Raw genomic sequence first — 450,261 nt, 5'->3', positions numbered from 1 at the left:
ATCCATGTTCCTGTTGGAGTCAGTGGTTGCATTTCCATAGAAACACTTTGCATCAGCAGCTCCATGCTCCAGTGCTCTGGGAGACTTTATAGTCCTGAGAGTTGAAGACTGGATGACTGACAGCTGTCCTTCATCACAGCAGAAGACACAGAAATCCTCCTCCTCCTCCTCAGTCAAACCATGACTTTGATCTGCGTCCTCATCTGGACTCTCCTCTGCTTCATTCAGGGTGAGGAAGATGATGTTTGTGTCATGTGAGAATCATCTGGAGTGCAGCTGAGTTTCTCCTCAGCATCTCATGTTCTTTGTGGTTCTTCTCTCTCTGCAGGTTCTGTTGGACAAAATGTTGTTTTGACTCAGCCAGCAGCTAAATCAGTGCAGCTCGGTCAAAAGGTCACTATTGACTGTAAGGCCAGTCAACAAGTACATCACTACACTGGTCCACAATACTATCTTGCCTGGTACCATCAGAAATCTGGAGAAGCTCCTAAAGCTCTGATCTACAGAACGTCAGACAGATTTTCAGGAATCTCCTCCAGATTCAGTGGAAGTGGATCAGGAAATGGAATTGACTTCACTCTGACCATCAGTGGAGTCCAGGCTGGAGATTCAGGAGTTTATTACTGTCAGAGTTATCACAGTATCAACAGTCAGGATGTGTTCACTCAGTGAAAAGTCATCGTACAAAAACCTCCTTCATCAGAATGAACGGAAACTCATTTGAATGTTTCTGCCTCAAGTTCTTCCAGAGACTGAAACACTGACTGATTTACTGTAGACACACTAAACACACAATTCAGAGACACTTCATGCAATAGTGTAAATTCTCAGAAATTCATACAAATTATGAAAATAAGTAACATGTTAGCCCCTTCCTCTGGTGAGAAACACCTATAGTGACACTATTTTATGCGTTTTCGTCTGCAGTTTAAAATGACTCAACCCAATTGAAATGATCACATGAGTAAACAGTTTATTAAAAAATGTATTGGATAACTGTAAACCCTAACGAGTTGACAGAACTTAAAAATTATTTTGTAACAGATTACGCAATAGTTTTTAAGTTATATTATTAAAACTTTTAAGTTAACATTTATTAAAATTTATACTGTCAGTTGGCTTAAATTTGTATTATTTCATATTAAAAATAATAAGATTCCTTAACTTATAAAAGAGCTATTATTTGCTCAAAGTTTTTAATTTTTTCCAACTAAAAAAAACACTTTAACTAACTATATTTTTATAATATTACACAACTCACAAAATATGTAAAATTCACTCAAATGTTTTATAAATTCTCTAACTCATTAAATGTGTAGCATTGAAAACATTTAAAATTCTTCACCTTAAAATGTTTGGACTTGAAATGTATTCTAAACAGAGATATTGATACTGCCCCACTACAACATTTTATAAACTAACATTGATAAAAAACAACAAATATGAAAGCCACACTAATGATTGCTTAATACACTTTTTTTAATTGCTCTTTAAAAAAAAGCACAAATATCAAGAGGATGAAGAAACAATCAGTGAAATAAAACTGCATTATAAGAGTGCAACACAACATATTGACAAAAAGTGTGTGTTTTGTATTGTACAGTAGAAAAGCAAATGATCACAACAAAACACATTAGTAGCATAACACTTAAACCAACAAATAGTCCATTCTGGGAGACTCACTCAACGAAACATTCTCCGGGGTCAATAAATGTCCTTTCAGTGGTTTGCTGTCCTCAAGGCTCATGACAACGTTCTGAATAACTGTGAAGGCAAGTTCAAGTTTTTTGGGGTGCTGTAGGTCCAGAGCATAGAAGTCCCCGAAGAGTAGAAGAGATTAGTCAGCCTGATCTGTGGGACTACTGACGGCAGCATCAGGAGCGTCACCACGACAACTGAGAGGAGAACCACAGCAGTGTCTGTGAGGTCTAGTATTCTGGAAAATACAAAACAAAAAACACAGATGAGTTCAGACCCTCAAAGATATTCATCACACTAATGTCCAAAACTGACATTCCTGCCAATGTGAATCTTTTCTTGCTAGCATTCTGTTAGCTTTTAATCAAATGGCTATGATGCTTTAAAGACCAACTCCAATTAAAATTGTGTTTTTAAAAAGTTCTTTAGCATTTTTCTGAAAATGGAGGACATTTATAAAATAATTTAAGACTAAAGCTTCATTTTTCTTTATTCAAATAATGATGGATCAGGAGCAGAAAAGGTAAACGAAAAGGTTCCCACTCCTTCCAATCAGGAGTCCCTGATGTTCGCCTTTCATCTTCCGTCTCATTCTTAAAACCATTTAAAAATATCACTCAGTTTACAAACTACAAACAATTGCCTATTTATTATGCAACTCAATAAAATCTCAATCAATATTAAAGGATTAGAGAAAAGCATTGTCAGGGAGTCATGTGCACTTACAGTACAGGTCTCTAAGAAGCTGGAGGCATCTTCATGCAGATAAACAGGAAGTGCATGGAGGACACGTGCCCGTCTCATGTTCACGTCACGCTGGTCCTAAAAGAATAAAAAGAAATATACATTACCATTGAAGCAAACGCAGAGCAAACACTTCCAATATCTACTTAAGGAACTTTAAGAAATAATAAAATTATACCTTTTCTAGATGTCTATTTCTAGTAAGAGGACAATGCAGTGTTTATGGCATGATCCACTTCAGGTCAAAGACCCAAAGTCATTTTTTAAGGCAAGTTGCACCTTGGCTTCTTATAGCTGTTTACAAATGATTTGTTATCCGTTTTTGAATTATGCTCATTAGAAATTCACCTGGAGGTCATAAATCCTAACCAAGCTGGCCAGTTCCTGTCTGTTTTGGTGGACTTAGTCTCAGAAAAGGGCAGCTTTAAGTTCCACAAACATGTAAAAACTGCACAATTTCCTCTGACTGCATTTACTCTACATAAATCCATTTCCGATCTTGACAGATGAGTTTTCATGGTTTCAAATGATGGAATGGTGCTAATGCAACATTATTGTATTATTGTATTCCAAAGTGTCTCCACATACATGGCAGTGGAAACACTTTGGAATATTGGCTATGTAGTACTGCAGTATTATATGTAGTACTGCATAGTGCCAAAGTAGCAGAACACAACTTGCACCTCCATTCCATTGTGCCACCTTCAGCCTGCAATCTAAATATGTTTAGTTAAATTGTAAATAATTTCAACTCTTTAGACCTTTGGCTAAATGGGCATAAATGTTTCCATGCTGCCGTATAAATCTAATAATGGTAATAGTTCAGGATAAATATATTAAATAAGTATAAAACTCACCCACTGACAGCTGTTTCCTGGTGAAATGGTGACTTTCTGGTGAACTTTCTGAAGTTCAGTCTCTGAAAAAAGACCAAAAGAGATTTTTCAATGGTAAAGAAAAATGTTTCAATTATATTCTGATCAAAACATTTATTGCACTACACAAACTATTGCATTTTTGTTTTTTTTAAATAGCTCTAGACAAGTAACTGATCAGGAGACAAGTTACCTTGCTGGCCTTGGCGTCTACCTGGATCGAAACACTAAACATTGTAGTTCGGTACCTGAACACAACACGAGCACGTTGATTAATCTATTTTTACAAAAACCTTTTTTATAATGGAGATCAGTGATTTATAAAAGCTTAAAGCTGCATTCAAAACCCAATGCTTCCATGTAGCAACCGGGCTTAAAACTTTTGGCGGTAGCTCCTCCCACACAACCGTTAGAGGCTTTGAGTGACATTTTTGGACATGTGTCCAGCAGCAAACTTTAGCCACAAACAGAGGCCTCCAACGTGAATTTCACACGCAGATCACGTTTAGTGTGATTGCAGCATAACAGATCATTTCTACCTCTGAAAAAAATTCATCACTGTCGTAACTTACGGGCAGAGACGCATTTTGGGTTTGGCTCGCCATGATACGTCTGCTACGACGTCACGAACTAACATTTGTCACATTAAGCTCTGTAACGATCGTATCACACATATGTTTAAACAACAGTAAACCACATTTATGGTAGCATAAGAGCATTTTAAAGCATTTCATTCAAAATAAACCCTGAACGATACTTACTAAATTAAATCAGGGCTGAATACAAGACAGCGCCACTGAGGAAAACATCAGCGATGAGGAGGAGGGAAAAAAAACGAGGTTGGGGCGTCTTGAAGCGTGGCGAAATCACAACGCATTGCAGAAAAATAAAATGCTCGACTTTCAATTTCAAACGTCGCATACTCGCACTCGGCAAATGCAACAGGAGAGAAACAACACAATTTAACATCAACATTCAAATACTGTAGAGTCTTTATTCCAGGATCTTCTTTTGTCAGAAACATCTTCAGTGACACTTTTTGAACTTTTTCAGTTTGTAGATTTAAGTTACTCATCTCCATGAAAATGATCATGTGACTTGATAGATTGACGACAGTCTACCAAACCTTTTACAGGTAAAGATAATCTGATTTTATTGTCTCTGGGGCCTTTGGTACAGAATCCTCACTGATGAGCATCAAGGAACAGAAATCAGGAAGAGTCCTCTATAAATGTAAAACCCTTGAAATCAGTGAACTGTTTCCATCTCTTAGCCCCTAAACTCATATTGTGGAGAAGTTTCTGACTTCTAAGATCCAGTTTTGTCAGCTCCTGATCCCATAAGTGTGGAGGAGCTCCCAACCTTGATGATGTTTGTGCTCCAAAACCCAAAGCAGTGACAGGGCTTCAGACTCACAGTTTTGTGCTTTTCCAGCTCCTGATCCTGCAGCTGTGGAGGAGCTTTGAAATGTGAAGATTTACCTCTTTGTGCTTCTAAACCAGCAACCATGGAGGAGCTTTTAGCTTTGGAGGGCGACTTATTTTAACTTCTAAACTGTAAATGCAGAGAAGCTCTTTATCTAAAACTCTGTTCTCTTTTGGATCTAAACCCTTAACTGAAGGGGAGCTTCTGACTAGAACTTTTTACTTTTTTAGCTCCTAAACCTGCATCTGTGAAGGGACTATATATAGTGAAAGCAAACTAGTTTTGAATTAGCCTTAAATTTAGCCACATGCCTGACTAAAATAGGCACACATAAATTATTTTATTTGTGAAGAATGATCAGCCATGAGATGAAAGTGTCTATCTGTAAAGGCCAAAACACTCTTATCTGTAATTAAAAGACTCTTTAACACTCTTGTCCAAACACTAAATCTATTCTGCTAAAGTGACTGACTGTGGAGTCTTAATCCCAGAGTTGTGCTGCTGCAGCTCCTGTAGGCCAAAGATTCCAAGCTGAACATCCAGAGCTGCTGAGAACAGCTGCAGATGACTGACTCAGTGTGTTTGCATATGTGTGCTGCCTCTCTGCTTCCAGCAGTTAAGAGCTCAGTGTTGATCAGTGGCTGTCCAGACCTTTCAGAGACACTGACACACCTGCAGCACAATGAGGATGTCACTGACTCTGCTGCTGGCTGTCCTGGAGCTCCTTGTTCAGGGTGAGACTCTCTGCTGGAAACTTGGATTCATCAGGAAACAAACTTCATCACAATTCTTAGATTTCTGTCATCTGGATTCATCTCAATGACTCTTCTGTTTTTCCTTTTTTCCAGGTTCATCAGGTGAAATCACTGTGACTCAGACTCCTGGATCTCAGTCTGTTGTTCCAGGAGAAACTTTCTCCATTAGATGTCAAACCAGTTCATATGTTGGAAACAACATTGGATGGTATCTTCAGAAATCTGGAGAAGCTCCTAAACTCCTGATGTATGATGCTTCAACTCGTCAGTCTGGAGTTTCTGATCGTTTTCGTGGAAGTGGATCTGGCAGTGATTACACTCTGACCATCAGTGGAGTTCAGGCTGAAGATTCAGGAGTTTATTACTGTCAGCAGGATTACAGCTTTCCGTTCACACAGTGAAACAACGTCGTACAAAAACCTCTTTCAGCTAAAGAGGAACTGATCTGAATGAACAGCTGCTCTCAACCTTTTGGTGCAAATGTGGACTTTCCCATAAATTATTACATTTTCTAACATTAATGAATATACCAGAAGAAAAAAATGCTGAGCTATGAAATATGAAGACATATTTTCCACCTTTGGATGTTTTTCACTTTGATACCAGAGGTTCAGACATTAATATTTTTGTGTTTTTTAGGAGACAGACATTTACAGCAATCTACAAACTGTACATTCACTATTTTACATTCCATCAAAGTATCTGCATTTGTTTATCAGGTAAAAAAATAGGAAAATATATTTACTACTGTCTAGATCAGGGATCACCAACCTTATTCAGGATGAGGACTATTTTATGGGTCTAAGTCATATGAAGGGCTATTCAGGACCTGTTTACTGCAAATTCACCAAACAACTAAACCACAGACTAGTATAGTAATAGTAATGAAATAATAATTAGCAGTAGATATCTTAGCACTATGAATTAATGGTTCACATATCAAAAGTATTTTTCCCCACAATTCTAATCAATGATTTACACAACAGTAATGACAAGAAAAACATGTATAAACATGAAACATTGATTTATTTCTGTTTATCTGCTGAAACATTAGAAAGTCAGGAGGGACACTAGTTGTACTGGTGGTTCAATAGATCAACATTTTTGAAGGAAATCATCAATCTTCTTGTCAGAACAAGTTTTGGAGTTTTTTTAAAGCTTAATGAATGAAAATGTCACATTTTGTGCAACATTTTCAGATTAATAGTGTTAGTTTCATCAATAATTTCTGTCATTTGTTTGTTCATTTACTATGTATGTGGGAGGCCTACATAGAAATCTAACCGGCTTTCTCTTTATGTAAAGATGTGCAGCTCTAAATGAAGCTTCAGTTGCTTTCTGGGATTTTTTCACAGACTTAGTGAAAATAGTCTCCAAGGAAAAAAGACGTTGCATCTTAAAAATATATTTATTAATAAAGTAAGAGAATCAGGTGATGTCAGAATGTCCTACTTTCCATTCTTTCACTGCGTCCCCTGCTGCTATGAAGCCCCTCCCACTAGTTGCAGAGGAGCAGCAACTTTTTCCCGCCATAGTTCGGCCCACCTGCTGCTCCTCACTGAATGGTTTCATGAACCCACACATGGAGACGTGTGCTTCTCATTGATGCAGTTGTAGAACTCTTCAAAATAAATGAACCTAATCTCTCATCATCCGCGTCCTTGGTGATGAGGTCAAGAAAAGTATTTGACAGAAACGCCTCCCACAGGCGGTGGGAGCTTCAGGTGAAAACACTTTAGGAGAAACCTGAAGCTGCAACTTTGATGCATGTTAAAACAGAGACCATGGACGCCATTTTGACGCTTGAATTGCGCTCGGTGTGAACAGACAATTGACCTAAATGATAAGAGGAGGGTGCACAAGAAGAACAGCGAGAGCAGGTGGAGGTGGTGGGAGGGGGAATCTGTGGTCTACGTGTGTGCAGAACTGTGGCAAGTTATTCGTTGAACCCCTAATTTCTTCAGAAGATTAATTAAATTTTTTAAAATTATATTGAATTCCCTCATGATCTGTGATATTTTTAGAGCATCCATTTTTGAGGCTTTAAGTTTTCCCCACGGGCGACCATGGGGACTGCTTTGGTGACCCCTGGTCTAGACTGTAGCCCACAAAATGTATTTTACCATTTAATCAATGTAAATGTTTTAATTAAAAAGCATATCTGTAAGAAGTTACAAATAAACAACTTCAAAGAGTATTTTTTATTTTGCATAAAGTATCAAACAAGTAACTTCTAATAAAAATGTTTTTTTTAGCATACAAAGAAAGAAGATTAAAACATCAATGCAGCTGAAATCTCAGTAAAAGCAAAAACACAATAATATTGTTCCAGTCAGTCAGGTGGTGACTAGGAACACTGGTTTCTCCACAGAGTCTCTGGGACTGGAGTCTGGGAGTCCTGGGTGGCCTCACAGGTCACAGAGTCCAGCTTCTCCCACTGGTCTGCAGGGAGCCTCAGGGTGCTGCTCCAGCTGTAGAGGCCGTCCTTCTGCAGCACCCCGGGGCTCCTGCTCTCCTCCCAGCTGCTGCTGATGCTGCTGCCGCCCACCTTCCAGGACAGAGTCCAGCCTGAAGGGAAGCCATTGTTGGCCAGACACAGGAGTGTGGCCTTCCCCTCATGCATGGAGGGGGACAGCACTGTCAGTTTGGGACGGACATCACCTAGAAGACACCAATCAGGTTAGAGGACAGGAAGCACACAGCTGTCAATCAAACTCCTTGACTGTGTGAACGTTGATGTTCTCCTTGAAGAAGTTTCTGTCAGATGTTAGTTTCTGCTCCATCAGTCACTCACTCACACACTGTTTCACTTCCTTTCAGAAAGCTCTCATGCAGATCAGCACACAGAGTCCTCATGAGGACAAACGCTCTTTGGAACCAATGACAGTTCAAACTAGAAGATACATCATTTTCATGTTTGTTCAATTATTTCAGGAACATTTGAGCAAACAGACTGAAAACATTTTAAGATCATGAGATCAGTCAAAAACATAAACTAATGTAAAAAAAAACATCTTTATGCCAATAAAAAAAAAAAAAAAACAAGAGTTGCTGAGAAGAGGTTTGTCAACCCCGTGACCCAGAGAGAGGTAAATGCAGAATTTAGAAATGATGTGAACTAATATAAACTTTTAAATTATTTTGTCAAAATACTGAATTAAAACAAACTATACTGTGGCAAAAAGACAAGACAAGAGTTTTGTATAAGTATCTTATTTTGAAATTAATATGAGATGCTCACAAATAAAAGTTATTTAAGACTTTAAATTATTTATAAATAAAAACCTGGAACATAATTTAGGAGCTGAAACATTGAAAAAAGGTAAAAATAAAATCTAAAATATTTTTTCTAGACTCTTTAATTTCTTTTAAATAATAAAAACAATTGAGTTTCATTTTTATATAAATGTTTTTAGAAACTTACTTCCAAGATCCAGTCTGGTTCCTCCACCAAACGTGTACCACAGTGATACAAACTAACTGAGTCGTCGTACAAAAACCTCTGACTGCAGAGAGACACGCTCTCTGACTTTGAACACAACAAACTCAACACAGTCTGACTGGAAAACACAACTTATATTAAATATGTAATTACAGATGTGAAAGAGTGTTTTTTTTATTTTGCTGAATTTTGTTTTGAGTTCTTGTTCTGAAGATCAAAAAGTACTTTATTTTATAGCAGTGGTAAAATGTTTCCCAATCAAAGAAATCGGATGCTGTAGGCAGATCGAAAACTTGAGTGAATAGCTTGTTACAAAAACGATATTCTTCTGTCGTAGATAAGACAACGATTGACCAGGTACTGCACCGTTGAGGGAAATGAACTGGCGATGAATTCTGGAAGGTAGCCACCATAAATACTGGAGCAGGAGATGAGGTAATAGCTGACAGCTGGGTTCAATCTGTGGATGAAGGAGAGAATTGAGGGGGGAGAAGAGGACTCCCTGTGATACCATGACATTTTTTACCTAAATAAACTCCATAACAGAAATGTAATTTCATAAACGGACTGAGTGTAGAAGTTGTGTCCGAATTCCTTCACTATGCACTGCATGCATATATTTGCATATGTGTGCTGCCTCTCTGCTTCCAGCAGTTAAGAGCTCAGTGTTGATCAGTGGCTGTCCAGACCTTTCAGAGACACTGACACACCTGCAGCACAATGAGGATGTCACTGACTCTGCTGCTGGCTGTCCTGGAGCTCCTTGTTCAGGGTGAGACTCTCTGCTGGAAACTTGGATTCATCAGGAAACAAACTTCATCACAATTCTTAGATTTCTTTCATCTGGATTCATCTCAATGACTCTTCTGTTTTTCCTTTTTTCCAGGTTCATCAGGTGAAATCACTGTGACTCAGACTCCTGGATCTCAGTCTGTTGTTCCAGGAGAAACTTTCTCCATTAGATGTCAAACCAGTTCAAGTGTTAGCACCAACCTTACTGGTACCTTCAGAAATTTGGAGAAGCTCCTAAACTCCTGATAAGATATGCAACAACACGTCAGTCTGGAGTTTCTGATCGTTATCGTGGAAGTGGATCTGGCAGTGATTACACTCTGACCATCAGTGGAGTTCAGGCTGAAGATTCAGGAGTTTATTACTGTCAGCAGGGTAACAGCTTTCCGTTCACACAGTGAAACAACGTCGTACAAAAACCTCTTTCAGATAAAGAGGAACTGATCTGAATGAACAGCTGCTCTGACACTGAACACATTACAATTTTACAAAAAACCCTTTTATTATTAAACTATTGGTTAAAAAAATGAAACCATTCTTTAATTTGACAGTTACATTGTCAATGAAAAAACTGTTAAGTTTGAAAAACTTTTAACCCCATTTAACTTTTGACTTAAGACCTGCAAAGGAAGGTCTAAAGGCAGGGATGCACAGTTTAGTTTAGTCTGTAGTCAGGCAATCGATTCTGAGAAACTTTATGTTCTTGGTGATTCATGTTTATTACACTGTTACCGGTATGAAGCCCATTGCGACGACAATTGTTGTAAATATTGGGCTATATAAATAAAATTGCATTAAATTGAATTTCCATAATGAACATTAAACTGTTGTTCAAAGTTATTTTTAAAGCTAAAAATACTGACATTGTGCTGTTTTATCAGTAAATGATGGAGGAAACTGAGGGTTAAGATAGAGTGGCAACGTGAGAGATATTTTTTGGAATCCAAGGTGCTGTTTGAGTTGAGTCTAGGCCTGCACAATATACCGCAAATTTATCGTTATTATTATTATTATTAAGCTGTGCAATATGCATACCACAAAAGACGGCGAAAATCACAATAAATGTTTACCTTAAATGTGCTAAAACAATCTCATGGCAGCTTGAAATATTGAACAAATGACCAATCGGAAGGACCCGTTTACATTGTTGATCAATCAGATGAGCCCTTTTATGTCAGTTGGAGTATAATTTTTATACTGTTGCAGTGAAATGGAAATGATGTTTTTGGTTGTTTTGCTATTTGTTTATATACCGCGAATTATATCGTTATCGCAAATTTAATCACCAAAATCGCATATCGCAAGTTTTTCTCATATCGTGCAGCCCTAGTTGAGTCCATATCTTTAACCAATGCTTAACTATGATGTTGTCGGTATAAAATGTGGGAGATAGTTAGAGAGGAAAACACAAAAGAGAGAGTAGAGTAGCAGAGGCAGAAGTACAAGACGACTCCTCTATTGGTAACCAGGCTGGCTTAACCATATGACTTCGACACCAAAATAATATTGTTCAGATATTTGCAGCCCAATAGTAAAATAAAAAAGTTCAGTAAGGAGAGTCTGCCGTTATCATTGCTTTTCTGCAATATAAATTTTCTCATCCTTGGAAGCTTTTTCCCAGAAGAATTGGGCAATAGAATTGTCAAGGAACCTGAAAATTTGCTGAATACTGGTAGGCATTGAAAAAAATAGAGAAGTTTAGGCAGCACATTCATTTTGATGCAGTCACGATTAATTTGATCCAGTAATGGATTAAAGTTGGTTTTGAAAAGATCAGAAAAGTCCTTTGTTACTTGAACGCCTAGATACTTAATGATACATGGAGAGATTTTAAAAGGTGAGTCAGATAGGGGGGTAGGCCATATCCTCTGGGTTGATAGGAAGAAGTTCACTTTTATTTAGGTTTAATTTGTTGCCAGAGATCTGACCAAACTCCCTCAGCAGAGCTAAAACTGGAGGCATGGAGACAGCTGAATCTGAAAGAAATAATAAAAGGTCATCTGCATATAAGGCTACTTTATGATATACACCACCCCTCAAGATACCGCACATAGAGCTAGTTCTAATGGCCGCCGCGTGTTGTTCAATGGCTACAGCAAATAAAAGAGGGAAAAGAAGACAGCCCTGTCTAGTTCTACGGCCCAAGGGGAAGTATTTCCAGAAGTCATTATCACGTGTCCTAGGTGATGTGTGCATTAATTTAATCCATGAGAGGAATTTATAGCCAAAGTGTCTCTAAGTATAAAACAAGTAAGGCCACTCCACCCGATCAAACGCCTTTTCAGCATCCGTGGAGATGACCATTTCGGGGGTGTCATTTGGAGAGGGGCAGTATAAAATATGCATAAGGCGCCTAAAACTATGATATGAATGTCTGGTTTTAATAAAGCTAGTTAGGTCAGGACTGATTAATGTGGGAATTATCGGCTCCAAGTGTTTTGCTACATCAAAAATTTTAACATTTGCACACAGCAAAGATATAGGCCGATATCTGCTGCAGCATCGAAGATCTTTATCTTTCTTTAGGATAATTTAGATTGTGGCTGTTGCAAAGTAGCCGGCAAGATCTGCTGAAGCCTTTAACATGTTAAGCATTAGAGGGGATAGTTTATCCATAAAAACCTTAAGAAATTCAGATGGGAAACCGTGAGGCAGTTCCAGGGCTTTTCCCATTCTGCATAGACATGACAGCATTCTTCAGTTCTTCAGCAGTGAAAGGCTTATCAAATCAAATCAAATCAACCTTTATTTATATAACACTTTTACAAAAACATATGTCACTCAATGTGCTGTGCATAAAATACAATAAAATTTTAAAACAAGATGACAAGACAAACAGTGCGACAACCCCCACCCCCTCCCCCAACACACACACACAGACATACATACGCACACCATGATAAAAAAGTGATAAAATGATGGAATGTAGAGACCTGGCTTTGTCCTGAAGTGGGGAAACGATATTTTGGGGACATGTCCACATCAGTGACCCCCCACCCAAGTTCACGGAGAACACTACCACAGAACCCCCCAGATCCGATCAAAGTGTCAGACCCGGGAGATCCCGCTGCAGTGACCCCGTTCACTTAGAAGGGTCAGTCACCGATGTGGAGGATCCCTCAGAGGAAAACACTGGAGTTACAAATAAAATGTAAAAGGAACAAAATTAAAATTAAAATATATTTAAAACATGAACAAGAAACAAATAATTACATAAACCTTAATAGACATATGCCCGGAACTCCTGGGTGGTGATGGGGTGCTAGTCTGGGGCTGTGGGCGCCCTTCTTGGGTGGGACTCTGCGTTGGGCTCTTCCGGGGCGGCGGGGGGCTGCTCTCCTGGTTGGGCTGGGGCGGCGCTCTCTTTCCCCCCGTGCTTCCCTGCTCTCTGGCTCTGGGGGCCTCGCGGCGGTCCTGCTGGTCCTGGCCCGGGTGGCGGATTTGGTCGCCCGGGGGGCGGTTGTCCCCCTGCCTGCTGCCGTGTGGCGTTGGGGGGTTCCGGCTGCCGCTGCTGTTGCGGCCTCCTCCTTCTTTTCACATTCCACCATCCATTTTAGAAGAACATAAACACTCACCTGAGCACAGGTGTTAGCTCACCTTTGTACTAATAGTTTGCATGATTGAACGAATGAAAGATTTCACACTAGTTGGTTTAAAGGCATAGGTATGCGTGTGTGAACACTATCTGTTTTGTGTACATGTTGACATGTGGACATTTTTGCAGCTAGCAGGTGTGTTGATAACATTTCAGTGTGTGTGTGGACAGGCCCCGCCCTTTTTGTACTACATTTGAACCTATCTATGCTGCTTCATGGTCTTATCCCCCCCCTTCCTATTATCACCCTCCTATCCTCCCCCTCTCTCTAACATCCCTCTCTCTTCTTCCCTCCTTTCCTTTTCCGTCCGGTCCAACACCAAAGATTTTCAAACATGATTGAAATGAATAAAGTTTGGCTTCGATTACAAAAGGGGTTTATTCAGACATACCTTGGTTTGTTTGAAGATTCATAACCCCTGTTGTTTAAGTAAAATATGTCCAACACAAGAGGCCCTCAGTTCTCATCTGTCTGCCCAGTTGTTGGACAGGACAAGTTAAAAAAAAAAAAAAAAATTAATAGACATATGAAATGGTAAGAGTGACTAAAAAATAAATTAAAAAAATACAAATAAATAAATGTATTTACATACACATATAAAACTAGTAAAAAGAGAAAATAAATAATTAAAATATCAAATAAATTCCTAAAATTCAACTAAAAGCTAAATTAAAAAGGTAGGTCTTAAGCCTTCCTTTAAAAAAATGAACAGTCTCTACGGCCCTGAGGCTCTCTGGGAGGCTGTTCCACAGGCGGGGTCCGTAAAAACTGATTGAGGCCTCACCGTATGTTTTAGTTCTAACTTTTGGAATAACTAAAAGGCCGGTATCAGAGGACCTCAGGGTCCGCGAGGGCTCATACTTTAAAATCATGTCAGATAAATATGAAGGCCCAACCCCTTAAAACATTTATAAACCAATAAAAGAACTTTATAATCAATTCTGAATTGCACAGGGTGCCAATGCGGCGATTTTAAAATGGGTGTAATGTGTTCCTGTCCCCTCGTCCTTGTCAATACGCGTGCTGCTGAATTTTGCAGCAGTTGAAGGTTTTGTAATCCTTGTTCTGGGAAGACCAGAGAGCAGGGCATTACAGTAATCTAGTCTGCTGGTAATAAAAGCATGCATTAGCACCTCTGTACTGGCAAGAGAGAGAAATGGGCGGACTCTGGATATATTTTTTAGATGATAAAATCCTGTTTTTGTGATATTTTTAATTTGTGGGATAAAATTCATTTCAGAATCAAAAATGACACCCAGGTTTCTCACACACTGAGAAGTTTTGTAATTCTTTAGTTTAGATAATACAATCTCTCTTGTCTTCAGAACCGATCACTAAAACCTCTGTTTTGTTCTGGTTTAGCTGTAGGAAGTTCTCTGCCATCCATGACTTAATGTCTAAAATACATTTTAAGAGTGTGTTTACGACTCTTTGTCATCAGGAGACACAGTGATGTAGAGCTGAGTGTCATCAGCGTAGCTATAAAAACAAACGCCATGCCTCCTGATGACGTCCCCCAGTGGCAGCATATATAGATTAAAAAGTAGTGGGCCTAAAATTGAACCTTGGGGGACCCCACAGTTGATCTCAAAGACTTTTGAGGAGAAGTATCCATACTTACGTAAAATCTTCGATCTGTGAGATTGTGAGACTGTGAGACTGTGAAATTGGATTAAAACAGTTTTTTCAATCATTTTACTTAAAAATGGTAAGTTGGATACTGGACGATAATTGTTATAGTTGCTTGGATCTAAATTACTCTTCTTCAGAAGAGGCCTCACCACTGCCGTTTTAAAGGCAGCAGGGAAGACACCTGTCTGAAGAGAGTAATTTACTATATTTAAAAGCTCAAACTCAAAGAAGTCATAAAATGATTTCAACAACGATGTGGGGATAGGGTCTAAAAGGCAGGTGGTAGGCTTTAACTGGGAGAAAACCTTACCAAGTGCCACAGCATCAACCAGGACAAAACTTTCCAGTGTTTCCTCTGATAAATGCAATGCTATAGATTCATTAAAATCAACACATTTTTGAGTTAAGAGACTAAATCTAATAGCATTGATTGTACTCCTGCAGTGGTCAGCAAAACTCTCACATACAGCATCTGAGGCTGCTGGAGGACCTTTGAAAGTCTCTTTTGGTCTAACTGTCTATTGTTTCAAACAGAACTTTGGGGTCATTTTTGTTTTGTAAAATTAAGTATGAGAAGTGGAGGGTTCTTGCTTGTTTTATTGCATGACTGTACATCATTTGCTGTTCTTTAAAAATGTCGTGATGTACAGTTAATTTTATTTTTCTCCACTTCCTCTCCGCTCTCCTGCATTCGCGTTTCATGGCTCTGATAGGTTCGTTCCTCCTGGGTGCTGTAGCTTTAGTTCTCAATGTTTTAGTTTTAAGTGGAGCTACAGCATCAACGGCTGACTGTAGTTTGGGGTTAAAATGTTCAACCATAAAATCACATGATGCCGGTAAAATGTGAGCGGGAGTTTGATGTAAAATATTGATAAAATTTGCAGCCAGATCAGGAGTTATGTATCGTTTCCTCGCAATAGAGCAGCTACATCTGGTTCAACTGTCGGAATATTAAGATGTGAAAAGAAAGTTTTGTAACGTTTCTCATCAGGAAGACATTCAGAGATGTATAGAGCAGAATAAAACTCCCTAAATTTATCATTGATAGTAAACCATTCAATAATTAAATACATTTTACATTTTAAATGAAAAAAATGTCAAGTTTGCTAAACTTTTAACCCCATTTTATTTCTCTAATGATCATTAAACTATTGTTCAAAGTAATTTTTAAAGCTAAAAATACTAACATTGTGCTGACAAAAATTTTTATGAAAAAGGTTTAAACTGATACATTTAGTAAAACACATTTTCTATGGACTTTGGTTTACAAAATCACCGCACAAATATGACCTCAGTGATGCTGTTGTTGGAGTGTAGAGCTGCTATAAACATACTATACTATACTATATACTATACTTTAGATATACTATACATTTTAAAATAAATTTTTTTTATTTTAAAAAGGTATTTAAAAATGTTTAAAATAAATTTTCATTATTTTAAATTTGTTGAACAAAAACGTGTCATTAAATGTAAAAAAACTAAACAAACCAAAGTTAAGTTGAATAAAAAATCTTTATTTAAAAAAAGAAGCATTCAGAACATTCAGAATGATGATGAAAATAAATGCCACAAAGATTACAAAGTGAAGTCAGAGTAGTTTAAAACAAAGTAAAAGAATCCCAGTCAGTCAGGTGGTGACTAGGAACACTGGTTTCTCCACAGAGTCTCTGGGACTGGAGTCTGGGAGTCCTGGGTGGCCTCACAGGTCACAGAGTCCAGCTTCTCCCACTGGTCTGCAGGGAGCCTCAGGGTGCTGCTCCAGCTGTAGAGGCCGTCCTTCTGCAGCACCCCGGGGCTCCTGCTCTCCTCCCAGCTGCTGCTGCTGCTGCTGCCGCCCACCTTCCAGGACAGAGTCCAGCCTGAAGGGAAGCCATTGTTGGCCAGACACAGGAGTGTGGCCTTCCCCTCATGCATGGAGGGGGACAGCACTGTCAGCTTGGGGGGAACATGACCCACTGCATGAGGAGACACAAACAAGTTCATGAGAAATCATCCAAAGAGAACAGAAACTCTTCCTGCAGCAAAATGCTGCTTTATTTCTTCAGTTAGTTTAACACTTTTTTTCAATGTTTCACTTCCTTCTTTAGGTGCTGTAACCATGGAAACAGATGAGCTTCACCAATGAACCACATCAACAAACAGGTTTCATTCTTAATTTAAAATAAGAAAAAGATCTTTGAGATATAAACTTACTTCATTTAACTTTTAAAAACCTGACAAAGAAAAAAGACATTTACGTTTTTCACATTCCGTGTTTTTTTAAGTGAATAATAAACAGAATCATTTTCTTAAAAGATTATTCTTAAAATATGGACAATCATTTGCTTGAGCAGATTATTAAAGGTTAAAAATATTTAACAGAGTTCACAGATTCTGACATGAGACGAGAATAAAAGCAACAATTTGACGATGAAACGTCTTGTTTACTTTAATTTTTATAATTACTTCACAATACTCACCTATGAGTATTTTGAGATGTTAAAAAATTCACACAATTATATTTTCAGACTTTCCTTTAAAAAAAGCTATAATTTATTCTCGAAAAACTTTATAAAATTACAAAAAATCAATTAGTTTCCAGAATTATTACAACTTCAAAAAAACGGAGGTTTCATTTTCTTCTCAACACAAAATTGTAAAAATAACCAAAAATTACTTGTTCATATGTTATAACTGAATATAAAAATGTTGGAAAACTATAAATTTACCTTTACAGACAGATTACTGACAAATGATTTTCAAATGGAATCACGTTTATTTGCATCTGTGAATGTTTCCTGCATTATATGAAAAAACTAAATCTGTATAAATCATAAAAGTAGACAAATGTTAGTTTATGGTACTTAAAAGAAAACACGTTTTGTTAAAACATGGATGTAAATTGAAAATAAATTACTTACAATCAACCTCCAGTCTGGTTCCTCCACCAAAAGTCCACCACAGTGATACAAACTAACTGAGTCGTCGTACAAAAACCTCTGACTGCAGAGAGACACGCTCTCTGACTTTGAACACAACAAACTCAACACAGTCTGACTGGAAAACACAACTGATATTAAATCTCATTACAGACATGAACAAGTGTCATAATTATTTAGCTGAAATTTAATCAGAGTTTTTGTTCTGAAGATCAAAAAGTACTTTATTTTGGAGCAGTGGTAAAATGTTTCTATATAAAAGTACTAAGTATATAAAAGTAAAATATAGAAACTATAAATAGAAACTATCTTTCCAATGTTTACTACGGAGGATGTTTCCTCTAAATAGGATGGCAAAAATAGACCCATTTTGCTTTGAAACTGATCTTGGCTCCATTATCAGTCCAATACAGTATTGTCAGTTAATTCATCCTAATCATAACCAGGCTAAAGCGGCTGGGTAGCTCGGTTGGTGGTGAGAGACTACCACAGGGATCCAGGGTTTGATAGGAATGAACAATGGGGCAATTACTGTATCAATGGTGAACAATTAACATCACCCAGTGAGGGCCTTTGGGCAAGACCCTTAACGCTACTGGCTACCAGCATGAATGTGCATGAATGATCCTGGTGACTGTCAGAGGGACCGTAGGCTCGAACTGGCAGCCACGCCTCTACCATCACTAAGAATGAATGAAGAGAGAATGAAAAATGGACATAATGTACGCGCTTTGAGCGTCTGGAAAAGCGCAGATAAATCCAATCAATTATTGTTATTATTATTAAAGGTATGTCTGAGCCGTCTTTTTGGCATCCTTGGGTCAATTGTATTTATTTTCTAACGCTTAACTAGGCAGTGTAAAGATTTTGTGGTTTTGTTCTTGGTCAGGTTTTTGGTTTTCTTTGTCAGTCACTCCACCTTCAGGTTCATGATCCACAGCTGTCTTCAGTTCAGTTAATTAACCTCAGCCTATTTAAGTGTCTTGGTTTCTGTTCTTCCTTGTCAGGTCATCTCCTATGTTTTGTCACAGTTTTGTTTCCCCTCATAGTTTTGTCATGTTTCAATTTGCTAATTAAATGTTTTATTTCCTGTCACCAATCCTGGTCTCCTGCATTTTGGGTCCTCCACCACGAGTTCCTGACAGGGAGTGCTTTTAACGTTTGGGAGACTGCAACTCACATCTCTCTCTTAACCCTCCTGTTATGTTGCGGGTCAAATTGACCCCTTATAAAGTTTGAACATCTAGGAAAAATAGTTAAAAGTATTTTTCCAGCATGAAACTTCTTTTGCTTGCTTTAATTAGTGTAATCAACATATATTATGAATTTGGTTCATCTCACATATTTGCAACCCCCCCTGCATGTTTATATCACATAGATACTGTTCAGGTCAATTTGACCCGGCAGTCAAACTGGAGGTTCAAGGATGTCTTATTATAAGTAGTATTGCTTTCTTTGCAGCTCTGAGAAATATTTCACCCCAATCACACACATAAACACACACGCACGCACACACACGCACACACACACACACACATACACACACACACACAGGTGCATAGGTGTTATGACTTTAAGGAACCATTTATGTTCTCTCGGGAAAACTCAACCCACATTCTGTGGACACTCAACAGGGGAGGGGCAAAACATATAAAAGATTCTCTGCATGGGAGTCCTTCCAACATTACACTCTTTCAGGCAGACCTTTAGAAATTTAGCAGCAGAAGCAGAACGATGACAGTCCAGGAGATTCTGGAAGTCATCACTGATCATGATCAGAAGAGGACTATCTGAAGCTAAATTCTGATTGTAATGATTTTGATTTTGAACCAGATGAAGGAATTGTTATTCCTGTTCCTCCAAGCAAGACATTCATGTCAAAGAATGGTGAAATACATTGGTCTTCATCCCCAAATATGCGTCAGACAAACCTGTCTGCAGAAAACATAATAAAGACAGTTCCAGGGCCCACTAGGATGGCAGTGACTCATGGGACCATGTCGATTCAATTCAATTCAATTTTATTTGTAAAGCCCAAATTCACAACAACAGTCGTCTCGATGGGCTTCATATCAGAAATTGAAAAAGTTAAACATAAAATCAGAGGGATCATGAATACATAGAATTCAAAAGGAAAATACTAAATTGAACTAACTAAACCGACTAAACTAAACGGTAATCCCTGCCCTTAGACTCTTCTTCGCGGTAAGAAAAAACTCCTAATAAAAAAAAAAACAGATTCTGGAAACAAACTAAGAAACCTCAGGGGTGCCCACATGAAGGAGGGATCCTCCCCAAGGACGGACAGGCAATTTACCAGAACTCATAGAGAAGAGTTAACTTATCTAACTCTAAAGCTACATATTTAAAGTCCAGCAGACGAGCTTCATCCAGATGGAGTTGAGGGGACGGCCGGGGGCCCGAGTCGAGCCGGAGACAGGATCTAGGTCAAGACAAGCATGACCTGTGTGAAATGTGCAAAATTAATTAGCACAGTGTGATGACTGATCACTCTTGTGCTGTGTATATGTACAGACACACACACAAGTTCATATTGCAATTGCTTGTCTGTTGTTTTGTGATTTTGTTTTTTTCTGGTTCACAGTGCATGTATGTAAAAGAAAATTTCAAGATTATGTTTCAATGTTATGTAAAACTATTGTATTTTATATGGTAGTCTTTCAAAAGTAATATAGTAGTGAAAAATTTGAAAAAAGTTTGAACATATATATTTTTAAGAAAAACGAGTGAATTATCTAATAATTGAACCACTTCCCGTTAGAGGTAAAGAACACCATTTCACTAAGTTTTTGAAAGAATAATTGTTAATGGAGTTAGTGATGAAATATTCACATTGCTTGTTAGGATTTTCTGGGTTTCAGACATTTTTCAATTAATAAAATATGCACTGGGTCAAATTGACCCAGGAACATCATCTCTGTTCCTCACAAACAAACATAACAGGAGGGTTAACCCTTGTGCTATCCTACGACCCCACCCTTACATTAACGTGTTATCTCTACCATGACAAAGGTGGATAAAGGTGGAAAGATTTCATGTAATCCATGGACACCAGTGAAGATCATAAATCATTCAAGAAAAAAGTTCAGAGCACTGTCTAGTGGGTCTAGATGACCCCATTTCCAATGTTAAAGTGCCTAGGATAACACAAGGGTTAATTACAATTTAAAACTGGTTGTTGTTGTTTCTCTTTCGGCTTTTCCCATCAGGGGTCGCCACAGCGAACGAGTCGCATGGTAAACTTGGCAATGTGTTTTACGCCGGATGCCCTTCCTGACGCAATCCTCTCAAAGCAACCGGGCTTGGGACCGGCATAGAGGTAGAGAAGGGAACAGGGAGCAGCCCGGATTCGAACCCTGGTTTCACGGACGGAAGGCGCCGCAAACCAGCACGAGCTAAACCGGCTCCCTACAATTTAAAACTGGTAATATTTTAAAATAAATACATCACGCATGTATAGTGGATCTGGATTCTGGGCCTGGGGATGACCATTGTATGAGAATTCCATTGCCAAATTCTATGTTTTCACTCTTTTTTTTTTAAAGGGAGCACCAGCCGCCCTGCAGGAGAAGCCCATATCAGCCGCTTGTATTCAAGACTTTGTTCTTTAGGTCATGACCCTGAGTTCATGACCATAGGTGAATATTGGAACTAAGATTAACCAGAAAATTGAGAGCGTTGCTTTCTGACTCAGATCTCTCTTCACCAAAATGGAGCAACACAACAACAGCATAACAGCAGACGCCGCTAAAATCCAGCCTTTAATATCTCTGATTTTCCTGCTATCATGAACAAAACCCCAAGATACTTAAAGTCCTCCGCCTGGAGAGGACAAACTACCTATTAAACCGACCAACCTATCAACAATTCATTTAAAATAATTATTGTAATCTGTGATCAGAAGTGACTGAGTGTGGAGTCTTTATTCCAGAGTTGTGCTGCTGCAGCTCCTGTAGGCCAAAGATTCCAAGCTGAACATCCAGAGCTGCTGAGAACAGCTGCAGATGACTGACTCAGTGTGTTTGCATATGTGTGCTGCCTCTCTGCTTCCAGCAGTTAAGAGCTCAGTGTTGATCAGTGGCTGTCCAGACCTTTCAGAGACACTGACACACCTGCAGCACAATGAGGATGTCACTGACTCTGCTGCTGGCTGTCCTGGAGCTCCTTGTTCAGGGTGAGACTCTCTGCTGGAAACTTGGATTCATCAGGAAACAAACTTCATCACAATTCTTAGATTTCTTTCATCTGGATTCATCTCAATGACTCTTCTGTTTTTCCTTTTTTCCAGGTTCATCAGGTGAAATCACTGTGACTCAGACTCCTGGATCTCAGTCTGTTGTTCCAGGAGAAACTTTCTCCATTAGATGTCAAACCAGTTCAAGTGTTAGTAGCAGCTACCTTCACTGGTATCTTCAGAAATCTGGAGAATCTCCTAAACTCCTGATATATAATGCTGTAACCCGTCAGTCTGGAGTTTCTGATCGTTTTCGTGGAAGTGGATCTGGCAGTGATTTCACTCTGACCATCAGTAGAGTTCAGGCTGAAGATTCAGGAGTTTATTACTGTCAGCATGATTACAGCTATCCGTTCACACAGTGAAACAACGTCGTACAAAAACCTCTTTCAGCTAAAGAGGAACTGATCTGAATGAACAGCTGCTCTCAACCTTTTGGTTCAAATGTGGATTTTACCATAAATTCTTAGATCTTCTAACATCAATGAATCTACCAGAAGAAGAAAAAAATGCTGAGCTAGGAAAATTTTAGATATTTTTTCCACCTTTGGATGTTTTTCACTTTGATACTAGAGTCTAAGACATTTATGTTTGTATGTTTTTTAGGAGACAGACATTTACAGCGATCTACAAACTGTACATTCACTATTTTACATTCCATCAAAGTGTCTGCATTAATTTATCATTAAAAAACAGGAAAATATATTTAATACTGTTTAGATCAGGATCACTAACCTTATTCAGGATGAGGACTATTTTATGGGTCTGAGTCGTATTAAGGGCTACTCAGGACCTGTTTACTGCAAATTCACCAAAAAACTAAACCACAGACTAGTATAGTAATAGTAATGAGAATAATAATTAGCAGTAGTTATGAATTGATTGCTCACATATCAATAGTATTTTTTCCCCACATTTCTAATCAATGATTTACACAAAATTAATGACAAGAAAAATATGTATAAACATGAAACATTGATTTATTTCTGTTTATCTGCTGAAACATTAGAAAGTCAGGAGGGACACTAGTTGTATTGGTGGTTCAATAGATCAACATTTTTGAAGCCAAGGAAATCATCAATCTTCTTGTCAGAACAAGTTTTGGAGTTTTTTGAAAGCTTAATGAATGAAAATGTAACATTTTGTGCAACATCTTCAGCTAAATAGTGTTAGTTTCATCAATAATTTATGTCATTTGTCTGTTCATTTACTATGTATGTGGGAGGCCTACATAGAGATCTAACCGGCTTTCTCTTTATGTAAAGATGTGCAGCTCTAAACGAAGCTTCAGTTGATTTCTGGGATTTTTTCACAGACCTAGTGAAAATAGTCTCCAAGGAAAAAAGACGTTGCATCTTAAAAATATATTTATTAAAAAAGTAAGAGAATCAGGTGATGTCAGAATGTCCTACTTTCCATTCTTTCACTGCGTCCCCTGCTGCTATGAAGCCCCTCCCACTGGTTACAGAGGAGCAGCAACTTTTTCCCGCCATAGTTTGGCCCACCTGCTGCTCCTCACTGAATGGTTTCATGAACCCACACATGGAGACGTGTGCTTCTCATTGATGCAGTTGTAGAAGTCTTCAAAATAAATGAACCTGATCTCTCATCATCCGCGTCCTTGGTGATGAAGTCAAGAAAAGTATTTGACAGAAACTCCTACCACAGGCGGTGGGAGCTTCAGGGGAAAACACTTTAGGAGAATCCTGAAGCTACAACTTTGATGCATGTTAAAACAAAGACGGTGGACGCCATTTTTTTTTTAAATTTTTTCAATTATATTGTACGACGGAGTTTTAGGGCCACCAAAAAAAAAAAAAAAAGTAAAATTACGAGTTTTTATCTCCTAAATTTAGGAGATGAAAACTCGTAAATTTACGAATTTTTGAGAAAAAAGTCATAGATTAACAAGGAGAAAACACCGAAGTTGTCCATTTATCGGAGCATCGGTTGAAGATGAAAGATGTGGAGCTTTTTGTGAAGCTTTATTTCCGGATTATTATAGGTTTAAAACAAAGAGATTCTGAACCTTTGGCGACTCAAAATCAGATTATTGTCAGTAGAGGCGGCTTTCCGGGATTCAGTGTCAGTAAAGCGAAGTTTCATATGAAAAATAAGGAGCTCAGAGACACGTTTGGGTGTAGAGGAACGCTGCAGCTTTTATTCTCCTTTTCATTCACAAACCCTGAAGTTCATCTGTCACCTTACGTCAGGAACCTGTCATCAGATCCGAACACCAATGCGGAAGTAAACGTCCCGTTATATCATCAAACAACAAAGATGAATGAAAATAGTCTATTATATTAGCATTAGAACGTTGAAAATGCCAAAAAAGTGCTCCTCCTCAGACGGAAGCGTCACACAAACGTAGAGATCTGGAGGAAGAAAGGATTGAAGTGGAAAGCTGCAGGGACACCGATGGCTTCATGGGCTGCAGGGATCCTGCAAACCAACCATCAATAAATAAAACTTGAATAAATTGTAAATCAAACAAATGAGCTTCCAGATATTTGGAACGTTCAAGCTCATTCAGCTCACCTGTTCAACTGAGTTTAGTCGTCTGCTCTGTTGCTGCGCAGCGTTCACCTGCTGCTCTGCATGCTCACTTCCACTTATTATCGCAAATTTACGAGTTTTTTTCTCATAAATTTACGAGTTTTTATCTCCTAAACTCATGAGATAAAAACTCGTAATTTAATTTTTTTTTTTTTTTGGTGCCTCTAATACTTAGTCGTAATATTGAATTCCCTCATGATCTGTGAAATTTTTAGAGCATGCCTTGCTGGCCCTTTAAGTTGCTCTCATGGACGACCATGGAGACTGCGTTGGTGACCCCTGGTAGAGACTGGTGCCCACAAAATTTATTTTACCATTTAATTAATGTATATTTTTTAATAAAAAGTATGTTTGTAAGAAATTACAAACGAAACAATTTTAAAGAGTAATTTTTAATTTGCAGAAAGTATAAAAAGAGTAACATCTAATAAAAATGTTTTTATAGCACACAAAGAAAGAAGATTAAAAAATCAATGCAGCTGAAATCTTAGTAAAAGCAAAAACACAATAATATTGTTCCAGTCAGTCAGGTGGTGACTAGGAACACTGGTTTCTCCACAGAGTCTCTATGACTGGAGTCTGGGAGTCCTGGGTGGCCTCACAGGTCACAGAGTCCAGCTTCTCCCACTGGTCTGCAGGGAGCCTCAGGGTGCTGCTCCAGCTGTAGAGGCCGTCCTTCTGCAGCACCCCGGGGCTCCTGCTCTCCTCCCACCAGCTGCTGATGCTGCTGCCGCCCACCTTCCAGGACAGAGTCCAGCCTGAAGGGAAGCCATTGTTGGCCAGACACAGGAGTGTGGCCTTCCCCTCATGCATGGAGGGGGACAGCACTGTCAGCTTGGGGGGAACATGACCCACTGCATGAGGAGACACAAACAAGTTCATGAGAAATCATCCAAAGAGAACAGAAACTCTTCCTGCAGCAAAATGCTGCTTTATTTCTTCAGTTAGTTTCACACTTTTTTTCAATCTTTCACTTCCTTCTTTAGGTGCTGTAACCATGGCAACAGATGAGCTTCACCAGTGAACCACATCAACAAACCGGTTTCACTCTCAACGTAAAATAAGAAAATGATCTTTAAGATATAAACTAACTTCACTTAACTTACAAAAACCTGACAAAGAAAAAAGACATTACGTTTTTCACATTCCTTGTTTTTTTATGTGAATAATAATCAGAATCATTTTCTTAAAGGATTGTTCTTAAAATATGGACAAACATTTGCTTGACCAGATGATTAAAGGTTAAAGATATCTAACAGAGTTCACAGATTCTGACAAGAGAATGAGAATAAAATTAACAATTTGACGTTGATATGTCTTGTTTACTTTATTTTTTATAATTACTTCACAATACTGACCTATGAGTATTTTGAGATGTTAAAAAATTCACACAATTATATTTTCAGGCTTTCCTTTAAAAAAAGTTATAATTTATTCTCGAAAAACTTTATAAAATTACAAAAAATCAATTAGTTTCGAGAATTATTACAACTTAAAAACAAGGAGGTTTCATTTTCTTCTCAACACAAAATTATAAAAATAACCAAAAATTATTGGTTCATATGTTATAACTGAATATAAAAATGTTGGTAAATTATAAATTCACCTTTACAGACAGATTACTGACAAATGATTTTCAAATGGAATCACGTTAATCTGCATCTGTGAATGTTTCCTGCATTATATGAAAAAACTAAATCTGTGAAAATCCTACAAGTAGACAAATATTAGTTTATGGTCTTAAAAGAAATCACCTTTTGTTAAAACATGGATGTAAATTGAAAATAAATTACTTACAATCAACCTCCAGTCTGGTTCCTCCACCAAACGTGTACCACAGTGATACAAACTAACTGAGTCGTCGTACAAAAACCTCTGACTGCAGAGAGACACGCTCTCTGACTTTGAACACAACAAACTCAACACAGTCTGACTGGAAAACACAACTGATATTAAATCTCATTACAGACATGAACAAGTGTTATAATTATTTAGTTGAAATTTAATCAGTTTTTGTTCTGAATTATCTTTCCAATGTTTCCTACTGATGATGTTTCCTCTAAATAGGATGGCAAAAATAGACCCATTTTGCTTTGAAACTGATCTTAGCTCCCTTATTAGTCCAATACAGTTTTGTCAGTTTATTTATCCTAATCATAACCGGGCTAAAGCGGCTGGGTAGCTCGGTTGGTGGTGAGAGACTACCAGAAGAATCCAGGGTTTGATAGGAATGAACAATGGTACTGGGGCAATTACCATATCAGTGGTGAACAATTAACATCACCCAGTGAGGGCCTTTGGGCAAGACCCTTAACGCCACTGGCTACCAGCATGAATGTGCATGAATGATCCTGGTGACTGTCAGAGGGACCATAGGCGCGAACTGGCAGCAACGCCTCTACCATCACCAAGAATGAATGAAGAGAGAATGAATAAATAAAAGGGAATGTTTTTAACATTTGGGAGACTGCAACTCACATCTCTCTCTTAACCCTTGTGCTATCCTATGACCCCACCCGTGTTTTCTCTACCATGACAAAGGTGCAAAGATTTCATGTAATCCATGGACACCAGTGAAGATAATAAATCATTGAAGAAAAAACTTCAGAGCACTGTCTAGTGGGTCTAGATGACCCCATTTCCAATTTTAAAGTGCCTAGGATAGCACAAGGGTTAATTACAATTTAAAACTGGTAATATTTTAAAATAAATACATCATGCATGTATAGTAAGGGTGGAAATCTGGATTCTGGGCCTGGGGATGACCATTGCATGAGAATTCCATCGCCAAATTCTACATGTTTTCACTATTTTTCAAAGGGAGCACCAGCCGCCCTGCAGAGGAAGCTCATTTCAGCCGCTTGTATTCAGGACCTCGTTCTTTAAGTTATGACCATAGGTGAGTATTGGAACTAAGATTAACCAGCACATTGAGAGCTTTGCTTTCTGACTCAGATCTCTTTACACCAAAATGGACAAGCACAACAACAGCATAACAGCAGACGACACTAAAATCCAGCATTCAATCTCTCTGAATTTCCTGCTATCATGAACAAAACCCCAAGATACTCCACCTGGAGAGGACAAACTACCTATTAATTCAACCAACCTATCAAAAATTCATTTAAAATAATTATTCTAATCTGTGATCAGAAGTGACTGAGTGTGGAGTCTTTATTCCAGAGTTGTGCTGCTGCAGCTCCTGTAGGCCAAAGATTCCAAGCTGAACATCCAGAGGCGCTGAGAACAGCTGCAGATGACTGACTCAGTGTGTTTGCATATGTGTGCTGCCTCTCTGCTTCCAGCAGTTAAGAGCTCAGTGTTGATCAGTGGCTGTCCAGACCTTTCAGAGACACTGACACACCTGCAGCACAATGAGGATGTCACTGACTCTGCTGCTGGCTGTCCTGGAGCTCCTTGTTCAGGGTGAGACTCTCTGCTGGAAACTTGGATTCATCAGGAAACAAACTTCATCACAATTCTTAGATTTCTTTCATCTGGATTCATCTCAATGACTCTTCTGTTTTTCTTTTTTTTCCAGGTTCATCAGGTGAAATCACTTTGACTCAGACTCCTGGATCTCAGTCTGTTGTTCCAGGAGAAACTTTCTCCATTAGATGTCAAACCAGTTCAAGTGTTAACAACTGGCTTCACTGGTATCTTCAGAAATCTGGAGAAGCTCCTAAACTACTGATGTATGCTTCAACTCGTCAGTCTGGAGTTTCTGATCGTTTTCGTGGAAGTGGATCTGGCAGTGATTTCACTCTGACCATCAGTGGAGTTCAGGCTGAAGATTCAGGAGTTTATTACTGTCAGCAGGGTAACAGCACACCGTTCACACAGTGAAACAACGTCGTACAAAAACCTCTTTCAGCTAAAGAGGAACTGATCTGAATGAACAACTGCTCTCAACCTCTTGGTGCAAATGTGTTTTATTGATAATTTAGTTCATAAAAAAGAAATTTTTTTTCAAATTTGATTTGATTTTTGGTTTTAAAAAAATGAAAGCATTTTATTTGCCTTTTACAAAATATCATATCCATGTCTTCTCTATTTTAATAGAAAAATAATGGATTTTTCTATAAATTCTCAAATCTTTCAACCTCAATGAATCTGCCAGAAGAAAAAAATGCTTATAACAATTTAGACATTATTTTTACTTTGATACCAGAGGTTCAGACATTGATGTTTGTGTTTTTTCAGGAGACAAACATTTACAGCGATCTACAAACTGTACAACCACTACTTTATATTCCATCAAAGTGTCTGTATTAATTTGTCAGGTAAAAATATGGAATAATATTTATAAAACAGTGAGGACTTCATTCACTTTAGTGACATATTTCATTGGAGGAAGATTGAAAAGCTTCAAAAGCAGCAGAACGTCCTTCTTTTCATTTGTGTTTGAGGCTCATTTCTTCATTTATTACACACTTTTATTACAGCATCTAAACAAAGCTAATCTTGATTGAAGGCAGGAACAGACAGAACTGTTTATATATTTTTTAATGATTAATAATTAAAACAAATGCAGTTTTATTTTTTGCAAAAGATCACAGGAAAAATATAATTTGGGTTCATGGAGATGAAAGAAACTTCAGAGATTGTATTTTTGATAAACTCTTTATTTCAATTAACCCTTGTGCTATCTTAGTTGACCCCACCCTTACATTGACGTGTTCTCCCTACCATGACAAAAGTGGATAAAAGTGGAAAGATTTCATGTAATCCATGGACACCAGTGAAGATCACAAATCATTGAAGAAAAAAGGTTCAGAGCTCTGTCTAGTGGGTCTAGATGACCCAACTCCCAATGTTAACGTGCCTAGGATGGCACAAGGGTTACATCCATATAACTTAATCAATGGTCCGCACAGTGGTGTAGCGGTTGGCACTCTCATTTCACAGTAAGGAGGTTTTGGTTCAAATCCCAGCCGGGTTCTTTCTATATGGAGTTTGCATGTTCTCCTCATGCAGATGATGGTTTTCTCCACATAGACAAACTCTCTCCCTCAGTTCAAATAAATAAATAAAAGGTGGTTAATTGGTGAGTCTACATTGACCCTTACGTGTGGATGTGAGTGTGTTGTTGTGTGTTTTTGTGTGTTTCTGTGATGGACTGACAAACTGTCTAGACTGTAGTCCACCTTCACCTGACAGTAACTGGATGGACTCCATCAATGCAGTGATGCCAACATTTACATAGCAGGTTTAGTAAATGCATGCAGGACCGGCCAGTAGCAGAGATAAAATAATAGAATGTGAAGGACGCTGTACATCCAGGGGGAACCAGAAAGGACATTAAGACTAGTTGGTTTTTATTAGGTCTTAATAAGAAAAGAATAAACCACATGAAATGATCTGCATAACTAAGACTATTAAGTTGTTGTTTCCTTCTAGCTGAGATTCACTCAAAACGTCAACAAGTCCAAAACTTTCTGGTTCCTATGCTGCTCCAGTCATCTCCAGCTCAGCTGTGCAATATTTTATTTATAAAAATGTCACTTGTTTTATTTATTAATTTAAGCTGTTTATATTGTATTATTAATTGATGAAAAAAGTTTTATTTTTTGTTTTTGTTTCTTTTATTGTTTTTAGGTGTTGTCATGTGCTATTGAATTATTAAGACACACAAATGTCTGACACAAATTTATTACGTTTACTGACAGTGGAATTTACTGTGAGGCAAAGAGGCAACATAGAAAATCTTGTTTAGGGCAACAAATTGTTTATGACCCTGAATGCATGGATGGATTATTGCCCTTTAAATTTATTTTACCATTTATGAAAATTAAAATGTATATATTTGTTAGAAAACCCAAATGAAACAACTTTGAAGAGTATTTTTTATTTTTCAAAATGCATTAAACAAGTAACATCTAATAAAAATGTTTTTATAACACACAAAGAAAGAAGATTAAAAACACATCAATGCAGCTGAAATCTCAGTAAAAGCAAAAACACAATAATATTGTTCCAGTCAGTCAGGTGGTGACTAGGAACACTGGTTTCTCCACAGAGTCTCTATGACTGGAGTCTGGGAGTCCTGGGTGGCCTCACAGGTCACAGAGTCCAGCTTCTCCCACTGGTCTGCAGGGAGCCTCAGGGTGCTGCTCCAGCTGTAGAGGCCGTCCTTCTGCAGCACACCGGGGCTCCTGCTCTCCTCCCAGCTGCTGCTGATGCTGCTGCCGCCCACCTTCCAGGACAGAGTCCAGCCTGAAGGGAAGCCATTGTTGGCCAGACACAGGAGTGTGGCCTTCCCCTCATGCATGGAGGGGGACAGCACTGTCAGCTTGGGGGGAACATGACCCACTGCATGAGGAGACACAAACAAGTTCGTGAGAAATCATCCAAAGAGAACAGAAACTCTTCCTGCAGCAAAATGCTGCTTTATTTCTTCAGTTAGTTTAACACTTTTTTCAATCTTTCACTTCCTTCTTTAGGTGCTGTAACCATGGCAACAGATGAGCTTCACCAATGAACCACATCAACAAACAAGTTTCAGTCTCAACGTAAAATAAGAAAAGGATCTTTAAGATATAAACTTACTTCACTTAACTTAAAACAACCCAACTGAAAAAAAACATTTTTTTTTTCACATTTGTTTATTTCTTTGGTGAGAAATAAACAGAATCAATTTTTTTAAAAGAATATTTTCAAAATGCGGTCTAACATATTCTTTAGCAGATTGTTAAATGTTAAAGATATCTAACAGAGTTCACAGATTCTGACATGAGATGAGAATAAAAGCAACAATTTGAGGTTGATACGTCTTGTTTACTTTATTTTTTTGATTACTTCAAAATTCTCACCTATGAGTATTTTGAGATGTTTTAAAACTCACACAATTATATTTTTACAGTTCCCTATACTTGTAAAACTATAAATTCACCTTTGTCGACAGATTACTGACAAATGATTTTCAAATGGAATCACGTTAATCTGCATCTGTGAATGTTTCCTGCATTATATGAAAAAACTAAATCTGTGAAAATCCTACAAGTAGACAAATATTAGTTTATGGTCTTAAAAGAAATCACCTTTTGTTAAAACATGGATGTAAATTGAAAATAAATTACTTACAATCAACCTCCAGTCTGGTTCCTCCACCAAAAGTCCACCACAGTGATACAAACTAACTGAGTCGTCGTACAAAAACCTCTGACTGCAGAGAGACACGCTCTCTGACTTTGAACACAACAAACTCAACACAGTCTGACTGGAAAACACAACGGATTGATGTGAAAAAGGTTATTACTGAAATAATAATACAAGTTTTTATTTTTTTCAGGTTTTAGCTTAATTTCTACTTAAGTTCTAATTTTGCAGATATAAAGGTTTTCTAATACGTACTAGTAGTGAAAAACGAATATTATATTTGACCATGAATCCATATTTATTAATTCCATCTGGAATGATTGATTGATCCATTGATGTGAATCCTGATGACAGAGATCCATGTTCCTGTTGGAGTCAGTGGTTGCATTTCCATAGAAACACTTTGCATCAGCAGCTCCATGCTCCAGTGCTCTGGGAGACTTTATAGTCCTGAGAGTTGAAGACTGGATGACTGACAGCTGTCCTTCATCACAGCAGAAGACACAGAAATCCTCCTCCTCCTCCTCAGTCAAACCATGACTTTGATCTGCGTCCTCATCTGGACTCTCCTCTGCTTCATTCAGGGTGAGGAAGATGATGTTTGTGTCATGTGAGAATCATCTGGAGTGCAGCTGAGTTTCTCCTCAGCATCTCATGTTCTTTGTGGTTCTTCTCTCTCTGCAGGTTCTGTTGGACAAAATGTTGTTGTGACTCAGCCAGCAGCTAAATCAGTGCAGCTCAATCAAAAGGTCACTATAGACTGTAAGGCCAGTCAACAAGTAGCTCAACACTCAGGTCCACAATACTATCTTGCCTGGTACCATCAGAAATCTGGAGAAGCTCCTAAAGCTCTGATCTACAGAACATCAGACAGATTATCAGGAATCTCCTCCAGATTCAGTGGAAGTGGATCAGGAAATGGAATTGACTTCACTCTGACCATCAGTGGAGTCCAGGCTGAAGATTCAGGAGTTTATTACTGTCAGAGTTATCACTATATCAACAGTCAGCGTGTGTTCACACAGTGAAAAGTCATCGTACAAAAACCTCCTTCATCAGAATGAACTGAAACTCATTTGAATGTTTCTGCCTCAAGTTCTTCCAGAGACTGAAACACTGACTGATTTACTGTAGACACACTAAACACACAAAGAAAGACACAATTCAAAGACACTTAATGCAATGATTTAAAAAGTAATTTTAATAGACATTCATTCTTTAAAAAAAAAAAATATTTTGGCCCTAAATTGATCTACTTCTGTTATTGTTGAAACTTTTCATTGATCAAGGTGACATCTTGAGAGTTAAACCATCATGTCTGGACTGGGCTTACTCTGTTGTTTTATCAAGACACATTATTTCAAATGAAATTAAATCAAACTTAATTCATTTCAATTCAATTCAAAAATACTTGATTAATCCCACAAGAGGAAATGTAAGAACGTATGTAAATAATTATCATATGATTTATTTTTACAGCACTCTTAAGCTTAACTCAAAGTTCTTTGCATACAAACATAATCAAATAAAAAAAAACAAAAGGATAAGACAAATAAATATTATAATATAGAAACCTGGCCTTTGGACCAATGTGGGAAACAATATTTTGGGGACATTTCCACATCAGTGACCCCCCCACTTAAGTTCACAGAATACACTACCACAGGACCCCCAGATCTAATCAAAAGAGCAGGAGGTCCCATTGCAGTGACCCCATTATCTGAGAAGATCAGTCACTGATGTGGAGGATCTCTCTGAGGAAAATACTAGAAATTTCCCAGAAGTCTCTGCAAAAAATAGTATGCATCAGTGCTCAAAAGATTGGTGAGTATGGACTACAATGCATTGCGTCGGAAATATTTTTGCCAAATAACATTAACCCTTCTGCTATCTTATGACCCCACCCTTACATTGACGTGTTCTCCCTACCATGACAAAGGTGGATAAAGGTGGAAAGATTTCATGTAATCCATGGACACCAGTGAAGATCACAAATCATTGGAGAAAAAAGGCTCAGAGCACTGTCTAGTGGGTCAAGATGACCCAACTCCCAATGTTAAAGTGCCTAGGATAGCACAAGTGTAATTCCAAGCTGAACATCCAGAGCTGCTGAGAACAGCTGCAGATGACTGACTCAGTGTGTTTGCATATGTGTGCTGCCTCTCTGCTTCCAGCAGTTAAGAGCTCAGTGTTGATCAGTGGCTGTCCAGACCTTTCAGAGACACTGACACACCTGCAGCACAATGAGGATGTCACTGACTCTGCTGCTGGCTGTCCTGGAGCTCCTTGTTCAGGGTGAGACTCTCTGCTGGAAACTTGGATTCATCAGGAAACAAACTTCATCACAATTCTTAGATTTCTTTCATCTGGATTCATCTCAATGACTCTTCTTTTTTCCTTTTTTCCAGGTTCATCAGGTGAAATCACTTTGACTCAGACTCCTGGATCTCAGTCTGTTGTTCCAGGACAAACTGTCTCCATTAGATGTCAAACCAGTTCAGGTGTTAGTGGCCTACTCCACTGGTATCTTCAGAAATCTGGAGAAGCTCCTAAACTCCTGATACATTCTGTTTCAACTCGTCAGTCTGGAGTTTCTGATCGTTTTCGTGGAAGTGGATCTGGCAGTGATTACACTCTGACCATCAGTGGAGTTCAGGCTGAAGATTCAGGAGTTTATTACTGTCAGCAGGGTGTAAATTTTCCAATCGCACAATGAAACAACGTCGTACAAAAACCTCTTTCAGCTAAAGAGGAACTGATCTGACTGAACAGCTGCTCTCAACCTAAAAGAACTTAGTTCACTAAAATACTTTTGATAAAAATCTCATTGTTATAAAAAAAACTATTCATACATTTGATTTGTTTTCGTTTTGTCCAAATAAAAAAAATGTCAGTTTACAAAACTTCCCTTTCCAGTTTTTGCTTTAATGAACATCAAACTATGAATAAAGTATCTTTTTAGAATAAAAAAAACTGTGATTGTGATAAAGAAATTTTGGATTAAAAATGATTTTGCAGGAATTGATGCATTCAATAAATTAAAATCAAAATTCTCACACATGACCTCCGTAATGCTGAAGTAACTGAGAATCACTTAAAGTGTGGAGCAGATAAGTCTTTGAGCTGACAGATGATTATGTTAGTATTTTCCTTTATAAATACAAAAATGTATATAAAAATATGTGTTTTTTTTAATCTGTCCGCTTTAAGTTGCCCTGATGGGCGTCCATTGGTGACCCCTGGTCTAGATTGTAGTCCACCTTTATCTGACAGTAACAGGATGAACTCCATCAATGCAACAGGAACTTAGAAGTTCAAACATTTATTTTGACATTAAATTATTGTAAATGTTTTAATTAAAATGTATCATTTTGTTAGAAACCACAAATTAAACAACATTAAAGAGTATTTTTTATTGTGCAAAAAGTATCAAATAAGTAACTTCTAATAAAAATCTTTTTATAGCACACAGAGAAAGAAGATTAAAACATCACTACAGCTGAAATCTCAGTAAAAGCAAAAACACAATAATATTGTTCCAGTCAGTCAGGTGGTGACTAGGAACACTGGTTTCTCCACAGAGTCTCTGGGACTGGAGTCTGGGAGTCCTGGGTGGCCTCACAGGTCACAGAGTCCAGCTTCTCCCACTGGTCTGCAGGGAGCCTCAGGGTGCTGCTCCAGCTGTAGAGGCCGTCCTTCTGCAGCACCCCGGGGCTCCTGCTCTCCTCCCAGCTGCTGCTGCTGCTGCTGCAGCCCACCTTCCAGGACAGAGTCCAGCCTGAAGGGAAGCCATTGTTGGCCAGACACAGGAGTGTGGCCTTCCCCTCATGCATGGAGGGGGACAGCACTGTCAGCTTGGGGGGAACATGACCCACTGCATGAGGAGACACAAACAAGTTCGTGAGAAATCATCCAAAGAGAACAGAAACTCTTCCTGCAGCAAAATGCTGCTTTATTTCTTCAGTTAGTTTAACACTTTTTTCAATCTTTCACTTCCTTCTTTAGGTGCTGTAACCATGGCAACAGATGAGCTTCACCAATGAACCACATCAACAAACAGGTTTCAGTCTCAACGTAAAATAAGAAAAAGATCTTTAAGATATAAACTTACTTCACTTAACTTTGACAACCCGACACAGAAAAAAAACATTTTTTTTCACGTTTTCTAATTTTCTTTGGTGACAAATTAACAAAATCAATTTTTTAAGGATTTTGTCATAACATCGACAAACATTTGCTTAAACAGATTAAAGGTTAAAAATATCTAACAGAGTTCACAGATTCTGACATGAGACAAGAATGAAAGCAACAAATTGACGTTGATCCGTCTTGTTTGCTTTTTAAAGATTACTTCACAATATTCACGTATGAGTACTTTAAGATGTTCAAAAACTCACATAATTATATTTTCAGACTATACTCCAATTAAAAGGTTAAATTTATATTCAAAAACTTTATCAAATGAAAAAAAATAATCAATTCGTTTTCAGAATTTTTACAACTTAAAAACTAGGAAGTTTTATTTTTCTCAACACAAAATTGTAAAAATAACATACAATTACTGGTTCATATGTTATATTTGAATATAAAAATCTTGGAAAACTATAAATTCACCTTTACAGACAGATTACTGACAAATGATTTTCAAATGGAATCACGTTTATCTGCATCTGTGAATGTTTCCTGATTTATATGAAAAAACTAAATCTGTGAAAATCATACAAGTAGACAAATATTAGTTTATGGTACTTAAAAGAAAACACTTTTTGCTAAAACATGGATGTAAATTGAAAATAAATTACTTACAATCAACCTCCAGTCTGGTTCCTCCACCAAACGTGTACCACAGTGATACAAACTAACTGAGTCGTCGTACAAAAACCTCTGACTGCAGAGAGACACGCTCTCTGACTTTGAACACAACAAACTCAACACAGTCTGACTGGAAAACACAACGGATTGATGTGAAAAAGGTTCTTACAGAAATAATAATACAAGTTTTTATTTTTTCCAGGTAAATTTAGCTTAATTTCTACTTAAGTTTTTATTTTGCAGATGTAAAGGTATTCTAATATGTACTAGTGGTGAAAAACGAATATTATATTTGAGCATAAATCAATATTTTTAAATCCCATCTGGAATGCTTGATTGATCCATTGATGTGAATCCTGATGACAGAGATCCATGTTCCTGTTGGAGTCAGTGGTTGCATTTCCATAGAAACACTTTGCATCAGCAGCTCCATGCTCCAGTGCTCTGGGAGACTTTATAGTCCTGAGAGTTGAAGACTGGATGACTGACAGCTGTCCTTCATCACAGCAGAAGACACAGAAATCCTCCTCCTCCTCCTCAGTCAAACCATGACTTTGATCTGCGTCCTCATCTGGACTCTCCTCTGCTTCATTCAGGGTGAGGAAGATGATGTTTGTGTCATGTGAGAATCATCTGGAGTGCAGCTGAGTTTCTCCTCAGCATCTCATGTTCTTTGTGGTTCTTCTCTCTCTGCAGGTTCTGTTGGACAAAATGTTGTTGTGACTCAGCCAGCAGCTAAATCAGTGCAGCTCAATCAAAAGGTCACTATTGACTGTAAGGCCAGTCAACAAGTAGCTCAATACTCGGGTTCACAATACTGGCTTTCCTGGTACCATCAGAAATCTGGAGAAGCTCCTAAAGCTCTGATCTATGTAACATCAGAGAGATTTTCAGGAATCTCCTCCAGATTCAGTGGAAGTGGATCAGGAAATGGAATTGACTTCACTCTGACCATCAGTGGAGTCCAGGCTGAAGATTCAGGAGTTTATTACTGTCAGAGTCTGCACGTTATCAACAGTCAGGCTGTGTTCACTCAGTGAAAAGTCATCGTACAAAAACCTCCTTCATCAGAATGAACTGAAACTCATTTGAATGTTTCTGCCTCAAGTTCTTCCAGAGACTGAAACACTGACTGATTTACTGTAGACACACTAAACACATAAAGAAAGACACAATAATAAAACAGCAGTACCTTTATCTGAGGGGCTTTTACTAAAGCTTAACCCTTGTGCTATCCTAGGCACCATTGGGAGTTGGGTCATTTAGACCCACTAGACAATGCTCTGAGCCTTTTTTCTTCAATGATTTGTGATCTTCACTGGTGTCCATGGATTACAGGAAATCTTTCCACCTTTATCCACCTTTGTCATGGTAGGGAGAACACGTCAATGGAAGGGGGGGGGGGGGTCATCTAAGATAGAACAAGGGTTACAGAAGCTTTTATTGAGTATTTGTCTTAGTTTTTGTCAATAATGTTTCTAATATTTACTCAAAAATGGGGGATGGACATTTATTAATACTAACTTCTGTCTGAGATTTATCTTTAGAAAATCACTTAATTGACTAGACATGCCATGCAATTACAAAGTTACACTGTTTCATGAATCTATTAGATTTGCTAATGAACAAAAATTAACTATTTAAAAGATAATCAACATAAATTTAGAATGAAGATTTAATAACTAGTCTTTATTCCAGAAACATCTTTCTTCCACATTCCAGGACTGTGGAAGAAAGATGTTGGTTGCTGAGCCTACATTGTCTCTAGGTGTGAGTGTGTGGTTGTGTTGCCCTGTGATGAACTGGTGCCCCACCCAGGATGTCCTCTACCTTCAACCAGCAGTGGGTGGGACAGCTCCCATGACACCTAAAGGATGGATGGATGGATGGATGGAACATGTTTTCAGTTTGCACTGAATTTAAAACATTTGAAAAAGACATAGGTAAAGAGTTCAGGTGTCATCCTCGACAGCAGTCTTTCTTTCTCTTCTCACATAAACAGCGTCACCAGATCAGCCTACTTCCATCTACGCAACATCCAACGTCTCCGGCCCTCCCTCACTACTCAGTCCACTGCTGTACTGGTACACAGTCTTGTTACTTCCCGCCTGGACTATTGTAACTCTTTTCTATTTGGTCTCCCACAAAAAACCCTCCATAAACTTCAAATGGTTCAGAATTCAGCAGCTCGTATCATCACACGCACTCCCTCCATCAACCATATCACACCTATTCTTCAACAGCTTCACTGGCTCCCCATCCCCTTCCGCATTCAATACAAAATCTTTCTCTACGCATTCAAAGCCTTTCACAACCTTGCACTTCCATATCTCTCTGACCTCCTTCATATCTCCATACCTGCTCGCTCCCTCCGCTCCTCTTCCTCTATCCAGTTTTCTGTCCCTTCTGCCCGTCTTGTCACCATGGGGAGCCGGGCATTCAGTTGCTCTGCTCCCCAGCTTTGGAACTCAAAAAAAACCTAAAAACTCACCTTTTCCAAATGGCCTATTCACTTTAACATTGACCTTTTCATGTTTTTATATATTTTTTATTTAATTGTGTATTTATTTAAATTGTTGTTGTTTTAACTGTTTATTGTATTTTATACTGTATACATGCTGTGCGGCAACCTTGAGTGCCCAGAAAGGCACCTTGTAAATAAAATGTATTATTATTATTATTATAAATTAGTAAACATCACCCTTTATGAGCCACTATATGACAATTTTTTGAGGAGGGTTGGTACACCTCAAGGTTTTGAAGGTTTGATCTTACAGTGATACATTTTTAGCATAAAGCTCTAGATATATAAATTTCCATTTTTGATTATGTTTGTTCCCTTACTTATATGATTAATAAGGAAAAAAAAATGTTTTCTGGGTTTTAGGAATTTGAGTCAACCCGATAATGTCAAATTCTATGTAAAATAATTTAGTCTCATCTCTCCTAAAGAATTTCGTCTTGTAATTTTTTAACTGTTATAGCCAAATAGTAAATAGTGAAACAAATACGGAAAACATGTAAAAATGAGTGGTGCTACAGAAGTTTGACAAGTTTAAACAAACATTGGAAGTTTTTTTTAATCCTTTATTGATGCTATTAGTCAAATAATGTGTTCAAATTACTAATAATTGCTTTGTCTTTACGTCATTCCCGAAAAAATTTAAATACATTTAGGAAGATTGCTAAAAGCCTGTGAGGAAGACGAGAAAATTAACGTGAAAGTAACTTGTAACTACAGAAGGAGACAAACATGCAGAGAACTGAAAGTTCATGCATTAAACACTCTTCCTGCTCAATCTGATCAAAACGCACATTTTATTCTTTCACTTCCTAGTCTGAGCTGAGTATCCATGGCAACAGATGTCCACCACTGATGAACCATCACAGCAGACAGGTTTCTATACTAATCATAGCCAGGTCTGAAAGTAACATTTCCCTGACGGTACCAAAGGTAAATATCCAAATTTACGAGTTAAAATGTTCTGCTTTAGTGCAGTCGTCTTAAATTTTCTTTAGAACTTAGTTTATTGAAGTGATGAAACTCATGAAACTACTAATATTTTAATATTTTCCTTACTATTTACTAATAGTTGTCTTAAAATATAAATCTAAAATTCACCATGACAAAGCTTTTCTTAGCAACAATTACTTTGATAACAAAGAAAGGGAAAAAAGAAGGAAGACTGAGGGTCGGTGTGAGGAGGATGAAGAGGAAAGGATTAGGTGGATGAATCAAAAAGTGGATTTCTGTCGCCCTCTGCTGGTAGAAGAACAGCACAGAGGTGTCTTCTGAATCAGTGGACTCTGATTTCAGTCATTTTAATCTGTTTTTTAGGGTTCAATCCCCTATAAACAGTCATTTGCAGGTTTACTTATGCCTAAACAGCTATTCTGCTGCTTTTTAAACAATTATATAAGCAAAAACAGAAAAAACAATCTATTCTATAGATATTCTCGACTGTGTAGTTACAACCACACATTTAATTAAATCCGTGGTGACATGTAAATTTGCACAATCTTCATGCAAAAATGAATGCACATGCAGAGAAAGACTATATGTTTTAGCATGACATGATTTGTTTTTATGATTTTACTTTTTCTATGGAACACTTTACCAGGAAAAGCACCTAAAGCCATATGTGTCCTCAATGCAGCGACTAAGAAAACCTTAAGCACGTTTATTTTATGACACTTTTGTATTTATTATAGTCTTGCCTCGTTGAATTAGGGGCCAATTAGAGTCAGCACACAAAACCTGAAAAGGGTTAACAAAAGACTGAGGTATTTGCTTTCCAGGCGCCGTCTCAATGTTGGATTCCCCGCATGTACAGTAGATAGTGGCAGCTTTTTTAGCCCTCCAACTGAGATTTTTTGTCTTATTTTTTATATATTGTATTTTTTGACCCACGAGAGGTAAATGTGGCAGTTCTCACTGCACATTCAATCTATTTCTACAATTTTTTATGTAAATTAACATTTGTGCTTTTCTTTTAAATGGGCAGAATAGAAAATTGCATTCATCCAAATAAAATATTTTATCAACATGTATAGATACAAATAATTCTATTAGAAGTAAGTACTGTTTGTCATGGTTTGATTTTCTTTTGTCTTGGTTTTTGCTTTATTTCTTGTTCTGTCATGTTTGGTTCTGTTTCCTGTTTTCTTTTGAAAGGTATCCTGTCTTGTCATGTTTTTTGAGTCTTACTTCCTTTGTCCCAATCTGTCCTGATCATGTTCACCTGTGTCTTGTCTCCAATACAGTCTTCCATGTAAGTCTTCTGCCCTGTTCATCTTGCTATGCCCACAGTGAGTTTTGGTTTTTGTTTCCTGCTCTGCAGCGCCTTTTGTTATTTAGATTAAATCCCCTTGCCCTTGAAACGTGTGCCTCCACCTCTGCATTTTGGGTCCTTCATGCTCCCCAGCCCTCCTTACATGACACTGTTGGCTGCATTCAAGCTCTCTTTAGAAGAGAAAAATAATCAAATATAGAACAATAAGGTAAAAATGTAACCGACTTGAACCTTCCTAAAGGTTGTTGGTAGTTGGAAGTTGAAGGTGGGCAAGATGGCTGACGCCCATAGAGTTCTCGTTTGTGAATACTGCAACTCGTATCACTGCCGCCTTCTAGCAACTATTCAAAGGCTAAGATCTGAGTTTAAGGAGAAATACAACCTGATTGATAAAATAATCTCAGTTTCAGCTTCATTACATACCTCCAGCGGTCAGTCATATCAGACCAAGCCAGTCGCTCCCTGTCACAGACTCTTCCATGGTCTGGAGGAAAGCCTGCTCTGACAGCAATGTTGTGCAGTTTTGTGGTCTAACAGACGGAATACAGCCGACCGACGAGATCCAAGGCCCAGACAATCCCAACCCTGGAGAGTCGGTTCGGTTCCCAGCTGACCTCGAGCAGGCGCAGGCCGATGCAGGTCTCAGGGACCCGGCTCTCAGCTCGACACCCAAGCCGTCATGGGCGGAGGTGACATGCCACAGCCGGAGGAGCCATGGGCCGAAACCCCATCCTGCTCGCTCGGCTCAATCTCTCCAATCACTATGCCCTGCTGGCGGAAGATCCGGGACCTGCAGGTCTGCCAACGAACCAACAGGACCAATTGGGACCAATTGGAGGGAGCCTCCTGCTTTCTCCTCCTCGGCTTCGATCAGGGTTCTGAATCGGGGAGCGGTTTGGAGAAAATCTCGCCCGATCGTGCTCTACAGGCTCCCTGTGCGTTTCAGGATTGATTCTTAGTGATTTTGATTTTCAATGGTTTATAAATGTTTTAATGGTCTTGGGCCTTTGGTATTATTTTGAAGTATGAGCCCTCGCAGACCCTGAGGTCCTCTGGCACTGGCCTCCCAGTTGTTCCTAAGGTGAGGACCAAAACCCACGGTGAGGCCTCGTCCACCATCACGGTACTCTCCTGTGGAACAGCCTGCAGAGAACCTCAGGGCTGGAGAGTCTATAGAGTTTTTTAAGAAGAGGCTCAAGACCCACCTTTTTATTCTGTCCTTTTACATGACTTTGGTAAATGCTTATGGTTTTATTATTTTATCTATTTATTCATTTATCTATTTTTTTCTTTCTTTTTTAAGGACTATCATTAATATCTTTATGTTTTTAAGATTCTACTCTTTTGATTGTTATTTTACCTATGACTCCATTGGACTGGTTGGAGTCCCGCTCTGTGGTCTAATAGCTGTAGAGTGACCCAAGGCTGCTCTGTGTTGGGGGGGGGGGGGGGGGGCTGTGGTAATGACCCCGGTGGTCTGGCTGGGCCTTGGAATGAATGGATCCCCATGATACCGTTTCCTCACAGCAGTACCAAGCCAGACCTTCTGTAAGCTGCAGTTCTTTGTTTGTTCAGGGCTCTATGAGGAAATTGGGTGGGTGGAGGGAGGAATCTGATGAGGGAGGGGTCCCATCTGTGTGTGGTTGTCCTGTGTTTTTAATAATTTTCATTTTTTATGCCTATTTTATCTGCTTTTGTGTAAAGCACTTTGTGTTTTTAACTGAAACAAAAGGAGCTATCTAAATAAATAAAGTTTGAGTCATAGTAGGAAATATTCCTTTTCTTTGTAGTCCAGAAAAACCACCAACTCCCAATATTGCCTAAGATAGCACAAGGGTTATTAAAGGCTGTGTTCTTAAACTTTTGATCAGCTACTGAACAGTCAGTTTCATCTCAATTGGCCCCAGAAAAGAACACAGTGTGACTATATCAGAAGGTGTGGTGCATTGGAAAGCAGAGAGGTTATAGTCAGTGGGTTGAACACCCTCTGGTGGAACTGTGTGACCTAAGAAAAACAGACTGACATTTGTCTTTGTTCAGCTGTAACCCTGCCTCTTTGAACCATTGCAGCACTGCAGCAAGAGCAGTATCATGCTCACTTTGAGTTGAACCCCACAGAATGACGTCATCTAGATAATGAAAAACATTCGGGTGAGAAAGGCAGTCATGAATGTTTGCAGTTCAGAGCTGAATGCTTTCATCAGGAAACAGTGAAGTCTGCTCAGTTAGTTTGATCTCTAAAGATGTCCACACAAACTGAAGCTGCAGCAGATTGGAGAGTGAAATTTAGCAGAAATCTTCATCCAGATGGAAGAGAACAAAGTGAGGTGGAGATGTTAGATGATGAAGAGCAGCACTCTGATCATGGATTACAACAAACTGGTGAGCAGAAAAACTTCAGACTAAATACTAAATTATTTCATACCACCCTAAAATCATTTGGACCAAATCATTGTTATTTCTCTGATATTTGGATTATTTAGTAAAACAAAGACATTTGGAAATGTAGATTAAAAATAAACATAATTGCTGCAATACTGTTCAGTCATGAAGAAATTGTAGCATGCATGACAACGGTTTGAATAGAATTCTGGAAATAAAATCTGCTTTTTAGAAAATCAGAAGCAGAAGAATCTTCAAGCTGAGAGAAGAAACTGTTTCAGAGTTTCCAAGTTTTCTCTGGGAGTTTTCTGTTTTCTGATTCTGGCTGGACTCATGACTCACCGTAAGAATTGAACATTTTATTTCTAACATCTAATATTCAGTTTTTAGGTAATTCTGTCTTTTTGGGGTTTTAAAATGTATTTTTTTTTGTTAAGTCAGTTTTCTTTTCGATGCAGAAGGAAAAATTAATAACAGTTATTTTATTTGAATGTCTGCTTGAAGTAACTTCTTTTGATTCATATCAAAGTGATTCTGTTACAGATATTCTGGTGTCTTTGGAAAACAACAGACTGAAAACCAGTAACAATCACCTGCAGACTGAACTTTCAGGTAAAACTTATTTTACAAATCTTATTTGAATGTTTTCTAATGAGCTCAAATATTCTCTGCAGACACAGACTATGTGATGAGAAAAGCAACAATTGATCCGAAACAATATTATCATTCCAATATTGAAGACAGACTTTCAGACTGTCTGAAGTCAAAGCACGACTGCAAATGATCAGATTTATTTTGTTAAGGGGCTGAAGAACAAACTAAGATGAGAATCTTAGAGAACCATCAAATCCACAATACTGAACCCTTTTCCTTCATTTAAACTCTTGTTTTGAACCTTTTTCCCTGCATAGATCCTCCTGAATGGACTACAGTTCAAGTTAGCTGATTTCCAGCATGTGGTGGAATTTATCCAGACTATTTAAGGTTGATATCCGGCTTAAGTCCAGCATGAAATATGGAGCAGGGAAGATGCAGAATGCATTGATAAAAGCCTGGATGCAAATTGTTTAAATGGCTTTCCTGACACCTTCCTGCCAATCAGGTCATCATTGGTATGAAGTTTTAGCTTAATAGTCAGTGATCTTCCAGTTTCCTTCTAGAACCACTGTTTTTTACAGATTTGACTCCTTTCATCCATTTACACACACTATCATGCACCCATGGAAAGAGGAACCTGCAGACAAGATGGTTCAATTCAATTTTATTTGTGTAGCCCAAATTCACAACAACAGTTGTCTGATTCGTCACATCATTTCAGGAAGCAGAAATTATACAACTTACCCTGACGGTAACCAAAAAGTGTTCAGAAGTGTAGAAAAAACTTTAAGTAAAGTTTAAAATGGTAAAATAAAAACTGTTATGGTTACCAGTTCCAATCAAGTTGTTTGGAGTGATGTGGGGGTAATTCCAGTTCAGGTCCAGGACTTCTGGTTCTGGACGTTGATGTCTGCAGGCAGGTCCTCTTCACCGTGACAGCAAAACATGAGGCACAGTGTTTTGCCAAAGGGCACTTGAACACATGTGCAGGCAGATTGGGAATCAAACCTGCCTAAACTGCTCCACCTCTGCATCATGACCAACCCCCCCCACTAAAGTGAAGAATGCTTGGTATCTGTTGAAGGCCATGTGATTGTTCATTTAAGTACAAATCAATAAGAAATGGACTTCTACTGTCTTTCAGGCATCAACAAAACTCTTTGGGATGAAATAAAACAGCTGAAAAATAAGATTGAAGGTGAGAAAAGACTAAAACTAATGGATTATATCAGTTTGTTTGGATCATGTTTACCTTTGAACTGAACTTGAAAGTTTTTATAATAACATGCATTTTTGTAAATCACTCCTATAAAGGTAAAAGGTGTCCTGAAGGATGGATGAGATTTGGAAGCAGCTGCTACTATAAATCCACTAAGAATAGAACTTGGATAGACAGCAGGAGTTTCTGTCAGTTTGCAGGATCTGATCTGGTGGTGGTAAACAGCAAAGAGGAACAGGTGGGTGTGTTCACTCTAGTTCCTTCCAGCTTCTTGTGTCTTGGATTCTCCACCTGTATGTGTGCTGCTGTTGTCTGGATGCTGATGGATTCCAGCTGAAATTTCTCCTCAACAACTCAGATTTCATGTTTGTCTTTCAGCAAAATTTCAAAGAAATGTTGTGATGGAACAAAGAAACTCTTTTTCCCATTTATGTCTTCAATTCCAAATAGGCTAAACTGAGATTCAGTAGAAATGTATTAAGAACATTTTCTTTTGTTTCCAGGAGTTTGTTTCTAAATTGAATCAGAATGCAGAATCCTGGATCGGTCTGTCTATTGAATGGTCATCACAGAAACAGAAATATGAATGGAAATGGGTGGATGGATCACCACTGACAGAAACGTAAGACTTTGTTTCAATTATAACGTTACTAAATTCATTCTTTATGACTGAGCCTGATTGTAAATGTGTGAAATCCTTTAAAAAATACAGAAAATGTTTGTAACATCATAATTCAGACCAGTTTATGAACTGAATTTAGACCAGAGGTAAACAGAATTTTTTATTACAGGTTCAGGGATGAGAGGATTTCAAAAGATCCAAACTACAACTACCATGCAGTGTCCTTAAATACTGAAGGGAAATGGACACAACTGCACTATACAACCATCAAAAACTGGATCTGTGAGAAATGCATAACATTCTGAATCTTTCTGTTTCTGAGCTGTGCATTGATTTAACTGTTTAGTTATGTAACTACAAAAATGTTTTCTTTTTTATTTCTTTTTGTGTACTTTAACAAAATAGTGCTTAAATGAAAGTTGTATTTTAGTTTATGGTGAATTGTTCAGAGAAATGAAGTTGTCATCTGTCAACAACTTCATCACATTTAAATATCAGTTAAATTGACTCAGATAAACAGGAAACTGTAATAAATGGCATGAAAACCAACAGCAGTTCAGACTCAGGTTTTGTCTGTAGCAAATAACAAACAGCTTCCACAAAGTCTACTGAAAAGTTGCATCTAGAAAGGGAAGCAAATATTTGGAACATTATTTCTGTATTTTCTCATGATTTGTTCGAGTATTAAAATAATTTATGATAAAAAGTCTCTTTTGTCTTAATATATTACTGGTTCTGATTTGGGTCTTGTCAGATAAATGCATCTAGACAATGAAGAAAAACAGTAAGAAATAACAAATCACAGAAAAAAGTCAATTTCTTATGCACAAGGGAGAAAAAACAAGTGTGACGGAGGTCTCTATCATCCTCTATTTCCACTCAAGCTGATTTCGTTGAAAATAGAAGTAGGAGGTTACAATTTTCAAGCAGAGATACAAGCTGAAAAGTTCATTGGGGTGTGTGTCATATAATGAACCATTTGGGAGGGTTTCCATTTCAAACGGCATCCTTTTCTTGTCAGCTAAGAAAAGTGTGTGTTGAAAACCCCCTCATCCTAGCTGGGTCTAAGAAGCAGATGAAAAACACAGAACTGTTTCTAAAGAGGTAAAAAGGCCAGTTTGAGGTGATATTTAAACAATAATGATTACAAAAAAGTTCTTTCACATCATTCCCTCCTGTTTATCACTGATTATTAAAATCTCACATCCAATATCACATCTCTTCTCAGTTTTCTGTGACATCTTTATTTTCATAACACATTTATCAATTTACACTCAGATGTTTTTTTTTTTTACATAGTAATTATAGTTTCAAATCATCACAGTCATCTTCTTCTCCTTTCAATAACAAGTTATTATTTTGACTGAGAAGAACACTTTGTTCTCCACCATTCACTGCTGAATATCATAGATTGAATACATGGTATAATGCACATAGTAAACACACAACTTATAATCAGGACCACAAGGACAGGTGTCACTATTTTTGCCAAAAGTTGCCACCAGGAAACTTTTCTTTTGTCCTGAATTGCCTGCTGAACCTTTTTAAGTTGATGTAATGCTTCAGTGATGCTGTGACCTTCATCCGTATTTTCAGGAATAAATGTACAACAGGAATCATTTAACATTTTTCAAAGACCTCCCTGTTGGGTGACCAGTAAGTCAAAAACCAATCTGTTCCGTCGAACCACAAATGCTTGACATTTCTTCTTGAGAAACATTTTTGTATTACTTTTTGATTTTATTTGTATTTATTAGATTTTGATTCAGCTGCTACAAATCTACTTTCATGAAAACTTGGATTAACAGCAGAAGTTCCTGTTAGAACCCTTGTGCTATCATGGGCCACCTTAACACTGCATGGTTCAAGTGACCCAATTCCGATTTTTTTCCTCTCATGTGGCACAGATCGGAAATGATCGGTGAATGTGTAAGCAGGACAAAAGCGAATGGATTCCGTTTTTCTCAGATCGGATACAGGCCTCACTCATATGTGGAAATAAATCAGAAACTAATCGGATACGTGCATTTGCGTGTGCCATGTAAGCAGACACATCGGATATTCCCCAGTAAATGCGAGTCGTACGTCAGTGACGTCAACTCAGGACACCACCAACTGAGATCACATGACTTATTAAGGTGCTTTTTGAGCGCTGATTTTGCTGTCAGCGTGTTACCTTTCAGCCTCAGGCTTCAGACCGTAGTCGGAAACCGCTGTTATGTCCGGTCCGGACGCAAACAGTAACTAATGAACCGGGGCACCGTTGCTATGGAACAGGCTAGAAGCCGTTTCTTTTTTTGGGGGGCGTGTATGATGGGGACCGTGTGTGTGTGTGTGTGTGTAAGGAGAGAGGGGGGGTGTGAGCGCGGAGCGGGGGAGTGTCGGAGAACCGTAAATTAAAAATAAGGTGTCTCGCCCAAAAGTTTTGGAGTCTTTCTTAGCCCACTCTGGAGGCTGAGGGTTCAGAACGGAAAAGAGAACCCCAAGGAAATCTCCCGTGCGTTTCTGACTACGTTTAGAAAAGAGAAGTCATCGCGCAGGAAAGGTTCAACACTTGGATCAAACTGTTCGGACAGCACAACGTCTGCAAACACTTCCTCATTCAAAACTCAGAGAGAGCACATAAGACGGCCGAGCAGCCCTCCTTTTTACTCCCCCGTGCATCCACTCAGGAGCGCCCAAGGCAACGCCTCCTTCCGTCGCCGCCTTGCCTCCATGACAACCGCAATCACAAAAGTCCGAAAGAGGAATGCAGAAATACTGCTACGTAGTCCTCAGAACGTCTACGTTTGATAGTTTCAGCATTGTATAGTGTAAATGCAAAAATCAGATACAGGTCACTTTTAAAAGATGATGTAATCGGGTCGTCAAAAAAATCGGATATAGTCAGAAGATCGGATATGAGCATCAAGACCTGCAGTGTAAATGCGGCCTTAGATGACCCTACCCTTACATTGACGTGTTCTCCCTACCATGATAAAGGTGGAAAGATTTCATGTAATCCATAGACACCAGTGAAGATCACAAATCATTGAAGAAAAAAGGTTCAGAGTACTGTCTAGTGGGTCTAGATGACCCAACTCCCAATGTTAAAGTGCCTAGGATAGCACAAGGGTTACAGGGTCTGATTTATTTGTGTTTTAATCCTAAAATGTCATGTCTTAATCATTTTATGACGTATCAACATTTTTATTTCTAATTTGGTTTGTTGAATTTAAAAAAAAATCAATATAAAGTTCTTCTTCTGCTTTCTCTGTTTTTAATTTTTCATCCACTTTGTGAATTATTCAAAACAGAAATCTGCTAAAAATTTCTCTTCCTGTCTTTTACTATCAGGTTGTGAGGATTGTTCTCCTGAATTTGGTTTAGTCTGTTCTGTTTCTTGGTTTGGATCATGTTCTGTCTTAAGTTGTCTAATGTCGTCACACCAGGTTCATGTTGATGATCATCCACAGCTGTTTTCATTTCTGTTCATGACCCCCTCCTACAGTATATTAGTGTCTGGTTTTCAGCTCATCTTCTTCTTCTAGCTTTTCTTGCTCCTTTGGTTCTGTTGGTTCAAAGTTTCTGTGAGTTTCTGACACCAAGGCTGGTCTGCATATTGGGTCCTACAGCAGCAGTTCCTGACATCAGATATCAGGTGCTTCATATCTGGGACTTGTCTTTCTGTGACTCATGTTTTTCCACCTGCTGTCAGTCAGGATGCTGATGGATTGAACTGATTTCAGCTCCTGGATTATTGCAGAAATCTGGATTTAACTTTACAGTTTTAAAACTTTAAAGACAAATACATGTTTGCTTTTGTTCTTTCTTTCAAAATAAAACATAAATAAATAGAAAAAACAGTTACTTGTTAGCAGAGAGGCAGTTACAAAAACTGTAGAAGACTCAAGAGAATCAACCATCATAAAGTTCATTTTTCATTCAAGACTTTAGGGCTTGTACAAATGTTTTAAAAGTACAACTAGTTTGTCATCATTGAATAAACTCATGTATGTAAAATTAACTAAAGAATAATTTGATTTTACTTCTAAATAGGATTTTTGTTTTCCATGAACCAGAATGGAGAATCCTGGATTGGTCCTTCTCCTCCCCACTGACTGAAATGGAAGTGTTTTTCTTTTTCTTTTGAAATGTTACAGAATTTATATTTATTTATTTACTGGAACTGTGTTTAAAGGTAGAAGCAACACATTCTAAACTAGAAATTCAAATTCTTTGAAGAAATTAGCTTCAATTGCTTAAAACAATGCTTTTATTAATCAGTCAAAAATTGCTGCTGCTAGTGTTGCATGAAGCACAAAAGAGTATTTCACATAGAATTCAAGCTGGCCAATGATGTCATAGCAAAGTGGGTACTGTAAATGATTCAGGAAGTTCCTATCAGCAAGAGATGAAAAGGATTTGTTTCTAAGACTTACCATTAAAAGAGGTGCAATCAAAACAGGTACAAGTACGAGGGGGAGCTACTTGGCAGGAGCCCCCCTCCCATGGTTGCCACATGAAATTGGGCCCCTCCCCTCTTGGTTTTATTTGCACCTCAGACATGTAGAACCCTTTGTGGTGGTGGGGGTGTTTGAACATCACTGTGAGTAAGCAGGTGATGTCCTCTCAGTGCCCCAATTTGAACTGCACCCAGAATTACACACACCCTTTATGCCTCAGCAATAAAGAGGAACCGTGCCTGATGGGAGCGTCGGTGCCATAGCGGGCGTAGCTGGAGTGGGATGATAGATGCTGGCTGCCTGGATGGCTTGAACGTGTGTTGTGATGGCCTCCGTCGCTGCGGTAAGACGCTGAAGCTGATGTCAGTGATCTAATAACATAGCGGCAAATCCCTGCAGGTTTGTAGGGCTGGGCACTCCCTCTGCTGGATCCGTGTCAGGCAAAGCATTCTGTAACATGCAGTCAGAGGCAGGTGGATCCATATGCAAAGTTTCATGAAAAAAGGAAAAAGTGTTGAGAGCTTAAGCAGATGGGACAGTGGGATCTGATTTGGGGACCACTCTCTGTAGACGATATTGTTCTGTTGGCTTCAGCTCACTCTCCTGGAGAGAACTCTGAGTAAAGGCTCTGCTCCTCCACACTGAGAGGAGACAGTTGAGGCGGCTCAGACATCTGGTCTGGATGCCTACCTGGCATCCACCTCATTGAAGTGGGTCGGTAACCAAACCTGTGACCTGTTATAAGAGGTGGACCGCTCTACCTCAAAGTTCATAATCAATTTGTTAGATTTTCTAAGTAAAGGTTAATTTGTTTGTTTTAATGCATATTTTCATTTTCAGAGTTGAGTTTTGTTTGAGCTTGTACTTTTGGAACAATAAATTACTTCAAAATGTGACTTTTTATGTCATGTTTGACTTTAGTTTTAGACCCGGAAACTGGATCTTTGCTGTTTCTGTATTCATGAGGTTTCTTGGAATCGCCCTTAGTCCTGCCTGACCCCCCAGGAGCTGCACCATCAGATGAAGGTTTGGACCCACTGGAAGTCCAAACCTTCATCTGATGGGGCATCTACCCCGCCCTTGTTAGGAGCAGGGTAGATGCCTTTGACAAGGTTGCTCCTGGGATTAATTCAAGCACTCAAACCCCTCCACCACGATAAGGTGGCGATTCAGGAAGGGGGATTTTTTTCAGTCAAAGGCCAATCACAAAAAATGAGGTTGGGAAAAACCGAAGTTCTCGGAGGAAACCCACAGGCAGCTCTTCATTTGGAACTAAGAATTTAGTGTGACTGATTATTTGGGGCCAGATTTAATCATATTTTTTGTTTTGGGTTGTCATTTTTGGGTAGACGTTCTGCACAACAAAAAGCTGGAAGTTGTTGTCTGTGACTCTTCTAGTAGATCCTAAACTATCAAGAACCACAGAATGGTTATTTTAAACAGGTGGGGGTAACCGAAACATACTGGTTTGGGAAACAATGAGAACATGCTGCTAACACTTTGAAAACTGTAAACTATCTATACAACACAAGCCAATTTGGATAAGTGGGGGGAACCGAAGCCCTCGGAGGAAAACCACGCAGACACGGGTCTGTCAGGAACCAGAAATGACCCAACAAACCAACGTGCTGCCCCATTTTTTCTAGCGAAGTTCACTGACTGATTTTCTAGAGACTGTGGATGAACCATTGATCAGTTTGAGCTGAACTCTTTAAATCTGCACCTGACAAGGAATTCAGTCAATCTCCGTGGTCCCTGAGGACCAGGGTTGGTAAACTCTGCATGATCTGGGCAGACGTCTGGTTTGACTGAGTCCCTTGTCGGGTGCAGAAACATACTGGTTTGGGAAACAATGAGAACATGCTGCTAACACTTTGAAAACTGTAAACTATCTATACAACACAAGCCAATTTGGATAAGTGGGGGGAACCGAAGCCCTCGGAGGAAACCCACGCAGACACGGGTCTGTCAGGAACCAGAACTGATCCAACAAACCAACGTGCTGCCCCATTTTTTTCTGACTTATTTTGGAAACCCAATTTACACACAAGAACAGACATTTCAACTTTAAATAAACTCCAAACCCTAAACTTCAAAACATTTTCACAACCCTGAGGGACAGTTTTTAAAATATCATCTACAGTCTACAATAAACCTATTCATATTTTGTTATGATTCTGACATATTTCCAGGCTTTTGATTGTGCAGAACAGACACATTTTTTTTACTATAAGAGCGAGTTTAAACTAGAATTTAGAATAAAATATATTTTTAAGGATACATGTCTACCATAATTAAAAAAACAAAACAAACTGAACAAAACAAACAAAATTGAAAAACTCCAAAAACTAACAAAGGTAAAGCATCACAAACAAAAAAATTCAAGTGTTGCTTGGTTTTCTGGATCCAATCCAAGCACACAACACACACTCCTGATGGCCAGACTTGTAGAGTCTCAGAGAAAACAGTAAAGTTTTGTCTCTGCTGCTGATGCTCCTTAGCTGAAGCACATGGGGACTTCCTCACATTAGTTTTCGGTGGTTGGGAATTTAAAGCGTCTTTGGAAACTGCTTTTAGGTCTTGGTTTGTCCATTAATGGAGGCAAGGGTGTCAGAGGAAGAAGTTTTCCTGGAGCAAACGGAAGCTCGTCCTCATCTATTTTCAGCTGCTGGGTCTTTCCAACGTCTTTGAAGACTAGTAAGTCCTGCCTATCAGGTCTTGATTCTTTGATTAACCAAGGTTTTGGTATCAAAGTTGGAAGTTTTAGTGCAGGAGGACTCTGAGGCTTTGTCAACACATTTCTTGGCTGCTGGGTCTTTCCAATATCCACTGAGACCAGCTCTGAAGGACTTGGGTGGTTTTCAGGAGAACACCGACGTTTCTTCAAAAGAACTGGGAGCTTCTGGATCTTTCCAGTATTCATGGAAACCGGCTTTGGTTCTGATTTTTCCACAAACACTGATCCGGGGATCAGACTTGACTGGTTTCTAGCAGGATTCTGAGGCTGTTGGGGCCTTCCAGTATCCATGGAAACCTGCTTTGGTTCTGATTTTCTCACAGACACAGGTCTGGGGATCCGACTTGGCTGGTTTCTAGCAGGACTCTGGGGCTCAAACACAACAGATGTCTGCTGGTGGATCTTGGATCTGCATTCTGCCATCTGATCAGTCAGAACTGCATTTTCCTTCTGTAAAAACTCCTGCTCTTTTTTTGAAGCTTCAAGCTTGGCTGACATGCCTTGTTCTTCTAAGATGTCCACGTGAAGCTCCTTGAGTTCCCATTTCAGGTCGTAGTTTATCTTTTTTAAATCTTCAATATTAGAATTCACTTGATGGAATTCTTTCAGCAGCGCTTGAGTTTCCAGTTTAGAATTTTCCATCTCCCTTTGTTCTTCCAGAAGGTCTTTCTTTTCCTGTCTGAGGGATTTTATTTCACTTTTTAACTCCTCTGTCTGTTCAGGATAGACGAGTTCTCCATCCTGCTGTTGGCTTTGGATCTGAATCACCTCCCGGATGTGCTCACATTGACTCTCCAAGTGGCTTTTTTGGGCTTCAAGGTTGGATAAATCCATCCTCATTGCTGAGTCTTGATGGTGTTTGAGCTCTTCTAAGTTCTTCTGGAGAACTGCGTTTTGCTTCTGCAAAGCCTTTATCTGACCTTGGTATTCTTTGTGCAGATCATCAGGAGAGATGTCCAGAGTGGTCAACAGAAGAGCTAGCTCTTGTTGGATCTGGGATCTGCATTGTGAAACCTGCTGAGTCAGAAGGGACTTTTCCTTCCTTGCAGTCTCCTCTTCTTTTTTTGCAGTTTGAAGCTTGTGTGGTAGTTGCTGAAACTCAAAGATGTCCACGTTAAGCACCATGAGGTCCCAACTCAGGTCGTAGTTTTTCTTTTTCAAATACTCAACATTTTTAATTGCTTGATGGAATTCTTTTAGCAGCGCTTGAGTTTCTGATTTTGACTTTTCAATCTCCATTTGTTTTTTTAGAAGGACTTCCTGTTCCTGTCTAAGGGAATTTATGTCACATTTTATCTCCTCAATCTGATCAGGATGCAAGAGATCTTGAGGAGAAATGTCCATCAAGAGAGCTTCCTCTTTTTGGATCTTTATTTTAAGTTGCAGAAGCTTTTTTTTGAGGACTGAGTTCTGGTCCTGGACAGCTTTGAGGTGGTCTCCTGCAGGCTCATACTTGGCTTTTCTGTCTGACAAAACAAGAAGTTTGTCCTGAAGCTTTTCTATTTCCTGGACCATTTCCTCATTTTGCTTTTCCAAAATCCTGGTTTGATCGTGTTGATGTTGAGTTTCTGCTTGAAATTCAGTTGAAGAGCTGGTAGCTCCAAGACTTTCAAACACGCTGTTGTGGAACATGGCTGTTTATTAATTGAACTGAATTTGTGAAAGAGTTGAAGTTTTTGTTAAAACTCCACTGATCTTGATTTATAGAACTGCAAACAAAGTTTTTATTTGTAGCTAAAGTGTCTGGAAACACGGGTTTCTGAATCTGCTTGAAAATCACTCTTGAGATCTTTCCAAGTGCCGGAAGATTCCGTCTGAAATCTCTCAGAAACATGGAGTATAAACAGACTTTTGAGATGATGATGTCATTTGACATCATTCTTCTGACCTCTGGTGACATCACTCTCTGTTGCTGCCTTTTGAGATGATGTCAAATGATGATGTCAGATGACATCAAATGACATCATTGAGATGATGTCATTTGATGTGTGTCTGGAGATCAGAGACCTCTGGTGACATCACTCTTTGTTGGTCTCTCACATCATGTGAGCGACGGCAACAGCTGTAATGATGTCAGCCGTTATGGTCACGTGTGAATGACCTAATTGGGTATTTTTTTTCTTCATCCTTGTTAGCAGCTTCTTATTTATTCCACAAAGAGCATCCTGACGTAGGTGTTTGGCTGCTCCAGGTGGGTCAGGGCTGTGTGGAGTGTGGTGGAAATGGCGTCCTCTGCAGATCTGTTCGCCCGGTAAGCAAACTGATGTTTGTCAAGGTTTGCAGGGATGTTATCTTTGTTGTGTTCTAAGACAATCCTCTCAAAACATTACAGTATCACCGGGGTGAGGGCAACTGGACGGTAGTCATTGAGTGTTGTGACAGCAGGTTTTTTGGGCGCAGGAACAATGGTTGTGGATTTGAGGCAGGTGGGGACTGTGGAGAGTTGAAGGGAGAGGTTGAAAATATTTGTAAACACGCCAGCCAGCTGGTCAGCGCAGGACTTCAATAGATGGCCTGTCACCCCATCCGGTCCAGCTGCTTATGCAGCGTTGATCTTTTTCAGGGTGGATCTCACCTGGTGCACCTCAAGCGTGAGTGTTGGCTCCCCCTCAGGCTGCTTCCTGTTAGCAGGCTGGGGTCTTCCCTGCTGCTTGTCAAAGGGGGCAAAGAAGAGGTTCAGTGTGTCTGGGAGATCCCTGTCCTGACTGACCTGTGTGGTGGTTCTGTTGTAGTCAGTCAGAGTCCTGATTCCTCTCCACATGCTGCGAGGGTCGTTGTTCCTAAAGTGTCCCTCTATCCGTTGTCTGTAGTTGTCTTTGGCTTCTTTGATCCCTTTTGTCAGATTCTTCCGGGCTGTGCTGTATTCTAGCTGGTTTCCCGACCTATAGGCAGTGTTCCTGGCCTTTAGCAGTGCCCGAACTGTTCCATTAAACCAGGGCTTCTGATTTGGGAATGTTTTGATGGTTTTTTTGGGTACTGCTTCCTCTACACAGAACTTGATGTAATCCAGTACAGCAGCTGTGTAGTCCTCCAGGTCAAATCCCTCAGCAAACACATCCCAGTCCGTAACTTCAAAACAGTTTTGGAGTGATGCGGTGGCCTCCTCACTCCACACCTGTACAGTGTTTATGGTGGGTCTGCTTCTGCACACCACTGGTGTGTACGATGGGGTCAGTAGTAAAGAGATGTGGTCTGATAGACCTATGTGGGGGGCGGCTGCAGCTTTGTAGGCTCCCTTGATGTTTGTGTACACCTGGTCCAGAATATTGCAGTCTCTTGTGGGGAAGTCAATATATTTATGCAGCTTTGGCAGTGCTGTTTTAAGCTCTACATGATTAAAGTCTCCTGCCACAATAATTACTCCCTCTGGATGTGCATTTAGCTTGCTGCTCACAAGGCTATGCAGCTCCTCGAGCGCTAGCTTAGCATTAGCCTGTGGTGGGATGTAAACAGCAATGATCTGGACGATTGAAAACTCCCTCGGCAAGTAGAGTGGTATACATTTCCCTGCCAGATATTCCAGTTCAGGGGCCTCATTTATAAACGTTGCGTACGCACAAAAGAAGGCGTACGCCACTCTCTACGCAATAGTTGAGATTTATAAAAAGCAAACTTGACGGGAAAATGTGCGGTCCTTCATGGTAGCTCTGACCCAGGCGTACGCACAAAAACGGGTGAAATGAGAAACGGCGACACCGTCGGCAGATGGAAGAAACACGTGAAAGTGAAAATGACAATACTGCCTCTCATAAATTACATGAAGACTTCACAAAGCAAGTCTTACAATTAACAGCTACACGAACTCCCGTTTGATCGATCAGCAGTGAAACAAACAAAAAAATCAAACGAAAATTACAACAGAAATTCAAATGAACACATATTTGCAGAAAGAAAAGTGAAATATGTTCTGCAATATTGGCATGTTGTGCAATTCATCCTCATAAATAATATAGTTAACAGAACAAAGTAATTTACAAAACTGATATTCTCGTCAGTGAGACCGTCTGGCGGAGCAGATATAGATGCGGGCGTGCGGACGGACGGACAGATGTATTAATTGTCCACTGGGGAAAGTTGTTTTAATATTAAAACATTTCTTCATAAGCTACGGAATTATGGTATTCATGCATATGCCTTTAGTTTGATTTATTTTTGATAAAACAATGTATGGCGTATGTCTCACCCATTCAGAAAGCAACAAGAAATTACATTTGCACTGATCAATTTCCCATTTCCACGTCGATTATTACCGACATCTGTAGCTTGTCAGATGTGATTAAATGGAGGGAAATAAAATGCCCCATCACAATGAATAATGACGCACAATGGCTGATCTTGCGCTCTTAGAAGATGTGGCAAATGGAAGAATTCGGAGTGAACGCATCTTTAGACAGCGAGAAGACTTTCTTATGAGTGGCTTATGAGCCGGTTCTGACTTCCTCGAGCCATCCTTTTGGACCTCTGCGGGCTTTTGGGCCCGGCGATACAGAGGAGCACTCGGAGGAACCACGCGTCACCAGGTGCATCTGGCGCTCTGGTGAGGCCCCTGGTGAGCAGTAAATCCCGTTTATATCCGCAGCCGTGCACCAGTTGTTGTTTATGTAAACACACACGCCTCCGCCTTTCTTCTTACCGGAGCAGGCCGTCCTGTCGGCCCGGTAAACAGTGCAGCCGGCAATTCCAATAGCCTTGTCAGGAACGTTGTTGTCCAGCCAAGTCTCCGTGAACACCGACACACACCTGCAGGTGTTGTCGGAGAATATCCTCAGTCTTATTTCGTTGATCTTGACGAGTGACCGGCAGTTGGACAGGAACAGACTCGGGAGCGCTGGTCGATGTGGGTTAGCTCTTAGCCTAGCCCGCAGGCCGCCTCTCTTGCCGAGAGTGGCCGACGAGCCCCCTGGGAGACTGATTTCTGGTGGAATGTCGCGCGGCAAAGCAAACAGCGAGTCTTTGCACGTCCAATATGTGTTCCCTAAGCAGAGTAGTTCGTCTCGACTGTACTCAATGTGAGCATCCACAGTAATAACACAAAACAAAAAGACACACAAACGGACAAGCACGATCAAAAATCCACGAAGAGGTGACGAGTGCACGCGCTGTGTGCACGCGCTGCCGCCATGTTGCCAGATTTACAGATGTTGATCGCTTTTTATGCCTTTGTATTTCTTGAAGCAGACAGTATTTGTAATTATTGCTGCATTTCAAATTTCAGTAGGAAGAATTCATGTTTTTTTATTAGCAAAATAGAAAATTCACTTGTGTGAGCTGTATATCAGTGTGGACGTGTCCAAATTCACATGCATGGAGAGAATTATGATGGAAATGTTTGGTGAGGTTTTTTATTACACCCAAACAAAAGAAACATGGCAATGGAGATAAAAACTAGTGCTGGAGGCAGTGTGGAGAAGTAGAAGCGAACCATTACCGCACATTTTGGGAATGTTCCATTATAAAACAATTTTGGAAGGAAAAACATAAACACATTGAATCTATATGAGATTAGACAATACCCTGTGATTTTACTAGTCTCATTTTATGTAAGACACAACTCCCACCTACCAAAGAAAATTTATTCAGAATATGAATAACCGCTGGTAAAAAAGCAGTGACAACACACTGGCTCCTCCCCACTGTACTCAGCTTGGTCAATTGGATAGACATTGTAAATGAAATCTGCCAGATGGAAAGATTAACCTACTCACTTTGGATAGAGATGCCCACATTTTTGGAGATATGGTCACAATGGATATGCTATGTTAATCATTTACAACAAATAGAGGTAATGAATATGTCAGGCTTCTATTGATAAGAGGAATGTTTTATTTTTTTTTAAACTTCCCTTCCTCCCTAATAATGCATCCGCTGTTCCTTGTTTTGTGGCTTGCTAGACAATATGTGATGTTATTGAAAAAAGAAAAGAATTGTTGAGCATGGAGATATAAGTCATGGGTTCAAAATTGGCCCAAAGTGAATTTAAATGTATTGTTTTATAACTTTCTCAATGCTTTTGAATACAATTTAAAAAAATAAAAAAACATAAAAAACAAGATTGAACAGACCAAACATTTAAAAAAATTAAATAACATAGATTATTTAAAGTTGTAATATATTTTCACTTTCACTGCTGTACAAACAAAACATGTAGCGTTTATTACTCAGGAAGCAGTTTAGATGCAGGTCAACGTTGTTTGCTGCTTTCATTTCTCACTCCCAGTCTGCCTGATTTATTGTTGCATAAAACAGAATAAGATTGTTTCTGTTTAATTTCAGTAATCTTTTACAGCTGATGAAAAATCGTAATTTCACATCAATAGGTTTATTGAATTTGTTGGATGTATACCATTTTAGCATCATATATTGGGGCCTTCTTGCAGAAGCACTTCTGTCCCTGAGATAAAATATTAAAAAAATAAAAAAATAAAAATTGACTTTTGTGAATATGGAATTTATCCATGAAATTTTTATTTAAAAAAAGAATCACAATCTTTCTGTTCAAAACTATGAAAACCAAATATTATGTTTTTATGATAAAGTTTTTATAAAAATCATCAAAAATAGAGTCAGTGATGAATTTCTGGATGTTTTTTCATAATTTGTATGTGAATTCACAGACTAGAATAAATGAGAGCATGTTTCAAAAAGTAAAACTGCTATTTAACCCTTGTGCTATGTTAGATGACCCCACCCTCACATTGATGTGTTCTCCCTACCATGACAAAGGTGGATAAAGGTGGAAAGATTTCATGTAATCCATGGACACCAGTGAAGATCACAAATCATTGAAGAAAAAAGGTTCAGAGCACTGTCTAGTGGGTCTAGATGACCCAACTCCCAATGTTAAAGTGCCTAGGATAGAACAAGGGTTGAGTCAACTTTAAAGTTAGATCAGTGATGCTTTGCTGGATAAAATCTGTGTCTTAGTTTCAATCAGATTTCTTTGACTGTGTTTGTTTAGAAGAAAGTTTGTGGTAAAGACCAGACTTTTCTCCATTCAATGTTAGATAGAAAATGATCCCAATAAAGAGCAGCTGATGGAACAAAAACCAGAAACCGGGGCCCGTCGGAAGAGCCCCAGTCACCAGGCAGTTCCTGACATCAGATATCAGGTGCTTCATATCCGAGACTTGTCTTTCTGTGACTCGTGTTTTCCACCTGCTGTCAGTCTGGATGCTGATGGATTGAACTGATTTCAGATCCTGATTATTGCAGAAATCTGGATTTAACTTCACAGTTTTAATACTTTAAAGCCACAATAAATGTGTGCCTCTTTTTCAGTCTTTCAAAAATGGGCATGCCTTAATTACATTTCCTTATATTATTTTTTGATTTGATTTGATTTGAAATGGTTTATTTCAAACAATCAAGAATAATACACAACAACAATGCAATCATCAGTTATACATTCATACAATGACGAATCAAACTTAGGATATTTAGACATATTAAAAAAAATATTGCTTAAAAGGGAGTGGAAGGAAGTGAGCTTATATGATCCCACCCCGTTGTACCGTAACCATTTGATTACATGATTTATCATTGTCCGGTTCTGAACTTTTATCAGACAGAATTAAATCAAAAATAAACCAGTTATTTGTTAGAGGTTTTTATTTTCTTTCCTCCAAATAGGATTTTTTTCCCAAACCTGGACCAGAGTGGAGAATCCTGGATCGGTCCATCTGCTGATGGTCACCACAAAAAGAAAAATGTGAGTGGATGGATCACCACTGACTGAAATAGTTTTTTTTTTTTTTTACAATTTTACAGAATTTGTATTTATTTATTTACTGGAACTGTGTTTAAAGGTAAAAGCAACACAGACTAAACTAGAAAATTCAGATTCTTTATAGAAATTGGGTCCAATTGCTTAAAACGATGCTTTTATTAATCAGTCAAAACTTGCTGCTGCTAGAGTGATGCATGAAGCATTAAAGAGTATTTCACTTAGAATACAAGCTGGTATTGGCCCCCCTCCCATGGTTGCTGCATGGATTTTGGCCCCTCCCCTCTCTGATTTAATCACATTTAGACATGTAGGACCCTTGGAAGGGGGGGAGCTTTGACATCATTGCCACCAAGCAGGTGATGTCCTCTCAATGCCTACCTGCTGATTCTAACTGCACCCTTTATTCCACACACCCTTTACTCCTCAACAATATACACTCACACAACACACACACACACAAACAAGCAATACATGCCTTACCCAAATAAGGTGGGACCCCTGATTGTTTTGGGGGAACCAGGCCCTCGACCAGGGGGCAGTGTCCCTTGGGTGCCGTTTTCCCGGGCCAGGTGGCTCTCTCTCCATGCAGGGACTTGAATCCTGGCCTTCGACCGCTTCCCCCACCCCATCCTCGCCCCCTTCAAAGTTATAATTGTGGGTAAACCTGAAAATGTTTACTACGCACTTCTGGGATTCCCACCTCTCATGGCTAGAGGTGGGGGGACCACTGCCTTGTGGACAGGCCCCGCCCATTTTTGATTTTTCATGCATCTTGACCTGTCAGTTCTGATTATAAAGGTCCATCAACTTGTTGCTTTCGGACACTTCATGATCTTACCCTCGCTACTATAATCACCCATAAACAGACATATTTGCATAAGTTTGTCTTATATTTAGTTTTGCCAAAAATGAACGAGCAAAATTTGCAGCCGTGTCAAAGAAAAATCGGTAATTAAATACATTATTCAAAAATAATACAGAGACCCAAAACAGAACCAGGAATATATTAAGACAAAAAACACTTTTCCGTCATAAATCCTTTTAATACTCAATCAAAATCCTGAGAAAATACAGAAAAAAATGTTCCAAATATTGACTTCCCTTCTAGATGTAACCTTTACGTTGACTTTGTGGCAGCTGTTTGTTATTTGCTACAGACCGCACATGAGTCTGAAATGCTGCTCTAAGTTAGCTTGTTTTCATGTCATTTATTACAGTTTTTTGTTTATGTGAGTCATTTTTTAACTGAAATTTATATGTGATGAAGTTGTTGATAGATGACAACTTCATTTCTCTGAACAATTCACCATAAACTAAAAACAGCCTTTCTTTAAGCAGTAGTTTGTAGAAGTAAACAGAAAGAAATAAAAAAGATAAAACATTTTTGTAGTTACCTATGTAGCCGTGCCACATAAAATTAGGATTGTCCTTTTTCTGTTGGGATAATAGATAGTATATGCATTCCATTCCAAAGCTATCAGTATTACTTATGGTCTAGTATTTCATTTTCTTTATCATGTGAGCACACTACAGTTTGATTTTTTTGTCTTTGTGTTTAGATTGTATGTTGTAAATTGTTTTTTGGGGGGGGGACTACAAATATGGCGGCCATGACACTTCCTGCCAGTGACTTCCTGTCTCTCAGGTGTGTGGTTGATAAGAGCTAATTACAGCACACGGAGGGGAATGGAAGGCGAGAGAAGGAGAAAGAAACTGGCTGAGGGTGATGTTTAACTGCTGCCTAAAGGAAGGATTAGAGCAGGGGTTTCGAACTCATTTTCACCGAGGGCCACATAAGCATCATGTTTTCCTCAAAGGCCCGGATGTAACTCATACATGAAACAAAATGTAATGAAAAATAAACGCAAATACTCCTTAATGTTAAATAACTCATTTATTTATTATAACGTTTTGAAGTGACAATTACAGTTGCATAGAAAACAAATGTTTGCTTGTTACTGTTATGATGAGCGTGGCTGGACCGAGAAGCAGGACAGAAACAAGAGATGGCTGAATAAGTGATATTTATTAAGTCCCAGTGGTGGTGGAGGGTTCAAGCTTGGATGATTTGTGGCTTTGACAGGTGACGGAATGGAACCTTGCTTGGAGTCAAGCGGCCTCAATTATAAACGTTGCGTATGCACAAAAGAAGGCGTACGCCACTCTTTACGCAATAATTGAGACAACAGTCGTCTCGATAGGCTTTGAAGTAAAACATGAACTCAAAAGGATCACGAATACAAAGAGTTCAATAGGAAAATACTAAAATGAACTAACAAACTGACTAAGCTATACTGGCATCCCTGCCCTTAGACCCCCCATCGCGGTAAGGAAAAACTCCCCAAAAAACGAAGAAACCTCAGGGGTGCCCACAAGAAGGAGGGATCCTCCCCCAGGACGGACAGGCGATTTACCAGAACTCTTAGAGAAGAATTAACTTATCTAAATCTACAACTACATATATAAAAGTCCAGCAGACGAGCTTCATCCAGCTGTGGTTTGGGGGACAGTCAAAGGCGCGAGTCGAGCCGGAGACAGGAACCACAGCCAGGTGTAGGAGCAGGAGCAGAGACGAGGTACTCGGTCAGGTACAGAGCAGAGACGAGCCAGAGACGAGCCAGAGGCAGGATCCACAGCCAGGTGTAGGAGCAGGAGCAAAGGCGAGGTAAACTAAATGATGAATGATGATCAAGAATAGAGGAGAGGAAGGGTAGAAGTAGAAAAGAAAAGAGACAGAACCCCAGTCACCATAGTTACCCCAGCTTCAACTTCTTGCAGCCTTTTAAAACAAATAGTTATTATTAAGTTTAATTTAAACAATTTAACATTAAGTTAAATAATCTCTGAATACTAACTAGTCTGATAATAAGCCTGTCCAAAGAGGAATGTTTTCAGTCTAACTTTGAATGTAGAAACTGAATCGGCCTCTCTTACATGAGCTGGGAGTTTATTCCATAAAACAGGGGCTTGGTGGCTAAATGCTCTACCTCCAACCGTACTTTTACTAATTCTTGGAACCACAAGCAGTCCTGCATTTTGCGAGCGAAGTGTTCTTATTGGATGGTAAGGGACTATGAGGTCCTTAATATAGGACGGGGCCAGTCCATGAAAGGCCATATAGGTTAACAGGAGGATCTTGTACTTGATTCTAGAATCAACTGGGAGCCAATGGAGCGAAACTAACACAGGACTGATGTGATCTCTTCTGCTAGTTCCAGCTAACAATCTAGCTGCTGCGTTCTGAACAAGCTGGAGACTTCTTAAGGAACTCTTGGGACACGCTGCTAACAAGGAGTTACAGTAATCCAGCCTCGACGTAAAAAATGCATGGATGAGTTTTTCAGCATCACTCTTAGAAAGTAGATTTCTGATCTTAGCAATATTCCGCAGGTGAAAAAAGGCAGTTCTACACGCCTGAGATATGTGAGCCTTAAATGATAAATCCTGGTCAAATAAAACCCCAAGGTTTCTAACTGTGGAATTAGGGGCTATACTTATGCCATCCAGGGAGACTATCTGAGCAGACAGAGCATCTCCGAGGTTTTTAGGACAAAGTATAATGACCTCAGTTTTTTCTGGGTTCAAGAGGAGGTAACTAATTGTCATCCAGGTCTTGATGTCTCTGATGCAGGCGTTCAGTTTCTCTATATCGTCATTCTGGTCAGGCTTTAAGGATAAATACAACTGCGTATCATCGGCATAAGAATGAAAATCAATGCTGTGTTTCCTGATTATGTTTCCTAGGGGTAGCATATAAAGCGTAAACAGGATCGGTCCCAAGACTGAGCCCTGTGGGACTCCATAGTTGACTCGAGTGCACTGAGAGGAATGGCCATTTACATTAACGAACTGATACCTATCGGACAGATAGGATTTAAACCACTGGAGAGCGGATCCTCTGATCCCTATGTCCTGCTCTAGTCTATGGAGTAAAATACCGTGGTCGATAGTGTCAAAGGCTGCACTGAGGTCCAACAGGACCAGAATAGAAAGTAGTCCCTTTTCTGAGGCCAATAACAAGTCATTAGAGACTCTAACTAGTGCAGTTTCCGTAGTGTGGTGAGGTCTAAACCCCGACTGAAAGTCTTCAAAGTGGCTGTTGTCCTGTAGGTGGCAGTAAAGCTGCTTAACTACAACTCTTTCTAGGATTTTAGAAATAAAGGGCAGGTTTGATATTGGTCTATAGTTGGCCAAGATGCTAGGATCCAAACTGGGCTTTTTCAGAAGAGGTTTAACAACTACAGAACGGTCAGTTAAGGTTCTTCTAAGCTGTTTCTTATTCACTGGGGCAGAAGGATGTTCCAGTGTAAACTGGAAGGTAAGCAGAAAGTGATCAGAAATGATGGGGTTAAGAGGAAGGACACTCATGTATCTCTATACCATGGGTTAGAACAAGGTCCAGGGTGTGCTTATGACAGTGAGTGGGTTCATTCACACTTTGGGAGAAACCAACATCATCTAATAAAGCTGCAAAAGCCTTTCCTAGACAGTCACTGGGGTCATCAACATGAATATTAAAATCCCATATTATTATAGTTTGATCAGAGTCTAAGACAATAGTCGATAAAAAGTCGGAAAACTGTTAGAAATTCTGAATATGGGCCGGGGGGGCAATAAATAATTATGAGTAAAACAGGTTTTTGAGTTTTCCTGTTTGGGTGATTTATAGATAATATGATGCTTTCAAATGAATTATAAGCATTTTTAACTTTAGGGCTGAGAAGTAAGCTAGACTGTGATATTACTGCCAAACCACCTCCTTTCCCTGAAATCCTGGATTTCTGATAGTTAGCATAAGTGTGTGTGTGTGTGGGGGGGGGGGGGGGGGGTTGCTTTATTCAATCTAACATAGTCATCCTGTTGGAGCCAAGTTTCTGTTAAGGCTAAAAGGTTGGCTTAAGGTTGTTATCAATGATTAACTCATTGACTAAGAGGGACTTGGAGGAAATGGATCGAATGTTTAATAAACCACATACAGTGACATCATATTTCTGCTTGTGAGAACTGCTGTCTGTCACTTTAAGGTTTCTATGACGCGCTCCTTTCATTTGTCTTTCAGCACATAAGCTAAAGCTAGGGCCTGCTTGACTTTCCCTGCATGGGTTTTGCACCGGCACTAACCCTAAGGGAGGCTCAGAGGAGCGTTTTACACTGCTGCTCTGCGCCCGGGTCTCGTCTCTGGATTGTCAGGTTAACAGACTAAGGCTAGCAGAAATGTTTCTAGAAAGAAGAGCGACATCGTCCCGAGTGGGATGGACGCCGTCTGTCCGCATGAGACCGGGCTTGCCCCAAAACGCGCTCCAGTTATCCACAAAACCAACGCCGTTTTCTGGGCACCATCTATATAAAAAGCAAACTTGACGGAAAAAAAGGGCGGTCCTTCACGCAAGCTCTGACCCAGGCGTACGCACAAAAACGGGTGAAATGAGAAACGGCGACACCGTCGGCAGATGGAAGAAACACGTGAAAGTGAAAATGACAATACTACCTCTCATAAATAACATGAAGACTTCACGAAGCAAGTCTTACAATTAACAGCCTACACAAACACCCGTTTGATCGATCAGCAGTGAAACAAACAAAAACAAACGAAAATTACAACAGAAATTCAAATGAACACTTATTTGCAGAAAGAAAAGTGAAATATGTTCTGCAATATTGGCATTTTGTGCAATTCATCCTCATAAATAATATAGTTAACAGAATGAAATAATGTACACAACTGATATTCTCGTTAATGTGTCCGTCTGGTGGAGCAGATATAGGTGCAATTAGACAGATAGACAGACAGACGTATTAATTGTCCACTGGGGAAAGTTGTTTTCATATTAAAACATTCCCTCATAAGCTATGGAATTATGGTATTCATACATATGCCTTTAGTTTGTTTTATATTTGATAAAACAATGTATGGCGTATGTCTCAACCATTCATAAAGCCACAAGAAATTACATTTGCGCGGAACAATTTCCCATTTCCACGTCGATTATTACCGACATCTGTAGCTTGTCAGATGTGATTAAATGGAGGGAAATAAAATGCCGCATCACAATGAATAATGACGCACAATGGCTGATCTTGCGCTCTTAGAAGATGTGGCAAATGGAAGAATTCGGAGTGAACGCATCTTTAGACAGCAAGAAGACTTGCTGGCAAACGAGGACGAGTGGCTTATGAGCCGGTTCCGACTTCCTCGAGCCGTCCTGTTGGACCTCTGCGGGCTTTTGGGGGTGTGTCACCCGGTGCATCTGGCGAGTCGGTGTTCCCCCTCAGCCACAGTCACCACTCCAAAGGGATTCCCCAATTATTGCCGCCAGTCTCTCATCAAGAGGGGTCAGCTCCGGTGTCCCCCCCCGTGGCAGACACACACTGGCGATGTAGCGCCAGACGTTTCTTTGCCTTGACTTTGATGTCCGACCTTTTCTTTTTTATTTCTGCCACGGTCCGAGGTTGTGAGGCTACAGCATTTTCGGCGTCTGCCACCGTCTGCCGCTCACCTACCTTTTTGGCATTAGTAATGCCCACACTGTGCCCTCCAAACAACACTTTTCTCCTCTTTTCTACCTTGCCAACGATAACTTCTACTTCACATTGAGTGAAGTTACATTTTTTTCATATCCTCTCTGTGTTTGCCATGGTTTCGCAATCAAAGAATATTCATTTGTGGGCGTTTAGGACTAATTATGGGCAACTATGGGCGTGTCATGAAGCCGCAAAAGCTGCGCTGCATTTAGAATTGGTTGTGATTTATTAAGGGAAAGATGCGTAGGATGTGCGTGCGCACGGTTTTATAAATCTGAATATTTCTGGGCGTACGCACGTCCTATGTTTCATCCGTACGCCACTTCTGACGCAAATCCTACGCAAAGTTTTATAAATGAGGCCCCAGGATCCTAACAGTAACTCTAGCATAAATCCTTTTATAATGATTCTGTCAGGTTAGGTTATCTGGACAGTGTTTGAGTCCTAATATATAGTCGCCAATTCTAATTCCCCCTATATGAATAAATACACACCAATTTTTATTTTTTATTTTAAAAAATTAAAAACTTTTATGCTCTCACGGGCCACATAAAATGGCATGGAAGGCCACATTTGGTCCCCGGGCCTTGAGTTTGACACATGGAATAAAGCAATGGAAGGTTCTCTGGATTAAAAAGTAGAAAACTTCTCATCCCAGAACCTGTGATAAAACATTCTTTTTACCTCTGGTCTAAATTCAGTTCATAAACTGGTCTGAATTATGATGTTACAAACATTTTCTGTATTTTTTAAAGGATTTCACACATTTACAATCAGTCATAAAGAATGAATTTAGTAACGTTGTAAAAGAAACAAAGTCTTACGTTTCTGTCAGTGGTGATCCATCCACCCATTTCCATTCAGATTTCTGTCTCTGGAATGACCCTTCAGCAATCAAACCAATCTAGGATTCTGCTTTTGGTTTCAATGTAGAAAAAAACTCCTATAAACAAAATAAAATGTTCTTTCTTAATACATTCTCTCCATCTTGGTTTCCTTTCACACTAAATGTCCAGTAAAAAAATGTCTGGTCTTTAGGATTTATCTGTTCTGGATAATTGTCCTAAAAACTGAGAGAAAGTTCATCTGAGGAACAAAAACTCATTTTCTTTGATGCAGATTTCTGTTCATTTAGTTTTTGCTTATTGTTTTGTCTTCAGGGCCAACAGTCCATTTCTACTGAATCCCAGTTTAGCCTATTTGGAATTGAAGACATTAGAAGTGGGAAAAAGAGTTTCTGTGTTCCATCACAACGTTTCTTTGAAATGTTGCTGAAAGACAAACATGAAATCTGAGTTGTTGAGGAGAATTTCAGCTGGAATCCATCAGCATCCAGACAACAGCAGCACACATACAGGTGGAGAATCCAAGACACAAGAAGCTGGAAGGAACTGGTGTGAACACACCCACCTGTTCCTCTTTGCTGTTTAACACCAGATCAGATCCTTTTTCCCGACAGAAACTCCTGCTGTCAATCCAATATTTCCTCTCAGTAGATTTATAGTAGCAGCTGCATCCAAATATCTTCCATCCATCAGGACACCATTTCCCTTCTAAGACTGATATACAAAAATACTGCAGGGTTTACTGTCTCGTTTCATCTGTATTTTTTGTACTAAAACTTTCAAGTTCAGTTCAAAGGTAAACATGATCCAAACAAACTGATATAATCCATTAATTTTCAGTCTTTTCTTACCTTGAATCTGATTTTTCATCTGTTTTATTTCATCCCAAAGAGTTTTGTTGATGCCTGAAAGACAGTAGAAGTCCATTTATTATTGATTTGTACTTAAATGAATAATCACATGGCCTTCAACAGATACCAAGCAATCTTCACTTTAGTGGGGGGGTTTGTCATGATGCAGAGGTGGAGCAGTTTAGGCAGGTTTGATTCCCAATCTGCCTGCACATGTGTTCAAGTGTCCTTTGGCAAAAAACTGTGCCTCATGTTTTGCTGTCACGGTGAAGAGGACCTGCCTGCAGACATCAACGTCCAGAACCAGAAGTCCTGGACCAGAACTGGAATTACCCCCATATTACTCAGAAAATTGATTGGAACTGGTAACCATAACAGTTTTTATTTCCCCCATTTTAAACTTGGCTAAAAAATTCAGTTGAATCCTGAGAGAAGATCAAGGCCGGCCCTCCCTATACGCAAAATACGCAGCCGCGTAGGGCCCCCGCCACCACCAGGGCCCCGAAGTGGCGAAAAAAATAAAAAAGAGCCAAATCGGGCAACCCATTTCATAGCGCATCCGTACCAAAGTGCGCTCAGAATGTTGTGCAAAAGAAAGTTGACTGTACTTTAATGATCGCCCCCTTCAACACACCAGAACCAATCTGGCAACCCAAATGATGACGTTACGCCACTCTTAGCAATGATTGGTCAACATCATTTCATCTGAGCCTGGCACAGTTTACATTTACGCATTTTGTTTCAATAAAATTGGGAAAAAGAAAAGAAAAACGAGCTCATTTTGTCACTCTGATCAACGCGAGAACAAGAGAACTTTATGCCAAAGAGACTTTATCCACCAGGAGCTGAAAAAAGATGAAGAATTGAAACATCAGTCACAAGGTAAGTTTGGAGGATGTTGGGGCCGTATTCTTCTCCTGCCTTTCTGTGCAGATGCGCGATTTACGTAAAATACTAATCAATCCGAGGTGAAGATTGCACAAAACTATCCCGTTTGTCGTAATTTCCAATCGAAAACTAGAAAATAATTCTGATACCCAAGTTTCCAAGATGAGGTCAGACATGACCTTCCAAAACGGCGGAGGGCAGAGAAAAGTAAATAATGACAACGGTGGCTGATAAATGTTTTAACTCACGTTATCGTATTGGCTAATTGTTTTGCTAACACATATTTAGTGCAATCTGCATTTTCCGGTTTATGTCTGTTTAAAAACTGCCACCTTACTGTTATAGACAGTCAGGTAGTCTGACTTTTACAACAATGAGTGTGTCTTAAAATCTTGCATTAGCATGAAATATGGAGAATCAAAACTGCCAAATACAAACAGGAAATACATTTTCTCATTTATAAATGACGAACAAAATAAATGTACTAATTTTAAAATTATGAACATACAAAATAATAATAAAGTGTATAAATGTGTATATTTCCATTTCTACTCAAATTAGTGTTCACATTTATTATTTATAAATGGGTACATTTACTTCTTATTTGTATTTTGCAGTTTCGGTTTTACATAATGAGGATATTCTGCACAGTTTCTTCCCAGCCAACAGTTTTTTCTGCTCTCAAAAAGTATTAGAGGTGGTGCAGCGTCCACATCCCAAGATGTTCCTGACATCACTTCACCAGATGGAGGAAAAATGGTGATCGACAAAGTGCTGACTGATGTACAGAATAGTGCGATGGAACTGACTTGATCTCCAAAGCAGAGAAGCGCTGGTTCAATTCCCTGTCTCAGTTTTTTTGCTGTCGGTTTTTGCCGCTCCTTGACAGTCATCAGCTCAAAGGAACAAGGCAACACAGTTCTGCTGTAGACAGATTAGCACAGTGGGAGTGTTTCTGTCTTTGAAGCGGGAGAGCGCAGGTTCAAGTCCCAGTCAGGAACATCAAGGTGTTCAGTCACCTCACAATTCAAGCTGCGGTTAGGAGGAGTCAGGACGCCAGGGAAAGGGGGCTTCATCTTGCCCCCCCCGAGGAATCAAGACCAGGAGAAGAGGATCCCAGAAGAAGATGTACATTTAGATAGATCCATGCAGAATGCAGCTTGGATGTGTGGAGGGTCTGTGTACTGTTGATACAATACAGGTAGAGCAACACCTGGAGGTGGTGGCAGGCATAGGTGAGGGATGGAGAATGGTGTAGGATAAGTAAAACTTTTATTTATAGACTATTAATTTAATTAGCTGTTTAATTTAACTATTTAAATTAGCTGTATTAATTTAGTTTTAAGATATTTCTACAAACAGTCAATTATATGAGCACCAACTTTTAGAGTGAGAAAGACAAGTATAGTACCATAAATGTCGTGGTTGTAGCGTGAAGGTACTATCATGATCTAGTTGCAGCTTCTAGGTATTAGAAAAATCTACACCCCCTCCTCCTCTTAATAGTACACAGTCTAGTTGGTTTAGCCCTCCTGTCCGTTCTAGTCTCACTTCCAGTTTGCTGTAGCTCTAATATCAACCTTCATCACCCATCTTATAGCACAGAAGTTGATCTCCTACCAGAATAAAGATGAAGCCACCCCCCTTCCCAGCATCCCTGACTCTTCCTCAGCCCAAGCATGAGTTGTGATGCAACTAGCCAGGACTTGAACCTGCACTCTTCTGCTTCAAGGACAGAGACACTCCCACTGTGCTAATCTGTCTACAGCAGAACTGTGTTGCTTTGTTCCTTTGAGCTGAACAAGCTCCACATGTTTCAAAAATCAACAATTAGGTTTAAAGACACAGACTATGACATCTACTTCCTAAGGACCCTTACTCTAACTGGGAATTGAACCAGCCCATTGTCACTGGAAGCACAGAGACACTGCCACCACACTACTCTATCTGCATCAGAGCAGGGCTTCTGGTCCATCAAGGATCTTCATGCAGAGTCAGCTTTTATAGCGACGGTTTGTTAACGAGTCGGGAATTGAACCAGTCACTCCCACTGAACTATTTAAAGCACCACACAGGTCCAAAAAAAATGTTCTTTTTCAGTTTTTAAACTAATTTGGATTTATTACGACATGACAGTTGTTTAACTTACTGGTACATCCTTTTATCCGTTTGTAACGTCACACTTAAACATAAAACAAAGTCAAAGAGATCCAGAAAACACTGGAGAGTTTTGTCCTGGTTGATGCAGAGATGCTTGGTCGAGTTTTTTCCCAAGCAAACACTACAACCTGCCTTTTAGTCCCTATTCCCACTTATCTTTTTAAAACATTTTATAAATTCTTTGAGTCCGAGATTTTAAACGTAGCTAACTGCTCTCTTCAGACGGGGGTCTTCCCCTCTGCCTGTAAGACCTCGGTGGTGAGGCCCCTTCTGAAGAAGAGTAACTTGGACCCAAAGATCATGGACAATTACAGACCTGTATCCAACTTACCATTTTTAGGAAAAACTATTGAAAGACTTGTTTTTATTCAATTACATGATTTTTTAAATGAACATAATGTTCTTGAAAAGTGTCAGTCTGGTTTTAGGACAAATCACAGTACTGAGATGGCCCTTTTAAAAATTTTAAATGATCTCAGAAATACTTATGACTCGCAGAAACTTTCTGTTCTGGTGCTGCTAGATCTTAGTGCCGCCTTTGATACGGTAGATCACCAGATTTTACTTGACAGACTAAGGAGTCGGGTCGGCCTCTCAGGAACTGCTCTTAACTGGTTTCACTCCTATCTCACAGATCGCCATTTTTTTGTAAGTATGGATACTCGGTCCTCAGGAGTCCATGAAATAAGTTGCGGGGTTCCCCAGGGTTCAATCTTGGGTCCAATACTTTTTAACTTATATATGTTGCCTCTTGGGGATGTCATCAGGAGACACGGCGTTGACTTTCACAGCTATGCTGATGATACACAGCTTTACATCGCCGTGTCTCCTGATGACCTTGAACCTGTCAACACTCTTTTAAACTGCATTTTAGATATAAAGCTGTGTATGGCAGAAAACTTCTTACAGCTCAACCAGGACAAAACTGAAGTTTTAATCATTGGTCCTGAAGACAAGAGAGAGATGATTTTACCCAAACTTAGGAATTTTAAATCTTCTCAATGTGTGAGAAACCTGGGCGTTCTTTTTGACTCTGAACTGAATTTTATTCCCCATATCAGAAACGTTGTGAAAACAGGATTTTACCATCTTAAAAACATTGCCAGAGTCCGCCCGTTCCTCTCTCTTGCCAGCACAGAGGTGCTAATGCATGCTTTTATTTTTAGTCGTTTAGATTATTGGAATGCCCTGCTCTCTGGTTTACCGAAAAAGTCGATCTCAAATCTTCAACTATTGCAGAGTTTCCCCCAAACTATCAGAACTGGTGCAGCTAAACCACACCCCATTACTGAAAAGCATACAGGACGATCTAACACGCTGGACCAACCTGCCTCTGTCACTTATGGGCAAGGTAGCCATGGTTAAAATGAAAATCTTACCCTAGGTTAATTATCTCTTCTCAATGATTCCCACACAACCGCCATTAAAATGGTTCAAAACATTAGACTCGTCCATATCAAGCTTTCTATGGAACAACAAACCTGCAAGAATTAGTCTAAAAACTTTAAAATCTGCAAAAAGCTGTGGAGGATTAGACTTACCTAACTTCCACAAATAGTTTCTTGCAAATAGATTGCAATACATCTTAAAATGGTTAAAAAATAATCCAGAAACCAACTCATGGTTAGACTTGGAACAGGCGTTATGTGTGTTGGAAATAATAATCTGTCGCTTTGAGATTACTTTCCTTGTTGCATGTTCAATAAAGTCGAGAAGAAGAAAACCACGGGATTCGACCGGATTAAGTTTAACAAATTTATTCCCTAACAATATTTCTAAAAACAGAGTAAAACAAAATAAAACAGATCATCTGGGTTCCCAAAGTTTCAGAGCTTGCACAGCGAATTACAAACGTCTTAACGTGTCAGCCTGTTGGGAACAGCGAAAGTTGCTCCGTCCAGCTGTTTTAACACCTCGGTTTCAGCCTCCTCCTTCGTAACACAGCATGGCGTCCAGACTCCTCCTCTGGACGCTCGGATTGGCTGGCAGGGAGCCTGCCTACTTCTGTCAGTCCATATTAGGAGTCAGCATCCGTTTCCCGCGTCTGAAGTCACCTCCCAGACTGACATGGTCCCGCAACCAAATGGCTCCCTAGGTGGTCCCCCACATGTGGCCGGATTTACCTAGCATATAGTAGACAATACACCTTTGTTCCCCACACGGGAGCAGATGCCTGTGGCGGTTCCCAAAGTTGGAGTCAGTCCATGAGATGATTGATTTATGATCCAAGTCAGACCTACAACCAAATGGCCTCAAAAGATCAAAGACCATTTTCTCCTGAAGGGATGAGTTCGAAGCTCCAGCATCACAACCTCTTTACATATGCAATGTTCAGGAAGCCCCTTTGAAATTTAAAGTATGGGAACCTCACACAGTAAACCTGTAAGAAAACCTTCAATGAAATAAAGATAAGATAAAAGCCTAGGAGAAAATGAGGACCACAAAAAATAAATTCCTTCAGTTTCCCTCTCTTGACCTCACGAAGTGAGGTCACACAAAAAATAAAAACACATCATCACATCATGCAATCAAAACAGCTGTGGTCTCAAGCCCTCACAATCTATAACAGAACCAATGTGCCAATGTGAATTTCAAAGGTATTGATGATCCATTTATGAGTTTAGCAGCGAAAAACCTGTGGAGCTTGCATTAATGAACTTTAAGAAACATTCAGTTGAACAGGAAAAATGCTTGCTAAGGCCCCGAGCCCCATCGGCGACCGTCCCTAGGGATACTCATGCTTCATTGGATCTTTAGCACATTGGCATTAACAAAGAACAAGACATAAAATAGTAAATAAAGAAAATGCACAAATACAAATTCAAATTATTCTAAAAAGTAAAAGATACAAAGACAATAAAATAGCACTTCCTGTAAGGAAAAGGAACACCTGGAATTAAGGGGGGGGGGGGGGGGGATTGAGAAATGTTAAAGCAGAACAAAATCACACAGACGATGAAAAGAAAAATAGAATTGTCAAACATAAAAGCAAGCAATTTTGTAAAATGCAAAAAAGGTCATTCCGGGCCTCGAACACTCGCGTCCTCCTTCTGCATGTCCCACAAGCTCATGCAAGCTTGGACCTGGCCTCCTATGGACTTCTCAATAAGCCTGTTATTAGAGATGTGACACATGGTGATACAACAGAACGGCTGCAAAAAAACTTGGGGTGTCCACTGCTGTGGTACTGTTCTGCCAAGATGATTCTGCTGTGGGTCTAAGTTTTTGTTAGTGTTAGGGTCAGGAAATTAAAAAGTAAAAAACAATAAAACACATGAGACAAGAATCAATTTACGCATGCGCAGTAAGAAAGATATGATGGAAAAGGTCCACCACATTTCTCTTCTCAAAGGTCTGCTTCCCCTCGTGCTGTTTTATGAAGAACACAAGTGGGGGAGATACAAATTCAAGAAAAAGAAAAAAGTTTATTATGGGCTGTTGTCTAATGACCCAGTCGTAGAACCTACTCATCCTTGCTGTGGATGAGAGAAAATCAGATGAACAGACACACAAAGCTTTAGAATTTTAAAAATTGGTCAATCTGCGTTACTATTTAAACATTTTTTCTAGACAAATACAGGACAAACACATAAAACGAATTAAATGTAAAGCAAGAACATAAAAACAATAAACAGTTTGGTGCACCGATAAGGTGAACAGGCGTCCTGTCCACGCTCCTGTAAAAGGCACGGCCACAAGAAGAAATAATACAACTGCAACAGAAGATCTTTCATTAATTGCAGGCAGATGTCATCAACCTACATTAGCAAAACACAAACCTCTTATAGCATAATGTTTTGTCAGAGAGACTTTAAACAGTGATTAAAAATGCCAGAAGGATTTTATGAACCCCTCTGTACTATAATGTGAACAATTGTATGCTATTTTTATTTTATGGAATGCAAAAGAAAACGTGTGCTAAAGCAATAGCAACGAACAACACACCTTGTGGGGTTAAAGGTGACAGCATGCAATATGGATCAGGGACGGATAGGTTTTATAATAATGCAACTCAAATTAACATTATGTTAAAGCATATGCCACACGATCCATCAGTTTTTAAAACCGGTTTCAAAGAATTACACCATGAAGAATACGAATATTCAATGACACCATAGTTCCACAGCCCAGACTGAGTTTCCTTCCTCCCTTCAGTCACTCAGCTGCACTGAGATCTAAAACCTGTGCTCCTGTAATAACCTGAATCACCACCGGGGGGACGATGAAGAATGAACCAACATCAATTGAACCTGTGGACCATGAAGCATCAGAGAGAGTTTTAACATCACCTCTGCATCTTCATGAGCCGTCTCCTCTATGCTCGGTTGTTGAACGGCAAAATTAACCTGTACATTTTTATTGAGGGAGGAAAGTGAACACCTGAAAAAAAAACACAATTTTGCCAGTATGTGTTAACTTCCCGCCCAGTCAGGTTTCCGAGTTGCAGAGCCCCATGACTAGGGGGAATGCTAAGTGAGGTACAGCTGTGTACCATTGCATTTGTGAGTTTGTGAAAGCAAAATAAACTGTTAAACCCACAGGACCACTATACGTTAGTGTAGTTTAAATGCCACGTATGGCCTTGTACCTAATGAAATGCTTCCTGATCATAATAGAGCGTGCAGTTCAGGTCATCTGAGGCGGAAAATGCTTCAAGGACAAGTTTCTTGGCTTCTAACCCTGAAATTCATGTACACACCTGGCGTGTCAGGGGCCCCTGGATGTCTGCAGTGGAGGTTGGCTGTGGCTTGTGGCATGGCATCCAGTCTGAATGAATGCTGGCTCCTGCTTTGACAAGAATGTCCCGTCCCAACAGATTCACAGGCGTGTATGGTAAATGCACAAATGAATGCTCCATCATCTGGTCAAAAGTCAGTCAGATGGTCTTTTGCCGGTTTTGAGGAGTCAGATGTTGGTTTGTCATAGCTGATGGAGGCAACTGGCAGTTTATGGAAGAACATGTCGCACCAATGTCCATTAGACTCGTCATGGAGTTACCTCTGAGCTTGAAAGGGACCATGGCTCCTGCATCACCAAGTGGTATTGTCCGACTTTCCACCTCTGTGGTCCTCGCCACGTTGGAGAAGGGGCTTGGAGCGGTTGTGGGTACTGTTCATTTCCGCCACACCCTCTGTGCATTCTGCTGTTGGGTACCTCGTTGTGGGCAGTCGGGCCCATTTTGTCCTGAGCGCCACAGATGCCATGTCCAGCTGCTGCTGGGGGTGGATCCCCTGGGTGGGTCACGTCTGACAGGATATCCGCCTTTTTTTCCTGTCCCGGCCTCCGATACCTGAACATTGCTGCAGGTCCTGAGGGTATTTAAACTCATCATGTTATTTGCTTAGTTTTAATTTGTAACACCTTTATTATCCCGAGTGGATTTTTCAGTTGTCCAACTTCTCCCTATGCCCTGTAATGTGCTCTGCAGTGATGAATCAGATGCATGTTAAAATCGACTCTTATCACCTGCCAGACGCTCCACTGCATTCTTCATGTGTAAATTCATGCCTTCAATTGAATAGGAGAGCTGACCTGAGGGTCAGACATTCCTGACTCGGCCCCCTCCTGTGAAGGTAGAGAGCTGCGGAGGATGGTAAACTACTGCGCCTTTTGTCACTCACCCACGTAGCAGAGGGGGGTTTAAAGCAGAGGGTGGTTTTCTGCATAAAGATTCATGAGGTCTCAGGATAGATCTGCTCTTCTGCTTGGAAAGACATTTAGAAATTTATTAGTCATGTTCAGTCTCCACCGTCTCCAACACCGTCAGTTGATCAGTTATGAAAGCCAGCAAAGGGAAAAATCCCTAAAATTTTCTTTGTCCGAAATGACGGACCTGGAGCAAAATCTTTGAAAAATATATTGTATTACATGCATTCTGGCAGCTTTTCATTCACTCTTAATCAAGAAACAAAGACAAATTGTTTTTACTTACCATTAAGGACTTGCTGCCCTACAAAAAGAATTTGGAGAAGTGCTAAAAGCCCACAAAGTCCCACAATTTAAGCTTTTCCTTATTTAACCAAAAACACAATTCACACTCTAAAACACAGACAATCAATACAAAGACAATAACTTTTAACCGTTTTTGCAAAAGACATAACACAACAAATCAGGTACCTTACACATAAACAAAAATAAACCATTTCACTGAAATGAATCGTTCATAACTAGCGTTTTAACATTCATGTTCCCTCTTCTCCTGTTCTACCAGACCCTGCTCCTCCTTACCACACCTTTCCATGTCCACAGACCCTCCACTTCACTTCCTATGCCCTTCATCTCTCCTGCCTTTCACCTTACATTTCTTGTCTCTACATTGCAACATCCTTCCAAATCCTCAAAAACCATGTTTCCCTTTTCTTTACCTCGTCCTTTTCCCCATTCTGAAAACAATTTTCAAATACTATTGATTATGATTCAAACAAACAAATCTCATTCAAACAGCAGTGCACGAGATTAAAACAAACAGAAAACGGAATTAAACAAATTAAAAATGTCAATAATACTTCTTCAAACAAAGCTGAACTTAATCGCGGTTATTAGGACATACAAACAAATTAGAGACATGTATTCACAATAAGAAAACCGAAATAATTACAAAATTATTTTACCCCAAATGTATTAGACCCTGCAACCATGCACGTTGATCTCGCCGTTGCGGCAGAGGCTCCCGTCAGAGGCGCTATGCAACATAAAAACCTTTTTCGGCAAACCGAAAACCCACTGAAATTTGTTTTTAAACTACAACCGAAGTCATTACCACGCTCGATAACGACGATCCCCACCATGATTTTACCGCAAATTACATCCCAAACTCTTCAAATTTAATCGTGAAAAGGTACAGCACGATCCGTCATATTTGGTCGTCAGGGACGCGTCTCGCCGACCACATGGTACAAACAAAGCCAATCACAGCCGCCGTCGCCATTTTGGCTAGGACTCCGTCACGCTTACCACGTGGTACAGACAAAACCAATCAGAATCGTCGACACAGCCGAAGCAACTAAAACGTCCCGTCATTGGTCCATGTGACGTAAACACACTGTGAGCAAGATGGCTGCGTCCGTGGAGCAGACAATACACAGGGAAATGTGGAAAATACAGTTAAAATTCACAGATTTCAAACACTTTTTCATCCCATTCTTTCCAAATTCGCATACATTTCATTCCATTCATTCTCATTCAAGCCATTTTCACCGCTGTTGTCAAGTCAAGTCCTCAGCGTCATGTTGTCTTGTCGTCAAAACAAAATTCACCGGTTTCCTCATTTCTTCTGTCCTTTCATTTTTATTGTGAATCTCTCTGTGGTTTCTCTACGTATTAAAAATAATTTGTGAAGGTTCGCCGCCTTCCTGGTTTTTCCGAAAATCCTAAAACGCGCAAAATTATTTCCTATAGTAACACTGTTTTTTCGTACGGGATTTTGTACAGGCTCAAACAGACGCAAAACCTACTAAATTTTAACGTAATCCAAATATCACACGCTCCCAATTTAGTGTTTATTCAATTTTTGACAGGCTGAACAGACACAAAACCTGCACAATTTCCTTAGATTCAATTTCATAAATTTCCTAAATCCAATCTGCTGTTTCAAGAGGGTGAACCACAAAACTTATACAGGTGCGCTATGCCGTCCACATACTTCACTTCCCCACAATTTGAGTTATTCACTAAAAGAATAACGTAATCAATATGCAGAATTTACGAACAGGTTCCTGCTTTACCTTTTGTTTGTGAGGCCTCGAGGGAAGTCAAGCACGTGGGGGGAAGCGTCACCGACTTTTCGCCGAAAGTCTCAGAAATCTCATCATAAACCACTATCGGTCCTCTTATCCGCGTTGCGATTCCGCGTTCCTTCCCTACCTTATGACATCAGGGTCCCCATAAGTGTTGGAAATAATAATCTGTTGCTTTGAGATTACTTTCCTTGTTGCATGTTCAATAAAGTCGAGAAGGAGAAAACCACGGGATTCGACCAGATTAAGTTTAACAAATTTATTCCCTAACAATATTTCTAAAAACAGAGTAGGCAAGGCAAGGCAAGGCAAGTTTATTTGTATAGCACAATTCGTACACAAAGTAATTCAAGGTGCTTCACAAAACAGAAAAGTGCATTAAAATCACAATACATCATAGAAATAATCAACATAAAATTTACTTTAAAAGAAAAGGAAGAAAAAAAAAAGATTTAAAAAGAAAGGAAGGAAAGAAAGGTGCAGATAGGACCTTTCAGTCATATACACGGCTAAACAGAAATGTTTTAAGTCTAGATTTGAACATGAACACAGAAGAGGCCTGTCTTACGCCTTCAGGGAGACTGTTCCAGATTTTAGCTGCAGAATATTGAAACGCTGATTCCCCTTGTTTAGTTCTGACTCTGGGAATCAACAGGAGGCCGGTCCCTGAGGTCCTCAGAGTACGAGATGGTTCATATGGCACTAACATGTCAGAGATGTACTTTGGTGCGTGGCCATGGAGAGACTTGTACACAAGCAGAGCTGCTTTGAAGTCTATTCTTTGAGGTACAGGGAGCCAGTGCAAAGACCTGAGCACAGGACTAATGTGATCATACTTCCTGGTTTTGGTCAGGACTCGAGCAGCAGCATTCTGGATGTACTGAAGCTGTTTTACAGCTCGTTTGGACAGGCCGGTGAGCAGGCCGTTACAGTAGTCTAACCTACTGGAGACAAATGCATGGATAAGTATCTCCAGGTCTCGCTTTGAGATTATGTTTTTGATTTTGGCAATGTTTTTCAGGTGGTAAAATGCCGCTGATGTTACTGACTTGATATGGCTGTTAAAGTTCAGGTCAGAGTCCATGATTACCCCTAGATTTCTGACTTGATTTGAGGGTTTAAGAGAGAGAGAATGAAGGTAGCTGCTGACAATTTCTCTTTGTTTCTGTGGGCCAAAAACAATAACTTCGGTCTTGTCTGAGTTTAGCTGGAGAAAGTTGTTCTGCATCCACGCACTGATCTGTTGGAGGCAGTGGTTGAGAGAATCCACTGGCCCATATTCACCTGTTGTCAGTGACACATAGATCTGAGTATCATCTGCATAGTTGTGATAAGATATGTTATTACTGCGTATTAACTGCCCTAGTGGCAGCATGTAGAGGTTGAACAGAAGGGGTCCCAGGATCGATCCCTGGGGCACACCACAATTCAAGCCCATGTAGTCTGAGACACAACTCCCAATTTCAACAAAATATTTCCTGTCTTCCAGATAAGACTTGAGCCAACTTAGGGCAGATCCAGAGATGCCAACCCAGTCTTGGAGTCTGTGCAAAAGGATCCCATGATCAACAGTATCAAAGGCAGCGCTCAGGTCTAGCAGGATTAAGACAGAGACTTTGCCATCATCAGTGTTCAGGCGGATGTCGTTGGTTACCTTGATAAGAGCAGTTTCTGTGCTATGATGGGGTCTAAAACCTGACTGGAAAACATCAAACGAATTGTTTAATAAGAGAAAGTCAGTGAGCTGTTGGTAGACAACTTTTTCAAGGACTTTTCCTAAAAATGGCAGATTAGAGATAGGTCTGTAATTATTCAGTACAGTGGGATCAAGACCGCTCTTTTTCAGGAGGGGTTTAATGACTGCAGTTTTTAAGGCCTCTGGAAATATTCCAGATTGAAGAGACATGTTAACTATTTGAGTAATTGATGGCAACACACTGTTCAAGACAGACTTTAGAAATCTAGTGGGTAACACATCAAGGCAGCATGTAGACGAGCTCAGACGGGTGATGGTCTCTTGGACAGTTTGGTCAGTGACAGGTATAAAGTGAGTCAGCTTAGAGTGAGTAGGTGGCCGTTCGATAGTTATATGTGTTGTGGAGTTGATGGCTTTTTTAATGCCCTGAACCTTGTCATTGAAAAATACAGCAAACTCATTACATTTAGGTGTACAAACCAATTCTATTGGTAGCTGGGTTGGGGGGTTAGTTAATCTGTTAACTGTTGTGAACAGGATACGAGAGTTGCTGCTGCAACTTCCAATTATTTCAGAGAAGTACCTTTCCCTTGTTCTGCATAAGATCTGGTTATAAGCGTACAACTCCGCCTTATATATTCCATAATGAACCTGGAGTTTTGACTTGCGCCACTTTCGCTCGGCTCTGCGGCACTGTTGTTTCTGTGCCCTGACTAGATCATCATTCCTCCAGGGAGCTTTCTGTCTATGTTTTCTCAATTTAACCTTCATAGGGGCAATGGCATCCAGAACATTCAAGATGCTAGAAGTAACAGAATTCAGCATTTCATCAACATTGGCACCAGAGACGTTTTCAGGGTTTATCATTTCTACAAACTGTGCCCTAGTGCTCTCATTTATTTGTCTCCTTTGGACAACTGCAGGGCCAGGCGGTGGTTTGGGAGCAACAGACAGGTCAAAGAATACACAGAAATGATCAGAGAGGGCGACATCAACCACACTGACATTGTAAATAGTAACCCCCCTTGTGATGAGCAGGTCCAGAGTGTGCCCTCTGCTGTGGGTGGGGCAACTCACATGCTGAATTAGACCAAAGGTTTCAAGGACAGCATTGAGCTCTTTTGCATTTCTGTCATTGACATTATCAACATGAACATTAAAATCACCTGTAATGACTAGACCATCAAAGTCTGTGCACACAACTGAGAGCATTTCAGTGAAATCATCAATAAAACTTTGGCTGTGCTGAGGAGGTTTGTACATGACTATGCAGAGTAAGGGAGGAGTTTGTTTTAACTCAATCTTAAAGGACACATACTCAAATGATGAAAACACACCAAATGATAGTCTGCGGGTTGCAATATTATCTCTAAACAGTGCAGAAACGCCTCCACCCTTTTTATTTTCTCGTATTTCCGATTCATGTTTGTAGTTGGGGGGAGTTGATTCGACTAGAACTATGTTTCCTGTGTTTTTGTCAAGCCATGTTTCAGTTAAAAACATAAAATCAAGATTAAAAGAAGAGATAAGATTATTGATTAAAAATGATTTGTTGCATAAAGATCTGACATTGAGTGCAGCAAGTTTGAGATTAGTTTCCTTGGGACTGGTCAAAACCTTCTTGCAAGGGATGTGAACTAGATTTCTTTGATTGGACAGTCTAACTGCCCTTTTTTGCATTCTACTTGGTGCAACTACAGGTATATCACCAGAAGGAAGCTGTTCATCACAGGGCCCCAGTTTGACATAACCTTTCCTAGGACACTGGGGGCCCGTTTCATCCTAGCTCCGGGGAATAGCACGTCTAGAGGCGCGCAGGAGAGGTTGAGTTGAGGGTAGTTTGGGTGATGGACCGGGAGGAGTGGGAGCTGGACGGGATTTGGGTGAACGACGGAGGGGGCGTGTTGGAGGGGGTTTGGATGAAGGCCGTGTTGGAGGGACTTTGGGTGAAGGATGAGGAGGGGGCGCTGGAGGGGTAGGAGAGCTCCTGTGTGGTGTGAGGCTCACAGGTGTTAGGGGAGCCATCTTAATTCCTGACTTGATGAGGCTATCAAAATGGCTAGGTAGGGCCATGGGTGAAAGTGGGGGGGACGAAAAGGAAAGTGAGTCTTCACTGGGAGTAGACGTAGCAGGGGGCGCCCACAGCTGGTCAGATGGTGGAATTTCTGGGGCCAAATCTGGTGGTTGTTGTTGTGGTTCTGCAGCTGGGTCCTTAGCTGGCGGTAGTTGTTGTGGTGCTGGTGCAGGTGAGTCCTTAGATGGAGGTGGTTGTGGTGCTGCCGGATCCAAGTCATTGACCGGTGTTGGTGGAGGTAGTTGTTGTTGCCGTTGTGCTGTGGTTCCTGGGACACTGGCTCGGTCCTTCCTTACTGCCTTTTCAGGGCCTTGGCCTCTATGCCCCAGAGCGTGGAGGAGGTTCTTCACTAACTCTCTTGCTCCACCTCTGTTCAGGTGTGGGCCTCTTCCCATGAAAAGGTCCTTTCGCTTCCAGAATGTATTGAAGTTCTCAATGTAATGCAATCCTCTGGAAGCACACTCTCTGGAGAGCCAATTGTTCAGCTGAAACAGACGGCTGAACTTGAGTGACACCCCATCGATGTTAGGAAGAGGTCCGCTGATGAATGCTTCAACCTCTACTTTGTCAATCTCTTCAAATAACTTGATGAAGTCTTTTTTCAAACGTTCGGACTGTTCTTTTCTGATATCGACAGCACCTACATGGATGATTAGCACCTACATGGATGATTAAGCACCTACATGGATGATTAGTAAAACAAAATAAAACAGATCATCTGGGTCCCCAAAGTTTCAGAGCTTGCACAGCGAATTACAAACGTCTTAACGTGTCAGCCTGTTGGGAACAGCGAAAGTTCCTCCGTCCAGCTGTTTTAACACCTCGGTTTCAGCCTCCTCCTTCGTAACACAGCATGGCGTCCAGACTCCTCCTCTGGACGCTCGGATTGGCTGGCAGGGAGCCTGCCTACTTCTGTCAGTCCATATTAGGAGTCAGCATCCGTTTCCCGCGTCTGAAGTCACCTCCCAGACTGACATGGTCCCGCAACCAAATGGCTCCCTAGGTGGTCCCCCACATGTGGCCGGATTTACCTAGCATATAGTAGACAATACACCTTTGTTCCCTGCACGGGAGCAGATGCCTGTGGCGGTTCCCAAAGTTGGAGTCAGTCCATGAGATGATTGATTTATGATCCAAGTCAGACCTACAACCAAATGGCCTCAAAAGATCAAAGACCGTTTTCTCCTGAAGGGATGAGTTCGAAGCTCCAGCATCACAACCTCTTTACATATGCAATGTTCAGGAAGCCCCTTTGAAATTTAAAGTATGGGAACCTCACACAGTAAACCTGTAAGAAAACCTTCAATGAAATAAAGATAAGATAAAAGCCTAGGAGAAAATGAGGACCACAAAAAATAAATTCCTTCATGTGGAAAGATCAACCTGTCACAGCTACCATTTATTAGCCAAACAGTTAAAAAAACAGGATTGTTTCAAAAGCATTAGTATAAATGCCACTTTAACAGCCTGGTGGGAATTTCTCAAAATATCAAAATCATCAATTCAACCGTGCAAAATGACACCCATCTGGAACAACCCGGACATCCTTATTAACAAAAAAACGATACACTTCCCAGCTTGGCAAGCAGGGGGCATAAAACAACTAGAGCACGTACTTATTGATAGAAGATTCATAACTCCCCAGGAATTTCAAGACAAACATGGAATAAATAACTTCTTGGAATATCAGCAACTTAAATCAAGTATTACTAAAAAGTATAAATTTAAAGACGACGATTTAAAGCTACCAGATGTAGTTACCACTCTGATTAATTTTTCAATGAATAGAACTCTCTCCAAAATATACAAACTTTTATGTAATTTAGATAACAATATTGCCCTTCCAACAAAAAAATGGGATGCAGATTTGAGCATCAGCACAGATGAAAGCTTCTGGTCAGAACTCTGTCTAAACACCTTTAAACTGACAAAAAGTCCAAATCTGCAGCTAATCCATCTCAAAACTCTTCACAGAATTTGAACACTGGACAGAGGATGTTCAAGATGGGTCTCAGTAACTCAGACATTTGCAAGCACTGTGATAATAATCTACCCGACAGCTACATGCACGCACTGTGGTTCTGCACTCCTGTCCAGGCTCTCTGGCAGCAGGTATGTGCCGATCTATCAGTCTGGCTTAAGGTTTCAATCACGGCCTCACCGTCACATGAGTGCCATCAATATAGAAGAAGGATTAGCATCTATCATTTTCACAACTCTTTGTATTGCCAAAAAAACTATTTTAATAAATTGGAAAAACAAGAAAAATATAAACATAAGTCAACACAGAAATCTGCTGTTTGATCATATCAGCTTGGAAAAAATGTCAGCCCAAAGCTCAAGTAACTTTGAAAGAATTCAGTCTCTCTGGTCTCCTGTGGTTGACTCCATGACTTAGGGGGTGGGGGGCTTGGTCGTCGCTGCTCATGGCCTTCTGCCGTGGTTTGGGGTGGGGTCGGGGCCTCCGGTGCCTGGCGGGGGCGGTGGGGGCCCCGTTGGTCGGGGGGTCGGGTCCGGTGCCTGGATGGGGCGGGCTGGGGCGCTGCGTGGTCCTCTGGGCTTGGGTGTGGGGGTGCGTGGTGGGGGGGTGGTCCCTTTGCCTGCGCTGGGGGGGGTTGGCGGGGGGCCCTGCTCGGGGAGGGGGGCCCAGCGGCGCCGGATGGGCTGCCCATTTGCACCTGGGGCCGGGATCGGCCCTTCCCTGGCTCTGGGACGGGATGGGGCAACCCTCTCGGGGCCCCCGGTCGCTCTGGGTGTCATCCGCTTCGGCTGCGGGGTCTGGGGTGGGGTGGGGTGGGGTGGGGGGCTTGTCGGCCCTGTGTTCTGGGGGGGAGGGGGGGCCCATTATTGGTACGGGTCGGGGGGGCTAACGGGTCAGGGTCTCCGCTGAGGCAATCAGTGGCTGCCTCGGCCGGTTGGCCTCCTCGGCCCCGTCAAGGCCTGACCAGAGCTCCTCTAGGGCCGGCGTCTGGGGGTGGTGGCCTGGGCTTGCTCCGGGGGGGGCGACGCTTTCTGGCTCCTCTCTCTCTGTGTGGGGTGGGTGGTGCCGGGCCTGGGGTGTCGGCGCCTCCGGGGGTGGGGCCCCTGGGCTGGGGGGGGGGGGGGGGGGGGGGGGGGGCTGGGGGACAGCTGATTGACCACCGGGGGACAGTCTACAGGCTGTCCCCAACTTACCCCCTTCCTCATATAACCTCATATTAGGGTGAGGGGGTGGGGGGTCTAGCCTGCGATGCGCCTTGGGGGGGGGGCTACTTGGCAGTGGCCTCCCTCCTATGGTTGCCGTATGGAGTGGGCCCCCCCTCTTTCGGTTTTATTTGCACCTTAGACATGTAGGGTCCTTGGTAGGGGGGGTGCTTGGACATCACTGCAAGCAAGCAGCAGATGTCCTCCTGGCACCCTACCCGCCAATTTTAACCGCACCTTAGACATTTAGGGCCCCTTGGTGGGGAGGGTGAGGGGACATCACTGTGAGTAATCAGGAGATGTCCCCTTAGTGCCCTACTCGCCAATTTTAACTGCACCCCCCTTAGTACACACACCCCTCCCCCTTCAATATATACATTCCAACATAAACACACACACATGCACACACACACACCCTCTCAAACACACATACACGCACACACATTTTGCAAGGAATGTGGGACCTGGGTCCATCTGTCCCCTACCCCTTCCCTGGTGGGGGGTGCGGGCCCCTTGGCGATGGCGGCCGTGTCCCTTGGGTGCCAGCTCCCTGGGCCCGGCGGTGCTCTCTCCGCACGGTGGGGGGGTTCATATTACACCTGAGCCGGGGTGTTCGTGTCCCTGGGGGGTGGGTCCTGGTCCTTGCCCCTGAGCGCTGGGCCCCGCCAAACTTCCAACATGGCCGAGCCTGGTCGGGCCATATTTATAACACCCCTTGTGGGCCACCCTTTTTTCCCCGGGGTTCCCCCCTCCTGGGCGGGGGCGGCGGGCCCCTGCCTTGCTCCTCCCTGGACCAACCGTGGGCCGGGTGGGTGGCTGCCTGGAGTGCGGAGCGGGTCTCCCTTGGGGGGTCCTGGCTCGTACCTGGGGTTGGGGCGGGGGGATGCCCGGAACTCCTGGGTGGTGGTGGGGTGCTCTTCTGGGGCTGTGGGCGTCCTTCTCCGGTGGGGCCCTGCGTTGGGCTCTTCCAGCGCGGCGGGGGGGCTGCTTTCCTGGCTGGGCTGGGGCGGCGCTCTCTTTCCCTCCGCGCCTCCCTGCTCTCTGGCTCTGGGGGCCTCGCGGCGGTCCTGCCGGCCCTGGCCTGGGTGGCGGTCTTGGTCGCCCGGGGGGCGGTTGTTCCCTGCCTGTTCCCGTGTGGCGTTGGGGGAATTCCGGCTGCCGCTGATGCTGCGGCGGGGGTCTGGGTGTGGGGGTGGCTGGGCGCTCCTCCTCCTTCTTTTCACATTCCACCATCCATTTTAGAAGAACATAAACACTCACCTGAGCACAGGTGTTAGCTCACCTTTGCACTTATAGTTTGCATGATTGAATGAATGAAAGATTTCACACTAGTTGGTTTAAAGGCATATGCGTTCGTGAACACTATCTGTTTTGTGTACATGTTGACATGTGAACATTTCTTGCAGCTAGCAGGTGTGTTGATAATATTTGAGTGTGTGTGAACAGGCCCCGCCCTTTTTGTACTACATTTGAACTGTACTGTAACGATAAACAACCAGTAAACCTGTCTGCCCTATGCTGCTTCATGGTCTTACCCCCCCCCCCCCCCCCCCTCTGACATCCCTCCCTCTTCTTCCCTTCTTTCCTTTTCCGTCCGGTCCAACACCAAAGATTTTCAATCATGGTTGAAATGAATAAAGTTTGGCCTCAATTACAAAAGGGGTTTGTTCAGTCATACCTTTGGTTTGTCTGAAGATTAATAACCCCTCTTGTTAAAGTAAAATATGTCCAACACAAGAGGCCCTCAGCTCTCATCTGCCTGCCTAGCTGTTGGACAGGACAAGTAAAAAAAAAAATAAAAAAATAAAAATAAAAAAAACAAGTGATAATGCACACTTTGTCGGCTATTAACCCTTGCATATCTGGTGGACTTTTCACAGCAATTAAGGAGTCTTGGTATGATGGCATTGTCATAAGCCATCATGCTGCTGTATCAATGGAACTCTATCTAGATTCATTCATTTACAAATGTAATCAGTGGAAATTTAAAAAATATATATTTTAGAATGACTTACCTTGAATTGAACCGTGACCGAGCTGATGCTTGTGCTCCATGGGAGGCATTTGAAGAAGACATTGGAGGAGAAATGATCAGCTTCACAAAATCCCAAAAAAAAAAAGAAAACAAATGGAAATAGAAACAGTTGAGCAACAAATTAGACTGCTGGAACAAGAATTATACGGTAATTATAGTCAGGATAAGGCCAAAGAACTACAAATTCTAAGAGTCAAATACAAGGAATTGTCCACGAACAAAGATGCGAAAAATGTAATGTAGCTAAAACAATCTTACTGTGATCAAGGAAAAAAGGGGAGAATTAATCGCTTGGTGAATCAGGAAACAACAATGTTACAGACCCGTCAACAGCATCAAAACATCTGGAGGTGACATAAGTACAAATCCAGCAAAGATTCATCACACATTTAGGAACTTTTCTGTGCTACTATATGCATCTGAATGTTCCAATAGTCATTGGCAAAATCAAAACTCCTTTCTAAATAAGTTGAAACTCCAAATGTTATCCAAAAAAAAACAGGAATGTAATTTAACTACAAAGAAATTTCAGAGGTGATCTAAAACATGCAGAGTGGTAAGGCACCAGGGCCAGATGGCCCCCCATGGAAGGAACTCCATGGGGGGCCATACCACAATGGAACATCCAGTTACAGTGAGTGGAACTGGATTTTTTGGTCACACAATTGGAAGGAATGTTCCATTGTGGTAGATTCTGTGTGTTAGATAAATATCCTCAACACTTTGTTGTAATGCAGAAACAATCATTGCTCATCGACTTTTACAAGCAAGAGGAATTATTGGAAAGTTGTGGAGGAATATGGACACACCCTCAACGGCAATGTGGATGAAAGAATTGATGACATGTCTCCCTTTGGAGAGATTGACACATAATGTTAAAAAAAGAACAAACCTTTAAACTCTTGTGAAATCGTCATATACGTTTTTTCCAAAACCCACCCATTGCTAAACAATGACTTAAATGTTTGTGTAAGGACATCACACTGCTGATTTATGTGTTGTTGTTGTTTTGGCTCTGTCCTGGGCTGCACACTTGAGTCCATCGAGGAGGTGGCGGACAGGAGGATGTTAGCCAAGCTGACATCCATCATGGATAACCCCTCCCACCCCCTGCACCAAACTGTAGAGGCGCTGACCAGCTCCTTCAGCACAAGACTGTTGCACCCTCAGTGTAAGAAATGGTAAATGGTAAATGGCGTATACTTATATAGCGCTTTCTACCTTCTTACGAAGGCCCAAAGCGCTTTACAGTCACAGTCCCATTCACCCATGCACACACACATTCACACACTGATGGCGGCTCCGCTGCCAAACACTGGCGCCAACCTCCCACCAGAGGCAAGGTGGGGTTCAGTGTCTTGCCCAAGGACACTTCGGCACATGGGCGTGAAAGGCGGGAATCGAACCTGCAATCTTACGATCATGAGTCGACCGCCCTACCACTGCACCACGGCCGCCCGAGGTGCAGTGGTGCGCTACCGCAGGTCATTCCTCCCCACAGCCATCAGACTATACAACACCGTGTCAAAGTGACACTCCACGGTCCCAGGGTGTTTTTTCATTCACTCATTTATTTATTTTCTTTTGTTGTAGTTGTTGTTGTTTTTCAATTTTAAATTGTTTTTTTCATTCCTGAACAGTTGTTTGTTTTTGTTTTTGGTGTGAACTTCATTAGTTATTTCTGTATTTTGAAAAAAATTTGTAATGTTTTTTTACAGTTTTGCAGACCGCATGTTTTTTACACTTTTGCAGCTGTATTTATTTGATATTTAATATTTATTTCTTTATTTAATAAGAATCGCATTTTTGATAATAATTTTTCATAATAATTTTAGTAAAAAAAAATTTTATTATTTAATATAAATGTAATTTGTGATGTCCTTTATTGATGTTATAATATATAGATTATTTTTGAATGTCGTGTTGCTGCCACAGCAACACGACATTCTATCTATCTATCTATCTATCTATCTATCTATCTATCTATCTATCTATCTATCTATCTATCTATCTATCTATCTGTCTGTCTGTCTGTCTGTCTGTCTGTCTGTCTGTCTATCTATCTATCTATCTATCTATCTATCTATCTATCTATCTATCTATCTATCTATCTATCTATCTATCTATCTATCTATCTATCTATCTATCTATCTATCTATCTATCTATCTATCTATCTATCTATCTCCATCATCATGGCGAGGCTTCGTAAACGAAGATTATGAAGAGGGTTGTCCACGTCTTCTACAAGCTCGCTCGTGGCTGAGCAATCCAATATGGGAAAGGCAGATCCTGCAGCAGAGGCTGCAGGTGAAAGTCTGTTCTGGATTCGGTGCAGTCGTGAGGCCGGCTATTCTCATTTGCCGTTTGTCTTTTAGCCTAGTCCGTCGCTTGTCTTCAAAAGAGGAGACAGCGTCTTTGATGTACTGGCGCCAGGTGTCACGGTCTTTTGCCAAAGTAGACCACTGACGATGGTTGATGTTACAAGCACCAAGGGATTTCTTAAGAGAGTCTTTGTATCTCTTTTTTGGTGCCCCTCTATCTCGCTGGCCTGATGCAAGTTCGCCATACATATCTATCTATCTAACTGTCTGTCTGTCTGTCTGTCTGTCTGTCTGTCTGTCTGTCTGTCTGTCTGTCTGTCTGTCTGTCTGTCTGTCTGTCTGTCTGTCTGTCTGTCTATCTATCTATCTATCTATCTATCTATCTATCTATCTATCTATCTATCTAACTGTCTGTCTGTCTGTCTGTCTGTCTGTCTGTCTGTCTGTCTGTCTATCTATCTATCTATCTATCTATCTATCTATCTATCTATCTATCTATCTATCTATCTATCTATCTATCAAATCAAATCAAATCAAATCAACCTTTATTTATATAGCACTTTTTCGACAACAGATGTCACTCAAAGTGCTGTGCATAAAATACAATAAAATTTAAAAACAAGATGACAAGACAAACCGTGCGACAACCCCCCCCCCCCCCCCCCCCCCCCCCCCGCAAAAACACACCCACACCCACACACACACACATCAATAAATAAATAAATAAAAAAGTGATAGAATGATAGAATGTGGAGACCTGGCTTTGTCCAGAGGTGGGAAAACGATAGTTTGGGGACATGTCCACACCAGCGACCCCCCAACCCAAGTTCACGGAGAACACTACCACAGAACCCCCCAGATCCGATCAAAAGAGTCAGACCCAGGAGATCCCACTGCAGCGACCCCGCTCACTGAGAAGGGTCAGTCACCGATGTGGAGGATCCCTCAGAGGAAAACACTGGAGTGTAATAAAATGTACATAAACATGGACAAAAAACAAATAATTACATAAACCCTAATAGGCATATGAAATAGTAAGAGCGTCTTAAAAATTAATAGAATAAATAAATAAATGTATTTACATACACATATAAAACTAGTTAAAAGAAAAATAAATTAATTAAAATATTTAAAAATAATAATAATAATAAATTAGAAAAAACAATACTAATAATAAAAAATAAATCTATCTATCTATCTATCTATCTATCTATCTATCTATCTATCTATCTATCTATCTATCTATCTATCTATCTATCTAATGTATTTTATTTTTAATCATCGTGTGTGTATTTATGTATATTTTTATAGTACTTTTAATGCCAGATTTGAAATTGTTTCTATAAACACGGTCATTGAACTGACAGAGACAGAAAGGAAAGAAAAACTTCATCAAATCTGCTTCTGTGTTTCCGGCCGGACGCTTAACAAACATGTAGGACATATTTATCACCACCAGAGGGCGCCAACAATCAATTAAGACAATTCAGTGGAAGTTAGACTTTCCCTCAGGTTGCAGTTCAAGGTGTTTGGATTCAGATCAGGATCAGTTTAAACTGAATTGATTCTGCACTTTTTTTTAATGGAACATTTGCAGAATGCAACACAAAAATACAATATTTATAAAAATGCAACATAAGAATAAAACAGCTCAGAATACAGACATCCCTGAATAACATGCAAAGCCCAGACACTACGGCATCAAACACTACTGCCATTCTGCTGAGCATCTATTCTTTGAATGCCTTCTGGGACGATATGCATTATTGGCTATTCCCCAAGATTCCATGTTTAGCAGACTTTCTATGAAGGACATCATTTTTGGGGTTTATTATAGAAAACAAAAACACAGAAATCTTTTGAATTGTTATGACTATACTGGGGAAATTCTATAGACACACATTCCTTAAAATAAATTGCTTTTATTTTTCATCTGTAAACTTCATGGAAAAGAAACTTACTGTGAAACTCCAAAGTATGTAAAATGACAGCTTTTTGATGAGTTATTGATCATTATGATACCCATTTATCCCCCTTCGTTTGTTTTAATCTTATTTTATTTAAGTTGGTGTTATTGTTTACTCTTTTACTTATATAACCTTGGAAAAAAAATGTATATATATATATATATATATATATGTATACATATATTTTGCATTTTTACTTCTAGGAAAAAAAATATATTATATATATATATAACATCGTTTTTTCCTAGAAGTAATTATTATATAATGAACTGCGATCTATTACTTTAGGGAAGTTGTGTTCAGTTTTTTCCATCTCTTCAGTTGGACTCTAACAGGAAATAGTTTCCAATGAAATGTGCTGTTAACAGTTTGGTCATTTCTAGATCCATTCCTTCTGTTTCTAATAAAGACGGCTGCAAATAGCAGCAGCAGCTCAGTTCATCTGCAGCTTCCTGCCAACAAGCTTGCTGCTTCAATTCCATTCTGTGACCTGCTTGTGGTGACATTTGCATGCCTCATAGGTCTTTGCTGGACATATGGAGGGAAGATCTACATTTCTCATGGAGAACATGCAGAACAAAGACTGTTGCATGCTCTGGAACTTGGCTATTCAGTGCTGCCTGGTCTTTGAGTTGAAATACCTTCAAGTTGCAGCATTTAAAGCAGGGGGGTCATTATCCAGGCCTGGAGGGCCGGTGTCCAACATGTTTTCCAACCAACCTGCTGTTGAAGCTCCTTATTGGATAAACACACCTGATCCAGGTCATCAGCGGCAGATGAGGCAGGATTTCTGGAAAACCAGCAGGAGGCCGGCCCTCCAGGCCTGGAGTTTAACTAAAGAAACATCAATCTGGAATGAAAGCTCTGGATTGGGCCCTCTTGTGGTTGCATACAATAGGTCCCCACTAATAAGTGATTTACAAACTATATAGCAGCAGTTCTTTCAAACCAGTGTTAATATTTCCCTGGTAGCTGGTGTTAAACTTGAGACCAGGAGTTGGTTCTCCTGGTTCTGGGTACATCTTTACCCGTCTGTTTTGGTGAAGAACCACCAGAAGACTTGCATGTGTCCAGCCTGCAGGAGATGAAGGCAGAAATCAGCTTCACTAAATCCTATCTAGATTTCAGATCCAAGTCTCACTGCTTTAATCATAGTTGGGGTTTGGATCTCCCTTTAAACTCAGGTCTGAGTCTTTTTGTTCTCATCTTGGTTGAGCAATACTGCCCACAAGTGAGCAGTGTTTAGAACTACATGCTTGATCCTCTTCAGTCTTGGTTGAACTTCTGAGAGCATCTTAGAAATGGAAGGTATCAAGTTTCTTGACATCATCCAGCTGTTTAGATTGGACCATCTGACGATACAGCATGAAAACAGCTGTTTGACTGTTTTCTATTGTTTTAGTGACAAAGCATTCATGCTAACAATTCTTTTCAAGTCTCAAGTGTCTGGGAACTAGAAAGGAAATTAAACATGAGGAACAAAATATCAATCAAATTAACCCTTGTGCTATCCTATGGGGTCCACATGACCCGATCCTTACATTGGCGTGTTCTCCCTACCATGACAAAGGTGGATAAAGGTGGAAAGATTTCATGTAATCCATGGACACCAGTGAAGATCACAAATCATTGAAGAAAAAGGTTCAGTGCACTGTCTTGTGGGTCAAGATGACCCAACTCCCAATGTTAAAGTGCCTAGGATAGCACAAGGGTTAGGCCAAAGATTCCAACCTGAACATCCAGAGACAACTTGACCTTGTCACTGTTATCAGCTGTAGAAGGATATGGACCTTAATCTAATGTCTGCAGACCTAACATCGAAGAGAACTATAAACTCTGTGTAACCCTTGTGCTATCCTAGGCACTTTAACATTGGGAGTTGGGTCATCTAGACCCACTAGACAGAGCGCTGAACCTTTTTCTTCAATGATTTGTGATCTTCACTGGTGTCCATGGATTACATCAAATCTTTCCACTTTTATCCACCTTTGTCATGGTAGGGAGAACACATCAATGTAAGGGTGGGGTCATCTAGGATAGCACAAGGGTTAAACCAGAAGAATGGCTGTCATTCAGCAGAAGAAGAAATACCAAGCTTGGTCATTCGACAGATTAAGGACCCTTTTTATTTTTCCTTACAGCATTACTTTTTTATAAAAAATAAAATTAAAAAATACAAAAAAAACAATAAAACAAATGATTAATCAATTATTGAAAATGGTTAAATTGATTGACTTTTAATGATACTACTTCACTTGCTCCAAAAAATTGATAAGTTGATTTATGAATTTTCCTAATGTAACATGATTTTGCACATATTTTTAACTTTTGATACTTGATCAAGTTTTTGCTATGAAAATTTCTGAAACAGGGTTATGTCTATTTCACTGATACAGTATTATTTTTTAAATAATTTAAGTAATTTTCTTTGTCATGTGCTTAATTGATACTTAATGATTCTTAATACTGTCTGATAAAATCTAGGAACCGGATAATGATAAATCATGTAATAAAATGGTTATGATTGGGCGGCCGTGGTGCAGCGGTAGGGCGGTCGACCCATGATCATAAGATTGCAGGTACGATTCCCGCCTTGCACGCCCATGAGTCGAAGTGTCCTTGGTCAAGACACTGAACCCCACCTTGCCTCTGGTGGTAGGCAGGCGCCTGTGTTTGGCAGCGGAGCCGCCATCAGTGTATGAATGTGTGTGTGAATGTGTGTGTGACTGGGTGAATGGGTCTGTGACTGTAAAGCACTTTGTGCTTGTAGGAAGAAAGGCGCTATACAAGTATACGCCATTTACCATTTACCATTGTGTATATGATTGTGTAATGATTATATAAATTCGCTTCCTTCCACTCCCTTTCAAGCAATATTTATTATTATGTCTAATTATCCTAAGTTTGTAGTTATTGTATGAATGTATAACTGATGCAGTGACGTGCAGTCAGGAGAGGCCATTATCCAGGCCTGGAGGGCCACAGCCTCACCTGTCATTATGGGAAGAAAAGAGAAACAATGAATTCAATTATTATATTTAATCAGTAATTTGTGCTTTGCAGTCATTTTCCATTTAAATGTACCATTTTTGGGTGTTTTTTCTTTCTGAATTTCCACATTTGCCGTTCAGATACTAAAAAGTGACGTGCGATGAGGCACCAGCCCGCTGAGCCTCACCTTGGATTGCGCAATACCTATGCAGTCAGACGGTACTGCTGTCTCTCTGTATGTCGGTTCAATCACTTGTACTATATGAGCTGAGTTTACATAATTTAGCAGATGTATATAATGTACAGTGTTTGTTTTTATAAATAACTGTATGTGAGGGACGTGTTTCTTGTGCTGAGCGCTAAACGCCGGCAAAAAAGCCGCTGGGTGAGGCCAGCAGTTCTCGTGCCTCATGTTAGGGGGCGCCAGTGAGCCCTGAGATTATGACGCTAAAAAATAATAGAAGAAGTGATAGCAAGCGGCAAGTCATTTTCTTCAGAAGGAGCGGCGTATGGACTTTATTTACAAGTAAAGGTAAGACGATAATACCGTTTGTTTGTTTTTCTATGCTGCAGTTTGTATATGAAAAAAAACACGTTGAAATGATATTTTAAACAAAACACGTTAACTGTTGTCAATTAAATGGTGAATAAGTTACTCAGTATGGTTCATATGTTTGTAAATCTGACTGATGACGTCAGTGCCTCACCAGCCATTAACCTCACCGCACGTCACTGAACTGATGATTGTATTGTTTTGTGTATGTGAGCACTTCTGGCGCCCTCTGCTGGTAGAAGAACAGCACAGGTGACAGGTGTCTTCTGAAGCAGTGGGATCCAATTTCAATCGCCCAATCTGGCAACACTGGACTGGAAGGTGAGGTGAGGTGCACACCAAGGGCTATGAACTCCTCACCCTCTACACCCACAGTTCCACCACTACCCATTACAGAAACACTCTGATTAACTTTGCAGTTGACGCCTCGGTGGTTGGACTCATTTCTGAGGGGGATTAGTCTCTTTATTGGGAAGAAATGGAACAGCTCTGGGTCTGGTGTGGAAAATATTGGAAACTATCACGACCAAAGATCGGGAGGTAAAAGAGACGGGCGGCCATTGTATGGAGAGGTGTGACCCTGCATGAGTTTCTGGGTGTGGCCATCAAGCAGGACCTGCTGTTTCAGCAGCATTGCTCTGGTGGAGAAGGTCCAGTTAAGAAAATGATTTCTCAGACTTTGAAAGAAGAAAAATCTCCTGAGTGAAAAACTGCTGGTTCTCCTTCTGCTGAGAACATTTTCGGTCCCTGGTTCTCCTTCTGCTCAGCTTTGAACAGAAAAGCACTTCAGAAGGTCACCATAAACTCCCGGAAAAATCATTCACCAACCTTTACCGCACCTAAAAAGAATAAATTAGTTCCCTCTGTTTAAAAAACGTAGAAAAGTCATTTTGAAAGATTGACCTTGACCTTTGAACTGCCTCCTTCAGGCAGACAATACAGAGCAGTGACGACAAATAAAAAAAAAAACAAAAAAACATCAACGTTGCTCAAATCCATGTGCCTTTCATTTTTGCCTTTTGTAAAAATTCTCATATAGCCCAAAAAAGTCTAGAAATGATGCAGTGGAGTCTTTTGGTGGGGGCAGTGTGATAATGTGGGATAGGATTGCTCTCACTGGGAAAACAAAGTATGCCATAAGCTTTCTCAACACAAAGAAAAGTTTTAACAACTGGTGGCTTCCATAAGGTCTGGAGCTCCATTCATGTGACACTCTCCCACAATAGGAAATGGTGGAGGTGTTTTCTAATCCCACTGCCATCTGATGGCTTAATTTTTCACTTTATAGAAGAAGTGAAGTCACTGATATTACGTGTTTATTATTATATGGCCAGAGGTCAGAAATCTTTACATTGAAACAAAAACTGTAGTTCTCTGTAAAGCCAGTAGGTGGCAGCAACATTTCACGGACAATTAATGCATGATGTTATTACATTTTTAAAAATATATTATTGTTGGACAAAATGTAAAAAAAAGCACTTGTGTTTCAAATCTATATTTTTTATTTAAAAAAATAATAAAAAGATGACATATTTATCCCATGTGTTGTTGTGTAAGAGTCCGCGCGCGCGCTCGCTCACAGTCTCTGGGTGTGCCCCTTTAGGAGCCGCAGGTACACTTCACTCACTCACTCACTCCCTCCCTCAACCACTCACTCACTGCCGCTTTTCTTTCTGTCTTTAGCTGAGACTCGAACCGTCCACGATGGATCTGCACGTCTTCAACTGTCTTCTTTTCCTCTTCTCTTATGTCGGTAAGTCTGCGTAAAACAGAAATCACCGCTTCATCCATTAGTGAGCTTTTGTTGTTTGTTTATGTATTTTCTTTGTTTATGTATTTTTTTGTCTATTATAATAATTTTCTCTTCCTAATCTAATCTTTTTTATATTGAAAAAACAAAACAAAACTGTGAAACTGTGAGTTTGTGACATGCGCGTTCTCCTCTGTGACTCCGCAGGCATCTGCCACGGGCAGAGCGTTCTGCCGCCCGGGCCGGTGGACGCCATTCTAGGGAAAAATGTGACCCTGAAAGTTTTGAAAAAGACTGAAGCCACAGATGACATCGTTTGGAATTATAGTGACGGAACAAACTTGAACATCGTGGCTAGATTAAAAGCAGGAAAGGTGTTGGTGGCAGACCTTTACAAGGGCAGAGCCAGCCTTAATGCCACCAACGGCTTCTTGACTCTGACCGGACTGACGGTGAAGGACAGTGGAGATTACAGCATCAGCATCCTGGGAGATGAACAGGCCGCTGCTGGGGAGGTCAAACTGCGAGTTTTGCGTGAGTCCTTTTAGTGTTTACATTCAGATTTTGGTGTGGTGCATCTACTTTATGTACTTTAGTTACACACACACACACCCACACACGTATGTGTAGTGTGTGTGCGCATTGCGCTAGAATAAAGTCTAGTTTCTGATAGAACAATTTAAAGTCAGATTGTCACCCCACCCCTCCAGATTATGAAAGTCTTCCTGCTTGCCCTGATCCCCACCTATTTTCCCATCATGCTTCTGCGCCTCATTTACCTTCAGCCAAAACTAAGCCCCCCCCAGTGGTCTCATATACCTGTTGTATATTCATCTGAAAAGGATTTATTTAAGCTAAAAGCTCCAACTGAACAAGTCAGGTGCTCTGTAAAACTGTCAGTGCTGCAACTGGCTTAAAAGAAACTCACCTTTGAGACGAATTTCAATTTTAAAGACCCACTTGATCATCTTCTGATCTTTTATCTTAATTATGATTACGTCGTTTCTGCAGAGCAGCAGTATTTCACTAGAAATTAGCCTCTGATTTGTGGACAGTGCTGTTGGCAATGAAGCAACCCCACCCCCCTTTCCCCTCACTGTTGATCAAAGCTCTTTATTTAGCAGCCCTCCCACAATCTAACAGCCCCTCACATCCCCCAACCTCACATTACTAGTTAATTTTCTGTCACTAATACAATCTTTTTCCAACGGAATTTATTCCTTCTGCTCCTGATTCAGGAAGATTTGAATAAAGAAATACTCAGACATGCGATTTTGTGCTTAGATTTTAAGTCCTCCATCCTCAGAAAAATGCCACAAAAATGTGTTAAAAGCACCAAAAACGTCATTTTCATTGGCGTTCATTGAAGATCAGCATGCTGGGATACCTCAGGGCGTGGCTCTTACACACATCGCTGCAGCATCAGACCTTTAAGGCTGACCTGTTCCATTTTTAATGTCCGGAGGACATGGTGGCTAAAAATACGGCATGAGATTTTTCATGGCAGGAAGTGGAAAAACAAAACGGTAACTTCAAGTGAAGGAAAATGTGTTTCTTTATTTTTCAGGTTTAACATTCGATTGTTCAGGAACAATCATGATTTTAAGTATGATGGCATTTGATGGCATCTCAAGGTTTTTGCCACAGATTCTTTGCCAAAGATTTTGGAATCTATTTTTTGTTTCTTGTGCATCGGCTATTATTAACAAACACTGACTGTGCAAAAACTGTGCTGCTGTTATAAAACTGAAAGGAAAACTTTGCTGGAGAGAACCAAATAATCAGATCCATTCTCAAAGAAAATGCAAATCTTCCTGAAAATATCAGGGAACGCAGTAAAGCAATTTACAAATCGTTACAGGTGAACGAGGTTCTAACTAACTTAGAATTGTTTAAATAAACAGGACAACTATAGCAAATTCTGTTTATACTCAAAAGATTTTTTTGTGGAGATTTTGTGGTATTTTGGCTTGAAACAGCAGAAAATCTATCATTTACAAAATATCTACTTGTAAAAAGCAGCTGAAGTCTTCAAGGTCACCGTCAGAGCTTGGTGCCACTCCTTACACACACACACACACACACACACACACACACACACACACCCCTTCTGTTCCTTAATCGTCAGAATCGATAGCTGCAACAAGTCCGGCAGTTCTGGATGCGGCTCGCTTCAAAGGTCCAGAAGCACAAAGGACTTTCTGCATAGGAGGACACAACTCTGAAGGGAACCTTGACGGAATTCCACCCGTTTTAGAGCTGGATTTCCTCCACAAAGCTGCCTCTCCCTTTAAACTCAGTGGATATCTCCATCCTTAGTCAGCCGATTATGGAGTAAAGCTCCAGTATCCGTTCGTACTTAAAAAGAAGGGAGAGAATGTTTTAATAAACTCAAAGAACATTTTGGGTTGTTTATAACGCACTTTTTGAAATAAATTAGTCCTGAGGCTTGTGGATGCTTAGACCCGCTGAAATGGCAGCTGTTTTTCTCAGTTCCTACTGGATGAGGGAATCAGTGGATACCACTGTGACAGATCTGTTCGGCCATGATGACCAGATAAGATCAGTGGGGAGGAAACCACCTGTCTATGAGCGTTGTTATCGTACCTGCAGGATCAGGGCATTACGTCGCACAAAAGAACTGCAGACACGTCAAGAACCCACTCCAAAAAAACCAAAACAAATTATTGGTGTTTTCAACATTTGTTTATGGCATTTTTCTAAATTCAGAAGACATTTATCAAGTAGACTAAAGTTAAAAACTGCATTTTGGAGGATTGCTTTATACGAATCGAGAATCAGGAGCGGACGAAAAAAAATGTCGTTTAAAAAAAGATCCTATTTGTTACAAAGAAAATGTTTCGGGAAGCCAGCTGGGTGGCCTTGTGGTAGAGTGTCTGCCCTAAAACTGGAATGTTGTGAGTTCAAATCTGTGGCTGAGTCTCTAAAATTGGGACCCAGTGCCTCCCTGGTTGACATTAAGGAGTTTGAATGGGGGTTAAACCCCCAAGTGGCTCAATACTGCATGGCTGGATAACTCCATTAATGCTCGCCATTATTTGAACCAGTAATGTACGAATCTCAGGAATGTGACGTATGTTCACGAACCTGCTAAACTGGCATTTTTGAACGCACTGTAACCATATGGTGTTCACACTGAACTGTCGCTACCCGATACTAATGCATGTACTCACAGTTGGAAGATGTGGGAAATGCCAAAGTGGTGCAAATCTGGTGAATCTTGCCCCAGGCTTGTTCTTTCCCAACTATATTCCAAACATGTAAGACTTTGTCATATAATTTTGGCAGGGCACAAAGTGAAATATTCATTTCTCTTCCATGAGAATTTTTTTCAAGTGTTGGCACTTCAGTATTTTGAAAAGGGGGCACACGTGACTACCAAACCTGAGTGTCTGATTGGTCAAAGTTCGACAGGTTTCATTTTTAATGTGCATTTTAATGGCTCTGTGTTTTGTAGAGCTAGAAAACTGACCCAACGCGGAAGCCCGAGACGCGCTTATACGCACGTGTCCGAGCCCAGCGTGAACATAGCATTGGAGTGAGTGAGGGTAAGGGGGCGGGGTTGCCCCGCACCTACAGTACCATCCACAGTCAGAGGCAATTTTTAAAGGAACTACTGCTATTTTCCTGAAACTCCGTCCTGGAAAGCAAAGACAGATTTTCGAATTTTAAAGGTTTAAAGGTGGTGCAATCATAATCAAAAGACCACTGGGAAGGCCTTGAAATAGTTCAAAAGATGATCAAAGTGGGTCTTTTAAATATTAGGATTTGATTTAATAAACTTGTAAATCGCTGCAGTAAATATAAGACAGCAGAGTTGCTTATACGTCCTTTTGTAAAGCGCTGCAGACTAACTATGCATACAGTAGACCCTTACATGTGTGAGCTCTAGCTGACTTTTTTCTCTTTCTGCAGAGCCGGTGTCAGGAGTCATTATTACTGCTAATGTGACTGAAGCAATGGAAGGAAGCACTGTGTCTCTGAACTGCTCTGCTCAAGGCTCCTTCCTGGAGTTCGTCTGGACCAACGGCTCCAGTCCCATCGTGGTGGATGGTGTTCGCATCACACAAACAACTGTCAGTGTCCACATTTTCATGAACATTTCTTTAAAGACTGTGCTGAGATCGAAACTATAAATTAGGAATTTTACATGTCTTTCTATAATATCTCTGGTGGCTCAGTTTTTCAGTAAGATTTAGAACTTTGTCAAATCTTTGGATGCATTTCCCTTTTGGAATTGTTGTTTTCCTTAATTTATATTGATTTAACTTTTGTAAGCTTTACTACGGGTGGATCATATTTTTCTTTTTTCTAAGTTGCAGAACTTTTCTTTCATGTTATGGGAGTTTTAAACATGTTTAACTAATGGGCTCAATGGATTTTTAAGAAAAAATATTTTAAGCCTTGATTTTGTTTTGGTTTAAAATTTTCGGAGCGATAATCTGTCTCACTGTTATTTTTTCCTTTTTCATTATAGGGAGAGTTCTTCAATAGGCTAATTATCAAAGATGTATACAGATCAGATTCCTCCAATCCTATCTTCTGCACAGCAAGAAATGGGCTTCAGAGTGAGAAGAGCCGTCCTGTAACTCTCACTGTTTTCTGTAAGTACCACTAGTCATTGATATTCGAAGACCCACTCTGATGAAAGTCAAGTTTTTTGGTATTTTTTGATATGTTGTTGTGGCATTTAATGGATGAAGGAAAACATAAGTATAAAAAAATGAGGTACCTATCTAAATTGTTGTGAAACAGGAGCAGACAAAAATGCCGTTGAAAAACGGCGTATTTGTGACATAGAAAAATGCTGGGCGGGGCACAAGCTCCATGCTGTGCTATGCCAACCGTCCTGCCTATGACGTAATGAATTACTGCTACTCTGCAGAAACTGTCCTTGATTTTTGGCTAAAAACTGCAAAATCATCATTGATAGACCCCCAGGAAAGCCTTTATAAAAGATGAATAGACGATCGGAGTGGGTTTTTTGAAATTTTTACATTGTTCCTGTTTATTTACAGGACGATGAAGGATAGAAAAACTTGACAGTGATTCCTTACGGGGCCTAATTCATGCAAAATAAACTTTTGTGAGCTTTTAAGTGAATTATAATGTTTATTCCTCACAAACAAACAACCCCAAACCGTTTTTCTCTAAAGAATCTGCACTCTGAGCACCAGCCCCTCCCAATTCATGAAAACCAGAGGGGGCTCACATTCAAACGTATGAAAGTGAGGAACAGCCCCTTCCAGGAAGTTAACACACTTCCACTTTCTCCACGGAGCTAGCAGTGATTGGCAAAAACGCTTTCATTTATATGCGCGTCCATCTTTGCAAAAGTTGCGATGTTTGTTTTTGTGGGGGAAACACAGTGACGCTGCCAAGCCAACTCTAGGTTGACGTCATAAAATGGGCGGCACCCAGAGGGAGAGAAAGGCGGAGCCTCAGAGATTGAGTCATCTTACTTCCAGATAGGAAAATGAGCTGTGAAAGTAACCATATTTCATTAAAAAATGTACCAAAGGTATTATATGATCATATATGTGGATGTAATTTACTCTGAAAGGCTTAAGAAAAGCCTGATATAGGCCCTTAAATGATATAACGCTGTTGGTTTGTGTAAGCCGGCATCGTTGCTCGTTTTTCGGCCTCGGCGGTTAGAACTAAAATACATATTGCTTTCAGCTCTTTGTCCTCATCTGTGGAAAATGTTGCAATTGACTGATGGAGCTCCACGCCTGTGTGATAACAAAAGGTTTAACCTGAGCCCCTCATTTTTGTCATTAATACTTAATCTGTCTTTTTCTTTGTAATTTACAAATAGGAGAGTAAAGCAGGCTTTAGGTAGCTAAAATAAGGTGGACAAGAGGGTGTCTGCGGCCACAGCAGTTACATTTGTTATTGTTGGGTGTTTGCAGAGTGTTTTCAAGCTGAAACCACTCTGTGTACACAGCGGCCCACAGCTCCACTCCTTCAGCATAGCTCACCTGAAAGGCGTATGAAGCCACACAAACCGCAGGTTAACTCAGTAGTTAATTAATCACGAGCACGTCAACATAGCTCAGGGACGGATTTATTGAAAGTTGGAACATTTTGCCTTTTAAACATCAGTATTTTAATGAATTTCTTGAATGTGATATGATTTTTATGATCCAGCATTTGAAAGCTAAAACATTTATTCATAAATTGTAGAAAAACTATTTTTCTTTAAAGCCACATTTTTCTTAAATACATTTTTTACTGTTGTCAAAAGTCACCTTTGACCTTGTTTTGCAAAAAAAAATTCAAACAGGCAAATCCAGTTTGTTGGATTATGCAAAATACGTATGGATGTCCGCTTATGCATTCCAACAAGACCATCGTCTAACTGCCACAAACAAACAATAAACAAACACTAAATCAAGAAATACCTGTTTGAAACAACAATGTCAGCTGAGTGAAAAGACATTAAAACATGAGTTTTTTATTTTTACGGTGCTCTCCCCGTGTGACTTGCAGACGGACCGGACGTGGTCATCATAAACCCAGCCAAACCTCCAGAATTCATCAAGTCCAAAGAGGATTTCAACCTGACCTGCTCAGCCGCCTCCAAGCCGGACGCCGTCTTGTCCTGGTACTACAACAACCAGCAGATCAAGAACAGCGGCCCTGTCCTTACTCTGAAGACCATCGAAGAGCAGGGCCTTGGAAAGACCGCTGGTGACTACAAATGCAATGCTGTGAACTCCAAGACCACCAATGCCAGGAACTCTTCTGCTGTTAGGTTCTCTGTAATTGGTGAGTAATATGCAGCTGCTGTTGCAGTTTTTTTGTTGTTGTTTTCAAACTAAAGTTTATACATTTTTCTTTATTATCTTCGAAAAAGTATAAAAGAAAACATTCAATTCAATTGTAGAAAATTGCACCTTTAACCAAGATTCATTGATCTCTATTCTAAATAAATTTTAGAAGCAATTGATTCAAATATATGTATTTTAAGAAAAAAAAGAGGCAGAAAAACCATTGAAACTGTTTTCTTTTAAGAATGGGACAGGGGTGGGGGAAGGTAGACCACTGTTGGGTGAGACAAAGCCAACTGAAACCTGTTTTTGTGCAAGATGCCTTAAAGGCATGAGATGAATGTCTCAATTAGCTTCACGGAACATCCTCAATGACCCACAACTGAAGTTTGACATGCAGAAGAGTCTGGTAGCACACAGAGAGCGTACATCCTTCCTTCCCCTACTCAACCTGTTTTCTCTTGGTGGTGGATCCTTTCTGTTGTTGGTAGAGTTTTTTTCTTTCTTTGGAACTGAGATATTGTTCAATAGTGTCTTGATGAGTTTCATTTTCCTGATGTAGGCATGAGGGTGTTGTTGAAACTGGGAAGGGGGCTGGCATGAACACGAAGTTGCTTTAAAATTTTGTTTTGGTGACTCAAGGAATTTGGCAAGTTGAAACAGTTGAGTGAAACCCAAGAATGAAAACATTAAAGTGACAAAATAAAAGATAGATATATCCGGGTTTTTCTTCACCTTTTTTTTATATATTATTCTGATATAGTCGGCTTATTTAAAAAAAAAAAAGGACATTAGATGTATAAAAAATCCTTAATTATTACACCAAACAACATTTCTACTCAAGCTTCAGACCTGGATTAACGGCATTTAAACCATTGACTGTACTGTATTATGAGACCTGGACTGAGTGGCCCCTCCCCCCTCGCAAGCCAAAACAGGAAGTGCCCGCTGGCTCCATGTTGGCAGAAATCCCATAGACTTTTATAGAAAAACAAAAAGCTATTACTCAGTCATTCTATTCCTCATAATATCCATACACATTTTTTAACGTGTTAAAAATATCAGTTTTTTGTGTGAAATTTATTCAAGTTATAAATTGACCAATCAAATGCCTCAATAAAAATGGGTGGTGCCCACTGGCCCCCACATCCAACATTCCAAATGTTTTGTTGACAGCTTTGAAGTGGTAGGGATGCAGCCTTCCAAGAAGCTCACTCCTGATTGGCTACAGTGGTTGCCATAAAAACGTTGACTGAGGCTGACTAAGACCACTTACTGACATCGCCTGGCTCCAACATGGTGGCATCCATATAAAAATGGTGATTCAATTAGCTTTATGTCATTGGAGCCGGAAATGAAGCATTTTCTAAGTATGACATCACACTCGCCTGGTCCAGCTCTCATTTAAACACTTTGTCCTTTAACACCGGAACTTTAGCTTTATTGTTGACATTCTTTTTATAACCATAACCATTCAACTGTCTGTTTATGTGATATCTGTAATTCTTGCGGATTCTGAAGCCTTGCAAAGCTGCTTTTCTCAGCTTCAGAATTACGTAAATTCTGCAAATAGTAGAAAAATTACAGGAGTTAGTAGAGCATGGGTTATTTCCTGTCACCAGCGAGAGCTCCAATATTAAAGGGTTAGGTAACGTCTGTAAAAACACACTTCCATGAAAAAGGTGTACAACCCCAAATTGTCAGCATTTTGTTTCAACGCAAATGCTGCAAGATGTTAGTTAGTAGTAGCCTAAAGGTTAAGAGTTAAGGAAAACAATAACAGACCTTCACTTAAACTCTAAAATTTGGTCAGTGATGTTGAAGGGAAACCTCTCAATGCTAATAAGCCTTTAGAAGACAAAAAAGTTAGTCTCGATGTGTCAGTGTACGAATTATCATTTTCTAAGCTATAGACAGTTTTTGTAATTCTAAATGGTTCATTATGAATTACATTTTTTATCTAATAGACGGAAGATTTCCCAGAAAAAACAGTAGTTTTGGGGGAGTTTGAAATTTAGAGATTGACCTCTAACTCTTTAATAACGTATCTTTGGCAACTGTAACTCCACAACCATTTCTGCATACAATGTTATTCCAGGAGATTGTGAGGTGATGAAAAGCAGCTTTGTGCTGATATGCAACAATTTATGTCTCAAAACTGGTTGGAATTGTGCTATTTGCGTAAAAGAGTGTGTTATTTTTGCTGTCGCCAGTTAAAGGGTTAAATTCAGTTTTTGTTTTTTTTAAATGAAATAGAGAAAATCTTTTTTTTTTTTATTCAAAGATAACATTTTTTTTCTTTTCTTATGATTGCAGAACCCCTTTCAGGTGCACAAATGACTGGTCCAAAACCCCCCCTGTTTGCTGGCAACTCCACAGCTAACCTAAGTTGCCAGGTATCTGCAGGCAAAGTGACGGAAACCGTCTGGCTGAGAAATAACGAACCTCTTTCTGCGAGTCCCAGAGTGGTGTTCTCCAGTGACATGAGCTCAGTGGCTATCAACCCAGTCCAGAAAGACGACAATGGAAATTTCGTGTGCAAGCTCAAGAATCCTGTTAGTGAGGAGAAAGCAGAATACAAGCTGGAGGTCTTCTGTAAGGGTTAACTTTTCATAATTCCTCTCTTTTTTACACTTTCTAGCTTGAAATTGTACAAAGCATGAAATAAGTTAACATTGACATTTCTCATGTCCAGATGGTCCTGAAGAAGCTGCAATTAAGGGAGTGAAGGAAGTGGATCTAGAAGGCACGGTGCTTCTTAATTGTTCGGCCTCATCCGTCCCACTGTCCGAATTCACCTGGAAGCTTAACGGAACAGCTGTTTCTGAGAAATCAAATGTGCTCACCATCAACAAGCCCAAGTTTGAAGATTCAGGGACTTACACATGTGAAGCGCGTAATCCCGTGACTGGCAAGACCGTCACCTTTACACATGTTCTCAGTGTCAAAGGTGAGCTCATTATTGCATCTGTCCTTAATTCTTTAACACCAGAGATATTGCAGGACACCATTAAAACACATGCGGTTTGACCTACAGGAACTCTATGACCGTTCCTGTAGGATCCAGCTGATTCTGACACAAAAATGGCTTTGCAACGCAGATGTCCGTCAAGGGTTTTGGCCGATGGGTCTTAACATGATTTTGATTTTGAGCCATTCCAGACAATTACACAGTCTATGGATATAAAACTCACGTCTTGCTTCATTTAGAAATGCCTTTCCGTCAAATCTTTCCATTGATGAATTCAAGAAGGTTTTCAGTTTCACAAATGGTGACAGATCTTCCTCCTGCAATCTGATTCATGTCCTTGTGGTTACTGTAAAACACAAGTCAAACATTTACAGCCCACATCATTTTTATTTGCTAATGCATTTCAGATTAATCTGATATTTAATCTGATTTTTGTTGCCCTGACAGCGGAGATAATTGATGGTCTCTCGGATGGAGCTATCGCAGGAATTGTCATCGCCTGCCTTTTAGCAGTTGGAATCGCCATTGGCCTATTTTTTTACTGCCGAGCAAAAGTGCCGTAAGTACTCTTGACTATTCCTAAAAGTTTGAATCCATGTTGGACTACTTTATACTATCCTCAATGGATTTGGCCTTTCACAGTGCCTCTTGTTCAGGGAACTTGCATCTACTTTTCTCCCTATGGAAGGAATCCTTTTTAGCTGCCCTAAGGCTTTTATTAATGTGTAGTGTGTTACCTGACACCCTTCCTCAAAGGTGTTGGCTTGCTTTTGCCATTTTTAAAAGTGATAGATTGGGACTGTAAGGCATTGTTCACCAGGGTGAATAAAAAAGTAGGATCACTAAAAATACTTTGTTTTTTGAGAAAGAAAAAAAAAAAAAATATATATATATATATATATATTTTTTTTATTGGAATTTGAATTGCTTAAGGCAGGATAAAGTAGTACATAGCTTTTTGAAGTAGATTTTTAGCGTTGAAGACTGTTTTTTCTGCTTACCGTTTATAAAATTTCTGAACTTTGTGTGATTCTGTTCCTCCACGGTGCCGTCAACTTTGTGGAAATGTTTTGCATTCTCCAAGACATTTTGCAACATTATGCTGATTGATAAAAATGAACATACATAGGGACATTACAAGGGTGATTAACCCCTATTATCACATAGCAGTCAAACTGTTTTCTGGTGTAAAGGAAAGAAACATTTCTGAAGCACATCTTTACCTTTACCATCTTTATGTTAATTTTTATCCTCTGTTAGCATTCACACTTAGAAAAGTATCTGTGTAAAGGCGATGTGGGAGCAGAAGTTGGATTTCCAGTAAGGACTATCGTGAGAACATGGGGGCACACTTGGCTGACTAAGTCTTCACTCATGTGTTGTTATTGAGCCACATCCTGTTTCATTTCAACATTCGTGTGTGGCGTCCATATAGGACTAATTTCCATAAAGAACAGGAGTTGATTACAGTTAAACCTGACCTTTTTTCCACTTAACTGGATCAAACCCAGCCCACTATGGGTGGTAGACATTGAATAGATGTTAGATTCACACAGCAGCACAACCTGTATTTCTAGTTCCCAGTAAAGGTGCCCGATTGTGTACAAAGTACAACATGCAATGATCATTCTGCAGTCAAAGCTAAATGCTCATGGCTACAGGAGTTTAAATAATGTTTTAAGATTAGTTTTTACATATTTTATGTGAAATTTTTATAGTGATTTATCAACAGAAAATGTAGATATCAGACGACTGGGACAAGGTTTCGTTGTTCTATCAGGGTGTTGCTAAGGAAATTCATCCTGTAAACATGTTTGTAAAGATAAAGGAAACCAGTCTAACCACAGACATATTTAAGTCCTGTCCTTAAAGCACCTGCTTTGAGCTACCTGCTGCTCTGCCTTTGACTAACACTACCGTTGGGAGTTTGTGGTGTTCCAGAGGTCGCCGGTTTAGCTTTTGAGAGCGTTCCCGGACCCCACAGCTACTCACCCACCTGTTCAAAAGCCATTCTTCTGCAATGTGTTATGTTTCTGTCAAGAATTGAACACAGCGATGATAGAGGAACTTTGTTACGTAATCTGTCTGCATGTTGCAGGTCTGAAGGGGAACACACTGTTCCTTGGAAAGCGGTTGGTCACTTTGCTGAGAGAAATATTTGAACATTTGTCTTTTTGGAACATAGTGGAATTTAACTTCTTGGCTGTTGGCACTGCAGCATTTTTTAAGGTTTCCTAAGCAAACATACTTCTGTTGTCCTTAATGCTCCTAAATGTGTTTCTTTATTTCTCTTTTCCTCTTTTTTTCCTCAAACAAATTGGACGAGGTTAATTACTGTCGAAGTATGAATAAACCGCTGAACATGTTCAGTGCTGCTGGCTTCTCAAATGGCTGCTGTTATCTTACCTGTTATCTCTTTCTGTGTGCAAATCTATGGGATACACCTAAAACAACAGAGTTCCTCGTCATACCCTCCCAGCTAATCTGTCTGAATCTGTTTTCAGCACGCAAAGAACAGATAATCTTACGAACAAACAAAAAAGTACAATTTTGTAGCCCATTATGTTTTCAAGAAGAAATGTGACAAGATCTAAAAGGTTGTTGACATTAACTCCTAAAAAAAGTGTTAAGATGTTTGACTGGGAGACACAAGTTATTCTTCAAGCTGCGTTCACACCGGTTGCGTCAATTGGCGTTCAAGTGGCCACTTTCCACGAAAAGCCTATGTAAACGCCCAAAGTTCCGCAAAAGTTGAAGGTTGTGGGCTTTACGTGCAGAGCCGGTGTTCATTGAATGCTAAAACACGACAACACTGTGACCAATCGGGGATTTGGTAGTGACGTGGAGGTCACATCCTTTTTGAAACACGGAAGTGCCAATGGTTTAAAATTGATCGCAGACGTTAAAATAAAAATTGTGGTTTGTGGTTTTGACACAAGATAAACATTTTAGAAGAATGTATCTGTGAAAATAAAAAGCCTGGAGCAAGATTTGAACCGCTTTGACTTTTCATATGAAGCTTTATCCCGCTGTATGTGGAAGAGACATGTGCTATTAAAATAGTAAAAAAAAAAAGAAAACTGAAGACAAATCCCAATCTCTGCCGATACTAGCTCATGAAACCTTTCATGAAACCGCGTTCTCGAACACGCCACGTTTACCCAGTGTGAAGGCAACATGAGACGCAAATAAGGAGTAGCCGGAAAACCAAACAAGCAAGCATTGCAACATTTACCACAAAAACAAATGAAAGTTAAAAACCGGCATCCAATTTACCTCATTTTCCAACTGCAACATTAAGTGAGCTGTTGCAACAGTTCCTGTTCAAAGTTTTCTCTCTTTACCATAGCAAGTGTTGGTTTCAATAGGGATTATTTTTGAAAAAAAAAAAGCAAGCAAAAATAAAAAGCTGTTGGTCAAAATGTGCGCATTGTTTGCTTTCTTACTAAAGCCCTCACACAAAAACACAGCTTTTCTACAGAAATGACTTCATTGTGAAGAAATTTCCATTGAAAACAGACACACATCTTGTTTTTCCAGTTCAACAGACACAACATTGTCCGTAAAACATACCACCCTTTGAGAGAAAAAAAAAAACTTTTTTTAATTCATCGTAAATGAGCTGATTTTGTTTTTTCTTACAATAGGGGTTTTTCTTTGTATCTTTACAGCAAGGAGTACGGTTTAGGAAAGCCGGCAGCAAGCGAGCCGTGAGTATGTAAGCACCAGATGAAACTGATCTTTAGATTGTTATTGGGACTCTTGGGATACATGGTCTAACAAAAAAACGACAAAATCATACAGCTAAAACTCTACTACAAAACAAAACTCATCCAAGCTAATGTGACAAACTGTTAGAATCAAACCTTTTCAGTACTAACATTCATGTAATAATGTTGCCTACACCCCAACATTATTACGGGTCAAAGCAAATCTGTTGGGCACAAAATGGCCAATATCACATGATACACCACAATCCCTAAAAATGACTTATTCCTTTTTTTATGTTTGAGTTTCCAATATCACAACTTGGAAAGAAAAACATTTATAGGGATTCATAGCTGGTATTAAAGGTAAAAAGACATTTTCTAGAGGATACTGGAAGCACATTTTCGGGTTGGTGGAGGGTGCTATGGTGTTGGGGGTTGCATGCAGTCAGTGGATGAAAGGTCGGAAGCATTTGACATTCCAATTATTTTGGAAATGTGTCCCATGCTGCCTTCCAAATCAACCATGAAAACAGGCAGAGAAATGCAGCCCAAATGTCTGTCTGCTGATTAAGTAAACTAGGTTTAGACTCATTGGTTGGACATCTGTCACAGAGCAGTTTTGATCTGAACATTTAATTGTATGTTATAACATTCAAATGTCTTTAAAAAGTTGCTATCAGAGGTTTAAAATTGGTGATGTGATGGTATTTGACTTTATGTAATAGCTAGTATTTCTTTTTTGCGTTTGTCTTCCAAGTTTGTACTTAAATAGAGTTAAAGTTCCAACATTTCCCACTGTCTTAAATGAAGCTCACTAATGATAACCATTCATTTTTGGATAAATATGTGCCAGCGGTAAGATTGTGCAGCAAATTGTAGCAATGTATGTTTTTACTTTGTGAAATGCAGATGAGGAGATAAAATGGGAGAGCCCACATGATTGTGCTAAAGCTAAAGAGTTCAATTGAAGATAGGAGCGTTATCTGCGGTTGTCATGCGAGGCCATCTGCTGAATCATTCAAATGCAACTTTTGTTTTGTTTTGTTTGCTGCTCTTTATTTTGTCAGTTTCTGTTTTGCTGCCTATTGTACTTTGAACTTACACATTTTCCAAATACATTTAAATAAATATCAATTATATAGTTCCTAATAACTAATTCATTTTAAAAGGTGTATTAAAACCGTTTTTTTAACATATGATAAGACAGTTATTCTAGTTTTACCAGTTTTTTTAGTTTTAGAATAAGAATCATATTACATGTTTATTTTATATTACAGAGGGAAAATAACTGTGATTCATTCCATCTTTTGATGAAAAATGTTTTCAAAAACTTTTTTTTTTAATTTTTTAAGCTAATTTTTCTTTAATTAGCATCTAAATGTCTTTTTCTTAGTTTAACAAAGGTTTTGGTTTCTGGATTTTAGGCATTTAAAAAAATGTGGAATTGATTATTGTCATAAATAATAAGAAAAGAGAATTTTCATTTGTAAAAGCTTGGACGGTCTTATAAAATACAATTTTTCAATGTTCTCTTTCTTTGTAAAATATGTTTTGCAAACATCTCCCCATACAAAATAGTTTCTATCTTCTGAAGGTAGTCTGGTAAAACCCCTGCTGACATTTGTAGTAGATTACGACAGATACGACATGTTTGCAACTGCAGGAAGATCAGTCAACAGCTGCTGAAGCCACAGTTTCACATTATCTTAGTGGGTCAAACTACTGAGTTCAACCTTCTTGAATATAAAAAAGCATACATTTTAATTATATGAATCTGACAAAGCACAAAAAAACAACACTTTAGCTGAAGTTCATGTATAAGCTTAATGTGCGTTTTTTGTGTAATTAAGAAATTTTGGAGCATTGACTGAAATATAGATGAAGAAAATGTGTTTTTGAAGAACTTTTGTTTTGAAAAGTTTCTTTTTACCAGTCAGTCAAAAAAAAAAAAGTGAATATGACACCTGGTCAGCCTCATATGCAGTCTTTCATAAATCCTTCTCCATCTCCTCTTGCCAGGAAGCAACCAGGTGGGAAAATCTGTTCCTGGTTGTAATTACAACTTGGATATTTGATGCTCTCCACCCTTATCCTTTTCTCAGATGACTTTGTGTTTGCTTTTCTTTTATCAGTGTTCATTTTTTTAATTTGAAGAAAACATTCTTTGAACTATTTCTCAAAGGTTTTTGCCTTTTTTAAACTATAACATTAGATCGACATTAAATCTTATTTTAAAAGCAATAAGGATTTTTAAAAAGTATTTAGCGGCCCTTAATGTGGCAAACTGCTTGGACTTGAAGCAGAGTTTAAAAATGTTGTGGCAGTCGGAGAACATACCTTGTTTTTAGGGCGAGGCTTGAGTTGAAAGAGACAGCAGGAATGTTTGTGTCATGTCCACACTTGTCTCCCTCGGGTCACCCACATTGGAGCTTTTCATTTAGTTCCTGTGATCCAGCTGTAACTACAGCTCAGGTCTATCCGCCAAAAGCTGCAGAGGCTGCATGAGCAGCCTTCTGCCCGAAAAATACAACTTTCATCTGAAAATTCTTTACTGGAATTACTGGAAAGTTCATTTTCTGTTTTATTCTCTTTGGATGAGTGCTGATGTTAGTGACCTTCCACACAGGAAAAAATAGAGAACTTTTTCATTCATTAAATTTCTTCATTCTTTACATGCATGAACCCTGAGCCTCTTAGCAGTGGCTAAATATGCTTTTAGTGATAACATTCAGTGACTCAACAAAGAGTAAATGCTGATTATATGTTTGGTCTAGAAAGGTTATTTCCTGTTCATTGGAGTCCACATTTCTTTATAAAGAGGATATACAAGCTTGGCTGGAGGCCAGGTGATATTCCATCACAAGGCTTCAGTGCTTCATCGTGTGTTGGAGTTGTAGGGAAATGAATCCTGCACTTTTGTAAAGTACTGTTGAGATGACAGGTAGAGTCATATCTCATCTTTAAAGACCCTTTGTGATCATCATTGTACCTAAATTAAAAGCATACATATATATATATATATATATATATATATATATATATATATATATATATATATATATATATATATATATATATATATATATATATATATATATATATATATATATATATATATATATATATATATATATATATATATATATATATATATATATATATATATATATATATATATGTATATATATGTATATTTAATATATTTAATGTAGTTGTGCCATTTTTATTTAGCTAGTAAAACAGGACTGTTGATGCAGAGTAACCCCACCCCCCTTCCCATTACCAATCTCTGTTTATACATTCTTTTGCTAGCTTACAGCGCTTCACCACCCCAACATAACGTTACCAGTGCAACAAAAATGGTGAGCAATATTGGAGTTATCCAGCCGTACAGTTTTAAGCTAGATGGGCGCTCAGACCAGGAAAGCAGAGACAAACTTGGATCTTGTCGCCTATAAGTGGAAGCATCAGAATAGAGCAGAGCTCATGGACCACCCATTGTGGTTTTGATTTCAAAAGTACGCCTTTTTCAAACAGCATACCTGATTTACAACAATTTAAATAAAGAAATAATCATAAATGCAGTTTTTAATCTTCCTTTTCTTTATACCTGTCCTCCATCATGAGAAAAATGAAACAAAAATATGTTAAAAATACCAGAAGTTAAATTTTCATTCGAGTCGGTCTTTAAAGATATATTTAGTTTGAGCTGAAACCTCAAAAGTTGAGTCTGTTTACGGTGTGTAGGTCCTGGTTTTTTTAGCTGGTAATCTCCACATGTGTTTAAAAATGACACGTGATTCCCTTTGATGGTCGTCATTCCTCCTAGTGCTTTTAAAGAATAGTTTACTGCAGCTGAACTGACAGCGTGCCACTGAACGTACGTGTGTTTGAAAGTCACTTTCAGCTTCCTGTTGGTTTTTGACTGATTTAGTGGTGACACATGATTGTCTAGACGGTAGAACCCATATCCAGTTGGTCTGGCTATGGTTTGGGACTGATGTTTTGTGTGTTGGATTTGTGTTATTGCACTATAGTGCTTTGAAAAGTAGAGCAATTTCTTACTGTTTTTTACTGAAAACGAACAAACTAGTGAGTAAAATAAAAAATAAAAGCTCATCTTGGGAATCTGAGTTAGGAGAAATAAATATGAAGATGTTAAAGACCCACTCTAATGAAAACTGTGTGTTTGGCTGGTTTGTTTTTTTTACCATGTTCTTGAGGCATTGTTCTCATGGTAGATGATGCATCCACTAGCAGAGAAAGCGATCCCCAGGAGGAGCAATGAGCCTAATCTAGCGTGGGTCCTTGGGCAAGACCCTTCCCAGATAAAATACAGGGTTTCATCAGTGAGGTCATTCAGTGAAAAAATCTCTGCCTGAACCACCTGTGAGACCCCCGAAGGTATAAGCTTAAAGGTTCTCCCCACTTGCTGACAAATAGATTCATTTTCCTCATCTGAGCCTGCACCTGGCCCAAAACGGTATAGCCCACTATTTTTGTTGCAACGCTAATGTTAGCTTGGAGTTGCAAGGCGGTGTTGAGGTTTTAGCCTAGGATTTAGCCGAGTCTGCAATTATGAAATCCAACCAGGCCTATAGGACTCATAGGAGTAATCATCTGAATATTATGTTAAAAAAAGGGGGGATGCTGGTAAAAAAGACCGTCCCGTATTGCATTTGCTTGGGTTGCATCTTGTTTATGTCCGCATGTTGTCTGTTAGTCACCATTCCTCCCCATCTGTTGACATTGACATTTTTACTGACTCTGTCATTTCTAATCACTGTTTTCTGCTTCTTTCTGCTTCTTTTTGTCTGTTTTTTTTCTTTAGGGTTGAGTCACCGTACTGATATCCTCACAAACTGCTGGTAAGTAATACAGGTGGTGATTTCATGCTGACACTAAAGCATTTTTACCTGCAGGGACGGCCTGAGTACTACCTCCTTTGAACTAACAGTAAACAAAGTTAATGTCTGACTTCCTGAAATGTTTCCAAATCGTGGTAACGGTAACAATTCTAGATAAATATTTAAAATTAAAATAGTTTTACTGACCCATCACATCAGTGAGAATACAGAAGTGTATTTTTGTATATGTAAACGGATCATAAACAGGCTTTGGGTGAGTGATATTGGCTTGGTTTCTGAAGTTGTTGTTGAATTCTGTTTCACTTCCTTTATATAGAAGAACAGGAAACCAACGTTTGACACAAATGCTCTCAGCAATAGTTTTTTTTTTTACACTGGTGCCCTGCCCCCCATGAACAGAATTTTTACCCATAAAAGCCAAAACAGCTGAAGGTTTAGCTTTCGGGCAGATGTTGTCTGTGTTTATCTGTCTGAGATCTTTTCCTTCATCTTGTTGACACTGATGTGGACACATTTTCTACAAAGACTGTCTTCACTCTTCAGCTTCACTGAGTGAGTGAGTGAGTGAGTGAGTGAGTGAGTGAGTGAGTGAGTGAGTGAGTGAGTGAGTGAGTGAGTGAGTGAGTGAGTGAGTGAGTGAGTGAGTGAGTGAGTGAGTGAGTGAGTGAGTGAGTGAGTGAGTGAGTGAGTGAGTGAGTGAGTGAGTGAGTGAGTGAGTGAGTGAGTGAGTGAGTGAGTGTGAACACGTTAACTGTGTCACAGCTTTGAGTCCTGTCTTTGTAAAATGATCTCACACAGCTTAGTGCTTCTGTGTGTATATAAGTTTTTGTGTAGTTTTGTGGATTGATGTTTGAACACTCACCAATGGTTGAAGGGATTTATGTGGTTGTCAGGACATTAATTTTAGTTTATAAAAACAGTAATGTTATAGTGTTAAAAGTTCAGTTATGGGGTTATAATGTCAAAAAGTAAACGCGTTGTTTCAGTAGAAAATCCTCAAAACTACATGTGTATATCCAGTGGTTGCATTCATAAAAAAATCATTATGATAATTATTTTGGAAACAGTCAATAAACTACAGTGGTCCCTCATTTACCGCAGGAGTTACATCCCAAGAAATAACACGCAACAGACGAAAGCCAACTTTTTTTTTACAAGAATCTAAATGTTTGAAGGCTTTAACCCTTGTGCTATCTTAGATGACCCCACCCTTCCATTGACGTGTTCTCCCTACCATGACAAAGGTGGATAAAGGTGGAAAGATTTCATGTAATCCATGGACACCAGTGAAGATCACAAATCATTGAAGAAAAAAGGTTCAGCGCACTGTCTAGTGGGTCTAGATGACCCAACTCCCAATGATAAAGTGCCTAGGATGGTTTACTGTTACAACGCATCACTACACACTTTATACACTTTTCTCAGACAGATATGAACATTTTCACCCTTTTCACAAAGTTCAAACCTTTGTAGTAAAGCAAGTTCATTCGCAATCAAAGTTTTTTTTAGATTTGGCATTTTGTTCAGGAGATGTGACACGGTGTTGTCATTGTTGTTGACCTTTTGGCTTATCCCTTTCTGGGGTTGCCATAAAGTGGTGGCTTGGCAGAGGTTTTCACACCAGACACGACTCTGTATTTCATCTGGGCTGGGGACAGGCACGGAGAGTCCCAGACTTGGGGCTACATTGCGGGAATGGTGGGTGATGGAGCTCATTGTTGCACACTCTGGGAATTGAACACAAATCGAAGTCTGCGTACAACAATGACAACGTTTTGTGCTCTGCGTCCTGATTGTCAATCAACCTCCATGTCACATCTCCTGAACAAAATGCCAAATCTAAAAAAAACTTTACGAATGAACTTGCTTTTCTACAAAGTTTTGAACTTTGTGAAAAGGGTGAAAATGTTCATATCTGTCTGAGAAAAGTGCATAAAGTGTGTAGTGAAGGGTTTTAAAGCCTTAAAACATCTGTAATCCTACTTTGTGGGTTTCCCCTATCGCAAGTTATTTATGGAATGTAACCACAGCAATAAACGAGGAAACACTGTAATTTCCTACAGAGTATCCTTCTTTCATTACCGTGTTTCTGATTTGCATTTTAGCTAAATTCAACGTTGGGTTTTAAGCTCGGCACCTTGATTCCAGGAAAAGACTCCAGCAGACACTAAGCCCTAAATAAGATGAATGGTCTTCATAAAGAAGGAATTCCCTCCTCTCTGATAACGCTCTCTTTGTTTTCAGGCCAAAACATCCCACTGACTCGTTTCTTCATGATCCACTCATGCTGGAAGGAGAGCACAGGTGGATCCTGTTGGGTTCTCCAAAAGTCTTCAACCGATCAACCAACCCAACATCCCCAACGCTTTTTGATAAAACCATAGATTCTCGCAAGATTTGGATTTTAAAATTCTAATTTGGACTTAATTTATTTGTTTGAACACCCCTCCCAGCTGAATGATCCCCTTCTGTCCGTATCCGGCTTCATTTGTTGCTGACAAACATTGTTGGTTTTTTTAGCTAAAATGAAAATGTTTTCTGGAGAAAAGCTGATAGACTTTTTATCTACGCGGTGGAAATCCGAGAACATCCAAACATCTATGCACACGGGTGACCGCACGAGCACAGCCACCCACGTGGACCTTCAGTAGTCTGAGTCAAAATGATACGTACCAAAGAAAAGCCTCTGTGGTCGGATTACTCTCACTGCCTGTGCCAGGTGGGTGGAGCTTCTGTGATAGAAAACACTTGAAATACAGCGGAGGGTTTTGTTGTTTTTTGGCAGAACTTTTCATTCTGAACATCTATGTTTGTCCTGTGATTACTGCTGGAACTGGGTTTAAGAACCAGTTCGTGCTAAAATGACTACATTTTTTACATTTTTCCTACTTGTTCTTTTTATCTTTTCTTTTTTCTCATTACTGACTACATATTTTTTTTTAATTATTCCCAATAGTCATTTTTCTGAAGTTGAACCCAACAAGAGGGACAGGGAGCTGTTGATAAGCTACCTTGCCCAAGTAACTTTAAATTCATGTGTATATTTAAAAAAAAAAATGAAATTGCGTCAAAGTTTGACCTAAGGACACAAACTTTAAATGATTAAAATGTGAGCAAACTGTAACGTTTAAGAACTGAGTAAGTTACATACAATTTTATTTAATGTGAACAGGATTTTGAAAATAGAGCAAATAAATGAAACATGGGTCAAACAAAACCCGTTTTTGTCCATTGAAGTGTTCACTCTAACTTCTCAACTATTAAAGCATTTAAGCAGAATTGTAGGCTGAATGTTGTTACTCAATGTTTTAAACTAAAAATGCTTTTGTCATCCACATATACACTTATTTAGCTTTGCTTTTCCAGCAAACACAGACGGACACTCTGATGAGCTCAAACACTCTGTAACCCTTGTGCTATCCTAGGCACTTTACCATTGGGAGTGGGGTCATCTAGACCCACTTCAATGATTTGTGATCTTCACTGGCGTCCATGGATTACATGACATTTTTCGACCTTTGTCATGGTAGGGAGAACACGTCAATGTAAGGGGGGGGTCATAGGATAGCACAAGGGTTATTTGCTTTGACGTTAATTCAAACTCACTGAGTTTCCTATGATTTTTTTCCCTATGACTTATGACTATGAAATGATTTTAATCATACCAGTCCTCTAAATTTAAGGTTGCGTTTCTTTCATATGTGCAGGTTGCAAAGTGCTTCTTTTCAAAGGGAACTAACATCAAACAAATATAATCAAATATTTACAGCCTGAAGTTTGAAATAATCAAGTCCTGGCGTCTTTAAATATATCCAACACAGACTGCAAACTAGTTATTATATAATTGGAAGCATTTATGAAGCTGGTTTACTGCATGCACTAACAGTATACAATCAAATTTTAGGAGAAAAACCAAAAAAACGCACAGTCTGCAAAATCTCTGTCTTTCCGGAGCCTCCTTACTGGTGTCCTCGTCTTGTTGTCATAGCGATCATGAGAGGAGTGACAAGAAGAGTAGCTAAAGCTGGTGAAAACAAGCCCCAGCATGCAGCACAACTGCAGGGGTTTTAAGAGAAGATGAAATGAGCGGGAAGATGTTTCTTGGCAACCACATATTTTGAGGTTTGCAGGGGTAAATATTGATGAGCTTATGGTGGCGCTTCTTTTTTCTCTTTTTAGAGACTTTTCTGTTGTTTTTTTTTAATCAAACTCATCATTTTGGAGGTTAACTACACACCTTGTCACTGTTTAAAATGCACATTTTCCTGTTTGAGGTTCTGGCTGATAACTAGCTCACTCATCTGATTTTAGGTGCTTTGCCATCAGACCTTTGACTCTTTCACTTGTGCTGTGTACAGGTTCATGGTTTGTCTTTGTATAGAAGGTGGTCATGTGATCTGAGACTTTAACATGCACTGATCTCCAGTAAGAAAAGTATTTATTTTGTTTTTGCTGAAAAATCCGCTGGAGCTGAAGATAATCGCTCTTTCAGGAATGTTGCTTTCAAGAGTCCATCCAATGGTGTTGTGGGTAGTTTCAGAGCTTTAACTGGATCCAGACAAGAAAAAACAAACCTCCTACATAAGTAGTTTGGAAAACTACATAGCAGAAAATGTATTATAGATGAGGAATAAATATGTTTTGTTGTGCTAAACAAGACATGGTTTGGTGTGTTAAGACAGAGTAACAGGGCCTTAAATAAAACCGCCCTGATTGTAAATATTGAAGCTGATGTACTGCAATGCAAAGAAAATTTGTGAACTTTTCTTTGATTATTTTTGGGGTCTTCTTTTTTTTATTCATGAGTTTGTTCATGTTTACATAAACTGTTTGTGCCTTTATAAAATCTCTGTTCAAAGCCTGAAAGTAAATGTAAAATGAAATGTTTATCAGGTCAAAATGTTCTCTTTTGATGTTAAAGCTATAAAACATGGAACTATTTTGATAATGTTTCTGTGTTTGTTGCTTTTTTATTTGTATTGGTCCACCCACAGAAATGTATTGGGATTTTTTCTAGCCAATGGCAGGCTTCTGTCTGTTCACACATGACACACCTGTGTCTAACACCTTTCTGCACTCACTCACACAACAGTCGAAGCTGTTAAATAAAATTAGGTCAGTTGATATTAATAATAAAACTGTTAGAAAAGGGTATTTTGGATCCTTTCATTTGCAATGACCTTCCATCCTGCTGTTCTCATTTTCACCCTTCCAAAGTTTTCTGCCCCCCCCCCCCCGTAAAAACGCTCTAGCAATGGTTTCAGTTGGCTTTTTTTAAAGTTCTGGTAAAACCGGCAGGATGACCAGCAGCCGTATAAGTGACAGTATTTTTGTAAGTGGATGATTTATTCTGAAGTCAAGCTACAGCATTAGTCTTTATCCACACCTTTACAGGTGCAGCCGATCTAACCTGTTGGCTACTCATCATCACTATTGACTTTCGCTCTGCCATCATAAAGCTGAGGGCACAAAGGTTCAACACAGTCTTTTTGTTTTTTCTAAAACAAAAGGACCGTCACTGTAAATGGGGACTAATTTTAGTCTTGTTGGCATCAAAAATCTGATAACAGAGAAGCTTGACTTTAAAAAGATTACTATCAGTAACTCCTGGTCTGCATGCGAGTTTACTATCTAAGAGTTTCCGTTACTTTCGAAACCCAGACCTGTTTGCTCTTCGTAGACATGCCGGAAGAGCGTCATTATGGTCACCGTGGAAGAAAATATGTCTGCAACAAAAACACTATGTTGCAACTGTTGTTTGTTTGTTTGTGAGAATGAAACAGCGGTTGCTTTGGAAACGCAATGCTGCTTCGAGTCTCATATCTTGCTGATGTGACTTCCAACTGCTGTTTTTTATTTCTTTTATTGCGCATGCGCAGATACATGCTGGAAAGCTTTATGGAGAGTAATGTACATGTGTTAATCTAATAGCTCATTATTAATGAATGAAGAACATCAGATATTGATGGATATGTGATGTGTACAGCATTCAGAGCTGCATGTCTGGTGTTATTCATAAACAGAGCCAAACTGCTTCATCTGGGTTTAAAAAGCTGCTGTAAAGCAGCAATAAAGAGCAAACTGCAGGCGCTTGACTGAGTATTTCATGAAACCAGTTTGTTTCAGCTTTAGGGGAGGTCTAGATGTTTTTAAACAACAATCCAACATGTCTGAGTGTCTCATTCTCTCAGCTTCTTCACTCCTTAACCACTCAAAGGTGTTCCAAATAAACATTGAAGGACTAATTGCCCCAAAAAATGGAAATATTAGGAATCCGACATGCACATGGATGACAGACAGCTTCCGCTGTCTCCACTTGAAATAAAAAAATGTAAATATAGAGTGGTTTAAGAATAATAAGCTAAGAGGAAGTAAAACTGTCTGTTGATGGAGTAAAAACAGAAGAAGTTTCTAAATTTAGATTCCTTAACTTTTGACGAGCATTTGTCCTGCAAGCCCCATATACAATATAATAGTAAATAAAAAAGCATATTAAATAAAAACACAAAGATTTTGGAAGAAAGAAATAGTATTAATCACTAAACACGTCACACTCAAACATGTTTCTGCCAACTCCCTGGTTAACTTCAGCAGTAAACCAAAAAAGCGTAAACTGTTGTTTTGGATCATTTTAGAATAAATCCTGGAAATGTTCTCCACAGTTTTTTCTATCTTCAAAGTTTAGCTGACTACAGTTCCAGTAGATCAACAACAAGAAGATAGTAAACGAAGACACAACAACTCCTCAGTAACCCTTGTGCTATCCTAGGCACTTTAACATTGGGAGTTGGGTCATTTAGACCCACTACTCAGTGCTCTGAACCTTTTTCTTCAATGATTTGTGATCTTCACTGGTGTCCATGGATTACATGAAATCTTTCCACCTTTATCCACCTTTGTCATGGTAGGGAGAACACGTCAATGTAAGGGGGGGGGGGGGGGGGTCATCTAAGATAGCACAAGGGATAAACCCCCCCCCAGTCCTTCCATCTAAACTGATAACATTGCTTCCCACAGACTATCTCTACGAACCGACTTTTTCCATACAACATCCAGTACGGCTTCTCCATCATGCTAGCAGGAAGTCATGCAACGTCACATAAACTGATAGACATTTTTGTGATATTCCTTTACTTTTATCCACGATTATTTTTAAATTGGCAACTATATTTAAAGCATTTTTTTTTCAAAACTTATTTCATTATACTGAACTTGAGTCTAAATTTTTTCATCTATGAAAAACATTTTACTGTAATTAAAAGTCCAGATTTTTCTGGAGTTTTTGGAGCGATAACTACATTTCCTGAATAGTATTTTTACTACGCTCCACTGCATTTATAAAGATCGTGAATCAGCGATCTTGGACATCGCAAAATATTTTTTCTTGAATTTTTGCGAAAAGATTGCAAATATATTCCCTTGTGTGTGTAATGATAGAGAGGTCTTAAAAATGTAACACCAGACGACCTGCAAATAACACACACTCTTTCACATACAGTAAATCTATGGTCGCTTACCCGATCACCGTGAATTAGCTGATTCTGATGTGGAGAAAAGCAAATTTACCTCTTGGCTTCCCACCACTATGCAACACATTACTCATGTCAACTATTGCTGCTTTTCTCTGTTTCAGAACCTGCTGGAATTACGTGAATTTTGTCATTGGTTGAAGAGTTACAGTAATAATACTGAAGCCAAAGCTTGGGGTGTCAAAAGGTTAAATGCCACATCGGTCATGGGGGGTATTCCAGGAGGCATGTTTAAACTACCCTGACTTTAAGCCTGAAGTCTGGCTCAAATCCGCCTGAACTTGCTTACTCTGGGTATGTTGGTTCCAAAATACCGGATATGAGTTAGTTAGTTACGCTCGACTTGGTAACCCTGGGTTAATGCGGGTGCACAGCAAGTACATAAAGACATTCTCAATAGATCACTGATTTCCGGAGTCACCATGGAAACGCGTGGAGAACAAAAGAGAGCGCTATACTACAGTGAGACGGAGTCGGAGATTTTAATGACGGTGTATGAAGATTATACGTCCATCAAAAAAAGTAATACGGCTGCATCATCAGCAAAAGAAAGAGTTTCTGCTTGGAGAAAAAGAACAGACAAAGTAAACGCACGAGTTTCTGATATATATATATATATATATATATATATATATATATATATATATATATATATATATATAGAACTTATCCAACTTAAATGAATTACTTCAATTGGTAACAAGTAATTGAGTTAAATTTCTTCAAAAAATTATTACTAATTTCTTATGTCTTTCCAACTCAATATTTTTTTAACAACTGAAATTTACATATTTATCTAACTAAATGCAATATTACTCCAATTCAATTAAAGTTTTTCCATCTTAATTTATTGTAATTCATGAACTCTAATATGTCTAAATTTGAGCCTGCAGATATACTCATCTTTATAACAATAAAATATATTAAACAAGAGGTCTTTGAGACATGTATCTATAGGCAATTTCTCTGAATTTCATCATTACACCGCTTCATAGTAGGGGTGCTATATAGACTCATCCTCTCCCTCCCTCTCACTCATGGTGCAGAAAGAATTAAATATAACAGTACAAATAACTCGGCAAAACACGGTAAAAAAGCTAAACAACTAAACACATTTGGTCAAAAACCCACACTTAAACCTAAATCCGTCCAGCCAAGCAAAGGGAATGGTATCCCACAATTCCTTGCGGTGCCGATCTAACAGCAGCACCAAAGTTACACCTACTTAATTGAATTAATTTAAATGAAAGTAAAATAAATGTCTGATAACTATTTGTTATTTTTAAGCTCACTTAACTAAAAAGAATTGATTTATCTTAACTAAAGCAAATAATTAAGTTAGATCAAAGTAAAAAGGTTTATCTTTCCAACATCCATACGTGGTCTTATCATCCTCTCACGGTGGAAAAAGTATTTTCTGAGCTTCATCCACTAAATCATCTTCAAATGGACACGCCATGCTGCTTCACCTCTCTGAAAACAAACTAACCTTCAACTAAACCTGCTCCGGACCAGGTTATGTTCAGAGCATGAGTTGCCAGGGGAACTAAGCATACCCTGAAACATACCTCTGTTTTTGGAACCGAAAGTGGTGGTTGTACACTTCTTTAGGCTCAAACTTACCACGGGAGCTAGCATAACCTGCTTTCTGGATTACCCCCCCTGCTCTGTCACAACAGCGACTGTTTAGTACAATCGTCATCAGTGTGAAAAAGAAACAGGCAACTGCAAGTGGTGTTTGTGGTTTGTGACATGCAATTCTTCTCATGGCAGTTTTTCTTTGACCTGTATGCAAAACGTACTTTTTATGTACATAATCTGTGAAAACGCATAAGACTTGCTAAATTTCAAATCCCGCAGGAGTTTGTGGTCATGTTGTAATTGTATTGCATGCTTGCGGTTTGATACTCTGCAATGTTTTGTTGTGTGTTTATTAGGGTTTTGAAGGGTTTGTGTTGGTAACTTGAGCAGTGCCTGACACCTGAGGAGGGGGAAAACCACTGACTGTATGTGAGAACTTGACTTCAGTTAGTGTGACGTCAACCGATAGAAAGTAGTTTACTTCCAGCTCTAATGAAGTAAAGCCATTTTATTCACCATTTTTTACGATATTTTTGCCATGTTGGTCTGACTCAATGTTTCCCTGACAACCACTCTGCAGCAACCAGGAGTGAGTTTGTTGGACCCCTACCTCTTTAAAACGAGCTACACGAAATCGGTCAATCAAACAACACTGGTGTCCGGGTGAATATTCTGATTGGCTGCAGGGTGTGGAGTCTAGGCATTCCAAATGTGGAAATAAAACATGTCGGTAGTGCCAATAACGGCTCAGTGAGGGATGTTTTTAACCAATCTGAAGTCAACACAGATTCCAGAGCAGATTGTTTCCTTGAAAAATCAGAGTTGTTTTTTACAGAACCATGGGAACTAAACAATGGTTTCTCAAGAACTATTTTTGGTATGAAATGTAAAAAAAAATTAGGTTGTAAAACGCACCCAGACACACTCTTGTATGTTGGGTGTGTTTGTCTGTGAGTGTGTGATGCAGCAGGTACGGCAAACGGGCCTGAACCTGCCGTCATATTTCCTTGAGAATGTGAGTAACTGTGATTCATGCACGGAAGAGGAGGCGGAGTTATACTGGAAATAGTAACCAGTGAAAAATGTCCCTTAAACCCCCACCTATAAAGCTCTCAGACTTTCTAATTCGAGCAGACTTTGCAAGTTGGACAAACCCTGATGCAATCAAATTTTCCAATTGTGTGAATGCACTTTTAAAGTTGAAACATTTTTGCTAGCACTTTGGAACATGCTAGCACTTGTTCCAGAGTGCTAGCATTTAAATAGTATCGCCGAAGGCATACAGCCACATTGAAAGATACGGACTGTATTCATTTGAGAAATGGTTGCTACTTGATTCTCAAAACATTTTTATCCATAAAAAAGGCAGAAAATAAATAAATATGTAACTTTTATTTTACACAGCTCTGCATCCCCCCTCTGTATGGTTACTTGAAAAAAATGTGACCTATATGGGCTGTGGGAGGAAGTCAGTTTTTAGAAACCCACACATGCAAGGCACCACAATGCACACAAAGGCGTTGAGAACCATCACAGCAGCTGCAGTTACAACTAGAGCTTTCAAGAGGCTGCTCTGCAAATTCTTTTACAAAGTTGTTATGTACAAGTTGGAACGCCCTCAAATCAACTGTTTTAAAGAAGAGGAAAAAAGTTTTGAAATCAAAACAGGGCCAAAGACTGGTCCTCTGAGCATAGATAGGCAAACTCAGGTAAAACAATAATCAATGCTCTTTTTCTTTTAGTTAGAAGTAGCGGAAAGTTGGCTCATTGGTGCTTGAGATGTCCAAACAGTCCAAATAGCTTACATAGGCAGGGACCTAATGGAAAAGCATTTAGTTTAAGTGCATACAAATAAGTCTGACATCGCAGCGAAGAAGACGGACATCAATACCAGAGCTGGTGATTGAGCTTTGGGACTTGTAACATGCACGCTCTGCTGCACCTGTGTGGGGTTAAAAGGTACTGACAGTAATGAGAAAATTGAGAAAAACAAACACTATAGTAGTTTGTTGGCTAGACCTTTTTTTTTCAACCTCTTTACCAACAACCAGTTTGGTTTTGGCCTCAGTTTTTTAAAAGATAGTATCAGTTTCCACTGCAGGCAGAAAAAACCATTAGAGGGCTTGTAGCCTGTTGTTTAATGGGAAATGAAGGATATTGATCTTGCGTCCAACTTCCAAGAAAGGAAGTGATGAAGCACATCTTTCTGAAATATTGAGCTTCCTCTTTAGGTTATTGTGACTAAAGGTTGGATGGCTTCACTTGAAAGAACAATGTGTGCATTGTGTGTTTGTACAGATGTCTAAATGTACACAAGTGGTCTTATTTATGGTTTTTGCTGCTCTTTTTGGGCTTTTTTCTTCAGTTTGGATGCAACTTTCTTAGGTGTCCTATGAACAGTTTGGCGATATATTCATCATGCAATTTTAGCTTGGAATATTTGCGGATAGATTACGCTCTCGCTTTTATCAGCCAGGACAAAAAGGTGTCATTATGGACGTATATCTACTAGTTTAGTCAGTGCTTGGTTGGCGCCTCCGTCACCGATATGCAGGCAACCCAGGCCAACATACACACAGCAGCATGTCTAAACGACTATAAAATCTCTGTCAAATCACGAGACCAGCAAATATGTCTCCCTTCCAGCAGTAAGAAAAAATAAAAAAAAAGCATTGGACAGGTTTTGATTTGATCGATGGTCAGATATAAATTGTCCTAAAACAGATGGGCTGTAAGAGCTGAAGACCAAATTAGCTTTTATTGTCAGCAAAATATCCACAATTGCAACTTGCACTGGCCACCAAAAGTGAACAAACCAAAAATCTTTTATCTACTCAATCCATTGACTGTACATACGAACTATTCTGAGTGACCCCTCCCCCCGGCGTCCCAAATGGGAAGTTGGCTCCAAGAAGCCAAAATCCCATTGACTTTGATTGAGAAATAAACTGCTGTCACTCAGTCATTTGTTTGTTTATCTCTTGTGCTGTCCTATGGGGTCAAGATGACCATTGCTGTGTTCTCCCTACCATGACAAAGGTGGATAAAGGTGAAGAGGATTTCATGTAATCCATGGACACCAGTGAAGATCATTGAAGAAAAAAAGGTTCAGAGCACTGTCTAGTGGGTCTAGATGACCCAACTCCCAACATTAAAGTGCCTAGGATAGCACAAGGGTTATTGTATGAACACTTCAGGTTTATTACAACACAGATGGTGTTAAAGTGGATTCCTTCCTAAGCCACGCTGACATCTCCTGAAGGAATCTGGACATCTTGATAGGTAATATTACGGAAAAGAAAAGCTTCAGCCAGGGTTGGTCTAATTGCTCGGCATAGTTGTGCCATGAGTCACATTTAAATCTGAATGCCAGAAATGAATCTCTTCTGCTCACTTTGATTCCTTCAGGGATTAGTGTTGACACATCCACAAAATGTAAAAGAAGAAATGTTTACAGGAGGTATTAAGTTGGTATAAGCTCAAACTTCAGTTTCTGTCAGACCCAAACAATAACCAACGTCCACTGAAGGTGAAAATGAAAAGGAAAAAAAATCTCTTATCTGTCAGGATCTGTACAAAAATCTGTCAAAAACTGTACAAAAGGTCCAGTTTTGATCGATTCAGATAAAACGTCTGCTTGATTTTAAGAATTCTGTGATTTTTGGAGAAACTAGAGATTTAAGTTTGTGTAATCAACCAATTTCTTTTATTTATTGTTTGTTTATGTGTTCTCACTTGTAACCCTCGTGGCTGACAAGTTGTCAGGTGTTTGATTAAAACACCATTTTTTAAATTCATGTCATTGATGATTATTGAAAAAAGAAGACCAAATAAAGATGAAAGGTTGTTGTTGTTTTTCACTTATTAATATTTTATCGTTCAGATCTTGTTTTTTGTTTGTATATTGTTATCTTTTGCATTTAATTTTGTGATTTAAGAAAAAAAAGTTCCATACATTTTGTGTTTCAGTCATATTTGCTCAGCTTGTCTGCAGTTGTACTTGAATATTTTCAGCATAAAGTCAGTATAACCGGAATAAAATGTACAGAAATATCAGAGGCTCTATGCTTTTACTTCCATCAAGTATTTACTTTCGGCAGAAACATAAAATCCTAGTGAGAATAAATGATGCTGAAAGATAAGACAAAGTTCTTTCTGCACTTGGATGCAAATCTTCATTTTTATTTGTTATTTGAACGTTGTGACAATCCAAGTTGGACTGAATTGTGGTGTTTTTACATTCTCCACACCTATTACTCATCTAAACGCAAGTATTTTAAGTACAACATAAAAGTCTGTTGCACATAAATGAAATAATCAGAAACGTTGTATCCAATGAAGAAAAACATCGAGGAGCTTTCTGCAATCATGACACTTCCTGAAATTCCTGTAGCACAGTTTGTTACATTTATTCTGCTTTGTTTGTTCACATAACTTTCAGCAGCTCAACAGTTTTGATCTAATAATCAAAGGCTTGTATCTCTTTGGTGTATCAGATGGGAACAGTTTGCTCTCAGAAACAGAAGCTTCTGCATCTTCTAACCACAGATTTGACACAAATAAAATAATGATGTTTGTGGTAACTCCAACCAGAGTTCAGCTGTGGCATTTGGGACTGAGGAACTAAAGATGCATGTGGATGTTTTCTGATCAGTGGTGTGATCAAAAACTTCACACAAACTACAAGCAGTGTCCAGTCTGAGTCGTCCTGATGATGTCAAGTGCAAGCAAAAGTTTGTATTGTAACAAAGTGGTCGAGCTCAGCAATGTTGTGTTTTAATCCTGTTTTCTTTTAAGAATAATTATTGATTTTGCAGAGCCTGCTGCATTGTCATGGTTGTTTGTAAAACAGCTGCAGATGGAGGGATTTTTAACACACAGCAGGGTTTTTTTGTACTACTTTACTGCCCTCTGTTGACTGATATCTGTTGATGCAACCTAGGGGAACCGTGGCACTCTTCCCTGACTGAGTATAGGGGCTTCCAGAGGTTCAAGCAGCTCCAGTGTCTTTCATTTTCATTTATTTTCATCATAAACTTTACTAATGACTAATAATTGGTTTTAAACTATATGCATTACCTATTTTTACGAGTATGTGTGACATTCTCTGTGTGGTCCATCATTTGATTTTGATTGGCTCCTGCTCTTCTCAAGATCTACTCTATTCTATTCTATATGACCTAAACCCTCGCAGGAAGTGACATGCCTTAAAACTTAATACATTTATTGGTTGTGCAATGTTGCAAATAAATTTGTAATTCTCAATTTGTCAACAAAAAAATCTTTAACTCTTCAAGAGGATTTGTCCTGCAAAAGAAGCATAAAAAAATAAAAAAATTGGCATAGACACAAAGATTGCTCATCAGTGCTATTATCAAACTTCATAGCTGCTTTATAAACTGCTGTTTCCTTGAAACTGATTTCATTTTTCTGTATTTAACAAAGCAATTCTTTAAACCAAGAAAACAAAAATGTAAACTTAACTGTGTTTGCGGTTTTCTGAGTTATTATTTAGTAAGGTACTATTGTACACAGTTTATCAGCTTTATTTGATCAGGAAAGCTGAGACAAAAGCAAAAAAAGGAAATTGAAAGAAATTGAAAAAAAAAACTGCATAAAAATGTAAAACATCTGTAAGATATAGTGATGAGATAGAGGAAGCTGGGTTTTTACCGTCAGCGATCCAGCTAACAAAAGTGAACTGGGAGTTGTGTGGAAATGAGCATGAGTGGGATTTAGAGCATAGAAACACTGATTTCAGATCTATTAAGCCATTTGGATGAGTGGTAACATGTTTCCAATGAGGAACACTTTAAGTCCAGATGCCATGACTCAACTTCAAGACAACCTTCATCGGTATAGAAAAAGATCCGTCGAGTCCTGTGAGGTTTGGATATCACCAGAAAAAGACTGCTAGTGACGGACGACACTGTCTACAACTCCTGTTACGCCCTATAGGAGATTCTGATACGATTCAGCAAACATTGGGGGCTCGTCCGGGATGTATTTGGTTTTTGTGATGACCTGTGTTTAGTGTTTTATGATTTGGGGGTTGACGTATGTATACTTGTGCAGTTTGCACATTGTAAGACGCATTGTAATGGCTTTATTATCTACTGGTCTGGTTATGTGCTGGACCTCCAAACTCTTGTCAGTGCCAACTATGGAACTACAACTGGAAGCTATGACTGCTGTTCACTAGATCTGTTCAGGTAAAGACAAGTACAAATTGTTTAGCTGGATCAAGAAGGGGTTGAAAAGGGACTCAGGCATGTGAAAGAATCTGTTTTGGTAATCCTAGATCAACAGCACATACCTCAGTGTCGGAGAGTCGGATCTCTTCATTGCATGTGACGGAACCATAGTTTATAAGGTTAATTTTAAGAATGTTGCAGTTTTTATATTTTAAAAAGAAGAATGATCTATGTCTAAGTGGCTGAAATGATGATAAGACAAAATGATTCAAATATTGCAGCAATTTGCATGTTTAAAACAAAAAAAGTGAGTTATCTGTTAGGATTGTTGGTTAAATGGAGCGATATTGCGAAAGAACTAAGTGATTTTTTGAAAGAAAATGTTACAAATTTAAGCCTCTTAGCCTAATCTCATCTATCAAAGAAACAAAAGAGAGGGTAATGAGGAAAAAAACAGCTACTTTCAAGATTAAATGTTGTGCATGAGTTCACATCATTTCAGTAAAGTGACCTGCTTGTAATGCTCATTTGTTAAAAACAAGAATAAACAGAAAGGCAGAGGCATAAATGTGATAGCGACATAAAAATGCTCTTTAAATGCAGTGGGCAGTTGAGTCTGAGGCTCTTTAAATTCATACATATACACTTAAGCTTCTGCTGACTCATAGTTTCTGAATGGCAATAGTTGCCCATGCAACTAAAATTGCAACTTGGAGGATTTTTGAATGACTGTGCGACACTTTTTATGGTTTAATATGCTGTGAAACTCATTTTTGTTTTTCTTATCTCCGTCATTTACACGAGTCTTTCCCCACATTCAGACCACTGCAGTCTAGTTTTTGCATTTTTCTGATCTCCACTGAGACTTGTTCAAGCCCGTTTGTTAATTATTACAGAAACACGCATCGACTTTGCAACACCTGCCTTCGGGGAGGGATGGGCAAAAGCAAACCTAAGACCTGGGCAGGGAGAGTGTTTATCCAGTACAGTCGATAAAAGCGTGATGCCTTTACAATTAAATCCTTTGGCTTAACTTGACGCTAGGAAAGTCCAAAGAAGATGTGTTGCGTGATGTGCCATGTCGGGTGAGAAAAAGCAGGTTTTAACTGGAATTTCATCGGTAATGAGGAGGATTTTCATGCTGAATTTTCAAGTTTAAATTTGAAAGATGGGTAACAAGTGTGAAGATATGTTGAGTAAACAGTATGTCAGTACATTAAAAACATGTTTTTTATGTAGCAGGTCCTAAATACACTATAGGAATGTGGAGAATGTTAATATCTGTCCTTAAAAACTGATCTTTTGCTCTGTTTTCAAAGCGCTCCTAGTAGTTTTTTAATTTCTTGGGACATATATCTGCAGAGGGGCAGGAGCTAGTTAGAAAATTGCCCTTGAGCTGTGGGCAGGACCTTTGCCCACAACTTTATCCCCTTCCCATTGTTATGAGCTAGGACCAGCTTGTGGCCTCCCCAGAGTAGTTTCTACGTGACAAATACAATCTTTTTCAAGGGGCATTTTTTTGTCTGCTCCTGATTCACATCGATTTGTATAAAGAAATACTCAGAAATGCAATTTTGAACTAAATGTTTTCTTATATGTCCTCCATCATCAGAAAAACGCCACATGAACATGTAAGAAATACCAAAAAATACAATTTTCATAGGAGTGGGTCTTTAAAAGCAAAAGAAAATCGCCACAATGACAACAAATTGTGGTTAAATTACCTCTTTTTTTGCATTTAATTTTATTTAAAAATTGTCTATATATTGAACATTAGAGGGAGCTCTCCCTCATACAGTAACCCCACATGTCAATAATAATGATGTTAACGATAACAAGAGAATATTCTGATTTTATCCTCTCTGCCTTGCTGAATGCTGAGCACTGCTGGTACAAACGTGAGCAGAAAAACTCAAATGAGACACTAAAAAAAGAAAATATTGGACTTGCTTGACAAAACTATGAGAACATCCCAGAAACGTTCAACTCCCATGAACGATGAACCTCTTTCTTTAGCTCCGAATGCAGCCATAAATGTGTAGAAGTCGCACAAAGGTAAACAAATACACACTCTCACACACGCATTTGCATTAACACATAAAAATCAATTTTCCATTAATGTTTCTTTCAGCTGCAGCCTCATTTGTTTTTAAAGAAACCAACTGTGTTTTTTAATCAAAAAATACATGACAAAAACATCCAGGCACTGATCTTCAAAGCAATGTTTCATTTGCTCTCGTCCCAGTAAAGCGAACAGGTAGGACCGACATTCATCACCCGCACTTTCATGTTGCGTGGTCGCTCCGTGTGATTCATCTGTGGGTGGATTGATCCCAGAGAGCAGCATTGGTTGACAGGCGACCTTCAGATTTGAGTCAGCCTGGCTTGGCGATCAATCTGCCGTGACATCATTTGAAAAAGACTCAAGGTTACAATGGAAAAGAGAGAGAGAGAGAAAAATAAAAAAGGAACAAGAGCATTATTTAGATTGGACCTGGCGACAGGGAGGAAATTATAATCATAAACTTGTACATTTATTCTTTTTTTTTCAGTTAACCCTCCAAGTTTACAGTGAAAATGTGTTTTGTATGAGCATGTGCATAAACCGCACAACACCCAATCGCCTAAAAAGTAGCTTGAAAACAGACCTAAACTAGATGAACTATGCTGAGGTAGTTCTTCACCGCCTAGGAGCCACATGGAGGTTTGGTCATTCGCTACCTATGGTCTCTTCAGGCATAACCTGTGCTAGGTTCACTGACCTACTGTATATCCAAATGATTTGAATTTAGAAATGGAAAGCAAAGCTTTTCACTCTTCATGTCTACAAAACAAAATAAAATAAGTACTGCTAAATCTCTTAAGTTGCTGGACATGGGAGAAAGCAGAATTTAAATGAGATAAAAAAATAAAAATAAAAAACTGGATCACAGCACAAAATCTGACTTATATCGTAGTCACAACTTCCCCTATGGGTGGACACCGGCATGCGGGTGGCCCACGCAACATTATAAGGTTGTAGACCGCTTGGTGAGCCATGATATTCATGCATGTCTTTTTCAACGGCCATGCTGCAGGCAACAGGTCCTACCGAGCCCCTTTACAACACGCAAAGGTGAAGTAGGCAAGACGCAGGCACGTAGTACGGAATTTTCCTATTTTCAACCCCCTTGAAACCTGTGCACTGCACAAGGGCCTGTTAGTGCTGCTTAAGTAATACATGTGTGATCCGTGCTTGCAGCCTGGCGGTTAGAAAATAGAAAATTAATCAGCGTGTAGTACACCCTATGGGCGACCAATGGCAACCGACATATGACCTGCACACCCCAGTCTTCCGGCATTTTGGCGCAGTCAGTCAGGAGCCAGCACTCGCACCGTATCAACGACAAATACGACATGATGCACTAACCGCACACACAACAATCCTATGTTCCTTTTTCAGTGAAGTCCCTTGAGGAGCTTGAAGGGGAATAGTAAGACACACCTGTGCTCCCTGTAAGATGCAGCCGCTCATCTCTACAACCTTCAATGAACCAGGACAACCCAAAAAACCCACAGTACCGGTGCGGGTTAAATCCCTGCATGTGACTAAGCATCTAGAAAATGAAATATGAGAAGTTTTAGTCACATCGAAAGAAAACACAAATTTAAAAAAAAAACTGGAAGTAAAAGTATAATTTTCCAAAATACTTTGGTTTTATGTTCTGATTTAGAATTTGAGAGAGAATTAAGCTGCAGTATAGGCTGATGAGCTTTTTTTCAAACCTCCTCTGGGTCCAGTAAAACAATTAGACTTTTACTACAAAACACAACAGCCAAAGGGTTTCAAATCGGAATAAAACGTTTCAAAATAAACGCTGAATTTGAAATGACTTATTTGGCAAATGTAGAGTAAAAGTAATAATTTAAAGTCTAAGTTAATGAAGAGAACCCCCCACAAATGTCTCTTTTCCATCACAGTTTTAACCGGTTTTAACATCTTTTCTCATTTTCAGATTTTTTCATTTATTTTGCTGACATCACTGCATAAACGCTTTCGCATCAGATTGAGATTATATTAAAATCCTTTTTACCACGACAGAAACTTCCTTCCAGTTTAGCCGCTTGTTCCTAAAAATTTAAAACAAACTTAATTTATGCCTGCTAATGCCTGACACAAGCCAGCAATGCACTGAAAACAGGGGTCACCTTTACATTTCATGAATGCACCTTTGAAAATTACATTTGTGGTTAAGTTTATAAAAAAATAGGTGTCAAAGTGACATCTTTAGGGTTATTTGCACTCACCTGCAGACCTACTGTTATTAGGTGTATCAGGTATTGGACAGTAGATAAAAACTGTCTTTATGCTGACATAGAAAGAATCTAACTTAAATTCTTTTCTTTTTTTTTTTATTGTGAAAATTGACTTTCTGAGGGGCTTTGTGTTCTGTGATCTTCAGTCAGTCTCAATATTTTTACAAAAATAAGGAACTCTTCCTTCCGTTTCACGTCTTAATGTCATTTTCTGCATACTTGATAAACTGAAGAACTACCCCAGCACAGTCGGTCACACTTCTGGTTTGTTAATAATGTTTTTGTGGGTTTTTTGTCCTTGCGGCTCACAGCACCAGACGAGAGGAGTCTGTACAAACACAGACGGTGCCTGTAAGAGCTACATCATCCACAGACTGACAGAAAATCATAGGAACTGTACAGCTTCTCTGCTATGTTGGTCACTTCATTTACAAACACCTGGAGTCCATCAATAAAACTCCAGAAGGCCGAGCGGAGTCCTTTCTAAAGATCAGCAGGAGGTACGAGGCCGATTACGGACTTAAAGCCGCGTCTTGTTTTTCCGTTTTGCAACCCCCTCAGTCGATTTTATCCTTCAGAGGTTATTTTTAATACCCTTGTCAACCAGGTTAGAGCAATTGAATGCACACCTCCCTGTGTTAAGGTTGCTAGTTTGATCCACTTGAGTAAATGACCTTTTGACCTCCAGAAAACTTCAGAGTTTAGACTTTTTTTGGGGCCAGAGGTACAGTTCCATCTCCATAGATTCAAGTCTTTTAGTCAAAGTTTAGCTCAGTTGTGCCCCCCAAGTAAGTCTGCGGGTGTTTTGGGAGGGGGCATGGGCCTTGGAGGGGGTGCGGGTTTGTTTTTGCCCCGTAGTGGGCTTCCCGCCCCTCCGTCGCTGTCAGCTCTGTCGGCTGGCATTGCAGGTGGAGGTGGCGGCAGGCGGGGCAGAGACATGGAGCCCAGGTGGTAGTGGAGATGGTGGTGTGGGTTGTGGCGGGGGTGGTGACCAGGCATTGCCATGGACGGGGGGATGCGAGAGCCGGAGGACGCGGAGGAGGATGAGGAAGGGGGAGGAGGAGGGGGTGGGGTGAGGGTGGTGGGCCGCAGGCTCTGGATGCGTCTGCATTCTTGGCAGATGCGAACATTGCTGCAGTTCTGCAGGAAGCTGCGCGGCGGGGCAGGGGGGGGAGCCACAAGAGCCGACGCAGGCGGGAGCGTGCCGCTGGCGTCGCACCCCATTGCGTCTTCCAGCAGTCTCTGCGGTCCTGGGCCCAGATCCGGTCCCCCTCCCATGCCTCCCCCGAGTTCTGCCAGGCCTCCCGTCAGCGGGCCGGTGCCGCTGTAAAGTTTCCCGTTGCTGAGGCGCATCCCTCGGACGAGCCGCAGGGGACGAGGGCCAGCCAGAGCCAGGCGGGACGGGTGACGTAAAACTCCACCTCCCATGCTGCTTAGGGGTCGGCGCCGGCGAGATCGGGAATTCTTCTTACACGAGACGGCGTTCCGAAACTCTGTCAGCATCTCCTGACAAACAGAGGCCTGACAGATAAGCAGAAACAGGCTAAAGTAAACAAAAACTAGCTTGCAGCTACTTCACTCCATCTCAGTTTTCCTTCTTCCTCGGTTTCTAGACATCAATTATTGACAGTTCGTTTAAACCTTTTAACATTCTGTGAGAAATCTAAATATGCAAACAAGTTAAAATAATTCTATTTAAAGGCTCAACATTGTGTTTTTGTTAAAGATCACTTAACAACTTCATTGCAATTAGAGACAAATGAGTGAGATCATATCAGCTGCTTCAGTCCCTGAAAGGAAAAGCCCAAAAGATTATCGTGTGGGGAGAAAAAAAATGATACTCTCTTGCAAACGTCTAACAATGCAAATTAGGAACAACAGATTCATTAAAACAGAAAGCGTGCAAACCCTTATAAGCTGTTTTGTTTGCTTGATCGACGGGAAAGGCGTCCCAAACAAAAGAGCTGCTCCCAGAAACAATGAACAGCCTATAAGGCCTGTTCAGACAGGAGAGGCTGACAGATGTTTTAGTCGGCCATCTACAGTACGGAGCGTGTCAAAACAAAATGTGAAGGTTGTAAAACAGAAACCAATGAAAGCATCAAGACTGAAGGGAAAATGTATTACCAGGCTGCAGGGAAAGATATAGAAAACAGTTTGACACAAAAGTCGATACTGGGGACAAAACTGTAAAATAAATACAATGAGATTTTATGAATCATATCACTGAAATGGACGGAATAAATCTATGAGGAAGAAAACTAGATTGATTGATTAAAAGAGAGAGATCATTTAAAAAAAGGGTATGCCAAGTTAGTAAAAAAAAAGTGAGATTTTCCCGTTGATGCAAACATTTTGACACAGTTTGAGAAATTTGCATGTTGCATGCGTGGGTTTTCTCCGGGGACTCTGGCTTCCTCCCACCGTCCAAAAAACATGCTTCATAGGTCAATTGGTTACTCTAAATTGTCCCTAGGTGTGACTGAGAGAGTGTGTGGGGGTGTGATTGTGGCAGACTGGTGATCTGTCCAGCGTGTCCCTGCCTTCGCCCACGAGTGGCCGGGATAGGCTCCAGCAGCCCCGTGACCCCGATAGGGACAAAATGGGTTTAGAAGATGAATGAACGGAAGATGCGTTTGAGAAATTTGCAGGTTTTTCTTTTTTACAGTCATTCTAATAAAAATGGGGAATAGTTGCAAAGATGTGGCTGCTATTGAAGATATTTGGGCCCCGGCTTTTGAACACTTCTCTAAAGTCCCAGTCCAATTTTAAAAACGTTCCCAGTAGTCTTTTAATAACGATTATGCCGTTTTTAGCCAAAATAAAAACAAATCTGTGACATTTACTAGAACATAGTAGCCGCAGAAGTTCATCAGAAATTCACCTCTGAGTTGTGGGCGAGACTGTTGGCAACCTGCCCCCCTTTCCTTCACCCATAACTGAGCCATATTTACAGTACAGACCAAAAGTTTGGACACACCTTCCCATTCATTTGAATGGGAGGGTGTGTATATTCTCTCCTGCTAGCTTACCGGTACATCCCCTTACAACCCCAACCTAACATAAGCGATTGAACAAAATTGTCCAGCCATACAGCTTTGAACAAGATGCCCTCTTGGACGAGGAAAACAAAGATGTACATGGATGAGGTGGTCTACTAGTGGATGCATCAGAATGGAACGGAACAAGATACAACCTTTTTCAAACTTCTTTTTTTTTCTTCTACTCCTGATTAACAAGAATTTGAAAAAAAATATTCTCAGAAATGCAACTTTAAGTGTAATGTTCCTCATATATGTCCTTCATCAGCAGAAAAATGCAACAACAACATGTTAAAAACACCAAAAACACATTTTTGATTGAAGTGGATCTTTGTTCAAATGTTACCTTCAGTCTTCTTCAAATCTACTTTGCAGATCGGCTGAACAGTTTGGTACACGAATCCTGATCTGCAGCTCTGCATCACTTCTACATCGTTACTTTAATAGGGATTTACAGCTTTCTGACACTGAAGAAAAATGTAGCTAAGCAGAAACTTTGAAATGTATTTTAAAACACTGATTAAAAGACTTAAAACAATCTGGATAAGGATTTCGGCTTTTGTTAGACTGGTCTTTAGCTGAGATGGAGACTTGGACTTGAGTCACAAAAGAAGGAACTCCAGACTTTAATTTAGAACTTGACTTTTGGGGTTGTGAGTAATTTTCATTTAGTTACCTTCATAGCAACACAGTTCGTCCCACAGATTCGATTGGATCTCACACGTTCTTGTGTTTTGGTTTCTCTCATACATGTCATATTATTTTTTCTTGTTTATTTTTTCTCCCCATGTTGCATTTTCTCCGATTTGACTGCCTAATCTCTCAAATTTTGACTTGAACGGATTGATACTTCCATAATTCGACCTTTCAACTTCAAATGAAGATGCTCTAGATTTCATTTCGAGCGGATGGAAACCGCCGGCTTCTTCTGCTACACTTTGTGTCTCGAGGCGGCTTAATGATCCCTGCATTTGTTTCAGCTGTCAGCTTTTTTGGATGAAGTCATGTTTGCCGCCAGCAAGACAAGTGCAACAGCTCACAATGAGTGCAGGAGCTTAATTACACACTCATTTCCATAAGTTGAGGGCATAAAAAATGTTAAAGAAAGAAAATTGGAACATTTACAGAAAGAAAAAGTTCACAACCAGTCTCTCTCTCCTCATAAAATTTTTTTTCGGTGCTTTAACTGTTTTCACCGACTAAACTTTTCTTAGACGTGATTCCTAAAAGAGAGTTCTATTTGTTTGACTTTAACTTTACTCTTTTTTGTGGCTTTCATTCCTTGAGTGAAGATTTATATAGATATGCAAGAAAACCAAAAATGTAAAAAGAAAGTTCATAAAATGTTGAAAAGAAACCAGACAACAACATCTGCAACATTTGGCAAAACAATTGGTGACCTTTTTACACAAGCAGATCACTCTGGTTCAGTTACTCCGTGGCTAATTACTTTTATATGTTTGGTATTTTCATATTCAAATTCATTTATATTTAGACACTTTGTTTGCCAAATGAAATTTCAATGAGAACATACAGAAAAGTTCCTGCTTTGGATAATCAGTTGTTGTAAAGAATGTCAAACTTTTCATTTTTCAACATCATTGAATCCAGTATTTTTATTTTAGAACCTCTCCGTTTTAAAAAGTGATCAGTTTCATGAGGAGGAGGAGATGGAGAGAGGAAGATGATGAAAGATTACCTCGTCTGTTTCCGCGCTGCGACGTGTCGACCACACAAACTCCATGATGGCCACGAAGACGGCGATGATGAGGCCGCAAATTAAGACCACGAAGATCCCGCCAATGTTCTCCATGCCAAGCCCTGAGGAGCAGAGAAGTCATTTCTGGGATCCAAAGCTTCTAAAAGGCATCATTTAATGCTGTTAGAAAAGTTATTTCTATTTTCCATTCTGATTTATTAATAAATAACAGTATTTTTAGGGATTTTTGAATCTCAAAAAGTAGATTCCTAAAGTAAGAAACTGTTGAATCATGTCTGCATCTGACAGAAAGAAAATAAAGGCAAATAAGGAGGAATGCGACACAAACTGTGGCTTCAGGGAGGACAGGGAATCTAACTGCAGCATTTCCATTTCAAGAAAATGTCAGAGCAGCAAGGATTTCAAATCTACTGACATTTAAAAGAAAAAAAAGAAAAACTTTCCACCCCAAGCTGACACGTCAAACACCACCCAGTCCCAGGTCGTCACCTCTTCACCACCCATTAAAATCGCTTGAAGCACTTAAACTGCCACAACCCTTTATCAATGCAGGTTGTTGGTTCTGTAAACTCCTTCCTCAGACAGCTTTATTTGTAACGGTGAGAGATTTTGTGATAATTATAGCTTTACCTGGAGATGGAAATCTGTCAAATCCTTAGCTATACATTTCTCTTAACCCTTGTGCCATCTTAGATGACCCCCCCCTTACATTGACGTGTTCTCCCTACCATGACAAAGGTGGATAAAGGTGGAAAGATTTCATGTAATCCATGGACACCAGTGAAGATCACAAATCATTGAAGAAAAAAGGTTTAGCGCACTGTCTAGTGGGTCTAGATGACCCAACTCCCAACGTTAAAGTGTCTAGGATAGCACAAGGGTTATGAAAAAAAGGGGAGTCTAAAGGTTTTTCTACAAAAAAGAGCTGAAATGCAAAAGTTCTTTTTCTTTAGATATCAGAATTTACATTTCATTGATATTGTTACTTGTGTTTTGATGACATTTTTCTGTTGTGGGAAGAAAATAAATATGACAAAACCTGCAAAACAGACAGAAATTATATTTAAAGGCATCCAATGAAAGTGTAATCCATAAAAAAAAGAAATGGTGGGTGGGACAGCGTCTCCATAAAACGGAATGAACCAAAAATTATTCCAAACAAACCTGTGGAAATATCTATTAAAAAAAAAGTTGTGTATGACTGTGAAATTCCTTATTCCTTACATTTTGTTTATTTTACCTTTTTTTTTTATCAATAAAAGTTATCCAAATGTTTACAGTTGAGACCACAAAAGCCAATCATTCTAAACTCAGTAAAATCCTTGTTATGAAAATGTGACTCATAATAAAACAAGTTAAGAGTAAAAAAATAATTGAACAGAACACGATTGTGTTTTCCTGACATGTTAGACCAGAGCTGACCTTTGGCTCGGTGGTCCTCCTCTTTGGGACACTGTCCTCCCTCCCACCAGCGCCTCTTCAGGATCTCCAGCCTGTTGCTCTCCTGCATCTGCAAGATTCCCAGGGTGATCTCATGTCTGTAAGGAGAGCCTGGGAACGGGAAAACATCAGTCCTCACAACTGCCCTTCAGTGGTAAGACAGTAAAAACTGGTTTTTGTTGTTCATTCGTAGGCCCCCCATTTCATTATAAGCATCTTTTTTTGACTAAACTGACTAACATAGCTATGTTGAGAAAGTTATTTTTATAGTTTTAAGTTAAAACATCTGTTCTGGTCAAATTACAAACCATATTAGCAGCTTCAAAGGCTGCTAGTCACTGAAATTCTGAGCATCCGATCAGTTCAGTCTTGTGTTATTTATTCATTCAGTCTTTATGCTTACTCATAAAACAAATGAGCAAAAGAAATGCTAGCTAGAAGACTCCAATTTGAGATATGGAGGTTGTTGGTTTGAATCCGCCGCTGGCTCATACCAGAAACTCAAGTTTTGTCGACATTTGATTTCAGGAAGAGGAGGTCTTGAAAAAACAAAAATCCCCTTTAGCACTTTCTACATATTTAAACTTCTATGGATTTGGATCTATCGTCTCTGGGAAACTACTCAAGAAAAAAATGTTGCTGTCAAAGCTTGTAGATTTTAAACGGTGTTAGCATGACTAACTTGCGAATACGCCATTTCCCTGTTGCTTGCGTTTTTACCCAAATATTATGCAAATGTCATATATGAATTGTTGGTTCAAGCTGAACGAAACAATATGACATACAATATGATCATAGTCGGAATGTGGGCGTGGTTAACAAAAAGCATCTGTTGCTAACGAATTTTACTTCTGACATTTCTTCCAAAAAATACATCAACCTGTTAGTCACCCCCAGACGACCAAAAAATGAAATGGTTGCTATGGAGAGAGAATCACCAAAAAGTTGTCATTTAAAAAAAACTTTTTTTAAAAAAAAAAGAAATTCTCACATGCAGCTCTAACCAGGGTGGCACAGCAGAAGGGGGAGTAAAGGGGGGTGGAGCAAAGGGCCGCCGAGGGTGTGCGCCTTAATTTTATGACATCATTATAAATTGCATCTGTAATTACATCGGTGGTTTTTACAACACTGCTGTTCCCTGCATCCTGTTGAAAACCGCCAACAGGAATCGAAGGAGATGCAAAAGTCGGCACCTCCTCACACAAACACGTTCACTGCTGTGTGCGGAGGTTTGTGTTGTTGTGCTGAGGAACTACACACAGACGTCTGACAGGAAACTGAGCCTTTTCATGGCAGCTCATCGTGCTCAAACTGTTTCCCAAACGCTGTGATCACCAAAATAAAAGAAAAAAAGGGAAATGTGCACATTTTTACAAAACCTATTGATAAAACACAAATACAGCAAGAACTCATCCTGGGAGTCGATTTATTATTGTGATTCTACATTAGTTCCTTCAAATCTTGTATTACTCCAATTAAAAAGCAAAATACAAATTCATTTTTTTAAATCTTAGGCTCGCCGCCTCTTTCCGTCTTTTTCGCAGCCATTTTCCTCTTGTTCTCTGCGGCTCTGACAGCAGACGTGGGCCTTGCGGCGTGAACTTCACCCCCGCTGATTATCAGTGGGGCTGTTTACACGGCTCTCCCCCCTGACTTTGGCTCCGTCTCTGTTAGTTCGGTTAGTGCTTAATCAACTGTTGATGGCTGCAGTTCTGCTTTATTTGTAACCTGATTAAGGTCTTTACCAGTCTGCCGACTGCCTGCTTGTTCACTTCATCTGCTCTAATCTCTTCATCTGAACTGCACAGATGAAGAACTGCACTCAAAAGCAGAGACCGTCTGCATTCTGGGTCTTGTTCGCTGTAAATTAAAATATCTAATCTGTGTTATATGTAAAAATTAGCAATGGTGAAATCTTTTTTTTTCTGTGGTCTTTTTTTTAACCCAATCTAATTTTTATTTCAATCTTTAAAAGTAAGTAAGACGTTAAGTTAGACTTTAAAGAAACCGATAAATCAATAAAAGCTATTTCTGTTTATGGTTTCTTGGTAAACACTTCAAATAAATCTCTCCCACTTTTTTAAGTTTTTCCTTAAAAATCTCTGCAGTCAGTTAAAGCTCATGGTTTCTTCTTCTTAGGTTATGAGACTGTGATTTTAATATATATATATAAATGTAATTAACGAAGTGAATGATACATAATACGGAAAGGATTCAAGATTTCTGTTCAAAAGGAGCAAAAATAAATCTCTTATTTGCAAATACCTTATGAGTAAATGGTCTTTCTACTAAGCAATCCACGACTCTTGAAGATGTTTGTTAGAACTGGAATCTGAAAGGATTTTGCATTTCCAAAGGCTGCCGTTTGAGCAGTCTTCTTTTTTCATGCCATTTCTACAGTTTTACACTATTTTTATTACTCAACTAACAGACTGATTGAAAGGTCGACGGTCTTTGAACCATTTAGGCCTTAATCACATACTGGTGTAAGGGTGCTGTAGATCTTTGGGTTTTCTGGGTCCGCACAGCCGTTGTGCAGAACCCTTACACCACATTCTAGTTATTAATAAGGTTAGGATATTGGCCCCTTACTGACCCCACATGAAGACCCCACACACAGGATGTGAAGGGGATACACACAAGCCACCCTCAGATTGTCTAATTTCCTAAAATCTAACAGTCAGGCTACAGCGGCTGGATAGTTCAGTTGGCGGACCGTCACGCCCGAAACCCTGGAATAGCTTCCCAGGGCAGGCAATGATCTATGAATCCAGTATGGGTCCCCAGGCCTTTTGCGCTGCGGTCTATCCGGGTCTCCCTATGCCTTGAAAATACAGAGAGGTGTCAGGTAGGGCATCCGACGTGAAAGCTCTCAGCCAAACCACCTGTGGCGACCCCTAACGGAGTAAGATAACTGGTGAACTTACAGTCAGGCTGCATGTAAGTAACCTTCATCAGTTGAACAGTCCCTTGCACAGTCCGCTGGATTGTGGGGTGTCCGAAAATGAGAAATCTGTACGATACATCTCCATCTCACCTGCTTCACTTATTTTACTTGGGTAACCCGTTTGTCCTCCATTCATGTTTCTTGGTTTAATCCACTGTTTTGAGTCAGATCTTTGTTTAGTCAGGACAAGATTTAATAGTAAGGAGATAATATTTTGGAAAACAAGCAAAAATCTCCTCTAGTCTCTCTCAGTGGATGTGTGGATGTGAATTTGTTGATGCCACTGCAGTTAAAAGAAAGAGGAAATAATGGAGAGCATTTCAATTTTCACCGAAATTCTTCGGTAAAGTTTAAGGGTTTAAAGGCCTCAACAGCTTATTCTGTGATCAAATAAAGGATCCTGGGATTGTTAAGGCATTGGTGTATGTTTCATATTTGCTTATTGACTTACTTTTAAACATATTGAAATGAGTGTTTTTGCTTGAAAACAAAGCTGCTTGTGGTGGAAAGTTCAATTCTTGACCTGGGTTGTGTTTGGGTTCTGCTCACCCAGAGGCATCCCGATGCCGTATCCTTTGGTGTCTAGAAGTCCTCCGATCTGCGTGAGGTTGCAGTTTAGGCTCCGATAGTACTCGTTCATGGTGCTCTCCATCAGGAATGCATATTTGGAGTTGAGCACACGGGCGATGCCTTCCTCCGTGCTTTTTACGAACACACTGGGCTGCTTGGAATACATGTAGTTCCACATCCTCTGGTAGGTCTGGTACCGCGAATTCTGCAGAAGGAATCAAATGACAGAGAAATGAGGAAAACTTGCTGGCTAATGTCACAAATATGCCTTAAACATACTTGGATTTTGCAGAGTAACAGTATTCTGGAGGTTTTGTAGCAATTAATAGAATATGACACACAAAAAATTATTTTGATTGTCATTAGTTTCCAATTAAACAATTCAAAGTAGTAATACCAGGACAAAACGATACCTTTCTACAGATCTATTGCCTTCAAGAACTAATTGACTATATTGTCAAACATATTTGATTGTCTTTATGCCAATGGACTCCTGTCTCAATTGTGAAAAGGTTTAATAGGATGTTGGTCCATCGTCTGCAGCCATTGCAGATGCCACTTTTTAGTGAAGGTTTTCGTCAAGTGAAGGGGTGAGTTTATGGAAATGTTGGATCTTTCAAATGAACAAGTTTGACGCTGATTTTGGACAGGAAGTCCTGGATTTGACTCTACCCTCAAATCTATCAGGCCCAGATTTAGCCAGCCCCACTAAGGGGTGCAAGAATATCAGGGGGGAAAGTCTGAATGTGCTGAGAGCATGGGTTCCTCCAAGCCGCTAAACCGCTATGAAAACCATCATATCAGATCATCAATTCAAATATTTATCTTCTACGTTGACCTATTTGATATGCCTTATTCGTTTTATGTGGAATGCTCTTCCTGACACCAGCCTCTGTGTTGACCGGACTTGGGACCGGCACAAGCAGGACACTGTTTGTGCCCTGTTGAGGCTGCATTTATCTTTTCTTTTATTTTCATGTCTATCCATGTATCAGCATGTCTGTCCATCCATCCATCATTCATTTTCTTTTTACATTTTTTGAATAATTGTTTTTGTTGATAATTTGGGGGCAAAAGTTCTTTTTTTGTGTATTTTTGTTTTGTTTTGTTTGTAATTCTTTAGGAAATTTTGAACTTTTGCAGGTCATCAGGATTTAGGGGGCAGTGAGCCTTCTTTGTGGACTTGCAGTCATGTTGGAACAAGAAGGTGTCATCTTCAAACATTTTTTTCAAATGAAAAGATCATAGAAGAATTTGCTGAAGCGTTTTTTGTTGTTTTTTTTTTTTTTTGGGGGGGGGGGGGGTCGAGCCTCACACCATAATACCTCCTCCACCAAACTTTTTCAAATTTGGAACAGTGCAGTTCAAAAGTTATCCTAAAAACATTTCCAAATCAAGAGTTATTTATCAGAATGCTGGATGGAGAAGAGGGATTTCCTACACCGACACATGTTGCTCTCACTCTAAACCGAAAGTCCACGTAAAGTTTTGTAAAAGCAATCGGCATGATTTTAGGAAGAAACCCAATAGGAGCTCCCTCCCTGACTCACCATGAAGAAGGTCATGGTGGATCCTCCATGGATCGTGCCGTACTGAATGTTGGTTTGGTCCGCCAGGTCATCGGCGGACTCGATGGGCGCCTCCATCCTCTGGACGGTGAGAAATGCTGCCAGGTTGGCCGTGTAAGAGGAGATAATGATGAGCGTGAACGCCCACCTGCAGGGCAGGAGGAGGAGGGTTTTAACCTTCATGTATCCCGCAGCAGTCTCAGAATAAACATGCCTCCTTTTTTCCCCCTCCATCTCGCAGGAGGGAGACAGATGGAGGGCGCTGCAGGAAACATCAGGAGTTTTAAGGTAAAAAGCATCGACCCAAACATGAAGCTGGGAAGCAGCAGAGAACAGATATCTTCGCTGCAAAGGAATTAAAAAAAGAAATGAGGAGAAAGGGAGTTAAGGGCTCCACTGCATTTTGCTGCTCAGGAAAGTGAGCAAATATTAGCAAGAGTCAGGGATAAAACTGTCGAAACACTAAGAAAACACTAAACAGGATTGAAGCACTTGAGTACATATGAATAAGTGCTATTTAACTCTACGAGTCCATTATTTCATTTGATTAAATTTGATTAGACACTGAATAATTTACATTATCAAAGGGGATGCAAAAACAAAACAAAACAAGCAACATAATGTTTTTCCCGACCTTGGCAGCTGTTTTCTCATTTGTTATTTTCCAGAAAAACAACAATTTTCTGTCAGTCCATCGGTAAAAATTAGGTGTGTAACAATTCCTCAATGGTGTTTTGGGTGTTTTTAACATGTTTTTGTGGCAATTTTACTGATTATGGAGGACATTTATGAAGAAAAATGGGCTCTAAATTGCACTTCTGAGTATTACTTTATCCAAATTGTTGTCAATCAGGAGCAGAAGAATAAATGGATTTTGAAAATGATTGTTTTTGTGATGTAGGAAATAAGCCGGACGGCTCCAATATAGCTTGCCATTTGTGCTGCACGGGTAATGCAAGGTTGGGGGTGTGAAGGGCTAGTGGGAGAGCATGTGAACAAAGAGCTCTCAGGAATGAGTAGAGGGGGTGGGGTGGGGTTTTTCGGTGGAAACAGTCCCACCCACAACTCAGAAGTGAATTTCTTATGAACCACTGCTGCTTTGAAAAACGATGTCCTAGAAAATGAAAAAGATGAAAACGTCATACTCATAATTAAAAGACTTGCTTTGTCCATAGATCAAATCCAGAGTAACTAAAGCAGGGGGATTGTTGACATATGGCTTTACAATTTAAAAAATATTTCTTTTATAAACCATGACTTAGCCTTATTTCTCCACTATTTTCCTTTATTTTGAGTAATGATTTAGCCCGACATTCAGCACTCAAAGACGGACGGATGAGACAGGCGTAAGGAGGTTCCAGCATGTATCACAGACATTATGGGCTTTTGTGAGGTTAACTATCAGACATCCAGAGGGCCGTGAAAAGATGCTGATGGGCCCTCCGGTCCCTCCAGCATCACTGCACCATCTGTTAGACTGCAGCGACTGGGGAAAGAGGAGGGGGGGGGTTGGGAATTACAGTAAATTCAGATAATAAATATATTAATAATAAAAAAAGTCCTTGACTTTGATCCATATAAATATTTTTGAAGTCAAAAGTAGAAAACAACAATAAAATAATTAAAAATCTGGAATGTCCCAAACCAGACATGACCACTAGGGGGTTGAATAAAATGAAATGAGAGTTTAATTGATGGTAAAGTGGTTAAGGTGGTGAGTCAAATAGTAATGATACACATATTAAGTGCCAGGATATTTTTCTACAACAGAGTTCTTTGGTATTTAATTATAAAAAAAAAAAAAAAAACATTGCTGTGAAAATTACGTTTGTTCATTTATTTTTTACACTTTTTAGATAAATATTCATAAGAGTGGGTACATCTATAGGATGAGTTTGGGAAAAGCAGGATTAAAGATTTTAGTGTCTGAAGTAGAGAAGACAACGTTTACGTTTAATTTAATTCATGTATTTATCTATGTGGTCATCGGTAATTGCTGCTAACCAACATGAACGAACAAACACAAAAATTGTGAAATTAACTTTAAAATCCTAGATGATAATTGTTCAGTGGCTTTCCTGGGTTACTCTAGTGGGTAAAAAACATTAAAAAGAGTCCTATGAGGTACATCTGCTTCTTCTGCTGCCTTTTTATTCACTAATTGTCTCTTTTGTTTTGCTTTTTTAGCATTATTTTTTGCTAAAAGAGTATCATGTTTTTTTTAAATTTCAAGTTTGAAATGATTGAAGCAAAATCAACAAACACATTTACAGAATCTATGTGCACAAAAACACAGAGAATTTGTCAGCAAAAACCTGCACGCACATGTTTACACCTTTACTTTTCTCCATCTTATACCACTGAAGCTTTTTCTCAATTTACTTGGGCAATAACTACATTGACCAATAGGGGGTGCTGTTGAACGCGTTTGCTAACCAGACTGTTGCTGTCACACAACAGACACAAAACCAAACTGTGGAGCGGTGTGTGATTCTGAGGGCCTGCAGCAAAATCCTTGTAAAGAAAATGCTTCAAATTATATGATCTCATATTGAAGCAACACGCTCAATGTTTCCGTTTTCTAAATCTCCTTTTGCAGGCTGACGCAAGGCTGGAATAAAAATAGACAAAGTTAAACAAAGAATGGAGGCAGATATTATGAAGAAGAGACTGAAACACCAACCAGACCCCGCTGACACAGCGGGTGGACAGCGCTCTCGGCATAATCTCTGAACCCTGCTGCATGAAGCCGCCCACCGGGAACCACAGACTGTTGCCCAGCGTGTACTGATTCTCCAGGATGTCTCGCCTCTCCCGAAAACACGGGTACGGATTATACCACTCGTAAGGGCTGAGTCTGAAAAGAGAAAACATAATACACTTTAAAACAAAAAGGTCTAAGCTGGAAGAGTTTGGCATCAATGAGATAACTGCACTTTTACACACGATGCCCCAAAAATGTCCCCAATTAACAAATACATGTTTGTATCAGGAGAGTTCATGTCTGCTAATGGATATTTAACCAGACCTTTGTTGAGATAAGATTGATAACTTCAGATTAAACTGTTTAATGAAGCAACTTTAAAGTTGTTTAGCTGTTGCCAAAGTCTGAAGAGCTGAAGTCAAAAGCTGCGTTCACACCGAACGCAATTCGCACCGGCCGCCTATCTTTGACCGCACGGTGAATTCTCTGCTCGCAGACTGTCCAATAATGTGTTCCCTAGCTCCTCCCACATGCCCTGAAGTGAATGCAGCTTCCTACTCCCAGGCTGCAGACCGGTACCGGTCTGTGGCACGGTTGGCACTGGGCATTGCAGGGAAAAAATAAAAAATAAAATCGACCTACATTTTTTTAATAATCTGATTCTGAAGGAAGTTTCATTTTAGAAAAATACTGGGTTCTCCCCACCACAACCGACACCACATCCGACTCTCTTGACGCATTTCAAGTCGCTCGGTCACACCTTGAAAAATACAGCAGCTGGGTCGACTGCTAAACAAAAAACAACGTTAACAAAAGAATTAATTTGTTTGGAAAGTTTCTTTTGGCAGAAAAGGTCCAGAGAGGAAATAGAGTTTTTGACTTCAAATAAAAGAAATCTGCATTTAACAGACAAAACCCAGGAGATTTTACTCCAAATATGAATTGTTTGCAACAGTTATTCCATAATAATAATAATAATAATGCACAATAATCAGCAATTGACTGTCTAATGTTATGAGGATGTTGCTAATAAAGCTGCTCAAAAGTTGGATTCACTTTACTTAATATATTTTAGAAAATACAAGATTTAGTGACCTCTGTTTTTTAATGTTTTTGCTTTTTTTAATTCATTGCATCTCAGAAGGCGGACATGGCTGAAGTTGGCGTTTGATTTTCCGCTTCCACTTTGACAGTTATGGGTTGAGGAGGAATTCAGTTTCACATTTTAATGGTTCCTAAACAAAATCTAGTGTACAAATAAAGTTTAAAGCAGATGCAGATATTTTACAGAGAATGAAGATAAACTTTATCCTCAAAAGTTACGGGAAACGGGAGGCTAAGAAAAAACAAAACAGAAGCCCTCTTCAGCCTTTTGTAGGCCGGTCCATGAAAACGTTTGATATTAAACCTGTCAGTGGCCTTAAAAGGTTTAGGGAGTGGGGCCCCTGGTCCCAAAGACTGGGTTTTATTTACAAAGTACATATAAAGTCAGACAGATGCAACAGAAAATAAATTCATGTACAAAAAACACTTTCAAAGGATAGTGACAAAATGATTAGAAGTTAACTTTGTGTTTTACTTTTTACTCTTTTCAAAAATGTTCCAATATTAAACCACACATTTTACTTTGAATAAAACTTAACATTAAGAAATGACTTCTTAATTTACAAGTGTTCTGTTTAGTTAACTCCCTATGAAAGGTGAGGCAACACTTTGTCTCACAGTCAAGGTGGAACTGCGGTAATGTGCAAATGTGCTCTGTGATGGATTAAAAGCAGAGGGCAGGTGTTTCACCTGGCAGCCAGGAAAAGGACGCAGCTGACAGCCAGGTAAGCCAGCAGCATGAAGAGCCAGACAGCTGGAGAGAACGGGTCCAGGAAGGAGAAGTAACCCGGTTTACGACCCTGAAACACACACACACACATGCACACACACTTTGTTAATTGAAAGTTAATTTATGTCTTGAAGCGCACCTTACATGTCCTTCAGGAAGCATCAGAGGTCGTTGATGAATAACCTCACTGTTGTTATGAAATGTTTTCTGTAAAAGCTGAATACATCCTCGTCGTATAGCCTGAACTGCTGCTTTATTTAAGAGATGTGGAACAGAGGGATATGTGCCTGAGAACAACTTCTACATGTTTGTTATCATTTTTGGTGTGTTCATATCTCTGTTTTTCAGGTTTGAGGAGGTTATGTTATTGCTGACCTGAAACAGACATTCCAGTGTTTTTATTTTTTGTGTTTCCCTCTGAGCGGTCATGACAGATGGCTGCTTCAAATGACTTCTTCAGTAAGAAATATTACACAAAAAATGTTCTTCAGTGTTTTCCGTAGGCTGAGGCCTTTTTGAGCTTTTTGTTCAACTTTTAAATTTGCTCTAATAATTTATGTTTAACCCCTTCATGACTGATTTTTGCAAGGATGTAAATATATTCATCAGTGTTTTTCCTTCAAGGTGATGCTGTATTAAGTGGAGTCTCCGATTTGTTGGTCTGATCCGATCTAGAAAAGGGGGACATGAGGTGGGTAAAACTGTTTTTGTGGCAACGCTTGATTTCCATGCTTTTTACCTTTTTTTACTAATGTTTTTGATTTTATTACACAATAATTCAACAATAAACTTGAAATGTCCAAAACACTCAAAAGTTTGTATTATTTTTATTGCAAAAATTACAAGAAAATGAGATCAAACATGAGATAAAAATAAAAATGGTATGAATCTACAGAGAAAAACAATGTAAAAATGCCTAAAAAAAACAGGCAAAGCTCCAATAAACTATACATAATGTTCCAAGAATTTATTAATATACAACAATTCTGTCAACTCTTATGTTTGCTTTAAACGACTTTTTGAAACCCTACAGTAAATTCAGTATGGAAAACTAGACAAACTCACCCGTGAATTCAGAGAAAATTTGGCTTTATTGAAACGATCTGGACTAATGTGAATTATCATAATAGTTTGATGTTTTTCATCCAATCTTGTGATGTTTTTTAAATAAAGCGAGTTGGATTTAGCCGTTTCCAATGACGATGAAAGCTTACCAGCTGTTTCCATAACAGCTGAACTTTTACTGACATATAAAAACAAAAGATATAGTAAAGGGAGTGCAGCAAAGCACAAAGGGATTTTTATGATTTTAATCCAAAAGAAATCCTAAATTCAACTGAGCTGTTCTGATCTTTGTTTTCAGTTTATCAATAATCTAAAAAAAAAAAAATAGTTACACAAAACCAGCAGTTACAACCCTAAACATCTCATTAGTCAAGACTACTTGTGCAGACAAGTTAGAAGTTAGGAACCTTTATGTTCTAAGTTCAGGGAAGCACACTGCAGTTTGGTAAATCTTTTTATAAATAATACATGGGGTTGTGTGTGTGTGTGTTTTATTCTCCAGCAGGTTTTTAAGCTTTAATCTCTCACACATAAGTCAGTGTGAGAGATGCATTGTGGGTAAGGAAAAATATTTGGGAGAAAAATGTTTAGTAGAGGAAAGAACCCGACACGCAGGGAGTTTTATGCTACTTTTTAAAGCTATGATCCGACAGAACAAATGATAAATAATACGTTTTATAGCAGGACTTACACTCAATTCTGATTGGCTGCAGGGTGTCCACTAAAAAGTGACACTGGACCCTTAAAAAAGAGGATTCAGTCAAACAGCCTAAATGTTCTATATCATTGCTCTGGCCTAAACGCCCGCTGGTAACAAGAACCACAGAAACTGTCTGTATTTCTTTTCTTATTTCTATAGAAATAAGAAAAGTATTTCTTATGTATCTATAGATACATAAGAAATACGTCTTAAAAAATAATGTAAGTAATAAATCATCTGTTTGTTAATGCACATGTAATGATCAGAGTTATAATGGTGGATATTTCTTTCTATAAAAGCGATCCAGGAAAAAGACTTCTGCTTTCTGATCTAGACAATAACCAGAAATAAGAGGTGAACTTTCCCCCTGAAACGATAATTTGCATCAACTAACATGACAGTCAGCTTAGATAGCACTTTCCTCCGCTGGTTAGTCCTGCAGCAAAAGAGCCATTTGCTGGATCTGTATTCGTCACATTACGTATAAAATAGTCTGCTTCTTGTGAATCACGTTTTAAATGTTAAAAATAACAAAGATGAAGAACTAATAATTGATTTAACATTTATTTCTTTCATAAGTGACCATAGTATAAGGTCCATTATCAGAAATTAACCCTTAGTAGTCTGAGGCTATTTGGACCTTTTTTTTTCTACCTTACAACTTGCATGATTGATTTATATTTAAAAAGTTTTTTTTTTTTTTTTTGTGGCAATGTTTGACAACCGTCCTTTTGTGAAACTGCAGCTCATTTTTTTTCTTACAGATACATATTTTTGATTGTATTACACAATCACCTTTGTGTAATACATTTACACACTTTTTTTGCTGCAAAATACAAAAATATTGAGATCAAACTGCTTTAAGCTTCTATAACAAAAGATAAAACATGTAGAGAGAAAAGGTATAAATCCACAAAGCAAAGCTAAGGTCAAAACCTCTTAAAAAATGTCTAAAAGAAAAAAAAAAAAACTGGTGAAGCTTCACTAAACTATAAGCAAACTGAATGCAAAGTTCCAAGGATTTATTCCAAGGTTATCACAACTATGTGTCATAGTTGAATGAAAACAATGCTAATGTGGGTGGGGGGTGGGTCATTGTAAACAGCTGATCTGATTGGCAAACTCATCGGTGAGTTCAGGGTCTTCTGAAGGTTAATGGATAATGAGGAAGCTTCTGCATCGTCTATTTGGTCTAAATGCGAAATTCCTATTCCATGGTCAATTACAAAACAAAAATATGCATTCCATCAATTTGTAGTACTTTAATCTTGTTATTTCTAAGGTTTTAATCACTTTTTTCACACAAAAACTGACATTAGATACGTGCTGTGACACGTTGTCATGGTAACAGCCTCAAGGAAAAGCTGATCGTCGTCATAGGTCCCAAAAAGAGCATCAGTTCAGGGAGAAAATTCACCTCTCGTCGCTTGTTTTAGTCCAGATGATGAAGCAAAAGTTTGATCAAAGAAACAAATCTCAAGTCTAAACAGTTCTTTTCCTCCTCCTTAGATTCTTTTCCCTCTTTCTCTTCTCCTGCATCACAGTCTTCAAAGTGATAAAATTAACCAGACAGGTTAAGGTAAACCATAAAGTCACACGTGTTTTTTTTTACTGTTTTGATTTTGCGATAAACTGTGGAATAAGGTTTGCCAATTTTTTTTTTTTTTCAATGTAAACAATTGGAATTCCAACTAGCGTTTAGGCCAGCGCAGTGATATAGAACATTTGGGTTATTTGGCCAGAACTTCTTTTGTAGGTGTGGTATATGACTTTTTATTGCAACCTTGCAGCCAATCAGAATTGAGTATTCACCTGGACCATGGTATAACATCTGATGAAGAGGCATGAGTGGGATTAGGGGTTCAGTGTGGATGGGGATGGGGGCTGTATTATATTTTTTATACTGTTCTGCTTGTTTTATGCGTTTGTTGGGGTGTAAAGCACTTTGTGTTGTGTTCTATATAGAAGGTGCTATATAAATAAAGATTGATTTGACGTGATAATGGACGCCTTGGTGCGCTCTATCTTTTATCCCTCCTTACAGTAATAAGTGAGGTGTTATAATTAGCAAACTTAACTGTAAACAAACAAATATAAATAAACAGTTTGGATCTAAAATCTAAGTATTTTTAAAAATACAAAGTTAAATCAGGATCGGATGTGTAAAAAAATGAACTGTAATTGAAAAAAACAAGCAGCCTTTGAATTCATTGAGGGCCCCCCCCAGCAGATAAATCCTGTCGATACCTGCATATCATACATCAGAGGGGTCGCACTCAGTGAGATCAACCTTTCTGTTTACTTGAGGAATTTATGGCACCTCAGTTCAAACTCAGTCCAATTCAGACTGAGCCAGGAGGCGGAGGAGGATCTCCTTTGGATTGTGGCGAAACCTTTTTAACAGTTCATCAGCGTGAGAGCATAAATTGCCACTGCGGGGCCATTACTGTGAGAAAGAAAAAAAAAAGGGCTGTCAGTCAACTTAATCCTTAAATAAACACTTAAGAAAATGCAGCTGGGACGCTGTTGAGTGAGAGCTGTACACAAATTAAGCAGCTGACTGATGGCTGAGTCAATACACTGATGCCGTCACAGTGGACTGGATCAAACATGGAGGACAGATGGTGGAGGTGCATACTAATGAGCTGCAGATGCACATCATCTGCAGGCAGGGACGATGCAGCCATCGTAATCCAGCCCTCAAGGAGATGCAAAACAGCCGCATAATGATAACAAGGAAAAAAAAAAAAAAATCAAGAAATGTTTCATCAACATTGATTGTTGCTGGGGAAGACGTGTTCTTGCTTTCATGTAAATCATTTTGCCTCCATGTTTTGACACAAAGCTGCAGTAATCCTGAAGCACAGTTATTGTTTTGTAATGGTTACTGTGAAATACTGATTAATCCTTCACTTTCACAGGGGTACATGCAGTACATAACAAGCTTATGAAGGAAACTCGATCTCAAAATGAATCTCTGAAGTAGAACCGGTTTAAGCAATAACAAACTCAATGGGAAGTGATTGAAATGAAGGAAAAATACTGATTTTAAATTATTCTAGGCTAGCTCTACCAAGTCCAGGACTTGTTGACATTCAAGACCTATTAAGTTCAATTCAATGCATTGTCAAGTCCAGCCGCTGTACTCGTATAGCAAAGAAGTATATCATTTTAGTGCTTGTAGTGGTCTTTTAATGATGATTATGCTGTTTTTAGACACACACACACACAAAAAAACTGTTGTTTTCTACGAAGGTTTTCCCATCATCTCTTTCTTTAAACTCCCTCCTGCTAGCTTACAGCTCTTGACACCCCCATCCTGACGTTACCAGTTAGGTTACAAATGTCAGATGTCAAAGGAAAAATGTGGCCGTGCAATATCAAGTGAATGAACACTAAAAATGTAAATAACAATGAATTCATCTGGGAAAAGGAGAGAGTAGAGGAATCAAAATATTGCTGGAAATTGACTGATAAAGTTGTGGCAGTTGTCAGTATCAATAAAGTTCCTGCCAGCATAGCTTTTTGTGAAAATTATTTATATTAATAAAAAAAAAAAACGGAGGTTTATTTTTTTTCTATATGCTATTCCTCATTATTGGTCACGACTTTAAACTGATAGAAGTTTAAACTCCCACTCCCATCATGTTTTATAAAAGCATTCATAGTGCTCTTTAAATTATGATTTTGAGCCGATTTAAAAATAAAAACTGCGTTGTTTTCGAGGTCATAGTTTCTGCAGAGTGGCAGTAGTTCATTAAACGTTTGCCTCTAAGCTGTCCAGGACTGTTAGCACGGACCAGGTCCGACCTTACCTACCGACATCCATTTGTTTACACTCGCTCCTGCTAGCTTACAGCCCCTCACAACCCTGACATGAAGTGCAATAAAAATGGCGAGCAATATCAGAGCAATCCAGCTGTACACTTTTGAGGCAGATTCCAGCTCAGAGGAAGACAATAAAGACGTACACGGATCTATTTGTCTAAAAGTGGATATATCAGAATGGGGCGGAGCAGGAAGCTTGTGGCTTGCTGCTGTATGTACTACGACCCTATACTACAACCTCTCTGCAATGGCATTTTTTTTTCCACAATTTTTAATAAAGAAATACTCAGAAATGCTATTTTAATCTTGATTTTCTTTATAAATGTCCTCCATCATAAAAAAAAAAACTAATGCTACAAAAACAAGCTAAAAAAACCCAAAACACAATTTCCATTGGAGTGAGTCTTTGAAGTAAAGGGCCTTTCAGACAGAATCGTCACAATGTTTTAGAGTCCTGCAGATCTTAGTGGAAGAAGAAAGCCAAACTGAAATTTAAGGATAAATTTAAGTCTTTTCTAAAAAAAAGTGTTTGCCCAAACGTGTGGCCATTTTAGTTTTTTAGAAGATAACATAATTTAGAAGTCAGTTCTGGCAATTAAACGTTCAAATGGACATTACATTGACCTTCACTTCTGCAAGTGGAGCAGCCTTTTCTGGCTCGAAGCGAAGGTCACAGATGGAAATCAATGGAGGTGTTAAGAGGTTAAAGGTATCGTGAGAATTATCTTCACATTTTCTCCCTTAAAGAGGGTAAAAAACCTTATTTTTTCTGGTTATTCTTGGTGATTTAAAAATCTGTAAAGACCGCAAAGGTATAATACTCCTCAGCTAAAGTAACCTCAACAATAAATAAAACAGATTAATGTGACGCAGGCAGAAGAATCTTAACAGTTGTACATCAGTCAGCCTTCTCTAAGGCCGGAGAGTGGAAGAAGAGAATTGTGTGTGGGTGTTGAATTCACAATGCTGGACAGAAAATACTAAAAAAGCATGCTTTGCTTTTTCCAGGCGTGGGCAGATCTTTTGATCTGCAAGGTCTATTTAACAATAAGGGGGTTAAGAGCTGGAGATGCAGGAAGGAGACAGACCATGCACCGGTTTAAAGGAACGTTCAAACTCATTTTCACATTAGGGGACAAAGTGTAATTCAGAGCCTGGTGTTTTTATCTGTGAAGTGAGTCAGCCCGGATACCCGCTAGCAGCAGTGTTGTTTAGTAAGCTTATACTAAGTGGAAGCATTTTGTGTGAATGGAAATGAGAAGAAGATACTAAACCGATAGTTTAAGGGTCATTAGTTGGAATTTCATATTCTTTCTAATTGACAGCACTAGGATGACAGAGTTAGAAGAAAAAAAAAGAGATAAAAGTTCAGTCCTAAAGGCTTTTAATGAGTCAAAAAAGTGGTTAATTGTATCATTGTGAGAATCTAACTTTGAGATAAATATGTCTTTTGTTGCTGGGAGTGGAGCTATTTCCCTGTTTTGGTTATTCCTGGGTCTTCTGAAGCCAGACTCAAAAATTAGTCATTTTTCTAGGTTCAAAGATTAGATTTCTAGATTAGAACAATTTAAGATATGAAAATAACAGAAACTGGGAAAATTAAAGTCTTGTAAAAATATATACCGAACATATGACTGTAGCCATCTTTAAGTTATTTAAAAAAACAGTTTGGACTTTTTTTTTAAAGAAAATCTTACTTTTGAGGGTTTTGCCATGATGTGGCCGTTGGTGAAAATAGACAGATACGCTCAAATAAAATAAAAAGAAGAAGATATAGAACTCATATAAAAATCAATACAAGTCTTAAAAGTGAGAAATTCTATGTATCATCACTTCCCATAATATTAACTGACTTTTGCATGTTTTTGGTTTTTGATCCAGTTTCTGTTAACCTCTCACGGCTTACCGTAGCTTTCCTCGAAGTCCATGCTAATGAGATGTTAAAGTCAATCCCCACAAGTAATCAGGATTAGTTTCTCGGCATTGTTACATACGGACTGGTTAACCTCTGTGTTCTGATGTAGGATGTGCTTCACGGAGTCTAAGACAAATCCCCAGCCGCGGCATTGACGGCTAATTTCGCTTCGAACACGTCGAGTTGCACATTAAAGCATTGAGACACAAAAGAAAACATTTTCTGAGAAAATGCGTCAACGCTGGCAGCTGAAGCTAAAGAGGAGGCAGAAGGATGCCTGTGAAAGGATGAAAGTAATCTGAATAATTTCCCAAATGCTAATTTAAAGAATTGAGAAAAAACAAGCAGAAAAAATAATAAACAGAAAAATGTAATATTAACTATGAAAACTGCAGAATTGAATGGTGATTGCTAAGCTAAAATGAAATTGTTCAGAAAAGGTTTCCTGTAAAAAAATATATGTTAGATACTTCCTGAGATCAGGAAAAATAGAAAAATAATGATTCAGAAAAGGCCAAAAAAAGGTATAATGTTCAGAGTCCCCTTTGTATATTTAGATAGTTTGCTAAAGGACAAGAAATGCGAAATTCTAAACATGGATATTTCAATGTCAGACATTTACTTTAAATAAGAAAATTCTTCCAACTTTAAATTATGTTTTTAACTCTCAAAGATCCTAAATCTTGAAGTGTTGGAAGGTCCAAACTCTTTTTAAATGTCCCTTGAATTGAGTGTTAAAGCTAAAATGACAGAAGTCAGCAGAAATACAAGCAGATATTAAATACATTGAAACTAGAACCTGAAGTTTCTGATAACAGAATGCTTAAAGTCTTTTGTAAAAGCATTCCCAGTGGTCTTTTAATTATAATTATGCAGTTTTTAGCCAAAATAATTAAAAAAAGGTTGTTTTCTAGGACATGTTTCTGCAGAGCGACACTATAGTGTATTTGAAATTTGACTCTGAGAACAACGCTTCCCTTTACTGAGAGCTCTTTGTTTACACTCTCTCCCTCTAGCTTACATCCCACTCATGGATTTAAACAAAGCAACACTCAGAAATGCAGTTTTAATCCTAGTGGTTCTAATATATGCCCCTTCAACATCAGAAAAATGCCAAGAACCTGCCCAAAACCTCTAAAAAACACTATATGTTCATTGAAATGGGTCTCAAAAATCACAACTACCTGCTAAAGATGTCTTATTCCTTTAAGCGTATGAACCAGGAGAAGATCTTTAAACTCAGAACATTTCACACTTAAACAGGCAGAACAGAAAAAAATGAACCTGCCTCTGCAGCCTCCCATGATGCCGTTTTTTTTTTTTTTGCCGTACAGCACGCAATCATCCGAAATGCGAACGGTAAACGGACAAAGTGCTAACCTAAATAGGAATAAATGGGAACTGATTTCACAGCGCTCTTAATTATTTACCAAAGCCTGTTTATATGCAGACAAACAAGTCGCTGCTGTGCATACTAGTCTGGTTTGACGCTGCGGCGCGCCCTCGTTTAAAGATGCATGTTTGTGTTGCTGTGTTGGACTTGGTCCCTGTAAAACATGCTGCAGAAAAGCATCGGGGGGGGGGCCATACAAACATCACACCGACACATTCAGCTGCCATCGGATTAAGCAAAAAAAGGGAAAGTGTGAAAGAGGTTTTACATTCCAGGCAGGGAATCATCAGGCCTCCCCTTCAGAGGCTAGAACTTTCTTTTTTTTAAAGCGGCCTGCAGCTACTTTCCTCACTCCCCCTCCCTTGTTTTTTTTTTATTTTTTGCCCTCTCTGTGTTCTCTGCGTCTCCCCAGTCGGTCCAACCTCTGTCCCTTTGTTGGCTGTGGTGATATTTACTGCTGCTTTGTTTGGCGCTCGCAGTTTGACTGAGTGACCCCAGAGGTCCAGCGACTGTCACCGCCTCCGGCGGCAGAGCTGCTGCTGAGAAGCCGGCCTCTGCTGCCGCCGCAGCCCACTCTGTCTGAATTCATCAGATCATCAGTCACACACACACGGTCAGGGGGGGGACGGGACGGAGAACGTCAACAGGTGCAAACACTCTGCTGTTCAATTTGTAAAAGTTTGTGGGGACTCTGCAGGAAGGACTAAAATAAATAGACCTTTTAACACCTTCTCAAAAAGAGGGCAAAAAGCCTGAAATGCCTTGATTCAACGAGCCAAAGTCTTTTCACACTTCTATCCTCAGAATTGGATGCTTCCGGCCGCATTGCAGTGTTTAAAACTAGAGGTAGGTGTTTTTTTTGTTTGTTTTTTTATAAAACATACATTTGTACTACAGTACAGCTGGTTAAACAAACAAAGAAAAAGAAGCATCTTTAAAAATACCTGTTAGAAATATTGTGGCACACGTATTTACTGCACACTGCTGCATGTACTTTAGGTGCATCCAATGTTGATTGCACGTATTAACCTAACCCTAACTGCAGCACTGGCCCCACGTATTTAGGAAATTACATTGGAACAGTCACATATATAATACTGACCATAATAGCAGTTGCTGCTGTTTGTTTATCTGAACGTTTCTTGATTCACAACATTGAGCATTTTTCTGTCGTTTGGGGATAGTTGTTGTTCTGAATTCACGCTTCAGCTTCGTCTTGTTTCAGGACCGTTTGTCTGCGGTCACTGCTTTCATGAATATGAAGCAACAGAATTGACTCAAGAGTGTTGTCATATCAATCTAGGTGTAGCTGAGCTAGACAAGCACTGAAATAGAAAATAATGTGCTCCTCAGATATCTAAAAAGGCAGACTCTAAAGGCCAATGGAAGCATCACTTCTGGTGCAATACACAGAGATAATCGTTTAACTTGCAGCCTGTTCATTTGACTCATGATGACTAATAACGTCCACATTTGTAGTTTAACTTTGGGGTTAAAAGTTTTTCTCCTAAACAGCCAATCAGGGAGGAGATTTGCAGTAGATCCCACAAAGCCAGGACAGACAGACTCAAAGACAGTTATTTCCCATGGTCCATCAGGCTTCTTTTCATCTTTTATATATGTCTTTATACATATTATTTATGTTGCGTACATTTTTTTGGTTTTTTTACATACATTTAAAGCATTTTACATGACTTAACTGATGACAAACACTGATGAAAACAAGGGCCTGGTTATAACTTTTAAAGGACATATTTAGTGTCGGTATCTTTCCACTGAGCAGCAGGATGACCTTCGTGACGGGAGACAGGAGGAGAGAGCAGACATCCTTGATTGGACACCACATCCAGATGGACACACCTCCGTGACCATATGAAGCCATCAAGTGATCGGCGTGCTCCTCCCCTCCTGAAACGGGGCTGGGTGTGGAACCGGTTGATTATTCCTTGCAGGGGGAACGCCCCCGCTGCCTTAAAATGTGCCTAATTTTCACTGCTGTTGGTTGGTCAGCGATGCATGCTGGTCGACACCCGCAGCCTCGTAAAACTTGATCCAACTTTTTGATGACCATTTTAACAAATAGATGTATTTTTTTAACCACGTTTTTGTCACCTACTTCATCAACCAACTCAGGGAGGCAAGTATATCTATACTGCTTTTTTGTTTTTTTGGCTGTATATAATTGAAATGTAATAAAATAGAACCAAAAAGAATAAAATAAAAGTTCTTTGTTCCCCAACTCAGAAAGTAACTGCACAACATTTATTTTTATTTTATATTAGAATTCTGGCTGTTTTCCAGTGCAACAGACAAAGTAATTTATTTGCCTTAAAGGTAACATCAAAGACCGGGGATTATTTAAAAAGCACTGGCTATTTTCAAATAACTGACAAGAGAATAACATGATTGAATGAAGTCACATGACCCATTTGTTTTTTTCTTTTTAAAGTTTTGACAGAACGAGTATACTCGATTTATGTAAAGAGGAGTTTAAAAAATGTAAAAGTTAGTTTACCAGATGGACTCGATACAAGATGCTGATCCCCAGAGTCATGAACGGTTTGGAGAAATCAATCACCTTCTCCCTCTCAGAGGTGATGGTGAAACCAGCAACCGCCAGGTCTGCTTTCTGCAAAGAAAAGGAGGAAAAAGGCAGAGCTGCAATGAAAAACTGTGTGTTAGCAACAGCAGACACACAGTTAGTGTGGAGACAAAACAGGAGGATGGAACGGGGAAAAGCTTACTGTCTTGGCTGTGCACAACACAAAAGAATAAAAGAGAGCAACAAACACACTAAGAGGAGGGAGGAAGAGTGTGACCTGGATGCTAAATGAGGTCAAACGTTTAGAACAAAATAAGATACAAGTGCTCAGATGGAAATTGGAGGTTTCTTTGGAACTTAATAAATAAAAGAATAATCTTGTTAATTCACTTGATGTGTGTATTTACCTTTTTTCATTTATTAATATAATTTATTCTTTAAACCTTAAATCCCAGAGACGCTTCTGGTGACACAGATTGGTTGAGCATTTCAGATAAACCTCAAATCTTTTTGGCTGATTTGAAGCACTTCTCACAACCAGTAAGATTGTAAAAACCTTTCCCAAACTGAATATCTTTGATGCAAAAATGCATTTTAAAGAACAAACTTTTGCTGTTGCTTCATTTCAGGGTTGTTTAAGAAACAAATTGTTTTTCCATCAACACAGAAGCCAAAAAATGCATAAATGAAGCGAATAAGTGAATAGGGTGTGACAAAGTGGCGTCACAGCTTGCAGGACGGCGCCTCAACACCAGCCTGAATTGTTTGCTCATCTCTTTTCTCCCAGCCCAGTAGCTGTTCACACATGCACACACCCAGGTAAACAAATCATTCACGCTTTACCGCAACTTAATAGCCCCATTTTGTTTCATTCTAAGAGTGCAAACTTGGTTTTAAACAGAATCTTACTCACCATCTAGTTTTCCCTCCACAAACAGCCAAACCAGAGCATTGTACACATCAGCAAACATATCCACAGGAAACAGGAAGTGAATTCATGTCAGAATTGTTTGTTTTTTTTGCGTTATTTCCCTTTAAGTCTAATGGATTTTTCTTTTCAAACATCTATATTACATTTGTTACTACTGGGGTTGTGTTTAAGAATCCCACAACTTGCAAAGCAGGAGTTTTTTTAGAGAAGTTTTTGATTAATTGGCTTGTGGGAGGGGCTAAGCCTTTTAAAGGGCTTTCCCATTTGAGGAGAGCAGTTTTAAGTAGTGGTGGCAACAATCTCTCCCAGAATCAGTTACATTCCTTCTTTGATTTTTGTTTTCTCCCCATTGTTTGAATGGGGAAAAAAAAACAAAAAACTTTTTTTTTTAGGTTTCATCATTAGGTGGTCATCCCAACACCCCTAAACACTAACAAGTGCGGGTTTTCTGCATCCTGTCCACAATCCTCTTTTTTTTCTGAAATTAAACTCCTCATTTATCCTCAAAGTGGTGAAGTTTTAGATGAAAACTGTCTGTCTCGGCTCTTGTTTTACCCCACGTTTGGTGTGCTAAATGTCATTGTTCTCAGTAAGCCGAAAGCTGTGTTGATGCTTTTAATTGCCTTGAGGGGAGAGCTCGTTAAAGAAAGAGCTGTAAAAGGTTGCTGCTTATCATTCATTGATGAAAGGATCAGCGTGTGTGCAGCCCTCAACCGGAGGTAGAAGGACTTTGCAGGACCAAAGTCATGAAGTTTGTTTGATTACAAAAAGCTATTATTTCCTTTCACATCGCCCTTAAAAGAAATTTGAAATTAATTTTACTAATCATTTCTTAGCAAATAGGGATTAGACAGGAAAAAAAAGTTATCCTTTTATTATAAATCAGCCAGAAAACATTCCTGAAAACCATTATTACACTGTAAAGAAAAAAGGTATACAAGTATTTTATGGGGTTTCTCAAATGAAAATGTTACATTAAAAAAAGGTTTTAGTGTGTTTGAAAAGTCCTATAATTAAGGCAATTTACCAGAAAATCTCATTTTAATTGTGTTTTTACATTGAACTTAAATCTGTAAAAGGATTGCTTGACTTTAACAGCTAACTCTGAGAATAATAATGCAGCAATTATTTTTAGAGTGTGTGTAAACAGATTTAAAGTAAATTTTTACATAAAACCTTCAGTATTAGACCGTCCTTTCTTATTTTCTTCCTAACGACCTCTAATTAACTCAGTAATGATGAGAAGCAACTTTCTGCAAATTCTGTTGAGTTTCATTGAGTTTGCTTTAACCAAAACACTTTAGGAGGAACATAATGATTTAGGGAACTCTGTTAATGTACATTTTTAAACATTGGCTCCCATTATGGTGCTGATGCTTCTAAATGGTGTTGAGTTTTATTCTTAAATTAGCTAAGTGAACGATTTGAAATTGTAGCCTTTTTTCGGACATATTTTGAGAAGAATTTTTACATTATTGTGGATTTTCTTTGCCAAATATTGACTGAAATGGAAAAACTATGAGTTTTAAACACATACTGTATGCATTAACAAAATCTTTTCAAACTTGCTGATTAAAAACACTTCACAGAATGCATTATTTAAAGGTTAATCGCTGACGTCCTCATCTGATCTTCTGACAAGATGATGATGCTTGAAAGTTGAAGCCCCAGAAACACAGAAATGTGGGGAAATGCCACGAGGACCTACTGAAAGATCTGTTCTGTGGAAGATTGGAGAAAGCTTTTGATGCAAAAGCCAAAGACTTTGATGGCAAATTATTTTTTTGCTATTTTGGATCACCAGCTGTGAAAATAAAAGTCATGAATGTTTGACTTAATGAGCACTGTTGTCTCTTTAGGTTAATGGTGTTTTAACTTCTCATCATGATCAAGACATTTCCATGTCATTTCATTTTAATTTGATTCATTGCAAGACATCCCAAAAAAAAAAAGGATGAAAAGTTAAGAAAAAAAAGTCAAATGTGAAAAAAATGTTGGTTTATTTATTTATTTTTCTTCACTTTTAATATCAGTTTGATACTTTTTAATACTTTGCACTACATCAAATAACAGTCATCTAATGTTCCCGTTTTTCCCGACTTCATTAAGATGTTGTATCAAATAGTACATCCCAATTAGCAGAGCCAATTATTGAAATAATCGTGCATTTTGTGGCGCGAGCACCAAATGTGGCATGGATGTTCCTTAACCTTTGTGCTATCTTAGATGACCCCACCCTTACATTGACGTGTTCTCCCTACCATGACAAAGGTGGATAAAGGTGGAAAGATTTCATGTAATCCATGGACACCAGTGAAGATCACAAATCATTGAAGAAAAAAAGGTTCAGCGCACTGTCTAGTGGGTCTAGATGACCCAACTCCCAATGTTAAAGTGCCTAGGATAGCACAAGGGTTACGATCCCCTCGTTCAGAAAAGCATCTTAGCTACAAGAAAGTCCAAGATTTAAAATAAATATATAATATTAATATATTAGTATTCTATAAAGACTATATTTTGTGCATTAACAGCAGATATTGTTAAGACTGGCACAAACAGACGGAATAAAAATTAAGTGTATGGCCACCACCTTTACAAATGACAGCCATTTTGGCTGATGTAGGTTTATGAAATAAGGAATCCTAAGGTACATCCATGCCGAATTAGTTGCATGTGCCACAAAAAGCACGATTTCTCTAAAATAGAAAAATAACTAGAAAACCTGGTCCCCAAACATATGATTTAGTCCAGTGTTGGTTAATGTCAGTGTGTCATTTTAGTGAAATTCCATTACCTTGGCAATCCTTTCTCTGACAACTTCTGGTCTTTTTTTGACTCCTTTATATGCTTTTCACATTGAATTCTAGATTTATTTATTTTTTTGGCAGGTTAAAAAGACCTTTAGCGGCCTCAATAAACTTTAGAAAACTAGAAAAAGGGGAGTGACAGAAGTTGTGCAAGTTTATTCTAATGTTCTCTTAAAATATTAAACCAACTGACGATTTTCAGTAATACAAAATCCTACGGCTTGCGTAATAAACGCCAGTCCTTTTCTGTGGGTGGTGTTGCGTGAAGACAATGCATTTTTCTCCAAGCACCACTCCACAAAACTAAACTTTTCTAGCTAAAACAAGCAGAATGACTACAAAGTTGCGCGTTGCGTCTTGGTGAGGTCCTAGCTCTGAAAGAAAAGGTCCATTCATGCAGACACACACACGCAGGGGGAAAAGTGTGGATTTAACCTTGACTGGTAAACACAGCACAGAGGAAGTAAGGTTAAAAGAAAATCTCATTAAGTTTCAAGTTATGGAGACACAGTCTTCCTCAATGAAGCATTTATCTGGACCCCAGACACTTCCTTACTCTTTAATTAACATGTAATTGATTAACCATGATGCAGTTCTTCAGCAGATTTCACCCACTTTCATCAGACTCCCGGGCCTCGTGGAAGGAAAAGTTTGTTTGTGTGCACCAGCATGTGCTGGACGAGGGTAGCTTAGTTCAGTTCAAAAATTCAGCATTCACAAAAAAACAAAAAGACTAATTGTCTGTTAGTGTGTTTGTGTGTATGTGTGCTCAAACTGGGAGATCCTGCAGTGTAACTGAAAGAGCTGTGCATAATTAGTAGGAAAGAAAGCAGTTGATTAGCCTCTTAATGGCATATCTGTGTTCCCCATTTCTTCTTCCAGACAGACAGACTCATGCAGCCATTAGCCACAATCACCATTCTCATCCCCATTACGAGTTAGCTCTCCATCAATGTGTGGGTATCCTCTCCAATCGCACACTTCTGTGCCTTTGTGCTTGACCCCACAAATTCCATGTGTCTGTGGAACCTAAAGCTTTTTTTTTCCAGGATTGAGGTTAAGACTCCAGGTGAACACCTTGATTTTTGATGATATGGGTTAGAATAAATGCTTTAAGAAAGCATTATGCTAATAGAGCCTCCCCACAAGAGCACGGGGGTGTTTGTGCCTGTTGTAAGCTATATTGCTCAAGAGCTAGCAGTGGGACAAACAGCTGTGCAGTTTAATGTCTATTAGCTTTACACAGTGTTGAAATGCTAACACTTCTGTTTTCATTAGGATCCTCACTAGTAAACAGGGGGGGGGGGGGGTATGCTAATCTCCAAGAACTAAACATTGCTGTGGCTGTCATGTATGAATAAAAACAAGAAAAACACAGATTACATATTAAAATAAAGTGGAAAATGCTAATTTGTATGTCCAAGTCAGGTCTAATTGTTGTTAGCTGCAAACCAAACTTGCTTGCATCCTCAAATGGTTGATATTTCAAAGTTTAAAACCTTCCTAGGTGAGGGCAAGTATGTGTGGTCGTTTATGGCAAGATTATATATCGCCCCTCTCACCCTCCGCGGGTGGTTTCTCCTCCAAGCTTGGGTCCTCTACCAGAGGCCTGGGAGCTTGAGGGTCCTGCAGTATCTTAGCTGTTCCTAGCACTGCGCTTTTCTGGACTGAGAGGTCTGAGGTCTTTCCAGGTATCTGTTGTAGCCACTCCTCCAGCTTGGGGGTTACTGCCCCGAGTGCTCCAATTACCACAGGCACCACTGTCACCTTCACTTTCCAGGCTTTCTCCAGTTCTTCTCTGAGTCCCTGGTATTTCTCCAGTTTCTCATGTTCCTTCTTCCTGATGTTCCCATCGCTTGGCACTGCCACATCCACCACAACGGCTTTCCTCTGTTCTTTATCCACCACTACAATGTCTGGTTGGTTCGCCATTACCATCCTGTCAGTCTGGATCTGGAAGTCCCACAGGATCTTTGCCCTCTCATTCTCTACCACCTTCGGAGGTGTTTCCCATGTTGACCTTGGGGTTTCCAGTCCATATTCTGCACACATGTTCCTGTATATTATTCCAGCCACTTGATTGTGGCGCTCCATATGCTTTCCCTGCCAGCATCTTCCACCCTGCAGTTATGTGCTGGATTGTTTCAGGTGCCTCTTTGCACAGCCTACACCTTGGGTCTTGTCTGGTGTGGTAGATCTACACCTTGGGTCTTGTCTGGTGTGGTAGATCTACACCTTGGGTCTTGTCTGGTGTGGTAGATCTACACCTTGGGTCTTGTTTGGTGTGGTAGATCTGAGCCTCTATGGCTCTGGTGCTCAGGGCTAGTTCCTGAGCTGCCAGGATGAGTGCTTCAGTACTGTCCTGCAGGCCAGCCCTTTCTAGCCATTGGTAGGACTTCTTGATATCAGCCTCTTCAGTTATGGTCCAATTATAGGTATGCACCAGGGTTTGGCAGTGGAGATCACATCAGTGTGTGAATGTGTGTGCGTGGGTGAATGGGACTCTGGCTGTAAAGCTAGTTTTTATCCCATTATTACTACTTTTATTATTTTATTTATTTATTTCATTTTGTATTAATTTATCTATTTGATCTTGTTTTAGGAATTTACACTTTATTGTTAAAATTAATGTCAATATTCCTTATTTTAATGTTTTTATTGTTTATTTGTTCATTACTTTTGTCAGTACGTTTACTTTTTCATTCTCATTTATATTTTAATTTTTATTTCCGGTGCTTCCTAGTTTGGATCGGCTGCTGTTCAACTGCTGCTGCTCTAGATGGGGATCTGTGTGTGTCACCTATTAGGGATTCTGCATTTGGCTGGATATGAAGCAGTTCACACAGAGAAGGGTCCTAAATATTAGAATTTCCAACAACCAACATTTTGTTTTCGTGCTCAGCCTAATTCCCATTGTCTGTCCCCATCAGTTAGGGGGTGAGAGGTGTAAAAGGGGTGGGGGTTGTGTGTAGGTCTGGGGAGGGGACCATACTTTAATTTTCATGCTTGTTTTTATATATTATTTTGTTTGTTATGTTTTAATGTAAAGCACTTTGTGTTATGTTTTTATAGGAAAACAGCCATATAAATAAAGTAGGATTTGATTTGATTTGATTTGATTTGATTTGATTTGATTTGATTTGATTTGAATTGATTTGATTTGATTTGATTTGATTTGATTTGAAAGCACTTTGGGCCACAAGGTAGAAAAGTGCCATATAAGTATAGTCTATTTACCATCTATTAAGAAATATTATCTTTACTTCTTTGGAGTAACACAGAGATGGTTCTAATGAGCAGTTTTCTCAAGTCATGTGACAGAATTTATTTCATTGGGTGAATTCCTGAAAAGGGTCTTAAACATTTTATAAGTGCCGCACATAAACACATACACATCCTTATGCTCTTACATGCCTCTTATAGTTTTCATTATTGAAGCTTCACTACACCACTTTAATTAGACCCAATTTGACTTCAAATGAGCTACTTTTGCTGAGAAAGCAACTAAACGGGGAAAATTGGGCTTCAGCTTAGCCACTTAATACATTCCTGGCCTCTCTTTGTCTCTGCTGCTCAGGGCCGAAGAGCTTTTAGAGCTCCAACACTTGTATAATTGGCTTGTGTTGCAGTACAGGGTGTCATCACTGTCAGCTAATCAAAGCCCACGTCTTCCACCCTTCACCCCTGCCTGTTTCTATGACAACTATCGCTGAAGCAATGTTGCAGGAATCAATGATTGGTGCTTGGGCTTGTTTATTTGTGTTGCCTTTACATGCAAAAAAGATTGTTTATTGCAGTCACACTTCATTTGAAGACAGTTAATACTGTTGGTATTTTCCCTTCATTTCATTTCATTTTTTGCTTTTCTGTGTGATAGAGACAGTTAGATAGCTAAAGCCAAAAACACAGCAAAGTCCAAGAACACACACATAACAATGATCAGCAAGGAATTTTATGGAAGAAAAAAAAAGAGCCACACAACAAACAAGATTAAATAACCCATTAGGGACAGAGGAAAGAAATAGGTCTACCAGAGGAGAACTAAAAGTAGCAGCTTTATCTGCAGTGAACTAAACCTTGCAGGTTGTAAGAGGATGATTAAGGTGCAAATCGAGACAAAGTGTGTTGTGCTGGCTTACTCTGTACACTAATATAAAGGGTCTGCTAATATTTTGCGCCTTCAGAGACATTAGAAAACCCTAAAACCTGTTTTTTGTTGTGCAATACACCGTTTGAAACTGTTTTGTTTTACAATGATGACTCAGTTATTTTTGAATATGTTGCTCATTTACAGTACTTTTTGGAGTATAAGTTATTTGTCTTTTGTCGTGGTCTGGCCAAAATAGCTCTTTATACTGAGGTGCGGCGTAAAAAGTTTTTTAAAAAAAAGGCTATATCCCTCCGACAACCACTAGAGACTGTGGGTGCTTGTGTCAGTATTTGGAACTGACAGCAATGCAGAGGAAGAAGCACTACTCAGTCAAGCTATGCTCACACCAGGGATGTCTGGTGCATTCAAAAACACTCTGCGCGTGGGTTTTTGAATGCACCTTTAGCTTATGGTGTTCACACAGGACTGTAGCTTTTTGTCAAAAGCATATCCGGTAGCATATCACAAGCATATATCACAGTTGGAGGAGGCTTGGTGCAAGTCACGTGAATCTTGCGCCAGGCTTTTCCTTTCACAGCTCTATTCCGATATGTGAAAAACTTGATGTAATATAATACTGGTCGGACACAAACCGCAAATATTATTCTCTCCTTCATAATCGATTTTTAACTGGTGGGCCCTTTTTTTTTTTTTTTTTAAAGGACGATACCCATGCGTCACTACCAAAGTTGAGTCATTGATTGCTCAAAGTTCAACTGGTTTAACTTTTAATTGCTGCAAGTTTTGTACGTAGATTCCCCAAAAACAGACTTAAACATTTACGTAGCAACATGTGATCATGAGAGTTTTGAATGCGGAAGCCTGAAACGGGCCTAAATAAAATTTTATTAGATGTGGTTATGCGCTTATACGCATGTTTCCGAGCCTGGTGTGGACGTGGCATTGCAACATACTGATTTAATGATTTGAAGTGATATAAAGAGTCTGACTTGTTAGCATGGTCTTTATGCTATACGTATCCAAATAATTGTTTGCTACGTTATACTGGATTCCTGCTATATTTAATGAAGCTAAATAAGCATCAATATGTTAAGATAGATATTCCGACTATTGTTATCTATTCTGTTATTATGATTTGCCTTTACAGATAAAATACCTGTTTATGTTCCCATATTTGTTCAAAACAATTCTCAGAAATGTGCAACTTATATATGATTTTTTTCTTCTTTATTATGCATATTTTGGCATCTGCGACTTATACTCCAGAGCGACTTATAGTGTGGAAAATACGATGCATAAATGAGATCATTTTAACTTTGTTTTTTGCTGATTACGCCTTTTTTTTGTTTCCAGGTTTTGTTTTTATTGCACGTGGCAATGGGATCTTCTGTAAGTGTTTAGAGATGAAAGCCTCAGGCAGAAATGAGAAAATGAACAGGTGTGGAACCCAGGAGATTTTCTTTTAGGAAAGCAAGCCTTACAGATTGAAGGGAAAAGTGGCTACCCAGAAGGGGACCAAGAAGAATAAAAAAGAATATTTATAGGAAAAAAAGCAAATAAAAGTTACACTTTCATTTTTCAAATTATTAATATTATTGACCTATTTTACTTGTCATGCCCACATTATCTGTTTTAAAAAATATAAATGTATTTCTTTGTGCTCCACAACATTTGTTAAAAAAAGAAGAAAAAACTGCAGAGCAAACATAAAACCAGGGGTTCAATGATATAAAGACAATTGTGCGCTTTTGTGACTCTGACCCATGGCACAAACACAAAATGAAAATGAACACAAGAGTTAAAAATAGATTGATTAAACAAAGCAGTGTGGCTTGAAAAGAAGTGGGTAGAAGAAAAATCATTCTTTTTTGTAACACTCCTCTCAGTTCATGAAGATTTGTTGTATGTTTACTGGAAGTAAGTCATTGCAAAAAATCATAAATTTTGTTCTGTTAAGATTGAGTGAGAGTGTATTCATGTTGAACCATTGTTTTTAGCTTCCCTAACTCTGTGTTTACTGTTTTTAGCCTGTTACACATCCTCTCATAGGCTGCTGGTATTATTTTTCACTGACTTCTTGTAGTCAAGAAATGCAGTTTAGATGTGTTGAAGACTATGACAAAGGGACATATTTAGACTTTAAATGTTAGGGTTTATATTCAGCAGGTCTCTTCTCACCCTGTCGATCAGCTCTCCCACCATGCCCGTCCAGCTGCCGTTAGGTTCTGGAGCTCCGTAAAGCCCGTCGTCCACCAGCTTGATTTTAAAGGAGAACTTGAGGATGCCTGCCAGCTCCCTCAGCATGTCCACGCAGAAACCCTCGTACTGATCGTTACCCTGGTAGTCCTGGTAGTTCGACTTGCGCATGACGTAAGGGTTTTCCTGTTGGGGGGACAGAAAGGACACAGAGGATAACCTGTAACTCTTGAAGCTACAGTGGGTCATGTATTTCACTTATCTATTATTTGAGGTTGTGTTACCAGTATTGTGGTGACAATTAGTGACTTGTTTGCCAGTGTCTGTGATGCGTTCAGGTCCAGGGAAGTGGAGTTCATGACCAACGTGTTGTTGGAATACCAAGTCCCAATCTGTAAAGAAAAAAAGAAAGATTATTTAAAAATGAATTAAATTACAGTCATTTTTTATTTTTTCCACCCTTCACCCCTTTAAGAATTTAAAAACTTTAAAACATATTTTAGAGTTAAATATTTCCAGACAGAACTTTACCAGGATATTATAGAAAGGTTCTAGAAAGAACCTATTGTTTACAACAAACTGAGGATAACATAATTAAGTGTTTGGAAGAAGCTTTGCTTTCTGATAACCTTTTCCAGACCACTGACAGGTCTGTCAAAACCTAACCCTGTGTGAAATCACCTTTTCTTCCTAAATCTGACAGAAACAATGAAGTTTCAAATGCTCTCGTCTCTCAAATAGCCAGTGGAGGCTGGACTTCATGGAGCACCATGCTGATCCATTAACGTCGGAACCGTCACCGTGGAGGGAAAATAACAGACGGTCTTTGGACAACTGTAACTCTTTGACTGTTCACGCAAATCATGTTAATCCATGTTATTCTGACATGAAGAAAAAGCAGCTTTGCATCAATAGGCAACACTTTAAGTGTTGTGTTTTCCACTTCAGTCAGCTGGTATAGGCTGAATGTGTAAACACTTCACTACTGTGAAGTGTGCATGTCAGTGCAAAGCTGCTTTTCCGAGCTTTCAAATCCGTTGGAATGACATTAATTGCGTAAACGGCTATAGATTTCTGGTAATTTTAGATAGAGTGTTGCATACTGGTGCAAAGCTGCTTTTTCCCACGTTAAAATAAGCAGGTTTCGTAAATGATTGCGTTCATACTTCACAACGGAAAAGTGTTGCAAATCAACACAACATTGGTTTTTTAGAATCCAGTTGAATTATGTTATTTGCATCAATGATTGAAGAGTTACGGTAATTTGTTGCTTTACGTTAAACTACTGTAAAGTGAGAGCGCAAAGCTGCTTTCTCTGCTGTAGTATCTGGTGCGTAAACAGTTAAAGTAATTTTAGGTTAAGTGTTGTGTATCGGCCTAGAAGCTGTATTTCGCTGGAGTCAGAATCAACTTGTTAACATACTTTACTACCGTAAAGTATTACAGTATAACTAATTAATACTGTAAAGTGATACAGTATAACACTGTAAAGTATTACAGGGCATATTTGCACAAAGCTGCTTTCTCTGCTTGAGTATCAGTAGAATTGCGGTAATTCTAAAGACGGCTAAAGAGTTATTTATGTTGGCGGCGCAAAGCTGCTTTTCCCCACATCAGAATCCGTTGCAATTAGGAATTACAAATAGTTACCTTTGTTCAAAGAATGTCAACTCTGGAGCTAAAGCTCTTGTGTCTAAGGGAAGTTCCGTTTTTGCCCGTCAAACTAACTTTTTACGTTCAAACATTTTTTTAATACTTTTGGGTGTTTTGTTTTTTTCTGTCTCCATTCATGCTGGTTGTGTTATAATCTATTCCAATTAGAGTAGAGCTTGAATGTATGCATTTTTAGAGGCACCTTTTTTTGATTGGCAGGTGGCTCGATTCAATAGAACCTTTGCCTTATCTTGGCTAATTAGCCATTTCTGACACTTGGACAAAGCAAACTCTGGCTAAATGTTGCACTCTAGGCGTCATTTTTGTTATTTTCATCCTATCAAAGATGTCAGAAATGACTTATTTACTGTATAAATGTGTATGGTTTGAACCCAGGTGAATTGAAGTCTTTTGAGCAACTTTCATCAGTTCTTAAATCCCTGTTTACCTACAGCTCACACTGTACATTATGCCCCATCGTCCCACCAAAATGCACTTCTCATCATTTAAACATTGTCCACAATAAGTCATTTCTATCACAAACTGTTTCTTTTTTCCGTTTCCTCCTATACTCACAAACTCGTTCCGAGTACATGGATGCTCTTCTACACTTGTTCCCATTCATCACTTACTTTACTCCATCTCCATCCATTTTCCCCTTCCGTCCTCCAGCTGTTGCGCTTTCCTTATGCAGTATTTCATTTATTACATCCCTCTAAGCCACATTCCCTCTTCATCCTGTCAGCCAGTTCTTTCTCTCAAGACACTCTTGCCGATCCATTCATCTGATGTTCTCTTTCCTTTATCTTTTCCTTAGTTAGAAGCTGTCTGGGCTCTGCAGTCCAGGCAGACTCACATGAGATGCCACCCTCTGCAAGATGCCCAGACAGGCAGTCGAACTCCAATTCATCATTCACGATGATATAGCCTCTGAGTGTAAGAGTGTAATTTTATGGACCTTCTGGTTCTTTAGAGACTTTGCTCTTGAAAAGAAGCAGATCATATATGGATAAAACAAAAAGGGTGCAATGTAATATTTAAAATATTGCCGTTTGCTGCTGAGAAAGCACAATTTCTTTTGACAGCTCAGACAAGAGCAAATGAAGGAAAACCATGCGGAGTCAAAACAACAGAGAAAGGCAGAGGACAAAGGGCCCGACAAATCATTCATGAAGTTTCATGAAATTAGCCCGAGGAAGTTGAATAATGTTCCTAGCAGAGTCAATAATTAAAATCAATGAAATTGGACCTGGTTCCTCCACATTCATTCATGTTAAATAAGGCCACATGTTCTTACTCATGCATACAAATCTCTTCTCATCTGCAGCAAACGTCCTACACGCCTTTAGATCATCCCTCTGCAGATCATATGTGATTCTATTGGATTACTGTGTTATCATTCATTAGGTAGACATTTAATGTTGATTAAAGTTTTCTGTCAACTCTTTCATTTCCAAGGCTGCAACGTCTCCATTGATGAGACAGTGGTTGTGTCCAATACAGGCCGTTGGCCGGTTTTCAGGATGTCCGGATTTACGATTCCAAAATTCACACCTTGAAAATTTCCACTAAGTCTCTGCGAACTAACACCAAACTGCTTTGCGTTTAAATAATTTGTAATTTAAAAAAATACGTATTTTCATTTATTGTTCATAAATCATCCAAAAATTTGTCATCATAACACACTAGATTTCTAACTAGTCTTTGTAAAAGGCCACAAAAACATGGTAAAAACACCATTTTCATTGGAGTGTCTCTTTAGATAAAATCCAATTAAGCTTTTTTTGCAACTAATATAGTATTAAAAGGAGCCTAATTTAGACTACTAATTAAAAAAAATCTAATATTTAACAATCAGGTTAATAAAAAAATAACAAAACCATCTTATGACTGGGTGAAAGTCTCAGTGAAGCAGAAAGTCATCATTTTTATTCTCAATGTTATTCATGCTTAATAAAAATGTTTCAGCTTTATTGAATCAGTTGCTAACACTTTTTTTTTTTTTTTTAATGATGAAAGGTTGTAATATGTGGGATTCTTGATGCTCAACTAACTAAATCAGAGGTGGGCACTGAGGGCCGCATTCCTGCATGTTTTCCAACATATCCTGCTCTGGCTCCTGATTGGCTGGACACACCTGAACCAGGTAATCAGCCATAAGTAGGAATATCTGGAAACCCTGCAGACACACCGGCCCACCAGGCCTGGAATTGCCCACCTCGATATAAATGAATAGCATGCTGAAATCAAGTGGAAATCAGTGGCACAGTTTTGCACACTTACTTATCCCCCCAGGCTTCAGAAACCATCTGACCTTGAGTTAACCACAGATGAAAACTGACATTTTAATGTTAACCTGAGATAATAAACCAGCACCACACCCCTCGGGGAGAAACTTCTAGTTTAGTCTGTATTGACAGAAGAACTGCAGAGGAGTTCAGAACCTTCCAACTGAGTTGTTTCTGGATTTCACGCATGGCAACAGTTGCCTCAAAGTTGCAAGACACAATCGGGAGCAAGGTTTCTGTGGAACTAATTACTGCACCATCTCCATGTTCAAAGAAAGGAGACATTTGCATTTCATTATTTGCATTTACTTAACACCACTTTAGTCTTTCGACTCCTCTTTACTCGACTTTGTCAGAGTTCTGACCTCTTTGTACCCGGCTGGGTGTTTTTCTAAGATCTTCAGGGTGTAATTGGTCCTCTGGCCTTTGCTGTTGAACTCGATGTGACCTGTGAGGCCGTCATACTCCACCTGATGAGAAAGAAAAACAAGCTGTTTTAAAGGAAACAAACAGACAAACGTGGAGAATAGGCTATCTGTAATTTCCATACATGTACTGTATATTTAGACATCAACCTGATAGTAGGGTTGTGCCGATGGACGATATCATCGTCCATCGTGATGGGTGACTGACATCCCGATGGAGAGACCACCATCGTGATGCCACGCCCCCGCCACGTTGCGCGTCGACACCATAAGCCGCGGTTACATGTGCAAAATATCTTGATGGGATCAATGGTCGGATTAGAATCCAACCGTGTACATGGGCCCAGAAAAATGTTTTCAGAATATAAAAACGTTCACTAAGGTCACAATTTCGGTCGGAATAAATCATTCGCACACGCGCAGTATTCGCACATGCGCAGTTTGAAAACCGGAAGAGGATACAACTTCCGCCGAGCGGCTTTTTTTCCAAACTTTATTGAAGGTAACAATTCAATACAAAACGATAACAGCGGCGAGCAGCTATATACATTGACATGTCAGCTCGGTAAAATACGAGACGATCTTCTAAACGTGCTTTTAATAATGTTACGGTTATTATCAAACACCTGTTCGCTCATCATTTGAATTTTAATCCGTGTGGTCAGTGCTTTTTCTGAACGTAGCCAGGATTAGCAGTATGCTAACACGGGCTAACAACATTAGCTTTGGGTGGCGCTGCATCCTGTGAATAACATCAGCCTTTATTTAGTCGGGACACGACTGGAAACACAAATCCACGTGATTGATTGAATGTTTTCTAAGGACTGAGCGAAATTTCTGCTTTGAAGCTCAAACCGCTGTGTGTCTGCTGACGATCCGAACTGTGCTCAGACACACGTTTAGACCCGGTTCTGTGTTTGATAGCTCGTACCCCTAGAGCTGCGGGACGGATCGCAGTCTTAAATCTCCCACACATACCGCTCATGTACCCCCCCCCCCTTCCCATCAAACATAAAGCTGTAAATCCGCCCTCCGCCGGTCCACTTCGCTAGTTAAGTGCAGGAGCGGACAACTTCTTTTCTATTTTGCTTGTTACTTTTTCTGTTAAAGTCACTTCCCTCAGTTTATACTGGATCATCGCGGATTAACCATTAGTTGGGAAATAAAATGAAAAAAGCAAAATAACGAATAGCAGTTATATAAGAACGAAAAATGTAAAGATACCCCCCCCCCCCGACGATGTCATCGTCCATCCCGATGGTTGACAGCAAACATCGTCAACGGCCAAATTAGGGGACATCGCCCAACCCTACCTGATAGCATCAGAAACTACAGGTTACCTGTAAAGTGGTTGGTACATCTTACTCCATATATATCAAATGTTTTAATTTCATTTTCTAACAGCTTAGCTTTCAAAAATAAAAGAGGAGCAAAAAGAATTTGTACTCGTAAAATATAATCAACATATTTTTATTGGATTGATATTGTAGTGAAAACTTAGTTGTAGTTATTGCTTTTTTTGATGAAAGAAAATGAAATTAAAATTACATTTCTGACTACTTCTTCATCCATTTGTAGTGAATCAGGGGCAGAAGAAAAAAAGCCGTCTGAAAAATAGCATATTTGTGATGTAGAAAATAGACTGGATGGACCACAAGCCCCCTGCTCCGCCCTACAGCTGACAGTTTCACCCTCAGAAGATGGTCAGAGTGGGTCTTTATTGTTAAAAGGATTCAAATTCACTTCTTGGCTTCACGTCTTCTTTATTCCAACGCCATCAACAACCGACAACCACGTCTCTACTTCCCCTCCCTTTTTCCCTTTCACAATAAGAGCACATATGTGCAACTACCATAAAACAAGTAAAGACATATTTATTTAACAGTTCCTGTATTTATAACTTAACATTTATGTCTCCAACCTTAAAAAGGAGTCACTTTGACTTTCAAATTTTCTTTAAGGTTTTGTTCTTAAAGCAAATCAGAACAGCTTAAGGATTCCCCAGCTGATACCGGCTTTTGTTTGCTGTGTTCTGTAATTTTTTTTCTGACACGAGATTATTATAGATACTGTTTGTAATGTAATGTATTTTTGTTTCATTAATATTAAATGATGCTTTAAGAGTCTTACACTGCGGACGGCCTGAGATGAAAAGCTTTCTAAATCAAGTGTGACAATAACTTGAACTATGCATCAAACCATATAAAAACGCTTTGGTTTGCAATACTTTATTTCAAATGTTTTTTTGTTTTGTTGTAGTTTTGTTTTTCACTCCTGTATTGTGAATCTTTCCTGCAGCGTTGGGGGGCGGTGGGGGGGGGGGGGGGGATGGGTAAGAATGAACTGCTGGAGAGTCTGCAACAAAAGCGACTCTTAAGCTTAGCTCCATTTTTGTCATGGTGCCTGGCAGACTCCTCCCCCTCCAGCCCTGCCTGCTCTTCTCCCTGATTGCCACCAGCTGACTTCACTCACCTCATTTGCCATGCTGCTTAAAAGGAGACCTCACTCATCAGTTCGACGCCAGTTCGTTGCCCATTATGGTGACTAAGCCTGGTTCACAGTCTAAGCTCTCATGCTCATGCCTTGCTCCCAGCCTTGCACTAACTCTTGCTCCTTTGTCTCAGGATACCCACATCTCACGAGTGACGTCAGCACTGCCTTCCACTCTGTGGCTCTTGGGATCATCTGAAGACCTCCCGGATCACACTCACCGCTTTAAGCCCTCCAGCCACGCCATCAGCCGCCGTCAAGACCGGACCTCATTCATCCACAACTACTACCAGCTTTGGAGAATCAATAAATCCTTTCTCACCAAATACTCACCTGTCTTTCCTCTGGGTTCCAGCATCTGGGTTCTCACGCCTTGAGCGTCATGACAGAACGAACTGGCCAAACTCCGGACCCAGCTGACCCAGAAGAACTTCGCTACGCCATCAATCAGCAGGGTATCGCCCTGGACTGCCAAACCGACGCCTTGTCGCAAGTGGCTACTGCCCAGCAGGAACTTTTTCGGCGTTTGGATGGCTTAACGCAATCACTAATGGATCTCTCAGGTCAGATGGCTCCCCCCGCAGCAGCTCCCTCTGCTTCCGGTGTCGTCGCTGCTTCCGCCTCCGCTCCCTCGCCTGAAAACTTCCGCCCACAGCCCGAACCATATTACGGTGACGTCGAAGCCTGTGGGGGTTTCCTTCTCCAGTGTCGCCTGCTGTTTCAGCAAGCCCCAAGGTATTATAACTCCGATCTTGGCAAAATCACCTTGATCATTAATGCTCTCCGTAACAAAGCTCTGCAGTGGGCCCAGGCGTTTCTGGCCATACATCCTGTCGCACATCTAACTTATGATCGTTTCCTGGAGGAATTCAAGCTGGTGTTTGACCAACCTCGCAAACAGGAGGAAGCCGCACGTAAGCTCCTCGCCCTCAAACAGCATAACCGATCAGTCAGCGATCATGTCATTGATTTTAGGATACTGGCGGTGGAGGCAGGCTGGACAGACCCAGCATTACGAGGGGTCTTCTACCAATCTTTGAATGAAGCCATAAAAGACCACCTGTGCTCACAACCGGAAACCCATTCATTTGAGGAACTCGTCACTGCTGCCCTTCGCTCAGACACACGTTTACGTGAGCGACAACACGAGAGACCTCCGCCTACTCGCAAGAACTCATCTACTCCTGTTCAAGGTACTACATCACACGTTCCACCAGTGATTCCAGCTGAACCCCCCCACAGCCTATTGGACGAACCAATGCAAATCGGCCATTCTAAGCTCTCTGCAGAGGAAAGACGGCGCCGACGGGCCGAGGGGGCGTGTTTTTACTGTGGACAGTCAGGACACCAGGTACACCAGTGCAGTTTACGTTTAAACTCACAAACCCCCCCGCTAGAAGACAGGCCACGGGCAGGTACCTTCAGGTCATGCCCTAAAGACTTTCTTCAAATCCCTGTCAAGCTATGTCATGCCTCTGAAACTTTGGACCTCCACGCCTTAATTGACTCTGGTGCAGAACAAAACCTTATTGACCATAGTATTGTTTCTCGTCTGTTTTTGCCCACTGAACTTCTTCCTTCGCCGGTTAAAGCGGCTGGGTTGGGAGGTCAGCAGCTTTCTATCATTACGCATAGCACCAAACCTATTCTACTGGTTTCTTCCGGAAATCATAGGGAATTCACCCGGTTCTTCGTTACTCGTACCCCCCAAAATCCTGTGGTGCTGGGGTTTTCCTGGCTCCAACGTCACAACCCACAGTTTGATTGGGTGCGTCGTCGTATCACTGGTTGGAGCGAGTTTTGTCTCGCTAACTGCCTGCAATCTGCTATTCCGCCTGTCAGCTCTTCCCCGTCTAGCTCCCCGGAAGAAATTGATCTCTCTAAAGTACCTAGTTGTTATCACGACCTCCGCGCTGTCTTTAGCAAAACTAAGGCCGGCACCTTACCCCCGCACCGGCCTTACGATTGTTCCATCACGCTACTCGATGGTGCACCTCTCCCTAAAGGCAGACTGTTTAATCTTTCCGGTCCTGAGAAAGTAGCTATGGAGAGTTACATCCAGGAGGCGCTTTCTTCTGGACACATCCGTCCCTCGTCCTCACCAGTCGGGGCGGGGTTTTTCTTCGTTGAGAAGAAGGATAAAACCCTCAGACCCTGCATTGACTATAGAGAACTTAATCAGATCACTGTTAAGGATAAATACTCTCTCCCTCTGATTAGTTCTGTTTTTGATTCCATTCAGGAAGCTCGCATCTTCTCTAAACTTGATCTGCGCAACGCTTACCACCTCGTTCGAGTTAAGGAAGGTGACGAGTGGAAAACTGCCTTCAATACCCCTCTTGGCCACTATGAATATCTGGTTATGCCATTTGGGTTGACCAACGCTCCTGCCGTCTTTCAACGTCTCGTTAATGACGTTCTTCGGGACTTCATCAACTGGTTTGTTTTTGTATACCTCGACGATATCCTTATCTACTCCAAAAACCCTGAGCAACATCCTGAACATGTTCGGCAGGTTCTACAACGTTTATCTGAGAATCATCTCTTCGTCAAAGCAGAGAAATGTCAATTCCATGCCACAGTAATCCCCTTCTTGGGTTATATATTTGAGGCAGGCAGCATCCGTCCTGACCCGGTAAAGATCGAAGCTGTCTCCAAATGGGAACCCCCTAACTCCCGAAAGAAACTCCAACAGTTTTTGGGGTTCGCCAATTTTTACAGGCGGTTCATCCGTAATTACAGTGCCATTGCCGCCCCCCTGACTAAACTCACCTCCATTGCTCGGGCTTATCATTGGGATTCCTCTGCTCAAAAAGCCTTCGACACCCTCAAAAGTCTCTTTGTCTCCGCTCCCATCCTGATTCAGCCCGATCCCACCAGACAATTTGTAGTCGAAGTTGACGCCTCCGACTCTGGCATAGGGGCCGTCCTGTCCCAACGTGAGGAGACATCTGGCAAGCTCAAGCCCTGCGCCTACTACTCCAAGAAACTTACTCCCGCGGAGCGCAACTACGACGTGGGCAACCGTGAGCTCCTGGCTATTAAGTTAGCACTCGAAGAGTGGCGTCATTGGCTGGAGGGTGCGGTCCACCCATTCATTGTCTGGACTGATCACAAGAACCTCTCATACCTCCGTTCCGCCAAGCGTTTAAATTCTCGTCAGGCCCGCTGGTGTCTATTTTTTGACCGGTTCAACTTCACTATTACATACAGACCTGGAAGCCGCAATATCAAGCCGGACGCCCTTTCCCGGAAATACAGCTCTTCTGACGACCAGGATAACACTATGGCCACCATCATACCTCCCACCTGCATCATTGGAAGCCTCACCTGGGATATCGAAAATAAAGTCCTCCAGGCACAAGGTGAGGATCCTGGTCACCCGGTTCCCCCTGACGGCACTCTTTATGTTCCCCGGTCTCTCAGGTCCGACGCTATCACATGGGCCCATGCCTCACGCATTGCCTGCCACGGAGGAGTCACCAGGACCATCAACCTCCTCCGTCGGCGGTTCTTTTGGCCTACTATGAGGAAGGACGTGAAGGAGTACGTTGCCGCCTGCACCACCTGCGCACGCTCAAAGTCCTCGAACTCACCTCCTTCTGGCCTTCTGCATCCTCCGTCCATTCCCTGCCGCCCTTGGTCCCACATTGCTCTGGACTTTGTCACTGGTCTCCCACCTTCACTGGGTAACACTGTCATTCTCACAGTCATCGATCGATTCTCTAAATTTGTCCACTTCATTCCGCTCCCACAGTTACCCTCAGCCACTGAAACCACAGAGATCCTCACCCAGCACGTGTTCCGTCACCACGGGATCCCGGCTGATATCATCTCTGACCGGGGCCCTCAGTTTATCTCCCAGGTGTGGAAGGCCTTCTGTGGTGCTCTGGGAGCCACCATAAGCCTCACATCTGGGTACCATCCTCAATCGAATGGCCAAGCAGAGAGGGCAAATCAAGAACTTGAAACCATGCTCCGTTGTCTCGCCGACCAGAACTCATCCGACTGGTCCAGGTACCTCGTTTGGGCAGAATACGCCCACAACACTCACCCATCCTCTGCTACAGGATTGTCCCCGTTCGAGGCTGCTCTAGGCTACGCACCACCTCTGTTCCCTTCACACGAGCTGGATCTCGCTGTTCCCTCTGTGCAAGAACACCTCAGCCGCTGCCAGGACACATGGCATCGTACCAGGGCAGCACTGCAACGTACCAGGGAGAACAACTGTCGTTCAGCTAACCGTCACCGGGTGGAGGGACCCACCTATCATCCTGGGCAAAAGGTCTGGCTCTCCTCTCGCAATATTCCCATTCATGCCACTTCTCGCAAGCTTGCCCCCCGTTTCATAGGTCCATACACCATCGACAAAATCATCAATCCCGCCTGTGTTCGCCTCCGACTCCCAGCTGCCCTCAAAATTCATCCTTCGTTCCATGTCTCGCAAATAAAGCCTGTGATGGACAGCGCTCTGTGCCCGCCGTCCGCTTCCCCTCCGCCCGCCCGGCTCATTGACGGCGCCCCGGCTTATACCGTCAGCCGGATTTTGGACATCCGTCGCCGGGGTCGTGGCCATCAATACCTCGTGGACTGGGAGGGTTATGGTCCGGAAGAACGCTCGTGGGTCTCCCGTTCTTTGATTCTGGACCCTACCCTCATCTCTGACTTTTTCCGTTCGCACCCGGATCGGCGCCCCGGACCGCCTGGAGGCGGTCGTTGAGGGGGGGGTACTGTCATGGTGCCTGGCAGACTCCTCCCCCTCCAGCCCTGCCTGCTCTTCTCCCTGATTGCCACCAGCTGACTTCACTCACCTCATTTGCCATGCTGCTTAAAAGGAGACCTCACTCATCAGTTCGACGCCAGTTCGTTGCCCATTATGGTGACTAAGCCTGGTTCACAGTCTAAGCTCTCATGCTCATGCCTTGCTCCCAGCCTTGCACTAACTCTTGCTCCTTTGTCTCAGGATACCCACATCTCACGAGTGACGTCAGCACTGCCTTCCACTCTGTGGCTCTTGGGATCATCTGAAGACCTCCCGGATCACACTCACCGCTTTAAGCCCTCCAGCCACGCCATCAGCCGCCGTCAAGACCGGACCTCATTCATCCACAACTACTACCAGCTTTGGAGAATCAATAAATCCTTTCTCACCAAATACTCACCTGTCTTTCCTCTGGGTTCCAGCATCTGGGTTCTCACGCCTTGAGCGTCATGACAATTTTCTGTGTTTCCTTTAAAAATCACACCAAGCAGCATAAAGTACCACTGTCTGACATTTCCATGCTTCTCGACCAACTCTGCAAAAAAAACCTACAACACTAAAGCTGTAATATATTTGACGTTAACTGAGCATTTGCACTGTAACAGATCTGTAAACATTCAGATGCTGACATTACAAATGGTTGTCTGGTTTCTGTTTGAGTCAACACTAAAGGGTGTTAATTCATTGATGACTTAGATAAAAAAAAATACAAATAAAAAAGTAAAATGCTAACATGAACACGCACAAACTCACAGAGGCAAAACGATGTAGACTGGAAATGGAGAGCAAAAATGGAGACGGCTCATCAGATCACCAACAGAGCTGCTAGAATATACATGCAAGCAGAGAGCCTTGTGTGCTGCACGGTCAGTCGAGCATGCATTTTGCTCCACGGTTCATGCGAGTTATGTGCTGTCGGGTGCACGCACGCAGCATGAATGAGTGTGTCCGTGTGCACGACTCAAGATGAATTACGTTCCCAAAAAGCTGGAGTGAGAGAGACAGAGAGAGGAAGAGAGGTCCCTGGTTGCTGCCAGATACAGAGGAGGGATGATGAAGTGATGCACTGCGAGCTACCAAAACAATATGGAGGGAAAGGCATCATCAGTGGACGGAAAAAACAAAACCTGGCAGTTACAAACAAGCGACGTGAGCAACGAGAATGAATCATATGAGAAAGAAAATGAAAGGAAAGCAATAGATGCCAGAGACACCAACCAAAAGGATCAAATCGGTTCTAGCATGAGTAGAAAAAAAAAACAATAAATATCCCTGAGGATTTGGCTATAGGAAAGATATCAAATAACTGGACAAAAATATACATTTATTTTCCAAAAGAACAAAGTCCATGAAAAAATGACTTCTTGGAAGAAAAAAAAATCCACAAATGCAAATCAAAGATGCAGCAATGAAAAAAACAAACTTTAGTAAGTCAAAATTTCTACAAACAACTATGGGAGGGGTCTGCAACCTGAGGCTCCGGAGCCACATGTGGCTCTTTTACCCCACTGTTGTGGCTCTCTGGTTACAGACGATTACTTCCTTTTACCTTGAAAAGTAACTAAAGCTGAAAAGTAAATAAGTAGCAGGTCGAATCTGAATTCTTCCTCTACACCCTAATACTTCTCCCTACCCCTCCAAGTGTAGGGCCATTTAAAGCTTTAGCAATGTCCGAACTTGTTCTTTTTTTTTCTAAAGGGGAGGAGTAGTGACTTTGGACTGGATATTCCTCCGCCCGATGGGTAATCCACGTTGTGCGGAGGAGAATTGCATATTTAAAGTGAGTGTGCTCTGAAGCACAGGGGTTTACTTTTCTGTTTTAGCATGACTTTTGAAAGATCTAAAATCAACGTTGCTATGCATTTTCTGAGCATCGGTGGCTACGAGCTAACATACCTCACCATCGACTATTCATGATGTCATTGAGGTCCGAATTTGTAGAAATTATTTTTCCATAACGCTCTGCTTGAAGGGATAAATGAAGGGGTAGGGAGAAGTTTTAGGGGAAGGGGAAGAATTCAACTTGAAAAAATGTTAACTAACTTAAATTTATTCAACTCATTTAGAAACATACAAGTCGAACTAAGACATGAAACATATTTGTGAGCACCGTTTACAGCAAAAAATCAATTGGAGGTCACTAAGTAAACCAGAGTTTAGGCTAACCAGACTATAAGGCAGTTGTTCTATAGTTTAACAAATTTATGGATTTCAAGTGCTTCTTGTGGTTAGAAAAAATACAGTAAGGGTCAATAAATTAGCTCTGGTTAGAACCCATGGTGACATCGGTGTAACAGAGAAATATCAGAAATGTTTTTCGTTGTCAACTTGGTTTGTGGTGTTTTTTACACTACAGTAAAACAAACTCTTCTTTTTATGAAATACTTTTTCTTATTATTGATGACATTACAATGCTTACTACATTTGCTGCATTGAGATTATTCTATGTGCCAAAGGGTGTTTTTCATTTGGAAGTGACTATTTACACGTAATCAGGGCGGGGTTAGGTTTACAGTTAGGGTTCAAATGCAGGCAGACACTGCAATTCAATTAAGTTTGATTTATGCAGCCCAATATTTACAACAGTAGTCATCTCAATGGGCTTCATAACGGTAATAAACGGTAATCATAAAGAACAAGTCATACAATACAACAGGTTATGGCTAAACTAAACCAAACAGACCAAAACACACTGGTCATCCCTGCCATTAGACCCTCCTTGTTGGTAAGAAAAAAACTAACTATGCGACTAACTACAAAAACGGATTCCGGAAAAAAAGAAGAAACCTCAGGGATGTCCACATGAAGGGGGGAACCTCTTCCAGGACGGACATGCGATGTACCAGAACTCTAAGAGAGAATTAGCTAACTCTAAAACTACATGTTTAGATAGTCGAGCAGATGAGCTTCATCCAGTAAGGGGGACGGATGGGGGCACGAGACAAGTCAGAGGAAGGGCCCACAACCAAGTGTAGGAGCAGGGAAAGCAATTTGCATTTAGGCCAACATGAATTTCCATCAGTTTTTGTTCTTGGTCGCACATAAATGCAATCTTTTTTGAAACGAAGCCATGAAAAGCTCTGTCTAAAGTTAAATCAAAAAATTCTCACCAAGCACTCTGTAACTTAGATTTTTCTGTGGGCTACCTGCATGCCCCGTACAGGTTTGCCCATTTTTTGCCGGCAGACAGTCAATGTCCATCTGTAAGGTCAGTTGTGACTACAGCCTAAGGCCTTTACACATGCTGCACAAAAGCTTATCATTTGCATAACCTTCTCAGCTCAGCCCCACTTTAAATGAAAGTGTCTGCCCTCCTTTAAGTAAGCATGTGTGCCATTTAAATTCTGCAGAGGAATCCTGCACGTATTTGCAGCTTAAATTGTCTCCACGAAGTGAGTTTGCCTCTTTCTCCTACAATTTATCAGCTCAGAGACATGAAGCTCCTTTACAATATGGAAGGAAATTGGTCAGGAACATCAATTCATGAGCCATTTAGACTGAACAAAAAAAGAAATAGATACGAAAGCTACACTAAAGGACATAGATAGTGAAAGTGAACTATTACCTCAAACAAGACGCTCCATTTTGCTGTTTTTTATTCCTCACCAAGTCTTTTCCTGCCAATGATGTTCAGATAAAATCTATACCAATGATGATTCTTTTTGTCTTTTAGGCAGCTAAGTAAGCAAAGAAAGAAAAAAGAATGCTTTACCATCAATGCGTCTTCCTGCTGGTCAGATCATTTCAGGGATCAGAATGGAACAGAAGGTAAAAATGATAAATTAAAAAGATGGAATGTATTTGTTGTTGAAACTCTAGTCTAGAGAGAAGCTGATTATTTTTCAGCACCACAGCTTCATCAGAATGTACTGAGACATTTCTGTGTGTTCTATTTTATTTTTTCAAAAACGCTTATTTTTGAGTGGCTGGAACAGCGGTGTAGTGGTTAGCACTGTTGTCTCCCAGTAGGAGGGCCTGGTTTGAACCCCAGCTGGGTCCTCTCTTTGTGGAGTTTGTATTTTCTCTTGCATGCGACTGTTTTGTCCAGGCACTCCAGATTCCTCCCTTAGTTCAAAAACCTGCTTTAAAAGTCAATTTATCGTTCTACATTGGTGTGAATGTGAGTGTGTGTGGCTTTGTGGTCTGGCAACATGTCCAGGGTGTATCCTGCCTTCACCCAACGGTGGTTGGGATAGGCTCCAGCAACCCTGTCACCCTAAAGGCCCGTACACACCGGGACGAATATTCGCCAGGCGTTATTCGCCAGCGTTTTTCGCCACGTTTTTTGTGTTCACACCCAGGCGATTTTCGCTGACGGTGAGCCGAGCGAACATGCAATTTCATTCGCTGACATTAGATGGCGCTTAATGTAAAACAGAAATACTCCTGTACACAAGGTGGCGCTGCGCAACTTTACGCTTCTGAAAGTTGCTTTTCACTCAGAAGAAGAGAGCAAGTATTTACACGCTTGTCAGAATCAAACAAAGAAAACATGAATATTTCAAGCACCAGTAGCTCCAACTGGTGTTTGGTTCGGGGATATTTTAGAATGTCCGTCATTATTGCTTCGCGGCTGTGTAGACGCTACTTGGCGTCTATCTTCTTCGCTGGTATGTGTGCTCAGCAAGGCAGTTTTGTGTTTGAGCGCCCCCAAGTTGTGTTTTACTGTAACTTCAGAAGCTCCAGACACGTGAGCAAAAGCGCCATTCTCATTGGTCGAGTAGATTTCGACGCGACGCGTCGAAAAAAAAAAACGAACCCGAGGCGTTTTTTTTTTTTTGACGCTTTAACGCCTGGCGTTTTTTCGCGTCGGTGTGCACACTCTCGTTGGTGCCCTTTGTTTAGTCACGAGGCGTTAAACGTCTGCGAAAATCGCCGGCGAAATTCGTCCCGGTGTGAACAGGCCTTAAAAGAGATTCAGCAGGTTCAGAAGACGGATAGATGGGTTGTTTTTGAGCTTGTTTAAGGAGAGAGACTTGGCTGCAGACAACAAAACTGTGTCAGATTTTGTTGTCTGGAAGCTAAAATTATATAACTTTAGGCAGAATTTTTTTTGTTTGAATATTTTATTTATTTATTATTCAGAATGCATTGTAAGGCCTATCACAAAAATGTCAGAAATGTTTAAAGCATAAGTGGGAAGATTTTGTTTTTAATTAATTACAATCTTGAAACAACAAACGCACAAGACCTAAAAATGATACACTTTTTCAAAATTGACATTTTAAAAAGTTTTTTGAATTGTTCCATCTATTATTAAAGCTTGAAAATGGGAATAAAGGTTTAGAGAGCACAATAAAGCTAAAATGGGGCAAAGGCACCAAACGATTGGAATCATCTTCCTCTCTATGTGCTCGTCATTTAAGAAAGCTCTTTTAATTCAGTTCAAACATACTTTTAATGGTTTTTATTTATTTTTCTGACTACTTGATGTTCCTATTGTTACTTTTATTGTATATTCTGAATCATATTTAATTTGGTCAATGTCATTCAAGAGAGTGGTGAATACGGAGAGCTCCTGTGTGTGTGTGTGTGTGTGTGAATGAGTGTGTGCTTGTGCGCCAGAGCGTTTAAGTTGTTTGCTTGTTTCTTTTTGTTCTTTTGTGTTATTTCTCATGTTTATTATTTCTCATCTACACTTGTAAATGAGGACCCTCTTGAAAACGAGATGTGAAACCTCAAGGGGCTTTATTCTTGTGTAAAAATGTGTAAATATGGCAAATAAAAAGCTTTTATTAAAGGTTAAAAGGGTAAAGACTGTTAGAGCCGCCAGATAAAATAAAGTTTTTGGTTGCGATATGGGGGAACTTCCAGTCCGGCGTTGAGGACGTCTGGTTTCAGCCGATGATCTTTGCAGCAAATGTCTTGTGTTTTTGTGCACGTTGGCCAGTGTGCTTGTGTGTGTACCATTCGTAGGTAGTTCATGAGGCTTGTCCCATGCTGCCAGATGAGCGGGGAGGTGCAGCTCAGCGGCTTCACTCCGATCTCCTGACTCCGGTTCAGCTCCCGCACAGCGCCGACCACCACATGAACGCCATCAAACATGAGGGCGGATGACAGCTGGACATCAGACGAAAAAAGAGTTACTTCAGACAGATGGAATATCCATGTTTGGCCACATGTGTTTTTCAGAATTAAAAAGTAAATGATACATTTATCTATGTCTATTCGTGTGATTGCATACAAAAATGCATGTATTGGGTTTTTAGTAAGTCAGTTAGCTATATGTGCTTTCAGATACATCTATTAAAAAACCACCTTAACCACTTCAGTGGAATGGAACTGACTGAATTTCAACAATTCAAACCAATTTTAAGGGTTTTGTGTAGAAATGACTGAATCCCAAAGTTTAATAAAGTTCTGTTGAAACGTTTGTCTTTTACAGTTGCAGAGAAGTTTGATCTGAAAAGAAAAACATGTGTGCTCAAAGCAATGATGAAGTCGTCAGTAAGCCTAAAGAATAATGCGAAATGCTGCATCACTGGTGAGGAAAGGAGGATAAAGCAGGAAAAAAAAAAGAGTGAAGAACTCTCTGTATCAGCCGCATTCAGCTCATAAAAATAAGTGATCCTATCTGAGTTTACGTTCTGCTCTGTTTGGTCAGTTGTCAGTCAAATTGATGCTCTCAGGGAATCTGATAAATTGCACGGCGACAGACTTGCTTCATCTGCTGAAGGCTGATAAGAAAAGACAGATGTATAGGTGTGATTGCAGTTCTCAACGCGTCACTACTTCCAGGGCTGAATGACTAAACTGCTTACAGTTTGAGCAGAGACAGATGAGGGAAGACAGAGGCAGAAAGTCTGGAAAATAATTGGTAGTTTTCTAAAACACATCTGATCCAACAGCTGTTGTCTTTTTTCTGGCTCCCGCGTGACACTAAAAACCCTGGAAATCTCCTAAAGGTGCCTTTGGGAATGTTTATGAATATCTGCGGAACAAATGATCAAATTAAGCTTTTGCTATGAAACTGAAAAGAGTGACTGCGTAAAAATAAATTATTCTCAAACGAGAGATGCTTTTCTTAAATATTTATTGGGGGAAATTTTTTTTTCGAATTTTCGGCTATTATTCCAGATTCAGCCACAAAATAGAGTTGTATATATTTTATTTATAAAAAATGAAATGATGTACAAACATAATAATGATTTATTGTTTAATAGTTCACACAAAAATGCATAAAAATGAAAATTGAAACATTTTATAATATTTTGAAAGAATTCCCTCATTTTAGAACTGATGACAGTGATTCACCTAAACAGAAGACTGAAATGAGAAATACAAAGAAAACCCTGAGGTTCATTTTACATTGGATTAATTAGATTCATTAGATGCAGACTAGAGGCGTAATTGGACATAAGAAAGGTTAATTGGGTTAACGGGCAGCACATTGGGTCGGGGAGACCTCTCAAAGGTAGAAAGTTTTGTTGCTCAGTGAAAAACAAGCAAAACAAAATCACAGACTTTGAATATGTCATCATCTGCCACACTTGATATAGAAGATTTAGAGTCTGGGGAAATCTCTGTGAGCAAGCGACGAGGCTGAAAATCAATAATGATGCTGGATGTCAGTGATCTTTATGGCCTCAGGCTGCGTTGCAGTAAAAACAGCCGTGATTCTATTATGGATATTACGAAGCGCTCGCACAAATCACTGTCTAAAAACAGTTTCCAGCGCCGTCCACCTGCAGTGGGCTCTGTGCTTCAGAGCAAAGAGACTCGGGAGACGTTACCGTGACGCGGACCCTTCATTCGATTACCTGTTATGGTTAGTACATTCTCTTCTACCTCTACCTTTACATCAAGCCCATGACTTTCATAAATCACACACTTCTGTGGGTGCTAAATATGCAGGTGATCATACACACAAGAACAACCTAATTGAAGACTAACGAACATTAAAAGCAGCTCTGTTCTCCACCAGAACATTTTTCGGTTTAAACAAAAGATGCCTTTTAGCCTTTTTTGGTTTGATTCCTCTTATTAGTCTGCTACTTTTCAGTTTTAGGATTTTTAGTTTTTGTAAAGTTAGGTTTTAGTTTGAATAATATAAAAAAAGATTCATCTATTTATAAAATGATCTAAACGTCCATCATTATCATCATCTCATCATCACAGTGCAAACCCCACAGGGAGGGTCCCCGAAAAGCCGACCCACCGCCGGTCCTGGGTACGGACTGATGTGACAGCCTTCCCTCCAGGAGAGATTCAGACTCCTGATGAACTCCGAAAAGAAAGGATGAGTGCGGTTCAGCATGGAGAAGCCCAGAATGTTGGACTGATCATTCACAACATCGTCCATCTTGAGCAGAGGGAAATCCTGCAGTCAGACAAACAAGATGAAGAAGAGATTTTCAGTTTTTCAGCCCGTCTGTCTACAAACGTTTTTTTTAGAGAAAGGATGTTAAATAAAAGACCACAAAGCAGGAAAAAACAATGGAAAGGAGGTCTATAGCAGGTGAATGGTCTAAAAAGAACATTTTCCTCTGCAGGTTTTGCAATATCAGGTTGAATTTTAAAATTCAGAACAGAGTAGTGAAGGAAAAAAAAAAAAGAGATGAACTTCAAAAGCAGAAATTTTTCGTAGAACTTCAAATAGTCCTTGAAGAAGACTTCACCGAGCTCGACTTTTACTCAGCTGAGTGTGTGTTCATCAGATGTTAAAATGAAACCAAACTTGTGATGAACCCAAGGAAGAACATATTTGCACAAACTCGTTCCAAACTGGTGTTTGTTGAGATCTGACACAAACTTCAATGGTGATTCTGTACGTTTGACCGATAGCTTCCTCAGCTGGCAAAAGTTTTCTCCCTTTAGTGGAAGATTCATCCATCTGTCCACCTCTTGCCCGGGGTTCAGGCCATGGGGCTAGAGGAAGCCCTGACCTCTTTCCCCAGTCACCTCCTGCAGGAGCAAATCAAGACAGCCTGGAGACCTGATCTTGTCGGCTTCAAGCAGTCTTCTCAGAGGAGGAGCGTGCCCGCAATGACTTAACTAGGCGTCCAGGTTGGCTTCTAAACCCCCTTAAAATGGCCCCTCTGGATGTGGGGAGTAAATGTCCCCTCCGAGTTCCTTTGGCCGAGCTTTGCAGTCTTTCACCTAAGAATCGGTGTGGCGATGCTTTTGCCTTCAAATCCCTGCTGATCCATAATACACCTGTTGATGCCCAAGCTGCAGGGCTAAGTCCTGTCTAAGCTGGCTCATCTCTGATTGGCCCATTCCCCAATACTGCTTCCATAGTGAAGTCCCTGTGATTTCAATTTAGGAAAAGGAAACCAAGTATATCATTTCTGTAACTGTCTTTTTTTATTATTACCCTTTTGTATTATTGACAGACTAAAGGGTGGAAAATTACCCCAACAAGTAACATCTAGGTATATATTAGGGACACAAACCCCTCCACCTCAGTAAGATGTCAATTCAGCCACAATATAGAAAAAAAAAGACAATTTTAGCACATTAAGGATAAGAAAAAGAAAATATTTTCAAGAATTTCTAGAATATTTACTATTAAAACAAACTCACATGTCAGAAAATCAAGTAAACCTGTTGGTTATTTCATTTCAAAATACGATTACAGTGTTTGCTTGATCTAAAAATAACCAGCAATAGGTGAAATCTACAGATGTTTCTTTTTTTTTTAAAGGCTGTAAAACTCCTCACTTCACACTTTATACACTTTTCTCAGACAAACATTTTCACTTTTGTTTAACCTCTCAAAATTCAAGCCTACTTTCGAATAAAAGCAATTGGATTTGCTTGCGATTACTGATCTACATAAATGTTGCAAACTGAAAGCATTCTGTAAATGGGACATGGCACAGAAGAGATTGATTGACAGGTTCAACAGCCAATCAGGACGCAGAACACTGTGCTGTTAAAAAAAACCCCACTCACATCTTGTACAAAAAAACAAATCTGCAAATCCCCAAACTGTTAGAGACCACTGTTCATTTCATGGTGAAGATGGACACATGTACGATATTGTTCTGTTCAAACTGTGCCCACGACCAACAGCTGACAGATAAAATGTCTCATGTCTCCTTTTTGTGAGCATTTGGTGTTTTTTTTTTGCTGTAATGTACAACCCACATTAAAGGACATTCCACGTTACCCATTTTGCACAATTTGAACATAATATTAAAACCTTCTTGGCAGTCAAAGATCTAGACTAAATCAATGAAACGTTGTGCAAGACTAGAATGTTTGTTTCTCAGTCAAGTTCTTGTGTTCATATCACTCAACTGTTTTGACAAACATCCGCTTCATCGCTTTGTGCACAGTAGAAGCATTTCAATTTAAAAGGACTGCTGCTTGGTGGTTGTCAGTCTGAAACCAGCATTGGACAGGCAGGCTGTCATCACGGGCGTTTGTTGCTCTGTAAAATGTTTTGGCAGACAATCTGTTCTGTCTGAAGAGGCGGCGTTTGTCCAGGGCACAAACGCTTTTCTTTACATAAACATCAAGGCTGCAGCTTTGCCCTTTAGGTTAACAGTCTGCATCCGCGCGCAGGCTGTTTGCTCAGCTATAGTCAAGGCTTCACCGGCATAATCATTTCCCTGATAGCCTCCTCTTCCTCCTTCTATTTCTTCTATTTCCCAAACATTGTCCCAAACTGTCGCTGTTATTGTTGCCGTGGGGCTTGCAAATGCCAAATCAATTTCTGCAGCAGCCACACTGGTTGTCAGGCTGTCAGAGTGCCAGCGGTGACAAAAAGTGGCTGGCTGGCCGCGGCGCAGGGAGCAAAACACTGCAACGGCCTTTCACAGACATCCGGCGCCCTCGTGACTAAAATATGCTTTTCTTCAAAGTCAGCACCAGACACGAACACGTTTAATCTGTGACGAATAAATGTACCGTAATACTTATGTGATTGGTTATAAAATGAAAGGTTTTGGAAAATTTAGTATTCTTAGGCTTATTGCAAAGTATTTGGTACTTGCAAAGATTTCAATCTTTGTTTCAGGACATAAACATATTCTAACAGGATTAAAGTTGTTTAAACTTCTCTTTGCCTTACACCATTCCAAGCTTTTCTCAAGAGTAGCAGTCAAGAATTGTTCGTCTCATTAAGAGCCAGGATAGAAAATATCTTCAAAATGAGTCCAAATCCTTTTACTCTATACTCTTGACAATAAAAAAAACTCCATTTTATTTAAAGTTCTGTTGGCATTCATTGCCATTATTTTGGAAACAAAATTGTAGATTTATGTTCTAAGAATAAGCGCTAGTATTAGATTTTATGAGGATGTATTAAGATGAGCCAACTTGTACTAGCATTGTATTCTCATTTTTGGTCACATTTTGTTCTAAAATCAGTCATTTCCACTTATTTCACTAGTTTATTGTCACTCTAATCAAAATAAACTACAATTAGGGCCATAAAAATGTGCCTAGAACTAGCAAAAAGTTTAAATGAAATGAAAATATTTTTAGCCAATCTCCCTTTTTGAATGCTTGCGTGTAACTTTAAATTTAAATACCAAAAAAAAATGACCTTGCATTAACAGATAACCGTGATTTTTATTTTATTTTTTACACACAAAAAATAACTCATTGGATGAACTCAACTTAATTGTGGGCAGGATTTCTATCCAATATGAGTGGCCCCAACTAAAAGAAAATTCTTCCATGTAATGAAATATAATGTCGAATGATGAATATGTCAAACTCAATTTTATCACAAAAAGCCAAACAGAAAGAAATCCATTAACTTAATGAAACTTACTGCAAAAGAAGGCAAGGCAAAAATCATTGTGTGACACTAGTCTCAAACCTCAACATGTAGATACCATTGACTGATCCACTGAGCTAAGTCTTCTGTGGCTACTTACACTCGCCAGCATAAGGAGATAGAATCACTATCTGAGAACTTCTCTGGTTCGAACAATGTTGCAACACCAGTAAGAATTTATCATGGAAAAGTGAGTGGTTAGACCTCCATTTACTGTTAGATTAACTACACAGGACCATGTTCGTAAACTGCAGGTATTGGTTCAAGGAAATTTCTGTTTGGTTTACATTTTCTTTCGCAAACCGACCCTGACATGGTTGTTTCAAGTAAAATGTGATATTAGATGGTTTTGTGCGAATATACTCAGATTTCTGTTTTTCCTTGTGGCTCACGTCCATGTACTCATTGAGGCTCAGCAGCTACTAAAGCACAATTAAAGTTATTACCTCCATGTGAAAGTGGTTTGTCTTATTCATTTTATTGTTCAGTAGGCTTCTCTCTTTAAAGCTCCACAAGTTCTGGTCATAAAAAGGGTCTAACAAGGCCTGGAAATCTTTTCAGTGTGACTGATTTAGTGAAAAAACTTCCAACATTTTGTGGCCTCTTGTGGACTCAGCTATTTGAAATCCAGCAGTCTTTTCACAGTCAGCAGAGCATGTTTAATACAAACTTAAAGGTAGGTCGTGGGCGGCTGTGAAGGTGAATAAATGGCTACGGTCGTGGTGAAGTGTTAGAATAATTTTCCTTTTGGTGCCTTTCCAAGTTTCTCTCTAAGGGTGGAGGAATGACAGTCTGCCCTTGCTCTGGCAGCGCCGAACGCGTGATCCTGTTAAAGACTGTGGCGGTGCTTAAAGTCAAGGCAAAGATCACAATGAGTTATTGCCCTCACAGCTTCTTCACCCAAGGGTACAACACAGACCAATTACATTTTAATGACCACAAAAAGGGGGCGGGATCAGCACAGGTCGTTGATGAGCAGGAAGAGGAGAGTTCGAGGTAAAAGTCAGGAAAGTTTGAATGCAATAAAACAACAAAACCTTCTGGATCCATGAATAAAAGCGGTCTCAGAGAAACATACTTGAGAGGGTACAACCAGGAAGGAAAGTATTCAAAAAGAACAAAGAAAAGAAGAAAAGAAAGACTCCACAAAATGGAAACAAATTAGGGCAGGGGTGGGCAAACTATGGCTCTGGGGTCATTTGTGACCCGCCACACAGGAATAAATGATATTGATCATCCTTGCTCAGGTTTTATTTTCCCTGTAATTCTGATACCTCCCCATAGATGGCGCTCTACAAATAAAATTGTCATTGTACATTCATGCAGTGTTGGAAGACTCGTTGTTTTCTGATCTTCGTGTGTGTTTTCAGAGTCGGACAGTCATTCCAACACCCCATCAACGCAGCATTTCTCTTTGTTTGCGTTTTACTCTGAGGGACACCAACCTGTTGGTACAATTGGCGCTACAATGAGAACAAAAGTCGCACTTTTGAAATAAGAACTCCAAAATGTTCTATTGAGAATTATATGTGTTTAATTTCCATCAAAATGAAATGAGATTTTCATCCAGATTCCATATCATTTCGTCCTCTAATGAGGTTTATTACCGAAACGCTCCTAAAAATACGAACGCCTTGTTGGCCCACAAGTCAAAAAGTGAGCCCAACCCTGACTTTGGGAAGATGAACAAAAAGAGTTAAAAAAAATGAAGAATTAAAAGAAATGGTTGAAAAGAAAACATTAAAGATGATAAAGCTACAAAAGGTAATTAGAAAATAAAATGCTGTATGGTGTAAACTCTCCAATGATTTGCAATTAGGGGTATAACGATTCATTTCAACAACGATTCGTTTCATATCATATCAATTTGTGGATGATGATACAATTCATTGTCGATCTTAGCTCATTTTAAATGATCTGATTCACTGACCTAAATAGATCCAGAAGATCTTTAGTCAAAACTTCAACCAGTGTGACTCAGAGAGAAATGCCTGGTACTGAACAGTGCATGGGAACTTTTCCAGATTCCTTGTAATTCTTGCAAATTAATCAAATGTAAATTAAATAGGTGTACAAACAAACATGTACTAATACAACTAATTAATGTCAAATCCATTCACATTTTAGTTTCAAGTTGTTTTTCCAATCACAATAATCCAAAGGAGACTTTCTTAGCACACTGTATGGTCACATGTCTTTGCTAATTTCAAAGCCTTTCCACACATTGGACTGAAACTCGATTCCTTTTTGCTGTCATCATGTGTGTGATGGTTCGTGGTCGTTTTTATGTTGAAGTTCAATAAACCTACTGCGTCTCAATCCAAATGGCGTTGTCAGAGTTTGACTTGATCGATTTCTGTCATTTCTAAACAATATTATAACGGTAAAGGTCGACTGGATTAACAATTTACCTCAGATAGATCGAATTATGGGTTAATCTGAGTCACATCTGCATCTCCATAAATGGTCCAAAAATCAATGCATAAAAGATTCAACAAACTTTGGCGCAACAGGTTGAAATCTAATAGTTTCACCTAAATGGATGTATTTGATTCATTTTGCATTTAATGAAAATGTATTTTTTCAGAGAAACTCTTTTACTGCAACTTTTTATTTGAATCAACAAAACAAAATGTCTTTGAAATAACAGCTTCAAACATTAAAACCTGCATCTTAGACTGTTTTGTTCTTTGTGTGTCGTACTATTTAATCGGGGATTGTGTCATTGTGTATAATGTTCACATTTAGCCGATTGTAATTGAAGCAATCTTGTTATGTGATGTCTTTTTGCATGCATCACGTGTACATCAAAGGGTAGTCGATTATTTACTTCCTGATCAATTTTATACCTTTTTACCAACATAATTTTGTCCTTATCCATGGTTTTTCAACCAACTCCACTGTTACTCCCACAACTAGATTGATTTTTCTTTTTTATCTTTGACTCTCCTAAAATAAATAGATGCGACATTTCAGATCCGTTTGTGGTTGATCATTATGGGCTTCAAAGGCTTGTTTAAAAAGTGACATCTGGAATTGCATTGGGGGCTTTTTAAGATTCCTTGTCTTGTACAATCGACTGCAGCTTCTGTTCTGCAGCAAATCAAGAAGCTCACTCATTGTGGAAACAGCTTCCTATGCGACACAAACAGTGCTTTTCTTTGTTTTTTCCTGTGGAAACTACACTCACAGTGGGGCTCTTTGTGCTCTTTTCTGCTCACAAGTCAATTCTGCTCTTCCTTAGATTGCCTCCAAGTCCGCCACACTGATGTCTCACTAGAATCATTCAGCCCTTACATGACCTCACAAACACGGGCTGACCTCCAGAGAAACCTCAGACTGAATTTCAAAACTCTTTTTGTCAGACAGGCTTTCACCCACATCACTTCTGCTATTTTCTGTTTTGGAAGCTCTTTGCTCTGGACCGTAATGAAAAAGGAGCCAGTGAACAATGGAGAGCACATTTGCATGAGGAAAAGTAGAGAAGAATGACTGCATAATGAAAGCTCTTACCATTGTGGTGAGGATGTACTTATAGAAGGCTGTCATCATTCCCAGCTCATTTGCCTGAAGAACACACACAAAAAACAAGAAGTGCACCGTGAGGACGTCAAAATCCTTCAATCTCTCAAGCACAGCACTAAAGTTATCTCAAATTTGCAAATATTGCATTTTCTTTGATCGTTAATCAACAATTTGACTGTAAATCTGCTGTTTTAGGGCTGCGCAGAAAATTTCAATGTTTACAAAATGAAGAGGTATGAATCAGGATTTCTTGGAGGTATCAAACAGTTCCTTTGAGTCCAGCACAAAGCTTTCCCGCAGCAGGTCTCCCACGGCAAACTGTGCTGTCTGCCAGTCTGTCATGAAGTCGTTTGGTCATTTTTTACATCCAGGATCTGACAGTGGAGATTTCCCAGCACAAATGTTTGCTGCCAGAGGTGATTTGAACTGGCAGCTTCACACCGAAGCGCCTGCAGACTTTTCCAGTTATTAATCCATTAACCTTCCACACACACAGGGAGCTTTTGTTCACTCCATTCTCTCTGCACAACCGGAGTTTCAGGTCAAAAAAAGAAAAGAAAAAACACACTTTAAATTTTGAACTTTTTTTTGTACAGAATTATTTCAGCACTTTTAAAGTGTGAAGAAACACTTCAAAAAACCAGTAGTTTGAAGAAGCCTTTGACTCAAAAAGTCGCTTGCAATTGAAAATCCCAAATTTGTTGCTCAAGGAAAAAGGATTCAAATAAGTTATGACTTTACTGATTTCCAGCAGAAAAGAAGACATCGATTTAAAAGAGTCACACTTTTCTGTCAGTTCTTATCTAAAGCTGATCTCAAATCTAAAAAAAGAAAAATTCATGGCTCACATTTAAAGACCCACTCCAATAAAAAAAGTGTTTTTGATGTTTTTAACATGTTGTGCCATTTTTCTCATGGAGGACATATTCGGGAACAAATATAAAGAAAATTAAGCTCAACATTGTACTTTTAAGTATATCTTTATTTAAATCGTCTTAAAACGGGAGCAGACAAAAAAATGCCTCTTGAAAAAGAGCTTATTTGTGACATAGAAAATACGCTGGGTGGGTCATAAGCTGCCTGCTCTGTACTCTCAGCAATGGGGAGGGGAAGGGGGGATGGGGTTGCTATTTGTCAACAACTCAGATGTGATTTTCTAATGACCTAAAAAACCACGCATGCAGGTTTTGGTATTTGTGCTAAAAATGGCATAATCATATTTAAAAGACCACCAGTAACGCTTTTATAGTAGATTAGAAGATGATCGGAGTGAATCTCTAAACAGATTGGATCCCATTGCTTTATAAAGAGACATATCATTGGGTTTCTTCTGTAAAATTATTGGTGGGACTGTTTTCTTCTTTTATCCATGACCAATTTTATCTCTTGGAGCATCTATTAGGAGCTGCAAGAGTTTATTACAGCTTTTCCTGGTTGTTTGGGGATCATTTTTATGTAAAAAATAGCCGTCTTTATGATATCAAATTATGGTGCTATGGCTACACTGGCCAGCCAAGCAGCTGTTTTATTGTCTCCACTATGCCCCTCATTCTTGTGTGAATGTGTTTCAAAAGCTTTAGCACGTTGCTGTCCACGATCACATAGAAGTGGAATATAGAGCGTAGACAATGAAGCAATCAGCCTGTCGGATTCATGTCCTCAAAAGAATTCACCGATTTAGAGTTTTGCATCACTTGTAAGAAAAGGTCTTGACCTTTAAATTGGTTTATACCTGCTGTCAGCCTTTGACAGCAGCCACTGTACTCTCCTGCTTCTGGGTTTGCCGTAATATATAACATAGAAAAAATGAAATTTTGGAAGCTTACTGCAATTATCTTTTGATCTATCATAAAAACCTTCTCAGTGGTCTTGTAATAATGATTGTGCCGTCTTTAGCCCAAATAAAAAAAAACCTGAGTTCAGTCAGTTGATTGTCTATGAGAACTGGATTTAAGTGCCTCAACAATTAAATACATCAGAATGGGGTGGAGCAGGGAGCTTGTGCCCCCCAGCGTATTTTCTACGTCGTAAATACTATCTTTTCTAAACTGCTTTTTCATGTCTGCTCCTGGTTCACAATTATTACAAAAAAAAAAATACTTAGATATGTAATTCTGAGCTTAATTTTTATTTTTATATATGTCCTCCATCATCAGAAAAATGCCACGAAAACATGTTCAGAACACTAAAAACAGGATTTTTTTAGTGTTTTTTTAGGCCAAACCTCTGATTCTTGAATTTTTAATATGCAACCAGAAATAAATCTGGTCAATTGTGATTGTTTAGAGTGCTCTTTAGATAAAGTCATTGTTAAATAAAATGTGTTTCACACTCAGCAAGAGCACAACTGGAGCTCAAGACTTTCATCAGTTCAGATAAAAACTAATCACAAAGAGAAACTATTCATTTTTACGTGAAATTGCAGAATTTGCCCAAGAAAAATGCAGGTTTATTGACTTAAGCAATAAATTGTGAGCTGTTTTACTCTCAACATCACAGCCTAAGACATAAATCCAGTTACATTACCTTATAACAGGAATGTTTTTATTGCACGGTTGAATGGTTTTGTTTGAAACTAAGAAACTAAGACATCAATTATTGTTTTTTTTCAACCTCATTCATTTGCATTTTCTATTTATATTTATTTGACTTTGAGTTCAAAAAAAGATTCATCATTGAAATATGATGCCATTACTTTCTGCTAATGAGCGTAATTAGCTGCAGTAATTGGTATTATGTTTACTGTTGCCTTTTTAATTATATCATGTTCTGTTTCTGCCAGATTCTCCTACACATTTGAACACTTTTTTTTGGTCCGTTTTATGTTCAGAAGCAGGTTTTCTTACTTGAGCCCTTCGGGGAATCATAATGAATCTGGACCTTTTACAGCAGGGGGTTCTCAAAGTTTTTAGGGCCAAATTACGAACTCGACATTAGACTGGGGGCCAATTTTGGTGAAAAAAAAAAGGATAAACAGAAAAAGTTGTTTTTAATAACTTCAATGACCAAGTGTCATTTGTACAGTTAACCAGGCCCTCCAGATGTTTTCCCAGTTGTGGTCGGAGGTTGCTGCCTGCAGATCTTCTACTCGTCGAGTATTTGTATCATTTGAAAGACTTATTTCTTCAAACTTTTTCTTTTGCTCTGGACAATGTCAGCTACTTTCAGAATATATTCTTTTTACAAACTCCCCATCACTTAAGCGCTTGCTGCGCCGGGCCATTTCCAAAGCCTAAACATAGCTAGCTTATGTCACAGCGTCCCTTGATTTAGCCACTTTTGTAAATATCTGGTGTGCAGCATAGCCTGGTTGTGGTTGTTGGAGCTTATTGTTGGGCTCCTCGCCAGTAAATGTCATGGTGGCTCGATCAGCTCTCCTCCCCCTCCCCTCTCTGCTTGTCTCCCGATGCTTCTCAGCTTTGTCCACTCACCTCATCACCGACCAGACCTACTTAAGGAGATCCAGAACCAGCGTTTATCACCAGTTCGTTGCCCCTGATGTTGCATAACCTGGTCTCTCGTCTAGTTTAGTCCAAGTGTTCTTGTTCACGTCTAATTTTTGTATTGCCTCGCCTTCAGGACATACTGACCACGAGTGGACACCTGAATCCCCGGATTACCTGAGCCACATGACCTCTCGGAACACCAAGAACCTCCAGCCTCGCCTCGAGCCATAACTACCTCAAGCTACTTCCAGCAACTTCACCCGCTGCTCTCCAGCCTCCAGCCACATCAAGATCTCAAGCAACATCAAATTACATTAAAACTTGCCTTACCAACTTACTCACCTTGTGTTTTCCTTCCAGGCTCCAGTGCCTGGTTCTGCCTCGCCTAGCTTGCCATGACAATACATTTGTCATAGTTTTATAATTTGTAACATGGTGATGATTTTTATTGAATACCTTGAGCATTGTATTTACCGGCTTGCAAATAGGGCACATGACTTTATCCAGTCCTTGAGGTAAGACAAAGTAAGCATTTGTCCACTTAGCTTGAAAGAGCTTTTTTCTCCTCGCCAATACAACATTTTTCCTCAAAGGAACCTGTTCTGCCTCTCTTTTATTGAGGGCCACAAAAAATCTTCCCGCGGGCCGCCATTGGCCCCCGGGCCGCACGTTGAGAACCCCTGTTTTAAAGCATCATCGACATTTAGATGAACACAGAGGTCGTCGGAATAACGTACACACAAACTCTCACATGAGTATCAACGTAAAACAACTCAGGCCTGTTTCAAATTGTAATCCTCTGATCCGTTTTTCAATGATAAGTATTTTACATCCTCTTCTTTTGATAGGTTCTCTACAGTTAACTCAGCAGTTTAATGTACAGTAAACATGTAAAAATAGCAGGCATTATGCATTAACATCATTCATTTTTCACAGTTAATCCCATCATTTTACCCTCATTTTTGTTTCCCAATCATGAATCACACGTCGCCTTTTCAGCATCCTCACACTTTATCCAGCATTAACTTGACAGTTCAGCGTTTTTAGCAGCAGGCAGCAACATTTTCAGCAGTTTTCCCCCTATAGAAGCCTTTTCTGTGTTCTGATGTTGATGTATTTATCGATTCCAACACATTTTAAGGCTTTTTCTTCATAAATAAATGCTGATTATAAGTTTTCTTGATGGTTTATTTATTTTTTTCCTCCCAAACCAGAATATAAAACAAAACAGTAAAACATAATCCATCATATTTCATAAAACAATGTGAAATTTATTACATTTTCAAGGCAGTACACATCTAAGCACATGGTGTGAATTTGCGTACCTTAAAGCTTTTGGAAATATTTTAAATGAATACAAACAAATGAGAAGACAGAATTACTCTAGATTACTGTGGATTTGGAAGAAAAGGTCAAACTTTGCAGACCTGAGTGGACAAAACAAACAAACACCCTCACCTTCCTGAGGATCTGGTATGAGATGGAGGCATTGGCGTCAATTATGATGGTTGCCACTTTGTCATCCCGGATCTCCTTCAGCAGAGGGGTGGGATCCAGGCTGTCATCCAGCATCCTCACAGAGAGCGTCTCCCTGGAGATAAGGAAGTGGCGAACCAGCTCTTCTAGTCGTAACAGACCTGAAGGGGAGGAGAGGAGAACAAGAAACCAAAGAGAAAAAAAAACGTTTTAACAGCAAAAATACATACAGCCGTCTCTCCCAGGCAAGACGGGGTAAAAGTCTAGACTTTGGTAAAAAGTGAAGTTTTGTTGTCGGCATACATCGCCAGAAACTAAAAATATGCGTGTTAAACAAGAATAAAAGCTAAAATTGGGGGTATATAACTCGTGATTTAAACCATTAGTCTAACTTGAAAGAAAATAAAAAAAACTTTTTTCATGATGTGACTCAGTCAACAGTTATAAATAGTTATTGCTGTTTTATAATGGGCAATAAAAAGAATAGGATAGAGGCAATTATGCTAAAAGTCATTTGCAATCCTCAGAAAATGACTGAAGGGATCTAGGTGTCCAAAAAATGTGTCAATTGATTTGTTTGGAAAAAGATTAAATTAAATCAATTATAGATTTACTTGAAATTAATTCAGTAATTTCTTCAATAAAATACTTGATTCATTGTCATACTAGTTACTGACAGAAACTGAAAAAAATACCTTTTTGCTGTGCAATAAAGGTGATTGTGGTGAAAAATGTCTCATAGGCTGCTGTTGTCCGATTCATTGGCTGTTGTGATCCAACACACATCTAAAAGGCCAGATTTTTTTTTTTTACATATGATAATGAACATCACTTCACTGTCCTTGACTCCTATGTCTTTTAATTTATGCATTTTATCATTTCTGCAATGAGTTTGATAAATATGTGTAAATTCTTTATTGCTTTGACTACAATGCTTGAAATAAATCAATAAAAATAAAAATAAAATAAAAATTTTGACTCACTGATTATTAGTTTGGTCTTTCATTGGTAAACATATATAATAAAGAGGTCAGTAGTTTTTTAAAAATATACTTTTTTTAATTGTAGCAGGAATCAGATCATACGCCAGTTTACACATGTGGCATTGGCTTTTACTTTTATTAATCTAGTGCACATGTGTCAAACTCAAGGCCCGCGGGCCAAATGTGGCCCGCCATGTCATTTTATGTGGCCCACGAGAGCATAAAAGATTTTAATTTCTGAAAATAAAAAATGAAAATTGGTGTGTATTTATTCATATCTTGGGGGGATTGGACTGGGCAACTATACATTAGAACTTAAACACTGTTCATATAACCTAACCTGACAGAGTCACATTTAAAAGGATTTATGCTAGAGTAACAAGCAAACATAATGTTTTCTATGCAACTGTAATTGTCATTTAAAAAGTTATAATAAATAAATAAATGAGTAATTTAACATTAAGGAGTAGTTATGTTTATTTTTCATTACATTTAGTTACATGTAAAAGTTATATCTGGCCCTTTGAGGACTGCAGCGATGCTGATGTGGCCCTCAGTGAAAATGAGTTTGACACCCCTGATCTAGTGCAGACGCTACAACATGTGTGATAGTATGCAATAAGGACGCTGCTTAATCGTCACTAAGCAGTGATTGGTCCAAGTCGGGTTGAGTCTCTATGGCAACTATTTCTCTATAGAACTTCCTGTTTAGAACACCAGGGGGGAGGGGCCACTCATTCCTGTTCTGATATACAGTCTATGGTCTAGTCTGCTTTTCAACTTTGTAAACTTTTATTCAAACTCCTTCAAGGGATAAAAAAAAAAGTAAAGCACTAACACGTCTTTGCTCTGTTAGTCGTGTTAGTTACAGGGTGCTGTTGAACAATATTTGATGCAGAAAATGTAAAAATGTATTATACAAAGATTAAGAAAATAACAGCTTGCCCAGCTGGGATTATAATTGTTTCTAGAAAAATGTAAGCAGTACATAACATCAACACCAAAAAATGCTTCAGAATATAGTCCTATGCAAAAGATGCTTTAAATTTGAAATAGAAATAAGAAATTCAACTGTTAACCTCCTTTTTGTTGCCTACCTACATGTTATAGACTGATTGCTGATTTTATTGTGCTTTAAGTGTTTATTTTATTTATTGTATTTTCTGTTATGTACAGTGTCCTTGAGTGGCAAGAAAGGTGCTTTAAATAAACGGCATAATTATTTGGCCACAGTTATCCAAATAAATACATGTTAAGTATTTTATTAAACTGCAAACAAACCAACTATGTTCATTTTCTAATTTATTCATGTTTTTTTTTAGTCCTGGGCTGTTTGGACAGTAGAGGGCATTGGAAAATAAACATTTATGTCTGCAAATATACAACAAAACGTATAAACCAGATTTTTTCTGAACACTTTTTACATTCCAAAACTAATGGAAGAAAAAATGTATATATATAGATTAAGGAGCCACTTAAGATATATTTTCCAGCATGAAACAACAGAGTAGGTTTGATAGAAAATCAGGCAATCATTTGTCCTTTAATGTTTTTGGTACTTAAAGCTTTAAAATGATGCAGCATCATTTCTCTTTGAGGCTGTAGGGCAAAAGAAATCAATCAGAGTTTCTTCTGATGTTCGCTTTTCAAAATTGGAATTAAGAAACCCGTACCTGCACCATTAATCCTGAATTGGAGGTTAATAGACAGCAACCCTGTGGCACTAATACAACAAGCTGTTAAGGGTCCAGCTCTGTCTCTGGTTGATGTTCAGACCAGCAGAAAGATGATGATAAAATGGAATCTGTCGCCTCTCTAACTTTCTGACTCTTTGGACCTCTTCCAAAACAACGTGCACATTTAAAAATGACTCACTGAAGATTAGTTCTGTGGAAAATTGGAGCTCCAAGGAAACAGGATAAAAATTCTACCTGAGAGACATAAATGTCAAATTTTTGTTGTAGAAATTATAATTAGTCACTGTCCTGACAAACACTTTAGTGTGAAAGAAAACACAAGATTAGTGGAATATAATATATATATATATATTGCAGGTAAAAACTGGGTTTAATAAACTTAAACATATGTTTTTTTTACACATGAATACAGTGGCCCTTTTGCAATCCCACCCAGAGGGGTTACATGCCGAGAATGTGGAATGGATGCTTCGAAACCCACAATCAAGGCTAACTGCCAAACAACTGGTGGCCCAATGTTCCAGTGACTCAGAAAAGAACTGGAGAAAGCCTGGAAAGTGAAGGTGACAGTGGTGCCTGTGGAAATTGGAGCACTCGGGGCAGTAACCCCCAAGCTGGAGGAGTGGCTACAACAGATACCTGGAAAGACCTCAGACCTCTCAGTCCAGAAAAGCGCAGTGCTAGGAACAGCTAAGATACTGCGCAGAACCCTCAAGCTCCCAGGCCTCTGGACCCGAGCTTGGAGGAGAAACCACCCGCGGAGGGTCAGAGGGGCGTTTTTTGTCTATATATATAAATATATATAAATATATTAGTGCATGTTTTCGCAGGCTGAGCTTCTAAACTTAATTCTTGACTGAAGGAATTACGTTTTCTTACTTTTTCATTTGATCACGACAATCAATTATAATTTCAGGTTTTATTTTTTTGTATAAGTAATAATTCAAGTCAAAATTAAATCAGAGGAAAATAAAGAAGTTAAAAAAGAAAAATATAGAAATATCAAACAAAATATTGTCGTCATAATTTTTCCATGGCCCGTTTTATTTAATAACAGCGTCTGCATCTTTTAAGTTTCAGCAGTCAGTCCAGCGTTTAGCAGGTTGGGTTCAAACTTCTAACAGAGGCAGCAGAAGTGAGCCACGTAATCGTTGCCATAAAGTCCTCACAGCAGCCATGCAAGCTTTAAATGGCTGACAGCACATTTTATGACATCAGCACAGGCCTGGTAAAACACTTCTATAAATGTGCCAAGGCTACGGCTAAAGACTGAGACACATAAAAACAATGAGCTACGGTGAATGGAAAGAGTGATAAAGGATTGGTAAAGGAAAAAAACAACAGAAAGTCACCTAGTACAAAAAAAGGAGAAAAAAACTTCAGGGCTGCAGTCAGCAACAAGGAGGTCATATCCATTGTTTGAGAAACAAATGATCTGATAGGAAACCTCTGCATCAGATTTGTGTTAATATATTTGATTTATATGTGTGAGTAGAAGAAAATAACAATTATATATAATATTTATTTATGGTACAAAAACGGGGGTATCAAATCAGAAATGATGCTTACATATTTGCTGGTCTTTTTTCATTTTTAATAATCAGTAAATGTTTTTGAAATGAGAAATTCAAACCATGTCAAAATTTCTCAATTGATTATAGCCACTGTTCGGCACATATGTTACTTAATTTCAGAGGAAAATATCAGAATCAGAATACTTTTAGTTATCCCAGGTGAAATTGAATCTATTGTAAATATGAAAACTATTCCCAAAAAAAAATAATTTATAAAATGACTACTAAACTGTGCAGATTGTTCCTCATTTCTTAAATATTTTTGGAGTACTTGACATTTTCCTGCTGACATCCATGTTGACGGTTTATCTGACCAATCAAGTCTAAGTGACTCAGATGACAAAGAAATCTAACAGTTTAGGTTACATTTTAAAGATTGGTATCATTTAAAAAATGTGTAAAGTGAGAAACAGGAGACTCTTTAACAAAGACAAAAAAGAAAGCAAATTTATTGTTTGATATAATTATTAATGTGTCAATGAAGAAGTAATAGTGTTTGTGGGGTGTTTCTGCTCTACCATTTTATTTCTTTTAAAAGGTTGTGGTGTTACACATTGTATTTTTTCTTTTTTTTTTACTTTTAAAGTGTTTTTCTGTCTCTGTTTTCCTTTGTTTTCTGGGAGGTTCTGTCTTTCATTTTCTTCCCCTACTATATTTGTGTGCAGGTTGGAACAAAAATGATCTGGAGTGCCTGATTGGCTGAGGACATTCAGCTCTGGGTTTAAACTAGACAGGGGTGTAACATAAATCGGAGGCTCATCCAGGAAGTTGTAAAAAAAATGTCCACATGCTAAGTTTTACATTCGCAAACGCAATTTGTGCAATTTGCAAAAACAGAATTCATTAATTATTTTTGCAAATCCACTTTGTCACATTTGTGACTTTAAAAAATAAGTTTGCATGCGTAACAAAACATGACCGGTGTACACCCTTACAAAAATATTTTCAAGTTCTTATAACACATACACATTAATAAGTGTTTTCTCTCCAAGTGCTCACACAGATCTGCAAAAAACAACTTAAGTTACAACCTTAAACCTTTTAAAAAAAATCAACCAATCAGCACCTTTCTCCTGCCACCAGCTAAGCAGCATGTCGCCTCCTGAAATCCAATCAGATTGCTAAATATTCCATGGATTTATTCAAAAAGAGGTTTGCTTTTCGCATCACTAAAACCCAGGATGGCATCAACCACCTCAACCTTAAATAAGGGGGGTTTGATAATATTGCTAGCATAACTTGTGTTGCATCAAGTGTTGAAAAAAGTGAATACGATTCCTATGGCGCCTCGTCCTTCTGACATCACAATAAGGGTCATACCAGCAGGAAAAACAAATGATTGTCTGAGAGTGAGACTCTTTGAACAGCAGGTTTGGCAGCCCTGTTTTTCTGCATCCATTCCCGTGGTCGTGACGCCCCGTTTTCTGTAAAAATATGATAGACCGACAGTAAATAGTAGGTTATTAAATTAAAATCAGCTGGAACTGATCAATCGCAAAGGTGCAAAATAATTCTGCACTTGTTAATCTTTTTACAGATCCACGCATTTTGTTTGCCAATCAAAAATGGTAGATGCTGCAAACGGCTGCAACAAATCAGACCCACTTAGGTTTCACTTTTTGACTTCAAGGGCTTCGTGAACTACCAGCTGAAGTCTTGCTCCAACATACCGCATGCCTGTTTCAAAGGTCTTCCAGAGACCTGGCCTCAGCAGGTTGAAGCTTTGCCGGCCACACCTTGGCTGAGATTAGACTTATCACCGAGTGACATCAGTGAACACGGTCTGGAATAACCGCTCGCTGTGAACAAACTCTGACTGTTGGAACAGCACATTCGCTCAGTCAGCACAAGCACAGGATTCCAGCTAGTACAAACAGAAAATACTGAGAGTGGAGGATGAATAATAAAGCAGTGTCTCCAGTTCAGCTCATAGAATTCCCACAAAGCCACAGCTGCGCTGAAATCAATCATTTTGTGGAAAAGAAAAATGGATAAGCCTCTGCTCCCAGCATCAAACAGAGGAACTAAATTAATACATTTGGCGAGGCGTATTCAAATATTAGCATTTACACACTGAAAGAGACTCACACTCGGCTTTGGCACAGATCAGGCTGGCTGTTGGGTAACCAAAGGAGCGCAGGATGGACCCGATGGCCAGACTCATGTCCTCGTTGCTGGGGTACAGAGTGACGGAGGCAAAGCGGAGGTACGGCAGCTTGGGAGTCTCCTCAGGACCAATCTTCACGTGGGGGATCTGAGGTAACAAAACAAAAACTTCAACTATGAGAGATATTATAAGGTGGGAGAACTTGCACAGTTGGTGGCTGATTAAATTCGTGTTTGCCCCACTGTAAAAAAATCAGCCATTGCTGTATCCACAGTATAGTAGGCTATAAGTCATGTATTTTATGGACGCTTCTTTATACTTAGTTTCTCATACGATTATACTTTTTTATACTTATTGCTCCTGGGTCTTGTACTCTATTGGACAGTCATGTAATACATTTCACTAGATATTGCACAATGTATCAATGTGACAAATAAGATTTGAATTTGGTAAGAAAAGTCTAGTAAGACCATGACACACCCTGATGAAAAAATAACAAACGTCACGCCGAAAAGAGCAAATACCATTTAACCTAAATTGCATGAATATTGAAACAAAATATAAAATGTTATAGTGCATAGTCAGATGCTTGCTGCTTAACTGTCACTTAAAGTTTGAACAGCAAAATGATAAATTAGTTGAAAGTGACTTTGCTCTGATCTGCACAAGTCGTTCAATATCAAAGAGACATGTCCGTCACGGCGATGAAGACACCAGGCTGCGTGTAGTCTTAGAAGGAGGAGAAGATTAAACCAAAAGTTGTCACTCCAGCAAAAAAAAAAAAAAAAAAAGACTGATTAGGAGCTGACCTGAAAATGTCAGTGACACACACGGCCTGATTCAGTGGATCTCTGACAGGAATTGAGTCCAATGTCTGAATATTTGGTTCAATTATCATTCATCACAGAAATATGTGATTTCTTTAACTTTTAAATGTCTGGATTCATAATTTTCACTTGAATTCCAGTTAAAAAAATAAAAAATAAAAAAATAAAACTTTTTTTTTTTTTTTTACAAGACAGCTAAGCCGTTTTTATCACAAGTTTTGTTTTTATGAGTTGCATGAAACAAAGATTTCATAATACAGGTCCGTAAATGCAAAAATAAATATATTGAAAGGTTTTGGTGTCCATTTGTATGAAAAGTGAGCAAAGCATGGCAGCAGCACCTGTTTGTGATTTGGAAGGAATATTTTGTGCTTTCAGTGTTTGTTAGAGTCCCTGAGGGTCAAATGTTCTGGTGCATTATTATCCACATCATTAAGCTCCAAAGTGGCAAACATATAAAGCTGTTTATGCCCCTCTAAGGTTTAATGTACTGGCTTTTGTAGAAAGTTGTAGACGGAATGGAACGGAATGATTAGATCAAACGGAGTCTGCTGATTGACAGGACAGCGCAGAAACACTGAACTGGTCCTATCTGCGGTTGAGATGTCACCGACCTCTTTCTCCCCACAGATGTGACTGATGGTGGAGCCAGAGGCGGGGCTGGAGGCCGGGCCGATCACAGACACCACTCCCTTTGGCAAGATCTGGCACACTGTGGAAGGAGATGGAGGGAAACCAGAGTTAGTTCAAGTTAAAACAGTGAAGGTGTTTCAAACACTGAGGCTGAAGAACATTCCAAAACCTTAAACACTGTTCTGTCCCCGATCAGAACCAACTCTTTTTATTATAGGACAATATAGAAAGTTTAAACTAAGAATGTTCAGGAAAACTGTTTTTTTTTTTTTAGTTTAGTGGGTAATAATCATGGCTGTGCTTCTTATCAGTGTGGACATAGATGTGTTTTGGCAGTTTTTTAAGTTCAGCTCACTGTCAGATCCTACCAGCTCTTAAAAAATCCCATTATAACCAAATGTATAGATCTTTATTGATGTTTCTAACTGCATTGAGAAGCAGAAACTTAAAAAAAAAGGCACTGTATAGGAGGAACTCTAATAAGTACAAAACCTTTTTTATTTTTATTTATTTTTTGCTGCATAACTTGGGCAGTACTTTGGTCATCTCTTGAGCTATTTTCGAAGCGTTCCCATTGTTTTACTTTTTATATATATTTATGCCGTTTTTAACAAAAAAATCAAAAGACCTGTGTCGTTTGTTAAGATATAGTTTTAGAAATTCACCAATTGTGCCGCCCGCTTTCCTCTTCCCTTTCCCTTTTTCAAGAGTTCTCTGTTTAAATGCTCTCCCGCTAGCTTACAGCCCCTCCCCCCTGAACCTGACATGCAACAAAATGGCAAAAACTATCAGAGCTATCCAGCCGTCAAGTTTTAACCCAGATTCCAGCTCAGACAAGGAAAACAAAGACGTACATGGATCTATTTGCTTGCATGTGGATGCATCAGAATTGGATCATAGCAGGGAGCTGGTGGCCCAGCTAGCGTATTTTCTACGATCTATTGCGAACTGCATTTTTTTGTCTGCTCCTGATTCACAATTATTTGAATAAAGAGATGCTCAAAAATGCAACTTTGAGCTTAATTTTCTCCACTATCAGGAAAATGCCTCTAAAACATGTTAAAAACACATGTTTTCATCAAAGTGGGTCTTTAAGGCTTAAAGCTGTGGTTGGTTGTTGTTCTCCTCAAATTTAGCCTTTATTGATTATTTACTTTGGATATTGTTTTGTGTACCAAAACTTTTTCAGTTTTCAAAACACATTTACTGTCAGAATTTCACCTTTTTCAGTCTAAAATGCTAAAGTGGCCTTTCATAATCCAAAATACTCAGCTTAGGTAAGCAAAAAACACAACAGTATACAAACATCTTGTTATTTTAAAGTCATGCACAAAATCTGGCTTAATAAAGTTTAACAAGCATCACTCAGTATTTTGAAAAAAAATAAAAATAATAACTATTAAAAGGCTTGAACTGTTTCAGGGAAATCTGTGTGCTGAAGAATAACAAGAATTGTGACCTTTCTGCAAGCCCTTCCAGCCACGCTTTATCCCTCTCCAGGGACATGCGGGACCCCAGGGGCCAGATCCGGCACACAGTGAATCTAATTCTGCGCCATAATGACTGGCATAAAAATCCTCGGCCCCGACACCCACCCAAAAACCAGAGCACACCCTATGTCTTGTTTATGAGACACACTGGAGATGCCCTTTCATTTCAACAGTTTGTTCTGCCTTCTTAAATCCAGTCAGGGCTTTTTTTCTCTTCTCGTATCCAGAGGTTTGGACTTCACTAAAGAACAGCTAAAAAAGAAAACTGCTTTGTTGGGGTTAACATTGCTTATTTACGGGGTCAGAATTGTGCCCAAGTGGAATAATAATATATTTTTGAACAAACACAAGAATGCTCAAAACTTTGCTTCCTTTAGAGAGAGGCTCATAGATGTTTACAGCAAAGCAATTGTAATTGCATGGTTCCTTACAGTGAAATCCCTTTTTTTCTACTTTGGGGTATAAAGGACGTTTTCAGGTCATTTATTGAACTATTTATATTAAACATTGTTTTTTGTACAATTTGTGCGCTCTTTGAGAACCTATAAATGCTTGTCCTTTTGGATGTCTCCTCTTATGTCTCTGGCAGCTCATAATCAATAAACATCAGCTGCAGCTGCTCAAGCAGAACGCGGCGAGGTCACTGTGACACTCAACACTGTGGAAGCAGTGAGACACTGCCATGATCCATCTGTCCTACAGTCTGTTCCACGGACGCCACGTCGCCAGAGAGCTGTTGATTGAGCCCTAAAAAGATCCAAACATGAACATATTGCTGCCGTTAATCAAGTGTCCCTATGAAACTGTTGGAATCAGCTCCCAGATTTGGTGCCCTTCCACTGTTAATCAGATTTCTGTTATGTTTGGTAATATCATAGAAAGCCTTACATTCAATATTATTTTTAATTAAATCACAGAAAAACATAATTGCTTATACAATAGTCATTTTTTTAATCGTATTTAAGAAAAATACTGTGAAAAAAACTGCCATTTCAGAAATTTTTGCCGTTTCTCCAAAGGAGTCAATTCATTTTTATTGTTTGATACTTAAATTTCATTGCAGTTTATGCTTGAATACTAAACGTTTTGTTTCCATTTCATTGAAAAAAGAATAAACTCAACATTTAATGTATAAATACAGTAACTTTTTTACATTTGTATATTTTTTACCACATAAAAGTGTCCCTGGTGTTTTGTTTTGAACTTAGTACCCAACTATTATTATTATTTTTATTATTATTATTATTATTATTATTACTACCGGTAGTATTTTTTATTTCTAGATGCATCCTGATATTTTCTTCAACAGTTGAAGTAACATTTCTTTCCTTTGCTTTTCTTTATGCAATATATTAGAAATAAATTCCGCTTTTTCTTCATTTACAGCTCACTTTTGCTTGGCAAACGACAACTTGTAAATACTGAGTACTGAAATGTCTTCCTCTAATTCGAAACTCCTCTCAGAAAAGCCCTTCTAAGTGGCAGTGAGGAGGTTTGGTGCAGATTATAGGTTTGCTGATTCCTTTTCAGAACATTTTACTCCCTCGGGTCGTTTATCTGAAGGGTTGCTTCACTTCCTGCTGTGTAAATGGGCCAGAAATTTACATATTTACTGAGCATTGAAGCAATATTTGCACCTGCTGCACTGGTTGAATAAAGTGCCATGCCTCATCAATTTGACCTGTTTCCTCATTCGTGTGCACATCGTGCACACAGAGCGCTGAAGGAAATTAGCTTTTGCCGTAAATGTCAGGATGTTGAGCCGATTCCGCCTGAAGGAAAGTTTATCAGCACATAAAGCAAAGGTTGAGGCTTACTGGTGTCGGTGGTCTCGTACTGGGAATCCTTCTGGAGTTCGTAAACATCCACTTCCACCCTCGCTTGGGAGGCGCCCTCAATGTTGTTGTTGATGTTCTCCCTCGCCAGAGCCAGCGCCAGACGTTCACCACGACCACAATCAGACTGGTCATCCAAAATGGCGGCTGAAGGGAACAGCATTGAAATTAGTTTCTGAACTCATTTCAAGATGATCAGGAACATCAAATGTTGTATCATGGTGACCTCACTGCAGAGGACGTGTGGGAAAACCAAGTACATTGTTGATCATATGTAATTGATGCAAACATACATACGTAATATATAAAGTCATTTTTTATTTACTTTGTTGAAAACATCAATAAATTATTTTCAATTCAGCAAAATCATACTTTTTTTTAATAAAATAGAGACAGTGTACAATATTAAACCTTGACATAAAAAGCATAAAACAATGAAAAACATACAATCAAAACAATTAGGAATACTGTAATTTAAATTTCCAATATATTACTCCATACATTATTCTCCAACATTTAAAATACATTTGTATCGTTAAAGGAGGAAATGAAAGTGTAGAGAGCCAACAGGGTCATGATAGAGACCATGGATCAAGTTACTGAACCAAAAAAAAAGAGGTTTGAGCCACTGACTGTATAAGAGAACTGGACAGTGTAAGTGTGATTTCACCCATTGAAAACCCTTTACTTTCGGCTCCAACAAAATTCAATCAATTCAGTCGTATTTTCTCGGGATAAAGACAATGCCACTTTGGAGGCAGACAACCTCAGTTAGCGGTGATTGGTCCGAGTCGGTCTCTTTGGAAGGCCACACCCCTACGCCTTGAAAATGTGCTCCGGTGAATCTGTCAATCAACCGTTTCAAATGTTTTTAACAAGGCATCCGATTGGCTAGTTTATAAATTGAATAACTTGATCTGATGAAAAAATTATTTTAAAAAAATTGGATTACAAAGAACATATTACAAAACAGGTAGTAGATCAAGAATGGTTCTTCAAACAAACAGAAGCAATTGGGTAATAGCTGTTTATTTCTCTATAGATGTCTGTGTGATTTTGGGTTTGTGGAGGCAGCAGGTACTTCCTGTTTGGAAGGCAAGTCAATACAGTCAATTACAGTCAATGCTTTGAGCACAAACTATTTTTTTTAATATTTAACATAAGAAATGAAAAAGATCTAATTTAATGTTTCTTGAAACGATTTACACTCAGAAAAGTTACTCTTAGAAAAACTAAAATAAACAAACAACACAAAACCCAATTTGTGATCATACCTATGTCAGATTTCATCCCAGCTTCAATCTTCAATAAAAAGTAGCCAAACCAACCATTACTAGTGAGCAGTGTAAACTAAAGCCTGCCATGATATTTTCAATGCCACCTCACTGCTGACTCTTGTTCTGTGCATTGAACATATGAGAAAATGTCTATAGATGCAAAACATGCAGAGCAGATAAAAACAGAAAAATGGGATCAGTCTTCTCCACAATGGAAAAACAAGACTTTTTCGCCTTGCCATTGGAGTTCTAAAATATCAATCTTCCATTGTGCCATCAATTACAATAGATGCACTTCTGTTTAACCTTAGGCTTTTTTAAAGTGTATAAATCTAAAACCACCACCTCCTAAAATGAATCCTGCCATGCCAGTGTTTTTGATCAATACCAATGACCTGCAGGTTGGCTTTTTTCTTCTTTTTTTTTTTACCACCAGGGGGATTCTGTCACAGCACCAAAGCGTTCAGTACATAACATCTCTGCTGGAAGAAAAGTGAATGGAGAGGATGACTGCTGTTCCTAGTGATGTTCACCTCTGTCTCTGGAGAGTAACTTCAGTACAAACCAGTGTGATGAATAACCTTTCAAGAACCGATCTCTTTTATCGGCTCCTTTTTTTACAAAAGTATTTAAAAGCAGTTTGTACACTTACCGTATTTTCCGGACTGTAAGTCGCCCTTTTTTTCATAGTTTGGCAAGGGGTGAGACTTATACCCCGCAGCGACTTATATTAGAAATAAATTGAAATAAATACATTGTTAACCCTCCTGTTATGTTCATTTGTGAGGAACAGAGATGATGTTTCTGTGTCAATTTGATGTATGAGATATGTTAAGTGTTAAGAGTATGTTAATGTTAATGACTCAGAGAATCAGCAAAACTTTTTTTACAGTGAGATCTTGAAAGTTAACAACATAATATTCTATTTTCGAATGATTTCATATATTCAGAAATGCAATAAAAATGACAACTGTTTCTACCAATACAGGATGAAAACAGAGTATTAGTTGGCCAATGATGCTTCATGAAAAGAATAAATAAATAAGTTTGAGAAAGAATTACTGTGAAATTATGAGATAAACAGTCTGCTATGACAACCCAGTCTCATCCTAAAATGTGTAGTAGCTACATTTGTCCACATGGAAATACGTGACAGGTTCACAAAAACGGCCCGTAACTTGTGAGACACTTACGTTTCATTTTCCTATTCATTTTCTATTAGCCTTCTCAGGATCACGTGACTTCTGAGGTTTTGCCTGCCGTGAAAAAAAACATGGCGGATGCTCGTTCATTTTTCGGTAGAAAATCCCACAAAACAGGATTTTTTAAGGACTAATCTTTATTCTGACAACATTTCTAGTGAGAAATATACCATTTACTTTCAGAAGGCTTTTATAAAAATGCAGTTTTTAGTTATCTTTTTTCGCTCTGTGAAAACGTTTTTTTAGGGGCTCTAAATTGTGAAAAACAAACGTTTACACCTACGTTAGTCCACAGGGCGAAACGTCTTTATTTTACAACAGTGGACCCAAGCCACCGGGCCTCGGGACACTTGGCACCGGTACCGATCCATCCGCGGGACACTTGGCACCGGTTCCGATCCATCCGCGGGACACTTGGCACCGGGCCGCGGGACACTAGGCATCGGTACCGATCCATCCGCGGCACACTTGGCACTGAGCGGCGGGACACTTGGCACCGGTACCGCGGGACACTAGGCACCGATCCATCGGCGGGACACTTGGCACCGGGCCGTGGGACACTAGGCACCGGTACCGATCCATCCGCGGCACACTTGGCACCGGTACCGATCCATCCGCGGGACACTTGGCACCGGGCCGCGGGACACTTGGCACCGGTACCGATCCATCCGCGGGACACTTGGCACCGGGCCACGGGACACTTGGCACCGGTACCGATCCATCCGTGGGACACTTGGCACCGGGCCGCGGGACACTAGGCACCGGTACCGATCCATCCGCGGGACACTTGGCACCGGGCCGCGGGACACTAGGCATCGGTACCGATCCATCCGCGGCACACTTGGCACCGGGCCGCGGGACACTAGGCACCGGTACCGATCCATCCGCGGGACACTTGGCACCGGGCCGCGGGACACTAGGCACCGGTACCGATCCATCCGCGGCACACTTGGCACCGGGCCGCGGGACACTAGGCACCGGTACCGATCCATCCGCGGCACACTTGGCACCGGGCCGCGGGACACCGGTATCGATCCATCCGCGGAACACTTGGCACCGGGCCACGGGACACTAGGCACCGGGCCGCGGGACACTTGGCACCGGTACCGATCCATCCGCGGGACACTTGGCACCGGGCCGCGGGACACCGGTATCGATCCATCCGCGGAACACTTGGCACTGGGCCACGGGACACTAGGCACCGGGCCGCGGGACACTTGGCACCGGTACCGATCCATCCGCGGGACACTTGGCACCGGGCCGCGGGACACTTGGCACCAGGCGATCCGCGGAAAATTTTTGCACCGGGACGCACAGAAAGAAAAAATAATTTCCATTTTATTGTTTTATTTTTATTTTGAAATTTATTTTATTTTGAAAAGTGACCGGATAAAGTTGCACATGATTACACAGTAGATTTACGTTCATTATTATTATTACTTAAGAGAAAATACCCCCCCCGGTCCACGGTAAACGTGCCCCCCACCCCCACCGGTCTGCGGTAAACGTGTCTTGCGTTTTACCGGTCCGCGGTTGGGGACCACTGTTTTACAACACTTGCGCATTCTTTTCTCGTTCATTTCTGTGGGTCACGTGACTGACAGGTTTCCTAGCAGGAGCCAGGACCCAAAATATAGCGGACATCGCCTGGGTTTTTGATGTGAATTTATTATTATTGGCTTTATAAACACTTTGTTTTATATCACTCAACAAAATAGTATCAACGGAACATTTTTATGTTGCTATGGTGGTAGCTACGGACGCTACCGGCGAACCGGAAGGAAGCCACGGTTTTCTTTTTTTATTGAAAAAGACAATTGAGGTTAACGTTTGAGACAATTTACTGACTTTTGATTCGTTTTAATTGCTTTTACTGCGAGAAATGGACACTAAATTTATTAGTTTTATAGTAATGAGTTCTACTAAATGTTTTTATAGAAAATACCAAGACCAGTCAAAACCGGTGTCCTTTACACCGGCGTCCTAGCTACATTTTTTTTCTTCATACGATTTTTTCTTTGTCATATTTACAGATCCATCTCTAGGAAAAAGAAATTAAACTTTAGTGTAGCCACATGTCTTTTGAGTAATTTAAACAAAAAATATTTACACAAAGCAGGCTTGTTTCGTCAGTCCACGGGTTGGGCAACTAAATGGTGACACCCACTACCTATTTAAACCCCCTGGAGTTTTACATGCTTTGTGGATCGCGATGGAGCCGGTAGGGGACAAAGTCGATGACGCTTTATTTCTCGCAGACGCGCTTATAGAAGAATTCAAGGTGGGTTCGATTTCATTGAATTTTGTAAAAATGAAAAAAAAAAACGTTTATTTATATAACCAGTGACATCGTGTATGTCTTTATAACTTTATTTTGTAGCGTAAACAGCCTGCAGCTGTACAACCGTCGGGAACAGGCCCAGCGACCTTTGTTAGGCACGAGGAGGACGAGTATGGAAATCCTTTGCCTAAACGTCGTAGAACAGGAGAGCGGCGGAAACCTGTTTCATCCAAAAGTGAGTAAACCTGGTCACATTGCTTGTTGCACTTTTAAAACAACAAAGGAAAGGGGATGGAATCAAGGGAAGTAGGAAGCTGCTGACAAGATGGCCACACAAGGTTTGGCATCAGGCACACACGTGGCTTTCGCGGTACAAGTCTAGATTTGTTTTTGTAATTTTGGCAGAACCAGAATAGAATGGGGGGGGGGGGGGGGGCTATTGATACCTCGATTTTTAAAAAGTACTCGGACACCATCCTTTTTGAAAAATTATATTTACATTAAATAAAAAAAACTCATTCAAACGCAATGCATTGTGGTCTAAACATGCCAATGTGGTGAGCATGGACGCACACTCGTTTTGGCAGACTTCCTAGGGGAGTTAAAGGGCACTGGCTTTTGGAATTTAGATTTGGAAAAAGTGGTTAGCTTATAGCACTTTAGGGTGAAAATGGTGAAACAATTTGGGCTACCATTCAGAGAACTAGACTAAGTGGCCCAACCCCCCTGGCGCTCCCGCTGCCCACAAGGCCAGTGACGGGGTGGGGGGACATCATCATCATCGTCATCGTCATCATCATCAATAGCCAATCATGATAGAAGGGGATAAGGCTGTGTGAAACGCCTCCATTTACTCCCACTCTAATAACAAGACCCCACTAGTTCTAAATCCTTTTTAGTCGTACAATACAAATATGGAAAACCTACTTTCCACTGTCTTTGTAAAGGGTGAACTGGAATTTGGCGAGGGATTACTGGAATTTAGTGAAAGGCAAGTTCATTTCAGTGTCTTTTTATTTATTTTTTTATCATGGGCGTTTTCTGTATTATAAAACACATATAGATTGTTTTAGTCTATATGATGCCTAACAGGCCAAGATGTTAGCAGGGTATTATCAAGGCTATCTATGCGTACACCATTCCAAGGACCACAATAATTACCTTTAATATGTTATTAAACTTGTCTCAATTAGGAAGTTCTGGATTTTGAGTAATGTGGCTAGAATTGAAAAACTGCTATAACTTTCTCCATAGTGCACTATCCAAAAATAAGCATTTGTTTCAGCTCTAGGATGCTAAGCAACCAGAACAGTGAAAGGCCTGTATGTCTGGCAGATAATTCTCTTTACTCGTGCTCTTATTTATTTCAGGAACTCCAACAATGGCTCAAAGTCCAACTGTAGACCAATTGTGCATGCCATCTACTAGTGGACAGCAGAGTGTGACAGAACCTTCTCACGATATAGGTAAGTTATTGATACAGTTGTCCTCAGAACTTTTTTTTTCTGAGAACAATTTAAAGTATATTAAAATGTAGTTGATCTACATAGTTTACCTCAATTTTTTTCTGTCTAAACAGTTGCTGCATGAATTCCCCTCAATCCATAACTGCTAAAAAACTATATAATGCAGGAATATCTAGTGGTTGGATGCTAAAATTCGGGCACCATGCTCACTACTTTTTTTTTTAAAGGCGAAGAAAGTCTAATTGATACAACCATTTTGCGACTGCCATTTATAAATCCATTGTGCTCTGAAGATGAAAACATTGTCACGTATTCATAGCCTTTTGGAGTTCTTAATCACGTGGAACACATTTTCAGAATCTACTTTTACATACTGTAACACCCCCCCTGTTTCTTCTTTTTCCTCAATAGGGTCCCTCATCAAAGAGGTTCAAGACCTTCTGGGCCCCGCTGAAGACCCAACTCCATCACACTGGACGGCTAGGAAAGCTTCGTCCTTGGAAAAGTGGACAGTGTTGAGACCTTTTATGGTCGATCAGATGTTGCAATCTGGGAAGCCAAAAGGGGGACAATGCCATCACTGTCGCTCTCAGGTTGCAGTAATAGTGTGTCACGACTGTTTGCCAAGACCACTTTATTGTGCGTCATGTGATTTGGCTGTACATGACAACAGAGTACTTCACAACCGATCAGCGACGGTGGAGGGATTTTATAGGCCACTCCCACCAACCACTTTCATCAAGGAAGAGGGAGGAAAACTTACTTTCCACGAAAGAGGTACTTTTTCTCATTAAAATCACATGGGCCTTTTAAATTTGTTAAATAAATCAAAACCACCCTCAATGCTTGTTTAAAAATCTTTTAAAAAAAAAAAAAAAAAAGATGCATTATTTTTTCCTTTGAGAAATAAAACACATTTGCAGATAATATTTTATGTTTTAACTAATATGAATTGTTTACTTTTACAAGCATGCCTTTTGCCTGTCGTCCTTCCCTGCTGTGACTGCTCTACTGGTCAAACAGAAGTTTCTGCAGGAAAACAAGTGATTCTGATTGGAATGAATGGTAATGTTCCTTTCTTCTTTTTTTCAAAATAATAGTCTTTCAAAGTTATACTGTAATAAAATGTGATTTATTTCTTTTAAAGGACGATACAACCTATCCCTGCCAAATGTTACCTGTTCCTGTGGAAAAACCTGGGATGTTGGCATTGGTGATTTGGTTGAAAGTGGATATTGGCCAGCCACAGTACATTTTGAGACTTTATATACAGTGGATTTGTTCACATCATATGAAGATCTTAAAATTACTGCACCAGGAATGTCAAGGCATGCTTTTGTCGGAATGCTTGAACAGCGCACTAAAGTCTTTGGTCGAGTAAGTTACATAATTGAGGCAACAACTGTGTTTTACATTGACTGTTGTATCTTTAACTTTTGTCTTTTTTTTGTTTTCTTTTCGTTTTGTTTTGAACCAGAGTGGAAAAATATGTGGCGACACCATGCAGAAATCTTTTCTGGAGTGGTCCTATGCCAAATTTGAAGTTGAGAGGCTGTCACTGGTGCATCACTTTAAGTGCCCAGCATGCACCCCCTCCATGTTGGCTGTTGCAGTGGATGGGAACCGCAAACTTTACCGCTTCAGAAGCCAACCAGGGTATGGGGTAAACATTTTCAATGTTATGTTGAATTTTCTATGGATGTAATTTTAACATGTTTTTTTTTTTTTTCCATTAGACCTGATGGATTTTTTGACGGTGTTTTTTTGGCGAAAGATACAGAGGTGGCCTCTTTTGTGGACTATATCCATGGTGCAACACGACATGTAAGGTCGACTTTTTTAAAAGTGTATTAAGTTTCTCAAAATATTCCATGCATCTTAATATACAACAATCAAATTTGTATATCTTTTGGTCATCTGTAATAGAATCCTGGAAAGGGAAGATGTGGAGGAGGCGAGTGGTTAGCAGCACGAGAGTCCTCTCACAAATCTGCCAGCAAAGTGGATGAGGAAGGTGTTGAGGTTGCTGTGTGCCGTCATGGGGTCTTGTTGAAAGGACTCAATATGTTCCGTGGAGAAATTTTTGCATATCCTCTCTTTCTCCAAAAAGAACTTGCTGCTCAGAATGTAGGGTTTTTCTGCTCCGATGTGGTGTGCAAATATTGGCCATATCTGCAGAAGGTTGTGCGCCACTGTCCTGAACTACAGGGGTTGTTGACAATGCATCCTTTCCTCTCAATCATGCATGCTAAAGCACATTCCTGGATGTGTGAGGTAATGATTGCCAACCTCTTTTGCACTATCACTCCAGATATTAAACTCAATGCTAACGGAAACAAATCACATTTGTTGCAGTTGCAGTGGGGAGGTCGAAACCAAGAGGGAGCAGGAATAACAATGGGGGAGGAGGTTGAGCAAGTGAACAGCTTCCTGTCTCGGGCAGCCATATGTTCTAAATACATGTCCAAAGCTGGTAAGTATATTATAAAAATGTATTGTTTTTTGTTATGCTGGGCTAATATATGTTGTGCTTGAAGTACGCACAGATATCCTTACGATACAGGCTATTGGATGGAACAAGCGGAAGGTGGAAAAGCTTGACCAGATTCTAGCAAAAAGATACATCAAGGTAAAAACTAGACATCCATTTTCCATGACTCTTAGACTTCTTTCATTCAAACACTGTTCAACAATGTTGCAATATTTTTGACAGACCGCACAAAGGATTTCTGAAGCATTGGCAGATCTTGATCAACTAACTAAAGAGCTGTCGATACAAGAAGACACTGTCCAGCAATGGGTGTCTGATGTAAAAAATTGGGCTGCAGGTACTGTGAAGCTTATTGGGGGGAAAAAATTATAGACAGACAGACACACAAAAATTGTTCTTTTTTTTTTTAATTCCAATGACATTTATATTAGTAAACCTCCAAATGAATGCCTTTTTATAGAATTTTGGCCCAAGTCAAACTGTCAAAGCACCTTGTGTTCTTAAAATAATTTTAATTACTTCTACTTTTCTCCCCACAAGATTCAACTGGTCATAATGACCTTGAAAAAACCATTGAAGGACTGTATCTGAGCATCAAACAGAGGAAATATGAATTGTATCGCAAGGCTGGTGAGGGGAAAAAAATAAAAAGTTATTGAAAATGTCTGAAATACTCTTGTAAGATAAAGCTGGGTATGCATGAACTTTTTTTTTCCCTCTAGATGGCAACAAACGGCGTCATCTATTACGAAAGAAGATTGCTACAGAAAAGAGAGCCTTAGACGATGCCATCACAAAACGAAACACTGATTTGTCTGAAACAGAGAAATTACCTTCTTCTGATGTGCTTTTGGCTCATGAGAACTATTTCTGGCCTTGGGAATGTACGTTTTTTTTTGTTTTGTTTTTTTATTCAACAAAAAACTTTAATACCTAACTTTAGATGAATTTTAATGGGGATTTGAAATGACTGAAACTGTGCTGAATTTTAGGTCATGGTGACATGGTTAAGAAAAAGCAGCTTTTTGACAAGGTAATGCTGCTGACCAGGTTGAAAGAAGAGAAGGTCATTGTGGTTCGGGAAGTTAAGCAGCACTGGGAGTACCTAAGGAATGCGGTTGGGATGCTTGAAGAGCTTTCTTCTCAGATTTCTGAAGGGATCACTGAGCAAAGTTGGTAAAACATTCTTTTATAAATGAAAATATGGAAAGACACTTGATTTTAATTTGTCTTTTTGTCATCGTCAGGCAACACTGACGCCTTGACAGAGCAAGGACGAGAGGGGCTACTGTGTTTGCTGAAAAGAAGGTCGACAGAACTCCGTGCTCGACAGGATGCTGCACGCAAAATATACCAGAATGTTTTGGGATTGCAAGCATTGTGTTTAGATGACTCTTCCACAGATGAGGAAAACTTAGACAGTAGTTCCTCGGATGAAGATATTTGACACCGCCATGCCCACCCCACCCCCAAATGTCTCCAGAAGAACATAAGTAAACTGTGATAATTGACCAATAAATTCTCTTGAATGAAATTGGTGGATTTTTAATTTTGCACTACTCTTTTTACATTGCATAATTTAAAGGTATTATTAAACTAGTTCTGATATGGATATTATAGTATATGTATGTATATGTGTATACATATATGTAGGTATGTACAGTGAGGTCAATAAGTATTTGATCACCCTGTGATTTAGCAAGTTCTCCCCCTTAGGAAACATGGAGGGGTCTAAAATTTTTCCATTTCCACAGTGAGAGCCAGAATCTAAAGAAACATTCAGAAATCGCATACGATTTTTGTAAACAATTTATTTGTATATTACTGTTACAAATAAGTATTTGAGCACTTAATTATCAGAGATTTCTGACCAGCAAAGACTTGCAGTTCTGCTTTTAAATAGGGCAATTGCCAAGCAGCTTGGTGAGAAAAGGACAACTGTTGGAGCAATTGTCAGAAAATAGAAGAGGCTAATGATGACTGTCAATGTCCCTCGGACTGGGGCCCCTCGCAAGATCTCATCTCGTGGGGTATGGATGATGCGAAGGAAGGTGAAGAATCAGCCCAGGATTACACGGGAGGAGCTGGTCAATGACCTGAAGAGAGCTGGGACCACTGTTTCCAAGGCTATAAGTAATACATTGAAACGTCATGGTTTAAAATCATGTATCGCACGGAAGGTTCCCCTGCTGAAGGCAGCCCATGTCAACGCCCGTCTGAGGTCTGGCAATGACCATCTTGATGATCCAGACGAGTCATTGGAGAAAGTCTTGTGGTCTGAGACCAATATAGCACTTTTTGGTCTCAAATATATTCAGTGTGTTTGGAGGAGAAAGAAGAAGCATCATCCCAAGAACACCATACCTACAGTGAAGCACGGAGGTGGAAGCATCATGCTCTGAGGGTGTTTTTCTGCATAAGGGACAGGACGACTGCACTGTATTAAGGAGAGGATGAACAGGGCTCTGTGTTGTGAGATATTGGGCAAAAACCTCCTAACCTCTGTCAGAGCGTTGTAGATGGGTCGTGGCTGGGTCTTTCATCATGACAATGACCCGAAGCAAACAGCCAAGAAAACCAAGGAGTGGCTCCGTAAGAAGCATATCAAGGTAATGAAGTGGCCTAGCCAGTCTCCAGACCTAAATCCAATAGAGAATCTTTGGAGGGAGCTGAAACTCCGTGTTGCTCAGCGACAGCCCCGAACCCCGACAGATCTAAAGAAGATCTGTAGAGGAGTGGGCCAAAATCCCTAATGCAGTGTGTATTAACCTAGTGAAGAAATATATGAACCGTTTGACCTCTGTAATTGATTAACAACGGCTTCTGTACCAAATATCAAAGTTGTTTAACTCAAGTGATCAAAAACGTATTTGTCACAGACTTTTACAAAGAAATTGTACAACGTGATTTCTGAATGTTTCTTCAGATTCTGTCTCTCACTGTGGAAATGCACATATGATGAAAAATTTAGACACCTCCATGTTTTAAAATTGTGAGAACTTGCTGAATCACAGGGTGATCAAATACTTATTGACCTCACTGTATATAAGTATCAATGTTACTGTTTTTCTTGGAAAACAATGGATCACACATAGGATGTATGATCCATCCCCTTGGGTCCAACCTGAAGCTAAGTATCAGGAGCTGAACATACGTACATTATTTTTTGGGAGTAAATGGCAATATGCAATTTGAATTGATCTCAAGACCTCATCTCTCACATCCACATAAAATTTTGATCATACCGAAAACGTTTAACCCCTTAATATCCATTGATGCACATATGCATATCCATTCCAATATATTTAAATTTTTTCCGCAGGTGTAAATTAATGTAGATGTTAATAGGTAAACAATGTATGAAATTCATAAATTATATATTTTAATGTGACAGGCTCTGAAAGTTTTCAAAGCTAAAGTTTAATTCTATATCAAATGAAAGTATAAAAAGGGGCCTATGCTTTGTTCTTGTGCGCTTGCTTTGAAGAGGGGGAGGGGCGGCAATGACTGCGCGTGAGTAGTTAAAGGACTGGCTTGCCAAGAAGCTGATGCAAGACTACAAACGGTAAGAAATGAACATACATCGGGAAATCTAAACTATTTGAACTTTAAAATAAATACCAATAATCTATAATTTTTTCTGGTCATGCAAGCTTTACCTCTTAGCTAATATTTCAGCTAACCCACGCATGACACAAGTCAAGCAGAACTAACCCCCCCCCACGAACAATATTTTCAGTGACAGTTAACTTTAATGACGGTGTATTACTTTTGTAATTTAGAATTTTAGTTTATAAAATTAATACATCTCTAGACGGAGTCATACTGTTGAATGACATTAGCTAATCTGGCCCGGGTTCTGGCAGCACGCGGGTCGGTCGGTGCCAGCTAATGAAACTACCTCATATATCGATCGCAAGGGTGCTTCTTTGTTGGTCAGAACCTAAACAAAGACGTAGGCAACAGGGTAAGACACGACAACTAGTTCTAACATAAAGAGAAGAATGTAATGAGAAATTGTTTTTCCGGTTTCGGAGTAGTAATGTTTTTGAAGTGCTGGTGGAACGGTTTGGCACCATTTTGGTAATATGTCATAACTGATAATTACTACAAACAAAGTAACTGCCCATTGATTGCTGATTGACAGTACTGCCACAACACAATATCTGGTTTCTGCTATATGTAAATGCTATGTACTTTTGGGATCTTTGTAGTACGTAGTTGTGAAAAATATAATTGTCAATAACCAATAACAACCTACCACAAACATGTGCTTGGTTGTTTAAATTTACAGCTAGTTGTGAATTTCAATGTGAACACTACAATTTATCTAAACACCTTCTCTTAAGTTTTACATTTTAAGTAAATCATTATATAGAACATCTTTCATTTTGACTAATTGTGGAACATACAAAATAAAGTCAATGTATATCTGAAGATAATTTCTATTTCTGTTTATTATTTACATATAGTAAAAGAGTGAAGCAATTGCAGTTTATTTTGACTTAAAAGACTTCATGTTAATTTTCCATTTAACAGGGGTACTAAATAAAGTTAAACTTGACCACATTTAACAATGACTTTATTTTTTCTATTGTCATATCAAATTTGATATGAAGAAGTGTATTCTACAATTCATGAATGAATATTTTGAATAAAATATGAAGTACTAAAGTTAAGACTAGGTCCTCTGTAGGTTTATGTTATTGAAAGCAAACACCCACGAAATTAATAGGTTACAAACAAACAATTAAATGGAATTTCTGCTGTGCCCCAATTTCAACACCTTAGATAGAAACAGCATGTCATTAAGTTTATTTGTTTATATGTTTTTTATGCTGGAAAATAATGCAAATCCAGTGGTTCGACTCCAGAACACAAATGTAAGTTTGTTTGACTAGTCGATCAAATGTATAGTATATACTATTGAACTTAAGTGGGTTTTTTAAATTCAATTTCAGTGTTAATTTTTTTCAAAACATATTTTCTATATATATTTTATATATATTCACAGGTCAAGATGCCACGAGGATCTACAACAAAACTTTGTGTCAGCTGCAAAGCTGTGATTGGTGTGGCAACTAAGACATGTAAAGTATGCCAAACAATCCAGCCAATGAGGCAAAGGCTTGCCAAAAAACTGGAGAAGTTTCAATCCAAAAAGGAGACTTGGTTGCAAAAACACAAGAAAAACAAAACCACCACACATGTTTTGGATGAGGCATCGGTTTTGGTACGTGTTTTATGTCTGCAATTGTATTTTATAATTTTAGTTATTACTGATGATGTAACAATTTTTTTAGGTGGAAAAGTTGAATACTTTGGGACAAAAAGCCGTTGTGTTTATTGCCAGACCTGGAAAGAAAACATCTACGTGGCATACACATGTCATTCACCCTAGGTGGCAATTAACCGATCAAGCTGGACAGTGTCTGGACCGCATGAAAGACCTATATGAGCTAATGATCAATGGTAAGCATTTCTGTCTGAAAATGTTTATAATTTCAGCCCAGTTTGTTCCTAGGATTAGTGCATTCAAATTTGTCATTATTTCTAGAGGTAGAAAAAATAATAACGTTTGACTAATCTAAAACACTTGGAGTATATAGTGATATATTTTTCACGGTTATTGTGCTGCTTTATTTGTCACTTTTGATTTGATTAACTTTAGTTTTTATAGTACCGGTATTATTTTATTCTGTAGAAGGAATTGTAGTACATTAAATCTATCCAATGTGTTGGAATAAATGTATATCTGATCTAAAAAAGTAAAACAAGTTGTAAAATTGTGATATGTTTAAATTTAGCAAATGTATTTCAAGACAAAAAAATTATATGCATAACAAGACAACTGCATTTAGATTATTTTATTTATTTTCCCCATTGAGGTTGGACGAGCCTTCAAATGCCCTCTGGTCCAGTCATCCAGCCTTCAACCTCACCAGCCATTCAACCTTCAACTGCACCATCCATCCAGCCTTCAGCCTCACCAGCCATTCAACCTTCAACTGCACCATCCATCCAGCCTTCAGCCTCACCAGCCATTCAACCTTCAACTGCACCATCCATCCAGCCTTCAGCCTCACCAGCCATTCAACCTTCAACTGCACCATCCATCCAGCCTTCAGCCTCACCAGCCATTCAACCTTCAACTGCACCATCCATCCAGCCTTCAGCCTCACCAGCCATTCAACCTTCAACTGCACCATCCATCCAGCCTTCAGCCTCACCAGCCATTCAACCTTCAACTGCACCATCCATCCAGCCTTCAGCCTCACCAGCCATTCAACCTTCAACTGCACCATCCATCCAGCCTTCAGCCTCACCAGCCATTCAACCTTCAACTGCACCATCCATCCAGCCTTCAGCCTCACCAGCCATTCAACCTTCAACTGCACCATCCATCCAGCCTTCAGCCTCACCAGCCATTCAACCTTCAACTGCACCATCCATCCAGCCTTCAGCCTCACCAGCCATTCGACCTTCAACTGCACCATCCATCCAGCCTTCAGCCTCACCAGCCATTCGACCTTCAACTGCACCATCCATCCAGCCTTCAGCCTCACCAGCCATTCAACCTTCAACTGCATCATCCATCCAGCCTTCAACCAGTATGCAGATTCATAACATTTTAATAATATGGTGACGTAGTCTTCTGAAATACATGTTAAAACCACAACATATTGTAAGATGTTGAAATGGTGTCAAAAGAGCATTCTTTTTGTTTATTTAAATCACACTGGAAAAACTGTGGGCTTAAATGTTTGCATAATATTAATTGAAATCAACAATATAATTTACAGAAAATGTTCTTTATTTCTAGCAGGTGTTCCAGCAAAGAAAAAGAAAAAAAGAGATAACAAGAAAGATTCACCTGGAGGTAAATGGGTTATCTTTTATTTGCTATCAACAGCTTCAGATACAAACATAGACAATGTTATTGTATCTTCTAAATGACATGCTTAATGACCTTAGTCAACTATTTAAAATTGAGGTTACCTTTATGTGGACTTAACAGAGTTATGTGTTCCTCACAAGGATACTTAAAATGCTAGCAGCAAAAAATTGACAAACAGTGATAACAAAAAGACTAGAAAAAGAAAATAAAAAGCTAATGTTCTATTAACAAAAAAGAAATTGCTGCAACATATCTAAAATTATATTTTATATATATACATAAAATATAATTTCAGTTATGTTGCAGCAATTTCTTTTTTGTTAATAGAACATTAGCTTTTTTATATATATGTGTGTGTATATATATATATATATATATATATAAAATATACTTTCAGTTATGTTGCAGCAGATTAATTTAACTTTTTGATAGTTTGACTGTCAAATCTATATTAATATCATATATTTAATTGACATTATTTTTACATGTAACTTGTTCATGAAAAAATAAATGTGACATTCATAATCTACTTTTGCGAAGAAGGTCATGTTATCATTAGGATTTGTTAGTATGTTGTGTGAAATGTTTGCAAAATCACTCAAAAAGTGATTTACAGGTTTTGACTTAATTTTCAGCAACAGTTATAAATGACCTAAGGAAAAACTGTTGTGATCTGGCCATTTCTTTGTTTTTTTTGAACATATACAAATACTGTGTAGTAGCTTATAACCACAACTAAATGGTGAAGCTGTGCATGCTATAAGTGCTTCTAATTAGTGATGGAGAAAACAAAGCTTCCCAAAGCTCTAAATTCAACTGTTTCAAAAAAAAGTTTAGTGTTTGAGAAGCATTTGTCTCAATGAAAATCAGCTGGCCAGACTTCATTACTGCTTCAAAATAAGAAGGCAATAAGAAGACAGTGAACTGAGATAGTAATTAGTTATTTGATGCTATACAGCTTTAAAAAAAAATTTTTTATAATTTAGTTGTCACAGACTATGTGTCCATGTATAAAATACATTACAGCATTTAGTGTTTGCTTTTGCAAAACCACAGACAACATGAAGTTTCATTTGGAAATTCATCATACAAATGTTTTCCCAAACATTTTCCTACTGTTTACTTTCTTTGAAACCTTTATATTGTGCTTTTTATATTTTCAGAGTGCAGCCATGGGGGAGAAGATCAGTTTTACCCAGTGAAGCAGGTCTTGAAGACAAAAAAGCAGAAGGTTATTTTTATTTCTTATCTGAAGTAGAAATGTGTACTTTTCATCTGCCTTTCATATGAATGTATGAAATACAATTTACGGCATCACAATTCTTAAGTGTAATAATATGATGGCCTATGTTTAAAAAATCATTTTTTAAATTTACTTTTATCAGGGGAAATTAATGGAGTTTGTTGAATGGGAGCCATGTTCCATGTGGTATGTATAATTTTTTTTTTGTTTATTTATAGATTGTATAAGAGGAGGCTGTGCATGATGTGGAGCCAGTGTAGTTATTAGCCTTGTAGCAGTGCTCTGGACCACCTGAAAACATTCATGTGATTTCCTATTTAAACATGTAGCTATTAAGTTACAAATAATACAGCATGATAAAATTAATGCATGGGAAATCATATCCCTTTTAGATTTTGATACAGTTGGACTCAATTTGACAATAGTTCTTATATGATTAAAAGACAAACACTGAACCAGAGACATGAGACAAGACTCTACACCAGGGGTGTCAAACTCATTTTCACCGAGGGCCACATCAGCAAAGTGGTTGTCCTCAAAGGGCCAGATATAATTTATACATGTAAGTAAATGTAATAAAAAATAAATTTAGCTACTCCTTAATGTGGAATAACTTATTATGTATTTAGTATAACTTTTTAAAATGACAATTTCAGTTGCATAGAAAACATGTTTGCTTGTTACTCCAGCATAAATCTTTTTAAATTTGATTCTATCAGGTTAGGTTATATGGAAAGTGTTTAAGTCCTAATATATAGCCCAATCTGATATTTCAAGTCAGATTCCCCCTAGATATGAATAAATACACACCAATTTTTTATTTTTTATTTAAGAAATTTAAAACTTTTATGCTTTTGGGGGCCACTTAAAATGACAAGGCAGGCCACATTTGGCCCGCGGGCCTGGAGTTTGTCACATTTGCTCTAGAGACTCTAGAGACAGGGTCCAGGGTTAACCCAAGGTTCCTGACTAAAGAGTTAATTAACAAATTAGGCAAGGATACTTAATTGTCGCAGGGACATATTTTCAGGGGAACAAACAAGGACATAAACAATATATAATATACATATGACCATACAAATGTGTCAGTCAAATTAGAAAATGATAAATGAATTTGCAGTAACATAACTGTGAGCATGGTAGCATAAAGTACAAACTGGAGTTCACTGGAGCTTGTTGTCTTTTATTGTAATGTTGTCATTAACTGTTTTTATGTATTCATTGATTTATGTATTTTTTGCAGTGGGAAAACATGGTCTCCACAGTGGGTGGAAAAAAGGAACACCAAAAAATAAACCCCAAAGGCACCTCTGTTGATCAGATTGACCTTTTAAATTATTATTGTTGTTTGTGTTACTGCTTTCTAATTGTTGTTAATAAAAATGTTCAAATGAAAGGGTTTGATCTACATTTTTTATTGCTCAACATGCTCACATGTATGATATACCATAGAGGTAGGACACATTTGTTGTGAAATTCTAAACAAAAGTTTACAATAAAAAACATACAAAAAATTTGTCATATAACCAGATATCAGGTTTTTGTGTTGGATTGTCACAGCTATGGCAATTGCAAATGATCATACCTCAAGTTATAATGATACATACTTAATAGTAAATCATTTTTGGTATTTAGTATAATGAAATAAGAGCAAAGATGTAATGCATGGAGCTGTATTGTGCAACCTAAATAGATGAATGTATATTTGAGGTAAAAAAAAAAAAAAAACACACTGTTCTTCCAGGTCGTCATTTGCCTTTTTAGCTTCCCCCATTTATTAATTATACAGACGTATATTCTTTACAATTTCAAAGACAGATAAAAGAAATAGCATTTATAAAAGAAAAACCTTGGAATCATAAACATAAACCAAGTGGTAAACGTAGATTGTCAGTTTATTTCAGTAAAGCAATTAAAACGAATCAAAAGTCAGTATGAATAATCAAAATAGCGTTTTCCCCCAAAACAAAAAGTTACTTCCGAACGCAAGACTTATGGGTAGTACCGTTTTAGTGGGTTGAGTTGAGTTTGTGAAATCTAATTGCATTCCTCTTGTGAAAAGCTGTTTTCGAGTAAAAGTAATAATAATTTGACACAATAATAACCGCAAATTAACCGTGGCTTCCTTCCGGTTCGCCGGTAGCGTCCGTAGCTACCACCATAGCAACATAAAAATGTTCCGTCGATACTATTTTGTTGAGTTATATGAAGGAATGTACGTAGAAAAAATATATAGGTATCAAATACAATTGGAAGCTACATAATGTTGAAAACAACTGTATGATTCTCGCTAGAAAATGCATCAAAACAAAGTGTTTATAAAGCCAATAATAATAAATTCACATCAAAAACCCAGGCGATGTCCGCTATATTTTGGCTCCTGGCTCCTGCTAGGAAACCTGTCAGTCACGTGACCCACAGAAATGAACGAGAAAAGAATGCGCAAGTGTTGTAAAACAGTGGTCCCCAACCGCGGACCGGTAAAACGCAAGACACGTTTACCGCAGACCGGTGGGGGTGGGGGGCACGTTTACCGTGGACCGGGGGGGGGGGGTATTTTCTCTTAAGTAATAATAATAACAATAATAATAATGAACGTAAATCCACTGTGTAATCATGTGCAACTTTATCCGGTCACTTTTCAAAATAAAATAAATTTCAAAATAAAAATAAAACAATAAAATGGAAATTATTTTTTCTTTCTGTGCGTCCCGGTGCAAAAATTTTCCGCGGACCGCCTGGTGCCAAGTGTCCCGCGGCCCGGTACCGGTCCGCGGCCCGGTGCCTAGTGTCCCGCGGCCCGGTGCCAAGTGTCCCGCGGATGGATCGGTACCGGTGCTTAGTGTCCTGCGGCCCGGTGCCAAGTGTCCCGCGGATGGATCGGTACCGGTGCCAAGTGTCCCGCGGCCCGGTGCCAAGTGTCCCGTGGCCCGGTGCCAAGTGTCCCGCGGATGGATCGGTACCGGTGCCTAGTGTCCCGCGGCCCGGTGCCTAGTGTCCCGCGGATGGATCGGTACCGGTGCCAAGTGTCCCGCGGCCCGGTGCCAAGTGTCCCGTGGCCCGGTGCCAAGTGTCCCGCGGATGGATCGGTACCGGTGCCTAGTGTCCCGCGGCCCGGTGCCAAGTGTCCCGCGGATGGATCAGTACCGGTGCCTAGTGTCCCGCAGCCGGGTGCCAAGTGTCCCGCGGCCCGGTGCCAAGTGTCCCGCGGATGGATCGGTACCGGTGCCTAGTGTCCCGTGGCCCGGTGCCAAGTGTCCCGCGGATGGATCGGTACCGGTGCCTAGTGTCCCGCAGCCGGGTGCCAAGTGTCCCGCGGCCCGGTGCCAAGTGTTCCGCGGATGGATCGGTACCGGTGCCAAGTGTCCCGAGGCCCGGTGCCAAGTGTCCCGAGGCCCGGTGGCTTGGGTCCACTGTTGTAAAATAAAGACGTTTCGCCCTGTGGACTAACGTAGGTGTAAACGTTTGTTTTTCACAATTTAGAGCCCCTAAAAAAACGTTTTCACAGAGCGAAAAAAGACAACTAAAAACTGCATTTTTATAAAAGCCTTCTGAAAGTAAATGGTATATTTCTCACTAGAAATGTTGTCAGAATAAAGATTAGTCCTTAAAAAATCCTGTTTTGTGGGATTTTCTACCGAAAAATGAACGAGCATCCGCCATGTTTTTTTTCACGGCAGGCAAAACCTCAGAAGTCACGTGATCCTGAGAAGGCTAATAGAAAATGAATAGGAAAATGAAACGTAAGTGTCTCACAAGTTACGGGCCGTTTTTGTGAACCTGTCACGTATTTCCATGTGGACAAATGTAGCTACTACACATTTTAGGATGAGACTGGGTTGGCTATGATTGTGTCATATGAGGTTGTGGAACTTCTTATTTCTTGGTCCCAGATTTTGTCAAATAAATTTCCCGTCAAAATGCGACTTATAGTCCAGTGCGACTTATCTGTGTTTTTTTCCACTTTATAATGCATTTTTGGGCTGGTGCGACTTATACTCCGGAGCGACTTATAGTCCGGAAAACACAGACTATAAGTATTTGCCTTGTTTCTGTTCAGCAAACTCATGTCATAAATTATGCATAATTTCAGACAAAGATCACAAACTGACTTCTAACAGTTGGATCATAGGAACCATAAGCTTTTAGAGTCTTTTTTTCTGGTATCAAACCCAAGACATCCTTAAAGATAAGTTTCTTTTTATTTTTTTTCTGAATCTCACAAGAATTAAGTGGATTAGCACTTCATCGGCTCTTGTCTTTAGAGCATTGACTCACGCTGCGTTTGTTCGTCGCTCTAATCCTGCTTCTAGCTCCTCACAAAAGCTTTTCTTTGCTCTCGGCCAGGATGAAGTTGGCACTTCAGCAGTAGCAGATTTCCTGGCTTAAGATGGATTCTTGATGGTCAAAACAAAGGGAGCTGGTTTCATGTTTTTATTTTTATTTGTTTTACCAAATCCAGCCTTAAACTACAACAGTTTTAGTGTGTGTGTGTGTGTGTGTGTGGGTCCATTAATGTTGTCTGTACTGCTAATGGTAAAATGCATAGAGGGCTTGGCAAAATGAGAGGAAGTTAAAGAAAATACAGTAGAAGGGGTTTTACTAAATCCCTAAGTTTGTATATTGCACTTTTTAGAGGATTTATGGGTAAAGAAAATACAGCAACAAGACTAGACTGAACTGTGGAGCTAGAAAGTCATCGTGCATTCATCTTCTAAACCCCTTTTGTCCCTTTCTGGGCTGCCAAAGCCTATCCTGGCCACTCATGGGCGAAGGTAGGTGACATCTCGGACAGGTTACCAGTCTGACACAGGGCAGAAAGTCGTCAACATGTGAGTATTAAGCTTTCACTTTTCATCTGCTTTAGAGTATTGGACTAGAGCAGTGTTTTACCCATTCACTGATCTAAAAACATTTTCTATCTCAAGGATATCAGCTCTGTGTTCATCCACACAGGTCCTGATAAAACACCTAGTAGTTAGGAATATGAAAGATCATAAAATACTTTTTTCTTTGTGTTATTTGATTCTATTAAAGACACTTTGATAAGAATGACGGTATCGCGATTTAGCCTTTTAGTGGCCAACAGACACATATAAACCAAATTGAAACAATTTACTCATCTAAAAAGAAATAATATGTTTTTGTTAAAGTTTTCAAAGACTTTATCTTTGATTAAGACAAAAGAAAAACTAATAAAACTTCAACATGTTCACTTTTTGTGTAGCTACAACAAACATAAATATAATGTTAATTTTTTATCAAACATATTGTGATCATATAATTGTTCAAAAATACAGTTGCCTTTGCACTAACATTGAAATAAATTAAAAAATAAATAAATCATTATTTAGATCGAATATATATATATATATATATATATATATATATATATATATATATATATATATATATATATATATATATATATATATATATATATATATATATATTTGTGAGGTTACATAAAATTCCATGTTAATAAACTGAAGGGAAAAACAACTATCAGGGTAAAATTTAAAATAATTTATTTGAAAATTATTACTAAAAACTAACTTAACTTTTATTACATCTTTTAGAAAAAAAAGCTGCAGCTTCCAACTTTTTCTGCCACATTTATCACATAAATGCACGTGACATTGTGGACGGACTGTCCATCAATACAGACTATGAGTTTATCCTTATTTTAATTTTGGATGCTGGTGTGCCGCGGGATTTTTGTCAAGGATAAAGTGTGCCATGGCTGAAAAAAAGGTTGAAAAAGACTGGACTAGAGTTTTCTGTATCTGTAAAAGAGCAGATATAAAACTAAAAGAAACCCAAAATGGACTTAAATCTGAGCACTGGATGGATTGTTTTCTGGAGCGTAGTTCATGCTCATTTCCCAGCTTCTGTGGACATCAGGCTATTATAGTGGCGAGCAAAGACACGGCAGAACAAGACGAAAAAATCAAAGTGAATGTGCTCCAGAGACTCATTAATAAGGAGAAGGTCTGCTGCGGCTGCTGGGGTTTTTTCTATGTTTGATTTATATTTCTTTAATTATTAAAATCTCTCAGAGAAAAGCAAAAGCCAATTTATCTTGTGCTTCCTCAAAAATTACCGTAGTTTGTAGTTGAGCAGAACACGAAGAGAATCCAACACCATGTTTTTCTGGAGTTTTCTTTTTTATCATGAAATTCTCTGTAAACTTTGTTAAAACTTATCTCACATTTTAAATTCTTAAGCAAATTAAAGTGGTAAAATTGCTGGTTTAAAGAATTGCTTGTTTGTGATGATTCTTATTTGATACTTGGAGAGATTTTTTAGATACAAGAATTATAAATTTGGAAGTCCTTGTTTCTAGATATTAGTATTTAATTATAAGATTTCTTAAGTCAATTTTATTTGCTGCATGGACAGACCATGTTACTGATTTTCTTCTTAAGATTAGTGTTTTCCTTTTTCTTTTTGCAGTTTTAGAGCCACCAAAAAAAGTAGAATTATGAGATTTAAAGTCATAAATTTATGAGAAAAAAACTCATAAATTTATGAGATTCAAATGTAACAATAATGTAACAATAATAAAATCTTACAATAATTAGATTTTGAGTCACCAAAGGGATCAGAATTTCTTTATTCTTGAAACTTAGCTGGAAATAAAACTTCACAAAATGCTCCATATCTTTTATCTTCAAGTAATGCTCAGGTAGCACTTACTTAGTACTTTGTTATTTTTTCTCTTTAATTTATTACCTTATTCTCGTAAATTTAAGTGTTTCAAAGTCGTGAATTTATGACTTTTTTCTTTTTTGTTCCCACTATCAGATAGCAGATGTGGAGTTTTTCTTTCTCCTAAAATTCAGAAAGTTGTTCAGCGTCAAATTCCTAACTATGGATGCAGCTGCTAAAAGTTCCTTATTTGTTTTTTTTTTTTTTTTTTTTTTTTTTTTTTTTTTTCTCTTGAAGAAAAAAAAATAAGAAAAAAAAAAAAAGTTCCTTATTTGTTCTTGATTGATACGAGGTCAGTCCCCCAAACAAAAACGCATGCAGGACATTTCCGCGGACTGTGCGCTGCTGCGCTATTGACATAACTATGGACATACGCATCCAAATCAGTAAACTGTTGAAGGAAAAATGACAGAGGGGAGCTTTTAATCGTGTTGTGATCTCACACATTCTAATTTCAAGTCAAAAGTCCCATAAATGTGTTCACTGCATTGACTTATCCCCTGGGGGAGTAATGAGCTGCAAATACAGCCCGGCCCAGGAACCATTTGGTGATTTAACCCTCCTAATCCAACCCATTAATGCTGAGTGTCAAGCAGAGAGGTATTGGGGTCCCATTGGGTCCTTGGTACGACTCGGCGGTGGACTTGAACTCATAAACCTTTAGTCTCAGGATGGACACTCTTCCATAGGGCCACTGAGTTGGAGCTGGTCCTTTCAAAAGTACCTTGTATGAAAAAGTGTGGCCAGCACAGACTAAATGATGATATATTCAGACATTGACATCCTTTATGAAATGTTGGCTCACTGAGGAACAAAACAATAAAAATTGATAGTGAGATTCCATTTTATGACACTAAAGATTTAATTTTATCATCTTTACACTGCATCACTGGACACCAATGTCATTCTTCGCCCACCTCGCAGCTTTTGCAATTTGAAGAGACCCTTCTGCTCATTGTTTCCTGCATAATCTGGATTGCTCTCCAACAAGTGGAAACAAAAGCTGGATCGCATTCAATTTTTACCCAGGTGACAAAATCCTGCAGCTCCTGTTGGCCTGCCTGTTGTTGTCCAAATGCCATGCTGCATTTTTTTTAAAAACAACAACGGCACTATAAATCGAGTCAAAGTGCAGCACTATGGGTTTATTCTGAAACACAGTCATCCAACTCCTTTTAATCAAGACAAAAGGGACTGGTTTTGTTAGAGCCCTAGAAGCAGCGGCTCTAAAAAATTGACTAACAGGCTTGTTGTCACATTCCACCTCTGAGCTCCGTGTAGTTGACATTATTTGATATGAGAGAAGAAGTGTGGACTCTGGGGGTTGGAGGTAGGTCGGCAGATTCAACAAGACATGACAAAAGAGAGAACAACACTCTACAAATCGCACGACTGGCTTGCAACTGGGATCACAACATCACCGCAATCCCCTTGTGGCCAAAGTCTCCACAGAGGAAAACTGGGCACCTTTGCACCAGAAGAAGGAAATGTCATTTTTACAGACGCATTCATCATCATCTTTTATTTATCCTTGTAAAATGTTTTTTTTTCAACTTACTTAAGAGATAAAGATCTAACCTGTAATTACAGCTTTCTATACATTTCTAAAGCAAATGAGTTTGTCCTGCAGAATCTGTCAGTCTTATTTGCCTTTTTTTTCGCAGGAGCTTTCAATCACTCCATGAACTTACAAAAACCACAAGTCAATGCAAGTACAGCCTGCTTTGGCTCTAATGGAAAACTCGTCTGTGTCTTATTCAGTTAGTTCAGTTTAGAATTTTTCCATTGAATTGTATGTATTCCTGATCCTTTTTATTTTATGTAATACCCTACATTTATCTGAGCCAGTTTAGATCGTGCTGGGGAGCCAGTTTAGCTCGTGCTGGTTTGCGGCGCCTTCCGTCCGTGAAACCCGGGTTCGACTCCAGGCTGCTCCCTGTTCCCTTCTCTACCTCTGCCGGTTCCAAGCCCGGTTAGAGAAGGTTGCGTGAGGAAGGGCATCCGGCGTAAAACATTGCCAAATTTACCATGCGACTTGTTTGCTGTGGCGACCCCGGATGGGAGAAGCCGAAAGTGGAAGAAAAGAAGTTTAGCTCGTGCTGGTTTGCGGTGCCTTCCGTCCGTGAAACCCAGGTTCGACTCCGACCTGCTCCCTGTTTCCTTCTCTGCTTCTATGCCGGTCCCAAGCCCAGTTGCTTTGAGAAGGTTGCATCAGGAAGGGCATCCGGCGTAAAACATTGCCAAGTTTACCATGCGACTCGTTCGCTGTGGCGACCCCTGATGGGATAAGCCGATAGAGAAACAACAACCCTACATTTATCTGCACAAAGTCCATCGAGGTGTTGTTGTAATTTTGGGCTTGATTGAGGTCTTAGATTGTTTTCTCTCAAACGTTTAATATTTACAGCCATAGAATCCTGAAACCCACCTCAAATGTGCCAAAAAATTGAACTGAAATTGTTCTTTCATATTCTTTTTGTGCCATAGTAAAATGTAATAATCCATTTGATCAAATGCCTGGTTTACAGCCAAAATTACAGTCCATTTTTATGATCGCAATCATTTTTTTTTTTTTGCATTTTAGCACATTTAAATAAGATAAAGCAAAGATACTGGAAGTTATAAATCAAAAACATGAAATAATTCTGTTATTTTATGTATTTAACAGCATTTTAGATCCTAAAAATCTAGTTAAAAAAAGACAATAATAATCTTTCAGTACACATGTTACACAAAGTTCAGACCACATATTTTCCCATGAAACCAGATTATCCATGTATTATTATTTTAATATTTAGTCAGCGGCTCTTATCAAAGTCACAACAGTTACATGTTTATATGTAAGATAGTTGGCTAAATGCCAAGTCTATTATTGAAAGACGAATTGAAAGTTGCCAAATAAGAATTTGCTGATCAGATTCATGAACAGAAATGTAATAATTATTCAAACAGCTAAGTCTATTATAAAGTTCAGAGTTGGGAAAGTTTTGAAAATTCTTTAAAAAAACACTAGTCTTACAAGTTAACAAAAATAAAAAAAATAAAACCAGAGAAACAGCTGAAAAAGATTTTTATTATTTTTTTCTTTGTGCCATTTTCTTTATGCCAATCTGATTGCCAATTTCCACTCTAAATAGAAACGTTTCAAAAGGATGAAAAAATCCATTAAAGGGCCTTTATCATGCTATTTTTAAACCTTTATGAGTAAACTAATTCATATACTGTATATAAATATAATATTACCTTTGGCACACTAAAGAACGCTTTTTTTATTGAAAGATAAGTTATTTTCACATCTGATTTTTCTACCCAGCAGAAAGACGACTTGATCTCTGAGGCTCCGCCTTTCACTCCCTGTGGGTGCCGCCCATTTCACGACATCAGCCTAGAGCCGCCTCGGCAGCGTGTCTGTGTTTGGCTCATGAAAACAAATGACATCTGAAGTTTTGCAAAGATGAATATACATATTGTAAAAAATGAAAGCTTTTAGCCGATCACCGCTTTTTCCACTGAGAAAGTGGGTGCGTCCGTTAGCCTGGGGGCGGTGCTGGCAGCGCAGACTCTTCCTAGAAGGGGCGGTTCCTCACTTATCTGGGTCACAATGTGAGGACCCACTCGATTGGTGGATTGGGAGGGGCTGGTGCTCAGAGCGCAGGTTTTTAGAGGATGTGTGAATGCAAAATACCACTTTGGGGTCGATTTTTGTGAGAAATTAATATTATAGTACACGTAAAAGCTCAAAATAATTGATATTGCATGGTTTGTGCCCTTTAAAATATTAAGTTGTAGTGCGACATTTATTGAGTTGTTGAAATATATTTGCAAAGTTTAATGTAGAAAAGTCTAAAGGCCACTTTGCAATAACAAGCTTGAAGCTTTTATGCAAGAAACAATTTATTTTCTTTACCTTCCTCTGATGCAATACAATCTTTAGCCGCATGCTCTTTTTCTATCCTTCAACCGATCTACATTTTCTCCAATAAAACTCAAGAAGTTATGAATGTCGAGTTTGACTTTTTCTCCCAAATTAAAACCTTTTCATTTCATTTAAAAATATAAGTAAAAAGCTTGCTAATAAACTGCTGCATGAACTAAGAAAAAGCTGTTCATTTATTTCAATAGGATAAATCTTTAACTTTTATGGTGATGAAGAACCCTTCAGACGTGTTTCCCTGTGGTGTAGAGATATCTAATGATGAACGCAGGCTCACACTTCCATCCGTATGACTGATGGCACAGCCTGAAATAATGCCTGTCAGTTGTTAGTTACTGAAGGACACCGGCTGCTCGATAATTACCATATTTCAGTGTCAAATTTATGTGGCTTGATTTTGAAACCTTCCAGAAATATAACATGTGCATGATTATTGCACTTGACACTTTCTTTCCCTGTTCTTTTGATCTTAGACGGCGTGTGACACCGGTTTGAATCCGGACTGAGGGTGGATGCAATCACAGAAAAAGCAGTGCAATCTGATGCAGTCCACTGTAAAATCCAGATGAAAGACCAAACATTGAAAGGTTTCGCATTTTATGGACACTTTTATTCCTTTTTGGTTACCCAAACATACACAAAGGGTAACAATCTGTGAACGGCGATTCTGCAAAAGTTAGACAAAGTTTAATTTCGCCTCAACTCAGAAGTAGAGAAAAGAATCTCACAATTGAATTTGGAAGATCTTGTCCCTCTTTTGGATTTTTTTTTTTAAATCATACTTTTTTTTTGCGCAATTTTGGTAATACTAACATGGTTCCAACTGCTAATTATAGCACTGATAAAAAAAGATACTTTAATTTAAAAGTGCTCATTGAAGAGCTCCTGGTTTAATCAACTGTGACCCTTTATCAAGTCTCTGGAGAGCTGATGAGCTAAATCAGGAATGTCAAAGCAAGGAAATAGATAAAACATCTAGGACGGGGTCAATTTAGGTCCAGAACGATCAATACATTCAATTGATTTTTTTTTATTAAATTCACATCAGCTGGAAAGGGTCAAAAAATGAGAAATTACATACGTTTTGTGACCAACTCCTAAATTATTCTACTTGATTGTGACCAGTTTGGGACAAGAATGAGAATCCTTCTCATCACAGGCAGGGAATTCTTGTAGTTGTCAGTCAATGGCAAAAACACTGACTTACAACTTTTTTTCTTTTTTTATAATTTACTAGTTTCTTGTGGTAAACTTATGAAATGCCAACTTAGTTGCCATCTTGTGTAAAATTAGCCCTATTTTCAACACTTTTTGTAGCTCAGGTACATATAAATCTTGACAAACATTGTTTATAGTGGTCTTCCTTTGCTATTTTAAATTCATTGTGTAACAGAAACACAAAAAAAAGAAAACTATCCAATTAAGACGTTTTAAATTACCGGTACTTTAAGCTGAAAACCAATTCAAGCACTTGTTTAATAAATCTGCTGTTTTGATTTTATAAGAGTTCAAAATAGTGTTTTATTAGGGCAGCATTTTTATCCAATTATCAAATTTTACGGCTGGTGGGTGAAACCATGAATGAACCCATTTACTGTATAGAAGAACTGGATTAAGTGACCCCTCGCTCCAAACAGAAGGTACCTGCTGGCCCTAAGAAGCCAAAATCCCATAAACTAGAAATAAACAGCTATTACTCAGTTGTCATATTTCATATCAGAATAATCGTTCTTGCTTTGCTAAACCTAATTTTTTCATGATATTTTTTCTTAAGTGCAAGGTATTAAAATTATAAACCAGCCAATCAGATGCCTCATAAAAGTATATGGTGGGCAATGGCCCCCACATCCAACGTTTAAAACATTTGATTGATTCTCCTGAGCCCACTTTAGGGATGTGGACTTCCAACGAGCTAGCTTCTAATGAGCGAGAAGTGTGACTCGGACCAACATGGACTGATCACAGTTTACTGACGACGTCTGGCTCCAACATGGGGCAGAAGTTGTTTGATACGTCATTGATTGAAAGTATAATTGATGATTGTAATGTTTTTGTGTACTATTCTTATTTGATTGCTTGAAATAAATCAAAAGTAAGTAGTTTTCTATTGATGACATTGGTCTCACTCAGTCCAGTTATTATACACAATCAGTGGGTAAACTAAATTTGCTATTTTCTTTACTGTTGTTGAGGTGGGCGGAGCAAAATTTGACCACATCCAAACTCCTTTAGGTTTATTTTTTACTGTTCATGTCAGAGATAATCGGTCTAGTATTTTTCATGTTTATGATTATGACACATCGAATACATCAGAGTAAAAAAGCACACCATTATTACCTTGCAAACTCTGGATTTGAACTGAAACAAGAAATGTGGACAAGTAAAACACACTGAACTTAAAAAAAAATGTTGTCAGAAGTGAAATCTCTTTGGCTTTTCCCAAGAGTATTACAAGGATTGGTGCCATGACATGATGCTGTGTGGACAATGGTGTGCAGTACATGCCCATTATGTAAAGTAACTTACACACGTGTTACAAGTCTTGAGAAGACATGATGCTTCATTGCCATTACAAATGGGGTATAGTCAGCCAAACAGAAGAGCTCATTTAATCAAACAACATCCATCCATCCATCCATCTTCCTCCGCTTATCTGGGATCGGGTCGCGGGGGCAGCAGTCTAAGCAGAGATGCCCAGACTTCCCTCGCCCCAGGCACTTCCTCCAGCTCCTCTGGGGGAACCCCGAGGCGTTCCCAGGCCAGCCGAGAGACGTAGTCTCTCTAGAGTGTCCTGGGTCTTCCCCGGGGCCTCCGCCCAGTGGTACATGCCAGGAACACCTCTCCAGGGAGGCGTCCAGGAGGCATCCGGACTAGATGCCCGAGCCACCTAAACTGGCTCCTTTCGATGTGGAGGAGAAGCGGTTCTACTCCGAGCTCTCCGCGGGTGGCCGAGCTTCTCACCCTATCTCTAAGGGAGCGCCCCGCCACCCTACGGAGGAAGCTCATTTCAGCCGCTTGTATTCAGGACCTCGTTCTTTCGGTCATGACCCATAGCTCATGACCATAGGTGAGTATTGGAACGAAGATCGACCGGTAAATTGAGAGCTTTGCTTTTCGGCTCAGCTCTCTCTTCACCACAAAGGACCGATACAGCGACCGCATAACTACGGACGCCGCTCCGTTCCGCCTGTCAATCTCACGCTCCGGTCTTCCCTCACTCGTGAACAGGACCCCCAGATATTTAAACTCCTCCACCTGGGGTAAGGATACTCCACCCACCGAGAGTTGGCAAGCTACCTTTCTCCGGTCAAGAACCATGGCCTCGGATTTCGCGGTGCTGACCCTCATCCCAGCCGTTTCACACTCGGCCGCAAACCGCCCCAATGCACGTTAGAGGTCCCGGCTCGATGAAGCCAACAGGACAACATCATCTGCAAAAAGCAGAGAGGAAATCCTGTGGTCCCCAAACCAGATCCCCTCCGGCCCCTGTCTGCGCCTAGAAATTCTGTCCATAAAAACTATGAACAGAACCGGTGATAAAGGGCAGCCCTGCCGGACTCCAACGTGGACCGGGAACAAGTCTGACTTACTGCCGGCTATGCAAACCAAGCTCCTACTCTGGTCATACAGAGACCGGACAGCCCTTAGTAAGGCTCCCCGGAGCACCCCCCAGAGGATACCACGGGGGACGCGGTCGAATGCCTTCTCCAAATCCACAAAACAGCAAAAAAGCGAACTCCCACAGTCCCTCCAACACCCTAGATAGGGTGTAGAGTTGGTCCACTGTTCCACGATTAGGACGGAAACCGCACTCTTGTTCCTGAATCCGAGGTTTGACTATCGGACGGACTCTCCTCTCCAGTACCCTGGCATAGACTTTCCCAGGGAGGCTGAGGAGTGTAATTCCCCTGTAGTTGGAACACACCCCCGGTCCCCCTTCTTAAAGAGGGGAACCATCACCCCTGTCTGCCAGTCCAGTGGTACAGTTCCTGACTGCCACGCGATGCTGCAGAGACGCGTCAGCCAAGACACTTCCACAGTATCCAGAGACTTTAGGTACTCAGGGCGGACCTCATCCACTCCCGGGGCCCTGCCACCGAGGAGCTCGTTGACTACCTCGGTGACTTCAGCCCGCGTAATAGACAGGCTCACCCCAAAGTCCTCATTCTGTGCTTCTTCAAAAGAAGGCGTGTCAGTGGGATTGAGGAGATCCTCAAAGTATTCCTTCCACCGCCCGACAATGTCCCCAGTCGAGGTCAACAGCCCCCCACCTGCACTTAAAACTGTGCCTGTGGAGAACTGCTTTCCCCTCCTGAGGCGCCGGACGGTTTGCCAGAATTTCTTCGAGGCCAACCAATAGTCCTTCTCCATGGCCTCACCGAAGTCCTCCCAGACCCGAGTTTGCCTCTGCAACGGTCCGGACCGCAGCTCGCTTAGACTGCCGATACCTGTCAGCTGCCTCTGGAGTCCCACAAGCAAGCCAGACCTGGTAGGACTCTTTCTTCAGCTTGACGGCATCCCTTACTTCCGGTGTCCACCACCGGGTTTGGGGGTTACCGGCGCGACAGGCACCAGAGACCTTGCGACCACAGCTCCGAGCAGCAGCAGAGACAATGGAAGTGGAAGACATGGTCCACTCGGACTCAATGTCCCCAACCTCCCTCGGTATCTGTTTGAAGTTCTCCCGGATGTCGGAGTTAAAGACTTCCCTAACGGAGGGCTCAGCCAGACGTTCCCAGCAGACCCTCACAGTACGTTTGGGTCTTCCAAGTCTTTCCGGCCTCCTACCCCGCCAGCGAATCCAACTCACCACCAGGTAGTGATCGGTGGAGAGCTCCGCCCCTCTCTTCACCCGAGTGTCCAAGACACAAGGCTGAACGTCGCCTGAAACAACTACAAAGTCGATCATCGACCTCCTGCCTAGGGTGTCCTGATGCCAGGTGTATTGATGGACACCCTTGTGCTCGAACATGGTGTTCGTTATGGACAAACTGTGACGAGCACAGAAGTCCAAAAACAAAACACCACTCAGGTTCAGATCAGGGGGGGCATTCCTACCAATCACGCCCCTCCAGGTGGCACTGTCATTGCCCACGTGGGCATTGAAGTCCCCCAGGAGGACAATGGAGTCCCCCGTTGGGGCACTTTCCAGTACCCCTTCGAGAGACACCAAGAAGGCCTGGTACTCCAAGCTGCTGTTCGGCCTGTAAGCCGAAACCACAGTTAGAGACCTGTCCCCCACCCGAAGGCGGAGGGACATGACCCTCTCGTCCACAGGGGTGAACTCCAACACTTGGCGGCTAAGCTGGGGGCTCACGAGTAAGCGCCTCTCACCTTGAGCAACTCCATAGTGGTAGAGAGTCCAACCCCTCTCTAAGGACTGAGTTTCAGAGCCCAGGCTATGTGTGGAGGTGAGCCCGACTATATCTAGACGGTATCTCTCAACCTCTCGCACCAGCTCAGGCTCCTTCCCTCCCAGAGAGGTGACATTCCATGTCCCAAAAGCCAAGTTCCATGACTGGGGTTTGGGCAGCCGAGGAAAAGTTCCAGTCACCAGGCGCTCGCCTGCCAGCCCCGACCCTGGGCCTGGCTCCAGAGTGGGGCCCCGGTGATGCCAATCCGGGCGATGTAATCGGGTCCTTGTTTTTGCTCGTCATAAGGGGGTTCTGAACCGCTCTTTGTCTGGCTCGTCACCCAGGACCTGTCTGCCATGGGTGACCCTACCAGGGGCTTAAGCCCCAGACAGCTTAGCTCCTGGGATCACTCGAGCTCTCAAACTCCCCCACCACGTTAAGGTGGCGGTTCACAGGGGAGTAATCAAACAACCATGACATGAATATTATCATTCTAAATAAATGGAAAAAAAACAAATAAAACTCAAGCTTGTCTATATTTTTATTTAGATAGCTACCTGACAGTTGAGCGGATTTTTACAAAGCCTAAAGCACATGATAATTATAGTTTTTTCACTATGTCTAACTTCTAGAGTTTATCATGTCCTACGTCTTTCTAGCCATCCACTGTTGTCAATTCTCTTTTCTGCCTGCCTTCTTTGGACCACTAAAGCACTTTTCAAAGTCCCTTTATTTTCCTGTCACTCTTCAACAAACCTTGAAGTTTTGATTTTAGGTCTGAGTGTTGGAGTGGAACTAAATAAAAGCACCACAAGAGAGAAATTCAACCAAAAAGAAACAATTACACTTCCATGCAAAAAGAATGTTTCCCTTTTCTTTCATTCTTTCTTTCTTTCCCTGTTTTTTTAGGGAGGAAATGGCATTTTTTCATGGTTTTCCATGTAAAAATGTTAACAGTGCCTAGAAAATGTTACTACAATGCATATAAAATACATACAAATATATACAAGTTATATATAGATTATTTAAAGCAGTCACCAACATCAGCCCAGAATCATTTAGGTGTATTCAGAATGGAAAAACCCTTTGCTCTGGATCAAGTATGTGTCCCGGTTTTAGTTTTTTTTACTTTTGTGTTTTTGGTTCTATTTTTGTTCTGTCATGTTTTAAGTGCATTTCCTGTTTTATTTTGAAAGTCTTCCTGTTATGTTGTTTTGAGTTTTACTTTTGGTCCTCATCTGCTTCTTATTTTTTCCACCAGTGTCCCGTCTGTTCTGTATGTATCTAAGTCCTGTCTATGCCTTCCTCCTGTGCTGCTCCATAGGTTAATGTCCCCCTGTTTCCAGTGTGTATAAGATTTCAAGTTTTCGTGTGTGCCTGCCTGATGCAGTGGTTTCGTTTTGTAGTTTTTGTTTTGTTATTAACGCCCCTGAATCCTTCTGCCTCCTCCTCTCTGCACCTGGGTACTTCCTCATTCCCCTGTTCGTAGGGATGGGAATAGAAGCCCCATGAAGCTTTCCTTGGGTTTCATGTAATTGTGCCAGAAAAATGAACTAACCATTCAGGGCTTTGAAACCACACAGAACAGCGGCATCTGGTGACGGATTGGACGTATATCGTCTGCTTCAACTAAGCTCCTTGTAACACTTCATTGTGGAAATGATAATGAAAAAATGTAAACAAAAAAATATTGTTAATAATGACAAAAAAAACAACGTTAAAAAAAACACAGTGAGTTACATTTTCTGTGAAAAGTGCTTGACACAGCAAAACACACATCATATGAAGAAAATAAATGCAAGGCCACAAAAGAAAAAAGGGAAAACACTGGTCATGATCCCAAGATCTCTGGATGGAGACACTATGACTTTACCTCTGAGCTATCTCTACAATAAGAGATGTCCCTTGCCATCAGATATTTGTAGAACTATTTTCTTCACAGTCTTAGTAGGAGAAATCGAGTTGAAACGATCCTGAGCCACAGTACGTTTTTTTCCAGGAACTATGGTAAAGCGCAATGAACTGACGCTGATTCCAATACAGGGGAAACAATAGAACTGGTCGAGAAACGTTCAGGATTCATTTGTATTTACAGAGAATAGCGTGCCCAACTGTTCAAACACAAGTGACATCTGAACCGTGGTTCGACCCAATGATGCATTTGGCGCTTCATTCGTCATCAACCACGTGATCTGCGGTAGTTTACACACGGCCCCAAACAATGTGCCAAACCACTCTGCTTCATGAAGGTGAAACACGCGCCGAAGCGTCTGTGTCAAACGAGCCTTCCCTACCTGTTCGTAACAGTCTGCTCAAGTTGTTCTGGAAGGAGTCCTGAACCATGCGTTTGGTCTGTATTCAGACTACAATCAAGCAGACCATTCTGTTACAGACCAAAGCTTGGACAATAAACAACAAGAGAAAGACGGACATGCTGCGCCTTACAATCCTTATTGGGACGGTTAACCTTTTAAAACTTTGTTTCGATAACCAGCTTTGAACGTTTGGAAGAAACACTTTTTACTTGTTACTTTGATATGTAGAGAAGCTGGATTCAGCTTCTATGTTTGACATATCTGGAACAAACTTTAAAAAAACTGTAGATCTGCTGAAACACTCAGTTTATTTAGATCCAGGTTAAAAAGCCACCGGTTCTCAGCTACATTTGATTAGTTTGGATCAAACGTTGGTGCATACGTGCTGTCACTTAAAGCTCACTGTATATCATTTTTTTAATTGAATGATCTCTCTTTTACTATTCCTTGTGATTAGATATTTTTGTAATTTATATAAAGCAAATTGAAGTGTTCTTGTACACGAAATGTGCTATACTGATAAATCTACCTTCTACAATTTGAATGTATTCTTTATTCTTGATCCTACATCTGCACTAAAGCAAAAGAATGATTTTACCTTTATTACTCTTAGTTTGTTTCCTCTCAAACGTTTGATATTTACAGTCGTAGAATCCAGAAACCCACCTCAAATGTGCCAAAAAAGTTTGACATCAACTGGCGTAATTTCTACTTCCAGATGATTTCAGTCCATCTTCCTCAGTATATCATATTTGGAGGTCAAAGAGACACTTTTACTTCTTCACTGGAACTCTGCTTACCAGACACAAAAGTAATTCATGCTCCACGGTGTGTATGCATGTGTTAGAAGTAACAGTGTGAGTGTGCGGCCCTCAGCTGTTATTAATGGAGGAGTGAAAGGTGAGCTATTAGAAACCACCAGGCGACCCAGTTGCCATGGCAGCGCACATTTAAGTGCCTGCCTTTCTTTCCAAGGCTTTACAAGTTAAAAGCAACAGGGATTTGAACTAGAGGCTGTCCGGGTTCGGAAAACAAACATACAAAAAAAAAATCCTATCAGCTGGAGAGATGAGCTTCTGTTTCCCATTTTAAACAGGATTTTATACTAAAAAGTACACGGCAGTCACAGATTCAGCAAAAGCTGAGATGCTAATGGCTCGGTTAATAATGACAGAGACGCTGGAGTTGACTTAGATTCACAAACCTGTTTTGGATGCAAAACTATAGAAAAGAGCATCCAGAAATGCTTAAGAAGCAACTTCAGGAGCTAAAAACATCAATAGATGCTGAAAAACCAAAGCAAGGAAAACTTTGAGCAGCAATGGTGGCAGTCAGATGAACCCGTGTCTGGAGAGAAAGAAAATGACAAAAGGGATGGAGATGCTGAATTTAGTGTAAATCACAGATGCTACATGAACAGGACGGCTGCAAAAACATAGAAATACCTGCATGGTGCAAAACCCTGATCAGTTCTTAAAGACCATTGGCTTCTACGATTGAAAGAAATCTTTTCTAGCGTCACCCAAAAAAATCGGACTGGTAAAAAGGCCAGAAATAGGATGGAATGTTGAGTTTGCTCTGATAAATCCCAAACTTAGATTGTAGAAAACCAATTGAAAAGGATTAGGATGCTTCATTAGACTGAGACAATATTAACATTGTTTGATTACATTTATTGGCCATTAAATACAATGATGTAATACTTCAAGGTGTCTACCATGTTGTGACAGCATGTCAGTTAATAGGCGTCTTTCGTTATTTTATCAAACCAAATGGAGCTCATACCTGCAGCCCTGAATCCCAGCTAACAGCTTTTTAAGAGGAGACTTCCCACAACTGACAGGCAAAATAAACAGCTGCTCAGTTCAGTGAGCAGGAGTAAGACTACACTCAGTAAGACGGTTAGACTCCTACTAAAGGGAAATATCATTGTTTGAGAGAACCTCTAGACAAATACCACGTTATTTCAGTAACAAGAAAATATCAGGTGGAAAAATAAAAAATACAGAAACAAAATGGAAAGAAAAAAAGTTTTTATTTAAGACTACGATTGCATATCCCAAAAATGCCACTACTGGCGACGTTAAAGCAATTTTTTAAACAAATCCGGCAGGTGGCAACATTTATAATCGGGTTGCAGCAGCTGCATTTTTACATGCCATGGACCAGCCACAGAGGTTTTGTAAAAAAGGGTTACAATTGACCAGACAATTTTTTGACAGTCAGTCAGTGGCCGTACGGGCACTGTGGGGGTCAGGCAGACCACCCCCAGCCACCATGCTTCCATCCCACAGACACCATCCGATTGTTAGAAATTGTACAATAGCTGTTGAGATGGGCCGGGGGCGTGGTGATGACCAGACATCAATCTGGCACCATGGGCCCGGCATTTGAATGGGGAGACAGCACTGATGCTGCATTGAAGCTCTTTATCCAATCAAGATGCCTGCTGTGGTTGGACCGCTTGGACCTTCGTCTTTTGGGGGCTGGTGCTTTGCCAGTTTCTTCAGGCATATTGCCTAAAAAAGTTTACATTTGTAAATTGACAAGATTATAATGTGTGCTCAAAATGGGAGTTGGGAAATGACCAGTGGTGTAGAATGGCCCGCTTTTTATGTACCCCCCGGCTACCAGGTGGCTGGCGGCCAGTGGCACTTGATATGGACGGCCGCTGTCCAGAGACATCGTCCAATCAGAGCTGCTAAGCTGTCGCCCCATATCGTAACGGCATCATCCCCACCTGACGACTGCTTTCTACACTCATGACCCCGACACCGATTTTCAAAAAATTAGGCTGCAGCATAAAATCTTGAAGATTCTGTTGATTCCTCCCCATCGTGTGGTGGCAGTAGTATTTGTGAATTTAGCATAATTCAGATAGCTACTTGACAGTTGTAGAGATAAAAACAAAGAACAAGATATTTTTACAGTTGTTTGACAATCTCTGGCGTTCAGAGTTGATCACGGCTTAAGTCTCCACTGCTGTCATTTTCCTTTCTGCCTGCCTTCTGTGGACCACTTATTTTCCTGCCACTCTTCAACAAACCTTGAAGTTTTGATTTTAGGTCTGAGTGTTGGAGTGGAACTAAATAAAAGCACCCCAAGAGAGAAATTCAACTAGAAGGAAACAATCACGCATGAACTTGCTGAGAATGATTTCCTTTTACAGAATTCTCTCTCTCTTTTTCTTCAGAAACAGGTTTTTTATTTCCAATGGTATTACCATTTTGTGCAAAAAAATGTTATTGTTTGTTTGTTTTTGACGTTTGCGATTACCATGAATGATTTGACTGATTTGAATGAATGACAGCCAGTAACTTAATCTGTCTCTGCCACTATTTTTCCAGACCAACTGGAGCTTTTGCTGAAAAAGCAAAAGGATGTAAACATGAGCTCATATATATATATATATATATATATATATATATATATATATATATATATATATATATATATATATATATATATATATAAACAAACAGAAGTCAGATCTGTGCAGCTAACAGTAAAAACCAGGCTACTCTGTGACTGAAACCTCATCCAACACTGATCCTCAAGTAAGAGCTGCACACCCTTGATGTTTTTTCATCTTTTTATGCCAAGCAAAATTTGACTGGTTACTACACGATTTTGCTAAACAATTAAACAGCAATAAAAGATGCTTGTAAAATCAGTCAAAGCAATTGTTAAACCCTCAGGTACCGCATCGTTACTAAAGAAGTGCCCTACTTTAACACTGAAAATTAGAATTTGGTCTAAAGTGAATGAAGTAGAACTCAAATATTTTCTTTGATCGGGGCATTGCAGCACATTTGTCAGGTTTGTTAAATTTTTCCAAAACGTCAGGACTGGACCTGAGTAGAACTGTCTAGCATTGCTACCGTAACATTGCTTTCCTCTGTGAGGATTTTGAACCTGCTTTCCCCAGGTAAAAAGCACAAATAAGAAATTACTTCCTGTTTTACTTTGCTCTGCAGTTTACTCATCTGAATATATGCATAACATACATACATATATATGTCTATGTCTATCACTCATGGACTGAACACACGCATGTCAAAAACATCAACAGTAGACTGTATCCTCATGCCCACACATGAACTGAATCACCACTTACACTGCACTCTATCTGTTCAATTTTAAACCTTCATTGTAAATATTTGTTAATACCTATTCTAAATGTTTTATTCTACAGTGTACATTTCTATATACTAAAGCACCATGGATGGATGCAAATTGCATTTTGTTGCTATGTATTTTAGTGTGTCTGCTGCTGTCTTTTTTTTAATACAGTATGAAAACTTTCATTATTCCAATCATTCAGTCTTTCATCCATGCTTCATTCCCTTTTTGTCCCATTTAGGGTCAAGGGTCACAGGTGTGCCAAAGTCTATCACAGCTAGGATGCGATGGACCGGAAGGGTTGCCAGTCCATCGCAGAGCACCATGAAAACAATGACACTCAACCATCTATCTCATTAAGACACAATTAAGAAAGGACTTAAAACTTTTACACATTTTTAGGATTTCACTTATGAATGAAATCAACATTTGTTTTTGAAAACCATCAGATAAACCAAAAATTACGCATGTGTGTGATCAACTTAAAATTCGTATTAAAAGCCCAGGTATCAAGGAGCCAAAGCATGCTAAGCTGTTTTGCCCAAAACAGGAAAAGATTTTATGTTATTATTTTGCAGATTTTCAGGCAGTTAGGATTGAGTCAGTTAAAAATAAACCATTTTGTTAAATCACGCAAAACATTTTTTTTTTAAAGAATGCTGAATAGAACACAAAGGGTAAGTTTGTCTGAAAGACGTCGTCAGGAGAACAACTTGAAAGAAACTCTCAAATTTTTTTATCAATGAAAAACGTTTTGCTTTGAAAATCCCATATGGTAACAGATGGTATATTTTAGCTTTAAGCCATTGAGAACACTTACCCATCCGGACAACAGAGAGGGTGTTGACCTGGCTGAAGGAGAGTGGTGCCATAGTCAGCAGGAAGACCACAATATAAATCGACAGCAACAGTGCTGGCAGAGCCGGCATCTTCCACTGCTCCTCATGGAGAATGGTCTGCTGGCTGCCTGTACCGCCACCTATAGGACACACAGGGATTACTTACTACACATTTGATGCATGGCATCAGGACGGGGTTGATATGCTGCCAAGAAAGACTCTCAGACAGCAAGAGTAGGTAACCATTAAGATGGTTAATAAAAATAAGAAACAACAAACACAAAAAGAAAAAAAAATAGTCGTGTGAAAATCACTTAAAAATATAAGAAGGATAGGAATATGGAAGTTGGATGCTATAAAAAGTCTAAAACTTTAAACATAAACAAGCAACTGAAGATTTGTTTTTTATGCATTTGTGGAGGTTTGCACCACATCTAGTTTGATGTAGCAATGAATTTTTAACTTGCAAAGAAATACACGCAGAGTCAAAGCTAAGACCTCAATTTACCTGTTGTAAATACCTGTTTTGTTTTTTTAACTTGAATTTATATTGTGGTTTCTGCAGTTATAGTGATAACAATATAAGCAGACCACAACCCAAAAATATTCAGACCATCCAGAATTAACATTGACACATTATTTGCATTCATATATAAATCCATATACCCCTAAATTCCCGGTTAATGAACAAATAAAAAGGTAAACAAGTACATACAACAAGGCATTACATATTAAGGTCACGAGTCCAGCTTTCCAAGTATTTGGCAAATCTGTTTGTTGCAAGTGTTAAAGTAAAGGTTAGTCTCTCCGTGTCATGAATAACATGAATAATTGAGTTGGGAGATCCTTGCACAGCTATCTCTATTTCTTTTTACCTTTCCAAAAATATTAAACAGAGGTATGTTTCAAAGTATTAGCAGGCCTGAGGTAAGTTGCCCACATAAATCCCAATAAAGTCATTTGGGATCTGGGTTTTATGATCTGATCTTGTTACAGCTCCAAAAATGTGAAAAGATTCTGCTGCTTTTAACTAAAATCCCTCAATCCTGGTTAATTGCACCAATTGTGACATTGTATCTGAAGTAAACGAGCTGTAAAACAGCTTCAGTACATCCAGAACACTGCTGCTCGAGTCCTGACTGGAACCAGGAAGTACCATCGCATCAGTTCTGTGCTCAGGTCTCTGCACTGGCTTCCTGTAGCTCAAAGAATAGACTTTAAAACATTTAAAAAAACGAAGCTTTTTCATTTAAAGCAAATCTTGTTTTGTAACTTTTCAAGTTACTTTTTAGCACCTCAAGCCTTTATTCTGTTTTATCTTCAATGAAAACTCATTTTTTATTTTTAAGGGGTCAACAGTTCAAAATGCGTTTAAAGCCTCTGAAAATGCCTTTTTAAATGAGTTTGTTTCTGTGTGCCGTGTGCCAAAGACGTTCAAGAACAAAGAGGAGCAGTGGAGAGTATGAAATACGTTTAAGATGGAGGTCAAAACAAAGAAGGAGGGAGGAGATTGAAAAAGAGGTGTGAAGGATGACAGGTCGGAAGTAAAAAATGAGAAAAGGAAAATGAGACTTATATCAGTGACGGAAAATTCCAAAACTAATTGTGAGTTGAAATAGGGAGTAAAAAATTGCTACAGGGGGAAAAACAAAATTGATAACATTTAATTAGGTTTTGTCCTGGGGGAAATGCAGGTCAGCAGACAAACAGAGTCAACAGGATGCTGCTGATACAAACAGCCTCTACAGTTCAGTGCAGCAGCTAATCACAACCCCAACTCCATTAGCTGTTTTCAGCCGCATCTCATTTCACATTGGAGGCGTTCAGCTGGCTCACTTTTGCCGTTCAGATCATCAAGTTCAGCAGAGCAGGAGGCATTAAGAACCCACCTCATCAGCTCCACACGGGGGGAGAAAGTGAACGATGAAAAAAGGGTAAAAGCCAAGTAGATTTCTTTTTAGCAAATTAATGATTTTAATTGTTTTAGGAAAGTCAATAAATTACATTACTGTTATGCAACCAGGGGATGTCACTTCAAGAAAACTGTCCCATCACTCCGTCAGCACTCAGGGATTGTAGGTTGCAGATTTCCCTCCGCCCAGAGAATGACTATCAGACTGCACACTCCTGTATGGTAGAGTTGCCAAAAGGCCTGTCATTACTGCCCTTCATCATCAAGCCCGTTTGTGCTGGCGTCAGCAACACTCGACCTGGAACCTGGACAAACGCCACGCTCAGTGATGAGTCCAGATAAGGGTTGGCGTAAAGTGTGTAGACAATGTGAAGGAGACTTTGCCTACTGCTGCACGGACAGAGGAACATCTTCTGGTGGAGGCAGTATCATGGTTTGGGATCGCAAGTGTCAAATTGAGGTTTGTCATCTTTGGAAACATTTTCAGTGCAGAGAAATATCAACATATGATTCAGCAACAAGTGGGACCAAATGCTGTCTACCTAGATTACCACAATCACCTCAACAGAGCATGGAGCTTCAGTGATCACATCCAAAATGTGGAAGTGGATCGTCCAGCAGAATTCCTCATCTCATCTCATCCCCATTGATGACTTGTGGTATCAGCATATCTGTGCTGTCTGTGTAGACCAACAAAACCTGTTGAATGGGATGTTGTCACATACCAGTGTGTAGTCTGGCTGGTTACCAGCATGAGGAGGAGGCTGTTGTTGATATTTTCTACTGTTCCACACACAACTAAAGCCTCTGTTTGTTGTATGAACTAGTTGATAAATTGGCCAAAAGTTTGGTTTCTTCAGCCTTTAATCCACCAATGGCAGAAGAAGCTATATGATACTCAAAAGGAGGTGGGTGCAAACAAACATACTCAGCTCTGCTCAAAAAATGCATGTTCCTTGCAAAATTGACACCATTTAAAAGCTAAAAGAGATGAAACTCAAAGGTTAAACACCAAACAAAACATTTCTCACTGTTTGTGCCATATTTATAAAACAAAAACATGTACATTTTTAGTTTTAAAGACCCACTCCCATCATTTTTTGAGCCATTTCTAAAACATCCCCTCTTGCCTTTTTAATTATGACTATGCCAAAATCAAAAAAAATGTCATTTTCTAGGTCGTAGTTTCTAAGGAGCGGCAGCATTTCAATAGGAATTTGCCTCTAAATTGTTGGCGGAACCATTAGCTCGGAGGACCTGCTCTTTACTGAGAGCTCTCTGTTTACATGCTTTCCCAATACCTTACATTCCCTCACACCCCCAACCTATTACCAGTTCAACAAAAATGGCAACCAATAGTGGAGCTATCCCGCTATACCGTTTCGAGCCAGATACAGCTGAGACGGCAAACGCAAAGACGTACATGGATCTAGTCGTCAACAAGTGGATGTATCGGAATGGAGTGAAGCAGTGAGCTTGTGGCCCACCCACCATATTTTCGACGTCACCACATTTTAAACAAATAAATACTCAAAAACGCAGTTTCGATCTTAATTTTCTGTATATATGTCCTTCATCGTTGAAGAAAAGGGCACAAAAGCGACACAAAAATGCTAAATGACAAATTTTTAATAGTATTTCCTTTTTCCAGTCACTGTTTTATGAATGAGCCCATGTCATATTTTTGGTTCTCATTGTATGAGTCAGCTTGAGCTATCAAACTGTCATCAGAAAACATAGTTGTTGTAGCAGTCAGCAGCCTCGGAATGAAAATCAATTTTTTCACTTTTTTGAAGTCAGCAATTATTACTTCACATTTAAAAGAATGTAGTTTTTTAAGAAATATGAAGCTATAGGACACAACGTTTTTATGGAGATTTTTGCTTCTAGGGAGTTCAATGTATGGTGAAACTTTCAATGCCATAGTCACTTCTAAGCATAATATTCTTCTAATAGTTTCCTCCAACAGAGACATCTTCTCAATGTTCTTTAAGGTACGTGAAAAATGTAACCTGCAGTGTCTCACCTAACGAAAGAACTCTCAAAGTAAAGCACCTTGTCTGCGGGGTAACGGCCCCTAATGCTCACCTAAATATAGGATATTAGCTTCATTTCCTGCAGGGGATAAGCAGATTTTGTTTTTCAGCAAGAGCATCACGAGGCACAGAGTGTTGCTGACTCAAACTGTTATAATGACATGGAAATCCACTCATTTAGCTGCTGAGACATGACACAGTTCTCCTTCTGAAAACAGTGGGGAGGGTTGACTTCTTGATAGGACTTCAAAAATGCACACAATGGTGCACTGCAGCAGGAGAGGAGATGTTATGGCCAAGACCAAAGTGAGCCAAACAACACTATTTTTTTATTAAACGTCACCTGGTCTGTAAGCAACTTTTTGGAAATGCCTATTTTAGATATATTTTAATGAATGCCCTAATGCCTAAATAACTTTTCTGAATTTTGTCAAGCGATAAACTGTTTTTATAAAAAATATTTAAATGCATTTTCCCATTATGAATAAACAAAAGTTGTCAAAATTGTGTCAAAACAGAAAAACAAACATTCAACATGGACTACCATCCATTTAATTCATTCTTTATTACTTAATTGTTCTGACTAGGCCCCCACAGTGCTTTCAGGACAGCTGAAAGACATGTTCCCTCCACCGAGTCCTTCTTCAAGTTGGAACCTACCAAAATACCTCCCCAGGAGGTTGTCCAGACGGCATCCAAGAAAGATCCCTGAGCCTTCTCAACTGTCTTCTCTAGATCTCACTCTTTTTTGAGGAAGCGGCAAGCTACCATTAGGTAGAAATGTGTTTTATCTGCTTCAATCCAGGAACTTTTCATTCAGGGAAACAGACTAAACTAAACTGGGCATCCCTGCCCTTAGACCCTCCTTACCTCCTTACATCACTGCAAACACACTAAAAACTCCAAAGCCAAAAATAACCAAAGTAGGATTGTTTTCAACCCAACTGTGTGGTTAAAAGGGGATTATTTTTAAGTGGTAATATAACTAAAGAAACAGAGAAAAAACATACATTGTTTTTCAAATGACACCACTATAACCCCCCAAATTAGTATGGCTCCAAACAATTACCCAAAAAATACACCCTAACAGAGGGGTGTAAAACCTTACGGCCCGCGGGCCGTATCCGGCCCGCTAGATGGTTCAATCTGGCCCAGTCATGAAGAGTAAAAAAAATTTAGAATGTTTAAAAAAAGCACATTTCTATTCCATTCCTGTGGTTATTTAGAGAAAAAAAAAACAACCGAAATGCGCAATTCTACCACAAGGGGGAGAAAAGCAAAAGCGAAGCAGGTGAAACAGCATATCTCTGCACGTGCCAAAAGTGAAACCTAACAGCTTTGGGTGTGGGTAAGATGTATTTAGGTTCTCCTTAGATTCTCACCGCTGTTACTTTGCTATGATGATGATCAGTAGTGACACAATAATGACCAAAATGTTGTCAAAAAGAAAAAAAGGTTGAAGTGGAGTGCTGAGCTTTCCAGGAATTATTTGTTCACGGAGCTGAATGCAAAACCTGCATGCTTGGTATGTCATCAACAGGTTGCAGTGCTCCAAGAATATAACATTCAGCACGACTATGAGACTCACCATAAAGAAAAGTTTCACCGTTTGTAGTTAAGAAAAGAGAAGATTCACCAACTATTAGCTGGACTGAAGAACAACCGTCTGCATTTACTGCAGTGATGTAACAGTGACAGACACCTTATTGCAGACAAGTTGGAGCAAACATCCAAACCATTTTCAGATGGTGAACTTATGGAAAAATGCTGAAGGCTGCAGAAGTCCTGTTCCCAAAAAGCTATTGACCTTTTGGCCTCTGTGAGTGAATGTGTAATAATAAATAATAGGCTACCATGTTGGTTGAGGCATTTTTTCCAACTGAGAAAAAAACAAAACAAAAACAAAACTGTTATTTTGCTTTTATGTTACTGGTCTGGCCAGCTTGAGATCAGACAGGTTGAATGTGGCCCTGAACCAAAATGATTTTGACACCCCTGCCCTAACACAAATATCCCATAATATGGTTGAAGAACTAACCCAAGTGCTTAAAGAGTCTTTCCACCTGTCAGTCTCACCTTCCATCCTTTCCTCACTTGCAAACAAGATGTCAACATACTTCAATTCCTCTTATTGAGGTAGGGACTGTAATGTTCTTTCTTTAAGAACTTGAATTTAAATTGAATAAACCAAAAAACAGGCCAGGAAACTGTCTCATTCACTGCTTTACTTCCACTGTCTTGAATCTCACACCTCTTTTACAAATCTCGCGAGACTTCACAACAGAACAGGTAGGTACCTTTGTAAGTCACAGTGACACCTAGTGGTCAGAATATTATTGGGACTTTCCACCTGCCCAGAGAATAGTCCTTCTCCGTGGATCAAACTGTGCATGGAGACGAGCGCACCTTTTTATAGCCAGTACCGCTCAGCCTCCTGCAAAAGCTCTTTCACATCCAATGAAGTGACGTTCAAAGTTAGAGCCGACTTACGAGGATTGGACCATCTAGTCACTTGTGGTCCTTCCTGCATGTGATGGGCCTATGAATACATTATTCTACATAATCTTTTTGGGCTGAGCCCAGCTGCTTTCAGTCAGAAGAGGCCCAGCTAACAGGTGCTAACGTGTGAGCCAGGACCATGTCACATCGCTAACCTTGTTTTTATCATGTCTGTAAGAGGGAATTGAACCAATATCAGTCTGGACAACATGAGAAACCCTACCAGGAACAGAGTCCCTGAGATCACTCCAGCTCAACCCAACTCTCATACTATGTACTGGTGGAAGTACAGGTAAGATTATTGTAAATGACCTCATGCATCTATGCATAAAAGTAAACAAGGGCCAACATATTATTGCTATTATTAGTATTATTATAGAAACTCCTAATTTTCTTCTTTGTAAAACGTTATCTTGATACAGCATGGTATTCTTCTGATTTTGATCGCAAACCCCTCTATGACCTCACATGCTTTTTGTCATTCGAGAAGAGTGCCCCCCTGACATTACAGAAGGATTTCATAATGTGATAACTGTTATGAGTCAGAACATCTTAGTACTGCTTCACAGTGAACCCCGCTTCTGATGACAGGTGTGCCCTGATCATGCCAGAAAAATGCAGCTCACCACTATCAGCTGTCAGATCACCTGACTCTAAGAGTTGTGATTCGGATATTTTCTGACTCATCTGTATAGTCAATGTTCATTCTGATTTATGAGATGTGCCCAAAAAAAGAAAGACATTCAGGAACAGCTTAAAAGAGGAGAAAAAAACTCTTTGAGTTGGCAAAGGTGAGGGAAGAAAAATATGGAGCACAATGGATGCAACACAAAGTAGAAGAATGATGAAAAACCCATTTTTGTTGCAGAAGTTTTTTTCCTGCAGCCATTTTAACAATAGAAAGGAAAGGCTCATTGCTAGAAAACTGATGAAATCACAGATGAATCCATCTTAGAGAGTTGAAAGGAGACAGACAAACCACCAACTTCTTTAACACCTTATGCGACAAATGATCTTGAAACACAAGTGGCAAATATTGACAGAGGACACAGCAAGAAACAGAAAAAATTGAAGCAGATCATTTTAGAAAAAACATACAACTTAGAAGTAGATTTTGGTTGGCTTCTTAGAAAATAAAACTGCACTCACTAACTTTCTAGGATCTACTTTTATGGTTGTCTGTTCCGAAATTCTAAAAGCAGACCTAATAAACCCACTGACTGTGATGTTGCCTACAGAAAAACAGAATTTGGTCTAAATGCTCTTTCGATGAAGGCCAGTACAGTTTGGAACAAAATCCCTCCGTCTGTTAGAGAATGTCCAACAGTACACCCCTCTTGTTAAAGTAAAATATGTCCAACACAAGAGGTCTTCAGCTCTCATCTGTCTGCCCAGCTGTTGGACAGGACAAGTTAAAAAACAAACAAAAAAAAGAGAATTTCCAACAGTAGAGACCTTCAAAAACCGCCTTAAACAGGGACTGAAAGTAAACCAGTCCTGTAATCACTGATTTTTAACCCGTTACTTTACGTCTTCCTGTGTTTCTTTTGATTTTATGTCTTGATACTGTATATTTTTCTTTCCTTTTCTCTTAATTCTCTTATTATCATCATGCCAAATGCTTTTAGTGTCATCTTACGTCCTGCTTTTAATAATCATCTATTGTATTTTCTTTTCTTTCATAATATAACTTTGTAATGTTTGGAATTCTACTTTGTGTTAACTGTTTACTTGTGTACGTGGACTCTATATTCAAATAGCATCAATGATACAATCCGGTATATTTACATCCATGGCTGTCTGAATAGATGTTTATTATTGTAAATTTTCCCAATCTAATGAATAAACCTAATCCTGAACAAAAGCCATCCATTTACTGAGAATTACAATACCAACAAACGTATTTGACGTCATAAATGTGTCAATAGCGGTTTGGCACTAGTGTGACATTTTTTAGTGTCAAGGCTGTGTGACAACCCATTAGTGTCATTGAAAAGTGCCAAAAAAGAACTTCTCAGGTCAATAGAATCAGCAGCTTTTCACTTTTAGAACATTTCCCCCTTACTTTAACATGTTTTTGCGTTCTAGTCCCCAGTTTGGGACTCCTTATCCTAACGCTAAATTTGAAAATATCCTGAATTGAGATTTTTGCAGGTCTTTCCTGCTTCCCGCTTGTTTGTGGCAGCTCATAAACTATGGTTATGTCACCTCTGAACGGAGGTCAAACTCTCGCTCAGCTGCTGCAAACGTATCTGGAGCCTGCAGGGAGCCCAAACACAAAAGATACCATCACAAAGAGGGCAAAGCAGCAAAGATAATAAAAAGAAAGCAAAGAAGCTGCAGAGAAAAAAATTGCTGTGCAGCACATTTTGTAATATTTATCTCCACCACTGACATGCAGAAAAGTGTGCATCTCTTTGGCCTGTTTTTGTTTCTTAGTTCATGCTGAACAACTCTAACATTTTGTCTACGTTTAACATTAATGCTGTTGAAGGCGCTGTATCACTAGACATGTCAGATTTTATTGACATTCTGGTCTTGGTGCCCTTCTATATATCCTGTCTACATTTACGTACTATTATTGCTCCAAATCTCTGTAACATTCTCTGGAACTGAAAACCTTCAGTCCTGGAGGATATAGGGTGGTCCCAACATCTGAGATTGATGCATCCTTCTACAGACACCCCAAAGTCTTTGCCCATGTATGTTTTCTAGCAGTTTAAGGCCTGGGAGAGAATCATTTGAAGCATTGCACGCAATCAACTGTTGTCATTTAACAAACAGTAAATAAAACAAAGTTGTCAGTAACAATACATTTCAATAGGTTCAGATAGACAGATTGTCTTTGACATTACCCATTACATTCCAAACATCAAAAGTGTCCGAAGTGGGACGGGCACATTGACTGCAGTTTGCTCCGCCCACATTAACAAAACAGAGTAAAGGGAGTGTTTTAGGTAGGGCCTTCAAGTTGCAATCGCGAACATGTTTTTAATAAAACTAAATTTTAGCTCCAATAAAAACTTGCAGGCTCCACTGCACACGCAAACACACTTAGACACCTGCACTGTAAATATACTCTTTTTTTTTGGTGTAAAATCTGACTAATTAATTTATGGGTTGATGAGTAATTGCTCCCTCGTTAAAAGTTGCCTGCAGTGGTCGTTAATGGAAATGCAATAGCAGGTAAAGGAGTGGCAGAAAGCAAATATATTAAATCCCCCTCTGTTTTGCTTAAGTTTTTTCACATATACAGTTAGACAAAGAATTGTAGGAGTATTTTTGTACATTTTTCCATGTTTAAATGTTTTATTGTTGTAGGCTTAGGGCACTGTTTTTCAACCAGTGTGCCGCGGCACACTAGTGTGCCGTGAGAGATGGTCAAGTGCGCCGTGGGAAATTGCCCTCATTCACTGATCTAAAAACATTTTCCATCTCCAGGAAATCAGCTCTTTGTTCATCCAAACAGGCCCTGATAAAACACTGAGTAGGTAGGAATATAAAGGATCTTAAAATTAATTTTTCTTTGTGTTTATTTAATTCTATTAAATATATTTTGATAAGAATGTACCGCGATTTAGCTGCAGCTATAACTGTGTAAGGAAAAGTCCCGCCCCTTTAACTGTCTCCGCCAATCATTCTTGAAGGCTTAATCACATGTCATCAGTCTGACCAATCAGAAGTGGTGAAAGTCTTTACTTCCTTGTTCTTAATTCTGCTGATAAAGTCGCTCAGTTCTAACATAAATACATAAAGTCAGAAGAGTCACCTCTTATCCAAGAGGCTTTGTCAATTCTGAATTTGCTGGTTGAAGAGCTGTATATATGCGCTCATGGGGGAGGAGTCAGACCTGAGACTGGATGGTATTGTCAACTTAGCCTACATGGTTTCGGGTCGTTAAGAGTCCTTTGTCCTCAGCTGGGGGTTGGGGAGCCAGTGACTCCTTCCCCAAACTGGTCATCTCTTTCAGCCGTTAACGACCCAGGTGGAACTTGTTCGGTTAGTTTATGTTTCAGAACACTGCCGTAGATGGATGGAAAAATAAACCTGAGACCACCATTCTTATTAAGAGAAGGTTTATCCTTCTTGACAAAGATGGCTTCTTTCACTCCTCGCTCAAACCATCCTTTCTCTCTGGCTAGAATTCTGACTTCACTGTCCTCAAACGAGTGGTTTGTGGCCTTCAGGTGAAGATGTACTGCAGACTCAGGTCCACTTGGGTTGGCTCTGCGATGTTGGTAAAGCCGCTTGTGTTGGCGATGTTGGTAAGTTGTGTTTAACAATTTAAAAGGACTCTTAACGACCCGAACCTACTACATTGGAACCAACCTGGATGACTGAGAGTCTTCATAGACATGTTTAAATTTTCTTTTTATTTCCCATTTTGAGAAATTATTTCATCTCATTTGACATTCTATTAAGGAGTCTTGAGGATTTTTAAAACCTATTTTTAAAGAGCTTGAAGATAAACATGAGCTCTATTTAGAAAAATCTAAATAAGCTTTGGAAAATCCCATTTCCACATTTTAGTCAAAATAATTACATGCATGTTATGAGTGGTAATGAATTTGGGATTATGTTATCCCATGTAACTTTCCACTGTTTTGAGTTTTAAATATGTTTAAAAGAGCATTGCAACAATCGACTGAATTTCCTTGATTAGATTCAATAGCAGCTTTGACAAAATGCTATACTTATGCAACCATTTGAAGAGCTTTAAGGAAGAGCTGTCCTCAGCTTCAATCAGCTAGAAGCTATAGTTGAAATCTTAAAATAGAAAATCTGGGCAGAATGTGTAGGATTACTGTGGTTTTGGAAGTGTTTTTCAACAATTATTTCACACGTTTGGAATACTTTGATTCAGCCACTTTCCAACACTTCACCTGTATTGCAACAGGGCGTATTTTATTTGTTTGGTATCAGTTCATTGTTTCAGTCATTACATTTCTCTTTCCATATTTTTTGCACATGACAGTTTATCAAAGCTCTTTATCCATCCATGCAGAACACTTGTTTTATCACATTAATCTGATTTGAAACCTCCTCTCCCAGCCTGTCATCAAACACAATAATCTAATCTGCTGTGGAGACGCATAAAACGCAGCGAATCACTTTAAATGTCAAGTGGAATAAAGCTAATAAACCTGCTAAAATTTGTCTCCCCACAACTCAAGCTGAGATCCATAACAGTTTGGCAAGACAACAAGACCCAAACAGTAAACACAAACAGCAATAAACAGGGCTAAAAGAATTAGCTTTAGCTTGGTGTTCGATGATCAGAGAAGGAAACAAATCACACATCTGCTTAGTTATCTTATGTTGGACAGATGGGCTGTTACTTTGGCTGTCAGGGTAAATGATCATCATTTATTTTAAGGAGAAGCTGTAGAGTCTTGCTTTAAGGAGGAAGAACATTCCTCAAAGATCAGGACGAGGTGCAATTTTTGCCTTATATCTTATATGGCTGCAAAATCATTACGTAAAGTAAAGAAGATTTCGCCTGAAAATGTTTTTCTTTATCTACCCCTTCATGCTCTGTTACCAACAGAATTCTGCATCCAAGTGACATTATTTCATTGTTTTACCCAGAAATCATTGGTCTTCGACGATTCCCCACTTATTCTCTAAAACAGCAAAAAAAATGTGTCCAATATAATTGTTATTTTGATATTTCTTGCATATTTAACCTCTTAAGTGTATTTTCTTTGTCAGGAATTAGGAGGTTTTACAGTAAATTACTCAAAAAAACAACTGTCCTTTCACAATAGAAGTTTAATTGTGCTAACTTCCAAAGTAAGAGCCTCTAAACACATTGCATAGCTTTAAGACAAATACTTTTTTGTCACATTTTAAAAGGGCTTTAGGGTCAATTTATAGGGAAAAGAATTATGACTAAAAAGCAAAAAATGCCTTCTTCAGTCATTGAAAACACAAAAAATTATAACATAAATTTATTAGTTATCATTTTTTAATCAATAAAACGTGCATCAGTCAACAAAAAATATATACAATTAATAAGGGTGTTAGATTTAACAAAATATAAAGTATAAATAATAGTATAAATAATACTAAATATACATTAAAAATTATCAGTTGACCAAAATACAGCAAGTTTTGAAAACATCCACCATTAATATGTTTATTTTTGTTTAGAATATTTGTTGCAGTTAGGCAAAAACTGTTTTGGAGTGTTTTTGTGATTCAATTTAAAATGTGTAATGTAAATTTAGTAATTCATCTAAAAAAAATGTACTAAGATACGATAAACATGAACAAAATTATAAAAATATTTTTTTTTTAAAGAAAAATAAAATTTGGTCAATGAGACAAGTTTGAGACTTATTATGGAAATTTAAAAATGGACATCAAGAATTTTTTTTTTTTTATTAGTCTTTGTATTTGGACCAAGGTGCAAGAAATTGTAACACAGCACTCTGAACTGCGACGTCTGACTTAGCTCATTTCTCAGAAAATAGTTTCTCACCATTAGGTTGGCTATCACAAATTCTTGAAGGGTTTATTCAAACATGAATTCCAGTAAAAGATCAACTAGTGACACGAATACAAGCTGTATCATCTGCGTACAGTCGGCTTCGTCAACATGTTTTCGATTCCCATGACCTCACACCCTCGACAAAGCTGAAAGTTTATAACCAATGTTTGACGCCATTACTTACATACGGTTCCGAAACCTGGACACTGCACCGACATAACATCAATCAGCTTCGTACAGTCCAACAGTGTCATCTGAGGATAAAGTGGATCGACTATGTAAGTAACGAAGAGGTGTTACAGCGAGCAAATGCTGAGGATATTGAAATCACCTTAGTTAAAAGCCGTTTGCGCTGGCTTGGTCATGTATCTAGAATGGATAACAATTGTCCTGTAAAATCCCTCCTCTACGGTGAACTCGACAATGGCATTCGTCCTGTTGGTCGACCGAAACCAAGATATAAGGACACTTGTAAAATTGTTCTGAAGTCTAAAACTCTAAAACTCTTCCTGAGAAGAGTTTTACATCAATGGAATTGGTTACTGACCGACAGCTCTGGAGAAGAACCCTCGGAAATGTTTGTGAAGCTGTGAATGCAAACCGAATTGCAGGCTATAACCGAAGAAAAGAGCTCGAAAGAAAGCCTTGAATGGAATTTGAACTTGATAGAATTTGTCTTTATTATTATTGCTTTAAAGTGTTTTACCCGTATCGGGTCTTAGGCATATTACAAATTCTTGAAGGATTCATTCAAACATGAACAAAAGCCTTTATGTCCACTAACAAAGCATCCAGAGTCTCTCTTAAATAATTTATCTTCTTTTAAGAGTCAAAAAAGACTAAATCAAGAAGTAATACCTCCCCAAAAAGTTAAACTATCAGTTAAAACTACAATAAAAATATTCTTTTTCTTCTTCTAATAATCTAACTTGAATATTTTCATTAACCTCATTTGAAATGTATTTACACAGGATGTTAAAAACAAAAGTGACGGCAGATGGATGAATGAAGAGATGGATCAGCGGCTGAGTGGAAGGCCGCTGCAGCAGTCTGAAGGTGACACATTGACCCGCCGGTCTCCTCTGCATCAGGGAGAGTGGAACCGGCAGGGCGACAGCTCCAGAGGCGAGCCAACAGGAAAACAACCAACTCCACCGTCAGCAAATATGGAGGAGCTGGACGTTGGGAGGATGAAGGAGAGGAAGCAAGAATGGGGAGTGAATTCAAACTCGATTAGTGAGGGATGGTGGGCGGATTGGTGGATGGACTCAGAGTAAGAAAGGAGGAAAAGGTGAGGGGAAAATTAGGGGAAGGTGGGAGGACAAGAGGGAAGTTTACAGTAGAACACCAGAGTGCTGAGGAATGATTGTGCAACAAGGTGATGTCTAAAAATTTAAGTTAAGGCTGTACAGAACAACCCTTTGACCTCTGACATGCATTAAAAATTAAAATATAGATAGATAGATAGATAGATAGATAGATAGATAGATAGATAGATAGATAGATAGATAGATAGATAGATAGATAGATAGATAGATAGATAGATAGATAGATAGATAGATAGATAGATAGATAGATAGATAGATAGATAGATAGATAGATAGATAGATAGATAAATAGATAGATAAAATGCAATGTGAAAAGCATCTAGAAAAAAAGGTTTGGAAAAGCAAGTTTAACATGTAAATTCCAAACTCTGCATGCAAACTTCTTAAAAAAACTGTGTTTTACAAGTTGATTACCAAACAATTTTTGTTTCTGGAAGAATGGATGCTGTCTCAGAAAGCATCCATATGTGTCTTTGATAAAGTCTGAAAGGTGTTTACATTTGTGGTAAATTTAGCAGCAAGCGAACATTTCTGACCACATGATTTTTTAGGGCTAGAAAGCGGCAGCACAACAAGGAAATCAACTCTAAGGAGTAAAGCTGACTGTCTGATACAAACATAATGGCATCTATCACATTTTTCTGTATTATTTTTGTTTAATGGCGTATTTCAGTTTGCGTGAACATTTTTTGATGGTCACAGCTATATGCTTGGTTGTACAGCATACTCCTAATTGTTGCAAACATTACTATTCTTATAAAATAGTGATTTAAAAAAGATAAACATCTTAGCTTATTTTTGTTTTTATTTGAAAATAATTCAGTATAATAAAAATAATAAATATTTAAACCAGAGGTTTGTCTAAAACTGTTTTTGTTTTTTACGTTTTTCCTTTAAAAAAAATCCAGATTTTAGTTTTGATTTAAAAAAAAAATCTCATTTTCATTTTCAATTAACTTAAACACCAAAGTTTAACCAGTTGTCACATCATATAACAGAAGAAAGCCAGATCAAAAATGTAGCAATTAACACAAAAGACAAACAATATAATTTGTAGTTTAAGGAATAAAAGTAGTGTAGATCAAGCAAAAGTTGCTTTAAAAAGTCCAGTAATGTCAAGATTCAGCCCAATTTAAATGGAGGCACACATAAATATGAGGTATTACATGTGTCTGATTATTTTCAGTTGTGACCTGGCAGAAGGCAAAGGCTTTTGAGAAAAGACAGACAGAAACCACCAGGATAAAACAGCAATAACACAGACAATTATTAAAATTATAAAAATAATTAGAACACAATAAAATAGGTTACAGCAACTTTTTTGTTTAAAATTACTAACATTCATTTTATAAACTCTTTGAAATATATCACTCACATATTTTCAATACTTTATTTATAATGAATTAAAACATATTCCTTCATTTGAAGTTACCTCAACTATAAAAATACATCTCTTTCTTAATTAGTTGTGTTAACTGGACTCACAGTAAATAGTGTAGGGATTTTAAAGGTTACATTACAAGGATACTCTGTCATAGGAAAGCTAAGGTTGCCTCTATGAGATGAAAATTTTTGTGATAACATTTACCTTTTTAATCTTTTACTGTAAAAAACTGTACAACAACCCAAACTTACAATATGGTGTGAGTCAAATGAAGAAAGTTGACGTAAATCCCCAAAATGGTCAGAACTATAGCATAAAAATAATGTAGAGCAGTTGAACCTTCAGCTTTTTTCCGCATTGATAAGCTGTGAAAAGGCTCCGGCTTAACAAAGTGCTGCAAGTGGGCTCCGCTTTGCTGATAATTTGTCCCAAAGGACCACTGCAGTAAGTGGGAAAAAAAAGGATAATGCCTGGAAGTTTTGTTTGCACTTTAAACTGATCCACACAGGGATGACTGCAGCTTTCCAACAATGATAAGGCACAGGGAAAAAAAAGGGAAATATTGGGATCAGAGGAACTGCTCTGAACTAAACCTTAAGAGGAAAATTTGTCTTTTCATACAGTTCACAGAATTGAAATTAATACAAAATAAAACTGAAGTAACGAGTGCATTAAAAGTTAAAAAAAGGGGACAAAATGTTCATTTATGTAAATTCCTGACATAAAATTAAAAAAGGGAGTTTTTCATTATTGTTTTTACTCTAACTAAGAAATTTTTCAGACTCTCTTTACTGTTAAAGGTAAAATGTATGTATTTGCACCTTATAGGTGTTAAAATAATATACAGTAAGTATTGAAAGCTAATAGCTGCAAAGGAATACAGAGGTACGGTGGCCGACAAGGCTCACACTACATACAAAAGAAACAATGCAACGGCATTACCCGAAGCATAACACAATTACCCGCAACACAACGACATAACCGCAGCAATAGCATAAACCACAGCACAGCGGAAATGAGGACTTTTTTTTTTCCTACCGGCGGAAAAAAGAATTCAGTTTCAAACTAATCGGCGCTCCTGAGAGCTACGTGATATTTGGACAAGATTAGGGTGTTTTCTTACAAGATAACGTAGTTTCTTAAAAATGTACATTTGTCTAAAAAGATAAATTTACCAAGCTCTCCACATAGTGACATCTGCATCTAACGCTCTTTGTCTTTTTTTCTTTTATTACGACTTTTAAGTCGTAAATTAACAAGAGCAAAAAATTGTTTTTTCGTTTTTATCTCATAATTTTACGACTTAAAATCTCATAAATTTACTAGAAAAAAGTCATAGATTAATGAAGAAAAAACACCAAAGTTTTCCGTTTATCTGAGCCTAACTTAACGATGAAATACGTGGAGCCTTTTCTGAAGCTTTGTTTAAAAAAACAAAGAGATTCTGAACCTTTTGGCGACTCAAAATCAGATTATTTTCAGTGGAGCCGGCTTTCCGGGGTTCAGTGTCGGTAAAGTGGAGTTTCACATGTGAAATAAGGAGCTCAGAGAAACGTTTGGGTGTAGAGGACCGCTGCAGCCTTTATTCTCCTTTTCATTCACAAACCCTGAAGTTCATTTGTCACCTTACGTCATGAACCTGTCATCCGAACACCAATGCGGAAGTAAACGCCCCCTCCTCCAGAGGAAACTCGGAGGAATCTCGTAAAATTACGAGATTTAAAATTCACGGTTTAAAATCTCGTAAGTTTACTTTTTTTGGTGGCCCTAAAACTCCGTCGTACAGAATAGTTGGAAACTGAATTGGGTTTTTTTCCGCCGGTAGGAAAAAAAAAGTCCTCATTTCCGTTGTGCTGCGGTTTGTGCTTTTGCTGTGGTTATGTCGTTGTGTTGCGGGTAATTTCGTTGTGTTGTGGGTAATTTCGTTGTGCTTCGGATAATTCCGTTGCGTTGTTTCTTTTGCATGTAGTGTGAGCCCTGTCGGCCACCGTGCAGAGGATTTGAAAGCTCTACTTTCTATCTCTTTACCTTAAACTGGTGGATTTAATGGTAGATCTCATTTCCAAGCAAGTAAGCAGGGATTTCTAACTCAGTCATTAAACGAGTCTGGGGCTTTCCTGGCTTTGAATGTGATCATGTCAGTATTAGTAATAAATATGGAGTTTTTGAGTGAAGGGTACTTTTTTATATCCCCAGTTTCTATTTCCTTGGAAACATTGATGTCCAGTGACTTTAACGGTGGAATAAGGGGTCAATTTGTTTGTTCAAACATAAAACTGCTGAAAATATGTCACCGTTTTTGTTTAGTCAAGAACTGTTTTTTAAATAGCTAGAGATTTAAAATGCACAGAGGTAGAGCCTTCAACAATAAGATCAAAGCCTGTGACAATAAAACTAAGAAAAGGCAGTTTTTCTTTGTTGAAAAAACCAATGAAGTCATTTTAAATGAAATTTGACTTAATAATTCCACTGTACTTTATCAGTGTTTTTCAATGTTTTTTGAGCCGAGGCGCACTTTATCCTTGACAAAAATTCCACAGCACACCGGCATCCAAATAATTAAAAAAGGAGAAACTCAGTCTGTATTGATGTAGAGTCCCTCTGCAATCTCACATGCATTTTTGTGATAACTGTGACAGAAAAAGCTGGAATTTGCAGCTGTTTGTTTCCAAAGTTGTAATAAAAGCTGAGTTAGTTTTCAGTAATAATTTTCAACTAAATTATTTGCAATTTTATTTTGTTGGTTGTTTTTTCCTCCAGTTTATTAACATGCAATTTTATGTAACCTCACAAAAAACAAAGAAATCTTTCTAAATGGTGATTTATATCTTTAATTTCATTTAATGTGATCTATATCCCTCGCTCCCCTCACGTTATCGGCTAATGTTGTCTCTTCCCTAAACAATAGTTATGTGTCGTTAGTGAATAAATCACCTCTTTTAGAGCCGTTGTTTGGAGTGAAAGAGAAGAGCCATGTTCATTTTTATTAAAACATGAACTTTCTTTCAACCTCTCTTTTTTTCCTTTTATAGCCGCACCTGACTGGTTCATACCATTGGCTGTAAAAACCCCTCCCTTCTTGTGTTCCCAAACAGGAAGTACCATTGCTTACTGATACGGAGGACGCCATTTTGAAACCAGTCGACAGTGATTGGTCCCACTCATTAATCTGCATTTACTGCTATTAAAAAAAATATGTAGATGAAACTTTTTATTGTACCAGGATAAACAAAATTCTACATTCACTCCTGGGTCCCACCATCTCTACATTCTTCTTGCCATCAATTCGCCCACCAGGAGCTTCTTCAATCCTGGCCTATCTGCCCAAAAACCACTACGGTTAAAGCAACAATGTCAGACAATCCAACCCTGCTTTCAGACATAAGACCTGATGACTATCAAGCCAATCAGAGGCTAGGACAGGCAGGGCCTCTGCTGTTTAGGGTCCCAGTAAAGGTCTTATCAGCCCGAGGACCTGAGAGAGCATTCTCCCTAGTACTACTGCGACTGTCCTGTGATTAGATAAGAGAGGAGCAGTTGAAGTTTCCAAACAGAGAAGTAGAATTTATTTTTAATGTTAGCAAATAATGCCAGATCCTGCTGAGAACAAAATTAATCACACTCTACCTAACCTTAATTATATATAAAGGAGGGGAGAGATTAAAAGGGGTGGAAGTGTTTATTTTATTTTTTATTATTTTATTTTAGGGTGCCATAGTTAGCTACAAGCTGTCTTTAAAGGTGAATTCCTCATATGTCTACCTTTAGGATGGGGGCAAAACGACATCCTTTAACACAGTATATAAGCATTTACAAGCCCCTCTGTCAAACACTGTCAACGTTCATGATGAAGTTACTGAGATGTTTTGAGTTGTTTGACACTACGGGTGATTTTGATGTGCTTGTGACAAATATACTAAAGGCCTTTGGTCTTACTGAGCATGTTAGAAAGCCACATTAGAAGGCACCCTTTCTGGGTCATAATTGAGGGAGGGGGTCATTATAGATGTTTTGCTTATGTGGTTAATGTAGATTTATTTGATCATTTTTGTGTCATCTTTGAACTCTGTAACTGTCTCAGATCAAAAAGCCTCGACTTGAGGGGTCCCCCAGGGATCAGTTCTGAGACCTCCTTTAATAAATCTACTGTATAAACCCTTTGTTAAGATCACTTATTACACAACAATGATGTTTGTTACCACCAAATCTTCACTTCACTCATAGCAGTTGAATATAAACAAGTCCTTCTGTCACTGGATCCAACACACCACAGAACTGATGCACAACTCTAGACAAACAGAGTCACAGACTTGAAACCTGAGATGAAGGAAATCTAAAGAGTGATCGTCATTTTAACATCCAAAAAACGTTACTAGAAGTATTCTGTCTAAACCAGACCAGGACCGACTTTTTCTCACATTTTTCTTCATTATAATAATGTAATGATCTGCTCCAAGGACTCAGTAAACGTGCTGTAAGGCAGCTGCAGTACGTTGGTGCCCAGGTTCCTACCAAACCAGGAAGTCAGAGAACTGAATTGAAAACAGCTCTGCTGTACATCTCTGATGCGTTAGTCTCATTTGAACCATCTCAGACTCTGGGAAGCTCATGGACAGGCCTCTGCTAGTGCCTAGTCAGAACTAAATAGAATTTCAGTTTCCCGTAAAAGTTAAAAGTCTTCCTGATGATATCAGACAAACTTCCACTGTGACAAAGTCCAGGCTGAATTTGTTTCTGTAGCTCAGTGTGAGACAAAGAATTTTCATGATGATTTATGATTTTAGTGTTTTGCAGTTCTGATTTTTTCTGACTTGACTTTTGTTTTTGGATCATTTTAGTTTGTCGTTTTCTGGAAAGAACTTTTAATTGCATGGAGTGTGAATTGTGCAGGACATACAAACTTGTCAACATCCCAATGTGGGTCTGAGATTTATAATTAGAATCCTGCACTTTTAAATTTCAGAAAGAGTTGTTTTTAAATTAATGTTCGTATCAATTTGATTTAGAAATGTTGGGGCCTTTTTTTTCAACATGTCTACAGCTAGAAAGAAATAAAAAAAACACAATATATCTTTTCTGTGTGAAGACTGGAAATGTTTGCAGACAACACATTTGCTTGTCCAAACAACACTCCAAAATCTGATAATGAGACTATTTACAAGAATAGACAGAGCAGGGTCAATTTGAAGAGAAAGTTTAGGAGCATATGGGTTTGCAAGATGCTGCATATGTTCAACAAATCTGCTGTGGATCGTGCAATATTTAATATTGTGTGTTGTGTTATTGTAGCAACATGAGAGGTTCTGACCTCCCGAAATATTCCAGAATAAACTGATAAAGGCTCTGACTTTTGGAGCAGCTCGCTGACGCCCTAGAGCTGATTGTGGAAGGGAAAAACAAAACTGTGAAACATATTAGACATCAGGAAATGTTCTCCGCCATGTACTGATAAAACAAAACAATGCGGCAGCCTGTGCTTTTCCAGGAATAGGAATCATATGTGCCCACTGCAAACCTGTTAGCATTTGGTGCTCAGTTAGTTTGAATGACTTAAATCAATTTAGGCACCTTTAAAAATATACAGTAAATGCATGGACATTTTAATAGCCTATTCATTAAATAAAACATGCAATAATCGCAGCATAAATTATTTTTGATAGAAATAATTGTTTTATACTATGTTCATTGCGCCCAAATGTTTCTTTGTGTTTCTCTAACCTATATCCATAGGGATCAATAAACTGTCAAAGCTGCTCCTTCTTCAAGATAAAATAAAACAATTGTGGGAAGAAAAAAAAATTCTGATTAACTCAAAGAAAGATGTTTTTTTGGAGAATGCTTTTAAAGCAGACAGGCGCTGATGTTGGTTGGTCCGCTGAAGGTCACATGTGACATTCTGAGTGCTCGCTTCAGTTTGTACCAAACACAAGGCTTTCAAGCTAAAAGTAAAGGCTTTTGAATCCACTTTGACTCCCAAAGATAGAATGTGCATTATTACCACAAATGGGAAAGCTTTTGAACAGTAATATGACACATCAGCTAAATTCTTGCTCATATGTAATCTAGCATTGAATTTACACTCCCCCCAGTGTCTCTGTTTTATAATACTCGGCCAACTCAAGAGCCCAAACGAACAAGTTTTTTGCTCTGCGTCTGTTATCAACGTGACTGAAATTACATTTTATGCCCTCCGCCACCTCTTTGCGCGGGGCCTCCCTACCCCCTCCTCCTCTTCGCACTGCTACCGTGGCAACAAGGAATGGGGAGAAGCACTGAAGAAGGAGAGGGTGATAAAAAAAGAGAGACAGTGACAAAGAAGGAGATAGAAAGAGACAGAAATATAGAAAGAGGAGAAGATTGCCGAAGATGAGTTTCAAACTGGTACCAGAGGTCTTGTGAAACATAAGAGGACAGCATATTGGCTGCAGTTTGTCTTTACTGATGTGAGAGTCTATGTGAGAACAGCTGCATAATGTCACTTTTATTGGATGTAATTCCTTGTTTCTTGAATGAAGCAACTTTTCTCTAAGACTTAGCTGATCCTTTAATATAAACAAAACTTGTAAACCTTCTTGAAGTGAAACGTGATTCTGTTATTCTATTTTTATCCAAGTTTTCCTAGAACAAACCTCTTTTTTCTTTCCAACATCGTACAAACCTCTTTACAATTTGACATTGAATCAGTCTACTGTTGGCTGCTTATCAATCACATTTTTTCTTTTTACATTCAATCACCATGGATAAAATTTGGCAAACCAATTAAGTTCTGTTTTTAAACATGAACTTGTAATCCATCATGAAAGGCAAGACTTTCCGTAAGAGCTGTCCGTGGTGCTGAAATTTGAGTTTCGAAAACCATAGAATTCCAAAATGCAATTTTAGTCTGTGTCAAAACAAAATTGCATCAGCATAAAAATTCTGCATGTTCAATGTGTGCAAGAACAATTAAAAAAAGACTTCTTGGATTTCTTAGTGTTTTGGTCCCCCTTGTGAGCAATGCTTCAAATCTGTTTACATATTTTCTGCACTTAGTGTTTTGACACATTCTGCATGGTCTTCAGGGAGCTATTGTGCAGAGGCTGATCAATGTGAAGGTCATGTTAAAAGAAAGCTGAAATTCAAACCTTAAACACACAACTGTCACAGTGGAACATGAAAAACAGAAACAAGGAACAAATCCCCATAAAACTGGATTTATCCATGAAAATGTTATTAATCAATAACAAAAAGTGGACTAGAAATTAGTACAGAAAGTTGTTAATGACCTTCAAAAGTCCTCCAAGCAGTGCCAGTTGTAGTCCAATTTTATACTATAATAACGTAAAAGTTAAACACACTTAAACTATTAATCAGGTGAAATATCTCCTTTGCTAAATGAAGCCATCTCAGACCATCACATATGTCATGCATTTAAACTATGTTTTGCAAGAGATAAATAATAGATGTAAGACAGACTCCCACTGAGTCCACTCTGCACCCCAACTTTCCTCCAGCGATAAGAAAAACAAGAATACATTTAAATAAATGTTTTAGCCAATGAATCTTTGGCTAATGTAATTCCTTTATGACAGCAGTGATAACAAATACTTCTCTGAGATTTGACAGCAACATTTTACTTCTTTTAAAACATTTTATTTAAAAAAACAAAACATATAAAAATAAATATCTTAATGGCAGATAATGTGGTAATGCTGGAACTATACAATTTCCTTGTTCCTTTTTTTCTCAAAAATGTATGTTATCGATTGAAAATCAGAGCCCTCGATTAAATCAATGAAATATTATAGGAATTACAAACATTTTTTTAGTGAACAGCACAGTTTGTGGCATTAAGTGAAGTTTTCCAACTCAAGGATGAATAAAGGCTTATCCTGATGTGTTAACTAGTAAGCTAGCTGTACTCTTACAATCATATGTCTTCAGTGGATTAAAATCAGAAATTTTATCTTCTATTATCACCACAGGATATAAAAAAAATGTTAATTTTGTGTTACTTTCCGACTCAGATTCTCCAACGGAGCGACACTGCAGAGCAGAAAAACCCTTCTCAGCGCAGCATTGTGAGATGTACGTATTAACAGGCTTACAGTGCCTTGCCCAATTCTCCACGCATGCTTCAATGTGAAAACAGAAAAGAGCTTAGATCTGCCAAAAATGAATGTCTGTGTACATAATCAACTTTGACGGGGGGAAAACCTATGTGTGCGGATGGGATACCAGTTAATTCATAAAAATATTTAATTTAAGGCCAATTCCTTCAGGCAGAGAATCCTTCATACTGCAGTAAATCATTTTAACCGAGTAAATGGAGGGATTTGAGCATTGTCAGTTCATTAACATGCAGAAAGTTCCTAGGCATAGTCGACACTGAAGTAAAACTAGTTTGCCTGGATAAAACAAACAAAAAAAAACAACACTAATCAAACTATATTAAAGGAAAAATACTGTTCCACTTTCGAGCATGGAGACTGAGATAATGATTGAGGCTTGATTCATTTTGACCTAAATCGTGAGAGTCTGCAGTTTCTGTAGGCAAACATGAGTTGATGTCTGAAGCTTGATCCAGTGCACTGGTTTGAATGTGGGACCATGGAGCAAAATTCCCAAATTCCTCCATGATTAACTGGTAAATGTGGAAGTTTTAGATGTTGTTGAGCAGGGACACTTAACTTTTCTTTATTTTTGAAAAAGAAAATTGCAAAAGAGCTTAATTTTTTGTTTAGCTTTGTTTTCTCGTTTTCTCAACAATGTAAAACTCTGGTGGAGCACTAATGTACAACCTACACACATCTAACACCGCTTTTTGTCTGTCTTTTGAACAAAAACATAGATAAAGTGTTCCCTTTCCACTTCCATTTTGAGTGTTTGGTCAAGTTCTTCACAGCTTAGGTCTGTTTATTGATGGTCACTGAGAGTGAAGTCTCTCTCCTGCTGGGCTCTGAAAGCAAGAGGCTATTAGAAAACGTGTCTTATTTAATTGAGCATTACTTTTACAAATGGATTTTTGTGTATCCTTTCAACAAAAGAGCCCCAGGTCTATGTTTTGTGGAGAAAAGCTTGACAGGTACATAACAACATAAGATCAGAGCAGTACCCGGACAAAAACACGATTACTTTTCTGAACAGCTGAACAGCTTTTGCCAGTATAACTACTGATTGCAAAATAACTGCCTGGGTTATCTGGAAAACAATTATAGGGGGCATATATTTTGGTATGCAGGACAGTATTTTGTTGTTGCTGGAAGGTGAAATAATAAAATCCAGATTTAAATTTTATATGAGAGAGGGACCAAGGAACCAAAAGGTCAGACAAGAAATAAGAAAATATGGTTGAAGGTGACATTTGAAAAGTTTTGTCTTCTAATGAGGGGGAAAGCCAAAACATATCCAATGCAGGTATCACTTAAAGATGGCGACAGAGGAGATTATTTGGGGTTTTTCCACTTTAACTTTAAAGGACCTATATCATGCAAAATCAGCCTTTTGAGGTTTTAAGTGTCTTACAATGTTCATTCCTCAGAAAAAAAAACAACAACCCAAAAGCAGTATTTTGCCTGCATTTCTGGGCATTCCTTTAAAAACCTGTGTGCTGAGCTCCAGCCCCTCCCAATCCAAGAAAACAAGTGGATTCTCACATTCATACGTATGAGTGAGAACAGGCCCGTCCAGGAAGAGTTTGGGCCCCCAGCACTGCGCCCTAGCACCGCCCCCAGCACCCACTTTCTCCACGGAGCTCGCAGTAATCGACAGAAACCTTTCCTTTCATAGGCACGATATGCACATCCATCTTTGCAAACATTCAGATGTTGTTTGTTTTGGTCGGCAGAACGCTGACACCCTGCCGAGCCCGGCTCTAGGTAGATGTCATGAAATGGGCCACCAACAAGGAGCGAAAGCTGGTGCCTAAGAGATCGAGTCGTCTTACGTGCAGGTGAGAATAGAGCTCGCGAAAATAATCTATATTTCATTAAAAATCATTTTTTAGTGTGCCAAAGGTGATGTATATCATATTTATGACTATAGTTTACTCTGAAAGCCTTAACACTTGTGCCATCCTATGGGGTCAAGATGACCATTGACGTGTTCTCCCTACCATGACAAAGGTGGATAAAGGTGGAAAGATTTCATGTAATCCATGGACACCAACGAAGATCACAAACCATTGAAGAAAAAAGTTCAGCGCACTGTCTAGTGGGTCTAGATGACCCTACTCCCAATGTTAAAGTGTCTAGGATAGCACAAGGGTTGACCATGATATTGGCTCTTTAAAACTGATTCCCTGCAGCAACAGCTACAATGTGTTTCTGTATACTCTATGCATATTTGGGTTAAATCATGAAGTTGTCTTACATAAAATAACAATACCGGTAGTCAACTATGAAGAGGAACTGGGGATGAAAAAATAAAGTCAGTTTGAAGTTTTATTTTATTTATTTTTAGTAATAAAAGTGATTTTTTTTCTTTCATTAACAGAGGAATTTGTGTTTAAAAACTTCAACTTAAATTTTTTGTAAAAAAGAACGAACAGCTGTGGATTCTCCATCATCTCTCTACTCCTCACAGTCAGCTTGTGGTCTGCCAAGCGTATTTTCCACGTCACAAATGAAATATTTTTTACACAGCATTTTTTATTCACAAGAATAAAGAAATACTCAGAAATGTAATCTTACGCTCAATTTGATTTGTCTAAAAATGCCTCAAGAAAACAGCAAAAAACTAAATGCTGATTGGAGTGGGTCTTCAAAGCTAAGATTCAACCTCATTGATCAGCTTAAAGCTTGCTTTAAACCCTCCTTTCTACATCACTCTGTTCCATTTAGGGTTTCTTTGATTTTCCTATTCAAACTCGTTATCAAGTATAGATATTATACACATTTTAGAAGCCCGTTTCTCATCCATATGTCTCATCCTTAAAATAGTTGGATATTCAGCAGGATTTTCTTTTCAAGCACTATCGATAATAAACCTCTAATATTTTTATATAAACAAGAAATTTCAGTTCACCAAGAGGGATTTCATAAAACAGTAAATTCAGAAATGTATAAAGAAGATGTGCAGTCTCATAAAAATAAGCAGACCAAGATGAACAATAGACAATGAGCACATTCAGACAGCATACTCAGTTTTTGATCTTCACATACTAAAGAATCCTCATGCACACACAAAAATGGCGCCGACTTTATGATTCAATCCCAAAAAAAGACTGTTGTAAGCCGACCAGAGGCTAATATGCATACGTTCACAATCAGGAATACACAAAAGAAGAACGAGGACAACTAGATTCACTCCTGAACATGCAGGAATGTTGAGTTTTTTTGAGTAAAACTTTCAGTGACATGACACTTTGTAAAGGTTAAAGACAGAAAGTAAAAAAAAAAAAAAGGACACAGCTTATGAGGAAGATTTTTAATAATGAAACCAGATGTTGTCTTGAAAACTCACATCAAAGACATGTCTCCTATTCCCAGGCTCGCCTTCTGGTTTTTGGGCCCCCTGCTGTGGTATTTCATATCTGAACTAAGAAAGAAAAAGAAATTAAAAAAGAAAAGAAGCCTGCCGTGGCTTTTTATGAAATGATATAGGAAAAAAATGAGGGGGAAAAAAATGGCAGCAAAACTAAATAAAGTATAAGAATACATAAAGACCCAAATTTACAAAGCTGCATCCTTTCCGGTGATGCATTTTTTGGGAAAACATGTTGGTTTAAAATAGAGTTTAAGTCATTGTGGAAAAACAAAAGAAGCTTCTTTACTGACAAATAAAGAAACATATTTGAAGTTTGTTGTATAAAGATTATTTTATGAGTTTATGCCTCTATACATATTTTTCTCATCATTATTTCTAACATTTTGCATTCCCGTTTGGATTCTTTATCTCCAAAAATCCATAATCTTTTGTAGGCGTGGACCAATTCCAAATATAACAGAAAACAATTATTGTAAATGGGATGCCCGATGATATTTGCTATCAATAATTATCGACCAATCCGATTTTTCAGATAAGTAAAAATTTGCCGATGAAATGGGGCAACAATTAAAACCTTTTCAACTAAATATGCTCATTAAAAGTGCCACAAGCCATGACATTGGTCACCTTCCTTGCAGGTAACAAAAGTGCTGTTTGTTAGTTGGATTAAATCGGAGCTACACTGTTACTTTTTCTTGTACCAACATGATTTTTTTCCCTCACGTATATAAGAAAAAAAAAAAAGTTGGTTGTTACCGGATACAAGAAGCAGGAAATTATCAGTTATCTGTATGAGTCATAAAAATCTGATAATTTCTCATTGTTAATATTACATTTATTTGATGACCCATTTTAATTTTATGAGAAAAGGTTCTAATGTAAACTAAATCAATAAACTAAAAGGTTTGATCCACACATTCTTCTGTCACAGTAAACAGGTATTTTCTTTTAAAAAGCCTTTTATTTAAAGTTTGAAACTTGTTTTTTTTTTTTTTTTTTTGGGTAAAAACATGTAAGTATCCTAAATCCCAGAGCCCTTTTGAAAAAATGGTAGCTAATTTACCCTGCAGGATTTAGAGACGTGTGGGGTTTGTCCTCCATCTGTAACACTTTGATTCGACTCCAGAAGTGGGTGGGAACATCTGCACAGCAGAGTGTGTTTCTTTGTCACTATGTGCATAAATTCATTTTTGCATCAGTGTGCGAGGATGTGTGTGTGTGTGTGTGTGTGTGAGAGAGAGAAAGAGATAGTGAGCTGAGGCTAATGGCTTCAATAACACCCCTCCATGAATCATGTTCGTGTCAGCAGCCGTTTTCTAAGAGGCAGAGCTGCATGTTACAGGTGATGGATGCCTCATTTTGCTACAACAGTTATAACACCAGCACACATACACACACGAGCACATACACACATCAGAGGGAGAAAAAAAAAAAACTTGACTAAAAACACCTAAATCATGACTTTCCGCAATAACGAGAGAAGCTGCTAATAAAACATGCTGGGATTTTTTCTGCCTTAAACACATTTTCAGTTTGTCCAAAAAGCCTTTGGGCATTCTGAGCTCCTAGAACCCTAATGCACTTAGAATCGATTCTTACTAATTCCAGAGAAAGCAAGAGAAAAGGATAAAAGTGCTGCTGCCAAAATTAGAGGAAAGAAACCCAATTCCTCTAAATTCCCAATCCTTTAAATAGTTTGGACTTCCAAGATGAATCCAGATCAAACAAAAAAAAACACATCTTAAAAAAATGGGTTTTGTCATTATAAGATTTTGAAACATTCATGAAGGTCTTACCTGATTTTAAACTTTAGGTAAAGAAAACATTATATTAGGAATGAGAAATTGTGTTACACCTGACCCTGACCTGCTGCTAAATAACGAGCAAAATAAATGTGAGAAACACAACTGACATTGTTTGAATTAGTGAAATACACAAAGCAATAGTTTCAATTGTTTGGGTTCCAAACCCTTGGATGCAACCACAAAGGTCACACCAGTGCTGCAGGTTTTTGGGGTTTCTTTGGGCAGAAAACCCCAAAATCTGTTTGACATCTGTGTCTCACCTACTTCACCTTTTTTATTCTCTTTACTACAACCTGGCGCCTGTACCATTTCTGTATAAAAACATGCATTTTCTAAACATTCATAGAGCAATCTACAACCCTGATATTTCCCACACGGGTTTGCCCGTTTTTTGCCCGGGGACAGCCGGTCTCCACCTGAAAGGGCAGTCGTTCACACCGAGTGCAGTCACAACAATGATTACAGGTAATCCTGTCTCCATGTCTGGGTTCATGAGATCATTCAGAGACTCTGTCAGTACGGTGAGGTTCACCGTCTGCTGCAGGAGCTGCATCTGAGTGACGCCCGCTTTCAGCGGTACTCCCATCGCTCTGTGACCCAGTTTGAAGACTCGCTGTCCCGCGTTGGTCCGAGGAGGAAAAAAAAAATGAAAATAAGAATAAATTTAGAAAAACTTTTCATCATTGTCTTGTTGGAAAAAGAAAACTCTCCTTAAGTTAAGGAGGAGAACAGATTCTCCTCTGTGCTGGTTTTGAACTCCACCCACTCATCACATCATCAACACGTCACAGGCTAAGCTGAGTCCCTGATTGGTTGATGCGATGCATCTTTTTGCCAAAAAGCACTGCACCCAATACTCAAATTGCGCAGAAAGAGCTCCGAATGTGTGTCTGTTCATGAACTTAACATAAAGCTGGAGGCTCTTGACGCGAGAATCACATTCCGTGTGAAAGCGGCTTAATTCTGTGTTTTTTAGATTTATTCTGATATCCTTGCTTGTTTAATGGATTTTCTGCACCTTGGTTAATCAGCACAGTTTTAACTCTAAGTTGGATTCTGACTCTTGTGTTGTCAGAATCATTGTTTGTCTCCGCCCACACCTGCTTTCTGACAATTGCTTCAGCTGTTGGGACCCCTTCTGTTGATTATTCATGTGAATATGAATTAAAGCACAAGACTAGAATTACAGAAAAGCAAAACATAGGAAGGAACACAAACGTTGCATGTTTGTAACGTTTGATGTATTTTCTAAATGAACTTTTCTTTAAATCATATAGAGAGAAAGGAGCAAAACATCTTCACATTGTTATAATCTAGTTCAGTCAAAATCATGGCAATAAATCCACCGGATTGAAAATAAGTGACCAACAGACTGTTGTGAAGGATTTATTCTAGGAATTCAACAAATGAATGACACATTTACTCATATTTTTCCATCTTCGTGTTACACACACAAACTGACTGGCGCTGTAGGGTAGGAAGAAGGGAGAGGGAAGGAAACAAACAGTTCAGTCACACATGCAGGCAGGATGTGTTTGCCCGTCAATGTATGATGGAAATGTGAAGAGAAAGAAAAGAAAAATGCAAAACCGCACTAGAGCATGATAGTGTTATCACATATGGATAAAAAAAGAGGAAAAAATCAAAATAAAAAGGCAGAAAGAGAGCTTCTTGCTCAGTCTCCACACTAAAAGACAAACCTTCTCTCTCTGCACTTTGATGTGAAACACATTTTCAGCAAACAGGCTCACTTCAAAGGCTCATCAACCTGCTGCAAGGTTAGCCTTCATTGTTAACACACACGCATATGTACATGTTCGGCAAGATAATGTAAGCCCAAAATGCTGCTGAAGGACAGAATACAGGAACACAAGCATAGATGCTTCAGAAGTATATACAGTATGTGCACCATTTTGCACACAAAAATAGAATGACAACTCAACTAAAACAAATGAACCAAAACTACATCATTTATTTGTATAATTACGTTTTTTTCTTCAAAGCCAAAGAGTCACAACAGAGGCATAAAAGAGCCCTGTTGGAGCCTCAGGTTCCAGACTCCAGCCCTAGACGGAGCAACCGAAAGACTAAGAAAAAGGTTGTTTTACCCATATTTCTGTGTGCTTTTTATATAGAATTTTATTTAAATGTAAAATTATGCCCAAATTTAAAAAATAGAATTGTACATCTAGAGCCTGTATCTGCTAAAGACCTGTTATGGTGAGACGGTTTTCTTTATGTGATGGGAGGAAGCGGAATTAAATAAAAGAACAAATAAAAAAAAAAGCTGCAGTTCTGCGTTTGTCCATTTGAAATCAGTTTTTTTTTTTCATCCAATTGTTTATTTTTCATCTTCAAACTCCATCACAGCTTTATCTGGTATTTTATTTTTGTATTTCACTGCTCTAAACTAAAAGTAAAAACCTGCTGAGCTCCTTCCACTCATCCTTTCCTCCACAGACGCTTCCCATCGGGAAGTGACCCAGACTTAATTTTTTCATTTTTCTTGGTTTTCATTTTATTTATTTTTGCTGCATTAGGACTAAGAACATCCACTAAGGCTGTGTTGTTTTCAGTTAGACCTGTTCAACAAAGTAAAGGAAATCTTTACATTCTGGTGATGCTCTAGGCATCCAACATGAAGCATGCAGTCCATTTTATTCAATATGTTTTCAAAAATGCATGAAGTATAGTCAAAACTCTCTGATTTTTGTACGTCTGTTCAAAGTCTGTTCTGTGAACTAGCATTTCTTTGTTGTTTCAGGGCTATTTTCTACTTATGCTTTAATTCATCTTTTCCAGTTTCTGCATTTATGTCCAGCTTTTTGTCTGTATTCCTTTGCGAAACACTACATTTATTTTAAATAAAAGGTTGCTTTTATTTTCTCATAATTAGCACTCGTGCTCTAGTTTGCGTCTTCATCCAGTCATTTTTTCTAGACTGTTTCCGTCTTGAAACATTGGTTCAGAACGTCTCTGTTCTGACTGATGGCTGCATACCGACACGTCCTGAAGGGAATGCAGGACTGATAGGAAATGCAGAGGCACACAGAATAACCATCGTTGAGCTTCCCTCACATTCTGGGCTGCTAGTCCAAAGCAAAGTCCATGCATTTTCAGAAAACACAAATAAAGGACAGACTGTAGAGAGAGAAAAGAAAGTTCAGAGATAATCTTTGTTCTTTCTGCTACTCTCTTCAGGAGTCACCGCAACAAAAATCACAGAGGAAGATTCAGTTTCAGCTTTACAGAAGAGGCCTTCCCTTCAGGAGAATCTGAGTGTTCTCCTCTTAAAATTTATGATATTTTGCTTTTTTGTGTTGAGACAATAATATAAAGATCCTCTATTTTTTTAACATTTCCTTCTTTGGACTAATACGGGACAGCAAGTCGTCAAACTGGGTCACAGAGAGACGGACGTATCGCCGCAGGTACCGCCATTTGGTAGATGGTGAAGCTCAATGGACTGAGTCTCTGGATGATCTCCAAACATGGAGATGTGATTACCAACGCTTCTAGGTAATACACAGATATAAAGTCTATGATCCCATGAAGCAATAAAGCTGAAAAACGTTTGACAGTAGCTCCTCCCACATGCCACAGTTTAGAACACATTTTTGGATAAGCGTCATATAAAGAATTTGAAGAACAAATGCATTCGGTGTAAATGCAGATGAATTAATAGTGGCGCGACCAGGAACTAAGATCTCTGGCAGAGCCAAACCCCAGGGGGTTTATGACTGATTTTTATTCCACATCCAACCATTAAAAAAGATTTAAACTGGTAAGAAGAGATCAATTTAAGAGCAGAGTGCATGCAGACCCATAAAGAAAAGATTAGACAAATGCTGGGAAAGCAGTCAAACCAGTTTCTGCTACAAATGTTTTATAAGGCTATTCTGAATTTATTATGAGACAGGCTTCACGTTATTGCTTTAAACAGACAAAGGAAGACAGAGGAGGCAGCTGGCTGCTCATCAATTGGTTCAACTTGAATTTTAGGAAAACTGCAAGGTGCGTCACATAAAAGGTCAGTTATATATCTAAACATAAATGCAATGTTTATTCGGAAAGCAACATTTTCCTGTGTTTGACTGAAAAAAGTGGATAGCACGAAAAGATGTAAATGGAAAATGAGGAGGAAGAGGGAAACCGAAAAGAGAGAAATTCAACAAGAGTAAAACGGCAGGAGGATATTTTGTCCCTGTTCCTCCTGCTGGGTCTGCATCTGCCTCCTTGTCGAGGTTTAAGACCTTTCTGTAATCCAGTTTTATGTTCACCATGCAGCCGCCGCACCTATAATCTGCTTCATGCGCTCCTGTAATCTTCTTTTAACTCTGCTTGTAATCCATGCCACAGGAAAAAATCACTTAAAAAATATTTTTTTGCTCATCTTCCTTTTTCTCTTCATGCTTCCTGCTCTGCAGACCGACTAGAACACCTGGTTGTATTTTCTGATTAACCCCTTAGTTCTTGTCTGATCCTTTACTGCTGAGCACTTCCTCCATTTTTCAAAGGGATTTTTTTAAAAAGGTCATGTTTGTGTGTACATATGTGTGTGTGCTTGCGTGTCGGGAGATAGTCCTTCTGTGTCCTTCAACCTAAAGCATCATGTTGCGTTGCCCTTCGCAATGTTAATAAATGATTAGACAAGGTTTTGGCATCAATATGTGTTAAAGCGGGGACAAGTAAAGGAGCTTTTTTCATTTCGAAACCAAACACGTGAAGCAGTTATTAGTAAAAATGTCATATAAATGAGAGAGAGAGCAAGTAACATCAGGAATGAATTGATGGCGTGGAAGCATAGAAGCCTCAAAGGGCATGATCCTGCTTATACCATGGTCACTCATGAAAGAAATAGGTTTAAATCATTTTTCATAAGAATTAGACTTTGATTGGTGGTGGGATGCATAATCGGTACTAAACCTGTACCAACCTCGCTCTACTGCAGCAAAGGAGAGCGTCATATATGCTAAACATTGTGTTAAGTAATCCAAAGCATCATTTTAGAGGGAATGTTCACCTCTTACCGTTTGTTTTTGTCCAGATGATAAAATCAAGGTTTTTTTTCTCCTAGTAGTTTCCTAGATTGCTTGTAGTGAAATGAATATCCACCATAAACTCTGATCATTAAATGAGTATCAAACTAATTCTGTTGCTGATTAATAATAAAATTATTCATCTACACGTATTTATTCCGTACGAAGCAATAGGGTCAGAAAGACGGACAACGAACGATCTAAATTTAGAGGCAACATTGTCATTTATGGTCAAACGTGATAGAGATCCCAGCATGTCCATAATGCCATTTGAAGAGATATTTTCTACTGTCTTGCTGTTGTGATAAATTGTGTAATAACGTATGTCCACCTATGTTCCAAGATTTTTTTGTACCGGTAACCAACTGGCGTTTAGGCTAGAGCGATAAGAGTATTCAGGCTATGTGAACGGAACTTTTTAATGGACACCCTGCAGCCAATCAAAATCAAGCATTCACCCAAATAATGAGAGCGTACAAGACAGATTAGTGTAACATCTGACTCATAGTTCTCTAAAAATGTTAGAATACGTAGTTTGTTTAGTTGCCGAAAGCTGATTTTCTGGTTGATTTTTCTTCCTACTCTATTGCATTTGTTTCTTGACAAATAAAAGTACATGCTAAACAGCAAATATTCAGTTTTTAGCATTTATATTTAGTCCAAAAATTCTTCTTTACTGATCAACCGGAGTGGAGCGCTTCTGCAGGTGTCCAGGTTCGTGTGTCGGCGTGAATCGGATTTCCTTTTTCCAAGCTAAAGCCGTTCCCTGAATATGTTCACGTAAAGCTTTCTCTTTGACACTTTTGATGACTCCCATTGCTTCAAAAGGTTATGGATAACATAAAAAATACAATCCTAATGAACTGCCAACACACATAATCCAAGGTCTCATTTTTGAAGGCTCTGTGTTGAGTATTTGGGGTAAAATCTGCTGGCACAGATTGGAATCTCCAGAGCTGTGTGCAAAGGTGACCTCTGGCATCTTTGGATAGAAATTGCTTCTGCTGAATAAATGAAAATTCAGTCACTCGTCACATTTTGGGTATTGACACTATTTCAAAGTTGTTAATTCAGTAGTGACATGTTCACCTTGTGTGAAATAGATTGCAAGGATAAAAAGACACTAGTTCATCCGTCCTCTGTGTGATGAGCTTTTTGTTGAAGTTTCTCATTTTCCTGAATCAAGGAAACATTTGTGCGTCACTTTAAATAAAGTATTACTATGAATAAAAAAGGTTCTGAATGGTGACTTTTGTTGACAGCGGCCTTATTTAAAAATTGGTTAAAAAAATAAAAAAATGAATCCAGAATGTATTTTCCCTACTATTTTGTATTGATATTAAATATATAAAATGTTTATTATAAAGTTCTACCACAAGCTTTGAAAAAGTGAATGAGTGTCTTTAGGGTTTGTTCAAAAGTTGGTCACTTTTTTCTGTACTGTTGGCAAGTTAAACCCCCGGTGGTCTTTAAATTATGAATATGCTGTTTTTAAGCTAAATCAAAGAACCTGCTGTTTGTTGGACAGAGTTTCAGCAAAGTAAGCCCGCCCCCGTTTCCCATCTAGCTGTTAACACGCCCTCCTGTTAGCTCACAGTCTCTGAAAACCCCAATCATAAATTACAGGCGCAACAAAAATGGCGAGCAATATCAGAGCTATCCAGCCAGACAGTTGGGATCCAGATTCCAGCTCAGACGAGGAAAACAAAGACGTCCATGGACCCATTTGTTTGCAAGTGGATCCATCAGAACGACGGGGGTGCAGGGAGCTTGTGGCCCCACCCAACGTACTCTCTATTTTACAAATACCATAAACGTTTTCATCTGCTCCTGAATTGCTACAATTTGAATAAAGAAATACTCAAAAACAACTTTTTATTCTCAGATGTCTTTATGTTCTCCACCATGACAAAAGCGCAACAAAAACATGTTAAAAACACCAAAAACTCCATTTTTGTTGAAGTGGGTCTTTAAAAAATGCCTAAACGAAGAGGCAGACAATACTTCAGCTCATTTTAGTCCAGTCACAGTCAGAATATCCATATGTTAATTATTTCCTTTTTATTTGATCTGACCTGCCACCCTGTTCTATTGTTCTCAGGCTTTTGCATCCACTGATGTTTTTATCCTCTCAGTGGGCCAGTCTCTCTGTCCACTCATCTACCCCCCCCCCCCCCATCACTGCTACCTACAGTGATGGGGGGGGGGGGGGGGGCTTCCTACAGCATACTGACAGGTTGGGGCATTCCTCTCCAGTTTGAGGAGGTAACACAAACGAGTCAAGAGAGACTGACAAGAAAAACTAAAAAGAAAAGAGGTAGGCTGGAAGTTTTAAGCAATATTTCCAACAGTCAACACAAGAAGACATTATTTTATTTTATTTTTTCTAAGTCTTTTTATGAAGCCGAACAAAGAGAGCAGAAAAATGAAGTCAGGTTCATGCATATAAAAGTAGAAATGGGAGAACGTGTAGAAAAAAAAGGTCCCCTCATTTAATCTCAGTTTCTCAGACTACATTTTTCTTGCCTTGTCGCAGGAGACCATTCATTCTCAAGGTTCCAGCACACTGATGCTGTTAAAAGTTGTCAACCAGGACTTATCTAGACCGCGAATGCAGTCACACCAACCATCCATCCATGCCCTAAACCTAATGGACTTCTTTCAGGGTCATGGGGATACTGGAGCCTATCCTGGCTAGTGATCAGCGAGGGCGGAGTACACTCTGAACATGTTTACAGTCCATTGCAGCGCCACACACTCGCATGCACACCGAAGGACAATTTAGAGGGACCAACTGACGTGCAATGCATGTTTTTGGACTTTGGAAAGAACCCGGGAAGGGAGACAGGAATCAAACCAAGACGCTCCACAAGACGTGTGTGGCTAGAGTGCTAACCACTGCACCATCGTGTAGTGAACGAACACCCCCTCTCTCTGTTCAATCAATCAACTTAATGAGGTCATGATGGATCCAAAACGGACACCAAACGGGGGCAATTTTCAACAAAGACGCGAGTAATGAGAAAACGTGACGCCTTTGATATGTCGTAGGTCTTTAGTTGTGCACTAGATCCTCCTAAAATGTAGCACCCTTTGATAAAATCATGACAGCATCTTGAAATGAAGACAATAAAGGTTGAAAGAGGCAGTAGAGAACCAGGTGTCAGTTGAGAAGCTGAGGTTATGAGAACACGTGTCTGTATATGATAGCAAATGTCCTTAAATTATAATGACAATATAAACTGTTGATATTTGTCAAATATGAGTTACAATGGTAGACTTTGTAATGTTTAGATCATTTTAGCAGATGTTAGTACGTTACAACAGAACCAGTTTTCAATATTTCTTTTAAGGAGCCTAAATCAATAGTAAATATGTTACTGTGTCAATGTTTTTGATGATTTCTTTATTCCAGATACATTCCTGTAATTCTCACCAAACTGTTTATTGGTTACCAACCTATGACTAGATTTTTTTTAGATCGTACAGTTGTAAAAGACTCACAAGCTGCCTTTGAGAGTTTCAAGCCCTAAATATTAACATGGCAATCATAGAATTTAAGGCAATGAAAATCATTTTAATACTAGCTGTGAGTCTCCATAGAATGGTGTGACCAGAACTGTCTGTTTATTTTGCAAAGCTACGGATCAACCCTGGCACGGGGCGTCATGTTTGTGAGGTGGCCCAGAACCCACATCACACAGTGCTGTGGGAAAGATTAACATCAACTTATGCAGAAGGACTGAACCATTTCAACTCATGTGGAAAAAAATCAAGACGGAAGGTTTTTTTTTGTTTTTTTTAAAGAAATCACACTTTTCAAACAAGGAAATTGTCCACATTCTCCAATTGAAACCACTCCAAATTTAATAATAAAATAATAACAGTTTTTTTAAAGTGTAATTTGGAATGGACATCCAATCTGTTCATTCAAAATGAAAGGCTAATCCTGTCAGATTAATCATTAATCAAAATAACCATCATAAAAGCACATGTGAAAGATTTCTTAGAGCAATTTAGTTTCTGCCAAAGAAAAAAGTGTAAATTTATTAGCACAAAGTATCTCAAAACGCTAAAACTGTTTCTGTCTTTTTATTCAATAGAAATTATTTCTATTAATATCTGATTACAATATTTTGTATTAAAGACATGTTTAATATGTCTGTATATGCTCTGAGTTTCCATATGTGACTAACAATTAGTAATATATCCCCCATTTAAAATGCATGTGCAATTCTGGATTGCTTTATGAGGCATGATAAACCCATAAATGTCCCAAAACTGTATTAAGTCTGGACTTTTGAAGAATGGACCCTTTTGTCCATTTCTTCTGAAAATATATTCTGCCATTAATTATCACGTCGTGCTGAAGCTGTTGGGAACAGAAAACCTCATCACTGTGGCTTTTGTGAGTATTACCTTCCTGTCTCATGTAGTACTCATGGTTCCATTAATGTCAACGTTCTCGGCTCAACCTGCTTAGCTGATGCTGTAGTCGCGCTATAAGGCAATCTACATCAAAGAGATTGATTCTGCCTAATGGACCATTTCAATGGAGGGAAATGGAGTGGGTATGATAGGTTGGGATGGACAGTGAGAGGAAAGAAAAAGAAAGAACATGTGGGAATGCTGTCTTTTATCTCAGTTAGAAGGACTCGGACTGAGCTGTATGGGTGATTAATGAGCAAGCTGGCGTTCAGCGGTTTGATATCAGGTTGGTTTGAATAATTAGAGAAGGAACAAAAGCAGAACCGGGGCTTTTTAAGGCTTCCTAAATGTATGAGAATTTTAAAGTTATCGATTTTAGTGATTCCTTTTTTTTTGTGCTATTTTACTCATTATGCCCAACCAGGCCAATGTACAGGCCAAACAATTTCCAGATAAATCCTTCACTATAATTATATAATAGATGGTTAGATTTTTAATTTCAGGTTTTTTTGGGGGGATTAATTTTTTCTGTTTTGGAGCTAGAGGTGGAGAAAAAAAATAATTTGAAAATCTCACATTTGTTACAAGTCCTAAAGAACAAATTTATTACCAAATGTATTGGAGAAAAATAAGATTTCTTTTTTTTTTTTAAGGGAGCACAAAAGCAGGCGTTAATGAAACATGAGGTAGAGTTTAAAGTTCCAGCAGATTGCAATCAACCTGTAAAATTAAGATGGTAAAAGCCAGTTATACCATGGTCCGGGTGAATACTCTATTCTGATTGGCTGCTGGGTATGCATTTAAACCTGATAACCACACGGTGAAAAAAGAAGTTCCGGTCACCTAGCTTAAATGTTTCGTATCACTGCGCCGGTTTCTTTTAAACAATCTTTTGCTTCATCGTTTGGACAAAAACAAGCGGTAAGAGATGGACTTTCTCTCTGAACTGATGCTTTATTTAACCCATCGGGACGATCAGCATACATATCGCCGAATTCTTGACTGCAGCGGTGATGCGGCGCGACGCAGACTACGTTACAAATAGTCCGCTTTTTGTGAGAAAAGCGCTCCAAATCGGAAAAAAAACAAGAATTAAGGACTAAAACTGGTTAATATGTATTTCTTTTGTAAGTGACCATGGCATAAGCGGGTTAATGGCCTTCGAAGTGTGCGTTATTACTTTTTAACGCTTCGCTACGTGTCGGACGGTTCAGGCTTCCACGGCGTTCGTTAAAAAGTAATAACGCACACTTCGTCCACCATTAACCCCTTACTTAAATGACATCATTTGAGAATTTCTTTCACTTTCTGTCACAACCCAATTGGAACCATTTTTTCAGAAACCTATGAGAAAACTTCAATTTATTGTTGAATTTAGATGCACTTGGAACACATTTCACACAACTAGGTGTGTTGCACGGGTAATGTTAGGTTAAGGGTGTGAGGAGCTGTAAGCAAGTGGGAGAGAGGCTAAACAGATGGATGATGGGAAGTGGGGGTGGGCTTACTATGCTCCAACAGTCCCGCCCACAACTCAAAGGCAATTTTCTAATGAACTACTGCAACTCTGCAGAAACTATACACCAAAAAAATGACTTTGTTTTGTTTTGGCTAAAAACTGCATAATTTTAATTGAAATGACCACCTGGAACCCTTTACAATAGTTCAAAAGATTATTGTGGTGGGACTTACAGAGGATGCCAGAGTTATGACATTTGAGTAAATGAAAATCCCAAAAAAGGAATTTTTTATGTGGAAAAACTGTGAAGAAAACGATAAAAAAATGACTTTAGTTTAGATTACTCACATTTAACAGTGATGAAAGTCAGGCATGGAAAAAATCCCTGAACTTTTCTTTGAGCGATATGGCGGGCACAGAGCGAAATTTTGGAAAAATACGTGGTCTTAGATGCATTCTGGTGCATTCTGGCAGCTAGCTAGAAACTAAGACTAATTAGAGCATCATGATTTGTCATTCAAACCCCTAGTTTGACTCTCCATTAAGGACTTGCTGGTCCTAAAAAAGAATTTGGAAAATTGCTCAAAGTAACACAATCCTACAATCTACGCTTTTCCTTAAAGCTGCAAAACATACAATTGCTAAAATATAGTAACATCAAAGCCCCGAATGGCAAAAAGAACACCAGTAACTATGATATTCTATGAAAATACCTCAGTTATTTATACATTATTTCTGCTTTAGAAATGACTGATGTACAACATCCACTTGCACTGTTTTCTCAAACTATAATTACATCAAAATATGGGATCTGCTTTAAACTATAATTCTATAACATAATACATCAATTCTTTAACACCAATACTAAGTAATCTGGGAAATATCAAAACAAACATACAAACTAAGCTAAACATTGTAAACATTATTTTTTAAGGGAGTGCGGGTCCAAACCATCAAATACTTATAATTAATGTCAACTATACTGAACTAAATCATGGTAATTAGGAAATACTAATAAATTAGATAAAGAAACGTATTCAAAATAAAAACTGAAACTCAAAACTAAAATTGAAATTATTTCAAAATGTGGTTTTGAGATTATTTTACACAAAAAAGTATTTGACCTACACTACCTTAAAAATCTTTTTTTTCCAGCCAAGACCACTTCAATTTGTTTTTTATCGTCTTCTCACAACTGAGGTCGTGACCACGCTCAATAATGACGATGCCCGCCATTATTTTAACACAAATTTGATCGCAAACTCTTCAGATGTGTTTGTGAAAGTTTAGCGTGGGTCCGCCAGTTTTGGTCTCTAGGGAAGCAAGTCACGCTGACCACGTGGGGCAGACAGAGCCAATCAGACCCGTCGACGCATCCGAAAGCAACTAAAACGTCCCGTCATTGGTCAATTAGGCCGGGAAGACGAGAGATGGCCACGACCATAGAGGAAGCGATCTGCGGAGAAATATAGAAAATAAAGCTAAAATTAGCTGATTTCAGACCATTTTTTAATCCGGAAAGCGATTTGTCCGTAGAGATCAGGTCTTTATTTCCCGGAAAGTACGTACGGTTTGCTCAAAAACCCGGATTTCCGGGAATTCCCGGAAGACTTTCATCACTGATTTAAGCATGCTTAATTGTAGGCTAATTATCTTTTGGTTAAATTGGAATTAATGTTTTGTAACTTTTGCTGCATGGACTTTATACTCCAATCAAAAAAATATTTTTTTTCCCCCACAATTTATCCTTTTTTGATTCCACACATTTATTCTTAAGACAAAGGAACAGATGTTTCCCGAGTTTCCACAGGTCCCCCAAATCTCCTGCAGCTCCCGAGCATCCGAAACAGACGAAATAGAAAGTTCATTAACACCATAGTTAGACCTCAATATGTGGCAACTCAAATGTTTATGATTTTGGGGTTTATTCATTAGTGGATTACCCAGGGGTTACTCAGCAGCTGTTAACAGGGAAGAGTTGGACTCTTCATTACTGTGTGAGTCAGAACAAGTGGCAATCAAATGGAGAACAGTAATTACTGCATTCCAATTGAAGCCGCTGCTTCTGGTGACAATTTAAACGCCGCTGTGCAGTCTGCTAAAATGACAGCCCTTCTCCGCATTGACACATGTGATTAACGTTGAGTGTCTCCCCATTGAAATGTCTGTTTTCCTCGGCCAATTTCACATCTTCCAGCATCTCTGCTAGCAACACTACTTTAGGGTGACATGTCCTCTGTTTCTTCTTTGCACCAACAAAGTAGCAAACACTTCCAGGAATTGAATCTTGAGCAGATAATGACTGTCTTTTGTTAATAAAGCGGGTGTTGTTCATAAGGACATAAGCGCTTCATTTTTTATTGTTTTTCTCGTTTTTCGCTATTGTTTGGGTCATGGTGAACCAGCACAGGGAGACCCAGACTAGGGCCCACTAGTTAGGCAGTAGTGTGAAGGGTTTTGCCTAAAGACCCACACTGGATGAAGGTCATCGCGCCCCCTGACTCGAACTCTGGTTTCCCATGCGCCAACCGTCCAGCCGCTCAGCTGCTAATAGAATGAGTAAAAGCAAATTTACTCATAAAGTGTGCCTAGAAAAATTCAGGCATTGATAAATAGAAAATATTAAAAGTTAATTTTGGTGTTTAATGAAAAGTGAATTGTAATTTTTTTGGCAAGGCACAACAAGGCTACTAGCAGTGATTTGTCTGCTTTGGTCAATTAAACTTTAATGCTTAATTTGGCTGTAAGATTTCCTTTTTTAATTAAGAAAATATTCCTTTAATTACTCAGATTTGTCTCTAATAAAATCTTTAACTCTAGTGAAGTGAGAGCAAGGCAAATCTGGTGTAGAAATTTTCAGGTTTAGTCAGTTTACCATAAAAAAAAGAAAATATAGACCATCTACTAACAAAACTAAAATATATATCAAACAGGGAATCTGAGTAAAACTAAAAATGACAAAGCTAATTATGAAAGATTGGCAGCACCTACCTTATACCCACAAGACAAATGTAGTCTCTACCTAAAAAAACTAGACCAAACACAATCGAATGGGCGTACGGTGGGACCTAATGAGGGATAAGAGTAAATTTAGCTCATTAATCTGAGTTCATATAAATGAAAAAAAGGTTCAAATTAGGGATCACAAGCTGGAAAGAGCTGTTCTTTGTGGCCTTTTTTCATCTTTTAATGCATTTTGGGGCACCAAGTCAACTGCAATACAAGAGTTACTGAGCATGTGTAACCGGTCGCTTTCTGCGTTGTGCTGGTTAATATATGGTGTGACACAGTGTTACCTCTTGGAGAGAAGCCTCCCTTTATTCTGGTAATAAAACAAACAGAAAACAATACACTGTGTGATCCTGCCCACTCCAGTTCCTCTCTGACAGGAGGTCATACAAAAGGGCTATGCCGCACGCGGCATGCTAGCTTAAAACCTTATACAGGCTCTGTAACACATTTTACACTCACATTTTTCTCATACATACCTGGTAATAAAACAAACAGAAAACAATACACTGTGTGATCCTGCCCACTCCAGTTCCTATATAAACAAAACAAATCGACATTTAAGCTTTAACAGTGAATCCCCAAAATATCTCTCCTGAACCATCAATCCCTTTTAATCATCACATCACAAGTTAGAAACAAACATTGCTGTAGTTATACAAATAAAAATTAAACCCAAAAGGGCAATAAACAATAGGATGTATTGGGATTATAAAATGATTTTAGGATGATGGCACCCACCTCTCTGACAGGAGGTCATACAAAAGGGGGTGGGGAACAGTAGCCTTTGGAATATATAGGGGAGTCAAAAGAAGTAGAAGAAGAAGAAGAAAGGAAGGAGGGGCTATGACTAGTAGTGTAATGCAGTAGTTTGTTGGAGATCCCTCAGGTATGGTAACCCTTGAACAGATTTTGTGCTATTATAAAATAAGATAAAGGCTGTCCCGGTTACACATGTAGTGATAAGAAAATTTGTTTGGAATTTCTCCCACATTGTTATAGCAGAAAAAAAAAATTAAACCTTACTTTTGGAACCCTGGTTGTAAATAAATCGAGGGACTAAGTAACAGAATAAAAGACATCTGTGGTGAATTACAACTAAAACCGATGAACGAGGAAGGAGTGACAAAAAGGAAAAGCTGCCTTAATAGCAGACAAATAAAAACTAATTTGTGTAAAACAAGTTTGGTAAACATAAAAGGAAAATGCAGACTGTCAGGAGGATGAAACCGTTTAGCGTGTTTTTACAGATTCTCAGAAGATCAGCAGAGACAGAATCTTTTAGAAGTAGGCTGCATAGATATGTCTTCACATTTCTAAAAGGCACTATGCTAATTAGACATATCTGGTTGGTGGAAATTTAAAGAAGAAATTTAAGATGGTGGGAGTACAGTACTACACTTAGATGACAACAACTGTTCAAAACTAAGGCGCTAAAAGACATCAGAATTACAGCTTTTGGGCAAATTGTCTAAACAAAAGATGGACTCAGAAAAACCCATAAAATTTCTTCACTGCTCCAATATATCATCTATATACACATATATTAAAATGCAGTAGTCCCATTTCTACAACGGCAACCCATTCAACAATGTGTGTGGCAGTGCAAATGGGTTCCAATAAATTGGTAAAAGAAAACAGGTTTAAAATATACTGTAAAAAACTGACATTTGCAGACATGAAGGAGGAAATGTGCCCTTAATGATTAAACCCCTAAAGTATTTGACCTTTTACTTGTGTTGGAGTAGTTATTTGTATAGTAATAAGTAATAGTTCTGGTTATAAACTAACCTCTAAAGGAATGTTCACACTGAAATGATGCGCCCCTGATACGCCAGTCATCAGGGGCGATAGTTTCAGTGTTGAGTCAATGAGCAGATAAGATCAGCGCCACCAGCAGACAGCAGTGCATTCAATGTGCTGTGCCACAATATTCCCAGAGTTCCAATATCTGAACTTTGTGAACAAATTCACGTCATGTCAACCATATGAACCCAGCTTTGCACTCTTAAAACATATCTTCAACACCATTCTTGGGTTATTCATGATGTTGGGATATATTTTTGGGTTACTTTTTGGAGCAATAATAATTTTTTGAGTTATAGTGGTTTAATTTTAACCCAATTTATGGTTTTTTCCTAAGATAAAATAACCCAGAACCTCAGAGTTCAATGTTTTTAAGTTAGTTTAAGGTTTTTAATGCTTTTATTGTGGTGGTTTTCCCAGTAGCTCCTCCCACATACATCAGGAGCATCGGGTTTATGCACACTTTTTTAGAGAAGTGTCGAGCAGCACATTTGACGGGGAACAAAACAGAGGCGGCCGGTGCAAATGTGTCACTCAAAATATGTTTTAGGGTGACGCAACATTAAAAAAATAAACATTCCTATTTGTTAAAAACTTAAATATCAAAAGTTTATGAATCTCGAATGTTAATTTATCTTCACACATTGTAGGAATATTTACCTTAAAATCAGGACAAAACACTTGACATAAAAAAAAAAAAAATCAGGGCATGTCTCACCTGTCAAATTTCTTTGCCGGAGCATTTATCATCCAGTGACACCATTTACCTCCAGCCACTCCTGAAATGATGGTCATTTTACTTTAATTAGGTGCTATTTGTCATTTCATCCACCTGAACCCCAGCTTCGTCTATTACGTGACACGAGCAGACGGAGTAACTGACACAATGTGACAAACACGTGACAACGTGACTCCCTCTTGTATCAACTGCATTTTCTAAAACTTAAATTCCCAGGCAAATTGGTCAAAAACTGACCAAAAAAATGTTCTTTATTACATTGAAAAAACTCTCAAAATATATTCTTACCAAAACATTTTTTGAGTAAATGATTGTTCACTCAGATCAAACTTTATCATATAAAAACATTTCCAATTTTAATAAATTTCTGTGCATTTTATATCAACTCCATATGATAAATGTAATAGTATGCCAGCCATTTTTCAAAGTGGCAGACTTCTGCATTTATTCTTCACCTACTTTTTGGTAGTTTACAACCTGTCCTCTCTTGTTACTGAATTCAGCATTACCACAACAAAACTGATATTTTTTTAATCCATTAAATAAGGTCAATGATTTAGATTTACAAAGTTTACAAATTACAAATGACTAAAAAGCCCCCAAACCCCTAGAGGTTGAACATTTTTTGCATCGAACTGTTGTCGAATGTGTTGCCACGGAAACAAAACAAAGCCAGCAGAGAGTAGAATGCCTCAGAGGACCATGGCGTTCTTGTTAGGAGGGTTAGAAGCTCAGGGGCACAATCATACTCATATTTGTGTGCATGCTTAAGTCACAGCAACTCAATGTTCTTCAAAGAAATGTGTCAATTTTAGGTCTCGCTGTGATGAGGAGGAGGTAGAAAATGACAGATTTTCGTTTGAGGGTGACACAAAAAAAAAAAGAGCTGGCCAGATTCGTAGAACAGGAAAGAGGAAACAGGCCTCAAAGTCAGACAAAAGGAAACTCGGTGATGGAAAGCGACAGTGACAGAAGCGAAGGAAAGGTTTCAGACATCCGGGTGCCAGTGGCTCTTAACACCCTCCAAAAAGAGAGGATGATCCTGTCAGCGCAGAGCAGGGAGTCGTGTCTTAATTTTAGCAATGGGCTGATTACCACTCCATCCAGCTTGTTGGCCTTTTTCTTACAACTTTTAGGTCCTTCCTGGTGACGGGCTGGCATAGATCAGGCTCACTGGAGGGCAAGAGAAGACCCGCTGTCAATCGCTTGATGACTCTGAGTTAAAAAAGGAAGATGGGGGTGGAGAAAACAGGCGACTGTGTCAGGGAGCACGACTGAGATAAACACAAGATAATTCTTGCTGACGTGGTATCTTGATTAACCTTTTGCTGATTCGCTATTTATTTTGAGTTATATACAAGCCTAAATATGTTTGTTTGGAACAGCTAATGAATTTGCAAAGACACCATTTGCATCTAAATGCTCCAGTTAACGTCTAATAAAGCTTAAGTGCAGCAACAAAAGTCTGAAGCACAAAATGCGCCAAAAGTCATTTACATTTAAAATGATTTATCAGCGAAAAAAGTCCAATCTGCCACTTTGAAAATGCTCCAAAGATCTACTGGTTTAGGGATTTTTCACCTCTTCTTCTTCATCAGCCATGTGCTGTGAAAAATGTCTGTGATGCGACCACAAAATGCCAAGTCAAATAGCCTTTTTTCATTAGAGAGAGGTATTTCTTCTTTAGGCGCTTCCTTTATGTCACAGTGTTATATATCTTAGAGCAAAGCCCCAAAGAGCCACATCATCCCAAAAATGCAGCAGAACATCATCCTGGCTTTCTATAAGCATTTTTTTTGTCTCATTTCTGGCAAGTTTCTATGCAAAACAGATTCCTTGCTCATAAGAGCAAGAAGAAAATCACATTTTTAAATGATTAGTCTGCAGTGTTTTTTATTTGTTTATGACTGCAACATGATTGAAATTTTACTTTTGATGTTTTTGTCACATTATGACAGAAAAATAAGTGAGAACATAATGTAAGGTTTCAGCTACAATATTTTGATATCAGGAAAACTGTGCCTTTGGACTCAATTCTAGAAATGAAATGAGGTGTCACTGCGGGGAATTTACATAGTTTTAAATTATAATATTTGCTCTTGTTTTACTTACAGCAAAGAAAAAGAATGAAAAGTCTCAGTATAGTTATGCCCTGTTAAAAAAATGTTTGTTTTGTCTATGATGGCACTAATGCTACATTCACACTGGCCTCTGGACCAGCATCCAGAGCCCTTTCATTGGAAGCAACCACTTTCAATGAAAAGTCTATGTCAACGTGGACATATGAGCTTTCGTGTTAAAACTTTTGCCTTCATGTGTCGATATGCAAGTTTCAAGTCGGGTTTGAGGGATTACGGACACAAGCGTCCATTGAAAGTGAAACCAGTTGAGCTTTAACCAATCAGGGACTTTGGTTTGGCATTGATGTATGGGTAGCATCCTTTTCAATTCACCAAAGTTCTAACCGTTTGAAAACTGATCATGAAGGGAGATTGATAATTGCAGTTTGTGCCTGGTTGTAATTATGCAACACCAAGTCTTTTATATATTGGTATAGAGCGATGATAATAAAAAGCCAGAAGCAAGACTTGCACGAGTTTGATAATTTGCACCAAGCCTCTTCCAGCTGTGCGTACATGCGTTGGTATCGGGTAGCAATAATCCAGTGTGAACCCCATATGCTAAAAAGCGTTCAAGTTCCCATGTTCAGCGTATTCTTAAAAAGGCATCTCTTGCCCCGTGTGAACGTACCATAAAAATCTAGAAAGTTGCATGAACTGGTTGCTGGAATCCAAGAAAACATGCAAGATTAATTTAAAAACAACAGCAGTTCTAATAAATGGTGAAAATCTGTGATCTAAACTGAGACGCCGTTTCTACAAAGAACTGGTCAAGTTTTACTGATTAGTTCACACAGAGAAGCTGTAGTGTGACCAGAAACCATGTCAGGCACAAAGAAATGCCTGAAAGACTGACCAACTGCAGTGTAAGTCTGAAGTCTGACAGCATTCAGATTGATAAGCACCTGCAGGGGTTGCTGTGGTAACAACATGGAGGTACAGCTTTGTGGCTTGTTCCTTTGCTGTCTATGTATGCACAGCAACATCCTTCAGGTGGTCTAGTGACCTCAGACTGTTAACTCTGTTCTTGGGTTTCACCTGAGACATTAAGATTGACATGGTAAAGTTAGCAGGAGTGGCACTTCTCCTTCAAATGTGCCCTGCTGGCTTTGGTTGCCTTTTTTATTTCCCACCTACCTTAGTGTTTCATAATCCTCCATACCCCTCATTCTGTACAGAGCAGCACAGTATGCTTCCATTTGTCACTGCCTGGAAACAGGATTCACAAATGTGCATACATTGTCTTTTAAAATCTTATTAAAACGTTGCTAAATGACTGACTGTTTTCAGATATTAATAATGTCATTAGGACGGTTTGTGGCCTGAAATGTCCCATTCGCATTAGAATTCCATACCAGCTGTCACATAAATGTGAAGACAATCAAATAAGATTTACTATTAAGCTCCTTTGACTTTATCTCAGTTTCCATGCTAACGGGTCAAACCCACACGGGTGTTGACCCATCCAGACGTAATTGTCCAGGCCCACGGAGAGTTGAGGAGCGGCCACATTGTACGAGGAGCGCAGGTGTGTCATGTAGTTCTATTGAGGCTCTTGGGGTCCCATTTAGGAAAGTCACAACAATGAAATGAATGAATGTCATGACTTGGGTAAGTGGATCCTGAAGTGTTCATAAAGATAATGTAAGCTGAATGCATTTTTAATATTAGAGGTGATGCTGTAGTACTGTGAACACAGTGGCTTCCCAAATGGGTGCGCAAAAATGTTGCGCTCCATTTGGTGTACACATGATGCACAAGTGCCCATAGGACGCCCACACAAACTACAATTTGATTGTCTAATTTCCTAGTTTCTAAAAACCCACTTCTGTCTTAACCAGTGCTAATGGGCCCCTAGCACTGGCAGTTCTAGAAGATTTCAGGAATCTCATTTACTTACTCACTTACTTACTTGCCCTTATCGCCAGGGCTTGTTGCTCGCAGCATACCCGTGGACAAAATGGATTGCTGCAACCTGCATAAAAAGTGTGGTAGACCATCCTTACATTAAGCAATTTAAGCCCTGTGTGATCTTGTAGAAACATAAAGTCAGTTTTAAGGTATGAAACAATAAAAATCAGTATAGAATAATTTTTTCATCCATCCTTTCTTTATATTCCTTGCAATAACCCATAACCACTATTTAAGTATGGCCGCCACACACAAAATAAGTCACCGTAAATACCATGTGAATGTGACTTAGAGAAGAAAGTTAGTGTTTACAACTCCTTTTTTTTGCTAGCAAATATGCCAGCTGTGCTTCCCTGCCGATGATCTACATCCATACTGTATAATCAAAATTATTTACTGAACTATATAAAACTGCCTCTCCTTCTGCAGCACTCATTTGCACCTTTGCTCAGACTTGTGCTGCAGTTTTTCATTTTAATCATTTTCCTTGTAAGACCAGGAAATAAAAATGATTTCTTTTTTGCAACTTTGGCAAAACTAACTTTGATTTAAAAAATGCAATTTATTTTAGTAGCTGCAGTGCAAATGGGCTTTACAACAGGAGTATGATTGTATTGTTCCTTTATTCTGAACAATGAAATACAATCTTTCCATCCTCGGATGGATGGGAAAAAGTTCAGGCATTGGTTGAAAACAATGCTTGCTTGAAAACAAATGCTTCTCCTCCAGGCCACAAGAACATTCAAACTGCCTCTTGCAGGTTTGATTAATTAAACTCAAACACAGAAATGAACATTATTGGTCAGTTTTGCACTTGACATTTTTTAAGACTTCTCTGGGATGCCAATGCTCCTAGATTTGTTATAACTTTTTATATTAAAAAGACTCTGTCAAAGCAATAACTTCCAACCAAATATGCTCTCTCAATATCTTGTTTGTTTTTCTAATTTTTAGTCCAGACGCCACCTAAATCAGCTAAAAGCTGCTCTATAACACTCTGACTCACCAGCACAAATGCATCTCAATTTCTGCTGGAATGAAAAACATTTCTGGATGAACAAAGCGCTCGTTAAAGCTGTTTTCATTCAAATCTTACCCATAATACACTGGCTAATCAGGCAGAATAAAAAAGCTCATATTCCCTTTTTATGAAGAGTTAAGATCAAACCAAGCCTGTAGGAAAACATCTACATCAACTACTCATTGCATTATGGAAGAAATAAAGAACTTTGTGCAACCATGTTTTCTTCCCATTACAAATAAACGTTTTTCATATTAAAGCTGCTCTTCTAGTCAGTAGGCAACACACGTCTTTGAAGTAGTTATGAAAGGTTTATTTAAATTGTTTGATGACAATTCTTTTTTCTCTTTAAGTTCTTCATGTTCAACAGTTTTGATATGAAAAAGAAAAGAAGTTTGTCTAGATAGCACTGAACTGGTTAAAATCACATGGCTCTGTTACAGAAACATCATTTGATTTTCAAACTCAAAACAAAAAACTCTAAACTTATTGCTGTCCCACAGAAACATCTGTGGATGGTTAACAAAAATTCTGTGTGCTTTGATTGAGGCAAAAATACAAGAAAAGACCACTACTCAACAAACAAGAAAGAAAAAATGACATGACTCCTGACAAAGTATTTAGTACATTTTTAATTTGTAACGAAACTGACACCTCAATTTGTAATACATAGTTTAAAGTTTCATGAAAAATGGTTGTTGAAATCTGTTTTTTTTCTTTTCTTAATTATTATTATTTCTAGGATTAAACGAAAAAACTCCTGCTTGGCCTCTTAAAAATGAATACATTTTAAAAAGAGCCCAATGCATGAGCCATTCTTTTGAACGGGTCTTTGAAATCAACTGATAAATACGAAGTTGGCTTTTTATTTGAAGCATTTCCTTTTTTTGCAGCAGCAGCATTTCTTTTTATTTCCAATGTTGGTTTTTATTTGCAACATCATTTAATTTTGTTTGCACAGTAACTTTTTGTTTTTTGCTGCTAAACCACTGCCTAAAATGCTTTGGCAAACCCGAAAAATTCTGAAAATAAAGATCTCAATTATTTTGTTTGGCTGCAAACATTGCAGTAGTGTCCAAACACTGTGGGTGAACCCAGATAGAAGCACAGGAAAAACACGATGTAGCACAACTGCTATAAAGTGACAGTTACTTGACAACTCCAACCTTTAGAAACAACCACTGAGCATTTATATTTATAGATGTTTTTTTCACTCAGAAGAAGCTGCACGCTTGTTATTGTAGGAGTCTGGTTAGTGAGCCTGCGTCAATGCAGACTTGGTGTGTGAGGGTTTTATTGCCCACTCCCACTTAAGGCTAATTGGTTGAAGTTGCACTTAATGTGACAGCCCTTCAAAGTAAATGGAATGAGAGTGGCCCCTTCCTGGTGAAGAGGGGAAAGGAGTCAAACTGGAATTGGGCCAGAGCCTCCAAAGGTGTCCAGAAAGCACTGAAGATCAGACATATGATAATCACAATGCATATTATACAGAATATGCAGAATAGACGCATTGGAAACAATAGGCTACCCTTATATTGATTTTGAAATGATCTCATTTATTCAGTGGAAAAAGGAAAATGTCTAGATTCTCACTAACATCCAGCAGCCAAATTACTGAATCCAAAATTGTTCTCTGGTTGGACTTCATGTCAGACTCATTCACTCTGTGTTTGTTCCAGTCTTTGAAGCCTAGGACTGGGAATGACATTTAACCATTTATTTAAAAGCCGCCTTTGGAGAGGGATTTTTGTTTCTTGTTTTTTCTTTTACATTAACCGATACTTTACAAAAGGAGGTAAGTTATTTGACTAAAGATGTGTCTCTTTTGGCTGCAGCTGTTGGTGGTAAATCGCTAACAGTCTAAAGAGACAAAAAGCTTCTAAATTTTCTTAAATTAGGCTGTCTCATGTAGCGGGAACTTTAAAGAAGTCTTGTAACCCTGGAGGACCGATTGGGTGAAATTTGGCCACAGTTTTTATTTTTACATTTATTTCAATCTATTTATTTATATTTTATTTTATTCTATTTTATTTTTATTTTCCTTTTTTTCTGCTATACTAAATTTCTGTTGACCAAAACGAACAGACAAAAAATTAATTGTCAAATTAACTTTAAAAGCCTAGAAGAAGATGGTTCTGAGGTTCTGCAGGGTTAAATGAAAAAGCACTCATAAGGCGTTTATGTCACTTATTAACCCTTGTGCTAACTTAGATGACCCCACCCTTACTTTGACGTGTTCTCCCTACCATGACAAAGGTGGAAAGATATCATGTCATCCATGGACACCAGTGAAGATCACAAATCATTGAAGAAAAAAGGTTCAGAGCACTGTCTAGTGGGTCTAGATGACCCAACTCCTAATGTTAAAGTGCCAAGGATAGCACAAGGGTTACAGGTTACAATGAATGGTGACATGCTAAAACCTGGAACCAATGTTAAAAAATTGACCAAAAAATAGGGCAGCACGAGTAATACGAATTGAGGGAATCTCTGCACATTTCAAACTATTTTTTACCCTGTCCAAATCAAATCAAACTTTATTTATGAAGCACTTTTCATATAAAAGTATAACACAAAGTGCTTTACATTAAAACAAAACAAAATAAATAAAATAAAAACAAGCATGAAAATTATAATAAACAAGCACAAAAAACCACCGTACCTACACAACGCCCCACTTCTTTCTCACCCTCCACCCCCCTAACTGATGGGGAAAGACAATGAGAAACAGGCTGAGTGCTAAAACAAGATATTGGAAACGCTAATAATTGGAACCTCCCTCTCTGTGTACAGCCGCATGACCAGCCAAATGCAGCATCACCGGCGGGGACCGCTCCACCACAGCTAAGAGGTGATGCAGTTTCCCATCCAGAGCCGCAGTGGCTGAACAGCAGCCGACCCAGAGGGAGGGGTCCCAACTGAGGAAGCACCGGAAATAAAAATGAGAATGAAAAAGTGAACTTATTGATAAAAGCAATAAACAATAAAACTTTGAAATAGGGTAAATTAAATTAAATAAAAACACATGTAAAAAATTGTGTAAGTTCATAAAACAAGATAAAATGGATCAATAAATAAATAAATGTAGTAAAAAATTAGCTGAAAGCCAGGTTAAAAAGATAGGTCTTTAGCCTCTTCTTAAAAACTTCAATGCTCTCTGCGGCTCTCAGGTCCTCTGGCAGACTGTTCCATAAACGGGGGCTATAGTGTTGAAAAGAAGCTTCTCTGTAGGTTTTGTTTTTTTACAGTCGGAATGGTTAAAAGAGCAACGCCAGAGGATCTCAGGGTCCGCGAGGGTTCATACTTTACTGAAAGATCTGATAAATAAGACGGCGCAAGACCGTTAGGACATTTAAATACTGTTAAAAGTATCTTAAAATCATTCCTGAAACATATGGGGAGCCAATGCAAGGATTTTAGAATCATTTCTGAACACTTACACTTTTGCATCTTAAAAGTTCCTAAAACTTTTGGTAACTTGTTTGCATTTTCATGTGGACATCCTTAACTCTTACTCCTCTTCCACAAATGCTCTGGGGCCAGAAAAGATAAAAACATTTATCTTAGGCTTGAATTTATGGACGTGTGACTGCTAATGAAACTTTTAACTTCAACTTTGACCACAAGGCAGAAAATATCTCCACTTTCACAGAAGCCAGACAGAAAGAAGATATACACCTAAAAACAGCCTTACAAATGTGGATATCCCAGTCGGACCTTTACCAAAGGGAAAACACAGAAAGAAAACAGACAGGCTGGTGTTAGCCATGGAGGACAACATTCCCAAACACAAGAGTAGTAGTAGTACAGTCTATGGAGTCCAGTGTAGTACAACCTGTCCAGAACTTTGGATAGGTCTCTGGACGATGGCTCAATATATGACGGACACCACCGGAAGACCACAGAACTTTATAGTCATTGAAAAGATAAAGAACAGCAATGGACTCAGATGTGATATATTTTCCACAAACAAGTCCAACTCTAAGCAGCAAAGTCAGTTTGCCGCACACGGTTGATAAAGAGGTTTAGCACGATAACCTGGGTTAGAAGCACCAAGCAACTGACCCTAAAGATCCATTGTCAACTGAATCAAGTGAAACCATCTTGGAGCAGAAAGGTTGCCTCAGTACCAATTTTAATCCAAACTGACGGTGTACCAACATTGAAAAATGAAATATGTTAACTCTACAAGACGGACAAATTGACCAAACTAAGCTTGTATCCGTCCACCTGGATTCAGTCATTTTATTGACAATAAACATGAGTGCTTTGCTTTGTAAAAACTCTCAAAGATGAAAGCTTTACTTGTTTAATTGTTACAAAGTGCTGTATTCCCTCCAATTTTGATCTGAACTTTAAAGCATAAATAAAGCTTCAATCCACGAAAGTATATTCTTTCTGATTGACATTTTCACCTCTGAGTGTCAAACCTATTGGGAATGGTGGAACCGGCTGTCTTTCATCTCCTCAGGTTTTCCTTCCCTCTGCTGGTATTAGCCCACAGAAGAGCAGAGGTCACAAGACCCTAACCTTGTAAGTACAAAAAGATTCCCGTAGGAGGGAAATCCTCTGTTTATCCCCTTGGTCTTCCTAGTCGTTCTGTGTTTTTGTTCTTCCTCATCTGTCTCTAATCGGGTTTTCATGTGGTATTTTTTCTGCCTCAACGATGGAAGATTGCAGATATTTGAAGGACAGCTCTTAAATACTTTTCTATTTTAACTCAAGTCTGACCTCCACTCCGGAGGTGTTAATTGATCGGTGGTAAAGTTTGCTACCAAACTCAATCAACCTTCACAATGAAGAGGTGATGCACATCAGTAACCTGCACGGCTGGATCTATCTCATCCATGGATCTACAGTATATGTTGCTTAGCTTGTTATTGTCATACAACCTGTCATAGTGAACCCAAAAAACCCAAAGGATTCATTCTACGGCCTTAATATACCAGAAGATTGACCTCTGATGAGTATTTTCATGTCCTTATTAACTCTTTTTGATCAAAAACAGCTTTTTTTTGAGCTAGCTCCAACCATTTGTCATAAGTGAAAACTTTATTAACTTATTGGCCTCTTTAAACAACTTTTTGTTGAGAATTGTTTAGCGTCAGAAGCTGAATAATTGAATAATGTTAATAGCAGCTGAACTAGTCAAATGTTAACAAACAGGTTTCCATTCCAATGGAAAATGATGACAAAATGCTCTAATTTTAAAGAACCATTTCAAACAACAAGAATAATGCAAACATTTCTTTCCAATTCATTAAAACGGGAATATTTAACACATTTTCCAGGACCAACAGGTTGTTTTACATTGCATTTATATTTATTTTGTTGTTTTCCAATTAGCAATATTCCATTGTAATAGTATTCTGTTACAGTGTCATGACATTGATATTTGTACTGCTCTTTAATTGGCTGGTGCAAAACCAGAGTAACAATATTGTTTCACCCTGTGTTGAAATGACGATAAAGCCCCTTGAAATACTTCAATTCATTGAATCATACTTTTCTTAACAAGAAGTTAAATTGCTTACAAAACAGAAAGTCAAATAAAATCTATAAACGGTCAAATTTGGCCGTTTATTTTAATGTTTTTTTTTCTGCTCTTCTTTTTAATTTATGGCTGCTGTTAATTTCCACTTCTCAAAACGAACAAACAAAAATCAAATTAGTTTAATTCACTTTAAAAGCCCTGAAGAAAATTGTTCTTGGGTTCTCCTGCATTAAAACTGTTTAAAGGCAGGAATTTTGACCAATTACTATTTGAGATATATAAAAAAGAAAATCACACTGTTGCCACTGAAAGAAAATAACAAAAGAAACTTTGACCTTCATTGAAATCTTGTCAAATTGCAGTTGAAAACCTGATATCACTTGCACATAGGAGTCAAAGGTCAAAACAATAACAGGGAATTCAGTTTTACTAAACAAAAGACAATGCAGATAAAAATTGAAGTTCCTACCGATTCCTAGGTATGTAGAATAATTTGAAAAAAAAAAAAAAAAGACAGTATCACTTCCACCCCCCCTAAACAAGCCCTTAAATGACCTGACATTGGCTGCCCTTCAGCTTCCCTTTTGTCCACTCTTTATCACTGGCTGGATTCTGGCTGAACAAACCATGTGTCGTTCCAAGAAACACTTTATTCCAAAGCTAACCTTGGTCCAAGGCTCACATTTAATTATGGCTCAGATTCATGGCTTCGTTGTTATTACTGTCAGCTTCACTTTCAACCTCCCACCAGACATGGTTGTTTCCTTTATCCAACACCTCTGTTCCAACTGCCTTCCCATCTCATCCCTTTCCAGTTTCTATCCTGCCTACTGTCTGCCTCACTCACCTTCCAATGACTGACATTTGAGTGGGGGGGGTTCAGCCTGCCAAACCAATACCGAAACAACATTTGTTTCTGTCGTTTAACACAATTATAGCACATTTGTATCACCAATGTAGTTTAGGTGAAACTAAATTTAGCTGTTAAAGCAACAACTGAACCAGAAAACAGCTTTAAAGCTGTGGACGTGGAAAAAACCCCACTGGTCCCAGGATTCAGTTTTTGAAAGGCATCAAACGAAAATCAGACATTGCTTTTGCATTTTCAAAACAATAAAACAAAACAGATCAGAACTAAAGAGGTTAAATACAACAACATGATTTAAAGGGGAAATTCAAGGTCAAAATACATTAGTGTCAGATAACACAATCTATTAATGTTTGAGCTGCTGTAGACTTTATGAGATATGAGTAAAGTTGACATCACTGGTGGAAAAAGAGAGACTAGAGTTTCCCATGATGCATTTTGATGAGCCGCTGAGCTCTGAGAACATTTTCTTTGTTCTGATCAGCTTTTTGTTAATGCACAACAGCTCTGGAGTCAAAGACTCAACAAAGAAGCAAAGTGAGAAGATTTTCTTGTAGATCATGAAGAAGGCTTGGTTCTGGTCCAAGGCTGATTTGCCATATATGGCAAGAGCTTGAAACAAAAACATGAGGTTTTCTGGAGTGTTATTTGAGCTCTAATTAGTTGTGAAAGGAGCCAAAACATGCAGTCTGTAGAAGGCTTTTGTCATAACTGATGCTAATGGAGCAAGAAATGCCTGTCATCAGTTACATAGTTTGCTTTGAAAAGTTCAGCATCAATATAATTATCCAGGTGATTGTGTGAGCATCATTTTTATACAATTTTATAAACAGCTATTATAGCCTTATCAGTGTTTAACCTGCAATTAAAATAATGAATCACAAAAGCAGTCTGACAAACATTTGTTACAATTCATATTTTGAAAATGTATCGATGAAAAAGCAACAAGTAACCCTTTAAAAGACCATAGCTTTATCTCCAGTGCTGACACTTTTTCAACCATGGTGAATGGTCTGTCCATTCCCTTTTATTATCTTTATGATGGTGATGCTGCTTCCAGACAGATATGCATTTTCAGATTGGAGCATTTAACCAATCATATTTCAACTGTCCTTTGTTGCCAGGCAGGGTCAGAGCTAAAGAGGCCTTTACTGTCCGTTGTGCAGGCCCTTTAATGCAAAAGCTAATGTCGGATATTCATTTCCTTCCACCAATCAAATTTTGAGTTGGTGTCAGCAGGGCCTTCCAGCAGGCTTAGGGAACGTCACGGTAATCAGACCTTCTGCTTGGACAGAAGTTTCAGGACTACAGGAAACATTCCCCACATTGTCCAGGTTGACACAGAGCCACGTAGCACGGTTTGATCCGTCTCAGTTAACAACAGAGCTGACTCTAATTTAATGTTTTGCAGGAAAAGCTCCCACTGATCTCCTGGACTCTCTTCATCAGAAAAATCTGAGTGAGAGCAGCTAAGCATGATAATCTACAGGACAGGGTCATCTAACTTTTTTGAGGAAAGACAGGAGGATGGATTTTGTCTTTAAATATTCAGATTTTTTGATGAGGGAAATGGTAAATATAATAATAAATATTATTTCAAATGTATGTCTGTGAAGACTCTCATTCATCCAGGTTGGTTCCTTCATAGTAGTAGGTTTAGAGGCTGTCATCTGGACTTAGTTTTTAAAATTAGAAGACGTTTCACCTCTTATCCAAAAGGCTTTGTCAATTCTGAATTAGCTAAAGCTACTACTATGATTTCAAATTTATGTGGTTATTTTTAATGTTTTGTGCTGGCTAATGGCATAGGAAGATTGGTTTACTGTTGTGTTTATTCAGTTTATTTAGAAGCATAAAAATGGTTGATGAGGGGTTGAGTGATTCCGACGAAGCACCACTGAAGGCTCAGCTGTGTAAAGCACAGCCCGCCACTGAGATTTATGGGATGTCAAAGAGTGTGTGTCATTTAACTGTTGCCAGTGACATCTTCTGTGATAAAAGGGTTAATACGGAAGAAGTGTGAGAATTATTTTTCCTTTTAAGGTAACTTTTAAACTACAACAAAAGAAAAGTAAAACTAAAAAAACGTATTTCACCTGGGAGCCAAATCATTTACATTCAATTGTGCATTAAAACTGTCATCAACAAGAAGTAATAACACTGTGCTCTAAACATTTTCTTATACTTTTTTCAGGTTTGACCTTTTGTTATTTTTTATGTTTTGCATTTCAGTTGTTTTTTTCTGTTATTTCTGGGCATTTTACTAAGAAGTCCGGCATTGTTTCCAGCAGCTTTGAATTCCCATTTGTCGTGCCGGCTACACATTGTAATTTACTAAGCACATATTATTCTTGTAGGTTGTTCCATTTCACTGGGAAAAGCCAGGATCTTTTATTTTGACTGAACAAATAATACTCACTGAGAATAAGAGAGAAAAAAAAACACATTTTCACAGACATCTGGTTGAAAGATTACCAGAATGTAGTTTTTTATGCTTTTATTTCATGCACCTCAGATCTGAGATCTATACTAAGAAGACGACACTTCACATACTATAGGATTTCATATATTTAGAATCATCTTAACCATTTATTTTCATTATTGTGATCATTTCAATCAGTTTTTCTTATTTAAATTCACAATGAATGGTATGAGTATCCATATGTTTAAATACTTGATAATATGAGTTTTCTTTAATCTCAAAGGAAAATATGAAAATACCCCGGGCCCCCGTGGCAGTCCTGCTGCCCTGGGTGGCGGATGTGATCACCCGGGGGGGGTTGTTCTCTATCTGCTACCGTGAGGGTGTTGGGGGGTTCTTGCTGCTGCTGCTGAGGCGGGGGTCTTGGTGTGGGGATGGCTGGGCACTCTCCCTCCTTCTTTTCACGTTCCACCATCCATTTTAGAAGAATATAAACACTCACCTGAGCACAGGTGTTAGCTCACCTTTGCACAAATAGTTTGAGTGAAAAAATGAAACATTTCAAATGGGTTGGTCCAAATGCATAAGTGCAAGAGAACATGTTGACGTGTTTTGTATGTGGGCATTTTTGGAGCCAACAGGTATGTTTGTGGCATTTGGGTGTGTGTGTGGACAGGCCCCGCCCCCCTTGGACTGTAATGATCATAAACATCCAGCAACTTGTTGCTTTATGTTGCTTCACAGTTCTACCCCCCCTCTTCTATAATCACCCTCCTACACCCCAGCCACCCCTCTCTCTTCTTCCCTTCTTTTCTGTCTGGTCCAACAAACAACTGTTACAAATATACGTAAGATGAATAAAACTTTGCCTAAATTACAAAAGCAAAAGAGGTTTATTTAAATATACACCTAGTGTATCAAATGTTTCATAACGCCTATTGTAACAGTAAAATCTGTCCAACGCAAGAGGCTTTCAGCTCTCATCTGTCTGCTCAGCTGTTGGACAGGACAAGTAAATAAAAAAGAAGAAGAAGAAAACATATTTTTCTAATAAAGTAGTCAGTTTATTAAAGTCTGTCCGTCAATAAGTTGGCTGTTTGTCCAAAATCCAAAACTAATGTAAAGCAGTTTCCATATACATTAGAACCAAACAGCCTTTTTGATCCTATATCATGGTAATTTTGTTTTATTTTTAAAGACCTGATCATCTTTTGATCCATCATAAAGTGTTTCCATTTTTTTTTAATTATATGTATTCAGGTTTTAGAAAAAAACCTAAAACCTGTGTCTCTTAGGACAGTTTCTGCAGAGCCATTATTATTATTATTAGAAATGTGCCTCTGGGGTGTGGGTGGGGCCATTGGTGAAGAACAACCCTACCCCTCAAAAAACTTGATTTGCTTTGGACTGGGTCTCTAGGTAGAGAGTCATACTTATAAGGCACATTTCAGCTTAACAAAAACCTAAATTCATGCCATCCTCATTAAATACCATTTTTTGTGAGTTTCTGTATGAAATTCTGTCACATTTGAGAAAACAGCATTCACTTACAAGTGTTAAGGTGTTATTTTATAAAAAAGAAAGTCAAACTGTCGAGTCCAGAACTTGGTAAATCATTTTTAAAGAGCTTTTACCCTGCACACCAATGCAGTTTACCTACAGAACTACACACACGGGCTGTAAAGACTCCTGACTACATTTGGGACTGATGAAAGGCAAAGATCAGCGTCTGATAACACACTTTATCTGCTGTGATCATCTGACATTACATTGTTCTAAATATGTTAATGGTGTAAGCCGTTGGTATGAATACAGATTTTTGAACAGATTTGTCATCTTCAAAGGCTGGCAGCCCCACAGACATCTGGTGCCAGCCTTTGAAGGTAAGCCATGCCTGCTTTTGGTAGGAGAGATCTACCGCACTCATAGAGGAGCACCAACATTTAGCCTCTCTTTTTTTCTAACATGTCGCATTAAAATAAGCTCAGTTGTGTGTTTTTTTTTAGGATGGATCCTTTCTGTGTCATTTTGAAAATATTTTATTGTCCACAGAAACAAAAACAAACCTTTCTGTGTGGAGTTTGTATGTTCTTCCCGTGCATGTGTGGGTTTTCTCCGGGGACTCCGTCTTCCTCCCACCGTCCAAAAAACATGTAGGTTAATTGGTCAACCTAAATTGTCCTTAGGTGTGAATGTCAGAGTGAATGGGTGTGTGTTTGTGGACAGTCTACCCTGTGACAGACTGGCGACCTGTCCAGGGTGTCTCCTGCCTTCGCCCACAAGTGGCCGGGATAGGCTCCAGCAGCCCCGTGACGCCGAAAGGGATAAACTGATTAGAGGATGAATGAATGAGGCTTTTTATATTTTACTTAGTTTAAGGTTTGTCATGGATTAACTGCTGTGCTCTTGCAATGATAAATTATAAATAAATAAAAACGTTTATTTAAGATACTTTTTCTATGGGGTGACATTTTACTAAGATTTTGTGACACTGCTTTTTATTTTCAATTATTTATAATAAAAAAAAGTTCTCAGCTGTCAGGCACGGCAGTAGTTGAATGATGATTTGAGCATGTTTCACACTTGCACGCTCAGACAAACTTCAGACTTATGGATCTGTGCATTTATTTATTCTCTCATATTTTTGGATCAATTTATGACTGAATATCTTAATTAGGTTTGTTGTATCTATTAACACTTTTAGTCTTTTTTTGATTGCTTGAAATAATGATAATTATGTCTTTTTTGAATGATGGAGCACTTTTTTGTGACTCTTTGTCCATTTGTAGTTAGTCTTGGTGTGTGGTTCAATTCTACACAGATCTTTTTTCTGCTCTGCTTTCTCCTTCATCTCCTTCCTTTTTACCTGTGACGTTTGCAGATAAGGTAAAAAGAAAAAAACAAAAGCAAATAGAAGAGATTTCTTTTTTTAGATTTTGGACAAACTGGAAATGTCTAATTTCTCCTTTTTTTTTTTTGCCAAATGAAAGAGTAAGCACTTTTCATTGTTATCTTCCACACTGTCCTGCACAGCGATGGCAGTTGGTGAGCAGATTTTAGTGCGTTTCACTATAAATCATGTCATTTCCTGCCGCACCGTTGAGGTCATCATAAAATACCTGCAAGACCATCATTTTTTCAGCAGCCAGCAGTGTTTCCGCCTTTTTTTTTTCTCCCCCTTTTAATGTGCATTGGTGAACGTCTTCATTACATTCATTACAGCACCAAAAAAAACATCAGGGGGAGTAGCACCAAAGCGTTAGCTCGATGCTCCATCGAGTCCTATCGGTAGACAACAATGTAATTTAAACAAACAGGGAATCATAACTCCATTAAGCCACTGGTGGTCTGAAATCTCATATCAGTATTGATCATTATGGCTACCATTACACTGAAAATATTAAATTAGACAGGGAGGAAGACTGTGAGCAACGATAAAGCCTTCGTGTTTGAATTTGTTCCAATAAAATCTGCATCATTTGACATCGAGTCAACTCCATGGAAGAGAGAATGTCACAATGTGGTTGCTGATTGATGGCAGCTTTGTTGCCTTATCACACCTTCAAAGGCTTCTTTTTTTTTTTTTTTAAGCGATGCCCGTTAAACTACATCTTCTACCGCGTACCTTTTGATCTATCTTCAACTGACTGCTATCACGGTGGTTAATATTACATCTCTTCTGGTGGTCCCAGAGCTCACAGACAGGCTGCAGGACCCACTGAAGAATGAACCTGCCAGATGAAATGAAGCTTGTTCCAGGTTTTTGTATTATTAACCAACAGTAGAATCCATTTAAAAGTCTCATCTGCAGGATGCCTCCCCAGTCACTGCTACAGGATGGAACTGATCTTTTGTTTCACTGGAAAAAGACGGGATGGTGTGAACGTGGCTCCTTCTGCCTGTCATTGCTCCTCTCTCAGCGGAGTTGTAAGCAAAATGTTTTACGTCTTTTTGCTCAATAGGTTTCTGAATCACGCCGGTTTATTGAAAATGACAAATTCATGAATTGGCTATGATGTATTCCCAAAGAAAAAGAACTATTTAAAGATACTTTGAAAGCTTAGTCAGGGCCAATATTTCAAAGACAGGCATTAATAGTGAAACAAGCAGAGGTCCTCAACATGTGACTCATTCATAATTTTATATTTTTAGTGCACATATAAGATTTTGACCACCTCTGACACTTAAATAGAAAAAAGACATTGTATATTTTGCAAAAACAAAAATAATGATAAATGCAATGCAATTAACCGTAACATTTTAATTTCTCTAGGTAGAGACAAATATTTCAAATTAAATCAAATCATCTTAATTTTAATTTCCCCTTAACGTGACTGGAGTCAAACAAGGCACTGTTCATTAAAACCTCAAAACATTAAACAAGGAAAAACTTCAAACAATTGAAAAGTAAAATGGAAAAAATAAAAAAAGGTGAAATAGAAAAAACAGCCTTGCAAAAGGAAAAATTCATAATTCATGTTTTACACTGTAGCCTAGAATTCATTGAACCGCTACTGATAAAAATGATCCCTAATGATTTATAACATGTATTTTTTAAAGATCTATCAGTAAAAATAAATAATAAAATGATCCTAGCTGGCTAAAAGTGGCTTCAACAACACACCCATTCCACACATACCTGGAAAAAGAGTTAGGATTAGGATGTGACGTGCCAACAACATTTAGCCTTGGATGCACTTAAAGCCCGAGCTGGTAATGCCAGAAATTCACATGATTTTTTTGCACGGCTTCTCAGAAGCGGCGTTTCCGCATTTCCGCCAGCTCACATACTGTCTGCATACTGTCCTTTGCTTAGGGACACGGTTCTCCTGAGTCCGGCAGCTCGCTCACGTAGAGCAGCTGGATGGACGGCGGTCCAAAGCCTCCCTTGGAGGGTACACCGTAACAAAACACCCTTCCCCTGCCTGCAAATATGAAGCTACCAGTCCACCTGCTCTGCTCAGAGACGTGTGGCAACCGGCCGGTCCTGTTCGCGCGCCATAGCCTTCTCTGGAGCGCCACATTGTCTACATATGACAAAAGCCAGCGCAGTAGAGACCCAGAATCGGCAAAGGTTGTTTACATGCACCCCAATCGGATCAACACTTGGCATAACCCTATCTTGACTGGAATATAGTGCTTATATTTCTTTACTTTTAAAGTTTTTTCAGTAAAACTAAGCCATCTATGCCAGTAAACAAGCTGCTAGTTGGCTAAAGAAACAAATGTTATTGTTACATGGAAAGTCAAATGGTAAATGAAGAAAAAAAGGGTAGTTTAGAACACATATATAAATGCAAATATCAGACTTCACATCATCAACATGACAAAATAAAGAACCCCATCTGGAAAGATTGTGTTCCTGATCTCTGCTGCTGTGTTGTCATCTTATTACACACAGTCTGTGAACCCAAGGAACCTCCAAATTTCAACCAGCACAAACTATCAATCACTGTCGGTCCGCACATTTCCTACTTTTCTCTACTTTTTTGTACAGAGATCTGGATCTGGAAAAAAGGGAATACCAAGTTAAAGCTCTTCAAATGGGAAAAAGAAATATGGCTTTCTATACGACAGCAGTGCAAATCAGAGTATGGTGCGAGTCTGCCTGTGCATTTAACTTTATGAAAGATTTTAGAGGGAACCGAGATTTTTCAGTAAGAACATTTTAAACAGACACAAACAAAATCTGATTTGCATGCATTTAATGAGTCTCAAATACCAGTCCCTTTAAATCAAATGTCAGTTAGGGAGACATTGGAACCGTGATGCAAAAAAAAACAAAAAAAACAAGCAAACAAATTCCACCAAATTGGGGGAAAATACAAGTTTGATTTGTAGACATTGACATTTTCATGAAGGTATGCAGAACAAGATAAAGAGCGAGTAACTGACATTCAAATGCATCTTTTCTTTTGGGATGTTTCTGCAAAGAAGCAGCCATCAAAGAATGTTACCATAGCAGCAAAGCAAGAAAGAAATGCATAAAAAAGACACATTTCTGTAAAACTGCTCTGTGTGGTGGCTCCAAAAAGGACAACTATCATATTAAATTTTAGGTTTCAGAATTAGTTGTGGTTGCTCCGATTTACAAAGGATCATTGCAAGCATGGCAGCAACATCTAGTCTTCTTTAAACAAACTTAGTGTAAACTCCGACTTCTGCATGAGCCGTCTTCACTGCCTGGGGGTGAGACTGGTCACACTGGTGTTAAACTTACTGGAGGGGAAAGCCTGTTGCTTTGAGCGATAACGACAGACACATTTCAGAGGTCCACAGTAACAAGCACTGTCACAAAGTCATGATCAGACTACAAACACCTGTGAAACAGGCAGCTACTTTAATTAGTGACACCCAGGGGTTACATTTGGGGGTCGTCTGAGGCATTTTACCTGCACAAAATTCCATTTCAGTGGAAATAACTCCACATGCATCAGTTATGCATGCACTGTACAAATGCAATGTTTACACTTTGCAGTTCAGCCATTTCACATCAAGCGGAACACAAATTGTGATTAAGTCTATTCATGTGCGAATTTGGGGTTTGTGTCATTTTTACCACACTGCAATAAAAATGCATGATTACAACAGGTCTCATGAATAAATTCAGCACACAAAATCAAAGGATGCGCAACAAAAAAGACATCACAAAGTTTCACTCCGGGCAACATTCAGAAGTTATGCCTTTTTGAAGAAATAATTTTACTTTCTTTTAAAGGTAAATATTAAGACTTCTAGGGGTCATTTCCCAAATGACTTGTTTTTTTTCTATGTATAGACAATTAGAAAAATATATTTTTAAATTCTACGACAGAGCTTCTATAAAAACAAAAACAATTACAAAAATAAAGTTATGAAATTATTTTAAATAACATCGGAATTTGACAAGAAAGTAGTTGTAAAATTAAGGAAAAAAAAGACAACATATTACAATCTAAAAGTCTTAAAATAATGAGGAAAAAAAGTCCAAATAAAAACCAAAAAAAAAAAAAACAATATTGTGTTTCAGTATGAGAGAGCACATCGTAAGCGGTCACTTTAGCATTGATTTCACAAATAAAGGAAATCCTTAGTCGCTTATGCCTCGTTTCCACTGAGCAGTACGGTCCGGTCCGGTCCAGTGCAGTTCGGTATTTTGAACATTTCCTTTAATAAAATGACCCATTAAACTGGACTTAACCGTAACATTTTTGGGCCCTCGTTGGTTCTAGGTCCATAAAAAAATGGAACGGACCGATTGTGCCGAGGTACTGTTGAAACCCGTTGATTCACTGAAGGTCATTATGACAGTAGACAGCGCCAAACAGCATAAAATGCTTTATTCATGCGAAGTAACAGAAGCCAAGCAGAAAAAAAAATGAGCTGTTTAATTACTTCCACTTGTGAGATTCACCCCACATGTGGCGTGACGGCCCATCTTTGAGCGGAAACACTCACCTGATTTGCCTGGACCATTCTAAACTGGACCGTACTGGACTAGACCGGACGGCTCAGTACAACTGAGGCTTTGGTGAGTCAACATTGACTTTTTGTTAGTATAACGACATTGAAAAGAATTTGCAGGAAAATGGACCTAAACAGAAGATTCTTGACCCACAAGGAATGGATTTGCAATGGGCGCACCGTTTACACCGTCAGCAGTACCGGCAATATCATTGCAGAGGTCCAAATGCATTATGGGACATGGGTACCTACGATAAACTACAGCCTTACGGCATCACCAAAAATGACTGCATTGATGGATTTACTCGGCACAAAATGTAGATGAAGGCTGACGTCACCAAATTTTGTTTTAAAAAAGCATGGCTTTTCCCCATAAAATTCTGACTTATTTCTCATAATTTCATGACTGTAGTCTTGGGACTTTTTTCCCATAAATTTACAACTTTACTTTCGCAATTTTGTTTTTTCTTAATGTTGGTCCTAATGCTTCATCGTAACTTGTTATTAATTTTTCCCAGTCACATAAATGATATGCTTAGATGCAAAATTGAAACAAATGTTGTAAATAAACTACAATAAATATATCATACATTGTTTATGTTATCCACTTAAACACCCAACTTCACTTATTAGTTCCAGCAGCCACCAGACTTCTATAAAAAGTAAATACTTATGAGCATATGGGTCAATGAAACCTTTGGATGAAACCATATTTCTTTCTGTGTGTATGGCATTTAAAGAGGCAAGCTGCTTCTGAGCGTGTTTATTATCCCGTATTGCTCTATCTGACTATATTGTGTGAAACTGAGGTCATTTCACAGCGTTGGTTACCTGAGGGAACTTGACATTTAAATAGGCCTCCTCATTATCGCCCTTGCTCGCCTTTCGGTGCCTGCCTTGCTCTCTTGTCCTTGTCCCTGCACACTTGATGTTAGCTCACTTTTCAAGTTCTCCATTCACTCTTGCATCTCCACCCCGCTTTCCGCTCTGCATGCTGGTCGGCCGTTTCCTGCTGCCGAAATCTTCTTTCCCTTCATTTCTTCTTCTCCACTCAGTAACCCATCGAAAAACTCCTCACGCTGGGGCTCGCTTACTCCCCCTAAGCTTGAGGAAAATCCATCTCAACAAATCCTATGACGGCACACTTGAAACACCCACCGCTTTCTACCAGAGGAAAGCATCAAAGATCACAGATTATCAACAAAACGCACATCTGACGGTGAAAAGGAGGCAGGATTTAACTCACAGCTAGAGCAAAACAGAATGATCGTTTAAATGATGAAGCAACTTCATCAGTACCACAGAAGATGCATCTAAGTGGTTCAGCAATAGACTGTAAAAGACCAAACAAGCCACTGGGACAAAATAAAGTTCATTAATTTACGCATTGAATAAAACCGATAGGAAATGCTTTGGTGAAGGCGCATTTCTCATGATTTCTGTTAACTCAGGCTGTCTAATCAATTTCCAAATATAAAAAAATGAACGATTCTCAAATCTTTCAAAATGCTCTTGGAGATCCCTTTTTATAACTATAATAACCTCAGATGAACTCAAAAAGCAACAAAAAATAACCCCCCATTTCTGCATTTTTTAATTTATTCATTTACAAATGTCTTCCTAGAAATTGTCAGAAAGCAAGCCAGAATTTTCAAAAAGATGTCTGAAGAGAAAAGCTCGGCTGAAATCACAAGATCTGAGGCTGTGATCTGCTTCCCGTGGCGCTGAAAACATGTCATCAGACGTCTTTGTGTGTTATCACACTCACTTGTATGTTTTTGTGGGTTTTTTTTTCTTGTAATAATGGAAGTGATCAAAGTCGAGTTTTTGCTTCTACTGCAGCGTATCTAACAATCTAACATATTGCTTAGAAATAAAAAGGTATACCTTTTAATTTAAAAAAACGCCTCTGGCAGCTGAGATCACAATGTGTTTAATGAAACAGAAACAGCAGGAGGGAGAACTGAACTCACCAGGAAGGAAGATCTCTGGCTATGCTGTCGGGAATTAAACACAAAGCTGCAAAGGAGAATCCAACTTCCTAAATTAATTGAGTCCTTATAACTAGAACACCAGTCCTGCAAGGTCCTCTGAAATGAAACAGGGCTCCTTATAGCAGTTCTGAATATGAGAAAGAACTAAAGTAACACCAAAAAATATTAACAACAGGACAGATAAGCAGGTACTTTAACCCTAACGACAAAAATCAAACCATCAAAAGCAACAGCATTTCAAAATAAAACAAACATAACATTTCTAACATTAAACTAAAACATAAAACCTAAATTTGGAAAAGAAAAACACCATAAAAGTGGGCTAGCAAAAGATGACAAACACTTTAAACAATTTTAACACATTAATTGGGTATCCTGGTTTTTTTAAACAACAGATTCATTTTTACTTGGCAACAAATTAATTTTAATTTCCTGTTTTTAATTACTGAATAATGCATTTATTATATATTTTTATGTAAGATTAATTATTTTTAGTTGCACATTTTGATCATGGGTTGTTTAAGGTATAAGTGTTGCACGGACAAGGAAGCACTTTTAATTTTAAAGTACCTGTGACAATGGAAAATAAAGATCTAATTAATTTATTTGATCTAACAATGAAACAGCTGAGATCTTAAATATTCTTTAGTGACAGGGGTCCCATAAACGTTGATCGATCACAGAGGCAATGTGGGTAGCTTTTTAATTTTTTTTTTTTTTTATAAAAACTGTCAGCCAGTCATCCTCCTAACTGTGAAGTATGTCACTTGAGTGACATGCAGAAAGGCCAATCGAACATGTAGGTGTACGCTACTGCACACGTGTGTTCAATAACACTGAGGGAAACGCTCCACTGGCATGAACCAAAGGCAGGAATCCTGGAATGAATGTGCGAGTGTGCTGTTGTTGCAGAGCATCCATGTGTCATCGTGGAGTTGACAGCCATCTTTAATAGGGAAGTGAAGACTTTCACCTTCATGTCCCAATTTATAAAGGCAGCAGGTCAGCTATGTGGGAAACAGCAGCACTTGCTGACTTTCATGGACTCGGAAAAAAGTGTCACAGGACCTTTTCTAAAAGCTCTTATCAGTGACGTTAGATCTGAAGAGACCATCATCTGCATTCATCAACTTTCTTATTTCCACATGGAAAAAGCAGAGAGCGCTGCAAGGATCATGTTCTTTGATCACTGCTTTGATTTTGCCTGCGCTGTCTCTATAGCCGTCTGAGCTGTTGGCTATCTGTCAGGGAATTGGACCACAGTTTGTGAGGCGAAAGCGCTGAAAACCTACAAGGAAGTCCCAACGGGAGCCTTTCCCTCCTTATTCCTCTTCACCTCAGCACAAGTCAAAGTCTTGTCATCTGAAATGATGCTTGGATGGCTTTGCAGTTGTTAGGTGTCTTATGTGGTAAAGAGTGGATGCAGATTATCGAGCGATGCTGTGTGGTGGCATAGCTGGGGGGGGATCTTATTGCTTAAAACAATTTTGTTTTGAAGAGGAGGTGGAAGTGGAAAAGTATAAAGATACCCGGATGTTTACCTACACCACACTGATCTGTTTTTGCGATGTTGAGGCTGTTTAACAAAAAAGACAGAGATCAGAATCTTCCCTCTTGAGGAAGTCCTTCAGTGTCTGCGACAAGATGATGCTCTTTTCTATCAGAATGAACTGAAAGTGCAATTTCCTCTGGCATCCTCTTTTGGGCCGGCAGCATCAGCGGCCCTGACTGAAAGAAACAGATTACATAGATAAAATAAAAGCACTGGATCTGTGGTAGAAGCAGTGTAGGAACCACTGTAAAAAAAAAAAAGCCTCAAAGGCTGACCGAAACTCACATTGGACAAAAGATGGCAGAAAATACTAAATATTTAATACGTGATAATGGCTTTCAGTGTTAAGAGATGGGCTCCTTTTAGATTGAAATCTTTCTGCAAATTTAATCCATTTTTTTAATTTATTTTTTATTTTGTAAATAGAAAAGGAGGAAAAATGCTGTATCATCACAAATATTCAATGTGTGAAACGTCTTTTAAGAGAAAAGCAAAGTTAAAAATAAATTCTTATCTGGAAACATGTTTTATTAAACATTAACTTATAAAAAAAATGAATGGAAGGCACTATTTGTACCTAATTAGGGCAGGTTTAAAGTTACGGTTAGGGTTAAACTATGTGCGGGCAAGGCAGCAATGTGCATTTTGGCCATTTTTTGTGGTTGGTCAAACGTGAATATGTGCAAATGACATTGGCCAAAATGAAGTGGGTGGAACATCTAAAACTAGAGGTATCAAATTATCTTGTTAATCACAATTAGGTAGCAAATTGTTTTCTGAATCCCGTTATTCTCGTTTTTAATCTATAACTATTGTCGTGTTCTTAAATATAAAAAAACAAAATGTCCAACTGTTTACTTGCATGAACTCAGCTGAAAAGGCCTCTTCCATTGCTCCCAGTGTACATCTTGTTGTGTAGCTATTGCTGTGCATGGTTGCTGTGATGTCATTATTGTGCTACTTTGTAGTTATATAGTCAACCAATGCAAACAAACCCACAACGCCACAGTTATTATGTTATATCTCTTATGTAAGGGATAAAGTCCCACCAGGTGTTCGTTATAATGATGATCGCATCGGATGGTAAACCCTGGAATGAGGAATGTCCACATGTGTAATAAGAAGTTTGTGGTTAATATTTTTTGGATTGCTCAGAAAAGTCTTCCTGCTATTTTATCTGTTAAATTAGAGACTCTGGGCCTGGTGTTTTGTTTTCTCTTAAGTGTATGAGATAAAAATAATTATAAACTAATAAATTTTACGTATAAACTACGTAAAATATACGTAAACTGCGTAATACTTAACCGACCAGCTCAAAACCGACTCAAAACCCCATCGGCCCTCCGGGGACAGATGCACAAGAAAGACTTATGAACTTTGTTTTATCACGCATTCATCAATTAAATACGTGGAAAATGCACAAAGTGTACGTTTCCATTTCGTAAGGAGGTCAATTATAGGTAATTTAACAAGCATAATAGTGCAGGTTTAGGGTTTTTGTTTTGAATTAGAACTCCAAAGATAAAATAAATTGTAAAAAAACAGATTTGGTGATATGAGGTTTTTATAAGAGGATTCTTCACTGGTGGATTACTCTCTCTTGCTGAAGAACCTGTTCCTTTGTTGCTGCACTCCCCTCATCCAAAACATATTCATATCTAAGACAAATCTGTTGACTGTGTCCAAAAGCCCTCAGGTCAGCAGAGTGTCAGCATCACAGAAATGTCTGGTAAATCACTTTGACATGCAGCTCTGCTTTCCTGGATCCAGCCATAAGCTGTGGTCACGATGTGAAACAAGGTTGACTTTGAATGAGCATCACAAAATAACAGAAAAACAGTAAGACTAGCAAAGTTAAAATTACGCTCTTTTATTATCTGGTTTGTTATGCTCATTTGGCGGCCGTGGTGCAGCGGTAGGGCGGTCGACCCATGATTGTAAGATTGCAAGTTCAATCCCCGCCTTGCCCATCAGTCAATGTGTCCTTGGGCAAAGCACTGAACCCCACCTTGCCTCTGGTGGGAGGTTGATGCCTGTGTTCGGCAGCGGAGCCGCCACCAGTGTGTGAATGTGTGTGTGACTGTAAAGCGGGCCTTGTAGGTAGAAAGTAGACGCCATTTACCATACACCATTTTAGTGGTCATCTGCAGTAGGATTATGTTATGACAGAGATTCTGAACTATTCTACTGATCTAAACTGTTACAGATTTCTAGTCTCCACATCTTTAACGACCTGGCCTCATCGCTTCTTTGGTGGCCTCCTCCTTATCTTGCCCAATCTTCCTAACTAGATGCCTGAAAGTTGTTTAAAGATACTGCGACAACCCTATTTTCAAGATTTACGCCCTCAGATGCAATTACAAGAAATATCAGGTAACTTTGTGCCAAAAACAAGCTTTTCCATGCATCTTAGTGTCAGCCTGGCTTTCACAATGACTGTTGCCTGGACAGTGATCCTCAACAAAGATCAGCAGGTCACTGGTGCTGTTGAAACTTCACCTTTTTTGTTTTATCTGCTGAAGGAAGCTGATAATTAAGCTGTCAGCGGTAAGCACAGCTAAGCTAAGAAATCCTGCAGATCCCAGGAAACTGACCAGACTAAAGAACTAAAGTTCCTTTGGGTACTTCTTTCACATCTTATCAGGTTCTGACCTTACTTCAATCACTTACTTGTTCATGTGTCATCAGATAAAAAACAAATAAAGTAAAATAAATACCAATATTTTGACTGAACACAAAAAAGCTAAAAATAAACTTCTTAACAAGAAAAGACATTTACTAACATTACGCATGATAGTTTTTTAGCGTTTATACATAATTTCAATAAAAATATCATAGTAAGCTTGTTTCAGGTCACATTTTATGCAGCAGTTTAACACAGTGTATGTAAAAAGGAAGATGCAATTGTTTAATTAGGGTTTTTAAGCAATAAAAATCATCACAGCATCCGCAATAAAACTATATTTCACACACACAAAAGCAATTCTACAAAAACAATTAAAACCAGCTTATTAGCGTCAGATCTAACTTGCACTTTTTTGTTTTTTCATACATAATTTGAACAATACCGCCCCCGTGGTGCTGATTTCAGAACAGTTTTGGTTTCCCCATGCACCATGATTCTTCTAAACACCAAACCATTATTTATCAATAATGGTTTAATAACAACAGATATGCATATTGATATGTCTAAAGCTACAACATGAATTAACATTTTGACGTTATGTTTGGCAAAAAGGTTAATGGTTAGAATACATTTATGAGCAAGTCAAGCTTTTTTGTTTGTTTTTGTGGAGTTTTGGTTATATTTGCAACTGCCAGCAGTGTCAAACTATTTTTCAACAAAATGAGTAAGAACTCGCAATCAAAGTGTCTCAAAGGAGCTGCAGAAATTAGGTAATTAGAGCGAACGTGAATCACCATATGGCTACTCTCACCACCATGTCCATAAGGAAAACTCGGAATTCATTGAAACGCCAAAACCAACCGTCAAGAAACATATTTATTCTTGCATGTGTGCATCAATCAAAGACATTTTTGCTTTACACTTATTGTTGACAGCTTTAAGTCATCAACATTATTTTAGATTGTAGTTTGCATTACAAATAAAAACACAAAAAGATAGGTTTATATTACAGTTAATCTTTTTGAAAAAGTGATCATTGTGAAGGAATTACAAAAATAAATGCTTGAAAGAAGCTTTGAGTTCATGTCCGAAAACAACTAATCAACAAATGTATAATCCAGACTTTTCTGTTCACACTAACACCATGTGAGTCACCAAAGTATTATTGATCACTCTGATCCAGCTTACTGCGCTCCTGCAGTTGTTTAAATCAAGCCATCAAAGAGCTGACCTGGCTCCCATGTCCCACAGTGACTAAGCTAAACTCATTAAGGATCAGGATATACCCACACTTTCTCCTTCATCCCCTCAAAAGGTGAAATAAAACTTTTGGTTCTTTCTTTAGGTTGTTTAATCTCACTAAAATGTGAAAACAAATTATCTTAGAGAACGGAAGAAAGGCAATTTTCCGGGGATTTCTTTTAGCACAATTTATTTACAGACAAAGATAAAATCACAGATAATGATTGCAAAAGGATTGTAAATAAGTTATAAATACAAATGGATGTAAAGTGTCAGATATACTTTCAGCTGTGATCCAATGACTTTGAAAGGATAGATTTTATCCAGAGTCAAATCAAATGCCCTTACAGGTGGAAACGGGCTGTCTGCAGGCAAAAAATGGGCAAGCCTGTCGTAGGTCGCAGCCTGCTTGATGAGCCCCTCAAGTGAAAATGTTCATGCAGATTTTTTTCTAATGCCATGCTGCCGGCGACAAGTCATATCCAACACATTAAGTAGGGATGAAGTGGGTGAGACGCATGCGTGTCGTACAGATTTTTCCTTCTTTCTTTTAGACCTTGTGCCATTAGTTCTTTTTTTGTGATAGGTGTGCACTCCTTGCACCCAACCTGACTGTCAGGGTTTAGAAATCCAACAGTGAAAGCATAGTATTTGTGGGGATCCAACAAGCATCCTACAGGCACTAAAGTATGACATGAACACCCATGCATGCAGAATTTGCACATGTCAGTAAGGAGCCAGTACTCACACCTTACTAATGACAAGTGTGTGACGTAAGGTTACCGAACTACAGCATCTCCCGTATGTCATAAGCGTGAAAAACTTACATTTGCCTTACGAATACTTCACGACACACTTTTGACGCACCTGACAATCATACGTTTCATTTTATCCCAAAACCTCTACCTTCTGCTACAAGTTTGAAACCCATTTCACATGTTTCAGCAGCTTGGCAAAGAGCAACGCCATGTTTTTCCTTCAAAACCATGGGGCAAAACAGTTTAATATTAAAGCTTGCCATTTGCCTGGAACCTACAGAATGTGCAGTTTGATGTTCGACTGGTACCTGCACAGGATTTCAGTTCATCCCCAGAAGGAATCCTGTTGAATTTCTGTGTGGTTAGAAACCGATGCACACTTTGAGTCACCTTGGTTGCAAGTGTGTTGCACAAACCGGGACACCTCTAGGGTGTGAGCAACCAAACACTCACCAGAAGCTGTGCGACACTCCTAGCTTCCCATGAATATTTATTTAGGGACGATGTGGGTAAAGACAGTGAAAGGAGAATTTTGTACTTAAAGTTTGAGACTTTGTCTTTTAGAGGAAACTGCTGCAAACGTATTGTGATTATTTCTTAGCAAAAAGTTGACTATTTAAGTGTACAACACGTAAACTAATGCTTTATTAGGCACACCTGTCCAACTGCTCGTTAACTTAAATTTCTAATCAGCCAGTGACACAAAATAGAATAAATGACCATAAGAGGACAAGAGTGAACATGTTTATACAAAATGAAATAAAATGGTTAGACAATTATAGCAAAGTAAAAAACGTCACTGCCTTGGTAAGACAAAGAACCCATTTTTGGTGTGGTAACGTAAAATCTGTACACCCTAAGAAGAATAGTATTCTTTTAAAGCCCTTTCCTCTTCTTTTTCTCTCCCTCTTGAATGGTTTTGACTTTAAGATCCTTGGTGTAAAGGAATAAGAGCGACACGGATGTCTTTTGTCATACAGCGACCGCAGCAGTCGGCCCATCAGCCCACCTCAGGAAGCCTGCATATCCTCTGCCTCTAGCATAGTTTCATCCAAAGCGGAGTTGTAATGCAGATCTGCAGCTAAATTATGCCGAGTGTCAGGGAACTGAAATAATGTCACAGCGTTGCCTTCCTTTTTTGCCCGCAGCCACTGGAACTTGTTTTTTTTTTATTACTATCATTTTTTTTTTGTTTTGTTTCATTAGACCATTTTCAGTTACACTAACACTCTAATGGGGCACAGGTGAAATGCCCCAACCTCTATTTCTGAGGTCTTACATCATTTGCAGTTGTTTAATTAGTTAGGGAACCTTTATCACCTACAAATAAAACGTGTTGACTGGAATTATCACCCATCTGGCTTTTTTGCAAAATTGAAAACATTTCCTGTACATCTGATTTAAAAAACAACACATCCTAAATTATGACTTGCTAAAGGACAAAAAGGAGTCACACTAACAGCAGCTGAGATAACAGAGCTGTAGCCACATGAGATTAGTGTCGTCAGGAGAGCACCGTCTTCCAAAAATGGGGAAAAGAATCTTTGTGAGGGTAAAGCTTATGATAAGAATTAGTATGGAGAGCTGTGTTCGGTAGTAATTGTTGAAAAGTATTCCCGCATGTCTGGGAGAATCTGCAATGCAGCCATATCATGATGGAAATGTCCTTGAAAATAGGAGATTAGAGCCAAATATAGAGGAAGGAAACAGCAGATTCACAGCTTTGGTTAGAGATCAGTTACCATCTCTGATAATCTGTATACATTTTTGATGCATCTTGGATATGCTGTTGTTCAGCATGTGAAGAAAAATACATTTGTTAAACTCATTTTTTGCCATAAACATCAGCAGAAACGTCTAGTTAAGCTGGTGACTAATTTATCAAATTTACTTGAACATACATGACTTTAATTCTGTTGCAATCAAACTCTTAGTATATCCATAAAACCTCGTTTAAATAGTGATGCATATTAAGGAGGTTTAAATGGCAAACTGCGGGCCACAAGCAGCTAAGGGCCAACTACATAGCGGCTAAGAGAAAAAGAAATTGAAATATTGCCAATTGTTGTTCATCTTTCGCCATTCCCTTCAGGGGTTGTCTCAGCCAATCAGCTTTCACACAGGTGGTTTAGCAGAGATTTTTTACACCGGATGCCCCTCCTGACAACCTTGTTTTTTAACCAGGCTGAGGACCAGCACAGCGGCCTATGGAGCCTTGTTGTGGCTACATAGTTAGGCCGTCGCATGAAGGGTCTTGCCCAAGTACCCACACTGGATGAAGCTCATTACGCCAGTCCTACACACAGCCAACTGAGCTATGCAGCCCAAAGCTAAATTTTGCAAATAAACACTTTAAATACATTGCTAATAATTAGTTTAGAATTTCCTACAGATGTGCAGTTCAAGAACGCAACACAAAGGGTAAGTTAGTTTAACCTAGAACTTTGATATGCAGTGCAAAAACAAAACGCCACATAATCCAGCATCAACATGGTCTGTTCTTTGATTATTTGTCGACCAGTGACTGTATAAGAGAACTATAGAAGATTTCTTGCTTCCAGTCTCTATGCAAAATGGATGCCACCATGTTAGAGCCAGACTACATCAGTCAGCAGTGATTGGTCCGAATCGGTCTGAGTCCTCATTTCTATGGCGACCACTCTCTCCAATCAGGAGTGAGCTGGTTGGAAGACCACACCTGTTCCACTAAAAAAAGGTTCGGAAAAATCTTTCAGTCAAATGTTTTAAATATTCGACGTGAGACCACGTACTTTGATTAAGGCATCTTATTGGCCAGTTTATAACCTTGATAAATTGCGGGGGGGAAAAAATTATATCATGGAAAAAAATGGGATTAGCAAAAACATGTAAAAAATGGAAGCCAGAATGGCAACGACAAATAGAGCAACTGAGTAATAGCTGTTCATTTCTCAATAGTCTATGGGATTATGGCTTTTTGAGGTGAGGAGGGAGGAGCCACTCGGTTTTGTATTCTTGTGCCGTCAACGGAAAAAAAGAGTTTTCCTTTTGAACCCTTTAAAGGAAAAGTAACAAGCATAACAGCCCACTTAAAAGCAAATAATTTTTAGTTTTCACTGTTGTATTTTCTTTTTTCCTGTTTTAGCAAATGTCAGCGTAATGTAGAGATCTGTAGTAAGAGCATGCACAGCCTAAAAATGCATGCATGACCCTGAATGAGGCATTTGTATGGAAACAACAGCTCTAAATAAATCTCTGTTGCCGACAATAACGGATTAGTCTATACTGTATTTCTATCAGCCATCTTTATTCTTACATTAATTTGCTACACTTAAAAATTACAAATGAATGTACGGTACTTAGATTATGGTACCATATGTCGAAAGTGTCACTTTTTTGTGTATTCATAGCTCAAAATGATTGCTATAAAGTTTTTCGTTACAATTTCGTCAGATTTGAGTCACTTGATACAGTAATTAGCTAACAAAACAGATCTGTTAGCAGTCTCAAATGATCAAAAAAGGTACCTGCAGATGAAAATCATCATTTTACTTTGTCAAAATCTGACAATCTGTTAAACCACTGTTAAAAAGCAAATAAGGTTTTAACGTACAATATTCAAATGTAGTTATTAGCCAATAGGAAGGTTTGCTCCCCTCATAGGTAATGTTGGTGCTTAAAAATATGGCCCTGATAAATTTGATAGATTTCACTGATGGTGGATCCTTACACTGGACACAAAATCCTTGCTTTTTTATTATTATTATTTCTTTGTCTCATCATTTCCATGTTAGCATGTTAGTTTCATTGAGTTTTCTTGAGATAGAGTTGCACCACTTGACTCATCCTCACAGGCATCCATACATAGTTTGATGGTATATTACTTTTCCTCTCCTGCATAACAAATGTTGCCTCCTCAAGTGTTTTCAGGCACACATCAATTTTACGTTAACAAGGTGCACACCATTGATTGGTGTTTAAACTCTAATGTACTTTCAGGAAAAGGTGAGTTTGGTGCATGAAGATGTTTTTCTTACTGACAGATGATGTTAACAGATTTCTGTGCTTTTAAAAAATCTAAATAACATCAGCTAAAAAAACAAAACAAAACACTTTTTCTAAGCACCATAGCTGCTATTACATCAAACAATGTTTAACAAAACTTGCCTCAGAGATCTGTTAGCCTTTTTCACATCCCCACTGCCTCCTTTTGCTCGCTCAGCACGGAAAACATTACAATTTAATATGTTCATTACTTGTACATTATATTATTTGCATAAAATGAAGTTATTTTAGCCTTGGTGGAATAATCAGCACTGAATTTTATTGCTACAAATATATTAAATAAATATGTGTCTGACAATTGAAGTTGTTTTTTTAAGCAGTTTGAGACAAGCTCGTCTGTGACCTGATCACTGATCACTACAATGTTCAGATGAAGAATTCATGGTCAAGTGCAGGTTATGTGAAGGAAGCACAAGACAATTGGAGCATGATGGCTGTCTCTTAAAAGAAGAGGGACATTGACATGCACATGCTGGACAGATATTCCTCCATGTCTCTCATCGACTTCCTGAAAGTAAAAATAAAGCTTGAAGTGGAAACAATGTTCAAAAAACACAGCCATCGGGTAAGAGGAAAAAAATAAAGCTTTAAAAACATATGTGCAAGTACGAAAAAAAAAATACAAAAACGATATACACCCATGTGTTTTTACAAGCATTTTTTCCCCACATATTAGGGTTCTGTACTGATATTTATTCTTGATCATCAAGACCTCAGTCCTACCAAACTGAGCAGATGCAAAGCTGATTGAAATCGACATGACTTCAAATAGAATCCTTTGAAATCAGTCGAAGTGGCCCCACTGCCTGCACCGTGGAGCGTCCCAGGCTTGAATTCTTTTCAGCCACATTTTATAGGACTGCAAGGAAAAATAAAGGGGTTACAAAGAGTAGTTCATGTTTTTCTTATACGTCATGATATAATAATGCAAACACTTGTTTCCTCAATATGGCCAAATCACATTTTCATTAAAGAGTGTTCTGTTGTTGCTATGGTTTTTTAAAGTGCCTCTACTGTCTGTCACGCAAGTTAAGGGCCTTTTCAAAAGGTAGATCAAATTAGGTTTTTTAAGGCTTCTGCTCATCCTGCAAATGCAAGACACATTCAATTCACTTCCCTTCAGTGTGTGGGGGAGGCTTTATGCTAGAGTTCTAAGCCAGATTATACCCTTTAAGTGGTATAGTATGTGGCAGGGGTCTGCAACCTTAAATGCTAAAAGAGCTGTTTGGAGCAGTTTCTTACTGGCCAAATGTCAGCAAGAGACGCAAAGTCCCACTGCATGTTTACAATCCCATAGTTTTTGTGGCCACTAAGCCATTCGCTTTCAAATGTTGCCTTTAAATATTTACAATAATTAAAATAGAACAGGGTTATATTTTTCTACAAATAACATTTTACTTTTGATAGAAGCAAATCCAAGTTCCTTTCAAAATAAAAGCCACCCAGAGTCAAATAAGATCCTGCTGCAGCAGATTTACTTGAATAAAAAAATGCACAAAAAGCCAAGTCAATCATGGCATTTTCTGTTATTATGGACAGATGGACTGTAGATTAAACCCTTTACCATAACTTTACTCTGTTATAGTAAAAATCTAAACATAAATGAAAAAAACGTAATTAACTAAAATAAATTATCCCAAACTACAAACCTATTCTTTATTCTAATTCTATGCATTTTTTTGAAAGCCAAAGAGCCACAATGTAAGGATCAAGGAGCCACATGTGGCTCCAGAGCCTCAGGTTGCAGACCCCTGGTCTATGGATTGGTTTTCATTTTGGTTTTTTTTTTAGTTCTTACGTTCATTTTAAGTGGGCCCTTTTTGATTTTTGTTGCATTTCGTCTTTTAAGGTTTAATCTATACAAGCCGTTGTTTGTAACATAAATACATATATAGGCAGAATGTTTTTTTTGTAGTCCCTGGTGACAGGGATAGTGGAAAGGAAAAAGTAGGACAGTAGTTGTCCAGAATCAGTGACTTGCCGTCCCACTCGAGGACATACCCCCTTTTTAAAAATGATTTTAAACTAATCAAGGCCTAAGAGGATCTAGGCAGTTTCAGTAGAATGCCAAGAACAAAAAGCATGTCAGGATAAATGTAATAAAGTCCCCGATTCATTTTAGGAGTATATCACACATCACTATGAAATAGGCCATTTTGTCATTTGGTGAAGCTAGGATTCGTGACTGAACTATTAACCTACCATTACACTGAGCCAAAGGTATTAAGCTTGATGGCTACAGCATAACACTGGAGGACCCATGCCAGAAAAGAAGAGAAAAGGATCAAGTCCAAATTTTAAAGTGCTCTTTTTTAGGCTGTGAAAAAAAGAACAAAACTGTTTAACGTACAACCTTTGACTTTATATACAACCAGTGGACCTGAGATATTAACTTTAAAGTCCAAGTAGGGTTCATTGTATAAACAGGTGGATATGGGCATCAACAACTAAGAATGGAGTTAAAGTTAATACCATATTTACCACTTATTTAGTAATTAATGTATACTTTCACTGAGCATTTACATAGAAATTCATAGACACCATGGTTGAAACTATTTTCTTATTCTTGTAATTCCTACATAAATGTCTTGTGTAGTTAGTGTCACTCTTTTCTCCCCTTGCCTTAGTTACAAACAGCTACCGGTACTTCATTTTTGTGTTACCCTCAAAATATCAATGTCTGTTGTTTTTGTTTGTTTGTCTTTTATTGAACAAAGCCTTGGGATCAAAATGATTATAATTAGTTTGTATTCCTTTTTATGTTTAAGTGTCTTTCTTTTAATCATACTCTGGTGTATTTATCAAGTAGCTTTGAGCTTCTGTCTTGCTGCCTGAGAATCTGTTCTTTTGGTAGTTCCTGTCTGGAATTGAAGTAAAAACAGCTTAAGGTACAAGGAAAAAAGTTACAAATCCAAATGTCTTTAATAAAAAAAATAGTAAGCAGGACCATCAGTGCCAATCCAAGCCATATGTGAGGTCAAAACTAAATGAAACATAATTTACATGTTCACCAATAACCAGCAACCCAGTGGCTGAGAACCATAACAGCCAAGATGCCGCAGTGGCCCCTTTCAAAGACTGTTATTAAATTACATCCCTCATTAAATTCAGTGTTTCCTTTTTCCTCTGGGGGACATTCTGACCCTGTGACTTCAGAAAATCTTGGACTAAACTAAGTGGGCCATAGGGGGACCAACAAAACAGATTTTTCTCAGAGTAAAACATGGAAAGTTATTTGGTCATACTGTTGTGCTCCTTGGAAGCAGTTTAAAAAATGTATGAATTCTGCAGGTATTTAGCTAAAGATGTCCTGGACTGATTCTAGGTCAGTTAATCGGATCGTTCTAAATGAATTGATATCGGCAATGAATTGCATCAGCAACACCAAATTATGATATGAATCGCATTGTTGATAAAATGTATCGTTCAACGCTGATTTATACTGATGAGAGCTACATTTTCCAACACGAGATTGTTTTAAAAAAAAGATTGCTTAAAGAAAATTATCAAATATAAGAGGATTTTAAAAAGAAATAAAAGTAAGTTTTAGGTGTTATTTGAACAGCAACAGGGAACTTTCGACAGGAAAAGGTTTTTGCCAAGGCAGGAGATCCAAGCAAAAAAGAATAGAAACACAAGCATTAAGCAATGCAACAACCTTGTATTTGCAGAATCAATTGTTCCTCCTCTTGTGTCTGGTGATTCATTGATGCTCACATCACATGGATGAGTTAATCTGAAGTGTGGAGTATCAAGGCTGGAGGCCACTGTACTCTTGTACCACATTGATTGGAGGGGGGGGGTAGCATTATACAATTCCAAATTCCACTCTTGAAGTCGGGCATCAAAACATCAAAAAGAAAACTTGCTTTCACTAGGATAAAGGCTTTTTTTAGTCTTATTTCAATGATTTATTTGCAGAACACAAAGAGTATATCAGAAATGGGCTCTGTGGGTGGCAGTACATAATGCTTTGGAGTCCATTATAGAAATATAAGATGAAAAACTACAGAGTTAAACAGTCATCAGCATGCTGTCACAATGGTGTAATTTAAGGTTGTGTGACGTAACTTAATACTTGTGTTACCCCAATAAATGGGCACCTGGAATATGTTCTTCTGATACTTTGACTAATTTGACAGTGGTTGAGTAGCACCATGTCTCAAACAACAGTCTCTGTAATTTTGCAATTACTCTCAAAAGCCATCATAGTTTGCTTAGCTTAATAACTTCTTATTAGATCTTAATTGGAAATATGTTTTTTTAAACAGTAAAAGGTGCTTCAAAGTATTCCAAGAGAAAAGGGGGTGAGATTTGACCCCCTCCACTTGATGATTTAAATATCAAGATCTTGTGTTCATTTTTCTCACTTCTTCTCTTGAAGTCTCACCCAGTCAACTCCTTTATGCGACATTCAAGTAGGTATTAAATGGGCTGAAAAATAGGCTCTACGTGGGATTTTTTACCAGGTGCCATATGGGCCCCTGTGTGATTTGCTCAACACGCATTTGCTCATGTGTATGAAGGAGATCAGATGCCCAGCTTGAGCCTGTGCTCGACGGTCCCATGGGCACAATCCTCTTGAGATTCCATGACTAACTCATTCATAAACCACATGGTCTCCAGACTTAGTGTCACACTTTCAAACGTGTTTAAAACAGAAAACTGACATCATTAAACCTTTGCAACCCTAAAAGAAGCACAAGAGCACAAGTCTGTGATGCGTGTTTACTTTTACAAATGTACAATAATACCTTGAGTCCATCAAGGTTTGAATTCCATATGTAAAATGGCTGTTATACCAGAAGCTGTTATGATTGATTTAATTTTTATAACCTTAGGAAGGCACAGGGACAAATAAAGTCATCTGAGGTCAGATGAAGACGCTAGAAAAAGAGCAGTCAGGTAAACTCAATGTAGATCAGTTAGTACAAACCACATCACTGCTGTCTTCCTCACGTCAACAAACAAAACATGACAAACCGAAGCGTTTAATGCAAAAACTGGGTGAACTTTGCACAATTATGGATGTAACTGACATATGCAGTGGTCCCTCACTATATCGTGCCTCACCTTAAGATCCAGAGCTTATTGCCAGTTGTACATGGAAAACAAGTACATTGGAAATTGTTCTTCTGCATCTCTGAAGTCAGTGTGAATTACAGAAGGACAACAAACACTAACAAGGTTCATAAATAAAATGAAGAACAAAATTTAAGAAAGAAGATTATAGTAATACTTTTTTATTATTGCACTATTGTGGTTGTTAATTATTAATTGATCATTGCTCTTAGTGTCCCGGCTGGTTTGAATGTTTTGTGGCTCAATGTAGTCCAGTCTCCCCATCCTAATGTCTTGTGCAAGCATTCTGACTGCAGCTGGGAAGAAGCTGTTGTGGTAGCGTGTGGCGTGTGCGTGGATGCTCTCAGGCAGGTCTGAGGTTGCGGCCTGAGTCCACACACTGGATTGGTGGCAGTCCAAAGGTTCAGTCTTGCCTGAACTTGCTTTGATACACTGGCAGGCAAAGCAGGATCCAAACCTGCACCCTTCCAGTCACTTCCCATCTGTGCCATGTATCCCATACTGTATGGTCACATGTAGCAATTTTAAAACAAAAGATCACAGAATACAGGATTCTTGATTTCCAGATTTCTACCCCTAAATGTGTCAATGATGTTACAAAACTTCAAAGAATCGAAATTCTCTGAAAATAATAGTCCCATCTGAGAACTAGTTACCTATGTGAACTTATACCTGACAATTAATCATCCAGGGAAAAAGAAAAAAAAAAGTTATTTCAAGTCTATCAACGCAAAATGGATAGAGAGAGAAAAAGTCATCATCATGCCAAATCCTTTAATTGCTAAAACAGATCATGGTGCAACAGTGATGCAGCTGTCTCAACCTTTTTTTTTTTTAGAACACATCTATTGGGAAAGTAAATGAGGTGACACAGAGGTGAGACACAATGGTGTTCTATTCGTACAGTTTCAAAATAGTTTTAAATAACAATAATAATATTTTTAATAAAACTGGCAATCTTCTCTTTCTTAACCTCAAACACAAGACTCAAGATCAATAAATACAACTAAAGATCCTGAGTAAAATAGCTCTCATGTATTTCAAAGAAATGTTTTTCCAATATTTCTTTTTTTTTTTTTTTTTTTTTTTTTTTTTTTATTTTAACTTGTTCTGTCCAACAGCTGAGCAAACAGATTAGAGCTGAAGGCTTTTTGTGTTGGACAGGTTTTACTATCACAAAAAGAGGTTATATAGCTTCAAGAAACTAGAGTGTAGATTTGTATAAACCCCTTTTTGTCGTATTATTTTTTATTTATTTGTTACATTTAGTGTGTGTGGGGAGGGAGAGGGGAAGAATGTGAGGGGAGGGTGGAAGAGAGTAAAAGGAAGAAAGGTGAAAAGGTGGGGGATACAAGCACTGATTTGACTAAGTTATTAATTTAAGCTGTAACAATTATACCAGATCTGCTGGAAAGACGAATGTTACATCAAAGGTGAAAATCTGACACTAAGATGAGCGAGAAAAAAAAACTGTCCATCAATACACTGTAGGTAAGGAGGAGGGATGAAGCAGACAGGGAGCAGTGTGGAGTGTGCACGTGCACGTGGGGGTGGAGATACATGCATGCTGCCGACGTGAACCGTGTGTTCATAAAGGGAGCCAGATCCTACCCAGCCAGACCAGCCAGACCAGGAGAGGGGAGGAGAGCCCCCCAGGCCAGAAGCCCCCCCAGCATCCGGACCCAGGCAGCCCGGGAGGGGAGGAGGAGGGGACCACCCACCCCACCAGCCAGGCACAGAGAGGGCCCCCCTACAGGGGCCCCCCCAATGCCCAGAGGCACAAGCGAACCCAGTGTCCGGCCCCCAGGCCACAAGACAGGAGCGCTTAGCCGTACCAGGCGGCAGCCATGGGGGCCACCGGGCGCCGGACACCGAGACAAAGGCCAGGGACGAAGCCAGGGCCCCCGGAACCCAAGAGCCGGCCACCACCCGACCGGCGCCCCGTCCCCGCAAGCCAGCCCAGGCCCGCGTTTTTCCAATATTTCTAACTAGTTGTAATAGTAGGATTTCTTAAAAATCATGGTCAACGTTAAAATGCTTTTGGGAATTTATACCAGTTAAGCAACAACATTGGGGTAAATTTTCTTAACAACTACTTAAAATATAATGAAAAGGCTGGTTTTTGAAACATGACTGGGTAGGATACCTCTGCCTTCTCCTGTCTAAAATAAACTTTGCATGGTTGCGAGAACCTGTTTTCAAATAACTCAAACTTTATAAATAAAATATGAATTCTTAAATTCAGTAAGGTAAAGGAAAATCAGTGTTTTGCAAGAAAATCCAGGATTTTTAAAACCCATCCTTAAAATTCACAGTTTTACTAGTAAAACCATTGAATAATGTGGAAAAAAATAAAAAATAAATAAAAAGAAAGTTGTGTTTTTCCAACCTGAGCAGATCAACAGGGTGCAGAAGTAGCAGCAGGTCTGTACAATTTGCTGGAAGCTTTCAGCCAGAACAGCTGACAGCACAGGCGTTTAAAGCTGTATCTGCCCAACGGGAATCCCAGAGCCACATCAGTTCCCTATCAGTGTCTGCAGCTTCCACATCATCACAGCACACACTCACCAGAGCCACTTAAAATCCAGAAAATAGCTTGTGCTGCAAACTAAACCCATTTGTGCATTTGTCTTTCTAGCTGCTCTGTGCGGGGGGGGGGGGGGGGGGGGGGGGGGGGGGGGTCTGGTTTTTATTATTTTTATTTTTTGGAATAAACAATGCCAACTGCAGGATGCATAAAATATACGCATAAAATGAGGCAAAAAGGGAAACTGTTTTATTCCTTTTTCAAAAAGGATATTACCAAAAGTGTTCAGATTTGTAAAACTGTTACACCAGAGCTTTCTTTTTCAACTCATAATGCAGTCAAGGTGAATCAGCGTTTTCTGTTGCAGAGAAAAGCAGCTTTGCGCTGGTATGTAACACTTTATGTTGGGGAACAGCCACTTTGAATTTGTTGCTTTTGCTTTGAATTGTTCCTGTCCGGTGCAAAGTCTTAAGAATGTTACGGTCAGAGCAAAGTAGGCTTTGACAGAGACATCTTGGGTGTTAAAGTTTTAATGCTTAAAGCTGGAAAACAAACAATATCTATTGGGGTCGCCAGTTCAATTTGTGTTTTTGGACCAAGAAAAAAGGAGTATATTCCAGCTGAAATGGGGGCGGGCGGGGGGGGGGGTTCACAAGACGTGAACTTCTGGTTCCAAACTTTTGGTTCAGGCTAATGATGTCAGGGTGCCATATTGGTTCCAACCAGGTCCTCTTGCTTCCATCAGGCAGAACACAGACGATAAAAGGAGGTTCGATCTTCCAGTATGACAAGGATCCCAAATTCATTCCTCGGGCAACACAGGAGTGGCTTCAAGATTCCAAAGTGTTCTAGCCCGTCTCTGGACCTCAATCCAATTGAAATCTGGAGGGAGTTGAGAGTCTGTTTGCGCAGCAACAGCCCCAAACATCACAGCTCTAGAGAAGATCTACTAGGAGGAATGGACCAAAATAGCAGCGTGGGCAAACCTGCTGAAGACCTACAGACATATTTTTATTGAGCTGCTTTTGTGGCAACAAGAGAGGGGAGAGGGGGCAAGACATGATCTTGGTAAATAATTTGCTTCTTTTAAAACTAAGATGGTTATTTAAATTTATATTGCTGCATTAATGGAAACGTGTGAGGTCACTTTTAATGCTGCTAAACAGTGTTGTTAAGAAACTTCCTTTAACATTGCCATCCAAAGTTTCCAAAATAACTTCTTACCTTACCAAGAAATTAAATCTTCTTTTACAACTTTCCTCCTATCAACATCAAAGTCAACAACCGCAGAACTTGGGACATGGGTCGCCCTCGAAGGCCTTTAAATCTGTCACACACTCGCACACTTGCTGAAGTGACTGAAATGCATCCTCAATCAATAGACTCCGACTCGCTAGTATGCACGTGCACAGCCCATGTGTGTGAGTTTGAGGTTATAAGAGGTCAAATGCTGACAGATAATCAATGTAGTGTTATTGTCTGCTTACCCCATTGTTAGCAAAGCCTCATCACGACAACCAGACGTACAAAAGGATGCTCGCTGACAGACAAATTGCTTTAAGGTGGGAGAACCCTTTTGTTGCTTTGATGCTAAAACATTTCTTTACAAAATTAGCAATTTTAGATTCGTTCTTTTTTACAACAAAGTTGGAAAGACTTCCTGCAATGATTGATGGTTTTGGGGTGACCGTCCTTCACTCAGCACACCAACAGATACTTTCGATTAAGCTCTGCCACTAAATCAATCTCACTCATCTTCATCTTGTCCAAGTAGTTAGCATCATCTATGCTAAACCCAACAGTTTTTCCTTCGACCACTGACAATTACACTCTAATCAGCTCACGTTTTACCAAGTGGTGGCCGTGCTTCATATGGAAAGCATTTAAGAATTGTTTTCTTTTTTTAGTGTCTGTCTTTGCATTAGTATCTGCCGCTGCACTGCTTGGAGTTGAAGTTTAGTGGGGAAACCTCCTTCCCCCAAAAACTTTTGTTTTTAACAGATATTTATGACTATTATCATAACTCTGACTTTTTTTGGGTGTTATAACCTGTTTGTTTGTTTTTTTAACATCCTCATTGCTGAGACAGAAATTAACAGCAGTTTTTACTTGATGTTTACTTATCCAGTGCTTTTCCACCCTCTGAAAATGACTGAATAACGTGTATCCGTACATGAAGTTGTACAGTACAGTACAGGTGTTGGAGGTTTTTAGCATTGGTGGCATCTTAAAGGGCGCACAGGTGTGCCTTGCAGTTCCCTTGAGGCTTGTACGGTCACCTCATGAAAATGGAACGTACCATTGTCGTTTGTGTGTGTGTGTGGTAAGAATTTCGTGAAGTATTTGTGGGAATAGTGCAAGTTGCACACACATGACTAATGAGTGATGCTGTCGTATGGCGCCCTCTCTAACCATTGGTAAGGTGCGAGTACTGGGTCCTTACTGATTGTGTGTGCGAGTGTTCCCATGATACATTAACTGTAGGACGCTCGATGGATGTCCACACAAACTACGCTCCGATTATCTAATTTCTAACAGTCAGGCTGAAAAAAAGGAGCTTTATCACATGAAGGGGATCCTTGCTGAGTTGGATTGAGTATATATATATATATATATATATATATATATATATATATATATATATATATATATATATATATATATATATATATATATATATATATATATATATATATATATATATATATACCACCTAGGTTACAAATAGAGAACATTTCTTATCTGCTTATCCACTTGTTCAGACTGTGAAATCCTGTTAAAGTGATCCATGGTTTCCGAACTTCAGGTACGCCGTCCATTTTCAGTCGATCAGATCCGATGAGACTCTTTAATTTGCAAGAGTGGTTAAAGTACAAGTAATTCTGGTGATCAAACGAGGCTGTGTGAGAGACTATAACTTAACTCCCAGGCCACTCCTCTTTTATTCATGATATAATATCAACATATGAATCCACAATATGACTTTTTTTGTGTAGCAATAAAGTAAAGGTCATTTCACACATTGTTGGTTCATTTAAGTCATTTCCACAATACAGAGGGAAACCATTCAAATTATCCTGCGCTGTTCCATAATTCATTTTTGCTTTATTTCGTACAAAGGACTCTGGAGTTCAGTTTTTTATCCTGGGTTAACTTTATGTAGTACAGCCAGCTGCAGATTTAGCTGTTTTAGCTTCGTTTTTTCCATCGCTGCAGCTCTTCCAGAAGCTTGTGAGTTGGACAAGCTGATTAAGTAGCATTTTCTCCACCAATGGAGTGCGGAGACAGACAATTATGACATGGCTGTGCCTCTCACTGAGGTTGTTATTTCTCAGGCCCAGAATGACCTCCGGGACAGACTTGTGAAAGAGAGGAGTAGGAAGAAGATGGCTTGCCTGCCATGCTGCTCATCACGACGATCTATTTGATCTATCGCCCGCTGACTCCCCCCATTTCCTCCATTCCCCTCACTCACCCCGCTTCTCAGTCATACGCTGCCTGCTTCAGAGGCAACAGCCACCCATATATTAACCACCAACATCCAATGGATGTGATTCACAAAGATAAAAATAACCATGCCCCTCCACCTCCTTCAACCCTCTCCAGGTTTCCATCTGTGCATCCGCACATCTCCTCCTCCCAGTCTCCCCACCACCTGCTCCAGGGCAAATCAGCAGGTAAATCAGTACACCTGCACCTCGGAGCGATAGAGGTTCCCGCTGAAGGTAAATGAACACCAAATGGCACACGGTGTTTCCTGCTAGACAGCTGCAGGTAGGTGTAATGTGTGCAGAAGAGAAAATGAGACAGGACTGATTTTCCAGAAATCCAAGGGTTTTGCAGGCTCTAAAAAAGGCACCTGCTTTATGCTACCACACACCAGTTTTAAGGCTTTGTCCTCAGAAAAAATACACAAGCAACCACAGCTTATTATAAATTCATCAAGTCTTTTTTACACTTATATTTCCATAATTTTATTAGCTTTATTTGAATGCCTGGAAGAGAAACTTAGAAACATTGTATGCAACTTTCCGGTCTGAATTTAAATGCCTAGTGAAGCAGTCTATTGCAAATCAGGAATGAAGTGCAGCGTCATGAACCAAAATAAGCAAGACGTGGTTGAAAAGCAGTTTTCTCAAATACCAAATTAATTCAGGACAACTTTTAATCCTCTTCCCATTCAAGATTCTGTCATCAAACAAGCCAAAATTTTTAGGGGGAAAAAAATCAGCTATATGGCCAATAAAGGCATTGTCACTCATAAAAAAAGACCATTAAAACCTCCCAAGTAATAATTCAATCAAGGAAACATGCACAACAATTGCGCACACACACACTGCTTCTATTGATGTCAGAACTTCAACATAGTGGTAGCTAAAGGATGCAACCCGGCAACCCAGCAGGCCGTTTGACCCCAATTGCTGTCGCATGCATCTCACCCGACCTCGGACAGGTTGACAGACCCCCCCCCCCCCCCCCCCCCCCATTCTGCAAAGGTAACAGATTTGTCAGGAAAACAGCAGAACATTGAAATTGTATTAAAAAGAACTTATTGTACACAAAAATTATTGGCTATATTAACCTTTCTTGATGAATTTGACATTTTTATGATAAGATCAATGAATTATATTGGCTATTTCAATCTGGCCTGAAAAGAGATAATTTTTTCATTCCAAGTCTTGCATTCCAAGACAAACACTTACTACCCACAGTCAAATTAGGTAGCGGTTCCATCATGCTTTGGGGCTGTGTGGCCAGTAGAGGTACTGGAAATCTTGTCAAAGTTGAAGGTTGCATGGATTCCAGTCAGTATCAACAAATTATTTCAAACAATGTTCAAGAATCAGTGACAAAGTTGAAGTTGCGCCGGGGCTGGATACTTCAACAAGACAATGACCCTAAACACAGCTCTAATTCTACAAAGGCATTCATGCAGAGGAACGATCATATTCAGTCTCCAGACCTGAATATGATTGAAATCTGTGGTGCTGTCAATGCTCGGAAGCCATCAAATCTGATTGAACTGGGGATGTTTTGCAAAGAGGAATGGTCCAAAATACCTTCAACCAGAATCCAGGCCCTTATTGGAAGCTATAGGAAGCGATTGGAGGCTGTCATTTCTGCAAAAGGAGGAACTACTAAATATTGATGGCATGTTTCTGTTGGGGTGCCCACATTTACGCACCTGCCTATTTTTGTTTAGGTAATTATTACACAGTTTCTTTAAATCCAATAAACTTCCTTTCACTTGTCAAATATCACTGTGTTAATCTGCTATGGGATATATTTAACTGAAATTGATGATCTTAACAACCAATGATTTATGAAGAAAAATCTTGAAAATTATCAGGGGTGCCCAAACTTTCTCATACCACTGTATCTAATTTAACAGTAATAATCCTAAATAGACATTCCAAATAGATACGCTTAGTTGTATTTTGTTTCCTTTTCCCTCACACATTTCAATAGTTACTTAATTCCACCAAGCTGAGGAGTGTAGGTCTGGAACCCAAAAGGTTCCGTTGGTTTTGCAGCTAACTCTCTACAGAAACCTAAAGTCAAGGGTGAACAAAATTTGAAAAAACAGCTGTCGACACATTTCAGCTTCCATCAGGTTCACAGCCAGACGACTCTCCCCACAAACTGGATTTCTCCAACATACATTTGCACTTGAAAAGGCATCCAAATATTCAAAACAGCTCCTGAAGGCTGCTCCGAGCTGAATGCGTGACAAGGGCTTTCCTCTAATAACGCTTGTGGCCTCATTACCACATGCACCGGAGATGATTACAAATGTGTTCAACACTTAATATACACTTTAAATTAGATCATTTTTAAAATATTTATCTAAAGAGGGAGCGGGAAGCAAAAGAGGATGTATGCTCTTAAATCTTGTATGGATCAGAGTGCACCAAAACCATGCAGCAGTTAAAAAAAGAAACAATACTTCATATAAAACCTGCAAAAAAAGTGATTCAATCGGTAGAAAATAACAGTTTAGCATGAAACAATTAGGCTACTACAGCTAATCTTAAACCTTAGTAGCATCAAGAAGCATATATGTTTTTGTCTTTATACATCTTAATACAAAAATGTGAAATAAATGTAGAACATACATTAACAAAAACCTAAAGAAATCAAACTTTTTAAGTCCTATTTAACAGAAGAAAAGATGCTTAAAAATAAATGAGGGTAGAATTTCTCACTTATGTTGCTAAAAACCCTTCTTTTACCTTCTTAGTCTTACCAAGTCATGTTTTTCTCACCTAATTATTGCACACACACTTTTTCATATCATGTATTGCTTATCTCTTCAGTATTAAAATGTAATTTAGCCAGAGGAGGAGTTGATGCTCAGTGCCTTCTCCACTACAAGCATCTTGTCATGCCTTATTATGATAATTCTCTGATTTACACACAAAAAATTCAATCACTAATTATGTATGCCCGTATGCCTCTTTTGAATAAACAGATGTTTTGAATGTTTCTGTGAAAGTCTGAAATGCTGTTTTAAAAACCCACTGCAATGAAAATCATGTTTTTGGTGTTTTAACATAATCAAAATGTTTTTTTTCTGATAACAAAGGACAAGGAAATTCAGCTTAAATTGCATTTCTGAGTATTTCTTTAGTTAGATCATTGTGAATTAGAAGCAGAGTGAATGCCATTTGAAAAGGCTAGCAGTGACGTAAGAGCTACAATTATCAGGCCACCAGCTCCCTGCTCTGCTAAATTCTGGTGCATCCACTTGCAGACTGATTAATGTCAGTCTTCGTTTTCCTCATCTGAGCTGGAATCTGGATAAAAACAGCTGGATAGCTATAATTTCTGTTCCACCTGTAATGTTTGATGGTGTAGCATGCTACGATGCCTTCACAGCGTGTGAACGGCTATGAGCTACGGTGGCCCTGAAGGGAAAATCACACTTAAAGATCACAACGACACTTAATTAAGCAAAAACAATATATAACTACAGTTTTACTTTTCAGACAACATTGCAAAAACAAAAGCGTGAAGAACAAAAAAAAAAACATTTTGGAAAAATTCCAGAACACAATGTTGGAAAAACAAAACAATGATAAATCGGAAAAAGTAGATACTATTGGACATAACTGATGGAAGATGGTAGCCAGTATTGCTTCATGTCAAATAGTTTTAACATGAAGCAATACTGGAGCTTTTTTTATTACTGTGGATAAACACATCTTAAGATAAATCTTTAAAATATGATCCAATTTAAAGTGTAAAAGTATTTGTTGAACACATTTGTGATCCTCTGGATGATGGCATTTCTCCATAATTTTAACCAGTTTCTCGTTTCTCATTAAGTTTTGTTTTTATAACATTTCAGTTTGCTTTCTAAAATTTGATACATTTTTTACTTTTTTTTACTGTCGTGATCTTTCAATTTTTTTGAGGTCGAGTGATTTGCACTTCAGGGCCACCGTAGTAAGCTAGCGGGAGAGCATGTAGACAGCAGGATGTCGGGAAGCAGGGGTGGGCTTACAGTGGGCCAACAGTCAGAAGTGAATTTCTAATGAACTCCTGCCGCTCTGCAGAAACAGTGTCCTAAAGAACGACATAGTATTTTTCCTAAAAACAACATAATTATAATTAAAAAACCACTGGGATCACTTTTACAACGGATCAATAGATATTCACAACTTCACAAATGAATCATATCACACACATTTGAGAATTAGAATAAAGCTCACTTTCATTGAAAAACAAAACAAAAAACATCCTTCACCTGCCAGCCCTGCAGGTCATAAAAAACAGGTTGCCATTTGTTTTCTGACCTTTCAGGCCAATCTTCATTTCCTCCCCCCTCAGTGTTATTCACCATCTTTGTCTGATCCCAGGAAGCCTTCTATAGAACACTGAGGTGGTCATTTCATTAAGAGGACATTTCTATACTTTCTCATTCACAAGTCGGAGCCAATGCAAATATTTTTGGTGGGTTTCCATTTTGGCCTTGGAGATTTCCGTGCATGTATTCGATCCGGAGTTAGAAAGCTGAAACTCCACACCAAAGGGGAGCTATTCTCTCCCACGCAGCTCCTAAACTGCCCGAAACACCTCATTTGCAGTCCAGGCTTTTCCTCCTGGACTTGGCAGCATGATTATGAAATACATTTGCATAATGCCTGCCCAGTGGCTAGTTTGGCACACCCTCAGACAACCAACTGCCTCAAACTCTGGCCAATCAGAGCAGACTGGGATTTTCAGACCGGAGAAGGAGGGGTCCTTAAAGGGACAGATGCTAAAACAGAGCAGACTTGCACAGATGTGGACAAACTAAAAATAATAATAATTACACAGTAAAATCCAATTATTTTACATCATACCAAAAAGTAAAACATATTTATGGGTGAAATATTGCAATTTACTGATTTGAGATGATTCCGTGGTCATTTGATAAAGCTGTAAAGTAGGATCGATTCATGTGCAACATGGAGAGCATTTCTCTGTCCAAAGTGCTTAAAGTTAATGAATCTCTGCAGAGATTTTAAGGACTTTAAAATTAAAACTAGTCCAATTTTATTTTATGTGTGTTGCCACAACCTCCCCTATTAAACTGAAGTCCCACACTCCATAAACTGTCATGCATGGACAGGCAGGTCAGTCATTTAGTGGACTAACTAAATTCAGTGTGATGGAAAGCTGTAAAGAGCTCTTGTGTTTTTCTATCCTTTTTTTGTAATTCCCAAAAACAAATGGTTTTTGGCAGAAAGACATTCTGGTGTGAGGTGTAATTATAATTGGCCCGCGACATCTTATCAAATGAGTATATCGCTAATACTACAAATCCTACAATGCTTTGCTAGTATGTTGACCCACATATTATCTATTCAAGAATACACTGTGTATAGGACAGACCTGTTTGTCTTGTGTGCAGAGCCAACTTGGCGGTAACGAATGCATTTAACATAAGAAGTCACTAAATGAAAAGGTTAAACATTGCATATCTGTTTCAGTTAATTTTTCAATAAATATTGAGCTTGGCCAGTGACTTTGCTTCACTGCTTCCTTTTGGCCCACTGGGAATTTCAGTTTGACACCCGTGTTCCAGTGAAAAAGACTACGGCTAGCAAGGAAGATTTAATCAACGGCCAACTGTTTTACCACTTGCTGCAGAAATGCAAGTAGAAAACAAGAAAACCAACAGGTTCAGTCTTGCAGCTATTTTCACCGACTGCATCCCTGGCTGTGTATAAGAGCTGTGCCAAAGTAAATAAAACTCCTGTCCCTCGTCAACCTACCAGCTGTGTCCTGGGGTGAGGAAGAGGAGTCAGGGGAGTCTTTCAGCTCATTGGAGGCATAGACATTTATTTCTGAGCACCTACGCAGCCTATCCCCTCAGCAAGATGAATACCTCCGCCAAGGCCACCGGTGACGGCGAAGACGGGAGGAGGAGGAAGGACAGTATGGCCAGAGCTTTGGGAAATCAGGCCGTAATTAAAAGCCCAGCAAAGCCCTGAGCAGATGGTAAACAGAGGAGGAAGAGAAAGTAGAAAGGAAATAAATAAAGTACAACAGGTGTAGGAGAATCAAAGATTCTGTAATTGAGAATGCAATAAAAAAGAGGAGGGGCAGTCAATTTAAAAACAATACAAATGACTTAAGGACAAGAGAAGAGAGTAAGAAACCCAAAGAAGCTAAATAAGAAAAACGAAGTAAATAGAAAGTTAGATGGAGAAGAATTATAGAAAGGACAACAAGCAACATGATTCATGAGGGGGAAATTAAAGATTTAAAAGCAAAAAGACCGAGATAGAAATCTTGTAATTGAAAAATCCAGCAAAAGACGGGATAAAAGAAAGGTGTACATTGACGGGTAAAAGTAGTTCTCATTGGATGGTTTAATAAATGACATGTTTGACCTCGGTAATTTTCTTTAAACATCGGTTTAATCCCACAAGATCTTGTTAATAACACCAAAAACACTTTTTTCTTCAGAGGGGTCTTTGAGGATAGCTCTGTGCTGCCTAGAATTACTCACTCCCCAAGGATAGGAATTATTTGGAAAGCACTGTATGAGCATGTTTGACAGCATTTAAAACACAATGCATGAGCATATGACATTTTTGTCACCAAAAGTACTTTTTGTAAAGTAATATTGATTTAAAGAAGCAAGAGGTGAGCACCAAAGATGATGTTAAAAGCTTTTTATGCCCAGGTCACCTTGACATAAATGGTGTTTTGGAAATATTTTATGCACAACACATCTCCTGACTCTTAAATTGTCACTTCCACAATCTGAAAGTTCACCCTGAGGTTCTACTCTGCTGACAAGACGAACAAGTATGAAGGGGAAGCACTGGACAGATCAAAGTTGGTATTGCAGCCTTCTGAGAAACGCCCGCTTCCACCTCTTCCAGAGGACGAGTGGCCTGCTCGCCTGCGTGTCTCTGATCTCCACATGTCTGACTACTCCACACTATGTCAGCTTTAATTGGCCATTACAGAGGCCTTGAGTTAGGGCCATAACCATGATTGTCCAACATTATCCTTGTCACTTATATTGGTACACAACCTTTTTACGCATTCCTGTTTGTCATTGAGCTGTAATACATTCATACTCTACGTGAATGGCGAAAGCCAATGAAGTACATTATCATTGCATACATGTTCTCAGACCAGATCATTCATGTTACAGTAGTCTGGTCCTCATACGTGTTCACGTCCTGTAAGCTAATAACATACAGAGCGCTTCGCGGCTTCTAGACATCTTTGACTAGCAGACGTACTAAAATGTGGAGCTGGAGGGACAACTGCGCTTTAAATAAAATCTTTTGTTCCAACTGTGTGACTTTCATTGTTGAATCTTTTCTTCAAAAAAGATTTCACACAATTGCAAGTTTACAGTGTTCTTTACAAACAGCGTCCATCCTCTACTATTGTAGATTAAAGAAGTGGGGGCTCCTGGCTACCATGTTAATGGGTATATTGCTACATTTACAACCGGCATGTGACACGCGTTCAATCTTTCTTCAAATTTGTAATTTGTTTGACTTCCATTTCTTTGGGTTTTCCTAAATTGGTACTGTCAAAAATAAATTAAGGAATAAAAAACTGAAATTTAAAAACAGAATGTAAAAAATGTTTGTTTTTTTTCAAAACACATTCTGAAAAAGTGCAGCAGCAAATTATTTTAGTTAAACTTTTTGAAAACTTTTCAAGTTTTAGATATATATATATATTTTACTTTGCCTTTGCAAACAGCTCTTGTTATTATTTCAATATGTATATAAAATGTCAGCTTTTTGTAAATATACAACTCTGGTTTAAATTGAGCTGATTCAGAAATACGTTTCAATTTTTATACAGTGTCCCCTGAAATTAGGCAGATCTGTGACTGTCAGTTTTAATATATTCTATAAAAGATGATGCTCAAAGATCGACATTTGGAGTGTTTTGATGAAACAGATTGTGATATTTATTGTAGTGTGTAGAATGAAATGTGGATTAGGTGTAGAGGGTAGCACTTTAAGTTTAAGTTTTTCAAAATCCCAGAAATGTGACCTCAAAAAACCAAAAACAGTCATGTAGGCATTATTCTGGTTTACTTAACAGATTGACACAAATCTGAACACCCAGCCAAATCAGATGCAGTACGTTTCTTTCACTCCCATGTGATTGAACACAAAAAAACACCTTATGTGTTAAAAAGTAAACAGATAAAGATTCTTCTGCTGCATCCAAGCTGCTGTCTGCTTCCTGCTTGTTGTGGTGTCTATAACACCGACGGGACTCAACACAAACAGCAACAACCTGTCCCTGAATACTCCCTATTAACTTTGAGCAGAGCTGTGACTCAAACCAACTGATTTGCAATTTACTCCTAGCTGGGGGCCAGCAGCAGCTACATTCATTAACATGACTAACACAGCAAACATGCAAAAGCCTTCTCCGGCAGCCTAGCAACGGTCTACCTTACTGAACGGATTACATGCAATTTTATTGCAGTTTTGAGACCGCCAGTCATGAAATAATGAACTTGTGTTTTTCTTTCGGCTTTAAAACAATCATATCAGAAATCCCTAAGGATGCTAAAAATACTCAGAGAAGCTTTCAGACACTTTGAAGAGTTTCCATATTTGTTGCTTGAGGAAAGATGTGCACACCTTCTCCTTTACCAAATAACTTGTTACTTTTATTGATTTTATACAAATCAAATAACGTCTTTGAGCATTAGGAAGATTACGAAACTACATGTTAAGTCTTAACGCAAAGTTTTTTAGATTTCAATTAAAGCAAATCCTAATACAACATTGTTTAAAGGTGAATGGTGCTTTTACCGTTTTTAACATAATCTTAGTATTTTTTCTATGATGGAGAACATATAATAGGAAAGTTAAGCTTAAAAATACATTTCTGGGTTTTTCTTTATTCAGATGTTATTGAAAATAGAGCAGATGAAAACATACTGTTAAAAGAGCTTGTTGGTGTGACAGAACCAATAACATCAAGCCGCTAGCTCCCTGCTCCGCTCCATTCCGATGCATCTGCTTGCAGACGATTATATCCGTACACACCTACGTTTTCATCGTCCGAGCTGACATCCGGCTCAAAACTATACGGCTGGATAACTCCAATATTACTTGCCATTTTTGCTGCACCGGTAATGTTAGATTGGAGGGCTAAGCAAGATAGTGTAATCAAGGGGATGATGGGAAATGGGGGCAGGCCTGCCCACAACTCAGAGTGGAATTTCTAATGAACTCCTGCCACGATGCAGAAACTATGTCTTTGAAAAAGAGACACAGCTTCGTGGATTTTGCCTAAAAATGCCAATCATATTCAAAAGACCACTGGGAACATTTTTAGAATAGATCAAAAGATGAGGAGTGAGACTTTTAATTGTTTTTTTTTCCAAAATTATAACTAAATTTTCCACTAGTAGTTTTAGGTATTAAAAAAGCCGACACAACCTGGGTAATTGTCATTTCAGTGAAAACAAAGCAACTGCAGCCTCAACTGGAGCCTTTTTGCCGCTTTAAAATAATTTAGTCCGCTTAAACTCAGGGATTCAAGCTGGGAACCTGACAGCAAATATTAAAAAAACAAATCCAGCTGTGCTTCAACTTTGCTGTAAAGCAGCCTTATTTGTGCCAATTAAAATAAATGGCGTGGAAGAATTGAGCTTTTCAGGCTTATGATGCCTAAAGAGAAGGCGCCCGGCTCCCACAGGCTTTTAGATATAAAAGGAACAGCAACAGTCGTGTGTCATTACATGACTCCCTCAGACCCAACAAAGGTGCCACTTTGATGGCATTACTTTATCCGGTTCTAGTCAACGTGCATAAGGATGTTTATGTTCCTGTTTTTAAACCGTCTTATTGTGTTTGATGTCAACAGGGGTGGAATAAACAGAGCCTCAGAGATGCTGAAGCTGAGTCAAATACCTTAGTTTACCAGTTTATTTTTAGGTAAAATCATAAATCAAGGCACAGCGTTGCTCCATTTGATCAAAGTCGTACATAATTATATGTCAGAAACTTCTTAAAACAAGTGATTCTGAAGATCTGATGTGTAGAAAGTGATATTTTATTGTGTAACTTCACACAGAGTGTTCATTTAAACTCTACTGAGGCATTAAAATATTAAAACCGATGAGTCACCTTTTTCACCAATTTCTCCTTTATTCAGTGATTTTAGGTAAAACTCAAATAATCTTATCAAATATTATCTCTCAAAGTTTTTCTGCAGTGTGGAGTAAATAAAAATACTGTCATTCTGCCTGGTAGAACATTGGAGTCCTAATCCTTCATCTTCAACATGAACTCAAGTCATATAGGAATTATAAAAATCAAAAAGGGTGCTTTTCACATTGTGTCATGTCCTTATGATCATTTATACATAAACATAGTCAGAAAGTATAGAAAAACGATTGTCTGTTAGATTATACCTTTGTTCATTTATTCACTCATATCTTATTTACACATTTTAAAAAAGACATTAAACAAGATTACTGTTGGTTTAGGATATATTCCAAAAAGAACCGTCACAACAAACCAAAATATTAATACAAAAATGTCTTTCTATTAAGAGGTTTACACAGGCTGCATAGCAGAAATATAATCCCATTGCAAAAAAAAAAAAGGTAGCATTCTTGAGAACTTATTAGAATCATCTGTCAATTTAAGGCTGTCATATTTGGTTGATAATAGATGTTCATTTTCTCGAGGGCCGGCCTCCTGCTGTTTTTTTTTCTTCAGAAATCCTGCCTTATCTGCTTCTAAATACCTGGATAAGGAGCTTTAATGGCAAGTTGATTGGAAAACATGTTTGACAGCTGCCCTCAAGGCCTGGATTCTGACACCCCTGCTTTAGAGGAACCAGTTAACCTATGAAGCATGTTTTTGGACTGTTGGAGGAAGCTGAAGTGCCTGGAGAAAACCCATGCATGCACAAGGAGAACATGCAAACTCCACAGAGAAAGGTCCCAGCTGGGACTCCAAGCCAGGGCTTTCTCCCTGTGAGGCGAGAGAGCCAACCACTGTGCCAGCATGAATTGGAAGTGCTGTTACTTTGACATTTGCTGCAGCGATCTATACAGCCAATCAGAACCTTCAACTAACTCTACTGTGCCTCAAGGCTGAGCCAAAGTCTGGACCAGAACCACGAGAGCTGATCGAGTTCTCAAGTCCTTGTAGGGACCACCAATAAAATACAAAGGACTGGTGCTAGTTCATAGATTTCTGGTGGTACACAAACCCAGCAAAGCTCTCAGATCAGCAAGAAACAATCAACTGGTTTATTCTGAGAGCAAAACCAAACAGAGTGAAGCTGCTGTGCTGCCACACAGATGGAACCGGTTTCCTGATCAATTCAGATTTTTTCAGCTTCATCTACCGTATATTTACGTCCAAACTTGGATATTTTCTGATGATTTTGTTCAAAATTTGGCAATTCCCTCAATTTTTCTGAAGTTTCTTTCCTTTTTAGTCATGCTTCAAAAGCTTTTGCATGTTTACTTTGCCTAAAAGGAGCTTTGCAAATAATCTTCACTGCCACACGGTTGACTTTGTTGGTTTGACTTTGACAAGACCCTTAACGCTACTGCCTCCCGAGCGCGGTTCATTTCAACTTACCACTGTGGGATAAATAAAGTATAAAAAAATAAAATTAAAATGTGCCTCTTTTTCCAAATTTGCCCTCAAAAGGTCTGATTTCATACAGAGAATTCACAAAATTTAGTGGCCAACACACACACAAAAAAAAACATTTTCCTGTTTTTTCCCCTCACGTTTTTCTCTACATTCGCCTTTATGTCAAGCAGAAACAAAAGCAGGCAGCAGAGTTGCATCTTCAGAAGCCGCCCACCACCTGCTTACTCACGCAGAGCCACCGCAGGACAATCCTCCCCATGCAAATGACAAAAAACAACAGAGATGAAGATCTCTAATGATGTTTTTAAACGAGAACCTGCCAGCCTTTTGCTGATCTTCTCTTTCGTGCATAAACATAAAACATAAGCACCAAGTGTCAGACAATAAACATGTTTGTCATTTATTTCATTTTTCTCTTGAAAAAAACTGAGATTATAAAATTGCAGACAGGATTTTTAGGAGTTGTTCTTTTCTTTTCCCAAAGTCTCCAAATAGTTGATGCAATTTGGTTAAGCTTTCATGTTTAGCAAAATGGAACATCATTTTCTTTCCTAATTATGTCATTAATATGAGCAGCAATTCATTAACTAAACTGGGCCTGTCATTTTTTACCCCCATTCACAAGTGCATTTGATCATTTATTATGTTCTGCAGGGTTTGCCAAATTAAAAGCCTTTTGTAATTAAGCAGTTTTTTTTACTGAATGTAGCACTGTAACTGTCAGATTAAGTACTTGAAATCGAGTTAAATCTGGTTTGTAACTTTTGAAAATTTACATAAATGTATTTATTTAAAACTTGGTTGTTTAAAGATTCAAAATATACCAACCCTCAGAGGCGTATTACTGTTCTCTTCCAAACAAAGTTACTAAACCCTGTGGTAGAAATTCCTCAGAAGCTAATAAATCGATTGTAGTGGAGCCAGTTAATAAAACGACAACAAAATTTGGCCCGGATGCAGAATGTCGAACCCTGAAATGATGCTATGTTTCTGGAAAAATAAGCCCTCCGTCATGACTGGTTTCTTCCATTTATTATGGGCGTCAGACTAAAATAGTGCTCACTTTGTAGGTATTGTGTTTGGTAAACCTGTATAGATGAAATGCTCTGGTAGTATTGATGATATTTTCAATTGTTCATTTCCAGTGGTAACACAGTCTGCATCTGATTTGCAGCACAACCAAAGACATTTAAACGATCAGAGCGTATTCTTTACTAATTGTTCTCATTGATTCGTTGGAGCAAAACTATCTGAAATGCTGGGAGAGCCATTGTAACGCACCTTTTTTATGCAGCTTTTATATGGCGCTGTCATTTTCTACAGTTATTAGTGTATTGACAGGCTCCTATTTTATGGTCATGCTCTTCAGATAAAGATTATGACCAGAAAAATACAATCTAAGCCTCTAAACAAATAGGTACTTTTTGTGCCACCAGTACACTCAGTAATTGATTATAATTCTCCTGTTTAGATGGATTAAAAATGTGTCTTGGGAGTTTTACATCTAGCAAAACACAAAAAACAGGCTGAAAGGTCAACAATTGAAGACCGATTGATCAGACTCATTGGCCGATCCCTCAATTAGCTTTGTTACATTATGCTACACAATAACACATATTCAATGCCTTTTTTATCCGTGTGCATTTGAAGCCTGCGGGAGTTTTTCTTTTTTGTTTTTTAGGGGAAAAAAGGGCCTGCAGAGAGTTGAGGCTTTGTCTTTTTAAAACATGAGCTGTCAACAACCTGCAGCTGTTTGATGAGGTCAAGCTCCAGAGTAGCTTTTTATTGCAGCACAAACGCAGAGTAATTCTGATTGACAATATTCTCTTGCTTCAGCCTGAAAAAAACATTTCAAAAAGTACAGAAATTCATTCTCAACGGTTAAAAACTATATTATTCATGCAAGTTGCATAGAGACTTGTAATGCTGGGGTGTGGTGATGTAATCTACACACATCATATAGCTTAAGTTCATCATGAATCTGAAAGTTCCCACTTACTAATGTGAAACTTTGGGTCGTATCTCTTTGCCCTGTGAATGTCTTTACACCAATTCTGAAGGGAGTTACCAAAGCGCTTGAAACCTCTCTGGTGTTTTCAGTTCTGCGAGATTCCAGCGCTCTGGACCTGAAGGTTAAAAAGCAGCGCTGTCGTAATAAACTTGTTTCAAATCCATTTGAAACTTCTTTTTTTTTTTTACTTTGCAAGAAGCAGCTTTGTAAGAATTGGTGACCTTTGGGCAACAATGGGAGTCTCTGCACAACAGCGTCACCCAAGTTTCATTCAGAAATCATACACTAAACATGCAAACCCACCTAAATTTTAACCCGATTCATTGGAAGTCCACGAAATATTTGTGAAGCACAAATTCTTTGTAACTCCACAACGTAATGATTGGTAATCTGCAGATTTTCTCTCATGTTTGTAAAAAATAAAATTCAAAGGTAGCAAAAAGTACTTAGATTTTTCCTTTTTTTTTTACTTAAAATGTATTCCTGTCTATTGTCAACCAGATTTTAACCAATACGGAGCTGCTTGAGGAGTGGGCACACATGGTAAAGTTCAGATTACAGATCATTAAAAAAAGATGCATACATGGAAGGATTTTGGATCAAAAAGGAGAAAAACTGAAACTGTGAACTGAGTTCAAAGAAATACAAATCAGCTGAATCTGCAAAGTATTTTACGTTGAAGGAGACTCACTTCCCGTTATCAAATGTCAAGATAACGTTTAAGCTCTTGTCTGGTATTCTTTTTGCAAACACTTAATGTGGGTGAATGAGGCTACAATTCATCAATGAAATGAAACTTTTAAACTTTTATTATCTTAAGATGTAAAAAAGTATTTGGTAAAGAGGAAAAGAGCAATTAATATTTATATATATATATATATATATATATATATATATATATATATATATAGTAAATAATTAAACTTACTTTTACCGGTAATTCATCTTTTTGGAGGTTTGATTTGGAAAAAAAACCCATAAACATTTGCAAAAAAAGGCAATTTTAAAATAAAAGGTTTACATTTAAAAGAACATTGTCCTGCATAAATTAGGATTAAGAGTTTTACTTTTAGTGTTTTAAATGTATTGTGGGATTTAAAAGAAGAAGAAAAAAAATCAAGGACTGAGTGAGACTTGATGGCAAGAAGGGGGATAAAGATGAGGTGAATGTAGTTCACAGTCATAAACTTTATTATAAACTTTGATCAAACTAAATTGTGCTCAGTTACTATGTACAAAAATACTAACACTATAGCTTGGACATTTTATTTTGACTATCATTAGTTTAAAAGAAAAAAAAATGATGCAACAATAACTTTGAAACAGTTATCAAAGGAGCCTCTGGTAAAAGCTTTTGTCACTTAGTCTTTTCTCTTGTCAATATTATCATTTCTGCATGTTATATATTGGGATTTAGGATCTTTATTTATGCGAGTTCCATATTTTTAAGACACCTTATCTCCATCTTTATTCCCCCTCGATACTTGAAGTGCACTCTGGAGGCAAGATCAATAAGAGATCGGGGCCTCGGGGAGGATTCGATTCATCTCGTGGAGAGGTCGGGGCGTCCATTTTCATACGTGAACAGAAAGACCGCTGCTCGAACACAGAGACAGATTTATCCATCTGCAGCCAGAAAATGCTCATGCACTAATGCTCGCAGCAGGCACTGATAGACTTTGATAGATGTCACCAATGCTCGTTGGTGATGGGGTATCTGTAGAAATAGATATGATGACATACAGAAGAGGTGACTGGGAACAAATAGATCAAAAAGCCAAATGTCTTCTTCCAGGCAGAGGGCTGTTTGGAAATGCTCTTTCCAGGTGGGGGGACCCATGTATGAAGGTATGTCACTATTATTATACGTTGAGGTTCCATCAAAATGTGATCACATTTTATACAGAAGTGCTGTAGCATGAATAAATGGTTTCTTTTCTAACTATTTTTTTGTAGAGTTTTCCAATTTTTTTTCCTTACATGAAGGAATGCACAATTTTTTTTCAACAGTCAAAATGTCAAATGACATGGTTGGTGCAGGCGGCGAGAAGGTGTAACGCCAATGACAACAATGGCAGGTGGAACATCTGGGGCTCCAACATATTCTCATTTAGATCACTTTAGGATTCTGCTCCTCACTTGCAAAGGTGTCAATAATTCAACACCTCCATGCCATCCTGTTCTCCTTCACTCACACACACCTTTACAAATAATGAGATATTCTTCTGCCCTTTATCCATCTGGCCTCCTTTCCTCTTCGGAATTTGAATTATTGTACTCAACACACCCAAAGCTTTGAACCTAAAAACTCCTGTACTGGAGACCTTTTTTCCAAGACCATTTAACAGAACTACTTCTTTTAAGGGTACTGCAAGTATTCTTCCTAAATGGGAGGCAGTTTACTTAAAATGTACTTTTTATTTTCCACCTATAAGTTGTAATCATGAAATGTTCCAGTTTAGTTCAAAGATGTATTCAGTTAGTAAATGTCCCACAGTACATTTACATTCTGTACAGCATACTTGCTATACTTATACTCAAGTGTACTCAAAATAAACTTAAAGCTACTACTTTTTGCTAAGGTCAAATGTATATTTAGGTAGATATTAGAATGTTCACTCTGTCATATTTGTGATAGCTTAACAAAATATGCAGAATACTTTGAGTAGTATTACAAGTATGTGCTGTGCATGATTTTTTTTTTTAGCTACAATACACTTAGCGAAAAGTAGTCAGTTTCAAGTGTACTACAGTATATGTGTTAAAAGTGAGACAGTATACTTCAACTTCCTTAATAAAGTATAATTTTATTTATATACTTTTTACTGTATTGTATGAAAAGTAAATTTAAAATGTTCCTTTTTTAATTCAGAAGTATCCAATTAGCATACCTAGTATACTATATGTACATGGTCTATAATTGTAGTATACTTAATAAATTTAATTTAAATGTACTACTTTTTTACTAAGGGTAATATTGTAACATGAAGAGACTTTTAAGTCCAAAACCAACTAGTAAGTCAAGTCTATCAAATACTTTTATACCTGCATGGAACTTATGTTGGCTTCAAGCACAAAACTGGTAAACTGGTAGCATGATTTTTTTGTTTTTTCTATCTGGTCCTTGTCAACAGCTGAGCAAGCATATCAGAGCTGAAGGCCTCTCATGTTGGACAGATTTTACTGTTACAATAGGGGTTTATGGATCTTTAGACAAACAGAGGGTTGTGGAGGTGAACAGGGGTTCCATTACATTTTATGCTCATTTGAATATGCATTTACTTGATTCCATACAAATGCATAAATATTCAGGCTTGTCTGAGATTATCATTCAATATCCAATAACAGTTCTTAGAAAATGAAGGAGGCTACATGCTGAGGTGATGTAGGAACTTCAAGATCAAACTGTTAAGAACCACAAAGAAAAGTTTCTGTGTGTCGGTGTGTGGCACTAAACTTTGGAACAGTTTAAGTAATGAGCTCAAAAAAGTTCAAATATTCAAATATTTAAGAAAATCTATGAAGAAACTCTTATTTCAGGATATGAAGATAAGAGGATTTAAGGATCAACAGGTGTTTGAATAATTCCAAATATACGTGTGAACTTGATTGTGGTGAAATAATCAAAGCTCTTTTAATTACAACCACTGAGTGTTACATTTTAATGTGCAATAATGATTACTCAAATGTTTAAATTACAACCAATAAGCTATTGATTTTGTTTACTTGATCTGCAATGTGTAGCAATAGTTACTGGTTTAATGTGATCATGTGTTCTAATGATAATCAATTATTATTACATATTGGTACCGTTACTGTTTACTGAAATCATGAATGAATGTTTTCTGAAGATCAATCATTTCTAGGCACTGGATTTTGTTATTTCAAGAGAATCTATCTGATCAGAACCGGATTTAAAACTCTGTAAAACTATCAAATGAATGAACTCAGTAGGGGTGGGATTATATAAGCTTGCTTCTTCCCACTCCTTTTCAAGCAATAAATCAAACTCTACTTATACTTCAGTTAATGATCACTGTATTTAATTAAGCAAATGTGATTTAAGTGACGTTTTTGTTTTGTTTTCTGTCTTTTTAATCTATGCATTTCATCATTTCTGTAATGAGTTTGATAAATATGTGTAAATTCTTGCTTTGACTACAATGCTTGAAATAAATCAATAAAAAAAAAAAAATAAAGATTTATTTCTGTGCTGGAATGTTTATGAAACAGACACCTGCTCATTGCAGACTAGACTTGTATCCTTGAGTGGCAAATTGCATATTTTGTAATTCAAAACAGGTAAGAGTAACTCAAGGGTTTTTGGAAAATATGCAGATGCTTCACAATAAAGAATTTAAAACTGACCTGTCGTTTTAAAGACCAAACCATACAGTAGCTTCTGTTTATAAAAAATAAAATATTTCCTACAATTTTCAGTGTTTAAGCCTTTAACACCAGAGCTTCAGCTCCAGTGTTTACATTCTCCATTCATAAATACATATGGTTAAGAAGATTAAAAAAAATAACACATGGTTTTAAAGGAAATACAGAAATACAGATTAGGTTTTTAACATGTCCCAACAGTGTAGAGCAAGAAAGGAAAATCACTGCCTTGTCATTTTTCTGCCTTCCCTGTGATGTGGAGAAAACGATTGCATGTTTACTGTCAGGCCTCGATGTTCAATGCCATCTCTGTGCTTTAAGGTATCACAGGAGCTTTTTTCATCAAACATTTTCTTCTAGGCTTGCATTGGAAGAAAAAAAAACTAAGACAGATATGATGTAATGTGAGCTGCATGCTGCACAAAAGTAGCACTTTGAGTCAACTTGTCCTGTTTGTACTAGAAGCATAGCCTTCACCCTGAAATTGATGATGGGAAATTGTTAAAAGAAGATAGTTGGCCTAATTTGTAATCTCAATAGAACTTTGGACTTTTAGAAAACCGATTTTGTTTTCCGTCCCTGTTTTATTTTTTCATATTAAGCATGGAGCTGCTAAGGTGTCTCCATGAGCCAAAAGAAAGAAACGATCAAGTTCCAGAATCGCACAGAGAACAAATATCATTCTATCTGTAATCGTACCATGAAACACATTCACTGATGGAAAAGGTTTGACCCTTTTTTTATTTTTTTGTTTACCACCTGGGTAGAAAGAACCGAAAAGGAAAAGAATAAAAAATGACGGAGGCTCCACAATGTTTATCTCCATCTTCCATTTCCATCTACAGGTAATAGCATCCTCAGATTTTAGAAGGCTTTTTAGAGCAGCAATTGATTGTGGTAACTAATAGAATCAAGATGGATTTGGCCCAGTTTGAAGGTGGACCCATTCCAAGTCAAACTCTTTAGGGCGGTGTGTTTAATGGCCACTGAAAACAGTCTGTGCGCTTCATGGGAATGTCCCCATTTCAAGCTGATTTAATTATTCTGCAGAGGTTCAGTGTATTATCAGTCTGTGTAGACGAGTTCCCAGGTTCCAGGTGAGGGTTCAGGCAGCCCAAGAAAAACATGCACTCACCGGCCACTTCACGCCTGTCCAACTGCCCGGTAACACAGATTTCTAATCAGCCAATCACATGGCAGCAAACCAAAACGATCTATGGCAGTTCAAACTGAAAGAAAGGGGATGTAAGTTACTTTGAATGTGGCATGGTTGTTGTTGTTTTTTAAAGTCAGCCACCATGTCCTTATTATTTTTAATAGTATGCTATTATTCATATACATGCTCTTTATTTGATGCATTTTCAGTTTAGATTGTTGTAATAAGTTAAACATCTCTTTCCTGTGTTTTATTATATACACTCAATGGCTAAAAAAAAAGAAATTGTGCATTTCTAAGATACATGCCTACCCCTAATGCTGGTACAAAAATGGTTTTAAAATTAGTCTTAGTCTACAAAAAGTACAATAATATTACTGCTTCAACGTATCTCATTTCCAGTTGTCCCTCGGGATGTTCTAGAAAAACACAGAATAGACAAAATCTACAAAGTAGTTATTTTCATTTTTTAAAATAGAATTTAAAAGGCTGTAAATCTCCTCACCACATACTTTATTCATTTTTCTTAAAAATAGCTTAAAAAATGCACACTTCTGTCTTGTTTAAAGTCTCAAAGTTCAAATGTTTTATAGATAAATGAGCCCTTTATTATAGAATAAAACAAAAACATCTGCTCCCCACTGAAGATTTCTGTAAAACTGGTAAGGTGAACATACTCTGTACCTGATACATGGCACAAAGGTGATTGATTGACATTGGTCTACACCCAGTCAGGATGCAGAACCTAATGCACCCTTTAAAAAAAAGCATTTAGACTGCAAGGGGTGAACCCCATTATGGCAGGGGACGACTGTTCACTCAATTTTTTAATATTTTGATTTTTGTGGAGACTTCTGAACTTCAAAACAAACACTTCTTATTCATGAGAATCCTGTAAATATATGAGGCCCGCTGTACACCTGCAGTTCCATTACAAAGCCGTGAAACGTGGAGTCCTCGGCGATCAAACAATCTGGTCCTGTGGGGACTCGCAACACGCCGCTCTCCCACATTCTTCAAGAGGAAATTCACATCACGTACTCACTCACTTTTAGTCCATCGCTGAACCTTAAACACACAGAAATATTTGCTCATATGCACACACAGACACACGCACACGCCGGATTCCACATACCGCAGTAGGCTGTATTGATTCACTCTTCCCACACAGAAACATAACTCGAGAGCTTTGTACAACCATCACGTAAAAAATAAAGAAATAAATAAATAATGTAAAAAAATTAAATCAAAGACTATGCAAGCAAGGACCCATGATGACGCTCTTTGACGCTCTTTACCTTCCTCCCTACGTCTCTTCACCACCACCTTGATTTGGTGCAAGAAACTTAAAAGATTTCTAAAAGACTTTAAAAGAGGATTAAGATAAAGAAAGTGGAAAGAGGATGAACTTTAATGCTTTTAAGTTTGAAGACAAAAAAAGAAGCTTGTACCTGAAATAAAAAGGTACAATTTCAACCAAGGATATTGCAGTAAGTGACAAAAACCTATTCACTTGAAAAAAATGTATTGCAGTTTTAATCTGTTTTCGATGCAGATTGGTAAATTAAGTAAGCATTATGAACCCCTTTCTTCTTTTTCTTTGTTATGATAAAAAATGGATCCCATGAAGCCATATGATTTTTGGCTCAATTATAGTCCTTTTATTTACACTCAGTTTCAGCAAACTCTCCAGTAAGATGATTAACAGAAAGGCACATCTTTGGACATCCAGTCATTGTTGTTATGGAAACAGTGCAAAAAAAAAAATCAACAAATCTTTTAAAGACCAACTTTTAGGATAATCACATGGTTTGTTCTTCTATTTTATGTTTTAATGCTCTTAATAAACAAAACACCTTTAGAGAGACAATAAAACAGCCATGACACACTTGACCAGATGAATCTTAAAAAGCTGTTTTGGTTAAAGGCCAAGTTATTAAAGTTTGCAGTTCCAACAGGTTGCCACTGTTGGTACAGCACTGGATCTATGATATTTTTGTTTGCAGGTTCCTGATGAGCATCAGCACCTTTGTAAAAGCATGTCATTTTCCACTCCCACCAGCGGCAGAGACTTGCAGACGAAAGTCAACATGGGCACGGAGAAATGTTGATCAAGTATTCCAAGCTTGACTAAGACCAGGAGTAATAATAAGTGGTAAAAAAATGCCTGCACCTCAAATTGCTGCACTTGCAGTTGCAAATCCTTGAATTTACATTCAGGAGAGGTTTAAAAACAACTGTAGAAAATGTTGTTGTTTTTTTATCTAAAGATGGCCAAGAATGAAGGATGAAGAACAGAAGTTAATCAGTTGGATGTTCTGGGTAAATATTATTTTTGTCTGGAATACTTTCTGATTAGAAGTTAAAAAACACTCAAGCAAATGCTGCCAAATTTAGAGAACCTTTTAAACCATTACAAAGCTGATAAATGTAAAAGGTTTTGATAACAGGATGCATTGTGGGACAAAAAAACTCATCCGTACCTTGTTTTTAGGCCAAAACTGGATTGTAGTATTTTGACATCATTTAGATTCCCTATTAAAATCAAAGCATGATGGGAAATACTTGTATAAATTAACATGTTATGACTTTTGATTAAATGGATTAAAATGAAAATTTTGGAATAAACCATTTTTGTGAAATCCTAAATGTGTTACTTTTAGGTTAGAAAAAAAAACTTAACATGAATGAAAATAATTACATGCATGCATTCTCTTTTGGATTATACATTACCTGGAGTAAAGAAACGTTAAAAGGTGACCAGAATAACCTTTAATTCTGAACTTTTTAATAGAAAAACTCATGGATGTCAGTCCCTAATTATTAGGTATTCACATGGCTGCAGCTAAATTCAACCATAGCATGTGGGTGAGGCTAAGATAGCCTGCTAGGCACATTTTTCAAAAGAGCTAGACTATGTGGACTGTCGCTTTCAATTTTCTTTAAGATTTGAAGTCAGTACCCCCCCACACACCCCCACCCCCCAAAAAAGAGAAAACATTCAGTGAGCAGCAGTAATTTATGTGAAAATTGCCCTTGCTCCAACTAGAGGTTAAAGGAGAACAGACTACTAAAAATGCAACTCTTTAGACATTTTTTTAACAATAGAAGATCATTTATCAATGCTCATCATATTTCAGCCTAAAGCAGACAGAAAAATATTCCATGTGCCTCTTTTAAAAGCTGAGAATAAGACAGAATGCAGCTTTTAAAGTGATCAAAAATCCCACTGGCAGTGATCAAGATGCAATTTGGCTGAACCACACCAGCTCCAACTCAAGCCGCCTTATTCAGTCAATGTTGTCCAAACAGAGAAGGCACAATGTGTCGCCATAATTACTTTCTGCTCCCCTTCTTCAGACAAGCATCCGGTTGGTGCAACTGATTCAGCAAGTATCAATGGAATCCTCTCTCATTTTCTAATCAAAAACTACAAACAAAATCCAGTTGGTAGCAAACATTACTGCAGTCATTTGAGATTGTCTAAAAAAAAGATTAAGACAGAACAAAATTGAATCAAAGTACCTTAGATAGCTCTTTAATGTTTTATAGGGCAAGAAACATTTTAGGAAGTTTAAAAAATAGACAGTTACTGACATAATGCAAATGAAACTTATGTTTGTTATTTGTTTATTTATAGTGTCAGTGGCCCACCTCGTGATTTGGTCTTCTAATGAGTAATTATGTGAGATCTTCTTGCAATGTACTTTGGTACATAAAAGCTTTTCTCTTTTACAATCATAATAATAATCTTGAAATGTACACAGGTGTGTCAATCAGAACCTTAAGAAACGAGCAGGAGGGCTGCTGAAGGAAGCAGGCAAACGTAAAGAACAAGACTCTGAGGTACTCACAGAATGAAGATAATACCAGGCGCCTGTGTTAGAGGATTTCCTTGTATAATGGAGGCCACTTTAATCTTGGTGAAGTCCAGGATGAAGCATATGATCCACAAGGAGAAGAGCTGAAAAAAAGCTCCTGGGAAGGAGGAGGAGGAGCCGTAAAAGCGGGGAAGTGAAGTTTTGGAAGGAGCCTCTGGGAATCCAAGACGAAGTAAAGTCTGTCCTCCAAATGAAAAAGAAAAAAATTCCCCTTGTCTATCACTTCCTTTGAATAACTTTCATCTCAGACTTGATGTGTGGATCTTGAAAACTATGGGGGAACATTGATAGGAAAAGTTCATCCTGGGATGTGGAGTCTCCAGGGGGCAACAAAATGGGGATTAAATTAGCAAAGTAGTAAATAAATCTCTTCAGGAAAACGAACCTGAAAATGTTAACTTTTGCCTTTCACCTGTTTTCTGCTTTAACAAAGATCCTCTTCACGCACTGCAGAAGGAGAGCTCACAGCAGGAGAAGAGACAAACTTAATCAGAGATGGACAGAGATAATGATGTGTGTCGGCGGCACCTGCTCAGCCTCCTTACTCTGTGTCTGCCTCCTTTACAAGCTAACTGTGAGATTAAGGCATATAATCAAATTCTTCTAATTGGCCTTGATTGTGGTGACCAGCTGAGAGTTTCTCCTCTCGTGCTCTCTGCGATCCCCTGCCCGGCTCGGCAGCAGGAATGACAATGAGTCCTGGGTGGCTTTAGTGCCTGTCAGTCACGAATCTGGGCTCCAACAAAGAAAACTACCTGCTGACACACAGGTAGTCATTATCTTAGCATGTTGCTGCCTTGATCCGGCCATATTCTCCACTGCAATCCGTCCCCGCTGCTCCACCTTTCTGTCGATTACTCAGAATAAGTGACAGGTTCCATTTTAACGCCTCCCCTTCTTGCTGTTGTTTTGTTCTCGGTGCCTTTATGTTTGCATCTAATCACTTGTGCTTTTTCCCGTGTCTAATCCCCATCCAGATCTGCTGTAGCTAATTGGTTTCAGGTGTCTGTGAAAGCGGTGGAAAGGGGGTGCGAAGGGAGATTTCACGCCACCGTCACCTTTAATTAAAAAGATGATTACTCAGAATACAAAAATTAAAGATGAAAATGGGACACGCAGAGCCCAGTAATAACCTGGTGGCACTTTAAAACTCCTCACTCAGCTCATCAAGCATGAGTTTGTTCATGCCACTGCTCTGGTAATTAGGAATGCCTGGTTTTGGATGGAAAAGTTTCTCAGAGGTTTCCTTGGGTTACTGTTGAGGTACGGTAGGATGACACACGTCACCCCAATTCAACCAACATCCTGAAGAGCGTGGACCAAAACGCCTTATATTCCTTTTCAGATTGAAGAGTTATTGTTTGTTTTTAAATTAGATTACATCCAGGTATCGAGTGAGGTGTCAATCCTTGTTTTTCTAATCAAAAATTCACACAAAGTCTGGAGAAAAGAAAAAATCAGTGCAAGTCAAATGCCCTAAAGGGCCGAGACACTCCTGAATTCTTCTTTCAAGCTTTCAGGTCTTTCCAGTTCACCAGGTGGAACTTCTGGCTCTTATTAGGTCTCTTATGTTGCCGGAGGGCTTTTTCGTGGACGCAAGCCAAAAGGCCTGTGGCGATCTACGCAACAATGCCGATCAATACCACACAGAGGAGGATCCCCAAAACATCTGCAAAGATAGAGAGGAAAAATAATAACTCTAAGTTTTCAGGAATTACAAATGTATGACAGATGCAAACAATTAGCACAATTATTTATTCTCCTGGCAGATTTTAGACATGCCTCATTTGCTCCAAATATGTTAAAAAAAGGAAGAAAGCTTTTTTTTCCCTTCAAAAATCCCTCTAGGGAGACACCTGTGTCTAATCCGATCAAGAAACACCTTGCTGGCAAAATAAAGTCACTTTTAGACTAAATATTCCCAGGCTGTGAATAATTTAGGGCATATTTTGTTCAGAAGACATTGCTTTAATTCTAACAAAATGATTCAACATGATTTTACACATTTATTCCAGTCAAACCCTCTTTTAATGGATAAACACACCACTTTTGTGAACAGGTTTTATTTTGTTTTTAAATGCACATCATATAAAGCTTTTTAAAGAACACATAAGCCAAATAAACTAAAAGGCTTTTATTTAAAAAAATAAAAAAGAAGTCGGAAATCTTCCCACTTTGATGTCTATAAACAACCAAGACATCCACATAAAAGAAAAGGGATTAGAAGTGCAGAAAAAACTTTTGATGAAAATGTCAATATGGCAGCAGCGTGAGTGTGGTGGGGTTAAAAAAAAAAGGCAACACAGACTGAAATAAAAATTCCAAGAAGGTAACAAAAGTCTTAGGAGGAGCGGGAAGAGATTACAACAGTTTTTGGGTGGAAAAGACCAAAGTGAAACGGCTCTTTGTTGATCACTCAGAATGTAATGTGAAAAACTACTGCAAAAAAGAGTAAAGGAGGAAGTATTTTAAGGCAAATGGGGCTGAATGTTGAACTTGCAGGAATTCGAAAGCCTGAATGAAAATAAACCATTGTGCCTTATTTAAGCTAATCATTGATCCCCATTTTGAAGTAATGTGGGTATTAAACCTCTCTATGGTCAAGTCTATAACCCGTCAAAATTCAATAAATATGACATTTTTCCAAAAATTGAACTGAAAAACCAAACTAAAGCACAGAATCCTTATAAAACCCATAAAAACACAGAACAGTACAGTGTACAAAATAATAATTACTCAAAATTTCTCCATGTTGTGTATAATGATTCATACTTACTTGTTAATTAGTTGTTTGTTCGTGTCTTGTGACACTACCTTAATGCCATCTTTATTATGTTTAGATTTTTATTCCCAGTGTGTTTTATGCCGTGGTCCCCCAATCCAGTCAAGTATGTTCGTTAGCCAGTTAGATTTACCACTAATTAGTTGCAATGCTTACAAATATCCTTCATTTAACTGCACATGCTGGTAGTTTCTGCCAATACTTCAGTGTACAGATGCATGACATAAAAATACCTCTTCATTTAAACATTTTTGCAGATGTTTTCATGTAAAGCCACTTACAATGGAGGTACAAAAGCCAAAACTGAGAAAAAATCAATCCGTTTTAAGATAAGCCGTGTCCAAAAAAAAAGGTCGTTTTTTTCTGTTTTTTATAATCAGGTGCACTACAGTTACATGAAGAGCATTCATAAAGCAAAAATAGTTATAGCACTTGTGTTGTAGCCAGATAAGACCTGATAAGACCTGCATAGCCATGTGTAGGCATGTCAGTTTAGGTTTAATCCAAAAAGGCGAGTTTATCTTCGGACTTTCAATGATCCATTTCTTCTCCTGTCATCCAGACGTTTGATGTGAAAGTTCTCCCGTTAGTTCAATTATTTCAGATGACCCTGCAACCATTAGATCATTTAGGTTCCCGACTAGTGAAGCCTTTTATCCTGTAGTTTGCTTTAATTACTTAACTTTTCAACATTTTAAAATTAGTTAGTGGCGTGCGTCTGAAAGACACCCGTAAAACAGTTTCAGACAGCCCGTCCTTTCTTGTTGTGCCATGTAGCACGTTCTTTTAAATGGTTAAACTGTAGGATGTTGAAGGACCCAAATGTAGACTTTGAATGACAAAAACGAAAAATGGGTAGATGAATTTATAAGCATAAAAAGCAGAAGTGGATCAATGTGTTGAACAAAGAAAACAATAGATTTATCGAGGGTAATTACCAAACAGGAAGCAGCTGTTGTTAAAAGGATAAATGCCATATACTGACATGGTGCCTCTGTCAATTACCTTCCTCCTCCCCCGTTCCTGCTCTGCCCTGGACACGACCAGCTGGGTTCACTTACCTCATCTTCATCCCCGCCTACTTAAGGAGATCCAGGACCTGTTTTTGACGCCAGTCCGTTGTTCCTTCCTCGGTGCTTACGTCTGGCCAACTCACGTTGTGTGCCTTGTCTAAATCCAAGCTTCGTTAACGTTTCCTCTCTTCTCCACCCTCAGGAACTGTCCGCTTCACGGGGGAACCTCAGGTCGCAGTCCACCGCTCACGTTCTCCCCCTTGGATTCTGCCGAAGTCACGCTCTCTGGACCTTCCTGCCGCAAACCTCCAGTCAGCCGCCACGCCACGTCAAGACTCCTAACTACTCACCCTCTGTGAATTAAACCATCTTAAACTTACCTCACGACTCCTAGTGTCCTTCTGGGTTCCAGCGTTTGGGTCTGTCAGAAATCCCGCGAGATCATGACATATACTATGATACTACTTACTGGTTGTTGATGGGTAGTAGCTGGAAAATATCCACAATTTCTATATTTTGTAACCTTATCTGGTGTTCTTGAAAAACTTAGCAGTAGCGTATCAATGTCTTAGTTGTTTAACAAAAAGGACGAACAAATGTATGATTGTCTAGATTTAATTTAGTTCCCTTGAGCAAGATTTAACATTCGTAAAACTGTAGCAAATACAAGGCGATAAAATAGCAAAATGATTACATTTTTAAAAATAATAACTTTGAATAACTGAGGGAAACCATATATTGTTGTTATTACAGATTTTTGAACGTTTTAATCCACAGAAATTGTGCAACACACAAGGAATAAAGTTTTTTTATTGTTTCCAGTGGGTAAAATAGCTCAATGTCAAGAGGAACTAAAAAAAACCTTGCAAAATCCTCATCTCAAATGAGAAGAAATCCTTTAATGAAAGTACTTTTAAATCCTTTTTGTGTGGCATTTGCTTGTTGCTCCAGTGCCAGAAGATACAGCATGTTCTCCATGTGTTCTTAACAGTTATCCATTAAACATATGTGCCAAATGAACCTGTTCTTTGATTATGTTGGGGTTAATCTAGCAAGTAATAAATGGTTTCATAATTTCTCTTTATGGCCCTGCGATGTGCAGACATCAGCGTGTCTCAGACGTGCTTTGTCTCGCTCCAGCCTCTTGTGCCAAGGATGTATGGATTCTATGTAGGGGATGCATTGTTAGAGTGTGACATGAATTTCAAGGTAATTACTCTCCGGTGTGGTAATAACTACAGCTCTGTATTTACAAAAAAAAAAAAAAAAAATCCCTCTGAAAAAAGTTAAATTGACTCTTTAAGCTTTATTCCATCCATCAATCTACAAGAGCCAAGCAGCTCCTGTTGGGAAAAGGTGGGGAGAACCCTGAACAGGTCGCCAGTCGGTTTGTTTCACATTGAACATTTTTGCCACTTCTTTTTTTCCCTGTAAACTGATGTTTAAAATGAATTTATTCATCATGAAACTGAGTTTTTTCTTTTTTTTGTGAAAAGGAGGTTATAATTTTAGGCAAAATTACATTTTAGTGAATAAGAACAAAAGCATGGTAGCAGTTACAGTACATAAACTTGGGTTTAAAGACCCTTTCTAATGAATATGGGGTTTTTGGTGTGTTTTTTTTATGTGTTCTTGTTGCATTTTTCCAATGATGGAGGTCACATATCAAGAAAATTACATTTCTGGGTATTTCTTTATTCAAGTCATGGTGAATCCGGAGCAAATGCAACAATGTCATTTAAAAAATAAAACAGAAACTTTGTTCTGGAAAACGTTCATTCATCTTCTAAGCCGTTTTGTCCCTTTCGGAGTCACGGGGCTGCTGGAGCCTATCCCAGCCACTTGTTGGCAAAGGCAGAGGACATCCTGGACAGGTCGCCAATCTGTCGCAGACGACACAGGCTTTTTGATTTTGGCTAGAAAAAAAGACGACTGGGTACGCTTTGAAAATAGATCAAAAATGATGGGAGTGGAACTTTAACCAGAAAAAATAAAGCTTTTGACTAACAGTTTGGAGAGCCTAAAAAAGGTCCCACTTATGAATCATGTCTTGCTGGTAATCACTGCTCTTTTTCAGTGTGCAGTAAATTCAGATTGGTATCATCAAACCCTGACCTCCCGTTGGGTCCTATTTAAGTTTTATTGCTTTGTCCTGCTGCTCGACTCTTATCATCTGAGACGTGAACCATCTGTGACAGAAAACCGTTACTCTCCCGACTACCAGACCCTCACTGTGTCTGATTTGCTACACTTTGTGCACCACAGTCAAATTTCGTTCTAGTCTAATTCATTTTTTTGGCAACGCGCAGACCCACAGATACACAATGAGCAGCTTTTCCTAGCAGCAGAATTCCTCTGAACTAGTGTTTTCTCCTTTTGTGTGCCCACAGACTTGATTGTTTTGATGCACTGGATCAGGAAACAAGCACATCAACAGGGACAGCCGCTATTTAATCCCCTAATGACAAACGCTTTGATCACAACACAGGTCTAACGGGGGACTCTTGGCTGTTTAGCTGTTGTTGTTGATAATGAAGTAAATAACTCCTTCACTCACAGATAAATATGCCTCTAACATGCCATGATGTCTGATAATAAAGTCAAAGCTTATAGGCAATAGTGCTCTGAAAGATGGCAACCGATTAAAGTGATTTTTTTGCAGCTTTTCTTTTGAATATGTGTTTTGTCCTTTGTAAGATCAGCAATACTTTATTCCATTTAGTTAAGGCGGGTTTCTGCTGTGTTTTTGAAATCCCCGTACTGCCTCTAGGTATTTCCAAGACATCCATCCAGCAAAAGAACATGAGAAGATGGTCTCCAATTAAAATCTAACATTTTGTCTTTCTCTGTAGCACGAATCATCTCTCCCTCTTTCTTAAAGTCCTGCCCACACACACTTTAATTGCAACATAAAAGTGGAAGGCCTGACATCTTCCTCTATGTTGGACATAAACTGGGAGGGCTTGTTCGTGCTCTCAGATAAAAGCCCCATCCATCGCATGAATGGCTTTTCAAACGCTGGTGATTGAGTTTCTAACTGATGTCATCGGCCATGTAAGACAGGAGGAATGCACTTTCTGGCACGGGACTAGGATGGGCGAGAGCTGATCTATGACTGCTGGCATCATGCAAGTAAATAAGACATTTAAAAAGAGATGTAGCTGTTCTACAGCGACATGCGAGGACTCTTGCGAGCTAAACCTGTAGGTTTATCACTTACAGTGGCCAGGACCCGCCATCGCAGCAACAAAAAAAAAAAACAACGCAAACAAAAAAGAATGGCTACAAATAAAAAGAAACTTCACTGGGTTAGGATACTGAGAACCAAACAATGTCGAAACAACTAACGGCTAAATATTTCCGGCAGCTTATTACTGTGGTTGTTTTTGTCATTAATAATCATGCTAACAATAATCTAAAGTGTGGGTAACAACAGTGATTTGGATAAATATGAAGTTGGCTTTTATATTTGAAGCTTTTTTATGCAGCAGCATCAACGTTTCTTTTTATTTGTAGCATTTATTATATTTAAAAAATCTCCTTTTGTTGTTTGCAGAGTTGCTTCTTTTGCTGCGATGGCGGGTCTCGGCCACCGTACTCATTTGATGCACTGCACCATTCTCATCTACGACACTGATGTCTTTTTACAATTTCTTAATCATATTTCTTAAAAAAAGTTTCTTCCTTGTGTCTTTGCTATTTTTCTTTCTGTGCTTCTTTTGCTTTTCTAAAGATCTCTCTGTTTTGTTTTGATCAATTATTTTACTGTAGCTTTTTTTAGACTTTGTGTCAGTTTTTGATCATCATCATGTTCTTAGTGGGTTTCAATAAGTTTGATTTTTAGTTTTTGGTTGTTTATTTTGTGTGTATTTTTCTTTGTGCCTTCCTGTTTTGTTTCCTTGTAATTGTAACTTTATTAGTACCGGAGTTAATGACTTGTGGAGCAGTTTAATGGAGCCGCATGTAATTATTGAGTACTCATAACTGAATGATTCCCACAAATATCTCCGAGTCCTTTTAACAGTAGTTATTATCCACCATAGAGACCTGAATTAGAGAGTTATTAGAGGCATCCTAATTCTGAATCACTGACTATGAAGCACTTCCTCATTCGTTATTCATTAACTCTTCTGAGTTCATGCAAAATTATGTATACCTTAAAGATAACCTTTATCCATGCATGCGTATGCATGCACTCTGTAATAGTGCCATTTGATATGAGGACACCTCAAGTTGAGTGACATTTATCTACGTCAGCAAATTCTAACTTTTCTACAGCAAAAATACTTTATTCATACTTTAATACTTGAACAATAATCTTACTCTGTGAAAAAAGTCTGTTTAACGGAATGGAAATTTCCAGGACACAAGATTTTTAGAATTGTGGATTCACTCTACTGTACAATATTACATAAATAAATCCACTAAATAGATAGTAATGAAGGAGAAGAGTACCAGTAAAACCAAACGAAGGTGGAACATTTCTTAGCATTCATACCCATTCTGAGTCTGTGGGATTAAAGCTGCCTAAGCGCTTACCTGAAAAGCTCACCTGGACCAAACAAGCAAACTCGCTCATAGACAAATAGATTCTGGTGTGGTTTACTTCCTTAGGAAAGCACATAACGTTTCCAAGCTCAAAAAGGCAGAAATAAATCAAAAGGATAAAATGACAATGTCATGAAGAAGCAGAAAGGGAAATAATGAGCAAAAGACACAAAAGTAGAATTACTTTTAGGGCAAACATAATAATCTTCATACAAGAATTAATTAAAAGCAATATTTTACCAAGCTTGCTGGAAAATGCAATCAGTTGAGGGTCATTTGACTGAAAAAGTCTAATGATTGATTCAGTAGAAGACAGAAGTCTACACTTGACAGCAGCTCATAGAAATGACCAATCACAACATTTTCAGTATGAGCTCTAAATTACCTAGAAAAGAGTTTTTTGTTTTTTTTTTCCTTGAAAAAAAAAGTATAATTTTAATCAAAAGTATTGATTGAGGTAAAAGCTAGCGTTAGCAGGCTCAGCTAAACCTTTCTGTAGCAAAGGAAGGAGAAAAAGGCCAAACCTTCTTTTCTGTCTGTACAGATTTAGTATTGGTTCACTCAAGGGGCATTTGGGTGTGAAGGAAGGTTACAGACGTGTGTGAATCTGTGTTTGTGAGTTGAAGCGAACTCCCATTGGAGCAGTATGAAACAGACTGAATATTTTCCTCTTTGCTTGCCTGCAGTCTAGGACTGAATACATACGCATAAATGCATAAAATAACACAGACTTGCTCCTTCAGGTATGTGTACGTAGACGTATAAAAAAAAAAACAGCAGACTATATTTTTCTTTTTCTAAAGGCTGGAATTGAACACACACACACACTTGCTGCCTCTTGTCACCGGTGACGCTCATCCAGAATAAAAGTCAGCTCCATCAACTGTCACCCGCAGTGACAACAGCAGGATAACGCTCCTCAGAATGAAGCATACATACATTAAACCTTGGAAACACTCACCCCAGCCGCTGTCTGATTGTTTTTCCACCCACCATAACAACATTTGACTGCTCTGATTCCCATAATAGCATATATGATCTCATCAGTTTATTACACCAGCACAGACCCTGCCACAATTAAACTCTCCAAAGAAAAAACAAATGTTGATTCTAAAGGACCTACTGGATAATTCAGCTGTGGCTAAATACAAACCACAGAAAGATTTTGTTTTTTGTTTTTTTCAGCAATAAGTCAGTTCAAAAGAATTTGGTTACAGTTGTATATTACCCAGAAAAACACCAGCTTTTAAAAAGGGGAATATTCTTCTTCACAATGCAGTTGAGGTGCTAAAAGCCACCCCAGAGTGTTTCTTAAGGAGTGCCCTTGGCGGCAGTTAAGAACAACTAACCAGACATAATTACAGCAAATAAAGCTCCCAGGGGCGTCCCGCAGTGCCACAGCTTTCATGCTGCTCTTGCAAACAAAAATGTTGAGGTTTGTACAAATCCATGGTATGAAGAAGAGAACACAAAAACAGTTAGACAGACATTTCATTTATTGATGAGATAAGCTTCGGTCATTGCTTGTAATGGTGATAAAGTACAAAACAAGGAGAAATTCTTCCTAAGATTCTAAAAGTGAAACCAGATTGGCTTTTCGTCTTTGACAGTTTAAAAAAATTAAATAAAACCGTGTAACAAACTTTTGACCCAATCAGGGTACACCACCTTCACCCAACAGTAGTTGGGATAGGCTCCAGCAGTCCCGTGACCTTGAAAGTGATGGATGGACGGACGGACGGACGGACGGATGGATGGATGGATGGATGTGTCTTTGTTCATCAAAACAGCATGAACAGCATGTTTTGGGGGTAGGATGCAGTGAGCCCTGTGACTCATAGTCGGACTTTGCAAGCGTTAATAAAAAACAAAAATTCCTTTCTCCATCCATTGAACACTGTTGTGCTTAAGGAACAGGGCACAACTGTCTTTGACCAACAAGTTTGTAACAATGTTGTCTTTATTTAGTTTAAATAAGTAAAAACATCCCATGTTGACTCTGAAAAGAACAAACAACGCCTCAAACACACCTAGAATTACCTCTTCAGAGTTGGGACCAACAGACTGAATCACAGACCTATACCCCCAGGCAGTGATGCAGCTAAACAAGCACTTCGTTCCCCCTTTTACACTAATAAGCTACAACTATAAACTGTATAATGGACTCCATACTGCCACAATTATTTCACAGCACCAGACGGAACCATAGGGGGCACTTTTCCCTGAACTTCTAGCACTGACATGGGCTTTGAACGAACTGTGTGTTGAATTTATATTTTTGAAAGGTTGCCATGGCGTCAGTTTTCAGGCTGAAGCATCATTGCTTTAATCTTTTTAGACAAAATCAGAAGCCTCATCTACGCATCAATGTGTTTATTTCTGTTTTCCTGCATCTGTTTTGCCTCACAGCTCATTTTTCTATTCATTACTATTTTCCTATTCTATTCATTTACCCCCCCCCCCCCCCCCCCCCTGCATTAACAGACCAATGACCCCACAAACAATGAATACTTGTTAAAAATAACTTCCAAAGGAAACTTAAGGCTTGGCTCTGCTGTATAAACCCACTTATGTGCAAGAAGAACATGCAAACTCCACACAGAAAGTAGGATAAAACTGTCATAATTGACACACAAATCACATTTCAGGATCCAGCGCACCACAAAATGCTGTAGTAATAATAGTGAAAATAATGAAAATAGTATCAAGACTCAGATTTTGTAAGGTTAATGGGCCCATATCATGCAAAATCAACTTTTGGAGCTTTTAGGTGTATTATGGTGTCATTCATCACAAAAAAAACACCCCCAAAACGGCATTTTGATCCATTCACGCATCCCTGATCATTCTTCTACTGATCTCCAAGCCCCAGCCCCTCCCAATCCATAACATGTAAGGCGTGTCCTTACATGTTCCAGGAAGAGTCTGTGCCGCCAGCACCACCCCGAGGCTAACACACACACACACATCACCACTTTCTCCACGAAGCTAGTGATGAGCGGCTAATTGCTTTCATCTTATGTGCACATCCATCTTTGAAAAAGTTCGGATGTTGTTTGTTTTCGTGGGAGAAAGGAAGACACGCTGTCGAGGCCGGCTCTAGGTTGACGTCATGAAATGACACCCACGTGGAAGGAAAGGCGGAGCCTCAGAGATCGAGTCGTCTTACTTCCAGGTAAGAAATTAACTGCCAAAATAATTCTTCTTTTTTTTTATTGTTCTTTAGTGTGCTAAAAGTAATATATTAAACTACACAATACATCAAATACATTTTAAAAGGTAAAAATAAAAGCTTTAGATAAGAGCTGTTGGTCTATTTTTAACAATGCTGGAACCTAAAACTACATTTTCTGTTTTTATTGTCTTTTCAAATGAATACTTTTTCTCTAAAGTTTTACATATATTTCTTTTTTTCTGGATAGTTTTAAGCTCTGGCTTTATAAATTCTCAATCTTTGCTGCACTTTCTCCTTTCACATTCAGAAACTTTTTTGAGGTCACACAACATTTTCAAGCATTTATGTTCAGAGAACTGACAGATAACCTTGAAATTCTGCTCTCAGAAGCTACAAGTTGAACATTTAGACTAAGTATTTTGCAGAAAAGTTTTAAAAAAATCACTGGACTCAGACTTCACAAGACAGACAAGATAAAAGCTAAATCAAGATATGAGAAAAATCCTTGACAGTTCAGCTCCTGTATCCTCCATAACCAAACAATTAAACAATTTTCCAGTAAAATTGAACCAGATGGGATGTTTTTTTTTAGAATGGTAGCTATTTTCGTCTAATGAATAATTCATCCCAGCCTCTGTGTTCGTGGATTTGTGAGTGAGCATATGAGAGATCGGGTTCACAGCCTGATCTTCGGTTGTCAACTAATATGTAGCCGGCAGCGGTAACAGCTAAATGTTTATTTAGCGTGCGTGCACCCAATCAGCCGCAGCATCGAAACCATCTGCTTCCTAACCTGGATTTCCCTCTTGACATGAACTGGAGAGCATAGTTGGAACTTCTAGGACTTTTAAGGCAGACCTATAAGTTGCACTGCAGGATCTGGTGAGTCACATATCATCCTGAGGATTCTAAATCAGGATGTGAATTGAGAGTCCAGTGGGTTTTTTCTTGTGTTTCCCATCAGTTGTATTGCATCTGTAGAAGGCTGCCACCACAGAGCTGTTGTAACGAGGAGGTGTTCCTGTTGCAACAATGTCCAGGTGACACATGTCAAAATAATATCTACCTTGATGCAAGGACTCAGGTTTTTCCAGCAGGACATTCCACAGGAATGAAGAACAAGGATCTACATCTATTCTTGGACCTAGATGCATGTGTCCTTTGTGACACAGACGCCCAGATTTTTTGGCTTTTTTAGTAGGAGTCTTGCATTTGAAGAGAAAAATGATGGGTTAAGCATGTTGGCAGTTGTTAAGATGGTTGTGCACCTGTGCACATGTGTTTGTGTGCAGGTTAGAGAGGATGAAGACGCAGCTGAATGATGGATGAAGAGACGGGTGGAGGGATTATCAGGGATCAACCCCGACTGTTGATTTTATGTCAAGCCCACTGCCTCTCAGCTTCAGGGACCCGAGAACCGATGAGGACCCATGACTTCCAGGTTTTTCTGTGCGTAGAGATACGTGCAAGCATTTCTCCTGATAGTGCAGATGAATGATGGTTGCAGAAAAAGGGGAATGATGAAGATGTGAGCTGCAGGGATGGGAAAAAAAAGGACAAGAAATGATGAAACCGAATGACTAGAAATAAAGGGCGGGAAAGGTCTGACGGATGGTTTGTCCCAAAACGGAGCTTAAAAATGGTCGATGTGAGAAGTTTGACTAATGACTAAAAAGGAGCACATAATGACCCTGACTGTGAAAAAGCAGAGAGAAGTAAAAAAAAAAAAAAAAATGGGGGGAAAAAAGCAACTGGCTGAAAAGAGTATCCCCCCACTCAATATCAGCCACCACCCCCACACCATCACACCAAGCAGAAACACATTTTACACACACTCACCTATTTGCTTTTTCTTTCTGCAGGGAGCTGGAAAATGAGTTTGCCAGTTGTAGTAACAGCCCCGTTACGGAAAAGTCTGCTGCAGGCTTAAGAGAAGTGAGATGCAAAAAGGGGAGCAGAGCACGAACGCAGCAGCAGTCACTGTACCAAGCCAGCAGAGAGCCCCGGCACAGACGTCTGCACCAGAGGAGGACGAGGAGAGCCAAAAAAGAAGGTGCAACAGTCACCAGCAAGAAACTCTTCCAGGTTTAAAAAAAAACCTCCGCTTTATTCCACATCAGGACCCTAAGCTGTTGATATGTGAACACGCACACGCCGGCACGCTCCCAAACTCAGCGCTGTCGCAATGACACCCTGAGCTGCAAGGCTCATCACACAGACTGTGCAAGAAGAGGAATGAACACACGGACCTCAGGCACTTCCACCCCCATCCATGCTCTTTTGCTCGTATCTCCTAATGCTGTTTGTCCGCTGTATCCAGCTGATCAGTCAGCCTGGCGCAGAAGGAGAGCCTCTTTTTTGTTAGCTTTACCTTCAGTACCGGCTTGTTATCTCTACACTGTGCAGCTCAAAAGTCTTTCCTCCCTGTGTCCTTCAGTGTCGGACTGCCTGGCTGCTGCTTCACAGCGCAGAGAAGCTGGACTGCATTCAATGCCCTCTTCCTCTACCCCCCTCCCCCTCATCCAGCCCCCTCCTACCTCCCTCCCTCTCTGCTGTTGAATGTCTGTCTCGATGCCTCATCGGCTCACTTCCCTCTACTACCCGCTTGTAGTAACTTAGACCACTTTACGCATGAAGATGTGGGTTGATTTGCTTAGCTGATTCAATAGACCGAATAGAAAGGGTCTCTACACTCCAACATATTGTAAATCCGGGTTTAGTTAAGCATAAGTCTTTATATTGAATAGTGGCTAGTGCAGAAAGCACCAACATTTGTAGAATTTGATGCATGTATGCATGTATTTGATGCATTTTTTTTTAAGGTGGACAGGGAAAGTCGTGTTACATGACATATTATCTTCCAGGCATTGTGTTGGTTTACAGACCTTTGCAACTGCTTCTATGTCCATACATTAGTGGTATCTTAACCTCAAAAAATCTGATGGGCATATAAAAGGAAAGCGTTTTCCCGAGAACTTTGCAGAGAAAGTGGGTGTGTGTTATCCTGAGGGCGGTGTTTCCAGTGTAGATTCTTTCTGGAAGGGGCTGTTCCCTCACGCTCATATGAATAAATGTGATTGGGAAGGGCTGGTGCTCAGAGACTAGGTTTTTAGAGGTGAATGTTGTTTTACGTGAGGAATTAAGATTATAATACACTTAAAAGCTCAAAAATGATTATTTTAGAATTATTTGAATAAGCTGGACTGGAATGTGTCTAGTTAGGCAGATGTCTTTTAATTTAACAGTGTATAGTGTCTTCCACGAACCTACAAAATTTGAAAATATTGATGCACTTTATTTTACTGAAAAATTTGATAAATAAATGTTGATGTAACAAAACCAAGATAGCAACTAAAGAGTGACAAAGCAGAATCCTGGACGATAAAAAACTTTAAAAAAAACAGACACTTAAAAAAGCTTAAGGCAATCAACTGAAATCAAGACAGCTGATGATGATGATTGGCAACCTGTCACAAAACAGGCTGGTTCCAATTGCAGCAGGTTTTTTAGATCAGCTAAAAGTCCACACATTTAAATCAGGCTCATGCAGGCAGGGGTCAGTAACAAACATGGGAGCATCAGATAAACAATGAGAAAAGTCAGGATCCAGACGAGAGTCGGGGCAGCCGGCAGGCAAACGCGGTCAGAGAAAAAACCAGGGTCAGGAAATCAGAAGATCAGGGATGTAACCCTCGGTAATGAAGGCAGAGTGGCACGAACAATACTTAGCACTGAGTGAGGCTCAGTGCAGTGCCTAAGTGTACTGTGAGTGATTCCAAATAAAACTTGTGTGTGTCATATAGAAACTGTGCGCTGGGGTTGCTGGGAGATGCAGTCTTCAAAACTCTGGAGACGTTTCCCGTCGGTGACCAGCGGGGGAGACAGAGCCCTGACTATATTAACTGCTTTTAAAGTACTGAAAAACTTTAATAAAAACCTAAACTAAGAGTATATTCCTCTACTTCTAACCAGTACATAATAAAAACCTGAATAACACTGTTAAACTAAAGTTGTAACAACTTGATTTTCAAGGTCACCTGAAAATGAGAAAAGCTACGCAGTTGTAAAAAGAGAGTTCTGCAAGTCTTGATTTAAAGAAGATTTTCATGCACAAGTAGTGCTGACAGTAACATAAGTGTGTTTTTACATGATGCCAATGGGGGGGGGGGGGTCCATTCTTTTTTTTTGGTAAAGAAAAAAGTCCAAACCTGGAACTTTTTGGAGTGTTCTGACAGACACACCTCTAAATGTTGCAGGAAGTGATCCTGATCCTGTCTGTTTGGTGGTTACTTGTAGTGTCCTTCATCTCCTGCTGATCTCCTGCTGTTGTCCTGTTGCCACATGATGCTACTGTTCGCAAAGGTTTGAGCGGGGGGGTGGGGGGTGGGGGGGGTGGAGGTGAGTTGACACTCCGCCCTGAATCCTGCCGCTCGCCGGCAGAATAATGATCAGCCTCTCGGCATGCCGGTCACATCGCCTGCACTTTCAATGAGAGAATGTGCCAGCCGGCAAGCAAGAGAGCAAGGAAGTAACAGAGCGGGGGGAGAGAGAGAGAGAGATGGATGCAACAGGGTGAATAACCCAGAGAAAGGGGTGGGAAATGAGAAAGAAGAAGTGCAGTGAATAAAGAATATGGAGTGGTAAAGAGGGTGAGATGTAGAGAATAAATCCAAGCCGAGAAGGAAAGACAACGGCCATAAAGAGGAAAGATGCAAAAATGTAATGGACTAAAAGATGAGAAGAGGAAGTGATTTGGATGTGACAAAATAGAGAAAGGGGTAAAGACAGAACGAAAAAATGATGAAGGACAGTGAGGAATAAAGATTCATGAAAGCAGACATAAACAAACATAACATAATTACACGTGCTATTTGATTTCCAAGCCCTCTCAACAAACAAAAGTCGACGTTGAAATTAAAAATTATCCTCAATAGTTGATATTCATTTGATCAGCTCAAGGGTCTGCAACCTTAAACACTTAAAGACCCATTTAGGTCAATTTCTCACCAATTACAACCTTTTGGAGCCCAAAGTCTTATTTCACCCTTTAGAAAAGTAAAAGGTTGATTTGTTTTTATTTTATTGTTATTATCATGATAAATATGAGCGAACTGTAGTTGTTATGATCAAAACATAAAAAAGAGGGGGAAAAGCCTTTCTTTTAAAATCTGAAATAGTTAGATATCGATAAATAACGTTTGACTTTGCTTTGACCCTAATACTTTTCAAAATAAAAGACACTGTGTTACATCGGATCCTCTCCATGAGGGTTTGCAGCTCTGCTAAGACGACATCTGTAACGAACATCAAAGGTCAGTAATGGGGCACAACGGCAGGTTTGACTTGTATCAGAGTTCATTTCCTTGGATAGTCAGCACCTGAACTGTGCTGTGGAAAGTGAGAGTTTCCGTTCAATTGAGGGTCAACCAAAGTTTACTTTCTTTTAAATAACTATCATTATTTTCTATGTTTTGGTTTCTGATTGAATGCTTGTTTTGTTGATGTTTTTGTGTTATTTTTTTTTCTTTCTCAATTTAATTTTTCGTATTTCCCCGAAAATTGCCTCGTGGAGCAGAATGACCTGGAATTTTTTTTTTTTTTTCAGGTCTATTTTGTGTAATAAAATAGAAAATTGGACTCAGAAAAGATGAGAGCACCTTAACAGATTTGGGCCCTTCAGAAAAATACTATATATATAATTCATGGACTCAGATTAATGTTTATTTTGATTAATGTTTATTTTTGTCCCGTTGCTGTTTGCCTCCTTTGAGATTGTGGTTGGGTTTTTGATTAATCCAAACTTTTGTTAATTTGAAAACTGAGAAGAAGAAAAAATCATTTAGTACATTTTTTTTAATTTTAAAAAGGTTCGATTGAAAAAAGATGTTGTTTGACAAATGGTTTCACTATCTTATTGGCAAAACAATAGAGTTAACAGTTGCTTAAAAGTTTATCCAAAAGAAGTTATACTAGATCATGTATGAGGTCAGCAAGACTGTTTCTCAACCATTAGGGTAAAATATGCCAAATAGATTTAAATTAAAACACATTTACACCAATTGAAATTGCAGAATAGCATGATATAGGCCCTTCAACACAGGCAACAAAAAAGGCAACAAATAGATGATAAGCCATATTGCCTCACAATACAAATGAAAATAAGGTATACATTATTTTCATATATATTTTATATATATATGAAAGCAGATACATCACATTAGGAGGATCTAAGAATAAGGATGTCCAGGATCTGTCTAGTTTAGTGTAACAATTAGCAATTGTCCATACTTTAGGGCGACAGTGGCTCAGGTGGTTGAGCGGGTCGTCCAATGATCGAAGGGTTGGCGGTTCGATCCCCGCTCCCACCAGCCAAAATGTCGTTGTGTCCTTGGGCAAGACACTTCACCCTCCAGTGTGGCTCCACTGGTGTGTGAATGATCCCGGTGATGGTCAGAGGGGCCATAGGTGCAAAATGGCAGCCACGCATCTGTCAGTCTGCCCCAGGGCAGCTGTGGCTACAACCATAGCTTACCATCACCAAGTATGAATGAGGAGTGAATGAATAATGGACACAATGTAAGCACTTTGGGTGTCTTGAAAAGCGCAGATAAATCCAATCCATTATTATTATATTTTATGACGTGAAGCCCGTTGAGACAACTGTGTTGTGATGTTGGGCTATATGAATAAAATTGAAATGAATTGAATTCGCCGGATAAAATACTTTGTTCTATTATGACAGGAATATTTTGCTAAATCCTCCTTTACCGCTTTATTTCTTTCCATCATTATTTCCTGTAAAGTTGGGATTTGTGAATTTTAAGATATTTAAATTCTATCACAGGTTTCTTAAGATAATTCATTGGAGCAAAATTCCACACTTGTTGAAGAATGTACTCGTTATTTTCCGTAATGAGGCTAAAATGGATTCTTGTGCTTGCAAAGTTGATGTGAAACTCTAGAATGTATGCAGTTGTCAGAGCGGGGGTCACTTTGTCCTTCCCATGGTCACACAATTGCTAGGCTGATCATTTCTTCAAATGGCAAATGAAAATGTATTACTTGTATGTCCGACTAAACGGAAGGTGAGACCAGAAGATAATGAAGATTTACAGATAGTGACACAGCATGCAGATGGTGCAGAAAAATGTTTCCACCCAAAAAGAAAAGTCATCTGTTGTTGCCAAGTATCCTTGTCTGAAGGTTATATCTTACAGCGCCTGCAGGAAGTCCATTAAGAAACCATTGAATGATCCTAATTTAGATGTTTCTTTGTTTTGAGTATTGCCTTTTTGTACAATTGAATTGGGCATGAGTTAAGTATAAATGGACCATCAGTACCAAATAAAGAACAATAAAAAAAATGATATAAATATATTAATACAAAAATACATACAATTTGCATTGGTTCTACGCAGCCAAATTTTATAGAAGTCTAGGAATTCATCTAATTTGGATTGCTGTAAAGCTTTTTTAATGTTTTCTTTCTTAAATACACTTAAAACAACTGTACATTTTTATACCCTCACTTGCCAGTTTCTTTGAAGTTAGCTGCATTTCTTACTTTTTTCTTCACTTAAAATATTTTACAGATGAGACATTTGTTAGTTTTTCCCTCAACTGCAAAGCATCACATTGAAACCTAATATCAAATTCCGTTCATGGGCCCTCAAGGTGTTTCCCAGCCTGGGACAAAATGTTGAATATGGCTTCATGATGTCTCAGCAGTTTTATTTCTCCCTTGTAACTATAAATCATGCATTGTTAAAATGTTCAGAATGACACAGCAGGCCCTGCATTAAAGCTTTAGTCTAATGCAGATCTAATAACATAAAAAAATGATTATATTATTCCCGGAATATTAAATTTTATGGAAGATTAAAGGGAGTGGGGAACCATTAATGTAGATCATTTAGCATTGCTCCTTGCAATAACTGTAAATTCTGGTCGTTAGTTTTGTTGATCCTAAGCTGATAAATGTGAGCTACAGATGAAAAGAAGCCATCAAAAGCACAATAATAACACAAAAAACACATAGGTTTTGTTTTGTAACGCTCAAGTACATTGTTTGTGTGCTTTTTTGGGGGGAATTCGTTACTCAAAGTGAAATTATGAATCAGATTTGACTGATGGTGGCTTCACGTCACGGCTGTCTGAAATGACAGGCAAAATTACCGGGCTCCATTAGTGAGGGGTTGCATCCCAGCCTGCAGTGGCTAAGTATGATTGTTAGCAGATTTCCCAGGGTGCCACTCACACTCTTTGGGCTGTTAATCAGAAAGAAACAAAAATGCAATAATAACATTCCTTATATATGATATTTAAACGTGAAAAACCAAACAACAAAATCTGCATTAGCCCTAAAATGACTCCTTTTAGGAGTCTTTGCAACATCTCTGCTGCCCCAATCCCATTCAGCTAATGAGCCATGTTTATGAAAAAAGAAGGGATTTTTAAATTCAGCACACAAGATAAATTTAACATCATAGATTCAGTGAAGAGAAAATAGGCTCAAAAACTTCAAATCACTTAAAAGCAGAGAATAGTTGTAAAAAAATATATTTGCAAACATTTAAAGCTGTGGTTTTTGTAGCTTATTTATTTATTATTAAAGATAAATGTCTGAAATGCTAAATGATAAATCAATTTTTAAGAACTGAAAAGCACAAATATTAATTCCAAAAAATAACCCTGTAAAGCCCATTGCATCAAATAATTTTGTTTTTTAATGATGTATTTTTAACCCTTTGATGAAATACACATAAAAAATTTGCAAGATCATTGGTACAATGCCATATAGATGTATCAATTATGATATCTTTGGTGATTTGGTAAGTTTTTGCTCAAAGGGGGGAAAAACACCTTATTTACCCACTGTCTCAAATTTAATACACACTTTTGACATGATGCAACGGTATTATAAAGAATTAGTTTACAACAAATTTTGTATCCTTTCAATACAGCAAGAAGTAATTTAAAAAAGAATAACAATAGATTATTGTTAGTTATTTTCACCATAAAGTTTTGAAAATTAGCAGAACCTTTCCTGCCAAAATTGACATTTCATGGCAGCAGCCATTCCGTATGAAGAGGAAAAGCCCTTCAACTGCCCCTAGTGGAATGATGATGAACTACAGGGCAGAAAACCAAGTCCTATACAATGGGTTCTTAAGGACCGTTTAAATCATGCTAATGAGAGAATGATCTCAAAAATTTGGGTACATCAAAATAGATGCAAATTGTTATGAAGGATTGAATCATCTTTGGTCATAATGAGAGTAGGCTCAGCACTCTGAGAATCAAAATCCGATTTCTCTTGACTTTATGAAACTGATTGAGCTCAGAGGCTGAGTAAAGACAGTGACAAGCTGCAATTTATGACCCAAAATATGTTCCTTAAAGACCCAGAATCCTTTACTGGAAACACAAACACAAAAAGCACCGAGTCTTCCACATCTTCACCATAAATCACATCTGAGATGAGCTCACATTCTGACCTTCGAAGGACAGAAGAAAATGAATTTTCATCTAAACAAGTGCATAAGTCTGAGATCCATAAAAGAAAAAAGCTAAATCAATACTTACTAGCTGGTCAGATCCATGGGGCGAACTAATGAAGTTTCTACAACAAGGTGGACTGGATGTGAGAGATACAAGATTCGGAGGAACCTAAGATCAGAACATGCGTTGGTTCGACTGCAGGGAGTGAGCCATGGTGCAGAAAGGCCTGGGAGGGGGGTGCATTCATGATGAATAATGTAATTGATCACAAAATTAGGTTAACTGTGTCAGTCGATTGCATCACTGTCAACATTTTTCATTTTGATATTCCCATTTTAATGTAGGACGTGCTCACATTACTGAGACGCTGCATGTTAAAATATATCTTTTTTCCTATTCACACTGTTTTCTAGTAAAAAAATTTCCATCTTGCTGCTATTTATTTGTTTTATTTTTATAAATAACTGCTCCTTTGCTTCATTTCTTAGAACTCTGTTTTTCACTTTTAGTTGACCACATAAATTTACAGTGTCAATCAGATCCTTAGATCGGATCCAAGCTTATTACAGGTTGCGCAATTTAAATTTTATCTCACTCTAATTGCAAATAAGTCATCAATAATCCCTTATGCTCAAATTAAATGCTCCAGGGTAAACTGCTACACCTCTTTTTTGTAAATCCGTCATGGGTGTGCACAGTAGAAATAAAAAATGCTTATGCTGCATGCTCAGCCCTAATTTTTAATAGTGTTTTTGGTGTTTTTTTTTTTTTTTTACATGTTTTTTCAACACATTCTCTCCCCAACTTGTCATATATGGACGCATGGTAGGGCCCGGCTCTGCATAAATCAATATACTGGCATTTCGCAATCTCTAATTTTTTACAACATCAAAAGTGACGAGCTGGGCTCACCCAAGGCGTCAATATGTGACGCTGAGCGAGTGAGGACGTGTCGGTTTTTGTGGTAATTTTCTGATGATGGGGGACATATATCAAGAAAAAATTAAGTTCAAAATAATATTTCTGAGTATTTCTTTATTAAATTGTTGTGAAACAGGAGCAGACGTAAAAAATTCAGTTTAAAAAAAGGTCGAACTTGTGTACGCTGGGCGAGCAACAACCTTCCTGCTCTGCATCAGGGAGGGGAGAGGGAGGTAGGAGAGGGAGGTGGGATTGCGTCAACGGACCCATCCACAATTTAGTGCCGAATTCACATTGAACCACTGCCACTGTGCAGAAACTATTTTCAAGAAAACAACACAGATTTTTTTGATTTTGGCTAAAAGCAAGATTTCAAAATACATAAAACGGAATGTGACTGGAGAAAACCAGACACCCTCATCACTCGTCAAGCTAATCACACACAACCACACAAAAATATGTGCAGTGCTGTCAAGGTGGTGCAAAATAACCACACTAGAACACAAAGGTGAAGATGCTGAGCAAAGAAACGTTGTCACACCACACACGTGCAAAAAGGACCATAGCTACTCAAATACCAAACATTCCTGGAGTAAAGCAGAAAGAGGTTGCCGCAGTTTAAACAGCGATCCAATCTTTGAATAATGATCATCTGCTGAAGCTTAACCTCAAGAGAACAAAGCAAAATAGCAGTGACGGCACGACTGCATCTACAAGCAAAGATAACCACACATTAGGAATACTAACCACAACCCAGGATGTTCACGTGGAGGTCGACTGGTCGCGCACACACTTACCCTCGGCAAGGCCACTCTGCACATTCAAAAGTTTAATACCCAGACTACCAGGTGGTGGATAAAGGCAAACAAGCAGAGTGCAGACCGGCAGCAGAGCTAAATGCGTCTTTTATTTATCACAGCTGATTAATTGCAATCCAAGAAATAGCATGGTCACCGACCCAACCCCACCTGCATGGCAGGGACAATATCCCAGCTCCACACAGGAAGACGCAGTTTTATTGATTTGAACAGGACTGGTGGAACAAGGGAGAGGCTGAGGCACTGAGGGGGGAAAGGAAGAAGCAGACATGTACAGTAAACAATGAAGGCAGATACACACAGATTAAACACACTCCCAGGTTCTTTGTGTGAGCTGCATTTTTATCTGAGGATTGTGGGATTCAGCAGGGACTACTTAGAGCATGAATGTGTGTCCGTGTGTAGTGGGTGTTTGTACTTTTGTTGGTGGGGAGGGGGCTTTTTATGCAGCCTCAGTTTAAAAACATGACACACAGCACAGGTACAATTTCACGTTTCACTTTAAATCTGTGTGTTTCAGTAGACCTTCATCGTCCACAGTGAAATACATTAAAAAAAATGACTCATCTGGGACTCTACAGAGCCTTTTCAACACATGAAATGCATATTTCCCAGTCATTTACTGCAAAAACTTCTGTCAACAAATCCGCTTTTCCAAACATCTTTGGCGTTCAGAGATACTACAAGGTCACAGTAACATAATTTCTTTTTTGTAAACTCTTATTTGAGCTTTTCTGAACGGAAACATAAATTAACTGCTTGGAACAACATACTTTTCTTCATTTCGCAGACGATTGAATTCAAATCGATCTACAAATGAGGAACAAAAACAAAACTTGAGTCAGAGTCTTAACCGTCTCAACCACGATAAGTCGTTTTTACTACTTGTTTAAAATGTAGGTACATTTTTGGGAAAAAAACAAAACGTGGTTGCTTATAGCATGAACAAAATGCAAACATTACTGTAACTGAAAATATATATTTATAATTTCCTCACATCAATTGACATTTATGAGAATAACTGTCTGGAAAAAGGAAAAAAAATGATTATATACATGCAGAGTTTTGACGTGCACACATACTGTATGGTCCTTCATAAAAAAGAAACATTAAAAAAAGCAAGTTAGGAATACGTTACAGTATTCTTTAAAATTTCTGCCCTAAGGTTGTACTTAAGACAAAAAAGATCAGCTCATGAGAAATTACCACGCACTTAGGGGGTTCACTGATCAATCGACTTAAAGGGCCTATACCATGCTTTTTGTAAGCCTTTCAAAGTAAACTATATTCATATAAATGATAATATATTATATTTGTCACACTAAAGAACTCATTTGTTATTTTCACAGCTCATTTTCCTACCTAGTAAGACGACTCGATCTCTGAGGCTCCACCTTTCGCTCCATGTGGGTGCCGCCCATTTCATGACGTCAGCCTAGAGTCGGCCTCGGCAGCACGTCTCTGCATTTTGCCCACGATAAACAAACATCCAAACTTTTGCAAAGATGCTTGTGTATACTGTGGAGACAGTGGGTGTTTGTGTTAGTCTGGGGGCGGTGCTGACAGCCCAGACTCTTCCTGGAAGGGGCTGTTCCTTACTTTGTGATGTCACAAGGTGACGACTCGCTTGTTTTCAGGGATTGGGAGGGGCTGGTGCTCAGAGAGCAAGTTATTAGAGGATTGCTCAGAGATGCATGAATGGATCTAAATACAGCTTAGGTGTTGTTTTTTGAGAGGAATGAACATTACGACACCCTTACCACACCAACAGTCAGTATATTTAATAAATGTTTGCAGAGGGGATAATTGCATCCCCTGTTTTCTTTACACCCTTCTTAAACACTCTTCACTCAGCGATCCCACTGACTAGAACAAGTCTGCAAAGCCCAGGACTTTCCATGAGCCCCTGAGCAACCGCCCAGTTGCCCAAATGGTTAATCCGGCTTTGATGCTATCTGGATTTTTATGCGAGTGGAAATCTGAAGCCCTTGTAGGCAGAACTTGCGTAACAATACACCAGCCTGCAGTAGCAGCCAACCTGTTGCCTGTTGGTTAGGGATTCAAATCAAACGCAGACATCCACTGTGCTTTGGTAAGACACCTAACACCAACTGAACTGTATCAGCCCCTCACTGTAGTAGAAAAAAAATGTGCACATACTGTAGGCAGACGCTTTGCCCCAATTTCTATACCTGGGTTGTACCAAAGACAAAAGTTGGGCCCACTGGATCTGAGCTTGGCACTCAGCATTAAGGGTTAGAAGGGATTGGGGAGGGGAAGGGGGGGGGGGGGTCCTCAAGTGATTCCCAAGCACAGCTGCAACTGCTGCTTGCTCCATCATGGAGAACCCAAATGTGGAGAACAGATTTCACACACACACAGTGTGTAACAACTTGTGGGACTCTGGACAATTTAAGACATCTCTTATGAGAAGAACCAATCATTCTTTGATTTAGCTTTGATTAGTTACACATTTATGCCGTATTATCTTTTACAAACCATGAACTATGAGGCCACAAACACAAAGGGCACAAATGGAACTTCAACTTCAACAAATATGATATAATTTAAACGTGAACTGGTTTTAGGTTACGGTCTTGCAATCATTCCCCAGATTTAAGGCCTCAGTTTTTGTGAGGCAGTTGTTTATTTGGAGCTCAGAGAATTGAATCACAGATCTTTCCAAAAACACAACTTTGGTCCCAAATAGCAAATTGGTAAACAAAAAGCAAGAAGCTAAAAATATTGATTCGAACATGGATTAAAAAAAAAAAAGAACAGAAAAAGTATATTCTGAAGTTACACTGACAATAAAAAGTTACCAAAAGCAACATCAATTCTGATTTTAGTCTTAAACTTTATTTGTGAATCATCCTCATTTAACCATTTTACATGTCTTTAAATAAGTTGGCTTTTATTTCCTAGCAACTGATGCACTAAGTGATTAGTCACCAAGTCAGCAGCTGCCACAGAAACAAACACATGAGAGCTATTTCTGAAAAGGTGTGCATCATAAACCTTCTCATGCATTTATCCACATGCATCCGTTTCAGGTGTTCGCTCCTCACTTTTCATGATACCCCAAACATTGTTTACTTTCTTCTGATAATGTGGACAAGCTTTTAGACCTAAAGGAGACTTTTCTTGAAGTGTTAGCGGATAAACGCAAAATAATAAACGTATTTTCTAAACATTCCACTGTTTTGCTGTTTAGGTGTTTGTCTCATCTAATTAGATTTTTAGGATATGAATATGTTGACATCAACGAATCTTATTAACCTTTCATCTGAGATAGGCTGTGGAGCATGCAGCAGCATGTTGCTCTGTAACATGTTAAATTGTGATTACATATTGAGCTGCCTCATTGTATGTCACGAGGTGAGGGGAAGGTCATCAGTCTGAATGACTGCAGTTAAATTTAATTAATCACAGCAGAAAAGCCCCCAACGTCCAGATGCATTTCTACATCCTTCTCTCCTGTGCATCTTGATCTCTGCATTTAAATTTGATATAAAAACATGTCTGTAACACAGGTTGTTATATAGAAAAGCATGTAAATCCACCTTTTACCATCAGGAAAAGTTTAAATCCCAAAAAATTAAAGTATTTAAGGATGTGTGTAAATTGGTGCAAGTTTGGAAGAGAATAGGCTAACTGGAAACACATTGTGCTATGTGGTTACTCCTTAATGGAGCAGCTGGGAAGGAAGAGAAGTTTTCCAAACTTCTGGTCTCAAGGACTTTACGTCTTGGTCACGTGTACCTGTACAGATGTAAGAATGCATGGGTGCATCTTAACCCTTGTGCTATCCTAGGCACTTTAACGTTGGGAGTCATCTGGACCCCACTTTTTTCTTCAATAATTTGTGATCTTCACTGGTGACCATGGATTATTTTTTATCCACATTTATCCACCTTTGTCATGGTAGGGAGAACACATCAATGTAATGGTGGGGTCATCTGGACCCCACAAGATAGCACAAGGGGTGTCTTGTGGTTAAAATCCAAATTTCAAGGGACGTCGTGAAAATGGGGCGTACCATTGTCGTTCATGTGGTATGCGTACAATGCTATCATAAAACGCATGCTCTTAAAACAAAAGGCTGAATGCTGCCCTACAATACCCTAAGGCTGCACGCTAGTTTTGAGTAAGGTGCCAAAACTCACCCCTTATTGACCGGTAACAAATACTGCATGCACGGGTGTGCACGTGATATATCAGTGCCCATAGGATGTCCGCAAAAACTACACTCTGAATGTCTGGTATTCTCATTTCTAACAGTCAGGCTATGTTACGGCCCCGACAGGCAAACCTGGCCCAGTCTAGGGGAAATCAAAAGGGGGCCAAAACATATGGATGATGGACACCAAAGTTTAGGAACACAGTTTATTAAATGGTAGAAATAACCTGTGTCCTGTAAAACAAAAAGAAATAAACAATTACTGTGCTGGTCCCAACAAAAGACAAAACAAAGGGATTGGAGCCTTGGCCAAACAGAAAATAATTCAGGGAGACAACTGACCCAGCCACGTTGACCGTCGGAGTCAGCAGCTCCCTGCTAAGGCTACCTAACAAAATCTAACTAATGAGACAAAATAAACAAAGCCCGCAAATAAGGACTACCAAGGTCCAACCCCAAACTAACATAACAAAACCCAGCAGTATAAGACTGCTGAGGACCAAGAGGGAATCAAAATGGAAACAAACCAACCAGCACAGCTCCAACACAAAACAACTGCTCCTCAGCCTCCTGCTCTGCTCTCTGCATGCCTCTCTTTGGTTGTGACTTCCTCTGACTTAAATACCTGGCAGGTGCTGATCAAGATCATTGGCTTCACCTGCCAGGTAAGCAGAATGAAAGGGGATGCAGCAAAGCAGAAGGAGCAAGACATAAGAGGCTACAACACCAGGAGCGCGCGCTTATAACGTGAACAGCACTTAAATGTCTTCTCTTCACTTCCGTACTACAAACCAGTGTCCCTGCACCCTGACTTATACTTCCATGTTTTAAGCATTCAATAGAACCTGTCGCCCACAGCATGCCCATTGAAAAATATTAATGTATTTATATTAATATCATTTTTAATACACTTGCGTGCACTATGCAGGGTTGCACATTTTTCACCCACAGTATTGTGCCATAAGGGCAGTTGTGATCAAGGCACGTAGGTTCATTTTGTCCTCTATATTATGGTCATCACTATCTCCCTAATGTCTACTGTACTTGCGTTCTTATAGAATGACCAATCCGCCAATGTTATGCTTTAAATCCTGATTCAAACTAAACATTTTCAAGGACTTTAGTCAGTAATTTTTGCTGTGACTTCATTTAAACATTTTTCTCTTCCTGAATCTGTTCATTGATAACATCTCCTTAAGCATTCCTGAGAGGTTCTCTCAATGTGTCACAATAGCTTTTTTTGAATAAATTAAGTCTGTCCTACGAGAAAGTTTTACCAACAGAGCAACAAATCCATTATTTATCACAACAGAAGGATAATTGACAGGTTTTCTGTGCATTTGGAAGCTTCGCATGAAAATCGGATTTTAGAGGCTTCTTGGTTGAGCACTCATGTTTTGCAGATGAACTCAGGTTAGACATCACTGCTGCAGCTCTGAACATGTTCAAACTCCAAAACTCATGTATTAATTTGAAATCATATGAGTGTCGTATTTGTACTGATGATCCATGGTAAATTTGTTGTGAGATGAAAAACTGTTTGTTAATAGGAGCATGGACACAGTTGCATAAAAACTGTAGATTGACGCAAATCAAGGCAAACTTTGCCTAATGTAATATTGTGAAATTAAACAAGAGGCCATGTTAGACGAGGCGTTGGCTCGCTGACCTTCTGTTTGATTCATTTCCTCTTTGATTAATGAAATGATTCATCGTCTAGAAGGTTGATTGGATCAGCACATCCTGATGCAGTTACAGGGACCTTTGAGGGCCCTCAAAATGCTTCCTGGAGTTCACATGTTAAATGAGGCAAAGTTCAATTTCACCGTAATTAAATCCTGTTAAATTAACCCATATACGGAATAAATGATGACTTCAGTAATCACTTCAGTCACTCTTACTGAGGAGCCCTGATTGCATCTTTGAGCGTCTGTAGCCTCACTATTAAATAAATTGTGCACCCTAAAACCCCTGGAGGAATTGGCTCAGACAGCTTTAAGGAAGATCTACAGGAAGTGCTTGTTGCTGAACTTCCAGGAAGCCAAACTTTGACCAGTTTGATTAATTATTGAAAAAGAAAAAACTTCAAATTATAAAAAATCTGGAAATGAATAGTTGAGGGCCATTTGCTGAATTAACCTCTCAATCCAACCCCTTAAAAGGCCTAAATAATGCAAAATTCACTTTTTTTTTCAAGTGTATTTTGCATTATTTAGGCCTTTTTAATAAATAATATTATTTCCTCACAAAAGCACTGTTTTGATTCATTAATGCATTTGAGTATTCCTCTAAAACCTTGCTCTCTGAGTGGGTTCTCACGTTGTGACATCACAAAGTGGGGAACAGCCCCTTCCAGGTTGAGTCGACGCTGTCAGCACCGTCCCCAGGCTGAAACAAACACACACACACACTTTTTCTGCTGAGCTAGCGGTGATCTGTGAAAGCCTTTCCCTTTATATGCACAAAATGCACATCCATCTTTGCAAAAGTACGGATGTTTTTGTGGGGGGAAATCCAGACATGCTGCCGAGGCCGACTTTAGGATGACGTCATGAAATGGGCGGCACCCACACAAAAAGGCGGTGCCTCAGAGATCGTGTCGTCTTACATCCAGGTAGGAAAATAAACTCGCTAAATTAACTCGTTTTAAAAATTAAATTGTCTTTAGTCTTCCAAAGTCAATATATTGAAACATTTATGGATCTAGTTTACTCTGAAAGGCTTAAGGAAAGCATTATATATAGCTCTTTTAAAGCTCAGTATCCCGTTTTTAGTCTTCAGTGTGACCCAACTGTAGATTTAAACCCACGCCTCCCAGTCTCATGGCAGACACTCCCACTGGCCCACTAGATTAATGTCTTTACCACATTTGCTGATAGAAATATTCTTTTTTTTCCCCTTTTATCTTTAATTATGAACACAACTCAGTGAAGTGTCTTTTTACCAAATTAAGTTATGCCAAAAATACCAGTCACGGTCAATATTATTGTACCCCTTTCATCTTGCTTTTATGGAATTTTCTTTTGGTGTTCTGACTATCGCTGCCAGTTTTTTAAGTAAAGTATACACAAGTACAAATACACATCCCTCTCTACCTTTAACTGAATAAAACTGCTCCATGTCAATGTCAGTCCTCAAGTCCATGCCTTGAATTTTCCTTTTCTGCCTTTATTCAATTTCTTTTTTTTTGCATCACATTTTTTCATTTTTGTGCCTTTTTTGTGCCGTGGTGATATGTACCACAGCAATATTCAGGCTGGTGAAGTCTACATTTTCTCCCGATTCCATGCATCCTCAGGCTCTCACACCAATCAATGTTCACAATGGACCAAATCTAAAGCTTGGATGTGCAGAAATGTGTTCTTTCCTACACAGCCATAAAAATAGTATTAAAACATTAAGTCTCTTGTTTTATAGTAGCCGTCCAGCAAGATAGAAATAAAATGACACCGTTCGGCCTTGGCATTGTCACCTGTGATAAAATGTAATGACTGGATCCATTAAAAAGGGGCTGAGTCAACATTTTAAATGCCAGTGTTTTATTACAAATCTAACAGTCTTTGACATAAAGAAAATTTTCCCCAGTGTTGTATTACAGGTTGTTTCATGTTAAATTAATTTTTAAACATTGCATTTTTGTAAACTTTTCATTTATCATACAGCTTTTACATAGTTTCAGCATTCTGTTCTCTGATTTATTTTCTAAGGATGCTGAAATATCTCGTTCTTTTTCTTAAGAAAGAATTTATGATGTCATTTTTTTGAACACAAAACCAAACAAAGCAATTTGTGGCATTTTTAATAACTATAATGTCCAACAATTATGTGAGTTGTTTTTTTTTCAAAAGGGAATCTTAAGTGACAACATCCATCCATCCATCACTTTTTTTTTATAATTTGCAACATAAAACGTTAGTATCTGTGGTTGATTAGCAGAGTGTCCAGCACAGCTTTCGTTCCCTGGCATTGCTAATTCAGTACTAAAGCCCAAGCAGAAAAGGTGATGAACAGTTCTATCTACATGGTGGATGGTATCAGCTCCTTTTTTTGGTTTGTCCCAGTTGTTGTCTGCGGTTGAGGATGCTCAGGACTCTTGACCAGTCACAGGGCCCTCATTTGGTAGAGCCTCAGGTGGGTGGGGTCTTGTACCGGTGGGGCAAGTCACTGGTAGCGCTCTGTGCTCCTACACCCTTCTCCGGTGGTCCTTCTGCCCCTGGTCTGGGTGGCTGGTGTCAATTTTTTGGAAACCCAAGCAGGGCAACAGCAACACAAAGTGTATGAAAATCTAACCCTTCTCAATCAGGTCATAGACACCACAATTCTTTTTTTCATTATTCTAGAACAAAATCTTTTCCACTCCAATGTTAGCATCAGGTAAAGCTATCCAGGCACAGGTTGATCCAGGTGTGGTTGAAAATACCAAAAGAAGCTAATCTAAAGGTGAATCAAAAACAGACTTAAAACAACTTCCTAGGATTACAAGAAGAAACATACTAAAGAATAAAAGGACAAAAACAAACTCCAAAGTATACAGTACTCTGGTTATTCCACCATCCAGCCTCACTCCATTCCACTCAATGAAAAAAAACGAAAGGTGTAAATTGTTAGATCAATTGATTCTTGTTTCATTAATGGTCTGATAAAGTACTAAAAAATGTCTACACAGCCACAGTGAAAACTTTCAAAGGTTCAAGAGTTTTTTAAAAGGGGGAGCCATTGAGATTTAGGGCTGGGTGATCTGCATTGTACTTGTGACACTGAGGAGAAACGCATTTTTTTTCCCAAGGTTATTCTCTGAAGCACAGAAGTTTACATTTAATTGTAAGTATTGAGTTTATTGTTTTTGCATGACTTTTTAAAGTTATAAAACCAATGTTGTTCTGTATTTTCTGAGCACTGGCAGCTAATGTACATAGATGACCTCTGACTATTGATGACATCATCGAAAGGTTGTAACATCCAAATTCAAAGAAGCAATTTTTTCCATATATCGCTCGGAGAAATAAATGTAAGGACAGGGAGGAGCCGTAGGGGTAGAGAAGCAATTCAGATTCAGCCCTAGTGTACTTATGCATTTAGCCCAGATCTGTTATGTCAAAGCTAGATTATTAGGTTTATCAAGGTTTAAAGATATAATAATTGATGACTAGTGCTTGGATATATTTAGTCAAATTCTGAATATTTGGATACGTTTGCCAAAGTTTAACCTCCAACTCTGCAATACCAAGCTGAGAACGATCTGCTATGATTTCTCACCTCCAGACTGTGGCTCTTGTTTTAAACTTGTCTGTTACCACTGCAGGAAACCCCTCAGTCTTGGCTGAGGGAAATTCTGATTTTTTTTAAAAATTGGGTGATGATCCAACTTAAGGAGCAAGAGGACTTTTGTTTTTCTTTTGTCTGAACCTTTTTTACAGTAACAGACTGTTGACAAAAGCCCAGCACTCACAGAGATAAATGGGATGATAGTTTGCCATTAACAGCTTGAACCCATACACCAGCAGGCCTGGAGAAGCACCAAATATCCACAGTCACCGGCCGAGAGCACAACAAACTGCTAAAGATGGCAGCCGAGCTGCGCTTGATCAGGCAGCGTGCTGCTCAAATTATTCCATTGAAAATAAGCAAACTGTGTCTGTTGTCATTCAGAACAGCTTTTAGTTTCAGTCTACCTCCCACCTCTTCTGAATTACAAAGAGAATCATATCTCATTATGGAAAGTTGAAACAGTGTCAGTGTATCCTTGGAACCATCTTTGTGATTTGAGCTCGGCCCAGTTTTCTATAAAACCCGACTGAAAATCAAAGCAGAAAAGACAACAAGGCATTTTTATTTGCTTAGATTGTTTATATCAAGACATATATCAAGGCATATGGAACCCTTAACTACGGAGTCCTTATCCATGTCCTGACATGGATAAAATAAAAAATATCTTGTTCCCACAAAATAATATTCCAATCCCTCGAAATAATTAATTAGTGCGAACGAAATAATTATTCACGTGATTAGTCACATTTCTGTCTGTGCGTGTCTCATTACATTGCATGGAAGGCACTGAGGATGTTTAGAGATCAGATTTATTTATTTTAAAAAGCACAAAAGCATCGGTAATCATGTCTGCGTTCATTTACATCCCGGTACGGTCTCCATCCTGTCGCAAAAGCCGCTTCCTGCAGCTACTTCCGTGTCTCTGTGACACACATTCGTTCAAGAGGGGAAAATAACACCAAGAATGATTTATTTATTATTTTCTCAATGAAAATAAGAAAAATATGATAATATTTAGAATTCACAAGCTTCCTGCTTTGCCATACCGCAGCAATTCTCTAGACATAGCTCCTAGCTCCGCCGCAGAACTCTTTTGCTCGTCATGCCACCATTCAGGCAGCTGGCTGGCTGGTAGACGGCGGTAGGCGATGCAGCAAGCTTGGGCATCCTAAATCTTATGATATTTTTCTTATTTTCATCGAGACAAAACTCAACTTGAAATATTTGTTGCTTTGTTTAGTTTAAAATCCCACTCGAAGCATCTTTAGATCTTTTTTAAAGCATTCCCAGTAGTCTTTTAATCATGAGTGAGCTATTTTTAGTAGAAATCTTTAGAAAATCGTCATTTTCGATTACATAGTTTCTGAAGACCGTCAATAGGCAATTACAAATTCACTTTACAAAAAAAACAAAATATTTTCTACTTTTGATTTGTGGGTAGGGCAACCCTGTCCCCCCTTCCCATCACCCATAATTGAGAGCTATCTGTTTACAACAAAACTGGTGAGCAATATTGGAGCTATGCAGGAAAACAAAGCTATGCATGGATCTAGTCGTGTACAAGTGGATGCATCAGAATGGGGCAAAGCGGGGAGCTTGTGCCCCGCCCAATGTATTTTTAAAGTAACACAATTTTCATCAGAGCACGTCTTTGAATAAAGAATACATTCATCTTTCCCAAATATTATTGCAGGAGCAGATGAAATCCTGCTAGCAGGATGAGAGTTATGGGGGTTAAATGCTGGTAGAATTATGTAAATCCCAGTAATTTGAGCGATTATCCAGAATTTCTGTAAGGTTATATATATATAAAAAAGGGCATCTTCATCCAGTTGAGCATTAACCTTTAACCAATATTATACCAGATTCTTGTTAACGAATTCACTCTTCTGTCACAGTGACGCAGTTGTGTTGCACTGCTCATTACAATTCACATGGTAGTTGGGGCATTAAAAGGATAAAGACAGAAGAAAAGCAGAGATTATAAAAGAAAATGAAAATTGAGATTTTTTTTTATATCTGAATATCTTTTTAATAAAATGAAATTCACTGCTCTTGGATTTATCTGACTGTGCGAAGGAATTTAATAAAAAGAGGGCGGTTTTAACAAGCTTTACACTAAATCAAGACAGTAAATGTAATCCTAGAAGGTTCTTTAGAGTTAATATTCGTATCTCAGGAAGAAAACTGAAATAATAAATGTTATAATACCTTGATTTAGTTTTTTTTGTCTTTATCTGACCGGTGTTTAAAATCACACTTTTTTTTAGACAAATCGTGTAACTTTTGTCGTGTAAAATGAGCTCTAGGGACAAGTATTTGATTTATGGTGTGTTCTATGGAGATTGAACCACGCTCAAACATTTTAATATAACCATATTTTTTTGCATCTAAAGTTCATCTATTATCTGAGAAGGAATAGCATTAAGTAACTGTCACCCAAAGATTAACGGTAAGGCTTAATAATCGATGACTGATCTTCATTTGGCACATGACCTGAATTTTAAAGATTGTACAAATACATACTTTAAAAAAAAGCAACACCTGAAACATTATTGGATTTAATGCAGCTCTTAAAACCTTACTCGGAAAGTCACAAAATCGAAATGCGAGGTGATGTGAGTTCATGTGGCATGCAGGAGAAAACAAGCGTGTTTTAACAGACAAAAAAAGATACTTCAGCTTAATAAATAAAGCTGCTGGCATGTTCCCAACAAAAAAAAAAAAGATGCTTGTTAATCTGCAGGAGATCAGTGAACAAACTGTTTTGCTTCAGCTTCTGAGCCCGGAACTCACCTCCACCTCTGAGGATGATCGGGGGAAACACACTGAGATAAAGGGAAATAGCAGTAGGAGGTGTGCTGTGTCACCTCACGACACCTAGTTTTGTAGCTGCCTTTGTAAACAGAACGAAGAGGGGTAAATAAAGAAGTCTTAGTGTGGGAAAAAAGAGATCTCTGAAATGTAGCTCTGGTTTAGTTTCACCTGCTCAGATGCACAATGCAATAAAGATTTCACCTGTTTGAAAATATTAGAAGCAAAGGAGCAAATACACAAAAGAACGGACAGTAGGCAATGAAAATGTGTCAAATAAGTGGTTTACCAACTAACATGATGAGAAAATCCTTTTTTGCCTAATGGTGTGATTCCAATTATGTCTTCTTTTTACCTTTTGCTAGAGGTGTTGCAATTAATCCATCAATGGATTTCTATGCCTAGGATTGAAACAGATTGATCTGTCTCAGGCAGAATCCAACTACATTGACCTATGTGATTAAAAAATCATTTCAAAATGAGACAAATCAATAATCGAATCGAAATTGGAAAATACCATATGGATTAAGACAAGATGGGTCTATTTTACCAGGACATAAAAATTACCAAGTGCCATCACATTTTTGGATAAAGATGTCCTGGATCTAAGGTCACTGAATTGGTTTGTTCAAAATGAACCAAAATCAAAACTCAATGAATCGTTACACCCCTGCCTTTTCCTAGATCCCTTTAGAAGTCGCCACAGCAAAACAGCTTCCACTGATTCGCACAGATTTTAATGCAGGATGCCCTTCTTGAAACACCCCTGTAATTTACCCGGGCTGGGGACCGGTACAGGGGGACCACCCTTGAGGTTACACAGTTAGGCAGTAGAACCCACACGAAGCTCATTGCACCCCCTGGGAATAAAACCCCGATTCCCCATGTGTCAGTTCTGCAAAATGTAAAGCATTAATTAACATGATCAACATTTTGCTCTTATTTATAATTTTTACTTTGACTGTGTATGAATTAAAATCCAAACCAAAATTCCCAAAGACTGCTTGAGAATTAAAACGAATATTTCTCTAAATAAACGTGTAACGAATGGTGCATTCTGGCAAGATATTGGTATCTCACTGCACACACTGAGAAATGTCCTCTCTAGTTAGGTATGTTGTCTTGGCTCGTATCATGTTGTGTCATTAGGGTTTGTGTTTACCACTGTCACAGTTGCACCAGGTATAAATTGCTAATCATCCACAGATGTATTCTGTTAAGTCAGTCGTCCTTAGTCTATTTAAATGTCTAGTTTCCTCTTCATTTTTGTCAGGTCATCTGCTGTTGTCACCATTTTAGTTATGCCCTTAGTTAATAGATTTTTTTTAAGCTTTAAGATTTTGTTAAGTAATCTCCTGCAATTTGGGGTCCAACACCATCAATTGCTGACACACACACAGACAAGTAAAATGTGAGAATGTCACAATTTACCGGGCAAAAATGCAGACGGGAAATATATAAGGTTTTGCAAGAAATTCACCAGTGTAAGAATGAGATAATAAGATCACTATTTTATCAAAAGAATCCTAACATTTCAGTAGAGTTTTCTGTAAGGCTTTGTCTTGATCAAACCCAATATTTAACATTGATCTGCACAACCAGTATCAAGCCGGTAAACAGATCTGGCTGTGGTCTTCAGGTTTAGGCACTACAAATTGTTTAGGTAATACCAAGAAAAAAAACCTGGATCCCCAAAAAGGTAACAAAGAGGAAGGTTAATTAACTGTCTTAGCAACGGCAGTAGTGGTGCCCTTTAAAAAAACTTTTATCTTTGATTACTGAATGGCAGAAATTGTATGATCTTCATCACATGTTGGCTGAACATCAGATGGGTTTCCTGAAAACCCAGAAACACCAGAACCTGTTGCAGAGCACTAGCTGCTGTAATTAGGACTCATTCTGGTCAATGAGAGTGGTCACTCACACCTCCCTGCGCACCAGGGAAAGCAACTGCCGCATCGTGAATTGACGCAGGGTGGTGGGACCCACGTACAAGCCTGGTCAGAGGGTTTGGCTCTCTTCTCGGAACATCCCCATCCAGGCTACATCACGTAAACTGGCTCCACGCTTCATCGGACCTTATACTATCGAGCGTGTCATTAATCCATCCTGTGTCCGTTTGTGGCACTCAAGGTACACCCTTCATTCAATGTTTCCCAGATCAAGCCTGTTCAGGAGAGTCTTCTGTGCCCGCCGTCCGCTGCCCCAACAGCCTCTGGCAGTATCTCCTACCCCCTCCTTTCTCCTCTGCTCTGATGATTGGAACCAGCTTTGACACTCACCTCATCTGCTCACCGCCTTCTTAAGGAGATCCAGCCCAGTTCGTTGCCCTTCACGGTGCTTAGTCTGGTCACCTCCTCGTGACTTACCTCGGCTTGTTGTCTCGCTCTCAGGTCCAGCTCCACGAGTGTCCACCTGGAATATTCCTCTCCAAGATCTGCCGCTGCCTTACCTCGTCTCCTGCAACGCTCCGCTCCAGCTACGCCACGACTCTTGCCACAGCCACGAAGAGAACTCCTACTACAGCAAGCCCACTGCCTTTTCTGATCACCAGCCGAAAGGAAATGAACTCCAAAGACCACTGATTTTTCCAGCCGGAAAATCAAAACCTAGTTTTTCATTCTTCGTTTGAGTTTTCTTCCGGGTTCCAGCATCTGGGTCTGCTACGTCATACAAATCATGACAGTTTCAATGCAATGATCTATGTTTTTATGTATTTGTCCCGATTAAATAAACAGTAATTATAATAAAAGGAAGCAAACCTGCTTTCTATCGCATGTTACTTAACACCTGAACACCTCAGAGTCAAATTTGTTCTCAGTATGTAATCCATCTCTGGGGGGGGGGTATGGGGGGGGGGGGGGGTGTATGGCCATCCCAGACCGGCTTGTGAACAATTTAGTGACCGAATCCCCTCAATGCTGAGTGTCAAGACCGGTCCTCGTTTGGACCAATCCCTAACCTTTGATTCCCAAATATAACACAACTCCAGAGGGATCAAATGTTGCAGTTCTTCAAACAAATTTCCCATTCCTTTTACCGTTAAAAATGCAGATTTCACCTAGAAGTTTATCACATTTACAGTCAGGTTTCAGTGATCTTTCCATTGTTTTTTTTCTTTTTGTGACAACTTTAACCTTTTAATACCTGAACTGTCATTGGTGACAGGAAATATTGCACGTAACTCTTTGACTATTTAAGCAATTTACCTATATCAACGGATTTTGACTGAGAAAAGCTGCTTTTGGTTAATCATAGAACGTCAACACTTGAACTAAAAAACTGGTATTTAAGGGTTAAAGCAATTGTAATGAGCTTAAATGTCAGCTTTCATAAATGCATGTCTTTTTTACAACTTTGGTGGATGGACTTGCGCTTGTCCCACTTCAGAATTCTTTTTTCATTTCCAAGAGTCCTATAGGTGGCGCCAGAGATTGGTGTATAAATGTCTATTAACCTGACTAAGGACTAGAACCCACAACTTTCAAGTTTTTGGAAAACACTGTACCACTCAGAAACCAAGGTAGTAAAAATACTAATAGATAAAAGAAGTTGCTCACACTGTAATCTTTTTATCTTTAGCTGTTGAGTATACCTCTTACTTTTCTTTTGCTTGTTTTTCATTTTTTGTCATTTTTTCATTATTTGGCATATTCAGTGTCATCCTTGTGGAGAAAGGAAATACTAAAGTCTGCGAGCTGAGAAACAGAGCAGCAGATGATCAGCCTGAATGAGCCTCTCAGTTGCTTTGTGTAATAACAAAAGCCTCAAAGAGCCCTCGTTACAGGTTGTTGGTTAGCTTTGATCAAATAAGTGGAAGTTTGGAGCTCACATCAATCCAAGGCTAATGGTCTGTGGAAAACGCTGCAGAGATTCTCACTGCAACCAGAGGATTTTTGGGTGGAAGCCCTGGCAGACAAGCTATATGGCTTTCATTTGCATCACAGCATGCCCCATCCAAATCATGGCAAGTGGGGCATCATTTTTCTTCACAATAGGCCCAGAAGGGAGGTAAAATGGAGCTCAAGTTGGCATTGAATGATCCTCCCCCAGGAAAGGATTCATCCTGAGCTTGTCTGTTTCATTAAACATTAAACTTCTTCAAACTTCAGTAGGCTGGGCCCACGGCCCGGAGGGAACATTTACTTTAATGCATTGTAGGCCTGATTTCAACCAAAGATTAGTCAGCTCAGTGCTGAGTGTCAAATTCAATTTTACAAAAGAACCATGAGCTGATTGGCAAAGAGTTTAAACAAGGACACCTTAAAGGAAAAGGTAAAACTTGCAAAAAACACAAATACCTTTCCACTTTAAAAAACTTAAGCAAGTTTCTGCCTTTAAATTGGCATTGTAAAAGTTAGTGAACTTAGGCTTTGTGTCCTTCCGTTTTTGCATCACCTAACAAAACTCAAATACAAAGAGGTATGAGAATACTAGTATTACAAACTAATAACAAAAAAATACTACTTGGAACAGCTATCTAAATATGTTGATAATGCATGGTCATACCATAAGAGTGTCATAAATAAAATGCACTACTTAAATCTCACATACACACACCTACAACCACCAACAAATAGTCTGCACACAGCTATTTAAAGATTTATCTCACAAGGCTCATTCACACAGACAGGTAGACGGGAGATTTGCAGAACCAATATTCTTGAAGAGGGGTGTTAAAACAGTATCCATGCCCATATTTGTGCAAAAGTGAATAAGCAGGTGGATTGAATAAAAATTAGCTTTTTATAGTGTACCTTGATCACAATGAGCAAAGGCAGGAGGCCTGGCATCCTACACCCCAAACTAGGGGTAGACAGCGTAACAGCCCGGCCGATCCAGGCACTCAAGAGCCCCACCGTCAAACAAAGAACCCGGAACAACCACCCACAAGACCCCCCTGGCCCAAGGTGCTCCATGTCCAGACCCAATGCCCAAACTGCACGAGACCCACGTCGGTGCCCAGATGAGAGGCACGCCACTGCCCAGGAGTCCTGAGACCCCACCCCCAGAGGCAGGCCGGGACCACCCATGGCCGCCCCACACTGCACACCCGGACAACCTGCTCGCCAGCCTTACCTGGGACAAACCGGGGGAAGCAGACATTTTGACTCAAAATTCTCATTACCAATGCATTTATCACATGCAACTGAGAGCTTCTTATGAAGAAAGTGGACAAACAGGCAGTGTTTTTAAAGCATTAATTATAAATAAATCAAACATTTTGCATTTCTTGTTTTCTTAAACTGGCAGAAAATTTTAAAAAACATCAATTCTGTTTCTGCTGCCCCTTTTTTTTCATCCAGTGAGCCTACAGGCTTTCACACAAATTTAATCATCATAATAATTAGTGTTCACATCATAAAAGCTGCTGATTCGGTTGCAGGAGTTGAGGACGAGTTTTTTGGTTTGGTGCTGCAGGAGCAGGTTGCAAATTTCCAATTTTTTCACTGGTATTGTTGATTAGAATTCCCAGGAATGATGTGGATATTTGTCAATTTAAAGGTGAGCATACACATGATAATATTATAATATTGCTTTCTGTTCCGCCTCTTTGGTTTAATTTGAAGAATGCGAATAAATTAGAGTGTAACCAGTTAGATTATTTTTATGTGTTAGTCAACTTTTGCATTTAGAAATGCTTAATGCGTTTTTAAATAAAAAATCTCAACTGCCTTTTTTCATGCATTTTGATTTGAAAGCAGCTCTTCACGTTTCTGTCTTTTCAGGAGAGTTACATTTGCAAACACCAGTTAGCCACAGATTTAAGATCCATATGTATCTGACTGTGAGTCATTTGCATTGTACATCATCTTTAGCAGGATTAATCTCAGGATTTTCTTCAGATGTGAAGTAATGAGGTTTTCAATCTAGAGTATTAGTACTCCCAAGTTTTATTGAAGTGAATCTCCATGGCAACATCAACCGCTGCTGCAACTGCAGGCGCCTCTGCAGTGTGTGAATGCCTTGACTGTCAGGGATAGTGGTTATGGAAGACCTAAATGCAGGAAACAAAAGACATACTTGACTGTCACTGTGTGAGTGGGGGGAAATTAAGGTGAATAGGAATTTCTTTTAAAGTGGGAAACTGAACTTGATAAAGACAAAACCTGACAGAGAGGGCAAAGATCAAGGAAGAAACCTGACAATCAAAACCAATCCAATGAAATCTAAGCTAAAAAAACAAAAATCCTTGCATTAACACAGAAAATGAAGAAATGTTGTGTGCAGAAGTATCGTTATTTAGAGAGACAGACCTATTATTAAGAGGGAAAATAAGAATATACATTGAGGGATCTTGTTATCATGCTCTCCAGAGGTGAAATCTACTGTGACAAAGGTCAACAAGGCTGTTAATGTGTAAGTGGTTAACCGTGAATTCCTCTCACTTGTCCAGCTCCTGTCCAAGTCGTTGGTTCCTATTTTTTAACGTAGTCATGTAGCGAATTGAAAACTGAATTATTTATTTACACAATTACGTCAAGCTAACTAGCAGCCTATGTGTGTGGTTTGAAGCTGAGCAGAGGCCATGCTTGACACAAGCTGCGCGAGAACATATGCTCGGCTGTAGACAGGCTTATGGACAGCCTAAACATGGAGGCAAGAAGGCTTGTTGCCAGCAGCCATACAGGAGGATGGGTAGACAGCTGCAGGCTGTGGACCTGATCCAAACACTGCTGGAATTGCATAGCAAAAAAAAAAAAAAAAAAGACTTTGGTGCATCATGTCTAGTAAAAGAAACTTGAACTCTGGGAGAAAAACAAAAATAGCCAAGGCTCACTTTTGAAACGAGTATTTTCCTCGCAAATCTGACTGTTTGTTTCACCTGCGCACAACTGTGTCAGGTCTCTGCAGACCACTGTGATCCCGAAGACATGGAAACCGTTTTTAAAAAGTATGAGGTAAAAGACAATTGAAAAATAATAGCAGGCCAGTTTTTCTTGTGAATTCAGTATTCAGACCCCTGTTTCAGTCTTGTTGACTGTCTCTTAACGTTGATCTTACAGATTGCTCAAGAGCCACTTCAGCCAGGAGAGCAGTTTGTGATTGTTTCAAACATGGCAGATAAAATCAGAGAGTCTGTGACAGCTACTGAAGTGGAGGAGCGAATGCTTGTGAAGAGGCCATGAATTTTAAAATACTATTCTGTGCAAATCTGTGTCATAGCTTTGTCAGACCAGAAAAAAACATCCGAAATGCACCAAAAAATGAACCTTATGAATACAAAATGAGGACTGGCAAGATACATGTATACTCGCTTTTCTGACAGTTTTCCTTGCAAGAATACACAAACATTGTTTTTTTTTCCACACTTATGTTAGGTGATTAGTGTTACAATTATAAAATGATGCATCACCATTGGGGTGACGGCGAGCCTAAGGTATTTCCTTCAGGAAACTGAATACCTCTGTTAAATTCACAAGTACACATGAAAAATGCAGCCAATAAATGTGTTGCAGCCACAGAAACCAAAAGAACAAAATGCTACCATTTCAATAACATGCTGTGGAGCATTTTGTAAACCAAAAACCACATTCTGTTCCCAAAATTAATCCATCCGTGAAACACCAAATGTTGCAGTTCCTTACATGACCACTGAAGGCCGAAGCAGTTTCCCATGACTTCCCATGCAAGACCTCCTTTATGACAAAAAAAAGTAGTGTTATTGTATTGTTATAATTGCTGTGAACAGAGGTGAATAGTAACAAGTTACATTTGATCTGTTAAATTTACTTAAGTAACTTTTGGTACAAAGTTGTACTCCTCAGAGTAGGTTTTCTGCACCATAACTTTTACTTTTCAGATTTAGGATTTATCTAGTTGGGCTGCTCATACAGCTCATCACAAAGCAATTCCTTGTATTCATGGAAACAATAATTGCTAATTAGAACAATTCAATTCAAATTGTATGCTATATCATCTTTTATAGATAGTCTGAAAATAACTCATCAGCAATTTAACCCACTCTGACATTTTTTAGCTAAAACAATGTCTCAAGATCAACTCTTACATTATTTCTGATCCTGCTCTTCTTGAGTTAGAATCTGCATTGGAAAAAAGGTTAGTGAGGTTATTTAACAGTTCATGACTCATACAACCACAGCATAAATGTACAGAAAACACTTAAAATAAACATTTGAATTTCATCTCGGAGCCTATATCATGATTTTCTTAAGCCTTTCAGACTAAACTATATATATATATATATATATATATATATATATATATATATATATATATATATATATATATATATATATATATATATATATAGTTTAGTTAATTTATATATATATATATATATATATATATATATATATATATATATATATATATATATATATATATGATAATAAATTACTTTTATAATTTACCTTATAATTATTTTCCAAGTTAGTTTTCCTACCCAAAAGTAAGACTTCTTGATCTCTGAGGCATTGCATGGCTATCGCTCCTTGTAGATGGCGCTCATTTCATGACGTCAACAGTCGGCCTCGGCATGTCATTGGATTTATCAGGATGACCCACACGACAGGCCACAGTAAGAAGAAACCAGAAGTCTTAACAAAAAGCTCCACTCTAGGTGGGAAAAATCCACAACATGACAGAACACAACACCAGAATATCAAATAAAGTAAGATGTGCTAGAGCAAGAACTACAATAAGCTACACCCCGAAACAGAGTACAGAAACAGAACCACTTAAATACAGCTCAAACAAATTAGCCTAAAGTGCAGGCAGCTGTGTGCCACTCCATGGAGGGCCACCAGAGAGAGGGCGGAGCCTTCCAGGGGAGCCACAGCCATCCTGCACAGAGAAGACAGAACTGACAGACTGTGTCACCGCAGTGTGTCTGCGTTTTGTCTGCAAAAGCAAACAACAGCCAAACTTTGCAACGATGGATGTGAAAATTGCGGAGATAAAATGAAAGCGTTTTTGCTGATCACCGTTAGCACGTAAAGTGGGTGTGTGTGTTATCCTGGGGGCGGCGCTGGCTGTGCAGACTATTCATGGAAGGGGCTGTTCCTCACTTTCATGTGTCGTAATGAGAGAAGCCATTTGTTTTCTTGGATTGGGAGGGGCTGGCGCTCAGAGAGCAGGTTTTTAGAGGAATACTCAGAAATGGAGCAAAATACCACTTTAAGGTGTTTTTGTGGGGAATTGTAATTATAATACTCTTAAAAGCTCAAAAGGTTGACATTACATGATGTGGACCAAATACTGAGAATTGCTGAGAGACAATATCAGCCATTAAAACTTTTAGGATTGTTCCTAATCTTAAACGTGATGATTTTAACCTTTTTTTTGGATGTTCTATAATGTTGAAGTGTTTTTGGTAAAAAAAACAATCATCTTAAACAGCATTTCTTTATTGAAGTCAGTGTGAAGCATGAACAGACATCCCGTCGGAAAAAGATACGACGTAAATTCTACAATCAGCAGGCCACAAGCTCCCTGTTCCGCTCCGTCATGATCCATCCACTTGCAAATGGATCCATCTACATCTTAGTTTTCCTCATCTGAGCTTGCGTGTTTAGCTGGATAACCTCAATATTACTAGACATTTTTGGAGTTGTGTAGGGCTGCAAGCTAGCGGGAGAGAGTGTAAACAAAAGGATGATGGGAAGTGTGGACTTACACCACACCATCAGTCCATCTTCTACTCCTCAGAGGCAAATTTCTGCTGCTTACTGCTATTTGTGCAGAAATTCTAGAAAATTACCTTTTTTTTGCCTAAAAACACTCTAATCATAATAAAAAAAAACACTGGGAATGCCTTTACAATAAATAAAAGAGGATTAGAGAAGGTCTCCTCAGTTTTTTAAAACACAAACTGTATTAGCACACGTTCACCGTTGATGATGATAAGTTTTGGTATATTGCAACAATGAAACAGTGAAAATGTATTTTTATCCCTTGAATATTAATATGATGCAACAAAAACACCAGTGGTATAAAATCAATAACAACGAAACAGTTTATGAGACTATTTTTCACAGATAAAAACTCCAATTAAGAAAAGTTTTTTCTTTCTGGTGATGCTGTTGTTGTGCTGTGAGTTCATTCATGAATTGCCAGACTGTATGGTCTGACTACACAAAAATCAATTCATCAATCTAGGAGCTAATAAATAAAATCCAATCAACTTTTAAAACAGTGCGCCTCGGGGTCTTGGGGCAATTTTAAATAATCTTTTAGAGTTGAGCATGATTGATGGCCCCGTGAGGCCAAAGGCATTATTAATGGAGTTGATGTTGCGTCCATAATGAGCTTACCCTGCTTTTTATGAAATAACATTACAAGGAAGGGGAAGAAGGCGGAGAGAAAATGAGGGGTAAACAGCCACCAGCACACCTCCTTCCTCTTCACCAGCTGACCTTCACCCGTTCCCCTTTTTGCAGCTACTCTGGCAGCCAGAATGCTGTCATTTAACCTCTCAAAGTAAGAGCTTTGCCTGTGAGTATAAAAGCTTCCAGCAGAGCCCCACACACAGCATGGAATCACAATCTACTCAAATCAACAAATAAAGAGGTGAAATGTTTCATACGTATAATCTCCTTGTTCCAACACAAAAAAAAAACTGTGTCTCAAACATGGAGCAGCTTTCTGAGAACCTTTTTAACTATCATTAGGCTATCAAGTTTACTGGAACAATGAAGAATTTAGTAGCAACATGGTGCTGTCTGTTGCCAAAGCACGAAACTATACCAGTTTCTTGCATAACACTACTGTTCAGGCAAAGTACACACTTGAACTTGAATGACCTGTTACTCATCTTCACACTAGGCAGCTCAAGTGTCATCAGAGTGTGAAGCTGTAAACGCTGCAAACTGACTAGTCTACATCAGTTTAGCTGCTTCTCAGAGAAATATATTGTCAAAGGCCCATATTTATCACCTGGAATTGGCGTTTGGGAAGAATTATGGTAAATATTACAGTTTTTAGCAGATAAAGATCTGTAGATGTAGAGATGGTGCTGGTTTCTAAGACAAAAACAGAGTTCTGTCCTATGTTTTTATGCTGTCCTGGTAGGACACCTTCTGTCTTTTTCTCTGCTCCACTGTCTCGAAACCAGTAGTCTTTAACCCTTGTGCTATCCTAGGCACTTTAACATTCGGAGTTGGGTCATCTAGACCCACTAGACAGTATTCTGAACCTTTTTTTTTCAATGATTTGTGAACCTCACTGGTGTCCATGGATTACATGAAATCTTTCCACCTTCATCCACCTTTGTCATGGTAGGGAGAACACGTCAATGTAAGGGGGGGGTCATCTAAGATAGCACAAGGGTTAATCATGTTCCTCGTGAGCAACTGCCCTGCTTGTGGGTACTTATCAAAGTTAAGGGCACATTGTTACTAACAATCTAGTGCAGCAGTTGACTCTGCCCCTCCCACAGACAGCTGAAGTTGCATCATACATAGATTTTTTACAATTGTATAATTTGAAGTAGGTCCAGTCCTCCATTAAAACTAATTGATTTGTCCTAATTGTTTTATTTTACTTTATTTTATTTTTCAATTTTCCTCAAATTTGGAACATGTGGTGTCACCAAAAATGTTCTTAACCAATATCTGTTTATAGTTAAGCTCGAAACATTGACTCATCCCCTTGCAACTGTTCATGTTTAATAAAGGCAGTGAAGAAAATACAGTTTGAAGAGCATATCTCCCATAACCATAAATGCCTTGTTAAGAACAGCCAATGTCTGGACTAAAAGAAATCTTATCTTTTTCCCTGTTGGTTTAGTTTATTTATTGTATGTTTCTTGTGCATTTTGGGGTTTTAATGCCACAAACTCTTGCCTACTTTAAAGACTCCAAATCAACATAATGTTGGCCAAAAACTTGATTGATTCAGTCTCTAATGCTGAAACGTCTATCTAAATTATCCTTCTCCCGATTCCTCCTCTTCAATTCAACTTAACCCATTCATCAGTTTAATTGTTTACTCATTTAGCTGTTGTTTATACTGTTTTCGCTCCCTCCCTCCGTCTTTAGTCCTCAGAGTGAAGCTTCAATGATGCAGACACCTTTCACATACATCATGATGTTTCGGTCATACGAGAAGACTTTTCCATTAATTCACATTCATCCTCCGCAGACATCCATTAACCTCCCTTTAAGCCTGCTTAATAAAAAAAGAGATGATTTACAATATAGAAGTTGTTTATCCACAATAGGAGGGATCTTCAAATGACAAGTGCCCTGGCTGATTTATGTCTCTACAGCACTGACCCACATGCACACACAATACAGCACAGGCTGCATTTAGACATGTATCATTTGTATGTAGGTTGTCTGTGTGTGTGTGTGTGTGTGTGTGTGTGTGTGTGTGTGTGTGTGTGTGTGTGTGTGTGTGTGTGTGTGGGTGTGTGTGTGTGTGTGTGTGTGGGTGGGTGTGTGGGTGGGTGTGGGTGTGCGTGTGTGTGTGTGTGTGTCTTTAGGTCTGGCACCCTGACCCACTTTCACCTCCCTCAGCAATTTCCTGCAGATGGATTCAATAACCTTGATGTGTTCACAGTCATCGTGCATCTACTCTGCAGCATCCTGAGCGTTCAAACTTGAACAAGTTGAGAAGTTTCTTCACTTTCCAGTGCCTCCAGTCACGAGGATAAGTTCATGTATTTAGTTTGATAACATCCTTGTTCAGGAATCTAAAGAAATGCCAGAATCCTGTTTACATTTCAAAGAGAATCCATTTCATGACTAAATTATGATAACTTTTTTTTTGTTCAAAGGTCGTTCTTTTATTGAGGAATATATATTAGCTGATTCTGTTTTTATTCCACACTCTAATCTAATGCAAGTGGTTTTAAAGAGACGATTTCTCTTCTCCATAGAGCTTGGAATTGTCCGTGTAGTTTTGAAGGCACAGCTAACTGTAAGGAAGGTAAATGAATAAAGAAGTATTGTGGAAAAATATGAAATGAGATATGGTTGTTTTTTCACTCGGATAAAAACATAAAAAAATCCAAATAAATGCCTTTTTTCTAAACACAAATACGTTTTGCCATATTTCCTTATAAGAAAACTGGCTGTAGAGCAAGGCTGCATGAGGCTGTCTTTCGGTCTGCTTAACTATTGAAATGAATGGATGGCTGCCACAGAGTACCGGTATGCTTTCAACACTGTTTCACTGAAACGTTTCCGTTTGAATGATTCATTTTTAGCATTAGCATACATTATATACTATCTTGTTTCTTCTTATTTGGGCCTGGAAGACTTACCTGACAGTAAAATGTTGAACACTGAAAATGTGATTTACGTTAATAGCAAGTTAACCTGTAGAGTTAAAAAAAACAAAGATTTAATCAGGATTTAAAGATTAAGTTTAAGATTTTAAATGCCAAGGATTTGATCATTTCCCTGTAATCTAGTTCTAATATTAGTTGAGTTGTAAGAGTCATAAACAGGTTAGAAGTCTAAAACACGTGACTTATTATTACTAAGTATTTGCCACATCACACATTAGTTTTTCTTTTTATTGCACAGTGTAACTTTTTTGACCAGTCAGAAGATAGTAAAGTGAAGAAACCTTGTGAGGAGACAGATCTGAGCTCTCACTGTTTCACTGGGTGCTGGAACACTTCACTGCTGCCAATTTCTGCTTTCTGCTCTGTCAGGCATATTGGCTTTTGTTTTTTCCTGCAGCTTCCAACAACAACACAACCCGTTAGAAACAACCTTGAGCGGAAAGAACACCCTCTGACACTTCTTATGTGTCAAGTCTGGTAGTTTTACAGTCTCTAAATCAAACACCCCAGTAGATTTGACTGAATTATGCTATTAACTTCCTTCTGCCTCCTCTGCAGCTCTTCCTCAAAAGCAAAAATCTTCCCCTGTTGGCACAATGAAACATCAAAGCATCCAAGTTGATGTTACTCGCCTTTTCTCTTAAGTCAGCCGCGACAGAGGCAAAAGCAGGGGACCTCAAAGGAAAGCAGGCCTGAAGCTATTGGCACAGCAACAATGAGGAAAGCAAATGGAAGAAAAGGCAGCGAGGCAAATACCTCATTCTTTTGAGGGAGAAATGCTTAAAAAGCATCAGATTTAGCTGTTTTTTTCACATAAACTGATAAAGAAAAGAAGAGGGATAAGAAAAAACTGATTGTGCTGGCAGAGGTTTAAAGATAAGGGTATATCAAAAAGCAAAAGTGTTAATGAAAATGCTATAGGTGGAAATCCGATTCATGGAAATTTTCCTTTTAGAAAGGAAAAAAAATCATTCTGCTCTCAAGAGTTTAAAAGGAAAGACAATTAGCTTGTAGGCCTCCTTAGGATTTCAGAAACACTACTAAGAGGTTTCAGATTTATTGTTTAAAAGGAGCACGTGTTAACTGTTTGTTTAAAGCAGCTGATGGAGGAGAAGATGCAGCGCTGCAGCCTGACACTCCACAGCCTCTAATGTACAAACAGTAAAGGGATTTTCCATTTTAGTCTTAATCCCCTAAAAGCTTCTTGAAGAGCAGCCAAGTTGGCCGCTTCTTCTTTTAATTCAGAGAATATTAGCACTAAAAATCAAAGCATAAAGGGAAAGAATTTGCATTAAGCAGTTTAAGTTCTGACAGATGAGTTAAAGTATGTGCGTTTTGGAATTAACTTATTTATTCTATGTACAGGTCTGCATAAGCAAAATGTCTGCTGAAGAGTGGGAACACAGAGGAACACTAAAAGCCTAAGCTCCCTACAGCTTTATTGATTTCTCGGCAAAATAAAAATGGATGCATTGGGTTTAAGTCAGAAAAAAATACAGATTGCTGGAATGGAATTTTGTGCATGGATGCTGCTGCTCAGTCCTGTTTGACCCATAATTGTTTTTTTTGGTGTGTTTTTTTTAACTTGTCCTGTCCAACAGCTGGGCAAACAGATGAGAGCTGAAGGCCTTTTGTGTTGGACATATTTTACTTTAACAACAGACGTTATGAATCTTCTGAAAACCAGAGGTATGTCTGAATAAACCCCTTTTGTAATCGAGGCAATTTGTAAAATCTGTCCTTTCCAGAGCATGCAAGCAAAATTATAATATAGTAAAATTTAAAATGATTGCTTAAACAAAGCTTAAACTTGAGTTTTGGGACTTTTTTCTAGAATGGTGCTGAGGCTAATAAATTATTGTACTTTTTAAATAAGTAACCATTTATTTCTTTGAGAAAAGAAAGATTCACACCCAGTAAAAGAAAAAAAGTCAATATTCAAATTTTAGGGGTCGTAATTCAACTTTGAATATGACAACCTCTCAACTCTTCTGAAAACCTCATGAAATACATTCTGACATTTCAAAACACACGTTTCTTTTACTGCACCAGTATTTGCTTCTCTACAGTTTTTAAATTGACATTATAGATATTTTTACTGAACAGGAACTATAAAATTTTAGTTTTCACCCTTGATAAAAAGAAGAATAACTCTGAAGCAGAATAGAATATGACAACCTGAAGAAAGCTTTGACATATAAGTGGAACAAGTGACAACATTAGCACACTGTGTGACTGATGGTTTTTTTATTTTCAGACTGGAGAGCTACTTTGTACGTAAAGACCATCATAAAAAGGCTGTCAATAATGACTGTGTTTCAATAATTGTTTAGAAATGCTCTCAGACTCCCATACGGTCTGTATACATCATACCTATCTGTCAATAATTGGCACTTCAGTGCCTCAATATGGTCCAATAACAAGATGTGCACACATATCGCAAGTCATTTTCTTTGGTGTTATTAAGAACAGAAAGAGACACTTTAAAAACAAACTGAGTCTTAAATTTTCAGACAAGTTGTCTCCACAAACTCTAATTTCCTGTTTTTATTAAATGTATTTATCTTTTTATTGTCTTTTAAGAGACTGTCCTATTTTCTAATGCAAAAATATTAAATGTTTTTACTAATCTGTACTTTTTAAAGTAAAAAAAAAGAGGAAGTGAGAGTAAAAATCAAACATGATGATCAATAATGGGCAGAAACACTTTGTCAGAAATTGCAAAAGATTTTTATTGACTCCATTTAAAGCAGAGCTGTATGCTCACCTATCTCACCCAGATACTACTGGAAAAGATAGATAATAAATGAACAAAAAGCTGCAGAACACTTGATGTGTACTGGAATCCCTCTCTGTTTCTGCCCCCTGCTGTTCATATTCCTGAACTACAGCTGGAGAAGTCAGAAAACTGCCCGAGGCGCATGAAGACTAATCTGGGCAAAGTCAAAAGCTGAGCCAAACTTTTTCATAAGTGCGTCAGTGTCAACATGCTTTGGTTGGGTGGTTCCAGAGGGCAACACACCCACATTGTCATTGTTGTGGTTTCTGTTCTGTTTCAAAGAAAGCCTCGCTTTAGTTTATCGTTACAGGTGACTTGATGCGGCATCAAATTAGAAAAGGAGCTTTTCAAATGGAATAAAAATAAAAGCACAGCAAGTTTACAACATATAAAGTGTAACATCTTTACTGACAGTCTGCTTGAAGACTTGTGTTACCCTTGCTGTGTGTCACTACTGATCAGAAACACTGGAACAAACTTCAAAAATGTAGTTAAATGCAATATTTTTGTCGTTCAGCTAAATAAAATCTTGACCTATTTCTGCGTAGTACCTCTTTATATACCAGTGTTTTCAAATGACAGACAAATAAGTTCAGTGATGCCAAAATAAGTTCAAAACAAAGATTCAAATAAACATAAATAAGATACATGTGAATAAGAAAGGGGTTATTTTATAGACTTGAAGACTTTAAAAAAAAGGAGTGCGTCACTCATTTCTTCAGAGCTAAAAGGATAACATAAAATACTATAAAAAGTTTCTCTTAAAAAGTAAACAACAATTAAATGAGAGTGTATATGATGACTGACTGTCTTTTTAAAATTTATATAAACACCTATTTTCTTCAATTGTGGTTATCGTGTGAAACTGTCAAAACCACAAAAAGGATCCATTATTAAGCCTTGGGTGTGAGTTGAAACCCAAGTGATCGTTGGTGATTCAGTGAAACAAAGCATGAGGAGGTGTGACACAAATATCATAATGGGACGAATGTAATGTGGACTTGAGTCATTTACTGGACTCTACATCGTTTTATATAAAAGAATATCCTGTAACTAATGTGTAAACTCATACATAACCTCTTAGTTTGGTGAAGTGAGACTAAAAAAAGGTAAAACTGAATAAAATGACATTTTCTTGTTTTGTTTGGTTGTTGTGGTTAGAGGCAGCGCAAAGGGTCTGGCCTAAGGACACACACCGGATGAAGCTCATTGCGCAACCCCTACACACTGCCAACTGAGCCAACCAGCCACTCCGGCGGAAATTAGCTTTTATTTTTGCACTTATTCTGTGAAATTTAATCTAAAATGAATATTATTCCCATGTCTTGATGACAATTAATAATTTTGAATGTTTTGTATGTCCCAAAAACCCACCATGCCTTCCGTTGGATTTTTCTTTTACTGTTTTTCTTGTCAGTTGTGTTAGATTTGAAGCATTTATTGCTGAGTTAATCGATGAAAACCAAACTGGTTTTGTGAGAGGCAGACAAACCCAGGATAACAGTAGAAGAAGCCTGCATGTAATTCACACCATAACTGAAAGCAAACTAAAAGCAGCTCTAATCAGCCTAATCAGCCTAGATGCCACAATCACAAAAAAGAACAAGATGAGGGATTTCCAGGACTTAAAGGTGGAATTTGGATTCACCAATCACGATTTTTCTTCGATACTTCCAGATGAGGGAATATTTTAACAAAGAAATTAGATCAGAAGAGGGGAGTGAACAAAACCCAGACTTACAGGCAATAATAGGAGCGTACCAGCATAAAACATCCAAAATCATTTCTAAACTGTCCACAGCCTCATTTCATGTCAGAAAAACAAAACTTTATATGATAAAGAAAAGGGGGAAAAGGAAATGTCCATCACTATTTCAGAGAAAGAATGGTATTCAATGTGTTTAACTCAGTCTTCTACCACATCACTGAAATGGAGGGAATTTAACTGGAGAAATCTCATGTGCTTCTTTATTAAACAATCAGCAGATCCACAGACATGTTACGTGATATAGTAAATGCAAATCCTTCTCATATCTTCTGGAGCTGTTCCCAAATAGGATAATTTTGGCATTCCATCCATCATGTTTTAACAAACGTTCTGCGCTATACAATCCCCTTCACTCAGGTAGTATTACATCTGGGTAAAATTTCTGAAATAGTCATAGCTCAAGATCACCAGGTGAAAATATTCCTAATTGCAGCAAGAAAAGCAATAATCAGAAGATGGCATAACCCTTGTTATATAACATAACCTATCTAACATAACCTACGGCAGGGGTCTGGAACCTTTTTGGCCAAGAGAGCCATAAACGCCACATATTTTGAAATGTAATTTCGAAAGAGCCATACAATAATGTAGTGTCCCTTCCCCACACTGAGGCACGGAGACTTAACCTCTTTTAAAGTTCTTTATTCCGATTACTGCAGACCGCAACAAACGCCGTTCAATTCATTCAGCAACTCCTGAATCTCTCCCGCCGACACGAGAGCGCTTCTCCCAACTTTATATTCCCCTGCTCCCGCTGCAGCCCTCCCATTTCCCTTATTCGGCCCATAGCTGAACCCCATTGGTCCAAACTACCTAACAACAGGCTGAGCGACAGAACTGAGAGCCAATCAGATCTCTGCTTGACGCGTTCAATGAACTCCAGAACTTTTAACGCGGCCCAACAGCCATCCAACTCAGTCCGCGACAATTTGTTTAAAACTAAATATACAAATGAATGTGTGCATTTGATTTAATTTCAACATTTTTAAAGTACAATAAGTCTGTGGATTCTTTTTTAATAACATTGTTATTCTGTTGCTAATAAATGATGAGTATTTCTCGTGGTAGTTTTGCTGATGGTCTAGTCTGGTTGATACGTGGTGAGTTTCTGCTTCGTTCAGGCGTTGAGACTTTAAACGTGATCGTAGGTCTGACTGTTCTGTAGATGTGACAAAGACTGCTCACATGCAGACGGGGAGCCAAACACACACTCACACGCCACAGTGAGTGACAGGCAGCGGGTTTTACGTTTTTACAATCCCTGCGCGATTCACCTGCTGCCTGTCCCCACAACCCCTCACCCCCACCCTCTGCTTTCTCCCTCACACATCCCGTCCCCGCATCTGCGCGCTCTTTCTCAGAGACGGGAGCGTGCAGTTTTAGGTACGTCAATTCACAGGTTTCCAGCTGGTACAAACTCTGTGAAATAATAGATAATAGTAACTGATAGCGCTGGCGCAGATTTCTCTCTCTAAGCACCGCTACTACTGCGCGCCTCTGGCATCGCATCGCGCCCGAGAAGGACTGGTCTAATGAAAAAAAAAACTATAATTAAAGATTTGTCTGCGAGCCACATGTGACCATCAAAAGAGCCATATATGGCTCGCGAGCCATAGGTTCCCGACCCCTGACCTACGGGGTCAAGATGAGCATTGATGTGTTCTCCCTACCATGACAAAGGTGGATAAAAGTGGAGAGGATTTCATGTAATCCATGGACACCAGTGAAGATCACAAATTATTGAAGAACACTGTCTAGTGGGTCTAGATGACCCAACTCCCAATGTTAAAGTGCCTAGGATAACACAAGGGTTACGCCAGAACCACCAACCATCACAGATTGGACAGAAATAGTGGAGGAGATCTACATCATGGAAAAGAGGAATTTTGTTTTAAGATTGAGAGAAGGAAAATTTAAGGAAAAATGGGACAGATACTCTTCTTCTCTTTGTTTGTAAGCCGTATTTTGCTTGATGTCATGTACATGTTACATCTTGTTTAAAAAAATGAAAAATAAAACTTAATAAAAAAGGTGGACCAACATCATACTGATACTGAATATGGGTTAGGAGGCACTAGTTTATATGATTTGTTGAACTGCTTGTCCTGCTGCTTTTTGTCATTGTAAAGAGTAAGGTGTGTTTTTTTTTTCCGGAGAGTAATATTTTGTCATGCTGTCACTTGATGTTACTTGCCAAGGAAAATACTTTAACCTCGTGAGACCTGGGATCCACGTGTGTGGACATCAAATTTTGGTGTATAATACCACAGTAGTTTTTCTGCTTAACTGGGGCCCTGTGACGGTGTGTAGTGGGTCAAACAAGAGCTTGGGTCTTAAGGGGTCAAAGACCGGTGAAAGATTCTCATTAACTTGTTCTGTTGAAGCTATATGTTTTTTTTCCCCAAAAAACACACCAGAAAAATATTTATCAGTTTACAAAGTGTATGCAAAAGGTTTTTCGGAAGCAAAATGACCGGCAATCTCTAGGTGGTTTCTTTACAGCGATGAAAGCTGCTGCTCAAAAATTGGATTAGCAATCCTCAGAAGAGTTTCTAGATCAATCCCCAGCTCTTTTCCATCAAAATATCTTAAAATATAGTTGCTCTGAATTGAAATCTTAAAAAGCCTTATATGTCGCATTTTGTTAAGGTGTAAAGCAGGGGTCGGGAACCTATGGCTCGCGAGCCATATATGGCTCTTTTGATGGTCACATGTGGCTCGCAGACAAATCTTTAATTATACTTTTTTTTTTCATTAGACCAGTCCTTGTCTGGCGCAATGCGATGCCAGAGGCGCGCAGTAGTAGCGGTGCTTGGAGAACAAAATCTGCGCCAGCCCTATCACTTTACTATTATCTATTATTTCACAGAGTTTGTGCCAGCCAGAAACCTTTGAATTGACGTGCCTAAAACTGCGCGCTCCCGTCTCTGAGAAAGAGCGCGCAGTTGCGGGGACGGGAGCTGTGAAGAAAAAAGCAGAGGGTGGGGGTTGTGGGCACGGCCAGTAAGGTGAATCGCGCAAGGATTGTAAAAACGTAAAACCCGCTGCCCGTCACTCATTGCAGCGTGTGAGTGTGTGTTTGGCTCCCCGTCTGCATGTGATCAGTCTGTCTAACATCTAAAAAACATTCAGACCTATGATCACGTTTAACGTCTCAACGCCTGCATGAAGCAGAAACTCACCACCTATCAACCAGACTAGACAATCAGCAAAACTACCACGAGAAATATTCATCATTTATTAGCAACAGCATAACGATGTTATTAAAAAGAATCCACAGACTTATTGTACTTTAAAAATGTTGAAATTAAATCAAATGCACACATTCATTTGTACATTTAGTTTAAACATATTGTTGCGGTCTGAGTTGGACTGGGTGGCTGTTGGGCCGCGTTAAAAGTTCTGGAGTTCATTAAACGCATCAAGCAGAGATCTGATTGGCTCTCAGTTCTGTCGCTCAGGCTTTTGTTAGGTAATTTGGACCAATGGGGTTCAGCTATGGGCCGAGTAAGGGAAATGGGAGGGCTGGAGCTGGAGGGGGGGAATATAAAGTTGGGTGAAGCGTTCTCGTCTCGGCGGGAGAGATTCAGGAGCTGCTGAATTAATTGTTCGGCATTCGTTGCGGTCTGCAGTAACCAGAATAAAGAACCTTAAAAGAGGTTAAGTCTCCGTGCCTCAGTGTGGGAAAGGGAAGCTACATTATTGTATGGCTCTTTCGAAATTACATTTAAAAATATGTGGCGTTTATGGCTCTCTTGGCCAAAAAGGTTCCCGACCCCTGGTGTAAAGGAACGTCTTAGATTCCATTGTGATTAGATCAGGAAAACACCCTTGTTTTCTCAGAGACACGGCTTGTCCTTGTGCGTCTACAATGGCATAGCCACTGTAAACAAAAAAGGTGGCGACAACTTCACGCCTTTTCGTTTGTCATACTTGACTAAGCTGCTATTTAGAATTTAAAGAGCGTTAAGACAAACTCCCTATTACTCTCCCTTTGGCGTGGACTGAAATGTCTGGAGTGAGTGCTGAGAGATTATATTTATGCATTAGAGTTGAATAAATACAGTCAGTAGAGCAAATCTAAGCCAGCGCAGACGAGATACACTAATATTTGTGAGGGATTAAAGGATTTATTGTAGTCCATGCATGCAGACTCATGTTTGCTGGTTTGAGTGCCTCTAACATTCTTTCTGTCTGCTCCACTGTCTGATTTCTGTCCGCTCCAACGACCAAAATTCCCTTCAAATAGTTAAACACGAGTACATTTGAAACTAAACTCAGCAGGTTAAATAAGAAAAAACACAGGTTCAGTGTAGGATGATGAAAATAATAAATAAAACTCTTCATTCTCATTTCTCATAATAGGGAGCCGGTTTAGCTCGTGCTGGTTTGCGGTGCCTTCCATTCGTGAAACCAGGGTTCGACTCTGTGCTGCTCCCTGTTCCCTTCTCTACTTCTGGGCCGGTCCCAAGCCCGGTTGCTTTGAGAGGGTTGCGTCAGGAAGGGCATCCGGCGTAAAACATTGCCAAGTTTACCATGCAACTCATTCGCTGTGGCGACCCCTGATGGGAAAAGCTGAAAGGGAAACAACATTCTCATTTCTCATACTCATTTTTTTAACATTGTTGATCCCTGTTTTACAGTGTTTACAGTTATTTACTGGCATTTCGGATTTATGGAAAATAATAAAAAGCTATAAATTTATTTCACCAACACACATTAAAAATATTTTAATCCCAGAAAATAATAAACATTACAAAAACAGATATTGAAAAAAAATACTTTTTTCTTCTACAAGAGGTCTCGTGAACATTAAGGTAGAAGTGAATTAATTGGTTAAAATATTAAAAATAAAGATCTTTTGCTGCCAGAATTAATTTTACTGCATTGCATAAAAATTGCAAAGATACAGAATCAAAGGTCTCAAACCTCTCAAACTGTTTTTACCAACAACATCAGGAAAAGGATTGAAAGGCAACAATTAGGGATATTTAAAAGTCACCTGTAGCTCAAAGACCCATTCCAATGAAAAGTGTGTTTTGGGTGTGTTTTACGTGTTGTTGTGGCATTTTACTCATGGTGGAGGACAAATATAAAGAAACCCTAACTCAAAGTTGCAGGTCTGAGCATTTCTTAATTCCAGTTGTTGTGAATCAAAAGCAGATGGGCTACAAGCTCCCTGCTCCCTTCCGATGCATCACTAGCTCTGAAACTCCTTGACATTTTTTTTGCAATGTTTTTTTGTAATCTTAGGTTGGGGTTGTGAGGGGCTGTAAGCTATCAGGAGCAAATGTAAATGAAGGGATGATGGGGGCGGCCGTTGTGCAGTGGTATGGCGATCGAACTTTAATCGGAAGATTGCCGGTTCGATACCCAGCTATGTGTCGAAGTGTCCCAGAGCAAGACCCTGAACCCCACGTTGCCTCTGGTGGGAGGTTGGCACCAATGTTCGGTAGCGGAGCCGCCATCAGTGTGTGAATTGGAGAATGGGACTGTGACTGTAAAGCGCTTTAGGCCTTCGAGGAAGGTAGAAGAGTGCTGTATAAGTATTCGCCAATAATGGGAAATGAGGCGTAACAGGTTGTAACAGTTGTGGAGAAAATATCAAACAAACTCACTGTTTTTTTATTTATTTATAATTTCTTTAATTGTGTAGTTTCTTTAGTTTTGGGACTAAATGTATTTGTTGGAGCTTTTTTGTAAAAAGTCGCTCCTAGCAGGTGTGTGTGGATATTTGTTTTTCTTACAAATAGTTTTTTGCAATCTTGAAAGAAAAAAAAAACATTTTAAGATCCACATGAAAGAAGACACAACGAAGATGTACCTATTTCACTTTTAATTCCAAAGTTTGGCAGAATATTTTACAGTTTAAATCATAAAGAAGCTGCAGTAATTCAATTTCATAGTTTTTGAGTAGTTGAGACAAACATAATCATAGAAATATAAATAAATATATATCTTAAATAAAGAAAAAATCTTACATCAGGGGTCTTAGTTCTAATAAAAGATGATCATATAGAACTATTGATGTCCAGGATCAACAAATGTCAAGAAATCTACTATTATAAAACGTACACTATGTGTAAATAAATAACAACACATTTACAAGCTTTCATTATACAGACTAAGAACACCAGTAAACAGCCTTGCCTTTAAATCAACAATGTTTGATTAACGGCATACAGAAACAAAATGTGTCAATGTTGCCACAAAGGCCAAGAAGAGGCTGATTTTGTGAGGAAATGCAGAAGAAGTTGTTGGTGCCTTGGTGAAGGAGGTGCTTGGTGTTGATGTACCAGTGGTGGTTGGTGAGGATGTGCCAGTGGTGGTTGGTGAGGATGTGTTAGTGGTGGTTGGTGAGGATGTGCCAGTGGTGGTTGGTGAGGATGGGCTAGTGGTGGTTGGTGAAGATGTGCCAGTGGTGGTTGGTGAGGATGGGCTAGTGGTGGTTGGTGAGGATGTGCCAGTGGTGGTTGGTGAGGATGTGCCAGTGGTGGTTGGTGAGGATGTGCCAGTGGTGGTTGGTGAGGATGGGCTAGTGGTGGTTGGTGAGGATGTGCCAGTGGTGGTTGGTGAGGATGGGCTAGTGGTGGTTGGTGAGGATGTGCCAGTGGTGGTTGGTGAGGATGTGCCAGTGGTGGTTGGTGAGGATGTGCCAGTGGTGGTTGGTGAGGATGGGCTAGTGGTGGTTGGTGAGGATGTGCCAGTGGTGGTTGATGCATTTGTGCCAGTGGTGGTTGGTGAGGATGTGTTAGTGGTGGTTGTTGAGAATGTGCCACTGGTGGTTGGTGAGGATGGGCCAGTGGTGGTTGGTGAGGATGTGTTAGTGGTGAATGGTGAGAATGTGCTCGTCGTGGTTAGTGTTCCATTTGTCTCTGAAGTGAAGGTTATTCCACTTGTTGGCGTAGTTACTGCCGTTGCATTCGATGATGTTGATGCATTTGTGCTTGTTTGTCCATGTGAAGAAGCTGTTGAACAGTTTTTATTGTTAAAACATTTTTAGATATTGAGTCCAATTTTGTGTCTGAGGAAAAAATATTAATAATTTATAGAAAAAAAATAATTTTACTTACCAACAAAAAGCAGAATTAAGCCAAAGTGTGCAATCATGATGATGATGATCTTTTCTTTTGTCTCTAAAAAAAGTAATGAAAATGTGTTTCAATAGTTATTACAAAGAAATATCTATAATGGAAGGACATGAAAGTCCTCCTTCTTACCTAATGTTGTAACCAGTTACAGTGTCTAGAGTTACAATTAATTTAGTCACTTCGACTATTGTTTCTCCCTAAAATAAAAGTACTATTTACCATGAAATGAAATACTTTTAAAAAAAAGAAATGAATGCACCAGATACACAATACGAAAACTAGCAATATCATTTTAAAACACAAATAAATACTATAAGCAGTTTTAATATTACAGATAATTTTGCAGCTTGTGTGATGATTGACCAATGGTCTCACGTGAGAGTTTTTATACATCTTTACATATATACAATTTTATTGTTAAGGGCCTGTTAATTCTTTAGACTTAGGTCTTTTAGATTTTGTTTTTCACTTTTTATTTAGATATAGAAACCCCTCCAAATTTTCAATCAAACTAAGAAATTGTTACAACCAAATTAAAGGATGTACCTATTCTTTCTTAGGTCCCTACATTTTTGTTGGGATTTTCAGTTAAGCATAATAAAGTTGTTACAAGAACTATTTTCTAGAAAATTATTTATGAGCACCTAAAAAAAGCATCAAATTATAAGAAAACATTTAGCATACAGCAGTAGAAATGATAATCTACTTACAGAAGATGTCTTTGCTTGAAGGGCAATCTGGGCAGTGAGTGGATTTGTGATCCTTTTCGTTAACAGCAACTTTTTATATTTACAGACAAACACAGGATGACATTAGACTCAGGAAAAGGGTGGAGTGACGCTGGTTTCCATTAAAGAGAAGTTTGTCCTGTAATTTCACAGGTTTTTCTAGTTTTAGTCTGACGCCACAATGGACGTTTGATTAAATAAAACAATTGCACAACCTATTTTGTGTGTGGCAATATTCTTTAAATGAGTAACTGGCCTTGTGAATGTGACTCAACTTTTTTACCTAATACTTGCATGTCCAGAATTCATCACTGCTGTAGTCAGCTGGGTGGAACATCATGCGAAAAAAATAAAAACAAAGCAACTAATCTTAACACAACAATGCTTCGATAGGTTGAAACGTATGACACCCAAATTGTTGAGATGTGTCACAAAAGTGACAGAAAAATATAAGTAAAGATGAGTATTTGAATGAAGTCCCTGATTTCCCCTTCAACTACAGAAAAGACAGTTAAAATCAAATCTTTGACTTCCTTGTTCTCTGCTGTCTTTTTTGCATATTCTAGGAGTGAGAAAAGAAATATGAATATGAGAAAACTGTTATTAATGTAATTGTTACATATTTACGGTTAGCTAAGATCTGTCTTAAATCTGGACCTTTGGCTTCAACATCAACGTTTATTTGAAAGGCAATAATGGCAGGATCCTAATTGGCTTGAACATAAACTGTTTGCTATATCAGTTTTTTAGAACACAGCTTTTTGGTTCTTTAGACCAGTGCTTTTCAACTAGTGTGCCGCGGCACACTAGTTGGAGATGGAGATGGTCAGGTGTGCCGTGGGAAATTACCCTCATTAACTGATCTAAAAACATTTTCCATCTCCAGGATATCAGCTCTGTGTTCATCCAAACAGGCCCTGATAAAACACCTAGTAGTTAGGAATATGAAAGATCGTAAAATAGTTTTTTCTTTGTGTTTATTCGATTCTATTAAAGACATTTTGATAAGAATGACGGTACCGCGATTTAGCCGTAGCTTCAGCTTTTTTTCGGGAAAAGTCCCGCCCCTTCAACTGTCTCCACCAATTATTCTTGGAGGCTTAATCATACGTCATAAGTCTGACCAATCAGAAGTGGTTAAAGTCTTCACTTCCTTGTTCCGATTTTGCTCATAAAGTCGCTCAGTTCCAACAAAAATACCAGCTAAAGTTCGTCTTTAGCGGTGTAGCTTTCCGTGGGATCTGGTGTCAGACCGTGGAAAAAGTGAACAAAACAATGAAGCTCTGAGAAGAGGGTCTGTCTGCGTTTGGCGGCTGTTTGCGTTGCTTCTCCCATCATGCCTTGGGTTAAAGTGTCAGCATCTCAGCGCACAATGAGTCCTCCTTGTTTAACGTCTTGAAACCACAACGAACACACATCAAATAGTTTTTTAATCTTTTAACTTAACTTATTACATCTTTTAGCAAAAACAGCTGCAACTTCCAGCTTTTTCTGCCTCAATTATCACAAAAAAATGTGAGATTGCGAAGGGACTGTACATCAATACAGACTATGATTTTCTCCTTTTTTTTTCGTTTTGGATGCTGGTGTGCTGGTGTGGTTTTTTTCAAGGTCAATGTGTGCCGTGGCTCAAAAAAGTTTGAAAAACACTGCTTTAGACAAGCAATTGGGTGGCCTGGTTTGGCCCATTGCACAGGACTCTGCTGCCATCTGTGCATACCTGTGTGTGCGAATGGGAGAGTGACAAGTGTGACCTGCTGTGGTCTTTGCAAGAACATAGTAAAAAGGATCATTCAGTCACATGTTGTTGTTTTTTTTCAAAGACCTTTGTTATTTGGGACTGATTTTGAAATCATTATAACACCAGTTTTTTTTATCCTTCAGATTTCGGTCAGGGAAAAATCAAATGAATGTATTTAAAAATTGGGAGGAAAAAGTAAAAGTGTACCAAAATAAACCTGGGACAGAAACGGTTACAGTAAGGGAAACAATGTGGTTGGAATGAGGGACAAATAGTCAGCAAAAACAAATAAAATAGGATTGGCAGGACACGCGCCTCAAATGAGTAATCTGCAGCTCTTCAAGGCATAACTGCAACAGATAAAAACAACACCAAACAAATGAGAAACATTTTACATAAGTAACTAAGAGAGAAGAATAAATCATTCAGGGGTAGAATTTCTTAACAGGGTTTCAAGATTTCTCTGAAAGATGTTTAAAAATTTGACACACAAAAACAAAAATTCTATTGAATCCAAAACTGTACGATGGTTTAAGGAGAGAGAATCTTTAAGCGGCCGATGCTGGCTGCAGAGCGGCTGCGCTGCGGTGAAGACAAAAAGGAAGGTTTTATATGAATATATAAATAAATAAAAGAAGCAAGAAGGGAAAAAACTGTGGGATCGAGCAGTTTTCTGTGTCTGCCAAATGTTTAACTCATTATTTATTGAACTGTCAGTTTTGTGGCTGTTCGACAAGCGTTTGTTTATAATAGGTCTGCATGGAAAAATGCCCCAAATCACTGTTTGCAAACAAGTTACAACCTATTGAATGTAGCCCAGATTGTTTTGGCTCAGAATAGCACAAACTCTCAAGAAGACCTGGACAGCAACATGAGCCCCAACATTATCATAATGTTTATTTAACACAAATGAACCGGATGTTCGTCTCTCGTCCCCCACTCCCCATTTTGGTCAGAAAATACTCTTTTTTTTTTTTTAATAAAAAGTGCTAAAATTCTGAAATCTTGTAGAACTTCTGTTGCCCGCTAATGATGTCAGGGCACAATGTGCTCTGCAACCAGACCATTTAAAAAAAACATTTAAAATGCAAAGTAATTTGCCAAAAAGCCTGGGAGTTGATAGTGGGGGGGGGCTAAACTAAGTAAATAAATAAACAAGAGACAAATATAAATCAGCCAAATGGGGCGGGGGGGGGGGGGTAAATAATAATATATAAAATAAAAAAATGTTTAAAAAAATGGGGGGGGGGGGGGAAGAAAGAAAAAACCTTTTTTAGAAAAAAAACATTTTAAAATCCACATTAAAGAAGACACAACAAAGATGTACCTGTTTCACTTTTAATTCAGTAGCTTGGCAGAATATTTCACAGTTTAAATCATAAAGAAGCTGCAGTAATTCAATTTCATAGTTTTTGAGTAGTTGAGACAAACATAATCATAGAAATATAAATAAATATATATCTTAAATAAAGAAAAACGATTACATTAGGGGTCTTAGTTATTGTAAAAGATGATCATGAAGAAACCCCGATGTCCAGGATCAATGGATATCAAGAACTTAACTAGCATAGAACTTACACTTTGTGTACATAGATAAGCATTCACAAGCTTTCATTATACAGACTAAGAACACCATTAAAGAGCCATGGTGTCCTTCTTTCCTTGCCTTTAAATCATGTTAGATCAGCGGCATACAGAAACAAAATCTGTCAATGTTGCCACAAAGGCCAAGAAGAGGCTGATTTTGTGAGGAAATGCAGAAGAAGTTGTTGGTGCCTTGGTGAAGGAGGTGCTTGGTTTTGATGTACCAGTGGTGGTTGGTGAGGATGTGCTAGTGGTGGTTGGTGAGGATGTGCTAGTGGTGGTTGGTGAGGATGTGCTAGTGGTGGTTGGTGTTCCAGTTGTCACTGTGGTTATTCCACTTGGTGCACTGGTAATCAGTCCACTAGTTGCTGGTCCAGCAACCATCGTTGTATTAGTGATTGGTCCAGCTATCGTTGCATTAGTGATTGGTCCAGCAACCATCGTTGCATTAGTGATTGGTCCAGCTATCGTTGCATCAGTGATTGGTCCAGCTATTGTTGCATCAGTGATTGGTCCAGCTATTGTTGCATCAGTGATTGGTCCAGCTATTGTTGCATCAGTGATTGGTTCAGCTGTTGTATTTGTGGGGAACTCTGATGTTGATGCATTTGTGCTTGTTTGTCCATGTGAAGAAGCTGTTGAACATAGTTTTTTATTGTTAAAACATTTTTAGATATTGAGCCCAATTTTATGTCTGAGGAAAAATTATTGATAATTTATAGAAAAAATTTTTTACTTACCAACAAAAAGCAGAATGAAGCAAAGGTGTGCAATCATGATGATGATGATGTTTTTCTTTTTCTTTTGTCTCTAAAAAAAGTAATCATCACAAATTAATCAAAATGTGTTTGAATAGTTATTACAAAGGAATATTTATAGTGGAAGGACATGAAAGTGTCCTCCTTCTTACCTAATGTTGTAACCAGTTACAGTGTTAGAGTTACAATTTATTTATTCACTTTTACTATTGTTTCTCTAGACGTCATTTGATTGTAATTTTGGCAAATATTAAAAAGTAATATTTAAACACACTAAGGAGTGTACCATTTTGACCAAAGTAGTCATACTCTCATACACTTTACCTAAAATAAAAGTACTATTTACCATGAAATGAAATACTTAAAAAAAAAGGAAATGAATGCACCAGATACACAATTTGAAAAATAGCAATAGCATTTTAAAATGGAAATAAATATTCAGCAGTTTAAATATTGGAGATTATTTTGCTGCTTGTGTGATGATTGACCAATTGTCTCACTTGAGAATTGCTGCTACATACATATAATTTTAATTTTAAGAGCCTGTTAATTCTTTAGACTTAAGATCTTTTAAGATTTTGTTTTTCACTTTTTATTTAGATATAGAAACCCCTCCAAATTTTCAATCAAACTTAGAAATTGTTACAACCAAATTAAAGGATGTACCTATTCTTTCCCAGGTCCCCTACATTTTTGTTGGGATTTTCAGTTAAACATAATAAAGTTTTTACAAGAACTATTTTCTAGAAAATTATTTATGAGCACCTAAAAACAGCATGAAATTATGAGAAAACATTTAGCATACACCAGTAGAAATGATAATCTACTTACAGAAGGTGTCTTTGCTTGAAAGGTGATCTGGGCAGTGAGTGGATTTGTGATCCTTTTGGTTAACAGCAACCTTTTTATATTTACGGACAAACACAGGATGACATTAGACTCAGAAAAAGGGTGGAGTGATGCTGGTTTCCATAAAAGAGAAGTTTGACCTGTAATTTCACAGGTTTTTCTATTTTTTTCCAGTCTTTTTGATCCTTCAGATTTCGCATATACTATACTACTATAACTTCTCCTTTAGAGTTGAAGGCTGCAGACTGCCTTCATGGACCTTAAAAGAGAGGCAAGGACAGCTGATTAGATGGAATCCAGACCAATCACACAATACAATTGCTCCCCATTTAGCGTCAATCTGCTACTAGAGCTTCTCACTGTTGCTGTTCTTAAAACACAGCTCATTGTTTGCTGTACCTCTGAAATATCTTAACACATGCTGAACGGTTACCTGCTGCTTTTCTGTTGGCTCGCACAAGTATTGTGGTGATGTGCTGCACAAAATGTGCACAAAATTTACAGTCCTGTATAATGATACGTTTCAGCTACTTGTTAACATTTTTCTTTTGGACTGAAAGAAATCTATACCAAGGAAAAGCATAAATCGGCCTAATCCAGTCTCTTAAATGTGACTGACAGCATCTCTGTAATATTTTACAACACTCTTTATTGCTTAATATAATGATTAAGTCATCAGTCCAAAAGATCATCATCATCATATTTTTATAAAGCACTTTAACACAATTAAAATTTGAATCAAGCGCTGTTCATCATGTGTGACCCAAGCATTCCAAAGCTAAGGGTTTTTCCTTTTTCCCATTTGCTATGTAATTTATTATTATAATAGAATTTACACATAAGCTTTAAATGGGTCGAATTATAGGTGGAGTCAGGAAGCTGCGGTCTTCTTGTGTAGTAAATGGTCTTTGTTTAAATAACTTGTGCAATTATTTTTGTCTGTAGATTTAATTGAATTGTAATTTGTTTTTTTGTCAATAGAGTTTGTTGTTTTTGTTCAATTTTTTTATAAATTGTTTAAGGTTTCTATCTATCCATCAATCTTCAGAACTCACTTAATCCCTTTCTGTGTCATGGGGCTTCTGGGACCAACCCAGCTACTGTTCTGCAAAGGCAGAGCACACCCTGAACACGTCACCAATCTGTTTAACGCTTCTGTGTAGTTTATATTACTAAGAGTTTTTATTTTTACCTTGTTTGTGAATACTCTGTAAAAAGTGTGTACTTGTTCACTTGTTTAGTGGTCTTGGATAAAAGTGTAGACCAAACCAACACTACATTTTTCTGCATGCATCTCCAAACAAAGTGCTATTCAGTGTGGCCGACATTTGAGAATGTATTTGTGTTAAAAGCATGCCATCTCCTGGTGACATCCTGCCAATGCTTGAACAATAATGGTTACATTTGTGGGAAGCATCAATGCAAGCGCTTCTATATGATAAACTGAAACGTTTTCTAAAAGGTATTTTTGTCTTTTTTTTCTGAAATACATACATGTGGACGGCAACTGAATACAACTTTAGGTCAAGAATGAAAGGAACAAAAATAAAAAATATACTTCTGGTAAAGGCTGAGACAGTATCCAGCAATACTGATGTGAAAGTCAAATAAATTAAATACTAAACAAAAATAAATCTGTCTAATCATCAGGGTCCCCAAAGGCACCAAGAAACAATGCTAAGGCACAACCTAAGGCAAAGTAAGATTTGTTTACATTATTTGATAGAGCAGATGCCCTGAACTATTTCTATTTGATTATACTTATACCTTTGTGTTTGCAAACAAGCTTGTTACTAAACATGGATATAATAATAACTGACTTTCAAACAGGAACAACGGTTGACTCCTCTTTCATGGTTTGGTGGAGCCGTGTCCCTCTTTCCACCTCTTTTGGTCCTTTTCCCTATAGCTGCCTTCTAACTTCTGTTTGCTGCCTTCGGTTTTGTCTTCACAGGTATGCAGGATTACTAACAGGGACTCCTGCCACACCTAATACCCGTCTCTACTCACCCCGACTGTGTTTTTTTTCCTAGCCTTTGTCAGCGAACCTCTAGGACCTATACCATGCTTAACACATTAAGTGAGGGAATGTTATAAAGAAAGTACATTTATCTAAGCATAAGTATCACTATATGATCTAGTTTAAGATTTAGGGTTAAACAAACCAATAAATTAATGACTCAGATAATTCAGGGGAGTCTCCATTGTAATTCTATCGGTTTTACATATTCGATGAGTCAGAGTGTATGTATGTGTCCTTCTGAGTCAAAAAATCAAAGATGGCAACAGGCTGTACAATCCCATAAATCATGTTTACTGTCAGCATGCATTCAATGGCTTGATTTCGCACAATCAGTGGTCTGATATCAATTTCAAGTAGGCTATACATATTCACAGTGTTTCAAGTTTAAACATACTGGTAATGTGAAATCAAAATTTAATTTTAAGAAATTCCAGACAGGGCTGCATGGTGGAGAAATGGTTAGTGCTCTTGCCTCACAGCAAGAAAGCCCACAGTTCAAGTCCTGGCTGGGGGATCCTTCTGTGTGGAGTTTGCAAGTTCTCCCCATGCATGCATGGATTTTCTGCAGTTTCTGGCTTCCTCCCAGGGTCCAAAAACATGCTTCATAGGTTAATTGTTTATTCTAAATCACATGTCAAACTCAAGGCCCGCCGGGCAAATGTGGCCCACCATTTCATTTTATGTGGCCCGCGGGAGCATAAAAGTTTTTAATTTCTTAAAGTAAGAATTGGTGAGTATTTATTCATATCTAGGGGGAATCGGACTTGAAATATCGTATTGGGCAACTATACATTAGGATTTTAAACACTGTCCATAAAACTTAACCTGAAATTTAAAAGGATTTATGCTAGAGTAACAAGCACACATATGTTTTCTAGGCAACTGTAATTGTCACTTTAAAAAGTTATAATAAACATAAAAAGGGTTATTTAACATTAAGGAGTTGGTTCATTTATTTTCCATTACATTTAGTTACATGTATAAGTTATATCTGGCCCTTTGAGGACAACCACTATGCTGATGTGGCCCTCGGGGAAAATGGGTTTGACGCCCCTGCTCTAAATTGTACCTAGGTGAGAATGTGAGTGTGCATGGGTGTGTGATTGTGGTCCTGCCTTTGCACACACACGGCCACACAGATCTGCCGGAACAGGCTACGGCAGACCCATGACCCCGAAAGGGGTTTAGAAAATGAATGAATGAAATTCCAGACATATAGAGGGATAAGTGCTGTTTTGTGTTGTCTTACTTATAACAACACAACCATGATCGCATCCAAACAAAGTTGATTATCACCCACAGCTCTTGTAGTTCAGTTCATTTGTCCTCTGTATATTTCAGTTACTAATTTTATTTGCCCGTTCCAAAGCTCCCTGCATTACTATTAATTTAAGTATTGCTGGTTGAGGTTATGTGTTGTTTTGTTACAAGTCTAGGTTAAGAATTAAAATGTTTTATATATTTAAACTCCTCCACTAAATACCATACTGATAAAATCAAAGAAGCCACAGTGTCATAGAAATCCTAAATCAAAGATAACATGAACTATATAGTTATAAACTATAAGGTTGGACCAGAATTACTCTAGGTTCAGAGGAGCAGTTGGATAGACTAAAGAAAAAAAATCCACAGACCACAATAAGGATTTTAAACTTTTGGTTGTTTATAAGTGAATGTAAATCAATGACTCAGCACCTGTGAAAAGGTAGACTCTCCTAACACAATTGAACACAATGTCCAATTGCTCCCTTGTAGCAACCAGGGTCCCAAGGTTCTTTTTCTGTTGCTCGTGTTCAAACCCTAGTTGGGTGGCTCGCCATCACTATACTTCCGTTCTCTGCGGTATGTGGGAATAAAAAAACTCGACTGTAATCATCTTACAAATTAAAAAAAACAGTATCAAAATAAATCACAATTTTATAAACAAAGAATGAAGAATGAAAGAATGAACAAAATGTAAAGAAAATATCGATTATACAATAATCAATTGTTTGACTCACCAAATCCTTTGTCAATTTAAACAAAAAAAACTTTTGTTGTCTAGGAGGTAATATCTCGAGAGATAACCGCTTTATTCAGGCAAAACAGATAAAAGAACAGGGACAACTCGTTTGCGTTCTTTTCCATCCATCTGTGAAGTCCAGCTCACAAATCACCCAAGTCGCGTATCCCTCCGCGGAAGTTCTTCTGCACTTTCATTTAACCTTTATTTTACCAGGTGGATAAGTTGAGAACAGTTTCTTATTTACAATGATGACCTGGCAGGATAACCAATTAGAAGTAAAACAAGCAAAACAAAAATAGACCAAAACATTTTTTTCATAAAAAGCCCATTACATCATGCAGTTGTGACATGCGGAGGGGATCTTTGTGTGGACTATTTCAGTTTTTGCTTGAACAAATGGTGTGATGGGATAATTGTGAGTTTAAGGGAGTTTTAGTGCATCAAAATAAAAGAAATTCTGACCGAAGACTGTCTGGACCTTAGGAATTGAAAGTGTAATGAGATTGTTTGACCACAGATAGCACTTATTATGGGAACAATGCAGGAGCCTAAAGAGGTTTTAAGGTGTTTAATTCTTAGATCTGTCCCCCACTAAGCGTTTTTTAGAGTTCTCTAATTAAACACATTTGCATTATTTGTGTCACAAACAGCGCTTCGTTGTTTAACTTTGGGTACATCCCATCAGGGCTCACACAGGTGACTTGAAAGGAGAGTTTATATGCTGGATGCCCTCCCTGACACAACCCTGTATCTTCAAGGGCCAACAGAGCCATCCAGCATCTTTCAAACAGCACACTGTGAAGTTTTATAACGATATTAAGAGATATAAGAATTATTTATGTAAAATAAATACCTCAGATAGTCTTATAAAATAAATCTGACCCTAATGTCAATGATTTTTAAATAATTACAAGAAAAAAGACAGTAAAGCAAAACCAAGTATTGTATTTGATGCTTTATTGATATTTCATAATTAATAGAACCAAACACCAATATATATCAATATAAAACTAAACTAAAACAGACATAGCTTCCAAAATAATTTAAAATAACTTAGTGACAATTTCCTTTGATACACATCCATCACCAAGATTTTACTCAAAGAAAACTACAGAATTACAATTTTATTAGCTGTTAATCTGAAAATCCCATGTATAAATTAGTGAAGAATGGAATGGATCTTAAACCTAAAATATGCAATCTCAAATAATAAATATTTAAATAGGAAAAACAACAGTATAAATATTTCATAAAGCAAATCAGCAAATGAAAGTGAAAAATTACATGGACTTCAGGTTTATGATTATTATTTGATAATTCATGGTGATTACAAAGTCAAATGTTTGCTATTGTCTCACACCAATAATGAAATCATGGTGAGTGCAATGACTGTAAAGAAACACATTTTACTCATTACTGCAGTGGACGATACTGTTGTTGGGGCAGCACTGGTTGTGGTTGCAGGCTTTGGACTCATGACTTCAGTAGCAGGTTTTGGTGGAGCATTTGTAACTGCTGCTGAGGTGGATGTCGACATGCTGGTAAACAACTTTCCAGTCTGGTAATTTGTTGTTGCTTCTGCTGTTACCCTAGCTGTGGGTAAAGATGTAATTGTCGAAAGACTGATGGTAGATTTTGGATATTGCAGAGTAGATGTTGGCTTTGTAACCGTAGCAGTTTTAGCAACATTAGTTTTGTCTTCAAAAATTGTTGTTCTAGAAGCTGTTACTATTGATGAATTAACTGGCACAGTTGTGCTTGAAAATGTTGTATCTGAATTGGAGACAGTGATGTTTGATTTGGTGGTTATTGTCACTATCTGTGAAACAGTTGACAATTTTTTGGTTGTAATTTCTATTGGAGTGGTCCCAACTGTTCTGAAAATAATGGTAGCCAGACCAGATGAAACTGTGTTTTGTTGTACAGAGGTGAATTTAGTTGGGGGCTGTACTGTTTGGACAGGTTTTGTGTTAGTAATTGTTGTGGGATTAAATAATTCTCCTGTAGCCTTTTGGGTAATTGTTGTTAGTGTGGCGGCAGTTGGGCTTGTTTGTTCAGTAATGGTAAAAGAACCAGTACCAGCTGTAAAGGTTGAAAATACTGGCTTTGTTCCTGGAACAGCAGGTGCTGTTTGAGCTGTTGTGTTACTTTTCAAAGTACCTGTAAATATTCTAAAAGCGGTGGAAGACAAAATAGTAGTACCTGAATTGCCTGAAGTGACAGATGTTTTATCAATTGTTGTTGTTTTGGAAATAGAAGGTTTAGATACAGGTGGTGATTCTGATGGACTACTGATGATGGTTGTAGGAGCAGTGGGCATTTTTGTTAATTCATTATTAGCTAAAAATGAAGAGGAAGCAATTGAGCTAGTAGCACTGTTGGGCACAGTTTTAGATAATTCTGCTGTTGATGGGGAGTTTGGGACTGTTGAGAAACCACTACTTTGTGGGTGTGTTTGTGCAGTGGTGGTCTCTGTCAATGGGACTGTGGCAGTAGAAACACTTGCTGATGTCAATAAATCAGGAATAGTGCTTGTACTTGAGCCAGGTGTACTCTGGGAGTTTGTAGCTGGTGCTGTTGTGGTAATAATGTCAAGAGCTCTCGTTAGAGTGTCTGTGGCAGTCTTGGCAGTGGAAGATGCCGAAACAGTGGAGCTCAAAGTAGAAGCATCAGGTGTTGATGAAATATATGTAGTCTGCTCTGCAGGTGTTGTAGTAGTCCCAATAACAGATGTAGTTGTTGAAGGAACTGTGGATGTTTCAACAATGGCACTGGTTGTGGAAAACTCTGTGTTTGGTTGACCATTGGTGGTTGTGGAAGTCTCCTCTGTGCTTGCAATGCTCTTGCTAGTCAGTGTTGTTGTCTCAGCAGGTGTTGTAGCAGAGGTCCCACTGGTACTTGGTGAAGTTTCAGATAAGGTTGTTGGAGCAGTTGTAGCAATGGATGTTGCAGCTTCTGTAGTTTCTGTTGTGGATGAAGTAATGGCTTTGGCAGCAGCTGTGGCACTTGAGGATGGTGAACTTGTTATGGGTGAAGTGAATGCAGCATTTGATGAGGCCACAGTGCTAGTGGGCACAGTTGTTGGATTTTCTGTTGTAAACAGGGAGTTTGTAACGGTTGAGAAACCACTACTTTGTGGGTGTGTTTGTGCAGTGGTGGTCTCTGTCAATGGGACTGTGGGAGTAAAAACACTTGCTGATGTCGATATTTCAGGGAGAGTGCTTGTACTTGAGCCAAGTGTACTTTGGGAGTTTGTAGCTGGTGCTGTTGTGGTAATAATGTCAAGAACTGTCGTTAGAGCATCTGTGGCAGTCTTGGCAGTGGAAGATGCCGAAACAGTGGAGCTCAAAGTAGAAGCATCAGGTGTTGATGAAATATATGTAGTCTGCTCTGCAGGTGTTGTAGTAGTCCCAATAACAGATGTAGTTGTTGAAAGAACTGTGGATGTTACAACAATGGCACTGGTTGTGGAAAACTCTGTGTTTGGTTGACCATTGGTGGTTGTGGAAGTCTCCTCTGTGCTTGCAATGCTCTTGCTAGTCAGTGTTGTTGTCTCAGCAGGTGTTGTAGCAGAGGTCCCACTGGTACTTGGTGAAGATTCAGATAAGGTTGTTGGAGCAGTTGGAGCAATGGATGTTGCAGCTTCTGTAGTTTCTGTTGTGGATGAAGTAATGGCTTTGGCAGCAGCTGTGGCACTTGAGGATGGTGAACTTGTTATGGGTGAAGTGAATGCAGCATTTGATGAGGCCACAGTGCTAGTGGGCACAGTTGGATTTTCTGTTGTAAACAGGGAGTTTGTGACGGTTGAGAAACCACTACTTTGTGGGTGTGTTTGTGCAGTGGTGGTCTCTGTCAATGGGACTGTGGGAGTAGAAACACTTGCTGATGTCGATAATTCAGGAAGAGTGCTTGTACTTGAGCCAGGTATACTATGGGAGTTTGTAGCTGGTGCTGTTGTGGTAATAATGTCAAGAGCTGTCGTTAGAGCATCTGTGACAGTCTTGGCAGTAAAAGATGCCGAAACAGTGGAGCTCAAAGTAGAAGCATCAGATGTTGATGAAATATATGTAGTCTGCTCTGCAGGTGTTGTAGTAGTCCCAATAACAGATGTAGTTGTTGAAGGAACTGTGGATGTTTCAACAATGGCACTGGTTGTGGAAAACTCTGTGTTTGGTTGACCATTGGTGGTTGTGGAAGTCTCCTCTGTGCTTGCAATGCTCTTGCTAGTCAGTGTTGTTGTCTCAGCAGGTGTTGTAGCAGAGGTCCCACTGGTACTTGGTGAAGATTCAGATAAGGTTGTTGGAGCAGTTGGAGCAATGGATGTTGCAGCTTCTGTAGTTTCTGTTGTGGATGAAGTAATGGCTTTGGCAGCAGCTGTGGCACTTGAGGATGGTGAACTTGTTATGGGTGAAGTGAATGCAGCATTTGATGAGGCCACAGTGCTAGTGGGCACAGTTGTTGGATTTTCTGTTGTAAACAGGGAGTTTGTAACGGTTGAGAAACCACTACTTTGTGGGTGTGTTTGTGCAGTGGTGGTCTCTGTCAATGGGACTGTGGGAGTAAAAACACTTGCTGATGTCGATATTTCAGGGAGAGTGCTTGTACTTGAGCCAAGTGTACTTTGGGAGTTTGTAGCTGGTGCTGTTGTGGTAATAATGTCAAGAACTGTCGTTAGAGCATCTGTGGCAGTCTTGGCAGTGGAAGATGCCGAAACAGTGGAGCTCAAAGTAGAAGCATCAGGTGTTGATGAAATAGATGTAGTCTGCTCTGCAGGTGTTGTAGTAGTCCCAATAACAGATGTAGTTGTTGAATGAACTGTGGATGTTTCAACAATGGCACTGGTTGTGGAAAACTCTGTGTTTGGTTGACCATTGGTGGTTGTGGAAGTCTCCTCTGTGCTTGCAATGCTCTTGCTAGTCAGTGTTGTTGTCTCAGCAGGTGTTGTAGCAGAGGTCCCACTGGTACTTGGTGAAGATTCAGATAAGGTTGTTGGAGCAGTTGGAGCAATGGATGTTGCAGCTTCTGTAGTTTCTGTTGTGGATGAAGTAATGGCTTTGGCAGCAGCTGTGGCACTTGAGGATGGTGAACTTGTTATGGGTGAAGTGAATGCAGCATTTGATGAGGCCACAGTGCTAGTGGGCACAGTTGTAGGATATTCTGTTGTAAACAGGGAGTTTGTAACGGTTGAGAAACCACTACTTTGTGGGTGTGTTTGTGCAGATGTGGTCTCTCTCAATGGGACTGTGGGAGTAAAAACACTTGCTGATGTCGATAATTCAGGAAGAGTGCTTGTACTTGAGCCAGGTGTACTCTGGGAGTTTGTAGCTGGTGCTGTTGTGGTAATAATGTCAAGAGCTGTCGTTAGAGCATCTGTGGCAGTCTTGGCAGTGGAAGATGCCGAAACAGTGGAGCTCAAAGTAGAAGCATCAGGTGTTGATGAAATATATGTAGTCTGCTCTGCAGGTGTTGTAGTAGTCCCAATAACAGATGTACTTGTTGAAGGAACTGTGGATGTTTCAACAATGGCACTGGTTGTGGAAAACTCTGTGTTTGGTTGACCATTGGTGGTTGTGGAAGTCTCCTCTGTGCTTGCAATGCTCTTGCTAGTCAGTGTTGTTGTCTCAGCAGGTGTTGTAGCAGAGGTCCCACTGGTACTTGGTGAAGATTCAGATAAGGTTGTTGGAGCAGTTGGAGCAATGGATGTTGCAGCTTCTGTAGTTTCTGTTGTGGATGAAGTAATGGCTTTGGCAGCAGCTGTGGCACTTGAAGATGGTGAACTTGTTATGGGTGAAGTGAATGCAGCATTTGATGAGGCCACAGTGCTAGTGGGCACAGTTGTAGGATATTCTGTTGTAAACAGGGAGTTTGTAACGGTTGAGAAACCACTACTTTGTGGGTGTGTTTGTGCAGATGTGGTCTCTCTCAATGGGACTGTGGGAGTAAAAACACTTGCTGATGTCGATAATTCAGGAAGAGTGCTTGTACTTGGGCCAGGTGTACTCTGGGAGTTTGTAGCTGGTGCTGTTGTGGTAATAATGTCAAGAGCTGTCGTTAGAGCATCTGTGGCAGTCTTGGCAGTGGAAGATGCCGAAACTGTAGAGCTCAAAGTAGAAGCATCAGGTGTTGATGAAATATATGTAGTCTGCTCTGCAGGTGTTGTAGTAGTCCCAATAACAGATGTAGTTGTTGAATGAACTGTGGATGTTTCAACAATGGCACTGGTTGTGGAAAACTCTGTGTTTGGTTGACCATTGGTGGTTGTGGAAGTCTCCTCTGTGCTTGCAATGCTCTTGCTAGTCAGTGTTGTTGTCTCAGCAGGTGTTGTAGCAGAGGTCCCACTGGTACTTGGTGAAGATTCAGATAAGGTTGTTGGAGCAGTTGGAGCAATGGATGTTGCAGCTTCTGTAGTTTCTGTTGTGGATGAAGTAATGGCTTTGGCAGCAGCTGTGGCACTTGAGGATGGTGAACTTGTTGTGGGTGAAGTGAATGCAGCATTTAAAGAGAACACAGTGCTAGTGGGCACAGTTGTAGGATATTCTGTTGTAAACAGGGAGTTTGTAACGGTTGAGAAACCACTACTTTGTGGGTGTGTTTGTGCAGTGGTGGTATCTGTCAATGGGACTGTGGGAGTAAAAACACTTGCTGATGTCGATAATTCAGGAAGAGTGCTTGTACTTGGGCCAGGTGTACTCTGGGAGGTTGTAGCTGGTGCTGTTGTGGTAATAATGTCAAGAGCTGTCGTTAGAGCATCTGTGGCAGTCTTGGCAGTGGAAGATGCCGAAACAGTGGAGCTCAAAGTAGAAGCATCAGGTGTTGATGAAATATATGTAGTCTGCTCTGCAGGTGTTGTAGTAGTCCCAATAACAGATGTAGTTGTTGAATGAACTGTGGATGTTTCAACAATGGCACTGGTTGTGGAAAACTCTGTGTTTGGTTGACCATTGGTGGTTGTGGAAGTCTCCTCTGTGCTTGCAATGCTCTTGCTAGTCAGTGTTGTTGTCTCAGCAGGTGTTGTAGCAGAGGTCCCACTGGTACTTGGTGAAGATTCAGATAAGGTTGTTGGAGCAGTTGGAGCAATGGATGTTGCAGCTTCTGTAGTTTCTGTTGTGGATGAAGTAATGGCTTTTGCAGCAGCTGTGGCACTTGAGGATGGTAAACTTGTTGTGGGTAAAGTGAATGCAGCATTTGATGAGGCCACAGTGCTAGTGGGCACAGTTGTAGGATATTCTGTTGTAAACAGGGAGTTTGTAACGGTTGAGAAACCACTACTTTGTGGGTGTGTTTGTGCAGTGGTGGTCTCTGTCAATGGGACTCCAGGTGTACTCTGGGAGTTTGTAGCTGGTGCTGTTGTGGTAATAATGTCAAGAGCTGTCGTTAGAGCATCTGTGACAGTCTTGGCAGTGGAAGATGCCGAAACTGTAGAGCTCAAAGTAGAAGCATCAGGTGTTGATGAAATATATGTAGTCTGCTCTGCAGGTGTTGTAGTAGTCCCAATAACAGATGTAGTTGTTGAATGAACTGTGGATGTTTCAACAATGGCACTGGTTGTGGAAAACTCTGTGTTTGGTTGACCATTGGTGGTTGTGGAAGTCTCCTCTGTGCTTGCAATGCTCTTGCTAGTCAGTGTTGTTGTCTCAGCAGGTGTTGTAGCAGAGGTCCCACTGGTACTTGGTGAAGATTCAGATAAGGTTGTTGGAGCAGTTGGAGCAATGGATGTTGCAGCTTCTGTAGTTTCTGTTGTGGATGAAGTAATGGCTTTTGCAGCAGCTGTGGCACTTGAGGATGGTAAACTTGTTGTGGGTAAAGTGAATGCAGCATTTGATGAGGCCACAGTGCTAGTGGGCACAGTTGTAGGATATTCTGTTGTAAACAGGGAGTTTGTGACGGTTGAGAAACCACTACTTTGTGGGTGTGTTTGTGCAGATGTGGTCTCTCTCAATGGGACTGTGGGAGTAAAAACACTTGCTGATGTCGATAATTCAGGAAGAGTGCTTGTACTTGGGCCAGGTGTACTCTGGGAGTTTGTAGCTAGTGCTGTTGTGGTAATAATGTCAAGAGCTGTCGTTAGAGCATCTGTGGCAGTCTTGGCAGTGGAAGATGCCGAAACTGTAGAGCTCAAAGTAGAAGCATCAGGTGTTGATGAAATATATGTAGTCTGCTCTGCAGGTGTTGTAGTAGTCCCAATAACAGATGTAGTTGTTGAATGAACTGTGGATGTTTCAACAATGGCACTGGTTGTGGAAAACTCTGTGTTTGGTTGACCATTGGTGGTTGTGGAAGTCTCCTCTGTGCTTGCAATGCTCTTGCTAGTCAGTGTTGTTGTCTCAGCAGGTGTTGTAGCAGAGGTCCCACTGGTACTTGGTGAAGATTCAGATAAGGTTGTTGGAGCAGTTGGAGCAATGGATGTTGCAGCTTCTGTAGTTTCTGTTGTGGATGAAGTAATGGCTTTGGCAGCAGCTGTGGCACTTGAGGATGGTGAACTTGTTATGGGTGAAGTGAATGCAGCATTTGATGAGGCCACAGTGCTAGTGGGCACAGTTGTAGGATATTCTGTTGTAAACAGGGAGTTTGTAACGGTTGAGAAACCACTACTTTGTGGGTGTGTTTGTGCAGTGGTGGTCTCTGTCAATGGGACTGTGGGAGTAAAAACACTTGCTGATGTCGATAATTCAGGAAGAGTGCTTGTACTTGGGCCAGGTGTACTCTGGGAGTTTGTAGCTGGTGCTGTTGTGGTAATAATGTCAAGAGCTGTCGTTAGAGCATCTGTGGCAGTCTTGGCAGTGGAAGATGCCGAAACTGTAGAGCTCAAAGTAGAAGCATCAGGTGTTGATGAAATATATGTAGTCTGCTCTGCAGGTGTTGTAGTAGTCCCAATAACAGATGTAGTTGTTGAAGGAACTGTGGATTTTTCAACAATGGCACTGGTTGTGGAAAACTCTGTGTTTGGTTGACCATTGGTGGTTGTGGAAGTCTCCTCTTTGCTTGCAATGCTCTTGCTAGTCAGTGTTGTTGTCTCAGCAGGTGTTGTAGCAGAGGTCCCACTGGTACTTGGTGAAGATTCAGATAAGGTTGTTGGAGCAGTTGGAGCAATGGATGTTGCAGCTTCTGTAGTTTCTGTTGTGGATGAAGTAATGGCTTTGGCAGCAGCTGTGGCACTTGAGGATGGTGAACTTGTTATGGGTGAAGTGAATGCAGCATTTGATGAGGCCACAGTGCTAGTGGGCACAGTTGTAGGATATTCTGTTGTAAACAGGGAGTTTGTAACAGTTGAGAAACCACTACTTTGTGGGTGTGTTTGTGCAGTGGTGGTCTCTGTCAATGGGACTGTGGGAGTAAAAACACTTGCTGATGTCGATAATTCAGGAAGAGTGCTTGTACTTGGGCCAGGTGTACTCTGGGAGTTTGTAGCTGGTGCTGTTGTGGTAATAATGTCAAGAGCTGTCGTTAGAGCATCTGTGACAGTCTTGGCAGTGGAAGATGCCGAAACAGTGGATCTCAAAGTAGAAGCATCAGGTGTTGATGAAATATATGTAGTCTGCTCTGCAGGTGTTGTAGTAGTCCCAATAACAGATGTAGTTGTTGAATGAACTGTGGATGTTTCAACAATGGCACTGGTTGTGGAAAACTCTGTGTTTGGTTGACCATTGGTGGTTGTGGAAGTCTCCTCTGTGCTTGCAATGCTCTTGCTAGTCAGTGTTGTTGTCTCAGCAGGTGTTGTAGCAGAGGTCCCACTGGTACTTGGTGAAGATTCAGATAAGGTTGTTGGAGCAGTTGGAGCAATGGATGTTGCAGCTTCTGTAGTTTCTGTTGTGGATGAAGTAATGGCTTTGGCAGCAGCTGTGGCACTTGAGGATGGTGAACTTGTTATGGGTGAAGTGAATGCAGCATTTGATGAGGCCACAGTGCTAGTGGGCACAGTTGTTGGATTTTCTGTTGTAAACAGGGAGTTTGTAACGGTTGAGAAACCACTACTTTGTGGGTGTGTTTGTGCAGATGTGGTCTCTCTCAATGGGACTGTGGGAGTAAAAACACTTGCTGATGTCGATAATTCAGGAAGAGTGCTTGTACTTGGGCCAGGTGTACTCTGGGAGTTTGTAGCTGGTGCTGTTGTGGTAATAATGTCAAGAGCTGTCGTTAGAGCATCTGTGGCATTCTTGGCAGTGGAAGATGCTGAAACTGTAGAGCTCAAAGTAGAAGCATCAGGTGTTGATGAAATATATGTAGTCTGCTCTGCAGGTGTTGTAGTAGTCCCAATAACAGATGTAGTTGTTGATGGAACTGTGGATATTTCAACAATGGCACTGGTTGTGGAAAACTCTGTGTTTGGTTGACCATTGGTGGTTGTGGAAGTCTCCTCTGTGCTTGCAATGCTCTTGCTAGTCAGTGTTGTTGTCTCAGCAGGTGTTGTAGCAGAGGTCCCACTGGTACTTGGTGAAGATTCAGATAAGGTTGTTGGAGCAGTTGGAGCAATGGATGTTGCAGCTTCTGTAGTTTCTGTTGTGGATGAAGTAATGGCTTTGGCAGCAGCTGTGGCACTTGAGGATGGTGAACTTGTTATGGGTGAAGTGA

General features: G+C 39.0%; 7 protein-coding genes, 2 long non-coding RNA genes, 1 pseudogene and 9 gene segments (V, D, J or C); 9 read left to right on the top strand and 10 right to left on the bottom strand.

The window, feature by feature from the left end:
* Nucleotides 1–203, bottom strand: part of LOC101157140 — a 2,703-nt gene extending 2,500 nt beyond the window's left edge. Inside the window, 1 exon segment of the C gene segment in view lies at nucleotides 180–203. Within this exon segment, the coding sequence occupies nucleotides 180–203 (24 nt within the window).
* A 5,063-nt stretch (nucleotides 204–5,266) lies between these two features.
* LOC101167551 lies at nucleotides 5,267–6,076 on the top strand. The segment is given in 2 exon segments: nucleotides 5,267–5,476; nucleotides 5,591–6,076. Coding segments are annotated over 2 exon segments (360 nt in total).
* Nucleotides 6,077–7,683: 1,607 nt separating this feature from the next.
* Nucleotides 7,684–9,551, bottom strand: LOC101156902. The segment is given in 4 exon segments: nucleotides 7,684–8,158; nucleotides 8,922–8,973; nucleotides 9,294–9,399; nucleotides 9,508–9,551. Coding segments are annotated over 4 exon segments (516 nt in total).
* A 14-nt stretch (nucleotides 9,552–9,565) lies between these two features.
* On the top strand, nucleotides 9,566–10,517 carry LOC101166808 (annotated as a pseudogene).
* A 6,064-nt stretch (nucleotides 10,518–16,581) lies between these two features.
* LOC101156664 lies at nucleotides 16,582–24,735 on the bottom strand. The segment is given in 4 exon segments: nucleotides 16,582–16,917; nucleotides 17,863–17,900; nucleotides 24,534–24,539; nucleotides 24,722–24,735. Coding segments are annotated over 4 exon segments (375 nt in total).
* Nucleotides 21,849–22,566, top strand: LOC101167052. The segment is given in 2 exon segments: nucleotides 21,849–22,075; nucleotides 22,190–22,566. Coding segments are annotated over 2 exon segments (363 nt in total).
* Nucleotides 24,736–25,067: 332 nt separating the features above from the next.
* Nucleotides 25,068–26,950, bottom strand: LOC101156419. The segment is given in 3 exon segments: nucleotides 25,068–25,545; nucleotides 26,489–26,540; nucleotides 26,936–26,950. Coding segments are annotated over 3 exon segments (384 nt in total).
* A 980-nt stretch (nucleotides 26,951–27,930) lies between these two features.
* On the top strand, nucleotides 27,931–29,418 carry LOC111948180. The segment is given in 2 exon segments: nucleotides 27,931–28,117; nucleotides 28,233–29,418. Coding segments are annotated over 2 exon segments (357 nt in total).
* A 1,149-nt stretch (nucleotides 29,419–30,567) lies between these two features.
* LOC101158916 lies at nucleotides 30,568–32,348 on the bottom strand. The segment is given in 3 exon segments: nucleotides 30,568–31,003; nucleotides 31,775–31,826; nucleotides 32,325–32,348. Coding segments are annotated over 3 exon segments (393 nt in total).
* A 4,657-nt stretch (nucleotides 32,349–37,005) lies between these two features.
* On the top strand, nucleotides 37,006–37,656 carry LOC110015852. The segment is given in 2 exon segments: nucleotides 37,006–37,198; nucleotides 37,298–37,656. Coding segments are annotated over 2 exon segments (393 nt in total).
* Nucleotides 37,657–41,371: 3,715 nt separating this feature from the next.
* On the top strand, nucleotides 41,372–47,484 carry LOC105355026 (asialoglycoprotein receptor 2-like). 3 transcript variants are annotated; one of them, XM_023960280.1, is made up of 7 exons: nucleotides 41,372–41,410; nucleotides 44,009–44,119; nucleotides 44,320–44,388; nucleotides 45,518–45,571; nucleotides 45,688–45,830; nucleotides 46,096–46,214; nucleotides 46,384–46,939. In XM_023960280.1, exons 2-7 carry the CDS (start codon nucleotides 44,110–44,112, stop codon nucleotides 46,517–46,519), a joined length of 531 nt encoding a protein of 176 aa, XP_023816048.1. In that variant the 5' UTR covers nucleotides 41,372–41,410; nucleotides 44,009–44,109; the 3' UTR covers nucleotides 46,520–46,939. The 3 variants fall into 3 exon arrangements, with proteins under 3 accessions (XP_023816048.1, XP_023816047.1, XP_023816046.1); XM_023960278.1 differs by lacking the exon at nucleotides 41,372–41,410 and adding an exon at nucleotides 43,216–43,776 and having other exon boundaries at nucleotides 46,384–46,936; XM_023960279.1 differs by lacking the exons at nucleotides 41,372–41,410; nucleotides 44,009–44,119 and adding an exon at nucleotides 43,211–43,776 and having other exon boundaries at nucleotides 46,384–47,484.
* Nucleotides 47,485–52,398: 4,914 nt separating this feature from the next.
* On the bottom strand, nucleotides 52,399–54,619 carry LOC110015850 (paramyosin-like). The gene is made up of 2 exons (XM_020706956.2): nucleotides 53,741–54,619; nucleotides 52,399–52,496 (listed from the first exon to the last, which is right to left on the bottom strand). The coding sequence occupies exons 1-2, from the start codon at nucleotides 54,519–54,521 to the stop codon at nucleotides 52,399–52,401; spliced, it is 879 nt and encodes a 292-aa protein (XP_020562615.2). The 5' UTR covers nucleotides 54,522–54,619.
* Nucleotides 54,620–98,533: 43,914 nt separating this feature from the next.
* Nucleotides 98,534–122,193, top strand: LOC101156181 (carcinoembryonic antigen-related cell adhesion molecule 5-like). 5 transcript variants are annotated; one of them, XM_023959795.1, is made up of 12 exons: nucleotides 98,534–98,557; nucleotides 98,629–98,698; nucleotides 98,903–99,229; nucleotides 102,632–102,792; nucleotides 103,194–103,320; nucleotides 105,212–105,490; nucleotides 107,809–108,087; nucleotides 108,188–108,442; nucleotides 108,911–109,022; nucleotides 112,135–112,173; nucleotides 117,005–117,041; nucleotides 119,286–122,193. In XM_023959795.1, the coding sequence occupies exons 2-11, from the start codon at nucleotides 98,650–98,652 to the stop codon at nucleotides 117,021–117,023; spliced, it is 1,647 nt and encodes a 548-aa protein (XP_023815563.1). In that variant the 5' UTR covers nucleotides 98,534–98,557; nucleotides 98,629–98,649; the 3' UTR covers nucleotides 117,024–117,041; nucleotides 119,286–122,193. The 5 variants fall into 5 exon arrangements, with proteins under 5 accessions (XP_023815563.1, XP_023815562.1, XP_023815564.1 ...); XM_023959794.1 differs by lacking the exon at nucleotides 98,534–98,557 and having other exon boundaries at nucleotides 98,569–98,698; XM_023959796.1 differs by lacking the exon at nucleotides 98,534–98,557 and having other exon boundaries at nucleotides 98,569–98,698; nucleotides 112,135–112,177.
* An 11,861-nt stretch (nucleotides 122,194–134,054) lies between these two features.
* LOC101155942 (glutamate receptor ionotropic, kainate 5) lies at nucleotides 134,055–384,159 on the bottom strand. 2 transcript variants are annotated; one of them, XM_023960344.1, is made up of 21 exons: nucleotides 383,446–384,159; nucleotides 370,062–371,757; nucleotides 257,013–257,171; nucleotides 216,881–217,045; nucleotides 213,555–213,652; nucleotides 212,095–212,260; nucleotides 205,735–205,913; nucleotides 200,819–200,872; nucleotides 193,730–193,891; nucleotides 191,479–191,631; nucleotides 178,260–178,364; nucleotides 174,238–174,345; nucleotides 173,936–174,139; nucleotides 163,882–163,995; nucleotides 152,426–152,535; nucleotides 150,611–150,784; nucleotides 147,910–148,075; nucleotides 146,339–146,564; nucleotides 142,825–142,953; nucleotides 141,382–141,503; nucleotides 134,055–138,162 (listed from the first exon to the last, which is right to left on the bottom strand). In XM_023960344.1, exons 3-21 carry the CDS (start codon nucleotides 257,119–257,121, stop codon nucleotides 137,413–137,415), a joined length of 3,294 nt encoding a protein of 1,097 aa, XP_023816112.1. In that variant the 5' UTR covers nucleotides 257,122–257,171; nucleotides 370,062–371,757; nucleotides 383,446–384,159; the 3' UTR covers nucleotides 134,055–137,412. The 2 variants fall into 2 exon arrangements, with proteins under 2 accessions (XP_023816112.1, XP_023816113.1); XM_023960345.1 differs by having other exon boundaries at nucleotides 134,055–138,147.
* LOC111948256 lies at nucleotides 221,177–227,149 on the top strand. 2 transcript variants are annotated; one of them, XM_023960346.1, is made up of 16 exons: nucleotides 221,177–221,658; nucleotides 221,758–221,893; nucleotides 223,029–223,124; nucleotides 223,536–223,901; nucleotides 224,094–224,189; nucleotides 224,272–224,501; nucleotides 224,602–224,780; nucleotides 224,861–224,948; nucleotides 225,051–225,398; nucleotides 225,480–225,597; nucleotides 225,662–225,753; nucleotides 225,838–225,952; nucleotides 226,156–226,245; nucleotides 226,338–226,499; nucleotides 226,608–226,787; nucleotides 226,863–227,149. In XM_023960346.1, exons 1-16 carry the CDS (start codon nucleotides 221,590–221,592, stop codon nucleotides 227,060–227,062), a joined length of 2,565 nt encoding a protein of 854 aa, XP_023816114.1. In that variant the 5' UTR covers nucleotides 221,177–221,589; the 3' UTR covers nucleotides 227,063–227,149. The 2 variants fall into 2 exon arrangements, with proteins under 2 accessions (XP_023816114.1, XP_023816115.1); XM_023960347.1 differs by lacking the exons at nucleotides 221,177–221,658; nucleotides 221,758–221,893 and adding an exon at nucleotides 222,440–222,649.
* LOC105358592 lies at nucleotides 227,375–235,484 on the top strand. 3 transcript variants are annotated; one of them, XR_002874213.1, is made up of 7 exons: nucleotides 227,375–230,498; nucleotides 230,630–230,848; nucleotides 230,919–231,087; nucleotides 232,439–232,495; nucleotides 233,677–233,744; nucleotides 233,899–233,942; nucleotides 235,000–235,484. XR_002874213.1 is itself a non-coding variant. In XM_023960348.1 (7 exons), the coding sequence occupies exons 2-7, from the start codon at nucleotides 230,636–230,638 to the stop codon at nucleotides 235,049–235,051; spliced, it is 603 nt and encodes a 200-aa protein (XP_023816116.1). In that variant the 5' UTR covers nucleotides 227,377–229,180; nucleotides 230,630–230,635; the 3' UTR covers nucleotides 235,052–235,484. The 3 variants fall into 3 exon arrangements, 1 of the variants encoding a protein (XP_023816116.1); XM_023960348.1 differs by having other exon boundaries at nucleotides 227,377–229,180; XR_002874214.1 differs by lacking the exons at nucleotides 227,375–230,498; nucleotides 230,630–230,848; nucleotides 230,919–231,087 and adding an exon at nucleotides 232,128–232,226.
* A 26,825-nt stretch (nucleotides 384,160–410,984) lies between the features above and the next one.
* LOC110015865 lies at nucleotides 410,985–413,784 on the bottom strand. The gene is made up of 4 exons (XR_002874167.1): nucleotides 413,484–413,784; nucleotides 413,120–413,153; nucleotides 412,698–412,748; nucleotides 410,985–411,106 (listed from the first exon to the last, which is right to left on the bottom strand). It is a non-coding gene; the product is annotated as an uncharacterized LOC110015865 (long non-coding RNA).
* A 20,013-nt stretch (nucleotides 413,785–433,797) lies between these two features.
* On the bottom strand, nucleotides 433,798–436,368 carry LOC105355023. The gene is made up of 3 exons (XR_909525.3): nucleotides 435,647–436,368; nucleotides 434,798–434,867; nucleotides 433,798–434,692 (listed from the first exon to the last, which is right to left on the bottom strand). It is a non-coding gene; the product is annotated as an uncharacterized LOC105355023 (long non-coding RNA).
* A 4,259-nt stretch (nucleotides 436,369–440,627) lies between these two features.
* LOC105355085 (mucin-2) overlaps nucleotides 440,628–450,261 on the bottom strand; it is a 15,064-nt gene continuing 5,430 nt past the window's right edge. Inside the window, exon 3 of the mRNA XM_023960210.1 lies at nucleotides 440,628–448,598. Coding sequence (XP_023815978.1) covers nucleotides 441,047–448,598 — 7,552 coding nt within the window. The 3' untranslated portion in view covers nucleotides 440,628–441,046. The remainder of the gene's footprint in view (nucleotides 448,599–450,261) is intronic.

This window comes from Oryzias latipes, chromosome 11 (assembly GCF_002234675.1).
Source record: "Oryzias latipes chromosome 11, ASM223467v1".
NCBI classification, from domain to species: Eukaryota; Metazoa; Chordata; class Actinopteri; order Beloniformes; family Adrianichthyidae; genus Oryzias; species Oryzias latipes.
This window is presented reverse-complemented; position numbering and strand designations above follow the sequence as displayed.

Bases quoted from the DNA above. Each gene is read 5' to 3' on its own strand.
- LOC105355026 (XM_023960278.1), top strand. From the start codon at position 43,638: ATGTCCACACAAACTGAAGCTGCAGCAGATTGGAGAGTGAAATTTAGC. The intron at 44,389-45,517 runs GTAAAACTTATT...ACTGTCTTTCAG, and splicing joins CCTGCAGACTGAACTTTCAG to GCATCAACAAAACTCTTTGG. The intron at 46,215-46,383 runs GTAAGACTTTGT...TTTTTATTACAG, and splicing joins GGATCACCACTGACAGAAAC to GTTCAGGGATGAGAGGATTT.
- LOC110015850 (XM_020706956.2), bottom strand. From the start codon at position 54,521: ATGGTGCTTAACGTGGACATCTTTGAGTTTCAGCAACTACCACACAAG. The intron at 52,497-53,740 runs GTCGGATCCCCA...TTCCCAAACCAG, and splicing joins TCCTGCTAGAAACCAGCCAA to TATGTTTCTGCACCCGACAA.
- LOC101156181 (XM_023959795.1), top strand. From the start codon at position 98,650: ATGGATCTGCACGTCTTCAACTGTCTTCTTTTCCTCTTCTCTTATGTC. The intron at 98,699-98,902 runs GTAAGTCTGCGT...GTGACTCCGCAG, and splicing joins TTTCCTCTTCTCTTATGTCG to GCATCTGCCACGGGCAGAGC. The intron at 99,230-102,631 runs GTGAGTCCTTTT...CTCTTTCTGCAG, and splicing joins GGTCAAACTGCGAGTTTTGC to AGCCGGTGTCAGGAGTCATT.
- LOC111948256 (XM_023960346.1), top strand. From the start codon at position 221,590: ATGGAGCCGGTAGGGGACAAAGTCGATGACGCTTTATTTCTCGCAGAC. The intron at 225,754-225,837 runs GTAAAAACTAGA...TATTTTTGACAG, and splicing joins TAGCAAAAAGATACATCAAG to ACCGCACAAAGGATTTCTGA. The intron at 226,788-226,862 runs GTTGGTAAAACA...TGTCATCGTCAG, and splicing joins TGAAGGGATCACTGAGCAAA to GCAACACTGACGCCTTGACA.
- LOC105358592 (XM_023960348.1), top strand. From the start codon at position 230,636: ATGCCACGAGGATCTACAACAAAACTTTGTGTCAGCTGCAAAGCTGTG. The intron at 231,088-232,438 runs GTAAGCATTTCT...CTTTATTTCTAG, and splicing joins ATATGAGCTAATGATCAATG to CAGGTGTTCCAGCAAAGAAA. The intron at 233,943-234,999 runs GTATGTATAATT...TATTTTTTGCAG, and splicing joins TGGGAGCCATGTTCCATGTG to TGGGAAAACATGGTCTCCAC.
- LOC101155942 (XM_023960344.1), bottom strand. From the start codon at position 257,121: ATGCCGGCTCTGCCAGCACTGTTGCTGTCGATTTATATTGTGGTCTTC. The intron at 217,046-257,012 runs GTAAGTGTTCTC...TGTTCCCTTCAG, and splicing joins CCTCTCTGTTGTCCGGATGG to CCGCCATTTTGGATGACCAG. The intron at 200,873-205,734 runs GTGAGGGTGTTT...TGTGTTCTTCAG, and splicing joins CATACCAGATCCTCAGGAAG to GCAAATGAGCTGGGAATGAT.